Source organism: Rutilus rutilus (assembly GCF_951802725.1).
Source record: "Rutilus rutilus genome assembly, chromosome: 22".
Classification (NCBI taxonomy): Eukaryota; Metazoa; Chordata; class Actinopteri; order Cypriniformes; family Leuciscidae; genus Rutilus; species Rutilus rutilus.
Genome location: NC_140227.1, coordinates 17,596,450 through 18,173,165, shown reverse-complemented (window position 1 = coordinate 18,173,165; position 576,716 = coordinate 17,596,450). Strand labels below are relative to the sequence as shown.

At 37.0% G+C, this 576,716-nt stretch overlaps 14 protein-coding genes and 1 long non-coding RNA gene across 26 annotated transcripts; 8 read left to right on the top strand and 7 right to left on the bottom strand.

Moving 5' to 3' along the window:
• The first annotated feature begins 82,178 nt into the window (after positions 1 to 82,178).
• On the top strand, positions 82,179 to 85,235 carry LOC311282226 (uncharacterized protein). 3 transcript variants are annotated; one of them, XM_084395860.1, is made up of 9 exons: positions 82,179 to 82,530; positions 82,728 to 82,942; positions 83,311 to 83,362; positions 83,508 to 83,707; positions 83,883 to 84,000; positions 84,087 to 84,178; positions 84,291 to 84,397; positions 84,606 to 84,782; positions 84,931 to 85,233. In XM_084395860.1, exons 4-7 carry the CDS (start codon positions 83,654 to 83,656, stop codon positions 84,375 to 84,377), a joined length of 351 nt encoding a protein of 116 aa, XP_084251986.1. In that variant the 5' UTR covers positions 82,179 to 82,530; positions 82,728 to 82,942; positions 83,311 to 83,362; positions 83,508 to 83,653; the 3' UTR covers positions 84,378 to 84,397; positions 84,606 to 84,782; positions 84,931 to 85,233. The 3 variants fall into 3 exon arrangements, 2 of the variants coding, with proteins under 2 accessions (XP_084251986.1, XP_084251985.1); XM_084395859.1 differs by having other exon boundaries at positions 83,311 to 83,404; XR_014625896.1 differs by lacking the exon at positions 83,508 to 83,707 and having other exon boundaries at positions 84,931 to 85,235.
• Positions 85,236 to 88,414: 3,179 nt separating this feature from the next.
• Positions 88,415 to 93,064, bottom strand: LOC311282390. The gene is made up of 5 exons (XR_014625934.1): positions 90,980 to 93,064; positions 90,528 to 90,882; positions 89,872 to 89,939; positions 89,688 to 89,731; positions 88,415 to 88,617 (listed from the first exon to the last, which is right to left on the bottom strand). It is a non-coding gene; the product is annotated as an uncharacterized lncRNA (long non-coding RNA).
• Positions 93,065 to 116,407: 23,343 nt separating this feature from the next.
• LOC311281699 (opioid growth factor receptor-like) lies at positions 116,408 to 122,360 on the top strand. The gene is made up of 8 exons (XM_084394880.1): positions 116,408 to 116,784; positions 116,966 to 117,040; positions 118,919 to 118,975; positions 120,194 to 120,248; positions 120,362 to 120,440; positions 120,541 to 120,607; positions 120,777 to 120,925; positions 121,027 to 122,360. Exons 1-8 carry the CDS (start codon positions 116,584 to 116,586, stop codon positions 121,631 to 121,633), a joined length of 1,290 nt encoding a protein of 429 aa, XP_084251006.1. The 5' UTR covers positions 116,408 to 116,583; the 3' UTR covers positions 121,634 to 122,360.
• A 1,353-nt stretch (positions 122,361 to 123,713) lies between these two features.
• On the top strand, positions 123,714 to 128,310 carry LOC311281616 (opioid growth factor receptor-like). Its single transcript, XM_084394667.1, has 8 exons — positions 123,714 to 124,080; positions 125,701 to 125,769; positions 125,961 to 125,999; positions 126,124 to 126,178; positions 126,292 to 126,370; positions 126,490 to 126,556; positions 126,731 to 126,879; positions 126,977 to 128,310. The coding sequence occupies exons 1-8, from the start codon at positions 124,006 to 124,008 to the stop codon at positions 127,314 to 127,316; spliced, it is 873 nt and encodes a 290-aa protein (XP_084250793.1). The 5' UTR covers positions 123,714 to 124,005; the 3' UTR covers positions 127,317 to 128,310.
• A 3,024-nt stretch (positions 128,311 to 131,334) lies between these two features.
• cep15 (centrosomal protein 15) lies at positions 131,335 to 133,778 on the top strand. The gene is made up of 4 exons (XM_084395390.1): positions 131,335 to 131,603; positions 131,729 to 131,852; positions 132,813 to 132,881; positions 133,230 to 133,778. The coding sequence occupies exons 1-4, from the start codon at positions 131,551 to 131,553 to the stop codon at positions 133,419 to 133,421; spliced, it is 438 nt and encodes a 145-aa protein (XP_084251516.1). The 5' UTR covers positions 131,335 to 131,550; the 3' UTR covers positions 133,422 to 133,778.
• Positions 133,779 to 140,378: 6,600 nt separating this feature from the next.
• Positions 140,379 to 143,059, bottom strand: fezf2 (FEZ family zinc finger 2). Its single transcript, XM_084395811.1, has 5 exons — positions 142,868 to 143,059; positions 141,787 to 142,618; positions 141,537 to 141,671; positions 141,318 to 141,450; positions 140,379 to 140,950 (listed from the first exon to the last, which is right to left on the bottom strand). Exons 2-5 carry the CDS (start codon positions 142,594 to 142,596, stop codon positions 140,697 to 140,699), a joined length of 1,332 nt encoding a protein of 443 aa, XP_084251937.1. The 5' UTR covers positions 142,597 to 142,618; positions 142,868 to 143,059; the 3' UTR covers positions 140,379 to 140,696.
• Positions 143,060 to 152,864: 9,805 nt separating this feature from the next.
• On the bottom strand, positions 152,865 to 282,851 carry cadpsa (Ca2+-dependent activator protein for secretion a). Of its 6 annotated transcripts, XM_084395380.1 has the most exons (31): positions 282,607 to 282,851; positions 282,105 to 282,462; positions 259,706 to 259,819; positions 255,841 to 256,173; positions 232,629 to 232,709; positions 232,271 to 232,504; positions 228,703 to 228,824; positions 220,738 to 220,849; positions 219,259 to 219,395; positions 216,019 to 216,085; positions 211,553 to 211,661; positions 209,602 to 209,814; positions 201,226 to 201,362; positions 200,922 to 201,109; positions 196,809 to 196,910; positions 195,554 to 195,617; positions 195,271 to 195,394; positions 190,946 to 190,978; positions 187,500 to 187,606; positions 187,190 to 187,219; positions 184,611 to 184,767; positions 181,844 to 181,985; positions 179,843 to 179,989; positions 175,411 to 175,566; positions 173,302 to 173,449; positions 172,391 to 172,465; positions 172,097 to 172,180; positions 171,476 to 171,508; positions 168,960 to 169,067; positions 157,579 to 157,683; positions 152,865 to 154,030 (listed from the first exon to the last, which is right to left on the bottom strand). In XM_084395380.1, the coding sequence occupies exons 2-31, from the start codon at positions 282,438 to 282,440 to the stop codon at positions 153,863 to 153,865; spliced, it is 3,966 nt and encodes a 1,321-aa protein (XP_084251506.1). In that variant the 5' UTR covers positions 282,441 to 282,462; positions 282,607 to 282,851; the 3' UTR covers positions 152,865 to 153,862. The 6 variants fall into 6 exon arrangements, with proteins under 6 accessions (XP_084251506.1, XP_084251505.1, XP_084251507.1 ...); XM_084395379.1 differs by lacking the exons at positions 187,190 to 187,219; positions 190,946 to 190,978 and adding an exon at positions 192,674 to 192,742; XM_084395381.1 differs by lacking the exon at positions 187,190 to 187,219.
• Positions 282,852 to 284,808: 1,957 nt separating this feature from the next.
• On the top strand, positions 284,809 to 309,563 carry nampt2 (nicotinamide phosphoribosyltransferase 2). Its single transcript, XM_084395894.1, has 11 exons — positions 284,809 to 285,062; positions 287,604 to 287,739; positions 289,150 to 289,253; positions 289,404 to 289,532; positions 292,098 to 292,256; positions 298,645 to 298,775; positions 301,922 to 302,147; positions 302,502 to 302,621; positions 305,123 to 305,263; positions 305,368 to 305,493; positions 307,646 to 309,563. The coding sequence occupies exons 1-11, from the start codon at positions 285,012 to 285,014 to the stop codon at positions 307,817 to 307,819; spliced, it is 1,497 nt and encodes a 498-aa protein (XP_084252020.1). The 5' UTR covers positions 284,809 to 285,011; the 3' UTR covers positions 307,820 to 309,563.
• An 8,644-nt stretch (positions 309,564 to 318,207) lies between these two features.
• On the top strand, positions 318,208 to 348,062 carry synpra (synaptoporin a). Of its 2 annotated transcripts, XM_084395386.1 has the most exons (6): positions 318,208 to 318,311; positions 318,449 to 318,514; positions 341,301 to 341,425; positions 343,963 to 344,161; positions 344,443 to 344,634; positions 346,361 to 348,051. In XM_084395386.1, the coding sequence occupies exons 1-6, from the start codon at positions 318,294 to 318,296 to the stop codon at positions 346,625 to 346,627; spliced, it is 867 nt and encodes a 288-aa protein (XP_084251512.1). In that variant the 5' UTR covers positions 318,208 to 318,293; the 3' UTR covers positions 346,628 to 348,051. The 2 variants fall into 2 exon arrangements, with proteins under 2 accessions (XP_084251512.1, XP_084251513.1); XM_084395387.1 differs by lacking the exons at positions 318,208 to 318,311; positions 318,449 to 318,514 and adding an exon at positions 336,017 to 336,135 and having other exon boundaries at positions 346,361 to 348,062.
• Positions 348,063 to 353,525: 5,463 nt separating this feature from the next.
• On the bottom strand, positions 353,526 to 356,718 carry thoc7 (THO complex 7). Of its 2 annotated transcripts, XM_084395389.1 has the most exons (9): positions 356,493 to 356,687; positions 355,965 to 356,394; positions 355,228 to 355,348; positions 354,948 to 355,075; positions 354,778 to 354,864; positions 354,634 to 354,691; positions 354,440 to 354,506; positions 354,266 to 354,335; positions 353,526 to 354,111 (listed from the first exon to the last, which is right to left on the bottom strand). In XM_084395389.1, the coding sequence occupies exons 2-9, from the start codon at positions 355,981 to 355,983 to the stop codon at positions 354,053 to 354,055; spliced, it is 609 nt and encodes a 202-aa protein (XP_084251515.1). In that variant the 5' UTR covers positions 355,984 to 356,394; positions 356,493 to 356,687; the 3' UTR covers positions 353,526 to 354,052. The 2 variants fall into 2 exon arrangements, with proteins under 2 accessions (XP_084251515.1, XP_084251514.1); XM_084395388.1 differs by having other exon boundaries at positions 355,965 to 356,718.
• Positions 356,719 to 358,879: 2,161 nt separating this feature from the next.
• atxn7 (ataxin 7) lies at positions 358,880 to 395,466 on the top strand. Its single transcript, XM_084395210.1, has 14 exons — positions 358,880 to 359,044; positions 362,333 to 362,428; positions 367,308 to 367,526; positions 367,687 to 367,755; positions 380,287 to 380,391; positions 390,721 to 390,961; positions 391,108 to 391,385; positions 391,527 to 391,609; positions 391,927 to 392,192; positions 392,337 to 392,529; positions 392,817 to 392,938; positions 393,024 to 393,910; positions 394,905 to 395,047; positions 395,122 to 395,466. Exons 3-14 carry the CDS (start codon positions 367,316 to 367,318, stop codon positions 395,137 to 395,139), a joined length of 2,616 nt encoding a protein of 871 aa, XP_084251336.1. The 5' UTR covers positions 358,880 to 359,044; positions 362,333 to 362,428; positions 367,308 to 367,315; the 3' UTR covers positions 395,140 to 395,466.
• A 2,676-nt stretch (positions 395,467 to 398,142) lies between these two features.
• Positions 398,143 to 404,084, bottom strand: psmd6 (proteasome 26S subunit, non-ATPase 6). Its single transcript, XM_084395211.1, has 8 exons — positions 403,801 to 404,084; positions 402,424 to 402,629; positions 400,741 to 400,886; positions 400,429 to 400,648; positions 399,117 to 399,225; positions 398,593 to 398,761; positions 398,432 to 398,509; positions 398,143 to 398,335 (listed from the first exon to the last, which is right to left on the bottom strand). Exons 1-8 carry the CDS (start codon positions 403,934 to 403,936, stop codon positions 398,239 to 398,241), a joined length of 1,161 nt encoding a protein of 386 aa, XP_084251337.1. The 5' UTR covers positions 403,937 to 404,084; the 3' UTR covers positions 398,143 to 398,238.
• Positions 404,085 to 404,507: 423 nt separating this feature from the next.
• On the top strand, positions 404,508 to 412,610 carry slc2a9l1 (solute carrier family 2 member 9, like 1; the record flags this gene model as incomplete). Its single annotated transcript, XM_084395829.1, has 12 exons — positions 404,508 to 404,594; positions 404,935 to 405,030; positions 407,001 to 407,161; positions 407,289 to 407,413; positions 407,504 to 407,633; positions 408,331 to 408,479; positions 408,590 to 408,777; positions 408,959 to 409,069; positions 409,192 to 409,293; positions 409,370 to 409,445; positions 411,711 to 411,838; positions 412,278 to 412,610. 12 exons carry the CDS (start codon positions 404,508 to 404,510, stop codon positions 412,461 to 412,463), a joined length of 1,539 nt encoding a protein of 512 aa, XP_084251955.1. The 3' UTR covers positions 412,464 to 412,610.
• An 11,870-nt stretch (positions 412,611 to 424,480) lies between these two features.
• prickle2b (prickle homolog 2b) lies at positions 424,481 to 510,934 on the bottom strand. 3 transcript variants are annotated; one of them, XM_084396121.1, is made up of 9 exons: positions 510,842 to 510,934; positions 509,215 to 509,300; positions 438,025 to 438,208; positions 431,921 to 432,034; positions 431,650 to 431,787; positions 430,139 to 430,342; positions 429,097 to 429,283; positions 426,554 to 427,408; positions 424,481 to 425,904 (listed from the first exon to the last, which is right to left on the bottom strand). In XM_084396121.1, exons 1-9 carry the CDS (start codon positions 510,893 to 510,895, stop codon positions 425,009 to 425,011), a joined length of 2,718 nt encoding a protein of 905 aa, XP_084252247.1. In that variant the 5' UTR covers positions 510,896 to 510,934; the 3' UTR covers positions 424,481 to 425,008. The 3 variants fall into 3 exon arrangements, with proteins under 3 accessions (XP_084252247.1, XP_084252249.1, XP_084252248.1); XM_084396123.1 differs by lacking the exons at positions 509,215 to 509,300; positions 510,842 to 510,934 and adding an exon at positions 468,151 to 468,494; XM_084396122.1 differs by lacking the exons at positions 509,215 to 509,300; positions 510,842 to 510,934 and adding an exon at positions 444,571 to 445,051.
• Positions 510,935 to 533,381: 22,447 nt separating this feature from the next.
• Positions 533,382 to 565,073, bottom strand: adamts9 (ADAM metallopeptidase with thrombospondin type 1 motif, 9). The gene is made up of 28 exons (XM_084396111.1): positions 564,792 to 565,073; positions 563,733 to 564,112; positions 561,565 to 561,724; positions 559,084 to 559,373; positions 557,073 to 557,156; positions 556,826 to 556,950; positions 556,586 to 556,626; positions 556,348 to 556,453; positions 555,205 to 555,351; positions 554,757 to 554,898; positions 554,468 to 554,572; positions 552,725 to 552,870; positions 552,269 to 552,450; positions 550,839 to 550,975; positions 550,586 to 550,703; positions 550,309 to 550,404; positions 547,594 to 547,760; positions 547,381 to 547,510; positions 547,057 to 547,183; positions 545,586 to 545,796; positions 545,339 to 545,500; positions 545,070 to 545,231; positions 542,139 to 542,258; positions 539,962 to 540,069; positions 539,706 to 539,873; positions 537,749 to 538,024; positions 536,352 to 536,513; positions 533,382 to 535,554 (listed from the first exon to the last, which is right to left on the bottom strand). The coding sequence occupies exons 1-28, from the start codon at positions 564,886 to 564,888 to the stop codon at positions 535,366 to 535,368; spliced, it is 4,338 nt and encodes a 1,445-aa protein (XP_084252237.1). The 5' UTR covers positions 564,889 to 565,073; the 3' UTR covers positions 533,382 to 535,365.
• Positions 565,074 to 576,716: the final 11,643 nt, after the last annotated feature.

The following is a 576,716-nucleotide window of genomic DNA, read 5'->3' as shown; positions in this document are numbered from 1 at the left end:
GTGTTAAACCATGCTATAATGTTAGACACATACATGTTAACAACATGATATAACATGCTACAGTAGGAAACTTACAGTGCTGGTCAGAATTATTTGCCCCCTTGGTAAATATGATCATAGATGTTTACATGCTGTTTACAGCCATCTTCATCATATTTACCAAGGGGGCAAATAATTCTGAGCAGCACTGTAACTCTTTCAAACTTTCAGATAAGGCTTTGTCAAACCAACATAAAAGTTTGTCCCTACAAACTTTAATTTCTAGTTTATTATTGCTATTATATATAATATGCATATGGGAGAGACCAGGGCTAAGTGACATACTTTTTTAATCGCACTTATTTTTCAAGGTAGATTTAGTTTTTAAAGTCAGTTTCTGTACAAGCACATACCCCAAGGTCTTGGCTTCAAAAATAAGAGAGAAAAAAATTATACAGTTCATTAAACATAGCTGGGTATGTTGTCACACTATTGTAAAAATGGCCATTAAAAATCCTCTTATTTCAGCAAAATCTGATAGTAAAACTAGTACTAATATATTGTACTTAATAAATTACATACATTTATAACACATATTTTTAACAACATTGTATATTTATTAATTTATTAATGCGTCATTCTTTTATATTAATTTGACTCATTTTACACTGGTTTTATATGGGATCTCTTCTAAATCTAATATATGCAATTTCCATATGACTGCAATGCTGCGCAAAGGGTGATGTTGACGCTTCATTAATGTCTTCTGGTTCCAGTGAGCGCTTCTCTCTGTAATTGCAGGAATGTCTGCATTATCTGCAAAAGTTAACTGATAAGGAGTAGCTTCCTGTCATGGACACCGACTTCTTTGTTTCATTTGTGCTTTAAAGGAGATGTTTGGAGATTGTGTGCTTTTTATATAAGACTGTGAATATCTTCAGATGCTTATTCTCTTCCTTGGGAGCTCTCATAATAAATATGTCTCGCACCATCACACTCTGCAGCTGGAATTTGCCTTAAATAAAAGGGAATACAAGAACATATATTGTGATTTTATTCAGTATGAATTGAAAATAAATTATGTATTTTCTTTTTCATATTTTTTTTACAGCCCTCCTGCACCTCTGATTATTTGTAATAACTAGGACTCTCAATCTATTGTTAATTTAATAAAGAATTAATTCTGCATTAACTGTAAATAATGCATTAATAAAATGTGGGCTGCATAAGCCAGTGATAGATATGGAATTAAAACAAACATTACACTTTAGATTTACGACATGAATTTCTATTCCTCATCAGAAAGCTTCCTTATCAGTTACCTTTTGAAGATAATGCAGACACTCCGGCAATTACAGAGAGAAGCGCTCACTGGTACCAGCAGAAATTAATGAAGCTTCAACTTCACCCTTTGCACAGCATAACAGTACTGCATATATTAAATATTTAGAAGCATATATGTGGTGTGTGTATGTGTGTGTAAGATGAATTCAAGAATAAAAATATATGGATATGTTATAGGGGTGTAACGATACCCTCATGTCACGATTCAATACATATCACGATACTGAACTCACGATACGATATGATTGCGATACTCCAAGACATACAGTAAAAGGTTAACAAAAAATGTACTGTTGATTAAAATGTTAAATCTGATATTACTTTGTGGGTGGAAATGAGTAGGCTTAGACTCTGTGCTGGTAACCCAATGCACAGGAGCATGGTGACACCAGCAAATATTCATGATTCTAAAGCTTATTTTAGACGAACATGCTTGCACTCTGTCACTGACTAGATATATTTAAAATAATGTTGGACACTTTTTACACAAATATTCCCCCATTGCATTATTCAACATTATATTCAACATTATATAAAGTAGTTTAATGTAGTACTGACACTAAAACTCTGAAAACTTCTGACAACACACAGTCATTTTTATTTTGGGTGAACTATCCACGACACATTTGGTTGCATTTTTGTATTGCGATATATTGTGACACGATATATTGTAGCACCCCTAATGTTTAATACTTGTTATTAATATTTTTGCTGTTTAATACTGGTTTTGCTGTTTACATTTTGGTGAAAAGCCTACAAAAGACATCATTCTGCCACAATAATCAATCATCTTTTTGGGACTTTTCAGTGCAAATATTTATATATATGCGAGTAACTGCAAATAATCCAAATAATTAATCAGCACATCGTGATTAATTTGCTAACAAATTTGAATTGATTGACACCCCTAGTAATAACTGATCTTGGTCTGTATAGCGTATATGTGTATGCGTACTGTCCCAAAATGTATTCATTGGTATTTTTGTGCGAGCAGCACACATCCAGAAGCTGGATATTGAGGTAAATATATGTATTTGCTTTTCTGTGTACTTGTGTGCCCTGCTTGCTGTGCATCTGTATTTATAGTAGCCTCTCACTCTGCACAAGTATGTCTATGCATTTGTCCCTCTGTGTACAGGTGTGTGTTTGGTCTTCCTCTGTCATGTCCCTGAGGGCTGAGAGCTGGCAGCAGAGGGCCAGCGCGAACGAGAGCGAGTGCTCATTATTTAGTCCTCCAGAGGCCTGTCCACTGCTGCAACAACAGCTTCTCTCCGGGCCCGCCGCAGCCTGACTGACCCCGTGTCTGCTGTTTATGGAGACATCACTTCATTAGCACAGTGTTATGCTCAACAGACATAAGGGTGCGCCATCTGCCTCTCAATCACGGCCAAGGTTAAACGTGCTCACCTCTGGTCGAAATCCGGCTTGGGATGGAAAGCGGTTCCGGTATTAATTGCGTCGTCGCCTTTAGAACAAAAAGAGATCGATGAATCTCTAAGAAACAAACAAACAAACAAACAAGGTTGCGTCTGAAAGCAAGCAAGCCTCCTTTAAAAAGCCTAGCCTTTTGGCAGTCACGACTTGTTCGGGTCCACACCAGCAAAGCAGAGCACTTTAGGTGCCAGAGAAGCACACATGTTAGCCTGTAGCTAAGTGGGCTTGGTAATATGGCTAATTGTCTTACCTGCTCAAATGAGAGAGTCCATTAGCAAAGGCCGCGGCCTATCCCTGGAGCTCTGATTGAGCAAGGCAATTAAAAAACAGCATTTTAAAAAGCGTTTTCTGCCAGAAATGTCCTTCGCTAAACTAATAACGCGGATAATAAAAGGCTGGCAAAACATAATTCCATCGTCGCTAACTAGCAAGGCTAAGGAAATTGGCATCTTAAAAGCATATAGTGTGGAAACACAGACGTACGCGCCCATAAACATTTTTCCTCGGCTAAAGATGGCTGAAGCAATTTGTCGAAAATGATACAACAAATTGGATTACACAATAATCGTCAGGCACTTTGTGACGGTGATAATGAAGAAGAATGACCCTTTGGAGTGGGATTTGGAAGAGCAAACAGTAGCTTCTCAGTTTACACAGAGCATAATGATCATTAGAGAGAAGGAGTGGAGCTCCTCACAGAACCCTCCACGTCTTAACAAGCGCACCGCTACCGCACTGGATGGCTTATATTAAAACGGAGAAAAGGTTAGGTGATTTTTAGCCCCGTCCCTGCGAGTCTAATTTAATCCTCCAGGGCCCTTTTCAATAAGACGTGATGCATTACTTCTCGCCTGTCCCTAATTAATATCGTATCATTTATTATTAGGAGCTTTGATTCACTGGCTCCCCCCTCTGTTTATTTCCAGCTCATCTGCCAAAGATCTCAACTGAGGCTTGCGGAAACGCTGGGTAATACAAATAATACTTTATGCCTCAGTGACGGCCGTTTGCAGCCAGGAGGAGAGTTAATCATTCTCTGAGGGATGATGGGATTGGAAATATCAAGGCAGAGCCAATGAGGTTATTCTTATCAAAAAGTCAAATGAAATCAGATACTGAGACAATTACAGAACCTGGGACACAAAGGACCCTGCACTGGTCAAAGCTGATGCCAGAACGGTGGATTTCTATCGTATGTTAGTTCGCTCATCCCAGCCATTGATTAAAAGCTATCCCTGGTGTGTGTGTGAGTGTGTGTGTGGATATGGTGACTGCTGATCTCCATACAAATCTCCATTTACTTGAGGCCCAATTACACACCAACCGAGCAGGAGAGAGAGCAAGAAAGGGAGATGGCATGAGTGAGGGAAAGGGAGAGGGAGAGGGAAAATAAAATGGAAAAAGTTGCCTCAGCACCACTGAGCAGGCATCACAATGAGAGCTCTAATGGCCCTGACCGCATGATTGGATGCAGAAACGCAAAATTGTCAAATTAATGACAAGCCATATCATCGGGTTGAATCCAGCACTGCATATGATCAACATACTGTTCATTGTTTCTTAAAGTGAACGTGAAACGCTGCTCGAAACCTATTGTACTTCCATATTCGGATATATTTCACTCTAAAATGGACGTTCAAAATAAGTAGATCATGACTCAAAAAGTAATTAGAACATGTGGTGTATAAAAATAAACAGAGTAATAAGTATATAAAATAAGTAATTAACAAATATGTAATTTGTTAATTAATTCATAATAGTTTATATTAATTCATTTGTTTTTAATTTATTATAAAGAAATCACAAATTTGTTAACAAATGGTAATATAAATGTTTTATATAATTATATAAATATAATGTAAAAAATTATAATTTTTTTAACACCCATAGTCATATTTTCTGAACCTCAAGTCATTCCAAACAAGTGTTTTTTTTTAGTTTTTTTTGCCATACAATTGTAGTCAATGGTAACCAAACATGTCTGGTTACCAACATTCTTCAAAATATCTTCTTTAGTGTTTCACAGAAGGAAGAAGGTCATACAGATTTGGAATGACATGAGTGTGATTAAAAAAATGACAACATTTTCATTTTTAAGTAAGCAATCCCTTTAAAGTCCCCCTGTAGGAAATCATCGTATCCCTTAAAACTCATCTCTGATCACCAAAATTACACATTTAAACGTTTTTCCCTCGGAAAAAGGTCAGGTCTTAAAATAGCTTGAATGTAACTCCACACCCTTGCCTCATTTAGTATACGCGGTTCTGAATATGCAAATTAGCCCCGTCTCCACTCACTCGCACCAGTTCAAAGATCCACTCGTTGACGATCACACGTTGACATGATTGGTTACAAGGTAGTTTGTGACGTCAGAAACACCAGCGATATCAAACCGCGTTTTTGAGACTGTCTTTGGTTCACTGCAGTTTTAAGGAGAAAATACTCATCAATAGTGTTGACTTATGGATTTGTACATTGTTTGTCTTAAAGCTTATTAAAAACACCACATTGACATATAAACAACATTAAAAGCTTGATTTTCACCACAGGGTCTATAGCACATAGATTGAATTTTTATTTCATGTTGACTTTAATTAAAACATGTTATTTTTGCTGTTTTGTGTATTAAACATAGCCTGGCATCGACTGTTTAAACATAATTGTCTATTGATAAACAATTAAGTTCCCTTCCGTTTTGCTGACTTGTGTGACTTGCAGCGCACTGGAAATAGAATATCACAGTTGTTTCAGCTAAGGTTCACAATTTTGTCCAGAGTTTCTCACACACACACACACGAATGCCCGCATACACCTCTCTCACACAAGAAAGGAGCAGCAGCTTTTTAGCAGAAAGGTGAAGCGAGGGACAAACCATCAGAAAGCAGTGGGACAAGTGTCTGACAGGACCACAAACCGACAAGCTGAATAGATCTCCCTCCCTCCCTCTCTTTCATGCCTCTCTCCCTTCTTTTCTCTATCTTTTCTCCTCCCTCAGCTGTCTCCTCGCACCTCACCATCACTAATCATACAAGCCTCACCTCTGCAGAGAGGACAGTAGGATGAAGGAAGAAGCTGACAGCACAAACTGTCAGCACAAGACGTCTGAGCCGTAGCCGACAGCAAGGATGTTTAGATTTCTTCAACACCTTGCAAAAACTGTAAAACACAGTAGAGCATAGCTTCTGACAGCAAGTGCTATAGGGGAGAAATACGAGGAGAAACAACAACTGACCGAACAATATGTGCTGAATCTCCCGCCCCGTGGAGTATTGTAGGATATGAGTCAGAGTTTCTGCTGCATTTTTCTTCGCCTTTGCACTGGTTTTGTTTGTGTATGGATGTAGTGGATAGTGGATGTAGTGTAACGACGCCCAGTTCCAGGAATGCACCGAACACGGAAAGGATTGACAGATTGATAGCTCTTCCTCGATTCTTTTTATTTATAATAATAAAAAATGTTTTGGTAGTACCAGTTTGCAACAATTATTAGTTAACAACAAGTTGTCAACACTTCGGAAAAAAAATAATAAAAAATGTTGGATATACTGTCTTTCTGCCAGGACTTTTACGTGCTTTTCCCAAATCACTGAAGTGACCTCGACGACCGGGTTAGCGGTAGCATTAGCCATCAGGCAAGAAAACTACAGTCTCCTATTGTCTTTTTCCTGAGGGAAACAGGGTGATGCTAACTTTCAGCTTGGCTTACAAAATTACAGCATTCTATTATTTCTCCAGATATCACCTTCCTATGGTTTTATTGCTTTTAATAAATTAGGGGTTCAAGCATGAAACGCTGAAACCCTATTGTAATTGTAAGGATTCGTAAAACGCATTGTGCAGGCCAAACCGTAAGGCCTAGAGACTTTTAAACCTGGCCAGATGGTAGGCCTCAATTTGGGGACAACCTATCAGAGTATGACCCCTATTGGCCCATAGGTGGCGCTACAGCAACCAAAAGTACAAAATCGCTCATAACTCTTAGACCGTTTGACCTAGACGGACAAAATGGCTATCTCCAATTTCGATTTAGGCGGGAAAAATGTCGAATTTTGCGAACTAGTCCCTGGTTTTTCGCCCGATCGGAACCAGACCAGTCTAGGACTCTCTAGAACAATAATTATCGAAAAAAAGTTGAACTTTTGCATTTGGGTGGCTGTAACAGGGTCATTTAGAAAAGGGGCGTGGCAAAATACACGAAAAAGCCTATAAATCCTAAAGGAAAACTCAGAACTTCACAAAAATTGGTGAGAATATGTGACATAACATCATTAAGAAGCATGCCAAATTGTATGGAGATTGGACCATAGGTGGCACTATAACTGTTAGAAAGCTTTAAATCCATATATTTCCTATGGTACATTGCCTGTATTGGCTGTAAATGGTCTTTTCCATCTATTATGTCAGTGGTTACATGCTTGCTAAATAAAACTTAAAAACCGTTGATGCTTTTGTGCTTAAAGGCCTTAAAGGCCTTAATTGCTTGAACCCCGATAAATGCTGCTTGCAGCTTTAATTATACATGATATCTGTAAAAAACATCTATATAATTTTTTTTTTTTAAGATTAAGATGTGCCATTTAAAATCAAAAAAAGGAAATTATAGTATATGAGAGCTTTGTGTAAGGAACATAATCTATTTAGCTTGACAACAGTGGTCATCATTCACTGAATGGAAAAAGAGTAGCTCAGACCTGCTATATATCTCTCGATATATCTTTCTGCAAAAGAAAGAAAGTCAGGGCTATGGAAAGACATGAAGGTGAGAAGGGGAAGACAGACTTGTCATACTTGGATAAACTATTCCTTTAATTCAAATAAGACAAGGGGAAGAAAGAATATGTGGTAAAAATAGGATCCTCTCACCACAAGGCAAAACGGTGTTGACGACATCTAAACTAAGCCAGCAATTCCCTGCAGAACAGGTGGTAAACACACTATATCCACATTACAGCCATAATGCTTTTTATAGCCTGTCTGCAAAGCCGAAGAACTGTAATGGGGAGTGAGTTATGACAATAATAACTCTGTCTCTTCATAATCAGGTAATCAATTCAATCTTCTGCCAATTGTCTCAGACAAATGCTTCTTCCGCATCCCCTGTAGAATGTAATTGAAGGGTTCTGTCCTTATTGACTCGTGTAGAGTAAACACCTGTGAGGTCGTCGTCTGTTGTCGTGGGTGTCCATTAATTTCAGATGAGTAAGATTAACAAGGTGTATGTAAATTCATATTTTGCCACTTGAAACTTCTTTATAGAACTTGAGGTCCCCTTATTAGCTTTAACCTACAGACATATCATTGGTAGTGTAGTGCAATTTTGAATAAAAACTCAATCTTTATTATCCCATGTCTAAAAATACATCTCGTTTGAACAATTAAAGAAGATTTTCTTTAATTGTTAAAGAAGGGGGGCAACACAATATTGTAGATGGAATTAGTACAATATTTTTTTTATCTCTAAACATTTCATGAGCTTTTAGCACGTAGATATAAAAAGACAACAGAAGTTGATGTGTCCGCCTCTCCAGGCATAAGCGAAGGGATCTTTTCCTGCAGAGGAAATGCTAAGCTGTGGGAGAGATGCAAGGAGCCGGGAGCTGTATCGATCGGAGCTTTAGCAAAATCTACCGTTGCATCTGTGCCAATGAGAGGAAGAAAAATTAGATCAAAACCTTCTGTCCGCGATTGAATCATGCTGGTGTCGCTCAAAAAATCTCTAAGAGCGAGGCACGACTCCAGAGAAATCAATATGGCACGGATAGATATTAATGTTTGGTATTATCAAGTCCAATTGAAATCACATTGGACAGAAGAGACCTAATCGTTTTATTAACAGTTTATACTCAAAGCGTGTAACAAGACTCCTTCATCTTTTAAAAGACAAACCCACTAGCATTGAAAACAGCCATTGTCAAAGTCATTCGGCTACAAATGAGAGTCTGTATTGATCTGGGCATTCAGAGAACAACCGTGTAGGACCATCTTGTAAATCAGAGAGATGAAAGCATGACAACAATTGGACAATGACAGACTCTTAGTGTTTTCTTTAAACAATTGTGTGTCAGTGGTCAATATTTTCTTCTTTGACTGGGTTTGACCCAAAGAGGGTTTTTAAGAAAACAAAGATGCGCATCGCAACCCTGGGATTTTGTTGCGGTTGTCAGAGTGACAAGTTTATTCTGCTTATACACAGCGGAGGATCAAAGGTACTCAGGATGATGTCGATTCACACAAGAAAACGCGATACTTGCGTACAAATGTGCATAGTGCTTTTTACAATGTGAAGATGATGTCATTGTTTTCCAAAAGCACGTTTTTATTTGTATCATCTCAGGGTCAGTGAGGTCTGTCTGTGAAAAACCTGCAGCACAATGGAGACACAAACATGACTAGCCGTAACCTGAGGCAGCAACAGACTGCACAATTCATGACAGTCAAAGCAGAGATCTCTGTTGTGTACTGCTAACTTCATGAGGCTCAGGGGTTGATTGTTTGGCACGGCCCAGTCAGCCCCTGCTGGTAGATGTTGGAACTGCACCTTTATGCCGTTGATTGCTATTCAAAACATGTATAGGATTTATTTTGGAACAATGTTTGCTCTGAAATTGCTTGTAAATGTCACTATTAATTACAAGTAACACACTGAATTAAACATGAGTAGATTTTTAAGCAGAAAGACTAAAAAAGTATTTTCTATAGTAAAACCTCCAATAATGTAAAAAAAAAAAAAAAAAGTTTACATTCGTCAACGTTTATTGATGAATGTAACATGGTTTTCCAGGCTCATAATAAAGGTAATTCCAAACATTTATTTAAAAATATGATTTTAAATATTCGAATAATAATAATAATAATAAACTAGCTTTTTTAAATAAACTTATTTATTTAGTATAGTATTCGTCTATATTAGTACTTTTATTACACTAATCAATCAAAATAAAACATTTGATTAAAAACAATATTATTAAACATATGCTTAAAACATTAAAATATATTGTATAAAAACTAAATAAATAAATCAAAACTATTATTTGAGTACATTTATTTATTAAGTATATTTATTAACTTTATTTATATTAGTACTTTTAGTCAATTAAAAACAACACATGTGAATAAACAAACAAACAAACAAACAAATAAAGCAGACTGTAATGGAAATCGAAATAGACATTGACAAATACGCATTGCCTCAATTAATCACTTTGTCTGAAGGCAATTATATTACCTGTTTATTCATCATTGAAAAATAAAATATATACAGTAACAGTAATCTTAATAATTAGGATCAAAAGAATTTGCTCAAGATTTGAGTTTAACAAAATCAGTTTAACAGTGAATTATTTCATGTGGTTTATCCACCCACCACCATGAATCTGTGACAGGAGAGGACTTTTAAAACACAGTTCATCCATTTTTTTTTTTTTTTTTTTGATAACAGTGTCTCTCTGAGTCTCCATGGTGACAGGTTTATTAGGTAAAGACATGTTTTTAAACCTTTTGCTAGGGCTTTGGTTGAGGATCTAATAGATCATTACTGGCCTTTGTGATTCACTCTTTGCAGGCTATTATAGAAAAAATATAGCTACTGGATGTGGAAAAATTTTGAACATGCTCTAGTCTAGAGGAACTACCTATACTTAATGTGGTTTTTGCATTTCTGTTTAGGATCTACTCGAGTCAAATCTGTGATCCATGGTTCATGAAATTCTAATCTGTGGTCTTGTCAAGCGTGTGAGCTGTTCTTTTCCCTCTTCCCTCTCATCACTGCTGTCTCCATGTTCAAACTCTGCATTCTAAACTTTAGTCTGATTCCTCATAATAAACATAATACTGTGTATAGTTTCTCTCCAAATTGCTGGTTTTACAATAATTGCATACATATGTAGGCTAATATATTTATTACTAAGAATTTTAACCTCCAAGAAATTATGTTTGAGGAGAGGACACTTGAAACCCCAGTAATATGTGTTTAGCAGCATAATAAAGATCTGTTGTGCTGTTAGAGGGCCAACTGTACTCAGCACTATTTTTGTCCGACTGTTGAATAATACAACACATGTTGAGATGTGTTTGTCAGGCAAAAAGCAGAAGGCAAAACCAGACCTACTGCATAATACATTGCATTAAGCTAAATACAAGGTAGCAAGGAAGATAAAAATGAATATTAATATACTCAGGGGAGCGCAGGTGGTGTAGAGCAAATATATGAAGCGTTGCTGAGGTATAAGGCACATTTTTAAAGTGTTAGTAATGTGAAATCTTGATTGTGATAATGAATCCCTCATATATAAACAAATATAGTTTATTTAAAATGAGGTGTTAGTGCTTTGTACTGTGCTGTATATATTGTACTATTTATACCACTGTAGCAATAAAAAAAAGAAGAAAAGTGTGGGACATTTCATATAGCCCAGTGTCTTACCCATTCTATGCATGGATACTATAATAATAATATATAACAAATAGTGTAATAAAACATCCTGTCACCAATTAAACACATGACTGAAAGCCTATCATTAAATCTCAAGTAGCACAATAAAACCCATTATCTGACAGGAAAAGTCGACATTATGCAAAATGCATATCAACAACCATATGTTATTAATGAATAATGTACACTGAGTGGTGCGAGACGAGGATTTGGAAGTGGAGTACATAATTACATTGACTGGCAGGCCATTATTGGTACTCGAGAAGTAAATAGCAATAATAATAATAATAATAATAATAGTAAATTGTTTTGGTTTTACCTTTGATTCCAACTTCTGAGCAAAATGTGTCAAGAAAATAATGTCACTCATCAATTTGTGTTAGCCAAAACTGTCAGTGAATACAATTGTGCTTAGTGATGCTCTATTAAATAGAAAGGTGCAAACGACATTCCTGCATGTTCTTCAGATTGTAAGTGTGAACCCCTTAAAGGCCATAAGCATTTAATTTATTTCAATATAACCGACCATAACACCTGAGAAACGCATTAGTGCTTGACAGACAACCTTCCCGGAGATGTTATTATGAATAGTTAGCCAATATACTGTAGCAGTACTGCACATCAAAACACCATGCCTTCTAAAACCCTGACAGCCCTGAAGTCAAGTAAAGAGTTGCAAGTCTGTATTTTTAAGCTCTTGACAGCTCATAATTAAGCTAAAACACCTTTATATATAAGAATTTCTCTTCTTTTATCGGTTGACATTGCCTACACTGTAGCCTATTAAAGCAGACAGTTGCATAATGTTAACGGATGACACAAGGATGACTACATTATTTTAGCACTGAAAACAGTGGAAGTCTTGTGGTCATAGGCAATGATCTGATAACTCTTTGCAGTATCACACAGAGGCTAGATTCCGTTCTTATTTATTTATATAACTTTCATTAGTAAGATATTTATGCAAAGCTTCTTAAGGGGCATGATGCTGGGACAGGGCCTGGAGCAGCCCACAGTTAAGTGCCTCGCTTAAGGGCACAACAGAAGAGGGAATCTCAGTAATTCTCCACCTCAGTCACCTCAACTGGAAACGAAACTGAAATTTGTGTATTATTAGCATATATTCACATCCACAAGGAAAATGTAATCAAAATGCACAAAATGCTCATTGTTTCCTGAATTCAGCATGTCAGCATTCAGCCAAGACTCTTCACCCTTCATTAAGCTCAGTCCTCCTGTCATTTACTAAGACAAGCTATATAAAGCATTACATACCGTAGGAATGACGTGGAGATTTCCATGAGCAGTGTGATTTACAGGAAAATGTGCTCATAAAATTGTAAGAAAATCATGGGATATTGTTATCTGGGCTGTAATAAAGAATCGAGACGTTTACAAATTTACAACATAATTTTCAGAATTTTAGTAACCTTTATTTTATAAGGGCGTATGGCAACAGGTGCTAAGGTAGGACTGGTCAGAATACTTTTAAGGTGGGCCAATTGCTGCAACAGTACATTTTTAAGCACAGAATTGGAAAAATATAACTTCTCTCAAAAGAAGCCATGAAGAAATAATAAAAAATGTGTTCCCTTTCAAATGGAGCTCGACGCTGTGTCATAGTGTTGACGTTATGAGAATGCTTCTGTGTGACCGGTGTCTGAAGCATGTGTTAATACACACCAATCATGATTGGCTGACGTGAGGTCAGGTGACAAAGCATAGCGCATCAGCAAGACCATAAAAGGGCACCTTCCTCATGGAACCCCCAGCTTCTTTGTCTTCAGGAAATAATCTGTATGTTATGTGTTTGGGAACGGGGAATGCTTGGTCAGCCCTTGAAAAGGCTGACTATCCTCTTTGTGAGTGTTTCACGTTAGAGGGATCTCATCTGCTCTTGTCTGGCTCTCTTCTTGAGCCATCAGTGTCAGGCGTTTGCGCCTTGTGGTTCAGGTCCCGCATTTGCTGAGGTGGCGCAGCGGCTTTGATCATGGGGATCGCAAATTGAGCAGAGGCGGAACTGGAGATGGGTGTTCCCATATCTCTTGTATCTATTGACTCTCAAAGCAACCTTGCGGCTAAGATCCTGTGTTTGCCGAGGCGTCGTGGGGATTATGCTTGCAGTTCGAGGCGAAGGACTGTTTGTGTTCGGAAAGCAGCTGTCTCCAGCAGGGGTGCTCCTAGTCTACTCAGCTTTGCTGCTTGAGTGTGGTGCCTGCCCCCCTCCCCTCCTTAGTGGTTATCAGGACATTAAAGGTTAAGGCAGTTTAACCCATGGAGAAACTGGGCTCTGCTTTTTTCAATCAATCCCCTGGTTTCAAAGTTCAGGCTATTCCCTGCCAGTGAGCTGTTTCAGGACACCAAACTGAGCAATTCACCTCATTTATACAAGCCCTGATGCTACGGCATTCAGTGGCCTGATGGCAAGCCTCTTCGGGGGAGAAGTGAGTCACACCACAATAAAATGGGTGCTTAATCTTCCTTGATGCCCACACAGAACTGTCTTGCCATCCCAACACATTCCAGAAGCAGTCTCAAGCGGGATTCTGCCCAGAGAATGTGGCACCCACTCCTATTTTGGCACAAGTAGGTTGTTAGGGCCCTGAAGAAAATAATGGGCATCTCCTTGTTACTAGTCCACTCTTAATTACGTACAGCTATTCCTGCCAGCAAGTTGTTTCAGGGCACTGAGCAGAGCACTCAAGTTGGACAGTGGGTTGTGTCCAGTTTTGGCTTTTGGCACAAAAAGTATCTTAGGTTCGCTTTCAGGGGGCAAAGTGTACCAACACTGAGTTTTTCCCTTCAGGAGCTGTTCAGTGTGCCGAACAGAGCAATTATCTCTCTAATCTCAAGCCCTTACACTATGGCATTTAGTGGCCTGAGGACAAGTCCCCTTGGGGGACAGCGTGTCAAACCATTGTATTGGGTGCTCACTCTTCCTCGATGCCCTTAAGGTCTTGCTAACCCGCCACATTTGGTGTTTTGGGAAACAGCAGTTTGTAGAGGGAACTGCCCGGACTCCGCTCAGCAACACAGTCAGAGTGTGGTGCACGCCTCCCTCTTCAAAGGGCATCGGGACATGTAAGGTTGTTTGGGCAGTAGGTTAGAGATTCTGTGGGAAGACCCTAGGTGTCAAATATTTTCAATATTTGTCTCCATATAGGCAGAAAATTCTTTCCTTGGTCCTTTCTGTGGTCCTGGAAGGTTTTTTTAGAGGCTCCATTTGAACCCTTAGAGACAGCCTCAGAGTAGTTACTATTCTATTAGCAGTGACTTTGTTTAGAAGAACAGGAGATCAGCAGTCTCTTTCAAAATAGCCTCCTGCTTAGATTTTGCACCCCAGACCAGATTAAATTCAAAACATGCTTGTTCAGTCCTCAAGGGGGCTGACTGTGTTCATTGTGAACATTTCTACATAAGGCTTAGCACTTCTGTCTGGCTCTCTGCTTGAGGAATGGGAGTCTTCTGTGCTGCGTGGTTCGGGTTCCCTGTATGCTGAGGCAACACGGCAGCTTAGATCATGGGGGTCGCAAGTGGAGTTAGAGGAGGAGCTTGAGACGGTAGTCTATTCTCTTCCCATATCCATCGACTCAGAGGATCCCCTTTTTCAGATTTGGAAGCTTGCTCTGCGAATTCTTTTGATCCAAACAAGGATCCAATGCTATCTGCATCTGGCTCCGAAGAGTTAGATGTGGTCACGCCTGACATAGTCAGCCTTCTGTGACCACTCATTTGGTCATACTTCATGCCTTCTTCCTCCACTGCAAGAACACATGAGCAAGGAAGATTTCACCTATTCGCACTCTTGAGATTTACGTCCACCGCTGAGAAGGGAACGAGATGCTGCATTGCTTTGCCACACACGACGGACATGTCTCTGTGGCTTCCATCAACCAATTAGATTCTGTGGAATCCATGATGTAGGTGTCCTCTTATGGTCTTGCTGACGCACTACGACTCATTACATGACCTCAAGTCAAGTCAGTCAAATATGACTGCTGTGTTTTCACACTTGCTTTCAGACAATGGTCCTGCAGGAAAGTTCCCATAACATCAAAACCATACATCCGTAACCTGATACATTAACTGTACTTCCATAGACTTCTGAATTTATGCTGTATGGCAACAGTTACTAAATTAGGATTGGTCAGATCTCTTTAATGCGAGGCTTAGATTAGATCATTGGTTTCATTAAATAAAGAGGCAAAGGTGTCATTTTAGCTAAGGTCGAATTTCTTTTACAGAGGATTTCTGTTTTTTTTACCCCACAATTGAAAACAGTCATCGGAAAAACAGTTTATTTCAGCAGGCAAAAAAAGTGTACAACTTCATGCTCACAAATTCAAAGTGAAGCTCTATGTACATAATTAGATTTTAACACCCACAAACATGTTGCACAATATGAACTTTAACAGTAAACTGAACGGAAAATGCATAACTGTATCCTTGAGCTGGCAGACACAGTTTTCATCCAGCCACAAGTACTTTGTGTGAAGTGGATGGGATTATTTAGTTTAAAAAGAGAGAAAATGAGAGAGAATCCAATAAAGAGAAATGATTAATGAAGGAGATAACTGGAGAAGAAGCATTCAGAGGTGATTTTGGGACACAGGCAGTGTGGTGGAGTTACGCAGCAGGGTGGATGTTGAAGGCTAGTGAGAAAGACATGAAGATGTTTCAGAGAGTGTGATCAATTCAAGGAGTTATACCTTATTAAAGTCAATTAACTACATAGACAAACCTCCTGCATCTCATGAAAATACATCAGGGTGGAGATAGAAGCACAGATAGCACAATTTTTATTGGACATTTTGAACCTATAAAATGATGACTTGAAATTTTGTAGCATGCATAGAAGCGGCGGTTAGCACATAAACATATTGTATCTGTGCTCTAGATGTCAGGAGACACGCACACAAAAATCTTTTAGGTTTTAGTCACGTATTTATAATAAATATTTTCACACTATTTCATAAAAACTTGAGTATGGGCCTGTAGCTTTGTGTCAGACTTATTCTTTTTTTCTTCTGCTTCTGTGCAAAAAAGAAAAAAAAGAAAAAAAAAGAAAAGTAAATATGAAGTATTGTAGCATGTTCACGCATGACCATCACCGAAGAGTTATACTTAAATTTTGATGAGTAAGTATTTTTGAAGTGTCAAACTATGTTGAAATGGCAAAGTATGAAGATGAGGAAATCTCTGAGCTCAGTGGCTTATCAGCGGCGTAAAATGATGATAATTGAGAACTTGCATGAAGCTTTCAGAGCATTTAAATACCAAGTAGTGCCTCTTGGTTTTCCTGGAGAAAGCTCTTAAGATAAAAGGTAAGTGAGGGACAAATCAGCTATGGTAAGGTGATTTTAATAGATTGATATATGCATCCCTTTGAAAGTCAATCTCATTATGCTCAAGAGACCTCAGGCCTTTGATATTCCTGTTTGCTGTTGAAGAGAACAATATTTCTCTTTGTTGGTAAGACAGGGCAGTATTTACAAAACCCAAGTTTAGCATATTCTCTGTTTATCTGTCATTATCAGGCTGATGAATATTTGTTCAGAACACAATATTTCTATTCCGCACAGTACACCAAGTGTGTCAAGCTTATGAGAGAAAAAGCAATGATACAGTATATCACAATATTTGCAAGCAATGAACCTTTGATATACATTAAATGAAAGTACTTAAAGGGGTGGTTGAATATGATTTCACTTTTCTAACTTTAGTTAGTGTGTAATGTTGCTGTTTGAGCATAAACAACATCTGCAAAGTTACAACGCTCAAAGTTCAAAGCAAAGGGAGATATTTTGTTTTAAATAAATTGCTTTTTAAAGGGTAACTCTCACCAAATTGCAACTTAGCCTATTTTTGTTAATCTGCCCGAGTCAAACATTTGTGTAAAAGCATAAATATAATGAAAAAGCCACTTTTAAGATTGACCGTATTTTAGTTTTCGGTCAAAATGCCTTTTGAATGGGAGTGCTAGGGGCACTACAGTGATAGCATCAAAATCGCTATCCACACTACTGCGTTTTCGTTTAAAAACGGAGACCTTTTGCTACGTTTGCACCTCCCGTCCAGACTAAAACGGCAAAAACAGAGACTCAAAACGGAGAAGTTTAGAAACACTGCCGACCCGTTTTTCGGTTTGAATCTTCGGAGGGCGTTTTAGTGAAGACGGGTCAAAACGGAGGACTTTAGAAACGATGACGTAGTAGAGGCTCACGCTCGGCTCTATGATTGGGTGTCATCAGTCATGGCGTATATCTTTGCTAGCAGCTGTTGTGCAAGTAAATTCTGCATTTTACAATGCTATAACTGCCTACATGCACCGGAGGCAAGCTATTATTCGAGCGATCTGTGACAATTCCCGTGTGCAGCGGCGGTATCGACCATACATGGAGCGTCAGTTTTGGGTTAACCCGGGAAGAACCAGCGCATGGTGGGATAATCAATGAAGTTGTGTTTACACTGGCACGCGCATGCCCAGTGTTGGTGAATGGTCACGTGATCCGCGTTTTCAGTCGTTTTAATGTGGACGGAGATCAATTCTAATACGCAGCTAAAACGCTGGTGTGGACGGAGATCGTATTCGTTTTAATTCTCCGTTTCTAAACTAAAACGCAGTAGTGTGGATGGGGCCTAAGGAGGCTCGACAAAACATGAAAGTGTGCTTGAAGTATCACCAGGGGCTCTACACATGAACTCGAGCATTGACAACATTGTTTGTGTACACAAAGTTTACTAAAAAGAAAGGTTTTATACGACTGCATAGCATGGCAAGCATATTTAGTACTTAGTAAAACACCCTATTGCTGTTAAGACCTGCTGCCAACGAGATGTATAACCAGACACCAGCTTCTGGCAGCGTTTCTGAGGAATCTTAGCCCATTCCTCATGAGCAATGGCCTCCAGTTCAGTAATATTCTTGGGTTTGCATGCTGCAACCACCTTCTTCAAATACCACCAGAGATTTTCTATGGGTTTCAAGTCAGGTGACTGTGATGGCCACTGTAGAATCTTCCAGGACTTCTTCTGCAACAAAGCGTTGGTTGAATTTGAGAAATGGATTTACGTCCTGTTGGATGATCCAATATAGTGCCAAGCTTCAGCTTCCTCACTGACGACATGACGTTTTCTCCTAGGTTTTCCTGATACTTCAATTAATTAATCTTGCCTTCCACACACTGCAGGTTTCCAATGCCAGAGGATACAAAGCAGCCCTAGAGCAATACCGAGCCACCAGCATACTTAACTGTAGACAGAGTGTTATTTTCAACATATGCTTCATTCTTCTTGCTCCAGACATACCGCTGATCCATGGGGCTGAAAAGTTCTAGTTTTGTTTCATCGCTCCACAGAACAGAATCCCAACTTCTGTGGCTTATTTATGAGTTTGAGCAAATTTGAGCTGACTTTTCTTGTGCTTTTGGGTCAGTAGTGGTGTACATCTTGGAGTTCTGGCATGTGTTTAGTACAAACCTTACTGTCCAAGCTGAAACCTCAGTGCCTGTTGCCACCAAGTCTTGTTACAGGTCTTTTGCAGCCGCTCAAGGGTTTTTCTGAACCTCCCTTCTCGGAAATCTGGTTGCAGCCGTTCATAGCTTCCTTTTTCTGCCCTGTCCAGGTAGTGTAACCACTATTCCTCTAACTTTGAACTTGCAAACTATGCTTTCAACAGTGTCTCTAGGAACATTTAGTGCCTTCGCTATATATTTTTGTGTCCTGTTACTTGTTTGTGAAGGACGATGACATCTCTTAACTTTTTGGACCATTCTTTTGACTAACATGCAGTCAAACTCAACTCAACAAACCTTGCCAGTTCAGATATTTCATGTGTTCTAGCTCAAGCACATCTGGTGCAACTAATGAAGCCCTTGATTAATTGCATCAGGTGTGCTTGAGACAACACCTCTTTTGCAGATTTGTACGGTTGTGAGGGATTCTATTCAGGGGGTTGAATCATTTTGAGACTGCAGATGTCATTAACCCCCCGGGGTCGGCGGTATCGCCGGCGATACCAGCTTGCTTTTTTTTTTTTATCAGTTCAAAAGAGATTCATTTTGCTCTGTTGACTTTGATATTACAAACAAGTTTCATACATCAATCGATCCTGTTAAATGTGTATTATTTTTGTGTATACTCACAATAAAAATAAAGTGTTGTGCTTTTTGCCAAATAAAGAAAAATAAACACGAAGCGAGTTCTGCCTTCTCTGTCAGTGAAGTCCATTCTGAAACGCGTCCGAAAATGAACAATAACTCAGCGAATACTCAGTCAAACAGACATACAGACACACAGGCATGAAGCTTGAATTCTCTTCTTTTAAATGAAGTAATAAAGTATTTGTTTATATAAAAAACAAATATTCTCAGTTCATGTAATCTGTAAGAAAAGAGCGAGATGTCAGTCGTTCTCATCTCATCTAATTATTTTTAATGTGACCCCGCCCACGGAGAGCGCGCGCTATTCAAACGCAAATGAATGAGGCAATCCACGCAAACATGTGAACGCCCCCATATCAGCTCGAGAAAACACAAGTTTATTCAGATCATTACTTGTTTACACCGTCTCGCAGCACTGTGAGGAATAATAATAATGGAAAATGTACCTCAGAAGTGCGGGTATTTCGAGGAGCAAGGATCCGACTGAGCTGAGGAATACTGTAGTAAGTTTTTTTTCCTTCTCAAGTGAATCGCATTTCTGTTTGTGAATGAATGAACGGCAGAGATGCGCGCTGTTTACCACAGCTCGCAAAAAGACTGTTTAAATATAAATCGCTTTCTGTGTGTGAATGAATGATGATGTTTTAGCAAACTGTATTGCTATACTGAGATGAGTAAAAATCGACTGAAATATGTTGAAATAAAATGTAGGCTATTTGTATAAGCAACGTATTAAACTGCAAATTAACATTTATATGCCCTAATATTTCATAAAAACAACGTTACAGTCAGGCGAAATATGAAAGACAACATTTTGTTGACTAGATTTGGGTACAGTTTTTACTGTAGAATATACTGGCACATCAAATAAGCTTTTGTTTAACAATTTCTGCTCATATATATATATAAAATACTATTTTTGTCAAAAATAAAGTCATCAACTAAGATGTTAGCTGTTCCAATGTTGGCTATATTCAAACTAATGAATACATATGGTAAAATGTAATCATTTTTTTTACAAAGAAAGAGTACACTTGAAATATTGTTGAAATTGTAATTATTGTTGTAATTGTAACCTTTTTAATAAAATAGCAAAACATATTTACAAGATAGATGTAAGCAAAATCTTAAATGGTCAATATAAGTCTTCTTCTAAATATATCTTTTGTCCTTGCATTGTGGCTCAGTCAGTGTCACACCTGAATGAATGGCTCATTATGCAGAGTGGGTGGGACATTGTATTCTCAGGTATAAACTACTCCCCCTTTACGCCCCCCTCGCATATTGGCTTTCCAAGCAAAACCTGTTTTACACAATTTAAATCAATGTATTGTTTTTTGTGAACGATAAAGCAAGACTATTTTCACATAATTTTGAAGCCAGAACTCGAAGCGACAACATCCATTAGTCAAAAGTCTTATTGACACATATTTAGTATGAGTTTTGTGGTCTTATTTCAGCAATTTTTATTTTTTCCAATAACCACGCATAAACATTATTCTCTTAAAAATACAAACATCTACATTCATGTTGCTCACATATTATGGTAGCCCTGTTTGTGCTATATAGAGTGAATTTACACCTTTGCCATTATCATGTTTATAAATAACTGAAAAAAGCACAAATGTCAGGGCATGTCAAAACATCCCAAGGGCCCCAAAAACACCTTAGACCCCAGAGGGTTAAAAGTTGCATTTTCAGTTGAATTTGGGGAAACCAATTGAAACATTTGTTGTGTTGAGCTATTTCAATTACTTTTGTTTGATTTGTTCATTACAAACAGCTGAAAGTGTGTACATTTTGCCAATAAACATGATTTGCAATGGGGGTTCAATAATTTTGATTACAACTCTATCCATACATCCATACATCCATCTACACATCCTTCGAAAAATATTGCATTTCAAAGGAAATATTCCAGACTGACCAAAGTGATTGAGTCACAGACCTGGAGATTAAACAACATAAATCACTGTGATTTGAATCTGTGGTGCAGGACATAAAACCATCAAGCTGGCTAAGATCACCACAGGCATAACAGACTCCGGCCAAATACTGTCACAGGGACAGTCACTCTTAAACCTCATTAAGAAACACAAGTGTCAAGAGTCAGGCGACGAGATGCTTTTCCCACCGTGTGTCCCCTCAGGCAGAAGAGGAACATAACCACCCAGCATCTGATGAAGACAGGCGTCTTAGAGATGGACATTGTGATGTCCTTAATGATCATCCCCGCAGGGCACTTGGACGGATGGATGGATGGACAGAGACGACTTGCCAACAGGCCAAATGAGCAGAGGAGGAAAAAAAATCAGCAGCAATAAACTTGTAATGAACGCAAGCTGTGTCCCTCAGGCCAGGTTGGGCCACTACTATTGTCTTGAGTAGAAAGAGGATGTGAACAGTATTGAATCAAATCAAACAGTGACCCTGGCCTGGTGCAAGTCCACACCTGCACAACAACACAATGATGCAGGGGTGTTTTCTCAGAGAGCTAAAATACCAGTACAAGAACACAACAAATATAACAATAATTAATATAAAATAAAAATATAAAACATTTAAAATAAAATAAAATATTTAATACACAAAATTAATATAAAATTTATTATATTCAATTATATTATGTTTTACTATTAAATATATATCATAAATTGTACATTTTACTACTGTTTGCCTGTGCAGAGATTAAACATTTATATCTGATGTTAAGAGTGTTTTAATCTAACACTTTGCATGACAAAAAAGGTCATGCAAATTTCATGAATTCCATCGACTATATTTCTGTCACCATTCCACGGTTGCCACGTGACATTTGCACTTGTGAAACACATCAGAATCCTTGAGCGGAAACTTGACCAAGAAGAGGAAAGAGAATATCTAATGCACAGACACGCTACCAAGTGTTACTGTGAGCTACCAAAACTGAAAAAGAGTCCAGGCTTTGGATGACAGATTTGTCTCTTTCTACCTACATTAAATGACAAACGAATTGACTTATGAACCCAATCTAGTGACTAAAGATTCCCATGACTGTAAACTGTAAGGGAAATCATTGCCTCTGAGGATCTCCATGGAGAGAAAGCCACAAGCACGTTCTCAGATATTCAATCAATACAGACCAGCCATTCCCTTTTAAATGATCTCTCCCAGGGAAGACAGCTGTGAGCCGGACATAATGCCATTTACAAATTCCAGTTCTCTAATCTTATTCGGGCGACACATATGAGGTAAAAACCAGGTTACACAGAGTTCAGTGCTAGGCCAACCTCACCTTGCAGGTCCTAAATTCTCACATTTAGGAAATGCGCTTGTTCCCAGTCCCCTAAGACCATCCTTTCCCCTCACAAGCTTTTAGCTGTTTCTGGGGGCTGTTTCGCAGCTATTTTCCAGGGCAGTGGCTTCTTAGTGTATAGCACTTTCATTCCACCCCGACCCCTCCACACCACAGCCCTCCTAATGCTTCATGTGCCGTTTGCCTTTTCCACAGTGACGTCTTGCTGTATTCTACCAAAAGTGTTGCGGTAATGCTGCGAGCAACAGAGTGGCGTCTGTTAATTTACGAGCAGTTGGTCCAGCTCAGGAACATTCATTATGAGCACCACGACCGATTGGAAAATGAGGGATGACTGTGCCTTTGGCATGACAAACACAATTCTCACCCAGTCGCAAATTAAATTGTTTATGTGAAGTGGTTGGGATTATTTAGTTTAAAAAGAGAGGGGGATGAGAGCGAATCCAATAAAGAGGAATGATTAATGAAGGAGATAAATGAAGGAGGAGTGAATTTTTGGACACAGCGTGTGGTGGAGTTACACAGCACACTGTAGAAAATGTCTCGGATCAAATAAATAATGATGAAAAAAACAACAAAAGATTGATTTGATTATTTACTTGAGTGTATATACTATTCCAAACTTTCGAGGATAGAAGTATTTTTTCCTGCGATGTACTCCAATTTTTGTAACAACAAGCGAATATGAGTTGGATTAATCGATGTTTTTCTGTTCACAGAGTTTTACACTGAAAAGAAAAGAAAAAAGGTTTTCTGGTTCAATCCAAACACTGTAAAAATTGTACCTATTTCAAATTTACTGCCTTAAAATTTTTGTCATTTCAAATAATTAAAAAAAATATGTTCAAGTTGAATCTTGAATAACTTAATTGAAGTAAAAATGTGTTAAAGCAACACTAAGGAACTTTTCCTCTTCGGTCACCCTACAGGTTGGAAGCGGAATTGTCAATTACTGCTGTCGTAAATAATTTCGCCACTCGCTGTTTATCTAGCACCGGCTTTGGAATGAACAATGTCCACAGACAAGGTAGAGTATGTTGCATGATTTCATGAAAGTATGATGTATTGTGACATCAGAAACGAAGAAAAACTAAATAATGACTATTGTAACGCTTGACATAAAGCAAGTCAAATTTGTAGTTTTCTTATGTCTCATTCGAACTACAGAAACGCGAGCCGGTTTGGCAAACTTGCATAGTGTGGTTATAGCAGATATAGGGCTGCAAAGCGAATCCAGAGGTGCCTTTCACCCTGTTACGACTTGATGAACCACTGATACGATTTTGGAAGCATTATTTTAAGGTAAAATCTTTTCCTTAGTGTTGCTTTAAACTAATGTAAAAACATATGTTGCCATAACTTATTGATCATGTCATTTTAGAAAACCTGGAGAAAGTTATCCATAGAATTAACATTAGAAAAGCGACATCATGACAACGTTGATTGGCCAATGGGACCTCAAGAAAGTACACATACTGTAGCAATACTATAGACACAATCCTGAGCAGATGGGGGGATGGGGAGGAAGCTCTCCAAAACAAACCGGCACTGGTAAAAGATCTGCTATAATATAATGGAATATTGCGATTAAATGTTGCTTGTAAGAAATTTAATTTGACCTTGGTTCAGTCACATTCACCTCTTCCCAGCATGCACTGTGGTATGAATAATTAATGCAGATGAATTGTTTGACCATGTACTAGCTTTATTTGCATTGTTGATATTGATTTTGTAGTCGCATTTAGTAGCATATTGTCTCGCCTGGAGATAATTTTGTTCATCTACTTAAAATGATAATTTAATTGTTACCTTTTCATCTTTTGTTTAATGTACCAAGTGTTGAGGTCTGTGTGTGTGACATTTTAGGATTTCTTGCAGGTTTAAACAGCAGACGCTTTGCTCCCCATGAAATTTCTTACATAAACAAGGGATGAATAATATCCATTAATATTTAACATCTACCTTTTTTTTATATATATAAAACATTTAAATAAAATGAAAAATGTGCATAGCACTCTTTGGGCCCTATCTTGCACCCAGCGCAATTGACTTTGTACACCAACGCATGTATCATTCCTATTTTGCACCCGCGCACAGCGGACTTTTCCCTCCACAGACGCACGTCGGTAAACTAAGAAATACACTTGCGCTCCCCGGGGCGGTTCAGCGCAAAAAGGAGGCGTGTTCCAGCGCAAACGTTCCCTCATGCTATTTTGCAGGTTTAGAAAACAATTCCGCCACTGACCGAAAAAACCTAGTTTAAAGTCAGTGGCGCGTTGCGCATGTTATTATATGCTATTTTAAGGGCGCATGCTTGGCCATAATCAATGTAGCGTGTGCACAACGCGCATACACTTTGATTCTCTCATCTACACATAAGCAGCAGTTTTCATTTTTACAGTTTACATTTTTAGATAGATAGATAGATAGATAGATAGATAGATAGATAGATAGATAGATAGATAGATAGTTTATTATAAAAGCATACATCTAGCTTACACATTTACCCAAATTATCATACGCCTGTTTAACCGAAGTTAATTTGGGTGTGTTTCTCCATCCCCAACGTCACTTCTCTGTGTTTTACGGCCCTGACGAGAACGTCGGTCTCCTCGGCTGTGAACCGCTCCTGCCGTGCGCCTGACAAATCCGCCGTTATAATAGGAATCCGCTATAGAACAAGCGTGCCTGCTCTTAAAGGGAATGTGAGATGTCGCTCTGATTGGTTTATTTCACGTTACGCCCAAACCACACCTATGAGTAATGAAGCTACTTCAGACCAACCCATTTTAGATTTGCGTCGGGCGCAAGAGTCATTTATCCCGCCGGTATAATAGCAACAGCGCCCGAGACCCGCCCACAAAGTTACTTGCGTTTCGCGCTTGATACTTGCGTTTCAGATCGTTAAAATAGGACCCTTTAAAGGCAGGGTAGGTAGGATTTATTAAAAATTAAAGATCCAAATTTGTTAAAACTTTCTATATATATCAATACATAATTAAAATGTAAGAACTCTGAAAAAAAGAGTATAAAAATCAAGTGACTCTAGACCGTTTAATCTGTATTAAACACAGCTCATTATTTCGATTCGGGACGAATCAAAGGATTGGCTTAGGCGACTGTCACTCTCTCGCAACCATGGCAACCACCCTTTTGCCACACAGCACCTACCCACTTGCGCGCGACCGTTTGATTTGAGGAGTGCGAGAGGCACGGAACCTGATCACACCTCCGTCCAGTAGATGGCGGTAATGCACTATGTTTGCAAGCTGCCAATAAAATCTATCGAAGAAGAAGAAGAAGGCACTGAACCTAGGAATACCAAAACAATGGCAGAGAAAGAGCAATCTAAATTTACAGTACCGGCATATGCAGTTAGTGAAGGCAAACCAGGCAAAAAAATGCCCCTTCCCCTCCGCTTGTCTCAGGTAAATAATGCGTCCTCTAGCTCAGCGGTCGGAGTCGCGCGTTCATGTGTTTTGGGGACGTGGCTTTGGAAGAAGCACAGAAATGAGGGAGTGGAGTGAATGGAAATAATGAGATGTCTTTAAAACAGTCGTGAGAGGTCTACAGACACTCGATTTTGATACTTTCTTTTTCAGAGTACTTACATTTTAATTATGTATTGATATGTACATAAAGTTTAAACAAATTTGAAAAATAAAATTTTTAGACCATTTCTACCTACCCTGCCTTTAAGTTGATACAACAAAAGAAATTTGTTAATCCAAATAGGTAATTGTTACATTTATGCCAGTTTTTAAGTAATGCAAATATAACATTTCAAGTACACTCAAGACTTGAACCTAAAATGTAAGAATTTCACTTTGTTTTACAAACCCCCTTTTTTTTTTTAGAGAAGGGTGGATAAAAAAAACTTTCAAAAATATGTGAATTTGAAAGATGAATATCTGTTCTAAGTGTTAACCCTTGAGATGACGCCACAGAGATTTTGTTTTTCATGTTTTTTATTTCATTGAGATACATCTTCAAATACATTTTATATTTTGTAGATAGTTTAATTAAAACAACAGGCACTTCAATCTCTGTGGCATGTATATTTCTTATATAAACATGAGATGAAGTGTGGCACATAAAGAGAAGAATTTGTAGAACTCTTTAAGTTAATCTAAATAGGTATTGTTACAGCAATGGCAGTTTTTAAGTATTGGCAATTTAACATTTTTAGTTCTCTAAAACAAAAACAAAAACATTCACTGTGAAATTGTTCTAACAGCTTTTTTTATATGGTGGATGAAAAAGGCTCAAGGAAAACCATGAAGTAAGCGAATATCAATTCTAAGTGTTAATCCTTGAGGTGATGCCACATGTATTTGTTTTGATTTTAGATTGCATTTACATGGCATGTGTCACTTATTCCATAAAAAAAAAAAAAAAAAAATCTTCTAATATAAGATATGCAGTTATTTTTAAATAAGCTACAGCACAATGTAATCCGCAGCTCAGAGAAAAGCTAGTGTCATGAATACTGCATCATTCCTGTACCAATGCAGGAATGGAGAACAAGGAACCAAAATGTAATGTGTGGTGTGTGTGTGTGTGTGTGTGTGTGTGTGAGAGAGAGAGAGAGAGTGTGTGCGTAATGTCATTAACCCTCTGTTCTGCTCTACATCTGTAATGGTCTGCTAGGTCAAAAGTAGACAGTTGCTACATACCATCACAAATGATCATAACCCTCTTAATGGTGCAATGGGTCCCAATTACACCCAACAATATGACAGCTGCTGCAACATTGCACACACACACACACACACACACACACACACCCTTCATTATAGAAGTGAGACTGCTGGAGAGACTGCTGTCGCAATACACATTCACACTCAGTCCATCTCTCGCACGCACAGACACACACACCTTTGTCTGATGGCAGAGAGCAGAGAGAGGAGATTGTTAGCAGAGAGGTCATCCGAGAGGCCAGTGTCTCAGTAATCCTAACAGAATAGATTCTAAAACACACAATTAAAGTGTATCAGAACGGAGCCTTCGTCATCTGAAATCTGGCCGTGATGTTACATCATAAGTGTTTCCAATTACATCGATTATCCACAAACATTTGGACAAAGCCAGACTAATTAATTGACGTGAGAATGCTGGCCGGTAATATATATATATATTTATTTTAGAACAGATATCTGAGATGTGTTTAGAAATTTGAAATTATGATGGTAAATGAATTCCTCCAATTATTTTTCTTCTGAAAGGATCTCTGATGGCTCAAGGCTCCAGCTTCTTAATTAATATTCTTTAAGAATACAAGCTTTGCGGCCAGAGTCCGACAGGGCCGACGGATCACGGGTTATTATTTTTCTTTAACTAATCATCTAAATATTAATTGCACAGTTTGAGGCCCAATGGAATATGTATAACCACTGGCAGTGTTTTAAAAATCCCTGTTTTTTTTATTTTATTCTAGCTTCTTTTTGAGCGCTTTATTGGATAGATATTTATCCCAGTAGACTGCTTTTTTTTCTGGCTTCATGAACATTGACTCATTTGTGACTGGAACTGAAGACTTCATCTCAATTTGCAAAAATATTTAATACTTTTTTTAATGACAGAGGAAAATGTGTATGTAAGCTTTTTAAGGATGGTGTCTCAGTATAGTTACAACCGTTTCTGCAGCTCTGCTGAAGCATGACATTAAAACAATATTCCAAGTTCAATACAACTCAAGCTCCGTGCCACAGAAACTGTTGTTTTCCACTAAAAATAGTCATCACTCAATTTCTGTAAACAAAAATTATGTTTACAACAAATGCATTTATAACATGATGCAACTATTCACTAAGTATTGTTTACATGGAGCAAACTTCACTCACAGTAGTTACATCAGCAATAACCAGATGTTCATTATTATAATCAAAATTAGTCTAAAATATTTTCTGTTGTAATCCAAAAATATGTCACAACTGCTTTTGAATGAGCTTCATCCAAAAATTGAAATTCTGTCATCATTTACTCACCTTTATGTCATTCCAAACCTGTATGATTTTTCTTCTGCGTAACGCAAAATAAGATATTTTGAAGAATGTGCCGGGTTGGTCTTTTCAGTACAATTACAATGAATGGAGAGCTTTAAAGCCTCAAACAAGTCTGGAAAAGCGACATAAAATGATCGTAAATGATCAAAACGATTAGCCTGACGTCGTCATACTCAATTCTAGTCAGAATGTGAGTCTGATACTTCTCCATTGAGCTTTGATTATGGGGCGTGTTTCAACCGAACCAGGAAAAAAAATTCCTCTGCACTCAATTGGATAGACCTACAACCAATCAGAGCAACGGAGTAAGTGACGTATGTTTTTCATTCATGTTTCCGATCGCGGTTCTCTGTTCCTCTTTTAAAATTAATGCGCTGTCGATATCTTCTATAACAGACGCGATGGCGGAATCTACACATGATGTTTTATAAACAAATTTCAGGAGGAGCACGTTCAAATAAGCAATCCAATCAACCGTCTATCAGCATGAGAGGAAAGCATATATTTATTCACTCGGTCAACTCACCTAACATGACAGTTTTCAGCATCCCTGCACTCACTCTTGGCTTGTTCTTCCACAGCCAGGAATACGGGGGGAGTACTTTGAGTTCGGGCCGAATACCGAGCCCGAAGCCTCCCCTCAGACAGCACGCCAAATATGCATTTATTCTATCTGACTTATTTGTAAGCGTGAACTCGTGAAATCTCAATTCTTCAGCGGCAGTCATTTGAATTCAACCCAAGCGCTCGTTGATGACGTGGATGATGACGTTACCGTTGCTTATCTGTCCATCATCGTATAAAGCCCGCCCTGACAATTTGATTGGTCCGAACAATTTTTGTTCGGGCATAATAGCTCCTCAACGGAGCGAGTCCAGACCGAACTTCCCGACCAAAAAATATTGTGGGCGGGGTTCGGGCTGGCACCCAGGCTACAAAACGATGGATCTTTGTGACAGAGTTAAATTATGGTTATTCACTAATAATCTTGACTTCCTGCGTGCCTAACTGTTACGGTCCAGAAAGAACTGTAGAACTGGATCAGTCATATTTGTGAACAAATCATTAATTGAAAATAATGGCTCATTCATGAATCATGCACTGCTATAGAATTGAGAAAATTGAATAAAAGGATCATGACGTAATTTGGAAATAATGAAAATGTTCTACTCTTTAGTTCTTTAGTTTTGAACTCAAAACCTTCCATTAAATTTCACACATTGTTTAATAGTAATTATATATATATATATATATATATATAAAAAAATATATATATATAATATGTATCATATATATATAAATAATATGTATTATATATATATTCTTTTTTTTCTCTCAGTGGATGGGCTCAGGAATTGTTCCGATTAGGTGGCACCATTATTCAAATGAAACTAAAGTAATTTCAACTTCAGCTATTATTATCAGGTCGGGTCTTGTCCAATTTTTCCCTTATACTGTAAGGTTACACAAAAATCTGAGGTTCATTTTGAGTGCATTTATCTTGGCGCTAGTGCTGTTAAAGCTTGCCCTTGTGTAGGACAGAGGTAAAATGCTAAATGAAAATGACAGAGAGTGTGTATGTGTGTGTGTTTGAACATGCATGCCCATCTTACACATTAACACTCCCACACTCCTGTTCAGATGGCATATTTGTGATTTATAGTACTTAGCTTTTCAGTATAATGTAGTCAGCTCTGCCTAGCGTGTTTCCAGCCCTCCTGGTGACAGCTTTTCCCTTTTGCAAGATATAAAAAGTGGGACAACATGCTGTGGTCAAATTACTTTTCTCATCACTGCTGTCTTTGAAGTGCAATTGGACATTTTGTCACTTTGGTTTGTGTCGACCATTAGGTTTGAGATTCGCAGCAAGCAGTGCAAATGTAGAAAGACTTTAAGATTCTGCTTAATCTTACAAATTAAACGTGTTGAATGACTCACTCTAGGTTCCGAGTTACAAACTGCATATGTCATCTGATTCACACTATGCTGTATTGGTACAAATCTGTCTTTGTCACTGTCTCTGTAAAAATTGTTCAGTTCACTTACTTAAAAAAAAAAATTGTAAACCCATTGCCTTAAACTTATTAAGTAAATAAACTTCATGCTTGATTGAAATATTTAAGTTATGTAAACTTGACAATTCCACATTATTTAATTCTTCGATTAAGCATGAATTTCACTTACTTAAATTTTTAAGTTAAACTTTAAACTTTAAAGTTAAGTCAACTGATCACTTTTGACAGTGTATCTACCTACCTATTGTGAATTAGTAATTATTGATATTTGTGCATTTTGTGCAACACTGAAACAAACATTATCCAATCCTCCATCCATCTATCTTGTGCTGCAGCTTTATAGTGAATTGTTCCTCCCTACTTAGCGAGTTTTAACTAATTATTTAGAAGAAAAGAAAATCAGGCATCGCATCCGTCTATGAATTGGTTTCTGTTTCGCCCTTCACAAAATGTGATAAATTTTTTTGTCAACTCCATTCAAATGCTCTTTAAATGTGAAGGTTAAAAAACTATTAATGCTCCTCACACTTACACTTAGAAAAAGAACATGTCTCTCACATCTGCAAAAGTGTTTACTTGGCAAGATGCACAAAACACTTTAGAAACCTTGCAAGCGTCATAATGCCTTTTCACGAAAGCATTTTATTCGCTAAATGCATTGGTGATTTAAATTCCATGGGAACGGGAGGGCGTCAGTTTTATGCACAAAAGCTTTATCCTTCAATCTAAACAAATGTAAAACATTATCAGGCAAGAGTGCAGAGAGTTATCACCTGCTCGGCTGTTGGTGTCAAGCCATCCACCAAGCCGGAGGTCATTCCAAACCTCAGTGACATGTACTGATAATTTGCCATTATGTGTCATTTAAGAGCACAGGGCTTAGTGGGCAATTTCCTGCATAAAATTACTCTGATTTTACAATTGACATCGGTCTCGTACCTACAGTGCAAATCTGTCCAAGTAAAGAAAGTCTGTGCTGTAGTGCTCCATAACTCTAATGGATCCTTTACCTGGAAGAGGCTGCTGGTTTTACAAACATGAGGAGGCGGGTGTCTGCTGTGAGTGTGTGGCTAATGTTGATGGAACAGGAAAGTGGGTAATAATTTCCTTTCCACCCTGCAGCTCTTCCTCTTGGCGTGTGCATCTCCAGAACTCAGCCTCCATTTTATTGAGACACGAACTCCAGGAAAAGGAACTCCAGGATAAAAAACAACAACATAGAACTCAGCCTTGCACACAAGCATACAGACGTAATTCCCTGTGTGTTTTTCATTTCATGACCTCACATTGCAAGCTGACTGCACTAATGTTCAAGATGGTACATTTTATATTAGGCCTGAATACACATGAAATCCCCATCAGATTGAATTTAGTGTTCGCTCCTAAACAGTGCCTAATAGCAGAATGTGTAAGAACACTTCAAACACTGTGTGTCCTACCAGCATCTATCCTGGGGATAGTCTTTGATCACTGCAGTACCCTTAAAAGCCTTAATTTCACAAACGCCTATATCATCAAAGGGATGCAACAATTAACGGCTTTACAAGAGCTCTTTCTTTGCACTTTAAGTCGCAGCATGCTTTAACGACATCAATTTAGAGAAATCCGCTGGTAAACTTTCATAGTTCAAGATTTAATCTTTGTTAAATTCAATGTTTATTGAATTTAACAAACCTCATTATGGACTGTGGTATGGACATGTATACCATGCAAGTCAACAGGGCTACATGCAGTAGCCTATACTGTTTATTGGACCCCATTGACTTTCATTTCATTTACAATTATTAATTTTTTTATTCGTCTTTTATGTCCTCTAGAAGAAAGTCATACAGTTTTAGACAGTTTCAACATGAGTCAATGAACAATATTTTTGATGTTGTTGAACTATCCCTTTAAAAATAATGCATGCAATTGACTAGCAACTTCTTAATGAGTCTGATCCAGCTAAAACCAGACTGTACACATAAACACTGCATGGTACAAAGACTCAATGATTTGATTAAATAACCAATAAGGCCTTTGATCCTGTCATTTCAAAACAAAACAAAGTGACTTCGCTAAATTAATGCCCTGAAATAATAACGAATAGGTTTGCAGATTAAAAGATCAACTCGGCAGGGGTCGTTGGAGACAAGCTGAATATAAGTAATCAGACATTACAATTAAGAATTGCTCTAGATTTAACGCTGGGGAAATTTTTTTTTGATTATCTGTGCAGCTCTGTTCCACCCCTCCTCTCATGCTACAGCCAGAGTATTTCAACTGTAAAGCTACACATCTCAAAGGTTGTATCCCTAATAAAGCAGAAAGGAAGTAGTTTGAAAAAAATCACTTGATCTCTAACATCCCGTTGTATGCATTTGATCTGTTCGGCTTCACGCAAATTCTAGTTTAAAAGAGGAATCGAATATTTTGCACATCAGAGGGACCTTCAGTGGCATGTTTGTAGCTCAAGTCATAGGAGATAGAGGGTGTTTGAAAATTGTTGGTGGTGGGGAAAAAAGAGATGGAAGGAAAGCATGAGAAAAGAGATGGCAAGACATTGCTATGCAGTTGCAGTCAGAATCTCTCTATTACTGATAAGTTTTATCTTACGTCTGTATTCACTCTGCAATCCTCTCACTTTTTATCTCTTAAATTCTCAACGGTGCGCTTTCCAGTTCGCTCAGAATTGCAAGATTTGTAATAAATTGTTTTTATGTTCTTTTATCTTAATAACCCTAGTGAAAAAACCTATACCAAAATGCATTTAAAATACATTTATTTCATACTAAGTATGCAACAAACCATTAACATATTTACTGCTTGAGACTTAATGATATAAATATTACAATTAAACTTTATTTGGAGTACTTCTTAGGCTTAAATGTGTTTAAATATCACTATTAGTAAGGATAGTATGATCTCTGTATAATATCAGTCTTTAAATGCAAGATATTTAATGTGTACCTAAAATATACTTGCAATAGTTCCATTTTAGTACTTAAAGTATATCTTTAGATGGACCTCAGCACTATTTCTGGATAACTAAAGTACATTTAGTACAAAATTAGTTGTTCCAATTTAGCAGACTTTAAATATATCAGTTTAGTATACCAAAAGTACAACTGCAGGGTATTTATATTAAGGTCATAAATATGTAAATGTATTTTTAGTATACTTAGTATAAAATAAATGTATTTCAAATGTATTTTGGTGTATTTAATTTTCACTAGGGAAGCTATTATACATAGGCTAGTTTAAAAATGCACACATGCCCCCCTGGGAATTATTTACTGTAGGTGGAGTGTTTTAATCCCCATAATAATTTCTTAGTTTGATTATATGTAGGTAATTCTCTTTAATTAAGAAGATAATTATGTAGCTTGATTAGTTGCTCAGACCTAATGTATGAAGGAAAATGCACCTGTCACTTGCACAGAATACAGTCCTCTGCCGCGGTGCATATAGTGCATGCACACACACACATACACACGCACGCGTGCTGGTTTTCCCTGTTTTATGGGGACTTTCCATTAACATGATTATTTTTATACTGTACAAACTGTATATTCCATCCATTAACCCAAAACCTACCCCTAAACACAATCCTCACAGAAAATGTTCTGCATTTATATATATATAAAAAACATCATTTAGAATAATTATATGCTGATTTCCTCTCAGGGACCAAAAATGTCCCCACTAGGTCAAAAAATTCTGGTATTACTATCTTTGTGGAGACATTTTGTCCCCACAATGTGAAAAAGCAGAATTTTCAGCAGCCATTACTCCACTCTTCAGTGTCACATGATCATTCAGAAATCATCCTAAAAAGCTGATTTTGTGCTCAATAAACATTTCTTATTTTTATCTTATTATTATCAATGTTGGTAATAATAGTAAGCAAACAATCACAGTCAGAGTATTTCTGAAATGGCAAGAATTCCGAGGAGGTTCAAACCACAAACCAGCAACAGTGGGTTCGGCGCCCAAGACTCATTGATGCCCGAAAAAAAGCAAAAAAAAAGTAAACTGTGGCACGAGTCAAACTAAATTTGAGCCGCAGACCCCTGTCCACCGTCGAAAGTGCCTTCATTGGGAATGCGAGCATCGTAACTGGTCCATGGAGCAGTGGAAGAAGGTCATCTGATCTGATGAATCCAGCTTTCTTCGTTTTCTTCAGTTTTCTTCTTTTTCACATGGACGGTCATTTACGTGGAAGTGATGGCACCTGGATGCACTGTGGGACAAGCCGGTGGAAGGGGTGTGATGATCTGGGCAATGTTCTACTGGGAAACCCTGGGTCCTGCCATTCATTCGGACGTAAATTCGACATGCAACCACCTACATAAACATTGTTGCAGACCAGGTACACCCCTTCACGACAGTGGTGTTCTATGGTTGGAGTGGCCTCTTTCAGCAGAATAATGCACCCTGCCACACAGCACACATTGTTCAGGAATGGTTTCTCAACTCAATTCAATGTATTCAGAATGCAATGCCATTACAGTCCCTGTTGGTGTAATGACCAGGCGACCCAATACTTTTGTACTTTCTGTAGCCCACCGGATTTATCTAATGACTGTTATAAAAAAATAAATAGCAAAGTCCTAGAGAGGCCTAAAATTGCCTAAATCACACAAATGTATTTATTAGCATCCCATTCCAGGTATAAATCCAAAATCACTGTGTGTGGTCAGGGCCAGTCCTTGAAATCTACAAAAATTTTACTGTCAACAAAAATACCTTACACAAATGTATCTTCTTTAGCTCAAATCAAGCTAAACAGCATGTATTTTAAGGTGCATATTTATGAATGTGCATTCTAGAGTAAACATACATCAGAAAACCAACAGGCTCTTTTAAAGTGTTTTGATTCTATTATGGTTTTTCGGATATTACTTTCCATGTATTGTTTAATATAGCTGTTAGCCCCTTCAAAATGTATCTAATGCACCACAAAAAAAGCATGGAGAAACAAAAAGTAATTCAACTTTGAAAAAATGCCTAAAAATGCCTTATTTCATTCCCACATGCCCATCTATACCCTCATGCCCTCTATTTCACATAGTACAGTCTAATATTTAACTGAACCACTTACTGTTATCACTTTTTCATTCTCAGGGGCAAACCATCAGCCTGCTTGTCACCGTGTTGCTTTTACCTGATAACCGTTAGGTCCCGAGGCTATTACCCAGCATAACCCCTCCCCCAACACCAGGCAACACTTACAGTGGCCATTTCCAAATAACCACCGAGATTCGTTCCTGTTGAAAAGACCAGAGTCTGGCCGTGATAGCTGCTCTCAAGTCAGATCAATACCACTTCAAATCTCTAGTACACGGTACACATTACACTTTCTGGATATTAAAAGAGAGAAGAGGTGATGTTCAGTTCATAGCGTAACTCCTGAACAGTTTGATCTAGATGTACTTCGGGAGCTTTTGTCATGAGAAAAAACATTTCTTGTTTTCCTTCTAAATCTATGTTTTTTGTCTTTCTGTGTACGTTATATAAATAAATGAAAAAGAGAGAAAGGTAAAACGAGAACGAGGAACAGCTTGAAAGAGAATCGTAGAGGGAGAGGAAAGAAATATGATACAGACCGTACTCAAGGTCACCGTCATGGTCATAAGGCCCTTTGATGATATCAAACCCTTCACCTAGTCCAGCTCCGGCATCATAAATGAATGAGGGAGCGCGAGAGAAAAACACAGAGCATCCTGTCAGGCTCATCATAAACAATACATCAGACGCAAGAGAATTCGGGACATGATAGGTTGATCTTCACAAGACCTTGCAGCAACAAGTGATTGCCGGGCAGCTTTTCCTTCATTGGCGAGGAGCACATATTTCTCTTTCTGGCAAAGTGCAAATTTCGCTCGCGCCGTTCACCTTGTTTTTTACAACTGCACCAAACACATGCATTATAAAATACCTCTGTTAAACGGGGATCCAACATGTTTCTGGAAATGTCTTCTAGAGGAAAGCGCATAGAGGTGCAGAGCTATTTCCATGAATTTTTAATTCTCCCGTCAGATCCTTAATGACTGTCCCGCAAACAGCTCTTTCTCTAAAAGGAGGGGAATTTGACTCCACATACCCAGATTAACTCAGACATCAGGCAATTAAAGCACAGTACTGCTCTCTCATCTCTCCGGCTGATGCAGATTAAAGAGATAGTTCAGCCAAAAATAAAAATTCTGTCATTATTTACTCACTCTCATGTCTTTCCAAACCTGCACGTATTTATTTTTGTCCATTACACACAAAAGGGGGGATTTATCATGTGGTTATTTTACAACATTTCAAAAAGAAACCCAAACACCCAAAAAGCAACATAAATGTATCATAGTTCATAATATCATTGACGTTTAGTCAAAAGACACATGGAAACCATTGATGTCAAACCTACAGTTATATTTAATTTGGGAGTTACGACAGAGGGGAAGATTTTCAGTAAATATCAACTTAAAGGGGTCATGAACTGCATTGTTTTATTGTTTCCTGGGGTGCACTTATTATGCGAGTATGATTTTTACTTCAAAAATGGTCATAATTTAGAAATAAAAGGCATTTTCCTAGCCTGATTTTCACCCTCTGTTTGAAGGAGTGTGTCTGGTGAGAGACTTCAGTGTAAACGCCCACTGTCCACTGCCCACAGTGTAAAAGCTTTTTGCTTCGCTACTACCCAGGCAGCAACATAGTTCCGGCCCAGATCCGGCCCACATCTGGTACACATGAATTCCACATGTACCATGTGGGCCGGATCTGGGCAGACACTATGCTGCTGTCTGGGATATTGATATGAAGCAAAGTCTCAGCTTTCAAATTCTGTCAATTTTATTGCGAAATTCAAATGATACATATTGTTTTGGCATTCTTTAAAGGGACAATGTGTAGGAATTTCTCCCATCTAGTGGTGATATTGTATTTTGCATTCAAACGAATACTGCTCTCCAGCGCCTCGCTTTTTCAAATGCGTGTTGCATCTACGGTAGCCGTTACGTACCATAAAGCTATGACAGGATGTCTTTTAATAGCACTTCATCGAGTTATACTGTCTGTCTATAATAAAGTACACAACCAAGCAATGAAAAAAAGCTTGTAATTAAGACCGTAACATTGACTTACCTGTCGAGAAGAAAGCAGGCAACTTCAGCGTCCCTTTTGAAAGCGTTCTCCTGCATTAGCTCTTTCCACCTGGAAAAAGCTATCCCGACATTAACCCTTGTTTTTTGTAATCTCCGGTCACGTTTCGTTTTTACGGTCTACTTTGGACTTTTTCTACGACGAGGACTCCTTATCCTGTGACTAACCGTACAGTGCAGCCTTTTAAACTTGACAAGAGCCTCTCACTGCTCTGCTCCTCCGCTTCTGCTGGTTTCAGTCACGTGACGCTGGCTCTGAACGAAAACACGTTGTGGAAACGCGTTGGCCTAGTACTTTTTGTCCCTCTCTGCTATTATAGTTTTTCAAGATGGCGGAACTACATGGAAGCCTCCGTGGACCTACCCGTCCCATGTATATAAAGATAATAAATTCTTCGTTTACGAGGATAAGTCAGATCATTGGCAGAGGTATTTGTACACCATTGAGGACATATTTAAGAATACAAATATTGATTTTAGATAATAAAATACCTAAAAAAATTTGCACCCTGTTGACTTCAATGGGGCAAGTTTTAAACCTGCTTTTAGCCTCTTAACATCCTTGATGTGTCATTACAAGTGCACAGGTCATGTGAGTGATTCCTTCGGAGTGAACGCGAGTGAATCTGACTGCAGTAGATGTGAAAGATATTAATAAAAATGATGTTTATTCAGCCAGCGCACATACCTGTATTTACATCCTGTTTTCGGTCGAAGTCCACAGTAGTCGATTGTCGAGTTCACGCGCGTGATCATAGGTACTAAACCTATGCGCGTGAACTCGACAATCGACTACTGTGGACTTCGACCGAAAACAGGATGTAAATACAGGTATGTGCGCTGGCTGAATAAACATCATTTTTTATATATTTCTTTCACATCTACTGCAGTCAGATTCACCCGCGTTCACTCCGAAGGAATCACTCACATGACCTGTGCACTTGTAATGACACATCAAGGATGTTAAGAGGCTAAAAGCAGGTTTAAAACTTGCCCCATTGAAGTCAACAGGGTGCAAATTTTAAAACGAGGATAACACGGTGTAGGCAACTCCGATTTTTGTCGTTGTTCTCTGTACTGACAGCACTCCAAATGTACAAAAAAATGAGCTCAATGTTAAAATTGACCGGAGTTCTCCTTTAATGTGGAGTGACAGATCGTTGTAGCGCAACATTTTAACGAAGCGGCAGTAAAGAGCGCACATAAACGGATAATCTCTCATGCTTTACTGCTAGTTACAGTACAAAATAACATGAATGAACATCAGAAGGTATTTTGAAACATTCAGTACAAATGACCAAAATCCATATCATGTCTCATGTAATCGCTCAATCAGTGTTGCAACCATGGAAAAACGTCAATAAAACAGTTTGTAAACAATATGTCATGTGATGTTACAGACACTTGGAGAAAAGGCCCATACTTGCGGTCTTTGCACTTGACCACTTGTCTACTTACATGACGAATCTCCTGTATTATTACCCAGTGGGACACACTTATTGTTGTAAAAATGCAAGTTTAGAGATTTGTTTTGATTTTCAATACTTTACATTTAACATAAACTTCTCAATGTCTGTTCAGTAGTCCTTATGTAACAGATGACACAATTTAGTATTTGTGGTGCTTCCAATTAAGTGATAAAAAGCAGCTGCAAATGTTGTACAAAATACACTCATCTTTTCACCAATAAAATGTGCAACATTTTATGTTTTACTTTCAAATATATCCAATATAGTTAATTTAACTTAAAGGTGAACTAAGTAACTTTTTTACCTTAACTGAACAGCTTCGGAGTCATTGGAATGGTTATATTACTTATTTCGGGTTGAATGGTGGTCGTTTCGCACCCCCCTGGTGCCCGTGAGCGGAAAATTCACACTTGCAACTTTGAGCCGGCAGGCCGCCGGCCGCCGCGTCAAGAAGTATCGCGTGATATCAGGTCTCGCGATGTAAACAATTGCTTTACTGCCAAAAGAAATCTGCTAAAATGCTGTCATTATTGCGCTCCCTCACGCTGTTCGAACCCGAATGAAGAAGACGTTTTAAAGAATGTCCCATCTGCTTGGATGTCGTTGATCTACTAGCCTCTGGTGTTTGAGAATCGCCAACAAGTTTTTACAACAGTGTTGTCAAATATCTATTCCGAAGCTGTGGGGGGAGCTCTAGAGAGAAACCTGTGAGCAAAAAGCGAGCATACAGCGAAGAAATCCCGAAACTACTGAGCCCCGCTTTAACTTAGCATAACTTTCCTCGACATCTCACGATTTCCGGGCACGTGAGTTACTGAACATGATGCATGATTAGTCATAGCCTCAAATACTGTTTTGGAGCATGGTGTGGGTTTAGTGTGCATCATGGGCAATGAGCTTTGGCGTTTTTAAGACCCGGGACAGTCTTCTGCTTTCAAGTGGCCAAGACCTCAAGTGAGGGTATTTGGACAGGCCCAATCAATGACCATAAACTTGATAGTTAGCCAGAAAAATTATGCCATATGAAAGGATAAATTTTTTTTTTTACATAATGTTAACACATTGTTTACACATTCACCATTTTGTACTTTTTATGTTTTATATTGACAGACGTAATCAAAATGAACTTTTGTTGCATAGAAAAGAGCTACATAACAGGTATTGTATTCCAAAATGCATTATCAATTATTAGTATAATAATAATAATTATTATTAAAACAAACAAACAAGCATAAGCACTCATCGTTTTTGAGTGAAGGAAATGTAATTAGAAGCTATTCTGCAAACACTGCTAGAGTACTTTTAGTACATAGTCTGGAACAATAGTCTCATTATGGTGTCCTGAAGCTTTAAAAGACACATCATGATTGTTTTATGCATGTTTTTTCTTTGTATGTGCAAGTTCCAATACAATTAACAGTGATGTGGAAACACAGTGATAATCAGTTAGCTGACACAATTAGCAAGTAATTTACGAAATCATTTGCATAGGCTAAAGCAGACAACTGCATTATCCTGCACAGCACCTTTATTCATTCTTTGTCTGGACTGTAAATGATTCCAATCAGCATTCCTTATCCCTCTGCAATCATTCCTTTAATTAAAACATTCCAAGCAGCCGTCAGAATAATTATCCAAAGTGGACATATACGTCAGCAGACAGATTAGTAGATTTTAAGCAGAAGAAAAAGACGGAGTAAAAGAAGGTGCTTAACTGCAGAATAGAGGGAGAATGGGTTTTTAATCGCACAGTTAATGTTGAGGAAATGTGCAGCTTGGAGATGGCTGACAGTGCAAATTACCTTTTATAGTTCATGAAGGATATGACACCAGCTGGGCTGCACTTCTGACAACGATCCCACACACTTGCTTATTCTGAGTTTGGCTGTTCTAGCAACAAAGGAAACGGTTCAAATAGAAGAAAATGAATGTGGTTTTGATGGACAGTTTTCATCAACGTACCATGAAAATTAATCACAGTGTATCTCGAACGGTCTTTATCTTTGTCAAGGCTGATCTCGGTTTGTTGAAGCAATGATGTAACGTAGTGTGCCCTTCCAAGAAAATGAAATGATCAAACTTCCCTACACAGGAACACAACCCCTCCGTTTCAGTGCGTCATCCATCAGTTTGCTTTCCATTCATTTTTCTTTATCTCTTTTCCCTAAAATCTCACTCAGTTTGGATCAAGAATGAGGATGCACATATGTTTATGCCTTGTGAATATATATATTTTTTTGTAATGTAATTCTTTAGATTTAAATATGACACCAAGGTAATGTTATTTAACTGGGTTGAAAATCTGAGCATGTGCACAGAAAAAAAAAATTCCTTATAGTTGATGACACTAATAGCTTGATAGCAGAAAATCCATAGCTTAAAAACATCCATGCACTGGATGAAGGTTATGCTATTGAGACATATGGCACTATATGTATATATATAACTGCACAATATCCATAATGGGTCACAGATGGGTCCAGTCATCTAATAATGGAGGGTTGTGACAAAACTCGGGTACAGCTACAGTACAGTTTCCCGACCCTAATGAAACAACATGAAGAGCTCTCATTAGGATGGATCGGTGTAACAAAATGGTAGAGAAAGAGAGAACAACAGAGAATAGCTGGAGAGCTCACACTCTTCATCTCAATTTGTTCCAGGGCTACATGACCTCCATTAGAGATTCAGAAACGAGGAGGCATTATGAAAATTGTAACGTTTTTTTGTTTAAGCACAGTTTTTCTGAAAAGCGTAACCTTTGGGAAGGTAAGAGATCTTTCATGAATGTTTCCAAGCTTTGTGGATTTATTCCTCCCCTCCCACTTTGCAGTTCACCTCTGTAAGTGTGAGGTACCCAAGTGAGATATTCAAAAAACAAAAAAAATGTTTTACTGTTTTGCAGATCCTCTGAACATGTGGCAGTTTTACAAGAGCAAGGGGGCGAGATAACTTTAATGAGCGGGATTTTAATGTCAATGAGGGGGCAACGTGGCTTTCTTTTATATATATTCTTATATCATCTAATTCAGCACTTTTATAGGCTTGTGAGCACCACAATAAACGGATCCTATATGATTGTAAAATAATAGCAGGAAAATCAACCATGGTACAGTTCATGAGCTGACACAATCAGTATTGAATACAGTCCATGCATTAGTGTCAGAATCATTTCAGACGTTTGGAGCTCTACGACATTAATGCTGAGTCTATATTTATTCAATGTGGCTGTGGAGACATGGTTTTATTGTATATGATTGTAAGCTGATGTAACGTTGCATGATCAATGGAGGCAAAGAATAATCTCATCAGCTTCTAGCAATAGGTTTACTGTCTTTAAATATTATCACTTTGAAAGTGAAGTAGTATTGTTCGCTTATTGTATCGTTAAACTATTACACTTAAATGCCAGCAGCCATTTCACCCTGAAGCCCAAGACTGGTTTCCCACTGAAGCTAGGCAGGGCTGAGCCTGGTTAGTACCTGGATGGGAGACCTTCTGGGAAAACCAGGTTGCTGCTGGAAGAGGTGTTAATGAGGCCAGTAGGGGGTGCTCACCCTGTGGTCTGTGTGGGTCCTAATGCCCCAGTATAGTGAACACTATACTGTCAAAAAGCACCGTCCTTCGGATGAGACGTTAAACCGAGGACTCTCTGTGGTCATTAAAAATCCCATTTTGCCCATTGCCCATTGGCCTCTATCCATCATGGCCTCCTAATCATCCCCATATACTGATTGGCTTCATCACTCTGTCTCCTCTCCACCAATAAGCTGGCTGCCGTTGCATCATCCAGGTGGATGCTGCACATTGGTGGTGGTTTAAGAGATTCCCCCTTCCCAGTAAAGCGCTTTGAGTACCCAGAAAAGCGCTATATAAATGTAACAAATTATTATTATTATTTAAAATATTGTTATTGTTATTTGTACTTCTTGTGTGTGTTGTGTGGTTGTCTTTTGGGGCATTAGGGACAGAAGAGATATATACAAGATGTTGTATCTGCACAAAATGGCGATAAATATATATAAAAAAAGAATTTGATTTTAATTCCCCCCAATGATATTCTCATAAGACTTTATTTAAATTATGATACTTGTTCAGGTGGTTGCTTAGTTTTCTTATCTCTATCAGCTTGCAATGTGATATCTATTGTTAATGAGAACACATAGTACGCATTTCTAGAGCCCAGCATGGTGGCCCAGGCACGTGTAGGCCTAGTTTATAGCTAAGCCATTTGGCATGGTAGCCCAGGCACACATAGTCAAAGGCCATTAGAGTTAAGCCATTCGGCAAAGCAGGCCCAGGCACACATATATTAAAATGTGGTCTCGTTGCTCTTCGGAGCAGCAGCAGTACATATGTATTGGTGGTAGATCTGCTTGTTTGGGGGTGTTTGTCCTATCCTGTCCTGTCTACGTTTATCCATATGTGCAGATATGCATGTCTGCCGATGAAGCAGTTTGTTAGCTTGTCTATTCCACCAATACCAAATACATTAACACTGCCATATCCATTACCAACTCTCAGAGAGTTGTCAGAAATGTGTTGATGTTCTAAAATTACTAAAACTGAAACAAAAATAAATTAAAGCAGAATATAAATATAAAGGACCATAAAAAAGCAAATAATTACTAAAACTAAAATGAAAACTGAAAATATTAAAATAAAAATAAAAGCTAATTCACAGTATTAATAAATACTTCAGTAGTATACATAAATAATACTAAAATTACACTGTAGAGATTATAGTATCAATTAGAATAATACATTTCTAGCAATAATCATTAAATAATCACAATAGATAAAAAAATTATGTATAAAAAATGTATTCTACAAATCAATAAAAACAAATCAATAGATTATCTTCATTATGCCATTGTGGCATGATTTTAATAATATTTGAGTTTATATTTCAAATACTCAATCATTATTAAGCGAAAGAGGGAAATCTTGTTATATTTTGCAGAAGAAAAAAGCCATACTGGGGTGCGTTTCCTGTACAACTATATAGCTTGCTGCTTAACTACCATAGTACGATGCATCGTTGGAGAAATCAACTAGCTAGTCACGACTGTTTCCCGAAACCGTATGTCGCAAAGTATCGTTCAACCACGTTGGTTTATGACGTCTCGCACGTGGTGGACTAATAACTTATTTTAATTAATCTGTTTGAGATCGAATTAACGCTAGGTTTTGTCATATAAGCTACAGACATGGCATCTGAAGACCATTTCTAATTTTTCTAGTTATTTTGCTTTATTACCAGACTCAATATTTGGCTCGTTCTTACATAGTAGAGCACGTTCGCACATGCGCAGTCTTCAAAAACGGTGCTTTAAATCTCTTGACAAACTAAAAGACGTAAATTACATTTGTATGTATTCTAAATAAATAACACGGGTTGTACTGAATGTCAGCTTGATTATTTTGCTAAAGATAAGGATTTATTCAGTCTACATCTCATGTAAACTAGAAACTATGCTTCTAACCACAGTTTGAGAGCTGTCGTTCCAACCACACAAGTTGCGATGTTGTTGCGAACGTTCGTTGGAACGATGGTTTCGGGAAACACCAAATCGTTGAACTATGCTGATAACGACGGAACTTGCGACTATAGTTGGCTAACGATGCTTTCGGGAAACGCACCCTTGGTTTGGAACGACATGAGGGTGAATGATAATTTTCACGGGTGAACTGTGCCTTTAAGCTATTTGTTGCCGGATTTAATACAAAAAAAAGAAAAACATGACCTCATGTGCGATAGCTCCCACTGAGATGAATGGGAATGGATAGCTTTATCTGGGTAGACCTCCTTAGTTCGAAAACAGCTGCAATTCCGCTTGGTGATGTTACTGGCACAGAAATTACATATATAACATATATTATACTTGGCCTAAAATGGAAACCAAAAAACCAAGTTTGGTGCAAAATGAAAATGATAATTTAATTATATAATTTACATTTGCCATTTCATACACTAGTTTTAATATGTAAATTGAATGCTTATTTTAACACGTTATAAGTTGCACAATTAAAATGAAAATGTATTACAGAAATGATTAGATGTTTAATATGTTCAAGCAAAAACTGTAGCACAATGATCATTTAAATGTTATTTTTCTTAATTGCATTTACACTCACAGTTAAGACACTTGCGATTGCATTTTCATTAAATGTCCCGCAATGAATGTAGCAAAATTCAATGCTACAACACCCAGCCCCCCAACATGCTACAAATAAAATCGTCTTGTTCGTTTGTGCCGGTTAAAGTTTAGTTTGTTCTGCTTCGTTTTTTTAAATATTAGACCGAATTATAGACGATGACGTCACCACCCCCCCGTCCTGTTCCAAATTCACCCAAAATAGGCTCAATCGTTTGTGCCGGTAAACGTTTATTTTGTGCTGCTTCGGTTTCTTAGATATTGAAATAGTATTTATTGGTCATTCTGTGGTCACTAAGCCCCCCCACATGCTCCAAATTCACGCAAAATAGTCTTGTTTGTTTGTGCCTTTAGTGTCGGTAAAAAAATTGTTTGTGCTGCTTCGTTTTTTTAAAATTATAGACAATGACGTCACCAGCCCCCGACCTGCACCACATTCACCCAAAAAAGCCTAGTCTTCTATGAATTTGACCCATCAGATTCCGTGACCCTACTGAACAGATTTATCAAAATCTGATCAATATGCTTAATAAAATAGAAATGGAGATGGTCATACATCACATGAGTTACTTTATTGAACATTACAGTCAGTTATGAAGAATAAAAAGCGGTCACAATTTTCAGTAGCTATGAATTTCACCCGTTATATTCTGTGATCTCAGAGTAATAGGCCTATGCATTTGTAAGGAAAAACTGTATGATCCAGGGTAATTATAGTTAATAGTAATAAGAATAAAGATAAGCATATGCGTATCAGACAATGAGAATATTTTATACAAAACTAAACTATCATTAACACAGTCCAGCATCAGACAACAGCAGCTCAGCATGTTGATACCAAACGGGTGTCGACGCCTGATAAGGCAGAAAATGATCCCAGACGTTCCAACGTCTCCTACTTTCACTCGCTCCTACGAGTCTACATCCCTACCAGAAGCCTACGATCAGTCAATGAGCAAAGTCTCGTGGTTCCATCACACCGAGCCAAAAAATCACTCTCCAGAACATTCTCATTCACAGTTCCATGCTGGTGGAATGATCTCCCCACCCTCATCCGGAATGCAGAATCCCTGACAACATTCAAAAGACAACTTAAAACTCATCTCTTCCGTGAGCACGTAACCTCTTAAAAAAAAAAAAAAATCCTTTCCTTTTTCCTTAATCCTCTCTTGTCTGGCTTATGCTACTCTGGCCCTGTCCCAAATGGCACCCTAAGCACTCGCGGTCTTACTCTGAGTCCGCACTTTCGTGACGTAATGCCGCTTTGACTGTCGGGAAGAAGTCTGCTGCGGAGCTCGCATCAGTGCGGGTTTGGCAAAAGTGCGCATCGAGGACGCAAATCGACCGCATAATCGATTACTCGCGAGCACCCTTTTGAGACCTAAAATGACAAATGGGACGCCCTACGGCCTTGCGGACTTAACAGACACGCGCATGCGGCAGCCATTGTAAGTCCACAAGACCGAAAGTGCATATGAAGTGTGCCATTTGGGACAGGGCCTCTGAGCAATGCCTGCACTTTGTATTTTGAGCACTTCTTGCATTGTTTTTGCCTCTTCACGATGACTTGCTTAATTTAGTCCTAATTTGTAAGTCGCTTTGAATAAAAGCGTCTGCTAAATGACTAAATGTAAATGCCAGTTTATGCCAGTGAATTTATGTTTATGCTCTGCCGCCGCCGTGTTTCATTCCAACATCTCAAAACATGTAACACATAGCCTATGTTTAACTTCACGCAGTGATTGAGAGGGTGGGAGGGGGCGGGGCCAACTTCACACAGTGATTGACAGGGTGGGAGGGGGCGGGGACGTGATCGGCTCGGAATGCATTTTCAATTTGCACATTGAATTTTGCTACATTCATTGCGGGACATTTAATGAAATCGCAAGTGTCTTAAATGTCCTGTAAATGCAATTAAGAAAAATAACATTTAATTGATAATTTTGCTACAGTTTTTGCTTGAACATGTTAGACATATCTAATCATTTCTGTAATACATTTTAATTTAAATTTTGCAACTTATAAAGCTTTAAAATATGGATTCAACTTACATATTAAAACTAGTGTATGTAATAGCAAATGTAAATTATATAATTTTTACAACGTTGCACAAATGTAATGGAAAATGTCAATTTAAATACAGAAATGCATTGTCATTTTGCATATTACATTTCAAATAGAATATTGCTATATGCTTCCATAATAATAGTCCTATTTGAATGACCTTAAATGGACTACAACTGAAAGTAGATGGAAATTCAATCATAAGTTGACTGCAGTGCTGACACATTAAACAAGGCACATTCTATTTCATGTTTTTCAAAGATGTCAAATACAGACGTTTCCTTTTCCTTACTAATAGGCCCTAGTGATGTCAACTGACGTGGGCAGGGATGAGACTTATTTTTCTTTTGCAGAAATGTTGACTCCCAGAGGGTGGATGAGATTTGAAGTGTTGTTATTATATAATTTCCCATACAGCACAATTTGGAAATTTTGTGTGATAGGCCAAATGGAAGAAGGTTTCCTCCTGGTTACCTCAAAATACCCTTAAAGATTAAAAAATGTATAAACTTACTTTGATTTTAAGAAGTTGCATTTCCAGAGCATCTGAGTGCACTGTTTTCAGCAGAGCAATCTTTTCTTTCTTTTTTTGGACCGTTAATGGTTTCTTTTTTGAAGTATTTGTTCATTTTGAAGAACAAGAAGCTGGATCAAAGCTTGCTGTCACATAGAGCTGAACAATTAACTGAAAAAAAAAAAAAAAAACTGAGACTACCATGTCTGTTGTGGGCATGGTGCAATAGGGAATCAACAAAATCTTTGTTTGTCTGATTCACGTTTGGTACACAAAATACTGCATCACACAAAATAAGGTAAAAAAGGGGCCTGGAAAAAAAAAATTGACCTTTTTCTCTCCAACAAATGAACAAAAGGGCAAAATTATTATTTTTACATTTTTTCATACCCATTTTTACGGAGTTTGTGGTTTTGGCAACCTTGTTTCCAATAGTTTGATATCCAGATTTTTGGGATTTTGCTAAGCAAAATTCAAGCAATTGTAGATTCAGCGTTATTAATATTCTCTGTTTTTAAAATAGAGCTGAAATTAAACATAGGCTAATATTAGATTAAAACAAAACAAACAAAAAATGTGCGAGAAAATCTGTAGTAGTAAAATCAATAAAAATAAAAATGAAATAAAATAATTGTAAACTAAATAGAAAAAAAATAACAATATCAAAATTACATATCAAAATTAAAATTGAAAATATAAAAAAGGCTAATTCAATATACTAAAATAAATGCTAAAGTAACACTGTATTAGAATATCTATTACAATAAGCTTTTATTGTAAGGTTCCATTAAGGTTAGTTAAAGGAGTCATAACCTATTACATTGGATACCTACTGCTGTATTATAGTCTTTCAGGCCCTTCTAAAAAAGAAAAGTGGAAAAAAAATAAACACAGACCTACTTTTACCCTTATTTCTGAAGGCATTATTGTCTCGCGAGATCAATGCGATGTTTTGGCTGTCGTGGACGCTCATTTTAATAATGCAAATGAGGGGAGCGTTGATTGGTTGAAGGAAGGAGGGGGGTTGACACGCAGGTAACTTCAGCATCATTACAAACTGACATCATGGCGCAAGTGGTGAATGAACCCGACTCGGCCGCGACCTACGGGATTCAACCCTACATGTTTGAGCCGGACTCTGAACCAGAGCTGGAAAGGGAAGATGTAGAGTTGTTGGATGGACGTCTACATCAAGATGTCTCTGAATGGTAAAGACAATCATTTTGACTGAGACATACATTAACATCGGTATTGAGCTAAAACGTTTGTTGCTATTTTCTCCCACATAGGTATACCTTTTATTTAATGTCGATTAACGTTACATTAACGGAGATGTAGTCTACTTATTTTATCAGCTTACAGTGGTTATTGAGATGAGACGATCATGATGGCACCTTTTCCCAAACGGAGCTTCGAGGCCAACTTCGCCTGATATTGCCCCAAATTTGTAAATGATTCAGGTGTAAAATGTTTAGCGCACACACATAACGATACGCCAGTTGAAAGGGTTGTTGGGACAGCGTCATTAAAAATGAATTTCATCCACTGGTCCCTGATAGTTCAACGCTATCTCACGACCAATTCGTACGAATTCGTACGAATGATAAAAAGTTGGCTAATTCGTACTAATTCGTACGACCTCACTCGTACGAATTTGTACGATTTGTCTAAACCCACGTGATGGGTAGGTTTAGGGGCGGGGTCAGGGGTAGGTCATTCGTATGAATTCATACGAATTGGCCAATTCGTAAAATATGTACGATTTTGCAAAAAACGTACTAATTCGTACGAGTCAGGTCGTATGAATTCGTACGAATAAGCCACCTCGTAGAATTTGTACGTTTTCCTGTGAGATCAGGCTCGATAGTTTCGTCCGATTTTGGGAGATAAAACACATTTACATGTTTTTTATGGCAATCAACCACAGAGCAAGTCCGGTGTGCACTCGGTTTCTCCATCTTTCTCGACTGAACTGAATATGAGGGGGAGAGGGGAAGGGCGGGCTTCCTGCTGCGGTGTCCATATATGGTATATCCTACTACCTCATGACGTCAAGAATCAAAATCTCGTATTTGAGTGCGCGTGCACGCGCGCTGGTTTATTTACCCTGACGTAAACAAACACTTCACTTTTAAATATCGGCTTCCCGGCCAGTGTATAATCGTTAGTCGATCATAACATACATTGATTCTCGTGGAAAAGTGAAAATTGCAGGTTATGACTCCTTTAACAATGAGCAATACATTAGTCACAGTAGGCCTACTACTTATTCATCCTTGTTAACATTATAGTTAATAAAATAAAATTTTTCTTTGTTAGTTCATCTTAGTTCAGTTTCATCATCTCATGTAAACATCAGATCATGTAAACTTTTGATTTTAATCATGTATTAGTAAATGTTGAGATTAACTCAGATTAAAATGCTTTAGAAATATTTTCCATCTTAGTTCATGTTAACTGATACTTAGCAAATGAAACATTTTAGTAAAGTGTCTAGCAATAATCATTAAATAAAATATATAAAAATTAAATAGATCAAATAGATCAAATGTAATCTACAATTCAATAATCAATTCAATAGATTATGCAATTGTGGTATTTTAAGGGACTATTTTAAAGGGCACATAACACACACAGTTTCTTGAGTACCTAGTGTTGCATACTTCATATATCCAAAGATTATTTAGTTTTATCAGATTTATAAAAAACAGATACACAGTAGCCTACCGATTCTTTCCGAAAACAGTGAGCTCCTGGAGGCGTGCCGTGGGCGGAGCTTAAGAGTCACGCATTACGCGCCGATTGCTAACAAAACAGACATTTGTTGTTACTTACCGCCTGCAATTCCGACTCATGATGTCAGGGATATTTTATCATTTCAAATGATCTGCAAATCCAGTGTCGAACTGGGCCTTGTTTATAAAACATTTGTCACCGAAATGCCAGGAAGAACACACTTGCACAACTCCGTTGCTGCCCCGAAAAAACAAACTGCATCCACTGTGTCCCTATTGCTGGGAAGCTGAACAATGGTTTAAAAACAAAATGACAGCTGCCACGCACTATCCCAGAAGTGCCCATAAGGAATTCAGGAATACAGGACATACTCGAAAAAACTTTCCGAAACTTATACGAATCCTGAAGGAGTGTTTTTGGCACAGAAAATACTTTGTCATACGTCCAACTCATTTTTTGAAGCTTTGGACATTTTAAGCATGAGAATCCAACTCTTTAACAATGTAAATAAACCAGAATGCATGAAATAGCATTAGACATCCCCTTTAATTTATATTTAAAATACTCAATCATTATTAAGCGAATGAAGCAAAATGCTAGATCTGCAAAACAAATTTAAAGAAAAAAATTATGTGGCAAAAAAAACCCCACTCTTTATATGAAAAGAAGCGTGGGAGAAAATTTCCAAGCTAACTCCTTTGCATATAAGGACATCCTCCTGCATTGTGCATTCCTTGTGTGATCTGATAACCAGCAGTGTTTCTCCTTTCTAAGCATTTTCTACAGGACTGAGGTGTCATGTTCAACTAGAACAGACTCTCTCCCAGTGGACTAGACCCGACTCGCATGGAAAAGGCCCTTTGAGGACGGCTAAGCATTAACAGAAACACTTAACTCAGCTTGGCTAAAAGATAAAGGTGCTTCTCTTGGGAACTGCGCTGTGATGTGGGCTTACATTATTAAGAGATATACCATTCGTGCCTTTGATGTTCAGACGATCTGTAATGCATTTTGATAGTTTTCAGCCAGTATTAGATAAAACAAACGTCACTGGTGAAGAAAGCGTTAAAATTATCGACTAATAAAGCATACCATTTTCCACACTGTGGTGTCAGGCACATTGTAAATAAACAATAACTTGTTTTTAAAGAGTGAATTTATAGACTCTCGCATGAGGCTACGTGGCAGTCCAGAGACATTCATTATTCCAAAACAATTTGATAGATGTGATCATTAATTCGAAGACATGAGCTAGAGCGCAGCAGAGGCTGGTTGTAAAGGTTGGATTTATCATGCTGACATTTGGCAGGCCGACATGCCGCTCTCACTTTTGAATGCGGTCAAGTAGCTATGTGTTCTGTGCTTTATCACCTACGAAACACGTTGATTTACTTTTTTCCTACATTTCTTGGTACAACATGGAGACGTAAAGAGCAGCAAACAGAAAGTGGGGCAGCAAGTGATAGAAAAACTTCCAAATGCAAGACGAACCAACTCGGTGAAGATTTCACGTGCTAACACACACAAGCAACTCTTGTCAGTGGTCGTCACACCTCGTACGTTCTGCTCAGTGGCATGATGTGTGTGGAAAAACACTCAAATTAAAGGTCAGAACCATCAGTATCAATCTGAAAACCCAAATGGTGAGAAGAGTTTCCATCCATGAGCAGAAATCAGTGTAGAGAGAACAAAATGGGGATGGACATTTTTCTTATTAATCTATAAATCCCTTCTACAAAAACACTTTTGATCTATTGCTTTCCCTGCAGGGTCCAAAATTAATGCCCACCAAGTGCCAAATGCCAGAAAAGAATTGACCATATGCCCAGGAAATGCAATAGTACACAGTTTAAAGGGATAGGTCATCCAAAAATTAATATTCTGCCATCATTTACCATCACCATATTCCAAATCCACTTACTTTTGTCAAGCATGATTGAAAATATTTTGAAGAATTTACTCTTTTTTTTTTTTTTTCTCATCCAAATACAATTATTAAAGACCGGAGATTTCAAGCTTCAAAAACCACAAAGCTGGGGAAAAAGAAGTCGTAATTGACTGATAATCGTTTTGTCCATTGAACTGTAAACTACTAACTGTTAACTCCATTGTATGGATGAATCATTCCAACTAGTGAAATATACAGTTTAAAAAAATGCAAAAGAAAGCTATGTTGGATTTGAAAATGTTCAGTGAATCATACGGATTTGGAATGACATGATGGTTGAAAAATGATGACTTTTTTGCATATTGCTACGGAATAACATCTTTTAAGAGCCAATTCAGTCTGTTCATTAGGTCTAGCCCTATATCAAAGCATCTGGTACATCCTATGGTGTCAACACTTTACTCATACAATCAAATAAATCCTTTGTTCGTTGGACTGAACTTAATTAAACAAATTAATGTATGTATATGCATTGCATGCATAACTCATAACTTGAGTAATAAGTGATTTTCACTAACATTAACTCAAAACTCCAATAAAACAGAGCCAACATAATTGAACATTAAACACTAACAAAACGTTCCTATTACTTAAACACATAACATAACACTTTTAATCTCAGGTGACCATCTAGCTGTAAGATTTAACCACTATGCCATAGTACCAATGCTCTTATACACACAGCTAAACCTTTTGGTTTCAGGCAACAAACTTTCATAGGTAAACATATCCTTACCACATCCAACAAATTTTTGGGAAGTAATGTAAAAGGGTTAATTAACCCCAATATTGCAATTTACTGACTTTTATATTGTAGAAAGCTGTATAATTTTCAATCCAAACGACATAAAAGTAGCATCAAATGCTCCCTTTGTCTCCAAATCTACACAGCAACGGACCTTTTTTTCCAAAGGATATGAACCAGAATGCAGAAAATAGTTTTCCACCTACAGTGCTTCCTCCCTCAAAGACCTGGAAGCCTTTGTTCTTGAAAAAAATGGTGCAAGATCACACTAGGACTGAAGACAAAGAGTGGGCTTCATAAGGTCCTGCAGTACGTCGTCAGGTACTTCTGATAAACCCAGCGAATTATCTGAACAATGCGTCATGCCGCGATGAATATGATCTAACATAATCTCACTTTCAGCTGGATGCAGTGGGGTCATTTAGATTTCTAATCGCCTTGAATCTTGAATCTGCGATCGCTATGCCTTGCTGTCGCCTCAAACGAACCCGGCAACAGACAAATGGGGCCATGAGCATTTTAATGATGGCATAACTCTGCAATTACAGGGGGGCCGATCTAGAAACATGTCAAACACTTGCATTTGAATTTCAACACCTGTCAGAGCTCAAGGACTCGCTCATGTTCCCTAAAACTCTTCCTAGAATAGATTGTGTGTGTGTGTTTATGCGAGGGAAGCTTTGTCACTTGAGTAATGGAGGAACTCTGTGCTCTCAGGAGCTTTTCCTCCAGAACTCGTGAGCTATGCTCAATTAATCTACTCTGGTCTTAATGACCCTGGAAGGTGACTCTGGAGATAAAGCGCAATTACACTGGAAACACGGGCGCTGCCAATTAGGCTTCAAGTTTTTCTCCATCTCCCGAACTCATTCCACCCGTCCCACCGCGCCAAGCTGTTTGTGATTTCATTAGCCAGCCTCTTCAAGGGGAAATTAAAAGTAGTGCTTGTGTGAAGAGATAGGATCTTCTCAAAGTGGCTGTCCGCAGATTAATGGGGGAAATAGGGGATTATGGGAAACTGATAGACCTTTTTATGTGAAGAAAGCCTTGACACTAGAGATCCTCTGCTTTTTTGCTTCCTCCTTTAATCATATATTCTTTGGCGAAGTGCTATGTGGGATTTGATCTGAGCAGTACGGCGGCAGTACGGCGGCAGTCCACCTGTTTCCTGTTTTCCTGGAAGACCAAAGACAATCATCCAAAGCTCATATACCTTTGACTGCATTTGAGGTGGGAAATGTAACCCAACAAAGCTCATAAACCCAACAAAGCAATAATTCTTCCCTCTCTGGCGCTCTTCTGTTCTTTCGTTCACCATCACAGCTCCTTCCCAATGATGTTAATGAGCCACCCCGGTATGAAGTCATCTGCTGCTATGGCCCTTGTGCCAGCTAGTGAGTCGCAGTGTAATGAGTGTAACTAATGCTTCCTGGCACAGTCCCTCTATACCTCTCTCTCTCTCTACCTCCCTCCCTCCTTTTCTATTTTCAGCACGTTTTTCACCTGAAATGGTTGAAATAACTATGAATTTACACAACAGTAGGGCTGGGTATTCATGCAGATTTCCTGATTCCAAATTACAAGCGATTAGTTTCTAATTCATTTGTATAGATTTTAGTTCATAATGTGTAAAAGCTATTGTTTCATTTTCCACCGTGGGGCTGATAACAGAGCTCTTTGGAATGCAATACAAATCTTAACACAAGAGTTTACAGACTATATGAGATGTAAATAGCAATATATATATATATATATTAATTTGCACCGCTGAAATAGTGCGATTGGCCAGCTACAGAGAAACTTGGTTGGTTAGCCAACCGTGGAAATACAACTGGAACCATTCTTTAGTGTTCTTAGTTAGAACCATCGGCCCAACAGTGGAAAAGCAGCTTGTTTTTGATTCATTATAAAGAATTGGCTGATAAGAGTCATTTGTATGAGCAATCATGCTACAATGTTTGCTCTGTATTTTATTTACTATAAAGAATCAGGAATATCAGCTACACTGTATGCTTTTTATTCATTAAAAAGAATTGGCTAATAGCCTACAAGTTATTTGTCTCAGTAATCAAGCTATCACTGGTCACCCTATATGTTTTTGATTCACTGCAAAGAATTGGCTCATAAGAATCATTTATATCAGTAATCGAGCTACAATGGTTGCGCTGTATTCTTTTCATTCAATAGGAGTCAGTTGTATCAGCAAATGCCTCCAACTACAATTGTTGTGCTGTATATGTTTTTAAATCACAAAAAAGAATCCGCTCATAGGAGTCATTTATCCACAAATTGAACTACACTGTGATCTCTTTGTATGTTTGTTTTTGCATGCATATAATGAGAACAACTCAACAGAAAGTCGTTCTACAGTAGAACAAATTATGAAAACCAGTCAAAACCACAATAACATCAGCTTCCATGCCACTATACACGTCCAAATGTGTTTTAAAAACCATAACCGGATGTCCTAGAGCGAGTCACGTCGGATGAAATCAAGACCAACAGAGCGCCGCAAGCTTGATAAACCCATGGAGTGCTTAAGGTTATGACACTCAGCATTAAGTATTCAGAAGGAAAGACCATCTTGGTTGAAGAAGGAGGAAATACATAATGAGCCGAGCTTCCACCTCTGGCTGTGCAGGTTCTACCTGAGGATAAATGTTTCGGGGATGTCAGTGTTGGCTGCAGATAAGAAGCGTATGGGAGAATCTCATTAAGAACAGCATTGATTCACCCCTCCTCACCAAATGAATCATTCTAACTGACTCTGAATTACTCTCCAATAAGGAGACGATTGATCATCTGGTTTGCCCTGACCTTTGGACTGTGGCCATACCGGGGACATAAAAAAGTCGTAATCTGTACAGTCTACTCTGTTTGTTTAAATGGATGAGTTTTAGTTTGTGGTATTAGAGTTGGGACCTTCTGTGATTTATTGTAGCGGAAAGTACCGGAAAAAGAAAGTTTGTGTGTATTTGAAGGGGGAGTGGTGAAGGGGTGGCCTGTATAGGGGACTGATTATTCTGTAAACTTACTTTGTCTGAGGATAAAAAATGTTGTTTTGAAGACTATGCATTTGTTTTTGCATTCGGCGAAGGAGGATGGATGAGCTAGTCGAGGACAAGACTGAGACTTAAAATGCTCTTAATACATTCATGCTGAACTGTAATGCAAGCACTCTAAAGAGCTCTTTCTATGGACATTTAATGGATATCAGAAAGAAACTATTTCTCATTATTTTAACTAGTACAATGGCCTGCACTCAGTGAGCGTACAGCATAGCTCAGTATTTATGAAATGCCAACCATTCAAGATATTTCATTTGAACGCGCACACACACTCGCTGCATTATTTGATTGATTATAAGACAATCATTTTAAAAAAGAGCAGCTACAGCAGCATGAATAGGAATAGAGTAGCAGAGAATGAAAATGTCAGTTGAAACACATATCTGAGCATGTAGAGCTTCAATGAACCTTATTGATTAGACACAAGCAAAGCTAAACCTCAGGATAGGTATATTTAGGGAAGATGGCAGCCTTAAGCCGTGTTTGTGTGGATTTCCAATCCATCCTGCACAGTACTATCAGGTTATTGCTTTTACTTCCAAGTGTAATTGTTCCAAATGTTTTGTAAGCAACTGGGGTCTCTGAATTTATAGCTGGGATTTTACAGCCAACATTTAGAGATAGATGTATTAGCTTTCAGATCACTGTGTAAATGTGAGTCCAAAAAATCCTTGGCTTGTGCTTAAGTGTATATGGTTTAAATACTGTAAATATCCTTGTCCTTGTGGGGACATTTTTTGGACCCCGTGATGAAAACTGCTTATAAATCATATACAAATAGATTTTTTTATGAACATAAAATCTGTGATGGGTAAGGTAAGGGGATATAATATGCAGTTTGTACAGTATAAAAATCATTATGTCTATGGAAGGTCCCCATAAATGTGTGTGTGGTTTCTGTTTCAAATACATGCTGTTTTTTTTTTTGGTACTTTTGGTAGAATCCAACAAAATATTAAGCAGCACAACTGTTTACAATATTGATAATAATGATGCTTCTTGAGCACAGAAATTAGCACATTACAATGATTTCTGAAGTAATGACTGCTGAAAATTCAGCTTTGCCATCAGAGGAATAAATGACTATTTACAATATATTAAAATGAAGTTATTTTAAACTGAAATAATATTTAGCAATATTACTGATTTTGCTGTATTTTTGGTCAAACTAGATGTACCGCATGGCGGTACAAAATATGACCGCCGCTCAGGCCTGCACTGGCTTTCCACAAAAATAAATGACGTGGAGCAATTTGGCTGTATTGCGTGTTTATGTATATACCTAAAAAAAGTAGTAGTATGTGCATGTCTGTCTGTGTGTGTGTGTGTGTATGTGTGTGTGTTTGTGTGTGCGCATGTGTGTTTGTGTGTGTGTGTCTGTGCATGTGGATTTGTATGTGTGTGTATGGGTGTGTGTCTGTGCGTGTGGATGTCAGTGTGTGTGCATGCTTGCGTTTGTTTGTATTCCTGCATGTGTGTGTGTGACAGTATCATCCTAAACCAGCAACCCTTCGCTCAACAGCACCATCTACAGGCCGATGAGTGTACAGTCACTAAATGTGCACATAAATGAATTTATTTTATACCCCCCCATGGATGAAATTCTACGAAACTTAGCATACCCCCAGAGGATGTCAAGTTAATCATACACATGAAATATGGTGCAGTTCTGAACATCTCCACTGAAGATAGGGGCGATTAAAGCAGAATAATATTGCATTTTCATTTTTTATGGGAGGGGCGCAAATCACAAATTAGTGATTATGGGCTAGGTTGATGTGGGCCCTTAAGACCAACATACCATAAAAATTTCTTCATCCTCGGTGCCACGGTTCAGGTAGTTATTTAGGAAAAACTGCATTTTTTGGGTTTGGGGGGGGGGCCAGCGCGGGGGGGGAGTGGCCCCCGGGGACCAAACGAAATTTTTCCGTAAAAGTCTAGTGGGGCTACATGCCCACCAAATTTCATGTTCCCCGGTGTTTCGGTGTCCCTGGTATCGTTGACGGAAAATTCAGTAGCCTAGATTGACAAAAAAAAAAAAAAAAAAAAAAACTTTGACAATACCTATATGACCGCTTTCGCTAGCTACGCTAGCGGCGGTCATAATAAATGCAGCCTTGATGAACAAGAGTTTTCAGTGCATTAAAAATACAAACATACAGCAGTATATATGTATTATTTATGCATTGGTGAATTGGATAAAAGTTTTCACGAACATAAACAAAAAAACTAAAACGCAAACTCTTTCGTCTTATTCCAGGAAAAAGAGAGAAAGTTATCTTAAAGCTCTTTTATAGAGTTGGCTTCATTTATTCTGGTTCTGCCTATTCTAATGTTCAAATAGCACATCTTCTCTTGATAGACTAGCCAAACACCAGCAGTTTCTTCCTGACTTTTGTACAACCTGTTAGACTGCATAACCCATGTTTGGCATTGTCTTTGAGATGAATATTTTAAATGAACAGATAAGCACACACATTATCACAGCGGTGCAGCTGAAAAGATGGAACTCATTTTATGCATTATAAGAGACTTTGGACAAGTTTGGACAACCACGTCTTTCTTTATTCCTGATGTTCTTTCTTTCTTTTGTATTCATTTCATTTTGAGTGTTCAACAAAGGTTTAAATCACATGACTGTCAAAACTAGAATGTTTACAGATACAGATGAACAAAACAATGTTAAAAAAACTGCAACAATAGTCCACTGGCAGAAAGACAATTATCTTCTATAAATATTCAAGTAGCAATTCATAATATTGTTCATCATCTTCAGAAACACATTACCATAGTGCACTAATCCATTGGGAATGCTGCAGAACCATGGAAACTGTAAACTGTTTTATTGTTAAATAAGAATTTTTTTTTAATGATTATTTTTTTAAAGTGTCTTATGCTTTCGGGAATTTTCGGGAAAAGTCTCTTATTCTTTCGGGAATTACAAATTACAGGATATTTTTTGGAATTTAGGATACAGGAGTTTTTGTCTTACCAATAGAGTGCGTGAGGAATGGCGTCAAATCCTGAAAGACTAATTCGCCCCTGCCACTCTTAAAAGAAATGGTTCTATTTAGAACCAGAAATGGTTCTATCACCCGCTTCATATATGGAACTCCAAAATGGTTCTATATAGAACCATTTAAAAGGGTTCCATAAAAAGAACCCCAAATGGTTCTTTGAATCCAAGTTAGATGGTTCTAAATAGAACCATTTAAGGGTTCTTTATTATTAAACGAGTTATTATTAAATAAGAAAATATAAACAATCCAGAACACAACGCATGTACGCCACCAGGGAGCATTTTTACGATTATTTGTTTTTAATGTTCCCTTCGATAGATTAAAACCATCACAATATGGTATACAAAATAAAGAAAACTCCTGGTTAGTTTATTTTTTTCTTCACAAAATGATTTGTCAAAAAGTTAAACTATAATATATTAGGAAATATAAGTTTCATGCTAATGTACAGCTCATATTAATATTTGTTTACTCTTGTTTTTGACTACAGCAGTCATTCTCATGGGTCTTGACTCAAAAAGCTTTGTGAATGTGTTGTGTAATCTTTAGTTTACACTTCAGTCATAAAACATGAATTATAGAACCATTTTAATAAAAAAAGGTTCTTTGCTATGCAAGGGTTCTACATAGAACCATTTTTTTGGTAAAAGGTTCTATTGGCCAAGTACTGAACCCCAGGGTTCTATATAGAACCTTTTCGAGGAACCAGTGCATGGCGAATTAGTCTTCCAGTTTTTGACGTCATCCCTGCACCACTCAATGTTCTGTGTATATTTTAAGATATGGATGAATATAATTCACTCTGACATTTGATTCGCAAGTACACTTAACCTCAGAAAACTAAGACAGATTTGTAGCTGCTGAAGTTTTTGTGAATGTTTATGAGCCCATAAAAACAAACCAAAAAAAGAAAAAAAAAGCGGTTTCCTCGTTCATGTAAATAATCTTTCTGTGTCTGTCGCTCTCTTTTCCCTCCGTGTTTCTTACTCTGAACGTCTGTCATTTAACTGTGCGACAGCTCCACAAAGGCTGTCAGAATCAGACAGTCAGAGCTTGGCGACCCCCCATATTTAAAGGTAATTGCCAGATGTTAATTGCCAGATGTTAATAATTGTGCGCTTTTACATACTGAACCCTTTTTATTTTAAAATGTCAATGGACTCCATGAGATTAAGTATAAATGAGAATAAAGAATAAATGTAACATTGAAAACAGTGTGGACATTTAACCTGCAATCTCTATAATTAGACATTTTGTTTTACTATTTATTTTTAAATACTAATTAAAAGAAGAAGAAACTCCAGTGTTGTAGGAAGGTTGAGTCCATGAAGGTTAAAGTCAGGTTCAGAGAGACTGCGGCCCTGTGGGAACTCTCACCTCTCAACCACAAAAACTATCCGTCCATCAGGTCAGCACCCGCGCTCCCGGATCAAATGACTGGGTTAATAGATTTCAGCAAGAAGAGATGGGAAAACAAAATACTGTTGGGACTAGAGAGAAACTTAGGATGGGGAAAAGAGAGAGAAATCTGCAATTTATAGCAGAAAGCACAACAAAAAGCACTTTGAAACTAGCAGATGATCTAATATTTCATGAAGCTATGTATTGTGATTCAGAAATGTACAATATAGCTGTATTGACTGCATTTAAATAGTATAAGTATAATTTTATTAATTAAATTTAAATTATTGATTAAGGTTCTATTAAACTGAACTTTTCTGTAGCTCAAAAAGTAGAGCATATATATTTCAAATAAATGCTGATCTTTTGAACTTTATATTCATCAAAGAGTCCTAGGAGGATTATGGTGTTCTACCAAAATATAAAGCAGCATAAATGTAACCATTTTCAATAGATAATTTTAGAAAATAATCAGAATTTTAGAATCTAAACGATCATGTGATCCTGTCACATGCAGGAATCCCCACCAGATTTTTGAGTTCTCCCAGCTCAAAAAGCTCAATTTAACCTGTTTACAGCAAAGTAGAAAGCAGCACGGTAATGCCTCAAGTCGTGATTTGCATTGTAACCTCCGCAAGGCATTAATTGAAAAGAACCCAACTGTGACTCACTAGAAAAATGTCTCATTCTCTTCACTACACTTGTAAAGCCAAGCCGCTATTGATTTTTTGTAAAACAGCCATTTATTTAACTCACGTGCACATTTGCTTTTACCATTTCCTACAGTAGTTACATGTCACACAATGTATTTTGCGCTAAAATAACCTATAGCCTAACTAGCTCTAGCTTCTCATCAAAAACAGGTCAAGCAAACAACATGGTCTGAAGATAAAGAACAAGGGTTAGCGATACAGAGTTTGGCTGCATGTTTGCAGGCACTGAATTAATGTTACTTGTTACAGTTACACGCAAAGCCATTACATCCAGCTTTGTACCTATTGATTTTTTAAAACCAAGTGAAAGGGTTTGCTTTAGGAACAGTTAACAATCACTGTAGCCCATGGACCTGAGAGGCTCTGTTATGCCTTTTGGCGCCTTGAGGGAAAAAATAAATAATTGGTGTCGGAATGATTTATTGTGTACTACCACACATGTCTTCTTCCCGTCAGGTTCATCTCATCCCACAGGATGCACTAAATCAAGAATTTCTCTCTGCCCTCATTTGCTCACTTGTTTGAATCCTAATAGATGAGAAAAACAGGTGCAGAAAGGCCGGTGGTGCCAACACAGTGCTTTCCATTGGCTGTCATTTACAGCAGCACCTCTGCTTCTTTCATTAGTGCTGTTTGTTAAATTCGACAATATTTTCCTTCGTTATCTAAATCAAACCTGTTTTGTTGCCCTGATTGGGCTTTCACGTACACAGTGAGTGATACCTACACCTGTAAACAGTGAATAGCAACTGCGGAAAAAACATTGGAATGGATATTCTGCTTCAGTGAATAGACATAAGTAAACAGACCCGCTAATAAGGCTCATTAGGGGTGGAAAGGCCCTGTCTGCCTCCATTAAAACCAGAAAAACATCAATTTGGGCTGAAACTGCAATTTCAAGTCAAGTGTAATTTTGATATTTCCACACGTTTATGAAAAATACAATGTTGATTATTTTCTGACTGTTTAATAGTATTGTATTTGGAGGAAATTGCTAAAGGGGGATCACGTGGTACAAAGTAATGACCATGGGGTCAAGGTTTGGCTTGTTAGCATGACCTCATGTGTCCCTGCTGGTAGATTCCATAATGATACAATGTTTTCTTACTGATCCCTATTAAAAATGTACCATTTTTTTTAATGTAATGTAATAATCTGTACACTACAGGAGAAGAATTTGCTGGCAGGAAGCAAATAGGCTCAGATTTATTATCAGAGCAACATGTTATGTGCTTTCACGGCCAAATAAGAGGGTGTTGGATGGTTTGTGCCCTGTGTCCAACTCTAGCAACCATCAAACACATCCTGACATTAAGCTACAAAACTAGCCTCACTCAAGGCAGGTACACAACCAGGTCCTGAAAAGGCTTGCAGCAGCAATTGAGACCAAGGAGATGATAACCAACTACTGTCCACTGAGCATAACCAACAGTACAAGACCGATGGCATTCATCCAGTCACGAGAGACAAACAATGACAAAAAATAAAGAAAAAATCTCACTCATAAGCTAGAAACTGGAGAGCCGAATATGGCCCCTGACTGGAAAAGGCTGGTGGATGCGCATAGCCAAATTTATGCAAGACTGCAATTTTGCCATTTTAGTGTATTTTAAAATGTAAGTTGTTTCTCCTGTGATGGCAAAACTGAAATCCGAGCAACCATTACTCCGTTCTTCAGTGCCACATGATCCTTCAGAAATCATTCTAAAATGCTGATTTGATTATTTTCAATAAGACTCGCGATTAGAAATGCACCAATTACAATTTTCTTGGCCGATTATGATTTTTTTTCTAAGAGTGACCTGCTGGTACCAATTGTCAACTACAATTGACAGCATATACAAACAAAAACCTACTTTTCTTAAATGCTAAATTTTATTTCATAAAAAAGTAATAAAAAAAACAGTAACTAAATAAGAACAAATAAGCATATTTCAAACAACAGCACAAATAAATGCAATAGAATAAAGAGAGATAAACAGGGCTTTATATTTTTCAGGTGGGAATACAGTATATTCAGGTAAGAAATACTACAGAAATTAAAGTAATCAAATGCAAAATAACACTTGATAGTCTTCATTGTAAACATTAAATGCAGATTACTGTTTACAATTAGTTACAAAAGTTATTCAGCATAGAGTGATTTTCTTGGTCTTTTGTTCTTTCATTAACATGAAGAAGCAGCAGAAATATTAGACTGCTGTCACTTTATGCACCGATCCAATATACTGTTGCACAACATGCCTTACCTTTCTCAACTATTTACGTTCCAAAATTGACTGTGATTAACTGAATACTCACCAAGACAGGCATTTTGACATAATTTTGTGTGTATTTGACCGTTTAAGTGCAGTAAGACACTCATTTTGATACTTGCCACACACAAGCTGTTTGAGAGGCGACTTGTGCGCGCCGCTTATATAGATCAGTGATGCGTGCGCGCTTTTGAGCATGACACTTGCGAGAATTAGTAAAAGTATGCACAATACAGGCACCATTCACCGACTTGGAATCCAGCTGGTCACAGGTCCAGCTGGATCTGATTTTCAAATGATTTCAAATGATTTTCAAATTTCTAGTTTCTAATTAAAAACTAATCATATATTTCAAATCATACTAATCATATATATCTGATTTCAAATGATTTTCAAATTTAGATCGTGTTTCTAATTAAAAACTAATCATATACATTGGTTATTGATCAATTTAGATATTTGATTATTCTGGGTATCCCATACTTTCAATAATACGTTCATTCGGGACCCAAATGCTGCACAGAGTCACGCGCCCCGGGTTACGTGGATCTCACGGACACAAACTTGCCAGTCTGATCACAGGTCGCAGGTCCAATCATCCACAATGATTCTAAAGTCTGAACAGAAATATTTTTTTATATAAATGTACTTTTTTTTACATTAAATGTTGCTCCAGAGGTGTTCAACGTTAACTTTGACAGCCCTGAAATAAATTTTAATGGTATTTTATTGTTTTATTCATTTTTCCCCCCAAATGTTATGCAGTCCCCTTAGAGTCCTCTGGGAGTCCATAGATCCCAGTTTGAAAACCCTTGGTCAATGTTGACCTAACATCCCATTGGAGGACTCAGTTGACGAAGCACACAAAAGGCAACGTTATACAGAACTGGATGCAGAAGTAAAACAACAGGACTGGAAAACCACAGAAAAGTGTGGGCGCAGAAGTTTTAGAGCCACATCCACCATAAAACTCAAGGGATCCATTTAGTCAGTCCCTAAAAAGAAACATCAAATATGCATCAGAGGCAGCAGAAAGATGTAGTCGATGGCTATGGATCAACCAGAAATATCTCTCCTGGGCTCCAAGGTAACTTCAAGAAATGGGGAAAGACGTAACAGGAGATGACTCTGTTACACCGGAATTCATTTTCAAGCCCTGCGAAGGCTAGTCGATGAAGCATCAAGGAAAGATGGGTGACCATTTGAAAAATCCCTGGGTGTCAACTTTGTGTTACCCCTAGCGTCAAGGCAATTTCAGAAAAACTGCTCACTACCTATTGGCACAAAGGATTAGTAGCATCATCTCCTGTGATTTTGATCTTAAAAAAGATGCTATTACCATGTGAACATCACTTATCAGAGACTGCTTTCAGTGATAGTGGTGGAAGAGATTACATTGCCTGGTTCTTAAATTATCTCCTGCTTTTCACTGTTTTACCCCAAACACTTGTCTCACCTCATAAACACCTCTTACGGCCTTGCGGGAATGTTAGATTTAAAATTGGAGCTCTTCACGCAGAACTTGAAAGCTTTGTCTTTTAAGTTTTTCAGTTGTGATAATGGTTTAAATTACCACAATCAGTGATATTTGTTTGGAAAGATGAAAAAAAGAGAAAACATCGCCTCTCGCAGTCTTGATTAAAGCCCAATCTGTTAACCCATCCACAAAAACACATTCTCTCCGCACAAAGAAGGATATTATTCCGTCTCATTGTGAGACATCTCACGCATTGGTAATGTGATGGCGTCTCGAAGCCATGCCCACAGTGCTGCTCGATTCATCTTGCCTTTGTGATATTCTGTGTTGTCTTTACATTTTTTGCTTTTGTATGTCTCCATTGATTAATTTAAATTCATGAGCACCTCTCTAAAGTTGAGGGTCTGGACAAGAGTCATCACTCTCACTTTTATGCTTTTACCTGTTTTTTTTTTTCTCATTCACATCTCAAATTATTCACCTTAAATTGTTTTTCAAATGCTGTTTTTATTTGCATGCTATCAGCGATGTTTGGCTTGCCAGGGAATTAGCATAATATCCCCAAATTGTACTGCTGTGGCTCCATGATGTGATGCTGAATTATTTTGTGGAATCCCATGCAGTTGAACGATTACTTTGGATCCAGCGATGTAGCAAGAAACTTCATTACAGCAGATTAAAAGCTGCAATACTTTGTTATCTACCCTGAGACATTAGCAGGGTACGTTCTTTCAAACTAAACAGCACTGCGTGTAGATTAGAATTGAAGACAGCGTTTTGTTCACCTGCAGCCTTAAAAGAAAAATCTTTCCCCAAAGGATTCTTTAATCTCAAAAGATATAAAAAGAGAGTGCGAACTTCTAAAAAATATGATGTAATTGTTGTTATTATTATTATTGAATTTAGAAGTTTGCATTTCCAATACATATTTATTAATAAAGTATTATTATTAAAACTTGTATATAGATCAATGATTATCCTAATTTTAATGTTTTTATTATTAAATAATTAATTTGAATAATAATAATAATTGTTATTATTATAGTTTTTGTTGTTATTGTTGTATTTTGAAGTTTGCATATCCACTGCATATTTAAGGTACTATTATTAAAACAATAATATTGATTAGTAATAATGATAATAATTATTATACAGGTAAGGACCACCTGTCAGCCCAACAATGGATTCCAACGGCGTGGGTGAAGGTATAATACGTGAAGGCCTTTGTCTTTTCAGCGCTCTGGTGAAGCTAACTTTATTTATTAGAATTTAGTTTCAATTTTACTTTAGCTCCGTGCTTAATCAAATGATTTTCAAATTTAGATCGTGTTTCTAATTAAAAACTAATCATATACATTGGTTATTGATCAATTTAGATTTTTGATTATTCTGGGTATCCCATACTGCACATCCCATACGGGACCCAAATGCTGCACAGAGTCACAGGCCCCGGGTTACGTGGATCTCACGGACACAAACTTGCCAGTCTGATCTTGGTCAGAGGGTGCAGGGTTAGCTAATACCTCGTTAGTCGGTTGCCTACGGCTCACTCGAACAAAAAAGGTGTAGTTTATTTAGCCACTTCCGTACAACTTCCCAAGTCAGTGATGGACAGAAATCAAAAGGTCTTTAGATGACGTGCCTACAGCTCCGTTCACTCATGAGCCTTTAGTTTGACCTATCCTGGACTCAGATCTGCTCTAGCATCAGCCTCCTCATAATGTACTGGTCATAATGATTTCAGGAGAGTCCAGACTAAATCAAATATAACATTTTATTTATCAGGAAAAAATGCCAATTACACAATTAAACAATTAGAAGCCAATTCAGAAATAATAATACATAACATCATTTGCTCAAAGATGACTCTTAGAGTAAGAAATGCATACTTGACAGAGACACACAGTGGTGTGTGAAACTCAAGACAGCACTATGTGGGGGTTTTCTGGATACAGATTCCCCAAAGACTGCTCTGCCACTTTCCCAGACCAAAAGGGTTGTACAAATATTTTTAGAGTTGTTTTAGGTCTGTTCATGTACCCTAGGGGGTTACACCTGGTTTCGGGGGAGAGGAGAGAATTATCAGATATCTTGAAGAGACACAACACAAAAATGAGAACAGAATTCTCCTAAGTTTTCAATCTTTCTCATAATACCAATGACTGCAATGAAACTGAGACCATTTTACCAATCGTACTGAGACATTTAAAATGATATTAAACATGAAAGGGAATAAACAATAGATTAACCCCCGCAGAGCCATGGAGCTCTTTAATCATGTATAAATGCGGAAGCTAGTTATTTTAGTAGATAGATAAAGTTTTAAATATGGATATTTTTCTTACACGAACGCATCGTGTAGCTTCCGGCAGTCGGCCGTACGCGTCGATTTAGGCAAAAAGAGTAAAGCCCAATTTATACTTCTGCGTCAAACTCACGCCGTAGCTACGTCGTAGGCTGTGTGTAGCACGCGTACCCTTCGGCGTACCCTGACGTGCAGAATTTTTTTTTAACAATGCTTTAGTTCTACGCGGACGCAAGCGCTGTGATTGGTCTGCTTGAACCGCTCCCTCAGGTTTCACATGCTCCCTCTGCATGTCAGAGGCGCGAGTCAATGCGGACAACGACGTAGAAGTATAAATGAAAATCAACGCGTAGGCTCCGGCACTGTGTCCAACACAGAAGAATAAATCAGCCTTAACCCTTGAACTTGACGCACAACGTAATGGCGAACAAATAATAATAACTATTATTATTGCATTATGAAGATTGCATATCCAATGAATGTTTATTAATAAAGTACTAAACAATATTTGTATAATTGAATAATTAATAGTACTAATTATCATTACTATTATTACTATTGTTATGAGTATTGCTAATATATATTGCATATTTAGTTAAGCTTCAAATGGTCAAATGGAGTTTTGAACATGGTCACAGTCCAAGGCTCTGAAGAACAAGTGATGATTGGGGTGCTCTCCATGGTTCTGAAGAGATGAACTCAACTGCTAAGGCAGGAATTTTCAGTGCTTCTGAGCTCGACCTAGTGTGCTATCCAGGGTCCTGAAGTACACGTTCCAAGGTCTCACCGACATCAAAAGGCTAATGCAAACCAGTTCTCCACAAAGCCTTTCCATGTAGGAGGGCACATCACCTCCAGAACTGTGCAAACACACCGGATCCCTCTCAGGTAGCCCTCAGATATTTGAACAGATCACTGAAATAAACCAGGTGTGTTTGTTTTCATCCAATGCCAAAATCCACTTGCACTCCTGAAAGGAGAATATGGTCTCCTCTGTTCTCTGCTTGCCCACAAATCCAATCCCATTGTGTTGCATGTTCTTTGTCGTTTCCTGTGTCTTGCCCTGGTCTGGCTTTAAGTGAGGGATCAATGAGAAAGAAGCACTGTTCGATTGGCTGTTAACGTCTACTGGAGCCAATTAGAGCTGAGACAGCTCTCTGCCACCCTGATCCATCTAGGCTTGGCCTGGGGGCAAAACTTTTCTATTTAATCTCCCCTACAGATTTACATTTTACATCAGTCATCATTGTTGCAATGTTTTCATAATATGAGAGCCTAATAAGCCGAAGTAGATTAAAACAAGTGGGGTGCGGAAGAACGATCACATTTAGCTTTCACTCTGATTGCATTTGGTTGGAGACATGGAGAGGTCAGAGAGAAAGGTCATTCTTTAGCATGACAAAACTGAGCCTATAGTCAAGCTAGACTTCTTGCTTGTGCACCTCATTTATCTCTAATGTTTTCTTGTTATTGGTAATTTTTGATGAATTACTGCTGTCTGTTACGAAGTGTATTACTCACAAAGAGAAATCTAAAAACTAAACCATATACACACCTAAGCCACATTTTTGAAGAAGAAATTATGGATGTCAACTGAAAACCATTTTTTACAGTGAAAAGGCTTCAATAGGGGAAAGACATTTCTGCTTTATCAACAGCAGCAGCCATTGGGTGGAACTATTAATGAATTTGATGTGTATTCATCATCAATATTTCATCTAAACAACTGTAAAACTTTCAACTTCCATTTTGTCAGACAAACTCTGTTGTTAAAGATTGATTGAACTATCGAATGTAGAGAAAATTGACATAACATTAGTTAAATAAAGTCAACTTTTAGGCTATTAAAAAGAAAAGCAGCAAGAATTTACAATGTCAAGTTTGTTGGCGAGGGAGGGTTCAACAAACAGGCTGCCGAACATGATTTTGTTGTTTAAGTTAATGTTTCAAGATCCCATTAGAGTCACCATTTTTGTTTTGGTGTAAGTAACTACAATTTTAGTTTGCTCAACTAATACACAAGTTAGACAAACTACAGGTAAGACAGTTCTACGCAACCATTATGTAATGTTACAGTTTTTCTCAGTCGCTTTGGTGCATTTCTCACATCACTTTTTACATTTGCACAACAGTTAGTTCAACCTCCACAACATTTAGTCATTTGTGCACATCATAGTAGCAGTTTCTCATTCCTTCCAACAAATTGCAAATGCTTTTGGACATGCATCAATTGCTTTCATACAACTCTCTGCTGTTTGTCATGTCAGTCAAAATTAACTATACTTGTGAATGCTGAAATAGTCATTCCATATAACACTAATAGTCCTCATTTCATTGCTTGAGTCATTACATACAAAAATGTTGAACTAGTTGTCAAAATCTGTCAAGCAAATTTTACACATTTTTTTAATTCTTTTTTTTTTTCCTGAAAATGTCTTCTAAATTGAACAATTTCTCTCAGGTGAATCTCAGCTTTCACTGATGAGGAACGTCTGGATGTGCATGAATGATTACAGTACTATGTATGTTGTATGTTCAGTTCCAATATGTACTGCAATATTGTGCACAGCTCTACCCAAAGGGAGTTTATGTTTGTTGTATGGGTGTATTTTTTCTTTTGCTCAATGCTGTGAACAAATTAGAATTGCAAAGAGCATATGCAGTAAATATATACATACATATTCAGTGTCTTGTACTCAGTTACCTCACTAAATTCAGTAATGTGTAACTTTACTGTATTTTTCAAATGGCTGTGCAAATAGTATATAGTGCTGTCTTGAGCATTTTCAGGTAGTGTCACCAAGATCTGACTTTTTTGCATTGGAAAACATTTACAGAGTAAACTGTCATAATGAAAACACGACAAAGCCATTTGACTATCTTGTCCATAAACAATGGTGTCAGGACTTTTCATCTTGATGACACTGACACTTTCATTGACATGAATACTTGCTTTTGAGGAATGAGCTATCCATTTTGAGCAAGTGACACGCTTCACTTGCAGGTTATCAACTAGGTTTTGCAGTGTGTACTAATTGTTTTGAGAACTGCATTAACTGTTGTGCCAATGTAAATAGTGATGTGAGAAATGCACCAAAGCGACTGAGAAAAACTGTAATGTAATGCTCACCTTTGATTCACAAGTAAAAACATTATTATTTTCTTCAATTGTTCAGTTGATATATTTTTTTCCATAAGTTGAACATACTCAAAACAGTCCTGAAGCTGTTTTTCATGTTTTCTCTTTTTTACAGTGCTATACCTCAGTTTGTAATCATTTACGAGAACATAATACAGACAGATAGACAGACAGACAGACAGACAGACAGACAGACAGACAGACAGATAGACAGATAGATAGATAGATAGATAGATAGATAGATAGATAGATAGATAGATAGATAGATAGATAGATAGATAGATAGATAGATAGATAGATAGATAGATAGATAGATAGATAGATAGATAGATAGATAGATAGATAGATAGATAGATGACTTTTATGATTTGCTCAAGTGATTAGATGATGTGGAAGTTTGGGGAATTTTGCGTTGTCTTGACTGAATAACTTTTGAATAACTAAAGAATCAGTATATATTTAATTCAAACAGTGAAGACTAAGCAGTGTTGTATTTTTTAACATTTGATTATTATTAGATAGGTTGTTAAATGATCCTAATGTAGGATTGACTTAAAAAAAAACACCCCTGGTTTAAAATGAAACTACTTTTTATGTAATGTTACAGTAAAATACTGTTTACTTTCTTTCTTTGTATGGATACTCTCTTCTCACAAAAAGAATGTAAAACATTATTTGGGTTTTATCATTTTCAGGTTTAAAATATGTTTAAATAGAATTTACATTTATTTTACACACTTAAAACATTATTGAATCGCATATCAAATATCACATTATTTAATGAGTTACAGTAGATAGATATTTCATCCTCTGTAAATTCCATTATATAAATAATTTTCTCAAAGAAATTGTAGAAAAAGTTGGTGTACTGTCAAGTTCTAACTAAGGCACAGTAGTTTAACTGATCTTTCAAAACTAACGACTGCCCATTAACAAGAATACAGGTCGGAAGTTTATTTACCCAGCTACGGGAGCATTGGAAAAAGATTTATTACTTAATGCTTGCACAGTCAAATTTAAAAGCAAAAAAAAACAACAACAACAAAAAAAAACTACAAGTAATAATTCTCCCCGCTTCACAACAACGCAGAAATTCTAAATATAGCAAAACACATGAATATGCAAGACTGGTGGTACGCTTTTAATTGTCTGAGTGGATGACTAATTTACAAATGAGAATCCATGCTTTTGTTTTGGTTTATTTCAGAAACTAGGATGCTGTACCAGATAAAGTGTGTGGCAGGAATATTCATCCATAGAAAGCTAATAAGTTGTAACATAAGGAAAAGTTAATTGAACAATTAATCAAAGCTTAGCATGTCCATTACGTTTATTGGAACAGGATGATTCATTGGGGCTGCCTGCTAATTTAGTTTCAAATTATCTAATTCTGATTTACTTCAGAAACGTAATAACCGTTGATGGTTTAAATTACCTACCAAACAATTTTACTAATTATTTAAAAAAAGCACAATTCCTCACAAAGACATCTGTGAAGCTTTGCTCCAAATAATCAATTCAAACGAGTAGTGCAAGCAATTTTACAGTTTTGTGCTTTCTAAGCATAAACAATTCATAACAGCACAACAAATGTCAACTGCCAAAATATGCTCTTAGAAATGAAGATATACACATCTGCTGTCTGGATCCTGCCGTCCCAAACAAATATCACCTCTCAGCTACTAGTATTCATGAAACATGATGCCATATCTATCTAGAAACATATGGAGGGGCTGAATGTAACACAACAGACGTTGTAGATGGACTGACACTCCAAGTCACAAACAGGCCTGAGATAGTTCATTTTCTCTGTAAATGTTTCGTTCCTCAATTCATCTCTGACACGTAAATTGCTTTTGAGCCAGATCCTCTGAAGACTTTGGCTTAGTTGGTGCTCTGTGCTCCGATGTTAAATGACCTTTGAAACAATTTGATTATGATGTTCTGCTGACAGGCTCAGATTTTTCATGGGAGGGAACACTGTAATGGATCCAAGAAGAGGCTTAGAAGAGGAGGAAGAGGGAGGCAGGGAGCGAGGGAGGTGGGCAGAGGAGGAGACACAGGAAAACAAGGCTGGCAAATGCCAAGAGGAAATGGAGGGATTAAGAGAAAGATGGATGAATGACAATTTTCACATGCACATCATTTTCAAATTAAGCGCCATATTCTGATCAATACTTTATATTTAGTATTGATATATTTATATTGATATATTATATTTAAGTATCGTGATTAAATGATCTGACAGCACTGATATATATATTAGTATTAACATGACACTGAATACAGGCATATGCCATTCCTAAATCAGAATATTGACCTGATATGGTTATGGGAAGGTTAATGTCGCATGTAAATAATTATTATTTTTTTATAAGTGTGTGTGTGTGTGTGTGTGTGTGTGTGTGTGTGTGTACATGTGTGTGTGTGTGTGTGTGTGTGTGTGTGTGTGTGTGTGTGTGTGTGTGTGTGTGTGATCCAAATCCTGGTCTACCCATATACTCACCTGTATATTTAACATCTGTTTGATTAATGGGAAAGTACCAGATTCATGGAAGGGGGCCCTTGTCCATAGAATACCAAAGAAAGATAATATCCCAAGTGATCCATCTACATGGAGAGACATATCTCTCCTCCCCACTGTTTACAAGGTGTTTATGAAATGCCTGCTTGCCCGAATCCTCCCATGGCTTGTGGATGCAGGCATTCTTTCACCCAAACAGAAAGCCTATATAGACAGACAGGGTATGAACGAACATGTGTTTTGCCTGAAAACTGGAATTGATGATTTTAAACATGAATCATGTAAACTCTATACCGTATTCCTGGACTTCAGAGATGCTTTTGGGACATTATCTCATAAATTGTTGATTAACTCATTAGAGGAGATCCATCTACCTCAGCCCTTTGTGGACATCATAACGGATGTGTATAGGGGATCTTTTTTGCAAGTTATCTGTGGTAAACAACTCACAGAGCCTATACCTCTTAAGGTGGGGATTAAAACAGGCTGCCCCTGGAGTGCTGTTAACTTCATCCTGGCCATCAACCAGTGGATTAAATGGATCTGCCAGTGCGCACCACCACATACCAGATCCCCAAACCCTGTCCAGGGGTACGCTGACGATGTTGAGGTGTCCTCCAGGGACGAGAACATCATTCAAAATATGCTGGCCAGAACGGATGAATTCCTACAGTGGTCCAAGCTGGAAGTGAAACACACCAAATGTGCAGCATTTTATGAACGGCGAAGCGGTGGAAACCGCTGGTATAAATCTAAATCTGACAAACCCCCCTCCTTTACAATAATGGGACAGCCTATCAGGGTCTACTCTCGTCATGAAACATACACCTATCTTGGCCATAAATTCAATATCGCAGGTGAGTGGGGTGAACAGGTACAGGAGTTATCCTGTGCCTTTAAGAACAGGATCGATCTGATCGACTCCTCCCCCCTACCTGTAGCCATGAAGCTGGAGGCCATTAGAGAAGTAGCTCTGGCAAAGATACAACACCTCTTTGCGAACATTCATATTCCACAAAATGTCCTACGGGACATGAATAATAAAACAGTTGAGGCCGTCAGGAAATGGCTGGGACTGAATTCACATTCCACCAGGGATATAATCTTCCTCACACTCAAGGAAGGGGGTCTGGGGGTCCCAAATGTGGAATGGACTTACTCCACTACAAGACTAACTCACCTCATCAGCATGCTTAACAACGATGATGCTGCGGTCAGAGAGCTAGCCAGAGCTTCCCTCCTATTGGACCTCAGGAAGAGAAAGGTCCCTTTGGCCACAGGCAACCAAGACAGCTTCCTAGGCTTCAGGAGGAAAAATAACGGTAAACTGGACACACACGCCGCAGGTTTCGGAGTTCGTTCAGACTGGCCGGACCTAAACGACCTGTGCAATAGACTGGCAGTTAAAATACAGTGGTCACAAAGCAACTCACACACTGCACCAGAGGTGTCTGACGCAGTGGTCACAGACCCATCTGTTACTGTGGAGGCCACAGTCTGTCACAATGAGACACAACACACACTACAGAGCACAACAGCTAGAAGATCTTTACTGAACATCAAACAGATGGATACAAAACAACACTGGACTGGACTAAGAATGCAGGGAAAGTTGGCATGTCTTGGCTTTGCTGATCACTCTACCTCTCACTCTATGTACAGAAAAGCTGCAGTAGGGGAGGATATTCTCTGCTTCACTGTCAAGGCCAGATTACAGGTGTTACCAACTAGATACAACCTAGCATTATGGTACCCTGAAAAGTACTATCCACACTGTATAATGCATTCTAACTCTGATCACTTTGAATCAGTTGCTCACATTGTAAATGGCTGTAATATGTACAAAGGGTTATACACAGCACGTCATGACCGTATTGTAGATCTTGTTGCTAGTTCTGTTCAAGACATATTTCCAAAAAGTATGCCTATGTATAAACACTCACGAGTAATACCAGACTGGTTCAACAGCTCTGAAGATGTGTTTTGTAACATCCCTAACACTCCTGATGTTGTGCTCGTGGATACAGATAGAAAGGAGGTGCTAGTCCTTGAAATAGGTTGTGTTTATGATCTGTATATGGACATAGCCTTTCTTGAAAAAATGACTAAATACCAACCCCTCCTTGCAAAGATCAGTGGTCTAGGATATGCATGTAAGTTCGTGGCATTGATATTTGGCAGCCTGGGACATGTCCACAAATTGACTGTTAGTGGACTAAGACTGGCAGGGCTTCCAAAAGGAAAATCTAAACAGCTGGCAAAATTCTGCTCTATATCAGCTGTGATCGGCAGCCGTGCTGTGTGGCGTAAGCGATGTTTTATGTACCCTTGAGTGTCAAAGCTGTGTTATCTCTGAGAATATTTGAATCCTTTCTGTAAGAAATTTGATTGGTGGATTCAAATAAAGAAATCAAATGTGTGTGTGTGTGTGTGTGTGTGTGTGTGTGTGTGTGTGTGTGTGTGTGTGTGTGTGTGTGTGTGTGTGTGTAATGTGTGCCCTTGTTTGTCCCCATAAGAATAGTAAAACCTGAGATCACCTACATTGTGGGGACCAGCCAGCGGTCCCCACTTTTCAAAAGGCTTATAAATCACAGAGGATGAGTTGTTTTGAGAAAGTAAAAATGCAGAATGTTTCCTGTGATGGGTAGGTTTAGGGGTAGGGTTAGTGTAAGGGGACAGAATATACAGTTTGTACGGTATAAAAACCATTATGTCTATGGAGAGTCCCCACAAAGATAGTGAACCAGACATGTGTGTATGTGTGTGTGTGTGTGTGTGTGTGTGTGTGTGTGTGTGTGTGTGTGTGCTTGTAAACATGATGAATAGGAAAAAAAGCAAGGGAGAGGCAATAGAGAGAAGAAAGACCGGGTAAAGAAGAAACAAAGAGACTTCATTAGGAGCATGAGGAGCAACAGAAGGTAATGAAAAGCTCAGGGGAAAATAGACGGTCAGCATAGGCTAAATAGGGATTAGCACCTTGACTTTTCCATAATTGATCAGTTTGTTCAGATAAAGAGTATGTATGGATTTCCTCATTATGCAAGCTAATTGACCTTTTTATCCTGATATATTTTGCAAGCCACATATAAATATATCATTAGCAGAGCTTTACATTAACTCTTTTTGTTCACCAGCCACTGTGGAAAGCGGTTTTCCAAAGTTAATAGCCACTCTATTTCCACTGGCCATTTACACTTTCACAATTTTGACATTGATACTGTCACAGTGAGGCTCTGTGACTAGAGACTCTTATTTTGTAAAAGGACTCTTATTCTGACACTGGACTGAGAACATGCATGCATACATACACTTTTCATTCTAACATCATAACTGTCACCATTTATGAATATCTCATTATGAAGGCACAGTTAATTGTTCTCATGTATGAGGGGGAGATTGGTGTTCTGTTTGATTCTTAGTTAAACATTTTTAAACATTAATAATTAATTGAGTTTGTTTTGTTCCCAAAATGTATTACCGGTTGTAATTTCTAAACGGTTTAGTCCAAGTAGAAGGGGCTTTTAATATTATCTCATAATTTGGCAGCAGGTATATTAGGTAATATATTAGAGAATATATTAGAGAACTTGAAATGGACTCGATTTTGTCCATCGGGAATCAGGGTTATAGTTGACTAAAACTAAAACCGTTTAAAAAAAAAAACTTGAAATAAAATTAACTTATTAAATTAAATTATAAAACATACCTAAACTTATTTAATTTCAGCTATAGTAGCCAAGGCACCACTTCTCATTTTCATTTAGTTTAACTTGATGTTCTAAAATAACTAAAACTCAAATAAAAAGGATTTTAAAACACTATATTGCTGTCACACTCACTCAGTTGTGTTTTCCTGCCCCTTGACGACGAGACCCTGAAGTCTTTGTTCTGGATCGGAGCGAACAACCACCATCTCATAGACACCCCAGACACCTCTGGACTTAATCAGACTTTGCGTTTGGTGTTTTTCTTCTGCCCTATTTTGGATTGACTTGTGGATTATTATTAAATCTTGCGTGATAACTTCATCTGCCTCTTCAGTCTGTCCCTGCACACTGTGCTGACAATAGACATATGGTGTATGTGGAATTATTTGTATTCAAATTTATTCTTTTGATTAATGTCTTTTATTACTTCCTTTTTATTAATCTCTTTATGGATTATGTTCATTGATAGCTATTCAATCATCCTTAATCGTGATATTCCTTAGTAGCATTATTATTCTTTTATGTTATTGATTTCTTTCATTTATATATTTGATATTTGATATGTTTGATTATTTCCAAATGTAAGATCTTTTTGGTCTCTTCTGTTCTGAAGGATCGAGTATTTTCCATCAGAACTGTTTATGTGCTGTACCTTTGTATCAAAATATGTTTCCATCTCTGAAGACATGATGACAATAATGTAAGATCTTCGATATTCTCTAAAAGGTGTCAAAACCACACCTCGCCTTTGTATTTTCATATATCTTTGCAACCGTATAGCATTTGACCGTCACGCCGACCTAGCCGATATACCAACTATGATATAATGGATAAGTCTGTTTGACCTTTTCTTATTTGTGAAAACATTTCGTTTTTTAAATCAAGTACTGGTTGCACCAACTGTAGAACTTCACGTAGGAGTTCTAGTTCAGATCATTGGCTGAAAACAAGATTACAGTAGTATGCACTTAGCAAAGATAGCAAATTTCATGTTAAAGGAGAGCTTTTTTCCAGGTATTATAGTCTCTATGTACTAAGGTAGGTACTGCGCCATGGCAAAAGACAGCTGGCAAAGATCCTGGTAGTCTCTTTCCTCTGAAATCAGCTTTTACCTGGTTTCTGTCTATAACATTCACGCTCCAGAACACACTCTCCACTGAATAGCGCGCTATTGAAGAGAATGAAGGCCAGCATACACAAAGAGATTTCAAATGTCATTCATGGGTCTGGCCCTCTGTGTTTAACACGCTGTCTGTCTCGCCTTACTCTCCTCTTCCATTTGAATCCACTCCCACGTCCTATAAAAAAGAGAGATGCTTAGACATAACTTGCACTTTTGGCATTTGTTCAGTGCACACTGTAATTGTGTCAAAAAATGGCGAGGATTCAAAGCCAAACTTCTATACCGCGTCGTCTATAGGAGAAGCGGGCAGACAAAGGCAGACATAACTCTGACATCACTTCTCAAGTTCATGCCAGGTTTCATCTGTTTCTATGCGATAAATGTTACCAAGGAAACCAATGTGGTTACCCTGGGAATGGGTATTATCAGCCTGTCAATCAAACAGAAAAATGTCTTTTTGGCTTTAGACAGACCTTTACTTTTAAGTTGTGGGAATTAGTATCAGCTAAACGTGTCACACAGCCATGCCACTTGTTTTCTTGGATGTCTATGTTAGCAGCAGCATGAAAACTGAGCCGTTGCAGAGTTTCCAGAACAGGGGAGGTATCTTTACCGTCTACCGACTGAAACTGAGCCCTTCCCGAGCATCGATTTTAGCTAGGTGTCCCTCACAAACTGCAAAGTGTCACTTTATACAAATACAACTGAATTGACAGACCTCTAATAGGAGGTGAGGTAATCTTCCAGTGCTAGCCATCTGCATGTTGACTGTTGCATCTGAAGAATTATGACCGGAAACATCACTATTATTATATGATCTCAGTTTAGATGTGAATGTGCATGTGTGAATTAAAGGTGAACATAACGTGCTGCTAGCAGCTACATTGGCCGCATGATCAATTCCTCATTATTTCATAACCGTGTTCATAGTTGGCCTTTCTGGAGCGTAGCGATCAATAGCAACAGGATTATTTTACATGGCAACATTGATTATTTCTGACATTCTCTAATTTAATCTCAAATAAGACAGAATATTGGCCACGCAGCAAAGAGCCTCGGGTCTATTGAACTTGTGCCTAATGTGCAAGGCATACACAAAAATGGTCACACATTCTTGTTTTAATTGCTTTGGTGCACATGGAAATACTGCAAAAGTTGCAAATTGCTTATTGCCTGGGAGGATGTGAGCACTTGGGCTGTGTTCAGATTCCAATACAGCCAAGATCTAGCTGTTGACATGAAACACTTTTTTTTTTCAGAGGTTCTATTTCTCCCTTTCATCCACCTACCTCCCTCAGATTATTTTTACTCCAGATTTCCTATTTTACATTTATCTCATTTTTTTTGTACTGTGCTCCTAGTTTATCACAGTATAAATTAAAAATAAATAAATACATGTCTAAGATGTCCAGTTCATGTATTATTCATCAAGAGCATACTAAATATGCTCCATTAAAAAAAAAGTGGATTTTGAAATTGTGCCCTGAATGCAGAATAATGCCCCATGAAGTGAACGCTGAAGTCCAGAAAGACAAGAATTGAAAAATAAAAATTCACAGATAGACATGATACTCAATGATTCTGCATCAATGCACAAACAAACATCAATATAGTTTTTAATTAATAATCAGTTTGTTGAAAAAAATGACTAATGTCATGTGTGAAGACGCAGGGCACATCTGAAGCGACATGAAACCACAACAGTGGTAAACAGTGCATTTACAGACGTTTTAATTCACCATGGAGAGAGACACATTTATAGGAGACACTGTGTTGATTGTTGTAAACAGTGCCTGAAAAAGCAGATGGATAGTGATTATTCAACCCGTTCTCATCTCAGGGCGTCAAATAAGGCCGTTTTGTCACGTCCTTCGGCGTTTTCTGCCCACGCATATAGCACCCTTTTGCGTATAGATGACACGCACATGGCTTTCAACCAACTTCAATGTAAAACCATCCGCGATGTAATTACACGCTCAGGGCTTCACCAGTCGTCAATTCACCTCAACATTGACCGACTGCACAGACTAAAGACGTTTTCAGGAACGACTTATGTTTGCTCTATGATTAGGATTGCCTACACCTAATATAGGAGGTCATTGTTTTCCATTATTTATCTTTCGAGAGGAGATATTCGCCATTTTCAACACCCTTATCGTCTGTGAGAGACGCTCGCGGCTTAACCACCTCCAATGCAACCCACCCGCGTTTTACAGGACGCAGTTGGACTTTGCTAGCCAATCCAAGTGCGTGATATCAGACGCTTTCAGCAACAGTAGCATGCGTAGGCTACAATTTCGTTTAGTTTTAAATAAGCCTGTGGTAGCCTACTCAATTTTTAAACGTGAATGTGTGCTAGGTATCCTAACTAAAAACACGACAATATAGGTTCCATCATCCCTTAATTGCCCGCAGGAGTATATTGGCCGAATTCAACACACCCTTTATCGTGTGTGAGAGACGCTCATGGCTTTCAACCATCAATGCAACCCACGGGCGTTTTACAGGACGCAGTTGGACTCGTTAAATATGGACGCTTGGCCAGGACCCCTTGGCGTCACTTTTTAACGCACTGGGTATACCTTTGGCGTCATTTTTCAACGTGCAGGGTAGTCTGTTTGACTTCTATAGAACTCTGAACCGGAGCCTGCGGCGTTGAAATTTGACGTCTTGGTAACACCGTCCGCAACCCGTCTGCTGTGTATGGGTTGAGGCTACAATAAAATAAAAATAAAAGGAATAGACTACAATAAATGATCTATGCCAGGGCTAGTAAAATGGCGGCCCCCAGATGATATTTATCTGGCCCTCCAACTGGTTTTTGATGTTTAAAAACCCTCGCAATCTGATATCTAAGTGCCCTCTCTGCGCAAAGGTTTAGCGCGTTCGGCAACCGCATTCAGCGGTGAGTTTAACAACACACATGGTGTGCAACCGCATTCAGCGGTGAGTTTAACAACGCTCAACTGCAGGTAAAACGGCATTCAGAGGTTAGTTTAACCAAAACAACGCTCAACTGCAGGTAAAACTGCATTCAAAGGTGAGTTTAACAACACTCCACGGCGTGCAAGTAATTAGTTTAACCGTTTTCTTGTCATAGGTACTGGTACATAGGTACATTGCTTTAACTAGAGCATGCTGGGTAACGTATTTTTATCGGAGGTTTGTTGATGTTAATAAATATATATAATATGCTACGATTTTGTTCAATTAATATTACATTTTTTATTTTATTTTTTATTGATTAAATCCTCTAAATTAATAACGCTGACGTCACTGTATGGGGCGATCCCAAGGTCCATTGCGATTTCCCACTTGGTAAGTAGAAGAGTTAATTAATAGAGATGTGTACTATTCTTAAATTTACACATCTAAAAACTGTTGAATCAGGACAAAAAGTTGTGTTTAGAACCTTTAGATGTGTAAGGTGGCAATTTCGTATGACGGTAAAAAATAGAAGGCATTATAAAAATATAGCTTGCTGCACCAAATGTGCAGGCTAGCAAAGTTAGCTAATTGAATTCAAGTTCATTTTTGTCGCATATAATCATGTATCATAGGGGAATGTAATATTTTCAGTATTACATTAGCCCACAACTATTATCCAATATTAGAAATGTTCAGATGAAGAACAGTTGCCAGATTGGTTTGTTTTACAGCCTAATTGTTTAAAATCCATGCAAAATTATATAATTAACACCCAAATAAATCTATAATTAACAATACAAATTAATTCATAACTACTAAATTGTGGCGCATCACAATTTTTCAATATGAAATAAAACAATTAATGTGTATAATTAATGTAACAAGCAATGGTGTCATAACTTATTGACTGATTTATATATTTATAAACAGGAATTTTCACACGTTTTTTTTTTTTTCAAAAAAAAAAAAAAAAAAATCCAAACAAAGCCACAGCAGAACTTCTAATATATATATATATATTAGAAGTTCTGCTGTGGCTTTGTTTGGAATTTTATTAATTTTTTTTTTTTTTGAAATAGAGCTAAACTTACATTTATTGACAATTTTTGTCTAATTTCTATCTAAAATGTAATTAACAATATTCACTTCTTGTTTATTAAAAAGGAATATCACATACAATTTAGCCCATTCTGGCAACACAGATGAAGAGAATGCTGGTGTAAAATGTTCAATTCTGTTTTTTTTCTTATTTTTCTTTAGGTCCCTCTTCGGCAGCTTCAAAAATTATTTTTAGCCCCCTTAACATAATTCAAGTGTACTGTATGATCTTTTTCAGTCCGGCTTGTACCTGTGGAGATACCTGACAAAATCTGTGGTTGTTCACCAGAGTTATTGAGGGTTAGTCCAGGAAAGATTGTTGCTGTGGTCACAATGAATGGTAAGAATGTGAAGAACTTTATTTTGTCCTGTTTGAGAAGCATCTTTAAAATAAATATATATCCATACGCGACTCCCTACAAGTTTGACATAGATATAAAACTAAAAATATATGAAGTATACAAAGTAATATATAAATAGTACAAAGAACCCAAACCCTGGTTTACATTACAGTGGATGTGTTTTTGATATTTCCAGGATGACATGATCGAACCATGCCTGAGTTAATTTGTGAGGCATGCCAATCCACTTGGACTGCTGAGTCGATGCCCTAAACAGAAGTGACTACTGGCCTGCAACCCTTCAATTTGCCACACTTTATGCCACAGATGTCTTTTTTTTCATTTGAAGAAATGAAGATGGCGGCACCAGGACTGTCCTGCCAAGCATACTGAATCAGCCGCTTTGGTCGTGTGAGTATTGAATTTATCTATCCTGCAGTGTTGTTGATATCTTTGAGTTGTTGGTTGATAAGCAAGATCTCAGCAGACAGTTTTCTGAAAAGTTTTTTTGAGTGGGAGGCTGTGCGATTTGAGGTGGACAACATATGCAAGGAAGAGCCCTTCAACTGTCCTGCATGCACCCTAGATATGCTTGCAGTTTCAGTTGATGGAAACTGCAAGCATTACCATTTCAAGAATGCTGCTAGCTACTCCAAACTGTGTATCACAGTGTTTGTATTAATAAGAAAACATTGCTCTTTAATGTGAACTAAGAAATCTCAGATTTTAAGTTATAAATTGTTGTCAATCATCAATGGTTGTTTTTTTGTTTTTTTTAGATCTGAGGAACAGGCCATCTTTGAAGGCATCTTCATAGCCAAGGATGAAGACGTAAAAAGATTTGTAGACCACATTCACAACACAACCAAACATGTAAAATTCTAGATGATAATTAGACTTCAGCACTATAATAACCTCTTTCTGAAGAGTTTGTTTAGGAGAGTCTTATTTTCATCAACAATTTTCCATATTGTAGTTCAGTGGAAGAAGTGTTTGTGGAGGGGAGTGGTCAGCAGCCAGAGAGACCTCCCAAAGATCTGCCAGCAAGGTAGACGAGGAGGGATTGGAGCTTGTGGTGTGTCGGCACGGAGTCCTGCTCCAAAGCTCCAGCACCTTCTTAACATGAAGCCATTCCTTTCGGTATTTCATGCCAAAGCCCATGATTTTAAATGCGAGGTAAGGAAGTGTTGCTATGGGATAGAATCGTATTATCTAAACTGAACATCTGCAAACATCTGTTTTTTTTATATATATATATATATATATATATATATATATATATATATATATATATATATTTATTTATTATTATTATTATTATTATTTTTTTTTTTTTTTTATTCTTAACCAGGTAAAATGGAGTGGAGCATATCAGGACGGTGCTGGTTTAACACTAGGGGAGGAGGTGGAACAGTGCAATGCCTTCCTATCTAGGATTGCAGTAACCAGAAAGCATATGTCAAAAGCAGGTAAGATGACCACATACTGCACTGGTTACATCCTTACATAATACGTAGGAGGAATATGGTAACATCATATTTTCTTTGTTTTTCAGGATGCACAGATATGCTGACTCTCATGGCCATGCACTGGAATCAGCAAAAGTTCAACAATTTGGCTATCTCACTGACCCGCCGATATCAAAAGGTAATGACATCAGTAGAATTAATTTTAGATGTTCAGTACTGCATGTTAGCAGTGTACGAAGCTGTGCATTGAGCATTTGTTTTTTGTTTCTTACCACTGTTTGTTATTGTAGACCACAAAAGCTCTGCAAAGCCAGTTACAAAACCTAGAGTCCATGAAAGCGCAATTGACAGTGACAGCGAGCCAATTGGAAGAATGATGTAAAGGATTGGGCTGACGGTGAGGAAATGATTACTTGTAATACATTTAGTCACAAATAATTGTAATTGTTACTGTTTGTTGACTGCTTCTGACAAATCTGATACATAATGACACATAACCCACAATGCTTCAAATGTCATTCTGTAACCCCATACTATTTCAGAGATTCTTTGAAGGTTGATGTTTAATACAAATTATTTATTTATTTATCATAAATGCATTCCAGACTCTGTCGATCTAAGGACAAAGAGAAAGGCGTTTGACATCATCATGTCAGTAAGGAGACTTGAGGAGGAGCAGAAGATTCTTGTTGCAGAGATGGACCACCATTGGAAATCTCTTTCAACTCGTCCCGATACCCTCAGAGAGATGTCCTGCTTGTTTTCTAGTGAGACAATGAAAAGTATGTATTTGTAATAAATTACATAAACATAGGGTTGCCTCGACCAAAGATTACTATTAGGGGGCAGCCCTAATAAATATACACAACAATGATGACTGTTTATAAAGTTTCTAATGCTGGTCTTAAATTCTTGTGTTCCTCTTTTAAGATTCGCAATGTGGCCTAAGTGAAGAAGGTTTGAAAGGTCTGCAGAGCATCATCCTCAGAAAGTGGCATCAAATCAGAGAAATGAAGGTGCAAGCAAGAGACTGTTACCTGCAAGTTTTGTCTGGAGCAGAGGACATCAACTTCTTGTACAGTGATTCAGCTGATGAGTACAACAGTGACTATGAAATATCTGATGATGGACTGTAATCTACAAGACAGTAACACCTTTCATACTTCTGGACAATGACCTTAACTATGAATATAAAGCATGTAATAAAATCTGCTTTTTATCACCATAAATATAACCAAAGTGTTACCTCTTCTTTCACATACATAGAAATGTGTGCATGCATGCATGCACTGTGTGGTACAGTAACTTTCATTAGTTGAACTGTAGGGTGCTGTATAACAATTGAAATCTGTTAAGAGACATGGAAGAAGCAGATTATAAGGAAGAACACCATAATGATGAGGAATAATTTTCTCCCCAACATAATATTCAATGTGCTTTCTGTGTAATCTAGTACAGGTTTCATAGTCAACTGATGTGATTCTGTGGTACTCAGAACATTTCACCTATCAATTGTGTAGATTTATCAGCTGTGACCTGATTAACAGTATAATGTTACAGTTTTCTGGATTGCTAAAACACATTTCTTGAAACTCACATTCTCAAAACCTTAAACACAAAACCAAATTTTCAAACCACATTCAGAGAACATGTGACTCTTATGGCAAAATCAAACAATTGCCTCAAAACCATTTTATCTGTGCTCAAATCAAACAATGCTTTCAGATCATACACACATCAGTCAATATTATAAACACTACAGATCGTTCGTTAGACACTACAGAGAAAAACGAAGAGCAGAATCCGAAACACGCAGTTACCGAAATAAAAGTATATCGTAACTAAGTAAACAAATTTTGCAATTACGTAAAAAAAGTATAGTAATGACAACTTACAGTAGTAAGGTGAATAAATTGTATACTGTATGCACTGCAAGTATAGTATTGTACTGAATATTGTATAGTATTGAATGTCTGTATATTCAGCACTTTTTATACTGTGACCCAACTGCAAAAGACAAAAAGGTTACAGTAAAAACCTCTAAATGAAAAGCGTTACAGTCACTCAGAAGAGTTGTGCAACTAGAGGAATCAAGGTCAGTGAGAGAGATTTTATTCTGCATCATGTCTTCATGTTGGTCCGGCCTGATGACTTCTTCCACATAACAATGTCATCTCAGGAAAAGGGAAAATCCCTAAAGCAGATCCAGCCTTGACAACATTCTTCACACCTTGCTCTTTCTCATCCTCCTCCTCTTCCTCTTTGTTCACCACCTATTTCACATACTCTTCTTCCTCCTCTCCCTCTTATATTGTTTCCATCCATTGTTGGTAACATTCAGTGCAACATTTTGAGTCAGTTTTGGCACTCTGAACTGACTTGTATGATGTACAGTTGGTTTGGTCTCATCATTAGAAATAAATGAACAATTTTGAGTAGTTGTGTGTTAACGATGACAACTGTGTTGTAGTTGTTTAACTTTTGCCTGCCCGTGTTTAGTGTTTTGAAACATAAATGTGTCAGTGTGAAATGTGTTTTAGTGAGTGAGAATGTGTTTAGAGTTTTGCCAAAAGAGTGCATGAGATTTGCAAACAGTGTTTTAACTACCTGAACTTGTTTAATGTTTTACAGAAAGAGTGATTTACTCGACAAATTCGATTAGGCTATTGAGAATTTGGGAGGTTTAGTGTTTTAGCAATTCAGAAAAGGTCTATTTTACAACATTTGTAAAATATTGCTGTATTTTTGTATTCCGAGTTCAGAGTCTTGCAATATAATCAAAACCTAACACAAGCATGATGTAAATATAGAAAAGGCGGGAAAGCAAAAGAATGTTCAGATATAAATGTGACTCAATACAGTTTGTTGTCCATGATGAAGAGAGTATTATGTGTAGGTTTTACTGCCCTTCCTCCCCCAGGGGTCCCGTAGCACCCCTGGAAGAGCAAAAAAAATGCACATTCTGCAAAGTCTGCAAATGCAAAGTCTGATAAGTGTATAAAAGTGAAAATTGGTAGGACAATTATTTATGCTATGTTTAATACATAATGTTGGAAAGAGATGTCTGGCATACATGGAAAGGTGTTAAAAAAGCATTTTAAAAAGTGCTCACAGTAAAATACCAAATTTCAGTCTGGCACTCAAATATGTCAAAGAGGTTTGAATAATGAACATATTTAGATGTTCCTTTGTTCATTAAAGATTGTATTTATTTAATTCCATTACTAAACGTTTTTAAACTACATTACCCATACGCCTCTATCATTGTGTCCATGGGACGGGCGCTGTAAATTGTAGTTCATTGAAGTGTGTAGTTACACTATAGGGTTAGGGTTAGGATCTCGGTAAACGTGTAATTTCTTTCAATATAGCAATACCTTATTGTTAACTGACAGTATTACTGACAGCATAACGCAAGCAAAACATAGTTTGCGATATGGAGCGCTTTTTATTCTGACCTAAACGTTAGTCCAACCACAGCTTGTCCTGCTGGCGCCATGGAAACGTCAAAACCACGTCACACTTGTCCATATATGGTATTTACAGGCTCTTCCGACTTTTGATGTACGCAAATCCAGGATATTTATTTATTTTGTTGTTGTTATTTTTCATTGAAAGATATACAACAACACTTAATTTCCATGATCATTTATGTATAAGTTCTGCAATAAAAATAAAAAGTTCCGAGTTCTGACTGAAGATAGGCTATGTAACCTTACAACCTTAGTAACAGGGATCTTACAGAAAGAAAATTACTCTTGATAGTTATTCTAGCATGCAGTATTTGTTTTAAACAGATATAAGTTAATCTCTTAATCAAATAAAATGCGTCTGTAACATTTAAAGATGATTGCACTCACACTTTGTACTAATTTCCCCAAATGTATTGATATGCCAAACTATTTAAAGACTTTAATTTTTCTTTTCTTAAAAAACAAAACAAAACAAAAAAACCCAGGAGATGCAAGGCTGCCACCAGAAAATACATTATTTTCTTCCCTTTGAAGAACACTTTGCCCCCCAAAATAAAAACAATATATATATTTACATGATTAATTTTACATTATTTTGTAAAAAGGCAAATATAAATAGGTAATTACAATTATAATTATAAATGTTAAAGGAATTAATATCGGAAATTGTAGGATTACAACATTTTAATATCTTTAGGAGTATTCTGTGGTATGTATTCATGGCTGGCATACCACACAAATAGTTCAAGTAGACTTACCTAAACTATATAAAAAATAAATTAAAAAAATAGTACAAATAATGCCTTTGGGAATGCCATTATGCCAAACAGCACTAATGTTCTCCCTTATGATCTCCATGGCACACTTCCTGGCTGTTGTGCAGTTAATGAAAATGCAAAAGTTTTTTTTTATTAAGAAAATAAACACAAAAAGAGACTGGGTATTGTGCAAAAAACTTTAATGAACAAAAGCAAGAGAAAAAGAAAAAGAAAAGAAAAAAAAACTCACAAAAAAAAAAAGAAAAGAAAAGAAATTAAGGGTGCTTGAGTCCAGGTGACAAGGTTGCTGGTTGGGATGTGGGGAATTAGGCATAACATGCAGGAATTCACTGGCAGGCTCCCATGTGTCATCCCAGGTTTTGCCACTGTAAAATATCATAAGTGCAAAAAAATTCATTAGAACACAGAGAAAAAAAAAATCAAAATCACTGTTGGGTTAAATTTAGAGAGTTCATTGAAATGTATTTATGTTTGGTAAAGTAGCATTAACCCTGGTTAAGCCCAGTGGTGGAATGCAACTGAGTACATTCACTCAATTTACGGTGTTTTTTCATTTTACACATTTTTATACAACATTGCATCTCACAGGAAACTATTGTACTTTTTACTAAACTACAATTGTCTGGCAGCTCTAGTTACACAATGTTCCACACAGTTCCTGTACATTGAAAGCCATGTATCTCAATTTACGGATTTCAAAATGTTTCTGATAAACTGAGGGATGAAGTTGTCATTAGTGGGATGAGGAAAATCACATTTCCAACACATGTACAACAGGAAACAACTAAATTATGACACATAAGAGTTTCAGATGCTGAAAGATTCATTTATGCGTGCATGAAACACTGCTACTTTTGTAATGCATTACCAAGTGGATGTCCTGCTGCAGGCTCAATAAATAAGATAGTTCAGAGCTAGAGCTAGCCACTAGAGAACTTACTAGAAACAGTAAAACCAGATCACATCAGGACCATTTTATTGTCCATACATTGGCTGTCTGTCAGCTAATTTTAGAGTTCTATTAATTACTCAGCAAGTACTGAATGGTTCAGCTCCTCATTACCTACAATCCATTGTGTTAATCACAAAATTCCAGGATCTTACAAATAGAATATTCTAAATAAAGACAAGGAGGTAGATCATTCGCCCATTTGTCTTTAAAATTATGGAATAGTCTTCCGAGCATTCCAAATTCAGACACACTCTCTCAGTCCAGACTAAAGACAGTCCAGATATTTGTCTTTAGTCTGGACTGAGAGAGTGTGTCTGATTTTGGAATGCTCGGAAGACTATTCCATAATTTTTCATCATCGGAATGCATGTCCTAAAGGTTACAAGGGCCTACCTGCCGGATCTAGCTCTTCCAAATGCCTCCACCTCATCGCTGTTTGCTTCTGAGTACTGAGAATTAAATAATAAATAAAATATGACTTACCACACAGTGCATGGCAACCAGTGGACTTTCAATTCGGCTTTCCCCTACACACAAAAACACGAATAATAATTATTTTAACTGTTTTAGCAATCACTGATTAGGGCATAACATATTGTTTTATTATCTTTGAAAGGTCAGAATCAGTCATTTAGACAAGAAAGCAGCCTAACAGAACACATTTTACCTCATTTATCCGTTCCCCAGTTATTCGATCAAAGAGGAAAACCTTCTGCCTACTACATTTTCGGCAACCTGAAATGATGAAAAGACACGGAAAGTTTATTAAGCCATGATGCCATGCTTTGTAGCTGAATCAGTTCAAATTTATCATTTCACATGTGAGGTAATATGCAGTCCTTTTCATTCATGTCAAAGTAAATTTGTCCCTGTTTTTGAAAGCAAAATGTACAGGATTGGCTTTCCCAAAGTCCTCTTAGCTTAATGGTCCTTGCACACTGACTCTGAAATACGACGAATAAATATGTTTTGTCAATCACGTTTACACACTGCCGTCATAAAAAAATCGGATCGGGTTCGATTTTCTGCGTTTTTCGGATCAGTAGTAAGAATTTGGAATGGTGTTTTGACAATTCAGAGCCACCGAATGACGAATACGGAAAAACGCATACGGAAATTTCAGACTCAGTGTGGAAGGACCTTAAGTCAGGGATTGACATTAACCACAGGCCTTGGACATTGGCCACAGCTAAATAACTAAATACTGTGAACTGGCTACCAATGACCCGGTTAGCCAAATTAATCAAATTTACATGAAGTCAACTCTGACTGGGAGCAAATTTATTACCAGTGTGGGGTAAGATGTACCATGCAAAAGGTTACCTTTTCTTCTGTTCTTCACACGTGGCCCTTCCTGACACAAAGAAGTGTAAATGTAAGAGGCAGACGGAGATGGAAGAGAGACAGAGGGAGAATAGTGTGAAGAGGCAGAGGTGTTTGTCCTTTTCATTTGTTGCAAAGACTTAGAGCATGGCAGTGGAAGTTTGGAAGAAAGTGAAGGAAGAATAGTTGTACAAGTAGACGAAGAAGTAGAAGAGTGAGAGGTTGGAGAGAGTGGGGAAGACAGAGGAACAAGGTTAAGAACAAATACAGTCTCAGACTCCTTGGTTTGACTCTCCGCCGCCGCTTGACTCTCCGCCTGCTGCACCATTTGACTCTCCGGTTGCTGTGGAGGTTGCTATAATACAAGTTTACTTTCATTTAAAATCTTTACATATTAACAAAGAAATATACATTTTAAACATTCATAATTTCTAAATCAAAACATTACTTACATTTTGTCAAGATAAATTCATAGGCCCTCCGCATCTTCTCCAAAAGAATTTTAGTGACAGGAGTGGGGTGCAGATGGGTTATTATATCTGCAACCCATTTATTCGAAGCCCTTTTATCTGGCTTGCCAATAAATAAAATTGGCTTGTATCCTACAGCTTCAAGTTTACTCACCTGAAATGAACAAAAGCAGTTATCAGACATTAGTTAAATCCACTGAATTATTAGAAACATCAGTAATATATAAATCAATTTTATTTTAAGGACATTTAATGGAGTTGGAGTACAATGCAAGAAACATTCCTCTTGAACTGTATGCAATCAATGGCCAGTTTCAGATAAGGCCAGAGGTACTCTGCAGTTTCTGCCATTGCCATCATGACTTACTTACAGTAATACTTGACAGAAAAACACAAGACAGACGTGGCTCTTAAAAGTGCCTTTATTGTGTGTGTTTCTGTGTGTGTATGTGTGGTGGGGGATTAGAATAAAGAGCAGGCAAAACTGAAGGACCTGATGAGGGAGAAAAAAGCAATTCAGAATCGAACACCTTATATTTTACACCAGTATTCTTCATGTTGCCAGATTGGATAGTTTCCCAGCCATTTGGTTGGTTTTGGGTTGTTCTATGTGTGATAAAAAAAGGCTTGGGCAAGTGGAATTTTTTTATTTTAAGGCAAAGGACAGAAATGGAAAATAATTTTACAGTTGCACTGTTCACTGTAGTAGCCTTAAATAGCCTCTGAAAGAACACACAAATTATTTATCATTTCATATTGTGATGAGCCACAATAATGTTGTAGTTATGAATTAATTTGTATTGTTAATTATAGATTTATTTGGGTGTTAATTATATAATTTTGCATGGATTTTAAACAATTAGGCTGTAAAACAAACCAATCTGGCAACTGTTCTTCATCTGAACATTTCTAATATTGGATAATAGTTGTGGGCTAATGTAATACTGAAAATATTACATTCCCCTATGATACATGATTATATGCGACAAAAATGAACTTGAATTCAATTAGCTAACTTTGCTAGCCTGCACATTTGGTGCAGCAAGCTATATTTTTATAATGCCTTCTATTATTTACCGTCATACGAAATTGCCACCTTACACATCTAAAGGTTCTAAACACAACTTTTTGTCCTGATTCAACAGTTTTTAGATGTGTAAATTTAAGAATAGTACCCATCTCAATTAATTAACTCTTCTACTTACCAAGTGGGAAATCGCAATGGACCTTGGGATCGCCCCATACAGTGACGTCAGCGTTATTAATTTAGAGGATTTAATCAATAAAAAATAAAATAAAAAATGTAATATTAATTGAACACAATCGTAGCATATTATATATATTTATTAACATCAACAAACCTCCGATAAAAATACGTTACCCAGCATGCTCTAGTTAAAGCAATGTACCTATGTACCAGTACCTATGACAAGAAAACGGTTAAACTAATTACTTGCACGCCGTGGAGTGTTGTTAAACTCACCTTTGAATGCAGTTTTACCTGCAGTTGAGCGTTGTTTTGGTTAAACTAACCTCTGAATGCCGTTTTACCTGCAGTTGAGCGTTGTTAAACTCACCGCTGAATGCGGTTGCACACCATGTGTGTTGTTAAACTCACCGCTGAATGCGGTTGCCGAACGCGCTAAACCTTTGCGCAGAGAGGGCACTTAGATATCAGATTGCGAGGGTTTTTAAACATCAAAAACCAGTTGGAGGGCCAGATAAATATCATCTGGGGGCCGCCATTTTACTAGCCCTGGCATAGATCATTTATTGTAGTCTATTCCTTTTTTTTTTTATTTTTATTGTAGCCTCAACCCATACACAGCAGACGGGTTGCGGACGGTGTTACCAAGACGTCAAATTTCAACGCCGCAGGCTCCGGTTCAGAGTTCTATAGAAGTCAAACAGACTACCCTGCACGTTGAAAAATGACGCCAAAGGTATACCCAGTGCGTTAAAAAGTGACGCCAAGGGGTCCTGGCCAAGCGTCCATATTTAACGAGTCCAACTGCGTCCTGTAAAACGCCCGTGGGTTGCATTGATGGTTGAAAGCCATGAGCGTCTCTCACACACGATAAAGGGTGTGTTGAATTCGGTCAATATACTCCTGCGGGCAATTAAGGGATGATGGAACCTATATTGTCGTGTTTTAGTTAGGATACCTAGCACACATTCACGTTTAAAAATTGAGTAGGCTACCACAGGCTTATTTAAAACTAAACGAAATTGTAGCCTACGCATGCTACTGTTGCTGAAAGCGTCTGATATCACGCACTTGGATTGGCTAGCAAAGTCCAACTGCGTCCTGTAAAACGCGGGTGGGTTGCATTGGAGGTGGTTAAGCCGCGAGCGTCTCTCACAGACGATAAGGGTGTTGAAAATGGCGAATATCTCCTCTCGAAAGATAAATAATGGAAAACAATGACCTCCTATATTAGGTGTAGGCAATCCTAATCATAGAGCAAACATAAGTCGTTGCTGAAAACGTCTTTAGTCTGTGCAGTCGATCAATGTTGAGGTGAATTGACGACTGGTGAAGCCCTGAGCGTGTAATTACATCGCGGATGGTTTTACATTGAAGTTGGTTGAAAGCCATGTGCGTGTCATCTATACGCAAAAGGGTGCTATATGCGTGGGCAGAAAACGCCGAAGGACGTGACAAAACGGCCTTATTTGACGCCCTGAGATGAGAACGGGTTGGATTATTATTATTTCACTCATCCTTTTAAATGGGTGGGTCAGAAATAACATATATTAGTGTGGCTTTTATGCAGTATTTGAATATTTACATACACAATGCAAATAATATGGTATACTGCATGTTTTATTGCAAAGCATTCTACCCCTGCTGTTGTATAAAAATGGAGATGATTCAAGAATCCTTTTGTAAATCATGACACCTGAAATCAAAATTGAATAAAGAGGTATGAGTGGCTAGCATGTGCACTAACCGCTAATCCACAGCTCCAAAAGATCCGGGATTCTTTCCACCATGCATTCCTCTACTTCAGCTGCTGAGAATTTTGAGTAAATATATATTAAATAACATGAATGTTGTTTATTGAAACTAAGCTGCAAAAATGGCTCTTTCTGATATGTTATAAGACATATAAGACATGTTTTGTGAATACAAAAGAAGATGTTTTGAAGAATGTTGGTAACCAAACAATTGGTGATCCCAATAGATCTCCATATACAGTGAGGAAAATAAGTATTTGAACACCCTGATATTTTGCAAGTTCTCCCACTTAGAAATCATGGAGGGGTCTGAAATTGTCATCGTAGGTGCATGTCCACTGTGAGAGACATAATCTAAAAAAAAAAAATCCAGAAATCACAATGTATGATTTTTTAACTATTTATTTGTATGATACAGCTGCAAATAAGTATTTGAACACCTGAGAAAATCAATGTTAATATTTGGTACAGTAGCCTTTGTTTGCAATTACAGAGGTCAAACGTTTCCTGTAGTTTTTCACCAGGTTTGCACACACTGCAGGAGGGATTTTGGCCCACTCCTCCACACAGATCTTCTCTAGATCAGTCAGGTTTCTGGGCTGTCGCTGAGAAACACGGAGTTTGAGCTCCCTCCAAAGATTCTCTATTGGGTTTAGGTCTGGAGACTGGCTAGGCCACGCCAGAACCTTGATATGCTTCTTACAGAGCCACTCCTTGGTTATCCTGGCTGTGTGCTTCGGGTCATTGTCATGTTGGAAGACCCAGCCTCGACCCATCTTCAATGCTCTAACTGAGGGAAGGAGGTTGTTCCCCAAAATCTCGCAATACATGGCCCCGGTCATCCTCTCCTTAATACAGTGCAGTCGCCCTGTCCCATGTGCAGAAAAACACCCCCAAAGCATGATGCTACCACCCCCATGCTTCACAGTAGGGATGGTGTTCTTGGGATGGTACTCATCATTCTTCTTCCTCCAAACACGTTTAGCGGAATTATGACCAAAAAGTTCTATTTTGATCTCATCTGACCACATGACTTTCTCCCATGACTCCTCTGGATCATCCAAATGGTCCTTGGCAAACTTAAGACGGGCCTTGACATGTGCTGGTTTAAGCAGGGGAACCTTCCGTGCCATGCATGATTTCAAACCATGACGTCTTAGTGTATTACCAACAGTAACCTTGGAAACGGTGGTCCCAGCTCTTTTCAGGTCATTGACCAGCTCCTCCCGTGTAGTTCTGGGCTGATTTCTCACCTTTCTTAGGATCATTGAGACCCCACGAGGTGAGATCTTGCATGGAGCCCCAGTCCGAGGGAGATTGACAGTCATGTTTAGCTTCTTCCATCTTCTAATGATTGCTCCAACAGTGGACCTTTTTTCACCAAGCTGCTTGGTAATTTCCCCGTAGCCCTTTCCAGCCTTGTGGAGGTGTACAATTTTGTCTCTAGTGTCTTTGGACAGCTCTTTGGTCTTGGCCATGTTAGTAGTTGGATTCTTACTGATTGTATGGGGTGGACAGGTGTCTTTATGCAGCTAACGACCTCAAACAGGTGCATCTAATTTAGGATAATAAATGGAGTGGAGGTGGACATTTTAAAGGCAGACTAACAGGTCTTTGAGGGTCAGAATTCTAGCTGATAGACAGGTGGTCAAATACTTATTTGCAGCTGTATCATACAAATAAATAGTTAAAAAATCATATATTGTGATTTCTGGATTTTTTTTTTTTTGATTATGTCTCTCACAGTGGACATGCACCTACGATGACAATTTCAGACCCCTCCATGATTTCTAAGTGGGAGAACTTGCAAAATAGCAGGGTGTTCAAATACTTATTTTCCTCACTTATATATATAGAAACTATTTGGTCACCAACATTCTTTCTTAATCATATTTGGGTTGACTATCCCTTTAAGGTAGAGCTGAAGAAAAAAAACAGCCCATTGAAATAAGGGTCAGAGGGAGAGGATGTAAAGTGGTCATAAAACAAAATCAGAACTGAAAAAAGAGAGAAAATAATCCTATAACTTTATAGGATTATAATTTATAATCCCACACTCTAACATTAGAAGTGGACCACAGAGAAAAATATTGTGATGTAGTAAAAAAATAATTAATCTTGCCATTTTAATTTTACATTAACAGGCAATTCACTTTTTTTAAACTGCAAAAAAAAAACATGCATATTTGCTTGATGCTCATCAGCCAATAACTGTTCATTTAGAAAATCCTCTTACACCATTTAATGTCTATAGCCCAATAAATTATTGTCATTAATCTCATAGGCAAGACACTTCTCAATGTTCTTTTTTTTAGAGAACTGCTCTCAAGTACGTAATTAGGCATTTAATTGGAGGGCAATTTAAATCATTTCTCCACAAATAAACACACAAACAAGTTCACATACACTCAAAACACACACATTTAAAAGTCATTATTTGGTAAAGAAGCTTATGTAAATACTAATCGCTACTGAAAGGCAATTTGATTTAAATTTGATTGCAGTTTTTTTATGCCTTTTTTCTTCATTATACTTCAGCTTCTCCTCCACTTGTCTTTTAGAGAACGCTGAATAAGCAGCAGTTGTTGGTGCAGTCTTTGGATATTCTCTGTGAGCAGACCGATCAATAGACTAAGATTCAGTACAACCTGCAAATAGTCATGTGGAGTGGCCTCCCATTTGGACTTCATAGAACTGCTTGTTGGTGGGGGAAAAATCAATCGGTTAAGTTCCTTGGAAAATGTACAGAAGATTGATTAACCACATATAGAATGGCCATTTGGCTCCATCACAAGTCATATTTGCAGGATACTTTACACTGGATGTGTCCGTGTAATAGGCCTGCAGCAATTGTCAGATTCTGTGAACAGGACAGTGTTTGAGCGATAGAGAGAGCAGCACATAAAACAGGGCTAATCAACTTTGGAAAGCTCAGGACCCACAAAACCTTTAGCCTCAGAGGCCACACTCTTAATTTTTATAGTTATACTTTTATAATAATGAGTATAGACAATGTGTGGTAAGTGTTAGAACCAGAATCGTATATCAAGGTATGGGTAATATTGGTAATATTGAAATTACACCCAAAAATGTTTTATATATTAAATAAATAGTCCATATAAAGAAATTTTAAATATTTGAAAAATTGTCATTGACTATATAGTCACGACTGGTTGTGGTTTTGTTTTGTGTTCATGCTTTCAAGTCTTTTATTTTGTAGTTTGGTTCCTGTTTCCTGTCATGTATTTCCTTTACTCCTCATGTGATCATGTCATGTGCTTCCCCTGTCTATTGTGTCATATCAAAGCCCGTCTACGGAAAGCCTGTTCACTCCAACGCCCTATTAAGTCCTATTGGTTGTAGTTCCAATCAGAGTTCCACTGGGGGCGCTCGCCATGAGTGCAAAATGAATGGGAGTCAATGGGGCTAGACGGCTAAATTTGTCTCCCTCACCCGATTGCCGTTGAGAAATCTCAGATTTGATAGTAGGTTTTGCAAGTTCAACATGGGTTATAGGTCGAAAGTTGAATGAACGAGTACTTATTTCTTTTCGATTTCTTACAGGTTGAGTTGTTGTTGCCCATAACACGCTAGCATTCTGCTAATGACGTCAGCATTCTGACGTCATTGACATTTTGAAAGACTTTTTAAAGCAAATAAGTGACTCTAAAAAATCTAATACCAAGTAATGTGTAATTTCTTTGCATCCCCTTTCGAAAACAACATTCAAATTACTAGACAAAAAATTATATCCTACGAAAAGTGGATTTTGAGCGGTATAGCTCCATAGACCTCCATTCATTCTGCACTCGTCATGTGAGCGCCCTCATATGGAACAAGAGTGGAACTGCAACCGGAAGTTTATTGAGTGGCACTTCTCCCCTCATTAGACGTTCTCTGGTCATATTCTGATTGGTTGCTGTATTCATGTGTTCATGAGATCTGGGGCACGTCAGAGAACGTCTAATGAGGGGAGAAGTGCCACTCAATAAACTGCTCACATGACGAGTGCAGAATGAATGGAGGTCTATGGAGCTATACCGCTCAAAATCCACTTTTCTTAGGATATAATTTTTTGTCTAGTAATTTGAATGTTGTTTTCGAAAGGGGATGCAAAGAAATTACACATTGCTTGGTATTAGATTTTTTAGAGTCACTTATTTGCTTTAAAAAGTCTTTCAAAATGTCAATGACGTCAGAATGCTGACGTCATTAGCAGAATGCTAGCGTGTTATGGGCAACAACAACTCAACCTGTAAGAAATCGAAAAGAAATAAGTACTCGTTCATTCAACTTTCGATCTATAACCCATGTTGAACTTGCAAAACCTACAATCAAATCTGAGATTTCTCAACGGCAATCGGGTGAGGGAGACAAATTTAGCCGTCTAGCCCCATTGACTCCCATTCATTTTGCACTCATGGCGAGCGCCCCCAGTGGAACTCTGATTGGAACTACAACCAATAGGACTTAATAGGGCGTTGGAGTGAACAGGCTTTCCGTAGACGGGCTTTGGGCACGTTCAAGTTCAAAACGGTGCGCAACGTTTTGCTACGGTTTCCGGGTTGAACGTCATGTTTCCTGGAAACGGCGTGCACCGGTGTGCAACGGGGTTTGAGATACGTTTTCTCTTGTTTGGTGGGTGTGTCAGAACTGCAGTCCAATCAGCAGCAACATGTATATAAAGCACGCGGTATTAAAGTGAACTCGCACAATGGGTTCAAGGAAAGTAGTTTACAAATGTGTTTGATGCAGCTCGGTACAACAACTGAGGATATTAGAAGACATGTTTGTCGTAAGTTTTATTGTAAAAATATAGGATATCAAGTTATCAACATAATGATGTAATTGTGTATATTTTTAGCTTCATTGCAAGTGTATGACATTTGGTATAGAAATAAACAATGGTAATTAAGTGCTTTTCCTAAAAATGAGAAAGAAAATACAGGGTATTAAAACAGTATGAACTACAAATAAAGTCAGTATGTGAGGCTAAATAGATGTGTTTTAGTCTGAATTAGGTAAGATGTGTGCTTCCATTTCAGTTTCAGCAATCCCTTCACTCGATTGGGATGTTCTCTTTTGTTCTGGGCGGCAAGTGCAGTAACTGTAACATCGGGCATATTTTGTAGTATTAAACACATTTATACCGACTTCATCAGGCTCTGAACATTCTTCACAAAGAACACAAAGAATGGCCTTCTCAGCTGCCATAGTTGCAACTCTTGCGTCATCAGAGCAGTGTGTTCAACGCATCACCGTTTCTGTTTAAAAAACGTTGTGCAACGTTTTGTCGGGGCTGAACGCAGCCCTGTTTTGTCATTGGTTCATTGTCTTGATGCTCATGGTTTCTTGTTAATCATTAGTCTTTGTGTATAAATAAACCTCATGTTTCATTATTCCTTGGTCTAATTTTTTTTTTTTCTTTTTTTTTCTGTAACTGCTGTTGGTGAGTTTATTTAGTCCATGTCTTTGTTTATTTTAATAACTCACCTCATGGAATTTAATTACAGAATAAAAGACATCATTCACAAAAACCAACAACAGAAATGACACACACACACCACACACACACACACACACAGTATATACATATATTGCACACAATCCAGTAAATATTTTGCTAATCAAAGGTACTTTTTTGATGGACTTGACACAAACCATGCAATTAGGAATAAAATAAATGATTAATGTATCTTTACCTAATATACAGCAACACTTGAATTAAAAATAAACGACAAAGCACGACTGCATGAGGCACTTTGAAGCTGCTGTAAAAGCACATCTAATATACACACACATACACGTGTGTCGCATTATCCAAGGCTTTGACATAAATAACTGTCAGGGTTTTATAATGAGCTGGTTTTTGATAATTACCAGCATTTTTTGTGAGCTTATAAATGCACTCGATGTCAACATCATGCGGTCAAAAGATAAAAAGACACACACCAATGTGTTGCAGGGGTGACTTTGCAGCAAGAATAGTTTCAAAAGTTGCTTGCGGCCACAGGCAACTCGATTGTTTTTTGTTTTTTTTCAACAATGAAAAGAGTGTTTGGCCAGTACAAAGCAATCATACTGGTTTTCCAGTTTCCATCCCCAGCTCACCCACTGAGGCCTATCTGTCAGAGTGTGAGTCAACATAGCCTTATTTACAGATACAGTGAGCAGGTCTCTCTCTGCCCACGGGCCTCCAGCCTTCACTCTTCACTTTATCCAGTGCTTAAGCAGCCGGTAAATTGGGCAAAGTTGCTTTATCTGATTAAAGAAGTGTATCACTAACAAGCACTCCAGGCAGTCTCTCTGATTTATCCTCACTGGTCCTGGGAGGACTCGCCAGTGAAAGAATGCATGGCTGACAATACCGGTGTTAATGAGGCTAAGCGGAGATGCAAACTGCACAATTAAAAAAAAATGTCAGCGCCACTACAATATAAGTGTCACAAACTGATTAATCATTTAGCCCGGTGTAGGTGGGTGACCGGTCGATATGAGTTCCATCTTGACCTGAAACTGACTGGCTCATTGAAAATATAATAAGCTAGTTAGTAAGACTCCTTTCTATCGGTTAATCAGAGAGGGATTTGGGATCATAAGCCTAATTCTTAGGCCGCTTTCACACTTGGTTTGATTGCTTGGTCTGAACTCAAACTCGACTGCAAACACCTCTATCTGCTCCCACGGGTCACATTCTTCTTTTTTGTTTGCATCATCAATTGAGTACTAGCTGCAATTGTCCAAAACTGTTCCCAGGAGTGATTCTCTCATGGAGGCATGAACAAGATCCAAAGAATGCAATGCTATCATAAGGCAATTTAATAGACAAACAGCTAAGATAAACGCAAATCAAGATGCATATTATTTAGGGCTGCAAAATACACAACCGTAGGGTCTGTATTTCTTATGTTTTTGAAAGAAGTTTTTTATGTATGCTCACCAATGCTGCATTTGTTTGATCAAAAATACAGTAAAAACTATTACTGTTACAATTTATGTCAACTGTCACACGATCCCTCAGAAATCATTATGTTGCTTAATATTTTGTGGAAACCGTGATACATTTTATATTCTTTGATCAATCAAATTTTCAAAAGCATAGCATTTTAGAATTTGTATTAATAACTGACTTACTGGAATTGACCAGAATTTAGTGGCAGTTCACTTCCAAAAGTTGCTCCTGTCCTATCCCAATTGCAAATTGTACCTCAGACCATCTTTTCACACGGCTTCAGGTTTAGTTCACCCAAGTTCAGAAAACCACTTTCATACCAACCAAATGAAGCACACTCTGACGTCAAATGGACTCATGTCTACATCAAAAGCTCTAGTAGGAAAGTACCCTGAGGGTTTGACTTCCTCAGGATGCCTTATGTTTCTGGGCTTTGTGGGATGGGTGAACTAGTTATTATGGGAAGCTTCTCTTTGGTGCCCTCAGCGATTCCACTGGCAATTTGGCACTGGTAGGTTGCATGAGAAATGCTACATGAGAAAAGTAACTTGGGCTTCCATATGGTGATGCCTGCAGGAGTAAAAGACCATACTGCTGATGTATCTCGCAGCAGAGAATGAAGACAGATCTAGCGGGATTAAAGATTAGTGGCACTTCTAAGGGAGACTTTTCTGAAAGTTTTCTCTCTTTGAGTAAAGTTTAAAGTGAAGTAAAGTGAGAAGGGGGTGAGGTTGCAAAACTGCAGATGGTGTTAACAAATCATGATGTGTTGTCCTCAGCATGTTGGGAAGGTGTCAGAGAAGTGCCTATGCAGATGAGGGGATTATTTTAGATCAGTAGAACAGAGCATATACTGGAAGGTATGTCATGGAGAAAGCAAGCCAGCCGTTAGTCATCTTAATGGCAGTTGCTCAGCTGGTGCAGGATCCCATCCAGATATGCTGTTTGAAATGTCCCATCTTCCATAATGGACACTCAGTTCTGAATTAATAGATTTTTTTTTTTAAGCCAATCACTTGATGTGAATGAGCTGTGACATCAAAGGCAGCAGACACAGTAACATAGTCCAAATCTCGTTTTTAAGAGTTTTAAGAAAAATGTACAAATTGTGAAAATGATTACTGGTAAAATATTTATATACTTCTGTATTGTGTGTTGTATGCTACTATATCCTTTATTGTATTGTTGTATTGTAAAGCATCCTTGGGTTGGTAGAAAGGAGCTTTATAAAATAAACATAATGAAATGAAACATTAATCATTAAAAATTTCATTTGCATGCACTTTTAGGCTGAATCCAAAATTGCCCCCTATACCCTCAAATAGGGCACTATTAGAGGGGACAGCCATTTGTAGTGGTGTCCGAAACCATAGTGGACATTATTGAGTGCACTCATTCTATCCCACACTGCGCCACAATAACAAGTGTATACAGCCATTGTGAGCTCAACGACTGTCCGAATTCGCTTACTCATTTTCATTCACTCCTTCAAGTGAACAGTACTAGTGGACTAACGTAGGGAATAATGACTGAGGGTTAAGGTGGCGATTTCAGATTCAGCCTTAGTTTGTTTCTCTTTATTTCTCTTCAGTTACCTGTTTCCTTTGTTCTAGTTTCCCACCAGTCATTTGTTACCATAGACATTCATTAACGAGCACACCAGTCAGTAGTTGGTTCATCATTACTGGGTTTTTAAGTTCCTCTTGGGCTGTGTTCGAAATGGCCCTTACACCCTCATTCACTATTCCCTACATTACTCCACTGTAGTCCACTTGAAAGAGTGAATGAAAACGAGTGAGATAATTCGGACACTGAGTGAGCCGGAAGGGCTGTCGCTTTTGCGTAGTTTGTGCTTGCTGTTTAATAATCATTTAAAATTAGCAAACTGGCAGCTCCAGTATAGTAAGATGAAAAGATTTATCTTAAACTCTGTCGTGGAAACTAGCATGTATAAACCTTAATTAAGCATTTTAATAATCAATTAAAACGGAATTTAGCACATATGATATTACGCTGTAGCTACATTGGACCAGCGATTTGGAAATGGATGGATGGATGATTCAGCTGTGGGCGCCATCTTTTGGTGAGACGCGGGAATTCATTCAGCGCGATCGTCACAGTGCATTATGGGTATTCTCTAGCCGTTGAGCCTACATTGATTGTACACTAGTTATTGTGGTGCATTATGGGATTGATTGAGTACATTTGATAAGGTTTCGGACACCACTACAAATGGCTGTGCCCTCAAATAGGGCCCTTAAGGGTTTAGGGGGCAATTTCAGACACAGCCATGATTTTCTGTTCCTTTGTCGGGTATTGTGTGTTTGTGCTCACACTGCACGTTACCTTTTCATCTGTGGATTATTAACGAAACAAAAACAGGCAGTTTGTTAGCCTGGCTAACGTCAGACCTCTTCTCATTGAGACGTGGTCTGGGAACCACATGTTCATTTTCTCGTATTTGAGGCGTGGTTTACGAATGCCCAGAGCCGTTTATTGGGCGCTACGAATGTCTATCAAATGCGCCTGTACGTAGCTCATAGCCAATCGTTTCAATTATACCAGATGACGTATGTAGAGCGACAGAAATTCGACGAGGAAGAAGACGAAATAAACTTTCGTTCTAAACTACTTAGAACACTATCTAAGGGTGCATCGAAAGGTTACTTCGTGTCTGATGCCATGTTGGATCCATAGATATAAACAAACTGCTTCGGTGTGTCGCATAGACGTCATCATCGTCTTGCTGCTCCCTCCCCGTTCTGTGATTGGTTCCCTTTTTGAGGGGAAAATCTGGTCCATGGTGTCAAGGCTGCCTAGCAGCGTGAATAAAATCGCGCTGCCCGCAAGGCAGCATGGGGAAACCCAGGCTAGCAGTTTGTGACAATTTTCTGGGAATCAAGCTCTAGTGTTTGAGTTACAGGAATTAATAAAAATGTATTCTGGTATTTTTAGGGGGGAAATAAAGTAAAAAATGTCATATAACAAAGAAAAAAAGCATCACTAATTTTTTTTTAATCTATTTAAAAAACTTCTGAGTGGTACAACCAACGAAATCATGCAGAAAAATAGGAATTGTATAATATTATTTCAATTTCTTGCCTTGAAAAGTATGTTTTTATGGGCCCAGATGTAGATAGATGTGGTAACACTATCAAGGGATAACTGGACCATGCTAACCAGCCAAACCTTGAAGTCTTCAAAGGGATAGTTTATCTTAAAATGAAAATTCTGTCATCATTTACTCACCATCATCATCATCATGTCGTTACAAACTTGTATGGCTTGTATAAAGAAGATATTTTGAGATATATATATATATATATATTTATCCATACAATGGAAGTCCATCATTTTATCCATAATATGGAGTAATATTTGATGACCAGCAGACCTTCACAGACCAAATTACAAAGACAACTCAATCATGCCGGTTTGCACTGCACAACATCAGGAAGATCAGGCCTTTCCTAACTGAGCATGCAACACAACTTCTCGTCCAGGCCCTAGTCATATCTAGGCTTGACTACTGCAATGCTGTTCTGGCTGGACATCCATCATGTGCAACTAAACCTCTACAAATGACTCAGAACGCTGCAGCTTGTCTCGTCTTCAACGAGCCCAAAAGGGCCCACGTCACTCCTCTGTTCATCTCTCTGCACTGTCTACCACTCGATGCTCGCATCAAGTTCCAGGCATTGACTCTTGCTTACACATCTATCACAGACTTGGCTCCCTCCTACTTTCACTCGCTCCTACGAGTCTACATCCCTACCAGAAGCCTACAATCAGTCAATGAGCGACCGTCTCGTGCTACCATCACAGAGAGCCAGAAAATCACTCTCCAGAACATTCTCATTCACGGTTCCATGCTGCTGGAATGATCTCCCCACCCTCATCCGGAATGCAGAATCCCTGACAACATTCAAAAGACAACTTAAAACTCATCTCTTCCGTGAGCACATAACATTAACAAAAAAAAGAAAATCCTTTCCTTTTCCCTTAGTCCTCCCTTGTCTGGCTTATGCTACTCTGAGCAATGCCTGCGCTTTGTATTTTGAGCACTTCTTGCATTGTTTTTGCCTCTTCACGATGACTCGCTTAATTTAGTCCTAATTTGTAAGTCGCTTTGGATAAAAGCGTCTGCTAAATGACTAAATGTAAATGTAAGTCAAAACCGTTTGGTTCCTAATGTTCTTTGAATGATCTTCTTTTGTGTTCCACAGAGGAAAGCCATACAGTAACGACATAAATGAAGAAATCGTGACACAATTTTCAAGCAGCTTGTACTTCAAGACACTTCCTGCATTTACTTTGGGATGTTCAGCAACATAAGACATACCACGCTGGATTTATACAGTAACAGTTAGCACAAAAAGCGTCGGATGTGCCTCAACACATGCTGTGTTTTCTATTTTCACATGTCTCTATATTCGAGGCTGGACGTGGGCCGGAGAGAGGGTCACAGTGACTGGAGGTAGGCGGACCCTCTGTCACAAAGTGGTTTTGATGACAAACTCGTGGGCTTTTCAAATTATTGTGGGAGTTGCACCATTATTATAACTTCATATTGCAATTAAGGTAAATGCTGGTTGCAAACATGGAAAGAGGAGAAGAAATGGAATAAAAGAGATTTCCTTACAATCCAACTACCAAATAAAAATGTCTTGACGTCAAGATTGAGGCTCTTAATGTCTCTGAAACCTCTAACGGTTACCTACTGTGTGACAAATATGGTTCTGAGCAGCCTGCCCTAACCTTTTTGTTATACAAGCATTTTGAGCAAGGCTGGCATTTACAGTAATTATACATAGCATGCATTCCTATTACACTCCAGGCTTCTCTTTATGTAACAATACAGCCATGATTAAAAGGATACTGAAAGTTTGTAGCATATTATTCTTCTCACATCCTTCAGTGTCCATGCAGACTGTGCAGCGAACCTGGTTTCGAAACTGTTCTAGTTATAACATTTCTGATTTTTCATTGATGATTCATTTTCATGACATGAGACATCAGATTTGCTTTGATCTTTTGACATATAAGAGGTCTTTGTACTGTTATATCACATCTCACCATAGGCCCACTGGCATTCATATTAAAATAATAATAATAATAAAATAAAACTGCAATTTCTGTAACTTCATTTTTACGTTAAATTAGTCTATGAGTTACAACCGCTTTCTATAAAGTTCACCAAAAAAAGTTGTTGTTTTTTTCTGTGGAACTCAAAAGGAGATATTTTATGAAATTTCTGTATATATAAAGTCAATGGCAACCAAAACTTTCCACACCCATACTGGCATAATGATATAAAGGCCTTTATATAATACATCATACACACATAATTACCATTTATTAGGGGTTCAAGCATGAAATGCTGAAACCCTATTGTAATTGGAAGGATTCGTAAAACGCATCGTGCAGGCCAAACCGTAAGGCCTAGAGACGTGAAACCTGGTCAGATGGTAGGCCTCAATTTGGGGACAACCTATCAGAGTATGACCCCGATTGGCCCATAGGTGGCGCTACAGCAACCAAAAGTACAAAATCGCTCATAACTCTTAGGTCGTTTGACCTAGACTCAAGTGCCTTACACCTCTGTGATCCCTGTGAGAAATGGTCTTTTTCATCTATTATGTCAGTGGTTACATGCTTGCTAAATAAAACTTAATAACTTTTGATGCTTTTGTGCTTAAAGGCCTTAACTGCTTGAATCCCGATAAATGCTGCTTGCAGCTTTAATTATCATTGTATTTTAGCTTGTAATGTATAAAGTGCTATATAAACAAATTTGACTTAACTTGACCTATAACAATTCCATCTTTCATTTTTTGAACATTTAAACATTAATATTGTTTCCTGTGATCTTTAAAAATATATATTTACGTCGCCTATGTGCCACTTTAAAAAGAACGAGGAAAGTTTGCAAAAAACGGCTTGGAACCAACATTATATTTTGCAATTCCGCTTGCTAACATTAATTTGGCCTTGAAGGCCCTCAGAACTCTTCAATAGTATCAATATTAAGGAGACATATCCATCTCCGTTTTTTTTTTTTTTTTTTTTTTTTCACGTGCAAATAGACAGAGATGAGAAAATCCAAACAAGATTAAAATGAATTGAATTTCAAATTCAAAGGCTGAGAAGGCAAATATCTAAATCGGTACCCAGGCTTTTAACATATGTCTGATGCGAGAAGAAAACAGCAAAGGAGACGTAGCCAACTATTGGCCTCCAACTGAGAGAATCTCTGTTTACTGAGAATGAGTTCTATTACACCTCATCAAACCACAGCCAGGCCAGTCTTGAGAGAAAGCCAAAAGACGTGGGAGAAAAGTCTTCTGAGTGTGTTTGTGCACAAATACTGCTATGTATTCAGCAATTGAAAGATTGCATTTTTATATCTTACTTTTGAATTCATCTTCCCGCACTGCAAGTAAATGTCAGAAAAATATGACTATTGTCCCATAAAGACATCATTTTGTGCATTGCTTGTACCAGCCGTATTTTTAGTTACAGTCACTTACAGTAGCTGTCATGAGCCTGATAGGATTTTTTTTTTTTTTTTTTTTTTTTTTAGTGAGGTAGTCTATTCTTTTTACTATTAGCTCCCCAAATTCTTCCACCCACCCATCCACCCATCAAATCCGAAAGACTCCCCGGATCTCTCTTTGAGCAAACGCATTTCCCCTCGACAGACACACAGAGATCTGAGAGAGAAACTTTAATCACATCTCAACCATAAGGGAGGTTTTTCTCTGCTGCAGAAGCTCTTTGTTCAAAGACAGCATTTCCCTGCCATCAGAGCGAGATTACCGTACAGCGCACTCACCCTGGAGAGATCTTCCAACAGCAAAGCAGCCTGCACCAGCCAAAACCGACCTCTTCTGGGGTGCATTCAAACAAACCATTGAAGCCTGCTAAACAGTTTCAGTGCTCTTTTCTGGTTAAACTTAAATATTACATCATAAGTTACAAATACATAACATGCCTGCTATGAGTTGTCTGAACACAACAGATTTGGCCCACAAATCGTAAAACATCAAAAGTGTCTAATTTGAAGGAAGTCGATCTGATAAATATTCTGGAATTGGTCAAATAATTCATTGTAAAATAGCATTAGGGGAGACTGGGGCTGGTTGTCGCCTGGGAGAGTTTTTATTAGGGTTTCATAAATGAAAAGTCCATAAGCTGTTTACTGTGTTGTGCATTGTGACAATTTACTCCATGTATGTGTTGCATTATTGCCCAGTTGTCCTGGACAATAATGGTGAAAGTATTTAATTCACAGAAAGAAAGAAAAAACTTAAAATAAATAGTTCACATGTATCATTACCATGTGTTCCATATGCAACGGAAAATACATGCTAACAAATATGGAAATGTTTCAAAGTGAATAAAAATTACGTTGGAGGTCTTTCAGCTAGTATGTAGAGGCAGTTCCTCACTAGCTGTTGATGGATATTGCTGCTTATGCTGTTCCCCTGACTCTCTTTGTGAAGTTCGTCTCTACCAGATAAACAATAGCAACGCCTTAAACTAGTTCAGCACAGTACAATTTATCATTTCCCATCATTTCAGTGGGGTACACAACTCCCATAGTCTCTCTGTTCAACTGGAAGCCTCTAATGACAGACTCTAATAACTATGTTTGATCATCAGTGAAGGCTTACAGGACCACCAGGAATATGATCTGGGAAAGATGAAAAGTTAGGCAGATATCGTCGTATTGTATTGTCGTGATAGCAGCTATCCCTAAAATCCATCACTGAATTTTCATTACTTTATGACCTTTCCAGTTATTTGTGATGATTGGATAAGGATTTACATATAAATGATTTCACAGAGATGCCAATTTGCATATGTATGTAAGGTGTGAAACCTTCAAATTAATTGGGTATGAACCGTAATGCCGTAATGAACAAATGTAGAGTTGTAATAAACTTTTAATAACTTCTAATAAATTCAACTTAATTGACTGTGCTTATCCAATTGAGTTGTCCAATGTATTTTAATTAAAATGAAAAAAATAAATAATTACTTACAACTTTTGAAAGTAAGTCAAACTAAAGAAAAACATTCAAAAAACGAAACAAAATATAATGAGTTGAGAGCTTTTGCTTTTTAGAGCAGATCATAACAGGAAAAAATATATATATATTATAGGCCTATAAATGTTTCAGGCCAAGAAATCAATTTCTATTGATTTCTTTCCATTTTTTTTCCATAATCATGGGAACCCTGTATAATGCATATGTTCGGTGGGCATTGCAAATGTGCAACATGAAAACAGTTGGATTAAATGAGAGCGAAAAGCAGGTATGACATCGTTGACTTAACTCGGTTTGCTTACCATTTCAGTTTCTAATACATTTCATTCTGCACAGTGACTTTCCTCTTCATTTGCAAACATTTGCTGGTTTCCCTGGCAACTCAGTGCACAATTTTTTACCTCTTTGAGCAGAACCGATGCATTTTATGCTAATTTGAAACACAGCTTTTATAGATATGAGAGCTTGTAAATGGCGTGAAAAACGTATGCTAATTCGCCAACCATGAAAACTGCAACCTAAAAAAGCACCAAACTTTTCTCTGTTGAGTTTTTAATGAGACAACAGAAAGATGATAATATTTTGTCAGATATTGCAAAGGCACTTTGTTTTAGCTTTTGCATTGCTTTTTATTTCTACATTGTCATCTAAAAAAAAAAAAAAAAAGACTTTTTTTGTGCAGATAAATAAACAGTAAGCTGATGGAGCCCAGACATTTTTTTATTTGTTGTTTAGTCATTCAGAGAATGTGAATCTCAGCAACACAATCAATAGAGCCCTTCAACGCAATGAAACATAAGCGAGTGACAAGTTTGATGGTTGTCAGTCGGGCAGAGATAAATGGCGTGAAGCTTAACCACAGCGTGTTGAATTATTTAGAGATGATTCGCTGCAAAGGATCGGACTCGCCCCTCCTCTCTTGAAGATCAAGCGTGCTGACAAATTGTAGCGTCACTCTTGTACAAGTTTCTATGGACCGAGGTCATGAATAATTCTCTGTTCATATTTCTACCCGGGAACAACTTTTGTAGTGATTCTCCTCTATTTTGTCCTTTTAGTTTATTTTGCTAAGATAAAAAATAAATCCTTCAAGATGCGCTTGTTATCTTTTGGACTGAATGCCTAGGGTTTTAACAAATTTTATCTTGGTAGGCTTGTCTTTATCTGTTCCTATTCAAATTCTGCCAGATGGGCAAGTTTTAAAATAGACTTTTATAAGAGGAAAATGTGATGTGCAATTATAGTATTAAGTGGTCTATGAAATGATAAAGCATTAGGGGGCTTTCTGAAGGTCATATTGTAACAAATGATGACTGAACTTTTCAATCACCTCTAAATTTCTCATATCAGAAGGAAACGTGCTGTCTATGTCAGGGTGTGTAATTAGGTGTAGAGATTGGCCAGACACCACAAAAATTTAAAACCACTGGTATTTAAAAGCAAATGAGTAACTATTAGCTTTGTGAGAAGACTCTTTTACAGAAAAATGACTTTCCAAAAGGCCATGGTTTGTTAAGCTCCCTCATTTTACTTTGCGTTTTCCCATTTCAGGATTTGGAATGACAAAATAAACTATTATATCTTCTAGACCAGGTTCTCAACTTTTCTTTTTTCACTCAAAGCCATTGTTCAGCACAAAATAGGTATAGGCTAAGATATTTCCACCTGTATTTCTGTTGTAATTATGGCAATGCTGTTTTCAAAAACTGGGAGTGTTGAAATATTAAATGAACTAACCTCAAGAAGTTTTTAAGAGAAGAGAGAAATATGACAAATTTAGTCACTCCATCAGATTTAAAAAAAAATGAATACCAGGGTATAACAAAGTATAGTGTTAAAAATGTACATTAAATGATAAAAAAAAATATATACAGTGGGTACGGAAAGTATTCAGACCCCCTTACATTTTTTACTCTTTGTTATATTGCAGCCATTTGCTAAAATCATTTAAGTTCTTTTTTTTTTCCTCATTATTGTACACACAGCACCCCATATTGACAGAAAAACACAAAATTGTTGACATTTTTGCACATTTATTAAAAAAGAAAAACTGAAATATCACATGGTCCTAAGTATTCAGACCCTTTGCTCAGTATTTAGTAGAAGCACCCTTTTGATCTAATACAGCCATGAGTCTTTTTGGGAAAGATGCAACAAGTTTTTCACACCTGGATTTGGGTATCCTCTGCCATTCCTCCTTGCAGATCCTCTCCAGTTCTGTCAGGTTGGATGGTAAACGTTGGTGGACAGCCATTTTCAGGTCTCTCCAGAGATGCTCAATTGGGTTTAAGTCAGGGCTCTGGCTGGGCCATTCAAGAACAGTCACGGAGTTGTTGTGAAGCCACTCCTTCGTTATTTTAGCTGTGTGCTTAGGGTCATTGTCTTGTTGGAAGGTGAACCTTCGGCCCAGTCTGAGGTCCAGAGCACTCTGGAGAAGGTTTTCGTCCAGGATATCCCTGTACTTGGCCGCATTCATCTTTCCCTCGATTGCAACCAGTCGTCCTGTCCCTGCAGCTGAAAAACACCCCCACAGCATGATGCTGCCACCACCATGCTTCACTGTTGAGACTGTATTGGACAGGTGATGAGCAGTGCCTGGTTTTCTCCACACATACCGCTTAGAATTAAGGCCAAAAAGTTATATCTTGGTCTCATCAGACCAGAGAATCTTATTTATCACCATCTTGGAGTCCTTCAGGTGTGCTTTCATGTGTCTTGCACTGAGGAGAGGCTTCCGTCGGGCCACTCTGCAATAAAGCCCAGACTGGTGGATGGCTGCAGTGATGGTTGACTTACTACAACTTTCTCCCATCTCCCGACTGCATCTCTGGAGCTCAGCCACAGTGATCTTTGGGTTCTTCTTTACCTCTCTCACCAAGGCTCTTCTCCCCCGATAGCTCAGTTTGGCCGGACGGCCAGCTCTAGGAAGGGTTCTGGTCGTCCCAAACGTCTTCCATTTAAGGATTATGGAGGCCACTGTGCTCTTAGGAACCTTAAGTGCAGCAGAAATCTTTTTTGTAACCTTGGCCAGATCTGTGCCTTGCCACAATTCTGTCTCTGAGCTCTTCAGGCAGTTCCTTTGACCTCATGATTCTCATTTGCTCTGACATGCACTGTGAGCCGTAAGGTCTTATATAGACAGGTGTGTGGCTTTCCTAATCAAGTCCAATCAGTATAATCAAACACAGCTGGACTCAAATGAAGGTGTAGAACCATCTCAAGGATGATCAGAAGAAATGGACAGCACCTCAGTTAAATATATGAGTGTCACAGCAAAGGGTCTGAATACTTAGGACCATGTGATATTTCAGTTTTTCTTTTTTAATAAATGTGCAAAAATGTCAACAATTCTGTGTTTTTCTGTCAATGTGGGGTGCTGTGTGTACAATAATGAGGAAAAAAAAATTAACTTAAATGATTTTAGCAAATGGCTGCAATATAACAAAGAGTGAAAAATGTAAGGGGGTCTGAATACTTTCCGTACCCACTGTATAAAGGTTTAAAAAGTTTGCGGTAACACTTTATTTTGATGGTTCCCTTTAGACATTCTGTTGACTAAGTAACTTTACGCCAACTTAGGGGCCATTTACACAACACTGCCATCAACTAAAAATGTAAATCTTTGTATGCGTTTTGGCAGATCATTTACATGACAACCGCATTGTGGGGGCCTGAAAACGCAAACTTTTGAAAACAGGATTCTAAGTTCAAGTTTTTGAAAATGATACCGTTATTGTCTCCGTGTAAACTACAAAAACGTGAATTTGTGAAAGTGGTGACGTCATACGCATAGTGGTAGTTTTCACGGATCCGTGTGAACAGCAAACGTTTTGACAAAACTTTCCCGTTTTAGTACATCATGTAAACGTACTGTACTCTTTATCTACCAACCCTATAACCCCTTATACTAGGTCTACTAATATTCAACACTCTAATGAGAATTAGTTGACATGTAGGTGCAACATTACTTGAATGTCTAAAGGGAACCATTAAAATAAAGTGTAACCAAGTTTGCAACAATGCATACAGAAATCAGCTTCTACAAAAAGGACATACAAAAAGCCTGTCTTGTGACCCTTTTGCTTTTGCTCAGGCTATGCATGGAATACGTCGTCATGATACGAGAGATGAAAGCAATAAAATACATGGTCAGGTAGGATAAGAAAGAGCAGAAGACGTCTGAAAGGTTGCCTTTAGCGAACACAATATCTCTGTTAAACGACTGGAGCTGAACATCTTGAAATTTGAAACTTTATCTTACATTATTGAGAAAAAAAAAATGTATGCAGTTTAAGGGCTTTTAATAAGCACTTAGAGTCCTTTGGCCATGGTACATGGGGCAGCTGTTGATGCACTGACTAACCTTTTAAATAACAGACTTGTAAAACACCACTACTCTGCTGTATTAATTATTTCTAATTCTGTGATTAAGCCTGTAAAACTGCTTGGAAAAGGTATTAAAAATGGTAATGTTGTTTCGGTGTCTAATTGAATATTTTATTACACATTATTTTTTAATTAATGTGCTAATATAAGAGGAAAACACAGTTTTTACCAGCTAAAAATGCTATGTGATTTTATTAGTTCACTTGTATTTACTTATAGGTTTTAGAATCTCATTGTCTACAGTGTAGCAAACAACCTCATGCAAAATTAAATAGCAAGCTGAAAACAGTTGCAGCTGAAAACAATAACACTGTACTAAGGTTGAACCTGCATTCGTGGTTCTCTGGTCTAATACAGTGAAAAACATTCAAAATGTTCTGCTGTATGAACGTCTCTGAAGATAGAGCTGTTCAAAAGACCCTGAACAAAGAAAATCAAGCAAATTAATTATTAACACCCACAGCGGACATGCTGTTACATAAAGCTGTCAAGAATAATCCACTACTACACATTATAAACTTTAAAGGGAAAATGCTTTTGGCAGGTTGTATGCACACTGCGTGCATGTCCCTTTTAGATGGCTTTTGCTTGTAGAAAATGTGTTTTTGTTATGAAATGCTGTATTTGCAGCATACTGTACCTTAGTGCAAAATGTGGCATGTTTTGTTCAAGCACGTTCTGTAGCAATCATATTTCCGTCAAATGACACTGAAAATAGCTTTTTAAAACAGTAACATAAAATCTTTCTCGGTGACAGACTTAATTCACTAATTAGCGTTCATAAGCTGAGCTAATATTTCATTGAGACTTAATCCTGGTGTAAAATGGTTTCATATAAATGGTTTTATATCTGATTCGAAATGTGGCATTTGACAAGTGTATTAGCTTCAGGTATTTGAGTAGCTCGGAGAATGATGAGCAGTGATATTATGCAGTGCTCTTATGCAGTGACTGCTTTGAGAAAAGGTTTATGACACAGAGCCATCTGCTGTTCATAATACACTATTGCAACAATAATGCACAATCATGACATCAACCACCAAATTCACACACACACTTGAAAAACAGAAAAATGAAAAAGATAAAGAAATAGATTTTATGGCTAGATGTAAATAGTCACACAATCCTAACGAAAAACAAACAGCAGAAAACCATATTTAACAGAATTTACAGTGCTTATGGATCTAGGTCATCTGAAATGACTATGTGTATATTAAATGGATTAAGTTGATGCTGTCATATTGAGCTTAGATGTCACAAGACAAAGGTTGTCAATGGAGTGACATGTTCCTGGGCTTCAGTGACCTTTAATATGATATCAGTGGCTCATGTTCTGATGTTCTAAGTTAGAAGAAAGGGAGTCAGTCCACAGCATGTCAAACTGTCTGAAACATCAATATGAAATCGATTGTGTCATACAGGGTTGGACGAAATTCTGAATTTAAGAATTGACTCCCTTTCAGTACATCAACTTCAATGACAGGGAGAGAAAATTAATGAATTGCAATTAAAATAAATTCCACAGTCACACTAGAGTGAAAATGTATTACCCCAGAATGCACACATCACACGTTTTGTGACAAAACAAAAATAATTACATTATACATTTTGATTAGTCGTGCCTATTTTATTAGTAGAATTCATTTACTCCAAAATAACTTCTCATTTAATTTTTTGACTCTATTTTAAAGTCTAAAAAAAGAGTAATTTTACACACACACATGTTGGGATTCCATGTTTTATGGGGACTTTCCATAGACATAACGATTTTTATATAGGCCTACAAGCTGTATATTCTTTCCCCTTACACTATCCCAAGTCACTGGAACATCTAAAATAATCATACATTATGTATAATAATAAATATTTAAATATAGGCCTACTTGATAGTGAAAAATGAACTGTGTTATTAAAAACTACACTATGAATTTCTCTGAATTTCATTCCATTTTAATTCTTGGAATTGCAACTCTTGCATTGGAAATTGATAAGCATTCTTAATTCAAACCTGCAAATTCTACTCAGTTGTTGTTATCACAGATAGTTTGTTACAACTTTAGATTATTAATTTAATAGAGATATTTACTGAAGCCCATATATTTTGAACAGAGGTCCTGCAATGCTATACCAACACTCTCAGAAACAAATGTACAAAGCTAAGGTACACAAGCTAAAAGGTACTAATATGTACACTTAAGTAACTAATATGTACTTTTAAAGTACTAATTTGTACAGTTAAGGTACTAGTATGTACGATTTAGGGGTAAATAAGGTACAAAGACGTACCTTTTTGCTTTTGTACCTTAGGGTACAACACCTTTTTTTCTGAGAGCGAACATGTGGCCAACAATTGAGTTTTTTTTTTTTCTGTAAACAATCTTTAATCATACATAGGCCTATTTGACCAATTATGTATCTGACTGATTATCTTTGAAACTGCTTAGACATATTTCCCAAAGCTACAAATTACAAACCCAACTGGTTAGAATGGAAACCTAACATTGTTTCCAAATACATCCACTAGGGGCCACTAAACATGCTATTGTTAGGTGCTTATAAAAAGTGAGCTGCACCTATGGAAGTCTATGGAAGTCAATGGAGCCCATAAACTGCCTGGTTACCGACATTCTTCAAAGTATCTTCTGTTGTGTTCAGCATAGTATTAAGCATATAGGTTTGGTCATTATTTAGAAGTTCACAAATGGTAGAAATTAATAGAACAATATTTTATGAATCAGCATTTCAGTTTTCCTTACTGCCAACAATTGATCAAAAATTGTATTTGACACATGCTTTTTGATATCAATTATCATAGGCTATATAAAAAAAATCCGTGTTTACCAGTTTAAACAGCTCTTAACCATGTCGAAGATCCACTTGAAATGTCCGTCCCTTCTTCACTTGATTGCTCAGAAACTACTGTATTTAATCCAAAATAGTTAAATACTTTAACTGAGCACTCACACACATTGATATACTGTGTATGTATATAAGCTAGAAAATAAAACGTTATTTGGGTACATCTTCTTTACTCTGGGATATTGTGGCGGAACATTTAAGAAAGACCTGGCAACCCTCGAGTTAACACAAGCTCTGTTGTTCTTCCTTGTTGAATTGTAATGCTTTCGATTCACCATGAGCTTCAACTTTCGTTTTGTCTTGACAGTTGATAGTGGGAGTGTTAAGCACGGTTTGTTCGACTGGTTATTCTGGATGTTGTTTTTTTTTACTTGATGTACTTTTCAAAGTTTCTGAAGTCTTTGATCTGGGGTGTGTTAAGATCTGTGCGTATTTTGGCAACTTTGTTTCGGCGTGTTATTAGTAGTCACCTGCGTTTGCGAAATATTCGCCAAATTAACATGGAGTCAGATGATGAGTGCGAGTTGGACTCCACATGGGAGGAAGAATGCGAAAATAAAACACCCAGAAAGAACGTAAGTTTGGGCACAACGCTTTATTGTTTCCCCCTATCGTGACTGTGCAACGTTATTCACTGAATCTTGCTTAGGAACGTTGTTTTATACACCATTTACTATTCTTCCCACTTTCTGTTTCTAGTATGAAAAGATTTTTACAAACAACTGTCTCATTTGGTATTTCTGTGTGTGTTTAAAGAACTACAAAATGAGGAGCAGGAACAGGAACATGAGTGCTGCAAAGGACATGCAACGCTTTCGGCATAGTTGCCGGGTAAGTTTCATTATCTTGATATAAGGAAGAGTGGGGTAAGATGTGTCACTTTTTACTAGTGGTGCTCACTGCAGAGTCTTGGGTGGGGGGATAGAGTAATGGGTCGGGTTAGGGTGTGGTTGGATATTCTTTCTCCAACCATTAAGCCAAATTCCATTCAGAGAGGGGGAGCTGGACTTCACACTCCACCCATGGCTCTGCATTGAGCAGCCTCTCCTTTTTAATGCAGCTGTCCTTCTTGACAAGGAGAAAGGAACAAGAGGTAAAACTAATGTGTCTTATTACTAAATTAGATGAAAGTATCTAATTCATACATCCATAAAATGGGACTTTAAAAAATAAAGCTTCTTTTTGTCATAACAAAAAGTGTGCATATTTTCCTAGATTAATGAGGTAACACAGTTTAGGGGAGAGTGGGGTGATTTGTTCCAGGGGGGAAATAGTTCCACCCCTTGTTTCTGGAAAACCATAGAAGAAATTGGTTATGTGACCACATAATTTTGAAACGCAATCACTTTTACTCATCCTCCAAAGAAGAAAGACACATGGCATGAGAGTTAAGCACACTTTAGTGCAAAAAACAGTTTTTTCCCTTTCAAAGTAAAATTTCTATGATTAAGGTTTTTTGATTGTAGTGTCTGAACAATTATAGACAAGTTTGAAAACATTTCACACATGTTTTAGTGCTTTAGTAGGCTACACAATGAGTCTATGCAGTTAGCATGATGTTAGCTCTTAACTGCTGGATCATGCTAGTTTTTTTAACTTGTGGGTCTGGGGTGATTTGTGCCAAAGGGCCTGGGTTAAGTTGTGCCAGATCCAGACCACCTAGACCTACTCACAGGGGATAATCTTGAGAAGTGAGGAGATGGGCATGCCTCATCATTGTTTGACTTAGGCTTGCCTGCTATTTGTTTAATTTAGCTAACACTGATTTCAGTTTTGAGTTTGCACTATGTTATTAAAGAGAAGTTTTATTCCGTTTTTAAGTGGCCTATGTCACAATAGGATGTTTAGAAATTAGCCTAGTCACTTTATTCTTATATGTTACATAATTGACAGACAGCGCTATGTCAACAGGCATCTATTGCCAAAGCCTTTTTGCCTGAAATGATTCACAAATATCATATATTGTGTTGCTATGGTGCTCTAAATGGTTGCTAGGGCGTAGCTTGATAGCTTCACAATGATCCTGAGAGACTGATTGGTCGTCTGAGTAAAATGAGCCCGCCCCCTTGTCTCTGACACTGTGATCCAGAGTTATGTTCAATACAAAATCCCTATGCAATTGACCATAGTAGGAAAAACGCATGCTATGGTATTCCAGGGTGACAATATCTAAATAAACCTTAAATGAGTCATTTTGTATTGAATTTATCTTGCTTTCATATAGCATTATGGTTCATAACATTAAAATGTTCTGTTTTACTTCAGAAATCACTGGCACAATTTACCCCAATGTATTCCCCCAAAGGCACAACTTCCCCCGCACCAGGGGCAAGTTGTGCCATGAGACCACTTTTTTCCCAAAAGCTACATTTCTGAAACAATTTATTTCAGATCCAAAGTTATTGTTCTCAGGGATGCACCACATCCTGAAATATATGTACATCCTTAAGTTGAAGGCATTACTGCCATGGCCTCACTTTAAAGTCACTTTGAGTAAAAACTGGCACAACTCACCCCACTTTCCCCTACCCTACCCACTAACACGTCTCACCCCACTCTCCTTTATGTCAAATGAGCATGTCTACTCGCATTCTTCCATTGAAACATATAGACAAACAACAGGTGAAAATCTAAATCATACAAAAGGAAAACCTGCTGTAGACTGTTATTTCTCAAAATTCAATCTGACTTGATTGTGTTTGACTCTAGAACTTAGATGATGATGATGATGATGATGATAATGATGATGAAGACGAACCAGGTGAAGTAAGTAATGCATCCTCAGAATTTTCCACTTGCATGTCAGTGTTGGCTACATTATTTCATTATACTGTCATCATGTCTTATTTCCACCTCATTATGCGCCCCACAAGTTAATAAAAAAACAAAAAAACACATGAATGAAACGTCTCAGATTGCGCTGTCCAGCCAATCAGTTAGTGCTTTTATTGTAAATATTAACCCTTCACATGTATCACTCGTGTGTTTAAAACATTCAGTGTGTGAAGTGATGAACTGATAAATTCAAATCTGCTTTCGTTCTTTGACTGGCGTCACTGAGCCAGAGTTTTGACTAATGTCCAGAACTGATAAACTCACGCCGTGTGAATAAAAGCTCCAGCGATTATAAAGGGAACATTCTTAGACCGCTTTCTGTATATTTAATCTAAATAGCAGATTATTTTTTATTAGGGCTGAACGATTAATTGCATTTGCGATAATATCGCAATATGACAAAACGCAATTTTTTAACCGCAAAGGCTGCGATTAGGCTACACCCTGGTCACGTGACACGCAAGCGTAATAAAGCAGTCTGCAGAGGAAGCATCAACTTGGAGCGTTACGTCTATAGGCTTGCCCTTCTCGGCCTACAGGAAAGAACTTAATTTATGTGATATTGTGTTATATCAACCCTGTTGATTAGTCTCCCCCTATTTATAGCCCTTGTGTTTCTCTTGTGCTTTGTCAGGTGCTGTTTGGTGTGTAGGCCTACATGTTATATCCCCCCTGTGTTTTCTGGTTGTTATGTTTGCATTTCTTTGGATGCAACATTACACCAATATATTTTAAAAACGTGTTTTACTTGCGTCTAACACATTGTGTAGTTAATTATAAAGTTTACACTGGAGGTATTTATGTGTTGTAAATCTGACATGCTCTGACTCGGTCACGTTGTATTACAAACATGTCGGCTCTCATAGAGTCTGCTATAAGTTAATCAACTAACATGGTCATTATAAAAGTATTTAAATAGCAAAATCTAGTTGAAATACAAAATGCAACTTTGATGCAACATACAATGCAAAGTGTCAAGTGACAAGCTTGATGTGTCACCACGGAAATAGGAATATGAAACGTTATATCTATACTTCTTTCAAAGCAGGAATATCTTAATAAAAGCAATTCATAGCCCACAAAGTAGTCTTGATTTGGAGCAGATGCTTAAGAATGGGTTTATTATTTGTTTTTGTTGTTGTTGTCAAGGTCCGCTTCTATAACCTGGAGTTTTACCATGGTGAAATAAAATCTTCACCTGATGGTATGGCATTGTGCTCGTTCTATATTTAAATGACACATTTTATTGTTATTTGTCTAATACAAGTGTCATTCAATCAAGGCAAATGCTTTAACATATTACCTTTGTTTGCGCAGATGTTCACATTGATGAATTTCACCAAAAGTGTAAGGGTCAATATGACTGGCTGGAAGACTGTCACTCCTACATTCAATGGTTAGATACTGTAACACTTCATTATTGCATGTTTTAACTATTATGTGTCCTTAAAATGTTTTAGATTTGAATGACCATCATTCGACTAACCATTTCGCAGGTTGTTTCCAATACAAGAGCGAGGGGTTAACTGGGATGCACATGTGCTCACCAAAAAGGAAATAAAGGTCAGTTTAAAACATGCCATTAGATTTTAGATTACATTAGGTGTTTCAACTATATTTACCAATACCATTTGGCTGACAGGATTTGTCAGATTTTGGAGGAAACGTCAATCTCAGTTCAGAAGCTGAATAATACAGGATGTTTAAATTCATCTGACCGTTTGATTTCCAGGTTTTCCGCAAAGATGAAGAAGCAAAGAGGAAATTGGTGGAATCATATAAGCTCATGTTGGATTTCTATGGTATACTCTTGGTCGATGAAACAACAGGACAGGTGGACCGTGCTCCTAACTGGATGGATCGCTTTAAGAACCTAAACAGGTTCTTACTGTCATGCTTTTCCTTTTTGTTGAACTTCATTGATGTTATTTCAATACTTCTAGGCATTTCCAGTGGTGAGAGATTTTTCTTTGATTTTGCAGATATACACACAATAACCTGCGCATCACACGCATACTGAAGTGTTTGGGGACTCTAGGATTGCAGCACTACCAGGCCCCACTGGTCAAGTTCTTCCTCCATGAAACTCTTGAGATGGAACAACTTCAGCGTGTGAAACAAAGTGTTCTTGATTACTTTATTTTTGCTGTATTGGACAAATCAGAGAGACGAGAGCTGGTTAAATTTGCCTTTAAGCATTTCAAGCCCCAAGAACAGTTTGTCTGGGCCCCCAAGAAGTTTCTGTCAGGTGAAGTAGATAACAAAAATGAAGAGAATAAAGACAATGACACGGAAGAACATAAGGAGCAAAGGGAAACCGATGAGATAACGAACGAAATACATGACAATAATCATGTCAGAAGTTTTGAAAATGAAATAAACGGCGAAAAAGATCAGCAGGCAGCAGATGTGCAGCCAGTCGAAACGGGTTCAGACAAAGATAATAAAGATGAACGTGATGCTGATGATAACAGTCCATGCAACTCTGGAGACAATGATGTAAAGAAAAATCAAGAGTTGAGTGATAGTGATGCCAAGAAGGAAGGAGAGGTACAAAGTGACAAAACGTTAGCAAGCCATTTAAGTTAGCGTCATGAGTTTCCGTGTTTGTTCCCCAAAACTGAAATACAGAAAATATATTGGAACACCCTTTATGATAAGTTAAAGACTTCTTAAAACTATTTTGATTTAGCAGATTGATAAAAGGAGATAGCATAATAAAAGTCCATTTGCCTGTATTGTAGTAAATGTAATATGTTGTTGCTATATTTGTTTTTCTTTTGTTTATTATGGATTGTACTGATAAATTAAGACAATTTAGTCTCTTCGGTGACGAACTGACAATTTTGACTTGAGCCTGACTTCTTCACAAGTAATTAATTAAAGAAACTTGTGATGATGAAGCTAAGGTTGCACTACGAAAATTACCACCAGTAAATGGTAGATATGTGAGTTCTCTGATTTGACCTACTTTTATTAATTGTTTTATTGAGATTACTGGAAATATTGTATTTTTATGCCTTACGCTGAAGTGTGAAGCATTTGAAAGTTTAATTACATGATTTAGCTGATTAATTACGTGATTCAAAAATACACTATAAAATGTAATGTGTATGCTGTGTATAAATGCAATAATATCTTATTCTGTTAAAGAATGTAAAAAAGATGCTGTTTTGGTTTGCTATTAGGTATACTGCTGAAGCAAATGAATGTCTTTGATGCAAATACAATGCTAGAGCCTGTTAAAACCACACTGAACATATTGCCAAACAGAGTCATGGATATAAAAATGAATATTAAAGCTGTTACAAAAATCAGAAATGAGAGGGTTTAATTTCTGTTAAATTATCAGTGTGGAATACTGGCTTAAAACATTCTGCACACTACACAACAGTACATGGTCTTCATAAGTAGCCTATAAAAACTCTTACATTTGTTGCTTGTCACTTTATGCAAATAATTCTATCTAGTGGGATTAAAATGTAGTTAGATCTAGCAACAAAGTCACAAAAATAAGCAACATCCTAAAGCACACATAAATTGGAGTTTTATAGCCTCCTGTTTAGTAGGAATTAATAACTTGAAGGGACCTTTTTCCTGTAATTTTGTTTACATTTTTATGTCTGTATTAAAATGAAGAATAGAACAGCATATTTTCTGTTAGTCTGTTTTATAGAAAACTTTTTTTAGAACATTCTTATTAAGATTGTTATTAAAGATTGAATCATGCAAATAGAAACAATAAGTGCCAGTTTAGTTTAGACCTGCTGTTTTATTTCGTGCCACCACGAAGGCTGCTTTTTATGGAAGCTTGTTTCCGCCAATGAATAATAAATAAATAATAATAATTGCGACTTTTTATCTCACAATTCTGACTTTTTTTCTCACAATTGCGATATATCAAGTCAGAATTGTGACTTTTTTCCTCACAATTGCGAGATATGAAGTCAGAATTGTGAGAAATAAAGTCGCAATTCTGAGAAATAGAATCCAATTCTTTTTTTTCCCTTAGAATTGGACTTTATATCTCACAATTGTGCGTTTATATCTCACAATTCTGAGAAAATATGTCAGAATTGCGAGATATAGCCTACACTCGCAATTTTGCATGCGTGTTATAAAGTCAGAATTGCGTGATATAAAGCGCGAGAAAAAAAGTCAGAATTCTGACTTTATAAACACGCAATTCTGACTTTATATCTCGCAATTCTGACTTTATATCTCGCAATTCTGAGAAAAAAAGTCAGAATTCTGACTTTATAAACACGCAATTCTGACTTTATATCTCGCAATTCTGACTTTATTTCTCAGAATTGCGAGATATAAAGTCAGAATTGCGTGAAATAAAGTCGCAATTGCGTGTTATAAAGTCAGAATTGCGAGATATAAAGTCAGAATTGACTTTATTTCTCAGAATTGCGAGATATAGGCCTAAAGTCAGAATTGCGTGAAATAAAGTCGCAATTGCGTGTTATAAAGTCAGAATTGCGAGATATAAAGTCAGAATTGCGTGTTATAAAGTCAGAATTGCGAGATATAAAGTCAGAATTGCGTGTTTATAAAGTCAGAATTCTGACTTTTTTTCTCGCAATTGCGACTTTACAACTCGCAATTGTGAGATAAAAAGTCGCAATTATCTTTTAAAATGTTTTATTTTGTGGCGGAAACAAGCTTCCATAGCTTTTAGATCTAGCCTTCGTAGTTACTGAACATTTATGGAAGACATGGCAACCCTTTAGTCAACTGGAATTGTTCCTTTCTTTGCTGAACTGTAGCCTACTAGAAATACTTTCGGTTCAACTTCACTGCGACCTTCGACTTTCATTTTCTCTTGACAGTGGGAAGGTTGAGCAGAGCACTTTATAGAGTCTTGGTTATTGTGTCTGCTGTGAGATTTTTAAATTCTCGGACTCTGCGTTTTGTTAGTAGTAACCTGAGTTTGCAATACTTCAATACTTGACATGGAGTCAGATGATGAGTGCGAGTTTGACTCCACATGGGAGGATGAATACCAAAATAAACCACCCAGAAAGAAGGTAGCCTATGTTTGGACGTCAGTGCTGTCTTGTTTTGTTTTAGGTGCATGTTGTTTGTTTGAATTAAGTCCCTGAACCAGAATCGACCTTGTCTTTATTCATTCCCTAGATGTCTAGGGACGGGTTGTTGTTATTAATCCTAAAATAATGCACAACCAAGTGAACATAATTACAACTTTACGTCTTTATATGCTACTTAGGCAGCGGCTAAATGTAGCCTACACCTTAAAATCTGCGACATAGGCCTTAGACATTGCATTTGAACTGCACAGTTAAGAGTTCAAATAGAAATATTTGTTTTATTTTCGTTTTCATTTTATTTTATTTGATTATTATTATTATTAATATTATTGAATATTAAACATTAAACACCTGCTGTTAGGCCTGCTGTTTTATTTCGTGCCACCAGTGAAGGCTGCTTTTTATGGAAGCTTGAATTGGGCTCATTGTCTTATGCTAATTAGCCTCCCATTATATTTCTGTGAATATGATTTATATAGGCTATATATATATATATATATATATATATATATATATATATATATATATATATACAGTACAGGCCAAAAGTTTGGAAACATTATTATTTTAAATGTTTTTGAAAGAAGTTTCTTCTGCTCATCAAGCCTGCATTTATTTGATCAAAAATACAGAAAAAAAAAGTAATATTGTGATATATTATTACAATTTAAAATGATTGGTTTTCAATTTATTATACTTTAAATTATCATTTATTTCTGTGATGCAAAGCTGAATTTTCAGGATCATTACTCTAGTCTTCAGTGTCACATGTGACATCCAGTCTATCACATGATCCTTTAGAAATCATTCTAATATTCTGATTTATTATGAGTGTTGGAAACAGTTCTGCTGCCTAATATATTTGATGAATAAAAGGTTAAAAAGAACTGCATTTATTCAAAATAAAAAAATATTTTCTAATAATATAGCCTAAATCTTCTTTACTATCACTTTTTATCAATTTAAAGCATCCGTGCTGAATAAAAGTATTGACTTATTTCAAAATAAGAAAGAAAAAAAACCAGTAGTGACCAGTAGTGTATATTATTGTTACAAAAGATTTCTATTTTTAAAACATTTGCTTCTTTTTTTCTTTTTTTTAAACTTTTTATTCATCAAAGTATCCTAAAAAAGTATCACAGGTTATGAAAAAATATTAAGCAGCAGAACTGTTTCCAACTTTGATAATGAATCATCATATTAGAATGATTTCTAAAGGATCATGTGATAGACTGGAGTAATGATCCTGAAAATTCAGCTTTGCATCACAGAAATAAATTATAATTTAAAGTATAATAAATTGAAAACCAATTATTTTAAATTGTAATAATATATCACAATATTAAAAAAAAATTCTGTATTTTTGATCAAATAAATGCAGGCTTGAGCAGCATCTATATATATATATATATATATATATATATATATATATATATATATATATATATATATATATATATATAATATGTATATTTATATATATATATATATATATATATATATATATATATATATATATATATATATATATATTATTATTATTTTTATTTTTTTTTTTTTTACAAACTGCTGTCTCATTTGGGGATTTGTTTTGTTAAGATCTGCAGAAGGAGTCGCAGGAACATGTGTGCTGCAAAGGACATGCAAGAGTTTCGGCATCGTGTCCGGGTACGTTTAACTCTTTTCAAACAAGGAAGAGTGGCGTAGTTTATATGTTGTGCCACTTTTTAATGAAGATATCATCTAAGCAAGGGAAAAAAAAGAAAGATATTTCAGAAAACTCCTTAATTTACTCACTAATTAGTGAGTAACTTACTCAGTCTTACATGATAACTTTGTGTTTGTTTTTTTGACTCTAGAACCTTGATAATGATGACGATGATTATGAACCAGGTCAGGTAAGTAATCCATCACAGAGTTTATACTATTCAGTATACACTCAGAATTAGCCATGTCTGATCAAAACTGGGTTTAGTGTTTTTTTTATTTTTTTTTATTGTTGTTGATATTGTTGTTGTCAAGGTCCGCTTCTATAACCTGGAGTTTTACCATGGTCAAATAAAATCTTCACCTGGTGGTATGGCATTTTGTTCGTTCTATATTTAAATGACACATTTTATTGTTATTTGTCTAATACAAGTGTCATTCAATAAAGGCAAATGCTTTAACATATTACCTTTATTTGCGCAGATGTTCACATTGATGAATTTCACCAAAAGTGGAAGGGTCAATATCACTTGCTGGAAGACTGTCACTCCTACATTCAATGGTTAGATACTGTAACACTTCATTATTGCACTCCTAAATGTTTTAACTATTATATTTACTGAAAGTGTTTTAGCACATTTGAATGACCATAATTCAACTAACCATTTCACAATTTTTCAGGTTGTTTCCAATACAAGAGCGAGGGGTTAATTCGGATGCACACGCGCTCAAAAAAACGGAAATAAAGGTCAGTTTAAAACACACAATTAGATGTTTTTCAACTCTATTTACCAACCAGCTTAAAAAAGAAGTATTTGGCTGACAGGATAGTGCACATCAGTCTCAGTTCAGAAGCTGGTTAAGGCATTTAACAAATGTATATAGATATAAAAAAAACTAAATTTGATGAATTGATTTCCAGGTTTTTCGTAAAGATGAAGAAGCAAAGAGGAAATTGGTGAAATCATATAAGCTCATGTTGGATTTCTATGGTATACGCTTGGTCAACGAAACAACAGGACAGGTGGACCGTGCTCCTAACTGGATGGATCGCTTTTGGAACCTGAACAGGTTTTTACCGTCATGTTTATTCTGTTTGTTAAATTTCATGTTGTTTCAATACTTCTAGGCATTTCCAGTGGTGAGAGATTTTAATTTGATTTTGCAGATATACACACAATAACCTGCGCATCACACGCATACTGAAGTGTTTGGGGACTCTAGGATTGCAGCACTACCAGGCCCCACTGGTCAAGTTCTTCCTCCATGAAACTCTTGAGATGGAACAACTTCAGCGTGTGAAACAAAGTGTTCTTGATTACTTTATTTTTGCTGTATTGGACAAATCAGAGAGACGAGAGCTGGTTAGATTTGCCTTTAATCATTTCAAGCCCCGAGAACAGTTTGTCTGGGGAGGTGGCAGAATTAGGCATGGGCGACATGGGCAATCGCCCAATAAAAAAACAACAGAATGGTTACCACGTTTGTTTTGCACGTCACGTCGATGATATCATGTCACCATGTGGTTCAGTTAACCATGCCCACCCAAACAGAATTTAGGCACAGATAGTCTCACGAGTCTCACCCTATATGTCTCACGAACACACACTCCACGTAGTTGTGCACAGACCAACGGCCAAGGTCAGGATTTTCATTAAATAATACATTTGATTTCAGTTTGCTTTTCACCAAACCCTATCGTATACCCCTAAATCACTCACGAGATCATTCTGTGATTCTTTTTGCGTCTTTTTAAAAAAAGCTTGATGCTGGTCGCTATTCACTGCCATTATATGGAAAAGCACAAGCAGGGCTTAAAAAAAAAAAAAAAAAAAAAACATCTCAATTTGTGGTCCAAAATAAAAAGATGGGCATACAGCATTAGAACAACACTAGGGTGAGTAAATGATGACTTAATTTTAATTTTAGGTCAAACTATTTCTTTAAGAATCCTGACCTGTGTATATCTTTCAATCAGTTACGCTGTAAAGTTGTTTTCGTTACCGTATAGCAACAGTGAGCTTCCATCACTTGGACTGTAGAAAAGTGAAAAAGGTAGCAGATTGACAAAAGGAGATTAGAAATAGCATCATAAAAATACATTTGTCTGCCTTGTAGTAAAAGTTATGTACTGACGGTTTTGTATTTGTACTTTTTATTTATTTTTTTATTTTTACTTTTGCTTATTATGAAGTGTACTGAGAAATTAATTCAATTTAGTCTTCACTGATAAACTGACAACTTTGACTAAAGCTTGACTGCTTTACAAAAAATTAAACTTGTGATGATGAAGCATAGGTTGCACTAATGAAAAAACAGTTTATAAATGCTATACTAGTGATTCTTTTTGAAGTAGCCCATGTAAAATTATACTGTTTTGGTTTATTATTAAGGTTTCTATTTCTGAAGCAAATGAATGTCTTCCCACTGATAAAATGTTGCTTTTACTGATACAAAACCACACTGAGCATTGAAAAGCAGAATGTCAAATTAATATAAAAACTACCGGAAGTTACATTTTTCTAAATGAGAAGGTTTAATCTCTGTCACGTTATTAGAGTGGAACAGGCTACTGCACGCTACACAATATACAACGGTACACTGTCTTCATATTAAAATCCCCAAATTTGTTGCATGTCACTTTATCATAATAATTATGTCAAGTGGGATTAAAATGTAATTAGTTCTAGCTACAAATTCACCAAATAAGCAACATACTAAAGCACACATAAATTGGAGTTTTGTAAACTGTGTACAGTCATGTTTCCGTGGGAATAAATAACTGGAAGCCACCATTTCCTGTAATTGTCACATTTCCTGTCATTATGTTTTGCTTTTTATCTATGTATTAAAATCAAAAACAGACCATCAATCCTGGGAATTTTTATGTAAGAATAATTTTGTTATTATAAGATTATTATTAAAGTTTGGAGCAAAAATATGTGCCAGTTCACCATTGGTTATATATATATCTGTAAAGACCTGCGTTAAATCCTAGCCTTTTTACTGAGTCTGAACATTAATGGAAGACATGGCAACCCTTCAGTCAACTCGAGGTGTGTCATTCTTTGCTGAACTGTAGCCTACTAGAAATACTTTCGGTAATTTTCTCTTAACAGAGGGAAGGTTGAGCACTTTATTGAGTCTGGGTTTGTGTGTCTGCTATACAATTTTTGTATACTTGACTAGTACTTGGAGAGTTTGCAATATACTCCCAATAGCCTATTGACATGGAGTCAGATGATGAGTGCTGGTTGGACTCCACATGGGAGGATGAATACGAAAATAAAACATCCAAAAATAAGGTTTGATTGCTATGTGAACCATGATCAATTTTGCCATTCATTCAAATGTTGTTGCTTGCATTAAAAAATAAATGCACGTAATTAGTAGCAGCCTTCCATTTTTTACTAAAGTAGTCATTGTTTATCGATCGGTTCTATGATTTTTTTTATATATATTGTATGTGAACTAGTGGTATAATGCACCAAACCAGAATATAAAAGATACAACGAGTTCTACACCGTCTTTGTACTGATATGTCCTATTTTGAGGCAGTCCTTAATAATAATTTTATTAGCACGTTGAGGAAAAGAAACCTCACAAAGGCCTCCCCTTGCCTCTTCGCCTTCCGGAACATGCTGACGACTGTGTTCACGGAGTCGCAGAACAGTCCGGAAGGTGACACAGGGGCATCAAGCTGAAATACCCCATGAGGTTTAGCCACCACAGACTGAAACGCTTTACCCACCAGGGTGGATTTTGTTCTGCATGGCTTGGTGGGGAGCGCTGGCTTTTTAATGGTCAGCTCCCAAGGGAGAGATAGCCCATGAGCGTCTCTTTCACCTGAGGCATCGTCATATAATCACGTAGCCTTGCACCCACGATAGTCGAATAAGTTGACGTCAAAGTTACAAAGACGAATAAGGTTTTCCCCATGAACAAGTTAATTCGTCTTGGAGGTCCTCGAAGAAGGTGAGAGACCATTGCTCAGGCCCCTCGCCCCGGCCACCGGACAGAAGTCTTGTGCTTTGGAAGCAGGCGCGGAAGACCTCTCGACCTGGTGAGAGAACAAGAGAAAGGGAAGGACATGTTTCAGCTCCTCAGCCAGATCAACTCACGAGTCCCACGATCTCAATGTGGGGGCTTGCCATTGGAAATAGGCGAGACGAGCGCAGAGCACTTAAAACAGGAACAGCTCGCAGTGTTCACACTCGCCATGCTTAAATGCAACTCTAACTCCTAACAAAGTGGACAGATAGAGAGGAAGCACATGCACATGGAAACAGCAAATGTTTTCTCTGAGACTGTCAATAATTAGGCCATGCTTTCAAAAGAGATGAAAGCAATAGTACAAGGTTAGAATAGATGAAAGAACTTGATTGCATGGTTTCTATTTGAGACATGAATATCTAAATGACTATCATGGAGCTGAAGTGAACTTTAAAATGTTTTTATTGCAGAAAATTCTTTAAATGCCTTTCACAACAATTTATGACACGACATGTGCTTTGTACTTTGCTTTCATGGAATCTGTTGATATGTTTCCGTACCTTTAAGTACAAAGTGCTGTGGTTTATTAAATGGGCCTTCCATGGTTAGGTTTATCTTCAGAATCACATTCAGGGGAAGTAGCTTTCATAATGGATTTCAACTTAGTTCTGGTCAAACATTATTTTAATACATGACAACCCCTGAGTTAACTTCTTTACTTTTCATTTTCGTTTTCATATAAGAGGACTGGTAAATGAGAAGGAATCTGCAGTCTGATAAGAGTCCGATATGATGATGACAGCTATGATTCTCTAGATCAGATGTTTGGCAACCCATATATATATATACAGTATATGCATATTTATTTGATTTTATTATCTTTTTTCTATGTGTGTGTTTTTTTCTGTGAATTTCTCTTCTGTAAAGAGGTGATATATGAATAAAGCTTTACTTACTTTAGTGTATTATGATTTTACTGTTAAAGCCTATAATAGTAACTCGACTGATAAAATAGGGAGACTGGTAAACATAAATACAGAGCATGCAATAGCCTAGATACACACATCTGTGAATATAATATAATAATTATAACAAAAGAAGGACAAAAAGTTTGTTATTGGTTTCATCCTTCAAACACTTCTGCCATGCACTGGCCAATTATTTCTTGCTTCGTGATTGGCATTTTATTTTTATTAGGCTACTTTTTATTTATAAATTGTTTATTTTTGTCCCCATATTGTACTGACTTTCTGTAGGCTATAGGAATTATTTGGGTCTGCTTAGATATAAGGCGACTCAGATCTATTTCCAGTGTATTGAGTGCACAAAGACCACAAAGATGAATATTTAAGTTACGATTGACAAAGCAACAAAAGAAAGAAAATGAAAAGGATATTTAAACTGACCCAAATTTAAATAATAATTTACTCATTTTAAAAGAGCCAAAATCACTGTAATGTTATGTTCAACATACTCTTCCCAACAGTAGATGGCGCACTTGTGCTAATCTTTTTTCACGAGCAGTCATTTCCGCACACATGGTAGGCTAGTTGGTATGGTTACGCCAGGCTTTTTGCTTTTTCAGATAGTATGCTCGCAGGGGCTTGTTATGACCATATGATGTCTATGGTTATGATGACAACGTGAAGGTTTTGACTGCATGAAGTAGCGACATTTCTTTAGATAAAGTTTCAGTCAGATGACAGAATTTGGGTTTCTTTTTTATGTCTTTGAAACTACGTTACATTAATGGCCTCTTATACACACGAAGAGTTAGAACTTAGCCAGAAACATGAAGAGATGTGAGTTCTTTCAGTTTGTTTTTGAGAATAAAGCTCTAGTTGTCGGTTAAAAAGTCTCTCCCAGTCATTCATTCCTTGTTATGAAACTGTACGGCTTATTAATGGATATAATTTTCCTCATGTAGACTGGGGAAAAGAGCATTACTTCTGCAGCAGATGGAAGCGCACAATGAACAGCAGAAGGCTAAGAAGAAACAGCAGTGTCTGATGTCTCAAGCAGCGAAGGAGAGGAATGCTCAGATCCTTAAGGTTATCTGTATTATAGACTATACTGTACTATGCCTTTTTATGATAATGTATTCCAAACATAAGTACAGTAAAAGATTTTTCAACTAATTACTCTGATGGTATGAAGATGGAATGAGATGTTACATTTTCATGTTCCATCATACAGTTGATATAAAGTGTATCCAGTGTATTTCTTAATATGTTGCATAAAATATAAAACTCACAATTTGTATTAATGTATAAAATGCAATAACATTAGTTTTCACTTTCAATCCTGCTTGTCTTTTGTTAAAAAAAAAAATCTGTAAAAGAAAAGGTACATACTAGGCTAAGTATTATCGGTAATACTTTACAATTTGTTTTATTTGTTAACATAATGAATGAACAATACTTCTACAGCATTTATTAATCTTAGTTAATGTTATTTTCAACATTTACTAATACATTATTAAATAAAATGAAATGTTGTAGCCTATTTGTTAACATTAGTTAATGCAATGTGAACGAACATGAACAATCAATAAACACCTGGATTTGTATTAACAAAGATTAATAAATAACAAATGTATTGCTCATTGTTAGTTCATGTTAATACATGAGACTCGTAAAGTGTTACCATACTATGGATTATTATTATTATTATCGACTGATTACTTTTGTGATGTTTTGTTGTATTAGTTGGCTTGTCTTGCTCTAAAAAATGACATCCTGTAAAAATTACTTTAAAAAAATATGGAAATTTGTATGATATTATCAGCAACAGCAAATCATGTTAGGCACTCTTAATTGTTTAGAAAAACTGTGTTAAATTGCAGCACATGCATACACATTTTTAAAGTTCCAGAATTCAGACGTTATTACATAACATGAATGACCCTCCTAACTTCTTAGCCCATTGAAATTAAATTCTTAAATTGATTTCGGATGTTTAAAATGTATTTGAAATGTGTTTGTATTTATGTGTGTGTGTTTCTGTTGCAGGATTTACAGAATGCTGAAACAAATCTTCAAACCAGACAGCTCCTTCATCCGGATATTATTAACCTTGAGGTATTTGACTAGCTTACATCCTTACTTTCTGTCATAAAATAAAATTGTTGCACAGCGTTTAAGCAGGTTAGAGTAAATGTTCCATTTGAAGTTGCATGTCTAAATGATGCCAACAGCAACTGTGTGCCCATCTGTGCCATCTTAATGAATTGAAAGAGGCAGTTGTAAAGTAAATATAATATGTTTTTGTTTTTTTTATGTATAGAACAAGACAGCTGCTCTAGTTTAAATGCAAATGCCAGTGTGAAATGTTTTAGCTACACAAGTTATGAGAATGTTGTGCAGAAGTAAATATTTATGAATAATCTGCTCTTTTAACTATGTTGCTCTTTTGTCGTCCTGTCATAGACTCGTTATTGGGCCTCAGTTGAAAGGAAACTGCCAGAATGGGAGCAGTATTTGCTTGGGAAAGGACAGCCGCCGGTGAGTGAGACTGGGAGATTGCTTAGGCAACAGAGACTGAAAACTAGGCAACGAGATGCCTCACCTGCGCAATGCAGGGGTAAACCCCCTCGACCCAAACCTAAATCAGCTGTCTGAATGATGCGTGGAGCTTGTCCAAATAAATGATCACACGTCGCGTGCCCGACCAAAAACTTTTTGAAGTAGCCTATTAAAATATTTAAGATATCGCAATGTGTTGCAATATGCATATCACGGTATGTACATTTTCGGTATGAAGATGTATCCAATCTTCAGTGTCAAATTATTCTAATATGCTGATTTGCTGCTCAGAAAACATTTCTTATTATTATCAATGTTTAAAACAGTTGTTTACCTTTTTTTCAGTATTCTTTGATGAACAGAAAGTTAAAAAGAACGGCATTTATCTGAAATAGAAAGCTTTTGTAACATTATACACTACTATTCAAAAGTTTGGGGTCAGTTAGAATTTTTATTTTTTAAATAAAAAATGTAAAAAAATTATATTTTGTTCAGCAAGGATGCATTACATTTATCAAAAGTGGCTGTAAAAAACATTTATAATGTTACAAAAGCTTACTATTTGAGACTTCTTTTAAAAACATTTAAAAAATCTTACTGATCTAATATTTTGAACAGTAGTGTGTATACACACACGGACACACACACACACACACATATATGTGTGTGTATTTATGTATGTATGTATGTATATATATATATATATACATATATATACATATATACATATATATATTTATTTATTTATTTATTTATTTATTTATTATTATTATGTGTATGATTGTATGCAAATAAATGTGTTCTTTGAATGCTTTAGGTGTTATGAGTGTAACATTAGGAGCCCAAATTCAGTTATGTCCACATGGGGGCGATACTGACTACGCTTTCTGTAACAATGCCACTTTATAACAATGTAATGAATCAGTTGTAAAGATTAGCAGTGATTTGTAATAAACTATGCAATTAACTCATAAAACTATTCATCTTTTACATCTTTTACCCATTATTATAATTTCATTTATATTTTGTGCCACACATTTTACTTTATTATTATAGTGATGAAATGGTATTATTAAAGTTAGTTTACAAGTTAAAATTAGTTTTTCCTTCACAAGTAAAAAGAAAAAAGTATCCTTATAGTTTGTCCTATAATATATGTGTTTTTAAGAAAAAACAAATTCATCGTCCTATTTCCACACCCCCCATTTCCCTCCAAATGTACGTAACGGAAGCTGTCTAAGTTGCATTATAGGCATTGGTGAGCAATTTAAGTCCAGATTAAACCAAAGCTCTTGCAAACATTGCTGCGCTGTCTCAAGACTCACATTTGCAAATATATGTGGGGTGCTTTTTGAATGTTGCCCTAAACCCCATAGCCTCCTACCTGAACCCTCAGCAACAATGAGGTCATGACTGGCATTACACAAAGCCTCTCTGAGCACTTCGACTGTCCACGCGTAATTGCTGTTGTATTGTTGAAAGGTTAGACTTTAAGTTGACTAGTGGTTTAGAGAGAGAGAGAGAGAGATTTTGAGTGCCTTAACAATCACTTTTTTCCCCTCGTACTCTTTCGCCGTCCCTGTATGGAGGGAGAGATTGCAGACCGTGACCTAGCCTAATTGGATGATCAAACCAGTTCAGGGTGACACGGAGTGGCGGCTTGACAAACGCGATCATCTGGATGGTCAGGGTTGAAGTGGTGGTGGTTGGCAGCTGCCCTTCCTCCTCAGCTGGGACTCCTGCCCCTGAGGTCAGGGCACCAGTCGAGGCTTCCAAATTGGCGGGGCGGTGGGGGTTCGGTTGGCTGCGGAGGGGTGGAGAATTCTGGGTGTGGGTGGAGGGCAAGACAGCAAATTATCTAAAAGGGTTTTGAAGAGCACGATCTGGAGCCCTTCCAAATGACTAGTTCTGCATTATGTATTCTAATGGGGAAAGCCCTGAGGTGGTTTGGCTACGGACACCACTGCCAACTGAGGCTGTCAGAGCTCAGGCACAGGCCAAGGCCAAATGTTGTAGATCAGCTCCGGGCTTCAGACACCTGGCCATCAGCCAGATCTCCAGAACATTATCGTAAGATGGTACAACAAAGTTGTTTATCACTATCTGCGATCGTATCAGTTAAAACAAGAAAGCATAATTATATATATTTTTTAGTAATTCCATTAATCTTTGATCATTAGATCTTTGAAACAGTATAAATATTTTTCATTCTCCTTAGCAAAACAAGTTGGTCTTCCATCAGAAACATACCACCCATTGCTCCCGAAGGAGCTTTTCACAACTAAAGATCTTTGTCAATGTAGTGCACTTAAACACGAATAGCTTTCGCTCGGGAGCCTGTTGGGGAATTTTCTCCATTCTTGAAACTATTATTCCAGCACTAGTGCTGGTCATAAGGGGACTCCTGTTGTGTTTTTGTTCTGGCTAACTTGTACGTCATTCTGTTTTGTATTGATTTTGAGTTTCGGTATTGTTATTTCCCCCCTTACCTCACTGGAACATTTTAATCCGAGTACTCAAAACATCCACTCCATCCCAACATTTGTTGTAGTAGTTTATGAGTGCGTGTGCTTGTTATAATGCTAAATATATTTAGTTTTATATGGATTGGAGCATATTCTGATCAGAAATCCACCCGAGCTGGGCGTAAAGAGGATCAGTCAGTGACACATCGCTTTCTATATCAAACCCCCTGCATTCTAACTTGGTGTATTGAAGAGAGTACCAGCTTAACAGCAGGGTTTTTGGTCTGAGTTAATTAAGACCCATCCATTGGGAAACAGGGAGTGGAGATTGTCCTGAAAGGGCATCCTAGGTCAAAAGATTAACACCGGACATCCCAGATTTGCTGATCCTGCCAAACAATGAGACTGATTTCAGGTCACTCCTCTATACAGCAATTTAAACAGATGACTATTGAAGAGCTTTAGATTTCATTTAGCGGTTTCCTTTGGCTCATATTCATCATTTGCATTCATATTTATATAACAAGGCATTGAGATTGTTGAATGTGGAACTGATTGTTTTGAGGTCAGACCTTCGTCTCTTTTAAGACAGTGTGGGTAAAGAGTTGGACGAGGGGACAGAAGGTCCCCTTCAGCTGCGTGGCCTGAAGCCCTCAAGACTGCTTCTGAATGGAGGTCATACCCGAGACTGACATTGATGTAATTCCGGCGAGGCAGAGTCCCGGCGCTCCGCTACCATGCGGCTGCCTCGACACCTTAAAGCAATAAAGCTCCTTCTCTGAGCGTGCCCTTGACGAACAGGCCGAACAGCGAAGGGGCACCGCTGCCTGCCACTCACGCCCCTGCGCTGGTAATGTCTGATCCCATTCGTTTAGGAATGGGGAATGTGAACACGCAAAGCTTATTTCATTTACAATTACCAGGACACCATTTTGTACATCCATGTGTAAACAAGGATCTCTGAATTTATTAGAAAAGAGAAATCTAGTTTAAAATGTGTGCCAAGTTCTTCGTATTTAAGAATTGATTGACAAGTTTTGTAGTCTAACCAATTAAAAAGTACTTTGTTTATGTGTGAGAGTACACAACTTAATTTTATCAAGTTTTTAAAACCTTTTTTTAAGGTAAGTATATTTTTCAAAAATTATGATTCTTTTTTTTTTTGTTACTGCATTTGACTTCGTTATCACAACTTAAATTTCAACATTAAAAAAAAAAACATGTGTTGTTTCAACTTAAAGTAAATGCTACCTTAATTTTTTTATTTTGGTCAATTTGGATATATCTCGTCAAAAAAACTGTACATTTTGAGTTCAATCATTTTTTTTTTTTTTTAAGTACATGCCTTTAAAAAAAAAAAGGTTAAAAATATGTGATAATTTTTTTCTATTGACTTTGGGCATGCTATCTGTTATTAATTTTTTTTATATGGTTTTCTTGTCACATGACAACAAAATGGCTTCCGGCATAGTTTACACCACTTTGATTTGACTTATAAACATTTTCAAGGCTATTTGTGATATATATATATATATATATATATATATATATATATATATATATATATATATATATATATATATATATAGTACAAAACTGCATCATTATTTCTAAAAAATAATCATAAAAAAAAATTTTACGTGAATTTTTTATTTATATTGTTGTTGTTGTTGTTTACATTCTCTGATAATTTACACCACTGAGACATTTTTTACTTTAAGTCCACCTAAAAAAAAACAAAAAAAATCAGTAATTGAACTCTCCTTCATCATAGAATTTGTGCATTCAAGTCATTTTTGTATAAATTGTAACTATAATTGCTCAGTTTGTCAGTACATTGCACAACTGTGAGGGAGGTAGCCTATTATTTGTGAATTACCTTCATTTTTTACATGTCGTCTCAGTTATTCGTTGAATGAATGTTCACAGCCCGTGAAACTGGATTAAACAACATATTGTCAGGTTGACCTTCTTTATCATCATCTTCCTGGACGCAAATACGTGTACAGAACACCATGCGATCGCTTGGCTGCGTCCATCTTTTCAACACCGTTCTGCAGGAACGGATCCAAAGAGCGCGCGCCTGACGCTCATTAACTTTCCCCTTTGGCGCGCTTCAATGCGCCTCGCGAGCGCTTTGTGCCAAGAAGCAATGCTTCTCTTAACAAGCACTACAACTAGCCCGCTCTTCTCCAACTGGGAGAGAAATTGCTTTCCAAAACGATGGAAAGAGGACGGTTTAATTAGAATTTCATTTGGGCTAAACTGAGAGAAACGATGTAGTTAACATTTGGTGGACTTAATTGGGACCTTTTCTTCCTCGCCCCCTTAAAAATGCTGAAGCTACCCCCGTTAATCTTCCATTTACAATCAATTGAGTTGACCAAACAAAAGTCTGGGTCTTTTTTTTTTCTTCCTGTCTCAGACGAGCTTTTGTCGCTTGTAAATGCCTCAATTTCGGCTGATCTCTGCCGTGTACATGCTCTGCGCTGTTGACAGTTCATTAATGCGCTCTTGTCCCTATAATCCCTCTCGCCGCGTTACATGCGCATGCAGTAATGAGCTCCGTTGTCAATTAACATGTTTCTAGAAGCAAAGCTGGTTGCTCAGATGTTTGAGAGGTAAGTGCAGAAAAAGGCCAACGAGACTGCCTTTAAGTTGTTTTCTTCTCTGCAATCTTTTTTAGGCACTATAGGCAAGATAGGCAGCTTTGCACAAAAGGGATTTTTTTTATACCTCACACAAACATGTCTTTTGGTGAGACCCGCCCACAACTGGTATTTTCCCAGACCTCTTCACCACCAGAAATGCTCGGATCTTTTAGTTAATCGGTTTTATGCGGATGTATTGTATTTAAAAATAAAAAATAAAAATCTACCCACACAGCACATCAAATCTCAACGCGTTTAAAGTTTCAACCCACTGAAATAAATAAATTAATTAAAGTTTGACTGCTGCCTTACTATTATTATTATTATTATTATTATTATTATTATTAATAAAGAAAATCAAAGTATAGGAACAGTGAAACGTTGCACGTTTTTAGACCAATGCGAATGTGAATAAAATCGAGGTGATAGTTCTTATAGTTCTTGCACTTTGCTATAACTTCACTGTAAAAAAACACACACAAAAAAACATTATCAATAAGTTATGACAACAAATTTTTACATTGCTTTAACTCATCAAAATAAGCATTTTTTTTTTTTTTTGTGTAAGTTATACAAGATTCAAATAATTTAAGTCAGTTTAAATTTATTTAAGTTGAAATTACTTAAACATCCAAGTTGATTGTACTTTTTTTATTTTAAGGCAGCAACTTTTTTGAATTATAATATTCATTCATCGCTTATTAAATCCTCATCTCCCAGGCGATTTTATGCATTTGAAAATGATGCATTAAAATGATACTGCAGAAATAATATAGTTTATTCTTATTCTTCATAATAATTATTTTACTATCCGTTTTAGTCTGCTCAATAAAATGCACATTATTCAGTAAGTACAACTATGTCAAATGTGTGGCAGTTTAGCTCTCGCTTATGCCTATTGAAACTCGGGTTGTTATTCCACACGGGATGACATTCGAATGCAGTTAAATGAAACGAAGACACTTCTGTTCAAACACATTTTAGAACCGTGCCTCTGAGGAGGTGAATAGGCCATTCAACTAGTAATATTAGTCTTCCTCGTGGTCCCAAGACGTGGGCATAATTGCTAATTGGGCTTTAATTGGGAGAGCAAGATTTGGGATCACGCGCTTGTCTCTCATCAGAATTTCTGTTGGCGTGTAAGGATAATATTGTTCCAGGATCCGTGCGCGGAATACATTATTGTTTATTAAAGCTGCGGTGATGAGGAGAAGTGGGAAAAGTGGAGTCCATTTTCCACCTACCGATGATGAACACGACTTGATGCGCTGAAGCTTCCCCTGAGGCTCTTTAGTTGATTAACGTAATAGGCTTTCAAGAGTCCATGTTTTATCTGATAATTTGAGCCATTAAACTGAAGTCAAGTGTACGGTCACAGAGGCAGAGCCGTGTATCAAATGTCTGAGTGAAACCACAGGCTTTGAACTCCACCAGACGTGTCATTACGAGCTTTAAATATAACTGCACCGAATGGCTGCAGGCAATATATCGATATTATATTTGATAGATGAACGAGTCTTGTTTGTCCTTTGCATTTAATAAAACGACACAATTCATAGGCCTACAACTAATTTACTGTACTGTGCTAATAGCGTGCTTAAAAAAATAGCACAGTTCATTTTTTTTCAACCTCTTTAATTTTATTTATAAAGACGAATGTTTTATTTAAAAAAAATATATTTCTAATGAATTTTATTTAAGAATTTATGTAAAAGTACATCTTTAGCCACTTTCGTTTGTAATTCTTTTAAAATTGAAAAGCCTACATTTTCAAATGATAAAAACAATCATAGAAATATGAGAAACCCCCAAAAATGAAACAATTACGATGTATGTTAAACAAACAGATACCTATTAAATATGGTGAATTCATGTAATTTTTCTATATATATATATATAAAATAAATCCGACATTATTGTATTTGTGATTTTATTTTAGCATTTGTGTCAACAATTGTCAACAAATTTATCAAACATTTTCTTTTTACACATAGGTTGGTATTTATTTATAAAACCCTTTTGTTTCATCTAGTCTACAAATAATTGCTTGACAGCCCCGTATGGCATGGTTTCATTAAATAATATTTTATTCTGTTTTATGTACAATTCCTCGATGATGTGATGATTTTCTCCCGTCCCCTTCATCTTCGTTCATGTCGGTGGATGATGTTTGAGCACCACCAGAAAAAAAAAAAAAAAAAAAAAAATGGTGCTGTTCATCATTTGTCCAAGTTCAGTCAAAAACAGGTCGCGTCTCAGTTTTGGTGTCCTCTGGAAGAATCATTTCCGCCGGATAAACTGATGTTGTCGTGCAATTTCCGTATGTGCTTTTTCAAGTCAAAGTTCCTGCAGAAGCCCTTCCCGCAGGTCCCGCAGGTGAAGGGCTTCTTGTCGTTGTGCGTGTGCATGTGAAACGTGAGGTTATAGACCTGATGGAAGGCTTTGCTACAGATTGAACACTTGTACTGTTTTTCGCCACTGTGGGTCAATTTGTGATTCTTGTAATTCCCTGAAAAAATAACACAAAACGAACTATGTCAGTTTTCCCCCCGACAGGTCAACAGTTCACAATTAAGTTGCATTTAACAGAAGAGTTTCATTTTCAAGCCTTCCCTAATCAGCACTTTGCATGTTGAAGTCAAGAAGTTGTCAAACTTAGTTAATATCATGTCGAGAGCTGTCGACGTACAAAGGAGTTAAAGGTCTGTGTTTTGACCCATATGAAATGTAAAAATCTTGTAATGGTTGCCTAAGTAGTTAGTAGAGTGACAAATTGATCTCGTTTAAAATGTATTAATAACTACAAACCAAACATCAAATGAAATATTTCGAATTTTATGCACACACAAAAAAAATGCATAAAAGAGAATTCTTACCTTTTTGATGAAAGCCCTTTCCACAAAATTCGCAGACGAATGGTTTGTAGCCAGCGTGAATTCGGATGTGTGTGTTTAAAGTCGAGCTTCTGTTGAAAGCTTTTCCACACTGGTTACATTTATGAGGTTTCTCCTGTGAATAAAGTCACAACATATTTGTAAGTAAATTATATCTCGCGAGGGACCATAAATTGCACAAAAAAAAAAAAAAAGACTCACCTGTGTGTGAATGATTTTATGTCTACATAATGTGCTGGCCTGGCGGAAACCTTTCCCGCATACTTTACACACGAACGGCCTCGCGCCTGTGTGTACCGGCATGTGACGCGTCAGGTTATAGTGCGCGTTGAAGACCTTTAAAAGAAAGAAAACAAAGAGCTTAATAAATCATCGACAATTTATTTTATGTATGCATTATTTTTATTTCTCACGTCGCGTCAAAAACAACTTGAGAAATTCCGTAATTTACCTTTCCACAAACTTCACACGTGAAGTTCTTGGGTTTCCCGTCAGCAGAGCAGTTGTTCGTTTTGCTGTGCGCTTTCACCCCGTTCTTCTCAGTCAGATTGTTGTTCTCCCGAACAATCTGGTCCAGCTGCCCCGGAAGATGCTCTTTATGCGGGTACTGAGGTGTGGGGAATTTCTCGGGTGAAACACACGCGAGCTTCGCGTTCTCCAACAAGAGGAGCTTCTGGTGCGCGCTTATGGCTTGTGCTTGAGAGTTCGCGATTGCTGAGGAAAATAAGTGTCCGCTCAGCAGATCGGACTGATGATAAGAGTCCAAATAATTGAAATAACACAACGATCCGTTGGTAGGCATGGCCAGCGCTTGGTGTATGACCTGCGGTTTGATGACCCTGCTCCCCGGCAACACCGAGTGCTTGATGCCCGCGTCCGTTTTGCTGCAGACGCCGCAGTTGGCTTTACACATGGCCGCTGAAGTGCATAGTGCTCCCCTGAAATTAACTTTCCAGAACTCGGAATAGTTCATTAAAGCCTTGGCCTGCAGGTCGTAGCTGAACGGCTGGATCGGGATCATGCAGGGAATGGGTGTGCACAAGCCGATCGTTCTCTTCCCTTCGGATCCCTCAAGTCCTCCACGGCGTTCCTCCGCTGCGGCTTTCGGTTCCGAAGTCTTGGACATGATTCTGTCGATGGAAAAGGCCAGGGACTTGGGCGCTGCAGCCGTGGCCCCGCTCCTGTCGTCAAGTCTCGGGCAGGACATCACTGTTTCCACGGGGAGAGAGCTCGCCATTTCTACCCAACTTGGTGTGAGCATCGACCAGCCGCCCCGTCCTCTCCTGTTGAATTCCAGAGAAGCCAGGACACGCACCAGTTTAATAAGCACCTTGCTTTTACAATGTCATCCATTTGCATTCAAATGGCCATCCCCTGAACAATAGCATCCAGGGGTACCCGATTAATGCTCATTAACTAGTACACACAAAATTAACAGGACATTACAGAGCTCGTTAAGCAGAGAATAAGACAAAACCCCTCCCAGCGTCGATTCCTATTCAGCACTTGCGAAAATCTTACAGCAAACTTACGCCAGAGAACCGATGTTGTAGTTTACCCTTTTCCTCCAAAGCACACAGCAGATGTATTCAACGATAACGGCGTGGCACTGTCACATTTTACTCGCAGACGTCCTCATCAGCGCGAGATCACTGTCTGGAGCACTTAGCTGACATCACTTGCTCTTGCTCTTATCAGGGTGACAAGGAAGCGCCATCACCAGAACTGTCCCCTCTCTTAGCGCTCATTTATACACGGCCACGGGGGTGGTATGCATGACAGATACTACAGATTATTATTTAAGTTTCTTGCCCCAATTCGTCTGTCGCGCATCCACATGCGCATGCGGTTCGCATTTGTGATCCGCGAGGTGCAGGTGGAGTGCAGTAAAACATTTAGAAGAAAATGTCTTTAATTTACATTATAGTGACTTTTTTCAGTTCATTTCATTCATGAAAAATAATGTCGTTTTTATAAGGAGACTAAACCGTAGCCTACTTTGATCATTTAATTGCTGCATTTGGTGATATATCATATCATATTAGCCTATATTTTATTAAACCTTATGCATACGTTTATTTTATTTTATTTATTTATTTAGCGCTCAGTTTCTCAGGAAATGTGCAATTCAGCTCGGTTTAATAAGAAGGATTTGGGGACCGTCCGACCAGTTTCAATTTTCATTGCAACTTGCTAATCCTTGTCGCTGAAAATTGCTTTTCCATGCTGGTTTTTATACTTACTATTTGTACAATTGAGAAGGTCCAATTTCCACCTGTTTAGAGAGCAGATTGCGAGAGCAGAACCTCCCTCGGATCCTATTAAACGTTTTTCCTCCTTCACCTATTCAGAGGAACCAATTTTCCAGCGCGATTCAGAGTTCAGCCCCGAAAGAAGCAGCTCTTTCACTTTTAGCCACTAAAGCACTGCGTGGAACCTGGTTTTGTGTTTTTCTGAAATAAAGGGAAGGATTAAAGCAGGGAAGAAAAGACTTAGCCTGGCCAGAGGTAGGCTATAGCACGAAATGGGGGAAAAAAAAGAGAGAGACCCTTTTAAAGCTGTATAAAAAGTTTGCTGGAATCCAGAGTTTTGTGTTCTTGCTACAATGACCAGTCGCCCTCTCGTCTTTTTAAGAGGGCCAGCTTGAAATCATTTGTTTGCAGACGATTTCACCTGAGACTCACAACAAAGTATTACAAAAAAGGCCGAAACGGAGCTTTTCAAGTTCAAACACAGCTAGTGATGATCTTTACTCGGAGGAGAATATGCTGGAAGTTGCTCATTCAGCGACGCCCGGAGATGATGTTGACTTAACGTATCTTTATGATGACGTCTTCGAACACGACTGCTTATTAGCTTGTTAAGCTGACTGTAAATACTAGGCTATTTCTGATTCGATTGCTCGTGAATTGGAATCATTTTAATACAGTTTAGTCTATATAGTCGCTACATTTCGTATGGTAGCCTAGTAGCGTTTACGGTTTTAACGAAATAAAACAAGCAAAGAATAGTTGAGAAACCCATTCCCCACACCTGCAGCCACAGCAGAGAGGTTCCACTAATTCTACTCATATGTAAATCATCTAACTCTAATTTGAGTTTATTCAGGCACAATTAGCGGCTTGTCCGCACAATAAACATTGATCTGTGTCCGCGAACACGTTGTGAAATTAGCTCAAATTCCCATTCAACGGACGCGCTCCTCTTCAGAAAGCAGGAGGCAAAAGACGGAGCACGATTTACATGACAAATTGCTTGTGTATTATGGCGCATTTAATTGTAGTATACAAACCAGAGGAACTTTACATAGATTTTTGAGAACAATAGCCATTGGTTCACAATATATATTAGGAAATTGGCGTGTTGGCACTGCAGGGAACTAAAGAAAATGGTCATGTCTGCTACTATATTACATTGTTTGGAAACTTAATCGAAAAAAAACCCGACATCTTAATATTGTAGTCTGATCATCCTTCCAGGAATGAGTTTCAGAATCTTGGAACAATGTCATAAATGTCTAATGTGGCGTAAATATTGAGTTTTTGTTGTTGGTTTGCATAATGTGACTGGTACATATTTGGTTTGAGTTGGGGGATAGCAGTTGAAAATATATATTTGGGAACTGAATTTGTTGCATTGCTTGTTAAAAAAAAAAAAAAAAAAAAAAAAAAATTGGTCCCAATGAAAAGTGTGTGTGTGTGTGTGGTATAGTAAAATTTCATTTGTAAAGGCACACGTTTTAAAGTCGACCAGCGTCCCAGGGTAGGTTTCTAGTAATCATAAAAATTGATGCATAAATAGACATATGTTTTCAAAAGTGGTCAATCTACATAATCACTGTCTAATTATTGAAGGATCATTTTCAGCAGGGCTACTTTTTCTGCGTCCACCTTTGTTTAATTAAAATAAGTTTGGGTGTTTAATGAATGAGATCATCTTTGTAACTGCAATTACAGCTTGTGAATCACATTAACAAGAGAAGAACTGAAATGTGGGTGTCCAACACCAACGTGTGGTACTTACTGATAATGAAGACACCTGCGGATTTAGCAGCTTTGAATTCCAGGTGCAGTAAGGAAGAAAGTGATGTGACACTTTAACTGTAGAATTGCAGGACATGAGAGGCAAACAGAAATGGAGCAAGACTCTAGCACACCTCCAGAAACACATTGTGCCACACTTTGTTGCAGGGATCCCACCCTTAGGTGCATTTAGAGACCGATTCAATGCAACGCTCCCATCTGTTCTCAGATCAGTCAAAGAGTCTTGATGAAAAGTACAGATTTAAATTTAGCCCTGATCTGTGATCTGCTGCTATAGACCTGTTGATTAGTTCACTTTTCATGTTGATTTGAGTGAAGTTTTCTGATTGCGTCAGGTTCATTTTGTCATTCAAGTGTAACAATTAATGGAGTTCAAACATCTATATTAGATTGCAAACTGTACTCCAATGTATACCAAGTAAGATATTTGCATGCATAATAAACTATGTATGAAACTGTCATGTTTTGCTTTTTTTTTTTCAAAGTGGTTCCTCATATATAATGTTGGATTAAAGAAGTGCTGGTGTGAAGTTTAACGTAAACAGATCAAATGGCCGGGATTAAAGATATCGCCATTGCCATTCTGAAGCAAATGGCTTGACATTACAGAGAGAAAGTTGTCCGTGTGTGGATGATGATGTGTGTTTGTTGAAAACATGAGACTGTGACACATGCATTCAAACACATGCAATAAATACTGAAATTAATCTTTTTTTCATGCTACAAATAGAAAAAAAAATCTGTTTAAATTCACTTCATGTTTGTGTGCCAGAAATGTTTAAAAATAAAATATTAAAATAATACATACTTTTGCTTCAAATGCTTTTATGTTCCTCTGATCTACTTAAATGCAATTATATCTATGCAAAATATATTTGAGATTTTTATGACAAAGTTTGCACTCTTTTAGAAAGGCCATTTTTATATTTGTAACCAATGCAGTTGATATTTTGTTTCTGCCACTGAATAAAAAATGACTTTTTTCTCAGAATTGTGTGATATAAAATCACAATTGCATGCTATAAAGTCAGAATTGCGATATATAAACGTGTTATCAGTGTTGGGGGTAATGCATTACAAGCAACCCGGGTTATGTAATCAGATTACTTTTTAGATTACTATTTACAGATTACCTCTAAATTTACAACCAAATATCTGAGTTACTTTTTCAAATAAGTAACACAAGTTACTTTGTTTTCCTATGTATTGACCGACAGCTCTCCTGTCCCCATGTTGAGAGAAATCGTGAGTAAGTTCAGATGCGTCATGTGCGCTGTGTAAACATAAATGTGAACATGCATTTACTCATCTCACTTGCACAAAAACAGATTCATTGTTCCTCAAAATGAATAAAATATGTTAAATAACATAAATAGCTATACTTTATGTATTTAATCTCACTTTATTAACCAATGTCTTTGCCACTGACTTTTGATGATCCAATTCAACTATACGAATAAGCAAAAATGATTTTTAGATAAACATCATATTTGTGTTTATTTTTTTATTTTTTTAAACACAAAGCAAGCCCAATAAAACAGTTACTCTGTGAAGTAACACAGTTAGTTACTTTTTTAGGGAGTAACATATTGTAATGGATTACTTTTCAAAGTAACTTTGCCCAAAACTGCTTATTATAAACATATTCTGACTTTATTTCTCGCAATTGCAAGTTTGTATCTCACAATTCAGATTTTTTTTTCTCACATTTGCGAGAAAAAATTATCTTAATTTCTTTTCTTTCTTTTTTTCTGTGGCGGAAACAAGCTCACTGTGTTAAGAAAGTGTTGTTTGGCCTCCTACGTTTCTTCAATATTCTAAGAAGAAAGTGAGTCAGACAGTTTTGGAACGATGAGGGTGAGTAAATGATGACAGAATTCCTTCGAACTCTCCCTTTAAGTATGTATTTTTAGTTAAAGGTGGCATGAAACATAAGTTGCAATAGTCTTTTCTTTCCTATTGTGACGTATATCTGAGTGAAATGGCCTCTTGAACAAGAAGAAATGTAGGGCAGGATGTCCATCAGGAATTGATTGGATCATTGGATTGTGGTTTGCCATTGGTCAATCTTACGTGAGCGACAGGTGGTCCCGCCCTCACGCCAGTAAGTACATCATCGGAAAAGACAAGAGATGTCGCTGAAAGAGGGAGGGGAAGTTATATTGATTTAAGATTACGAGGGCACATTAATGAAGATAAAGTACTTATTTACTATGTATTTGTGCATTTGTAAAACCCGAAGCTCTAACTAAACCTTCACATCTCTGCAAATCATTTTCTGATTCCTGCAAGAAATGCTAACCTCAAACAAACATACAGACTAAAAAAAACCTCATAGCAATAGTAAGAGAAAAAAGAAAGTAGCTGTCGAAGTCGCAAAGAAAACAGTGACCAAGGAGAAAAGCTGTGCTGTCAGGCAGTTGCTGTGGACTGCAAAAAAATGGCTGTTTTAATGCAGACTTGAGTGAGTCCTTTTGTCAGCCTGGACATTCCAGCAGCATCAGAGTTTCTCACCTGCGCCTCACTGCCTGTCCGTTCACCTCTCTTCAGCATCCCAGGACACACGCATGCGAGGCTCACTCGAGATGTGCACATGCGGAAAACTTTGCATGCGGTCACAGTGCTTTTTGTGATTGTGTGGTCTTGTCATAGCCATACACGACTCCCTATCTAGTGCATGCTCTCTTAGCCAGCTCTTTTCTGTTCGAAATTGTCTTTCATTGCACCTTTCTTCTCTATTTTCCTTTTCAAGTCCTAACGTTCTTACAAGTGCTGAGTGAACCACTTTTGCTCCTGCTTGTATTTGTCTGACCCGTTGTCCATGTGCAGGTTCTCCATAATGTCAGCTCTGAATGGCACAGTGGTCTCCAAAGCGCGGGGGGGGGGACTCAAGCGCACCTTTGATGCTCCGAGCAAAAGGTTTGAATGCTTTTTCCAGAACAATGGCGAGGAAGCCTGACAAAGCCGCGGGTGCAGCGCAACCTGAGTAACCCTACTTCACCTTCCTATTCACCATTCACGTCCCTCATCTGTCCACCAAATTAAATATGGTCCGCAAAATGGACAAGGGAATGTCCCCTCCGGTGTTATGGGGATGGAGGAGACTGCGGGATGCAGACGATGTGTCTTGTGAGTAAGGCCGGGCATTAACATATTCACTTCAGGCTTCAGAACAGGTGGATGAGGGAAGAATGGGAATGAGAATGAGTGAAGGATGTGATTCCAGCCATTTGATTGGCTGCAGAGAATGTGAGCTCATTGCTCTCAAGGGCCTGATTATCCACTTTAAACTTATTTCAAGCATATTTGTGTTTCTTTGAGGAGATGTCTCAAGTTATCAGACTCTCACATGACATCACCGTTGAGAGAATAGTAACACAATACTGTGGACTTGCAGTTCTTTAGTAATGGTGTTTATTAACACACAACTATATTGTATTACTTTATATAATGAAATTTCATCAACTTCTTGAACTATTCATTTATATAAACACTACAAACACAACACTGCAAAGTTTTGGCGTCAGTAAAAAAACAACTGGTAATAATACGATTTTTTTTTCTTGAGCACAGCATATTAGAATGATTTCTGAAGGATCATGTGACACTGAAGAGATATTCCATAATAAATAAATTACACTTTATAATATATTAAAACAGAAAATAGTTATTTTACAACAGTTATTTTACTGTAATTTAATCAAATAAATATAGCCTATTATATAAATACATATAATTATATAATATAAATATTTCTTTCAAAAACTTCACTAACCTTACCAACATACATACATTTGAGTCCTCTCAAGGCACTCAAGTTTGTACTGTATTGTGAATATAGTCACTTTTCAGCCATGACTATATTTGCAATATAGCACAGCCTCTCCTATACCTATAGGCTACCTTAATTATAATGCAGATTTGAAATCTTTATTTACAAGCAAATATGTTGTCTTTATTTAGCTAAAGTGATTTGGAAAAAGCAAAAGACAAGTCAAAGGTTTAAATTCCACCTGCTAATTGCAAAATGAATGCTAACACAGCTGATTTTGACGCAATGGGGTCTTGATTTACCATATCTTGCGTTAAGGGCGGATATTACGCGGTGTAGCGGAAAGGCAAATTGAGATCTCAGCATAAGCCCATTCACAGGATCAGATATGACACACTTTATCCTCTGAGCCATTTCTGATTAAAGCAGGATGATGATGATCAATCATCTCTCTTTGTCTCTCACTCACTCTCAACCTGACGGCGCTCCCAAGAGCTGAACATAATGTGAGATTACTTTAAACATTAAGCTATTCATTTCACGGAAAAGATAAAAAAAATAATCAGGTCCGTTGTACCCCGTCCTAATACTAAGATAAGATGGTCGCGGGTTGGCTTTAACAAAAAAAACATAAGAGGCTTTGAATTGTCCTTGTTCAAGAGATCTGACATCTACCTGTTTACTTAGAGGGTTTACTTAGAGACGCGCGCCGGCATCCGCACGAGCGCGCGCGCGCGCTTCTGACAACAGTCGGTTGTAGTCTAGGTGAGAGTCGTGCGCAGTCTCGTCATCACACAACATCTGCTCGAGCAAGCAGGGTGAAACTACGCACGCTGTGGACCTCGAAATGAAACATTTAAGTCTAACCCAACGTTGGCACACAAATGTAATCTTGTGCTACTTTCCCTGTGTATTTGTGTCGGCAATTTCTGTTTTTCATTTGCCCACCGCCTTCGTTGTTGAGGTCACATGCTGCGCTCGAAGCCGGGCCTCGCGTCTCGAAGTCTCTCCCGCACAGATGCAAGTGTGAACCTGGGGCCAGTTCTTGTTGCGCCGGTCAATTGGAGAATCTTTTATTTGGATACACTTATCATTCCTATTTCCTAACCTGATTGAGGCTTAAAAGCCAAAGCAGCTCAGATCGTGCCAGAATAAATCTCCTTGCCTATTAATCTGTCGCCGGGTCCTCTCCCTCTCAAAATTGTTGCATTGCGGCAGGATTTATGGGGAAATTAAATGTATGATATCCGAGGCTCCTCTTCCAGCGCTCCGTGACCGGCGACAGAGCATTTCTGTCCTCCTCTGTTGATTACAGTGAAATCAGCGCCTCGGAGGAAGCGTACATTCCCACAATTAGGTCACAGCGGCGGGCCACGGGAACACATTCTAGCGGTGGGCCTCTCTCATTTGTCTTTCCCTGCCCTGTGCCCCCGCGCCGAGCAACACACCAAATTGTATCCGTGGGTTTTGATCGGAAAGAGTAAGGAGATGAAAAGGCAATTTCCATCTGCTAGTTAAAGCTTATCCATTCCTTTCTCTGGCTCTGAGTGCTGCATTATAGCCCATAGCCAGGGGGTTAAATGAAACACTTCACCTAAGTTATACTTAACAATGTGCCAATGGACAGTGTTATTCAACCAGATCGCATGTAAATGTACTGTATCTTTAAATCATAAAGAAGAGCAAAATATTCATTATTCATTAAAGGATAATGATGAAAAAATTAAGCAGCACAACTATTATCAAAACATTTCTTTTACAGTAATAATAAATTACATTTTAAATATATTAAAAAAAGAAAACAGTTATTTTAAAGTGTAATTATACTTCACAATTACTGTGTTTTTGATCAAATAAACGCAGCCTTGGTAAGCATAACAGACTTCTTTCAAAATTACAAATAATAATCGTCATCTTTGGCCAGTCAATCTTCTGCTGTATACAAATATAAAATTAAATTAAATACAAATAATTTGGGCTGTCAATCCAATAAAATACAAATATAATCTAAAATATTATTATTTTCAATTTAAATGTGTATATACTGTACAGGTACGTATTTAGAATGTTTATGTTTCCTTATACCATATAGGAATCAAGTTATATTTTTCTTTTAAAACCAGTCATTGTTTCAAATCTTGTGTTGTTTTCTTCCTCATCCTTAAGGACTTGTTTTTGAGCAATCTATGTTATAATTAAGATATTCTTCCTTCATTTAATATGTCACGGTATTAATATCTAATCCCTTGCATTTATACTTATTGTCTTGAAGATCAGACTGATTTGTTTTGAAAATCTTATGTGAAAATGTTTAATCTGGTTGAGAAGATCTGCCTTGGGACTGGTCTGTGTTATCTTTGGTCAGTCAATCTCCTTCTGTTCTGCAATATCTGAAGATGACTTAATCCCAAAATGTTAATCTCAGACTATTTTCTTTTTTCTTTTCTTCTTGGTGGAAGTGTGTGGGTGTGGGGAGAGGTTAAGCCACGGTTAAAGTTGTGTGCTTCACGAAGCCTATACTGTGAGTCCTGAATGAAGCCTGTGCTGTATGGCAGGTGTTGCATTTGATGAGTTTGAAAACCTGGGCGTAGCTTCATTTAAAAAATATTTGGAGACTTTTAAGGTGATCAGAGCAATTTAAAAGTACACTATGTAATTTTGGCCCTCTAGTGGTTAAAAGGCAAAACTGCATGCATTTTGCAGAAGAACATTGTTTTGGTAGTGCTTCAGATCTCCGTGACTATGTGGTGAATATGACCCTTTGAATGATTCAACGCTGTTAGAGAGTTCCATAAGGCATTTTATCTCAATAAAATACCATACTCACCTGTTGAATAAAAACGCCATCCCTACGTCACTTTTTCAACATTTCAAATCCCTCAGTTGTTGTCTGAAAAGCCAAGTCTATGTTGATTATTGTTTTATTACAAGCTCTGTCGCATTCTCTTTTTACCAGCAGACTCTCCTCTATTCTGCGTTTTTTTACGGGTGATTTCCCGGAGGTTCAGGATTAGGCATGCTCAATGTCAACTTTTCTTGATCGTTGTGACAACTAACCTATATGCGTCAAAGTAGCCAGAACAACCGTTTCTATTTACGGGTATGACGAGAGACCGCGAAAACCATCCTGACAGGTCTAAAATATAAACATTTATAATAGGCTTACCATAGTGAAGACAAAAAAACATGTTTTGGAAGAAGGATTGATGATGTATTGACTTATTTCAATTTGGTTCATTTTGAACAAAAAAATTAAATGGTGTATGGTTACCATTTTGTTTATTTAAACAGGGAATTATCCAAGTTAACGTTAGTAAATTGTGGAGTGCAGCAAGGGTCTGTTTTAGGACCTCTGCTATTTTTAACGTGCTGCCTCTTGGCAATATCATTAGAAAACATGGAATTAGTTTCCACTGTTATGCCGATGATACTCTAGAGTTCTTACCAGGTCAAGAAAATATGATTAAATAACACCAATTTTATCATCTCTGCACTGGTTACCTATGAAATTTGTAATTGCTACTGACATATAAGGCCCTAATTTACCTAAAAGGCCCTACAACTAGAGTACGCCAGCTGTAGTTTGGATCCAGCATCTTACGAAGATTTCAGATGACCTAACACCTGTGAAGAGATTACGCCTACCCCTGTGAGGACTTCAGATGATGCCAGTACAATTAAAAGCAAAAGCAAAAAAAAAAGTCATGAGTTTGAATTCTTTTATTTTTGTTAGCTCAGATTCTTGCATTCCAGCTGTGGGTGTACATAAGGCCGAAGCAAGATGAATCCATCAGTTACTTTCCACAAAAGCTTTCAGATAAGATTTCTGACAATTGGAACATGCAGCTACTGCACAGAGGGCAATATAAAGCGCTGTATACACAAAACAACAGTGGCAATGATGAAAACCTGCAAGCGTTTAGAGGATATCCAAATAAAAGGATCGGAAATGCTTTGTTGCAAAGAAACAAAAATTATACAAACAAAAAGCTCTCTTGTCATTCCCCCCCAAAATACAGAATAAATATATTTTTTTAAATATTTTTTTTAATTATGCATGGATTTAAAACCATAAAAAAAGATCGACATCAGTTTAAGTATATCACAAATCTATATATTGCATCTCTAAAATACAGCTACATACATATCACCATACCCAACTCAATAAAAAAGGTCTCAAAACATTTTGGGTGTAAAACACATTGTGGTTTGTTGTTAAAGTGAGCTGAATATACAAACATCTGAACAAGTTAATACAATCGTGTCAGTTGGCCTACACTCCAAAAGAAACAAGTAAGAGGTCTAGGCACAATTATATAACATTAATGTATTTACAATACGTTGAAGAAGCGCCATATGGATTTGCATTGAACAGGGACACGACGAGCATTACTCCTCACCATCTCACACAACATTGTTTACAAATGGTACTCCATATTGCTTAGAAACATTTAGGTATGATTTTCAGACATTTTTGCTTATCTTTCCCCCAAAAAACCATCAATTAATTTTATGTTTTGGTTAATATACGCTTTTATTTTTGTCATCTGAATAGAGATTCATATATTTTGATTTCATTTTGACTGAAGATGGTCCCTTGTCTGTCATAGACCATGACGTTAACAACATCCGGACATGTACGAGTGATGGACAGTGGTGTACATGCATCATTTTAGGCCGAATTGTCCACACCTAATTGTTTCCAGCAGGATCTAGTCATCTTCCTCATCGCTGTCCTTCATGGATATGCCTTGCATCCCTCCCTCTCTTACAGACGCTGTAGCCTCTTCTAGAATCAGCCTGTTTCTCACCGTCTCATACATCTTGCTGTTCAGAGTAGAGTCCAGTACACCTTGTAGTCGGAAATCACGATACTTTTTCTGCAAAAACAGACAGGATTGAGGGAATAGTTATGGGGAAACAAAGTGAATCTAGCTTGCTTCTCCTTTCATTTCATTGTTAGTTATGTAAACATAAACCGAAATGTGGGATTTTTGTCCCATTTCATGAATATGGTACACCACTTTTACACTTATCTAACATACAATTAAATTGTAAATTGCAGTGTTGACTGCTTTCATAAAGGACAACTTTCAACCCTATTATGGTTACTGGAAGGGGAAAAATGATCAAGCAGATATTTTCTTTCATTTTTTGTGAAATGTACATTATCGTTCAAAAGTTTTGGGTCAATATATATTTTTTAATGTTTTTGAAAGAAGTGTCTTTTGCTTCCCAAGTCTAGTAAAACAGTAACGCTATCTTCTCTGATACATTAGAAACTATTGCACCCATCAGATTAAAAAAGGTTAAAGAGAAAAGTTCTGCACCATGGTACAACAGTATTACTCGCGCTCTCAAGAGAGAAACTCGTAACCTAGAACAAACCCACTGTGGTGTTTAGAATCGCGTGGAAAAGAGCTATAGAAGCTATAAAAGCTCCCAGGGCAGAGCATCTCCGCAAACTCAGAAAATAACCAAAACAATCTAAGGTTTTTATTTAGTACAGTGGCTAGATTAACAAAGAAACGGACGTCACCTGAACTGAATATTCCATCACAGTTTAGTAGTAATGACTTTACGAATATCTTCACTGAGAAAATCGAAAGCATCAGAAATACGATTGTAAATGTACAACCATTGACAGTGTTATATAATTCAACCTTAATTAACGTCCCTCAAGAACAATTGCAGTGCTTTACAACTATAGGACAGGAAGAGCTAAATAAATGTATCATTGCATCTAAACCAACATGTTTATTAGACCCAAAACCCACTGAATTACTAAAAGAGTTGTTACCTGTAGCAGAAGCCTCATCTAAATATTATTAACTCGTCTCTATTTCTAGGTCATGTCTCAGGACCGTTCAAGCTTTCATTAAGAAATCACAACTAGATCCAAAGAAATTGGGAAATTACAGACCCATTTCAAACAGTCCATTTATGTCTAAAATGCTAGAAAAAGTTGTGTCCGCTCAATTGTGCTCCTTCATGCAAAATAAAAATAAAAATAAATCTATGAAAAATTTCAGTCAGGATTCAGGCCTCATCATAACACAGGAACTGCGCTCGTTTCAATTACAAATGACTTACTTCTAGTTTCTGACCAAGGTTAAATCTCAATACTAGTTTTACTTGATCTTATTGTTGCGTTCGACACTATAGATCATAAAATACTCTTAGGTAGATTACAAAATTACACTGGTATTCAGGGACAGGCATTGGGGTGGTTTAGATTGTACCTATCTGACCGTTACCATTTTGTTTAACAGGGAATTATCCAAGTTAACATTAGTAAATTGTGGAGTGCAGCAAGGGTCTGTTTTAGGACTTCTGCTATTTTTAACGTGCTGCCTCTTGGCAATATCATTAGAAAACATGGAATTAGTTTCCACTGTTATGCCGATGATACTTCTTACCAGGGCAAGAAAATATGATTAAATAACACCAATTTTTATCATCTCTGCACTGGTTACCTATGAAATTTGATTACAAAGTATTGCTACTGACATATAAGGCCCTAATTTACCTAAAAAGCCCTACAACTAGAGTACGCCAGCTGTAGTTTGGATCCAGCCTCTTACCAAGATTTCAGATGACCTAACACCTGTGAAGAGATTACGCCTACCCCTGTGAGGACTTCAGATGATGCCAGCTCTGAATCAACATACACCACTGACAAATTTTCTATATATTGTAACCATTATGATCATAATTTATAATAATTGCTTTAATGTGATCATTGTTTTTGCCTAAATGAATACATGATATTAGCTAACTGCATGATTTGTATTGTCTTAGAACTGTACATTTATGACATACGGACATTACCTTGACATAGTCACCTCTGATAACAGATTACTCTAAATTGTAATGTAGAAACATGCATTCTTTTTCTTTAAAGCTGCTTTGAAATGATATGTATTGTTTTGTAAATATTTTTAAATGTAATTTATTCCTGTGATGCATTTTCCTGTGACTGAATTTTCAGCATTACTCCAGTCTTCAGTGTCACATGATCCTTCAGAAGTCATTCTAATATGCTGACTTGGTGCTCAAGAAACATCTCTTATTATTATCAATGTTGTAAGCAGTTGTGCTGCTTAATTTTTATGTGAGGATTCTTTGATGAAAATAAAGTTTGAAAGAACAGCGTTTATTTAAAATAGAAATCATTCATATTATAAAATGCTTTTACTGTCTTTTGGTCAATTTAATACAATTTGCTGAATAAAAGTACTCTTTTTTTATACAGAATGAATGAATGAATCTTCCTAACCCCAAACTTTTGAACAGTAGTGTAAGTTTTTCTTTTTTTAATAACAACAAACCAACATTAATCCCAAACTAGCTAACCCCAACTAAGTGATACCTTAATTTAGGATGTACAGTATTTGCAACCCTGTTACCCATTGTTTTGTATTTAAATTTGTATGTATTATTTTATTTTAAATGATTTTGGTAACATGGTAAAAAGACCCTTTTAAGATCCTATTTCATACCCTATTTGTGGAAATTTCTATTCTGGTGCTGTTGAGTATACATGAGGAAAACCGTAACAATGAGGTCTTCATCCAGTACTAAATCTAATCTGTGCTGGATACAAAATAAATGCCAGATCTAGTTCCTCCATTCACTTAGTCCAACAAGAAAACCGTGTCTGTGAGACGCATGCAAGTACACACACACACACACACACACACACACCATATGGATGCACATATATAAATGTGTAATGCCATACTACAAAATCCTGTGGATCTTGCTGAAAAATCAAGCAGAAGCGGAGGCTGAAGAGGAAGACTGCTTTCACTTGGCTGATCTACCTCTGGCTCTGGCTCTGATTGGTTGATATGTGCATATTTTTATAACATGCTTTTACAAGTACGTTTGGTGCAAATATTCACTTCCTGCATATATTTGGGCAGTTTTGAATCTATAACTGTTCTGCATTTAAAGGCACACTATGCAGTTTCTGTTTTTCTCAAACAGCGACCTCTAGAGTCGCTGTGGAGTTCTTGTATTTAACGTTACTGTCGTAAATACCACTCACGCAGAGCCGTCTCTGCACTCTTCTGACCGCACTCTCTTAGTTTTCTTCGTCGACTCTGCCATGATTCACGTCTGAAATGCGTGCTAGTGTCTTCCATAGAGGCTGCTTCATATGTTGTTGATGTATGAGACGTCGTGCCGTAAAGCAAGTCGTGATTCTCGCTAGATATCCACCTCTCAAACTTGCATTGCTGGTTTTGCCAACGGCGTCCCCCCCCTGCTTTGCTATCGGGATGATTCGCCCTACTACGAGTCCGCCCTACTTACCATCGAAATGATAAGCTGTTATATTAAGGTACAAATCTTGCATGGTGTGCCTTTAATTCACATGCCCACCTATACCCACTTTAGTGGTCAATGATGCTGTAGTTTTTACCTTTACAATTCTGATGAGGATTTTCAGCTGATATAGATGCAACTGCAGGTCCATCCGGTCTGTCAGCCAGGTGCCCAGGAGATTCATTGTGCTGGTGTACCATTGCTGAAATACAAATACATTGTTCTCCAGCAAAGACAGACACACATATAAATGCTGCCACACACAAACATATATGAATACACATTTACAAAAACATAACACAACACAAAGCCAAAGTGTGGGCAGTAGATTTGTATCAACAGAGAAAGATTATGTGAATGAAAATCCTTTTAGCACAAGATCTAAAAATACTCACCAACCTGATCTAGTACAATTTTTTCAACAATCAGACTGAACCCTATAAAGCAGAATGCTTTATATATATATATATATACACAATGGGTCAAATGTTTTTAATTATTTCATATTTTTTATGTTTTTGAAATAAATATTTTACGCTTACCAAGGTTGCATTTATCTGATCAAAAACAAAAGTAAAACAGTAATATTGTGAAATATTATTTTAATTGAAAATAACTATTTTCTAGTTTAAATATATTTTAAAATGTAATTTATTCCTGTGATGGCAAAGCTGAATTTTTAGCATCATTACTGATTACTCCAACCTTCAGTGTTAATATGATACTTCAGATAATTAATCTGATAATTTGGTGCTTAAAAAAAAAATGTATTAAACAGTTTTTGCTGATATATACACACATATACCTATATACATATACATACATACATATATATCTATATATATATAGTATGCTAGTATATTGTATATTATATATATATATATATATATATATATATATAAAATATACTAGCATTCAAAATATTTACTGAGCACCAAATCAGCATATTAAAATGATCACTTGACACTGAAAACTGGAAAAATTGCTGCTGAAAATTCAGGTTTGCCATTACAGGAATAAATCACATTTTAAAATATATTTAAGTAGAAAATAGATATTTAAATTTGTAATAATATTTTATAATATTAGAGTTTTTACTGTATTTTTGATCCAATAAATGCAGCCTTGGGGAGCATAAGAGACTTAGGTAGTCATTAGTCCACACTTTTGATCAGTAGCATATAAATAGGATAGTTTTCTTCAGCTAAATATAGCATCAAGTAATACTTCCACTTGTAGATGGATATGGAGGAAAATGACTGGTAGAATAGAGATTTCAGAGGCACTGAGAGGAAAATAGTGACAAAAAAGAGAACCCAACAAGCTCTGCCTTGGAGGAAGTCCTTCTGTCACAGTCATGATCCTCACCCAGACCTCTCCCTGTCTCCACAGCTCCACCCAGGAACTCTTAATTGACAGTTTGGGATCCCATCAGCTGTCTCCTGTTCTGCTTTTGGACACTGATCATGAGAGATGTTGCCCATGTTAAAGCAGCCACAATCCTGCCCTTAGCCTGCGCTTCAAACTGAACTTTCTGTCACATTGAGGGAGAAACATCTATCATCCCCAGCGGACATGTTGTCTTTACCGCAGTCGCAATGAGCTCGCTAATGTAACCGTTGCTCAGGGTCTTACTTTTACGAGTCTTCCTTTCTCTTAGCCTCTGCGTTTTGCTCTCCATTTCCACTCACTGAAACTCGCTGAACTCAAAGCACCTCTTAAATAGCCAGTGCACAGCTTTTGGGCTGCAGATGTTGGACCGTGGGGAGGATCTCATTTGAAGTCTAATTGATTAGTTATGATAGAGCTGGTCTGATGGTAATCTGAACTGACTGAGTCTCAACGGCTTAGAAGCTGAGCAAATCGAGCCGGAGACACAGGAGATGCGTCTTGGGTAACTGCAGCACACTTTGACAGTATTAAGGTGGATAAACAATCGTTTGTTTTGAGAAAATCATGTGACTCCACTGGATGAACCAAATTTAGACATGGTTTCTGCTATAGTTTATCAGACCTCCAATGATCTTGCAGCTTAATGATCAAAAACCAAATACTTTTTTGAGGGAATTTACACTCAAATTCCACTTGGCACCCTCAGTTTGAAAAAGCATTAGGCTTCTGCTGGTGATAGTCTAAAAAAAAGTGCGCTCTCGACTTGTCAAAAGCCTCAAGTAGTAAACATTACACAATTCGCTAAGCCATTGGTTCCATTGGTTTAACATACGTTGAAAGCTACCTGAACGCAAATCATTGGTGTTTAAGTGGTATGCTGCTAAGGTGTGTACATACATAGTAAATAATCAAATGGGCGTTTTAGGATTCAAACTAAGCGGCTGAGGTTAGTGGCTCGTCCCTGCAGTGAATCAGAGCTTGGTGTTGCTCTGTGAGGGCTGGTGCTCTGTGCCTGTGAAAGATCGGGCAGCCGGGCCGCGATGGACCCCCACAGGGAGGCCAGACCTGGAGCAACTGCTCTCTCTCACACTCAGTCTTTCTCTCATGCTCACTCTGTATCTCCTACATTTGTTCCTATAATAGTGTGACCTCTCTGGCCTTTACCATTTTAAAGGAATATTTCACCCACACATTAATTCTGTCATCATTTACTCACCCTTCTATACCTGTATTTCTTCCCTGGAGCACAAGAGAAGTCTGTTTTGAATATTCTGAAGAATGAAAACTGGTTTTGTCTATACAATTAAAGTCAATGGGGTCCAAAACAACACTGGACCATGTTGACGTTTATTACATGGACAAAATATTTCTCAAAATATCTTCTTTTGTGTTCCAAAGAAGAAATTTAGTCATAGAGGTTTGGAATAACATGTAACTGATGACAGAATTTTCATTTTTGGTGAACTATCCCCAACGCATTTCCAGCAAACTATCAGTTGACTTAATATCATAATCATGTAATTAACGAGAATGCTTAAAAAAATAATATGGTTGCGTTCCACTTTATAGTCCCCGCTGTGAGCACCAAATCAGACGACAAATCAAACGACACACAAGGCCGAAATCGTTGCATATTTCGGAAAAACGACATTTTGAAATCGTGAGAGTCTCAGCCAGCAAGTCCGTGTCCTCTATGGTCTTGGTTGTGAAATGAACAGTGCTGGCAGTGGGACATTGTTCTGCTGTCAGCAGAGAAACAGAAGACTCTCTGAGAGTGTATTATGTACTGTGGCACTTTTTGGATATTGAGCAGCGGGAAGCTGGCAATAGCTGCTAGCCAAAACAGGAGTATCATGACTCTGAATGCATAATGAAAGAAGCGGATATGGGAGAGAAAAGAAAAAAAAAATCTGTGATCATCTAACGAGTTCCATCTGATATTGGAAAGCGTGAGGGCTGCGTGTACACGCACGTGTGTGTTGGACGCGTACGTTATGGTTACCGATACAACACACATGAACATCTGCAGGGCCCCCACACCTCTAGCGGGGAGCGCTGAAAGGCTGAGCGACCTCCTGCCCCTGCCACACCACGCACATGCACAAGCCGCGCTCCTAAGCTTGCGTTCACACTCTCGTCTTTGACATGTTACAGGAAGCCATAGCGCCTAGCAGGGGGGCAACAAACAGAATTCAGTGTAAGGTTGCACACCCATCCACCCCCGTCACAGACACACACACACCCGTGACTCGCTTTTATCGAATCCTGAAGCACCTGAAGGCTAGCGGCTCCTACGTGAGGGCCAGGAGGAAGAAAGAGCTGGTAAGGGCTGAGTTTGGATTAGAAAAAACACACTCTTACAAAAGCAGGAATGCCGAGGAGGGGGCGAGGGCACAGTGGGGGGTAATGGGGGATTACAAGCAACCTGTGACTCTGCCTCTTTCTGCCCTTGCTGGTGGTAGTGGCTCTGCAAATATGTGTGTGCGCCACTCAGCCTGGTCTCGGAGGCCTAGGCTGTTTGAGAAGCGCTCCTGCTGGGACCCAGCTGTGTCTGCAATTAGCAGTAGGGATGGAATGATGATGGTTGCTAGCACTGATGTTAATGCAAAGCGGCAGGCTGGTGGAGATGAAAACAGAACGAGAGCGACTCCGCGGTGCCTCCCCCGTGCTCCCTGTCCTCTCCGTTTCTTGCGAATCAAAAAGCGAGAGAATACCCCAAACAAAAAACAAACAAAAATCGAACCTCCAACCTTTCTCCCGGTACTCTTTGCGTCTTTGTCTGCGCTTAATAGAGCCGTCTCTCTCTCTCAGGCCAGCAGGTCGTAGGGCACTCGTCCTTCTCGTCGACCAGGCAAGAGAATCGGGCACCTTGCCGGGCGAGAGAGGGAGGCCCTGGGGACTGAGGAGTCTTTAAATCGGACTACAAGACATTATGCACTTAGGACAAAAGCCTGGGGTAATCCTACCTGCTTGCTGTTCACAGTCGCCACCGGCCCGTTATTGTTCGCCTCATCCCTCCTGAGAGGAGGTCCATTGATGACTGAACTCAATTACCATGGTAACTCACACCGGTGACCCCACGCCTCCCGGCGTTCACTATCTCTCCGCCGTAGGACCCCTCGGCCTCATGGAAAAAATGTTGTGTAGGAAATACGCGACCCTAAACATGGTCCTCCGATGCACTGCTGTGTTAGTGCGCTCTCTCTCTTTCTCTCGCTCTTTCTCTCCAGAAATAGGTGCTTCTGAATGGTGGGATTGAAAATAAAGTTTCAGGCTCAGCAAGCAAAAAGGGCTTCAAACTGCTCACGATTGTGTTGTGGATACAAAGAGAACCCTGCTCTGGATTTGCACGCCTCACCGGATCCTTAAGTGGAACAAGCCCTTACTGTTTCTGTGCAAGCTCTGCTACACTTTTAAGTGTCTCTAATGCAGTTTTTTTGTTGGCGAACGAAGCAATACGCTACTAAACGGAACGGCGTGTCGAGCGTTTTTTTGGGCGGGTGCAAAACGAATCAGTCGATCAAAAAGTATAATTGCAGAGAATGCATTTCTGCTATTGAAGCCGGCGCTTGTGCACAACAGTGTCTAAACAGGGCCCTTCTTTATAAAAACTGGCTCTGAAAGAAGGAGCTCGTCGAGATGAACTAAACGGCGGGAATTACAGCCTGTGATCGTGTCATTGAGTAAACACACAATGAAGAAAAAGGGGTGAGGGATAAAAAAAAGGAACGGGAGAGAGAGAGAGTTTGGTCCCAGGGCAAAGTGAGCCATTCTGCTCACAAAGGAACGCTTAGGGGAGGATTGAGCCGAGCAGGAATGAGGAGCATAACACTTGTGGGGTTCAGCCTCAATGGGGGGAACGAAATGGAATAAACCAGCGAGCACTTGAGAGCCCCGCGGTGCACCTGAATGGCTAAGGGGTGGGAGGGGGGCGGAGGGGGGAGCGCAGAAGGTGAATGGGCTGCTTTTTGGGACCAATTTGTTTCTTTTCACCCTTTTCCCCTGCCTCTGTGCTGACAGATGTACAAAGGCGGACCCGCGCTGAGCCTCTCGTATACATGAACCCGCTAGCAGATGTCACTTTTGTCAGACAAGTTAATCAAACAAATGCCACCATACCTTACTTATATGTCACGGGGAGAGCGAGAGACGGAGAGAGAGCCAATAGACGGCTAATAGAGCCAGCTGAGAGCCATGGCGCCCGAATAAACTTCTGCTGCATTACGTTTACTTCGCTTAAATCTCTAACCGTTAGTGTTGTTGTTGCGGATTTATTTAAATAAGCCTCGGTTCACATTAAGCGACAAAAGAAGCATCTCGGCCTCCGTAATTATCAGAAACCTGAACCGCTAACATCTGCCCTGCATTCTGAAAGAGCCAAACCCCTTTAATGTGTTTTGAACAATATCTGTGAAAGGACCTGTTGGGTCCCTTTTAGTCTTTTTTTTTTTCCATACTGACCTACTAGCGTTCAGATTATTCATCTAAAGCTCCTTTTTCAATTGGTTTACCTCTAAAATAAAAGGATTAACTGGGGAGAAAAACAAAAAGAGTGCATCCGCCTCCCATATCGCATGATTTTCTAAATGCAATCGGAGGCTGGAATGAAATACGTAAATACATAAAACAAAATTTGTTTTGATTGCTGTTGTTCTGGATATCATAATCAAGGATAAAAACAAAGGGAGCAAAGGGGGGAAAAGTGGATAAAAAGGTTTAAAATTCTCTAAGAAAACATGTATGACATTCCAAAAAACAAACAAAAACAATATTTCGTGTTTTTGCTTTTTTCACAAATGCAAAAACACAAAACAAAACACACAATAAAAAAATGTAAAAAAAGTTTTTTTTTTTTTTTTTTTTAACTATCTAGTTTCCTCTTGACTAATTTGTTTCTGTTTTTCTTAGGCTATAGATTGCACAGCATTAAGTTTGCTAAGTTCGCTATAGCTAAAGTTGATTGAACTGTTCACTTGGGTCAGCCGGACCTGCAAAGTGGTTAAGTGTCCCAGACAGTGAAGTGGTATTGCAGGTCTGTGAAATGCAACACAAACAGCAGGTCAGTCAAAATCCCACCCGGTTCATCAGTATCTCTAACCCTACTTGCTCCTCACAGTATCCAGCAGTGGAGCGATTAAACCGCATTAACCGTCACCGTAAAGTGCAATCTCGTCGATCTGATAACTGCCAAGGTCAACGGGAATACTTCAAATTAATCAATGAGGGTAGGCCACAATCTCCTCCAGAAGCAGATTAAGTGTATAATTGACGTGTGTAATCTGCTGTGTATCTGAGTCTCTCTGCTGGCACTCAGACACGCATGCATACGCACGCACACACACACTGAAGAGCCGGGGCAGGACGGCGGTATCAGTGAAGCGCTGGATTTGGAGATGGCTTTTTTTAATCAATGATCTATGTGCTCCGCCCCATTCTGACAGATGAGCCCTCACGTTAAGCACAGCTGCCTTAATCCTGCTCTCCTCAGCTGTTCTTTCAAGAACTGGCAGGCTGGCAGAGTGAAATAAATTAATTTTCACTCCCCCCCCTCCATCCCTCTCCCTTCTATCCCTCTCTCTGGTCCTCTATCCTGAACTTAACAAACTTCATCCGTCCACTGGCAAGCGATTTGCCTCTTAGGCAGCTTGTATCTGGAATATGACCTTCTTAAAAATCACCATCTTCTGAAAACTCATGAATATTACATGATATTGCAACAAACCACTTGCAAGTAAATTTCACTACTGAAATGTATTTCCAAATTGACAAATTTTAAGATGTTGTCTGGATATTAATAACTAAATTTTAATTAACATTTAATTAATATAAATGTATCTTAAATTAACACAATTTCAAACCGAGAAATGCTTTAAAATTTGATCTGTTCTTATAACAAATAAATAACAATTATAACAAAAATGAATAATAAAAAATTATCAATAATCCTCTTCATGATTCCTAACAATTACTAGTATTATTTTTCCTCTTCATCCTTTTTATGCATATCAATGGACTGAATTTCATCCATTTTTCTTTGTTTTCATTTTTAATACTTATTCCCATATGGTCGCTTTTTCAGCATTATGAAACGCCGTTATGAAAGCCGCCATATTTTGAATTAGTCAAACAACAAATATAATCTTCTTACTCTGGCCAATGTGCCATCTCTGTCTGTGAGAAATCAGCATCCTTGACCCCAATTAACCCAAGCTTAGCGTGGGCCACATATACTTCAATATGACAACCAGCCAAGAACCACTAAGCAATTATACTACACCCACCTAACAGATCATTTCAAAGCGGATTACTTAAAACAATCAAAAATTGAAAAAAAAAAAAAAGTGTAAAAGGGAAGGAGGCCATCAGGAATATTAGGCCAAAATAACAAGTGAAAGCAACATTTTGACTGATTCAAACACAAACACAAAGAGAAAAAAGCCCTTGTAGTGATTGGAAAGCTGTCCCCAAAAAAAACAAGAACGTATATGGCATTTTCATTGTACAGTAACTTATTAGTAAAATTTCAGAAGAAACTATTTACCTCTCATCAGCTAGTCTGACTAAACCTGCAAAGATGAACCAATATCAACACTAATATGAACCAATTCTATTGCTTCATTATAATATTATATGTATTGTACATTTCCTTTAGAATTCTTTACAATAAGGTTTCATTAGTTAACATTAACTACAAATAAATACCTCTACAGTATTTAATTATTCTTAGTTAATGTTACTACTACATTTTTAAGGTCAAAGGTTTACACAAATGCTGTAAAATAGATTTCTCATTGTTAGTTCATGTCAGGTAATGCATTAAACTAATGTTAAAAAAATTAGACCTTATTGTAAAGTGTTTCATGTGCAAGTCAGCAAAAATGGATACAAAAAAAAAAGTGGGAAAAAGGAGGCTGCTGTTCTTTTAAACCCATTTAATTAGTGATACCGATACTATAATCTCATCTAAGTAATTTTTATAATGAACTGAGTGCCGATTTTTAAATAGGCTGCGTATAGCGGGTTTAAAACAACAGCACGTGGTGTTATGGCTCATTGTGGAGGATGTTATGACATCTTTAACAAGTGAAATGACAAAGTAAGAAGAAAACATTTGAGCAGGTTGCCTGGAGCCCCTGCTAAAGAGCGGAGCTATTTCAATGGCTGTTTAGCATAACAGTGAGGACCAGCGTGTGCGTGTTAGCGTGTGTGCGAGACGGAGCGAGCGTGCATGTGTGTATGCATGCACACATGTTGTCTTTTTCAACTGCCTACGGAGACCCGACCACTTCAGCGGGTGGAGAGGGGAGATGTGTGCCATGCGTGCCCATCTGGGGTTGACGGTGATGGGGCGGGAGGTTGGGGAGGGTGGGCTGGTTGGCTGATTGTGTGGATGGATGTGTGTGAGTGCATGTAGGAGCTGAGTCTCTGAGGACACGGGCCATGCTAGTAGATGTACAAAGGAAGATTATTTGACTCTGAATAACGCCACTTGGCATAATGTGACAAAAACAACTTGACAGGAAGGATAAGTTTCATTTCGGTTCAGGGCGCAGAGAGAGAGAGCAAGAAAGGAGGTGGAAAAAACGAGAAAGCAAAATGGAGAAATGGAATGAGAGGGTAGAAAAAACAAGGCAGATGGGATTTTTTTCTTTTGTTTGCATTCGAGGAAGTGAAAGCAAATGCACAATGCGGCTGGAAAATAAGCAACACCATCTCATTCCAAGCGAACGAAGAAAGAAAATAACACAGAATCTTTTCAGACACCCTCCAGGAGGGGAGAAAGATAGTTAGGCATTGCAAAATCGAGGTAAAAACCAGTACAAGATGGCGTAGAGCAGCAGATTCAAGCAGCCTTTTTGTAGGACACTCAGAAAACTCACAAACCAGAGCTCACATGTTCAAAGAAGCATCTCATAGTAAGACTACTGATCCCGGGTCAGCTTTCACCGTGAAATGAAAGTCAACAATGAACCACGATCAGGATTCTTACTTGAACTGTTCATAATATTCACAAAGCGTTTCAGAGTGGGAGCGCTGTTTTTCAGATCAGGTTGTCTTGAGGAGAAACGCTGAGCAAATGGACAAGAAAACCGATCCTAGAGCAGCGCTCCCGCTCTGGCTTTCTTTCTGAATATAAACAAAAAAGTCTTTAGCCACACAATGCAAACACACCTTTCCAACAACACACACTTAACAAACTGGTCTACAGACAGCACAAAAGGATTATGACCAACATGATGGCCCTGGCCATCCCTTAAGACGGTGTTCTCCATTGTGTGCCCTCCCCTTCAGTGTTTCTTATTCAACTTCTCTTTCTTGCCCTCAGTGTTTCCCTCATTCTTTCCTTTTCTTTAAGCCTTTATCACAATAAGCCCAAGGTTTGGAGGGCTTCTCTCTATTTGGATCTCCTTAGTGGGAGATTTACTCCGGAAATAGGGCAGTTGCCTTTGTGACACCCCCGCCTCAACTACAGCTAAAAATGAACAAAACAATATCCTTCACACTCTTATTGTTTTAGTATATCTAATTTGTCCAGTTTCAATGGAAGTCCTAAGACGACATGCTTTATTATTATTTTTCTCACACTTTTTCATGATCTTGACATGAAAGTAACAATTTCTTTGGTTAGTTTCAATCAATGTCAGTAATATATCCACACAGACTTCATAATGGAAATAAAATAGACCATATGTTCAATATTACTTTATGAATGTCTGCTACAAAAAAAGGTTTTCTCTAGTGTCAGACATGGATTTGAAAGTGTCCATCCATGACGGGCAGAGATATTTTAGCATGAGTGAGCCTATGATCACAGTAAAAACTAATACGCTCATACATGATACAGTAATATGTATATTGCACTTAGAAAATGCTTTTGTTTTCTCCAAATCAACAAGAAAATGAGAAAATAATCTTTAATTCAAGATTTTGAGTGAACATCTTAACATTATGTAGAAATTACAAAACAATTACACTATACCATTGAAAAGTGTGGGATATCTAAGATTTTTTTATGTATTTGAAATATGCCTCTTTTGGTCAGCATTTCTTTGATCAAAAATACAGTGAAAACTTTTACATTATGGCATTATAAAAAAAAATAAAAAATTGAATATATGTTTTAGAATGTAATTTATTCTTGTGATGGCAAAGCTGTTAACAGTCTTCTTCAGTGTCACATGATCCTTCAGAAATCATTTTAATATGCTGATTTGGTGACACATTTATTATTAGCAATGTTGAAAACTGTTGTGTTGCTTAATATTTTTTTGTGGAAACCAAGATAAATTTTTTTCCCCATGATTCTTTGAGGAACATAAAAAAAGCATTTATTTGAAATATAAATCTTTTGTAACATTATGAAAGTCGTAACTGTCACTTTTATCAAATCCTTACTAAATAAAAATTGTTTAATAAAAGGTTTAAAAAAAAAAAAACATCTTACTGACCGACCCCAAACTTTTGAACAGAAGAGTATGCTAAAAGTGTCGCAAGAAAGTCAAAATCTTGAGGGGAAAAAAATTGTTCAACCAAGATTACGGGAAAATTTTCATAATTAAAAAACAAAGCATGGCCTCTTAGGACTTCTGTATAGTTATATTCTACTGTTCTCTAAATCAAACCACAAGCTATTCTGAATAAGCAGAACCTTTAATCAAAGGCCTGTAATAAATGTATACCTCTGTACATTCCTCTGTGAATCATCAGTTTCTATCTTTGTTTGCATGTGTGTTGTAGTGGCTTGAACTGCTTAATCTCACATCTGCATGTCCCTTTGTGTGAGAACACATCTTAAGATAATCCTCCTCCAGAATTTTGCACTAGGAATAACGAGCAGAGCGAAGGGAATATTACAGCCAGAACACGCAGGAACACACACAGCACTGCAAACCAGAGAGGAAAGGTTAAGCCAGAGAAGCAGTGCAAGAGAGAAAGTTAGAGCCAGAGAGTCAAAGAGTAAAAGAAATTAACTAAGGAAAAGAGAGAAGCAGGTCTCAAAATGTGACTTATCCCTCCTAGCTGGCTGTTATGTCACATTTTGAAGGGCCTCCCCCTTCACAGAGGGAGAAGACAGCCATTACTTACATCAAATAACCTTTCTATATATATCTCCTCATTGACCTTATCCCGCAAGACATCCTGAGAATGGCGAACGAATGTCACATAGCTGTCGGCAACATCCATCCCAGGTTTCTGCAGGTGACGGAAAGAGAGACAGAGAAATATATATTAGTGCTTGAAGCAATTTAAATATTTGCATGCAACAGCTCTGTAACAAATTCTAATGAACTTTCTACATAGGCAGCACCACACAAATACACTCGACTCACAAAAACAAGACCTTTTTAATTACACTATTACAGTATTTTTTAATCAATATTTATTTTAGTATTGAGTACTGAAGTTTTTATAATAAACTCTCACGCCATCTTGGATGTATTTTTTATTTTAATTTATTTGAACTTTTTGAAAAAACTTTTGATCCCTTAAAATACTATAAATGTAGGCTAGTCTTGTGTATCCAGACCTTCAGACTGACGGCAGAAGGTCTGGGCTGCATCCGAAATCTCATACTTCCCTACTATAATAGTAGGCGAAAAACATTATGTGACATAAGTAGTATGTCCGAATTCACAGTACTCATAAAAGAGTAGGCAAAAAGTACCCGGATGACCTACTACTTAGGAGAGATTCTGAAGTGTGCATACGATGGACACTTTACTATCCCATGAGGCCACGAGAGAGAATTTGTGAATGGCTGTGAAGCAACTTAACTGACGCTGGTAGGTCACATGATAATGACAACATGGCAGATGTAGTACGTCCGGATTACATTAGTACTATGCACATTCAAACTATATAGAACGTACTTTTTAGAGGTTGTGAAATAATAACTTATTCAAAATAAGTACCTACTCAAGAGAGAATGCGATTTTGGACGCAGCCCTGGTCTCCATGGCAGCTTTAATTGGTCCGCCCAAGAGGCCGCCTGACTGACATGTAAAGCAACTAATCACAGTTTGTTTTGTTCAATGCTATGTTTAGGGGAGTGGAAATGTAAAGTTGATGTCCCTACAACAACAGAATGGCGTGTAAAACTCTTGAAAAGCAAGTCGCAGTTGCAAACACAACAGCTTTCTTGTTCCGTGAGGGGGTTTGGCGTCATGACAGCTTTGTTTCCAGGCGGACCGTTAAAGAACGCGACACACACGTCTCCGGGACATCCTGTAGAATGCAACCAATCAGATGACGACTTTGAAAACTCCTGAAGTGTTTCCAAATGTGTGTACCTTACGCATCAGACGTCCAGCCAAGACTGAGGCTGAAACTAAATGTAAAAAGAGAATAAAGGTGCGGTAACATTTACCATTGTTCAGTGAATCTGGAATTTAGCTTGAAGGCGTCAGGATCAAGTTGGTCATGTGAATTTGCCATGTTGACCAACGGAAAGTGACTCCTGTGCTTCATACATCACTACTCTCTGCACAATGGACCTTTTTGCCCCCCAAATTTTGCAGAAAATTCCCTATTGTTACTACACCTTAACAGTTTTTAAACCTGTATTGTCATGCTAATCTGAAGCTCGTGGTCATTTTTAAGCTTTTTTGCATTGTAAAGTAGCAAGCTACTGTCATATAAACTAATGGTGTTTCACCTGACAAGCAGATGAAAAGTGTTTTCTTTCTCATTTTCCTAGATGTCTAAGAGTCAAACCGTGAGGCGTGTAAAATGAGCTGTCATTGTCAGAGTCTGAAGTCTGAACATGTCGGCAGGAGAACAATGCTATCTGATTAAGTAAGATTATATTCTACGAAAAAGCGAGTGAAAAATCAACCCAGGGTAAATCATCTGGGGTGTTTTGCCCCCCTGCTCGGCCTCAGCGGAGAATTAAACACTTCCTTTGCCAGCGGGCATATGAAGGTCATCAGAATTGGTAATTGTCAGACGCTGTAAATTGAACTTACTTCACACATCTATGGGTCCTTTCAGAGGGTGCAAATGAGCAAGTTTGTCAGGCATCATTTTATTTTGTGTATTAAGCAAACAATTACCATGGAAACATAAGATTATCTGACCCTCAAACCATCAGGAGTACGACAAAGAGAGAGAGAAAGAGAGCGAGAGGACGCTTCCGGCATTCATTGACAGGCTTTTAATTTAAAAAGCCTCGCGTTGCGACCAAATGTGTTGGCAGTTGAAGGAAACTCAGTGATGTGATGCTGAGTGCAATGAGTTGGACCCAGCGGCATCCTCACGACGCGCTTTTGTTGCACAACACACACATCACACTGTCTGCTGCAGAGGGTAGAGCTTCACAGAGACGACTCTCTCACACATACATATGAATGGCCATTTGGGGCTAAGAGATGGCCATCTGCACAGCAGGCCATGGCAATTATTAGCCATATCTTAAAGCTATTACAGGACTTTTGAAAACAGTGTTACGTACTATTAATGAATTGTGAATGAGTTTTTTGTGTCTACAAGAAGGAAAACAACGAATTGATGAACAACTTAATTATAAACAACGTTAAATTATAAACAATGAACTGTTTGATTAATCAACCAATGAGTATTAGAAAAATCCTGTTGTCACTTACAGGAACATCCACATATTTCGAAGCAGCTTTTACCTACAAATAAAAGAGATTTAATAATCAAAATAAATTAATCATTTCAATATGAATATTTTGCCTATTCAATATTGCAATGTGAAAGACACGATCTTCTTTAGAAATATTATTTCTAACATTTCTTACAATTCCTAATATAAGATTAAACAATATTTATTTTTGTTGTTGAAATAATGCATTTTGGAGTAAAAAAAAGGCCAGACTTACTAAACAGGGCAAATTAGCGTGATCCTTTGACGAGGCACAAATTAAAGAACACAGCCGGATCATTTTCGGGGTGGTAAATAATGGCGCAAATACCAGTAAGTTGACTAATGCAGACCTCAGTTATTCGCGTTGCGTGATTCATTTAAATACTCTCCTTCCATAAATTTTGTGTCTGAAAGGGAAACTCCTACAAATGCATATGTAATAAGGTCAAAATAACCCTGTCCACTCCTTTTCAGCGCTAATTTGTCAATGCGTGTCTTTAGTTAATCCCCAAAAAAGGGATTGCGCTTGCGCAAGCTGTTAGTAAATCTGGCCCAAAGTATCTTGTGACAAGAGTAAAATATTTTTTAGTAGAAAAAAATAAAAATGTGTTCTTACTGTAAATGACAGGAAGGAGGAAAAAAGTGTGCCCTCATCATAACGTGACAACTTTGCCAGAACACTCTCTAGGATTACAACAAACTGAAAAACACAGAAAAACACAAATATTTTTTAAATATATTGCCTTTCAAAATCAAAAATTATCCTAATTGATCAAACAGCATAATTTGTCCTGTGAATTTCAAAGATAACCCACAAACAGTGTGATTTATAAAATTGAAGTCTGTTTTTACTTATTATATGCATTATGTAAAAACACAAATGAGGAATATCGTTTTCCTGAAATGCTACCTTTGCCACGAGTAAAGTAATCATTTCTTTCACAGTCTCCTCGATGAGATCGTCAATTTGCGAGTGGTACTGTCTCTGGAAAAGAAAGACATGATGAGTATGAACGACAACAAGGTTTCTTCGAGCAGTTTGGTGGTTTTCACCTGGGATAATCTGTGCAAACCCAATCCCTTTGTCTCCAAATACCTCATATAAAGGACGTCTGGGTAATTAATTCAGTTCAGATCATTACCTGTCTCAAGATGTTACGGATATGAGATGTCTCACTTCTAGCACATGTATATTCAGAAGCAGCAATCACATATGGTAATATAATCAAAACAATTTAAGTGTCAGAGGACTGGGGGAAACTGCTAGGATTGCTAATTATACCTTAGGGACACAAAGGTGAGAATTCAATTGAATTGTTAGCCACACTTACCCATTCTCTAACAAACTTTCACAAGATTGAGTAAAGGGATGAAAAGAAAGATACAGCAGACAAGGTGACAGTGACAATTAGAAAGCAACAGAGAGAAAAAGAAAACATCTCATTCCAGCACAGAGTCAAACTAAATAAAAAATGTAGAAACAATGGAAAATTGCCATGCTGGTGAATCATTCAGATCTGTAGCATTAAATGCATTGAAATTGTACGCTTGCAATCATAGATAATATGTGTATATGCATTTAAAAAACAACGTTCGATTCATATATACCTACTGTATATATATCATAGGCTGGTGCAATGATGAATTCGTGCATTTCAGGGTTTACCGATATAAACTGCTATTTAAACTAAGATGCAGATGAGCACATTATGAGGGCGTTTGACTGGAAATTGTGGCAGAGAAAGTGTATGTTTTACAAAGATGAGAAAGCTAGAGAGAAAGAGAACATGAGAAGTTCCTTGTGTATGGGTACATGTGTACCTCTTGGCTGAGCTCCATGGCACATAGTTTGGCGGATTGGGCCTTGGCGTCCACCATGACATTGAACATGGTGCATATGGACTGAGGAACACGGAAGTCTGTGGTGCGGGGGCTCTTCTGCAACTTCACCTCAAAGGCTGCTCTGGTTCTGAAACAACACAGAGGAGAATCAATTCCACTGTGGTAATTCAGAAGTAGGATGTCAACAGTGAAGTGAGGAAACAAGAACAAAATATTGAGAGTTTCTTCATTAAATTGTAGTAACTGGCGCTCTTAGTGGTGTAAGATGCTTCTATGTGTAGCCAGAATATTTATTCTGTAAATTTTTAACTTTTGTTGACTAAAATCCAATAAAGGACTGTAAAAGAAAGAAAGAAAGAAAGAAAGAAAGAAAGAAAGAAAGAAAGAAAGAAAGAAAGAAAGAAAGAAAGAAAGAAAGAAAGAAAGAAAGAAAATGCACAAATTAGTTTTTTAATCACAATTTTTAGCTTACTAAAAAGTCTTTGTGTGTATTGGAATAGGAAAGGAGTAGGTTATTTTATTTGTTAAGCCAGATCATCTTCTGACTCAGCAAATTACCATGACATTACTCACAACAGTTTCTTAAATCACGTCTTCACTCACAGCAAGCACGACAAAGAGTTTATCGCACCTTAGGAGCGACTGGAGGAATGCTGCTAAGAAGACGTCCTGTTTGACATCCTCACAACACTTTAAGAAGGATTATAGATGGACATGCACATTGAAAATCAGCAAGCCCTTTTTCTGTTATTCAAATGGACAGGCTAAGAGATTTTTTACAGTACTTGTATGTACCGCGTCCTAAAGTATACTTAACTCAAATGACTGCTGATGAGGGTTTATGGAGGCAGCAAACGCACAGTATGAAGAATTAAAATGTAGTGCTAATTGCATACTAGATAACATGATTACTAGATATTTGGTTAGTTGGTTAGGTTAATGCATAATGTGCACTTTTTTAATCATCATCAATATTTTCAATATTTTTCAGTTTTTAATTTGTATAAAAACAAAACAGTATTAATTTTTAGTATATCTAAAAATGAATATCCACATTTAATATTTTACATTATAATGTTTTGATGCCACAATTCATTTGTAGAATTTAAAATGATACATTTTAGATTCTGGTGTTTAAATTATTGAGACAAAAATAGTACACAATTTTAATGTTGGCCATATTATGAACTCTGGATATATAAAGTGTATGCACTCCTGTTAAAACAGTTTTTCTTTTTCTTTTCTTTTTTTAAATTTATTTTTAGATATAAAAAAGAAAGATAAATAATATCAGAGCTTTTGCTTGCTTAATGTAAAAATTAAAAAGAAGTGATATTGCAAAATGACATTGCAAAATAAAAAATGTGGAAAAACAAAATGCATTAGTGTGCATCCCCCTAAACTCATAGTTCAATCACCCTTTAATTGTATTACAAAATTGTATTATAGTATCTTTATATAGAAATCTGTCAGGTTGGCACTTCTTTAATTTTTATATTTTCCCACTCTTTTATGCAAAAACATCTCAGATCTGTTAAATTTAGAGGGCATCTCTTGTGGAAGACTTTGTGTACTTTTTTTTATATCCACTGAAAATAATTAATATTTTAATAGTAAAAAATATATAGTAAAATAAGTAATATTTCAATAGGTGCATCCTTAAGATTAAGCCAATATTCTGGATTGTAGAAATTCAAATAAGATACATAACAGTAACTATATTCTTTTTAAGAAACAAACTTTACTACAAACATGAATGTAAAAAAGAAAGTTTATAATTTTATTATTATTTTAATCATGTTTTGCCTCTTTTTAAATAGTCCTGTGGTGTGAAGTAAAAATACAAATAATTAATGTGGTCTCTCAATGAATATTCTGTCATGAAAGCTGCATGAATGGCAAAATTCTGTTTAAAATTGTTTTAAATGGAGTTTAGCATGTCACACTGCAGTACATGCCAAAAAAAGTTGACAAAATACAACAGCCTAAATTCCACAAAAAAAGGGGCTTTTGTATCAGATATCTGTAGTTGTTGTGTTGGAAGACTGTTAACACGTTTCCAACGTCAAGCAAGTTTTCCAGCCTTACCTTTTTACACAGGACTCAATCATGTCACTGGACATGAGTTTAAGTCGGCTCTCCAGGTGTTTGGCAAACTCTTCTTCTGGCCAGTGCAGGTCTCTTATGAATGTCTGCAGTGCATCCAGTTTCCAAAACAAGTCCTCTGAAGTCCCAGAACCATTACTGCCAATGCAGAAGAGACAGTCAGAGGGAGATACAGAAAGTTATTTTACTCGAAGCTGAACATCAGGAATGGAATGCTCTGGAAAAGGTCAGGAAGTAGGAAGGTCAGAGGGCAGGGGGTTGTTAAAGAAGACAAAGCTTGTTTCGGGTCCAGGGTGGCACATTTGGTTTACTTATTTTTTTACCACTTCCCGATCGTTGGAGAGTTGCCCTTGACGGCTTCAGTTCAACCTCATTGGCGATCGTTCCATGGGAAAAAAATAAATGGTTAATCCTAAAACAAAATGATAAACAATCAGGCCTTACTTGGTTGTTTGAGTACAGGTAAGGTAAAACATGCACAATGATGTCAAAGGAGACTTCCGGGATCACAAGTAAAGACTGTATGTGGATGAAGTGGCAGGAGAAGCTACAGTCCCAGACTTTCAACCGATCAGACTAAAGCTATAGATCTGTTTGAATGGAACCAATTTCAGCTCCACAGGGTCCGAACTGAATGAAGAATAGATCATAGAAAGAAAATAAGAGACTGACTCTCACACCATTCCTCACAGCCCGAGTATAGAGTCCTCAAACAGCCAGCAGGACAAGGCATCTTCAGTGGAAACATATTTTAAGATTGACTAAAGCAATGAGAGCTTCACACTGAAGCCAGATTTAGATGGAAGACTCTAAGGGTCGGTCGTCTAACACAGTGGTTCCCAATTCCAGTCCTCGTGACCCACTGCTCTGCACATTTTGTAGGTCTCTCTTATCTGACACACTCAGTTCAGTTCATGGAGTCTCTCCTAATGAGCTGATGATCTGGTTCAGGTGTGTTAAATAAGGGAGACATACAAAATGTGCAGAGCAGTGGGTCACGAGGACTGGAATTGGGAACCACTGGTCTAACAGACACTCACATACGAAAATATATAAACAGCATATTTATATTTTCTTTCTTTCTTTATCATTTTTTTTTCCCTAAAATAAAAAATAAAGTTTTATCATTAAAAATAAATAAATAAGGTTACTAAGAAAAGTTAAAAATACTCAAAAATACATGTTGTGTTTCATGTTGTGCTGATAATATACAGTAATTTGTAATGAAAAATGTTGGACTTTTAAACAACCCTGTATAAGCAAAAGTTTTGAAATATAATTCTTAAAAAAATAATTAAAACCGTATATTCTTGTAAAACTGGCCAGATTTGATGTCAATCAAAACATTATTGATGTGAGAAACAATGCAGTTTAAAGTTTGGGTTACTCACACAACCAGTAAAGTCCTTTTAGAGTCTTGTATTTGGTTTCTACTGAAAGCAGATGCCTGTTGCTCTGAAGTTTGTATATCACTTCAGAGAACGGTATGAAGGAAACAGGACAGAACCAAGAGGGGAAGGGGTGATCTCCCTCAGTATTCTTATCCCCAACACCCTATATCTCAAGGCAGGGTACAGAAGGAGAGCTACTATTCTGGGACCACATACCCAGCAAATACAGCAAGAAACAGGAAAAACACCTGTATCATTTTCTATTCTAATAGAAAAAGGGAAAGGAGGAAGATGTTGGAAAGATACAAGATGTTAAAGTAGCATCACGTATTCATGACCAGATATCAGTGATGAGCATCTAATCATATAACCATGCTATTTTGGAATAATTTTGTTGAAGGTGAAGTGTGTAAGTTCTGCGGCACCAAAAGAAAATTGCAATCTGTTTGTTTCAGTGGCTGAAACGAACAACATTGGCTCAACCAATGGCATGAGTTTAGGGCGGGGCAAACTGACTGAACAAAGAAGAGTCAGTCATCATGTTGGCTTGATATTAATGAATCATTTTGACAAACATTCCTTTTCTAGTTATTTTTGTGATTTTGTTCGGCGCAGCTAGTGCAGAAATTACACACTTCAGCTTTAATATTCAGCTATCAAAACATGAGCATGTTTTTATGGTGTGATACTGTATTTGTATCTTCCAACACTTCAACATGCTTAGGGCTTTTTGGGTTCAAATTGTCCATGGGCTATTTCCATGCTGTGGCCTTAGCATAAATATATTACTGAAACATTATTCAGGTTTATTGTAAACACAGATTCTGGTTGTACTTTATTTTACAGTGCACTGTGCATTCTTTGTACTTACCTAAGAAAGTACTAGATAATATAAGGTAACTAGGTTTAGGGGTAGGTAAATATTATTACCCAGTGTTTGTAATTATTATAATATGTACATAGCCTAGTATGTACATGCTGAACAGGACTGTAAAATAGAGTGCTAACCAAATAGTAAATAGAAAGTATTTTAAGCTTGAGTTTGACATGACTAGACAGGTACAAATATTTTGTGACTGAAGTTTGGTGGCTTCACCTACAGGAGTTTTGGCAACCTTTGGAGTTTACCCATCATTACACCTTTGAGATCGAGTGTCACTCAGCATGCGTAATTATGTCAGTGTGTCTGTGCATGCATAATTATTTATATTTTTTTTCAATAAATGCAGCGCTGAAGGTATTTCACTCTTACTTGTCTGGAAAGTGGTGAAATGCTAAGGTTTTTTTTTAATTATCATGTCTAAATATAAGCTCAAATTCCCTTGGCTCACCTCTGTCAACTCCCTAAATCGCAAATTTTTTATTCATTTTAATTCACAAGTGTAGACAATTTCCAACCATGTAAACAAAGTAATTGAGTTCACATATACATATTTAAGAAAACATTTGCAAACTATTTGGAATATATATATATATATATATATATATATATATATATATATATATATATATATATATATATATATATATATATATATACATACATATATTCGAAAAATTTGACTTCATTTTCTAGCAGGATTTGCACCTGCCCACATTGCCAAAATAACCAAAACCTGGTTCAATGACCATGGTATTACTGTGTAATTACTGTGTGATTTCATGTAATATTCAACATTTTTTAAATCTTGTTTTCGTGGGTTTTATGAGCTGGAAGCCCAAATTATGTACAAATAAATAACTAAATACTTGAAATCATTTAAGTTGTGGGCCCTGAATCTATAATCTATGGAAGTTTAACGTTTTGAATGGAATTATGGAAATAAATAAACTTTTCTATGATATTCAAATTTTTTGGAAAGGGTCTGCACTGTAAAAAATTTGCTGTAGTTATGCAGCTGTTTGCCAGTAACTTACTGTAGATTTAAATTTATGCTATTTACTGGCAACAGTTTGTTCAAAGTTAAATGAACATTAAACATTAACAAGTCTTTGTCTTTACAGAATAAAACTACAAAATAACAATCTAATGCAAAGCATTCTGGGAACCAGAAATCATCATCAACCTTTTTCTGTTTTTTTTTTTTCCTTCAGATTTTGGTTCCCAGAATGCTTTGCATGAGGCTGTTATTTTAGTTTTATTCTGTAAAGATAAAGACTTGTTAATGTTTGATGTTCATTTAATTTTGAACAAGTTGTTGCCAGTAAATAACATAAATTTAAATCTACAGTAAGTTACTGGCAAGTAGCTGCCAGTAATACTGTAATTTCTACAGATGTTTCTAACAGTGTATATATATATATATATATATATATATAAATAAATACTATTTTTTTTCTCCTTCAATTAAAATTAATGGATGCTAACATTGTCTTCTATGATGTATTCTCTGTTAACATCTCAGAAAATGTGGTTTAGAGTACCCTTTAGGATGGAAACATCTTTCTACATGTATAATACACTATCATATGATAAAATAAAATGATGATTTAAAACATTAAATTGTATTTACCTACAAAAAAAAACAAAAGAAAACAATTAGTAAGATATTGGCCTTTTGCAGAGCATCTGTTTTTGTATAGCAGAATGTCAAAGCATCTGTTTTTGTTTATTGTCCCTTATGTGCATTATGACACATGAAAGTGATTCCAAACATAGTAAATAAACAACAGATTGCTTTAAACTGGAAAAATATGTCATTTGGTTTTGAAATTATTATCGCAAACATAGAAATGGTCTGGAGCAATCTCTAGTTTTAACTATTTGTCTCAACAAAAAAATATGACATTGTAAAATGTTGTGTGATATTGCATTTTAGAAATGTTAATTCATGCTGAAATGCTCAATTCCAAATTCCAACTGTAGATGCGCCTCTTAAGACTTTCCTAATTCAAATATTTAAATGAAACCCGTCTACAATTAATTAAGGGTGAATTCGAATTGAAATATAAAATAAGAACTAAATGTTGATGCTAAGGCCACACATGCATGTATTAGAATCCAGTACAGACTCAGTACACACTCAGTTTCAGATAAACCCGGTATCCAGTTGGGGGTGGAAAAGCTAGGCATTTGCATTGGTCGCAGATTAACTGACACTGGTAGATTTGGTACTTTAGGCATTTGTAGATTCACATTTGGTAGGTTGGGCAGATTACTTGTTAAACTCCTGTGGAAAAGGAAAAAAGAAACAGAAAAAAAGAATGCAATGATGTAGATGCACAGAAGAAAGCATGGATGATAAAGAAGCATGGCATTACGTACAGTACGTTTAGAACACAAGATGAAGAATTCATTTAGAGAGAAGATGGTGTTGCAGAGATGAGAAGTGCACATGAGACAGAGTGAATTACATTATCACCACTTTGGCTCTGGTTTTATGAGAAAACACATTTGTTTCTGCTGAAAAGCAGATTGTTGATTCAATTAGCATTAACATTCCTACAGTCACACACTTTGTCTTATGTCGCTATGCTGAGTGATTCAAAGTTATTCTGGTGACTTGTATATTTAAGAATCATGCAAAAAATGTTTATAAACGTTCAACAAGCAGAGCTGGTTAGGACTGTAAGGAAATAAGAGCTAGTTGAAGAAAAAGAAACCTAAATCTCAAAAATACACCCAATTATACAATTGGGTGCACATAAAATATTTTTTTTTTAAAGGGGACATATTATGCCCCTTTTCAAAGTCTTGTTTTTGTTTTTGGGGTCTACTAGAATAGGTTTTCATGATTGAATGTCCAAAAAACAAAATTATTCACATATTTAGAGGTAGGGTAGGCAATTTTTTTTTAAAAACACTTTTTGTTATACTGGTTGAAACTCTCTTCACATCCTGATAGCAATCAGTAATAGAAGTGGTCTAAATATTAAAACATGTACATATATCTTCTGTGGAAGTCTCAGGACTCAAAAAATTGTCCAATCATTGCATTCGGTCCGAATGCAATGATACGATGTCCTACCTGCCTGTCAACATGTGTATTTCCATACCTCCGCGCACCCTGCTCACGCAGATGTCACACGACATCATCGCGTTCTGTAAGACTATGCAGAGTTGTAGACACACAGTCACCGAGCGCCGCAAACAAACAGCAGCTACATTTTACAGTCCCTCCTGAACCAAAACAACAAGCTTATGTTGCGTTCACGCCATGTCTTAACCATAATTAAGAGCTGTTCGGATTTATGTGTTTCTATGTCACTATCAACGGCAAAATTAATCTGCAGCAGTCAGGTGGTACAAATCAGTGCTCTCTAAGTTGTTTACGTTCATTATTATTGTAAAGTATTGTGCTTTGGGTAGCTTAACGCCATCTCTCGTAACGCTCTGCAGACTCTGCTGTGTGCGTTCATGTGTTTTGAAGGAGGCGTGGCTTTGGAGACGCTCTGAAGGGAGGGTGGGATCTCATGCTTTCAAAACTAGCTGACTATTACTAGCCACTCTGAAATAGCCTACCCTACCTTCAACACTGTTGTAGCACCTCTCTCTTCCTGGTCTGTAAGTAACCCTCTGTTTTGTTCCTGTCTCTGTGAAGTCCCTCCTTCCAAAAAGCGCAATGTGTTCTGATTGGTCAGCTGGACCAGTGTGTTGTGATTGGTCAATTGCTTCAAGCGTGTTTCAGAAATGTCATACCACTTACAATAACCGAGAGATTCAACACACTTTCAATGCAACTCAACCAGGCCACGCCAGAAACAATGCTTATTGAACAAACAGCAACATTACACACTGAATAAAGTTGAAATGTAAAAAAGTAATATAGGACCACGTTAAGCCGTTAAAAATCAAGTAAACAAGTGCAAAGAAAGATTCGAAAAACCAAAAAGACACAAAAACACATAACGAGACCCCCGAGGTCTGTTTCATTCTGCTGGATTCCATCTTGCTCTCTGAACACATGAAGACTGTAGAAGTCCAAGGGGCATGATTAATTGCATACATTTTAAAAGAAATAATTGTACTAATTGAATTAACATCTCTAGAACTAACGCTTGAAGTGAAAAAGTGTTTGGCTTACTTGACTGGTTCCCAAGACTCTCGTTCAAACCCTCTGTGTATGGACTGAGCTATGGAGGACTCCATTAGATCCACATACCTCACCACCAGAGGGGCAAACAGGTCTTGCAGGTGCTTATGAAACTTCCCATTACATAGATTATCTGAAAAAGCAAGACGAAAGTGGGAAAGAGAAGACAAATAGAATGAATGATTGCTAACAGGGTTTGCAATTCTTGCCACCCTTTGACCAATATTTAGCTATAATCATAAAAAAATTGACATAATCTATGAAGAAATAAATTAGTTGGTGATTAGAGTTGAAGTCAGCATGAAGTTAAAATTTACAAATCTTATTTTTCTGTCCTTTTTTTATGGAATATAGCAGTATTTATTATAAATCTCTCTCTCTTTTTTTTTTTTTTTTTTTAAAGCCACTTCACTTGGATAAAGATTATTATATTAAGATTATTATATTAAGAAAAGATTATTGCAACTTACGTTTCATGCCGACTTTTACTTTCTCATAAATTAAGTTTATGTAAAAATGAAGGAAAAGGAATGTGATTATTTATTGTCTTCCCACCCATGCAGCAGAAATTGTTCAGATATTTAAAAATATATTAGCTACCTTTCCTGCAAGGTAATTTTGTGTTACAAAGTAGTTTTGTAATTACAAAAAAACAATCTAATGCTTTTTTAAAAGTAATTGGACACAATATGTGTGGTGGAAAATGCCTTATGTTTTAGCATGTGATGACTAAGCATAGTACTAGTCATGGCGTCTCTATTTCTCTCACTCTGGTCTCTCTCAAGGTCGATCGTTCACAGTAGGTGCCATGTTTGTTTGCTTCCCTGATTGCTCTGTTCCAATTAGCCACTTGAGCGGTGGTGGTTGCACACTTGGCTGTGTTTGTCCGCGAGCGAGTGGCCGGGGCAGTGGGGTCTCCCAGGCTCCTCTGTTTTAGACCTCATTAGCAGCATGAATAGCTTCTTCTTTAGCGCCTGTCTGGTGTTAAGGATATTTCATGCCTAGATCAGTGCTATAGGCACAGGACGATAGTGACCTTCCATGCTGAATGTCCTGTTCCACAGATGTAGTGCACGCTGTAGGCTGTCGCTTGATGGTGTTTGCTTGTGTTTGTGTTTATGTGAGGAGGCCAGGGGGAGATGATGTGTGTTTCTGTGTTGTAGTGAGGAATAATATGTGTGCGTTTATGGGGAACTAGATGGTGTCAAGAATGGCGCATCAGTGTTTTAGTTTTGTGTTTGAGATGAGCTTTCTAATGTTGGAATGCTGAATAACAGACCATCTATAAAAAACTATATTTGTTCTCTTCTTTAAAAGTGATTATTAAAAGAAAATTCCACATCTGTCTTATTTTCAGATGTTATTAAATAAATAATAACACAATAAATAAGACACAATCTCTCATAGAAGGCTACAAATGAGAAGTTATGAGAAGTGTATTATTCATGTGTTAAAGAAAAATAAATAAAAGCAAACAAAGAACAATAAATAAAAAAAATGAATATGAAAACATAAATAAATTAATAAACAACAAACAAACAAAAAGTGTCTGGCCTAGGAAAACTGACATCTTCAATCTTTATTCAGGTATTATTCAAATGTGTTAAAGATTTTGTAATCATATTGTGTAGTCGTGCTTTTTTTTTTTTTTTTGTGATAACAAAATGAAACCAAATTCTAAGGACAAAATGATTTATGTCATACAAATATATTATGAACACATGCAAAAACAAGAGAAAATCGACAAAATATTAACAGATTATGTTGTAGTGTTTTTTTCTTTTTCTATGCATTTTCTTTTGCAGAGTAAAATAAAACCTGTAGCTGTAGTTTATGTTTAATTGTGTCATAAATATCTTAACCATGATGTGTAGTGTTTTGTTCTTCCCTCATATTTAAATTATTTTACCAATATTTGTCTCATATTTTTAAGGTTTAATTGAACTTATGGGGTTATTAAAACCAAAATACATCACTTTTGGCCACTACTGTGTGTGCGTGTGCATGTGTGTGTGTATATATATATATATATATATATATATTTTTTTTTTTATATATATATATATATATATATATATACATATACACACACTATTGCTTTCTTCATCTCGACCAGCAGAAAAAGCAATCCAATATCAAGAATAGGTTACCAGACAACAAACTGTCAAGCTGTGCAAAGAATGCCACTAATTAGTCAACTGCAGCCCATGGCAGAGTGGCTTTAGCACCATGGACAGCACCCTATTGACTTCAGTTCATTAAAGACGTGATAAGGCCTTGAGCAAACTCTTTACATTCAATGTGTTGGTTTGACCCCCTGCGGGTTTCACAATTTGGCCTTTAATTCTTCTAGATTGTCTCTTAAAGCTCTGCTTTAATGCAATTTGTACACTATTGTAGGCATGCGATATATTTGGACTACAACATCACAATTATGAACTGTGGTGATCTCAATTTCCAGTTCCGTACATTTATGATTATTATGATTATGACTTCTGGTTCCCTCCTGGTCACAATCACAAGATGTTATCTGCTTCTACTGCAAACATTTTAAACTTTTGTTTGTTTGTTTAAACACTTGTTTAACATTTAAGATTGATGCACTTTATATTAATTCAGTCTAAAAAGAATGTTTCTGACTGTCTATGAGTCAGATGCTTTCAATAGAAATGACTTTGTATTTAACCTAGAATATTCATTTAATAAGGCATCAAAATAACAAAGACCTGTCCAGAAAAGATCCCCTTAAAATACTTACAGTCAATGCGCAGGAAGTCATTGAGCAGCTGAAAGAGAGGGAAGCTGTCCCAGCTGTCTGGGGGTTGAACCTCCAGTGCCGCATCCATATCCACAGCATACAGAGACAGAAACGTCTCGGCATGTTCAACCATCAGATCTGACCACCATGCAAATGCCTGCAGCGAGAGAAAGTGGCAATACAAGAGCCAGAAAACAAGCAAAAATAAAATCAGGCATGTAATATAAAGACATACATTGAAGATCAGCCTTTTCTCTTATACTTAAGAGCATGACAGTCCACAGATCTATAAAAAAGTTATTAAATCCACTCTGGTCTTTAAAGACCCCAAATAGTTTTGAGATTTATGCCGGACTGTCCAGAAATGTAATTTTTTCACCTTTGTGTCTGTGGAGTGTCATGAGCTTTTCTCATGCATTGAAACTCTCATGCTGTCCCCTCTTCTAAAAAGCACAGCTCATCATAGTTAATGTCTAATACACACACACTGATTTATATTTAAAGTACATCCTTATTTACGTCACATTTTGCAGATGTGAATGTTCCCACAAGTCCATGCACAGGAATGTATGTCCTTGAAACAGAAAAATTCCCAGCATGCAGCAGCAGCAGTGATTAGCAGCACAATCTCAGTACTTCAGATTATTTATCTGTTCGATTGTTTAATTATGTGAGATTCCTCTGCTGCTGATCCAGCTGTGCTGCTGTGTGTAACACATCTGGCCTGCAGATATGCACCAAGCATGTTAGACAAATGAAAAGTTAATGTAAATCATGGCTTCCTCTCCTTTAAAAAAAAGCATGCTGTTGTCACTGACCACTCAAACAAACCTTTCATACCAGTATGCTTGACACCAGTATAGCAGTTTTGCTTTATTGTAACACTTCTCCCAAAAAACACAGGGAAGTGCATTTGTAATGCAGTTTAATATTTGTAGTTAGAGCTGGTAAGTGAAGCTAGCAGACCAAACCAAGCTGAAGGACACAAAAACAGGGGAGAGTTTGGAGATAATTGGGGTTGTGCAAGGGTGAAAATGAGACCAGTCTCATTTTCATTGAGGTTTTTTGGTGGGTCTGCTTCCACAGGTGAAGCACTGTCCTCCTCGCGCTTGTGGAACCACAAGCCACTTGCTCAACGCTCCATATGGACAGCTGACTAGGGGAAGGATGGGGTGTCCAGGCAGAGAGGGGGAGGAAAAGGTGGAAATCCCTCCATCCATGGTGCAGGGGCTGCGACATGCACATAGAGGAGGGCTCTATAGGGTCTACATACCTCTTTACCCTGTCCAATGTTTCCCAGCCAACAAACAAGTAATGAAAAACAGTGAGAGTTATGTGAGTTTATTTTTTTTATTTTTATTTTTTTTGCTCTGTATTTGAGCACTTCATTATCATAAATGCTTCAGCATTAAAGGGCTTTAAAATGCAATTGGAAATATGAACACAAGTTAAGAATGACTGATGGTAAATCTTGATAGAAAAAGAAGCAAATAAATAATAGAAACAATGTTTAATAATTTAATTTAAAAAAATCCCTATGCTTAAGACTGTTTGGTAAAGATTCCAATTGTCACTTGTGCTTTATAAAAATAAAAAAAACATATGTATGTCCATTCAGTTTAACAGATTTATTCAATTATTTATGTGCATGTATTATGTTGTACATGTGTACATTTGAACATGCATTTTTAGTGTGCATGATAAATGACTGGACTTTGTAAAATATCATAAACAATCCCATGCATTTTAGTGGACATGTCTATTAAAAATGGTTTTATGTGCTTAAAGGCATAGTTCACCCAAAAATGAATAATTTTGTTGAGTAAATCATGACTATGCTGTTCCAAACCTGTAGACATTTCTGTAGGCAGATATTTTGAATAATGTTTAAATGAATAATGTTTTAAGTCCATATAATTACAGTCAGTGTGGTTCCAACAAACATCAGACCCCAACTGTTTGGAAAACAAACAAACAAGTGTTCTTAGTGACTTTTGGGTGAACTATTCTTTTTAATGGTTTAGTGAACTTGGCATCAGAAGCAAAACAAAACAAAACAAAACAAAACAAACAAAACCAAACAAAAAAACAAAAACAAAAACAAAACGAAACAAAACAAAAGAAAACAAAAACAAAAACAAAAAAGAAAACAAAAGAAAACAAAAACAAGCCTGTTAGAATAACAGACTGAAAATAAACCAAAATGAAGATGAATGTATTTCACATAAAAAGAATAACTGTATTAATTTTGTCCATTGACTTTAATGCCTTCAATGCTTTTATGTATTCAGTCAATGTGACAGTAATTTCAGTTCAGTCAAACGGAAGATGAATATATCCAACCTATCTATCTATCTATCTATCTATCTATCTATCTATCTATCTATCTATCTATCTGAATTTCAAACAAATCTCAATCAACAAAATTTGAATTAACTGAACTGAAATTAAGTAAGTCCTGATTTGCTATGCCCATGTAATGCCTCTTCCAGTGTAGGCCAGATCATGAGGCTGGCATGCAAGAGCAGGGCACGGCACTGATGACAGCAAAAAATAAAATAAACTAAAAAATACTGTACCGCCTGACCTCCCGTACTTGTGCGTGTAGCCTGCGGAGCACATAATTTAAAAACACAGAACACATATATTCTGCCTTTGTATGTAAGAGGATGAGGGCTGGAATAATTGCTACCTAAACAGCGCTAGCAGCCATTGAGGAAGGTTTTTCGAGATTGAAAATAGTTTCAAGAGTCGTTATAGTTCTGAGGTCTTAATATTCAAGCAGCGTTGTTTGTTTTCACATATAAATATGTGCCTGACGTATTTATTTTCATGCATGTGTATTTAAGCATGTATTATATCTTAACACGTCATGTCTGGTGCACTCACCTCTGCATGATGTTCCTCATTCTGCTGGAGCACCTCTATGACCAGCTCGGCTAGACGGAGCGTGTCCTCAAGCTTTTTGGCAGGGGTGACTAAGCGTCCTACATTTTCTGAGGCACAAAGGTACAACAGTTAATATGGACATACAGACAAACACGCACATGGAAAACATCCTGTCTGATGCCTAAAGTAAACTGCATTTCACTGCAATGTGTTTTTTTTTTACTTAATATGTACTGTTTGCAATGCAGAATTTTCTTTGGTGTTAATTTTAAAGTATTTAATTTAAATCCTTTAAATAATGTCACTTTATAAGCATATTTGCAATGAAGGCAAAAACTTTACAGAGGAGGTAAGAGATGGGTACAGTTCTGGGTTATATCTAATTTTTCATTTGAATTTCATAAATGTTCTCTCTGGAAAACAAAAAAAACTGATTTAATGAACCACAAATTAGCGGCTGCATATATCAACTCTGCTGTCTTAGTTAACGACTTGGCATAATCTTGACACTCTGTCAACACTCGGCTCTGTAGACACGAACCATAATGAGTCAATAAAGAGCAATGCAAATATAATGAGTCAAACCAAGGAACTGAGGAAAAAGAAAGGATAAAAACGACAACAAATATGTTATAGTCATCATGCATAATGTTCAGCACATGCAGGAATTTATGTCGTCTCATTTCCTACCTCTCTTTCAATACAAGCGGGCAGCACATCTCTCTTAAACATGTCATACTTAAATGTACCCTTCATTGTCTTTTTCATCTTTGCCACTAAAAGATTTCATCTGCCAGTTGATGACACGGAGAATGACAGGAGTAACACAAATTATTTTCATTTTAAATAACAGCGTGAAATTAAATAAATCGTATAGTTTACAGCAGACTGATGTAAAAATAGACATATGTTCATGGGTCTTTAACATGATGAAAAAGCATAATGCGAGGAAAACGGTTCATTACTGTTGGTTAAGGATGGGATTGCAAAGTAAAGAGACATTTATGAGACTATGGTTTATGGATACATGGGTGATTTTAAACATTTTGTGTCCAAAGTCTTTTTTTTTTTTTTCAAATGGTTACATTTTCATTATTTTAATAATTTGTTACTCATTGTCATGGATCACAAGATGTTAAAGGTCATAACAATATAATATATTTATATAGCTGGGAATCATGATTTCTTGTTGTCCAAATTAGTCATTGTATTTTTTCCATCATGTATCATTGTGTAACCAAAATATTTTATTTTACTTTTTTTTTTTTATTATTAATAAAATCCCTAATTAGTCTAATCCTCAACATAAAAATGTTTAAAAATAACTTTTATCATATAAAAATGTGTACATACATCTTGTGTCAATTCTGTTACCGTTCCATACTTTGCCTTTAAATTGGTGGAATTATCTCCCACAATGTAAGATACAGGAAATGATGTCACTTTCCCTCACTGATAAGATCTAAAGCACTGAAAGGTATGTGTGCTTTCTCTGAGAAAATATTTTAATCTAAAATGTTCTTACACCAAGAGTTATTCTGTAAAACGTCAACATTTTTACCACAATTTCAAAAAGAAACCAGAATGTATCACTGATCACATGATTTCATTAGTGCCATGTGCTCTTAGCATGTATGCTAGCACATGGAGTTTTTGGCTAAAAAGTGTAAAATTGTCAATTCTGTTACCAATGTTTTTTCTACACATTGCCTAATTTGTCTGTAGCAGCAGAGTTGACAACCAATACTATAAAGAAATAACTTTTTCATTAAAAGTAAAAAAACAAAAAAAACAGGAAGTAACCTGTTTGGCAAGCACTGAATTATTAAAATTGAATATGTTTTTAATAAGATACTGGAAAGAATTTCTGTTAATATTTTGAAATGACAAATGTATCTCCAATTATAGAATCACTCGCATGTTTTTGCAACTCATAAAGTTTCAATATTGGCTGAGAGGGTGTTTTTTAGACAAATCAAAGTGATTTTTGTTTATCTATCGGCTTTTGGATTTGAACAAAGATTTGTTTGTGCTCTGTCAATTTTTGAGATCTTTGAGCATGTCATTATATGATGTGTGGCACTTTGATGGAGGAACACAAAGACAGACGAACTAGGAAGCGAAGTCATTTGCTGTGTGATGAATGTCAAAACAATTAACATCATTTTGAAGAGTCACACCCCCCTCTCAGTCAACGGTGCTTTCATCACTAAACACAAAGCACACGCCCCCTGATTGTGTATTAACCCTATGACCTTTCTTCTAATTGTATCTCAATCATCTTCAGACTGAAGACTTTCAAAAAGAAATGATTTAATTTTTGTGGCCTTTTAAAGGCTTACTGTCCATGCAGGGATGAAATGTCATGCAATAGTGCAACATCAGGTACTTCAATAGCAACTGACAGAATGCATTAGCATTTTGACATTTGGATTATTATTATGTTTGAAAAACATCCAAAGAATAATCTTGGTTTAGACCATTTGAAATACCTGATTTTCCTAATTCAAGACATTTTAGAAATTAATGGTTTCTAAACCAATACATAACATATACTGTAGTTTGTAGATTGAATATACTTGTTTTTCTAATATTTTTGTAAAGGTTTTGGAAACCAACACACAATGACTGTCATGTCACCATATATTCACTCCAATGGAAAATCAGCAATATTGATGTCAACTGAAAAATCATTAACAGTGCATCAGTATTGCTATTTGACACATTAGAGATTTTTCTGTAACACTTTACACTGTAACATTTTTTAATATTAGTTAATGCAATTGTTTATAAATCAAGCAATTAACATACATCTATATATATACACACACACATTAACATTTAATGAGTTATAATGTTATAATTTAATGTTCTTTGAATAAACATGAATTACTAATAAGAGTATTGTATTGTATAGTAGTATATATTTATATGCAATTTATATGCAATATATTTTTTTTATATAATATTAATCTAACAAATGCTGTAAAAATGTTATTCATTGTTAGTATGTGATATCTAATGCATTAGCTAATGTTAAAGGATTGAATCTTACAGTAAAAGTGTTACTGGGTTTTCATAATCACGCACTTGGTGCAGAAAGAGTATCACTTTAATCATAAATAATACAGGCAAATAATCTGCTTTATATTATTTGTTGGAAGTTTAAGTAAGAATTAAAGGAATACTCACTCTGCATGTTCCATAAACTGGTAAAGCATACATACAGCTCTTATGGAAAACGCATCTTCATTTAGATGCAATGTATAGACTGAAGGAGACATTGGAATAACCTTGTCACAACATTCCCATGGTTATCTTAATGTCGGAAAATGTTGCCATGCGAATGCTGTAAGTTGGTTATGTTTTGAACTGGGGAAGGGGGGAGGGGGGGGGGGGGCTGTTTTAGAAATGGGTTTAATAGTAAGTCAGACAAAAGATGTCACCTGGATCCTTCTGATCCTTCTGAGATTTCTCTACTAAAAAGAAAGAAAGAAAGAGAAAAAAGGAAGAGGGAGGGGAGAAGAGAGAGAGAAAGGGAAAGAGAGAAGGAAGAAGGGGTCAGCTTTTATTTTGTTTCAGATGTGAGATCAGATGGGGAAGTATAGAGGGAGAAGGAAAGAGGGAAAAAGAAAGAGGCATTTAAGGACAGGACTGTCTAACCCCGAAAGACCTGTAGTTCACTCATTCCACGAGGGATTGCATGAAAGAAGTTCTACAAGAGTGGTCGCGTTACCCTGGTAAAACAAACCATTTCAACAGGGGTGTAAAAGTACAGAGAAATTATATTTGAGTTCAAAAATCAATGCTGTTAACTGTTACTAAATGTAAAACACTTGAGAAAACAAAAAGAAAGTTTTCCACATTTAACTTTACTGTTAAACTTTGGCATTAATTAGTTTGTTAGCTTGGGATGATGGACATGAAATATTAATTACCATTTAAATGTTTAGGGTCTGTACAATTATTATTATTTATTTTTTAAGAAATGAACTATCATTCATGAAGGATGCGTTAAATATTCAAAAGTAACAGTACAGACTGTTACAGTGTTACATTATTATTTTTCAAATAAATGCTGTTCTTTTGACATTTCTATTTAAAGAATCATGGAAAAAAATGCATACGGTTTTCCACAAAAAAAATATTAAGTTTTCAACATTGATAATAATAAGAAATGTTACTTGAGCAGCAAATCAGAATGGTTTCTGAAGGATCATGTGACACTGAAATCTGGAGTAATGGCTGATGAAAATTCAGCTTTACCATCACAAAAATAAATTACATTTTAAAGCATATATAAAATAGATGATTATTATTTGATAAAATAATAAAGGCACACAACTTTTGAACTTGTATTCTGAACTTGTATTCTGTTTTTTTTTTTAAGAGGAAAAATTTAAACCATGACCTATGGAATATGTACTTTCTACTTTTTACCATTTCAAAGTATGAGTACATTCATCTTTATTAGTAGTTCAATAAAATGGAAAATTCTGTATAGTAATATGTTATATCCAAGTACTTTACACCCCTGCTTTTACAATCTTGCACCAGAAACATGTCTAAAGCCAAGTGTGACCCAAAAACAGAAATAATAAACCAAATCACAAACAGAAAAACAGTGAAGACCCACAGTGATAAGCCGCTTGAGTGGATAACAGTCAAAAACATACAGCACTCGTGGTCAAAAACATGATTAGAAGCTGCGTCAAAATCCCTGTTTTGTTCCTGGGTTGGAGATGATTTGAATTATTTATCTTCACCTTGTACCTGACCAGTACTGTAAACCTGGCACACGTTGATAAAAGGACATGGGGAGGAGTGACTTACACAAAAGCAAAGTAAAAATGCATTCAAGTCACAAACAGAAAGAATAAGCAGAAAACGGAAAGAAAGGCTGCCACACCGACTCAGCTGGACAGGATGGTCTGATCAAAGTGACAGCAAGACCTGTGGCTGAATCACTCAACCTAAAATTCAAGCGAAACACTTAAAGAAAAAGGCAAGCAGACTGCAAGCAAGAAAAGAGGATGGTGCCGGTCAGGGCGTGAGAGAACAACTGTTTGTGAAAAGTGCTTGAGAACGAAAAAACAAAAAACAAAAAAACGAGAAAAGAAAAAAGGAGGGGTGGCGGGAGTGATGGAGTGTCTCCGGATAAGCAGGGTACTCACGAATGGTTAAATCCATCACTTGTGACGCCAAACAGAAGACAGGATGCTCATACATTTCTCTCTTTTTCCCTATAAAAGAGGATGGGGGCATGCAAGAGCAAGGGGTCAGAGGAGAAAGAGAGAGAGGAAGAAGCACAACGGCTGCATGTGCACTACGGGGCTTTTGACCAAATCTAGTTGCATGCAAAGTTGCCTGGCAGGGTTGATAAAAAGCCTAGCAACTATTAAAATCAGTCAATCTGATGTGATCTGTAGGTCAGTGTGCATGAGGCTAGAAGAAAATGGCCTCTACAGTCGGCTAAAGCAAGCCAGAAAATAGTTGAGTGTTTCTGGACCATTTCACTTTTCTAGGCAGTTCTTTTATCCTTTATATACTAGGACCAAGCCTGAATTTTAAACTTCTTCACATTGAGTCCAAAACATCATATTGTAACAATATGTGACTACCCAAAAGTTTGGAATAATTAAGCTTTTTTAAATGTTTTAAAGAAGTATCTTATGATCACCAAGGCCAAGTAATATTGTGAAATATCATTACAATTTAAAATAACTATTTACTATTTGAATATAATTTCTATTTTTTATATATTTTAAAATGTAATGTATTCCTGTGATGTATTTTCAGCATCATGACTCCAGTCTTCAGTCTCACATGATCCTTCTATGATTAGAAATATGCTGATTTGGTGCATAGTTATTATCAATCACAGTTATTATTGGTGTACATTTTTTTACAGGGTTCTTTTTCTTACAGCATTTATTTGAAATCGAGATCTTTAGTAACATTATAAATTACTTTACTGTCACTTTTGATCAATTTATGGCTGCTGAAAATCCAGCTTTACCAGAAAGAAAAAAAATACTTAAAAAAATATATTAAAATAGAAACAGTTCTTATTAAATTTTATTAATATTTCACAGTATTACAGTTTTTACTTTTGTTTTGTTTTTTTGAAACAAATAAATGCATACTTGGTGAGCATAAGATACTTCTTTCAAAGATATATATAAAAAAATACTGTAATTATTCCAAACCTTTGGCCTGTATGACCTATTTTCAGAATGTCAAAAAATGAAAGTGTTTTGTTTTGGTTAAGTCTACCATTAGTCTTGCATGTAAGTTACACCAGCTAAAAGCTTTGGTCTCTGGAAAAGACTTTATTTTGAGGATGTGTTGCAAACTATTGGTCAGTTCAGGTTAGTACAAAAGTCACATTCAGTTTAGTGTTCAGCAATCAAAAGGTCGATAGGGAACAACACAGACATCATCTGGCTAACAGATACTAAGGGCTTCTCCTTCAGTATCTGCAGTGCCCAGTCATATTTCTTCATCGACATGGACAGGCACTGAACAATAATTAGAGAAAATTTAATTCCAGACAAAATGAAAAGCATTTGTCCAATCAACATGGCTCATTATTTGGCATCAAAGACCCCCCTGTGTGTGAGCCGCAGTTTTGCCGTCCATGTCCATGAAAGAAACCGTCTCACTTGCAACAATGTGTGTTGCTTGAGTGGGCAATCCCAGCTTTGCACTGTATATTGGCTTCTCGAAACTGGCTCAACGAGAGAGGGCTCCAAATAAGACGAAAAGCCAACAAACAAGAGCAAAAGCAGAGAGGTAGGGAGCAGAAAAGAGAGAAAGAGCGAAGGAGAAAGAAAGAAAGAGAAAAAAGACAAAGACTAGTAAAAAGGCAGCGATTCTGCAATCAACATATGAAGCAGGGGAGCTGGAAAGGTGATGAAGAGCTGGAAAGGAAAAGTTTTTTTTTTTTTTTTTTTTGCTGTAAAGTCATTTTAGACCTGAAAGCTAAACCACAGGATAGAGGCAAACATCCACAGAGGGCAGCGAGGAACCAATGAGCAGAGCAATATGGCACTGAGGCCAGGGTTTGAGAGAGAGAATTGAATGCATTTTTACATACTTCTAGAAACAGCTAAAACAAACCTGCACCAACACAACCTAAAACCTTCCAAAAGCAAGGCATACGTTTAAAGGCCAGGGTGTAATCATATAAACGTTAAATAAACATAATAATAATAATAATAATAATAATTATTATTATTATTATTTTTAATACAATGTATTTGTATAAAATACATTTGTAAAAAAAAATAATAATAATAATTTTAAACTTTATTATTATTATATCTTAAAATCATCAGAAACTGTAATTTACTCTATCTATTTATCAAATAATTCAGCTATTTATTTAAGAAGAAGAAAAAAACCCATTGAAATAAACCCCAAAACAACAACATTTCCTGTGTACTCCAACAAACCGCATACTACAGAGGGTTATCTCATGTTTCTCAGAAGAATTAAAGCATATATGTTGTGGTATCGCCAGCATTCTGTCAACAATACACAGAACTAGTAGAGATAAGACAACATAAAAAGCCATTACACACCAACAGTTAACTACTGCTTCATTGTAAGCATTCCTATTATTAAAAAAAAGCAGAAAAAAAAAGCACTGCCTCCATGGAATACTGGTTAGTTGAGCATCACTGTTGTTAAGCGCTGCTACTAAGAGAGGAGAATGTCAAGTACTACACTATTAAACCCCTGCTAAACAGGACTATGTGCTTCCTACCTTCCACCTTGGCATATTCTGAGAGACGCTGGTAGTTCACTAAAGCTGCCTGCTCCAGACATTTACGGATCACTGCCTTCACCTCGTCCTGAGGTACAGGTGTCACAATGTCCTTCATTAAGACCTGCAAAACCAAATTACAAATCAATTGCATACGCTTTTGCGTCTAGGTCTGTTTTTACTTCGTGTCATACGCTTTTTCAATACATACACGTCAAAAAAATGACAACATTTTTCATTTATTTGGTGTAAAACGGAGCGGAAGATAAAAATGGCACCACACCCTCTCAAGCAGAGACAACGTGGCTTTTAAGGCTCCTTCTGGGCGTCCAAATGGAAAGCAATACCTTCAGAGAGAAAATTTAACAGACAGTGTTTAAAACCGCTTTGAACCATTGAGAAATAAGACAATTGACAATTTTTTTTAAATAAATAAGAATATCCAGTTTCATCAATGTGATCGCTTAGGCCACACTTGTTGAATGTTTGTAGTTTTCTCCTTTTTTGTAATTTTTTTTTTTTTTTTTTTTTTTTAATGTTTATTGTCTGTTTGTTTATTAATTTGTGTTTATTTATTTAGTTTATTTAATGTTATTTACCCAAATATTTGTATTAGAGGTGGTATGTTGTCTCTTTATGTGTGCATTAAAGATAATTCGTTACTAGAATGCACGCAAGTAATTGAATGAAAAAACAATTAGACAGAGATTGGGGTTACACATTTTTTATTTCATTTTGTTTTGAATTATTGCGTATCTTCCCATGGTTCCGAGTTTCAGAGGCCTGTTGTTAAAAGGACGGGGCATTTTGCTGGGAATTATGGGAAATGTAGGTTTTGGGACAGTGTTTGTTTGGGTCGTTTGTTAATTTTAATGTGTTGTGTGTATAAAGTAAATTTTTGTGTGTTTAAATTTATTTTCATTATTGCTTTATGGTGAATGTGATTTAATATGTTTATGTTTATAGAGTTATGTTGCCCTTGTTATTATAAAATGGTTTGCTCTGTTTCGTTAACATTTCGACTTCATTTTCTGTGGCTGTGTTAGTTCTGGTGTGGGATCCCAACCATCTGAAACCCAGAACTCAGTAATTTGCTGGTTTCACATTTATTAGTTACAGTTTCTTTTCTTTTGTTTTGGTTCTTTTTCTTTTTCTTTTTCTCTTCTTCTGCACCGTTTCGTGATCAGTACATTAAAATGAATTTCTGCAGTCAATAAAACAAGATTTTGATGGCTCAACGAATGTCTCTTGAAATGTTGTGGAAGAACCCTTACAATCAAGATATCCAGTCATCACACAGCCAGTGTCACATTTACATTGCATGAACATTTATGTATTTAGCAGTTTCACACTACTGTGAAAATTAAACACTTATATAGGTCTATGTGTGTGTATATATATATATAAATAAATAAATATATACATATATACATATATATATATATATATATATATATATATATATATATATATATATATATATATAGCTGTTAATAAGGTGTTATGATGTGATGCTGTGTAGACTGACAGCAGTGTACCTGAAGTGTGTGATCTGGTTTTCCAGCAGCACGCGCAGTCGTTCTTTGATCTCCTCGAAATGTTCCTTCTCTTCTACTGAGACAGTACCGATTCCATCAGGCCTGAGGCAACACACACACACACACACACACACACACACACGAAGAGCAGAAATGAATGTCACTGCTTCTCTCATTAGGGTAACAAGGGTCACAGAAACTAACACTGGGTCTCATGAAGGGATCACGAACAGGCCAGACACATGAATATTCTACTAGCACTATAAATAATTTTCCATTTATGGCTGCCGTGCTGTTCAGAAGATAAGTGTCAGTGAGAGATTCAGGCAAGCTGCTCAACTCTTTAATTAACCACACAGATTACTACAGAAATAATAATAATAATAATAATAATAATAAAAAAAAAAAAAACAGAGAGAAAATAAGACTATTTTAAACTTCTGAAAAAGCCCCAGCTTTTTATTTGGGTGTATTTGCATGTGCATACGTGTTCATTTGTGCAAGTTATTTCACTTTTGCATGCACTTGAGAGCAAAAACCTTACTCACCAACAATCTACTATGAGTGAAATAGCACTGTGCCATGTGTATGTAAATTAAGTCATAGTGCTATTTGCATAGTGCAATTATTATTGTCCACAGAAAACAAGCAAAAATAATAGTAATACATCTTTAAAAGAGACATTTGGGTATATTTTTTAGCGATCACTGACCAGAATCGGTCTGTAAGATATGCAAAACCACCGTGCACTGTAAACCAGATGCTTAAACAACGTACTGTAGTGTGTGCAAATAAACGATGCTGTCAGTGGGTGCAATCCCTAGTGTGTTTCCCTAAATGTGTATCTGTGTGTCATCCCCTCCTCAGGCAAGGCTTTTTGGAAGGGCCTAAACTCAGTCCCCCTCCCTGTCGTGTCCATGGTCATATAAAGAATCCTCCGCAATACAAAGACATTGGCGAGGATTACCACAGACCACTGCAACCAGCACTCAGGTCTTCAACCTCTCATACACATACCACATACACACTCACAGGTTTCTTATTGTGACTCTATAAGAGAGAGAGAGAGACTGTGGGAAACAGTTCACCTGATACGTCAGTGCCACTCCTAAACTTATTAGCCAAATTACCATGATGCCAATCATCACTTATGTTTTCAAAAACTGAAATGAAAACACTTATTTTACCACGCTGATGTTCATGCAATTGATCTCTAGATTTGAGAATCATATGAGACATGTACACCTCTCACTCTCTCTCACATCTAGCTGACGTATACAACAACGGAAGCTTTTAAGGTGTTTTTGAGAACAAGAAGAGGCGACCCGGTCACCGATCACCCCCACCCCCACAGAGCGATGGACCCCGTCTGGTGTGACAGCCGTGGTGGTCCCCTCTGAAATCCCTGCCCCCCACCCTCTTGCTTTTTCCCCGTTGTCCTTCAGCGTGCGCTGGGCTGACATGGGGAGTGGACTGATGAGGAGCGTGTCATGTCTCCTGCTCCTCAAACCGCTGTCACTGCGACCCGCGCCTCCACTGTCACATACACTCTGCTCACAGCCCTCCTTCCGTCTACCATGTCACAAACGATAAGGAGCCGGGCCCTTTGGTAACATTCTGCATGAGCGTGTGTGTGTGTGTGTTAAACTACGTGCAGGTGACATACGTCGGCTGTGAGTGTGTTTCTGTTCTAGCTGTGTGTCACAACAAAACTGATTGATAAAAGATGGACCAGCAGGGAAAAAAAAAAACTTCTCTCTGTGTCGAAAAAATTAAATAAAACACAGAAACCACAAAAACAAAACTACAAAAAAACAACAACAAAAAACACACAAAACAAAATACAAAACTACGACTAAAAAACAAAACACAAATACAACCTGAAAAACAAAACAATACTACAAACACAAAAAACACAAAGACGAATTAAAAAACTAAACAAAACACAAAACTACAAAACCAAAACAACAACCAAAAAAAAATCCTTCTATCCACTTAATAATAATAGTATTACCATTTTTTGTTTTGGACATTGGACCATGGTATTATTTTTATTGCACATACACCATCCATGGTAATATCCTGATATTATTTTAAGCACTTTAGACTACTGTGAAAGATTATTATATCAATTATTCAATATCAAGATATCTAAAATGCCATGGTATTACAATTAATGTACTATGGTTCTTTTAAGGTGTCACGATAAGCAATTGAACAAGAGCATTTGCTTCGCATTTCATATCCTTCTAAAAACACTACATGATATCATGCATATTCATAATAGTGTGCTATGAGACTAATATGGTTATCCAGATAATGGTTCAGTAGTATCTTGTCAAACAACATTAGAGAACCATAATCGCCATCTGTAACACTTGTAGATTATTTGGCTTCAAATATATATCAGAATAGGAATTCAATGCCAAAAGGTTCAGGCTGTGGGTCATGTCAGTTATAAAGAGTGTGGTTGGCTGGACGTGAGGTTTTGGCACAAGCAGACAGGCTGGAGTGAGGCCTTGGACAGTTTGGAAAGAGAGATGGAGAGACCTGTCATCCTGTCAGCCATGACCTTAAGGCACTATCCATAGTGTCCCTCATCTCTCTTTCTCTCTTTACCCTCCATGTATCTCACTGGTTCGACACATGTCTATCACATTCTGTTTCCCTGCCTCACCCTTACTTTTCTCTCTCTCCCTCAGACAGTTACAAATTCACACATACGGTGGTGTCCAAAAGTCTGAGACCAGTCGTTCTTCTTAGAATTTTTTTTAAGTCGATAAATACTAAAACAATTCTGAAATTTGCTTAAATTAGAGATTATTGTTTATATTATTTGATCAAATTTCAGAATTGTTTTAGTATTTATTGATTAAATAAAATGTATATAATAATATATAAAATAATAATATATATATATATATATATATATATATATACACACACACACACACACACACACACATATACTGTATATACACACATACACAATAACATGTAAAAAAAAAAAATATATATATATATATATGTGTGTGTGTGTGTGAATACGAATAAAGGAATACAAATAAAATGACACACAATGGAACAACTATTCTCACACACAGAAGAAAGAAGAAATAACTTATTTGCCCCCTTCCCTCACTTCCATCCCCCAGTTTCATATGTTGAGGGCGGGCCTTAACGCTAATCCACACCCAAAGGAGTGGGTTGCATTTACATTCTCACCTTTTGGAGCCTGTGAGCACCTGCGACTTAGACTCCCTTTTTCTCCAGACCTCCATGATTTTGTTCTCTTTCTTAGAGGGGGTCAAGGGCTCAGGGGGGGAGGGAAACAGAGAACTAAGCAGCTCGGTCTCTGACACGGGCCATTTTAGTAACTCAATCACTCTTTGGCTTCATATCCCACACACACACACACACACACACACACACACACACACACACACATTGACAAAGGTGCACATTCACAAAGGTTATCAGAAGATGGTGTGTGGGTACATGAGAAATAAAAGAAGAAGAGAAATAACATGAATCATGCATGCAAATAATAATAAAAATAACTGCAAAATCTAAAAACGGTAACTAGCTAAAAAAAATAAATAATAATTATATATATACATAAATAATTGAAATAATACTGAAAAACTAAATAACTACACAGTGAAATCTTGTTAGAAGGGTAGTTTTGGACTCCTGTGAACCAGGTAATGAGGCAACTTGAGCTTTTTTGTAAAAGCATTGAAACTACTGTGGGAGAGAAGCATTATTACCTGTGACCAACCACGATGAGAAGAGATGGGGTTTCTATGAAACACTTTGGCAGCCAAAAATAAAAATAAAAATTTGTGCTCTTGATCTTAAGTTACCTCTGTTTCTGCCCATGTGTGGACAGTGGATGTACAGACAGATAAAAGGGCAGGACGGTGAAGAGTGATGGAGTGATTTTAGGAGGGAGAGAATAGACAGAGCTTCAGGTGAGAGTAGGATGAATGACAAAGAGAGAACATGAGAGATAAATGGTTTGAGAATTAATGTGGCTCCAAATGAGAATGAAATGAAGTGGGTGTTAAGTAAGGAGTGAGAAATAGATAAAGAGAGCGAGACCGGCGCTACCTGTTGCCGTGCACGTGAGAGGCGCAGAAGGCAAAGCTGTAGTGGAGTAGTGTGGGGTCGATCATGGAGCCTTTCTCTGCCCTCTCCAACAGGTCACTCAGGTAACACAGGTGCCTGTGACACCCCCGCACCCCGTACCTGGCGCAGTACTCATCTAACACAAACACCTGGCCTGGACTGAACCAACCCTGAGGCACACAACCAGACCCAAAAGGGGGGAGGTTAGTAGTGTAAAAAGAGGAATACATGATAATACAAATAGGACTGCTCTAACTGTATAAAACTGAATTGAAAGCTCAGTTACCAAGCAGGAGTATGAATCGTTGAGTCTGTGGTCCAGTGTCAACCGCTGAACCATCTCAAACAGCGAAGAGTGGTCAAAATTGCAGGGGTTAGCGGAGATGAACTCGTCCATTCCATGTTTCTGTGCTCGGTCTGCATCTGTGTGTATGTGTGCATGTTAACGTATGGAGACAGAGACAGGCTTTACAAAGCATTCACATCTCAGTGTCGCAGGAGCACGCACTCCTTAGAGGAAGATCTCTAAGCTGAGCCAGATATCAGGCTCAAAAGTGTCATTGTCAACTTGCATTACAGTGTAAAGTCAATCCAAGGTGCATTACAAGCAATAGAAGTGCAAAATCAAAGTCAGAGCAGGTGCTCATGTTCAACACAAAGAAATTTTGATATTATTTGTTTTAGCTCTAAAACAAAACAACAACAACAAGATATCACAATTATTTTAATCTTTTGCCAGCCATATATGCCTATATGTTTGCTTGCTGAGGGAAACAGTGATCTGTTTACAAGTTACTGGACTATGAGGGATGCTTATAAAGAGCTACTTTAAGAACATTTTGTATCCTTAATTATATTTTATTATATATATAATATATTACTATTATATACTTTAAAAGAAAAAGGTTTATTTAGTTCCACATTTAATTTTTTTTTTATCATTTTAACTCTATAACAACAACAGGAACATGACACTTCTTTCATTTTTTGACAGCCTTATATTGAGAGGGAAATAATGAACTGTTTACAAGTTACTGGACTACAGAGAGCAATTATGATAAAGTGAATAATTATAATTATGAGCAATCATTTTTAGGAATTTTAATACATTTTGGCTTAGAATATTTGTTTTAAATATATATTTTTCTTCTGCATGTTTGCCGGATCTTTAATGGACGCTGATCTAATTTTACCCCTAAACGTCAAGTAAACAAAGAAGTTGAAATTGGTGGTTCAACAGGACAATCAGGCAATATTAACAAAAACTTTTGACTTACATGAATAAAATGATTAGTCTAGTAAGAGCAACAGGGCAGAATTGCTGCTTGTTGATTTTAAGCATTGATTGATCCAGTTTCTACATGCGTACAATACCTATCCTTTCATTATATGAATGCATACGGAATCCATTACAAGAGCAAGCTATTGGGATGGCTTATTTAACCTTTTTAATTAATAAATGATCAATTCAACTGTCAAATCGCATCAAATTATATGCTAATATCGTTATATTATTGGCTTGTATTTCCCCCAAGTATTTTTTTCTTATTTGGCTTGGTAATCCTGCAGGACCTGTCTGAGCCAGTGTTCCTAAGCAAACAACAACTCTAGGTTGACGCTTTCCCCTCCCTCCCCATTCATTGCTCTGTCCGCAGGCCTCTGCCCCCCCTCAGGGCAGCCCTAATTAAAGAAACCCAGGGCCTCTAAACCCCCCTACCCTCACCATCTATTGTCCATTAAAGAGACTAAATAAATTCAACAACACATTTTCGCTTTCCTCTGCAGTCGGTAAGCTTAGGTATTACATCTGGGCCTGCACAAATAAGCAGGGCCGTTTCTTAATCCTGCCACTGGTCAGGGGCTATTCTTATTCTAATACCCCGTTTCTGCCAGAGGCTTTAGAGCTTCACTGTATGATTGAGCCATTCAACAGACACCTCCTTCTGTTGCTGGTTTACATGTTAAATCAAGAACAAGACTTGCTAAGAATAATTGCTTGGCTGTACAGTAAATAATAGTACAGCTGTATAATAAAGGATAAGTTGTATTTTTCCTTGCATGATATACAGTATATGCATTACAGATTTGGCTTAAATTATTGTTTATATGTAGAATAACTTTGGTAGGCCTTACAATACCGTTCATTAATAACTTTAAATGGATAGTCCACCCAAAAATTAAAAGGTTACACTTTATAAAATAAAAAATACAAAAAAATTATGAAGAAAGAAATGCATACAGGTTTGGAACATGAGGGTGTTTAAATAATGACAATTTTCCTTTTTGGGTGGGCTATTCCTTTAACAAGCATTATCATGTAATATGGTGCCTATCAGTTCAGTAGAGGGAAATTTCATGACATTTTGTTATGTATATTTTATTACAAAAAATGGAGCACAAAAGTACTGAAAATCTGTGATTTAATTATTATTATTTTTTCCTTTAAATGTTAAAAATATGAAAAAAAGGGGAAAAAAAGAGAGATAGATATAAATGTAAATAATACATAAAATATATTATATAAATATAAAATATAATAAAACAATCGTAATGAAAAATGTACAATAAAATCATTTTCACAGGTCTAAAACATGTTTAGACTCCATTGTATTCATATTTGAATGTTCATGAACTACTGATCTGCTAAGTGTTATATAATATTAAAAACTAATGAAAGTTACTATAATATGCGGCCGACATGTTTTATGATATTTATTTCATATGTAAAATGATTGATATTCTTCCACAACTTATCTCCAATCTATCAGGGCGGGGGGCAATTACAATGAGGAAAAAATATATCGTTTTTATTCATTATTATTATTATTATTTCACTCTAATGCTAAAACTCTGCAAGACAATTACTTAATAAATTAAAATAAAATGTAAAATATCGTCACTGTTGGGCAGAAACCTTTATTTTTATTTTTATAAATCTATACTGTTGGTCACCCTTTACGTCTGTCTGTGGGTTTCGCAAATATTGAACCTATGAAAAGTATTAAAAAGAGCCAAACCTCGTATCTCCATTGGCTCCTCAAACTCATAACTCCACCCTGCCTCTATCCTGAATGAAGTGTCACACACAGTTTGGGCAAATCTCTGCTTGTTTGCAATGCAAAGGTAAATAAAGAACTGATTGTTTGAATAATACAAGTGTTTTCTTTACTCAAGAAACACCATATAAAGGCTAATGTTTTATGTATTCGAGGAGCGGAGAAGAGTGTCTTAGGCAAGCATTTGCCGTCGAGTCATAGCCAATTCCGCCTCAAATAGCAAATGCATAAATCTTCATCTTTTTATAACGTGAGATTGACAGAATCTCAAAAAACAGAAAGAAAAAAACTGAGCGCCCACATAGCTACAGCTACAATAAACTTCATTACTCAATATAATGCGATGCCTCGGAATTGACAGAAAAAAAACACTACATTCGACAGGGTTTTGGGGGGCCCAAAAACTTCTTTAGCCTATTTCACAATATGAGGTAAATCCGGCCCTGCCATCTGTGTTGCATTTTTGTCTGTCCATGGCATTATAAGATATCCAAACACGTAAGTTGAAGCCAAATGAACCACTGAAATCAGCCACAGGTCAAAAAGGTGACATTGTGTCACTCTCCTATGTCTTAATATGAGCTTGTCATATCTCTTTGACACTGGAATTGAGGGGAAGGTCTCTGGACAGTAACACACAATGACATTAGTCGGCTCTGTCCGAGCGGGGCACAGGAGAAATGACACTGATTGATGGATTCTTTTCATTTATAGATCTTCTCTCATGAAGAGTCCGAAGAGCTGAGCATTTGGGGCTATTTAGCGCTTGTATTTTTTTTTCTTTTTTCTTTTTTTGGTTCTGTCCGTGTGCCTGTACATACACACACAATGGACGGATTGGGAGTCGGAGATTCGGCCCTGGGCTGACAAGAGCTGAAGGGGCCAACTGACAGGACGGGCACTTCTCTGTGAGTGAGGAATGGACAGAGGGAGAAAAAGAAGAGAAGGGATGGAGAAAGGGGTGACAGCAGAGACATACTTTATTAAGTGGTTTCTAATTTAATCTGCTCCTGAACTTGATTTCCAACAGTATGGCCACCCTCATCAGGCCTGCAGACAAGTCCATACGTGAGCCTGACGCTATTTCAGTCCTTATCACACTGGATTAGAAAAGCCTGGACACTGGCTGACATCCAACATCAATCACTGTTTTCTTTGTTTTAGAATAATGAAGCAGTGAATGAGTTGAAAGATGAAACATTATTATTAACAATACTTTTTTATTTCTATTCAATTATTGGGGGGATGAGATTGTGTTGCAGGTCAGGTTCCAAGGTTCCTATATTGTCTGCATTGTTGTTGATGTTGTTAAATGATACAACTTGAGGCTTTATACACTGGGTGTATAAAATGTGTGAAATAAATAAAATAAAGAAATAAAGAAATGGTGTAATGCATAGTAAAATAATAATAATATTAATAATAATAATAATAATAATAAATAATGAAAACTTGGTCAAATGAAGAGATAAATAATACTTAATAATAATAAAAACAATGAAAAATACTAAATCATAATATTGATGATGATGATAAACCAGTGGATTTATTATTATTGTTATAGTTATTGTTGTTGTTGTTAAATGATACACCTTGAGGCTTTCTACACTGGGTGTAAGCCATGTTTAAAATAATAATAATATTAATAATAATAATAATAATAATAATAATAATAATAATAATAATGGATGAACAAACAATACCCAAATCATTATAAAAATAAAATAAAATAAAATAAAATAAAATAAAATACCAGTGCATTTTTTTTTTTTTTTTATTATTGTTGTTGTTGTCAAATTATATACCTCGAAGCCATGGATAAAATAATAATAATAATAATAGTAATAATAATAATAATAATAATAATAATATAAACTTGGTCAGAAGGATGAAACAAACAATAACAAAATCATTAAATAAAATAAAATAAAATAAAATAAAATAAAAAATAAAATAAAATAAAATAAAATAAAATAAAATAAAAATAAATAAAAATAAAAATAAAAATAAAAAAATAATATAATATAATATAAAATAAAATAAAATAAAATAAAATAAAATAAAATAAAATAAAATAAAATAAAATAAAATAAAATAAAATAAAGATGCATTAATTTATTATTATTATTGTTGTTGTTGTCAAATTATATACCTCGAAGCCATGGATAAAAAAAAGATAATAATAATAATAATAATGATTATTATTATTATTATTATTATTACTATTACAAGACCTCTGTATTCTCAAAGTATCACTGATTTTAGGTTGTGTCTCCCCCTAAATCTCCCTTTGCATGGATTAACAAACAGCAGACAAGAGAAGGAGTTTTAGCATTTTTCCAGGTGAAGAAAGAAACGTTTAGTCTGAAACTGTTAGTAGTTCTACAGGCAAACAAAACAGAAACACTACTAAGACATGAAAAGGGCCACTATTTGTTTAATGTGTCAGTATACGTGTGTGGCAAAAGGGCTTGTCTAGATGTAGCAGTTGTGGCAAATTTGTGTCAGTTTATCATTCAAATAAAGACTCTATAAAATCATCTGCTGATCATTTCTATATCCAAGCTACATATTTGCCAACTCTCATTTCTTTCAAAATAAATTCGTAAAAATCACAGATTGAATAAACTGTGCGAGTCCACTGCTTCAAGGACAACACAAAATATTTTAGAAACCATTTGAGAACAAACAGCCAATGTTTCCGATTGCATCCTAATCCCCCACGTTTAAAACTGCAACCACAACAATTTAATTTGACGCTGTCGTAAGGTTAAGAGAAAAAAACGAAAACACTGGTGGCACGACTTTCTACAGATGAGAGAAGCTGGTGTGAACTAGCAAGTAGTTATTTGGTAACATTCCACTGATAGCTTCCAGAAATAATCAGGGTGAAGATGCACTGTTTTATTCATAGCATGTCACTCTTAACATGGTAATTACCAGCTGCTGAGGGGTGCAGAGCACGCCAGTGGTTTCACACAATTCATTTAGCGCAATAAATCAACAACTACAATAGAGAAAATCACTATAATTATATCATTTACCAAATTCTCCATTTGGTCGGAAATCTTTATTGTTAAATAAAGGCAACTGCTGTGGATTTCATCCAACAATCAACTAGCTTACAAGGAACAGATGGTTTTTTTATGTGAAACTCGTGAAGCTTTGATTTGAGAAGCCATAGACTCAATGAAGCCATGTTGAGAGAAGGCAAATATGCAGCTGCTAATCCGAGCAAAACATCCAGAAAGAAAATTTCACATGCAGTCTAGTCTTTTGAAATAAAAGTGCGTTTGTATTTGAGACCTAATGGAGTAAAATGGAGGGAGATTTGAGGAAGGAAACAGGAAGAGGAGGAGTAATGTGAGTTTTGGAAGAGGAATAGCGAATGGCACATTGCTTGTGTCAGATAATCCGGGTTGGTTTATCTGATCTGTGCCTGCTACAGGGAAGCACTTACCCTTCAGTCCGGCTACGAGAGAGCAGGGTAAGAGGGAACACACCAGAGTGACATATAGAGACTCGCATGAAGCAGCAGCAGAGAGAGAGAGAGAGAGAGAGAGAGAGAGAGAATATTCCCTATACACAGGGTACACTGAGCAAAGCATGAGAGAAGGAGAAACTGATACACTTATTCATACACACAGAGATGATTACCTGAAAATGGGAGAAAAAGCATGAGATGATATTTTTTTCTGTCAGAAAGAAAGAAAGACAGAAAGACCAAAAGAAAGACAGAAAGATCAAGTGTACAAGCAAAAGAGGGCAAATATGCAAAAGAACAGCGAAAGAAAGAAAGGTAGAAAGAAAGAAAGATCAAATTTACAAGCCAAAGAAGGCAAATATGCAAAAGAACAGCAAGAAAGAAAGAAAGAAAGAAAGAAAGAAAGAAAGAAAGAAAGAAAGAAAGAAAGAAAAAACGTACATTGTACGTTTGTACATTTGATCTTTTCTTTCTGTTTTCCTGTCTGACCGAGGGCAAATATGCAAAAGAAAAGTGAAAGAAAGAAAGAAAGAAAGAAAGAAAGAAAGAAAGAAAGAAAGAAAGAAAGAAAGAAAGAAAGACATTTGTACAGCTGATCTCTTTCTGTTTTTCTTTCTGAACGAGGGAAAATATGCAAAAGAAAAGTGAAAGAGCGAAAGAAAGAGCGAAAGAAATTGGTACATTTGATCTTTCTTTCTGTTTTTCTTTCTGAACGAGGGAAAATATGCAAAAGAAAAGTGAAAGAAAGAAAGAAAGTAAGACATTTGTACAGTTGATCTTTCTTTCTGTTTTTCTTTCTGAACGAGGGAAAATATGCAAAAGAAAAGTGAAAGAAAGAAAGAGGAAGAAAGAAAGAAAGAAAGAAAGAAAGAAAGAAAGAAAGAAAGAAAGACATTTGTACAGCTGATCTCTTTCTGTTTTTCTTTCTGAACGAGGGAAAATATGCAAAAGAAAAGTGAAAGAGCGAAAGAAAGAAAGAAAGAAAGAAAGAAAGAAAGAAAGAAAGAAAGAAAGAAAGAAAGACAGACATTTGTACAGTTGATCTTTCTTTCTGTTTTTCTTTCTGAACGAGGGAAAATATGCAAAAGAAAAGTGAAAGAAAGAAAGAAAGAAAGAAAGAAAGAAAGAAAGAAAGAAAGAAAGAAAGAAAGAAAGAAATTGGTACATTTGATCTTTCTTTCTGTTTTTCTTTTGGAACAAGGGAAAACATGCAAAAGAAAAGTGAAAGAAAGAGCGAAAGAAAGATCAAATGTACAAGCGAAAGAGGGCAAATATGCAAAAGAACAGCAAAGAAAGAAAGAAAGAAAGATAGATCAAAAGTACAAGCCAATATGCAAAAGAACAGCGAAAGAAAGAACGAACGAAAGAAAGAACGAGCGAAAGAAAGAAAGAAAGAAAGAAAGAAAGAAAGAAAGAAAGAAAGAAGGAAAGAAAGAAAGAAAGAAAGAAAGAAAGAAAGAAAGAAGTGTACATTTGATCTTTCTTTCTGAACGAGGGAAAATATGCAAAAGAAAAGAGAAAAGAAAGAAAGAAAGAAAGAAAGAAAGAAAGAAAGAAAGAAAGAAAGATCAAATGTAGAAGCAAAAGAGAGCAAAAATGCAAAAGAAAAGTGAAAGAAAAAAGTTTACAATGATAAAAGGAAAGCAAAATGCAGTGAAAGAAAAGTGAAAAAAAGATAAAGAAACTATACTTTATATAGTTTATCTATTATTTATATGAAATAATAAATATATCTAAAAACCAATAAAAAACAAAACAAAGATGGCTGATTAAAATGAACCATAGCAAAGAATACGTAATGACGAAATGTAAGTGGGATGCAAGACGAAGGATTTGTGACAGAATCAAGAGTTTTACAACACCAACACAGTGAGCAGTTACTCTGCTCAGGAAGTGTACACTGTTGAGATTATGACACTCGTACCACATTAATGAGTGAAACATCAGCAGTGCGCTGTTTACAACGGGAACTTATTCAACACAGGCTACAGAAATATTTCAAGAGTGTGACTGCTATGAAGAGTGTCATTCTACCTGTGTGTGTGTGTGTGTGTGTGTGTGTGTGTGTGCGTCCCTGCAGTCAGCATGTGTGTATCCGTAGAGTCTGCATATTCATACTTACAGAACTGAGAGATGGGAGCGTCGAGCTGTGGTGCTGTCCCTCCTTTGGCGTTGAGTTTCTGCACCTGGGTCGGGGGGATGGGTTTGTGGGACTGGCCCGTGGCGCGATACATGGCCTGAACCCACAGGATTCGATCTTGCTCATCATCACTGGCGAAGATCACAGTGTCGCCCTCCTTCACAGCGTTGAAGAATGTCCGACCTCCATCCAGACCTGGATTCAACATAATGTTCATCAGTTATACTTTACACGGAATGAAATAATCAAAAGTGCACTTAAAAGTTATGCAGTCCTGTTGCAGAAGTTGAGCTAACAATACAAATTTTGGCTAAAGTTATATTCTACATATAATAATACATTTACTGTTTACTGTGGATGTAGAACAGGCCAAATTGAACCTGGGTTTCCAATTTGGGAGCAACACATACAACGCGAGTAAATATTTGACATTAATGTTAATGCATTATGCACTAAGATTAATTAATAGTGAATAATGGTATATTTATAAGCTAAAATTAATCAAACTTGTATATTTATTAATCTTGATTAACAAATATTCATCAAGATAATCATATTAATTATTATTATTATTATCAAGATTAATAAATGCTGTAAAAATATTGTTAATTATTAGTTGCATACCAATACTTTAACTAATATTAATGTTTAAAATCATATAGCATATTTATAAACAGACATTAATCAAGACTATATATTTATTAATCAAGATGAATAAATATTAATTAAAATAATTCTATAAAATATAAGTTATTACCAATAATAATAATACATTATATTAACAAATTTGATTAAATGCTGTAAAAAAAAGTTAATTATTAGTTGCATATTAACGAATAGAATCTGCAACCTAATGTAGAAATCATTAAAAATTATATTTTACTTGACATTAATGTTGATGCATTATGAACTGAGATTAACTAACAGTGTATAATTGTATATTTATAAGTTAAAATTAATCAAAATGATATATTTATTAATCAAGATGAATAAATATTCACCAAGATTATAATAATATTTATTATTATTATTAATCAAGCTTGCTATAAAAAATATAATTAATTATTAGTTGCATGACAGCCAATACTTTAATATTAATGTTTACAATCTTATTGTAAAAACAAACTAATTCGTTTTATTGGTTTAACCTAATGTAGCTGATTCAGTCATATTAAAAAATATATTTGACTTGATTTATCATTTGAATATAGACATGGCCACATGAATAAAAAATTTGGTTACCTCACAAAACATTCTTTACATAGTAATGAACAGATATTGTTTGATAATTGTTATAATTCATACCATTATGTGACAGAATTCAGTACACAGTGCTTGATTATGCATAAACTATCAAAATATCAGACAGCATCAAAATGATAAAACACTACAAGCTTCACTCAACACAAGAATGATCAATATTAGATTCAGCTTTTCATAACCCATGTACACTGAGCATAATGTTTTATGCAAGGATACAGAAGGTTTCAATGAAAGATAATTGATCTTAACTAGTTAATTACCTGTGTTTGTTTAACACTAATAAAATGAGTCATCTTTTCCTTAGGAATAAATGTGTACAGATCCTAGAAACACATGCCACCTGCTGGTCTAACAGGTGCTTCTATCCACCTTATTTTGCAATAAGTGATTTTCTGTGAATGTGAAAGACTTCCGATTGATTAGCCGCTATATATATAACTAGAAGAATAACAACGTGCAGTAAACAGTCAAACTAGTTGCGCTACAAACCAGTGTGTTATTGATTATAATTAATAAATAACCGGAAGCCTTCCACATTCAAGTTACAAATGGCCGCACCTGCTCTTATGTTACAAATAAGGTGGATATATAGAACAGATGAGGACTATATTTCAGTTCTTTTTTTCACTGTGATGTCATTGATTGTGGCAATCTGATTGGCTGTGGTGACCTGGCTGAGGGTCGGTGTAATCCACAGTGTATCCGTCCAGTTGCAGAAGTTCAACAGGTTCTGCTTTCTTCTCCCTGTAGCTACACATGGCAAAGGTGTATTGGCTCACCTGGAAAGAATTTTGGCATATTAAACACAGAGGCGGACAGAGTACACAGCTTCATTACTTGAGTAAAAGTACAGATACCCCTTGCTAAATTTTACTCAAGTACAAGTAAAAGTACTACAGTCAGATGTCTACTTAAGTAAAAGTACTGAAGTACTTGTTTTTAAAAGTACTTGAGTATCAAGAGTACAAGAGTACATTTTCTAAATATTGCATTACTACTGCCACAGTGCTTACATTGGTAAACACAGCAAACACTTGAGGCGAAAACTATCATTAAATTGTTCAGAAAATTGAAATAGTCTGTCGAGGTGGGGCCACGGGTTGGCACATTCCAGGGATGGACCTGCTGCGTCTTCATCCATGGTTTCATCTCTTATCTAAATCTGACCATGGAGTTGACTTTGGCGGAAAGCTGAAGGTGATTGCTGATAGGCTGTCCCAATCAGTGGCGCCTGCACAATCCAATCACGTTTGAGAGGGAAACAACAAATTGAGGGTTTCCGAGATTTTTCTTTTTGCCTTTTTTTTTTTTTTTTTTTTTAGAAGAAGTAACGGGTACTCACGGTTATGGATAGAAATGTAGTGGAGTAAAGAGTACAATATTTGCCTCTCAAATGTACTTGAGTAAAGTCATGAGTACTCCCCAAAAATGATACTCGAGTAAAGTACAGATCCCTCAAAATTGTACTTAAGTACTGTACTCAAGTAAATGTACTCCGTTACTGTCCGGCTCTGATTAAACATACATTTTTTTGTGTGCAGCTTTTAAGGCGATATACGGGTGAGGTATGTGATATGTTTGGTGGTACGGTTATACTTTTTAAAAACAAATATAAGTACAAACATGTACAGTCAAACCAAAATTTATTCAGACATCTTCAACATTTCTCACATTATCACAGTTTATTCGCTACAGTTTAGAAAATGGTAATAAAATACAACAAGAACTCAGAGTTATCGAATCAGTTGATACTTCACTGGTTTTGGCCATCCTTCTGTAGACTGTCACAAAAATGAATTCAATTTAACAGTTGACAGCTATTCAGCCTAAGTACACAATTAGATAATACCAATTTAGGTCAACCAATTACCAAGCAATGCTTAATTTTGTTCAGTGTGTGGTGTAAAAAGGTCGTATTAGCAATTAAAGAAAAAACACTTAAGCAAAACATGGTCAGGTCAAAGTGTCTGAATAATTTTTGGTCCCAAATTTGTATACATTTTACTGGTAGTCCACTGTACAAAGGATCTTTGATGTCACAGTTTACTTTATTTTGCTATCCTCATTTACATATATGAACTATAGTGTCCTGCACCCACTAGTAAAAAAAAAAAAAGATAAAAAATTATATATGGTGTCTGAATAATCTTTGGTTTGACTGTATGCGCACAATAAATGCGTTGTGTTAAATGATTAATCATAGTAGTTAAAGACACCTAATGTAAAGTGGGACACCTTAAACCCAATACCACTAAACCTGTCCCTAACCTTACCCATATCCCACGTCAACAGCAGCAATAAGAGAAGACAACGTTTTATTTTTTGTAAGTACATCGTAGTAAAGTGTGACCGAAACATCTACTCCAGGCTAGTGATAGGGTTCAAACGGAGGGTGGCATCTCAGAGGGAGGCTGTCTTGGTCACTGACGGGGTGGAGTTAGACTTGGGTTTTGTCCTGCCAATCAAACAGGACTGACAGAAGAGTGTGCGATGACACGCTGTCACTCCGGATGTGAGTCGTGCGGTTAGGTGCCAGTCATACACACGCTCTCTCGCACGTTCTACACACGCAGACGCGCTGCTGTCAAGACGTTCTCCGGCCCCATCCGCAGAATTACACCAATCCAGCGCCTCCATCACCTTTGCTGAAAGTGGCAGCCCTCTCTCACTCCGACTCCCGAGTGACACGATAAATTCAATGTCATGTGTGTGACGGGCACTTGGGCTGGCTTCAGGGCCCCAATCTGGCTTGGTGGCACCCAGGTGCCTTCGGGACGTCACAGGGGCACACACACACACACACAACCTCCCATCAATCCACTGAAGTTCGGGCTTGTCAGAAGCCGGAGCGGTCGCTGGTGGGGCCATTGACCCGCTGTCAAACCGACAGTTAAAGGATTTTAAATGACTTTGCTTTCTGATTACCCCTGCATGCATTTGCTCTTTTTAAATAACCTTGTTTTTGTCGATGCTCTGCAAACCGCATTGTGGATGGAGAGAGCAGGAGAAAAAACGCTAGTGCGAATCGATCGCGAGATGCAACAGTGGAAATATAAAGCCCGATTTCCCCCCGCCACACACACAACCCGAGCCCCTCCGGGTCACTCGAACGCATTACCATATTCAGACGCGTAAGGCTGCATGCCTGAGCCAGAGCATCGGAGACGAGATGAGGGGAAAGAGGAAGAGCGCGGAGCGTCTGCCCGCTGTTTTGTCACATCGCCTACCAACCGTAAAATAATTAGACTTCAGTTTGAATCATAATGCTGGCCTTATGCTGTCAACTCACTGAGAGGGCAACACGAGCACTTAGAGGCACAAAGAAAGACGATTTGGTGGCTATGAAAGACTTATGCGGATATCGTCGTTATTTACGTGAAGTTAAGCAACACTGAGGAAATAAAATGGCACGGCGGAGCCTTGGGGAACTCTGTCAGCACCTTTTTGTGACACCTTGTTTCAAAGCCAGCCTGTGTCAAACAGAAGCCCTAAATGGTCTACATGGTGTGGTAATTATTTATGAATAATGCAACAGTGAACTCACACCCGCCCTGTAACACAAACCCCACATTAAATGCAGGGCCAATAAGAATCTGTCAATCAAACACCGGTCACTCAATATATATAAGACTTGGAGCATACTTTTTTGTGTGTATATATTATATATATATATATATATATATAATTATTATTATTTTTTTTTATTTTTTTTTTTAGAAATTAATACTTTTATTCTGCAAGGGTGCATTAAATTGCATAAAAATGACAGTAACAACTTTTATGTTGTTACAAAATATTCTATTTCAAATAAAAATTATGTTCTTTTGAATATTCTATTTGTCAAAAAATCCAGAGAAAATATATCATGATTTCCACAAAAAATATTAACTAAAGAGTTTTTATCATTAATCATTTTAAGAAACGTTTCTTGAGCACCAAATCAGCATATTAAAATGATTTCTGACGGATCACGTGACACCGAAGACGGAGTAATGATGCTGAAAATTGTCTTTACAATAATTTACATTTTAAACCGTAATAATCATTATCCGACCCTTTGAAATGTATTAGTTGATTTATTCAGGTTAAATAGTATTTTTTTATAATTTTGAGGGAAAAAAAACCCCAGTTCATTTAGATGCTTACCGCATGATGTATCTTTTTATGTTGAGGAAATATATTTTACAGTGTAGGAAATTGCTTTGCAAAATATCTAGGTTTAAGGATGTTGGTTTATTTTGGATATTGCATTAATTGGTTTATGAGAGTTTTAAGTATACCTTGTGTTTTGCAGGTGAAAAAACAGAATACATTTTTTTTTTATATATATATTTTATATTATATTATATTTATATGTTTATATTATTTGCAAGTATTTGCTCTGTGTATGTGGCATAAACATTTCATTTATTTTAAAAATCTAAATAAAACATGCAAGATGCCACATAATCTGGAGTTTACATGTGTGTTTATGTTGACATTCACATTTACAAGATGAGGACTAGATGTGCTGACGTTTGTGTGAACGCTTGCACGGGATTTAGCACGAGAACAACATAAAAAAAACAACAAAAAAGCAGAAAGGAAACAAATAAATAAAAAGTGTGAAAACAAAACACGGACACGAAAAGCGCATTCTGGCATATTTTCTTACACACACTGGCATTCGAAAACACAAACAGGGCATCGTGTTATTTTTTCCGCTTGCGAGCACACAGACACACATGCACGCAAACACTAAGGTAAATAAATAATGTCAGTGTATTGACTGTTGTTTGTCACTTGCTGTAGCCGTAGCTGCGAGCGACTGGTGGGCGTGTGATGTGGGCTCTTTTAGCTGCGAGTGCTGGTCCTTTACTCTGTCAAGCCGCCTGTCAACTTTTAGCTCTCAGACATGTTACAACCCACCACAGAGAAGCTGACTGAACTGCAAACAATGGGGACAGAAATAAAAAAAGGCTCCAGCGAAGTACCTGATGCAGTGCTCGGTTAGAAAGAGCTGAGAATCTAGTCTACTTCACTGATGCAATTCTGACACATGCAATGGAAATTGAAATGCACAGCACTTGATAAAAAAAAATGTAAAAGGAAAGAGTCTCCATTAGAAGTGACAAAAATAGGTGAAAAAGCACATACCTGCACCAAGACAAAGAATCTCTTCTTCCATCTTTTCCACAGGTTTTTCCCAATAGCCCAAAGGTATCTGTGAAGAGACGCAGAGCAGGTGTTGCATCATAGTGTCGAGATATAGCATGCTGGATGTGCTGTTCTTAATTTGGGTGATAATGGGCTACTTTTGCCTTTCTCTCTGATTTTCCTTCACAGAATCATTTAAATTGAGTAAATTACAACAGGGATGTTTTTAGATTATAAATATAGGTTAAAAATGTATTTTTATTCAATAATATTATTTATGTCCACAAAAAAAAGTGAACAAAAGTTTCAAACAAAAATAAAAGACACAAAAAAAAAATTGCATTGAGAAGACATTAATATGCAATAAAAAGACAAAATAGGTGTCTGATCATTGAGGATAAAATACGATTTTCAAAATAAGCATAAAAAATGCTTCAACTATGACACTAAATATGTGTTAAATAATCAAGGATGAGCTAGTTCCCTCATAAAATACAATAATTATTTCCTCAAGTTCGAGTTCAATTTATTTAAATAGTGCTTTTCACAATAGAAATAGTTTCAAAGCAGCTTTATAGAAAATCATGCTGTTAATGTTCATAATATCTTCATGCCTTATAGTCGCATTTAGAAGGTTAGATAATAAAGTTTGTGTTACAAAATAAGCAATCAAGCAGTTGAAATATGCTATATAGAATATATTGCCCTACATGAGCATATACCGTACACTCTCAGAAAAAAAAAAAAGGTACAAAAGCTGTCACTGGGGAAGTACTCTTTCAATAGGTTCACCTTTGTCCATAAATAAAGAGTGCATATTAAAAGTGTACATATTAGATTCTTTTAAAGGGTACCATCCCGCTGAAGCTTTTGTACCATTTTTTATCTGAGAGTGTATGTATATATATATATATATACATACACATATATACATTTTTTTTTTAAATCAAGCAGTTAAGATTTGTTACATTTTAATCACTTTACGTGACTGAAGACAAATGTTAAAACAAATAAAAGAAGACCTCCTACATAATGCAAATTTATAGAGGATGACATATTAGTCTTCCTTCAGCTAGTAGTAGAGTGAGTTTTAAGACAAGCACAGAAACATACATGGATTTTCAGATGTAGGTTTAGTGTCCCCTAATGGCCAAAACAGTATATTGCACTGATCTGCTCTGGGTACAATAATAACCAACTGCAGAAGCGCAGAGTCAGGTAGAGCTTAGAGTTATAGTTAAGGGTTGGGTTAGTGGTTGGGACGGTATACACGATCATAATTTTTGTTTCCTGATTTCCTCTCTTCTGTCACTTTTCCATATGTCTTATTAATATCTTATAAAGAATAAATAGAGGTGTGAATAAACCGATATGGTGATGCAGAACAGTTGCTATGCATAAGGTTTCTGGGAGACAGGTGCACAGAGAGCCATACAGAACACATATGGGCAATTGTTAGCCAATCAGAAAACAGCCACTGAGCCAAAACCCCTCCTCTAACTCTAAGATAACAACATAGTCTTGGTAAGAACATCTGAACTGTTCTATGCTTCTGTCTGGAAACAGCATACAATTTTCAGCTTATGTTGTTAAAATATCTAGCTTACGGGACATCCACAATGACTGATGATAAATATGATTAAAGGTAGGGTAGGCAATTGCGGAGAGGCTAGCAATAGCAAGTTAGCTTTGAAAGCATGAGATCCCATCCACCCTTCAGACCGCCTTCAAAACACATGAACGAGAGACAGCGTTAAACTACCTCATATCTCAAACCACGTAACATTACTATAATAATGGACGTAAACAACTTACAGAGCTCTTACTTGTGCCACCTGACTGCTGTAGATTCATTTCAGCGTTCATAGTGTTGACATAAAAATGAAAAAAATCTGAGGACGTGAATGAACAACTACGGGTTTTTAAGTTTTTTTTATAAACGTTTTTTAAGTTCAAGCTCAAAACAAGAAAAAATACATTTAATAAATGAATAATACACTGAAATAAATATTTTATAACATTTCATTATCTTACACAATTTTGCTAAGGAAATCTATTGTTTTTTTGTTTTTTTTTAAATGCGTATTATATCTATATAAATACATAATACAGAGATTATTTGTTTTTAATCATAAAATATTAATACTGTAAAATAAAAACTTTTTGAACAGGATATACTGCACAGATCTCAAGGTTCATCACATCCTTGTGGAGTTAATAATAATGTGTTACATTGTCCACTAGATGGAGCCATAAGATCAAATAGAGGAGCGTTCACACACTCCTCATTGGACCAGACACAGATGCAGCCTACTTATACTATGCCCTAAAAGCATGCACTGTTTTTGTGAAGAAAAAATACATAATTTTGAGTGTGTATATAGAAAATAGTATATAGAAAAGCTTTGGGACATACTACTTCATCATAATTGTGTCTTTGTTTTGTTGAGTGCATCCTGTCACGGTTTTAACTGCCCTGTCAATCATCTTGTCACAGTTAAAATCCTCTACATTTGTTCTCGTATCAGAGAGAAATTAATTAGCATGCTGATCTGCCAGTCATGGGTCTTTCATGCTGAGAACTCTCCTTATGTGTTTGCATAAAAGTTAACGACCAAACGTATCTTTATAAAAGTTTACAGTTTGTGACAGATTAATTATAATGTGGATAACGTTGCATACATATTTATAGAGTACATATTTATAATGTTTACTGATTCTCAATCACTCAAATCCCTTAACTGTCAGCCTCGCACATCCGCCATGTTTGTAGTTTTTTTAACACTTTTAATTTGTGTTTCTAATCGAATCCTTGTCCAACAAACAAAGGGTTGCGGGCAATATTCACAATTAGAGTGTGCATGGATCTGTACGAATTATAACAGGGGTATATAACAGGGGTATATATATACCAGAAATAGGGGTATCTTTTGAATACTCATTTCAACATACTATGATTTTGGACACACTAATTCTAATTTTGAATACAATTTAGGATGGATAGTATGGGAATTGGGATGCAGCAAGAGTGAATAACTATTGCCGGTAATGACAGAAGAAAGTATTAGTGGAATGGTTGTCCTGATTCTGTGTACATTGAATCTATTAAGTGTGTGTCAATGTAAAGTTGACTGTCCATGCTAGTAGATTCCTTCAATAACTAACAAATAATAATAATAAAATAAAATAAAAGCGGTACACAAGCAAAATCAAAAATCAACATACAGATATGCCACTTACCCACAGTGCTTCATGTTCTGTGGTTTATCCATACGGACAGCCAATTTGATCTTTAGGTCGTCTGAGCAACCTTTGGCAACAGTCATTTTATGGAGCTCACACTGTTTGGGACTGTTGGGTGTTGGATGTAACACAACCTGAAATCACATTATGACAGATAACAACAATCACTGACACACTCACTGCACTATTTCTAGGCTGTCGGGACATACCAAATACTAAGACATGAAATTCATGCTAACTCAACTTTTCACAACTCTAGGTTATGATGATAATATCATTTGAAATTATTTTCTTACATATTCCGATGGTCCACTTTAGACATTCTACTATAAATAACTTGTCAACTACATGTCAACTCTCATTCTTAGAGTATTAGTAGATTGTAATAGACTGTTAGGGGTAGGTGTTGGGGTTCTGGTTAGTAGAGTACGTTGACAACAAGTTATTTATAGTCAGTAGAATGTCTGATGGGGTCCAACAAAATAAAGTGTTAGCAGATATTAAGCAGACAGTTTACTAAAACTCTAATGGCTGGCCTGGTAGTTGAGATGCAGTTGCAAAGTTGGTTAGTAGAATGTCTAAATTGAACCATCGAAATAAAGTGTTCCCTTCTTTTTTTTAATTACAATAATGATAAATAGAAGCATTTTCATTTGTGGTCTTACTGTATTTATTACACAGCTAGCTCAAATATGGGAAAGTTAAATAAAAAAAAAGTGGGACAGTGCAGCTTTCAAGTAATATCCATTCCCACCAGTGCTCTGATTCATCGCACATCGGATTCGATTATTTTCTCTATCTTTTACTTCACTTTGAAGTAATCTATCATTTGCATAAGAGCCGACATCAGCACCTTATCTTTCTGTTTTTATATCAGTGCAGGATTATTGTTTAGAGAGAATGAGTGATAGAGAGAGGAAAAGAGAAACTCTATGCCTCATTGACTCAGCACTGGATCAAATCCATTAGAACAGCTACAGGCACGCAGGGGGGCTGCTCATTTTGGAGAACTTCGCAAAATCATGTTAGTGCTGATCACCTCCTGATGGCAGAACTGAGCTCAGATCAGTGCTGACTGCTTAAGGAGCTGTGTGAGTATGAGCTGTGATGGTTCAGTGTGTGTGTGTGTGTGTACATGTTTTTCTATCCCGGTGGGGACTTCAACCTGAACGCACACAGACCCGTGGGGACCTAAATTGAGGTTCCTATGAGGAAATAAGCTTATAAATCATACAGAATGTTTTTTATTAAATTTTTTTATGTAAAAATGCAGGAAGTTTTCAGTGACAGGTAGGTTTAGGGGTAGGGTTAGTGTAAGGGGAGAGAATATACAGTTTGTACAGTATAAAAAACATTACACCATATATGAAGAGTCCTGTGTGTGTGTGTGTGTGTGTGTGTGTGTGTGTGTGTGTGTGTGTGTGTGTGTGTGTGTGTGTGTGTGTGTGTGTGTGTGTGTGTGTGTGTGTGTCTGACCCGTCCTAGCTCTTTGTCCTCCAGTGCCAGTACTCCTGTACTCTCCGTGAAGAGTTTCACCTTTACAGCTGGAAGTGGGTGAGTGGTGGTGAAGTCTCCTTGAGTACCCCACCTAGAGAGAGAGAGAGAGAGAGAGAGAGAGAGAGAGAGAGAGAGAGAGAGAGAGAGAGAGAGAGAGAGAGAGAGAGAGAGAGAGAGAGAGAGAGAGAGAGTGAGAGTGAGAGTGTGTGGTTTTACTCTGTTCAGGATTCTTTATTTGAAATCAACATTTTTTGTAACCATGTAAATGACTTTACTATCACTTTTGATATATGTATTGTATCCCTTAATAACACTCTCTAATGAGTTTTGGATTAAAAATTCTTTTTTGATTTAATAAGAAATAAGCAATGCACTTTAGGTTAGGTGGCTTTAAATATGTACTTCCATCAAAAAAAAAAAAAACGTAGGTACAATGTACTTATTTTGTTCATGTTGTATTGCAAAATGCTTTTGCTGCTATTGAGGTGGAACACGGGTAAGGTCAGTGACAGGTTTGGTGGTACGATTAAGTTCAATGGTGGGTCAAGGTATAAATGAAGGCTCAACAGTGTAATTATAGATGTAACTGCAGCTATGTATTACAGATCACATTAAAAATAACATGTATGTACACACTAAGTGCATTGTATCAAACGAGTACTTAAAATGTCAAAGACATGTAATATAAAGTAGGACAAAAGATAATATAATGTAACTGTGCAATCTGAGAGTGTCTCTGTAACACATTATTATTAAATATTATTATAGTCATCATAATTGATTATTACATTACGATGGCAGTGAGCACGCATTAAGAATGTGAGAGACATGGGATTGAATCTGGCCTGAATCTACGGTGCCTATTAATAACAGCAAAAATCCAATAAGAAGCTAAAAAAAAAACTATTCTGAGGTAAATCTGAGCAAGTATGCGTGTCTAACTCTGAATGGATCATCCACTCCCTTTTATTTTGTGCAGAAAGACACAGTACTGTGGCTTTGTTGGCTTGTGTGGCAATACACAGTGTATGTGTGTGTTTTGATGTGACTGTGTGCACATGAAAGTATTTGTGATGCATGTGTGTGTAAGTGTGAACGTGTGTGTGTGTGTGTGTGTGTGTGTGTGTGTGTGTGTGTGTGTGTGTGTGTGTGTGTGTGTGTGTGTGTGTGTGTGTGTGTGTGTGTGTGTGTGTGTGTGTGTGTTGTGATCCCTCGAGATGAGGGGGGCAATCATCAGGCCACAGTGCTCTGGGGGAACAGAGAGCAGTAAACAGGTCTCCATGGCAACCCCCTTCTGAGTCTGTCTCCCTCTAGAATGCCTGGGGTGAAGCTGAGGGTACATGAACGCTGTGTATGTTTGTGTATGTGTCTTTGCTGTGTCAGTGTATAGTCTATAGTGCCGTTCAACCTTCTTTCACATCAGAGTCTCAGGAGAGGTGTCTGATGCATGTTTGGCTCATGGCGTTGAAACAAACTCTTTGGAAGAAATGATGAATGCTGTTAGCAAGCATGCTATTAATACAAGATCATGAAAAACGTTTTTTACTAGGACTTGCTGTGAGCTTGAAGGATACAGCCACTGGACACAGCATGTGTACTGTAAACTGCTGTTTAGTTTCAGCAGCCGCCTGTGGCACAGTAGATGATATATTTTACCAAATCAATTTCTCTATCCATCCATCCATCCATCCATCCATCCATCCATCTATCTATCTATCTATCTATCTATCTATCTATCTATCTATCTATCTATCTATCTATCTATCTCTATCTATCTATCTATCTATTCTATCCATCCATCCATCCATCCATTTCTTTATCTGTCCGTCTATACACACACAGGTAGGGTTTTTTAAGTCTCTTATGCTTACCAGGGCTGCATTTGTTTGATTAAAAATACAGTAAAAACAGTAATACTGTGAAATATTATTACAATTTAAAATAACTGGTTTCAATTTTAAAATATTTTAAAATGTATTTTATTTCTGTGATGGCAAAACTGCATTTTCAGCATCCATTACTCCAGTCTTCAGTGTCACATGATCTTTCAGAAATCACTGAGCCACTAAATATTTTTGTGGAAACTATGATAATTTTTTTCAGGATTCTTTGATGAACAGAAAGTTCAAAAGAACAGCTTTTTTTCTTCTTTTTTTTTTTTACAATGTACTGTAAGAGTCTTGACTGTCACTTTTGATTAATTTAATGCATCCTTGTCTAATAAAAGTATTAATTTCTTTCAAACAACAATAAAAATCTTACTGATAATATTATAATATATATACGTTTGGGGTCAGTAAGATATTTTTATTGTTGTTTAAAAGAAATGAATACTTTTTACATGTGTATTAAATTATTAATACACACACACACGCGCGCGCGCGCACACACACACACACACACACACACACACACACACAAAATCACTGATACAAATCAACACATAGTCTTTGCTAGTTGACAGCGCATCTCTTTTGGGATGTCATGGAGTGTTGGTTTTGGTTAGTCTACTTGGTAAATCATGAATGTGAATGTCCTCATAACAATCTGGCATCAGATCCTCCGCCTAGAAAAGAGCAGCTGTTTGATGACATTGATATGACCACAAGCTGTAAATGTCTGTGTGTGCAACTGTGCATGTGTGAGAACAAATCTTGTTCTGCCACTCACTGAGGAGTCTTTCAGAATGCTATTAAACCTGTAATCAAGGTTCATGTGTCTTTGACTCTCTCTCTCCCACACACACACACACACACACACACACACACACACACATCACTATGTGACCATTTGCACACAGAAGAACAAGCACATCAGAGACGCACATCAGAGACATTCAGACACTGGCTCCATGTCTTGCATATATTTTCAGCAGATTAAAGTGCTCAAGGCCTGGCATGTTCATTTAATAATAATAAAATCTCACTGTTATTGCATCACCATTTCAATTCTAAAAACAGTTCCCAGAGGAACATGGATAAATCCTTACAGCAAGACAGAAGATGAATGTATTGTCTTATTAATGCCCGTGTTCTGTTGAGATTGACTTTAACGGGACTTCAAGCATAAAAGCAGTAATGTTGATGTAAAAATTTTCATTTTAAACTTTCACCTCCAATTCTTTTAATATGTTTTTCTGACCAAATAAAAACCCAGTACGCAGATATTATTGAAGTGTCATCTCTGTGTTTTACCATAAATTACATGTTGCTTTCAGAAATAGGAGTGGAAGTCACTGAGATCGATGTTTGCCTGCATGAGACTCATCTGAAATGTTCTGGTATCTCAGATTAGCCATATCAAAGTATATTTTCACACTTTCACACAGAAAACACACAATAAAAAAATATTTTATTATACTATTTTTGGACACATTTATCCAGCTATATAACATATTCTGCATAATCTGAAAATTTGAACAAATGCTTCTTTCTGTTAAATTAAGAAGTAGTCAAATCAGTCAGTGTTGCCAGAGATCGAGCCATATGTTTGTATTCATTTGCATGCAAATTAAATTCACAGTATCACAGTGCATAGAGTTGCTAGTACTAATAATGCCTGTAGGTGGCAGCAGAAGAGCTTACATTTCCATATACACCACATCAATATTGTATGATGCTAAATGGAATGAGAATGACTCATTTCACACTTTTGAGCTTCAGTCACACTGTACACACTAAAAACCGACCATGTCTGTGTGCCCCTGGACCAGCTATCCTCTCTTGACATTATAAAAGGCAATCAATATCCTGAGACAGTTTTTAGTCTAATTGTTGTACAATAAACAAAATCAAATAGAAAGATGCACTAAAAAACATTCTTGAGCATCATCCATTCGTATATCTTTATTCTAAGCGGTCCTCTGTAAGAATTTAAAATCTGAATTAAAATGAATTCAAATGTATTTAAAAATTAAAACTAATTTAAATAAACTTTTCATTTCTGCTAAAAGAATATTGTTAGCCTTTGAATAAAGTGTTAATGTAGCTGTAAGTGAGCATGTGTGATTCCCAAATGATAGCCTGAACATAAACACCAACTACACCACAAACATACAAATATACACTGACCCACAAAATTTGGTCAGAGGTTCATTGTATTAAATGCCCAAACCCTGTGTTAGAGAAACACTAATCTATATTACTGATCTATATCACAAGTAACAAACAAAGTGCGCATGCGCACACAGCAAAGCTCTCCTTGTTATGTAATCCACAGTGTCTAGAGCTACAATACTGTGACAATCGAGCAGAAACAAGACCAGTCGCATATAAGACCACTGCCTTCTATTCAGATCACGAGAGGTTTGTGTTTACTTTTTATATTGCAAATGGTTATTAATAAAGACAAATAATTTCCCATTTTTGGGTCACGACCCGAGAATCACTAAAATCCAAAGTTCTGCTTCGCTCAAACAAATGCAGAGTTTGACACATGACCTATCAACAACCCTTTCATTTTCTTAGTTTTTATGTAAGGTTGGTTCAACAGGGGGTCATGATAGCATTAAATCTCTAAAAACTGCTGCCTGAAAAGCACATCCTACAATCTGAGCCCTCAAACACAGGACCAATCTGGCAGACTTTATCAGACTAAAATATGATCTGAAAAATTGCTTTTTTCATTCATCCTAACCACTCAACTTTCATACAAGTGCAGGCCTTTGTAGCCCCCTTCTAACCCCCAAGCAGACTCAAAGGCTTACGAAACAGCCTTTATTTCCCTGTTTTTATCCACTTCCTTGTTTCTCTCACTCAAACACTCACAAGCGTGCATATACGATTTAATTAAAGAGATGTGTTAGGATCAATCCCCACAATCTTAAGGTGTCTGATCAAACAGGTACAGAACGCATGTCACTCAGCAGTTTCCCCATCATTCTTTTGCTTTCCCAGACTCCCTCTCATCTATCCTCACATGGCTCTACCCCTGAGACCCAGCAGGCTTTTAGCATTACAACAAGCCCTGGAGAAATGTGAGCCAAATGTGTGTGTGAATGTGAGAGCTTGTTGATCTGAGCAACTCTGTATTTCCAGTTGAAAGCGAGTGGATACGAGTATTTTTCTTTGTGTATACACTGTAAAAAATTTCTAACCCTCCCAAATCAAAAATTTCAAGTGACCGAAAACATCTAAATTTTTCAATTGGCCCAAGTGAAAATCTGTAAATTTAATTTTATAATTTACAGAATTTCACTTGGGCCAGTTGAAAAATGTAGATGTTATCGGTCACTTGATATTTTTGATTTGGGAGGGTTAGAATTTTTTTACAGTGCATGTGTATGTGTGTGTGTGTAAAGCCGACTGTACGCCATGCATTTTCTGTATTTTACAATTGTTGCTTGTCAGCTTATATGATGTGACCTCAGTGAAAATTGTGGGCAAAAGCCAAGGCACATCAGCTGTCTTGTATGTCATGCTGTGCCGTATTCATCTTTGCAGACTGTTGTCACGATTGACAGCGTTGACTAGGCATTTTACATGATCAATCTCTCTCAGTCACAGTCTGACATTCTCATTCCAGGTCTGCGTTGATTATATAGTAAGCAAACAATCAGTTCTGATGTGTTGGATGCAGGAGAAATGGGCAGGAGTAATAGACCTGAGATACTCTAACAAGGCCAGCAGTGGTAAGAACATACCAACAATGGTCCAAGGTGGGACAAACCACAAACCGGCGACAGGGTGTTGGGCATCCAAGATTCATCGACGCGTGAGGGCAACAAAAGCTATCCTGTCAGGTCCGAACTTACTACTGTGGTACAAGTCACAACATTTTAATGATGGTTAATGATGCGTCACAACACACAGTACATCGCATCCTACTGTACCTATGGGGCTGAGTAGCTGCAAACGCGTCTGAATGACCCCTGTCCTACTGTCGGGCACACAAGTGTCAGAACATGGACCTTGGAGCAGTGGAAGAGCCTGGTTCTATCAGTCCCATTTTCTTTTGCATCACGTGGACAGCTGTGTACGTGTGCGCCATTTACCTGGGGAAGTAATGCCACCAGGATGCGCTGTGGGAAGATGACAGCTGTTGGAGGGAGTGTGACGTTCTAGGCAATATTCTGCTGGGAGACCCTGGGTCCGGCGGTCATTTTGACACTTGCCACCTACATAAATGTTGCAAACTAGGTACATGGAACTTTCTATTTGACAGTTGCAATTTTTATAAACGTAAATGCTTAAGTCACATTCTGACACACTGTAAAGTCAGTTATGAGAAACAAAGTCGCAATTGCAAGAAAGATATCAGGTCACGTTGTGAGATAAAAAGTCACATTGTAAGATATTAACTCAGCTACTAGAAACAAAGTTGCAATTGCGAGATGTACACTGAGACAGAAACAGGCTTTCAAGGTGCCCTAGAATTTGAAATTGAATTTATCTTGGCATAGTTAAATAACAAGAGTTCAGTACATGGACATGACATACAGTGAGTCTCAAACACCATTGTTTTCTCCTTCTTATTTAAATCTCGTTTTTGAAAAACTAAACGATCAACTTCACGTCGTTTCTCTTAGTAGGATGAAAATAATCTTACTTAAACTGTGATTAATATACAGATAGCAATCAAAGAACAATCCCTTTCCAGTCGCCCAAGCTGTCAATCACACAGCGCGAGTTTATCTGGACACTTGCCAAAACTCGTTATGAAATCATTGACGCCGTTAAACTGCACAACGAAGCTCTTACTGTACGTACATCATGTTTGCATTGGTGAAATCATTAGTGAGAGTGCAGAAACTGCGATCTTCATTTACGTGATCAACAGGCTTACACTAAAGTCTCACAGCAGCCAATCACAGCAGTGGGGGTTTACACTGAAGTCTCACAGCAGCCAATCACAGCAGTGGGCGTTTACACTGCAGTCTCACAGCAGACACGCCCCTTCAAACAGAGCATTCAAATCAGAGGCTAAAATCAGGCTAGGAAAAATGCCTTTTATTTCTAAATTATAACAAATTTTGATCTAAAAAACATACTAACATTATAAGGGCACCCCAGGAAACATTCTAAAATAATAAAATAATCCATGCAAGGGCACCTTTCATAGTTGACTGCTTATGTTAGCGAACGCAAGGTAATTTTGATAGTAAGATCTTAACTTAAAGGCAAAATGTGGCAAAAATCATACAACATGCGTACCGATTAAGAGTGTAAGCTGACAAAAGAAGTGAGTGCACGTTCAGTAAAAGGTGTGAGAATTCGATTTCCTGCGTATGTGTGTGTTTCCTCTCTTTCTTACCCTTGAATTAGTCTCCACACACAAAAACAAATGTGATGTGTATTTGAGTAATGCGATCAGCGTACGGTTTTCCTAAGTGTTGATTACATGCCCAGAATGGTTACTTCATCATTAAGCTTTACATCTCACCACAAACAGAATGAGCCAACTGTGTACACAATAATAAGATCAACTGATCATGTAATGAGCTATATCACACACACACACACACACACACGATCATGTAATGAGCTATATCACACACACACACACACGCACAGCTTCAGCGAACAGCATTTGATGGGATTTGAGATTAAGTTCCTCCAGCTCTGAATAACATGAACGGTTCAGTGAGAATGTCAAGTCAAGTCAAGTCAAGTATATTTGTATAGCGCTTTTCACAATACAGATTGTATCAAAGCAGCTTCACAGTATGTGCCTGAATGCAAGATGACAAGCAATCAAACCTCAACAGGTTTGTGTAGGTTGGTGTACATTGACTGATTTAATTAGTCTGTAAGAGAATCATTTACTCCAGACAGCAACTTTCAAGGTCTGGAGGCGCGAATAAATGACAGTGTAACAGGTTATGACTCTTCAAAACTTCCTCAGTGCATGACCTTCTGCTGAGAAGAGAAGCTGGATGCAGTATAATATTGATGCAGAGATCATACAAAAACAAAATGCTTGACAAGATTTTTCTGCCAGACTTACGTTGGTTTGGAAGCCTCTGCTTGGTCAGTCTGAAGTTTCTGTCCACCTTCAACCTCCATGGTGCAGTAAACAATCCGGTTAGGAGCTAAAGACTTCAGACCTTGTACCTCCATAATCACCACCTGTGGGGAAAACAACAGGAGATCTATTGAGACGACGCCTAAGAGCGCTAGCTGCTGGGGAGAAAATATAAATAATCATAATAAAAATAATAATAATGCAACTTTTTAGTGGATGTTATCTAAACACATTGGATCTCATTCACTAATAATTGTGTGGATTTGTACGCACAGGAGAACTTCTCCCAAAAAATCTCCGCCTAATTTCCAACGCATGCATACGCACATGAATTTATTCTTACCATCGTTCTAATGTTAGTGAATTTGGAGTATTATAAATGAGCGGCCACGTGCACAAGGTTAGTCATTAGCATAAAACACGGCCAAACCATCTCCATATAAAGGGAATTCCGCACAACCTTTCCTTTAAAGACTTTAGTCACTCTCGCCAAACATATGCCACTCTCTGCAGAAGCGCTCTAGTCAGATCCTCGAGCAAAGTGTGTCATTCTCAAAACCGGTTTAAACACAATAAACTCCTTTTATACAGACCCAGATTACAGACCTCTCATTAGCCAGCTGTTCATATGCATAAATCTGCGTTATTCAGAGAAACCTCGCAGCTGAAGCTATACCGCAGCTTTTCTTACTCTTTCACTGTACCTGTAAATATGATGACATGTATTTAAGATTAAATTAAATTGTATTATTTATAAATAATATTATATAATTATTAATATAATATAGTCATGTTCAGATGAAATAGGCTATAACTTCTAAACACAATTACAAGGCCTCGCTTTTTGTTAAGAACATATGTGGTATTAGTTGTTCCTACATTTTTCATAAATTTAGAATACATTTTAATATGAACGGTTTTGGTGAATCATTATTTGTTTGTGAAAACGTTCCTACGCAGATTACGTGCACACATTTGTGCATACGCATGCTTAATGAATGAGAGTCCATAATGACAAAAACAAAATTGGTTTTGCCAAAGAAAGAAATTCCTTTTCTAAAAATGAATTAAAAAAATTGATTGACAAATAATTTGCAGTATAAAAATAAAAAAATATTACAAAATATTGTATTAAATTTAGCCAAATATTTTTTAGAATCCATATTTCTCCTAAATTGTGGTGTGAGTGTAAAGGGAGTAACAGCGATGAAAAAGTGACCTGAGAAGACTCATTACTGTCTTTTTTTGAAGTGTAAAAGCTCCAGTCCCCAATCATTGTAATTGCATGGGGATAAACACATTATTCAGAATTTCTCAATTTATTTTCCCTGGTAGAAAGAAAGTAATTTGGGTTCGGAACAACGTGAGGGTGAATAAATGATAACATAATTTAAATTTTTGGGTGAACTAATCCTTTGACATTTCAGATAAGTTCCACCTTCATCCAAACCCATACACACACACACAGCAGCCGTGCATGAGGAGAGAGGATGGGAGATGTGTCAGATAAAGCCGTCATCACAAAGGTATCCGTGAAAGGGGAACGAGCTGTTAACACACGACATACATCACATGGTTTTATTGCTCTCCTCTTCAGGGAATATCTCCTCTCAGATACTGTCACTTGATTAAAGCTAGCTTTATAGCAGGTTGTCAGTATCACTCGGGATTTTCTCTGTGGCTTGTGCTAAGTAAGGCCTGTCTACACACACACAGACACACAAATTCAGAATTCTCCTGTCCTCTTTTAAACCTGCACAATGAAGAGAAGATGACATTTTCAATTTGTCACTATCCGCAAATCAAAGACCAGTATATCACTAATGCACCAACATGGTGTTATATTTGACAGTGATATGCAACGTCGTAATGAGATATTCAAAGCAATAACTGTGCAAATTACATTATTACCCGATAAAAAAAGAACACGGAAATCCTATGTCAAGTCAGTAATGAATGCCAAAACCATCACAGATTCAATTATCCAATCAATTTCTATCAAATCACAAGATACAACAAGATGGTGGTGAAAAGGAAAGATTTGATGCTGAGTTTGTGTTAGTTTCATATGCTCATACAAATTCATTTTTCTTAAGTGTGGGCAATGAGATGTGGTTTTCTGGAAAATTCAGTGTTATAAAAAGATCTGAAACAAGGCCAAAAATAATGGGTGAGATAAATTTGTGAGTTTTGTGCATCTCATTTTAAATTTTGAAAGTCTTTAACCACTAGGAAACAACAGCCCAAATTTCGAACACTAATGTACATGATCTTGCATGGAGTACATATACTGTATATATAAACCTATTCTGATGGGTATATACAGTGCAATGCATAAGTGAATACACCCATGCTAAAGTTGACTAAAAAGAGGAATAAAAAATCATATTTTGGAAATTGAACTTAATGCCTTAATTTAAAAAATTAGGAAAAATCCAACCTTTAAGGACACCAATTTTCTTTGTGAATGAATAATGTATTGTAAATAAATAAATGTTCTTCCTTAAAATACATGGTGCATAAGTGAGTACACCCCTATGTTAAATTCCCATAGAGGCAGGCAGATTTTTATTTTTAAGTATATAAAAAATTTTTTTTTTAGGATACTATGCATCCTGATAAAGTTCCCTTGGCCTTTGGAATTAAAATAGCCCCACATCATCACATAGCATTCACCATACCTAGAGATTGGCATGGGGTACTTTCCATAAGATCATCTCTCAATGCAAATCAAACTAGCTTGAAATAAACTGAAAACTGAATAAAATCATGCCAATCTCTAGGTATGGTGAAGGCTATGTGATGATGTGGGGCTATTTTAATTCCAATGGCCAAGGGAACTTTATCAGGATGCATAGTATCCAAAAAAAAAAAAAAAAAAAAAAACTTAAAAATAAAAATCTGCCTGCCTCTATGGGAATTTAACATAGGGGTGTACTCACTTATGCACCATGTATTTTAAGGAAGAACATTTATTTATTTACGATACATTATTCATTCACAAAGAAAATTGGTGTCTTTAAAGGTTGGATTTTTCCTAATTTTTTAAATTAAGGCATTAAGTTCAATTTCCAAAATATGATTTTTTATTCCTCTTTTTACTCAACTTTAGCATGGGTGTATTCACTTATGCATTGCACTGTATAAAACTATCACTTCACAGATGCATTTCACAGATGCACGACTATAGTTTAAAAAAAAAGATGAAAATTACCTCATTACCTAAATTAGTTTTTCTCAGGGGTCCTTTGAACGATCTAATTACACCTCAGTAGGAATATCTAAATATGTGTAAGTATATTATTTTTAACCTTCTTTTATTTAGTCCTTTGTGATTTACGTTAACTACACCTAAATTTCGTGGAGATATAAAGAGAAAACTAAATCAACAAAGAGAGTTTGATGCCGGACACTGCTCAGAATGGCCCTTATAGACATTGAAAAAAAAAAAAAAGGGATTTAGAGTTTCAAGAGGTCATGTTTCGACCTAAACATTATTTGAACATGCTAACCCGAAATGCAGGCCGAAATGCTAACCAGGAACAAGTACCTCCAGGGTGAAAGACAAAACTACGTCAGACTTGGAGAGCTGATTCTCGTCCTCTTGACCCATGTCAATGATGGAGGTGGTGTGGCCTCTCTTGAGCTTCTGTAGTTTGAACTCTCCACCTTTAGATACTGGCATGCTCTCCAGATTGGCCATCAGCAAGTTCACTGAAGACTTCAGCTCCTCAATGTACATGGCCTCCATGTCCCTGGACACAAACTTGGGGAACCTGCCAGCCTATTCAAGGTGTTAAAGAAAAAAGAAAAAAAAAAATCTGACCAAGAGGGACAAAACTTTATAAGCCTGAAAAGAGCAGTATCCCACAGCTTCATGCGTAATTGTATGAGATTATAACACATACTTTTGTGAACTGATCAGCCATTTGGAGTCGTCCATCCAGCTCTCTTCTAATCTGGGCAGCCTGTTCATCAGGATTATCCAGCTGTAAGACACAAACATTTTAATGCATTTAAACTGACACTCCAAACACTTTTCCTCTGTTACAAAATCAACCTGTGTCTGACCTTCACATTACAATAAATATTGACAAAATATCAAAGTTCAACTGAAAGGTCAACATTTTCAAACGCTCACTGTATATACATGAAGAACAATTTATTAAGTGTTCACAAAAGGCCAATATAGATCAGAGCCGAAAAAATTTAATCAAAGGATCCTGAAAAAATTAATCACATTCTCTTCAAAAATATTAAGCAGCACAACTTTTTACCAAGTTGATAATATGAAATGTTTGATAATAATATGAAATGTTCTGAAGGATCATGTGCCACTGAAGACTGGAGTAACGATGCTGAAAATTCAGCTTTGCCATTACAGGAATAAATTAATTTTTTTAATATATTCAAATAGATTATTTTCAATTGTAATAATATGTCACAATATTAGAGTTTTATGGTGTTTTTGATCAAATAAATGCAGCCTTTGGGAGCATAAGAGACTTCTACTGACCCTAAACTCATGAACAGTACTGTATGTATATATAACATAAATTAAAACTGCATAAGATACCAAGACTTGTTTGCAGAGAATACATCTTGAATGAAGTTTTGAGCGTAAATCATTACATTTTGTTAGATGTACCATACCAACTATACCAAATAAACCTCAAGCAAACTATATTTAATATCTGAATGTGGCTTTCTGCAAGCCTCTATCCCCTACATGCACAGCTCTGTCCATTTAAAAGCCTTCATTAGTCCTTTCTAGCAGGACTGTTATTAGATTAGAGGCCAAAACCCATGAGCCATTTGTCATCATGTCACTGTGAGACGGTGACTTCCGAATCTGTTAAAAATAGAAGCATGAACTTCTGATCCCGACATCAATATTTAACAAGATTAAAAGTACACTCACGACAAACAATCTATATTTTGTCAAGTTACAAAATATGCATGCTTATAGATTTATACACAGATATTTGAATACATTTATGGACATGTATGTTGCTACACATAAAGCTAGCATTGCTAAGCTATGGTATGGGGGAAAATACAATGGAAGTCAATGGAGTCCCATCAACTATTTGGTTACATTCTTCAAAATATCTTCTTTTGTGTTCAGCAGAAGGAAGAAATTCATACAGGTTTGGAACAACTTGAGGGTGAGTAAATGATGACAGAATTAAATTTTTTAGGTGAACTATCCATTTAAGCTGGCACTGAGCTCTCCAAACCAGAAAAATCATCCGGGCTAAGAATAGGATGAACCTAAGTATTTTCTTTAATTAGCTAGCTTTATATTTCCCTCATTTAAAGTCCAGCTAAAAAAAAGAAACCATAGCTGGCAGCCTAGATGTTTAAAAATCCTGTTGCAAAAACCAAATTTTTCTTTTAATTTATCGGTTTATGATTCAAGACCAAAAGATGTGTCTTTAAATACCCTGCATGTCCCATGTTAAAGGGATTTGAACTAATGGTGAGTTCAGAGCCTTACAAGGGAGGAATTGGCCAGTCAGTCGCGTCGTTGGGTGGAGGACCATCTGGACAGGTTGTGGCCGTGGTGTCCCCCTTCCTGACTCCAGCTGGGCTAAATTCAGTACTCAAAAAGCTACAAACACCTACAACCCTTTCATGAGGATCCCTACACACAAGTGAGTTTACACACACCAATGCACTCATACAGAATAATGAGTGCATGTAATTGTGCAGGCATACACAATTCAAACACATGCTCACTTCATTCATGCATGAATTCATGTACACATTCTGTCAGTATACAGTATGTACAGACACTCACATACATGATGCCAATGTGTGGGTGTTTTCATACTTAAATGCTTAATTTTACTGCACAATACCAGACAGGTGTCAAGACACAGTCTCATCCAAGATCAAAAATATTTTCCACAGAGAATACACCTGTGCTATGATTACCAGATCGGTCAATTTGGAGTCACGTTGTTCCAAACCTGTTTGACTGACTATCTTCTGTTCTAAGGTATTTTGAAAGTCAATGGGGTCCAAACAACATTTTTTTTCTAATTTCACGTCCAATAATGACATTAATAAAATCACGCAGGGCTGCAGTCTGCTCCATAAATCTATAACCTTTAAACTTTTTATTATTGACAGAAAATCTGGCTCATATTGTAGTTTAGTCTGCAACCAAGCTTATTTCAACAGAGAAATAACTCTCATAACAACTCACCATTCTATTGTGACACCTTTGTCAACCGGACAAAATAAGAAGGGCCTTATTTTAACAGCCTGAACTTAAAAACACTTACTGTAGTGAGTCAATGGCATAATTGTCACCTGTATAAAATGTGCTTTAGACTATGGAAACCCAAAAGAAACCAAGTTATTGTGTTATCACCTACTGCATTTTGAAATTAAAACTTCTGACCTTTGGGAACGTTAGTGGAAACTTTTTAGTTTTAGCTCCCAAAATAGTTAGAAATTTACTTCAAAATTCCACCTGCTAAATGTAACATGGCAACATTTATTATAAAAATATATATAAAATATATTCCATTACGAATCTAGGCTAAGCCTTAAACAGAACTGCTCTGATCGCTACTTATTTCTGCTTGGAATGATACCGTTTCCCCTAAATGACATTTTTGAGTTATGAACATGCTAACAGCGATATTAGCTTTTCAAGCTGAGACCGAGCAGCACAGCATGGTTCTCCTCCTGCTGCTCTGGTAGACTGAGCCAGTCAATGCTGAAGATGAATCGGCGTTCAGTCTTTATCACACATGCTCTGCTGCCTCTATTTGTGTTGACACTGCAATGATAAACTAGCTAACAAAAAATAAACTGCCACCACGGCCATTTAACTTCTCTGTGAGGCTTTTGATTAGGCCTAAATTTAATTATCTGCTCTGGCTTTGAGCCAGGCCGATCTTAAAGTGAAAACGAATTTAAACCAGATGTACGGCATTGTTTTAAGCAACCAACCATTCTATCTCGACAACTTTGACACCCTTGGAACTAGATTTAGAGAGGCTATATTATCAAGTCGACGGAGCTTGATAAAATGTAAAAGATGGGTTTTGCCAAACAAGGCCTTCAGACGAAAATAAACAAATAACCGGGAGTGCCATGACACATCATAACTTTGTTGAGATTTTCATGCACTAGTAAGGGAGAAATCTGTAATGTCATTGCCTGATGATAATCAGATTTGGTGTAAACAAGACATGTGTAATTAAATTAATGTGGCTAATCTAAGCCAGCCAAGGCAGAGAGATTGTCTGGCCTCTGAGTGTGTTAATGCCATGTGAGTGAAAGGTGAGACCAACAGAGAGCCAGATAGTGTAATGAGAAACAACAGTTTCTCAGAAATGACAAAAAAAAACAAAAAAAAATTCTAATAATAATTCAACCCAAAATTTAAATTCTGTAATTATTTAGACACCCTCATGTTGATCCAAACTAGTCAGACCATTTTTGTCCATGAAGAGAAACACTTTACAACTCCTGCCTAATTAAAGGTATTAATTAAAGGTAATTAATTAGGCCACTAGCCACTAATTACATCTTTGACAGTGTAATTAGATTACTATACTAATTACTCTCTCTGAAAAATAATTCATGACTTATTACTAATTAATATTCTAAATCCCATATCAACCTCGACCAGTTGAACAATAAATGGATGCACATGAAACTGCTCTTTAAATTTTTTCAAATAAACAATAAAAAATTGCATAAATTATTCTTTAACTGACCAAAATATTTAAAGGGAGAAGATTACATTAAAAACATACCAAATCCACTATTGTTTTATATAGAATTGCTCTATAGTCTTTACACATGAGTTAGATCAATTACATCAGAGGTACTGTAAACTGTAATTAAATTAAGAATTAAAAAAGCAAATTTTTCAAAAGCAAAAGTAATTAAATTACAGTAATTAATATTGTCACGTTGGGCCAGGCAGACGAAGAAGATGGAAGAGCAGTGAGAATTGGATCTTAATATCAGCCATTAAACTTTATTACTAAAACATACGAGATCATCCAAAATACAGGAATCGCAGGAGTACAAAACATAACAGCTTTGGCTTAAATTTAAAAACAATACAGGACAATGACCTGAACCAAACTCAGGCCTTAAATACATAGGACTAAATGACTAACTTAACCAGAACCAGGTGTGCAACGTAATTAGTAACCATGACAACAAATGAAGAGTGGGAACAAAGGAAACAGGACACAGGAACAAACTATGCCGTACCTGATCTGACCTGATCAGTCTTCAGAGCATGAACACAATCATGCACAGGATCGTTTAAAAGCAGCAGCCTATCACCGTGTACCTAAATGATTCGAAAAAAGTCTTGGCTATTGGACCTGCAGTGACTGCCGACCCGCACCCACACCGCAAACGATAAGGTCAATATTATTCAACCTGTTACATCAAATATTAGCGGGTACCCGGCCACATACAAGAATCATACCTTTGTAGCAATGGTAACTAAGATTGCAGGTTAACTGGCTAGCTGTATGCCAAGCAAGCAGAATAATCAGCTAACAGCATGCTGTAATAGCAGGCTAATCAGCTAACAGCATGCTACAATGACTAAATGGTTAGCTTGTGAAGTACCTGAAAGACTAAAATGACTACTTATAGATTTTTGTTTTGGTTGAAATAAGATCTGACATAAAAAAATAAAGATTAGGCCTAATACTTTAAAGTGTCAAGGTGTCGTTGTGTTCAGTGTACCATAGTACTGTATTTTGTAGCATTTGCTTAAATCTAACAGTAGAGCACACTAACAACAAAGTCCAACTCTCCATAGATAAAACTAAAATTAAAGATTTTAAAGATGTTCAAGAGTGCTTCTTAAACTGTGTTAGTTAAATGTTTAGTCTGTTCGGTGAAGTTAGTTCTTCTGGGATGGAGGCAACTCAGTGGAAGGCTGATTAGTGTAGGTGTAACGGTGGTTAGCGTCCAAAACCGCATGATGGAGGCGTACAAAACTAGCAGGGGGTGAACTTCACTGCTAGACATCTGATTTCATGTTTTTCTGATTTCAAAGCACAGTGTTACACCCACAATACAAAACTGTAAAATTAAAGCAGAGTTATACAACTTTTTATTGTAAACATCTCTGCAACTGCAATCTTAAACCAGAGGAAAATCTTAAAAGCTCTCTGCTTCTCCAACCACTATAGGCAGCACAAAAATTGGTTAGTCTTCACCGGTTTCACATAAAGAAAATGGACAGAACATCTATAAGGAAAAAGTCAATATACTAAAATATTGATTCAATGAAATTTTTCTGTCAGTCTGCTTTTGAGGGCAGGAAGATAGTTCATAAATCACCATTACAGAAAAACCACCAGAGAAAGAAAGACAGAGAACAGAACACTTACTATCAAGATCTCTAATGACAGAGCAAATTATTCTAGCTATAGCAAAAAAAAAAAAAAAAACTGCTCTGATTGCCCAGGGCACTGCTCCTGATCAATCATGAGAAGATGGGTAATAAAAAGTGATCAATGCAGGTACTGAGCACAGGTGAGGAGAAAGTGGATCTTGACAAGCCTTGCTGAAAAGAGAGAAAAATGGCTGCCATCCTCTTATCAAAAATGCATGTGATGAATCCGTGCATGAAGACAATTACAGTGCAGGGTTAGTGCAAGAGGAACACGGCTATGAGCAAGAAAGCACATTATACACAGAGGTGAACACAGTCTCAAATTCAAATTCAAGAGTAATCACGCAGGCATCTGAAATCATTGGGACTTCGCAGATTCAACCTTCAGAACATTATAACTGTGCAGTGAAGAAGAAAGAAGTTTCCATCACTACGGACCCTTCTCATTCTCTTTATTGCTTTTTTAAGTTACTTTCATCAGGTAACTGGTTTAGAGCTCCTTTGGCCAAAAAAAGGCTTATATGAATTCTTTCATTCCCACTGCAATATCCATTTTAAATCAGGTTAAATGGTTTATATTTAACTTTATCTTTTATGCATTTACTTATTTATGTTTAAAGGTGTTAATGTGGCATGCATTGAATGTGAGCCTTTTTACCAAAGATTCATTTCTATCATTGGTTGATAGACAAAGTTTTTGAATTTGAATGGGTGAGGGTTTCTTATGTTTGAACCCTATAAACTACGAGCATATTTTGAAAATATAAATTGGTAATATAGAGTCGGTGAGATGAAAGGCCACATGCCAGAAGCAATACTATAAAACAAGTGCAGCGTCTAGCACATAAAAACCAACTGGGAGATATATATCTTAGCAATACAATATATATTTACTGAAAATTTTATATATAACTGAGACTCCCAAAATAACAAGTCAATGGATTTACAGTAGAGGATTTACAGTGAAAGAATACATATTACATATTATAAAAAGTATTTCCTCCCAAGCTGAACCTCAAGAAATGTGTCACTACTTTATGAAAATAATACCACTGTACCAAAGAGGGGGGTTGTATTATGATATGACAATAATGAGTTACAATACTGTGCAAATGTTTGGGTTAGGTAAGATTTCTTCATGTTTTTGAAGGCTGCATATATTGGATTAAAAATGTATATTGTGAAATACAACAATTTAAAATGACTGTTGTCTATTTTTATATATTTTAAAGGGGTCATGAATTGAGAAGTAAAATTTTCCTTGATCTTTTGACATGCAAAAGATAATTGTACTATAAAAAGATCATGTAAGATTCAGAACTCAAAACTTCCTTGTTAGTCCAAAAACAGCTTTTATTAAAACCAAGCTCAGAAAACAACTTGCTTCAGATTTTGTCACATTATTACATCATAGTGCGACAAAAGACCGCCTCTACAGAAGATCAACGCCTACTTCTACCTCTTTAGCCCCGCCCACTGATTCGAGCATGTCATGTAGCCTAGTAGTAAAGATTAACACAGGATTACTCCAGCAATAAAACCATAGAAACGTCTCTGAGGATTACAAGAAATGTTGAAGAAAAATTAACAGATCGTTATATATATATATATATATATATATATATCTTCATATCGTGATATATCTTCTGTTTTGTCATCAGTAAGACATTACAACACGTTTCATTTTAATTAAAATATACACTGCAAATGACAATGTATATGTATATGTTTTTCACTTTATTGAAAAGGATGCACTATGAATAGCCCAAGAACGACAATGTGACAAATGATGGTTCATACATTCATATTTCCGTTTACACGGGGGGAAGAAAAGTCATCCTTTGTCATCTATTACTGTGGTAACTCCAAGTACTTAATTATTTTAATATGCAAAACTGTTACTTAATAATAGCAGTGGGTGTTTACTTCCAAGTCTTGAATCAGGATAGTTTCGAGTGTTCGAAAGAGAGAGTCAAAACAGGATAGAAAATAGCTTCTAATTACTTTTAAATTAGGATGATTTTTGATGTAAAAATCTTGATAATATTTTAATGGACCTGAATTATGTGGACCTCAGTGAACACTATAAGATAATATTTATTAAAATAAAATAAAAAAAATACTGACAAAAATGCAGTTCATGGCCCCTTTAAAATTAAATGTATTCACTTGATGGAAAAGCTGGGGAAAAAAATTCAGCATAAAAACTCAATAAAACAGAATTTATTTGAAATATAAAGTTTTGTAACATTATTAATGTATTTACTGTCACTTTTGATCAATTTAATGTGTCCTTGCTGAATAAAAGTAATAATTCTTTAAAAAAAAAAAATCTTACTGACCCAAACTTTTGAACAATAATGTAATTTAACTTGATTGTTTTTTTATTAATATATAATGGATCATTAATAATCAAATTAATAAAACTAAGGAACAGCCCTAGTTGGCAAGAAGCCAATAGGATGACATAGGCATAATGTTTATTCATCCCAGAAGATAAGTGCACATATGTGTTTCATCCTTGTTTCATGTCATAATTCTGATGCTGTTATAAATCATATATATAAAATCATCCTTTTCAAAGATCAAAAACTTTTGCAAGGTGGTTGAAGCACTCATGGCACAACCCCTGATGGAGGCTTTGGCACCACAAATCTGCATGTAATCCCTGTCGGCTATGCAGCTTACCTGCCAGTTTTTAATATTCTAAGTATTTACTGTAGTTCTGCCATGGTGACTAGCCAATTCAATCCCATTACTCTGGCCACAGATTTCAGCTAGCGAGAGAGCAGATAACACACTTTGAACAATCTCTCTCTCTATCTCCTCAGTTAATTACTTTTTACCACTGCAATCAGCACAGGAGTGACAGCTTGTTAAGATACAGAAAGAGAGACAGAGAGCAGGCAGACCAGTCTTTATGTAGATGAGCGGGAATGAACAGACATGGGTGGAAGAAACACATGCGCACTTACAGAACATGTCCATCTCCATAATCAAGACAACTAATTTACTAGATCTGTAAATAATTTATTTTTATGAACTCTGGGAGCCACAAGGGCTCCTGGTTCAATTAATAAAATCATTATTCTCTGACATGATCTCATAATCCAGCCTGGAGCTAATATGTTCTTGCAGGTTGTGATATAGACGACCAAATGTGTCAGAGTGCAAGAAAGCAGCTCTATTATGTGATTACTGTACATTTCATCTAATAGAACCTGGTAACTGGTCTTTATAGCTACAGCAAATGACTTCCATGGTCAACAAGAGCCTTTTGCAAAATGGGTCTCTAACCATTTAATGGTTCCTTTTAGTATCAGTGCAAGTTTCTGAGAAGACGTTAAGCCTTGTGTAAGCATTGAAGTTTCAATAATGCAACAGTCCAGAGTGATATACTGCATTTATAACACAGTTACCGAATATAAATGTGTTCATCGAGAGCGTTTTTTCAGACACTGATGAAATATCTTGCTTAGAAACAGCATAATGGTTGCTGTGATTTTGACAATAAGACATGTTCTGTTGATCCAGGAACAACATTCTTGACCAAAAACATAGTCCTAACCTACCCTAATCCCTAGCCCTTAACCTTAATCCTACCCAAATGTCAGAGGGAAATGATGGATGAATAACACTGATGTAGAACCCTCTAACCCTTGTTTTAAGCCTAAACTTGACATTAACTGGTTGATTGGAATGTTGATCCAGGAACATGTTCTACTTGGTGAAATCACGTTCACCAGTCAGGGTCATTGGCACCCATGGTAAATATGAGCAAAGAACGTTGTGAGAACTTTTCATTGTTGAAAACAATTGAAAATGGGGGAAAGTCTCATTATGAAATGAACGTTTTTCTCCAAAACACGGTGATCACAGTTATTATTATCCTTTTTTTATTTAATACTTTTTACAACCTCCTTTTGCCAAGATAACAGCTCTGAGTCTTGTATAATGCCTGATGAGGTTGGAGAACACCTGGCAAGAGATCAGAGACCACTCCTCCAAATAGAAATCTGTCAGATCCTTCAAATGTGTATGTCCAGGTTGGTGCCCTCTCCTCTTCAGTTCACCCCACTCATTTTCTATAGGGTTCAGGTCATGGGACTGAGATGGCCATGGCAAAACCTTAATTTTGTGATTTAGTGACCCAATTTTGTATTGATTTCGATCCTTGTACAGATATACCCCTTTTCCACCAAAAAAGAACTGGTTCGGAACTGGTGCTGGTTCAAAGTTGGTTCAACCTGTTTGTTTTTCCACTGACTAGAGAGCCCAGCGAACGACGTCGTTACGTCACTGTGTACGTTGCCATAGGCTACGTCTTAGCTTTCCTTGAAACGCTTGCGCCAACCTCAAACTTCAATTACAATGTTGGACTACATTGTCTTTCTGCAAATGTTTCTCCCAGCATTGCGATCCTATATTGGGGTCAGAAGAAGACGTTTAGAACACATTTGTGCTGCTCGTCTGGATTACTATAAACGGAGGTTACGTTTGAGAAGAAGTTCGATAATAACCCCGCCCCCATCCCCCGACGTAAGCATAACATGATAAAAGAACGGTTCTAGTCCAGCAAAGAGTTGGTGCCGCTTTGGAACCAATTTTCCTGGCCGAGAACCGGTTCTTTGGCTGTCGAAACACAAAGAACTGGTTCGCGAGTAGGCACTGGCTCCGAACCGGCACCAGCACTACCTTGGTGGAAAAGGGGTAACAGAAGATCCAACCATTGCCAATTATAAGATTTCAAGGGGCGGTCAGGTTTCGATTTTTTTTATCAGCTGGTATTTAATAGAAACTATGATGTTTTGTATCTAAAACTATGTCCAGGACCTCCAGAATAAAAATAGGTGCACAAAATGAAAGATTTAGCCGTACATTTAACTGTGGGCATGGAGTACTATTTTATCCCTGTGTGCACCAAATCCATCTTGTGACCAAAAAGCTATTTTTAGTTGAATCTGCTCTGGTCCTGTTTGAAGTTCCAGTAGTGTCTGGCAACTGAATATGCAGGAGTTTGTTTTTGAATGAAAGCAGAGGATTTTTTTCCCTTGAAACCCTCCCAAAAAACTTGAATCTTGAATCTTGTTCGATATATTTTGAGGCTTTTTGACCCCAAGAATCAACTAAATTCTGCAATTCTTTGCAGAGAGTCTTTGATCACTCAAAAAATCCTACAGTACTTGTCGTGCATTAAGGCAATACAGACACACGTCTTCTTCCAGTCAGATTTGTAACACCTCCAGTTGATTGGAATGTTTCCCTGAAGTTGAAAATGGGAATTTTTTTCAATGCTATAACTATTTTCTTATAGTCACTTTCTATTTTGAGAAGCTCACTCCTAAAAAGGCAGGGTAGGTGATTTGTTCCAGAAACTTTTTTTATGCTGGTTGAAAGTCTCTGAAACATCCTTGATTGCTAATCAAGTTTAGTAGTCTAAATGTATTTACTGTATATGTATGTACTGTGGAAGGCATAGGAAGGCGCAGGACTATAAAATGTTCGTCCAATCATTGCATTCGGTCCGATGATAAAATGTCCTTACTGCCTGTCTACGTATGTATTTTCATACCTCCGCGAACCTGCTCGCTCAGACAACACACGTCATCAGCGCGTTTAATGCTATGCAGAGTTAAACAGACGTCAGTCACCCAAGCACCACAGTCACCTTTTACAGTTCCTCCTTAACCAAAACAATGAGCTTATGCTGCATTCACGCCATTACTACTGTAATTTGGAAGAGATGGAAACCCGTGACTTTATACTCGGAGTGGTTCGTGACTCGAATTTATGCGTTTCAATGGCAACACTTTTGCTTTGAGACATGAGGTAGTTTAATGCCGTCTCTCGTGACGCTTTTGTTTGCTCCCTGCTGTGTGCGTTCATGTGTTTTGAAGGAGGCGTGGCTTTGGAGACGTTCTGAAGGGAGGGTGGGATCTTATGCTTTCAGAGATTTGAAAAAAGAAAGAAATTGTGACAGCTCAGGTGATTGACACAAAGAAAAAGAGAGGGTGTGGGTAGAGACAGAGAAAGAGGTAATTATAAGGTTACAATGTGTAATGTATTCATGGGAAGAACAGCTGATATGGGCAAGAGAGTGATTAAAAGCCCTGTGTGTTTACGGTCTCCCTGACAACTACCTCAGGTCGCACAAAGGGTGCTGAGGTAGTTTCTGTCAAACCACAATCGGCTTTACATGCACAGAACCTCAGAAATGCGTAGCCAGACATCAAACACGGACCACAGAGCACACACACATCATGGGCGCAAAGGGATTCGGCAAAGCAAAATGCAAACGCGTGCATGGTATTTATTTTCTGAGCTTTCAAAGCTCATTGTGTTATCTGCATTTCAGAGAGTCCAGATAGCACAATGAGGTTTGATGAGAGTAAATGAGTGGCAACAGCTGTCCTCGTGGCACCAGCGTCTGCTCATTTAAGCGCCGTCTAAAGAAAAGCCTTTGAAAATGCTCTGTAGTTGTTTAGCCATTTCTGTGTTGATTTTTGGTTATGCGTAGTGTGTCTCTGTCATGAATGTATTCAAGCAGGGATGCCATTTGTTAAAGTGCATGTGTGCATGTGTGCCTGTGTAGAACCACCACTGATTGATCTCTGGTTTATATTCACTAACCGCAATCAACCAAAGAGTGCACATCCTGGTCAAGTCACCTTGCAGCTCCGGTTGTATTTGCTATTCATGCCAATTACATTAGATTAGGCTTTCATTAACCAAAGACGGGGCCAGGAAGACAAATCTCATTCAACAGAATAATGCTTCCTACATCAAGACGCCCACACCAAAACGCATATCCTGAGCGAATGGCTGAAATCCAATTTGTTCCATTTGTAGTCATCATTGCAGGGTAAAATGCGTTTGTTAATCAATATGCACCGTTGAAATTATGAGAATGAGAAAAGGGGAAAGAGGGAAAGTGTAAAAGAGTCAGCAGTGGTCCCGTTTGATGAGATTCCCAGTGTCCCCTCCTGTACAGTGTGACATCAGTGTGGCACTCGGGTCACGACTGACATGGAGTTAAAGAAGTTTCCTTCTGTGTTCTGTGAGGTGGATGCGTCATCCTACGAATGCACCCTCACCAGTGGATGTCATTTAATGGATTTGATCCTGTTAGACAGGGGTACTCAACTGGCGGCCCGCTTGCATTTATTTTGTGGCCCGCGTCATGCTAAATATGAATGTATTTTTTATTAGAATTTGCACCTTATCTCAGCATTGTACAGCACATTTTGTGAATCAGAGGTTGATCTTTGATGTCCTGCAAACCTAACGTCCTCCATTAACAACCAAGTTCGTCGATAAGTAGGCCTAAAAGTTTTGTTTTGTAAAATTTTGGACAGATTCCCCAAACAACACACACACACAAATCTATGGGACGAATCGCCTAGGCTGTGTGAAAATTTTTAGCTTCAAAACAAAAAAAATTCACCAAAAGACGACAACTTTGGGGCACAATGCATTTTGTACCAAAACTAAGATTAGAGTAAACTTTATAGTTACTACGCGATATATAGATTATTAAATATCAAATGAAACACGTTGTCAAATGATAGCTTATTTGAAAGGATTATTGCCGCTTCCATAGACATCAGTGTATATTTTACAAACTATACATGTTTTTTTGCTAGTATTTAAATGCCAGAAACATAAAATAAACATTATATGGTTGAAAACACTTAAAGGGATACTCCACTTTTTTCGGAAATATGCTCATTTTACATCTCCCCCAGAGTTAAACAGTTGAGTTTTACCGTTTTAGAATCCATTCAGCCGAACTCCGGGTCTGACGGTACCACTTTTAGCATAGCTTAGCACAGATCATTGATTCTGATGAGTCCAGTAGCATTTCTTTCAAAATGACCAAAGAGTTTCAATATTTTTCCTATTTAAAACTTGACTCTTCTGTAGTTAAACCGTGTACTAAGATCGACGGAAAATGAAAAGTTGCGATTTTCTAAGCCTATATGACTAGGAACTACTCTCATTCCGGCGTAATAATCAAGGAACTGTGCGGCCGTACCATGGGTGCAGCAGGCGTAATGATATGACGCAGCGCCTGAAAATAGGTCTAATAGGTTAGACAAACTTAGTCCCGGTCACGTTGGAAGAAGTTACCGAGCTGGGGACTATTTTCAGGCGCTGCGTCATATCATTACGCCTGCTGCACCCATGGTACAGCCACATAGTTCCTTGATTATTACGCTGGAATGAGAGTATAGTTCCTAGTCATATAGGCTTAGAAAATCGCAACTTTTCATTTTCCGTCGATCTTAGTACACGGTTTAACTACAGAAGAGTCAAGTTTTAAATAGGAAAAATATTGAAACTCTTTGGTCATTTTGAAAGAAATGCTACTGGAGTGGACTCATCAGAATCAATGATCTGTGCTAAGCTATGCTAAAAGTGGTACCGTCAGACCCGGAGTTCGGCTGAATGGATTCTAAAACGGTAAAACTCAACTGTTTAACTCTGGGGGAGTTGTAAAATGAGCTTATTTCCGAAAAAAGTGGAGTATCCCTTTAACAGTTGTGATAAATGACAAGTGCTGTGCGCGTCCATCTCTGGCTCAGTGCCAGCCAAAGCATTAACGCAGATTTGAATTTAGTTGATCACATGACGCACTGAACGTTCTAATCACACCGGTGTGATCGTACGCTTCAAAGGGTTAATTATTTTGTCTTGTGGAAGCTACATTCAAATTCTTTTGGCTCAAAAATCACATGCCCAATTAGCTCACGGCATTCTGCACTTTTGCAAAACGTCCTGTTATAATCAAAGAATAAATAAATGTTCGGTATTCATTGATTGTGAACTGCACTGAAACCTGAGCCTGAAGAACGTGCAACAGTTCTGCATGTTCACTAGCCTATAAAACGTGCCGCACTCATATTTATGTAATTGGCTAAATTACTGCCTTTTTATTTATTCATATCAAAGCCATATCACGATTCCTGGATTTGTTATCCTCTGATTTAAGAAATCTTAGAAGCATTTTATACCCAACCATTTCAGATATTTATGATTATGATATGATTTTTCTATGTGCTACTAAATACATTTTACAGTTCGCACACATCTAGGGGCTGTTTACATGACACCGTTTTCAACCAAAAACGTAAAACTTTTTATGCGTTTTGGCAGTTCATTCTGAACTTTTGAAAACGGGTTTCAAAGTGCAAGTTTTTTAAAGCGGTCTCTGTGTAAACAATAAAAACGTGAATCTGTGAAAACGATGACGTCATGCACATGCGTATTAAATGTTCAGTCTATAGTTTTTCATCGCCATCTAATGGCCTGGCAGCAGAATGCAGCGTTTTAGTCGTTTTCGCGGATCCGTGTGAATGGGGGTCGTTTTGGCAATGGTATCGTCTACGCAGAAAACTCGAAGGAAATTTTCTCAGTTTTAAGCATATCATTGTCCGTATGAAAACAGAGTCATGTAAATGGCCCCGCTTGGGGTACATTTACACGACACCATTTTCAAATAAAAACACTAAAACAGAACACTTTTTATGCACTTTGGCCATTCATTTGTACAACATCATCATTTTGGGGACCCTGAAAATGCAAACTTTTGAAAACGGCTTTCAAAGTGAAACAATAACATTATCATCTCCATGTAAACTACAAAAACGTGAATCTGTGAATACGCGTTCAGTACAAAGAAAAAACCCTTAGTCGCAAACGTGAGTGAAACGCACACTGTCAAGCACTGTCACTTTTCTATTTTACGTTTACTTTTCTGTTCAATTCGTTCTTTTATACAGAACAAAGCAATAGAGTCACATTAATATGTGCTGTGCACTGTCCTCTCAATAACAAACACACAACAAAAATAAGCCATGTAAAAACTGCAGCTAAATTTGGTTATCACATGGTTGTGCTTAATCCTGTTCTGTACACACACAGTTCAGTAATTTACAGGAGTGACAACCACATTCAGCCGAATTAACTCCTGAAAAATGCGGCCACTAAACACACTGTAAATTTTCAGGAGTAACAACTTCATTTAAATGCAGGAGTGAGTCCCCTAAATTATCGTTCCCTGTGTGTACGGAACATGACTGTAACGGTCACCAGCTGGAGTGCCCTTGAGAGCCACCAGAGGGCACTCCACACCAGACTATCATGTTTCACTCACAAACTACATCTCCCATCATTCTCTGCCTGGACTCATCAGCACTCATTATCACATTCACCTGTGTCTCATTATCTTGTTAATTTCAGCCTATTTATTCCATGTTCACTCATTTACTCTCTGTGAAGTCTTGTTTTAGTGTCACTGCAATTCTGAGCATTCTCCTGGTTTTCATGTCTCTTGGTTCTGGATTTCTTGCCCTGTTCCCTAGATTACTCTTTTGCTTCTGACCCCTGCCTGTTTTGTGTGTTTGTTTGTGCGGACTGCCTGCCTGTGTTTGACCTTGCCTGTTCTTTGGATTACCCCTTAATAAATCTGCATTTGGATTCTCCACCTTCCTGTCTTGGAGCAGTTCGTGAGAATGACTCACTCCTGAAACTGCGATACACTGGTAATCATGTTTGGTATATGCTATTTTGACTAAAGTAATATTACAGTGACAAAAGACTCATTGTGTTCAATTTTAACTAAAGCACAGTCGACGGAGGAGTCGTGTTTTGTTAATGCTTATAGGCTACTTCACAGAGCGCACTGGCAGTGTTGCCATGTCCACTTATTAAAGCAGTTTTTAAGTTTTTTTTTTTAAGCTTCCCATCTGTATGTGCTGCCAGACATACTCTGTATTTGTGACTGTATTAATATTGCCAGATCTTGCAAGCAAATCAGCTAACAAGCACAAGTCCATAAAAAATGAAATAAATGGAAATGCTTTATACTAAAAATAAGAACGAAATATCGCGACCCACACCTACTCACTTTAATATCTCCATAAATTTGATCGCTGTAAGAGCCAAGATTAAACAAAACCCCAATAATGCTTATAGTAAGTGGGCATGGCAACACTGCGAGACTGGACAGCAAAACCAGGGCTGAATGCAATGGGGATACCACCTGGGAAGTAAGAGGGTAGTAAAGAAAATAAAAGATGAAAAATAACAGGCAAAGAATCCAACACAACATTGCAAAACACGAGATTAGATGAGGCTGGGTAACTGCTTGCATGAGACACAAACAACAATCTGGCATAAGACAGCACACAAGAGGGAACTAAATAGGGGAGGAAGGATTTAATTGATACTGAACAGAAGTGAAACAATAACGAGGTAAGAAATGGAATAAGAAGGGGAAGGGATCAGATGCCATGATGACAGCGAAGCACATGGTGAACTGTGTTCGTTTGGGGCACAAGAGTTCGGTTTGACAAACTCACAACAGAGAGACTTATTTGGTTTAATAAAAAAATAACAGAAGCATGCTGAATGGATAACTTATATTGAGCACCACATTTTTAAAGTGCCGTGTCATGTATGAGACGCTGCAAAAGACACGGTATGCGAGCGCAACAGTCACGCCTGCCTGGAGTGTACATGGAAAAACCATGGAAAGAAAAACTATGGAAAAGCAAAAAAAAACACTCTCAATGTGAATATTCCTTATCCACCTTATTTTTCAGGTTAGAGAGGGTGCAGTCAATTGAATAAAAAAAAAACTGAATTAAAAATGACGACAGAATTTTAATTTTTGAGTAGGCTATTACTTTTTTTTTTTTTTAGACCTGCGCAACAGTTGCACAATATTTGCTATAGTGGCATTATAGTGAGTTAAGGGACCAAAACTAATAGGTTCTTGATTTACACTGATCAGCTGATCTGTGTTCCAGTGTTTTCTATCGATTTTAATTGCCTGTCAATCACTTGCCATCCACAGCCGTATCTTGAAATGCCCTCAGGAAATAGTCGATAGATTGGATTAAACTCCCACTACCCAGGAGACAGCTAATGCACTGATACTGAATGCTATTAAACACATAGAAACACACACACACACAATCGACACAGCTGTTTAACACAGAGTCTGCCTAGTATCAACAAGATTTAATTTAAAAAGCAGGAAGGGGCTTGGAAGAAATAACGGCCTGCTGTGAAAAAAAATGCAGTATGCATCCTGCAGAAACTAACAGTAACAATGACAGTGAAGCAAAGCTAAAGAAGGAGACACATATGCCAGCGTTTGTAACAACAGGACTGTGGTGTCGTTGGGTTTGATTTGAGGGTTTGATTTGAGGTAAGGCCCAGTCGGCGTGTCAGCCGTTGCTATGGTTACTAGGATATTACCTTCCGCTCACAGTAAGGAGGATTCATGAGGCTTATAGAAAGATGATCAAAATGGAACAAGCTCAAATCGGCTCTCTTGGCTCCAGTGTGAACGCAGAAAGTGGCCTGATGATGAATAGAAGATTCCTACATTGACGCCTCCTCTGGATCCGGTGCTTTTGTTTCCCCACTGCTCACTAATCCCACAATTGCCCAAAATCTGCAGAAACCTTTATAAAAATTCTGTATGGAGGTGTTTCCCAGTCTTATCTTAATTTCAGTACAGCTGAATAGCATATTCGTTGACCCTTTCAGTTTTGATGAAATAGCTAAAAGAAAAAATATTCGAGTATCATTCTTTATAGTCCGTTAATGGAAAGAAGAATTATCACCTTTCCCGGCATTTCGGATCAATAATATTACTTATTTGGTTGCAGAATTTTGGGAATAGTCTTAAAATACTGCCTTCACTGACAGTTCATCGCTGTTTTCTGCAGAACTGCTTAATAGATGAAATTAACTAATTTAATAATAGATGATCATTACAATGGAACTGAATCAACACTGAACTGACTTCAGCTGAACAATGACACTATTTTCTTTTACAGCTGCTGTACGACTGTACTCTGTTTGCATCACTGAATCATTTTCCTGTTATCACCGTAAAGCTGCTTTGAAACAATCTGTATTGTATAAAGCGCTGCATAAATAAAGGTAGACTTGACTTTTGAAAAGAGCTTCTGATTATCCTGTAGAAATGTGACAGTTGAACACTCCTCTGCTTTTCTTTATTTGTTTTTCTCTTTCTGTCTATTCTATTGTTCTGGAACCCACTCATCATTGGCCTTCTTCCATCTACAGCCACTACTGTGCTCTCTTCATTCATTCTACACCATTTCTTGTTGCCTGAAGCAAAGTCAATGATTCACTATCTATGCAATTGTCATCGTAAATAGCTTTTCCACAAACCTCGCACATTACTGGTCTCCATTCATTTCATTTACCTGAAGTCGAACAGGAAATGGCCATGCATAGAATCTGGGATGAATCTGACACCTTATCAACTCACATCATTCTGTATAGTGTATTTTGAAATGATCTCTTAAACCTGGCATACACATACTGTAGCACATTATCAATTTGTATTATTCAAATAAGTAAAATGATTGTAAGGCTGCATAAATTAGGTCAAACAGAACCCGGAACACTGTAACACCCGATGTACTTGTTACATCGTAAGAAGAATGGCATGTACGCTAATATTAGTCTGTCTCATCCTTATCCCGAGGTTACCGTAGTCAACCGGATCCGGTCCGTATCCAGATTAGATGGTGGACCTTCATCTAGATATGACCATAACACAGCTATGAATATCAGCAGAGACCGTATCTACTAGACAATCCCCTGTGACGGTCTCGTCGACACAACAGCCATCAGCACAGATCCTCAGCAAAGACCTCAAGAACCAGACAGATCCTCCACACACACACACACACACCCTATGACCAGCTTCAGCCATACTGGCGTGATGAATCAATCTTCAAGCAAATGGAACTGGATGAGTATTTCTCCCAATCACGATCTGAACTCTGACTTGTGATGCAGCCTGAATCATAATGACAACGTGTTCGTTCGTTGGCCAGAAGAGAACTGACCCCCCAACTGAGACTGGTTTCTCCCAATGTATTTTTCTCCATTTTGTCACCTGCTGGAGTTTGGGTTCTTTGCCACTGTCACTTCTGACTTGCTTAGCTGGGGACACTTAATATTCAACAATATTATTCATCTGACTACTGACGCTGTTGTTTGAGAACTGAACTGAGCTGGATAATCTTTTTTTGCAGAACTGCTTTGTAAATTAAATGAACTAATTCAATAATTGATGATCTTTACAATGGAAATGAATCAACACTGAATTAACTTCAGCTGAAATGTAAAATTTTCCTGTTATCACTGTAAAGCTACTTTGAAACAATCTGTATTGTATAAAGCACTATATAAATAAAGGTGTCTTGACCTACTGTAGGGGTGGGTGATGTAATATCTGAGTATTGTTCTTTACAGTCCAATAATGGACAGAAGAATTCTCACCTTTCCTGGAATTTTGGATTAATTATTTTACTAATTTGGTTGCATACCTTTTGGAATAGTCAACACTGCCTTCATAGGCAATTCAACAATTCATACATTTTTTAAGCAATGAAAGAAAACAAATTTCGCAATATGTGCGCAGTATCTAAGGAGATGGTTTATGTGCGCTGTCTGAGAGATGTGCTTTATTAGGCTTGAACGCTTAAATATACATACTTATATAACAAATGCACATCTTTGCAAATATCCTCATATTCAGTCGTTTATGTCTTAAGTGAATGTGAACAGTTGAGAAAGAAAATGCATGTGTAGCGGACATGTGGATCCGTGCATTCGGCCTTAAAGTGACAGCAGTCTAATATACCTGCTGCCGTCTGTGTCATTAATGTTAATCAAACAACAAAAGAGAGAAAAATCTCACACTGCTCTTGACGGGATCACTTTTGTAACTAAAAATAAATGTATATTTAATTTACAGTGAAGACTTTGCAGTGTTTTTGCAGTGCATTACTTTATACAATTTATGTATTTATGTTTGTTCTATTGTAGTTTTTGTCCTATTGTTTGTAATTAGTTTCTTTGTTCTTATTTTATCACTGACTGTTTACTTTCAGTGAGTTATCTTTTTTTTTTAGGATATTGAAATTGGTGACAAGAATTATGAAATTGTAATGGTACCAAACATTTTGATATCATAAAAAACTAAATAACTACATAATGATATATACTGTTATCGTGAAATAAAATTACTCATATCATGATATAAGGTTTTAGTCATATCACCTACCCCCTAATCTACTGTGGACTAAGTGTGACTTCTTGATTCCATGTCAATAGGCCCTATCATACAGCACCAGGCACGACGCAAGTGTTTTTTGCTAGTTTCAGCCCGATGCAGTGAAAGTCCTGCTCCACGTTGTTTAAATAGCAAGTGCATTTGCGCCCATTTGTGTGCCCATGGTCTGAAAACGACCAGTCTGAAAACACACAAAAAATATTGCACCATTGACTTTAGACCAGGTTTCAGTTAGTCAATATTGACAAAGTGAAACTTGGTCTAGTCAATGGCGCGATATATTTTTTGTTATTGAAAAAGCACGATAGTAATGTGCGCCTATAGGCGGGTCCACAACGCAAGTACTCTTTGTCCCGTTGATGGTCTGCTTGCACACTTTAACCTCACGCACGAGCAAATCCGTTTCCTCGCTAGAGAAGCGTTTAGTTTTTCCGCTTGCAAATTCCACCATGTAAATAGTGAATCCGCCATGGCGCGAGAGCAACTAGCTTTTAAAGGTGTCCTAGAATTTGAAATTGAATTTATCTTGGCATAGTTAAATAACAAGAGTTCAGTACATGGACATGACATACAGTGAGTCTCCAACACCATTGTTTTCTCCTTCTTATTTAAATCTCGTTTTTGAAAAACACCCCTGAAAAATAGGCGAATCTCCACATAACACCGACTGTGACGCAACAGTCGGGATCATTAATATGTACGCCTCCAAAAATGTGCATATGCCAGCCCATGTTCAAGGCCAGGCGGAACTGCGCAGCCGAATGAGAGACATCATGGCTTGCAAACGAGCGAAGCATGGCAGTTGCTCAGTGTTTGGATGTACAAATGAACACAAAGGTATATTTTTAGTTCCTTCACCCGAGCCTCTGAAGAACCAGTGGGTTATGTGAATGTCTGATGTGTAATTGTTCAAGTTCAGACAGATAATCTTTCTCTCAAAGTCGTTCAATACTGTTTATGCATCAGTAAATCAAGCCAGTGACTAACCCCCAATTTCCACCAGATGCGGAACGGCTGCGGAACGGCTCCGCTGCGTGACAGCTCCGTGTTCCGTCGTCCGTCAATACCCACCAGGTCCGGATTTGTTGCGGAACGGCTGCGGTCATGACTGACAGCTGAAGTCACGAGGACCCACGAGATCTCGCGAATTCACGTATGATCGCGCGATATAAGTGCTCAATTGCTGCGGAGCTCTCCGGCATCCGGCAAAAATAGAAGCTCTGCGTATCTGCTCCGGAGGACTGCGGATCGCCGGAGTCGGAACGCAGCTGTACCGCATTCAGTGGAAATACACTCATTGACTTTAATGGAAACCTATTGACTCCGCCGCCGTGCCGGAGCCGTAACGCAGCCGGTGGAAATTGGGGGTAAACGATCAACTTCACGTCGTTTCTCTTAGTAGGATGAAAATAATCGTACTTAAACTGTGATTAATATACAGATAGCGATCAAAGAACAATCCCTTTCCAGTCGCCCAAGCTGTCAATCACACAGCGCGAGTTTATCTGGATACTTGCCAAAACTCGTTATGAAATCAATGACGCTGTTGCACTGCACAACGAAGCTCTTACTGTACGTACATCATGTTTGCATTGGTGAAATCATTAGTGAGAGTGCAGAAACTGCGTTGCAATGATAAGATCTTCATTCACGTGATCAACAGGCTTACACTAAAGTCTCACAGCAGCCAATCACAGCAGTGGGCGTTTACACTGCAGTCTCACAGCAGCCACGCCCCTTCAAACAGAGCGTACAAATCAGAGGCTAAAATCAGGCTAGGAAAAATGCCTTTTATTTCTAAATTATAACAAATTTTGATCTAAAAAACATACTAACATTATAAGGGCACCCCAGGAAACATTCTAAAATAATAAAATAATCCATGCAAGGGCACCTTTAATGGGAATGGGAGATGAGACTCTGACTGGTTTATTGCACGTTACGCCCAAAACACACCCATTACTCATTAAGAGAATAGGGACAACCCTTTTAGACCATGTACCAGGCACACCGACCATTATTCCCATCATTAAACTAGCAAAAGTGGATTTGAACACGCCCCAAGTACACTTTAGAGTTTAGACCATGCTCTTAGATTGTTCAAATAGGCCCCAATGCGTTTCATGTCAGTTTCATGTCAATGTAGGCAACCCTCTGACTTGAGTTTGAAATGTACACATTTCTGCAGCAGGTCTAATAAAAAAATCTTCTAACTGAAGGATGATTTGCAAATTCACACCCTCTCAGATAAATCACTGTCACTTTTCCTCAGGAAGCCTGACATGTGTTTTTTCTGGTTACTGCAGATGCTTTCTAGACCAGTTTCAAGCAATTTGAAATAACACATAATTACTCTTTCTTTCAAGCCAACTCTCGCAGAGTGCTTTGGGTTTAGTCATCTTTACCAAAAAAAGAAAAGCATGGCAAAAATCTGATTACAGAGCCAAACCCAGACTCACATAATTATATATATATATATATATATATATATATATATATATATATTTTTTTTTTTTTTTTATATCAGTATCAGATACTAGTTTGCACTTCCTTGACACTGAACAGACTTGCATAAATCTTCCCTGCTTACCTGACAAGCATTATACAGCAGCTGGTGCTCAAACTTCTTAATTCCAAGAATCTGTTGGAACATCTCATACAGCTGGTCCTTGCTGAGAATGAGCTCAGAGGCAGCGCTGGCTGTCATGCGCTGCTGTTGTTTGCGTGGGTCTTCCTCTCCCCTGTAGATGGTATCAAACTTGGCCATCCACGAGCTGAGGACCGTCTCCTTGCTCAAACCATCGATCTCGGGCAGGCTGCGGACACGCTTCTCAATATGCTTCTTGAAGACCTCACGGGAGTCACTGGCCGAGCAACCGCCGCTTTGGACCATGCGTGATACACGGTCGCTTTTAAGGAAAATCTGTGATCAAAGATAAATCTAGTTACAGAAAAGAACCAGGCATTTATTTGATATAAAATACAGTAAAAAAATAATACTGTGACATTACAATGTAAAACAAATGTTTTCTATTTTAGTATATTTTTCAGCAGCCATTACTCCAGTCTTCAGAAATCATTCTAATATGCTGTTTTGGTGCTCAAAAACATTTCTTATTATTATCAATGCTGAAATCAGTTGCCCTGCTTAATATTTTGTGTGGAAACCATGATACTTTTTTATATACTGTACATTTTTGAGGACCTTGACTAGAAGGTTCAAAACAACAGCATTTATTTGAAATAGAAAGCCATTATAGGACCATTATAAATGTCTTTACTATCTTTTGATCAATTTAACGCATTCTTGCTGAATTATTAATGTCTTCAAAAAAAAAAATCTTATTTCAGTAAACACAAAAGCTAAAGAGACATTTGCGAATAAAAAAAAAATAGATACTCACAAACACATACTATATTCGCCAGAGGAAGTTACCATAGCAACAACAATCTGCTTGAGGCTCATTATTGGATATATGTTGTTAGTGTCATTTTTAATAGGTTTATATATCATCATAAATATATGTATTGTTCTGTTTAAAAATTCACATTATATTCAGATTTACATATTCTCAATTTGGGTTGTACTCAAATGAACCTCAACATTCATATGTGCCACAATAATTTCCTTTATATGTATACGAATGCATATTGTATATACATTTTCAGATGAATTTTGTGGTATAATGCTTATTAAAACAAACAACCCCCAAAGTGTAAATAGACTCAGATTCAAGTGTGATCTAAACTCAGAAAATCAGAGGCTAAGACGGTTTCTCTTCATTCCAAGCATAGCAATTTTTCTGGCAGCAAAAGTATTGGCCGCAGGTCAGCGCAACCTTGTTAAATGGTGATCAAGACACTTGAGAAATACTTTGTCTTAAATTAGACAAGATTGTCGCTGTGTCATACAGTCGAGTCCTGATTCATAACAAGACAAAATTGGTGTGAATCTGGCAGTGCAGAACCTGTCTGACAGTGTGTAGAAGGGTTTAAGGTTATATTTATTTGATAATCTATTCTTTACCCCTTTTTATTTTTTCTATTCTCTCACCATTCACCTCTCATATTTTTTTTACCTCAGTCTACCTCTCTTCAGTGGACACAATTCCCTTAACGTGCCTGGATAAGCAGGGGAGATGAGTTGACAGAGAGGGAACATCCAGCACAAATTCAATAAGAGTTTCAGGGTTTAATTGAATTGAAAAAGCTGGCTTTGGCTGTGACTGAATACAAAGGCATTTCGGTCATTAGTTTCACCTCATTAAATTACCACCCATACTGAGAGCAATCTCCTTTACGCCCATTACTCTAGCCTGTGCTGCAATTTATTCCCAATTCACCTTTTCTAGGTCATAAAAGATTATATATCACCTTAAATACAATTATGTATCACTTTGAGATTACTTATTTACCAGCAAGGCAAAGTTTTATAAACTCCTTTGCAAGGATTTATTTCCTCTTCATTTTGGGCTGAAGTAACTTGAAACATTTAACAGGTTGATTGCAACAGTTTGCTTGTGTATTCAATACATGCACATATATGGATTACTCTGCTCATCAAATCAGCATAAAGCAAACAGCTTAACATTTCTAAACAATCCCCTTTAAACTGCATTATATTAATGGGAGATACAAAGGATTCGGTTAGATGTCCTCAAAAGTCAACAAGTGCTACCTAACCAAGACTTCCAGCACCATTCAAAAGCACCTTTGCCTATAATGTGGTTTAAAAAGGCATTTCTTTGCTGTTTGTGTTTTGCTAACTTTCATTCGGCTTTAAACAACCGACACAATCACCCTGGACTCTATAATGACACTTATTGGTGTGAAACATCATGAAAAGGCATTTTTATTTGCTAATGCCATTGCAAAAATACCCTATTTTCATGCATATTTTTCACCTAGTATTTATTTATTAGTAACTATTCACTATTACTTAAAGTTAATATGGGGGTTACAAAGATAAAGTGAGCAGTAGACATATCCCTTTAAGAGAGATCTGATACATACTGTACACTACCATTCAAAAGTAATTTGTTTTTTTTAAACTGAAATTAATAATTATTATATTATTATATTTCTGAAGGATCATCATGTGACACTGAAGACTGGAGTAATGACTGCTGGAAAATTAAGCATTGCTATCACATATTTTAAAAGTTTTTAAATTGTAATCATATTTCACAATTACTGTAGCCTAGAAATCTAGACGCACCCTAGTGGCAGCAAAATGTATTTTGCAGCCAGGTGGGTCTAGACACTCTCAATAGACCTTCTAGCTGCAAAAACCCAAATTGGGTCAGGCCAATCACAACGCGTATAGAGTAGGCGGGGCGGGCTTAACATAATGACGACAGAGATGTGACGGTTCCCTGGCTTGAAAACAAAGAATGGCTGCTGGCGAACAGTCTTTCGAATCGGCTTTGGCCGCGACTCTGGAGGACTTGGAGTTAAAGGGATAGTTCACTTTGAAATTAATTTTTTATATGTTTTAGCTTACCTCAAGGGCATCCAAGATGTAGGTGTCTTTGTTTCCGCAGTAGTTTCAATTTTGATATTTTTAGGTCAAACCGTTCTTGTCTGTCAGTCATATAATGCAGGACGATGGTCATTGTCTCAAAACACAATAAGCACAGAGTCCAAGCACGAGCGGTTTGTGTGAGAAAACGAACAGTATTTATATCGTTGTTATCTCTTGAAAACAGCACACGTCCAAATGATCTGACGGCGCGGGCGGGTATAGATATATACATAGATGTCGCCTTGGCTACGGTTTCGTTCCAATGAACTGCAGTAGCGAAGGTGACATCTAGTGTATCAAAAATTAATTTCAAAGTGAACTATCGCTTTAAGTTTTTCTTTGAGAAAAGAGCAAAGAACGGCACTTAAGTCATTCTTTAAAAAGGAAGATGTGTTCGTAGTTTTGCCGGTGTTACACCAGATTCTGTGACCGTCATAATATGTGACCGTAGTGGGCGCGGTTGTCACTGCGTGCTCCGTGATCTACGCAAACAGCGTAACTTCTGACTATAAGCCAAAGGTGAAGTATTTACGACACGTTTGTTCAGATATGGCAAAAGTTGAATCTATCATCTAACGTTAGCTCAGCTGTTGGGAAAACGCTCTGGTTGGTTGTAGCGCTGTCCTATTGCGTGCAGAGGGAATTTGAAAGACAGCCGTTTATCCCGCCCCTCGGATTGAGCGTGTCTATGGTGAGTTTCCAGACCTAACATCTTGATGTAGGTCTGGCTTGCCAGGCTACAATTACTGTGCTATTGGTCAAATAAATGTAGCCTTGGTGAGAATACTTCTTTCAAAAACATTTATAAAAATCTTACCGACCCCGAACTTTTGAACAGCATTGTATGGGTTGGGTTTAACATGAGCTAGTTTGAGATCCACTGGAAGTGTAACTCCAGACTTGTTGCATTGATGAATAAAATGAGCCTAACCTCATAGTAGCTTTGGACAGCGTTGATGAAGGCCTCATCGGCTACAATCTGAGTATCTCCATTCAGGAAGGCCAGGAAACGATCTTTCACTGTCTGAAGGTGCTGCTTGCTGATCTGAAATGAGAACACATCAGAAAGACAGAAATTGAAATATATTACTGAATTTCACTTCATGTGACAATTAAAAAACAATGCAATGTTGTTATTTGGTGACCAGGGCAAGATTCACAAAAAAAATCAAGACATTTTTTAAGACAAATTCCAAAGTTTGTAAGAATGTTCATGCAGAAGTGCATTTCTTCAAATATTTTCTTAAGCACATCTTTGATATAGAAGTTAAAAAGAATTTGATTCTGAATGTTTTGGGAATCCGGCCCTAGAGAATTACTCAGCAAATGTTCCATTTGAATCCATCAGTGGAAGTTGGAATAAGTTTTCATTCTGCCTTGACCTCAGATCAGTTTGACGTTCACTTAATGTTATAATTAGCGTTTGATGAACAGATGAATGTGGCCCTTGAGCTGCAAAAAAAAAAGAAGCCAAGCCTCACTTAACAGTAACAGATTTTTTCCCCAGTAAGTATTAGACCTCTTGCCAATTTTACATTACAAAAACAGATCATATTTCAGCCAAGAGACCACATAAAACCTCTAGACGACTGAAGATGAGAGACACTGACCATCTCAAAACATCTTTATCCATCTGGATAGAGACTCGATTTGAAAGAAATGTGAAACAAGCATCTACATTAAAGTGATTGCCCACAGAGTGCTTCAGCTCTACAGCTGCTAATGAGTTTTGCTCATTATATGGATATGAAACCATGATCTTTGTGTTTGGAAGCTTGGCTTTTTAACAGTTAAGCCTATTTTTTTTCCTTCTTAATATTTTCAAAGCTCTTTTCTGTTCTGTTTAGCCGGTATTCATGTTCCATTTGTGACACTGAGGTGTTCTCCACTTCGCCCATATTCGCAACACACAAATTATTAAGAGGCTGAGAGCAGACTGAATCTCTTGTCTCATAACAGAGTCAAGGAATTGATAATTATAGAGCTTATCCTGCGTTCCTCTCCTCCCTTGTGTGTTTTTCTCCCTTCCATAAGAATTAAAAGTAAAATAAGCCATTTGGTATAAAAAATGTGGGCTTTACAGTTAAATAGGGATAAGAAATGAGCTGGATTTGATCAGTTTTTGTGCATAAGAGAGAGTTCTGGCTTTATGAACCCACCTTGTGGATGAAATGATTCATAACAAAAGAAAAATAACATACTGACAATAGCCATATGACTCATTGCTTAGTCCTTTGTGATACTTTAAAGGTTAGTTACACAGTTGGCCAAGTTACCTTGATATAAGTGGTACAAAATAAAAAGATAGAAATGATAGCACAGTAGTTGTACTATGATATGACACAACCTGAAATGTTCAAAAGAGCATGTACTAATGAAAGGCTATACTTCACACCATTGTTCTAAAGCATTATGGGTAATTTTATACAATGAATCCACTCATAATCCATTTTACTTCTGAAATGTGACGTATTTCCAAGTGCAACATGATATTGGATTAATTGGAAACCTTGGTTGAGACTGAAAATTTGTTATTTTGATTGAAACAAATATATTTTAACAACGTACATCAACAAATCGTTTACAAGACAGGACTGCATTAAAAAATAAAATGGTGTCCATTTATATTTCATGATGACTTTAAAAAGATGCTATGCAATGGTTACAGTTTCATCTGGTCTGTCTTTATTCAATACAGATATGCACACACTGTGAATTGTTAATCAGAGGATCAATGTAAACATGATTTCCTTTTAATTTCACCATTGATTTAACTCAATGAGATACGGCATTTAGTTAATTTTCTTTTGATTGTCACACCTGTCCAGTAAACAGCAGCAGGCCTTTGATATTTTAGTGTCCCCACCTCCAGGGTCTCAAGCCATATGGTCTCTGTTTTCAGCAATGAGATCAGTGTGTGTGTGTGTGTGTGTGTGTGTGTGTGTGTGTGTGTGTGTGTGTGTGTGTGTGTGTGTGTGTGTGTGTGTGTGTGTGTGTGTGTGTGTGTGTGTGTGTGTGTGTGTGTGTGTGTGTCTTTTTTGAATGTTGGACATCCTTTTAAAATCCCAGGTGTTCCTCCTCATGGAGTATGTTGTCATGGTCACTGAGAGTACACATGAACACACCCTTTACCCCATTATCCCCTCTCAGGTTATCAGTATGACCTCATAACTATGAGAGGCAGCTGCATTATCTCTATTACTCCATGGTAACTGCAGGAGTGATTATAGTGGATAGGCTGTTGATGAAGAGCAATTAAAGCGTATCCTCTAAACACTCATCGTAATGTTCTCTCTACGCCACCATGACAATGCCACACAAATGTTGAGGATCCTACATGGACCCTTTTCACAGACTGTGATGACATTTTAATCATTGTAAATCTAAATGTTTTTTATATAGATATATATATATATTTTTAAATAAGTACATTTATAAAACTATATTTTTGTATTATATTACCTTTGTATCCAATTAAAAAAAATACTAGCTCTTAAGAAGTCAATACATTTTTTAAGAAAAAATCCAAAGAAGTTGCCAATTCTTCAGAAGTTCTCAAATTTTTTCTTAAGATCATCTCATTTTAAATAGCAGTTAAAGGGATACTTCAGGATTTAGCATTAAGCATTGTATTAGTAGAAAACCTGTAGTATTTTCGAATTACCGTGCTTTCCACCCTCATATCCCCCTGAGACGAGAGATCGTCATTTTGCGTCATCGGAGGATTTTTTGGCCAGAGGCTAGAGACTACAGCCAGTATAGGGGCTGTCCCGCATGTTTTCAACCCGCCCATAGAGGGTGGGATCTCACTCACAGAATGTACACAGCGTCAGCCGTCTTTCTTTGGAAGCTAAGCTAGCAGGCTCTTGTTCTGTGGAGAAAGCTGAGTAGTAGGGGTTACCATCCTCTTTTTCCCGGACACGTCCGGCTGTCGAGATCGTCCAAAATGTCCGGGATTCGGCTTTTGCTTTCTGCGGTCGCCATTCATTGTTTACATGCACACCTTTTGTTTCAATCTAACTGAATTCATTCCGATTGGTGAATCTGAATGTAGTGTTTACATGAACGCTAAACAAGTGATCGGTTGATGTGCGTTTTAACATTGCTAAGAAAATTCCCGCTCCTCCGTGAGAGATACAAGACCAGTGCGTCTCGGTGTCGCTCATCAGTAATCACGCCACCGGCCTCGCGCCGTTCTCCCGCGCCCCTCAGCCTCGTCCTGCTCGCCACAGTAAACATAATGAATGAATGGTGACTGTAGAACGCAAAAGCCGAATCCCGGACATTTTGGGCGATCTCGAAATCCCGGGCAGACTCGTCACGGAGACTCACTAGTAGCCTAGCCTTGTTGTTTACTGCGCTCTCTTACCGGTAGGCGTGGCTTGGGAGTGGCCTCCTAGGGCAGCGAAGCAAGTGCATTCTGGGAGTTGTTGTCTTTCATCCACATAAGCCAAAAATACATTTTCTGGCTTTTCTCAGTCTAGAAAGCTCCAAATTCAAAAATAATTTCACATTTCCTCTACATATATGACCCATTTTAAATACACATTCATCTTTCCAGAGGTGAAGTATCCCTTTAAGAAGAATTTAAATGTTTTGGGAATCCGGCCCTATAGAATTACTCAGCAAATGTTCCATTCAAGAAGTTTACTAAAAAAAAAAAACAAGTTAACGCTGCTGTGAGGGTGTTTCTAATACAGCGGCTGTGGCAGTGACGGTAACATTTATATCTTTCTCTTTTTTATTTTTGAAAGTGTGAAAACGCTATTGTGGAGTTTTTCTTTTGCTATTTGAGCAAATGGGAACATAACAAATATATTTAACGTGGCCTCTCATTCACTGCTATAGAAGTTTCGGTTCTGATTAATTCAGTTCGGGAGTATAGATAAAAGCCCGCCCGCACTGACAATTGATTGGTTGGGTCCTTACATGCGCTTCGTGAGGAACACACACACACTAGCACACACATGCAAAGTCTCTCGCTCCCTGTCTCTGCCGTGCACGCATGCGCGCTCTTGCTTGCTCGCTCTAGATTCCGGGAGATTTTAACTAATTTGCAGGCATCAGGGAGCCGCGATCAACATGCGGGAGACTCCCGGAACTTCCGGGAGACTTGGGATGTCTGAGAATGTTTGTTCCCAGCATCCTCCTTGGCCCACACCTGCACCTCATCTACCATTACCCGCACCTGCCAGCGATCATCATTATCATCACAGCTGTCTGTCATTGTCTGACAGTGTGTATTTGTATAAGACCAAATTTAATCTGTTCATCATATTAAGCAATCAAGTCTCCTCAGAAAATTTGGACTAAACCACTGAATTCATATGGATTAGTTTTACGATCTCTTTATGAACTTTGAAATGTCAAAGTGATAGTTGCATAGCTGTTTGGGTAGGCTCTGGCTAAGCTGTGATACAAACAAAACACTATTGGCTATTTAAAAAAAGGGAGGAGCTGGTCGATATGTCCCGCTCTGTCTTCCTGTTTCAGTGGAAATGACATCAAGCATTGAATAATGCTGTGCATTTCAAGGCACTTCAGTGGGCCTTTAATAACTCCCGCAAGTGCCACATTCATATTGCGGGAAATTCCCACTCCCATTTTTTTTTTTTACAGAGTGAGTCCATTCAGCTCTTGGAGTGCCACTGTCCTGCAGAATTCAGTTCCAACCCCCATTAAACACCTGAACAGCTAATTAAGGTCTTAAGGTGATGATACACAGGGCAACTTTTTTGAGCAATATTGCTGGGCAATGTTGCCGCCAACGAGCAACCAGATGAGACACAGGGCCCACGACCGATCTAAATTATCCAGATATAAATGTATTGCCCATTTTCAATGGGAAAGTGCTCAAGCAACAATCGCTCGGCAAGATTGCCCAGCAACATTGCTCAAAAAGTTGCCCTGTGTATCGTCACCTTTACTTAGGCGTTCCAGAAACTTACAGGCAGGTGTGTTGAGGCAAGTTGGAGCTAAACCATCCAGGACCAAGTTTTGGCACCCCGATATAGAGAGACGTGCAGAGAATATAGTATTCTTCATTCTTTCTGACAAATAGTAAAAGAGGATGTGAATAACAGTCATTTTTAAATTGCAGTGTACAGTGTTTATTATAAGGGGGGGATGGAATCCGCAGCTCATTACTCATTACTCACTACTCATGAGTACTAAAAAAGCAACTCTTTTACTCTTACTCAAGTACTTTTTACTCTTCTCACAGCACATTTTTTTTAAAGTAATGGTACATTTACTTGAGTATATTTTTTCAGTACTCTTTCAAATTCCACCCCATATTAGTTAATGCACTGGGGCAGCTATTTTAAGTCATGCAAGTATAAGAAATTCTGAAATCTCAAACCGCTGAATGGTATCATGTACTTATGCTACATTTCTTAAAGTCAATTTCAAGCTGACTGAGCCAAGTGACACTAACCACCATATGGTACAAATCTATACCTTGAATCCAGTGCAAGTCATTATGAATGAATAAATGTAAATGTGTTTCAGTCTTTACTCTGCTTTTCTAAAATATACATAATACAATAAAATATAAACAATATACAGCCTAAGCTGTTGATCTAATGCCATTTGATTTCAACACCACAGCTGGCATTGCAAGCATCATGTATTAAATCATATCAGTGTTGAATATCAAAAAGTGTACAGTGTAATGAATGAACAGCCTGTCATCAGGGACTCTCCAAAACGAATGGTCATGGAATTAATGACTGAGCTGAATTTAACTGGAAATCTTTAATGAATCATTCAACTCTTCTGCTCCTCCATCCCTCTCTCCCGTCAGTCCTTTCCTCTTCTTTAACTCTTAGGAAATGACTCATTTCCTCCCTGTAAAGATTAAACTATCATGTTGTTAAACGTTGGGTTATGGCTATTTCACTGCTGTTGGCACACGCTGGTGCAGCTGGAGCAATAAATACAGCTAATGACTCTCACGCTGTCCGTGCAGACCCTCCCTTTCTCTATTCGTAAACTGTTATGTTCCAAACTCTGATTCACAGAAGCTAAATAATGTACATTAGTCCAGTTTTGTTATACAGTCTCTTTGTGTGCAAACTGTAAAACTGCTACAGGCTACACACATGCAACCTTAGATCCACCTCACACCTGCCTGTTGCTGGTAACTATAGCAACTGACAAAACACAGACCCTTGTCATTGAATCCATAGGTAGTAATTTACTATCACAGACATACACATGCTAACTACAATACTAGATAATGATGGCAAAGGCTGGGTTGTATCAATCTGCTAAAACCTTACTGGCATCCACAGTGTTTTCTGCCACCGGAGTGGGGGTGGGGACATGTGGGGGGAAGGGAAGCTTATATGATTTAACAGACGACTAGGAAAAAGTCCATGTTCTGAGGATGTAAAAAAAACACTAAGCTAGAGGTTAAAATTGACTCGGAGGACTTTATTAGAGCCGACCTAAGCCCTGCGCACGGATCAGAGTGAGGTTTACACATTTAAATTGACTTCTGCTACATTTAGGAGGGCACTTGAGAGTTTTTCAGCATGGTCTATATAAATTGTTGATCCTTATTGTGTATTCTCCCTTAAAGTGCCAGTCCTCGATGTGACCTTCCTAGTGCTGAAAGCACATAATTCCAGCAATAGCTCTTCCACAGAGAGCTGTTTTTCACAGAGAAGAGACTCTGCTTCCCTTCACGCTCAACGGAGCGTCGCATTTGGTTTTGTTCGACAGGAGAGTAAACATACCATGTCCATGGCTTTTTTCGTATTTTTTATTTTGCTCTGTTTACCAGTTTGAGAGAGAGACAATAATGAGTGGGAGCGAGAGCTCGTGGGACACAAGAAAAGCTTTTCAAATGTCACTCAGTCAGAAAGCAAGACTGTATTGTTTGACTCATAAGCTTTACTGTAAAATAAGGGGCTTCAAGATGATGTCATTTCTAGCATATTTAGCTGTGTAGACAGCATATCGTTTCAAAGAACAAATATAATGATCTAGAAATATATTGGATAAAGATCAAGCAGCCAGTGTGAATCAGCTACTGGTTTGAAAGCAAACCACTTAGGGCGTTTTCACACTGGCAGTTTAGTTCGGAACGGGGCCCAGTTCGCATTAAAAATTGCTAATGTAAAAGCTGTCATGCGGACCCGGGTGAGCAACAAAGCTGAGACTACCCGGAGGAGGTGGTCTGAGTTCAGTTGCTCTCAAACTGTGAAAGCAACACGGACTCGGGTGCTCGTTTAGGAAGTAAAGTAACCCGCTCATGAGTTTCAGCCTATTACAATGTATTTAGTTAAATAAAACACATGTAAGGGATTAAAGTTTTGATGATTAACCTTGAATATGAGCAAGAGTGTTACAATATCATGCTTTAATTTTTTTTAAATGCTTTAAACAATTAGAGAAAAAAAAAATTGCTCATTTGTTAAAGTCAGCTTATTTCACTTCCATAATATTACGTTTCCGAGTGAAAAACAATATTCAACGAGAGAGAGAAAAAAGATGGTGGGACCAGGCTGGCTTGTTGGTTAGAAGGGGAGGGGCTGACAAATAAGAGGGTTTAATGATGTCACAAGAAGAGTACATTTGTTTCAGAGGCGGAGCAAGTTGTAACATTTTGGAAGGTTACAAAGACTTTACGTTACAATTAAAATCACATAAAAAAAACTTGGGAAAAAGCCTTTGTCAACAAATTGTGCAATAAAACCAGGAACACATAATGAGTGAGGAAATAAATAAATTGTATGTTGACTTTACCTGATATTGAGACAAAACCTTGCTGTTTTCCGGCAAGTCGGTTTGGTAACACTTTAGATTAGAGCCCCCGAAGTACTGCATGAGTAAAATTAATGTATAGCGTACTTTTCTGTAATTATAGTGTACCTATATTTACATGTGTATACATGTGTGTGTATATATATATATATATATATATATATATATATATATATATATATATATATATACACACATGTATATATATATATATATATATATATATTAGAGGTGGCACGGTACATGAAAAAACATCCGAACCGTTCGGTTTGCTTGTCTCGGTTCGGTGCGTGTGTGCGTCGCACGGTTCGACTTCGACGCATGCGCAATGTAGCCTCGTGCGCGTGCTAATACAATGCTAAATCATAAATCAGATGTATGTAGAATAACATTATGATGTCCAGCAATCGATTTAAATAGTACACTGGGTTTACTTAGACATTTAATGAGATCTACTCCACTATGTTGTTTTTTTCACGTGAATAAATACATAGGTCGACTGTTTCACAAATGTAGCCTACTTTAATAGTCCAGTGGCAGAACTCTTGCCAAGCGTGTCATAGGTTCATCAAAACCGATTATGCTTATCAGTGGTTGTATATCAAGCAGGGACAGATTTGTGTGAATTTTGCTTTGTGATTTCACTGGAACGAATAGAGAGTCTCCTCAACGGATTGAAGCGCGCGTCCGAGTGAAGACTGCGGCGTGTGCGCGAGCCACAAGAGAACACTGTATCACTGATCGCACATCCGATTGGTAGCCTACATCCGTGCCGCGAGATGTTTCAAAAGTGGTGGGGACAATATCGACCCTGGAGTACATGTCCCACCCGCAAATTACGCCTATGATGACGAGACACGAGGAGAAATTGACAAAGAACTGTCCGACACAGCCCACGTAGCTCTCCAGATGGATGGACCTCCAGGGCCACTGAAAGTTTCCTCACGGTGACCTCACGTGTGTGTGTGTGTGTGTGTGTGTGTGTGTGTGTGTGTGTGTATGTGTAGGCTATATGAACAATATGTAAAGTTTGGGGAATAAAGGGGTAACAACCAGGAATATTAAATATTTTATACTGTAAGTATTTTAGAACTAAGGGGTACTTATTCTAATATTATGATAGGCAAAAATCTTACATTTGGGAACAATTTAATGTAAACAAACATGGTGTACATTTTTGTAATAATAGTATACCAATACATAGGCTTTTTTAAATTACGGGGTATATATCAGTGCATTTATACAGTAATTTATTTTGATAGCAAAAGTGCAGCTGTTTTAGATTGGGCTTCTGTGTTTCAAGACAAGTAAAACAAAGTATTGCAACCTTTTTTTTTAAATACTGGAGAAATATACTCTTGTTCAGCGCAATGACAGGTTGAGTGGTGCTTCTTACTCTCTTGTTCTATTAAGTTACAAGGGGCTTGCAGGATGTGACATCTGGGGGCTGTAAATTAAAGTGGTACTTGTTACTTGTTACCCTCTTGTTCCATTAAGACTAAACTACCATTGAAAAGTTTTGATTGATTGATTCATTAATTTAAATGTATTTTATTATGACCGCCGCTAGCGTAGGCGGTTACAACGCTACAACGCTAGCGTTGTATTTTGACAATCCCTATTGTCAAAAAAACTTTGACAATAGGGATTGTCAAAGTTTTTTTTTTTTTTTTTTGTCATCTACTGAATTTTTCGTCAACGATACCAGGGACACCGAAACACCGGGGAACATGAAATTTGGTGTGCATGTAGCCCCACTAGACTTTTACGGAAAAATTTCGTTTGGTCCCCGGGGGCCACCCCAAACCCAAAAAATGCAGTTTTTCCTAAATAACTACCTGAACCGTGGCACCGAGGATGAAGAAATTTTTATGGTATGTTGGTCTTAAGGGCCCACATCAACCTAGCCCATAATCACTCATTTGTGATTTGCGCCCCTCCCATAAAAAATGAAAATGCAATATTATTCTGCTTTAATCTTAAGTTGAGATGTTCAGAACTGCACCATATTTCATGTGTATGATTAACTTGACATCCTCTGGGGGTATGCTAAGTTTCGTAGAATTTCATCCATGGGGGGGTATAAAATAAATTCATTTATGTGCACATTTAGTGACTGTACACTCAGCGGCCTGTAGATGGTGGTGTTGAGCGAAGGGTTGCTGGTTTAGGATGATACTGTCACTAAGGTTGCCGACTGAACCGAATTAGGTGGGACGTCCCGTATTTTGGGCCTAATTTATTTGTCCCATGCGTGACCTCCCGTGTCCCGTTTTTTGACAAGCTGATAAACCACTGACTGATACAACAGCAACAGCAGCAGTGCTGACCACGACACTTGAGAATGATCACCGACACCTGTCATCATCCAATCACAGCTTTTTTTAATCACTGTTTTGAGACAAATCATTGTTTGATTTGCGAACATCCTCTGCCGTCTGGTCGCCTCCGCTTCAAGCCGGACTCGTCTCGCGCTAACGGTAATTTCCTTTCACTGTCCACGTTTTGATTTCGGCTAATCAATTTTGGCGAATGCAAACAACGTGATTATTGTTCATGAGTCTAACATCCAGCCATGCAAGAAAACATGTAATCTACCTGAGGGAATAATATGCTCAAAAAACATTTCTGATTATTATTAATGTTTTAAAGCTTTTAGAAAGTACATAGAAAGCTTTTGTAACATTATCTTAACTGTCACTTTTGATTAATGTAATGCATCCTTGCTGAATAAAAGTAGGCAATTACTTTATTTTTTTTCCCAAAAAATAATCTTACTAACCCCAAACTTTTGAACTGTAAGCCTAGTGTATAATGTTAAAAAAGCTTTCTATTTTAGATAAATGCTGTTATTTTGAACTATGGTTTGTTTGTAATGTGACTTTTTTCATGTATGACATTAAAATTATTTTTAGAATTAAATACATAAATAGGTTAAGCAATACAAATGTGTTTATGTCTGATAACCACAAACTTAACTGCAGACACTGAAATGACGTACACTGTGTGATACAGTACAAATATTTTGAGTGTCCCTCATTTTCCTATAAATAACCACGATTGTCCCGCATTTTCCTTTTCTGAAGTTGGCAACCCTAACTGTCACACACACACATGCAGGAATACAAACAAACGCAAGCATGCACACACACACACTGACATCCACACGCACAGACACACACCCATACACACACATACAAATCCACATGCACAGACACACACACACACACGCGCACACACATGTACGCACGCATACATACACGCACAGACACACACATACACACAGACAGACATGCACATACTACTACTTTTTTTAGGTATATACATAAACACGCAATACAGCCAAATTGCTCCACGTCATTTATTTTCGTGGAAAGCCTGTGCAGGCCTGAGCGGCGGTCATATTTTGTACCGCCATGCGGTACATCTAGTTTTAAACATATTAATACTTTTATTCAGGAAGGATGCATTAAAGTAATCAAAAGTGAGTAAAGACTTTGTTACAAAAACATCTAACACATTTTTTTTTGTGGGGGTGGGGGGTGTATGAATATGAATATGAATATGAATATGGAAAATATGAATCAGCACAGCTGCTGTCGACATTGAAAATAATAAGAAATGTTTCTTGAGCACCAAAGCAGCGTATTAAAATGATTTCTGAAGGATCATGTTACACTGAAGACTGGAGTAATGATGCTGAAAATTCAGCTTGGACATTGTAAAATATGTTCAAGTAAAAAACAGTTCTTTTAAATTGTAAAAATATTTCACAATATTACTGTTTTACTGTATTTTTGTTTCAAATAAATGTAGCTCTGGTGAGTATAAAAGCAAAAAATCCTACCAACTTTTTTTTTTATTAATCTACTTACATGCAGCTTATAATGCAACTAATAGAGAGATCTAGTCTGAATGTACTCCAACGTTTGCATTTGTGTCATTTATACACTCTGTGCACTTATAAGACTGCCTGTCCGGAATGTGCCTGTGTGTGTGTGTGCGTGTGTTGCAGGTGCCCACTGGGCTCATGTTGATTGCGTGGGAAAGGCGGCTGGAGTTTCTCACTGAGAACAGATTCCCATTAGCGATCAGTAAGCCCGGGATAGAGACACACTGCTTTCATGTCCCTTGAGTCTCTGCCTGTCTGTCTGTCTCTCTTGCGGTCTTTCTTTTCATGTCTTCTGGATGTTATGTTCGGTTTATGACTGATGCTGCCTGCGTTCCAGCATTGATGGTTGACAGTAAAGCAAGCGCTCCAGACTTCAAACTTTGACTGAGTGTTCACTGAAAGGTAATTGTATAATATTGTATAGTCATTAAAACCATACATGTTAAGCAGACACTGAACTATTTGTCAATTTGCTTCTTTGAAAGGTGTAAACAGGTTTCCATATAAAACTGCCAAGTCGGAGTAAAAACAGAGTAAAAAACAAGGTGATTGCGTCTTCATATTTTACATTTGCATTTTTGTTTCTTGTAATTGCAACTTTATTTCTCACAATTATGACTTAATATCGTACAATCGCTACTTCATATTTCACATTTTCAACTTTATTTCTCACATACAATTATGATTTATCTAACAATTCCGACTTTCAACAATTCTTCCCAAGTGCAACTATTTGTCATAACTGTCACTTCATGTCTCACAATGTGACTTCATATCTCACAGCCTGGTTTCACAGACAGGCCTTGGTTTAATTAGAACATTTAAAGTAGCTTTTATAAACGTGCCTTAGAAAAAGTTTTATAACGTTGTTCTGAATATAAAAAGTACTACTTCGAGACACCCTTAATTTGAACCCATCTGGAAAGGATTTAGTTTTAATTCCAGTAGTACTTCGTAATCATTGAAATCCTGTTCACTACTAATGATCATTTTTAATACCGTCAGCATATCTAAACACCTGAACACATACTGCTGTGCTGTCCACCATATATATGTGTAAATGTATCTTTGAACCGTCTTAATTCACACAGAAACTCTTGTGCATATAGAGACTGTTATGTAACCGATCACAGAAGGCAAATGGATGCGTAATCCCAGATTACAAACAACCAACAAAGCAAATGAAGTGGTCATCCTCCTACTGCCTTTATTCAAGCACATGCTCACAAACACCAGTTCATAAAAAAAGAAACACACTCATCAAGGATACACATACATCTGTGTGTGCTTTGCTCATTAGTGGTAGCGTTAGACAAACGTTTGCTGAATCCACACAGGCAAATGTGCACGAATATAGCGATTTCTGTTTCAACTCATTTCTTTCCAAAAACGTAAAAATAGAAACATAAAAAGCAAACGGAATGAATATACATTCGAGTGTGAGGCATGCGTATGTGCAGTGGTGCTCATGTGGGAGATACAGGTTTGATTTCTGGAAACAAAACATCGAATTACATTACATTAAAAAATAATGTAATGATAATAAAAAATAAAAAAATAAATCATGACAACTCTCGAAATGGGTCATTACATGAGAAATCAAATTTGTCTTGATGTTTTGACATCTAAGAGGTCTTTGTACCATTAAAGCTTCTGGCAAGTTTCATAGCTTAAAGGGGTCATCGGATGCAAAATTCACATTTATATGGTTTGCATATAAATGTGTCTTTGCAGTGTGTGGACACAACCACCATACAATGAAAAACATCCATTCACTCCTTTTTTTTAATCCTCGAAAAGTCTAAACACTCAATATTTCTGCCCTCAGCCATTCGACACCCCCCATGGAAGAGAGGGGTGGGGTGAGCAGTTGCTCATTATCATTTAAAGAGACATGCACCAAAACGGGGTCGCTGTGAACAGAGCTGTTTTTGAGGAGGTAAGAGGGTGTTTTACACAACCATTGAGGAATTTTAACCAAAGTATATTACAAACTTTACATGAACACCCTAAAGAATCATACCAACTTGTGGAAAATGGGCATCCGATGACCCCTTTAAAACATATTCCTCATTATAAACAAAGCATTTATTTAATCAAGGTCCACAAACGGCTCGTTTTGATATTACGGGAAATGTGACTTCACACAGGAAGTGTGAGACATCCAGAGCAAGACATCGACGAATAGTTATACATCATTGCACCAAAGGCCCCACCCACTGGTATTCAGTCACTTAACGGCCTACACTGGATGTGAGCGTTGCATCGTGTCGTGTCTAAAGCAAATAGAACCCATTATAATCACTGTAGCTTTCTACTCTACATATGGTATACAGATCATTTTCTGACTTACTCCACGCACTTGAATCTGTCGACAACAGGACAAATGGAAGAGTTTGTTCAGAACATTTTGTTTAGAAAACAAGGCACATATAATGAAGAGTTCACAAAGAAACTTTTGTTGAAAGATGAAGCAGTCAACTGTATTGGATCTGACAGTAGCTGCATCACAAACCATAAAAGATTTCATAATGCTTTGCCTGTAAATGATGGTTTTATATTGATAATATTTTCAAAACACTTACTCATGTGCAATAGCGAGTGGCCGCTGATACCGTTTCCTATGCAATGACGTTAACAAATCATAACAGTGGCCGTTTATTGACAAGCCTAAAAGGAGCCGCCCCCTTAAAAATGGATCATTTCAGACAGAGGGGCACTTTAAGCATGTGACTATCTGAATGTTGAGCATTCAGCTGTTGGCTGTAGGATCAGCAGAGGCCAATCAGCTTGTGCCATGCGGAAATTATGCGACTGCATGTAAAGAACTGCACTAGATATTTATTAAAAATATATTTTAATACAATACAATGCAATTTTAAATACAATATATTTAATTTAATTTTCAATCTGAGCTAATTCCAGAATTCTTTTGTATGGATTTTCAATAAGAGGCTAGTTTATGTGCCTCTCTCACTTGCAGCTGACCCAAGATCAGCCAGCGTTTGATTCTGAACCCATCATGGCAGCCAATCACAATAACAATCTCCCCCCTGCCTGCACATCAAGAACTTCAAACCACAATGAAAGCATGCTGACCTCAGATCAGGCCTATTCAGCTAGTAGGGCTCTTAAGGCCATTTTGATGCATCCATCTACACTACACATTAGCTGTGAGAGGCACCTCGGCAGACCGTTCACAGACAGAGAGCTCTTATCTGGGTTATGGTTTGTCTCGAACACAATGGCCTTTCAGATTGTTGCCCTCCCAAGCGCAAGGCGGGCGTTGAACATCGCCTCTTTGCTCAGTGAGGGAGTGGAAAAGAAAATGGATTTGTGGAGAGATATATCAATACACTCTCTCGAATAATCTTCCTTTCTCTCTGCCACCAAAAAAACTGAGAAATAGCTAAATGCCGTAAAATAGGTATTTGTTATAACAATACAAGACTCAAAGAGACGAAACGATACCGCCATTGTTTTAAACAAGGGCTGTAATTAACGCCACATCTATGGCATCTCAAGAATAAGCCCTGTAATTTAAATTGAGCAAATAATTGTCATCTTGACAAGACAGACACAACAGTTTAGAGGAGATTTATCATATCACCTCTGAAAATGCTGCTGTGTGATAACGTAGTGCTATTATTCTCTATGTAGAGTAGACTGTGGTGGTAAATGATGTCATACAATAACTCAATCAACACACTTGAAAGGGCATCAAATTACACAGCTAGCAGCTTATGTCTTGGAGGATCACCAGAGAGAGATACCTTTCACTACATGCTTACCATTTAGATCGTTCTCATTTCTTGTCCAATGTTACAATATTCTATGGAAAATGATCAGATCATGGAACGTAATACTAAAATCCTTTTAAGGCAATTCATTGCACTCAAAGGCCATCTTGGTAATCGGGCTTCTATGTCCAGTCACACACATACAGTAGCTCCTATATGTACTTAAATGGGGAAAGGCTGAAATCTCCAAAACTGTTAGACAAGATTATGTTTGACATAACATCAAATGTTTGAACGATCTCAAATTAGAAATAAAAATGTTCTAACAATGGTATTTAACCCTCTTATAATTTGTGCTTTTGAAGTTCAAATAATTTACTGTAAAACCAATCATGCTGTAATGCAGGACTTCCAGTCCGACAGCTGCCATATAGAGTGCAACAGTCGGTTACGGATGTAAACATTTATTTTTAACTCTAACTGATAAACCGTTAAAGACAGATCAACTGTGAGCTACGAGGTTGTTTGTTGAAGCCATAAGATCACATTGTTTCAATGTATTTTTTAAATAATCGTGTTTAACAGCAGAATTGTGAAAAAACAACATGAAAAACTACATTACCCATGATTCTGCAGAAATATTTCCACCGACCAGAGAATTGTGGCAAGCAAATTGAGGCAAAAGAGCTCTCAGCTACCACCCACTCTCATGAAGCCCTGCAAATGATGTAATGGAGTCTGTCTGTCTGTCTGTCTGTCTGTCTGTCTGTCTGTCTGTCTGTCTGTCTGTCTGTCTGTCTGTCTGTCTGTCTGTCTGTCTGTCTGTCTGTCTGTCTGTCTGTCTGTCTGTCTGTCTGTCTGTCTGTCAGTCAGTCAGTCAATGTAAAATATATTGTCTCTATATACATAATCAATATCTTTAAATCAATCATTTTATATTTCTCCATCACTTTTTATTTGATTATGTCATTCACAATGCTTTGTGTGATTGTAGTTCTTTTCCTCATTTAAACACGTTGTCTTGTAAATTTGTCGTTTTATCTGATTTTCACATGTTGTTCTTAATGTTGCGATTCTCCTCATTGCTGGTTGATTTTGTTCATGGCTTATAGCTCTTTTTTAAAAATCGCTATATTAAAAAAAAAGGGTGTGCGGCCACTCAAAAAGCTGATTGAATATTTCAACTAAGGTAGAGACTAAAGGCACCATCATTACAATGTCCCCCATTCATATGCATAGACATATATAATATGTGAATATATAATATTCTCCTTATACACCGAACAAAATTATAAACACAACACTTTTGTTTTTGCCCCCATTATTCATCGATTATTCAACTCAAAGATCTAAGACTTCTTCTATGTACACAAAAGGCCTATTTCTCTCAAATATTGTTCACAAATCTGTCTAACTCTGTGTTAGTGAGCACTTCTCCTTTGCCGAGATAATCCATCCACCTCACAGGTGTGGCATATCAAGATGCTGATTAGACAGCATTATTATTGCACAGGTGTGCCTTAGGCTGGCCATAATAAAAGGCCACTCTAAAATGTGCAGTTTTATCACACAGCACAATGCCACAGATGTCGCAAGTTTTGAGGGAGCGTGCAATTGGCATGCTGACTGCAGGAATGTCCACCAGAGCTGTTGCCTGTGAATTGAATGTTCATTTCTCTACCATAAGCCGTCTCCAAAGGCGTTTCAGAGAATTTGGCAGTACAACCAACCGGCCTCACAACCGCAGACCACGTGTAACTGCACCAACCCAGGACCTCCACATCCACCATCTTCACCTCCAAGATCATCTGAGACCAGCCACACGGACAGCTGCTGCAACAATCGGTTTGCATAATCAAAGAATTTCTGCACAAACTGTCAGAAACTGTCTCAGGGAAGATCATCTGCATGCTCGTCGTCCTCATCGGGATCTCGACCTGACTGCAGTTCGTCGTCGTAACCGACTTGAGTGGACAAATACTCACATTCGATGGCGTCTGGCACTTTGGACAGGGTAGATGGCAGACAGCGTGTATGGCGTTGTGTGGGTGAGCGGTTTGCTGATGTCAACGTTGTGGATCGAGTGGCCCATGGTGGCGGTGGGGTTATGGTATGGGCAGGCGTATGTTATGGACAACAAACACAGGTGCATTTTATTGATGGCATTTTGAATGCACAGAGATACCGTGACAAGATCCTGAGGCCCATTGTTGTGCCATTCATCCACGATCATCACCTCATGTTGGAGCATGATAATGCACAGCCCCATGTTGCAAGGATCTGTACACAATTCCTGGAAGCTGAAAACATCCCAGTTCTTGCATGGCCATCATACTCACCGGACATGTCACCCATTGAGCATGTTTGGGATGCTCTTGATCAGCGTATACGATAGCATGTTCCAGGTCCTGCTAATATCCAGCAACTTCGCATAGCCATTGAAGAGGAGAGGACCAACATTCCACAGGCCACAATCAACAACCTGATCAACTCTATGCGAAGGAGATGTGTTGCACTGCGTGAGGCAAATGGTGGTCACACCAGATACTGACTGGTTTCCGGACCCCCCAATACAGTAAAACTGCACATTTTAGAGTGACCTTTTATTGTGGCCAGCCTAAGGCACACCTGTGCAATAATCATGCTGTCTAATCAGCATCTTGATATGCCACACCTGTAAGGTGGATGGATTATCTCGGCAAAGGAGAAGTGCTCACTAACACTAATTTGTGAACAATATTTGAGAGAAATATGCCTTTTGTTTACATAGAAAAAGTCTTAGATCTTTGAGTTCAGCTCATGAAAAATGGGGGCAAAAACCAAAGTGTTGCTTTTATAACTTTGTTCAGTGTAATATCTCTAGTAATACTAAGGTAATACCACAGCTAAACACAGATACCACAACATATGTTGTTGGTCAGCATATCTGGCACTATGGTTAATAAGATCTCTCCATATTGCACTAGCTCATGTAGTTGCGCTCTGCCCTAATTAATGTCTCTATTTGTGGCTTTTTTGTTGTTTTATTTTATGCAAAACTCATTAGTGTCGTAATTGACTGGGCTTTAGATGTGCATGTGTGCTCAATGTAACTACCTTCCCTGAACAGTCTTTCTGTTGTGCCTGCTTGTTTGTATCTAAATGTCAATCAATGTGTGTATTTGTGTTGATCTGTCAACCGTTGTTTGTTGGTCTGTTGTGTTGGTCGGTCTTTTAGTGTGTGTGAGAGAGTGAGAATGAGAAAGAAAGGAAGAGAGAGAGAGAGAAGACATTTTAGGAGATATTGTTAATAGCCTTCTTAATTAGGCTCTCCATTCAGTGTGTGGGTGTGTGTGCCGGAGACAGCGTGCGACAGCAGTGTAAGACGTCTGACATGGTCCTACTGATCATTAAGTATGTGACAGCATGCACCTTGTCATCATGACTAATAAACTGACTGAACTACCATTTTTGAAGCAGACAGCAAAAAAGCACCGTGAGGAGTTTCCACGTTTATTTGCCGGCATGAGTAAGTCCTGCGTGAATAGAAATCGCAAGACTTGTGAATTAGCATGTCACTGCATCATAATTAAAGATGGGGGGGGGGTAAACAAACACTAATGTTAATTTGATATTTCCACAGAAGTTAATGACAACAACAACAACAATGCACAGTACTAATGCTGGTAAAAATCAGTGGATTTATAAAACCATTGAAAATGTTCACTAATATTTAGCAAAAATGCACAATCGAAGATGTAGATGATGTGGGATTAATAATCTTTCCCTGAGCGTTGAGATCATAAATTGGTTGCATTTACGTCCTCGCCTGACTAGTTAACTCATTCATCCACTAAAATATAAATATTAACCAGCATGAATTATGAGTAATGAGTATAATGAAAAATTTCCATCGTATCTATCATATAAACCAATAAGCTCATTGAAAAAACATACCTCCACTCACATTTTTGCAAAATCCAAAAAAGTACATACATATACAGCTGAAATGAACATTAGCAGCAGTAAAATTTCACAAACATTATTATTACGATTATAGATTGATTCACATCCTGTAAAACACAAGTCATGATAAAATAACACTTGAAGATGCAAGCTAAAACGGCATGCATGCTTCAGCAAAGCATTTAGTTGGATGGGTTTAGTGTTAAGGTTAGGTGCGTTATTTTCAAAAGTGATAGAGCAATACCCTTTTAGCGAAAATATATCTCACCGGACATTTCATTTCCGAGCTGCCACAATACGTACAACAAGCAGGTATAATAAAACGTTACCAGAGTCACGTTCATCTGTTTCAGATAAAAATGAGATCGCTTTTTAGCCACTCACTGGACATTTCACATACAAAGTGTGGTGAATCATGCAAGAAACAACGTAATATAATTTTGCAGAAATGTCACAACAGGCTCGTTTTTCCATGTGAGCCAGGGTTAATATAAACGGGTCTGGTAAAATGTTAAGGTCCGGTCACATTAGCAAACTTTCAGGCAAAACAATGGTAAATGTGATTGCACCTTTAGATAAATATTAAAGCAATATAATAGGTTTCTTAGTATGGCCATGGCAGATCTCTAGCTGAAGATGGCTGACTAATGATTAGTGTAGACTATTATCTCTGATTTGTATTGAATGCCCATCTACTCTCAAAGGAAAACCATCACAACATATACAATAAGACTGATCAGAGCACCATCTATTTAGAAAACCAAATCTTGAGATGATTAATTATGAATAAAATCCATTAATTCTGAATTCAGATTCATAGACTAAGACTAAGTAGAACTATAATGAACTATAATGACAAAGCAATATACAGTGTTACAAAAACAAAATTGTATATCCAGGGCAACCTGCTGGTTCCTGATGTTTTGTCTCACATGAGTCTTATCTGTGAGGACACATCAGCGGCTGGAGAATAACTTCCCACAGAGACTCTTTTTATTGTCCCAAGGCTCTGAAGACAATAGCAGCAAGCAAACAAGCCCCTGGCGACAACCAAATAAGACATACAGACTTGTTTTTGACCTCTGATTGAATGAAATGAAACTCACAGTGAGACTTAAAATGAGGCGGATCTGAAATTCAAACAATACATAATGTATTGGCACTCAAATATACATGTCCCAATTATAACCTCTCCAAACTATGATAAATGTTTCTGAATAAGGCACTCATGGATATGATGAACACTCATAAATTATTCAAGATCCTGAGATAAAAGACAACTTCACTCTGTCAGAGTTCTGCCTTTGATTCGAAGCCAGGATAAATGTCTCAAACACCAAGTCTTGATCTCAAACATTGTACTAACGTGGCACGGCTAGTTTTCCGGATTAAAAAGCTTTAAATGAACTTATCTTATATAAGAATGTTTTAAATGCAACTCTATACACTGTCATGAAGAGACAACTAGTAAAACAGATTTCATCATTCCTGAATAACAATCGTGTACTTTTTCTCATAGGACCTGAGGAAATGCCTAATGGTATTGCTATTTTCACAAGGGATATATTCACCCTTGTTGATAGAAGCCCCTGAAAGCAATGTCGCATCAAATAAATTGTGTTTTCTATCATCGTAAATGCTTCTATGGAGTTTTAAGGTTTGTATGTTGCCAACAGACCATTGGCATGTTTGTGATATTCATTATGTTCACAAAGCCAACTTGTCATTGCCCTGAACTTCCAAAAACCATATAGATTTATGCATCTTTATATCCTTAGACAGCAAAAACAAGCATTCCAAGGAACAAATCATATATCTTGGATGCTTTGGACTGTTTTCCCAAAGCGCAATAGTAAACAAGAATGTATCAGTGTGATACTGTCCCACTAAAAAAAATGATCTGCTTTGGTCAACTAACACGTCACGATCGCCGTTACCATTTCATCTACACCAGTTTCACCTCAAAAACATATACAGTGTAAGCTGTATCCCCTTTTCTCTTTAACATGTTGCAAACTCAGTCAACAGATGTGCGCAAAGTAGTCAGAAGAACATGACATTGAGTGATTGGAAACGTCTGGTCTGCCAATATGCTGTATTGGAAAACGTGTAAACCATGAAAAACATGGTAGTGCACACTAGAAGTCACAGCTCCTTGTTTCTGTGGGAAACTTTCAGAGCATTTTGTGAACATCTCTCTGTCTGTCTGCTTGAATTTACAGCCTACAGAGTGCTGCACATACACAGTCATTTTTTTTTTTTTTTGGTTCTGACATCCTGATTTGTATTGAAAATGGTGCTCATGTCAAAATTGTCCCTTGCACAACACTTTCCCACAGGGACATTTCCTCTATAGGTACAACTTTGTACTGTCTTTGTATTGTTATTTAACCTAATGTACCTTAAGTCAGAGGTTTTCAAAATTTTAGATGCCAAGGACCCCCAAATGTTATCATCCTCATGTGAGGGACCCCATCCTAAAATTGATAAGCCATCTATATAGCTTCTTGAATAAAGACTCAATTTATTCTGTGAAAAAAAAATCTTAATAATAATGTCAAAATATTATTTGTTACATTAATATTAGCTTATTTACTTTAGTCTTTTGTTTTTTTTATATTTTGTATTTTTTGTTTTAAACATTCCCACAGACCACACTTTAAGAAAAAACTGCAATTTTTGTGCAATTTTTGGTATCATAAGTATCAGATAAGATCCGATAAAGCTCCTGACATTGAGGTAAATGCTGATATCTTTTACATGATTTTTTTTAGTTAGACAACAGAGGGGAAAAAAGAATAATGCGTTGGAAAACAGGAATAAATTAATATCCTAATGCATTTTTATGTTGCTTTAACATCGGGCTGAATCAATCATCTCTCTTATAGGCTATATACTGTTTTGTACTACAGCCAGAACAGTGCTGCTCACCAATTCTTCATTTCAACAGCAATCTGTTGCATGCGCCTTTGCCCTCTTACCTTTTGCTGTCGTCTCGCCATGTCGGTCGGCTGCTTCGCGTTAAACGGATAGGCAATACAGCGCATCACAAAGACGTAAAGCTGGAGCCTCTTCTTTCTCTCCTCTTCCTCCCTTTGCATCTTTTCCAAATCATCCTTTTCCTTATCGATCGCAACTGAGGGGCTCGGGCTCGTTGGACGGGCATTGGTGCTTCGGCTTGGCTGCAACCCACCGGAGCTTTCGCTGGTCCTGCTTGGAGACACCCGAGGACCACCAGCCTTGGGCGCCGCCACCACTTTGCACTCTTCTTCCACAACCTCCTCCGCCTCCTCCTCGCTGGATGATGGGTCCAACATTTCAACGTAAGTTCTTGCCTCCCTGAAATCAAAAGAGAGATATCAAGCGGCGTCTTTTTTAGTAACAAAACCCCTCTGTAACTCAATTCAGAGGACGAAAAAGTAAGGAAGACGCTTCATTTTCCACAGTCTACAATCCAAACGCGACGGGAAAAGTGTCACTTACCCTCAGCGCGAGTGAAAAAGCTGCTCCAACAGCCAGTAGTCTTCCACCGAATTAAATTGTTGCTGCTTACGTGTTTTCTTCGTTTAACTCTCCGTTTACCATAACGGGTTTAATGGAAGATAACACGGGGAGGGTCGTAAAACGATTCGCGCCTGCTGTTTTTCTGCTTTCCTCCGGCAGTCTTTCAATTTAGTAGCGAACGGTAGCCTACTGACAATATACTGACAATGAGAGCGGCGCGCGCCGAGAGCTGACCGTGGTTCTGAACTGAAGCGGGAGGGGGAGGGGGTCATTGACGTGATTTCCGCGACAGCCGCTATCGCTGTTTCTCTCGCGCACGAAATTCACCGCATGTAATTGACCGTTAGCAGTTCCTAAAATTAGACAAAATCAACTTTCTGTTTGTTTTTCTGCTATTAGACTGCATAAGTTTAGGAATTAATCCACGACTTCTTTTTGGTTTTACTTAATCCAGCTGCGATGTGTGTGTGTGTGTGTGTGTTTTACTAGTTTTGAAAACAATGGTTAAATTATTCAACATTTTTGATAATGAAAACAAGCTGTTACACCATAAAATGTCATTGGGCTAATAGTAACATCTTTGTGTCCATCAATTTAACTTTAAATTAAACAGTAATTTCTGGATTGTCTTTTATGTTATTATGTTTTGGGAGTCACTGCCTGTCCCAGTAGTCTATTGAACTTGAACACTACTTAACATGACATGTTTTTGGCCCATGTTCTTCAAGACCGCAAGTGTGTGGAACTTTGTGTTGTAAAAATGAAAGTAAAGTTTTTACAGATTTTGATTTTCAATAGGCCTACTTGCCATTTAAAATAACCTAAACTTCTAAACATCTGTTCCGTTGTCTATGTAAAAGATGACTCAGTCTGGTAAATCTGGTGCTAAAAAGCAGTTGAAAACATTTTACAAAATACATTGCATTCTCATGGCCATATGTGTGCGCTTATTAAATAAAAAAATATAGTGAAAATGAAATGAACTTATTACTGCAGGTCATAACTTTGATTTTACTTCCGAAGTCCAAAATTAAAATACAAATGTCAGTGTTTTTAGAATAGCATTTTTTTATTTAAGAATAGCGTAAATTAAAGTTAGAGGTTAACAAGTTACATAGCTCAACAGTGTATTTTAGCTGCTAAATAAAGACTACAACTACCACAATGATGTGTTTACCTGCTTGATTCAACCATTTTTTATTCAACCATTGTAGCCCTAGTGGCAACTTGTGTGCACCAGATAGGTTTTTTTAAATCACAGCAGCTTAAAAGGAGGTTTGTTGGAGATATGACTAATGTACTGTAGTAATGTTAACCACATACTTTATATTACTCACAAATAAAACCCATTTCCGAGCACTGGGTTGGCCTAAAAAATTGACGTCATTCCTGAACTTTAGATGATTAAACTATTTATAATATTTTATTTGATCTAGGGTTCTGTACTGAATGTCAACAAATTCTGTGAGTGTCTCTCAGCTTAATTGCATCTTTTTGAATGTTAATCACTATTGTCTTTAAAACTGTTTCCAATAAAGGTGGGCTTGTTTTTAAAAGCTTTTGTGATATGAAAAGAGATTAGATATGGCAGTTTTCCAGATGCAGATTAGCCAGTTCAATACTGCCAACAATTCATGTTGATTACGTTTAAAAAAAGGGAAAAAAAAGTCGTTTGATCATTACATAAAAGCTGACCCTGTTGGTCACATTGGTCTTTGACCTTTCACATAAGCAAATCCCACCTGGATCCATGTTGAAATCTAGGCTAACCATATTATGTATACATACAATGTCATTTTAATTATTATTTTATAATAGCTTAATTCAGTTTTATGAGAGTTTGATACCTGCCCATGATGTACCCAATTACAAAGTGCCAAACACCTCTCTAAAGGAAGACCAAGATAAAACATGCATATGCTTATGTTGGTTTAAGTTTAGGTTTTGTTTTGTTATTTCAGCAGCGATAGCAAAACTGAAAGTGCTACGTTCAGTAATTACCCTTTCCAAGAAAGCGAAACTTTGGCCTTTGAACGCAACAGGCAACAAAAGCTTTTCAAGTTTCAGAGAGCAGGGGCGTTTTCCGCTTTCTGATGTTATGACCCCGCCCACTGTTACGTCACCGAGCGCGAGCCAGCGTAGCTTTCATACGTCTATTCTGACCCCGCCCCTTTTCCACCCCGTTGTGTTTGATACTGGACTATGCGACCTATACGTGCGAGTCCTCACTTATACAAGATACCGAGGTGATCGTATTTCACTACATTTTCTCTTGGCCAACCCGAAAGGCATTGAAAAGAAGGTTATTGAGACCAGTGTCACACGGCTCGGACTACATACATACCGGAGCGAAGCGACATCGTTTCGCTTTTACTTTGTCCTCGATGATGGCAGCTCAGGATTTCAATTTTTTACTTGCGACGGACTCTTATAAGGTAAGAATCACCTGGGTTCCGTCGTTCGACAACAGAAACACAAAGGCGCGTGACAGTACTTAGCCCAATCTGACAGTGGATCTTTGTGCTGCTGTAGCCGTCACATATATGTGCGGATAAAACAACCAACTTTGACCTTGTGAATCTATGAAGTCTAAATGAAAACATGGTTCAGATTAACCTACAGATGTGTTAAAATCGGGATTTTTCTTCTTGTTTTGTTGAAGGGTGTTGGTGTTAGCTCAGGTTCGTTTTAAATGCCCCACTCATTGAACGCTGAGCGCAGGGGGCGTGGCTTATGCGCAATGACCTCGTGCTGCTTCAGCTTAGCCAAAGGCCACAGCGGGTGACGTCACGCAGCAGTCGAAGAATCGAAACTCATTTTTTAAAACATAGTTAAAAATGTAACCACGCTATTTTTCTTGAAGTGTCTTATTATGTGGTATAATACTGGTAGTTTACCCAAAGGTAATCAAAATGTTTGTTATAGTAAACGTAGCCTGTCAAATCATGCTAGTTGATATCAAATATGGTAGTTGTATATTTTGTATTATGACATATCTTACATGATTCCTTATCTGGACATTCCACGCAGACTTACAACAAGGGACAAAGTGAAATTAAACATGATCATGTGGCTATTAAACTGGTCATTAGGCGATTTACGACAGCCATGCAAAAAGATTACATTAAAACAATACACTCAGCACTTGAGTTGTATAGTTGATAACTATAATTCATCAACAACGTTCAGTAGGTCCTTCAAACGCGAAAGGAAATTTGTATGTATTTCATGTGGGATTAAATGGGTTAATGCACATTACTATTGAGTTGGATTAGACTATGAAGTTTAGTTGTTTAATTTTTTTTTTTTTTTTTTTTCATTGACAAGATTTAATTGGTTAACATGAACTAACAAGGAAAAATACTTCCACAGCATTTATTATGTTAATCTCAACATTTACTAATACATTTTTAAGGTGATGTATGTTAGAGTTAATGCACTATGAACTAACATGAACATTTTTATTAACTAATATTGTCAAAGGTTAATAAATGCTGTACGAATATATTGCTAATAATTAGTTCATTTTAGTTAATGCATTAACTAATGTTAACAAATAAGACCTTATTGTAAAGTTAGTATTACATAATGCTGAAAGCATCTTGGGAGGTGATTATTAATCACAAGACTCCATCTTGGGAGGTGTCCTTAGCCAGGTTTTAAAGGTCTTTACGGCAGTTTTAGATTTAGAAATTCCATATCTGTAATTCTCCAGCATCGCCAATGCTGAATGGCTAAGGCTGTGTAATCTTCTTTGTGCTTCACATTAGTCTTTAACCTTTCACTTGATAGCCAGCCGCAAATCCCATCTGGATCCATGTTTAAATCTCACCCAACGATATTATGTAGCCTATATATTAATAAAATTGATATATTTTTTGGATTTTACAGCAGCATAATTAATTGTTGAATGAGTTTGATACCCACCCATTTTCATGTCACGCGCTCAACATTCCTCAAGTGGCGCAATCCATTCATCTGAACTTGATCAGTCAGGTTTGGGCTGATGTTCAGGTCCACTCAGAATTTCGTAGAAAGCTCAGCAGATTTAGTTAGAAGTGGAACACCCAGCACTCAAAAAATGTTTCACATCCACATTCAACAAGAGTATTGTACAATTCAGTATTGTACAATCCCCAAATTCCATTATGGGGAGCAAGAAATTACAGCCACGTGTTTTATGCATATTATGCCGCAGGGCACTGAAGGCCAGCAGCTTTTTAAGTATTAAATTTGGCTCCAGGATATAATGCCAGGTTTTTGCTATAAATCAAGACACTGTTTCAACCCATCCCAGCTGTAGCGTGACAGTATCAGTGTACAGTAAACAAGACTTTGATGAAATGCAGAGAGATCCATGCACACAGCTTGAAGTTAACAGATTCACAAGACTGTGTGGAAGTGAACCAGGTGTGCATTTCAGCTGTAATAGGCCTAGAGTTTTCAATGTTATATTGAAGCACACTACCGTTCAAAGGTTTGGGGTCATTTTTTGTTTTAAAGTAATTGTACTTTTATACAGCAAGTGGACATTAGATTACTCAAAAGTGACAAATAAACATTGATCTGAAATAAATCACAAGTTCTATAAAAATATTAAACTGTTTTCAACACTGGTAATAACAATAAATGTTTCTTGTGCAGCAAATCAGCATATTAGTTTAATTTCTGAAGGATCCTGTGACACTGAAGACTGTAATGATGCTGAAAATTCAGCTTTTCCATCACAGGAGTAAATTACATTTTAAACAGATATTTTAAATTGTAATAATATTTCACAATATTCCTGTTTTACTGTGTTTTTTTTTTATCAAATAAATGCATGCTTGATGAGCATAAGAGATTTCTGTCAAAAACATTTGTAAAAAATCTTACCAACCCCAAGCTTTTGACCGGTAGTGAATAATTAATGAGTACTGGTGATTTTGTGAGTGTGTAAACAATTCTAATCTTCAAAGCTCCTCTCTTCTTTTCAGATTACCCACTACAAGCAATACCCTCCCAGTGTCAGTAAGGTGTACTCCTATTTCGAGTGTCGGCACAAAAAGGGGACGCAGTTCAGCGAGGTGGTGTTTTTTGGCCTCCAGTATCTCCTGAAGAAATACCTAGCAGGTAATTTCATCATTTCGTAACTCCTGCAGTGATCACAACACTTTTGTTGGCTCACTCGGACATACTGTTTGTTCATCTATTGGCATGAACAAAGTGTTTTTTCACGTAAAGTCACTCACCTGATTGGGTAATGGAAAACTTGTCCCAAAACCAGTAAATGGCTCACATTCAAGGACAGTTATAAAGGACAGTCATGCAGTCAAAACAAGCTGCAAGGGTTTATAAATGTAAGGTTAAAAGAGATCATTTGCCCAAAAATGAAAATTATGAACCATGCATTCACTCTCATTTCATTAAAAAACTGACTTTTGTTTTTCTTTTGTGGCACACAAAAGAAGATATTTTGAAGAATGTTTAAGCTGTTTTTGTCCGTACAATGAAAGCACAGACATTTTTTCCAAATATCCTCTCCGATGTTCCACAGAAGAAAGAAAGTCTTACAGGTTTGAAATGACATAAGGGTGAGAAAATTCTGTCATCATCCCTATGTGGTTTAAATTGCCCCTATTTTGCTATTTTTAAATGTTCCTATTTTTGTTTTGGAGATCTCCTACAATAGGTTTACATGCATCTGAGGTAAAAAATAAAAAAAACACGCACACCCAATGAAACCCATAGGCTAGAAATAGGCAACTTTGTTACATCGGTATGGAACAGGAAGTGAAACTGGAATTGCTGACGACTCGTTTTGGCAGTTCAGAATCGATTATTTCTTTTAGGATACAATAACTTTTTTTTGTCGTGCACTTTGATCTTTAAAACTTTGCAGACCTTTTACATTCACAAACAGCTTTATTACACACTGCATGAAAGGTAATATTCGAAAAAAATCTTTTTTACATTCAAAGTGTATTTTTTTGCCCATTTTGACTCTTTCACCCATTTCATTTTTGATAAAAGTGGCCATGAACAGGCCAGCCCTGTTAGAGTAAGTAAAAATAAGCAGATTACATTGTCATCAAACAAGCGTTACAGTTACATAAGGCTAATTCCCCTTAAGCTTCCCATTTCAGTATTTCAAGCCAGAAAGTGTTTGTTTCATGGTGTGTGTTTCAAACTACAACCATGGACAGAATGTGTGAACAGCAGCGTTTTATTTTGTTTGTCTCCATTGATTAAATTATTTTTTTCAGGGACACACTATTTGTATTCACTCTTTGTACAATGAATATTTCTTTTCAATTATTCTGGTATTGCACTTTATTGCATTCTCCTTGGAAGAAGTCATGGCTCTTGTAAACTTTCAATCAACTACAGTACATAGAAAGTGCCTCTTTATAGCTATAGTGTTTTTATATTTATCTTTTTTTTGCTTTATACACTGATACTTAAAATGCAAAACAATTCTATTTTTCATGTGTGCTCATCCTAGAATCTCTGAACTCATGTATTTGTCTAAATATCTTGCAGGTCCAGTTGTCACGGAGGAAAAGATTCAGGAGGCGAAAGTCTTTTATCAGATGCACTTTAAACAGTCAGTGTTCGATGAAGAGGGATGGAGAAAAGTTTTAGAGGTACAAACAGAAGTTCATATAAAAGTCAAAGTTTCTTTTTAGATATTTTACCATTACATGACTTTGAAGTCTGCTTACTTTGTTCTGGAGATGAATGCACGTGGAGATAACGACCACCTGCCTTCTTCCTGTTCCTAATTGTGTTGTCAGAAATATGATGGCCGCCTTCCAATTCGTATCAAAGCAGTTCCCGAGGGAAAGATCGTTCCCAGAGGGAATGTTCTTTTCACTGTGGAGAACACGGATCCAGATTTCTTCTGGCTCACTAATTTTATTGAGGTATTACTAGTCTTCTTTCATCTTTATTTCTTTTTAAACTGTTTTTATATTATAAGGTAGCCAATGCAGATAAGGTAAAGTCCAAAAGTATACAAGAAGTCATTATTTATATATATATATATATATATATATATATATATATATATATATATATATATACGTATATATCAAAAATCTATACTTTTAAATCAATACTTTTATTCTGCAAGGTCGTATTAAATAGATCAATAGTGACAGTAAAGACTTTTACATAAAAAAATTAAATTAAATAATAAAAATATTAAGCAGGGAAAAAAAAATCAACATTGATAATGGTAAGAATTTTTTTATTTAAGGATCATGTGACACTGGAGGAATAGCTACTGAAAATTCAGCTTTACCATCACAGGAATAAATGACATTCTAAATATATATTATAATAGAAAACAGTTATTTTAAACTCATATTTCACAATAATATACTGTTTTATTGTATTTTTGATCTAATAAATGCTGCCTTGTTGAGCGTTAGACTTTTTTCCAAAAACATCTTTCTCTTTCTCAAAAACCTTTTAATTGGTAATGTAATCTAAGGGCTAAAAACAAACATTTAATCAACCTTGTCAAAACATTGTGAGAAGAGGATGCTATTCGAGAGGCTCGTTCCAAACTAAAGGGAGAATGATTCCCTTAACAAAGGACACTTTCTTAAGGCTATTAGTAAATGATCCCCTCAAGGAAGTAACTTTGTCACATGATTCTTACATATTTTACATATCTTACATATTGATTGTATGTTTGAGGCACTATACAAGTTAAAATAAGTTTGAATTTAAAGGGATACCAGACAGTTTCTGGTCTCATTGACTTCCATAGTAGGAAAAAAATATATACTATGGAAGTCAATGAGACCAGAAACTGTCTGGTTACTGATATTCTTCTAAATATCAGAAACTCGGCTGAATGGATTCGAAAACGGTAAAACTCAACTGTTTAACTCTGGGGGAGTTGTAAAATCAGCCTATTTCCCAAAAAAGTGGAGTATCCCTTTAAGACTCAAAGAGGCCATATTTGATGCAAAAGATTGATTTGCTACAACAATCTTAACTGCAACACAAATCCCCCATGAATGTCTCACTGTCAGCATAGTCCATCAACCTGTTGGTGTGGCACTTTACTTCATATTGGATGATTCTGCCATACTGTTGTTCAGGATGACAACAGGCTTTGATTTCCAGCATGCGAGGGAAGTTTGGACAGGCTGGTGGGGTCAGTAAGGGCATGAGTTCATTAGGTTCTGAACTGGCCTGCAGATTCACGCAACTGCTGTTTCTATTATCATTATGAAGACACATATTGTTTGCTACCAGGTCTGAAGATGCATACCTACAGTCCATGATAAACATTATTTCACGCTGTTAATTTCCCTAATATAGGATTAAACCTATGAATGTTGGATATTTATATTTATTCTTGCATTTGGCATATGCTTTTACCCAAACGGTTTATCCATATATTTTATCGGTTCATGCATTCTCTGGGAATTAAACCCATCACTTTGGCGTTGAAAGCACCATGCTCTACTGTCTGAGTAGGTACTACGTTTACATTTGAATTTGTGACCGTTGTAAAATTATGTTCTATATAGTATGAATATGGGTAGTATGAATGGAATTCTCTCGTACTACATCCGCCATGTTGCTACTGTCACATGACCTACCAGCGTCAGCGTCATTCATAAATCCTCTCCCGTGGACTCATAGGATAGTAAAGAGTTCATCAAATGAGCACTTATTATAAGCATTATATTAGGTCATCTGGGTGCTTTTCACCTACAGTTTTTCGAATACTACTGTATGTATTTTGACATACTACTCTGTTGGCTTACTGTATGCTATATAGTAGGGGCGTATTCGATTTCGGACGCAGCATATGTGATACAGTATTTTTTCATTAAAAAGTTCCTTTCCAGATCCTTCACTCTCTCTGCTCATTTTAAGAAACATTTGAAGACACAACTCTTCCACAAACAATTCCCTTAATCTGCCTGCAATCAATATCAAAGACATTTAATTACATTTTTAAAGACAGTTAATTTTCATTAATTTGCAACTACATGTCAACTAACTTTCATTACAGTATTAGGAGACTGGTAGGGTTAGGGTTTGGGTTAGTAGAGTAAGTTGACATGTAGTTGCAAAGTTACTTTTAGTCAGTATAATGTCTGTTAGGGACCAACACAATAAAGTGTTAGCAGATATAAAGCAGACAATGTTTTACTTTTATTGAAGCAGTCTAACCTGATTGGTACACCTTTTTCTTTACTTGAACAAGCCCTATTGGCATTCTGTCAGCTTTTCAATGAGTACAGTTTATGTACTGATGTCAAGACCAGAGAAAACACATAGATCCAAACATAATCTTTGTCAGTTCCTGACATGCATGTCCTTAAGGAGCCACAGATCAATGAGTCGTGATTTAAATGGTCATAATGGTATCAGGGCCATAAAAATTGCAAGTGCAATTACGAGCCGTCTTTGGTCTTCTCTGACGCACATGTGATTGTGTGTACACTCTGTCCCTACAGACGATGCTGGTCCAAATGTGGTATCCCATCACCGTGGCAACAATCTCCAGGGAGTTCAAAAAGATTCTGGCCAAGCACCTGAAGGCCACGTCAGGGAGCCTGGAGGGTCTGGACCTCAAGCTGCATGATTTCGGCTACAGAGGGGTGTCTTCCCAAGAGGTACGATTGGGTCAATAATTCCACTTCCTGTTCAGGACATTTAACTAAAGCTAAAACAATTAAAAATATTTTTTAGTAAGCTGAAATAAACTAAAACGTGAATATTGGATGAAAAACTTGGAAACGCTTTTCAATAAAAATAGACCCTTTACAGTATTTTAAGTTAGTTAAAAAAGTTAGTATTTTAAGTTCTTTTCGCTGTTATCAGGAAAAAATGCAAGTGATTGGGCCTCCGCCGACCCCAGAGGGTTAATGAGAAACTAACAATGAAAAATACGTCTAAAAAAACTTTTAGAAAAAAAAGAAAGGCATTTTTAAATGTAGCCGTAGCAACTTGAAGTACTAAAATTATTACAACTAAAATGTATTAGCTTTGTAGAAATAAAAAAAAGACAAAAGCACATAGCAAAATTATGGAAGCTTGTTTCCGCCACAGAATAAGGTAATTGCGACTTACTATCTCACAATTCTGACTTTTTTTTTCTCAGAATTGCGAGTTTACATCTCAGAATTGCGTGATATAAAATCGCAATTGCAAGTTATAAAGTCAGAATTGCGTGATGTAAAGTCAGAATTGTGTTATAAAGTCAGAATTGTGTGATATAAAGTCACAATTGCAAGTTATAAAGTCAGAATTGCATGATGTAAAGTCAGAATTGTGTTATAAAGACAGAATTGTGTGATATAAAGTCACAATTGCAAGTTATAAAGTCAGAATTGCGTGATGTAAAGTCAGAATTGTGTTATAAAGACAGAATTGTGTGATATAAAGTCACAATTGCAAGTTATAAAGTCAGAATTGTGTGATGTAAAGTCAGAATTGTGTTATAAAGTCAGAATTGCGTGATGTAAAGTCAGAATTGCGTGATGTAAAGTCAGAATTGTGTGATATAAAGTCGTAATTGTGTTATAAAGTCAGAATTGTGTGATATAAAGTCACAATTGCAAGTTATAAAGTCAGAATTGCGTGATGTAAAGTCAGAATTGTGTTATAAAGTGAGAATTGTGTGATATAAAGTCACAATTGCAAGTTATAAAGTCAGAATTGCGTGATGTAAAGTCAGAATTGTGTGATAAAAAGTCGTAATTGTGTTATAAAGTCAGAATTGTGTGATATAAAGTCACAATTGCAAGTTATAAAGTCAGAATTGCGTGATATAAAGTCAGAATTGCGTGATATAAAGTCAGAATTGCGTGATGTAAAGTCAGAATTGTGTGATATAAAGTCGTAATTGTGTTATAAAGTCAGAATTGCAAGTTATAAAGTCAGAATTGCGTGATGTAAAGTCAGAATTGTGTTATAAAGTGAGAATTGTGTGATATAAAGTCACAATTGCAAGTTATAAAGTCAGAGTTGCGTGATGTAAAGTCAGAATTGTGTGATATAAAGTCGTAATTGTGTTATAAAGTCAGAATTGTGTGATATAAAGTCACAATTGCACAACAATCACGCAATTCTGACTTTATAACTTGCAATTGTGACTTTGCAATTGTCAGAATTGTGTGATGTAAAGTCAGAATTGTGTTATAAAGTCAGAATTGCGTGATGTAAAGTCAGAATTGTGTGATATAAAGTCGTAATTGTGTTATAAAGTCAGAATTGTGTGATATAAAGTCACAATTGCAAGTTATAAAGTCACAATTGCGTGATGTAAAGTCAGAATTGTGTTATAAAGTGAGAATTGTGTGATATAAAGTCACAATTGCAAGTTATAAAGTCAGAGTTGTAAAGTCAGAATTGTGTGATATAAAGTCGTAATTGTGTTATAAAGTCAGAATTGTGTGATATAAAGTCAGAATTGCAAGTTATAAAGTCAGAATTGTGTGATGTAAAGTCAGAATTGTGTTATAAAGTCAGAATTGCGTGATGTAAAGTCAGAATTGCGTGATGTAAAGTCAGAATTGTGTGATATAAAGTCGTAATTGTGTTATAAAGTCAGAATTGTGTGATATAAAGTCACAATTGCAAGTTATAAAGTCAGAATTGCGTGATGTAAAGTCAGAATTGTGTTATAAAGTGAGAATTGTGTGATATAAAGTCACAATTGCAAGTTATAAAGTCAGAATTGCGTGATGTAAAGTCAGAATTGTGTGATAAAAAGTCGTAATTGTGTTATAAAGTCAGAATTGTGTGATATAAAGTCACAATTGCAAGTTATAAAGTCAGAATTGCGTGATATAAAGTCAGAATTGCGTGATATAAAGTCAGAATTGCGTGATGTAAAGTCAGAATTGTGTGATATAAAGTCGTAATTGTGTTATAAAGTCAGAATTGCAAGTTATAAAGTCAGAATTGCGTGATGTAAAGTCAGAATTGTGTTATAAAGTGAGAATTGTGTGATATAAAGTCACAATTGCAAGTTATAAAGTCAGAGTTGCGTGATGTAAAGTCAGAATTGTGTGATATAAAGTCGTAATTGTGTTATAAAGTCAGAATTGTGTGATATAAAGTCACAATTGCACAACAATCACGCAATTCTGACTTTATAACTTGCAATTGTGACTTTGCAATTGTCAGAATTGTGTGATGTAAAGTCAGAATTGTGTTATAAAGTCAGAATTGCGTGATGTAAAGTCAGAATTGTGTGATATAAAGTCGTAATTGTGTTATAAAGTCAGAATTGTGTGTTATAAAGTCACAATTGCAAGTTATAAAGTCACAATTGCGTGATGTAAAGTCAGAATTGTGTTATAAAGTGAGAATTGTGTGATATAAAGTCACAATTGCAAGTTATAAAGTCAGAGTTGTAAAGTCAGAATTGTGTGATATAAAGTCGTAATTGTGTTATAAAGTCAGAATTGTGTGATATAAAGTCACAATTGCGTGTTGTAAAGTCAGAATTGTGTGTTATAAAGTCAGAATTGTGAGATGTAAACCCGCAATTGTGAGATAAAAAGTCACAATTATCTTTTAAAATGTTGTATTCTGTGGTGGAAACTGAAATGAAAACTGAAAATATAAAAATAAAAGCTATAAAACAATAATAATAAATAATATAATAGTATAGTATATAAATAATACTAAAATAACACTGGATCAGCAGCACAGTGAATATAAGCATTATAAGTGTTGTGTGAGATATTGAAAACATTGCCCTATGTTTCATTTTAGCATGATGCCATGATAATAATTATGGATGTGCAAATCTTTGTGTTTTCATACTCAACCAGGGCTGCGTTTCCCTAAAGCATCGTAAGCCTAAGTACTGTAGATCGTAGAACAATTGCCATCAATGGTTTCTAACATCAACTTAGCTCACAATGCTTTTGGGAAATGTAGCCTAGTCTGTTTTTGTTGTGTGATTGATACTTCCAAAAACACAATATTTTATGTATTTATGACTATGAGTGACTATATAGAAAACTAAAAAAAGGACTATTACTGATTACATGACATTATTTTGCCCTCAAGGTCTTATTTCTGTAGCCATTCACAGCACACTCTTAAGAAGACCCCTCAAAAGCACTGAAACATCTTTAAAGTCAAACAGGAAGTGCCTCCAGTGTTAAAATATCTGCCTTTATTCTTTTTTTAGCCCTGAAATCAAAGCTCAAGCCAAATGGGGTCTTTCTGTCTTCAGTGCTTTTTAAGGAAGGCAAATGAAATCAGACATTACTCGGTGAAAGCAGAAAATCAATTCATTCTGAGACCAGACCGTTCCATTTAATCAAAAAGAGATCAGACCTGACCTTTCGATACGCACACGACGCAGACCGCTCTCCTTTTCCGTGGATTTCAAAAGGTAGGAGCCCTGATTGTTGGCTGTGTTTGAGTGAGGTTGTCACGCTGATGGGTTTCGGGTCGTCGGGTGGTGCTGTTTGAAGAGTTGTGTGAGTAAAGATGACTGTTTGGCTCTCGAATCGGACCGTCTGTTGTGTAAAGGTCAACTCTGCCAGGTTTCATCTATATCACACAGTGGCAGGTTCAGGTGTTGGGTGACTAGTGATAAGCAGTGAGTTTGTTGATGACTGGCTGGGCGTGCTGAGTGTAGGAGACCTTTGTGTGTGACTGTGTATGAAGGTGAGACCACTAGTTTCTAATGAGGTGTGACATAACCCCTCTGTGGTGCCCTTTCCAGACCAGTACGCCATCATCTAAAACTGGAGATGGTGACCGATTAGAAAAGGTGCATTTTCCATTCAAATTGAAAATATGATTAAATGTTTAGGTCATATCACAGGCTGGATTTTTACATTTTATCTTATTAATGAACTTAAACCAATTCTTTATTCAAGGCACAAATAAAGTGATGGGGCATAACTATACATGAATTTGCAACCTTTGTAACCCCATAGCAAATGTAATACCACTGTACTGAAAAGATTTTGATTTAAAAAAAAGTATTTGATTTATTACTTCATTTTATGATTTAATGTTGTTGTTTTTTTACTTAAAAAAATAAAAATAATCAAGGTTTCTCAGAGATTTGAAATTGCAGCCTTTCTTGCCCCAGCAAATATAATACTGTATTGAAAACATTTGATTTGATTTAAAAAATATATATTTATTTTATTTTATGGTTTTAATTAAATTATTTAAAAAAAAACAAGGTTTCTCAGTCAGAGATTTGAACTTCTAATATTTGTAACCCCGTGGCAAATATAATACCACTGTACTGAAAAAGTTTTATTTGATTTGATTAAAAAAAATAATAATAATTTCATTTTATGAATTAATTTAACTGTTTAACTTTGCTAAAAAAGGTTTCACAGAGATTTTAACTTGCAACCTTTGTAATCCCATAGCAAATATAATACAACTGCACCAAAAAGCGTCTTTTTTTTTTTTTTTTCATTTTAATTTATTTTTGATTTGTTTCTGTTTTGTTTTATTTCACTCTCCCTACCAAACCTTGTCATTTATGTTGAGCCACACTATGATCAGTAGTGAATTTCATGTGTTGGGTAACGACTGTCCAATGAAAAAACGGACATCTGGTCAATGGTGTTATTTATATCTCGGTTTATGGAATATTTCTCATTTAACTGTCAGTTTAATATTGCTATTGTGTGTGTTTAAGCCTATTTGATCACTGGCGATTACATGAAATATGACGTTTCCATGTCACGCTCATGCATCGCAAGGCTTTGTAGGGAAAGTAAGTGTAAAAACGATATCAAGGAAGATTTAAGGAACAGGATGAAGGGAAAAACATCAGAAAGCCTGAAGCGTTTCTCCCTCAGCTGCTGAAAACAGACTAAAGCATGCTGTGTAAAACTATCAAGTCTTCATTAGGGACAGTGGGGTATTGATAGTGTATTTTCTAGGTTGTGGCTGACTGGATTAATGATGGCTTCAAGAGGAGATTAATGATGCCAAACAGAGTTTAATGCCTCTGATACTCAGTGTTCCTGCTCACTCTCCATCACTCTTTTCTGATCAGGGGACAAGCAGTGATAGATTTTAATGCTTTTAAAGTAGTAGTTCACCCACAGTGAATGATCTGTCCTCATCTACTCACCCTCAAATCCTTCTAAACCCGAATGACTTTCGTTCTTATGGGGATAAAAACAAAGGGAAGTTTAGAAAACTATTATATATTACATGAAAAACTAGAATTTAAAAAAACTTCAATGAGAAATGTTGCCCTGAGTTTGTTGAAGTGCTAAAATTACTAAGTTAAATAGAATATTTAAAATGACAAAAGCTGTTAAAACTTAAACTGATACAAAAAATGAAATAATAATTATTATTTTTAATTAAAATATGAATACTATACAAATAATGCTGGCATATACTGTGATTCGTCATTGATCTATCATGGGGCTCTTGACAAATTGACAAAAATGCATGACACAATACATGAAAATGCATTGAGAAATACATGACGCGGTCTCTAAATCCTTGCTACAATCAAAGCTGCAGACTAACACTTTGGTGTGGATCTAATTTCCCTGGGTTAATATCAAGTCCAGATCTCATTATTTCTTAAATGAAAAAAAAAAAGAAATAGTCTCCTCAAATTCCCATATAAATATACACCGTGTTTGTAGAGCAATAAATATTGAAGCTCACCTCAGGAGGCTAAAAACATTTTGCTTGGAATCAAATGCGTTCACTTTTCAGAGCGACAACCTTCCCTTGACTGTCACGATGAATGAAGTGAGAGACAGTCGGTAACCCGAGTGTTAAATCAGGGGAATATAGAAAACGTCTTCACACAATTGACTTCAAAGGTCAACGTCTCTCTGTATTATTTGCTTCTTAAAAGCCACTGTCTATAATTCCGTTACAAAAACAGGATCAAAATAATGTGAATTGGCTAATGTTAATGTCACAACATTGATATTTTGGATTTCACTGGAGACACTGATTTCGGATGAGTTTGGCATTAAACAAGTTCAGTGACTTCTTCCTGTTGTGTTCTCTCTCTCTTTACCGGACTAGTCGGCAGCACTTGGTGGAGCTGCTCATCTGGTGAATTTCTGCAGCACAGACACAGTTGCGGGTCTGCTGATGGCACAACGATACTATGCATGTCCTATGGCCGGATTCTCCATCCCTGCTGCGGAGCACAGGTAATGCACATTATGAACTTACTGGACAGTTATTTTGTCAAGGCATCTCCGAATTTGTTTGTGTAACATCCTGCCTAAAACCTAAGCTGAAAGAAGTAAACTTTATGACACTTTATTAAACTTTATAACTTTATAACACGATTCAATTTCTACTAAGACATAAGCATTAAAGTCATTATAAAGCTTAAATAAAATAATATATGAATAATACAATTCAAATTACTAGAACTAACACTGAAGATAAAAAATAAAGCTATATAGAAATATAAAATAAACTAATAAAAATGACAAAAGCACAGAACAAAAATTTTAATGAAATCTGAAAATATAAATTCCAAATTTTAATAAATACTATAATAGTATTATTAATAATACTAAAATAACACTGGTTCAAGATTGTTATACATAATTTAATGATGCCTTGTTGATTAATGTAGCCTGTCTAAAGCCAGTTTTAATTTAATTCATTTAAAGGAAAATGATCTTTATATAATAATTTACAATTTCTTAAAAACATTTACTTACCCTTATATTAGTCCAAACTCGTATTACTTTCTTTCGTCCCTGATAAACACAAGGAAAAATTTTTTTAAGAATGTACTGGTTGCTTTTCTTTCTTTGCTTTGTAAGGAAAACTGGGTTTGCCTAACATTTATCTAACCTTCCCCCTTTGTAGATTGAATATAAGATGGTAAATATTTAAGGCGAGACATGGCAGGCAAAAACATATTATTTTTTTTACTGGTCAATTTTGAGATTTTTGGATATTTGTCCTCAATAACATGTCTTCTTTCAGACTTGTGGTGAAAAAAAAGTCAGAAATACACATTTAGGTCTTTATTTTATTACAATTTGTCTGTTTGCGTCTGTAGATTTCTCATAAATTCAACAAAAGTTGGCGTTCTTAATCAACATGCTGCTCCGCAATCTCTGCCGGCACCCTTTCACCACATGCACTGTTAGAAAGCTCTCTCTCTCCTGTACAATGCTGTCGGATCCAAATATGGTCATTTCCTTTTTATCAGCAACCAATCGTGAAAGTAAAAGGACTGAATGCGCAATCTCATTGGCTGATGATAAATCTTTAAAGCCTGTTTTCTCAAAATGACTTTTCTCTCATACTCCAAGTCCGAAATCTCCACTTCAGTAGCACCTATATACACCAAACTTTCCAGTCTTGTACCTAGTTATATTATGAAGACATTTACAGAGGGATTTGTAAATATATTATTCCTAGCCTGATTTATATAACATTTTATTCCAAAAAACATGGCGAAAATCTTTTTTTTTAAGGCTATTGACAGTATATTCTGATTTACAAGATAACAAAAGTAGATATCCATAAATCCATCTGTAATTTTTTCCCCATCTAATATGTGAACACAATGAAAAAAATAATTTTTAACCTGGCTTTATCCAATACTCAGATTTCGTTTTTTTAAATATATGCAAATTAGCACATATTTAATTAGATATTGCCTAATTTGCATATTTAAACATTAAATTACAGAAAACTTGTAATAAGTTTTTTTCTCATCTTAATGTAGGTAATCAACTGGGAAAGTTTCATGGTGATATCTGCTAGTTAAAAATGTTACCCTTTTCACCTGTAGTGTCTCGCCTTAAAGGGATAGTTCACCCCAAAATTAAAATTCTGTCATTAATTACTCACCCTGATGTCGTTCCAAACCCGTAAGAATTTCGTTCATCTTCAGAACACAAATGAAGGTGTTTTTAATGAAATCTGAGAGCTTTCTGTTCTCTTTGTTGACGCTACGCAACTGCCAATTTGACGCTTCAAAAAGTTCATAAAGATATCGTAAAACTAATCCATATGAATTGAGCGTATATTCACATACGTATAAACATCCATCAACTCACACATCGGTTATGGTAAACAGAAGCTCAAGCATGTTCGCTTGACGTGCAAGAACCAATGAGGTTCATTCTCGGGTGTTGCGCAGCACGTTTGAGGTTTGTTCTCGCTCGTCAAACAGGTTCGGTTGAGCTTCTGTTTATGTTCGCTGATCAGTGTTTTGAAAGGGCAGATGTCAAGATTTTCAGTCAATAGCGACTTAAGTTTTGGTCTGTTGATCACTTGACTTCAAATATAGCTAACAATATGGACCACTTTCATGATACTCTTTGAATCCATATTCATTGTGATTACACATTTGACCAGTCTTTAGAATTGTGTTCCACAGAAGAAAGAAAATGAAATGTTTACAACAGAATTTTCATTTTTGCCTGATCTATCCCTTTAAAGGGATAGTTCACCCAAAAATGAAAATTCTATCATTGTTTACTCACCCTCAAGTTGTTCCAAACCTGTATGAGTTTCTTTGTTCTGCTGAACACAAAGGAAGATATTTGGAAGAATGTTTGTAACCAAACAGATCTCGGTCCCCATTGACTACCATAGTATATTTTTTTCCTACTATGGAAGTCAATGGGGACCGAGATCTGTTGATTACAAACATTCTTCCAAATATCTTCCTTTGTGTTCAGCAGAACAAAGAAACTCATACAGGTTTGGAACAACTTGAGGGTGAGTAAATGATGACAGAATTTTCATTTTTGGGTGAACTATCCCTTTAAGACTGACTTGGCAGCGAGTTAGACAGTTAGACAGCTGCCTTTGGTTGTATACAGCCAATATCTTGAAATTCAACTCTGACGTTCAACACCTGCGTGTTAATTTGCATTTGTTCAGTTGATTCTAATTTGTTCTATTAGTAGCTACGCATTCATCCATCTCACAGCTGTAGAGCCTTTTGTCTCTGCTGTTGATTGCATTTCTCAGTAGAGCTCTCACTCTTAATTTCAAAATCGGACGGCTTCTTCTTACGTCATTCCAAGTTCGCATTTAAGTTTTGCAACCATCACAACATGCAGTTTATCAGTCAACCGGAAGATTCCGTGAATCACTCAGGGATTTTTTATAGCTCTGTGGCTAAGGATCATTAGACACGAATGACTCATAAGCTGCAAATGATTCTATCTAATTCCCGTCTGGTAAAAGCAAAACCCGTTTATTTTAGTCGTACCCTTTTGCTTACCTTCAAACTAAATAAAGCATTTCGTTTATAAGTGTTTCAAATCATTTGACGAAGGTTTGTCTCACTTTGTTTTTCCTGTCTCTGTAGTACCATCATCTCCTGGGGCAGGAGCCGAGAGAAGGACGCATATGAGTGTCTGCTGGACCAGTTTCCCTCTGGGCCTGTAGCTGTGGTTAGCGACAGTTATGACATTTTTAAGGCTTGTAAGCATATCTGGGGAGACAAGCTGAAAGAGAGAGTGATGGAGAGGAGTGAGGATTCTCCCCTTATTATTCGCCCAGACTCCGGGGACCCCGCTGAAACCCTCATCGAGGTGTGTGTGTGTATCATGTACCAAGTGTGTTAGAACTGTAGGAGTGTTCGCTACAGACCACAAGGCAGCTGTTTCAGTGATTGAACTTTATTTTAGTGAAGTAACAACTCAAACTAATAGCTTTGCTTGAAGCTTCTTCTAGCACTGTGCTGCATTGTGACTGATGGGGCTTTAAATGCTGTTGCTTTGACGCCTGTCTGAAAGAAATGCCTTAAGATTTCGATTTTGTTTGCTTGTACTCTGTGGCATAGCATTGCTTTCAGATTAGTGTGTTGCTCGAGTTTAAATTGATTAGCTGCATCCTTGAATGCTTACTTTCTTCCATTCTAATTTTTCTCTTCTGTCTCACTTTAGGTGATAAAGATTTTGGAGGAGTGTTTTGGATGTTCTCTGAACTCAGTGGGTTACAAGGTGCTCCCATCATACTTGCGCATTATCCAGGGGGATGGCATTGATCTGAACTCGATTAATGAGGTAAACTAAACCTCAGACCAAGAGAGAAATTGCCATGCACAAGCATTCAAAAGTTTATATCAGTAAGATGATATATATATATATATATATATATATATATATAAAAAAATTATACTTTTATTCAGCAAGGATGCATTAAATTGCTCAAAAGTGACAGCAAAGACATTTATAAATGTTACAAATGATTTCTATTTCAAATAAATGCTATTCTTTGAAACATTCTATTTATGGAAGATCATAAAAATATTAAGCAGCACAACCGCTTTCAACATTGAACCAAATCAGCATATTAGAATGATTTCTGAAGGATCATGTGACACTGAAGACTGGAGTGATTATGCTGAAAATTCAGCTTTACCGTCACAGGAATAAATTACATTTAAAAATATATTAACATAGAAAATAGCAAATTGTAAAAATATTTCATAGAATAACTGTATTTACTGCATTTGACTGTGTTTTTTATTAAATTAATGCAGTCTTGGTGAGCATAAGAGATTATTTCAAAAACACCAACCCCAAACTTTTGAATGGTAGTTTATGTACCATAATATTTGGTGTGATTTACAGCGATGTCCAAAAGTCTAAAATCTACAATTTAAAACCTTAAGTCGTTTAAAACTGGAAGTAAACAAAGTTTTATGATTTTGATTATTTAACAGAAAAGCCTTATTATATGAAATAAATAAGAAATATTTAAGATTCTGGACTATTTCTTAGTCCCTAATGAAATAATCAAATTTGTTAAACTGATCATGTGAGCGAGCTCCTTCATACAGATGGTCAGATGTTCTTACTTTCATTGAAGCACAAGATGCTCTTTTGATCCTTCTCAAAGAGAAGATTTATGCCATTGTGCAAAAATGCAATTTTCAACCTCATTCTAGATGTGCTCATACGACTAGCAAGCTCTAACGCATTGGTTCCCAAACTTTTTAGAGTGGCGTATTCCCTGAGGCTTTTAACATCCTTCCACTTAGACTGCAGTCACACCTTTTCCTTTAAGTTTAACAATATTTGCCACCTTAAATTGATAATACAGTAAAAAAAAAAAACTTTATAAATACCTTAATAAAAGAAATAATATTTTAAATAAAAAAATGTTCAATAGAGAAATATAAAATGATGGTAAAAACTAAGTGATGCTTTTAAATATTAAACTAAAACTGCCAGTAGGTGGCGGTAAGTCACTGTCTTAATGAGTGAGTCATCGAGTCATTCATTCATTCATTCAGTGTCAAAGCAAGTGGCTGTATTTATAAATGGGTCATTGAATCATTGACTCTAACGATTCGTTGAAAGCTGCAGATTCGTTTACGAAACACCGCTGTGTTGCAGTTTAGCTGTGGCTTTCGTTGGAACTATTATTTTGTTGCAAAATAATGTTTTTTTTCTTGAGACTTCCACTGATGATATGTGTACATGTTTTAATATTTACTTCACTTCTATTACTGATTGCTATCAGGATGTGAAGAGAGTTTGAACCAGTATAACAAAAAATGTGTATAAAACAAATTGCCTACCCTACCTTTAAAGGGATAGTTCACTTTGAAATTAAATTTTGGTATGTTTTAGCTTACCTCAAGGGAATCCAAGATGTAGGTGTATTTTTAGGTCAAACCGTTCTTGTCTGTCAGTCATATAATGCAGGTCTATGGTCACCACCTCAAAGAGCATGCACAGAGTCCAAATTAAAACAATTCCCCATCGTCCAAATTAAACAATTCCCCATCGTAAGTACACATTGATGGCCTGAGACACGAAACGAGCGGTTTGTGTGAGAAAACAAACAGTATTTATATCGTTTTTACCTTTTGTACACAGCGACGTCCAAGTGATCTGATCTGACGTGTACGCAGACTGGTGCATAGATATATACACTAGATGTCGCCTTGGCTACGGCATTCGTTCAATGAACTGCCGTCGCCAAGGCGACATCTAGTGTATATATCTATGCACCAGTCTGCGTACACGTCACACACTAGGAAGCGCCCGCGCCCTCAGATCACTTGGACGTCGCTGTGTACAAAAGGTAAAAACGATATAAATACTGGTCGTTTTCTCACACAAACCGCTCGTTTCGTGTCTCAGGCCATCAATGTGTACTTACGATGGGGAATTGTTTAATTTGGACGATGGGGAATTGTTTTAATTTGAACTCTGTGCATGCTCTTTGAGGTGGTGACCACAGACCTGCATTATATGACTGACAGACAAGAACGGTTTGACCTAAAAATATCAAAATTGAATCTACTGCGGAAAAAAAGACACCTACATCTTGGATGCCCTTGAGGTAAGCTAAAACATACCAAAATTTAATTTCAAAGTGAACTATCCCTTTAAGTGTGCGGAATAGTGTGTCCAGGGGAAAAAGTGATACTGGCCCTGAATGTTTATTAACCATTTATGACTGTTAGATTATAAACATTATTACTGATTACACAGTGGTAAATCAGTGATCATTCTCTGATCAGAATTACTGTTTATTTTGGCTAGTGCAGATTCTGGAGAAACTGAGCGATGAGGGCTGGAGTGCTGAAAATGTGTTTTTCGGTTGCGGAAGCGCTCTAGTGCAGAAAATCAACAGAGACACACTTAACTGTGCTTTCAAGTGCAGCTATGTGGAGGCCAATGGCAAAGGCGTGAGTTGTTGTTTTTTTACTTTCAAAACATCCTGTCTTAAAATAAATATGAGTTTTATTGTTAATTTTTTTATTTTAATATCATGTCATTTGTGTTCGCGTAGATGGACGTCTATAAGCAGCCAGTGACGGACCCATCTAAAGGATCCAAGCGTGGACGTCTCTGTCTGAGGAGAAACTCAGATGGCTTCATTGAGACAGTGGAAAGAGGAGCGGGCAAACCAGAGGAGGTTAGATCAGCTGTATACACTGTAAAAAGTAGCAACGTCCAATTGTTACCTAAAAGAGCTATTTCTACTTGATTTAACCAAAGACTGGAAAAAATATGGACATGGTGTCCGTGACGTCACCCATATGTTTCTGAAGCGCATTTTTGAAGCCCAGAGTGGGCGGAGCTGGCCATCGCCATCTTGGTAACGCGTCACCTCGCGTCACTCCCAGATAACCAAAAATGGGCAAAGAGGCGGGATTAGCTGAAGTGACGTGACCGCTAACAGACAGCAGACAAACGGCTAGTAGTGACAGCAGTCACTCAATTGGCCACGGCCTAATTATGCAGAACTTTATGGCTTAATATAATTTAAATGGATGAATTATATATAAAAAAAAAACCCTCACAGTTGTCATGAAGGGCAAAATTAGCTATATAGACCAAAACCACTTTTTGTACCAGGCTGTACAAAAAAAATTCTGCTGTAAAGTTGGGCATATTATGGGATTGACTCCCTTTTGGAGCCTCTCTCTAGCAGCCAGTCGATGAATTGCAGTTTAAGTCACTTCTGTGTTGGATTCAAGAGAGAGACCGGAAGGTTTCCGCATGGATTTAACCCAAATAAAATACTTTTGTTGGTATAACTAATGCATTTAAGTTGATGCAGTGATGTTAAATAATATTTAGACTTGAATAAAACTAGTTCATTTAAATGTTACTATTGTTTTCAGTGTGCCTGCTCTTTGCAACATCTGGCTCTTAACCCTTTAATTCATACAAAAATTCATATGAACATACTGTGCCATTTTTTACGGAGCCACTAAAAGGACATGGTGAAGAAAAAAATATAAGATGGGAGGAAAAATGATCTGGCAATGCGAGCGAATGCAAAGTTTCTTGGGGGAATACAAAACATTTGAGAGAACGCAAAATCATTGCCAAATAATTTTTCCTCCCATCTAATTTTCTTTCTTCACCATGTCCCTTTAGGGCCTCTGTAATTTTTTGCATTCCTAAACATAATTATGATGATTTAAACATGGTTACTTTGAAAATTGCTTTTACTTCTATGAACAGGCTGAATTTATTTGATCAAAAATACAGTAATATTACAATTCAAAATAGTTGTTGTCCATTTAAATATATTTTTAATTTGATTTATTCCTGTGATGGCAAACCTGAATTTTCAGCAGCATTACTCCAGTCTTCAGTGTCACATGATCCTTCAGAAATCATTCTAAAATGCTGATTTGCTGCTCAAGAAACGTTTAACATTATCAAAACAGTTGTGCTGATTAATATTTTTGTGGAAACCATCATTTTAGTTTAGAGCAGAAAGAGCAGAATACATTTGAAATATATATATATATTTTTGTAACCTAATACATGTATATATATTGTTCAATTCAATTCAAATTTATTTGTATAGCGCTTTTCACAATACATATTGTCTCAAAGCAGCTTTACAGAAAGTGCATTTCAGAAATGTACATAGAAAAATACAGTTAGTTAATCATGTATTAATTTAGGGCATAACATATCGCCAGCGTTGAGTCGTCTCTTCACAGGCGTCGAGTCGTCTCTTCACGGGTGTTGGGGCATCTGAAGGTTCCATGTGAGGCTGGATACAAACTGGAACTGACGAACTCTAGTGACTAGCGTCCCGAGATAACGACAGAAAAGCAGATGGGAAATAATTAGCATAGCTGCTGTTCATAATATTAATGCATTCGATATGATTCAACTGTAGTATAAAAGGTAGTATTATGCGAACGCTTGGCTAAAGAGATGCGTCTTTAATCTAGTTTTAAACTGGGACGGCGAGTCTGAGCCTCGAACAATATCAGGAAGGCCATTCCAGAGTTTAGGAGCTAAATGTGAAAACGCCCTCCCTCCTTTAGTGGACTTAGATATCCTAGGAATGACCAGAAGCCTTGAATTTAGTGATCTTAAAGAGCGCGATGGATTGTAGGGCGATAGAAGTTCCGTTAAATACTCAGGAGCTAAACCATTTAGGGCTTTATAGGTCAGTAGTACCTATAAAGCCCTATATTGTGTATGTGAAATCATAAATGCAAACATTTATAAGGAAGTTAATGCAGGGGAATTTCATATATGGTGATATTCCCCTAATTTGGTGATCCTTATTAATATATGGTCTTCTTTTATAGGACATGTTGGTGACTGTGTTTGAAAACGGGACCATCCTGCAGGAGTACACTCTGGATGAGATCCGTAAAGCTGCTCAGCTTTGGGAGGACGACGTGAGCCCTTCCCAGCACAACAAAGAGGACGGCCCTACTCTGGACATCCACCAGAAGCACATAATGAATGGCGTGCATTAATAAACACAGAATGCACACTGTCCTCAACACTGCCGCTCACAGACCAACCACTGACCTATTCCATCAGTACACGAGTACAGCAGAACACAGTGCTGCCAATACACTATACAATTACATATCACATCTGACTTTTAAACTTTTGAGGCAACCCTTAAGTTTTGGATTTGTTTGACACATTTTTTTTTATTAGTTCCTCCTTTATTTTCACTACACTTAGAGATGCCAAATGTCTTTGGTGCTTTAGCATGAATATGTTTTAGCAGTATACTGACGCCAGGGTTTGCATTCGGTTGATTGTGATGTTGCTAAAGCATCACCGGGAGTATATTGATAAACGAAGGAAACTTAATTTGAGATGATCTAATGATCGTATCTGGGCTTCTTGCACCAGCACATGATTCTGGTTTCTGACGGGACGTGCACTGAAAATGCAAAAATTCGATTTAAAAATCAATATCTGTTTAACTTTTTAATCATTTTCGAAGATGCCCATAATGCCAAGATTGCAAAGAAGCATGTTATACTTTCCAAAAAATAGTTTTTAAGCTATTTCCATGTTGTGTTCAACATATAGATACAGGACTTGAAGATTAGCCACCAGCTTTTTATGTCTTCTTGCAGTTACATAACTCCCTTAAAGTTGCTTCCTGACATTTCAGAATAATAGTTTTTGTTTGTAGAAATGGAGGAGTGTCTTCTCTGTAGTTTGATAGGATGGTAAATTGATCCTCTTAATGGAGTAAATGCTGCATAGAAAAGAATCGAAAGTTTTCCTGATAATACTTTTAATGTGATTTATGTGGAGTTGGTTTTAGACTTCCATCTGAGATGCACGGAATACATAATACGAAACACTTCAGAGTGTTCTGTCTCCATACAGCTGCTGATGGTGCCTTAGAAACCAATCGGACCTCAATGCCAGTCACTCGTTCTTGCTTTGTCTTTTCCTCCCATCATTTTTCACACTTTAAAGGGATAGTTCACCCAAAAATGTAAATTCTGTCATCATTTACTCACTCTCGTGTTTGTTCCAAACCTGTATGAATTTCTGTCTTCTGCTCAACACGAAAGAAGATATTTTAAAGAGTGTCGGTGATGTAACCCAGTGACTTCCATAGCATCCTTTTTTCCATACAATGGAAGCCAATGGGAACCATCAACCGTTCGGTTACCCACATTCTTCAAAATATCTTCTTTTGTGTTCAGCAGAATAAAGAAATTCATACAACTTGAGTGAGTAAATGATGACAGAATTTTTGGGTGGAACTATCCCTTTAATATTGTCCATCACGCTCATCCTTCCCTATGCACTCATGTGACTCACATAAGAATGATGTTCAGTGAATTATTTTTTATTTTTTTTGCTGTTGCCTTATGTTTTTTGCTGTTACGCTTTCGTCTCTTTTGACATCTATATGCTGATGCTGAATGAGATGTGCAGTGGGTTAAATAACGGTGTGTACTCTGATTATTGTCACCATCTTGGTGTTCTATCATGGAAAGCAGTTGACCCTACCTCTTTTTTTTTAACCAATAAGACTGTATATTAATATGACGTGATGATCGTTTCACTTAAATAGCATCTATTCTGTTGTGTAAATACTCTTTAATGGTAGTTTGAATGATAAAAAATGCCTTGAAGTTTTAGCGTTCCTGTTGCATTTTACTAAAGTGATATTTTGAATGACAAAAAGTTAAAATATAATAATAAATATAGATTGAACTTCTTCATCTTAACATTTAACATGTCTCATCCTTTCTTGTTAGAGTGTGCTTTTGAAAAAGTAATGGTTTTGTAAGTGAACAATGGTTTTGAAACAGAATATTTACCAAAAGCACTGTTGGCCATGATGGTGCCAGTATGTCTGGATTCTGTCCCAGTTTTTAATTGGATAAAAACAGTGTTCCCTTTTGGACAGCCTTCCTTCATTGCTGTCATAGCAGAAAAGGAATGGAATGCCAAAGGAAGGAATGTGACTTCCAGAATGATAACAGTTATGTGTTGATTTGCTCTGCGTGTTGTTTTGAGTTGTGCAAAACTAAATAGAAAGGCTCATATTTACAAATTCCCGTTAATTTCGACAAGTTTATATTTATCAGAAGATGGATTTGTTTAGCCGTGTCATGTTTTATTGTTGCACAATTATATTGTGTTCACGTGAAATGTACTTTTTAAGCACATTCTAGTTGGAATCCCGAAGCTCCTGCTGTCATTGCGATGCATTGATGAGTTTTTAGTTCTGTTAAGCAGGACATCAGAGTCATAGTTCCAGTTTAGCTGAGTTTGTTCATTTAACTTTGTGCAGCATATTTGTATAATGCAATTTTGTCCGCAGACCGAAATAGTCACATTCATTCTATTTAGACAAGGTTTGAATTGTGTAAGTGAATAAGCGAATGTGTACAAGACATTATTAGACAGACAAAAAAATATTTCAAATAATAACTATTCTAGAATTTTACATTATTGATAAAATATTTTGGTCAGTGAGATTTAATTGTAAGAAGTATCTGATGCTCAGTCACCAAAGCTGCATTAACTTGATAAAAAATACAGTAAAAATGAATATTGTGAAATATTATTACAATTTAAAATAACTCTTTTCTATTTTAATATATTTAAAATGTAATTTATTCTTGTGATGCCAAAGCTGAAATTTCAGCAGCCATTACAAAAATGCTGATTTAGTGCTTAAGAAACATTTATTATTATTATCATCAGCATTGAAACCAGCTGCTTAATATTTCTGTGAAAACCGTGATACAATAGCATTTATTTGAAACCAATCTTTTGTAACATTATAAAAGTCTTTCCTGTCACTTTTGATCAATTTAATGCATCCTTGTTGAATAAAAGGATCAATTTTACTTTAGTTTTTTTAAGAAACCTATAATTCTACGGTGTTTAATTGTCATAATCCATCTGATCCAAATCATTTGCATAAAAAGAAACAATTCTTTATGAAAGCTGAGGATGTTTTTGTTCATATATTATAGACTATAAATAGCCTACTGTAATGAAAGGGAGACATCTATTGATCATTTTGAAGAGTGCACTTCTAGAAGGGCCAACTTTATACATCAGTAAGTCTAAAGTTACAATCACACACCACAATAAAATCAGAAACTTGCATACATATACCATATATATCTGTTATTCTCACATTATACTAAATTGTCTTCTACGACAATCACGCTGAAAAAAAATGTATCAATAAATTGACAACATGTTTTTACAAGGCTTTAACTCATCAAAATAAGTTAAGCAATTTTCAACTTTTTTTTATAAGTTATAGAAGATTAAAGTCAGTTTAATGTAATTTAAGTTGAAATTACTTAAACAACCAAGTTGATTGTACTTAAAAAAATTAAGGCAGCAACTTTTTTTCAGTGTAAATATAATGTGAAATAAATGTCTTTCGTAATTTGTTGTTATAATAATGGCTTTTTTTTATGTTAACATGCCAATCAGTACACCTCACCAGTCATAGGCAGAACCACCTGGCCTCATAATTCATAATTAATTCAGTTATGCTACTAAATCCAGAAAATGCAAGCTATGCTTACAAAAACAAAGCTTACTTTTGTCATCTAATGCCTGTCAGACATATTTTACCTCAGCATTGTAGATCAGAGAGCAAATGCCATGTAGGAAAGCATATTCAGAGCAAGTATCTGTTAATTGGCTAACGCTGTCACTACTGATAGGCCGCTCGGCTCTCATTGGATTAGTTGCTAAGCAACCTATTTGCTAAATGTGTTGTCATGGATTCAAATGTTCGAAACGGTCTGCTGACCACTGATAACAGGGTGAAGGTAGGCTAGTGTAACACTCCAGCTCGGGATGCCCGAGGATGATTGTAGGCTGTGTGTCGTACCTGTCTGACATTTGCAACTGTTCAAATATCATCTGCGAGCGCGTGCTCGTCTCTCGTGATGCTGCATCATGATAGACAGCACGCATGGTGTAGACACGCACATGAACAATACAGTCAGTTGCATTTGTTCTTTTTTTTATTTTTTTTACGACGTCGGTTAACAAAGAAGAGCAAATCGAAGCGGCAGCTACATTAATTGTGTCTGTGTGTCTGCTCATTATATTTGGTTTCTCTCATTTGTGCTCATTTCACCCCCGGAATGCAAATTTTAATCCTGATTATTTCCGCCAGATTAGTGGTGCAGCAGAATAAGAGGAGGAATAATGCATTTACACCGAACAATTCCAGAATCTCACGTTTTGTCCTTTATAGGCCCGTTTAAGCGTAGGCTATTTCACTTCCTTTGTGTTTTGGTATGAGCATGGTGATTGGTTTAGCAGCCTGGTGTGAAAATCGAACATTAAAGGTTTGCACCATCATCTTCTATAGATGGTTGTCAAAAAATATCTGAAATGCAAAAGAGAAGTGCTCATTCAGAAACAGCCTGAGGGTTCAATACTGCAGCTCTACACCAAAGGTTCATTCAGTCCTATAACATTCTCCATCTCAGTTCTCCAAAAAATTATACAATAATTTGCACACTTTTTGATTTTATTTTATTTTTAATGGTTTTGTAATAACATAGTAGTGTCATAAATTCTTATTCAAAACTAAATTAACAGCAAATGTAAAAGCAAAGGAGGGCAAATAGGAAACAAAAGAAAGACAGGTCAAATGTACGAGGGTAGGCTAAATATACAAAAGAAAGAAAGATCAAATGTACAAGCAAAAGAGGGCAAATATGCAGTGAAAGAAAAAAAGAAAGGCATAGAAAGAACGAGTGAAAGAAAGAAAGGCTGTACAAGCAAATATGCGAAAGAAAGAAAGAAAGGCATACAGACAGAAAGGGAAAAAGAAGGAAGGAAAGAAAGAAAGATCAAATGTACAAGCAAAAGAGGGCAAATATGCAAAAGAACAGTGAAAGAAAGAAAGAAAGAAAGAAAGAAAGAAAGAAAGAAAGAAAGGTCTCTCCCCCCAAAAAAGTCTCTCAATTGTGACTAAAAAAGTGACTGCTGTATCTAAAATTTCTTTTTGGTTTAATAACTGTTCTGTAAATTAATAAAGAGTTTGTGAAAATTCTCTTATTGGGACTCTGTTATAAGTATATTACTGTGTTATGCTGTAGAACAAAGTGTAATTGTTACATTTGGAACGTACAGTATAGTGGCCAAAACGAGTGATGTCCAGAGGGGATTTTTGTTTTTAATGACCCTAAAGTTCGATTAAACCATAAAAATATGAGGAAAATGTTTTTAGTTTGTAAAATATTTTAAATATGAGGGAAGAACAAAACACTATAAACTGGGTTAAGGTATTTATCTGACAAAATTAACTTGGCAAAAAAGGGTAAACTACAGCTACAGGTTTTATTTAGCAAAAAAATAAATAAAAGAATTATAGAAAAAATAAAAGGTTAGAGATTTCATGTGTTGATCATTTCTTTGTATGACAGCCTGGCCAAAACATTGCGTTTCATTGCGTTATCACAAATAACTGACTCCGAGCACATCTACACAATATGCTTACAAAATCTTTAACACATTTTTAAATAATATTTGAATAAAGGTTGACGATATAAATGTTCCTTTGCTAGACATCACTGTAGGCACCACTGCATATAAACTTACATCAAAGTAGGCCTATACATTTTTATCAGTAGGCTATGTGTTTCCTGGGAATTGAACCCATGACCTTAACCCCTTACCAGTCAGGGATCACTGGTGATCCCAGATTATTTTAGTTCAAAATATGTTTGAGCTTATATATCTCAATATTAATAACAGTCTGGTTAATTTTGAGTCTTGAACTATAAACTCTCAAGTGTTGGCTTTCTAAATGTATGTGTGTTATGTTTCTATTCAGAATTACTTATGAGCAGTAACCTTTTTATTTTGGGCATTTCATGTATGCAGCACTTGCCAAAATTGGGGGTGACTGAGTAATGTTGCTTTTTTACTGACATCATCGACAAAAGATACAAGAGTTTGTTTCCTCCTTATAGACAAGCATAGCATATTTATGTTGGTTATGATTTAATTTGCATATACATTTAAGCACGTGACCCACCAGTTAACCAGCATGGAAAGAACCAAACTACATCCTCACTTTACATGGATTTTCCTTCTCTTCCCATTCATCCGCTCAGAACCCTTATAGGTGCGCTGCGTCTGGATGCGGACTGAACCGGATTTACTGCAGGATTATTCGGTGTGGCAACTGTTGGCACAACTGGAGGAAGAGATCCAGCCATGTCGTAATTGTTCTGAGAGCTGTGCTGTGCCTCTCAGACTCACAGTGCAGGTTAAGTGACTGTCTTTGGCCACTGCCATGATTCCTTGGCGAACGAGCAGCGGTGTGAAACAGAATGATGTTGATTGTTCCCCAGGTCGCTCCATCATGCGTGTGGATTCCCGAGGCTTGTGTCTACGCTATTGTGCAGTGCTTTACTCCAGATGCCAGTCATGCCACATCTAGCCTCTTCCCAGGCAGAGAAATCAGGAGTGACGAGTGGCACCATGCCACCACACATTCAAATATTACTGCTGAACCGGAGGCGGCATTGCAGCATAGTAAAAGGGTGTTATTATGTAACATCATTTATGTATTATATAGTATACATCAAATGCTTGAAATGATTGTGAATTGTGAAACTTATTTTGATGAGTTGAAGTAGGTTAATGTAAAAACATGTTGTCATGACTTATTGACCATGTCATTTTGTTTTTTACTGTGTGCTCTAACAGAACACAGCAACCCTGAAATTAGCATCGATAAAGAGCATTACATGAATGTAAATCTAGCAAAAGTGCAATTGGAGACTCAAACAAGAAATTCAGCTTAGTTTGTTTGGTTGCTGTACTGGTTTGTCTGAAAAAGTCTTAACCCCTCAACTGTAATGAAAGCATTTTTTTTTTTTAAGTATGAAAAAGTTATGGAAGTTTAAATTTACTGTAAATCAAATGTACTGTAGCCTACTAAATATTACTTATTTTATATAAAATAAAAATTTTACAAAATATTTTATTACTCTAAAATCAAAGCCGTCTACCCAAGATGTGTTCCAAATTTGAAGTTGATATCACAAAAGTTTCTATGAGAATTTGTTTAGGCGCTGTTCCAAAAATAGCCACCGGCATTCCACAGAATTTTGATTTGATGCATTCTCCTGTAACAAATTAATACATTTCTGTCCAAATATCACTTCTATCACAAAATATGGAACCCTGAGACTCAGGCCTTTCCGATGATATGTGTTTTGTCAAGATTAGAAAAGTATTGATTATGGATTATAAAGTAGTTCAAATAAATGTTGTAGGCTAATATGAATCATGACACTGCCCACTAGGGGAGGAGCCCGGTAAAATAATTTAGAGTACCGTTTCCATGGTAAAGCAATGTCCAATTTCAAAACGGTTTTCACAGGATAAAGGTCATAAGCTTTCGAATGATACCTGATTTATGGTGATTACTAAAATATGTGATATGAAAAAAAGGCGTTAAAAAATAGCGCCAACGGTGACAGTTACTGAAAATATTCCTATATTGGTTGGATCCTCTGCATAAAGAGGCATTCAGGGGTGCGTTTCTCGTACAACTATATAGCTCGCTGCTTAACTATAGTACGATGCATCGTTGGAGAAATCAACTAGCTAGTCACGACTGTTTCCCGAAACCGTATGTTGCAAAGTATCGTTCAACCACGTTGGTTTATGACGTCTCGCACGTGGTGGACTAATAACTTATTTTAATTAATCTTTTTGAGATCGAATTAACGCTAGATTTTGTCATATAAGCTACAGACATGGCATCTGAAGACCATTTCTAATTTTTCTCAGTTATTTTGCTTTATTACCAGATTCAATATTTGGCTCGTTCTTACGTAGTAGAGCACATTCGCACATGCGCAGTCTTCAAACACGGTGCTTTAAATCTCTTGACAAACTAAAAGACGTAAATTACATATGTATGTATTCTAAATAAATAACACGGGTTGTACTGAATGTCACTTTGCTTGTTTTGCTAAAGATAAGGATTTATTCAGTCTACATCTCATGTAAACTAGAAACTATACTTATAACCACAGCTCGAGAGCTGTCGTTCCAACCACACAAGTTTGCGATGCTGTTTGCGAACGTTCGTTGAACTATGCTGATAACGACGGAACTTGCTAACGATGCTTTCGGGAAACGCACCCCAGGTTTGTAAAAAAAAAAAAAAAAAGATTATAATATTATGCTGCATGTTAATTATTGAAAGCTTAATCATGCAGTCATGCATTGCTGTAAATTAGTTTTAGATTATGTGATTGCTGTTTACTTTTACATAGCCTACTGTTTTTTTGCCTGCACTTTTTTTCTGGGGCCCTATGAGAAGGTTATATTACTGATTAAACGTTTGGAATCAGTACGATTTTTTAAAGAAGTCTCTTATGCTCACCAAGGCTGCATTTATTTGGTCAAAATACAGTAAAACAATAATATTGTGAAATATTATTACAACTTAAAAATAACTATTTTCTATTTTAATATATTTTAAAACGTCATATATTCCTATGTTGGCAAAGCTGAATTTACAGCATCATTACTCCAGACTTCAGTGTCACACGATCCTACATAAATCATTCTAATATGCTGATTTGATGCTCAAGAAACATTTTATTTTTATTCTTATAAATGTTGAATCAGTTGAAACAAGAAACCATGATGCATTTTTTTTTCAGTTAGCTCCAAAGAACAACATTTATTTGAAATCTTTTGTAACATCATAAATGTCTTTACTGTCACTTTTGGGAAATTGAATGCATCCTTTTGCTGAATAAAAGTATTAAAAAAGACCTTGCTGAATAATATATTGTATTGTCCTCCATTTTTCCCTAAAGCGATATGAATCCAGGTGTTGTGCTGTCTCGGGCTGAGATGAGTGTGGACACCTGTCTGTGTGATGCACCTGGAATATTGTTAGTGTTACTTAAGTATCACCAAAACGTATGCATACAAAAAAAAAACAATGTGACATTTCACATTTGCTGATTCTGAGAGTCCTTTGTGCTGGAGAAGTGAAGGGCAACTGAGATGGCATCAGGTGTGTGCGTGTTTGGGCTCTTTCTCATAATAAGTGAAAGAACAGTGATCGGGGTAGACTTGACCTTGGACTTGCAGGCAAACACAGATCTAATACCCATTAATACACAGTGAACTTCAAATGAACATTGCCTATTAAAAAAAAAAAAAAAAAAAAGCTCTTTGGGGCTCATGTCCCTGTAGGCTTCATTCTGACACTCACACTTCCTGAAGTCTTTTTTCCCTCATTCCCTGTGACTGCTTTAGGTCCCTTAAGCAGTATATGTGGGTGTGTGTGTGTGTGTGTGTGTGTGTGTGTGTGTGTGTGTGTGTGTGTGTGTGTGTGTGTGTGTGTGTGTGTGTGTGTGTGTGTGTGTGTGTGTGTGTGTGTGTGTGTGTGTGTGTGTGTGTGTGACAAAAAAGCCATTGATGACTTGATTCCAGCTGTTTATCTTTGTACAGTATACATGGTGACAAATAGGCTAATAGTATTCATCATGAATGGATTACCTACATTTAGAGTGCATTGAATTTTTTTTATTAAGAGTTGCTCTTCTCTTTTTAAATTCTCAAAAAATGGGTTTGTACACCCAAGCAAACTCAAACTATGCATCTATACATGCATAACATCTCCATGCATATTTTCATGTTATTATCTTGATGCTTTGCCTGGCCTACTTGGTCGAGTTAAAGGAGATCATGATTATGTAATGTAGCTGTGTTGGAATATGTACTGTTTCCACACACTTGAATGAGCTTTAAGAAAATGTCACTGGACATAGAATTACGCCTACAAAATGCTGAATGGTAAACTGAATAAAACCAAATGCAATAGTCATGCTAGACAATTAGAGACTGGGTTTATCTTGTCAATGCTATCTGCTGAGTTTGAGAGGAAAAATTTCTCACTTAAATTGCTATAGCAATTGACAGAAATATTGTGTCAATATCTGATTCCCAGTCAACAAACGTATTTTGGACTGACAAAACTACATTTGACAGTGCAAATAAATTGTAATTTGATAACATCGTCCAATAGAGAAAAACATGATGGCCACGGTTCATTTTGTTAAATCCAATCCGCGTCTGTCTCCATGGAGCTCCAGAGCGTCTCTCAATGCCGAACACACTCGGCTCTTTCCGTAAAGAGGAGCGGTTTTTGCCGAAGACACTCGGCTCTTGCCCTGTTATGGAGAGATTTATGATGAGGGTAGTTACTCTGCTTTTTTTTTGTTGTGGAGGAGTAATAAAAACCGTCTCTCGGCTCTTTTCGTTTCGAGAAACGATTAATGCCGAAGTCACTCGGCACTTTCCGTACGGAGGCGCGATTACAGCCGATTCCCTGCTCTGCGCTCGCGACTCTGGCACATCACTCATTAAGCGTTGTTTTGGTCTTGTCCTATCCTACTTACAAGCGCTTTTCTCTCCAACAAGAAAATGGATACCGCTAACCAGGTAGGAAATATGTTAATGTTTGTGCATTTGACAATATTGAAAATCACGAGAAGTGTTTAAAAGGTAGTCGACTGAAATGTGCCTAATCAAACTGCATCAAATGACGTTATTGATCATGTTCATTGTTATTACTACAGATTGTGTCACTTGGGACATTCCAAGTTCTTAAATTACCTCTGGGATTCATCCGCGTTCTGGAATGGGTAAGTGTGCGTAAAACACGCGTTTTTCCTCTCACCTTTCTCAAACTCTCTTTCTTTTACTTTTCTCAGTTGGCTCAATAAACTTGGTCCAGGCATGTGTAGGGGAGATAGTGATTTTTACTATCGTTTTCTTTTCTTTTTTTAACCATCATTCATATGTTGTAGTCAGTTTTGAATAAGTAGCTAGCCTATATGCCACAGCCATATTTATAATAGGTCCCTTAATCCATTAGGGCATATCTTTGTATCGGAATTGGGCACGTTAAAAGGATATCTTACATTTCTAAGTTTTGAACCATGTCATTTATTTTAAACATGTAAATTACTCCTCATAAGTGTAAGTGACATATTCTGCTGATGACATGATCAATCCCATATAAATGAACCGAGGGGCTCGGGTTTATATAATGCACCAGCAGTCAATTTTTTTTTCATGGGTTCTGCTCTTACTCGTTTCTTACTGCAATAAAGAGGAAATTGGTAAATGTAAATGGAGTCAATTTTAAGATGACCTCTAAACTTGATGTCTACGTAAATTGAGTGCAAATTGTAAATATATAATTGGTGATAGTAAGGTTTACCATTATGCTAAAATCACTGCAGATTTTTTGTTTTGCTTTCTGCACATGGTCTGTCCATGCATAAGAGAGCTGATGTGTTTTTAAACAAGCAGATGTGTAAATACATAGCAAAATACATTTGCTTTGATACTTATTCCTTGTGCTAAGCTGATATTTGTGCAGTATATGCAATATATAATGGAGTATATACTGGGACTTGTTTGTTTGCATAATGTGTCACTTGTTTTATACTTGATGTACTTGATATACTTGATACTGTGTAACCAGAAATTACTATTCTGCCACTAATTGTAGCCTCTAGTGTGAAAAAAAAGAAGCTAAAATGTGTTTTCCCACGGCCATCTGATGAGTGTGGGTCTGGGAAGTGTGTGCCATTCGACTTGCCATGGTGTCACACTCTGATGCTCTGACATAATCTAGTTGATGAGACTCAGAAAGTATCTGATCTATAAGGACATGTCCAGTTGTATAGTGTATGTGTGTCCATCTGCAAGTCTTTCTGGATTGTTAGTGGCAATATGTGGCTTTAGTACCCTATTATCAGGTTCTTTGCACAACAACAGGATTCACAGAAAGCAAAACTTATAGAAATGGTATTTTCATGAGATGCTATCATTACCATATGGCAAGACATATGTGCAGAGCACTTGCAGCTCTTAAAGCTAATTTACTGTGCTAAGAAAAACAATTGTGGTCTGGTCTGCCTTAAAAAACGATTTAAGATGGCTAATTTATTGTGTTATGACCTGTTCCCCAGATGATAGAATAGAATAGAATAGAATAGAATAGAATAGAATAGAATAGAATAGAATAGAATAGTTTGATTGCAGAATACATTCATGTTTCATGGGTTGTTTCATTTTTTCTAGTGATAAAGCATGTTTAATAACTGTTTAATTCATAAAACTTTATTAAAATAAAAAAATTATTAAAGCAAAATTAATTAATTAAAAATAAATTCATTAAATTATCCCATTCTCATGATGGGAACTCCTAAAATGTTCTATATATCAAGTGCCTGACAGAACCCTTTAAGGTTTTTCTTCTAATAGCATAGAATATATATATATATATATATTTATATATATTTTATTTTTATTTTTTACATGAGCAATGTCTTCTAATTTTGCAGATATTTTATTTATTACATCAAAAATAGAATTTCTAAGCCTCCCCTGTGCTATCCTTACTGTTCGCTGCAAAGTCAAAAGGTCAAGTGCTCTCTCAGTCCCTTTTTCCGTCATCAAACTGTATGGAGAGGAGAAAATTAAAACATTTACAATGCCAACCATAAACAGCTCTGAGCTATGCAAATGTGAGGCAGGCATAAGTGGCAGCGCCATTTTGGATAATTATTGCAATTGAATGTTGGGGGATTGGAGGATGTGATGCATCTTCTCCTGAGGAAATTAATCTCCCCGCTCTCCATTTGAAGTGTCCTCTGAAAAAAAAATGTAAAAAAAAGGGAAAAAAAATTAGAAGCTTATCACTGGGGAAACATGCAGTCTTAATCACTTTTGGTCACACATTGGTTTTTCTCTGTGTGTTTCTGTCTGTATCTCTCTCTGCAGGTCTTTAGTTTAGTCGCTGCCTCTTTAGTTTCCTCTCTGCCAATTTTTTTTTTTTTTTTTTACACAGTGAGTCCTGCACAGTCGCCTCTTGATATCCCCCCACCCCCCCTGTCTCTCAAAAGCAATTATTTGTGAATCGTGATAATTAACCAATTATTAAGCTGTTGAAATTAGATGACTCAGTGAGACCAATGACACATATTAAAATATGCAAAATGATGGATTATGGACGAGTGGATAAATGGTTGGTTGAATGGATGGATATATAATAATATAATATAATGACATAGGAGTGCATTCAACAATACACAGCTAGCCGTGGATTATCCCGCTTATACCATGGACTTTTGCCAGCGTTGGCAAGTTAAAGCTGTCATTGATGTTTGCAGTGCTAAATTTGACTGGAAGGGTTACAATTTTCATTTGTTAGATCTAGCATTCTGTCCTCTTTAAATCAGACACAGAGATAAAGTAGTGACATTCATTTGTATGAATTATAACATTTGTATGAATTAATTAGCCTATCGCTGGATCGAGAGAGAGAGAGAGAGAGAGAGAGAGAGAGAGAGGCTCTGTTTACACCTGGTATTAAGATGCATTTTGGACTGAGCTAATCAGTAAACATTATGAGAAGTGTGCTAGCCAGACGGCCGGGATTTATACTTTGTTGGCTGAAGACCCAAGTTTGGTTTGAAGATGAAAAATGTACCAAGCACAATGTTCTCTCACCATTCCTGATTTCTAAAACGCACTCAACATTCGCCGTGGTCTTGCGGCTGTCAGAGCAGAAACTAAAGCTGATGCTTTTTCCGTTCATATGTACATTGCGCAAGCTAATTTTGTCCATTAGATCGAAAGATCTGAAAAAACCCCATACATTTACCCGCCCATTGACCCTCCCCTCGAAGAAATCAGGACAGAAGTGGTCGAAAGTGGACAAAAAATACGAATTAAAATACCAGGTGTAAATGGGTATGTGTCTCCCTCATCTACTTGTGATCCAATCGACCAAAACGCATCTAAATACCAGGTGGAAACAGGGCCAGAGCGAGAGAGATGTGTGTGTGTGTGTGTGTGAGTTACCTGCATCTGTACAGAGTCTCTCTCTACTGGCAATGAAGCTGTGAGTTTAATTATTTCAAAAACGGAGACATTAAAACCTCTTAGCTGATTAATGTAATGTCATTTATTAATAAAAGTCGTGGGCAACATTGACAAGTTTCTGTCCTGCTGTTTCTGTGTGTTCGCAGCGCGATCTCCAATGTATGCGAGTGACCTACGTGTGTGTGTGTGCTTCAGTGAAAGCAGCGCATTAATATAGAACGATGATTAAACTGACTTGGAACTATTGTGCATTAAATGTTTTTATTGCACACCTTCCAGTCAGTCAGAAAAGACATTTATATTATGTTATCCATTTTATCCATTTTCCAAAAAGCTTGTCCGATGTAAGATCGGGTGGATGCTGGAATATTACATTATATTATATTACAGACAAATACAATACAAATTGTATTTTAAAAACAACATTAAATTATACACATTATTTGTTTTCCATGGCTAAGAAACCATAAGTAGTTTATGAAGTCAATTCATACAGTCGATTTATTTGAAACGTTTTTTGACTGCTGGGACTGAGCAGACTGGTGATTCATTGATGTAAAGTTGACTGACTAGAGGGTTTTACAAATTCACAGAAGAAATGTTCTTTAGATGTTCATCAGTTCACTGGAAAGGTTGACTGACTTTGGGCAGATGTGCTTTGGCTGCCTGTGCGCAGATGTGCAGAAATTCATCTGTGAAAGGTTGGCTGCCTCTCCGTTTTTCGATCTCGAATGAGGCAGTGGTTTCATGACCCACCTTTTCGTCACATGGATAAGACACAACAGAGGAAAGACTGAAGAGCTAAACCGAATCACTATCTTGTGACTTAAAGTCCAGTAAAATATAATGAATAGTAGAACAACAGCTGTAAATCTATAAAATATTTTTGTTTAATTCTTTGAAGAACCAGTTCTTTTACATGTTTTGTGATTAGTTTATGACAAAAGCCAGTGGCAGGGTCAACACATAAGCTCCAACCTATACGCAAACAAATATACAGTTGGATTGCATCCTGGTCGGGTGTCCGATTCTGACTAACCGCTGTGACAGTTACCTCAGGGCAAGGGGAGGGGCTTGTGATATCATGTGACCAAGTAGCCATGGAAACTCCATAGGGAGACAGCAACTGAGGAAAAGAAGGGGGGACAGTGTTTTAAAAATAAAATGAGATTTTATGCCTACTTATGATCAGTGAAGCATACAAAGAGCGCCCAGATACACACTGGCTGAGTGTGTACAGTATAGGCCTGAGTGCATTGTACAGACGAGTAATGATATCTATGACGAGTATCTTATAAAACAATACTTGTAGTTTGCAAGAACGATGGGGAGCTGGAAATTGTGTTCCAGCTGTGTAGGGAAAGACACTCATGTTCCATTTATAGACTTATTTAAATCCCTTAAACATTGCCTGTGTTCATCAGGTTATCTGGTTAATGCTAAATCACTGTTTTTAGCCGTCTGGCATCTTGCAACTAGAGACTGATGCTTCCGTGCGAGAACATGGGATATTTTTACTCTTGCCACATACTGTGGGAATCATTGGAATGAAGCGTGGCATGAATGCAGCGGTTGGGGGATGGAAAGGTTGGGGGGGGGGGGGGGGGGGGGGGGGGGGCTTTTGTGTGTATGTATATGCATGTGTGTTTATATTCAGGAGCATTTAGAAACATTCAGGAAGCATGCTGTCTGAGAGTTCAATACGGGCTGAAAGTGAAGAGGTTAACAGGCACGTCGCTCTTGAGCGTGTTTTGTGTGTTCACCCATGGGTAAGAGATGAGTGGATGCTTTAATGTGTCACAGGTGCATTCTGATCTATATCCACTGACAAAAACAACTAAATCATTTTTAAAAGCAGCGTAAATAGGATCACGTTGTTCTTTAGAGTTCTCTTTCAGTTGCTGTACTAACGTTTCTTATTCTTTTTTTCTACTTTCCTATAAGCTCAATAGAGCAGTGGTCATGGTAATCTACTAGTTAGTTGGTTAATTGGTTGTCTGAACAACTAGTCAAGTAGTCAAACCCTATATAAGTATGCTAAGGTCACATGCACTAGATATCAATCAGTACTTTTCTTTTTCTGTCATCTTCAATTTTTAACAACTGACCTTTTTCCTGATTTATAATAATATATTGTACACATTCCATGCATTAAATGCAGCTAGGTCATAATATATATACACACACACACACACACAATATATATATATATACACACACACAATATATATATATATATATATATATATATATATATGACCTATATATTATAGATAGATAGATAGATACGTATATTATTCTGACCTACCTGTTTAATACTAACATTTATAAAACTAAAACTGAAATAAAAAAAACTAAAGCTAAAAAGAAATATTAAAAAAACCTACAACTTAAACTAAAATTATAAAATGAAAATATAAAATAAAAGCTAATTAAAAATATGAATCAATACTAATCAAATAACACACACACACACACACACACACACACACAAGAAAATAATAATATTTATTTTTACATAACGTTTTTTTAAAGTACAAAGACTGATATTTTTATATTCTCTAAGCTGTTTGGTGCTTTAAACACACCAGTAGTACCGTAAAATCATTCATAAGATCTCAGGCTCTCCTTTTTTCCTTTCCCTCCATCATTTTGCTCCTCTCTCTCTCTCTCTCTCTCTCTCTCTCTCTTTCTCAGAGTTGCTGTGTGTCTAAGAAGTCAGTGGGTCTGTGTTGGTGTAATCTTCTCCCCCTCTTCTCCTCTCTGCGCTCTTCATCTTTGCCCTGCAGAACACAGCTGGGAAAGCTTGATAAACAAGCCACGGCATCGTAACACTCACCCGCTCGTAGTCACACCAGTGTGCGCATGTGAGAAAGAGCGAGACAGGGAGAAAGTGAGAGCGGAGGGATGGAGAGGAGAATGCAGCTGTAATGGATGAGAGGAGAGGGGGTGGGTCTCCAGAGCTTCTCGCCATGCTTGAAGCGAGTGTGTTCGGGGCTTAGTTTGTGTGCTTGTTTGTTTGGGCAAGCATGTGCTTATTCATGCATCTAGTGCAGTGATGTGAGCTTCATTGGCTCACACTGCACACACGTTCACACACATGCTTGAGGCTTTGACTCCTATGGTACTGAAACTTGCGGCATAATTTTTACTACCACAAACATAATTTTTATTTTTTTTAAAGCAAAAATTTGGGTTGAGGCACTACCCAAATATAAGTGAATGGTGTCAGTCTAAAATAGTGTTGTTGTTTGTTTTTATATGAATTGTATTTCGAATTTTCATTTTCTTTACATATATTTTTTTATTTTGTTTTAATTGATTTTTATTTCAGTTTTAGTTTTTGTAATTTTAGCACTTAATTTAATTTAATTTGATATAGTTGCCAACACTGTAAAAAAAAAAAAAATTCAAGAAAATACTATTTCAGTGTTTCTACTTTACAATTTCACATTAAATTCAATGTTATTTGCCATTTCTTTTTAATTGTTTGTGAAATTTACTATTCATTTTTTGACAAAAGACGTCAACAATGTGAGTGTTAACATGATTTTCGTGAAAAAAAAGAAAAAAAGAAAACGCTTACTAAACTTTTCTGTGTAGTTATAAAAAAAATTACAACTTCATTGCCACAACAACATACAGTCTAAAAACCTAAAATCACTGTAAATTGACATGAACAAATTTACAGCTTAAATAATACACAGGTTTTAAAGGGGTGGTATAATGCCCTTTTCATAAGATGTAAAATGTGTCTTTAATGTCCCCATAGTGTGTATGTGAAGTTTTAGCTCAAAATACCCACAGATATTTTTATATAGCATGTTAAAGTTGTCACTTTTTGAGGGTGAGCAAAAACGCACAGTTTTGTGTCTGTTCCTTTAAATGCAAATGAGCTGCTGCTCCCGGCGCAGAGGGTGGAGCTTCAACAGCTTGTGTCATTTTACCTCACTCAGACATGCACTGAAATTTTCAAAAACTTTTAGCCTTTTATGTTCAAACCGAAGTCAGATGATGTCAACGGAGTAAATGATGGAGAGACTCGAGAAGAAGTGATAACATGTAGAATGCAACAGGACATCTCTGAATGGTTAGTTGATGAATTTATGTAGCTGATGTGTAGTTATCTTCTAGTCATTGATTAGCATATTCTGTCTTGATAATCTATAAATCGTGTTTAGGGGGCGGGGTTTATGTAAATTCTAGGGTTGGTGATGTCACTAACCCGGGAGGAATGTCGTGTAGTCCCTACCAGCCGTTTGTTGTAGTCCTTAAAAAGAAATTTCTTTAAAAGCAAATTTCTCCCTTTGCTTTGAACTTTGAGCATTGTAACTTTGCAAATGTTTTTTTATGCTCAAACAGCAACATTACACACTTAACTAAAGTTAGAAAAGTGAAATTATAATCAATCACCCCTTTAACAGAAAATTATATGTGCTTTTATAAAAATTTTAACTTCAAGAATGGAACCCATTTACTTTAATTGTAAGCACCATTTATTGTGGTAATAAAAATAACGCTACAATTACTGTTAATTAAGCTTAAACCTTATTAAGACCTTTATTCACACATTTGGTTTCCCACAAAGTAGGCAAAAACTGACCCACATATACACACACAGGGCCGTCACTATATGGGAGAAAGGTGGTGACGATTCTAGCTTTCTGCGGCCCCGCGATTTCAACCTAGGGATTTCAACGTGATTTCAACCTAGCCCACAGCAACAACCTGCACCGGGGCCCCAGATACCCTAGCAAAGGCCCTGCACACAAACACACACACACACACAAGCGAGCCACATTAGGATGAGTTCATCTGCTTTAATTACTGCAAGTGAGTAAGTGGCAGTAGCTGAAGCAGGAATAAATTAAAGCATCATAATTATGATGACTCACCTGCCTCTTCTGGGTCTTGACTTCTGGGTACATTAACTGTACTACAGAGATTCTGCAGAAAAGTGATCAGATCAGATCAGACCACACTCATTTACTTAAAATGAATTGGTATTTTGTTTGTAAATTATTTGATAAGTTATTTCTAAGCTAAGAGTTAAATGTGATGACAACAATCCCCTACAAACATATCACTGTCTGTGACTGTAAATGCTCAAAGTGTTGAGGCTCATCTTGGTGCTGTCACCAGATGGCGCTAATTGCTTCATTTTCGTTTTCAACTTTCAAGTTATCACATCCACTATTGTATAATAATCTTCTTCTTGCACATTAATATACAGTCCACAGTCCAAATGGCAGAGGGTCCAAATGTTGTTTACTTACTGTCTGAAAGAAATGACAATGTCAAAAGAGCAAGATTCTGAAACCAGAATATATTTTGTGGTATCTGCATTCAAGATCACTTTATTTGTATAATATATATAAACATATATATAGTAACAGATTCAGCCATTCCATCAGATGCAAAAGGTACACCTTTGTACCTAAAGAGTGCATATTAGTCCCTCAAAGGTACATATTGATACAAAAAATATTAGTACCTAAATGGTACATGTTAGAACCCTTTTGAAGGGTACTGTCAGTGACAGCTTTTGTACCTTTTTTTCTAAGAACATGTAGTCTGGTCTTGTCTCCACTATGTGCAAGACTTACCTGACTCTCTACCTTATTGTTTACCTGTATCTTCATCTTCATAATCATAATCATCTGCAGTCTGCAACCTTTGTAGGAGTTTGTCTGCAAAGACAAAGAACTATTATCATCAAGTTAAATCCTTTTAGTGCCTTTCACCATGCTGTGATACTTGTGCTGTTTCTCTGAATCTCTTCAATAATTACTTAGGCTTCCTGAGAACGTTCTTCCTGTTGCCTGTTCTTCAGTATTTCTGACAGAAGTCCAGACCGACTAAATGAAATGGATCCCGGGACTCCTTCAACTTCTCCCGCTGATCTGTTCACCGACCTGATCCATCAACTCCGTCAGTCGCTCCTTCCACAAGCCACCTCTTCCTGATCTGCATGCCAGTCCCATGGCCCTACCAGCCACATTCTCAGGCAAGAATTGCAGTGGCTTTCTTCTCCAGTGCACTTTGCTGTTTGAAATGCAACCGCAACGATTTCGCACGGATAAAGCAAAGATCGCATTCATCATTTCTCTGCTTTCAGGCCGTGCGCTCTAGTGGCCCAAAACCATTTGGGAACAAGCAGGCAAGGTAACAAACACTCTGGATGCCTACTTCACTCACTTTAAGGAGGTTTTGATCAAACCACAAGTTCACTATCAGTTCATGATCAACTGCTTTGACTAAAACAAGGCAAATATTCGGTGGCTGAGTAGTGGATGGAATGAAACTGCCCTTATCACTGCTTACCGACATGAACTGTCACCTTCTCTGCTAGCCATCTTTGATGACAGCTTTGGTTTGGAAAACCTCATTCACCAATCCGTGTGTGTGGCTCAACACTTAAAAGCCTGTGAACATGAGTTACCATCAACACACCTGTTCAACATCCTCCAGCACCAGCCCTGGAACACATGGAAGTTGATTCCTTTCATATATCACCTACTGAGAGACAAAGACGCATTCAAAAACATTTGTGCCTTTATTGCAGGGCTGAGAGACATTTTATGTCAGAGTTTCCTGTGCGACCACTTCGCCCAGCGGTGAGCAACATTAATGTTCATCCCAATGTAACCTCTCTGCTGCATATTCCTGTATCAGTGATGTCTGCCCATCATTACGTTTCAGCAAAGGCCCTTATTGACTCGGGCTCCGCGGGAAACTTCATTTCAAGAAACTTCATCGACCACTTCTAAATCCCGAAGATCCCTTGTCAGAAGAAATTTAATGTTCAATCCATTCTGGGTAAGCCGCTTGGAAAAGGCTTTATAACTCACTGCACTCCGTCCCTCACGCTCCGCATCGGAGTAACCCACTCTGAAACAAAATCATTGATGGTGCTGGATGGATCAACGGTCTACATCATTCTGGGATGCCCCTGGTTACAACAACATTGGTTGCTCCTAATATTTCCTGGACCACTGACAACATTCTGGAATAAAAGGACTGCTTTAATTCCTATTTAAAACTTCCTACCCGAATCAAATCAGCAGCTAATTCGTCCAATGTGTTTCTCCAAGCAACCACCATTGAAAGTCCAGAGAAACATCACCAGGTCAAGATTCCTGAGGAATATGGGACGCTCCAGGATGTGTTCAGTAAACAACGAGCCTCCTTTACCTCCTTATAGGCAATGGGTAGAGTGTACCTGTTATCCATTCCTGAAAAAAAGACCATATAGGAGTATGTAGAAAAGGCTCTTCCCCAGGGATACATCCGTCCTTCTACATCCCCTGCCGCTTCCAGCTTCTTTTTCGTGGCAAAAAAGGACGGAGGCTTGTGGAAGTGCATCGATTATCGAACCCTCAAAAAACAAACTGTCATGTACATATATCCCCTTCCTCTGGTTCCAGCGGCTCTGGAAATGCTGAGAGGTGCTACTATCTTCACCAAGTTGGACCTAGCGCGTACACTCTCATCCGGATACGGAGGGGGGATGAATGGAAGACTGCCTTCATAACACTATCGGGGCACTACGAATATCGGGTCATGCCATACGGGTTGTCCAACTCACCCTCCGTGTTCTAGACCTTTGTGAATGAGGTGTTCCGGGAGTACCTCTATTGTTTCGTGATCATCTACATTAAAGGGATCCTAATCTACTCCTGGAGCGAGGCAGACAATCGCCTTCACGTTATGCAGCTCCTTCAAAAGTTAGGAGAATACAATCTTTACCTCAAGTTGGAGAAGTGCAAATTCCATGGTTCATCCATGCAGTCCCTGGGCTACATCATTAAGACCAGGGGAAGGTAGATGCAGTGCAGAATTGGCCCACTCCCACTACCGTAAAAGAACTTCAATGATTCCTGGGCTTCGTAAACTTCTACCACCGCTTCATCTTCAATTTCAGGACCTTGTCAGCTCCTCTCACCTCCCTATAATGCAAGACGCCCAAGTCTCTGTCCTGGAGAGGCATTCCATCAGCTCAAGTTTGCATTTAGCACCGCTCCCACCTTAATCCATCCAAACCCAGATCTACTATTCATCATTAAAGTTGATGCTTCCTGAACTGATGCAGCAGGGGGACCCGTCAAACTCCATCCATGTGCCTTTTTGCTATCAAGCTGCCGTTGGAAGAATGGTGTCACTGGCTGGAGGGGGCAACCCATCCATTCGAGGTCTCATCGATATAAAGTGGTTGTGTTTGCCTTATTCTCCTGTGAATTTAATAAAGACAGTTTGTGTTTGAGAGTGTTAACCAGTTCAACCTGTGTTACACTGCTTAGACATTGACTGGCTGGAGGGGGCAGCCTCTTAGTGGACCCATTACAGTGAGCCAATGTTAAAGCCACATTCAAAACAACTGAGCAGTTCTCTGATGAGCATGAGTGCGCTGCCGATACAGGGCCACTTTTTCTGCCGTGCTCTACCAATTCACATAAATGAGAAATTGGATTCCCTGAGTCTTTCAAGCGAAGACCACTGGGTTTAAATAAATACTTCCCTGTGCAACTCAATACTAACCACAAGAGAAATTAATTTCAAGCCAGGTTTCAAAGGCTTTTCCTCTGTCTGATACACTCAGCCATGGAATATGAGGGCTGTATGATTTACAGCACAGGTGATTTACAGGGTCCCGGAAGCATTTTCTTTTAGAATCATCATTGGTTCAATTCATTTTTAACATTAAAATACAGTCATTTAGAAGTCAATCCCTAAATATGATGATTTTTTCAATAATGAATGTTTGCTTGTTTAGATATTCTATCATAAAGTACAGAAAGCTCAAATGTAATGTTGTTAGTTAACATAATCAAAATTGTGTAATTATTGTCTATTGAACATATCTGACTTGAAAAAGCTCACTTTGAGTGTTTTGGCAACCATATCTATAAATAAATAGGCTTTATCTGATTTTTATTTAAGAATTGTAATTAAAAAACTATTTGATTCTTTATGATAAAAAAAAATCTGTTAAATTGGGGGGGGGGGGGGGGGGTTGACATTTGACATCATATATAAGTATGGTTTAAGACTAAATTTAAAAAGGGGCAAATGTAATAGTTCAACACTCTGGAGAAGTAATTGGAGACAGTAAAAAGGTTTACAAATATTCAAAACTTTCTATATTATTTTTTATTTAAATAATTTTTTATTTTTTATTTTTTTATTGTTTGTTTGAAAAGTCAGTCTAAGGGACACAAATCTCCTAATTCTTCAAAATAAAAAATAATCTTTTTATCCACAGAATCATCTAAATCCATAGATACATACATGTAAAGGTTTTTTATATATATATATATTTATTTTTATAAAAGGGCAGAGAGAGAAATTGGCAGAATAATTTTCATGGAGTCATTGCAGTTTATTAATGACATAAAGCACACAGAGACCTCTCATTCTAACCGTAAACCAGTTGACAGTTTTTGTCCAAAATGATTTACTACTAAATAACAGCTGTTTCATATCCATTCCAGCATGTAACATCTCTCCCACTGGGAGAATGTTCTGTATCCCTGCAATACATTTCAATGACATGGATCATTGTCAGCGTACAATGCAGCTAGTGCAGTGTTCACCCTGTCTTGTAGCTTTCTGGGAATGTGTGTGAGGGCGAACATCTGTGCCTGTGTGTCTGAAGGTGTTCTCTCAGCTCAAGTTTCAGTGAGGCTCAATGATAGACACCTCAATGAGGGATTATGGGAGCTGTTTGCAGGCAGACAGTGGCGTAGGTGGCTTTGAAGATGCACATACTGAGTTCTGCATTGAAATGCATTTGTTACCATTGATCTGAGATGATATATATTTTCCCTATATACTGTAAGTCTTAATCAAAAAACAGTACAGAAAAATGTGGAGGCCCTGAATCTAGATATTAGATGTAACTTCAGTTTGGTTTGTTCTGTGGCAGTTTCTTATATGTGTAAAATTACAAATTTAAATTTAAAGGACATCCTAAATAATTATGCTTTTAGGTTTACTTGATGCGTTTCGCAATGGCCCTAACTTTTCTTGATGCAACTTTTCTGATTGAGTTTTAGTGTGCAAATTCTCGGTTAGCAGTTAAAGCAGTACACTTAACAGCATGCTTGTTAAAAAAAAAAAAAAAAAAAAAAAATTAGTCAAACTAGTCAACTTCTCTAATTAACTAGATGATTGTTGAAAAACATTTTCATAAGTTTTTCTCGTAGTTTTTATATATATTTATGTTTTATTATAATTGTTCTATATTATTATTTTATTTGAATTTATTTGAATTTATTTGAATTTATTTTATTTGAATTTATTTTATTTGAATTTATTTTATTTGAATTTATTTTATTTATTTTTTATTTTTATTTTTTATTTATTTTTTTTTTTTTTCTATTTTTTTTTTCACAGCAATTCCGGGACTACCAAAAATTAAAGTATTTTATTTTACATGATTGCCATAGAAATGACATGGAAAGAATAAAATATGTTACAGAACAATGTTTTTCTAACATTGTTTTATGGATAGCCACCAGAACTTAAATTATATTATTATTATTATTTATTATTATTTATCTATATTGTAATTTAATTGTAAAATGGTATTTTTTTTTTACTTTAATTTATACTTTACTTTACTTAATCTTATTTTATAATTTTACAGCAATTCCTGCACTGCCAACAATTAAAGTTCTTACATAATGATTGCCATAGAAATTTGAAGAAAAATATATATGTTACAGAACATTATGTTGTCATCGTTTTATGGATAGCCACCAGAACATCTTAATGTGTTTTCTCAATAATCTATTGAATTTATATGTAGTAGAGTATCAGAGTTTCTCTGGGGATTTCAAGACCTATATTGTGATCCACAAGCACATAGAAGAACCATATGGTACCTACAGTTTTCTCCTTAAAAGAAGGTCTTCTATTTCTGTGGAAGCCCTTCATCTTAAAATTGAAGTGAGGCATTCCCCAAACCCCAGGTCGCTCACACCCTCCACTGAAGATAGAAGCATGACACAGTTTCTCTCTGGCACAGATTTAAGTCATCTCATTACTCTGTTGGTTAGAAACCGTGAAAATATTCTGGTGGGGAGGGACAAAGACGGGACACCTCTCCTCATTACCAGATCAACTAGGTGCTATACGCACATATGGGTCGTCGAGAGAGAAGCGTCCTTTCTACTGGCTGTCGAGCTCCCACGCACTCCTCAACCATTGTCCCATGGGTTTCTCACACCTGTCCATTAGATTCAACCAAAGTGGAGTGTGATTCTACCTCTGTCAAACACACTTTCATTTGATTGCATCAGCACAGGGTCTCTGGTTTGACTCCTTGTGGTGAGTGGATAAATCCGTCACTGTAGGATCTCAGCTCTTGGACTGGATACTAAGTGGAGTTTAAAGGCCACACTGGGGAATCCTTGAATGGGAAATATAGTGTTTCCTTGTTTTTTTAAGATAAAAGAGTTTGGTGTATATGAAAAACATACCGGTGCCTTCAGAACACAACTGCACTTCCTGCCTATATAGTGAAAACAGCATTATATACACGTTTATTAAATTGCCCCTTAAGCCCTTTAATATAAGCTGGAGTCCGTAACTTTTGCCGCTCTAGCGGTTAATAAACTGAACTATGCGTCTTGCGGAAGAACATTGTACCACTCCACAGTGGTACGACCTGAACCAGTCTAAAATTAGTAAAACATAAACACAAACACTTATTATAGGTGTACTGTATGATTCAGAATAAGACAAAAACACGGTTTGGAAATAGATTCACGATGTACACTGTAAAAACAAATCTGTTAAATTTACGGGAAAAAACTGGCAGCTGTGGTTACCAGAAATTTCCCGTAAAAAATACAGTAGCAACATTTTAGGGTTTACAGATTTAACTTAAAATTGACAATAATAAACCGTATTTCATTATCTGATATAATGTTAATTTACCGACCTATTGAAGTATTAATATCTGTTTTGTACCATAGTAATACGCTGACAACCAACAATCACAGCAGTAATGAGAGTCACATGATTAATCAAAGCTCATCACAAGTAGTTCTTCCACAAGAAAGTTAATATTAATATATATAGAAGGTGCACAGTGTCATTCACACAAACATTTTTAAAAATACAATAAACATTAATTTAACAACATTAAATGTAACATAAAACCCTAATGTGCATAACTGATTATAAAAAAAACGAAGAAAACTATGACGAAACGTTTCAACAAAAATACATCAATGTGAAGTGTCACGCAGGGAATTGTGGGAATGTCAATTTACGTTTTTTCACTGTAAATTATACAATGACTTGTTCGTTTTTACTTCCAAAAACTGTAAATGTAACGGTATTTTACAGTAAAATGACATTAAATGTACCATTAGATCTATCACAGTTGTTTACCGTATATAGTAAGGAAACTTTCTGTTAACCAATTAACAGTTTTTCACTGTAGCATTTTTACAGTCTTTTACTGTTAAAATCACGATATTTTTTTACAGTGTAGGCCACTCGCTCATTATATATTTTTTTTACATTTTGAACACAATTTTTTTAAATATAAACTGCAAACACCATAATTTCCAGGTTTCTGTAGCAAGGTTATTATTAACTAAAACTAAAAATACTAAAAACATTATTTTTTTTTTTTACTTTTCCTTGGATGAAACTTCTTGAATGTGTGAAATTCACCACCAGTTCTGGTATGTTGAGGGTTTAACGCACATCATGAGACTCTAATGCTGATTTCCATTACCTAGACATAAGCTTCATTGTTGCAGGGTGTAGCTTTTCCAAGTTATTTTGGCATGATATGTGAGCAGGCAATTTGAGGTTAGTCTTGAGAAGGCATCATTGTTTTTGCCATAATGACAGGCCAGTGAATTCTTATATTAGTAGCTGTTGCCTATGGTAATTAATCATGTTGTTTATTAGCAGAGCTGGCATTTTCCATACATCTGAAATAGGCGTCTACATGACAGTAACAATAAACTCTAACACTATTATCAGCATGTCATCTAACAGTTTCATAACATACAACATTATTGCTGCCTTAACAGCAATGCTAAAAAAAAAAGTGCCTTAGAGGTGAAGTGTCACATCCCATTGATATTCAGATCAGAGTTCTCTCATGCTGCGTGTTTACAGGAAATTTTATTTGTTAACATCTGGGGATCTTCCAATTCAGTTCTTCATATTACTGATAGGCTACAGCATCTTTCAGCCCTAAAAAATAGGTTTCATCTTTTTCAATGCTGTAGCTTTGAGAAAAATGCCATGAGTTTCCCATTTTTAACAAAGGGTTTGAAAGCTTTAACCCATGTGACTGCTTTCAGAAAGCCTGTAAAAGAACTGTATTTTCCTCAAAAATTACCTTCAGAAGCAGGCGTAATGATATGACGCAGTGCATGCCGCCTGATAATAGGCTACCGAGCTGGGGACTATTATCAGGCGCTGCGTCATATCATTACGCCTGCTGGACTCATGGTACTGCAGCAAAGTTTCTTGATTATTACGCAGGAATGAGAGTATAGTTCCTAGCCATATCAGCCTAGAAAATCGCAACTTTACATTTAGCGTCGGTCTTAGTACACGATGTAACTACAGAAGAGTCAAGTTTTAAATAGGAAAAATATCGAAACTCTTTGTTCATTTTTTTGAGAGAGATGCTAATGGTCTTGTCCGGTTCAATTCATTATGCTAAGCTATGCTAAAAGTGGGACCCCCAGACCCGGAGATCGGCTGAATGGATTCCAAAATGATAAAACTCAACTGTTTAACTCTGGGGGAGTTGTAAAATGAGCCTATTTCCAAAAAAAGTGGAGTATCCCTTTAAGAAACATTGGACGAGCATGCATTTAAAATGCTTCAGAAACATTCCATGAATGATGCATAAATAAATTTTTAAGTTAATGTTAACATTATTAAAGACCATACACCTCTGACCGAATGTTCTATTAACATTACTGGAAGAATATTTGTTCATAACTTTGAGATAACCTTGCCAGAGCGTTAGCAAAAGTTCAGATAACGTTCCCTGTTAGCTGGGTCTGCCCTTATTGCTTGATTTCATTTATTTCATCTGAATGCAGATCTTTAGCATTCAGTGTACAGTCTTGACTCATGACTTTGTGAAGTGATTTGTATTTAGGGAGTTCCTCTGTGTGTTTGTGACTGAGCAGAGCAAAGAAGGGAGTGCAGGGTTAGACTTTGAGAGCACAGAAGTGCCAACCCTCTCCTGAGCTCACAGTCGAGGAGATAGAGCAGAGAGACGAGGAGAAGATACAGATACTCTTAAGAGCATCTAATATGTTCTGAAGCTGGATATCTCTTTAGCTTTTAAATGTGTATGGTCATATTTGCTCCGGTAAGTCCTGGCTTCAGAATCTCTGCATGTCCGGTGGTACATAGTTATTGATTAATAGAGCTAAATTGACCTAATATTAATAATATTCTATGTAAGATCTGAGATTTTTGTAAGTTTTGTGGTGCAGTTTCTTCAGTTTCTCCCAACATCCCATTTGTCAGCGTCTCAGAGACCTTTTAGGTGCTAAAATTGCTCTCTCACCATACTGAATCATTCATAATTCTGAATAAGTGAGATTTCTATTTCTGTTTTATGAATGACTCATTATTCATGATCAATGAAATGCTATGCAAAAAAAGATGTTTCTCACAGTAGATGTTCAGAGGTCCTTGGACTCATATGGAATCTGTGCTGATTTGAGCTTTTTTGAGGTTTAAGAAACTGGAAACTGGATTAGGAAACAAGAATGTCTGTAGTTCAGCTGTTGAGGAGGTACACTGCATATGTCTTATGTGTTACCATGGTGACTGACTATTAATCGCTGAAGGTATCTTGCTAAGATAATACCTTATACCTTGACTTGTAAAGTAATAAGCTAGACTGTAAATCTATTAAAATAGTCTAACAAAGGACTATATGAAAAAGTAAGCGATCCAAGATGAATATATGTAATCAGAAGAGCTTCTGAAGTCTGAGAAACTGAACCTTAAAATTTGTTTTGTACCTTTTTCCAACATTTTCTGTTCTGATTTTGTGGAAAATCTCTATCTATATATTTAAACAATGTGTATTATAAATGTTTTTTTTTTATGTTTTTAAAAGAAGTCACATATGTCTCTTCAGAATTTATTCATGTGATGCAAAACTGAATTTTCAGGATCATTACTCCAGTCTTCAGTGTCACGTGATCCTTCAGAAATCATTCTGATATGCTGATTTGATGCTCAGTAAACATTTCTTATTATTATCAATGTTAAAAACATATGTACTGCTTATTTTTGTGGAAACCATGATACATTTTTAAGAAATTTTTTAAGAATCGAACATTATTTCAAATGGAAATCTTTTTTAACATTGTACATGTCTTTAAAAAAATCTGTACATTTGTTTCCGTGGCCTAACATAGAAACAATCAATGATGTGACCAATGGCAGATGTGCTGAGTATTTGGGGGAGCCTGTTTGAAAAAAGATCATATTTTTGCAATTCCATTTGGTGTCAGTAGTGGAAGAGAAATGGCACAATTCACTTTTAATTTTTAAGGGAAAAAGTTTGTATCGCAGTACTTGTTTTATTATTTTTTACATTGACTGACATAGTGTTGCATCATTAAAGGCAGGGTAGGCAGGAAGTTTTCTAAAAACCTTTTTCCCAAATTTGTTTAAACTGTCTTTATATACCAATACATAATTAAAATGTAAGTACTCTGAAAAAGAGAGTATAAAAATCGAGTGTCTCTAGTCCTCTCAGGACTGCAATAAACACAGCTACTTATTTCCATTCACTCCCACCCCCTCCCTTCTGGGCTCCTTCCAAAGCCACGCCCCCAAAACACATGAACGCGCGACGCCGACTGCTCGGCGGAGAGGAGCGCAGTGCATGTAGTGACATCATGTCAGAATCACATGTAATAAAATACCTAACTTTATCATTATGAATATAAACAACTAACATGGCTGTTAGTACTCACTATCAAGCTAGCATATCGATACTGGTAAAGTTTAAAATATATTGAGTTTGATTCGGTAACGAGCTAGTAACATAAGGCAAAGCTAAAAACAGGTTGCATTGATACACGTTTTCACATTACCATCAGTTACACTGTGATGAAGGTGAATTTCATGTAAGATTCATAACATATACGATGTTTTGCATGTAAGAGCTTCCACGATGAAAGCACTGTTGGCTCTGATGAGGACTAACGTTACACTCCGGTGACAAGTAGCCTACCTTTCTACCTTACTAGTTCCTTTTTTTGCCTTGTTTGCCTGTATATGCAGGTACTGGGAATTTTGACTGCTCTTTCTCTGCCATAATTGTGATTCTTCCTAGCTTCCGTGCCTCTCTCCGTGCCTCTTCCCCTCCTCGAGTCAAACGGGTGCGCGCATGTGGGCAGCTCCTGTAGCGGCAGGGGTGGTAGCCATGGTAGCGAGGGAGAGTGACAGTCGCCCAGCCAATCATTTCATTCGTTCCGAATGGAAATAAGTAGCTGTGTTTATTGCAGTCCTGAGAGGACTACAGACACTCGATTTTTATACTCTCTTTTTCAGAGTACTTACATTTTAATGATGTATTGGTATATAAAGACAGTTTAAACAAATTTGGGAAAAAGTTATTTAGAAAAATCCTGCCTACCTTGCCTTTAACATAGTTTTGCCACAGGATTCTTTATATTTTGCATATTGAGCACTATATCGATCAGTACGCTTTCAGTCCTTCACATTGCTCTCTCTTGAATTTTGAATATATTCTCATCATTGATTTTTTTATCTGCAGAATGACTTGTATCTGGGTTCAGTGAGATGTATCACCTCCTACAGAGAACCCATTCTCATATCAGTGTTGCAGAAATGTGTTTTAGGCGAGTCAGATTTGCTCTCAGAGAGCTTGTCCTCTGTGCTTAATAAGACTAGGCTTCACAATAGATCCACAGCCTAAATAAAAAAGGATAATGGACATATAAAGAGAAAAAGATTGGGAAAGAGGCGGAGGTTATAAAAGAATCTGTGGAGAGACTGTTAAAGAGAAAAATGTTAAAGACAAGATAATTGGAGACAAAGAGTGACAGAGAGCACCTCTTTGTGTGTGTGCTCATGAAATCATAGTTTCACTCAGTGTTTGCAAACACCTTTTGCAAATGTGCTTGACATCTGCGGATGAGAATTAATCACCTGTTTACAGTGACTCCGACTTAATTGAAATTGGCCAGTCTCATGTCGCTGCAGCTAATCCAGTATCTAAATAAAACAATGATTATAGAGCAATTAACTTTACTAGTTGGAAACTGTCCTTTAAGCTGGTGTGGAAACAGTATCTCCCTTCACTTTTCGTAATTATAAGTCAACATTGAACTTCTGTAATGTATAACGGATTTCAGAGTGAATCGGATATTTGAAAGGAAAAAATGTGACAGAACTTGATTGGGTGAAAAGTGGTCTCATTACAGGTGATTGCTTGGTGACATCAGCTGAAAAGGAAAGTCATTTCAGGTCAGGGGCGATGCAAGTTATTATGAACATTTTTGTAATGAGATTTATAGGCATATCCCACGAGTTTGTTATGCCTGTTTATAAGCACAACCTCAAAAGATGTGCCTAATACGTCTGTAACTCGAAACCGTTAACAACAGAGTGAGACATTTTTTTAGGTTATTGATGTGATATATTAGATTCCTGATGTTAGATTTTTTTTTTATTCAAACGTTCAATAAAGATATTATATATTAAAGGCACACTATGTAGTTTCAGTTTTTCTCAAACAGCGACCCCTAGAGCCGTGGAGTACTTGTATTTAACGTTACTGTCGTAAATACCACTCACGCAGAGCCGTCTCTGCACTCTTCCGACCGCGCTTTCTTAGTTTTCTTCGTCGACACTGCCATGATTCACGTCTGAAATACGTGCTATAGCCTTCCATAGAGGCTGCTTCATATGTTGTTGACGTATGTGACGTAAAGCAAGTCGTGATTCTCGCGAGATTTGTCGGGGTGCCACCTCTCAAACTTGCATTGCTGGTTTTGCAAGCGGCGTCCCCCCCTGCTTTGCTATCGGGATGATTCGCCCTACTACGAGTTCGTTTACCATCGAAATGATTTCGAAGCTGTTTTATTAAGGTACAAATCTTGCATAGTGTGCCTTTAAGCAACTTACGTTTTAGACAAAGTGTTGCTTGTTACTTTGTTTGTGTTACCCTAACAAAAATATATATAAAAAAAGTAAAATGTTGCAACATGCTTAAGTGGTATTTCTTTAACAAATGAATCAGTTTTTGAACAAATTGGTTGATTGAATGATTCCATGACTCACTCAAATACAGGGTGCTTCTCAAACGGAAGTCTGAGGCTGAGTGCTTCCTAGTTCATTCCTTCAGAGAATTGTAGTTTAAGTCCTCCTCAGCATTAAACGCTAGAATGAGACAGTTTGTAAGTGTGCATAGCTACATCATAAATGTTTCCTCCCAGTTTATATTAAAAACCATTAACTGCCATTCTATTAATGCAGTGCAGGTAATGACAACCATCTGTGGTCGCTCAGTGGTTTACATTACGCAAAGTTTAACATTATGTGATTAACTCTTTCCTCGCCATTGACAGAATATTCCATCATTTATGAGACAACACTTCCCCACCATTGGCAGAATTTTCTGGCTTTCCGTGTTTTCACTGTTATGCGGTAGGGGGCGCTATTACGCATCTCTCGAGCAAGTACTGAATCTCTGGAGCAAGTACTGAATCTCTGGATCAAAACACAGGCAAAAAAGGAGCAGAAACTAACGACAAAAGCATTGTTTATGCACGCTGCAGTCGTTGAAAAAAATTAAATTTTCTCAGCTTATTGTTCAAAATGTTTCAAATCTGCCCATCAAAGACATTCTTTGACAGAGATTGATGAATTGATTGAATTAGTGGTTTTAAACAAATCAGTAGAATAAAACAAATCAATGACTTGCTCACTTATCGCCACCTACTGGCAAAACGATGTAACCTGCAGATATGCACCACTAACGTGCAGACTATTTTCCACGAATTGATATATTTATAACTTATAGCTTTTATTTTCATAAATTGATGGGAAATAATGATAAGTTATAATTCTTATATTTAAAGTCACCATGAAACGTAAGTTGTGAGGGTCTTTTCTTTCCTATAATGACACATATCCAAGAGAAACAGCTTCTGGAACAAGAAAAAATAGGGTGGAACTTGATTTTGTCCATTGGGAATTGATTGGTTGGATGGTTGTGGTTTGCTATTACGTGTGATCTCATGTGAGTGACAGGTTGTCCTGCACTTGTGCGAGAAAATACATCATCAGAGAAGAGAAGTTGCTGCAAAAGGGAGGGGAAGTTATTTTGATTAAGGCACATGAATAAAAAAATAAAATAATGTTGTGTATATATCATTTCTAATAAATAATGCTATAATCCATCCCACACACACACAATTAAGAATGGTTCATTTTGATTTCATGGTGACTTGAACTGTTCTGCATGTTATATCTCCTCAGCTTTTTGCCATCTTTGCATTTGCAACATGTGGAGGTTACTCTGGGCAACTGCGGGTTAGTGTGGACTGCATCAACAAGTCCGACAGCAACCTCAGTATCGGCATCAACTTTGCTTACCCATTCAGGTAAGGCTTGTTTAAAGCACCCATGCGTATACTCTGCAGAGCAATAGAGAGAGATAATTACCTCGCTTTGATTCAATACTCTACTACAGAGGAGCATTTGATTATGTGCTAATGGTTTTATCTTTATGTTCTCTGTGTGCTGCCAGTTACAAGATTTGTTTCTCGGTGAGCACAGCTGGCTTCAGTGTTTTGAACGGAAACACAACTCTCAGCATCAGAGCTAATTGTAAAATTAAATGATTGTGCTATTTTTGCTGATGTTTATAGATTCTCAGATATTGTTTTCTTCACATTACACGTCAAAATGAATGATTTATACATCATGTAAGCGCTAATCAAATAGCTTATATACACTGGCGGTTTGATTTTTTTTACTTTATCTGCTCACTAAGGCTGAATTTATTTGATCAGAAATACAGTAAAAGCATTGTGAAATATTGTTTCAATTTAAAAGTTTTCTATTGTAATATATTTTAAAATGTAATTTATTCCTGTGATGGCAAACCCGAATTTTCTGCAGATTCAGTCTTCAGTGTCACATGGTCCTTCATTTTTAAAAGTTTAAAATGTTATTTTTTATTTCTTTCATTTTGTGATATTTTGTATACAGTATACAATGGAGATATCAAATTAAAATACAAATTCAGTTTGAATCAGTAAATCAAAGTGGTATATTCAGTATTTTCATGACCCAAATATATGACTGATTATCAATTGAAAGATTGATACATTTACCATATTTCCAAAGGCCTGTTTGTCTGTGTGTGAATAAATTCATAGTTAAATGAAAACTTTAGAAAACTAAGCCATATCTTCCATTTCAAGTATCTCACAGTATTTACTGCTCTGTCTTAAATATAAAAAAAAGAGAAAAAAGAGATGAGAAATTTGTACTCACCCATTTGTACTCAATAAATGAGTTGGCTGACACATACGCTAGAATCATGCATCAGGTCTGTCTTCATTGTTATCCATTTTGTAATAAAGTTACATGAAATCATACCATGTCAATTTAAAGAACAGAAGACAATAGAGTTCTGTATTGAATCACCACTATAATTCTGTGTAGGTTGAAAATGTTTTCGACAGACTGGTATTCCTCTGTAGCCTCATTATGAGTCCAAGTTGTTGTTTTTCCTTGCCCTGAAAGGTCAAGAACACACACAAGATGCCCACAGTAGTGCAATGCTTTGAAGTAGCCCTAGGTCCTGCTGTATTCACTAGAGTTGACAAGTTCATAGTAATCAAAGGAGGATAAGGCAGAAATAGACAGGAACTAAAGTAACCTTGTGACAGGAACTTAAAGTGCCCATACCGGTTCCTAATTTTTTGGAGGTCTCCTATAATATTTATATGCATCCAAAGTCAAAAACAATTGAATTTTCTTATAATAAACATTGCAGCATCACCTCTTTTCTCAGTGTCTGAATCCGGTCTTTCTAAACCCCGCCTTTTCAAGAGCCTACTCTGCTCTGATTGGTCAGATAGTCAAATCTGTTGTGATTGGTCTACCGCTTACAGCGTGTGTCGGAAAAGAAATTGCATTACCATCTCTGAATTTCAGCTCCGGGGGTTTCCTCAGCACTTGTTTACACAGTGATATGAACAGTAACAATGGCGTAACAATCCTTTCAAAGTGCATGCAATGTGGATTTGCTTTCGCAGCACAGAAAACAGCGTCTTTCTTGACAAGCTGACAACACAAACCAAACACTTCCAGGTCTCAGCTACAACTGCAGTGTATGAGGGTGGGTCAAAGTAGACATTGTTATTGGGCAGTCAATGATAGCATCAGTCGCTAGTGTGCCTCTATAGCATCAGTCGCTAGTGCGCCTCTTGGTCTCAAGGGGTTCATACATGGGCAATATGCTAATTTATTACAAACCTACATTGGTTTGAGCAGGTGTAACTTATCCAGTACTACTCGCACCACTCTGAGCAGGATTCGAACCGGCATTTTTAGCATGGGAGGTGGACACACTAACAAGTACGCTAAAGACCATAGCCTCTATAGCGTCAGTTGCTATAGTGCACCTCTTGAGTCAAGGGGAGTGAGGTTTACCTGCACAGCTCTCACTAGGCCTCTGATCGAGTGATTTTTGCAGGTTGTGCAAAAAAAAAACATGAAAGTAAGTGGTATTTACATCCACTCGAGCGATTTGTTTGCTAAACTAAAGAAGCCATTGAGCATCGTCGAGAGGTTAAAAGGAATTGGATTGGATTAAACCTGCCAATAGCGTGCCAGGTGGATAAGACAGTTTGTGATTGGTCCCCGCAGATTTGTAACGGAAGCAGGATAGAAGAATGTACAGGTTTCCAGCCTGAGTTGCAGGGCGAAATCAAATCACCGGCAGATCGGGCTGGGTTTACCCTACTTTTACATACATTTATATTACACACTACGTGAAAGGTAATATCCAAAAAAGCATAAAAGCGGCATAATGTTATTCTAGCCAGGTGTTGACACTGAATAATTCCTAATATAACTGCAAACTGTATAAAAAAGCATGATTTTTTTTGTGGCTTGCATTAAACAGGTTGAACCGGGTGGATTTTGACGTGCCGATGTGTGAGGGAAGGAGGCAAGAGCGGCTTTACCTGATCGGAGATTTTTCTTCCTCCGCAGAGTTCTTCGTCACCATTGCTGTCTTTTCCTTTCTCTACTCCCTGCTGGCCACAGTGGTCTACATCTTTTTCCAGAACAAGTACCGCGAAAACAACCGCGGACCTCTCATTGTGAGCCCTGGCGTTATTTTAGACAAGCTAAACACTCAAGCCTTTGTGGACTGTCAAAGCATTGCTATTAGAGAAGACTGACATGCAAGACATGAGCTGCTATTTACTGTAAAACACCCACATTAAATTGAGTCCTACTTAGCATATAGTAATGCATCCTTGCATGCAAATCATTGTAATTGAGTTTAAAGCTGCAGTTTGTAATTTTATTAATGTTAAAATAGTTAGAAAACAGAATTTGACAAAAAATACATGTAACACACTTTCTTCATGCTCCCCAGGACTTCATAGTGACGGTGGTGTTCTCATTTGTGTGGCTAGTGAGTTCATCTGCGTGGGCAAAAGGGCTTTCAGATGTGAAGACTGCAACTGATCCAGATGAGGTGGTTCTGCTCATGTCTGCATGTAAGGTGCAGACAAACAAGTGCAGCTCAGTGTACGGACCCAGATGGTCTGGCCTGAACACATCTGTGGTAAGGCATGAGATGCTACGATTTTGACACTCTATAGCTACACATACTGTATCTGGTGGGTGTATAGACTTTATTTACAACACTTAAATGGATGGTTCAGAGTAAAATCAACCTACAGGGTCCTGGTCGAACATTATTAAAGTTAGAGCTTATTTAGAGCCAAATGGCTTAGTGCAGGCGCTAATGGATCCAAGGCTGTATCTCATAAATTACCCCACTAATAATGCCCAGAATGGTACCAAACTTCGACAGTAGTACAAATAGGTTCTGTACTCATAAAACGAGGCATTGGAAAGTTTGTAAGTACATCAGGAGTTTATCCAAACAACACTTGCCTGATGGCTAATGCTACCGCTAACCTGGACGTCGAGGTCACTTCAGTGGTTTGGGAAAAGCCTGTAAAAGTCCTGGCAGAAACCGATGCATAAGGATGTAGTGTAACAACGAATTATTATTTTTTCCGAAGTGTTGACAACTTAGCGTTAACTAATAATTGTTGCAAACTGGTACTACCAACAAAATATTAGTGCATTCCTGGAACTGGGGCATCGTTACACTACACCCTTATGCATCGCTTTCTGCCAGGACTTTTACGTGCTTTTCCCAAATCACTGAAGTGACCTCGACGACCAGGTTAGCGGTAGCATTAGCCATTAGCCATCAGGCAAGTGTTGTTTAAATAAACTCCTGATGTACTTACAAACTTTCCAATGCCTTGTTTTATGAGTACAGAACCTATTTGTACTACTGTAGAAGTTTGGTACCATTCTGGCCATTATTAGTGGGGTAATTTACGAGATACAACCTTGGATCCACTAGCGCCTGCACTAAGCCATTCGGCTGATATCTCTAAATAAGCTCTAACTTAAATAATGTTCGACCAAGGGAAAAAATGATTCTGGGGGGGTGTTTGGCTCGAGGTCATGGTGCAAAGGACCCTAGGTTGATTTTACTCCGAACCATCCCTTCACTGTAAAAAATTTGTAACACTGCCCAATCAAAAATTTCAATTGACCGATAACATCTAAATTTTTCAATTGGCCCAAGTGAAATTCTGTAAATTCTAAAATTAAATGTACAGATTTTCACTTGGGCCAATTGAAAAATTTAGATGTTATCGGTCAATTGAAATTTTTGATTGGGGAGTGTTACAAATTTTTTACAGTGTTTAATATTGATAAGAAAAAATAATCATTATCACTGTGTGTATAAATATTTTACAATAATTTAAAAATAAAAATATATACATTAAATTAAATGTGCTTAAGATGTATTGAAATGTATTTTATTTTTTACTTTAAAATCAATACAAAAGTTTGGGGTCAGTAAAATACAAAATTATTTAGGAAAGATGCAATAAAGAAAGAAAGAAACAAAGAAAGAAAGAAACAAACAAACAAACAAAGACTTTTACATTGTTTCAAGTAAATGCAGTTCATATCATGGTTTCCACAAAAATATTAAGCAGCACAACTGTTTCAACATTTATAAAAATAAGAAATGTTTCATGAGCATCAAAGCATGACCATATGTATATGTGTGTGTGTGTGTGTGTGCGTGTGTGTATGTATATATTGAAATATATATTATATATTAAATAAAAATTATTTAATATAATGATATTTTAAATTAAATATAATTTACTGAAGTTCAACAATTTTATTTAAAACACTTTAAAAAATAGATATACTCATCTCTTGGATTCATCAAGGCATTTTTTCCACAGGTATTCGGCTATTTGAACTTCGTGCTGTGGGCTGGAAACATCTGGTTTGTGTTTAAAGAGACTGGATGGCACAAGGGAGGCGCAGCAAGGTACCCTGCCTCGTCCTCAGAAAAACAAGCCACGGCCTTCAACCAGCAGGTCTACAACCAGGGAAGCTTTGATCAATCAGGAGCTGCTTTCACTGGAACGGGGGACTTCGCCCAATCAGAGTACAGTCAGGTGGGAAATTATGCTTCAAGTGGGCCCGTCTCCTACACCAATCAGTAACCCCATCTGCCTCTTTTAATCCCCTACTACAGGGGGACCCATTTCTAAGGGCAATGTTCAAACTTTGAGCACCAGAGAGGAAGGATGAGATTAGTTTAACAGATATATTAAAAGTACATCCTTTATTTCTGATTAGACAAATAACTAAAGACTTGTCTGTCCATAATACTAATATATTTTAAAAATGAATTAAAGGGATCCTCAGATGTTTTGAATGGTTTTTCGGCTTCACCTCTCTGTAAATGTTACCGAAATATCAGTTTACTGAACAAAGGTCGGTACACCCAAATGTAAAACTCAGTGCAATAGTTCTTGCTGCGTCTTAAGGAAGAGGACAAATAAAAGAGTTTACAAAAGTGGCATTATGTCACTATGACCAAAAGTTTTTACTCCGACGGTCCATTCGGGATCTAAACAGTGTTTCTGCTTCATGAAACTGAACCAACTCTTTCCCCAACCTCAAAAAATTATTCCTATTCATCAAATGCTCCATCAGAGCGTTGTTTTTGTGTTACAAAGTTGACATAAATTGGTGTTTGAAACCTATTTTACTTCCATAATGTGGCATATTTTACATTATGAATACAAAGTTGCTAAAATGGTTTGGTAAATGGCCATTGGTTAACACCATTCATCGATATGGCAATGTTGTTTCAGAGACAGAGCAAGTTATCCCATTTCCATCAAGCATCCTTATGAATATCTTCATAAATATAATTTATATTTGTGACTATCTTTTGAATAACATTCACAGATGAATCTTCCACGACAAGAGCACGTGCTTTAAGAAAGTGAATGGGGTCCGTTTTGATTTCATGTCGACTTTTAAGTGTACCTGTCCTGATGAGTAGGTGATGCAGGTGTTTGTAATTTACACTATATAACAGAGATTTCTGTTTTAATTTGTCAGTATAGATGTTAGATTGCTGTTTGTCAGGTTTCTGGATTTCTTATCCCCGGAATAATGTCATGCCGGTGGTCGTTGGTTTGGTGTTTGCACCATTGTGATTCCACATTTATATGGCTCTTTAATGTTTGCACTGTATTTATGAACTGCATGAAGTCGTGACATATTAACCTGGTTTCAGTTTGTACATAATTTCTCTCCTCACTAACAGGGTCATGTTGTCTATTCAGTGACCTTTATTATGATCACAAGGTGATTGAAATACAATCAACACTTAATTTCCCTGCTTTCTTGTGTGTTCTCTTCTTCCTCCTCGGTTCTTTTTAAATGCATGAGGCTTTATTAACCACAAAGACTATAAAACAAGACAAAACATCCCAATATATGTTAATGTCCTTGTTCTGATTGCTGTTGCATTTCAATGTGAATGAGTTTCTGTCTTGATATATACAGTACTTGCATTTTCGATCAGTGGGTGTGAATGCTTTGATGCCAATAAAGATATTGTGCATTCCTCAAGACTGAACTTACTGCAGTGTCTTCTGTTCTGTTGATGAATCCTCAGTCCACGACAATGAATCAGCTGTCTCAACGACAATATGGAGTCGTGCAAAGGAATCTGATGACTATCTGACTGCCATTAAGGTAATAGACAAAGTCAGTAATCAGATCTAAATTCATCAGGAGCAGAAAATTCTCAGACGGTGCAGTATACAAGTCTCTTACGATATCTGATTTCTCATGGGCCTTGCTTACATAAGATTTGTGATGATTGTTCACATCTTTTCTTCTAGCCAAGGTTTATGTCTATATAGAAATTGACATTCAAAACTACACCCATGCTAAGAAATGGGAAAAGAAACAGGATAAGACATTTGACAGCTTACCTTTTTAAAAAAATCCATGCATTAAAAATGTATCTCTGGGCCAGTAATCTGTTAATTTATTCAAAAATATATTAAAAATATAATTCATATATGCAATGACTTGAACACACCTCTTTATGACAAGCATGTTTTTAAGTTCTAAATGAGTTTTATAAGGTCAAAATGTCAGGGAGATACAACTTTCCTGATATCATAATGAAGAAAAAAAGCAATTCTTGAACTATAATCTAATAATTTAAGACTTTTATGACAAGGCAAGGTTAGGTTATGTTGTAAAATGTCATGTGACTTCCCAAAAACCTAATGATGATAATTCATTATATTTGTGAAAATAAAAATTACCTTTAAAAATATATTAAAAATAGCTCTTGAAAATAATGATTAAGCTACTTTTCTTGAAAATGCGATCACATTTTTTCAAAAACCATTTGAAAATGAATAGAACAAGCACATCTAGAAATAGATTTTTAAAAGCTTTTTCCTTTTCTATATCGTGAACACTCTTATATGTCAATGATCATATGTCAAAGTGATTTTTTACTAGAAGTTCACTTGCCAAAGATGCAAGCCGCAACATTTCCAGCTCAGAAATGCGACTAAGAGATACAACTGGCGAAGCTCAGGTACTTCACAGAGTGTACTGTGAGTGTCATTGTTCATCGGACAGCTTTAGTGGGTGAATGGACTGCCAATAGCGGGCCATTCTGACCTAGTCCTGATCTAATGTTCCCGTGTTACAGCACATTGGTTTGACTTCTTTTCATGTACACCTCAGTGGCGTTACCATAGCAATGGCAAGATGTGCCACAGCATGTTATAGTTGCTCTCAGGGAGACGAGCTCTGTCTTTCAGAAAGGAAGAATAGGACAACCTGGAGTCACATTTACTGGTAGAAGAGTAGAGAGTGAAAGAAGAGAGTGTGTGGAGTGAGGAGAAACAGGCACAAGATAGATTCGTTTTGTGACCTCTGGGCATTTAACTTGCTTTAAAATAACTGTAAAATGTGGCTACAAAAAAAATCACGTAGCTTTAACACATTTCTATCAGCATAGATTATTTCAGGGTGCAAATGCAGATTTACACATTGGGTTTTCAGTAGTCTAGTGGCAAACATGGCTTCAAGAGGAAGCAATGGTCTCCATTGACTGAGAATGACAGAGACACATTGTGAAATCCATGTTTCCATACCTTTTCTAATTGGCCCATTATCACAGAAGCCCTCGGACAAATTACGCCAAGCAAAGGCTTCCCTCATGACAATAAGATTATGCTGGGAAAGTTTTGTTTACTCGGAGAGACAGCGTTCTTCATGTTTATCTATCCAATCTGAGTCTGAGTCATCTGGATGTGTCTTCCTGAGAGCTGATCTGCATTTCCTCAGGGCAAGGGGAATTTGGCTTAAACGTTTTAAATCAGGAACCCAATTAGAAGCACTGCATTGACTGCTGGGACTCCACTGGATTATTCATAGGATGGATGTGGCAGAATGCGTAATGCTCTTCTGTTCTTCATCTTGCTGTGTGCGTTCAGCTCAGCTGTAATTAGACAGTGGAGATAATCAGATGTTGTACACACGCGGGAAGTGTTTACCTGTGTCGAATAAACCAGATAATGGAGATTTGGCTCTTATGGTGACATTGCAGATAATGAGCCAATATTTGTGTTATTTCTCTGAGATACACAAGGTAAGTATATGACAACACAGACACAGTCTTTGTCTGTTACAGAAACAATAGAGATCTTCAAAAGTGATTTGAGCATAAATGATGCAAGCAAACAAAAAGTGCACTGCAAGTCATTTTCTTCAGTTTTTATTCCAGTAATATGAATTATTAATGTGGTTACACTTTATTTAAAGGTGTCTGATACACTGTCATTATACATTTAAGTACTGAGTAATATTAAGTAACTACATGTACTTACTATAGGATAAATACTTTAGGATTAGGTTTGGTTTAGGGTTATTTGCATGTAATTATGCATCATTTACTTTTAAGTATGTAACAAGGACACTGTAAAATAAAATATTACCATTAATGTTAACATAAATATAAATGTAATGCAATATAATATGAAATTGATATTTATTAAAAATACATTGAAAGTGTGTGTATGTGCGTGTGCATTGAATCTTATTTTCGAATATTTCGTTTTTTAAGATCAACACATTTCTTTAATGCAAATGAAAGAAAATTATGGTGTGAGTGTAACATTTCTATCCAGTCATTCTGGCATTCATGTCAATTCATTCATTCATTCATTCATTCATTCATTCATTCATTCATTCATTTTATTTTATTTAAGTGTCATGCACAGAATTTGTGCCCAGCCCACATGGGCTTATAAGACACTGACATTTCAAATGAAAAGCGGACCTTATACCATTATAAACAATATCATTACATCTTGGGATAGAGCGTTCTTTGCCTTAAAGTCCAAGCTTTCTCCACAAATGTTGCCACACTAAACCAGTCATTACTCAATAATGCCAAATTAATTAACTGAATCATGTACAGTATATACAGTGGGGAAAATAAGTATTTGAACACCCTGCTATTTTGCAAGTTCTCCCACTTGGAAATCATGGAGGGCTCTGAAATTGTCATCGTAGGTGCATGTCCACTGTGAGAGACATAATCTAAAAAAAAAAAAAAATCCAGAAATCACAATATATGATTTTTTATTTGTATGATACAGCTGCAAATAAGTATTTGAACACCTGTCTATCAGCTAGAATTCTGACCCTCAAAGACCTGTTAGTCTGCCTTTAAAATGCCCACCTCCACTCCATTTATTATCCTAAATTAGATGCACCTGTTTGAGGTTGTTAGCTGCATAAAGACACCTGTCCACCCCATACAATCAGTAAGAATCCAACTACTAACATGGCCAAGACCAAAGACCTGTCCAAAGACACTAGAGACAAAATTGTACACCTCCACAAGGCTGGAAAGGGCTACGGGGAAATTGCCAAGCAGCTTGGTGAAAAAAGGTCCACTGTTGGAGCAATCATTAGAAAATGGAAGAAGCTAAACATGACTGTCAATCTCCCTCGGACTGGGGCTCCATGCAAGATCTCACCTCGTGGGGTCTCAATGATCCTAAGAAAGGTGAGAAATCAGCCCAGAACTACACGGGAGGAGCTGGTCAATGACCTGAAAAGAGCTGGGACCACCGTTTCCAAGGTTACTGTTGGTAATACACTAAGACGTCATGGTTTGAAATCATGCATGGCACGGAAGGTTCCCCTGCTTAAACCAGCACATGTCAAGGCCCGTCTTAAGTTTGCCAATGACCATTTGGATGATCCAGAGGAGTCATGGGAGAAAGTCATGTGGTCAGATGAGACCAAAATAGAACTTTTTGGTCATAATTCCACCAAACGTGTTTGGAGGAAGAAGAATGATGAGTACCATCCCAAGAACACCATCCCTACTGTGAAGCATGGGGGTGGTAGCATCATGCTTTGTGGGGTGTTTTTCTGCACATGGGACAGGGCGACTGCACTGTATTAAGGAGTGGATGACCGGGGCCATGTATTGCGAGATTTTGGGGAACAACCTCCTTCCCTCAGTTAGAGCATTGAAGATGGGTCGAGGCTGGGTCTTCCAACATGACAATGACCCGAAGCACACAGCCAGGATAACCAAGGAGTGGTTCTGTAAGAAGCATATCAAGGTTCTGGCGTGGCCTAGCCAGTCTCCAGACCTAAACCCAATAGAGAATCTTTGGAGGGAGCTCAAACTCCGTGTTTCTCAGCGACAGCCCAGAAACCTGACTGATCTAGAGAAGATCTGTGTGGAGGAGTGGGCCAAAATCCCTCCTGCAGTGTGTGCAAACCTGGTGAAAAACTACAGGAAACGTTTGACCTCTGTAATTGCAAACAAAGGCTACTGTACCAAATATTAACATTGATTTTCTCAGGTGTTCAAATACTTATTTGCAGCTGTATCATACAAATAAATAGTTAAAAAATCATATATTGTGATTTCTGGATTTTTTTTTTTTAGATTGTGTCTCTCACAGTGGACATGCAGCTACGATGACAATTTCAGACCCCTCCATGATTTCCAAGTGGGAGAACTTGCAAAATAGCAGGGTGTTCAAATACTTATTTTCTTCACTGTATCTATCAAAAGTAACACAAACAAATACAAATGTAGTATGCATCCCCAACCAGTCTTAAAAAGCCCAATTTTCCTTAGAATAGCAGTAATTTGGAGTGATTTGGTAAATGCCATTGTCATGGTGCTATAACAGCTCTGAAATATTAAAACCGCCAAATGAGGCCTTGTTTGTAACCTTTAAAATACTAGTTTTGTGCAAATGGTAAATACAGACATTTGTACATCCTCTGACACTAAGCTGCTGATTAAAACAACCACAAACTGTATTTTTGGCATAAATGAAGATGCAAAAGCCATAAAAGGATGACATTTCTCTTAACATGCCATTTGAAACCTTCAAAATACAATATGTAAGCCAAAAAGTAAAAACATCAGTAATTAAGAGTTAGGCATAAATGTATTTCTAACAGCTTTAAGCGATAGTTCACCCAAATATTTAAATGTTGTCATCATTTACTCACCCTCAAGTTGTTCCAAACCTGTATGAATTTCTTTCTATAAATCTCATATTATCTGAGATTGATAGATCATGTCTAGTCGTGTTAAATATTGTGGCAGTAGCGACATCTGCTGGTTGAGAGACACATAGCATATGTATATTACTTACATTTCTTTCAGTGAAATATTTTGCTTGAGCTATCTTTCTTTACAATACATGCTTCTTGGTTTGATATTTTGTGATATATAGTTATTCTAAACATTGCATAGGTGTCCAAATACTTTTAGATTTACCATTGTTGCAAACACATTAAAGGGATAGTTCACCCCAAAAATGAAAATGTCATCTTTTACTCACCCTCATGCTGTTCCAAACCTGTATGAGTTTCTTTCTTCTATTGAACACAAAAGATATTTTAAAGAATACTGGTAACCAGACAGTTGACGTCAGTTGGTGCCGTCAACTGTTAGATTAACAACGTTCTTAAAATATCTTCTTTTGTGTTCAACAGAAAAAAAGAAACAACATGAGGCCGAGTAAATGATGACAACATTTTTATTTTGGGGTCAACTGTCTCTTTAATGGGAGTGACTTGAAACTCTTTTTAAAAAGCATAAATGTTGGGTCTAAAATGTTATTTTTATTGCTTTAATGTGCATAGTTTCCTATTTTTATGTTGCATACAAAGTTATTTTGGTCTGACCTCACCGATAAATAAAACCACACTAAAAGTGGTAATATTTTGGTGATGTTTATAACATTCTCTCTGTACTACGACAGTTAGTTTACAGTAAAAGTCATTTAGTTTATGAAGCTTCTGGATTAAATGGCACAGTACACAATTACTGTACACAGGTACATATTTGTTTAAAGATGGTTTATGTTACGCTCACAAGCCCAAACCTTTACTTAGAAGGGGCCATAAGCTTAAACACAAACTTAAACACAGATTCACAGTTTGAAAGCACTTTAATTCTGTACATGACCAACAAGAAAAGAAAGACTAAAATGAGAGAACATCTGGTGCTCATGAAAATAAAAATCGGTACATCCTAATGCAAATGTCTAGTCCCCATTATCCATCAGACTCTCCTGGGTGTCGTCGCTATCCATCTTCTCATCATCTATAAAATGAACAACCAGAATTTTAGCCGATACAACAGGCAGTATAACAACAGCAGCTGATAAAACCTGATCTGAACTAAAACGAATTGTTTTAGGAATTCAGATCAATATAATTATGTGTCCTTTAGAATTTATACAGATAAAACTACTTACTCTCCAAAGTCTGTTGAAGTTCCTGAATGGTGGTGAGAAGGACGTGGAACTGTTTCTTACGAAGTTCCAACTGAAGATGGGAAAATAAAATAAAAAGAGAGATCAGAGTAAATATTGTAAGATGTATGATGGTGTATGTCTACAAAATCATCAAGAAATACCACATTTCCTCACCTTGTCCTCCACATTCTCTTTGATGTGTGAAAGCTGCTGAAGCTCTTTATCTAAAGCCTCAAGCTGCCTGCAGAAATAAGATCAGAAAAACACTTCACTGTCCTGTTTGTTATGTTATGTTATGTTATATAAAGGACACACAGACTACAAATTGAACAAATGTGATTTCACCTAAATAATAATTTCAAACTTACTTTAAGGTCTCATGTCTGTCTGGATGCTGCTTGATAACTCTGGCCAAAGCATCATACTCTACAGATGAGACATGCAGTAATAAATTAGTGATAAAACCAAATAAAAAAAATCATTAAAATTTCTCCAAATGAGCTGTATTGAACCTTGGCGGTTTTTCCGTATCCGTTTCGCTCTCTGGATTTCCTTTTTGCACTCTGCAATTTTTTCATGGGCTGATGTTATACTTGTTTCTGTATCGGAAGAAATGAGAATATTGAACAAATGGTGATGACACCAAACAAAGACACACGGGCACATCAACTGGAGGACTAACCAATATCTGAATAGATTGCTTCATAATTCTCCATTTCTTTCAGGTTCATGTTGTACACGAGCAGGGTCTTCCCCATGGAGAATTCACATTGAGCCAAAGACGTCAACATCCTTTGATACTGGGAGAACCTGCAGCAACAAAGTCAAGAGCAAAAAGTATTTTTACCTAAAGCTATGGTAACTAATCGATTAAATCAGGTCAAGGTATGGAAAAATAAAAAAATCATGTCGGGTGTATATTTTGACCCAAGGTCACACATTTTTATAATAGGTTAAATTACCCTTCCTCTGGTGAGAAATTGGAGTGGCACCATTTGGAGAAGCTCTTCATGAGCACATTAATGCGCCTATCGTCTCCAGCTCCATCTCCGTCGATCAGAAGACGCTTCCGAATGACCTCATCTGCAAAGATACAACGATACAATTTAAGTCTAGCTATGTATGGGTTTAAACCACATAGCAACAAATTTGGTGGGAACTTGGTTATTACAGTTTGAATCTTCCAGTGTGCCAAAGTCACACAACATGCTTAATGACTGTTTTGGATCAAAGAAATCTTCCAAGAAAGACACACTTATATACATATATATATACACACATATATATATATATATATATATATATATATATATATATATATATATATATATATATATATATACATATACATATATTAATATACACAATTCTGGTGTACACACACACACACACACACACACACACACACACACACACACACACACACACACCACACTAAGTCTTTCCAAATTCACAATACTCTCGATGGAATCGCAGTAAATACAATAAGAGATACCTACATCATTTTGTGCATTTCTTTGCTGCATCAGTTTTAGCATATCACATGGCTAACTAGCTATGATCCCTCATGTTCATCTCATTTCAAATGAGTTCCTTTAGTTTACAAAAACACATAGTCGGGCACAGTTGTAATTAGTCATACTGGTTTGCCAAATAAATAGAAAACACAAAATAAACACCAAAACAAAGAAATTCTTACCATCAGTGATGCTACCCATTCTCCAATAGGCTAACTGAACTATTCGAAAAAACTTTATTGACAGGCGCGCGCGCGGACACACATGGCAACGCTCCGCCTCTGTTGCGAAGCAAACGAGCCGATCCCGCCGACCCCACAGCACGTATCACAGCAAATATAGTCTTTATGGTTTTGTTTTCAACATTATTGAGTCATTTCAAAGTTGTGCGTAAATTACTCTTTCAAACGTTTCAACCATCCGTATGACTTCCAGTCCAGAAATTCTGTATTGGTGAGCAGTTCAGTAGTTTTTACAGTGGTTCGAAGTCCGGCTCGTTTCTGTGAATCGGTTCACTAGAACAGTTCTTTAAAAGAGCCTTTTCAAAAACCGATTCAGCCATTCTTTTACGCCATAACGTCAGTTCAGTTTGTTGTATCCATGATTCAGCTTCTAAAACAATTAAGTCATTAAGGACATCAGTATAATACGCATTTATGTTAAGAAATAATAGTACAATGGGTTAAAACAACAATTCAGAAAGTCTTTACCCCATAAAGTGCACTGTTGCCATGATTCAGATTTTAAAAACAAAGTCATTAATATAGGCTAATATTTAAGTCATTAAACATAAATATAATATGCATCTACATTAAGAAATATGGCTGAAATGGCTTTTCGTGTTTTGTTTACTATCAGCTCACTCATCGGCTGTTTCCTAATTGAGGCTGCATCCTTTAAAGGCCGCGAAGGTCGGACTGAGCATTGTTAAATGGGATGGTCTAGGGCTATGGAGGACTGTTCTTGTCACCTAGCAACTGTAACAGCTGCCATTGATGAGTGACAGTAATGTTTGAAAGTTATTCAACTGTCTGAAAACAAAACAGGGTTCACAAATTGTCTAAATATGTTCATTATGGTCCATTTCTGTATATAATGAAAAGTATGTACTATATATAATCACATCTTTGTAAGATATAACTTTTTTTTTTACATTTGTATCATTAGATATTTGAGTAAGTTGAAACCAAATATTTACGTTTAAAAGTGTAATTTCGGCAAATTCTCTCCAAAATCCTGTCGTCGCTGGTGCGTAATAAATTCAGGGGTAGGCAAGGTCACGAAGGATCCATCTGTTGTATCCTTCATTTCGAAGGACACATTTGGAGGCCGCATTTGAAGGAGCCTTCGAATTGGGACAGCCTTCGTTGCGCCACGTTGACGCAATCGGCCTTCGAATGCACCCTCCGAAACGGGGATGCAGCCTCTGAATTGGGACCAAGCAATCGGTTCTTTCCGAACTGGACATAATATGCGTTTCAGCGCATCGCTTGCACACTGCAAGTTGAATCAGTTTTGTGAACAGGCTCAACTTATTCACTGAAAAGGTCAGACTCAAATGTTTCAGGAATTGCTACAGCCTAACTACCATTTGTTCTCATTGTTATATCACCAAAAAGTCATTTCAAAATTGTGCGCGAATGCATTTGAAATGTTCCAACCATTAGTATGTCTTCCAGAAATGCTGTAGATCTTTAGGTAGCATGCAGTTTAGTCATTTTTGACAGAGGCGGTAGGGTAGGTCCGACTTAGGCGAATAGGTTGACAAGAACAGTTCATTTTAAAGAACTGTTAAAAAAAGAAAAAAATGTATAGCATTTCTTACATCATAACATCAGTTAAGTTTTCTGTAGCCATAATTCAGCTCATAAAAGCATAATTCAAAACAGGGTTTTTAAAATCGGGGACCCCTAGGGGTCCGTGGAAAAGTTTTGACCAAATAAATACAAAAAAAGATTCAACTGAGTACCTAAATAAACAAATATATTCAATTAAATAATAACGCAATTGTAATAAATACATTTTAATTTACCTAAATAAATAAATAAATTGTGCGCAAATGCATTCAATTAACAAATAGCCTACATCGTTAGCCTCATAGCATAATTGCCAAGTCATTTTTTTGGCCAAATTGTGATATCTGCCTAACTTTACTGTCCTACCACTGCTGCAAAATTTGTCTTGTTTTCCAAAAACATTGAAATATGACTTAGGCAATTATGCTATGAGGCTAACGACATTCAAATTAATAATAAACTAATTAACATTCATTAATTAATTTAAATAAATAAATAAATGAACAAAGTAAATAACATTTGTAAAATATAAATATATATTTTTGATTTTAGTAGGTGTGTTAAAATATATTTAAAAATATAGGCCCTATTTGACTAAAATAGTAGGCTACTACAGAGAGTAAAAAACACAATGATAGGCCTAATCAACATATTTATAACAATCATTTTCTTTATCCTTGAAATTATATAACTGCATAAATAAAATATTTATTTACATTAGAAGATATCACAATTTATTCACATTTCTTGCCTGAAACCGTTTTCATGTTTTATATAGCTCACTCACTCATCGGTTCAACGAGTCTTTGTGAGCCGGTTCAACTTATTCATTGTAAAGATCCGACTCAAAAGATTCACTAATCGTTACAGTATATCCATAAACCGCAAGTTTTTTCTTTTTCTCGTTATTAGATTGCCAAAGTCATTTTAAAGTTCTTTCGGCTGCACGTGTCTCTGAGTTGTGTGTTTTCGTTCTCCATGTGTATGCAGTTTGATAGTGCTAACGTTATAGCGAAGTGCAGTAGCAGGCTGCGTTTCAAAACCCAGTGAGCTACCTACTTAGAAAGCCTATTTGGGCACCAAGGGCGCGTCTGAGACGCTCGAAAAGCTGTTGTGAAAGCGTCCCAACTGTTCAAATGACTCACAAACACGCACAGGAACGTAACAAGCGCGAGTACTACGCCCATAAATGCTGTCTAGGCAGGCAGCGCTCTCGTTTTTGACACACCACCATCCTGTCCAGTGACAGGCGTGCTCGGTGCATGCGTGCTGCTGGAGTCAGCCAGTGACGTTCTTGTCCCAGAATGCTGCCTGGTAAACAGACATGGAAGCACCTGGTGAAGACCTCCACAGTCACTGAGCACTGCACTCGCTCTTTGAACTGATCTTCATTTTCAATACACCCTAAAGCCTGCGCCTTTGTTCTCTCTGGCACTCTACCGGGACCTCTGAAGTCCAGGGCATTGGTAAGAGAACAATGATGACATCGAGATCAGCTGCTAATGTCTGTTCTGCCAGTTAGCCAGTTGCATGCTACAGCAGTGCCACCAATGGCTCAGCTGCTCAGTTAGCGAGGAAGCTAAACCTGCTGCCGTCCCCCCTCCCCCTCTTATGTGTGTAACATTTTATTTTGGTGATGTAATAGTCAAGTTTACTTTGTTCGTTTCGCACCGACGACAAACCCGCTATGTTTAGTCCTTGTAGAAAACTTGTTGTAGGAGCATTTCTAATGACTTGTGGATCTCGCCATTATTGCTTTCACTTTCCCAAGTGCACTTGCTCATTTTTGAAGTTGCATAGTGGACGCGAACTAGTGGACAGGGCAAGGAATTAATGGAGACATAAGTGTGGAAACATTAGCAAAACACTTATAAAACTTTAAGGACATGACGTTTGACAGAAGGGCTCATGGCTTTTAAAGTTGTAAATGAAACTTTACACAAAAGGGGCATCATTGAGGACGGGAAGAGCAGGGGTGTTTTCAGAACACACTCACACACACACACATACAGGCTATATGTAATAAAATTGTTGTTTGTGTATATATTTTTTTTTTCAGTAACACTTTACAATAAGGTTTAATTAGTTAACATTTGTTATCTACATTAGTAAACATGAACTAACAATGAAAAATGCTTCTAAAACTTATAGTAACCTTAGTTCATGTTCTTTAAAGCTGCAGTCTGTAACTTTTTTGGGCAATTTTTTTTTGAGCAAGTACATAACCAGCCAGTGTTCAAAACTATCTGCTTGCCTTAGCTCGGTTCAAAACGATAAGCTTGTAATAATGTTTTTAATTCCAGTGGTACTGGTGGATTTCCGCGGGAAATTCGAGCATGTCTTTGCGTCATTACATCACATCTGTACACATAAAGACGGTGTCCCGGCTAGTAGGCTATGTTGCGTGTGAGGATGTTGGAGGTGGAGATTTATATTCTTTTCTCACAGCACTTGATATAATTAAACTTGGCCATTTGATGGCGGATCCAGAAAGGTTCAAATGACAGTCACCAGAGACAACTGGAGATTCACCCGTTATAAAACGCAAAAGACTTCGGACTTCAGACTGGCTACAGAAAAAAAGAGACTGCAACCGTGCTCATGCGAAAACAAGGATAAATATCGGAAGGGCATTAAATGTAGTCACGCAATGCTGATGTTGTTAACATTAACAATTTGAGAACAAAGTATGACGTGATATGATAAGCGATCGTTATATTTAATCAGCGCGATTTACTGCAATGCTTTTTTCCCCTTAGTTGGTCAGAACAAAAATGACATTTTTACTTGTCAGATGACATTTTCCGGTGAAAATTCTTATGTTGGTCATACTTCCAAAAAGTAGAATCTGTGATCCCGAATGACCGTATCCACACTGGCACAGTGACTGACAGCCGCACATTCTCCTCAAAACATTGGATTCTTCCGCAGCCGAGGCACAACCCACATAAAGTTGATAATTCCGCGAATAACTGCAATTGCAGATTTCGAACAGAGAGGGCGACAAAGAGGAAAAACTACGGACTGCAGCTTTAACATCTACTAATACATGCTTAAAATCAAAAATTGTTTCTGTTAATATTATATTATTGAATGAACCTGCACTAACATGAACTAACAATGAACAGTTGCATTTGTGTTAACTAACATTAACAATGATCAATAAATACTGTAGCAAAATATTAGATCGGATGGATCTCCACATCAGAAATATATCAGATCCCACCCCGGCTCCTGTCAAAAGAAATTTTTTCTTTGGTGTCCAAAACCAGTAAAACCTGTCTAAAGCAAGTATTGTCTGATAACTAAGTCTTCTATCCGCAGAAGGAGACGAAAAAGAAGAGTTTATTGAATAATGTTAGTTGTGTATGTTCAATGCTCGGACTACGTCTGACCAGTACAAATTCAACAAGTGTAATTATACCAAAGCAGAAGCGTTTACGTCCTGTGACGTTTAAAACCTTGAAATGAAGACATTCTCTCATCTCTTACTCATAAAGACAAAAATCCCTTGAACCACACAATCATAAGATTAAACAACAATAGAAAGGAAATATAGTATTATAAAATATACAAACATAAAATGACAAATAAATGATTCAATAATAAATCTAATGGCAACTACATAAATGACTAATGATTTTAAAATGAAATGTATTTACACAACAGATGGACTATTTCTTCAAATTAAAATCTCTGATGGCTCATGCTGTTTTCAGAGTAGTTCAAATGTATTGGAACAAACAAGCTTTGTATGTAACTTTAGCTGTGCATGCTAAATTTGGAATATTAATTGTTTTTAGTGTAACTCTATGCACCCCTTGTGTTGACATAGAGTGGGTGTTAGCGCTGGAAACGGAAAGATCTTTCATAGTTCTGTTGATTGGTAGAAACACTGTAGGGGAAATCTTTGACATCACAAAGAACATCTCATCATAAGTCATAAATCAGCCTCCGTTTCCCTGGACACTTGATGCGTAATGCATTCATCACCTTCCATTGACAACAGGCTAATAGTCATTCAGTTAACATTCGAATGATGCTGTTTGTTTATGTGTTATTTCCTTATAACTGCTTCAAATATGTATTGTAATGGCTTACCAGAAACATTTTTCATTTTACATAAATGGATGAAGTCATACAGTGCAAATTCTGCTTATTTCATGTAAGTTAATTAGGTTATGAATTTGATGTTGACCTGAGCATATGCAAGAAAGTCTAAACATTTTCACTAGTTCCTTATATCCCTGAGACGGATTATCAGGCTGTCAACTGAAGGGCTCTCAGATGGTTAGCCGGGGATAGTCGTTATTGGATTGGATTACTCTGTAGCGACGGGCTCCTCCTTAAGCTTGAGCTAGTAAAAAACTGTAAAGAAAGCAACAGTAAGATTCTGTTGGCCTTAGGTCAGGAAGGCTCCTCTGTCAAAAACAACACAGTCTCATGGCAGTTCATAGCTATTTTACATTTTGGCAGATTGTTGTCTAACGTTTATGTACAATCTGCTTACTTCCCACCCAGTGGCTGTTAGGGAAAGATCCTCATGCTTACTTTTTTCTAAAAATATTAAAAAAATTGTATGCTTCACATCATATGAATTTTATACGAAATTGCCACCTGGTAAAATAGTTATATTTTCCCTTGAGATTGGGTTAGTCAAAAAACAAATGGCCAATTCCCTAAACTGTGATTAGTACACACTGAGTATGGAAACAATGCTGCTAACAAGCCTTTCCTCTGTTTCCTTTCCGCAGATTCCCTCACTAGCTTGTGTGGCAGTCTGGAATCACCAAAGCTGATGAGGATCTACTGACTTGACCAGTTTTGTTCCAATTTTTACTTTTGACAAGGTATGATGTGTTAACAAACTCATGAACACAATTTCACTCTAGGTCAAACAATATCAAACCTATCAGATTAATTGTGTAGTTGCAGAATTTGTTTAGCTAATTTTTAAGTCATAGCAGGTATTACTATGGGCTATGGTAGTGAATTGTTAATAGATTCATTGTTACATAATTACAGTAAAGGTCCGTTCATACCAAGGACGATAACTATAAAGATAACGATAAAGATGTAGTTCTAAAAATCGTTCTCAATATCAAACTAAAACAATAATGGCATAGAGAAACAGTGTCGTTGGAATCACTTTCAGAATGATTTTATCCAGCTGATGAATGATAAAAACATTGACAGCCAATTAGAATCCATCCTGCTGTAATGAGCTCAAGCATTTAAAGTGACAGACATGCATGCACTTAGAATAAACAGAACGATATCGTCCACTGGTGTTTACGCTAATATAGTTTGGGTGTAACGATACCCTCATGGCACGATTCGATATATATCACGGTACTGAACTCACGATACGATATTATTGCGAAACTCCAAGACATATGGTAAAAGGTTAACAAAAAATGCATTGATTGATTGATTAAAATGCTAAATTTGGTATTACTTTGGGGGTGAAAATGAATAGGCTTTGAATTGGTGCTGGTAACCCAATGCACAGGACAATGGTGACACTAGAATAAAAATAATCATGAAAATACAGAATTATTTTAGACGAATATGCCTGCACTCTGTCACTGACTAGATATATTTAAAATAATGTAGGTCACTTTTTACTGGTAACATAAGACATTTGGCATTATCAGGACACACAAATATTCCCCCATTGCATTATTATTCATTATATTCAACATTATATAGTTTAATCTAACACTAAAACTCTGTAAACTTGAATTTTTTTCACACAGTAATTTTCATTTTGGGTGAGCTATGCACAATGCAGATTGTCACTATCCACAATACATATTGTTGTTGTTTTTTTGTATTGTGATATATTGTGACACAATGTATTGTTACACCCCATAATATAGTTATCTTTATTGTTATCGTGCTTGGTGTGAACGGACCTTAAAGGTCCCATGGCATGAAAATTTCACTTTGTGAGGTTTTTTACATTAAAATGAGTTCCCCCTAGCCTGACTATGGTCCCCCAGTGGCTAGAAATTGTGATAGGTGTGAATCTGGAATCTTCCCCTTATGTCGTCATAAGGGGAAAGGTTACCTCCCCTTTCTCTGCTTTGCCCGCAAAGAGAATTTGGCCCGCCCATGAGAAAATGAGCTACGCGAGCGCAATATTGGTTTTTCCTCGAGAGATATCATGGCTTACAAACGAGCGAAGCAAGGCAGTTGCTCAGTGTTTGGATGTACAAATGAACACAAAAGTATTTTTTAGTTCCTTCATCCGAGCCTCTGAAGAACCAGTGGGTTATGTGAATGTCTGATGTGTAATTGTTCAAGTTCAGACAGATAATCTTTCTCTCAAAATCGTTTAATACTGTTTATGCATCAGTAAATCAAGCCAGTGACTAAACGATCAACTTCACGTCGTTTCTTAGTGGGATGAAAATAATCTTATTTAAACTGTGATTAAAATATATACAGAAAGCGATCAAAGAACAATCCCTTTCCAATCGCCCAAGCTGTCAATCACACAGCGCGAGTTTATCTGGACACTTGCCAAAACTCGTTATGAAATCAATGACGCTGTTACGCTGCACAACGAAGCTCTTAACTGTATTTACCTCATGTTTGCACTGGTGAAATCATTAGTGAGAATGCAGAAACTGCATTGCAATGATAAGATCTTCATTCACGCGATCAACAGGCTGTCATCTGCTCAATGCTTATTACTGCAACCTTTTATGTGATGGGAGTAGATCTAAATACTTTAAAAACTTCTCACGATTCGTTAATCTCGATAGCTGTAATAGTAAAAACGTATAACTGTAATAGTAAAAGTTTTCGAGAGAGTTCCACATGTAATGCTAGCTATTTCATATGCAAGCATGTCAGCCAATCACAGCAGAGAGCGTTTACACTGAAGTCTCACAGCAGACACGCCCCTTCAAACAGAGCGTTCAAATCCGAGGGTTAAAATCAGGCTAGGAAAAATACCTTTTATTTCTAAATTATGACCATTTTTTATCTGAAAAACATACTAACATTATAAGGGCACCCCAGGAAACATAAAATAATAAAATAATCCATGCCATGGGACTTTTAAGGACTAGTCCTCTTATATTTGCTCAAAAGGCATGATTTTTCACAGTGGAAACAAGTTTGAATACACGTAAAGGGTTAGTTCACCCAAAAATTATCCCTTAATTTACTCACCCTCAAGCCATCCTTGGTGTACATGACTTTCTTCTTTCAGTCAAACACAAACTGAGTTATATTAAAAATATCCTGGCTCTTCCAAGCTTTATAATGGGAGTGAATGGTACCCTTTTAAGCCCAAAAAAGCACATCCATCCATCATAAAAGTAATCCATACAGCTCCAGGGGGTTAACAAAGGCCTTTTGTAAGAAAAATATCCATATTTATAACTTTATCAACTATATTCACTGGCTTCCGGTTACGGCCATATGCGAGTCAGGTGGAGGAGTCAACTCTGACCTGACGCATGATGTGTTGACGAACACGGAAGCGCAGAGGATAGAGCAAAACAAAACATCGGTCATGAATTAGAAGTCTAAAATGAGAATTTTTATGAGAAATGTCGGATGAGCTTGAGTTTGTTGGCCAGCCCTATTTGTTTGAACCGCGAGAGGCATCTAGTCTCAACTAAGCTTACGCTACTCCTACATCCTACGTCATACGCCGGAACTTGGACAAACGTTACTGGAAGCTAGTAATTACCGTCCACAAAGTTATAATTATGGATATTTTTATTACAAAAACGCATCGCTTCGCTTCAGAAGGCCTTTATTAACCCCCTGGAGCCGTATGGATTACTTTTATGATGGATGGATGCGCTTTTTTGGGCTTCAAAAAATTGTTACCATTCACTGCCAATGTAAAGTTAATATAACTCCAATTGTGTTTGGCTGAAAGAAGAAAGTCATATACAATTAGGATGTAAATTATGGGGTAATTTTCATGGGGAAACAGAGTAAATACTGTTAATTAAAACATTTTTGCAGTACATTTTTACAATTAACCAGCTGACTTGTAACTAATTTGACTTCATAAATCACAAAATCAGCTTAAAGCTGTTTTGCATCTGATTAAGACATGTTTGCCTCTACTATCTGTTCTTATTCTAGATGAATTGGCCCAGACATATTTGATTGTGTATGAGAGACACATTCTTGCAAGAGGAGAAATGGCTAAGTATAGCCTAGAAATTATTTGCTAATGCCTGTGCTCCAAAATGTAATTCATAACTTGTGGCTGATCAGAGTACATTAAATTTAGAGCACGCACGTATTTATATACTTTATAACAGTCTTTAACTACCTCTAACTTTAATTATCAACCAAGTACTGTTTGTGAAAGTTTGGTAAAGAATTGCAGCAATGCCGGTTCATGCAACTGAGTCAAACTGTTCTTTGGATAAATGACTGTTGAAAATGTCAAATCACTCAGTATTTGATGCTCAGTGCATCAAATGATTAATTTCTGGCTGTCTTTGAAATGGCCTGCCAACCTGCCATGTAGACGTCTCTCCATTGTTTGCCATGTGCACTATTGTTTTAACCTCTTTAATCCCCAATTTTTTAAGTGAACACGTGTTTTGCTCCTTGGATTGCCCAATGTAACAAACTGCATGCATTGGAAAAAAAATAATAGTTTAATAAATTATGTGATTTATTTCTTGTCACAATTGCCACCGGGGGAAACTAGAGAGTCAAATATTTCTCAAATTGCTCATTAAGACCAAACAAACAATAATTATTTAATGTTTTATTTCACTATCAAGCAATTGTTGGCAAATGGTAACTCATGAATAAAAGCACATTTGTTTTTACTTTTATGCTTTATTAATGTAACAATTTATAATGCAAATAAATAAAATGGGGCTCTGAGTTTCCTACTGGTCACAAATGTGACCATGGACATGTTTACATGTTTTGTGATCAAGTTTTAGATGAAAAAGCAATCTTAATAATACAATTAAAATAGACTATTTAAGTATAAATATTTAATAATTATGTATCAGATATGGTAGTGGTATCTGTATGAACATGCTTCCTTTCAGAGGGACACACTGAAATTAAACGGCTCTAGTCGTGACTATTTACACAAAAATGTTCCCATGAAATCAAGGCAGTATGCACTTTTATTTATATTTGATAACGCTGTATAAAATAAGCTACATAAACAACATTTTTAGACCCTTCAAAATCGAAAGTAAATTTGGTCAAAAACACAGTACCAGTGGGATTAGATTTGTTTAGCATTTTGTTTTTGTAGGCCAAAGAAAGTCATACAAAGGAATAGGTGTTGGAAAAAATATGTGGATTTAATTTGTCTAGTAACATGTTTTCTTATTGTCATGTCTTAAATTTAGGGGCGTCAATATCAAGAGAATGGGGAAGTTCCAAGTCCGTTGAGTAGTGTTTTTTTTGTTTTTGTTTTTTATAATTACAATTAAAAAACATAATAAGATATACGTTTTAATATGTGTGACAGTATAATAAGGTAAACATTCCGGTGAAACCCGTCAGTGAAAGCAAGTTTTGAGGTCGTGCTTAAACTTTTATCTCCGTAATCCACACTCTTAACGTATGTTTCGAAACACGCCGTCTCGTGCAGGGGGGGAAGAAAGAAGAAAGACGATCGAGCTCGCGAGCTAGTGAATGAATCGCGCGTTCGGCTCAATGTCATTCATTGAAGGAATCCGCTCGGCTCATTGCTGTGTTGTTACATTGTAGCGGAAAGAATGTCGGAAAGGGCCGATGATGACGTCAGGGGGGAGCAGCAGCAGCGCAGAGCGGCCAGGCTGAAGCAGCAGCAGACACAGCTCCAGCGGGGAGAAGCCTCCACAGCAATGGCGACTGTTGCGGAGCGCAGATCCCTGCCTAGTCCTGAAATAATGCTGGGACAGCCTTGGAGCAGCTGGGTCGATGCTGTGAAACTCTACGGGAGCGACGGTGAGTTGATCGGCCGCCGTCGGCCATTGCGTTTCAGCGGGCAGCCGCGTCAGATCGCGAGCGTTTGCCCGACTGCGTGCAGTTTTGAAATATTAAGAAACGCGAGAACAAGCCAGCAAGTGTAACTATTTATGTAACACGACCCAAATTGCTTCCTCAGGTACAGAATTGGAAGAAAGTTTGAAAGAGTGCGGGAAAAATCGCGAAGCCATGAGACTCTGCAGAGACGGTGAGTAGTGTTGCTTTCTCTGGTCAAAGGTGTGTTTTTGTTTTGGTGGTGTGTCCACACTTTTCACGCACCGGTTCACTGTGAAACAAGTGCGGCTGACTTTTGACAGAACTGTCCCTGAAAACTCTGCTCTTACGATAGTCAAAAGTGTTAGAAACTAGCTTTTTAATGCGTGTGTTTACATAGATTGTTCTATAGAAACATTAGACGCTATACATGTCTGGGTTGCATGTTAGCACGTGTGAGTTGGAGGTGAAATTTAAATATTTTAAAAGTAGAATACATGCTATATACTCGTAATTGTCATGCTTGAAATGTGTTAAATGTGTTCAGACACCATTATAACATTTGAATAGAAACCTGCAAGCGTAGTGTATTTGAATAAGTTTATTCTAGTCACCCATTTTGTTTTGTATTTAAATGTCAGAGTTTTGCAGTCTGGATTGTATGCTGAATTATACTTATTTATTTCACATCTCTATGGAATATTTAGATTCTGATTAGTCAAATATTTCTCTGTATAAGGGACAATTTATCCAGGAAATAATTCTGTTTCTCTGCGTCCTCTAAAACTACACTACTACTGACGCCATTTAAATACAAGTTCAATATTTCATGCCCATGTATTTATTTACTTGATAAGTGGACTGTAAAACCCAAACAAATTACGGAAACTCAAACCATTTGAGTAAACCAATTACCAAGTTTTAAAACTAATATTTATTGAGTCCACATAAAGAGACTATTTCTTAAATTAAATAATAAATTCACTTAAATACTGTATGTAATAATGTAATTGCTTGCCATTGCTTGCCATTCAGCATCACTGTGCGGAAGTGTGACCAGCCATTGCTTTTTAAATAAAGCAATATATAGTCTTAAATCGGCCTCATTTATAAAATGTTGTGATAACACCATCCTACATGTGATCTTACGATCATTTCTCCAATGTGCATACGTGTGATTCAGAGAATGAACGTAAGCACAAAAACCTCTCTTCCAGATGTGAAATCTATAAAACGCAAATTATCCTGAAATTGTGCACAGCTGAATGGTTTCAAATCTCCGCCTTGTAAACGCCCCCTAATTAATGTAATTAACATATAAAAGATCACCAGTCAATGTCCAAATCCTTAACTTAAGGTAATGGCAAGCAGAAAGAATTACTTAGATTCCCAAATACCTCCAGTACTCCGACTTTATGCCACAAGGAAAAGTGCGTACATCTGCTTAGACCCTGACGTGGCGCTAAACACTTTTCCACGACAAATATGAATGTGGATTTTAGTGTACTAAGTTCAAATCTTTTATGAATGAGGACCAATGTGATTTGGTCAATCCTCTACTTGAGTGGTTCCCAACCCTGCTCCTGGAGTAATACTGCACGTTTTCTTTGCCTCCCTCTCCCTAATCAAACACACCTGATTCAACTCATCAGCTCATTATCACATGGGTTAATGAGCTGATGAGTTGAATCAGGTGTGTTTGATTAGGGAGACAAAGAAAACGTGCAGTGTTGGGGGTACTCCAGGAGCAGGGTTGGGAACCACTGCTCTACTTGATATACAGGCCCTACTCTTAGGCACAATGATAACGCCCAGAAACTCTTTAATTCCAACATAACAGAACATTAAACACTAACAGATCTCTCCCTCTCCACAAACCCATAAAATAACACTTCATCTTAACTTTTTAATTTAAACTTGCTCTACTTTAACAGTCAGGAACAAAGCATGCCAGGAACTAGAAATTTGTGGTAACTCGTTCAGTTTCATATAATCAAACATTGAGTTCACATAACTTTTTTTTTCTATTAAGTACAATTAACTTAAATATTTGAGTAAAATTAACTCATTTAGTAAATCTGACTGTTAGATTTTACAGTCAGACAACATAATCACAGACAGGTTGTTCAAGACTCTGACACCGTTCAGAGATTGTCTTCAGTGTTCATGGACACTGCAGTCTTTTTGTCTTAAAATAATCGAAAGGAGTACTTATTTAATTTATTATTGATTTGTTTACTAGCTGCTTCACGTTGAGGTCCTGATCACCCTGTTTATTATGTGATAATGACTGTCTGTCTGTATATTATCCCTTACTTAGATTTAAATGAATAAAAGTGACAGCGGTATCATTTACATGTACTATAAAGGTAGTTGTCGATCATATTTTTAAATCCTTTTTTGTTGATTAAACATGTATAACTAGCATATTAATGATCCATACAAAGTAGAGGACACCTTGCAATTACTGTCATGCCTGTTTGTAAATATATTACTTTTGAATCGCTTTGATTTAGATAATTCTAGTAGATCTTAGCTTTGTCCTAAGTTGCCATGAAGTTAATAAACGTCATCACGAGGGCTCTTTTTCTCTATTTTTCTTTCAGTATAGGAAGTGTGAGATACTGTACCTGTCAGGACACTTATCTAACAGGACATTTGCATTGACAAACATTATGTGCACCGCTGCTCCATTGCACAGTTTAGAGTAAATTGGAAGACTCAAAGACGTCGCACAGGAATCTGTCAGATGTGTCAACCTTTTGGGTTGCGTAGGATGAAAAACAGCACCTTTCGCCTTTATGGACTGAAATTGGTGGTTTTATGTTATGCTTTAATTAGTGTTTTCTGTCTAAATTCTGATTTATTTTAAGCATAACTGTTCTCAGGTCAGGTAAAGTCAAAGTCTTGAACACATCTTTATGAAAGTTGTAGTTTCAATTTCAGCTTTGTCTACGCCTGAAATATTTATGTGTTACTGGATGTATTGAAAGCAGCTTATGTTGTGCTGTAGATGTGGAAAGGATTGCTTCTAGCCTATACCTTACCTTAAGAGCACCATGTGTTATTGTATAGTCAGGAACTGGGCCGCAGGATGGTCCAAGCAAGGGAAAAAAATGAGAAGGAAAATATCCTTTAAAAATTCACATCTATATAATATAATATAATATATTATAATATAATATAATAATGATTAAAGGGACAGTTCACACAAAAATGAAAATTCTGTCATCATTTACTCTGTTGTTCCAAATAGAATTTGTCTCATGATACGATTCGATTATGATTCGGAGGGTAACGATAACGATTGGATTATAAAACTATTCTCGGATGCATCATGATGCATCTTTTTCTCCAATTCTTTTATTAATAATAAATACTATTTAATAATCACAATATAGTCATTTTTGCTATTTTATCACTGTTTTAAAAAAATGAGAACTAAGATGCATATAACAATAACAAACTTTAGAACAAATAAAGTTAACTCTATTCAACAGAAGCATTCAAGTACAGAAATTCAATAATATGTAAAAATATTCACTGGCTGCATAGTCTTTAGTGTATTAATTACAAATATGTAAATTATTATTAAAGCTATGAAAGTTATGCAGTCAAGGGCAGTGAGTGTTTCCCTCTGTTGCTTGACAGATTTTTATTTATTTTTTCTAGAAATTTCTGCTTTCAAGAAATTAGGTACATTTATTATTTTGTTTTTATGCATTGATGCAGAATCGTTCACATTAGCATCGCGATGCATCATAGAAACTAATTCTGTTCCACAGCTCTAGTTCCAAACCTGTTTTTCGGTCTTTCTGTATCTTGTGATACACAAAAGACATTCTAACCAAACCATTTTGATGACCACTGACTTCCATTTGTTAAAAAAAAGATATATATATATTTTATTATGTTGCGCAGAAGAAAGAAATTCATATGGGTTTGGTACGACTTGATTAAATGATGGTGAACTGTATTTAAGTACAGTCTGCTTGTACAGTTTTTGGTTTTCAGCTGAAACTGAATCTGTGAATGACACTATCCCAGAGAAACCCAGTTCATTTTCCAATTTTGAAGTTTGCAAGAGTCCCTCGCAGCAGTAATTAAAACAAAGACAGGTACATAGAAGAATATTATAAAAATAGATTTTCAGGTTTCAGTTTTCCTTGAATGATAATTAGGGATATTAATACTGATCCAGTGTTGCTGCTATTTGACTGAGAAGCGAGCCTGTCGTACAGTTTCCATGTTTAGCCATAATTTTGTGTAAATGTTCTGTTTTAGACAGCTTATTAAAAAGCTCTAAATGTATTATTTAAATAACTAATGTAACTAGCGTCCCTAATTCCTGTTCTGCAGAACTGCCCTGAGATTAGTAAAAATCCAACTTACTTGGTCGAAAGTGTTCAAAAGGCAATGGAGGCCTGAAGTTGTAATTGGGCTCTTTATTACCCATTTGCGACTCACTTGAGAGAAGGATGACATAACCGAAACCGACCGTGCAACTATGTTACTAACATCAGTGACTATGACAAACAAACAACCTTTAAGTTTTGCTTGAAGTTTTGAGAATGCATTTGAACAAAGATACAAATTTAATTGTCTGTCTTCGTGCCCACATAAACATCTACTGTATGTAACAGTTATTTTGATTATATATTTAGAACAGAACATTTTGTCAATTCATTGTTCAATTCACGTACACTACCGTTTCAAAGTTTGGGGGTTGGTTAGATTTTTTTAAATGGGTCTCTTATGCTCACCAAGGCTGCATTTATTTAGTTAATAATTCAGTAAAAACAGTAATATTGTAAAATAGTATTATAATTTATCAAATGTTATTCTATTGTAATATTTTTTGTAATTTTATTTATTTCTTAGATGGCTAAACTGAATTTTCAGCAGACAGTACTCCACTCTTTAGCGCCACATGATTATTCAGAAATCATTCTCATATGCTGATTTGGTATGCAGTCATGTTTTAGAATTTTAATGTATTAATATTTTGTAGAAGCCATTTCACAGTGGCTTGCAAAAGTATTCAAACCCTTGTTTGCTGCCTTATGTTAATCTACTTTAAATGACTTTCCCCCCACATTAATCTACACTCCATACACCATAATGACAAAGCAGAAAAAAAAGTTATGTGTGGGCGATATACCGGTAGACACGATTAACCGGTAGAGATTTTGGACTATTGTATCTATCGCTGTTACACTCACATGATGTTGCTGTGCTGCACAGTCATGAAAGCTTATAATTTGCATACGTTTTTAAGCCTTGTGGTTTAAAAACAAGTGATTTTAAACCGTTGAAGTGCAGTAAGCCACGAAAGAGAACTCATTTCAGGATATGCGCTCTGAGAGACAATTTTTTGCCTCGCTTGAATGGTTAAATGCACATACCTATGTGTCAATGTGACCATGTATTTACAAGTAAACAGAGTCATTTATGTCTTAAGTGAACGTAAACAGTTGAGAGAAAACGCAAATCTCTCACCACTCTTGGCTGAATCACTTTTCTAACTTTATTAAGAATAAATGTATATCTAATTTACACAGTACAGACTGTGCATAGTTTTTTTTTTTTATACATTTGATTGCTTGAAGTTTTTCAGGTAGTTCAATTTCATTAATGTCTGTCTATTGTAGCTTGTTTTCTTTACTCTTTCTTTATCAGTTTACTTGTCTTCAGTTATCCTAACAGTTTTTTTTAGCCTAGCATTAGCTTAATTATATTGAAAATGGTAAGAATTGTAAAAAAAAATCATACAAATCTTATTAAAAGCAAAAATATCTATATCGTTATTGTGAAGAATTTTTTTTTTAGTCATATCGACAAATGAAAACCCACTTGGAATTTACAAAAAAGCACCTAAAGGACTCTCTCAGACTGTGAGAAACAATATTCTCTGGTCTGATGAACCTCAGTTCCAAGCATCATGTATGTAGTAAACCTGCACAATACCATCCCAACAGTAAAGTGTGGTGGTAGCAGCATCATACTGTGGGGGTGTTTTCAGCAACAGGGACTGCGGGACTCGTCAGAATAGAAGGAAAGCTCAATGCAGCAAAATATAGAGTTAGACTTAATGAAAACCTAGTCCAGACAGAGCATTCAGAACCTCAGACAGGACAGAAGGTTCACCTTTCAACAGGACAATGACCCTAAGCAAATACACAGCTAATACAATGCAAGAGTGGTTTGACAACTCTGTGAATGTCCTTGAGTGGCCCAGCCAGTGCCTGTGCTTGAACCCACTCGAACATCTCTGGAGAAACCTAAAAGTCTGTCCACCGAAGGTCCCCATCCAACCCTGTATGGCTTAAGAGGATCTGAGGAGAAGAACGGCAGAAAAACGCCAAATGCAGATGTGCAAAGCTTGTCGCATCATACCCAAAAAGGCTGTAAAGGTGCTTTAACTAAGTACTGAGTTAAGGGTTTGAATACTTATGCAATGTGCTTATTTCACAAATCTGTTTTTTACTTTGTCATTATGGTGTATGGAGTGTAGACTGATGTGAAAAAGTAATTTTAAAGTAGTTTAACATAAGGCAGCAACAGGTTTAACAGGCCAATGGGGAGCCAGTTTTGGGTGTTTAAGATTACCAGTCCTCATTTCAATCAGTAACTAAAGAATGATTACCAAACCAAAAAACACCTAAACCAGCAGGATCTGAAAGCCCCCCAGAAGCTGGTAAACACACATAAAAACTGTGAAACACTCTGACTGTTTCACAACTGCCATGATCAGTGAAAGGTGACTGAATGGAGAGATGTGTGGTGAGGATCTTGCAGCTCTTCATCAGATGAGTAAAAGCGAGAGGGGTGGAAATGCAGACACACCAGGCGTGGAGTTAAACCTCCGAGTGTGTTCGTGCACTGGGCTTCTAAGAGCTTCTCTACCTAGATCATTTATCAATGACAGTAAAGGGGATGGTCAAATTATACACTCACAGTCTCTCTCTCTCGTCTCTCCCTCTCACCTTATCGCTATCTCTGTCTCTCGCTTTGTCACAATATCTTTTTCTCCCTCCATTTTCATATCCATCGCTTCCGTCTGCATCTCTGTTCTCTCTCTTTCAGCACATTCTGTCTGTCCTCCACTTCCTCTCAGACCTGAGACACATGATTAGAAGACACTAGAATATCTGGTTTTAATGTCGAGTCAACCCGGCTCTGATGGAGCGAGCGTATCCTGTCCGCATCTCGGATATGCTGTCATAAGCATGTTGTTGTCTCATGTTGGGATTGATATCCCGAGGAGCGCTTAAGGCTCAGGTTTTATTTCATTGTTACGCCGGAAAGCTCATTTGGAATTTTTAAAGGACACGTACTGCTGATGGTTTCTCTCTTAAACATATAGCATGTAACCTTTGAGGCTACTCTGAATGAGTCACTATCTGTGTGTTCTACCTGTGTGCATTTGTATAATTTAAGTGTGCGTAAAATATGGAGATGTTGCCTAGTGTAGAAGTACTTATTCTGACAATTTAAATATACCTTGCCCACTCATATGACTCAGGCTTTGAATATCTGCTGAGAAAAATCCCCAACATTTGTATAGATTATAAGACGATTCTTAAAACATACAGAAATATGTCAGGCATATGTATGCATCTGACAGACAGACTTCGGCTGTTGTCACATCTTAATGTTTTTTTCTAAATCATTTTTGAGAGGCCATGTCAAATTAAGGTAAATATTTTTTATATAATCAACTGTATTAAATTAATGAGTTAAATTTACAGCACTAGTTTTAATGATCTGGAGTGTGTGTGTGTATATACCAGTCAGAAGTTTGGTGTTGGAAAGATTATTATGTATTATTTTTAAGATTATAAAAAGGTAAAAAAGGAAGAATTTGATTAATCATCAGTGACAGTAAAGACTTTTTACATTCTTGCAAAAACATATTTCAAAGTAACATTTTTATAACTTTCTATTCACCAAAGAATCCTAAAAAAAAACATGGTTTGCACAAAATACACTGCCTTGCGAAAGTATTTGTTACCCCTTGTTTTTTTTTCACATTCATACTGTGGAGTTTTTCAGCAGTAGGGATTGGGGGATAGAAGGAAATCTCAATGCAGCAAAATATAGAGTTAGCCTTGATGAAAACCTAGTCCAGAGCATTCAGAACCTCAGACAGGACAGAAGGTTCACCTTTCAACAGGACAATGACCCTAAGCACACAGCTAATACAATGCAAGAGTGGTTTGATAACTCTGTGAATGTCCTTGAGTGGCCCAGCCAGTGCCTGTGCTTGAACCCACTCGAACATCTCTGGAGAAACCTAAAAGTCTGCCCACCGAAGGTCCCCATCCAACCCTGTATGGCTTAAGAGGATCTGAGGAGAAGAACGGCAGAAAAACGCCAAATGCAGATGTGCAAAGATTGAGACTTGAGGTTGTAAAGGTACTTTAAGTACTGAGTTAAGGGTTTGAATTGAATACTTATGCAATGTTTAGTGCATATACATTGCATAATGCATAGTTTTACATAAGGCAGCAACATAACAAAATGTAAAAAAAAAAGTAAAAAAAAATGAAGGGGTGCGAATACTTTTGCAAGACACAAGTGTTTACAACATTGATAATAAGAAATCTTTATTGAGCACCAAATCAGCATATTAGAATAATTTCTGAAGGATCATGTGACACTGACGACTCGAGTAATGACGCCATCACAGGAATAAATTCTATATTTTTAAATATATTAAAATAGAACAATATTTCACAATATCACTGTTTTTACTTTATTTTGCCTTGGTGAGCATAAAAGACCTCTTTCAAAAACATTAAACAATCTTACAGACCATAATGTTTGTTTGAAAGGAAATGTATTAGCAAGCTAAATGTTCATAAATGTAACGTAATGAATGATGTTTAACATACACCTAAAAGCATAGACTGATATTTGATCAAGTGATTTTCATTTTGCCTGTTTGACCTTTTGTCATCAGATCACACTTTAACTTTTGAATTGTTTTGTTTGGAAATTAATACAATTCAGTTGCACTCGCACAGTGATGTTTTTAGAGATTAATAAAGGGAGCAGTTTTTTAATGATGTGTTATGTAGTCATTTAATTGAACATGACCAAACTGGTTTGGTTGGACGCAGTTATAACAGACATACTATGTAAGGCGGCAACTCACACATTTAATTCGATTAATAATGGAATGTCAGTGCGCCATATATTTAGTATTTCTCTGAAAAGATAACAAGATTTAGGTTTGCAAACATCTTGAATCAGAATAACTGGATCAAAACCCTAGCCCTGGATATCTTCTACTTGATCTTTTGTGAATTCCTGAAGAGGCTATTGTCCTGATTTGCAGTGATTACTGTGAGAGCAACACAGGTACGCCCAGGTGACGCTGGCGACTCGATGTCATCTTTTCAGGCAGTGATGTTTTTTGGAGTGTCCTTGTGTCTCTGTGTGAAGGAGCTGCAGTGGAACAGCAGTAACAGCGCTGCTCCTGTCCCCTCTCTTAATCACTCTCACTAATTAACCTCTTGGCTCTCAGACTAATGGACAGTTAGTGCCTCTCCGAGCTCCACATCTTCAGCCGACAAAACACTTCTGAATATAATGCTTGCTGCTCGTTTACCCCTTTGGTTTATGTTTATGAAGTCTTTACAAAAGGTGTTGCAAGTTAAATGTGAAGATGTATTGTCAGTGCATTTCAATATCTATCCCAGTTAGAGTTGGTCAGAGATGTGTTATTTTAAGAGAGAGCATGCAAGCCAGACTCGAACCCACATTTGCTGCATGGGCATCAAGGGCATCATCCCAAACACATTGAGAATAACTAACTGATCTTGTGGCATTGTTTAACAAATAGTTCAAAAAAGGACACAAGCCGGAAACAAATTCGCATCTCCTGCATGAGCACCAAGACTCATCGTGCAACTGCCTTTACATCCCAAACACATTCTCAACGCCATGGTGAAAATCTGATATTGTAGCATTTTTAATTAATAGTTTGAAAAGCCAGAATTAAACCCACATCTCTTGCATGAGCTCCAAGGCTCATCATGTCAACTGCTAAGCCATGTTTCGCACAAACACATTCTCAACAACATGGTGAAAAATGGATCTTTCGTAATATTATTCTATAAAAAAAGAGCACAAGTCAAAATCAAACCCACATCTCCGGCATTAGCACCATGACTCAACATGTCAGCTTCTAGGCCATGATTCAAAACCCATTTTTAACGTCATCATAACTGATGTTGTTGCGTTTTTTTCAAAAAGACAGACACGCATCTGAATTCAAACCACCGGATCTCTGATTTTGTAGCATTAGCCAGGATGACAAGTCATTGTGTGGAAAAGATTAACACGTTTGATCTATAATATACAATATAGTTATGCAACAAATGAATGTAACAAACATGATATTGATAAATTGCATTTTCATGAAGAATTTAAAATGTACTTTTCTTTGTCCATTTGCATTTAAAATTAGTGTATTATTAAATCGTTTTGGATTTTTACTTATTTGTCAGTTTTAAATGTGATTATTTACATTTTTAAATGTGAATGAATAAATAAACAGCTATAGGTGTGACTATTTGTATTCGAAGAATGACATTTACAGTGGCTTTGGTGCCGGTTTCAAATCTCACCGATTATTTGAATGTTTTGCCCATAAACAAATAATGTTGTTTTTCCCTGGTTCAGCATACAATCTGTTTCGGTAGAAAATGGTCATTTGCATGTTGCTGACCTCAGGTCAGGTCAAGTATTTTAGATTTTTCCCAGAGTGTACAAAACAGGTAGTTTGCATTTGGAGCATGTCTTTGCTAAATAGCTAAGAATAGAAGCCATTTTCTTTCTTTCCTTATTTTTTTTTTAACATGCAGATATTTTTTCAACTGCTTTCATCTATTTTCAGTGCAGTTATTTGTGTGGTTTGGGTAGACTTTTTACCACAAGCTCTGCTGTCAATTCAGGGCACTTTCTGAAAGTATGAATCTTGAAAGCCAAATGCCACCTACTGTACGGCTCTCCTCCACTTGCTTTATAATCTTTTGGCCTTGCAGATTTCACTGCTTTACAACTGCCACTCTTAATCTGCAATCTCACTTTCTTTCCCCTCCTCGGTCTCCCACTCAATTACTCTTTTCCTCACTGGCTCTCCCACACACCTCGCTTGCCAGAGGACCCCCTCCTCGGGCAACCTTTGAAACGCTGGCACGGTAGCCGGCTATCCCTTATCACTTATTTGTTTCCTTTCTTATGAAAACAGAGTAGCGCTGCTGCGAGTGACCGTCTGTACTGCGTGAACTCACCCATACACTTTTCCCGGAACGTCCCCGGAATGGTCTGGGTGGCCTCAGCTGAACTGGGCCGTTGACAAGTGTGGTGGACAGACACTGTTTATTAACGGTGTGCTTTGTGAAAACAAGTTAACTTGGGCATTTGTGTGTGTGTGTAATCTGATGGCAGATTCAGTTCAGGCTCCATTCACTGGTTAGGTTAGATTGTACTTGCATCTTACACTCATTTACTTCGCGAGTCCTAATCAAGGAGTGACCTGATTCCAGCAGGAAGTCATCTGTCTTTCCACAATGAAAGTGAAAGCTGCACAAGAACATGCAACCCAAATAAATTTGATCTGTAATATACAGTAGAGTTAAGTGTAGTGTGATTTTGATGTTTACTTCATGTTTAAAAATGTTGTTAATTGTACACTACTATTCAAAAGTTTGCGATCTGTAAGGTTTTTGAAGTCTCTAATGAGGCTACATTTAATTGACCGAAAATACAGTAAAAAAATATATAGTGAAATATTGTTGCAATTTAAAATGACTTTTTTATATATATATATATATATATATATATATTTTACAATGTAATTTATTCCTGTGATGGCAAAGCTGAATTTTCAGCATCATTACTTATGTCTTCAATGTCACATGATTCTTCAGAAATCATTCTTATATGCTGATTTGCTTCTCAAGAAACATTTCTTATTATCAGTGTTATCAAAACAGTTGTGCTGCTTAATTTTTTTTTGTTGAAACTGTGATACATTTTTTCAGGATTCTTTGATGAATAGAAAATTCAAAAAGAAGCATTGTAAAATAAATATTTTGCAACATTGTGAATGTCATCATTACAGTCACTTTTGATCAATTTAATGTATCCTTGCTGAATAGTATTAGAAAAGTATTAATAATAATAAATAAATCAATAAAAAGTATCAACCCCAAACTTTTGAACAGTAGTGTAACAATATATTGATAAAACACTGAAATTTCAGCAAATTCTGTATTTTTAGTACTTCATTTCTGTCCATTTGCTTTAAATGCTTTTTTTAATCTCATTAACTAAACTAATTTTTTCAAACAATAATAAACAGTTTATTTGTCAGGTTGTCATTTATTTATTTACATTTTAAATTTGAGTTAATAAATTGTTCAATTAGCAGTTTTCGATATCTTTATTACTCTATTTGAAAAATAAATGATTACTTGTTAAAACATCATTTATTCAATTTATGTTTGATTCTTCAAAGCAAAAAAAAAAAAAAAAGAAGGTTATTATTATTCTGTCAGCTGATATGAAAAGCCATATTTATTCATTTGTCTTACATTGTAAGGTTTTTCTAATAAGCGGATTAACAATATTAGCTTTTACAGTCAACTGCGTTGTTCAAATCGCCTGCTTGTCTGAAGAGCACGAAACTTGGTATTTTGACCTGCTAATGAGTGTTTGTGTGTTTTCGCAGACATGCCCATCTTTGGCCAGTGTCCTGCACAGGATGACTTCTACCTGGTCATGTGCAGCCACTGCAGTCAGGTAGTCAAACCCCAGGCCTTCCAAGCACACTACGGTAAGACCACCTTCTGTTCTCCGCAGTTGACTTGCTCTCTCTGCTCTCCCTGCTGTCTTCAATAGAGGTGTTTTAGAAAAATCTTATCTCACTCAAGGGAATTAAGACCGAAATCCCGCCTCTGCTCTGCCTCAACTATCATAACATGAAGAGGGGAGAACACAAGCCTTTGATACCCACCGCCAGAGTTCTGTTTACTATCCTCAAGTTAATATTTGATGTGCTCTTTTTAGTTGGCCCATCTGTGCTGTTTTATCCAATCTAGCACATGTAAAACCTCCCCGAAGACGTCAGAAAATTCCAGGAATACAAAATAAAGTAAATCAAAATCACTCCCATTTCAATACACCTCTGATCTGTGTTTTAGGGAAAACCCTTCCTGAGGGTTTTTATTTATTTCTTTTTGAGCCGTTTAAAATGTGTCAACAGTGTTATTTATTTTAGCACATGAACATTACAAATCCAATTTGCCAATTTTAAGAAAGTGGTGTCAATCAAATGGTTGCAGATGGCTTCTATGATGGAGCTGGGGTCTTTTTCTTCTGTTTTAAAATGTGTTAAAAGTGGTTTCATTCTTATTGATTTTGAAAACATTTGGCCCAGTCAAGGTCTTTCTTTGGCCCAACTGTTTCTCTCTACACAATAATTAACCTTGAATGAAAGTGATGGTGAGCCAATTTGTTCTTTACGGGTGTGTTCACACTTGTAGTTTTGTTCTTTTGGTTCGGACCAAAACAGAAAGTAATTCATTTAGTCCATATTTTACAATGGAACTTATTGAACATCCAAAACAATGCTGTGTGCTGGGCTAAACACGCTGGTTGTATGTGCGTGCATATGATGCTATATCTAGAACTCATGAAGAGCTTAGAAAACAGCGCCAGGAATTCCTATGTTGCCCACAAACAAAGATCTGCTGCAAGGAGATGTGTTTCCGACTCAGAACTGTGAAGTGTAGCTCCTGTGATGAGAAGAACCAGATATGCTTGAGCATTCTGTCATTTTTCAGTCGAACCACACCAGAGTTTGTTTGGAAGCGCTTGTTTGATGCACACCAGGGTCTGGACGGCACTGTTCACACATATTCAAACTACACTAACAGAGCAGTCGCACCAGAGTTCATTTTAATCGAATCAAAGAATCGAATTACTAAGATTCTGTAGTAAACTGGTGCACTTGAACTTATTTTTGCAGCATTGGCCACAAGGGGGAGACACATTTTCATTAAATCCCAGTGGCAAAATGCTTACCAAAAGGATGTAAAGTAGGACAGCAGAATAAAAAAACGAAATACTGCTTTTTATTTACTAAAAATGTAGTCTGCATATGTTGTGTGTTACAAAGTGAATTAATTAATCTGATCCAATGTGCATCTGAGTTGGTTTGCTTTAAGTCTGCAGAGTATAAGATCCAATGAAATGCAAAACTCTTCAGATTCAAGTTATATGCAGGCATGCTTGTTATTTTTTAACACCATTTAGTTTGCCCTTTTACTTTCTGCATTTTTTCTTTTCTTTTCATGTCAGTGTGTTTTTTGGCCTTTAATTTGGCCATAATTTCTTAGTATGCACTGTCACCGTTCAAAACATAATTACAAAATGTGTCAGAGTAATCAAAATGGTTTTATTAATGAAACCTGAAAATGTGACCATTCTTTTGAAAGATTTTGTTCAGTTTTTCTCTTAATATTGTGTAGCATACTTAAAAAAATGTTGTATGTCATATTCCTCATATGTGAATATTTTAGTTTAGGTTTTGTAAAACTGACTGCTTGGTGTACACAAACATTCATGAACCATTCATGACACAGTGCAGCTGTTCACAGGCTATTAGAACCCAAAATAAAAACTTATTTGTTTGGAAGATTTCCCGTAGCCATAACTGAATCCAAAAATATGTCACAGGACTCTGAATTTGTGCAGATTGTGAAAGTTGCAGCACTCTTGAGAAAGCCAAACCATGTCGACATCAGTGCACTTGATGCTCTGTTCAGCTTCCAGAAGATCAGTTTTTCAGAACTGCATTGATGTTCAAATATGATCTGTTTATTGCACTCGGACTGAGCCAGTTCTCCTGCAGGTTTTTTTTTTTTTTTTAGAGATCATTACACAATCACTCACTCTAGCAGTGAGGTTTTTTTTTTTTTTTTTTTTTAATGAACACTGGGACTCCTTTATTCTAGACTAGAGACTGAAAGATTAATGAGCAGATTAACTACGTGGACCATGAAACTTTTAAATGCTCAAGTGCTTGACTAATAGTGTAGGGAAGAATCTAGTTCTGGCAAGTGCTTATCCGAGATGAGGATTAATAAATCATAATGAGCTGAAACAAGCTGCAGTTCTAAGGAATATGTATTGCAAACTACATATGAATCTGCAATCAAAAATGCAAATACATTTTAAAAATGATGTTAAAAGGATTGGCCTTAGTGAGAATTTAAATATGAGTCATTATTTATATATATATATATATATATATATGTGTGTGTGTGTGTGTGTGTGTGTGTATATATATATATATATATATATATATATATATATATATATATATATATATATATATAAATACAGTATATTTGAGCTTTGTGACATGACCATCAGAAGATGTGATTATGCAGTGATAACTCCAGGATGAGCTTTGAAGAACCTAACAATCGTCAACATAAAAATCTAGAGAATTGAGTAATCCACGTGTAAAGAACGGGCCCCAGGCAACTTTATTCTAGCCTTCTATTGCCCAATTTTGGGGAGCCCTTGCGAATTGTAGCCTCAGTTTCCTGTTCTTAACTGACCGGAGTGGCACCCGGTGTGTCTTCTGCTGCTGTTACCTTTCTGCTTCAAAGTGCGATGTGTTGTGCGTTTAGAAATGCTTGTCCTTTGGATTTCGCCTGCGAAACCGGCCCAAGTCCTTTACATTAAAATCAGTCTAGACTAGAGGTTTTCATAGCCAACCTAGGACGTCAGGAAAGTTCTAGTTTTTTTAGAGTTTCATTGGCAGTACAAAAATGCCTGTAAATTCTTACATTTAACCCCTTAACGCCTACTGTCGCGAATTTGCAACAAACCCCTTCCATTCAGACTGCAGGCGAGATAGCGTGTGTTTTCCCCCAATGCCTGTTTGTGCACATTCGATACATACCTAGGAACATTTTGCACGCACTGGTTTATCGTAGGAGCGGTCGGAGTGGGAACTACATCCGGTTCACCGAAGCTAATATTTTGTTTTGCAAAATCCGCATATCAAGTGCGCAAATGTGGAGAAATTTCCCAAAATGAGTTAAGTTGTGCTAAGATAAAAATATGTACCAGCTTATTGATTGCTTCTATAGCTATGTTATTCATATAGACTTCATGTGACGAATATTTTTTACGTACTTTGTAGATTTCTGTTTGTAGCAAATTTGCGACATTGGGCCATAACGGCTGGATTGGCCTAATGGCTACATATTATAATAATGCTGTATTTAGATGGTTTCAGCCAAAAAAAAGTTTTTTTTTTTTTTTTCACAAAAAATAGCATGTTAGGATATAACACTATAAGAATATATAATGTATGCACTGGAGAAACAAGGAAAGAGTTAAACAGAGTGTAACATGGAATGTATAAAAACTACTGTCAATGTTAGGGAGTAGGAGAGTGTTTTGTTTCTTGCTGTTGTCAAGATTCATTAATTTGTCAAAGTTTATAAGTATAAAGTTTATAAGTTCTAACAACTTTGTGCCATGAATAAAATCTACATTCCTGAGATGGGAAAATGTGTTTTATTAATTTTTCCATTTTGTAAAAAAATACCCTAAATGCCCACTGTCGCAAATTTGCAACATACCAAAATTACCCTAAATGCCTGTTGTCGCAAATTTGCAACATACCAAAATTTCTATTTATTTGTTGTGCAAAAGTGAAATTGATAATCTCAACATTATTTACCATCTACCTAAAGTCAAAAACACACAGAATTTTTTTTTTTATATACAGCTTTATAAATTCAGGCGTTAAGGGGTTAAGCCCCTTTAAGAATAATAAGAAATGAATTCGCATCCTCCTCAACATTCATCCGTTTAAAATGAACTCAAACGTTTCCTGTACTGAAATTGACTGGCTGACTGTACATTATCCTTCATTTTCACTGCATTATGTATTTGTGGATGCTGTGGGGTTTTGCCGTCACACTGAACCTCAGCTGATTAGCTGATTGGATATTTAATCTTGCTGTCCTTCAAGCAATGTCGAATTTAAAGTCTTTGAAATAAATTCAATAGGGTTTACCAGGGCTGCCCCTGAGTAAAGTTTTTTTTGTTGTTGTTGACAAGTTGCACGTTTATGATATTAATTTAATTACTTAAATATTTACTGTGGGGAAGGGGGGTGAGGGTTGGCGATGCCATCTGGAAAACTGTTTCAGCTTCAGGGCTGAGAAAGAATATTATATGTAACATTGTTCTACATTACAGAGAAATACTAAACCATAATAATGAGCGTTTAAAAATATATATTAAGAGCTCAAGCACATGCATAAAACTTGTTGCAGCGCACCAGCAAAAGTAACAAATTATGAACAGAACATTTGAATAATTTATTAATAAACTAGTGTTTTCTGAGTCCGTGTCAGCTGCATAGATGATGACGATGCCGACTCACCTCCAGTATAGTGGATATTATAGAGATACTATAGAGAGAATTGCATTAAACATAAATTAGCCTAAACATATCATACAGTAAGCTCTGGATTATTTCAGCTTCCACACAAACACTTGGATATGCATCTAATAATAGCCCACTGGGCTACTGATTACATGTTTTAAATGGTAAGCCATGTTTGAGTAGCCTGGTTAAAACCAGACCATTCTCAGTAGACCACGCTCAAATGCCTCTGGGCGCAATTGGATAGACCTAAAACCAATCAGAGCGATCGTCATCGTGTAAAGCCATATGCTGCGTCCCAATTCGCCTAAAAGTTACACTACGCCATAAAAGTATGTACTCTTTTTGTGAAGAAAAGGTGTTTACTTTTGAATGTGTAGCAAAAAAGTAGGCAAGCTTTGGGACATACTACTTCGTCATCTTTATCGGACGGATCTGTCGCGTGCATCCCGTCACGTAAACTGCCCTGTCAATCATCTTGTCACAGTTAAAATCCTCTATTAAATCTAATTTAATTTCCTACCGTTTCAGAGAGAAATGTAGTAGCACGTTCATCTGCCAGTGGGTCTTTCATGGAGACTGTCCTCATGTGTTTGCAATTTGAATATAATAATGCATTTAAAAGTTGGTGTGCTTCACCAACGGACGTCGCTCAAATGCCTCTGGGCGCAATTGGATAGACTTAAAACCAATCAGAGCGATCGTCATTGTGTAAAGCCCACCCCAACGTTTCTGATTGGTGCCTCGATTTCGACGGATTAGAAATGGGCTCTTTGCCAGACTACTTGCAGAGCAAATCTAAATTTGCCAGAAGTTGTCTGGGTTTTCCCAGGCTAATGTTTGAGGTCATGTTTGAGATAAATGATAGGAAAAAGTTTGGATTTTCCTGATTGAAATATAGATCGTGTTAACAATCTCCTCTCGAACATCCTGACGCCGACCACTGCTGACACCGTCGTTTAGATGAATATGTTAATATGTGCTGTTTACTTTCCTTTCTAAAAAATGGAAAGGGGTGAGAAAACAGTAGTTAAGAAAGCATCTGATCATAGCGATGTGGATGTTTGCACAAGCTCTGCAGTTCGGCACTCCAGTAAAGTCACGTCACGTTTATTTATATAACACTTTATACAACAGATTGATTCTAAAGTTGTTCCAAACCTGTATACATTTTTTTTATTCTGCTGAACACAAAAAGATAAGATATTTTGAAGAATATGGGTAACCTAACCCATAGGGAAAAAAAATCAACTGTTTGGTTACTGACATTCCAAAATATCCTCTTTTGTGACAGAATAAAAAATTTTGGGTGAAGTACTATTAAAAGCAAGCAGCTTTGCAGTATTAAACATGAAAAAAAAAAAGAAAAGAAAAAAGAAAACAGTGTCAGCGTTCCATTTCAATTAGAGTTTCAGCGACTCTCTAGTGTGTTCATGTTTTTGCTCACGGCTGTCTGACCTCGAGTAAATGTACAGAAGAAATTAACCGGAGATTTCCACGTCAAAGAAGCACACCTACCTATTATTGAATCGCCACAGACCAATGGTAGTTTGAACTTTTCTATAAATTTCACTTTGGCAAGCTGTTTCAATTATGGTTAATTTTAGGGATGTTCTGATACCACTTTTTCCAGAACTAGGCCAATACTGATATTATCAAACCTGTGTTTTCATTCGATTTGTTATTTTTAATTATATTAGTTAGGGAAACCAAACGAATATGAATCCTTTATTTCCTTCAGTTATTTTCATGCTTTATTATGTTACTTTCACTGTTCATTCTATTGCTCTATCATATTTAATTTTTCATTTAATAGCACAGGGCTTTTTTTTTTTTTTTACTGGCCCATTTTCTCTATTACAATTTTGATAGTACAGCAAAAACTACTAGCCTAATTAATGTAGATTTAAAACATTGTTAAAGACAAGTAAACAGTCAGTAATAAAATAAGAAAAAATCATCCAATCACAAAAAGCACAAATAAATACAAAAGAACAAAGATACAAATAAAATAAAGTGCTTTTCAGGTAGGTCTAACAGAAGTTTTCAGGAACATAATTTTAATAAAGTAAACAAATGTAAAATAACAATGCATAGTCTTCACTGTATAAATTAAATATAGATTTTTTTTAAATTAAAGTTACAAAAGTCATTCAGTCAAGAGCAGTGAGTGATTTCTTTGTCCTTTGTTGTTCAATTAAAGGCACAATATGGAATTTTTCGCCACTAGGGGTCGCTAACCTATTTACAATAACAAAGGCGTAGTTTGATGACGCAACACATGCTAAGAATTATGGATGTTGTCGTCAACGTCAAGCCGGCCGATCTAATAATGTTTATGGATGACTGAATACATCGATGCTTTTATCATGACTGTGATATGAAGCAGTTCGGGATTGATAAGAGACAGCTATCAGCTCCACACGCGACGCGAGTCCCGCGGATATAAAAGGAATATGGACATTTCATTCTACCGAACTACACGCAGAATTACTACTCACAGGTCAGTTTACTAGACAAATTAAACTTGTGAGGTAATGCAGCACTGTTTCACTTGGTCTAACATTACACTATCACTCTAAACTGCATTTGAATGTGTTGAAATGTATGTGTTAACGTTAGTTTGTCTGTATGAGACTAGCAGTAAGCTAGATCAACATTAGAATAACATACAGATCATATTCTAACATTTTATCATTGTTGAACTATATAATATTGATTAGTTTTATGTAAATGTGCTCACCTGTTTAATAAAGTACACGTAGGAGTTGTCGAAGTCTCGGACGTGGAGCTCTCGTTTATATACTGTCCATGGGAGCTCTCGGCATCTCGAAAACACCGCGCTGATATTGATTCTCGTTTTAGTTCTCCTTTTTTATCCAAAGTCTGCTTGCCATGGTCCATAATGTTTGAACGAAACAACAACAGCGTGCAGATAGACATTGCGAACTACACAGCTGTCCACGTCAGTTTGGTTACTATCAGAGGGCTCTGGGTCATAGCTCTGGTTGCCATGGCAGCACGAGCGGAAACCAGAGACAACACGGATATGACGCCATTGACGGCGACAAAACGGAAATAAAGACACGGTCCGTGTCTTCGAATTAAAATATTAATTTCTCTGGATTTAGAAGTTAATTGGAACTGTCGGGATAATGTAAATACACAACTTTAAAAAATATATAACATAGATATAGTGATTTTTTTATATTTTTAAAGCAAAAAAAATACATATTGTGCCTTTAACATTAAAAGCACAGCAGCAGTTGCTGTCCCTTTAAGAAGTGCAGAATGCATGGATCCAATATACTGTTAAACGTGTTTTATTTCTCAACTGTTTATGTTCACATAAGACATTATCAACTATGTTAACTAGGATATTGCCAAGATGGCGTTTTTACATAATTTTGTGTGAATTCGTCATTTCAAGCGCAAGACGACGTGAAAGAGAATTCAATGCAGTATTCATGCACTGTCTGAGGCGCTGCTTTCCGTGTTCGCGCTACGGTAGTGTGCGCGCTGTAAACTTCTTGTCCTGTAATAATGTAGGGAGCCACTTGTTCTACATAAATCACAGTTCAAGTTTTTACTTCCATGTATAATTTAGTTTTAATCCAAATGTTTTAATTAGCCTAGTTTTAATCACTCAGCACGTTCAAGTGTGCTGAGTGAACGATCAGCAATCAAGAGCATGCAACAGGAGTGTGCACGTGCTCCCTCTCTCTCTTTACATTACGTTAGTAATGCGTTTTACCTTGTTTGCTACCGACATATCCGACCAAACTACACACTTTCCAGCATCTGTGAAAAAGGGATGCGCTCGACAAGCTCACGTGTTTGTCCCGCTGCACACTCAATCCACTTTGTTTAGTTTTTTATGAGCTCGCACACAGCAGCTAGGCGTAAATATTTAATTTCTTTAACATTCAGTTCATTTGATATATTTATTTTATAGACATCCTTCTCTGATATATCCATTCTGCTCTCTGTTTGCTCTGTTGTCGATGTTTCTTTGTCATAATATGCACTGTACTGGACACGCTGCGTGGTATCAGTGTTTGGTATCGGAGCATTTCTTTTTTTATTGTTTTTTGTCAATTAATTTGATCGATTACAGCGTTTTGAAAGGCTGATGGCTTATTAAATTGTTCTCCATTACTATTTTTAAAGTAAAATACAAAATGGTAAATTTCTAAACTGTGCCTTTGTCCACGCTGACCATCCTTCATTTGCAAGAGGCTCTTGATTTTATGTCGGAAGTTCCCTGTGGTCATTTGTCAGGTTGCAGTATTTGGTGTACAGTTTCCTTACAACAGTCCCAGATTGCTTTTCAACATGGGGCAAAATGATATTACGGACTGTTGTGGTCTATTCGGGGCTTTGTCGATTTGGCCTTTGGTTACTCAAATTGATGTTGGCTCACTTTCTTGGAGCAGCGCCAACAACCCGGCAAGAAGCCACAAGCCTCTGTGAGAAATAAATAAGTCAAGGATTTCTTCCTGGTGTCCTCCTTTTATTTATTCTTTTTTTTGTGCTTTTGCTGTAGTTTTATCAGCACAGATAAACACTGGCGAGACATCAGACTAGTGTGTGTGTGTGTGTCTGTGTGTGTTTGCCCCTGGTTTGCTGGAGGGCTTAGCGACAAACACTGGGCCAGAGCAGCAGGACTGTGTGTTTTTGACAGGCAAGTGTGGAGAGACCGAGACGTTTGTTAGTGCAGCACAGCAGTTAATTCCTCTTGCACATTTGTGTCTTGTAAATTACGACTGAGAGAGCGCAAATGTTTATTTAGAAGAGGAGAGTCTGAATAGGCAGCATTAATCTACTTAGATTAACTACAGGTTAGGTCATCTTCCCTTTAAAATGGTTATCGCGGACAAAGTGCAAAGCTAGACAAAGAATTTGTGGTTCAAAGCTCATCAAACTCCAAGTTAAGCATATATTTGTCCCTGGCTTTTCTTCTCTTGCTTGTCTCATTTATTTTCTTCAGTCTTTGCTTTTTTTTGACACTGAAACTTAAATAAGTTAATCATTTTTGTTACACTAACAACATAGAATACTTAAAATATATGTGATATTGTTATCTGAAAAATACTACTAAATTACATATAACTATTAAAAAGAATATTTTTAGTTTTTGATACTTAATTATATTATAAATCTTGAAACTTTTACAACCCACCTGCTTTAAACATGAAAATGCCACTAAATGTCAATAATGCTGGACTGTTGAGAAATCTACCATTACCCTACTGGACATCTTAAGGCCCGTTCACACCAAGAACTATAACTATAAAGATAAATATATTCGCGTCCACACCAGCGGACGATATCTTTCTGTTTATTCTAAGTGCATGCATGTCTGTCACTTTAAATGCTTGAGCTCATTACATCAGGATGGATTCTGATTGGCTGTCTATGTTCTTATCATTCATCAGCTGGATAAAATCATTCTGAAAGTGATTCCAACAATACTGTTTTTCTGTGCCGTTATCGTTATAGCAGTGGTGTGAACTGCTATTCTTTAATATTGAGAAGGATTTTTAGAACTGTACTTTTATCGTTATATTTATAGTTATCATCCTTGGTCTAAACGGGCCTTTACATGTGTTTATTTACTTACATTTTTGCATCAACATGTTGGGCAATAGAAGGGTAAAATCTTTCAAATGTCTCGCCCTTCAGAGAGAAGACACAGCTCCAGCAGCAAGCCCCCATCCAGCTATCCCGCCTCTGCTGCATTTGCAATCTCTCGAAATAAGGGCAGCATTGGGGGCGGAGTTGGGGGCGGGACTGTCAGTGGAAGCACACTGGCACGCACCTCCAGCACAAACAGCAGCGTTCCCACTAAAATCTACAAACCAACCAAAGAGAAGCCTCCTCACCGGAAGCCTCACTTCCCCTATAGGGTGCTGCAAGATGAGAGGTGAGTATGTGTGTTTTGATGGAGTGAATTTAGTGGATAAATTTGTTAAGATAAGCAGCCCATTCTTACGTAACACAAAAGATGTAATATGAAACACACCCACCTTTGGTACAATATAAGGCTGTCTTTATTTCTCTGCCTTCCAGTCCAAATACTGCTGTCAAAGTAGACAAGGTCCCTCTGAAGGGGGAATCTTCAGCCAAGCTCCCCCACGTGCCCACCTCTTCTTCCACCTCCACCTCCTCTTCCTCCAATACTGTGAGCACCTCTCCCCTGAAGTCAGGCCTTAACTTCCCCTCCATACCAAAGGCTCCTCTGCTGGCCCCTGGTCAGATCCCTAATGGAAAGGGCCACCTTTCATCCCAAGACAAGAAAACGGACAGCAGCAGTGCCAGTAGCAGAAGACCCTTGTACAAGAGACAAGGTAAATGCTAATAGTCACTGCTGCTACTGTATATTTATTCTGTTTGTCTCAGGAAATTCTACTAAATTGTATTGGGGAAAAAAGTACACCCCTTTTCTTGATCTTATGTGTTCTGTTTCTGTTATGATATTTTTCTTCTAGAGCGAGAGTTTAATCCAGATATCCATTGTGGGGTTATGGATATGACAGCACATAAGCCATGCACAAGATCCTTAACATGCAAGGTGTGTCTCCTTACACTTCATTTTATTTTTGAATATAGCCCTAATATAATATTATAGTATCAATAATATAGCAAAAATAAAAAGTTCAGATACTATATTATGTTGTATTTTATATAATATAGCAATATAGAGGTAATAATATAGCAGATAAAAAGCTCAAATATTTATCTTCCTAATCAGAATGTTCTTGGCCTATATCCGTATGGTCACCAATATATTGCGGTATAGTGCATATCTAGGACGTCCCTAATGAGTAAGTGAACCAAACATTTAACTGCTTGACTAAACGGTTAAATATCACCCCCATGTCTCCACAGACACATTCCATAAGCCAGAGGAGGGCGGTGCTCGGGCGGCGGCAACGCTTTGACACGCTGCTCGCTGAGCACAAGAGCAAAGCGCGTGACAAGGAGTTGCACTTCAGGTTGGACCCCTCACACCCAGCACCCCCTCTCAGGGACCCTCACCCTCCCCACTCCCGCCTCCCACAAGACCCTCACCCGGTCTCCCATGGCAATGGCACTGCTGATGCCACCAAGCCTTTGCCCCTCAAACCCAAACCTCATAATTCTGGGCTTCCACGGTGAGTTGCTTCCTCCTGCCCCACTATTTCCTCTAAATCAGATTCCTGCCAAATTGTGGTAGTTTACAGTCATTTTATAGATCTCCAGTTGTTTTTGTTTGGGTCAACCAAGGCAAAGGTTAAGATGCTCTTCTTTATCTTCAGACTCAACAACAGTAACTTTCACAGTGGAGGAGACCCAGCCATGGCCCACGATCAGGCCCACCACTCTCACCCGGCCCCTGTTAGTGCTGAGAGCAGCCGCCTCTCCAGCGACGAGGGGGAGAACGAGGAGAGGGAGGAAGCTACGGAGAAACTGGACTGCCATTATTCAGGTTACCACCCACGACCAGCCGCTGTAAGTACAAGAAACCTTGTGATCTTAAAGTGTTAGTGAGGTTTTTTTTCTCGAACTCAAGTGCCTGCATAAACAATCTCTTGCATTTATTTTGAGCTTTTGAATCACTAAGCTATTCTTAAATGAGTTTGAAATTAATATCCAGGGCCTCATTTTAATTCAATTTTGTGGCAAGCCACCCTCTTAAAAGTGAGATTCAAGTTGAGTCGGCCTTCATCTGATTGATTGAAGAGATTATTCTGAATAACTCCATATAAATGTACTATTCATGTTCTGTCTCTCACCAGTACTGCACTTTTGGAAGTCGATTGTACGGTAGAGGATGTTATGCGTTTGACCGGCGCTGGGATCAAGTACGGTGTGCTCTCACCACCATGCTGGACAAGCATGTCAACTCACAAATGTGGAAGTGAGTGTGTTGAGACCCTTCCTGCAAGCAGCTGTTTTTCTGATGAACACAGTCCTAATTGTGATTTCTTCCATTTACTTTGTAGGAAAATCCCTCTGGCGTTGGAGAACTCTGCAACAACACCGACAGCCTCTCACCGGACAAGCACAAATTCCCATTCTTCCTCGTCCTCCTCCATTTCCGCAGGCTTTCTCAGCCTGTCTTCGTCGCCGCCTTATGATAGCAAGCCTGTCCTGTCGTACGGCACCACCCTGAACGCCCGCTCTTCTCCGCAAGCCTCCGCAAGCGAGCAGCCCGCCTACAGTGGCGCTTCTAGACAAGTGTCAGCCTCATCACCCCAGATGCCTTCAGCCCACTTGTCCTCGCTACCCTCGTTGGGCTCCAACCGACCCCTCAAATCCCGATCTGGTACAAAGTCCTTCAGGGCTCGGGAGCCATCCTCCAGCCTAAGTAACTCTGTCGTCAAGGGTAGTAATAATAGCAGTGTTAGCGTCAGCGGAACTGCGAGCGGGAGCCTCAGTTCGGGAAAGAAGCGGAAAAACAGTTCCCTGCTAACCTCCCATAGCACTTACACCTCGGAATCATCCTCATCCTCCTCTTTTAAGAAGAACTGCGCAGTAAACGCGGGTAGCCTGGGCAGTGCCTATCATTCCTCGCTCGCCTCCACCCCCACCTCGTCTTCATCGTCATCAGCGTCGTCATCATCCCACAGTGGGGTGTACAGTGTGGGGGTAAACTGCACCCCAGGCAGGGCCAACTCTCTGAGCTTGAAGCAGGAATCGACGGGACGCGGCCCTCCTTCTGGCAGCCCCGCTGAGTCTATTAAACGCATGAGTGTGGTGATGAACAGCAGCGACTCCACCCTCTCCCTCGGGCCGTTTGTTCACCAGAGCAGCGATCATCATGCAGAGGCACGTCTAGAAGCCAAACGGAGGAAGGGTTCGCCTGGCTCAAGTAGCCTCAACAGCACAGGTACATACATCTCATCAATACAGATTCACTGTGTTCACTGTTTTTTAAAATCCAGATTCCTGCTTCATTGGAGTTTAGCTTCTCTTTCATTTAAGTTTCACTTCATTTGCTTTCTGTTTCATTTCAGTTTAATTTTAATCTGGTTTCTGTTTCATCTCAATTTGGTTTCAGTCCAAATCAGTCTCTGTCTAATGTCATTTTAGTTTTAATTTGGGTTTTCATTTTAATCCAGATTCTTTCTAATTTGTTTTCTGTTTTTATTTCAGTTTTGTTACTATTTTAGTTTAGTATTATTATTGCAGTTTCAGATTCAAACGAGTTTATCTGATCCCGTTGCTGTTGATTTGTTTCATTTCAGTTTAGTATCAATCCAGTTTCTATTTGATTTTAGTTAGATTTAATTTGGTTCCTGTTTCATGTCAGTTTGATCTCAAATTGAATTCAATAGTTTTTTTTATTTCAATTTAATTGTAATCCACACTCTAATGTAAATTTCATATTATTCCAGTTTCTATTTTTATTCTAGTTCATTTCAGTTTAGTTTTTTGTGTCATCTCACATCCCCTTTTTCATCTTACTTTAGTTTTGATCCAGATCTATATTTCACTTAAATTCACTTTAGTGTGTTTAATCCAGTTTCAGTTTCATATGAGTTTATTTTTGATGCAGTTTCAGGTTTCTAGACTCTGTTTGAAGTCATTTTAGTATCAATCCAGTTTCTGGATTCATTTTGATCCGATTGCTTTTAAAGTTCAGGTAAATTTTAACGTGGCTTTTGTTTCATTTCAGTTTAGTTTTAATGCACTTTAATCACCGCTCTTCAAAGTTTACTTAAAAAATGAGCGGAGAAGGAACGAACTGACTTTCTGGATCTCCATCCAATCCTAAAACACTATAAACCAAAAATCATTTGTAGACTTTACATAATCATTATATGCCGTTCGCTTGATTTCAAGTGCTGTTTCTCATTCAAATTTTGCAATGACTCTGACAGTGTCTGGAGCAGGAGGGGGAGGAGGACAAGGTCCTGGCAGGCCCAAAATGGCCAAGTCTCCATCAATCAACAACATCCACAGCAAGCACGCTCGCTCTATACCCGGACCGCCAGGGCTCCCTAACAACTCACTCATACATCAGGTTAGTTTCTTTACATCATCCGGTTGCTTCATTGTTTTAGTTCAGAGTGTAATATTGCCTGTTGTTTCCGGCAGCCAAAGGCTCGTCCCTGACACCGGTGTGGAGGCTCTGAGCGTGCTGAGCAGTAGGCTGGACCCAGAGCTCCCTCAGCCCCCTCATGCCACTCTGCACGAGGCCTTCTTTTTCTCTTACTCTTCCCACAATCCTCAGGGTGGAATGCACACTGGGTGGCCCATTTGATGTCCTTCGTGGGGATTTCCTCCCAAAGCCATGCAGGGACACTCTCCTGGGATAGGATAATAAGCCAGAGAGATCTAGTTCTCCTGTCGGAGGTTATAATGAATCTATACAATGCACCATTGGGTACAACGCCTGCTGCGTAGAGCTACCCAGCCTGAGCACTTGCGCTGGGGTCTGAAGGTACAGATTTGGGCTGGTACGTAGCCTCACCAACACTACCAAGCATAGGAGGGATGGGCGACACAAACGAGATGAATTCTTCGGTATGTGTGGACTACTGGAAACTGAAATCCTACTCAGCCTTGGAGGAAGTGTACAGGAGAGGAACATCCCTACAGTAGACACAATCAACTTAAGTTAATCATAACACATGATCTCTCACTGGAAGGCTGAATAAGATCGAGCTACGCTCACTGCAGACAGACATGACAGGAGTGGAGTTTCAACACGAGCAACCTAAACTTAAAAGATTATGCAAACTAGACATTTTTACACCACATTTTGTTTACAGGCTAGCAAATGTATAGCAAACAGAACAAAATTTATCATACACTTTTTTGGAAAGAAATGAATCGTTTAAATTTCGAGTTTTGTTTAATTTCAAGGGAATTTTTAGGAACTTCGGCTAAAGGAGTTACTTTTTTTTACAGAACAATCCAACCCTGACTTGAACTCTAACAACCCTGCATTACCTAAAGCACTTGAGTTTTTATCCCCCCCACCCCGTTCATTTTAATAATTTCAGGTTTGTTAGTAGCCTAGCATGTCTTTACTGAATCTCTGAGCAACAGTTGTCTCTTGAAGCTCCAAAAAATATTCAGTTTTAGGTACATTAAGGGCTTGATTCAGTAAAGCTTTTTAGCACATGCGAAAAAAACTGCAGGAACAAAACGAGAGACAGCAGGTGACGTCTCACCTCCTCCAATTACCCATTGTAGCACTAAAGAAGCGTGTGCTGAAATCTTAATGTACTAAAATCTGCAGTCTTGCTCGAAAATGATTGTAGGAGAGCCATTTCCTGGTGTCAATGCCTTAGGCATGGTATTGTTTTTTTGCCGTTTCAATCTCAGAAAGGGGCTTATGGCTAGTTGCTGTTGAGCCATAGGCCAACATTACAGACACACTATCATCTCAGCAATGGAGTAGACATCTTCATGACTCAATACTGTGAGACACATATACAGTAGTCTGGCCATCACCATCTCATGAAATAACCACTAACTTATACTGCGACCCAACGTTCCTGCATTGATCCGACACGAACCTAAAGAGGTTGGTAGCTGGACATTCTGGTTTAAATCTCATTTTCAACTTAAAAAGGCAATAGATCCTTTTTTGGCTCGTTGATCTTCAGAAGAGATGTTGAGCTGGATTTTGTGTAAGTTGGGGCTTCTCTTTAAAACTCCTGTAAATTCCTGAACTCCACTGATGTCAGTCAGCAATCGTTGCTGAGAAGTAGAGCATGATTTTTTTTTTTTTTGTGTGTGTGTGTGCGCGCGCGTGTATTTTTTCCCTTCGGCTTTTTCGTACACGAAACCGAATACAAATATTGAAGTATCCCTATTTCAGAAATACATATTTTGTTAAAGAATTGTACATATGGAGATGTATTTTTGCACAGGCATTTTCGTAAAACTTTTTGGTACAATTGAGATCATTATTATTTATTTAGTAAATGGAAACATTCTAAGATTATTAGAAGTGGTTCACTGCCAAGCAAATAATGCAATACGCCACTCTATCCAAACACAGCTTCTTTGTTAGTCACATGCCGAGTTCCCCCAGACAGATTGTTGCCACAGTAGTGGGAAATCATCCACAGTATATATATATATATTATTTTTCCCTCCCCATCTCAAATCCAAGAGGTCAGAGAATGTGATCAAAATAGCCCGTTACAACTGTGCAAAAGATTTCTGGCTGGCTGATGTATTTTGTAGGACTTTTCTAACTGGAAGAGGGAACAAAACAGTTGTACAGTGCAAAAGGTGCACCACTGTTGCCAAATGTTGTAATTGGATACATTGCTTTTTAATTACTTATTCATTTGCTTTTATTTAACGCTAAAAAAAAAGAAAAAAAAAAAAGAGAAAGTGCCTGAATTAGTTTCTCATTGACTGTTGTTAAGGCAGAGCTTTTTATTTCATGTATTCATTTTTCCACAGTACTTGAATGTTATATAAAGGTTTAGAAACTTTTTAAACCTGCCTAGGAATCTCATACGTCGCCCTTTTCCCCTTCAAGTAGAGCGGTAACTGATTGATGAAACACATGGCAGAGGAGTGACACGCGACACTGACACGAGAAAAGCTTCCCGTCTGTCCCTTGTATTCTTTTATGACTACTTTTGATATTAGACATTTTCAAAGCGAGAGGGATAGATATTTTTGTGGCAAAGTCAGTGATTTCAACCAATGTTTTAGGCAGATAAATGTACTGTTTACCTTGAAATTGTAACTCCACTGTTTTCAGATGACGAAAGCTTTGTGAAGATGTTTGATTAAACACAATAGATTTGGAATGTGAATCTAAGATAAAAACAGTTTGCTTTTTGGGGAAGAAGCCTCTACATATAAACCTATGTACAAGTGTGTATATTTTGATTTCTTTCTTTTTTTGTATGCATATTCAAAAATCATTTGATCAGCTGGACTTTTGTGTGTTGGCTGCTATGTAATTCATGAACAAACACAGTAGGGTAGATTTACTTAATATTTAAAGAAAAGATTGTATAGTATATTTGTTTTGTAACAAGTTTCTGTAAATATATAAAAAAAATAATTTATACAGTTATTTATAAGAAAAATGTGTCAGACTCATCTTTTTTTTTCCATTTACTCACACAAACTCAAAAGTTTCCTCCAATTCAGTTTTATTATATACTGTACATAAAACAAAAGACAGGCTGCTCACAAGAAAAGATGGGTATCGATCAATCGCCACATGCTGGACTACATGTTGATCACTCTGGACAGCTTCTGCACTCTGTTGAGCAGGAGATCACCTTTCTTTATGGTTTCTTGGTACTGCCAGTTCTTACTATCGGGTCTGGGAGAGAAAAAAGGACAAGTAATGCACAGTTAGTTGACCATATCAAACACGGACTTAAATGATTAAAAGACACATTAACATTTAGGTCTTCACCTATTGGTTTCCACGATCTCATTGACTTTGTCGATCTTGCAGTGTAAACGTCCAGCAGCGATAAATCGTGACAGCTCCCTTGGGAAAGGAAAAGACCAAAGTGAGTGAAGAAAATGTGTTTACGTAAGTTTATAGAAGTTTATATGAATGTGGGAGCGTACTGGTCGATGAACTCTGTGCTGACTCCAAACGCTTCGGCCATGTATCCCAGCGTGAGGGAGCGGTAGGATTCCAGCAACTGGCTGTAGGCCAGGATGCGCATCTCTCGAACATAGTAACGGTAATGAGGAGCAAACAACCAGTCTTGCTTCATCTCCTGTTCCACTCGAGCTACAGAAGAGCAACAGATGGAACATCTAACAATCACATTTTTAAACAATGACAGAAGACTAGAAGTGCTTTCAATAAACACTGCAAATGATATAGCTTGCAGCGTCTTAAAGTGGAGAGTGGCTAGTTAAGCAATAACGTTCTCTTAAGTGAGTGACATGTGAAGGCCAAGTATGGTAGACCATACTCAGAATTTGTCCTCTGCATTTAACCCATCCACACACACGGAGCAGTAGGCAGTCATTTGCTCAAGGGCACCCCAGTCATTTCATGCCTGTATTGAGAATCAAACCCATGACTTTTGGGTTACCAGTCTGACTTTCTAACCATTAGGCTCCACTGTTATTTTACTTACCCAATGATTGGAAGAATACAGAATAACGGCACTCGTAGAGAGAGAAGAGGTACTGACGGACGGCAGGTAAACTGTGCAACACCTCCAAGATCTCAGCACCTTTAATCACCTGAAAGAAAGCCAGAGATTCCAGGGCTTATTTCTATTAGACTGAATTGTATCTGTATAAGGCTGTATAAACACATGAAACGCTTAATACAGGAAAGCCCTTTGTTAGCAGACAACTTTATGAATTGCACACTTGCTTTTTAATAAAAAAAAAAAAAAAGGATCTCTTATGTGGAGCTAAAGCACTTTGTGTTGCTCTGGATAAGTGTTTGTTAAATGCATTAAATATACATTTATAGATGTGATTCAATAAAGCTGGGGTTTTCAAACTGGGGTATAAGGAGCCTCAAAAGGGTGCTAGTTAAGAGGTCTATGGTAAATTCAAAGAAAAATATTTTTAGGGCTGTCAAATTTCAAGGTTTAACTCAAATTAAAAGTTTAACGTGTTGATTTTTAAAACATTTAGAGAATTTCATATTACCATTTCATTGTGCTTTCTAAAGACTAGTCTGAAAACATGAAATTAACCATGATTCTCTTGACAGCCGTAGTGTATAACATTAAGAAATCAACAAAAATAAAATAAAAATTATTTAAAAAAATTATTTGTAAGAGTTTCATCACTACCTTTTAATAAATTGAACTGAAAATATGTATCTTTAGCTATATAGACCTACAGCTATTTTAATATTCAGTGATAATCAAATAGCAAAATAATTTTGCAAGCAAAATAAAATAAAAATCACTTTTTCTCACAGTATAAATTGGTCACGTTATGCTCACCAACTAGAGGCTGCATTTATTTGATGAAAAATAGTTAAAACAGTAATATTGTGAAATATTATTACAATTTAAAATGACTGCTTCATAATATATTGTAAAATGTCATTTATTCCTGTGATGGCAAAGCTGAATGTTCAGCATCATTACTTCAGAGTCACATGATACTTCAGAAATCATTCAAATATGCTGATTTGCTGCTCAAGAAAAATTTCGAATTATTATCAATGTTGATGAATAGAAAGTTCAAAAGAATAGCATTTATTTGAAATAGAAATCGTTTGAAAAATTATACATGTATTAACTGTAACTTTTGGTTAATTTGGAGTCCTTGCTGAATTATCGTATTAAAAAAATATATATATATATTTTCTTACAGACCCCAACTGGCTTTTCTGAACAAATATAACATTGTAGCCCAAAGCAGGACTTTAATCACATTTGTAATAAAAAACATCAGCACAACATTTAGGCCAGATCTTACCTTCTCTCTCAGGTCAGGCCTCTTCAGTGCGATCATACACACATACACAGTGTACGTAACAAACGTCTTGTAGTCCATAAGCTCATACGAGGTGAATGTGGAGACCGTGTCCAGAAAGAGCTCCGCTGCCTGCTTGAAATCCCGAATGGCCACACAGTAGAGACCCTGATACACCTTCAGACGATTCCTCCGGTCCCAGTCGCCACCTTCTTCAATCAGACTGTTCAAGCATGCAAAGTTCATGTGTCAGGCCAACATTTCAGCTTGAGATGCATTTGTTCATTAAAAAGAAGTATGCGCTCTATACCACACCTTTTGGCTTTCTCAGTGTTGCGGGTTATGAGGTCGTTGTCCATATAAAACAGGCCGATCCTCAGCAGGTAGAAAACAATATCTAAGCGATGACCAAGAGCAACAGTCTTGTCATAGGTCTTCCTGAAGGCAGTCAGGGCCCCTTCCTAAATGAACGGCAGAGAAACATTATCAGTGCTAAAGACGAAGATGAAATAGTGTAAGAATCAATACAGCATTAAAGCTGAACAGATAGAAAGCAGGACAATGAATGTACAAATGCAACATGCCGATGAACAGATGTAACCAAAATCACATCAAAATTAATACTTTTATTCAGCAAGTATGCATTAAACTGATCAAAAGTGACAGTAAAGACATATATAATGTTACAAAAGATTTCCATTTCAAATAAATAGTAAGAGATTAAGAAGCACAACTGTTTTCAACAATAAGAAATGTTTCTAGAGCAGCAAATCATCATATTAGAAGGATTTCTGAAGGACACTGAAGACTGGAGTAATGATGCTGAAAAATCAGCTTTGCCATCACAGGAATAAATTACATTTTAAAATATATTACTAATAAAATATTACCATTTTTACTATATGCTTGATCAAATAAATGCAGCCTTGGTGAGCTTCCGTTTAACATTGAAAAAAAAAATCTTATCAACCCCAAACTTTAAAATGCAGTGTATATGTAATTCAGGTCTAAAAATGAATTATACTTAAAGGGATAGGTCACTTTGAAATTAATTTTTGATATGTTTTAGCTTACCTCAAGGGCATCCAAGATGTAGGTGTCTTTGTTTCCGCAGTAGTTTCAATTTTGATATTTTTAGGTCAAACGTTCTTGTCTGTCAGTCATATAATGCAGGTCGATGGTCACTGTCTCAAAACACAAGCACAGAGTCCAAATTAAAACAATTCCCCATCGTCCAAATTAAACAATTCCCCATCGTAAGTACACATTGATGGCCTAAGACACGAAACGAGCGGTTTGTGTGAGAAAACGAACAGTATTTATATCATTGTTATCTCTTGAACACAGCACATGTCCAAATGATCTGACGGCGCGGGCGGGTATAGATATATACATAGATGTCGCCTTGGCTACTGCAGTTCATTGGAACGAAACCGTAGCCTAGCGACATCTAGTGTATACATCTATACCCGCTCGCAGGCGGGTATAGATGTATACACTAGATGTCGCCTTCGCTACTGCAGTTCATTGGAACGAAACCGTAGCCAAGGCGACATCTATGTATATATCTATACCCGCCCGCGCCGTCAGATCATTTGGACATGTGCTGTGTTCAAGAGATAACAACGATATAAATACTGTTCGTTTTCTCACACAAACCGCTCGTTTCGTGTCTTAGGCCATCAATGTGTACTTACGATGGGGAATTGTTTAATTTGGACGATGGGGAATTGTTTTAATTTGGACTTTGTGCATGCTCTTTGAGACAGTGACCATAGACCTGCATTATATGACTGACAGACAAGAACGGTTTGACCTAAAAATATCCAAATTGAAACTACTGCGGAAACAAAGACACCTACATCTTGGATGCCCTTGAGGTAAGCTAAAACATACCAAAATTTATTTTCAAAGTGAACTATCCCTTTAACAGAAAATGCAGTCCACAGTTCTTTCAGGAATTGTTCAAATCATCATCATCGCTGTGTGAATTTTTACCTTGTCACCGATGCGTATGAGATATTCAGCCCTGGCCATCATGGCATCCCTGATCTCACTCTCGCCGAGGTTCTTCTCGGCATCTTCCAAAACATCGTCCAGCCGTTTCAGCTCGTCCTCGTTTTCTTTCTTCATCTTACTCAACAGATCCGTGTCCGCCTGCCATTTCAGATCTTTACACAGAGCTTCATAGTATGGGGCCATATCTACAAAATAGAGCATCACATCATCACCAAATGCACATTTTAGGAGTTTCACTTATATAATACACCCAATTCTTAATATGCATGTAAGGAAATGCATTCAAAAGAGAAACAGTAGAGAAACAATGATCTAGATCAAGGGTTTTCAATCTTTTAGATGTCACGAACCTCCAAATATGTGACCCTGGATCACAAAACCAGTCACAAGTCGCACGGGTATATTTGTGGCAATAGCCAACAATACATTGTATGGGTCAAAATTATCGATTTTTCTTTTATACCAAAAATCATTAGGATATTAAGTAAAGATCATGTTCCAAGAAGATATTTTGTAAATTTCTTACCGTAAATATATAAAACATTTATTTATGGGAGTGAATGAAGCACAATTGCAAACATAAATGGACAACTTTAAAGGCGATATTCTCAATGTTTCGATTTTTTTGCACCCTCAGTTTCCAGATTTTCAAATAGTTGTATCTCAGCCAAATATTGCCCTATCCTAACAAACTATACATCAATGGAAAACTTATTTATTCAGCTTTCATATAATGTATAAATCTCAATTTTAAAAAAATTGACCCATGTGACTGGTTTTGTGGTCCAGGGTCACATATGAGGTTCATTTAAATGAAATGTACTTTAACTGAACTTACTAATATTAAATAACTAATATTGTATTCCATTTTAATCACACCTACATAAATGTACACATTTATAGTGTTTGTTGGCAAATAATAATGATTTGATAGGAGTTGTCGTCACAAAAGGATAATATGATTTAAATACAGGAATATGTCGATTTTAGCATTTTTTTGTGATCAAGAATCAACGGCATGTGTCACTACAGAAAAAAAATACCTTTCAAAAAATAGTTTAGCAGTAAACAGAGTGACAATCGGCCCTGGATTAACGTATATTATAATATTGCAATTAAGACCATTAATAAACGACATTCAAAAAGTGCCAGAAGAAATGTATGATAACCAACAAATGCAGTAGCAGCTAATGAGCTAGTGTGCTAGCTACTTGGATTAGCATGTCAACCAGCTAAAGCACAAATGACAGGAAAACGATAAAGCTCGTGCATGAAACAGCTGAATATATCGCAGTAGTACAGAAACTCTGTAATATATTTGCTAAACGAGCAGCATGTGTGAGTGAATGAACTCACTGTTGAGTTTGATGGCGTCCATCAGCTCGCTCTTCACTTTAGCGTCCTGTTTGTGAGTCAGTAAAAACTTCAGCTGAGCTATTCTCAGATTTGGGTTTTTAGGTAAACCCTCTTCCTCCAGGTTTTCCAACGGCATATTTGCAGAGTTAAAAAAATGACTACAGAACAACGGGAGAATATGTTACGGCTGGGAGGGCTAACGATGAACTAGTACTGGCAACGATGACTAGGGGGAAATCTAAACAACAAAAAAATCGGCACATTCACTTCCTCCTGCTTGAGACAACGAGGCAGGGTAAAGACCGTCAATCGAAGTCAAACACCGTAACAACAAACCAAAAACACACTGCCCCCGTCTGGTTGTGTGGTATATTGCAAAAGAGGGTTTTATTTTTTATTTTTAATCAAATGTATTTATTTTTTTTACACTGTTTTTCTTTCTTTTAACTTTTCCACATACTCCCTTGCGGTCCTTAGGCCCCAGTTTGAAAAACCCAGATTTTTAGACTCAAGTTCACAGCCTTTCAATGTTCAATATTCTGACGACCTTACAAAATGATACACTGCACACATTTAAAATAAAGCTATTTTATTCTGGACAAATCCTTCATTTTTATATAGCTAGAGGTATTTTTAGAAGACAAAATGTGACGAGTCATTCCAGAGTCAAAAATTAATCAAAATCCTCCTCAAACTGCCTAACGGAGATGACTCTGTATTTATTGAAGAGAAGCAGTCGTGCTTCATGGACACAAAACAAGAATATAAGCATGAAGAGCATACTGAAGGAACTGGTAGGAACATTTTACTAGCTATGTAGCCTAATAATTATATTACCAGACCTTTGAAATAGGCCTAGATGAAATCTAGTGAAAATGAAATCTGAACTATTCTAGGATGATAAAGAATCTCGTTATTTAAACAAAATCATAATGGTATTGCTGGATCATATGTCTCTGTGAACTATTTTCTCTATTTCTTTCAACTAAGTGCAGAGTTAAACTTTTAACCAAAGTGTAGGCTACTCATTTACTCAGACTGTGGCTCTGTGTCATTCTTGAACTGAAGAAAACCCCTCTGTGCTGGTTGTGAAGTATCGACATGTTGATTATGAATGTGATTTCATAATTTCAGGTTGGCGGGAAAGCGCTTGTCTTTATCATTGTGCTTGGTTTGGGTGGATCATTTCAGAATGGATTTCATCTCACAGCGATCAGCTCTCCGTCTCCAGTGCGCACTTGTATTTCTATTTATTTTGTCACTGTTATTACATTAAGAGTGCAGGTTACATTTTATTTTAAAGTGTCCTTGTTAGTGCCACTCTTGGTGAAATATGGTTCAGTGGAGTCCTCTGGTTCTTGACTCAATTTTAAAGAACTCTTTATGCCACGAAGGTTCTACATCTCTTAAAAATTAAGGTTCAAAAGTGGGGTTTTATGCCATAGAAGAAACATTTTGAGTTCCCCAACTTTCAGTGAAATTATTTTTCTAATTGTGAAGAACATTTAAATCTATGAAATTGGAATGGAACCTTTAAAGGGATAGTTCATGCAAAAATGAAAATCTTGTCATCATTTATCATGTTCATGTTCCAAACCTGTATGAGTTTCTTTCTTCTGCTGAACACAAAAGAAGATATTTTGAAGAATGTTGGTAACTGTTCAATGGAATAAAGAAACTCATATATAGGTTCAAAAGGTTCTTTATAGAGTATTTAAATGTTCTTCACAATAAGAAAAACATGGTTTGTTTAAGAACTTTTCACTGAAAGGTTCTTTGGGGAACCCAACATGGTTCTATGACTATGAAAATCCCCTTTTGGAACTTTAATTTTAAAGGTTATTAAAGGTTCTTAATGGAACCATTAGGGATTGGTTTAGTTGCTTGTAATTTATGGAAAGTGGCTCACGCTGAAAATAACAGCAACATTTTGTCACATTTAGCTTCAAATAACGTCAAAAATGTATAACAGTTTTTTAAACAGTCACTTTTTAGCACATTTACAACAATATTTGTCAACTTAGAGATATTTTAAATAGTTAAATCTAAATATTAAATGTTACACCTAAATGTTAAATCTAAATGCTAAATCTAAATGTTAAATCTAAATCTAAATGTTAAATCTAAATATTAAATCTAAATCTAAATGTTAAATCTAAATGTTAAATCTAAATCTAAATGTTGAATCTAAATGTTAAATCTAAATCTAAATGTTAAATCTAAATGTTAAATCTAAATCTAAATCTAAATGTTGAATCTAAATGTTAAATCTAAATGTTAAATCGAAATCGAAATGTTGAATCTAAATCTAAATGTTAAATCTAAATCTAAATGTTAAATCTAAATCTAAATGTTGAATCTAAATGTTAAATCTAAATCTAAATGTTAAATCTAAATGTTAAATCTAAATCTAAATGTTGAATCTAAATGTTAAATCTAAATCTAAATGTTAAATCTAAATGTTAAATCTACATCTAAATGTTAAATCTAAATCTAAATGTTGAATCTAAATGTTGAATCTAAATCCGGTTACCAGCATTTTGAATTTGCATATTAGTTAAATATTTAGTTTCACCCGAAACATTTAGATTCAACATTTAGATTTAGATTTAACATTTAGATTTAGATTTAACATTTAGATTTAGATTTAACATTTAGATTTAGATTTAGCATTTAGATTTAACATTTAACATTTAGGTGTAACATTTAATATTTAGATTTAACATTTAGATTTAGATTTAACATTTAGATTTAACATTTAGATTGAGCATTTAGATTTAGCATTAAATTTAGATTTAACATTTAGATTTAGATTTAACATTTAGGTGTAACATTTAATATTTAGATTTTAACTATTTAAAATATCTCTAAGTTGACAAATATTGTTGTAAATGTGCTAAAAAAGTGACCGTCAAAAATTCATACCAGTTTTTTAAACATTTTTTGAAGCTAAATGTGACAAAATGTTGCTGTTTTTTTCAGCGTGAGCCGCTTTACAAACGGCGCCCCATAGTAATTCTGCATAATTTACCATGACTATTTCTATAGCAAGTAGATGTAACATGTAACAAAGACACTTTAAAATAGTGTTACCATATAAAATGATACAACATTTTAAATATCAATTATTTTTCTATTGCCAATTCAGTACCATCTAGGTCAATCAATTCAGGATTTGTGTCGAATCTGTTTGCCCACAGTACATTCAGAGCTTTATTAACAACAGCTGGATGCATCACTATGGAGATGTCCCAGGAGAGAAGACCATCACCTTTATCTGGTCTGCTGTGGTGGCTCTATACGCTTTTGGAGGTCTCGTTGGCTCCATATCTGTCCGATACTTAACCAGTCGTCTGGGAAGGTTAATGTCACCCATCCTCATCTCCTTTCTCCATTCTGACTTTTAACTTGTGATAAGTAGCATTATCATATCACTCCGGGTAAAATAAAAAATGGATGCTCATTTACTGTTCACATTCTTCTTTCAGAAAAGGAACCATGCTGTTGAACAGTGCCATCACAGTTGTGGCCACAGTAATCATGTACATTAGCAAACCTGCATACTCATTTGAGTTGATCCTTGTAGCACGCTTCCTAAATGGATTCGGAGCAGGTATGTCAGACTGTATGATAAATAATATCTAAGATGTAGCTTAATAATAAGTGATGTGTATTGTGATTTGCTTTCGCTCTTTGTTGGAAGGATTAGGTATGAATGTCCATAACATCTACCTTGGTGAGAGTTCACCAAAGAAAATCAGAGGCATGGTGACACTCACAGCCGCTACCTTTTTGTCCCTTGGTAAACTGGCAGGACAATTTGCTGGCCTCCGGTAATAATTAAGTATTAAAGTTGCAATGAAACAGAAGAGATAGATCTTTTCTTCCATATTGTAACCTGAGAAATGGATTAAAGTCTGCATGAAATGAAGGTTGCGATAGTATTTTCATTCCTTTTGTGACGGCTTCTTGAAAAAGAACAAATGTAGGGCGGGACTTGATTTTTGTCCATCAGGAATTGATTGGATTGTTGGATCATTGTGCTTTGCTATTGGTCGATCGCACGTGAGTGACAGGTTGCCCCGCCCTCGCCCCAGTAAACATGTCATCAGAGAAAAATAGAGATGTTGCTGCAAGAGGTAGCGGAAGACATTTCGATTATAGATTATGAGGATGAAAAAAAATGAACAATGTGCATGGATAAATCGGTTATGTTCCTTAGATTTCATGGTGACTAATGAAAAAAAAAAAAAAAAAAGGCAGGACGAGTCTTGGTTCTATCCATTGGTTGTTGATTGGATGGAGGCAGATCTTAATGTGAGCTTGAAAGATTGAGTTATGACTTTTTGATTAAGAATAACAAACATGCTAAATTGTTCACAATAAAATCAATAACATTAGCATTAAAAAAATCGATTTTCATTTCATGCCTACTTTAATGTTTGAGTTAATTTACGTGGCTTCTGGAAACTAATCTTTTCATTATCAATATTTTTTTGAATTGCTCTAAGATTCTCATTTCATTCACAGGGAAATTCTTGGCCGTGAAGAGTGGTGGAACATCCTGTTGTGCATCCCGACGTTTTTTAGCGTGGTTCAGTTGGCAGTCTTGCCATTCTTCCCTGATGCTCCACGATATATTCTGATAGAGAAGGGCAACGCTGAACAGTGCAAAAAGGGTGCATTACATTTAACCAAATAAATGCAATTTTATGTAACTGACGAACCTCTTGTATGTCACTGCAACAACCTTTTGTGTTAAATCACGGATATGCGTTTCCATCGGCAGCACTGCAGTGTCTATGGGGACCAGGAGATTATAAGTTGGAGATAGAGGAGATGTTAGAAGAGCAGGCAGTCATTGGAGAGGAGCACAATAAGAGTCTGATGGATCTTCTGAGAGACAAACACTTACGCTGGCAGGTCTTTTCCCTGCTGGTCATAAACGGATGCATCCAGTTCAGCGGCGTCTCTGCTGTAAATCATTTCGCTTTTATCGTCACTTAATCATATTCTGCTTCTATATATAGAAATGTGTTCTGATTCAAAAGTGACCAAGTTTGCCTATGTCATTGTGTTGTCAAAAAGTATCCAAGACATCCTTTAATGGTTACAGGTACCTTGTGAAAATGTGATCTTTTACCCTTCTCGCTCATAGATCACCGTCTTCTCTTTCAATATCTTTTTGGAAGCGGGAATTCCAGTGGATAAGATCCGTTATGTCACTCTGGGCATAGGAGCATCAGAAGTTCTCGTCTCCATAACCTGTGTAAGATCCAGAGAAGCACACATGAAAGTGTGTGACTGGAAACTCATTTTTCAGTAAGGAACATCATAAATCATCTTTGTGGCCTTTTTAAAAATAGTATTTCTGCTTGTGTGCATGTGTAGGGCCTGTTCATTGAGAGTGTGGGGAGGAGAGCCTTGATGTGGAGAGGGTTTGGGGGAATGTCAGCCATTATGGCATTAATCACAGTCACCCTGTACCTAAAGGTGAGTTTCATTCATTCAACAGCCCACAGCAAGCACCGAACAGACCTTTATCATCTCATCTCTATTTCATCTGCAGGAATACAGCTTTGTGATTCCATACATCACAGTCATCCTCATTTTCCTCTTCATTATTTTCTACGGAGGAGGCCCAGGTAAAGCTATTTGCATATTTATATGACATTTAGTTGTTGTTTTTTTATTTGATTGGTCGGTTGGCATTTCAAAAGTGCTGTTAAAACAATTAAATATAAGGGGCAGTTCACATAGAGAATTTTTGGCATTTCACTGTGCTACATTTTCATAAACATGGGCTCGACGAAAGTTTGTCTTTTGAAAATTGTAGCGCTCAAGTTAAAAGAAGTTCAGCTTTTAATAAATGCATCTCTAGACCTTGCGTTTTTGTTTTAATTCCATTCCACTACATCTTGTGTTTTAAAATGCATTCTGTGTGAATGGCCCCTAAGTTATGGAATTCCATTTATTCAATTGTTATTTTGGCAGCTTTTGAATTCCATTTATTTATTCATTATTTTGGCAGCTTTGGAATTCCATTAGGGACCATTAACATTCCACTGAACAACATTTCCATTAGTTTTTAGATGTAAACATGTATGCTTGACAGTTGGGCTCATGTCTTTTGCAGCAGGACTTTTCACTGTTTGTATCAGTGGTGGGGATTTTTCAGTATGATTACATTGTTACGCTAGTAGGTGGTGGTAAGTGACCATTTTTACGAGTGTGACATTCAATTAAAAAAATGCTGATTCATTCAGCAGCGAAACAAGAGACCCATTTCACAGACTGATCCAGTTATCAACATGGAAAATATAGTTTTTCATGTTTTCTGCTATATACTGTTTTATATGACCTTGCCAGGGTGTTTCTAATTTAATGCCTGAGGGAGTGGTGGCAAATTTGACTTCTTTTGACCAATATTATCAATCCCTCTATATGTTTTCCTTTTGGAAAGTCATGGCAACTCTTGCTGACTTCTGCTTCTGAGAACCTCCGGAAATGTTAAAAGGGTCCAGTGTTAATGAGTGAATCACTGAATCATTCCCCTTACTGATTCATTTAAAAACTTTGGCTCATTCAAAAGTCGATATGCACCAGGCAGTCGAACTATTTTCTCTGGCAGATCAAAACAAACTAGAAATATTGCATCCAAAATATGCAGTCACATTTACTGTTTTCCTGCGAATTTTCAAGGGTGAAATCTAGTCATTTAAAGCTGCAGTCCGTAACTTTTTTGGGTTAAAAATTATCCAAAATAAATTTTTGAGCAAGTACATAACCAGCCAGTGTTCAAAACTATCTGCTTGCCTTAGCTCGGTTCAAAACGATAAGCTTGTAATAATGTTTTTAATTCCAGTGGTACTGGTGGATTTCCGCGGGAAATTCGAGCATGTCTTTGCGTCATTACGTCACATCTGTACACATAAAGAAGGTGTCCCGGCTAGTAGGCTATGTTGCGTGTGAGGATGTTGGAGGTGGAGATTTATATCCTTTTCTCACAGCACTTGATATAATTAAACTTGTCAATTTGATGGCGGATCCAGAAAGGTTCAAACGACAATCACCAGAGACAACTGGAGATTCACCCGTTGTAAAACGCAAAAGACTTCGGAGTGGCTACAGAAAAAAAGAGACTGCAACCGTGCTCATGCGAAAACAAGGATAAATATCGGAAGGGCATTAAATGTAGTCACGCAATGCTGATGTTGTTAACATTAACCATTTGAGAACAAAGTATGACGTGATATGATAAGCGATCGTTATATTTAATCAGCGCGATTTACTGCAATGCTTTTTTCCCCTTAGTTGGTCAGAACAAAAATGGATGTTACTTGTTCAGACGACAATTTCAGGTGAAAATTCTTATGGTGGTCATACTTCCAAAAAGTAGAATCTGTGATCCCGAATGATAGTATCCACACCGGCGCGGTGACTGACAGCCGCACATTCTCCTCAAAACATTGGATTCATCCGCAATGTGTCGCGCCGAGGCACAACCCACATAATGTTTATAATTCCGCGAATAAATGCAATTGCAGATTTCGAACAGAGAGGGCGACAAAGAGGAAGAACTACGGACTGCAGCTTTAAATAGGAATCAGGAGAAAAGTTTTCCCCATGCAAATTCGCATCAGGTTCAAGTTTGGTCACAGGGATTCACCCATGTGATTACTTGGATGACTTTATTGACTTTTGAAATGTCACTGAAATGTCACTATTGTGATAATGCAATTTTCACTACATTTACATTATTGATCTGTTGCAAGCATATCACGCTCTTAATCGTGTTGTTGTATTGAAAACAGCATTCTTTGTGTGATATTGTTTAAGATAAGAACATATTGGTTATTGACATATTGACTAGTCAGTGCAAACAACTCAAACCAGTTTGCTCTGACCAGCTGGAACAGTCATATCGCTCTCCAATGAGATCTTCATCCAGTCATACCGCCCAGCTGCATTTGTGTTTACCGGCTTCCTGCGCTGGCTGGGATTCGCCATGCTTGGATTCATCTTCCCATTCCTTATTGTAAGTCCATCAACTAAGCAATACAATAACATTAGCAATGTTTGTGGATTTAGCCACTTTATTAATGTTAAAATATATAGTTAAGTGTGTGTGCTCCACAAATGCAGCATTATTAAATGTCATTGCTATTACTGTAGATGTTTCATTAATGGTTCACGTAAGAAGCTTTTGCCATCACAATTAAAGCCATTTATTATGGCTTGATTGTGATTCTCTCAAAGTCTGTCTCCTCTTTATTTTATACAGTCACAAAAGACAAACTAAAATTCAGAATGATTCTTTTATGTGTGCCCTATTATATGTCTTCTTCCTGAACAATGTGTAATACCAGGTTTTCATCACACCTTTTCACTGCTCCCATGAAAGCCGCTCTGCTGTCTGTTGCTGCACACAGACTCACTTTAACAAAAGGCCACATTTCTCATCCATGTTTCTGCAGGCCGCTCTGAAGTCTCTGAGCTTTGTTCTCTTCTCCTGCGTCTGTCTGATAGCTGCTCTCTACGTCTTCTTCATCCTTCCTGAAACAAAAGGCAAAACTCCACTTGAAATTTCCCAAGAGTTTAAGAACATCAGAGCGTGTGGATCCTCCAAAGAAGATGCCATGTGCTTAGAGACTAAGCTTTAAAGTTGCCATATTGATTTAAATATGGATGAATGTGGACTGGCATTACTTTAACATCATATTTATTTATAAACATTATATTTATAAAGACTGCTTAGTTAATATTATAAGAAAGTGATGCTGTACAGTCAGCTGGATGGATGGTCTTGGGTTTATTTTATATATTAGACACGCGACAATGGCCGGATGACTGTATGTTATCCAACTTAATGAATGGCTACTTAACAATAAATAAATAAATGCACTTGATTCTAGACTAGTTTTTTAATGAATAAAAATATTTGAAATACAAAACTTGTTCTGTTATTTGATCTGCGTGTTTTATTGCCACTCAAAACACTGCGAAACTTCAGGACCTTTTAATTCTAGTTTCTTTTCTTTCTTTCTCAATGACTACGTTATGTAGTTAGACATTTTTCAATGTCGAGAGTAACCCATGTTTATTTCTTAAATGACATACTAGAGCATTAACCTGCCAATCAAATATTATAATGTCAATCCAATCTCTGAAGAGTTAAGTGAGGTTAACCGCATTGTATCGGCCCACCTAGGTAATTTCGCACCCCGTGAAGGTTTAGCACAGACTCTTATCAGTCCTGGACAGACTGTGCGGGACATCCCAGCCTCATTAGCAGTTTAATAGGTACTGTGTGAACTTGATAGACCAATAATGATTGACATAACTAGAAGCTTTATCACCGCCTCAGCTGTTTCACAGGATTAACTGGAGGAATAATTTAACTGACTATCAATGATTATGGACATCCCACATCATATAGGAACTACTTTTTTACTTACATGTTCCCAAATGGGAATGACCCATTTCTAGTTAGAAACTAGTGAGGAGATTCAAATAGGCACAGGTTTTTGACACAGAATCTCACCGACCCAAAGTCAATCATGTTGATACTTGTTACTAATATACCTGATATGTAGTTTACATAATACAGCATCACATGTATATATTACTTTATTATATATTTTGGTGTTTCTTCAGATTTTGCTAGGTTTTTCATTCAAGTCATCCTGGATGAAAGAGTCTGATAAATAAAAAAAAGAATTAAATGAAATGAAAAATGGGTGTTTACATCATTTTAAATGTGCAGTCTATTCAAAATTTCATATTCATATTTCATCTGACATTTATGACATCACAAAAAAAAACATTTATGTATAATTTGTCTCAAATGTATACACACACACACACACACACACACATATATATATATATGTGTGTGTGTGTGTGTGTGTGTGTACATTTGAGACAAATTATACAGAAATATTTTTTGTATGCAGGGATTGATTTGTGTTAAAAATAACAGATATATATCAGATATACATATATATATTATATATATATATATATATATATATATATATATATATATATATATATTATATATATATATATATATATATATATATATATATATATATATATAATAGTAAGTCGAATATATATATATTCTCTACTTATATCTGATATATCTGTTATTTTTTAACACAAATCAATCCCTGCGTCACAAGTTAAATAACCACCCATCTATACATAATTTCATTTCGATTTAAATTATGGGACATTATACAATATTTTCAGCTGCCAAAGGGTGGCGCTGTATATTCACTGCAGAGCTACAGAAAAACACACTGCAGTGCGATCAGCTTTTAATAAGAACCAAAGAGTGATGTGTTATTAAATTCCTTCAACATTGATACACGAGAATGTTACACCAGAAGCACTTTTCTTTATTACCAACTATGATTTTACCTCTTGGTAAACCTCTTTTATGACAATGTTAATATAGTCGTCAGCAATGTTTCCTTTCAAATGTTGCCATTTGAGTGGAACTGATTACTGGAACGGTCTGATTCTTTTTAAACCTATCTGATCTATACTGTGACTTTGTAAAACTATTACTAAAGTTTTACACAACAATTTTTAGCCTGCCATCTTTTTTAAGGACTCACTTTTGTAAAATGCTTTGCTGGTAATGCAGTTTTTTTTTTCTTCACATTCTCTGGAGAGAACATGGTAAAATATAGGCCACTCCACAGATCTTAGCTTTGTGCTGTGCTGAGATATGATATGCTTATGGTTTATTTTTGCTAATAGAGTAGAATTACCCATTTCTTATTATTATCATCAAGGCTGAAAACATTTGTACTGGAAACTGATTTTTTTCTAAATTCTTAGATTAAAGCATTTAGTATTCAGTTCTTTAAAAAGAAATGATATATATAAACACTTACTTACCTAATCTTTTAAACGGTAGTGCAACATTTGTTTTTTTTCTTCTTTATGTTCTCCATTAAGACAACCTAACATGCTAACAATGCAACCAGTTAGCAGTCACCGCTCATGGCATGATCTCAGGAAAAGCTCATTATTGTAACTACAATGTGACACCAGTCCTGTTCTCTGGTGTGCATATGGATTTTGTTCATTCTGAGTGTCCTTGGCTTGTTAAGTGGTGGACATTTCTGAGAGTGTAAAATGAATTAAGGGCTGAACACACTAATAATAGCTGACCGGCACACTGACACGGCACTCAGCAGCAACGAGCAATTTGTTCTCCAGTCATGTCGCTGCCACTCCGCAAATGACTTAATGCTATGGAATCTGTGAAGGGACGGTCAGCCAATGTTAATATAATTAGCTTCATTAACATTCCATATAATTAATGTTCAGTTGCCATCCCATCAAGTACATAACTGTTATCGATCATTAATCTTGTGGATGAGTGTGCAGACAGATGCATCACAAGGTCAATGTGCTGTGCAAAGCAAATATCCATCTCACAGTCAACGTTTACCATTTTTCATCTTTTAGAACATTCACACTGTAAAAATAAAATAAAAACTTAAGTTCAGGTGTTGCCTTCATTTTTTTTAAAGTATAATCAAATTGGCTGTACAAGTCAGCTAATTTCTTCAAATCTTGTGCACTGTAAACAAATATTTTAATAATAGAATACTATTTCAGGTTTTCTATGTGAAAATGTCATGTTTAATTCTGTTACTTCAATTTCTAAGTTGAAATTGGTTCAATAATTTGGATGTGATAAAGCAATAGAAAAACATATGTTGCATGACTTATTGATCACATACATATATATATATTTTTTTTACATCTGAATTATAATACAAGCAGCAAAAATTATAAAGTACACAAATATCCTACATTACGGACTAAATGTTACTTTAATGCCAAAAAAAAAAAAAGCACACACGCACACACACACAAAAACAACAGCAAGAACATTCACATTCAGAAAACCTTAAAAGTATCATTTAGAATGACGAAATTTTTTAATTATATGCAATTATCAGCTGATTTATTAGGATCAGCAACATGCCATAGTAAATGAGCGCAAGTGCACAGATGGGTCAGCTCAGTAAGGTCATTAATATCTGTAAAATGACTAAGGCTGCAGCTGGAAATCATGGGGCCTTTGGCACTATGGGATTATCTCCTATGTGTGAGTAAGAAATGAATATCTCTATGAATGTTAAACAGTCCTGAGACCTCCTGATCCGAGGATTATGAGCTCTGAATAGCTCCATTTAGCTGTGGTGGCATCACAATGTAGACACACAGCGTTCATTGTAATTGATTTGTCACTGTGGTCAAATACCACAGGTTGCAGTATGGGTATTTCTGAATGGAAACAAATAGATTTTGAATTTAGAATTTTTAAGAAAATTTACCAGCCATGAAACATAGATTAATCCTTATTAAAGTTACAAAAATGATTCAGCCAAAAGCAATAAGTGATTGTTCTTTGTCTTTTGTTGCTTGATTAACATTAAAAACACAGACAGCAGCAGGAATATAATGCTGCTGTCACTTTAAGAGCTAATGCACGGATCCAATATACTGTTACACATGCACTCAACTGTTTACGTTCAGTTAAGACATAACTGACTATGTCTACAAGGATGCCAAGGATAATTTTGTTTGAATATGTCTGTTCAAGCGCAAAAAGACGTGAAAGAGAGCTCAATATAGTATTCACGCGCTTCGGATACTTGCACACAGAAAACTTCCCACACAAATTGACTTCCCTTTCGCATCTTCTTGAGCTCAAATATTTAAATTGGCAAAGCTTATACTTTTGTGACGATGCAACACTGCCCCATCAACTGTCCCGTTCACTTTTTTTTTTTACATTCATGTTATCACAATTTTGCATTGTTAGTATTCATAAAAAATTACCGTTTCATATACTAGCAAACACCGATTTTTACTTCAGTTTGGCATGTGGCGAGTGTTAGGCCCTGGGTGCAGGGATGATGTCAAAACCTTTTTAAAAACAGTTTCAGAATGTGCATTATCGATATGGGTGTGTGTAAGAGAAAAACGTTCAAGTATCAAGTTATGTTTACCAGGCTTTATTTTACTCGTAAATTGAAGAACCCTAAAACCCCTTAGGAAAATCTTGAGGGAACCAGTGGCAAATTAGTCCTCCCAGTTTTGACGTCATCCCTGCATCACTCTATTGTATTTGTCAATAATGTGTTGTATCATGGATCATTGTTTCTGATAATATATTCACATTATTTTAAACTGGCTACAAGCATGACGGCTTCCTGTGCATGGATATATGCGTTTTGGCATAACTGACTGAAATGATAACTCCCTCAAGAGGTTTGATGTCATATATTTGGCGAATGACTGGTGACATCCAGCTGGTGACATGAGAATCTCATCAATGGATAATATCATGCAGACTGAAATTAAAGCTTCATATTCAGTCTACCTCAACATCTCCTGAATGAGCAATGAATATGAAACCTTATATAAGGACAGGGTTTGAATTATAAGAGGGAGAAGTCATAACAAAAGAAAGCACATATTCTTTTTAAATGCATAGAGCACAAATAAACATTGAATCAACATAGAATCAATGTCTCTGGCTGCATATATATATATATATATATATATATATATATATATATATATATATATATACATTGATTATCTGACATCTTTTTGCTCAATAGGTATATTGAATACACCACCAAGTTAGTCAGGTCACATATTTTCTCTGGTAAATAGGCACTCGCAAAAATTGCTTCCACCTGATATGGTAACCATAGAAACAGCAGGCAGCTCAAGAACTTTTCACTCTTTTTGGAACAGTGACTAAACATACTGTCAATATGTATCACTCTATTACAGATTTAGATATCACACAAAAATTTTTAGTTATTAAATGTCTTTAAAGTCCAATCTTATAGTGAACAATTCAGCTGTGCACATTAATTTATTTTTGACCTCATAATGATTAATGAAAATGTCATAACTGGACCTTCCGGTGAAACAACAGACTTCACTCTGGTGACATATGAATTGAATTGAATTGAATTGAATTGAATTGAATTGAATGCCTAAGAAAATAGATTGGATTCATTTGGATTGAAGGAAATTGGTGCATGCAAACATACCTAATGTTTTAGGATAACATATTACAATACAACTAATTTTGCTCAATCTTTAATTTTTCAGTAGAAAATGCTTTGAAACAACAGTTAGAATCAAACATGCAAAGGTTCATGGCTTTAACTTCAATGCCCCAGAGATAAATCAGCATCAAAATCTCTGGATAAAAGACAATAATATTTAAATAGGAATACCAGCAGTTGGCTCTCTCAAGTCAACAAATAATGACTGCAATGGCCATGTCACGTCATTGAAAGTGCTTTTTACATCAGTTACCTCTGACATAAATGCTCTAAAAGCATAAAGTTAACCACAAATTGCTAAACCGACATTTCATTTCCACAATAGATGGATAGACTATAAGCTCATATATTTTATATATATATTGTTTTAATGGTTTTAAGTATAATGCCCGCTTTCAACTCTGGCCCTTAGATTAATGCAGTCATGGCCCACAGATTAATATTGGGTCATAAGGGGGATGAATGTCAACTCTAAGAGTCTCTTTCTGGTTTTATGAGGTGTTTCTTCAATAAAAGACAGCAGAAACTCTTGGTCAACGTAATAGGACTCTTTTATAATGAAATGGTCAAGGAAAAAATGACTTGTGAGGTAAAACATGTCATTTATAATCTTATTAAAGATTTCATTAAGATATCAATCTCTCTGAAGGTAAGGGAAAGATAGATAATATTAAAGGTCCCATGTTGTCAAAACTGAAATTTCCTGGCTTTTTTTCATGATAACAGAGGTCTAAGGGCTATGAAGGGCTTATACCATATACGTTTCAAATGCACACAGCCTGCATTAAGTAGCAGGGGGCCAATGTTTCAGAAAACACTGAAGCTTCCCCGGGCGCCGCCATTGATTAGCGGACCCCCACCTGCTGTTAGCATCCCACTGACTCCCGTTCATTTTGGCATCACTTTGACAGCGAATAACTTTACATCTGAGGTGTTTAAAGACTCCAGTTGTCCATTATTTATTTCTAAAGAAACACGAAAATGTATAAAAGGCTCTATTACCTTGTATCTTACGTTACGGCCCCGTAGAAGCAGTTTTTGTAAAAATAGGCTAACGGTAGCGTCATAACCACGCAACTCTCTGTCGCACAGTAGAGAGATTACCGTATAGACAGGAGGAGAAGCTCACGCACAATCAGGGGGACGTGGAGGCAAAATGACAAAATAATTAATCAGAATACTTAGCAAAAGTTGCTCCTGCTCCTAGCTCATGGACACCTCCTACTCACTCTCTCCGTCTCTGCAAGTTTCGGAAGGGAATGATTCAGATTTCTCTTGGCACAGCTACTAGAAGACAGACGGGTTGCTCACGTCACATCTACGTCGTCAAGCTCATTTGAGTCTGCGCAGTACGCTCAGCCATCAGGAAGTGAGTGCTTCTAATTGACTTCACTTTTCTCCGTTGAATCCAATGGGGTCGCTGTGTCCATTTTTTTACTGTCTATGTTAAGTAGCTGAGCCGTTGTGACTTCCGTATTTATGTGATGTCAGAACTCAGTCACCGCCTTCAGTCATCACCCCAAACACTGCCCACCATCAAGACAGCATTGCACAGGCTTCCGAACAACATTAATACAAGAGAACAGTGGCTAATGTTTATTTATTCAGAAACGCCACAGCAATTTAGTTCGACCTTAACCGTCTGTTCAGCATATTTCACAAGTGACTGCTTCGTCAGTCAGGCACAGTTCAATGCCGGTTTTTCAAAGAAGCTACTCCTCAAAGATGCTGCAGTCCCTACAGTTCATAGTTTTACCTTGGGCGTCAATTGCAGCATATGTTCTTGTGTTCTGTGGGCATCTTTGCACATTTACCGCAAGTACACCTTTTACAGAAAAAAGTAACATTGTAAAAGAAATTGTTGCACGTCAACTTACTGTATCAGTAGGAAAGCAATAGTTGCATAGCTTAATGCATTCAGTGTCTGTCTGCTGCTAACGTTACATTATAAAGCAGTTAAGCGATTCAAAATCAGTGTCTAACTAGCTATTAACGTACATATTTTGGAGATTTAAATCGAATTTGACAAAGAAAAAGAAAAAAGTTGTTTGTCTCCTGTCGTCGCCGAGTCCGGCTTGAACAAATAAGGCCGGATAACATTTCCCTCAGCAATGTCCATCATTACAGGTGTTTTATTTACCTTACTTGTGGTGAGCATCACCAAGCCACAGCAGGCTACAGCATACATGACCCTAGTTACCTGTGGTTGGCCTGGCCGTGCGTCACTCAGAAAACAACAGGCCAATCAGAGGAGAGGCTCATGAATATTAATTAGAAAGGCCAAAATCGGCCTGTTCTTAGCAGAGCTCCTGAGAAAGGAGCTGTAAAAATATATATTGGGATGGTTTTTGGTAGGCTACTTATACCGCAAATATATATTCTTAACCCTTAAACAGGCAAGAGTGGAAAATGATAAGCAAAAAAATTTTTTCATGTCCTTTTTTATATCATCTGGACTTAAGTAAAACATATCCAAAAGAATTTTTGAAATATTTGATATATTTTGGATTTTATGAGTTGTGACTCCCAGGTCACGTTGCCTGATTAGGGTATAAAAAAAAGGACCAAGTCATTAATCTGTTAACTGTTACTGGCCCAGGCCCACTTGCCACTGCATTTTTAAAACAATTATATATATCCTATACTTCATCTGATCTAATGTTGACAAATTATATATCATTCGAAAGCTTACAAACTCAAGATTCAGCCTGTGAAAACGGTTTTGAAATCGGACCTTGCGTTACTTTAAAAATGGTACTTTAACCCCTTAACTCTCAGCCACCTTTTTGAGAATGGACATTAAAATGCACTATGGTTGTAATTCAAGAATTCTTATGGGTATAGACCTAAGTTTGATCTTGTTTTAAAGAAAACACTCAGCAGAGTATTGCTGAAGTGAAAGCACTTCAAAAAAAATGAAAGTATGAAAAAGTTATGGAAGTTTAAATTTACAGTAAATCAAATATACTGTACTTAATATTCTTTTATATAAAATATATATTTTACAAAATATTTTTTACTCTAAAATTAATATAAAATCAAAGCCATATATCTAACCAAGTTGTGTTCCAAATTTGAAGTTGATATCACAAAACTTGAAGTTCCCATGAGATTTTGTTTAGGCGTAATACCAAAAATAGCCACCGGGTGACATACATTCCATTGAAATTAATTGTATGCATTCTGCCGTAACAAATTAATACATTTCTGTCCAAATATCACTTCTGTCACAAAATATCGAACCTTGAGACTCAGACCTTTCTGACAATATTTTGTCAAGATTAGAAAAGGTTTTGATCATAAATTATGAAACATGATTACGCCCAAAAGGGGTGGAGCCAGATAAAATAATTTAGAGTACCGTTTCTATGGTAACGCAACGTCCAATTTCAAATCAGTTTTCACAGGATGAATTCTGAGATCGTAAGCTTTCAAATGATACCTAATTCATGATAACTACTAAAATATGTCATGTAATAAAAAAGGCGATAAAAAAGATAATGGATAATATATATATATATATATATATATATATATATATATATATATATATATATATATATATATACTTTTTAGAGGATAATATTATTTTATATTTTTTTTAGTGACAAATACTAGATTATATCTTTTATTATGAACTTTTAGCATGAAAACCAAAGTTTCAATTATTAAAAGTGTGTGTCGACTTTTTGTGACAAAGCCAGAACTCCTGTTATGATGTAGATTTTTTGAGGTGCACTCTTGTCATAAATTCATCTATTACTGTTTCTACATAATTTGTAACAAAAAACAGTGCTAAAATATCTATTTAGGAGTCTTAGACCTTTCCAACAATATATAGTTTGACATGATTAGATTAGGATTTAATTGTAACATAGTGAATTAAAAACTCAAAATACAAAGATGGTCAAAATTAGGGTTAATCACTTTTTTATACCCTAAACAGGCAACGTGACTCAGGAGTCATATATTTCAAAACGTGCTAAATAACAACATGAACAACATATTAATTAATTTTCTTCTTCAGCGACAATGTTCACAATTAATGTTAGTAGTATTATTATTATTTTTCCTGAAGAAAAGTAAGTTTAATATAGATTTACTTCCCTCAAAATCTGTAGGCTATGTCCTGCACCACCGGTAGCCATGTTGGATTAGGTCAGGCTGACTAATTATCACAAAAAACTTGAAGCAAATCATGTGACCAGCATACTCAAGACAGACCAGGCTGTGATAAATCATAAAAGGTTCGAATGAAAAAATCGTTCTTATACCCCAAAAAAGACAATAAAAACGATGTGACTCCCAGGTCACGTTGCCTGTTTTAGGGTTAAGCACATCAAAACCTAAAATAAAACTTCAGAAAGGTGTACAATATGGGACCTTTAAGTAAAATGTCCAAAACTCCAAATAGACCAAGTTGCAAGCCTTTGCCACCTAAAATGTGGTAAATGAGAACAGACAGGAGAATTTGTATTGCAAACACATGATCATCCAGCAATCAGGGATGCAGTAACACGGTTGATTGGAGGCCGATTGCAAATGATCTGAAATTGGGAAAAACAGACACGGGCTGTCCCCATACAGCAAAGACAGGTCTGACACTTTCCATTATGACTATAAGTTACGCCTGGGCAGTTTCACAGTTTCATGGTTTTGCTTTGTCTGCAGTATCAGCCCTCGGTAGACCTCTGGGAGCTATTTTTAACATTATATCATGCAGTCCGTGCCAATTTGCCGTGCTTTCAAAATTGCCCCGGGCCCTGACATACAGCAAAAATCACTATGAAATACTGTGACATTAAATAACCATCAAATAGAAATGTGTTTCGTGTGCTGAAGTGGCACTCTGATGTTGAGCAATTGTTGATCGATATGGAAGAATCAGACTGCTCCTTCTCGGCATTCACGTCAATGATAAAATAAACTATAGCCTACTGTCATTATTCACAGTTCAGTTACTCACCCTTATGTTGTTTGTTCAGAACCCCTGTGACTTTCAGACGTTTTGAAGAGGTTTAGGTGTAGGCTACTGAATCGTTTAAGCTTCATTAAGGACACAAAAGCATCACAATTTTAGGCATGATACGTGCGTTACTTTTTTTTGCCTAGACCGACATGTAGGCCTACGTAAATAAATATCCTACAAGCTCCAAGCACCGAGTCAGTATCGAGATCCGACTCGTGAATGAATCGAACTTTAACTCTTTTCAATGAATCGAATGATTCATTCATCATTTTTATACTTACTCAATGAATCGATCGTAGTCAACAGTTTACTGCACGTTAAGATTATCAGTGAATAAATACACTTAAATGTAGGTCTGTTGTTCACACAAAGCTAGTGAAACTAATCAACCGTTTTGATTTAAAAGAATTTTATTTTTTTTGTGCCAGTGTAAACGCAGTCTTAAAGGGATAGTTCACCCAAAAACGAAAATTCTGTCATCATTTACTCGCCCTCAAGTTGTTCCAAACCTGTATGAATTTATTTCTTCTGCTGAACACAAAGGAAGATATTTTGAAGAATATGGGTAACCAAACAGTTGTGGGGCACCACTGACTTCCAAAATACTATGGAAGTCAATGGCGCCCCACAACTGGTTACACACATTCTTCAAAATATATTCCTTTGTGTGCAACAGAATAAATAAATTCATACAGGTTTGGAACAACTTGAGGGCAAGTAAATGATGACAATTTTCATTATTTTGGGTGAACTATACCTTTAATTGTGACATATCTGCCAGAATACACAAACCCTGGCATAACATTATTAAGTATTTGGTTTAAATACTTTTTATATAACTATTATAAGGATTGCCAATTAATCATTCTCTGAGGTAAAGGAGAGGAAACAGAAAGAGAGATAGAACAGGAAGAAAAACTCTAGTGTAGATCAAGTTTATGCAGATGGTTATACCAGAACGCCATCTAAACTTTCTTTCAAGACTCTTCTGACCACTACTAAGTACATATGAAGACAAACATTCCTCAGACAGTAGCGCAAAGCATCTCATGTTTCTGGCCTGTCGGGGACATTAACTCTTTGCCTCTTTTAAACAAGTTCAGATACATTTTCAGGCCTATAGCACATGGGACTGTGGTCATGGTTTATGGATAAATATCTGAAAACCATGTAGCTAGCAGTTTTGAAGCGTGAGGTCAGAGGTTGTCCGATGGCAATATCATTCTGAATGTGTGTGTGTAAAATGGAAGTCTCCTATCTTATTGCTTAAACAGCAGCATAACTGACAATGAAGGTTTAGAATCTAAACACAGAGCAAAGCTTGAGTTGGAGATAAAAAAACATTTCAGCACTTTTAAAATCCCAAGTCGGAGATGTAGATCGAAACTAATCCTTGAATTGTTATAAAGCACTGTCATTAGCAATGAGGTGTATCAGTAAGCGAGGCCAGCCATTTGGCTCATTCGTTGCTCTGTGGTCTTTTGCATTGATACATTGAACAGATGGCAAGTGCGTTGGTGTCTAATCTGAGTCAGAGATCACAGAATGCTCTGATGATGAAGAACCAAGAGCTGTCAATCAAATCTCTCACAGAAATACTCTTTAATTTCTAATACAGGACAAAAATCAGCAAATTAACGTGCATGCCTTTACTATTTTCTCTACATTTTGCTTAGTACATAAATGGTTCTATTGATACAAAATATAAAAATATGTGGTACATCATTTACAGATAATTTACATTACATCCTTAACTTAGTAAATTTCTTCATTCAGTTGCCTATATACATCTTATTAATGGGATTTTCAGCCCAAAGCAAACACCATACAAAAAAGATCACTGTGCCTGAATGGATTACATAACGGAAAATTGCACATTAGTTGTAACAAATGTGGCAACAGTGCTGCGGATTAAAGAAGTCCCTAAAAAGTGTAACATCCAGAATAATTTGTAAATATCACATGGGAAAGCATGCATATGCAATTGAGCCATGAACAAATTAAATTACTGCGTTTAATTCACTGTTAGCCTCACAACACCGAAAAGCCTTTCAAACTATATTGACGGGAAAAATCTTGTGCAAGGTTGTGCATGATGCAGCAGGTGTGACTTTTATGAGATAATGCAGTTCTTGCTTTTCCTACGTTTGCGCGTGTGTAACTGTCCTCGGCTCTCGAACTGACCGGTTGCGCCGAGTCCTGAAGAGTTGTATTTGCGTAGCAGCTCTTCGCTGGTCATGTACCTCAGCTGGACCGGTCTGGGAATTGGCTCACCCAGAAAATACCCTTCATCTTCTGACTCGGAAGATGAGGAACAGGTTGAGCACCAATCGTCATCGTAATCGTACTGGTCCCATGAATAAGGGCCCTGGTGTCGGTGTAGAGCGGGGTTTTGAAGCGTGAGGTCGGAGGTTGTCCGAGGGCAAGGTCTGAAAGGCTGCTGTCTCAGCCTGCCACTTCCACCACCGTAGGAGTCCCGTGACCCACGGGGCGGCGGGAACTGGTCATAATCCTCACGAACATGAAGTTGAGATCGTTTCGGAGCTGGGCGGCGCTCGGCAGCGAGGTTAAGTGCGTTTTCCGAACGGGAACGCCTGGAGCGGCGAGAATGATGGTGGTGGTGGTGTCGACGCCGTGGCTCTTCACGGTCGATGCTTCGACGGTGGGTCCGTTCACTCATGGGTGGTAGACGGGCGTTGTTGGCGTTGCTAACCAAACTTACGCAATCCTCCTCCTGATAGGCAAAACCAGGCGGTAAAGCATTAATTCCAGGAGGTTCACGGGAGTATTGCACAGGGTATTTGACTTGAACCGGGGCTTGAAGATCCAGGTAGGGCTGTGCGGAGTTCAGGCTGCGCAGAGATTCAGAGCTGTGGAACTGCACAGAGGAGTTGAGGGTGCCCATGTTGCTCTTTTCAGACACGTTCATGCCGGAATCTTTGCTCAAGTCTGGCATTGAAAAGCGAGACAAGTGCTCCTGCCGTTTACTGCCGCCATCTGCAGAGGTGCCTGTAGACATCAAACATGTAAGACAGCTGTAATATTCTCTTGCCTTATAAACTGAGTGACAGTACAGGAAAAAGTTGAAAAATAATAAACTAGATTTGTTAAAATCCCAAATCCCAAGAATGAACAATAGTAATTGCTAAGGCAAGCACTACTAAATGATAACCTTAACATTTTCAGTGCTCAATCAAAATATAACTTTTGACAAAATAGAATTTCTGTGCAAAAGTTTGGGGTCAGTGAAATTTTTTTTAAGAACTTAAAGCATCAAGGTTTCCACAAAAATATTAAGCAGCACAACTGTTTTCAACATTGATAATAATAAGAAATGTTTCTTGAGCAGCAAATCAGCATTTTAGAATGATTTCTGAAGGATCATGTGACCCTGAAGACTGAAGTAATGATGCTGAAAATTCAGCTTTGCCATCACAGGAATAAATTACATTTTAAAATATGTTAAAATATAACAGACTTATTTTAAATATTACATATATTTTTACTGTATTTTTGATTAAATAAATGCAGCCTTTGTGAGCATAAGAGACTTCTTTCAAAAACATAAAAAAAAATCTTAATAACCATAAACTTTTGATTGGTAGATAGTAAATGAAATAAAGAAAAAATAATCAATACAATTATAATAATAAAATACCTGTAGCATTAGATAGAGCCAGTGACTCCATAGAGCCATGTGGCGTCTGCTCCAGTGGTGTGAGCTGTTCGCTAAAACCAAGTGCACTAATTGGGTTCCTGCTACGGCCCATCTGTGGTCCAACATCCTTCTCCTTCTGGAATACATGCAGGCTCACTGAGCGCTTATCCATGAAGCTGTTGTGTGGAACCTCATTAAAGCTCGTCTGTGATCGCAGTGCAGGTTGGTAATAGTCCTCTGGTCCCGGCTGGAACCAGTTCTCATTCAAAGACTGTCCTTTGAGAGCAGATACAGGGGGTCTCTTGGAGGCAACAGGCTCTTTAGGCCTTGGATCTGCTGGGTGACCAGGGGACAGATTTGAGGAATAGGAAGTCCGGATGTTGCACTGACTGAGCAAATGAAGAGGGTTTGAAGAGAGTTCATTACGGCTCTCGTACCCATACATCTCAGCCTGCGTCTTCCAGGATGGAGATTCTCTGTTCAGGCTGGGCGTTTGACTGGACAGACTAAGCAAATCCATTTGCAGGGACAGTGGGTCAACATCTGCAGAGTAACGCCCGGCTGAACCTTTCCCTCCCTGGTTCCCATCTCCTCCACTACCACCATTATTGCTCTTGTTGGATTTGGAGCTGCTGCGCCGGGCCTCACGTGAACGGGCGCTCTGGAATGCAGAATCTGACGAATCAGAGCCGTTCTGGTCATCGCCAATGCTACATGCCCGAGAGCAGAAGATCTGACCCTGCTTGGGTAGAAAAGGACGACCGAGCAGGGACTTCTTACAGCGAGCACAGCTAAAACAGGCCTCGGTGGCATGCCAATGCTGGCCATCATATGTCATCTGACCCTGGTCAATACCTGCACAATAAGAGGACATCCATTACACACAGGTCATAAGCACCTATGGACAAAATTAAAACTCAAACTATGGGTCAATATGACACACAAAAAAGCCTACTATACAGAAAAGGAAAAACCATCTAGTTTAAAACATGCCAATGTACTCTTTGAATTCATGCTAGCTCCATGTTCAAATATATTTTTCAAGTTAAAATGCAGTTTTTACTAAGGCCCTGTTTACACTTGGTATTAAGATGTGTTTTGGTCGATCGGATCACAAGTGGACGATGCTAAATACAGGCGTAAACGGGGTCTGAAATGTTTTGAGCTTGTCCACTTTCGACCACTTCCAGAGGTAGTCAAAAATGCATTCGACTGGATTGCTTTCGTAGTGTAAACGCTCATGTGGTTGAATGCATTCGAACAGCCACCAGAGACCGCCTGCGCTCCGCCTACTGACCTAATGAGTAAACATTATGTGAAGTGTGCTAGCCACACGGGAACAACTTTTTTGGCTGAAGACCCAAATTTGGTTTGAAAAACGTACCAAGCACAACGTTCTCAACGCGTTCGCCTGTTCTTGCGGCTGGGCTGTCAGAGCAGAAACGAAAGCTGCTACTCTCCATTTGTTTTTCTGTTGTCTCCCGTTGCGTTCATATTTTAATTGCGTGATCTTATTTCCTCCATTAGATCGAAAGATCTGAAAAAAAACATTCATCTACCCTCCCTTCAAAGAAATCAGGACAGAAGTGGTCGAAAGTGGACAAAAGAGACGGATTAAAACACCAAGTGTAAACGGGTATGTCTCCGTCGTCTACTTATGATCCGATTGATCAAAACGCATCTTAATACCAGGCGTAAACAAGGCCTACGTTTTTTTTTTTACCTTGACACGCATTCTTAAATGGTTTGCAAAAGTTTTAAGCAGTTGAAGTGAAGCAGAAAAAAAGCCCTTTTTAAAACGTATACAGAAAAATGAAGATTAATACGGAAATTAAAACTATCATAGAAGAGCTTTATTCAAGTTACTGTCCACATGATTTGCAGTTAGTGTATTTTTAAAATAATAGGTAGGACAAAATAAAATTAGCATCATGTCACTGACTTCTCTATTGCATTGCAGCAAATGCACAAGAGAGTAATCCTTTAGACATGACATAAGAGTACTTAAAATTATAATGCATGTTATAGTTGCGTAAGCTTAAAATCGAGCGGATTTAAATGACAGATACTTAAAGTAAACAAATGCAGAACAAAGATGTCATTGAAGGATTGCATCCTTCTCGAGAGGTGTAGACGTGTTTGGAGAAAGCTGATTATACGGTGTGCCACATATTGCAGAAATACATTCGATTTTAATCACAGTTCTAAAGCAGCCGCGCTCTAATGGACAACATCTGTTTTGAAAACCCGCACTGATGCTTCCTGTTTATAATCAGTTTCATGAAATTACTTTCTGTGGTCCTGTGTGGAAAGTAATTCCGGATTGAATTTCTACAAAACAAGCTGCCAAAACGTCGAAGGTGAATGCCAGACTAAACTATCAACTTGCAAGCTCTTTATGTTTAATATCTTAACGATAGACAAAAAGCAGGTCAGTCGTCTCTTGGCATTTGCTACGGTGCAATTTCGGCAAGAGCAAAGCGGACCCGCCGCACGTGGATGCTGAGGGGATTCCAGGTCGGCACTGATAGATGGGCTCTTACCAATGTGTTCCCCGCAGGAGTCGCAGTACTCGGCGTACAGGGACTCAAAGCAGGTGCAGCAGTACGGCCGGCCCTCTTTCATGATGTAACGCTGGCCGCCCAGAACCGTCTCGCACTCGAAACAGCAAAAGTGCTTCATGTGCCAGTGCCTGCCCTCTGCCTCTGTGCACTCATCCGAAAAAATGATCTAAGAGACAGAAGCAGAGAAAAGAGGGATCACTTTTCTGCAGTGGAAGTGACAGGACTGAAGCTAAAGGGTCTGCTGAGGCAACAGACTGAGCTGCAGCACAGCAGTAACTCCATTATCACTATAGAGATGAAGTTCTGTAACCATGGTAATCATGCAACGTCTTCAGCTGTCTTTACATAAAATGGGAACTAGAAAAACAAGGCTCGTTCAGTTGAATCTTTAACTGCACAATGAGAGACAACCTCCATTTTGATTGCATTTGACAAGATTTAAAGCATTCGGTTTTCTTGTGCACTTTACATTTACAGCGAAAAGTTGCGGACACATTACTGAAAGTGCAACGAAAAAAGGTCCATTGTCTACTGTCAATGGCGTAGAGATGTATGAAACACTGCAGACAGAAAAGTCATTTTAAACCTAGCAGTTTTCTGTCGGATAAAATGTGGCAAATTCATGTGATCTTGAAAATGAGAAAACCCTGCAAGGGGAACTTTTTCGGTCTCATGCAAAACTCCTGATCGCATGGATTCCTATTGGGATGACTGGATTATTTTGCGAACAATGGTATACGTGACCGCATCTAAATGCAGTCCTCTCAATAGGAATCCATATGTACAGTGAAAACATTTCCCTGTATGGATTTCACATCGGAATTACTTTTAACACGCAACAAATATAAAGCTGCTTGTTTTGGAAGTGACCTCTGACTAAGCGGTGCTTCATGTATCGCTACACTATTGACAATGGACCTGTGAGTTTTACATTAGACAGCCATGGTTAATTATCATGTACAAGATACATACTAATGTTAAGAGGTTCATGTCTTGTAATAGCAGGGTGAGAGTATCTCACCTCATCGCAGGCCGAACATCGAGGTTTGAGTCTCTCAGCATGGTGGCGACCACAGAAGATCTTCCCGTCCTGGTAGAAGTAGATAAGATCCACCAGCAGCTCGTCACACATGCTGCACACAAAGCATTGTGGGTGCCAGCACACCCCGTGGCCCGCACGTGACGCAAAGACGGCAATGTCACCTCCGTTTATCTGTCCCCCACACTAAAAATGTGAGAGAGTTTAAGGGTTAAAAAGAGTCTTGTTGACATTTATAGGTCATTTAGCAGCAGGGTACAAGATTAAATCAATACTCATTATCTTGAGACTCTAATATTATGAACAGATGTGTTTATAGATCGACTAGTTGTCCACCAAATGATTAGATATAAAAACTAAAATATGTTTTAATCTACATGCTTATAGAGGGAGATTAAAATGGGGAAAAAATCTTTAAACTAAAACTGCATTTTGAGATCCCTGTATTTATGCATCAGGCTTTATTTTTAAATTTATTTAAGAATGCATCCTATGGTGTAAACTTCCACTCTGATCAGACAACCCACCCTGCAAATTTTTTTTTTACATTTTTTCTTTTTTTATGTTTTTGAAAGTCTGCACACAAAGGCTGTATTAACTTTATCAAAGATATAATAAACACTGTGATAATGTGAACAATTTAAAATAACTGTTTTCTATATTAATATATTTTACAATGTAATTTATTCCTGTAATGGCAAAGCTGAATTTTCAGCATCATTACATACATTACATTACAATGCGTCCTTGCTGAATAAAAGTATTAATTTCTTTACAATTACCAAACCCAAACTTATGTATGAAAGTGTGCGTATTTTTTGCATATCCACAGACAAAAAAAAAAAAAAAAAGACAAAAAAAAGAATTTGTAACAAGAATTTGTAACAAGTAGCCACCATATTCTATCTGCTATATATAAAGGAACAGCTGACATTAGCTGTTTTTTTCATTAAAGTTCTCATTCAGCATTTCACAATATCTTGCATTATGCGGAGAGTCAGCAAATGTTTAATGGGCCAGGCAGATGCATGCCCGTCACCTTCGAGACCAATATTTATTGGAAAAAATGCATCTTTTCAACAGCACTGGGAGCTAAATGAGAGCTTATAGCTTATATGTCACAGTAGAGGATACATTTAAAAAAATGCACCCAAAAAAGCCAAACTGTGTCAGTGTGACATCTGTTCCTGAGAGGTAACAGAAGGGGAGAGAAACAAGGCAGGTGGTCACAGACATGCATATCCAGCTTAGATTCAGCTCTTATTCACTTACTGGCACTAACATGACATCCCAGGTGGACTTACACATAAAACCTATAGAGGAAGCCTTAAAACCGACAATGAAAATAAGCGGCTAAGAACAAAACTACCAGTTTCAATGAACCACTGAAGCTGATCTCTTCCTGTGGCCACAACACCCTCCACCCCAAACTATGATTCATTCAAATGCCACACACACACACACACACCCACACAAATGAACACTTTGCACACCTGTTCACAGATGGCTCCAGTCATGGTCACCGGGAAGGGCCTGACGTTACCGCGGCCCAGGTTCTCCCTCTTCCTCTGGTTGCTGAAGAGCTTCAGCTCTCGTTTTTCCTCATCATCCAGACTGTTACAGTATCGCACCTGCACAACAAGAGCTCAGGTCAGTGGTGTCGCGTAAAAATGGACAGACACGTGTGAAAAATGATGGCACGCACAAACATACATGCTTTTTGAGAGGTGACCTTTTCGTGCAAAGAGCCCAAGCTGATCTTACCTCATTGTCGTGTGGGGGAAGCTGATGCAGAAGCTGTTTGATGCGATGCTTCTCCCCAGGACTGTTCACGTATGGTACTTTATCCTCCGGCAAAGAGCTGTAATACTGATGTACCTGGAATGACATTGGAGTACAATATCAGCTCTGAATTACTTCAATTCATGATAGTAAATTAAATAAAAATTATATTAATTTATTATTATCGTTTAAATACATAAAGGAAATTTTGCAAAAGCCGGTTTGAGTGGGACAAAGTCTTGTTTTCAAGTGGTTTGTAGTCACAAATTGGAGGGGTGATTTCATGCTAGCAAATAAATAAAACAGAAAGTACTTGGTGCCAAAATCACAAATGCAGATGCGATTATTGCTAGTAAGCTGATGCATAATGATAATAATAATACATTTTATTACACAGTTTGTTATTTGCGAGTCACAAACACAGGGGTGAATAACTAGTAAATTACTATTACTGACACATATTTTTATGATTATTCTTCAAATAAATAAATCAATATGATAAAACATTAATAATAAAGCACCAGAAGGTTTGAGGGCCACCAAGTCTTGTTTTCACATGGTTTGTTAAATCAAACACTTGGATTTTGGCACTTGGGTGAGACTGTTTCTATATCCCTGTTGGTGTTAACCCCTTCCCCCTATTTCGCCCAAGGTCCTCTCCTTTCACACACGCAGCTATAACAGTCAGAGTGATTTATGGATGAGCAATGCACGAGTTAATGGAATCGGCCCCTTCTATCCCCCCTGACGTGTTTAAATGGAGGACCCTTTATCTCAAGATGATAAGAATGCATATCCAGATCTCATCCCAGCTTAATTAACCATAGCTTTACATTTTTGAATGAAAATGGACATTATCATTATCACAGTTGTCTAATCAACATAATGAAATTTAAGTGTAATTACATCACACATTTCATTTCATAATTGGCCAAATAATGAGAGCATGAGTCTACATTACACTATAATATAATTGTGTGTAGACTCGTGGCTGACTTTTTGGAACGCAAACAGGCCAGTGAAGAATTCAGACTTAGCAGGAGCCATAATAAGGTGCTTGCATCCTCAGACCAACCCGTCCAAACCTATTACACAGATCTGATGGCCTAATGGCTTAATCTGATATAAAGCAGGGGCCATCTGCCTCTGTCAACAACCAGGAATAAGAAACAGTGCTGAATACAACTGAGAAACTGTAATGAAATAAAGCCTAAGCAAGCAGCGTTTTCACTATGTCTGAACATATCTGCAAAAAATAGCTTTTGTTAAATTAAATGAAGCGGAAATAAAATTAAATAAATTAGATTAAAATTTGTAACTAAAACAACGTACACAAAAATGAGAAATGTTAAAGTGTTAATATTACAAAATCCAAAATACTAAAATTAAAGTTATGTAGAAACGTTTAAAAAAACTAACAAAAATGACAGAACATAATGAAATTACTTAAAATAAATTAAAATACAAAATTTTATAATAAAAAAGCTAATTCAAAATATTATTAAATATTTATATAGTATATGAATTATATTAAAATAACACTGCTCCAAAAATAATTACTGTTTTCTAAGAAAGTAGTGAAAAAAGATATATAGTCTATATTACACCCCATTTTTAGATTAATGGTTGTCAACGAATACCAAAATATCAGTTGCTGTTACACATGAAATTTCACAGCAACTAATACAATAGCAAAAGCTAATAAATTTCCTAAATACTAATTGTACTTTTAATTGAAACAGATTGCAGTTCCCTTTGGTGTCACTAGGGGTGCAAAACTACATTCAGCTTTAAAGAACAACATGAATGTCATATTATTACTTTCCATTGTGTTTTTACCAAGCAGCGTGAATGAGTGATACGTAAAGACACAGATGAAATACCGCTTATCTCAGAGTCACATCAAAATGTGTTTTACAAGAGCCAGGATACATTTGGGATACGGTCTGAAACTAAATGATCAGCTTCTTCTGTAATGCGTGGGATTTGTTTTCAGAGCCCCATCCATGTCCGGTGTTTAATGCCTCTCTGTAATAAGGAGCTGTCTCTTTAAACGAGCTGATTGCTCTTCTGTTGCTTGTGTTGGCCGGTACAGTGTCAGCAAGGGGTTTCGTGCAGGACTCGTGCAGAGGCTCTTTTGGGATAGCTGAAAAATTACACGGAACACCAACTGTGGTCTGGTCCTGGTAAATTACAGTGGAGACATCCAACAACAACACACTCCCTGGGCAAGTAAAAGAACTGTTGTGACGCAGCGATCAGAAGGACATGGACCCAGAGCCCAAAGCACTCACACAGAGGAACAGCTTGTGGAAATAACTATAATCAGCAGGAAGGGATCTGGCAACCCGCCCCGGTGTCAAGGGATCTTGCAACTGCATTTTGCGCCAGACAGAGAGAGAGGGTGAAGAAAATGCAAATGCTCTTGATTTGAGGGCAAACCAACCAGAGCCCAGACAGCTGTTTTCCATTGAACAGAGAAAGGAGGCATAGCACACACTGGATGACACAGTAAATATGCACCATAATTTGTTGAAGAAAAATAAATAAATTAAAAGAACTGGCTCACAAAGGTGTTATTGCAAAACACTTTTGCTGCTATTGAGGTAGAGCACGGGTAAGTTAGGGACAGGTTTGGTGGTATGGTTAGGGTTAAGGGGTAATGGAAGGGTCAACACCAGTGTAATTATGTGTGTAATTACAGAAATTAAGCACAATGAGATGGAACTGGATAAATATTCTGAATGTTCCAATCCAATCTGACTTCTGACCTATAATGCTGCCTGAATCATAATCATATACTGTTCGTTCGTTGGCCAGAGGAGAACTGGCCTCCGACTGAGCCTGGTTTCTCCCAAGGTTTGTTTCTCCATTTTGTCACCTGATGGAGTTTTGGTTCCTTGCCACTGTCGCCTTTTTCAACCTTTGTTGCCATTGGGTTTTGGCTTGCTTAGTTGGGGACATTTAATATTCAACAATATTATTAATCTGCCTGCATTGACACCATTATATGAGAACTGAACTGAGCTGGACAATGACATCACGGTTTTCTCCAGAGCGGCTATATAAATGAATGAATTTCTTTTTTTTTTACAACAAAAATGAACCATCACTGAACTTAAGCTGGACTATGATGCTATTTTCTTCTAGAAACAAACTTTGTTACATTATTTTCCTGTTATCACTGTAAAGCTGCTTTGAAACAATCTGTATTGTAAAGAGCGCTATATAAATAAAGGTGACTTGACAATGTAAAGAAAAACTTTACACAAGTGCATTGTATCAAATGAATAATTGTAAATAAATGTTAGTGCAGTTGTTAAAAGACACTTGATAAAAAAGAATGAGTCAGCTGATTGTAAATCAGACTACACGGTTTACGTAGTATATTCTTGATTCACTAAAACGAACCAGTTCATAAGAGTCATTTGTATTCAACATGTATTTGGATCAACATGGATCTGCTTAGCTGACTCAAAATGATGGACCATTACATTTCTAAAAACAGATAATTGGATGACTCGAATAATTCACTCATGTAAGCATGTGTCAGAGAGATTTTGGAAACAAACAAGGTTGGTTAGCCTAGAAATCTAGACGCACCCTAGCGGCAGCAAAATGTATTTTGCAGCCAGGGCAGTCTAGCAACCCTCCATTGACTTTCGAGCTGCAAAAACCTAAATTGGGTCAGGCCAATCACATCGTGTATAGAGTAGGCGGGGCGGGCTTAACATATGATGACGGAGTTGCGACGGTTACCTGCCACTTGAAAACAAAGAATGGCTGCTGCTGGCGAACATCTTTCGAATCGGCTTTGTCCGCGACTCTGGAGGATTTGGAGTTAAGTTTTTCTTTGAGAAAAGAGCATAGAACGGCACTTAAGTCATTCTTAAAAAAAGGAAGATGTGTTCGTAGTTTTGCCAAAAGTTGAATCTATCAACTAGCTCCGCTGTTGGGAAAACGCTCTGGTTGGTTGAAGCGCTGTCCTATTGCGTGCAGAGGGAATTTGAAAGACAGCCGTTTATCCCGCCCCTCGGATTGAGCCGTGTCTATGGTGAGTTGCCAGACCCAACATCTTGATGTAAGTCTGGCTTGCCAGGCTAAAGGTTGGTGTCTTGTCAAACATTTTTGGTGGATAATGACTTTGCAAGGCATTGAATCTTTCAAATGAATCCGAGAAATGAAGCAAAGGCCAGATTTAAAAGCAGCTAAAATAATCAGTTCCTAAACACCTCAGCTAAAGCAAATTATGTTTTCATGTACTTGATGGTCCCTTTTGAACATCTGTTGACTATAAGTAACTTTGCAACTACACTGCAACTAACTCTCACTAAAGTCTTAGTAGTCTGTCTGCTTAATATCTGCTAACTCTTTATTGTGATGGACCTCCAACAGACATTCTACTGACTATAAGTAACTTTGCAACTACATGTCAACTTATTCTAACCCTAACCCTACCAGTCTACTAATAGAGTTAGTAGACATGTAGGAACAATGTTACTTATACTCAACAGAATGTATTTTAAAGGGACCACGAAAATAAAGCGAACCCAGATTTCTTGTTCTAAACCAGATTCCAAATGTTCTGAAATGCATCTGCCATCTTATCTTATTATGGATATGGATGGCCTAAATTTCCACTCTATGTCTAAGCAAAGCTAATTTGTCATGGCCCGAGGTAATCACTGTCTCTGGGTGAAACTGCAGACACCAGCTTTCAAAGCACAGAGAGAGGCATAATTAATAGCTTGCTAATAACATGCATGGACACCGAGTTCTTGTATCCCAGCAACTTCCTCCCATCCATCTGCATGAATGCTGCAAAACTGGTGGTATTGACTTAAACCAGAGCCACTACAAACCAAGGGCTCTTGGAATACAGCCTAGAGAATCATTTATCAGTATAATACAGAATATCTAAAGGAGATTATTCTACTATATACACTGGCTCCCATCATTTTTATCAAGTATTTATAATAAACAAGAGATGATAAAAAGGCTTCATAATATATCAGTCTAACGTCGACCATCAATTTCATTATCTTTCCTAGATAGGATCGTTCAGTCTGGCAAATGTGAGCTGATCAGAAGCACATCATGTGACCTCCAGAGACACAATATGGCCGACGGCCGTTGCAGATGGTGGAGGTGCTTTATTACTTATTGACCCGTTTTGCTGTTGCGTTAAGACTTTCTTCAGTTCATCATGAAAATTAAACTCACATCTATAAATGATTTCACTGGCCTATAAAGAGCTCTACACACACTATGTATAAGCCTTATAAACTTCATACACCAACCTTCTGAAGCAGAGCATCACTATAGTAACAAAAATCAGTGCAGCAGGAATGAGTGATCATAAAGAGGCATTCATCTCAAGGGTATTTAACTTCCAAACGTTTAAAACCTTGTCGAAATTTCATGCAGAATGCCTCAATGCTTCTCTAAACATACCGATGTAAGTAAAAACTGTCTTTAACACACCCCATTCCATTTATCAATGCATTTGAACAAAATCAATATTCGCTGCCAGTCAAAAGTTTAGGGTTGGTATGATTATTTTATGTTTTTGAAAGAAGTCTCTTGTGCTCATCAAGGCTGCATTTATTTGATAAAAAAATTGTATTGTAAAAACTTTTATTTTAATATATTTTAAAATGTAATTTATTCCTATGATGGCAAAGCTGAATTTTCAGCACCAATTACTCCAGTCTTCAGTGTCACATGATCCTTCAAAAATCATTTTAATACATAAAATAAAGATTATTTAATGGCGCTGATGGTTCCTTTAAGAACCTTTAACATCTACGGAAACTTTCCATTGCACAAATTCTTCTTTATAGTGGAGGTTTCTTTAGATTATTAAACTGTTTTTCACACTAAAAACATTTCTTCACTGTTACTTTTGATCAATTTAACATATCCTTGCTAAAAAAAAAAAAAAAAAAAAAAAACATTTATTTATATATATATATATATATATATACACACACACACACACACATATATATATATTTAATAAATACAATTTCTGACCCTAAACTATGGAATGGAAGTATAAATATGATTTGGGTACAGGGCATTACCTGTTCAGGTTTGAGTCCAGGTGGCACCCAGGCATACTCCTCCAGAGCACACCCGGAGTCATCGTCGGATGTAGAGTTCCTCTGGAAGTCATACATCAGCTTGGTCACGGTCTTCTCCATCTCTAGAGGCATGGTGGTCACAACATGCTCCTCACGAGGGCACTTACAGTGGAGACAGATCTTCCTAAAAGCAAAAGAAACCAACTGTTAAATAAAACAATAGTACTAGGGATGCACCGATATGAACGTTTTGGCCGATACCAATAACCGATAATTCCTTATATTTGAAAGCCGATAACCGATATATAATTTTTGAGAGCCTGATTACAAAAACAATAGTCTCACCACTAAAATCCATGTCTCATGCACAAAATTATAATCTTCTCATTATAATTTTATGTAGCCTATATGACAGCACATGTTGCACTTTGTTGTATTTTCCTGTTTTAGAAGTGATTCCAATCATATTTCAAGCTATTTAAAACCATCATGGCGAACAGTGCGCATCTGAAGTGTCTCAGCTACAGGAAATAATCCATTATTTATCGGTTGTAATATATCGGCCAAATTTTCTTATCGGGCCGATAACGATACCATTAAAAATGAACATTTATCAGTCGATGGCGATATGGTGGCCGATATATCGTGCATCCCTAAATAGTACACCTTGCCAGTTGTGTATTTTAAAAAGAAAATCCTTGTTGTTAACAGTCATGATTATTTTGGTTTTGTTAGTTATTAGATCCTTAAATGGACAATTTTGGATAAACTGAGAATCAATTTTTTTTTCGTTTGTTTTATTTCAAATAGAGAGTACAATTCTACCACGATTCTAAACAGGCAACTAAACAAAATAACATAATCTACTAGGGGTTCTGACTAAATGTTAATTGCTGCAGTCTATTTAAAAATGTTAAATAATTTGAATTATTTTTTAAAAATCTGTTTGAATAAAGACATTTACTCAAATGTTATTGATATCTGTTTTAATATCCGAACTGTACACTTTTATCCAAGTACTTCTGTGATAATATGAATAATTGTAACCGTACGGTTGAAAAGACTATTTGTGAAGCCGTTTCATACCTATATACATAACAAATGCTCTCTCTGGCTCAGTGGCAGCGCCTACGCAGATTTGAATGTTCTGCTGTGATTTTGTCAAAGGTTTCATAGAAACAGGCGAATCGGTGTCATTTATGAATAAGATTGTGTGGGTGTTTGAATCGAGATCACAATCCTTTAACGATTAATCGTGCAGCTCTATTCTCAAGTAACTCTCCCATCCAGCTTTTCTCTTTTTATTCTTTTACTGTGTCAATCAACATATCCACATTTGGTTATAACCAGGGACGGCCCGTAGATTCCAACAAAAACCCACAACACGTCTAATGACTCATGTCACGATGAAACACACCCTCCACCAGTCAAGCACGCAGCGTCTGGTTAGCGTCCAGACAAGCAGACACAGGCGTCAAACTCTGCCAAAACCACACTTTTCAAGCACGCCGGCCAGTTGGTCAGATTAACTAACCTCTTAGACCAAAGGAAGAGAAAACAAGCCGCCCACTTAGGGCCAATCCCATTAGCACCTCAGAGGCCTGACAGGCTGCAAGGTGTCAAAGACAGACACCGGCCAGTAACCCAATGATTGACTGACGTTTTCACATTGGCCAGATGGTTAACTTAAGAACATGTTCATCTACGTCAAAGAACTCTAGTTGCTATGGAAGCAAGGCAAAAAAGATTCTGTTGGTTCAGTTTAAGCCATCAGCAAATCTGTTATCATGCCTCTATTGTCCTAAGGATATGAAGAGTGAGTCATGGTATAATTTCCTCTTCAAGATTTAAGTGCATTGACACGCACTTAAATGTGAGATTTCATTCTAAATAAAACAACTATTTGTCTTTTTAAAATGTCACATAAATAATAGTCTTGACTAAAATCACTTCAGACTTTTGTTAAGTCTGACTAACAGACCTAGATAATGTAATTGTATCTTGGCTTCATCCAGCATATACATGTTAATCAGACTACAAGTGACCTTGGGATTTGCTTTAAAAACATGCAACGTTTACTTATTCCTACAAATATTAAATGTCGCACTGCGTTATGTATTCTTGAATAGATGAAGACTTTAGCTCAACTACACAAGACCCCACTGTGGCTCGATTATAACTGTTCATGTAAACATACCTATAGTTTCACAAGCAGGTGAGTATTTAAATGGCTTCCATTGGGCTACAAGGATAGATTCTGTTGAACCTACACTACAGTTCAAATGTTAGGGGTTAGTAAGATTTTCTCTCTTATGCTCACCAAGGCTGCATTCATTTGATCAAAAATCAAATTATAAAGAAAATAACTGTTTTCTATTTTCATATATTTTAAAATGTAATTTACTCCTGTGATGGCAAAGCTGAATTTTCAGCATCATTACTCCAGTCTTCAGTGTCAATATTTTTTTTTATAGAAAACTGTTATACAGGATTTTTTTTAAGGATTCTTTGATGAATAGAAAGTTCAAAATAACAACATTTATTTGAAATATAATTCTTTTGTAACATTATAAGTGCCTTTACGGTCACATTTGATCAATTTAACGTGCCCTCGCTGAATAAAAGTACTGATTTCTTCAAAATAAGAAAATGTAACGCTTGTATAACTGTAATTCATATCTTATTAAAATTTGCAGAACTGACAGTGTATTCACTTGAGATTGATATGATATTTCATACTAGTTGAGTCTTAAAAACCAGAAAGAGTGCAAATTACTTCACTCTTGTTCAACATCTCATCTGGATGTTTTATGAACAAATTCTCTATTAGGTCTCTCAGGGAAAGTTCCACTATAATATGCAGCAAAATGGTCAAAACCTGTGGACAACAAACAACCTCAAGTGTCTTATTATAATGGCCACTTTAATAACATTAAAGTCAAAATGTAACAAAGTATCAAGCAAGGGATCTTTTCCCTATTGTAATGTATATCTGAGTGAAATGGACTATACAAAAAAAAGTATGGTGAGGCTTGGCTCAATCCATCGGTTGTTGATTGGATGGAGGCAGATCCCAAATGACATTCCAGTATAATATAACCCAAAAGGAACATTCCTTGGCGTTAATGAAGGGGTATTTACTAAAGGGGCTATGGGGGTACATTAGACAAAAAAGGTTGCGAAACACTTGCCTTGAACACAATAGTTCACTTATAAATATTTAAGATGTAGGAAACAACAACAACCTATAAATGGATAAAGTGCTTTAAAACCTGCATGAACCTCAAATAGTTTAAAAAGCATCTCTCTGAATCAAAATGAAAGACTCAGAGATTAGATGGAAGGTTCTGTAGGAGGTAATCGGTGAGCAGACTTATATATAGGCCATGCAGCTGGTCTCTCTGCAGTTCCAACACCCTTGAGCAAGGACAATTCACCTGCATTACTTGAGGGTGGCAACTGGCAACTTCACAACTCACACTAATACTGAAAACTCACAGGAACATAGAAGCCTTCAAACAGGCCATCTGTGAATACCAAACACTGTTGGGAAACTTATCCGCTCTCTCCCACAGTGACTAGTCATTCTGTAGAGCATAATTAGAAAGTATAAGGGCAGGCCAGAAAACAAAAAGGAATTGCTACAGCAATCCAGCACTCTTGGGAAGTCTTCTCTCAGAACACTTTAATATATATCATAACTAATAATGCATGCATATCTGGAAAGGATGAACATTTAGCTGAACAGATTTCTAAGATGACTCTGAAAGTGTTCCACGGAGATGCCGGGCTGGTCCAGATAAATGAACTGGACAAAAATTAGGTCACCGTAACTCCCTCCTCAGTCCATAACCACACATAAAAAAGGATTGAGTGAAACGTTCCATGTTTTGACATGCTTCGCACATGACTGCAAATTCCAGGCTCAATACCACTGCACGGTCCATCGATAATGCTCTTCCAATCATCTAAATGTGATTTGAATTAAAAAGGATGCCGGGTTGCAACTACGCATGCTGAATTCATTACAAACGTCATGCTAAAACCCAGTCAATGTGATCTACAAGCCTGCACTGAGAGCCTTTAGAAAGGATTTGTCCTACATAGCAAATATGGAAGACTGGGAATGTAATCTAGGGATGACACAGAAGGTTGTTATGCCCCTGAGACAACCAAGCGGAACGTGGTAAATGTGATTTATGATCTGATCGGACAATTGCTTATTGTGGGTTAATCATTGCATTTTTAAATTGTTCAGACAACAACAGATGTGGACTTCTGTCTAGCTTGAGGGAAACTTATCCCCTTAAAAAAACAGGCCTGTGCCACAACCAAACAATCTAATTATTTTTAACAATAGCCTATTGCTAGACAACAGTGGCATTGTCATCTTTAATACAACTGCCATTTAATAAGCGAGTAGCCGTAGCCAAGGTTGTTATAGTTAACTAAAACCATAACAAACTGTTCCTTGAAATTTAAAAATGTAAATGTTTTTTTATTTATTTAACCATTTAACTAAAATAACTAAATCTAAAACTAAATAAAAACTATTAACCTTTTAAAAAACTAATACAATAACAAAACACAACAAAATTACAAAAACTTTAAAATTTAAATGTGCATGTAAATTGTAAAAATACAAATTCGAAATATTAACAAAAACGATAAAAAGTATTTCAATGATCCTAAACACTGGCTGTAGATTTTACAAAATTCCAGTCTCTGATGAGGCTCCCAGGCTTTTCCATGGCATCATTCCGGATGAATTAAATAACCTTTCTAAAGGGCATCACACAGTGGAGAATCTGGTCACAGCTGGATGCTAGTGAAAGCCAATTCCCCCTCTTTTCTCACTTATCTTTTGTGCATATGCAACTGTGTGTACTTTTCCCACATTAAACACTGGCGTTTAAAAAAAAAAAGACAAATAATTCTGTCAATTTCAGTTTCCAATCCACTGGTTTGTGGCATTAAATTAGTTTGTGCTTCAATAACACAAAATACACGACATCTGTATTCACAGGAAGACCGTACTACTGTAGTAGAGTCACATATCTGAGCCTTTATGACTTTAGAAGCTCATAATATAGACAGTGACACAAGTAATTAAAACAAGACAACCTTTGTGACTGATGACCTACTATATGAACTTAGACGGATGAATAAATCAATTATTTGAAGAAAAAGAAATCAGTTAAATGGAGGCTGCTTCAAATGGACGAGTGGTGAGGGAGGAAACGATATTGATTTAATTGAAATGGTGCTGTAGAATAAGATGGATTCAGCCCAGAGTAACATCCTATTGACAACAAGCAAGCGAGTGACGCATCACAACAATGATGGAAAGTCAGAGTCATTCCGCAAATCGGTTCTTTCAAATGGTTAAAAAAAAAATGGATTCAGTTCTATTTGCGTAATTGCGTCACAACGTTGTCACTGACAGCTGAATTTTTAACTGTTCTGCATGCGTGTTGATAAAACTGTCATAACCGGATCATAAACTTAAATTCAGTACGTTTTTGTAACATTTCTGCTGTTTGACTATTAAAGTAGGCTAATTCCATTCACACTACACACTATAAATAACTATATTAGCATAGCCTACACGCCATGTCCATAGCGTTCTGTTTATTATAAGAGCCAGCTGCAGTTATGGTGTATGCTGCTATAAGTGCTCGAGCTCTTTAAAGTTAGATTGATTTGCCCTCCATCAGCAACAAAAAAAAAAAAAAAAAAAAAAAAAATCGCTCTGAAAATGATTCCATCCATTTCTTTCCTCTGTATCGTTATCATAGCTGTGGCGTGGACTTTGCTGTTCTCATACCTATTATTAAAACTTTATAGTTATAGTAATCTTAATAGTCATTGTCCACGGTGTGACCAGGCATTTACTGTGAGTGCATTAATCGATTCGCGAATAGCGACTCGACTCAACTTGCACGAAAGACGATTCTCAAACGATTAAACGAGTTGTTGAATTGAGAACCTCGGTCCAACTCCGTTAACTATTCAGCCTGGTTTCTTGAACCCTGTGTTAACCAATTAAATGATAATATCAGATTCAAAAGAATCTGCACTCACGAGAAGCGCGAGTGTGTGCTATATTCAGCAAAGAAAATCGCTTGTACGAATTCAACAGCAGCTGCCTGGTTTTTTTCTCTCTCCTGGGCATTATTCTCCGCTTTGTCACTTTATGTGTTAATCCAACAAAACATCACCAAACAAAGGCTTAATCCGACTATCAGAAACAGGTCAACTAGCAATGACTGGAGATACAAGATAACTGGTGAAAAGTTGTATTCAGTCGTTCGCAGGCGTCTATAAGGTTTATTTTTTAACACCGTTTAAACAGACGCGTGGATCCGTAACATTAGATGACGGAAACCGTATCAACGTCTAATTTATAAAATGTAGTTTATGCATCAACTTTCTCGGAATAGCTCGACCACATCACGCAGCGAGCGAAGGGAAAAGTCATCACGCAGATTTTAAACTGCAGACCCGATTGTAACAGATCGAGCCACGTACGTAGGCTACACTTACCTTTTACCATGAACGGAGATGAGAGAGTTCGATGTCGCCAGTCGTGAATCGATCTAAGCACGCGCTACACATTTCCAGCCTGAAAAGCGATCTGTTGGCGCACTTTCACTTCTCCACAAACAAGCGCTCGCTGCGATTCAATCCACGCGTCTTTATCAAGCACTAGACTGACCAGCCTTAGTTCGTACAAAGGTATCGTCCAGGAAAGACATGCCTCAAGCTCTGGCGCTTTGGATAAAACATCTACAGTAACGTGAAAGCACGAAGCGTCCCCGCAGATCCAGCGCCCTTCTCCGTGATAGTTCCAGCAGCATTCAGGGCGTAAAGCCATGAACAGCCTGCGCTTCCCCTCAATAACAGGCTATGAAAGCTCAGTGAACCGTGGCTTGGACTCCACTGGCTCGCTGTTCGCTCTGCCCACTCGAGCTTGTGAATGGTAATGAGCGTCCATGATGTCAGCAAGTCAACGTCCCTACATTAGTTTAATTAGCACCGTGAATAGCTGGTGTTGTTGGAATCATTTACATGCAAATCTGTCTCTTTCCCTCCAACTGTAAAGAGCCCAGACAATACACGCATTTCATAAGGCAAAAAGGAGGGGAAAGAACACCGTTTATATGTAAATAATGTACACATTTTTAGGATACAATTTTAATTTTCATAAATAAGCCAGACAAAAAAGTCTAATAGCCTACTGAAAATATTTAAAATGTTCTGAATCAATTTCAACATTAATAATTTGTTATAATAATATTATAACAATTTGACAACATTCATATTACCTGCCACACACACATTTTATTTTAGTTTTTAGAAAATAAAATCTGTTAATCACAGGCAGCTGTATATGATTGGCTCTTTTTAAATATATGGTCATGTGAAAAAAAAAGAAGCAATAAATCCAATAAATAAATAAATAAAAAACACCCAGAGGAGGAAGGCATTTGTGGCCAAAACATGTGAGTTTGCAGCCCATTATAATAATAATAATTATTATTATTATTATTATTATCATGAAATAGCCAACTGAATAAAGGCTTTTAAAAACTTTTTTGGGAAACTTTATTGGATTGTATCCTTTCCCTACAAAAGAGCACATTTGAACATATCTCACAGAACATTTGAGCATGTCAGATTCTTTTTTATAATATATGCATAGTTTGCAAGATTAAAGGCATAGCTTTTGCAGGCATAGCTCATGCATCATAGCATCATCTATGAACGCTCTGTGTTGGTTTTTGGTGGTCTTGGTTGTCTCACCATGAGATTTCAGATTAGGGGAGAATTGGGTGAAATGTGTCAGTGGGTAAATAATATAACCCTATTTATATATAACCGACATTTCACCCAATTCTCCGCTAATCTGAAATCTCATGGTGAGACAACCAAGACCACCAAAAACCAGAGTGTTCATAGATGATGCTATGATGCATGAGCTATGCCTGGTTGGGTAAATCAATACTTATTTCAAAAGCTTGCTCACAACACCAGTTCACAACAAAGAGAGAGAAAAAAAAAAGAAACAAGCGGCCAACAACAGCGGTTAAATTCCTTAATAAAACGTCCATAAATCTATTTGAATGCAGCTGGCTCTTTAACTTCCAGGTGGCTTAAGTTCTCTGTGTGGATGTGCAGCCATCTGAAATGAGGGTATCTCTTATTGGACTGTGCTTCTCATTTACCATGCCAGCCTGAGCCAAACCCCTACACACACACAGTAGTATCAATTACCCCCGTCCCAGTGCTTTAGGCTTGGAGAGTAACACGCACTGACAGCCACTCTGTTCCCCACAGCCACAAGCTCAGTGACATGTCTGGCCACAAGCCTACGCTGCTCTCCAAATCATGCGGCTGATGGGTTTCTTTTATAAACGCTTCTATAGGTGTGTGTTAAATCACAGTAATCTGCCAGCATGACATCAAATGAACAATACAAATTGAACGGCTTGAACCAAGTAAGTACATTAAATTGCAGGTTGTTTTCTTTACCAAACCTGATTGTATACCCCCAAAAAACTTGTACGGCACGTGTCACATGGGACCATTCTGATACTTTTGCGTATTTTTTAAAAAGCCTGATGCTGGTCACTATTCACTGCCATAATATGGAAGAGCGCGAGCGCGAGCGCGAAAGGGCATACGACATTAGAACAACACGCCATAGTAAATTATGACTTTATTTTCATTTTAGGGTGCACTATCCCTTTAAACTTATTTCAGTTATTTGCCAGCAACTAGTAAACAATTTCAGCATTATTTTAATTAACAAAAACGTTTTATTAATTTCAGTTTTAGTTACTGGCAATCCGTGTAAATTTGGTTTTGTCGGAATAAAGATTGCAAAGGTAGACTAAAATTGGTGTTTCTTTAATTTCACAAAAGCACCACACCCCCCTTTCTTAGCAAAAATGCTGATGGCTATCATTCTAAGTCAACACTAGGGCAGCTGTACAGCTCAACAGCTGATTGCCGAGGAATGCTTACGTCTCTTTTTTCTGGTGAGACCTCAAGATGAGATAACCAAATTCCATCCAGGGAATGAGCTTCAAGAAATCAAGGTAAAGCAAACCACCTCTTCCGCTTTCCTTGCAAATGGCTCTTTTTCCCCCTGATAAAAATTCACTGTAGGCTACTAACATTATTATAACAGTTGTTTTTAATATAATTCATGCCTTTGGATAGCTTTTCATACGGTTATGCTGAAGCCTGGACATTCTTCTCATGTGTCAGGGTGAATTATGTGCAAAATTTTTATATGTGGTATAAAAAGTGAAGGTTTTCTTTACGGGTTACAACAGAGACTGTGCTTGAAATTCAATTTGGAGTTTCGTTAACTATTTACAATCTGTACAGGCGAAGAGAGGAAAGGAGGGACAGCAGGCCGTGTAAAACATTAAGCTATCCAATGCTGCACTGGGACACTGAGCTGTGTGACCTTGTGAATTGGCTGGCTATTTCTGCCCCACATCTTCCACTTTGAAAGGGCTCTTCACTGTACGGAAGTACTGCTGTGCCACATCCATCAATGCATCAGATTAAAGGGAGGAAAGCAGCTGCAGAGCACGATGGGAAGTTTTCTAAGCCATCCACATGCATTTTTCTGACTCAACCCAGAAGTGGGGCACATTTGCTTTGACGGTATAAGTCAGGAAGTTTTTTTACCGCACTGAAGAGTTACAAGTGGCGATACAACATGACACATGGACTATTATATTGTACATTTAATGGCTTCTTTTAAGATGAAACAATGAAGTGTCTCTAAAAATACACTAAGCATTCGGACAGCACTGATGATTCATGTACTCCAAACAGCTCTCTCCCTCTCTCTCTCGCACATAGCAATCATACGCACAAATATAAACCTGTGCTTTCAGTCAGAACAATGTGAGGGGGCTGGATCAGTGACTCTAAAAAAATTCTTACATCACATTCCAGGGCCCAATTCACTGAACATCCATTCATTCACTACTAGAGAAGATCCACTCAGAGATGGTTGTTACATCCCACAGCACAGCATGTTATTTCTCACAAAATGCACAGGGTCTTGCCAGTGGTCCTTTTATAAAGTTAAGAACTATATGCACCTAAATTGGGATAATATTGCCAGCAAGCTACTGAAATCCTTCATGTTTTAGCAAATATAAGAATAGATAAATTGCCTGTGCATGGGTAGATTATTTACTGATTCTAAATTACATTACAAAAAGTGTAGTTAGTAATTTAACCCATTACATAACAAATTGAAGGTAATGTAATCTGACTACTTTTTGATTACTTTTAGATGACTTTTGACCTAACTCATTTATCACATTGATTTGAATAGGATAACCTTGTCCCATATTGATTTTAAACTACAAAGAGAAAGAATATTCCATTCTTTGTTATCAACATAAGTGCATTAAATTAATGTACTAATGTTGATGACAAAGAATGGAATATTCTTTCTCTTTGTAGTTTAAAATCAAGGGTTCCCCAAACTGCAGGGTTTGTGATGGATGGTTTGTGATACCCACCACTGTGAAATTCTACAGTAAAAAACATAACTCTATACAGTGAAAAACTATAAATGGTTTAACATCGCATTAGGTGACAACACATCATTTAAGGTGAAAAACATTAAAAGGACATTCCCAGAAATCCCCGCGTGACATGACATATTGTTTTATAGAAATAATTTTTGTTATCAGTAATGTAAATTTGGGTGTTTTGTGTTCCATTTTCAGTTAATTCCTCAATTAATTGTCTATACAAGTATTGGCTATGATTTATGGAAAGGGCACAATGAACTCTGATTCATCAAGTGGTATTGTGTCGCCTGTATTGTTATGGTGGTTATCAATATACATTTTATAAGGTAAAAAGCAGATTTAGTATATAACAATGGTATATTAACTGAAAAATACAATTGTAAATTGTAAAATATACAGGCATCAATATGCCATCCAGTATATTATCCATTTCGTATAGAGAATTTCTGGCAACCACAGCTTTACACAATTTCTTTTTACAGTATAGTGAGTTTTGTAAATATCCTGTTCATGTATATTACAAATGCACATTATCTTGTAAAACAGAGCGAAAAAGGACTATTTTGATAATTATACACTTTCACGTGAGGAAATCACTGAGGACAGCGTTCTAGCTTTCACTTAGTGATGGTTTCAGAGCAGCAAGTTAAACTTTAAAGTTAAATAAATGGGAGCACAAGTATGCCCTGTTTAAATATTTAGTTTGGGGAGGCTGCGGCAGCCGGGGAACAGTCATTTACACAGAGCCGGGACTGAGATAGGCCTGACATGTCCGGAAGAGAGAAAGAAACAGATGGAGAGGAATGGCAAGATAAATGTGCATGATAAGTTTGTTTGGATACATTTTGGCAGAAAACAGAAACTACAGTTGAGACACACTTACACTCCACTTTATGACTGATAACCTTGTGTCACTATTAAACTCATTTAAAAAGCTCAGACTCAGTTTAGATTGAATTCAAATAACAGTCCTTATTGATCCTAATAAGTTACAATTGTCCAAAAATATTTGTAGCCTAGCAATATTTAAACCACACCTAATGTATGAATATTATAGCATTAAATAAATAAATAAAAAACATCAAACAAATTGCCAGTTACTTTAAAGAAAGATAGTACACCATTTTCATCACCCATCTGGTAAATGCATTACCAGACGTATGACCCCTCTGTCCAAAATGTTCTACATACACTTCCTTCTTACGGACAAACCATGTCAGGACTCACTTTCAACAATTCATCTTTAAAAGAGATATATTACACCTCTGGACAAGCTTCGCACCTTTGAGATTTCCAGAAGACAAAAGTGGAAAAACAAGAATACTAGTGTCCATTATAGTTTGATTTCACCCAGAAATGGGCAACAATCTATTAGAGGAGGAGGGAGATTCAGGCTGCTATGGAAACAACAGGAGATAATATGAAAGGACAAAAGGACATTACAGGAATGACATAATAAAGAGGAGGAGACTTAATAGAGAACACTTTATCTAAACTATTCATTGTGGCTGTTAATCTAAGAGCTTAAAATGCATATGACGAAGGGAGAAATTTGTGTTGCTGCTACAAGGCAGAAATCCACAACATTCTGTACATGAGACATGGCAGAAAATTAACTAATTAAATTAGAGATGCTAAAGATTAGAGAATAGAGAAAAGAGCATATTAAATGGTGTCTCGCTTACTGACCGGGAAAAGAGTGAGATGATAAATATAGTGAGAAGGAAAGATGGACTATATTCTTCAATATTAGCTCCATAAATCCTCCTTGCACTTCAACAGACCTCATCTCTCTAAATCTCGCCCTGTGGTCTCTGCTTATTTACATTTCTCTCAAGAAGAACGTTACACCCTACATGGCATTAATGGCCCAGGCAGGCATCAAGCAGAAAGGGGAGCACACACACCTACCATTTTGGTGTGTTTATTTGAACTGCAAATGATGGGGGATGGAGTGTTTGTGTGTGTGTGTGTGTGTGTGTGTGTGTGTGTGTGTGTGTGTGAGGGACACTGGAGATGGAGAAAGTTTGGTGTTAAACTGCAGGTCTTGGTCCATTTCACACATATCTACACTCTTAGTATGCTTTTCATCGTGCGCTTGTTTCTCACAGACTCCCTCTGCTTCATACACAGACGCTTCTCTGTACGGGACGTCCCAGAGACGGAGCAGAGTGCAGGGATAGAGTGGGGTTATACACGCACCCCAAACCTCTTTGCCTGGGAATTAAACCCTCCTTTGTCTTTACTAATTTTCCTCACTTACTAAGAAGAAACTGAGGCACTGTGGGAATTGTCAGGCCAGATCTGATTCACATATGGAAAGCAGCCCTTCTGCCACACAATAGCATCAACTGGAGCCGTTCCAAATCTCCACAGTCTACCTAAGCAAGCTGCCAGTGATTAAAGCTGCAACTTTTTTGTGTTCAAAATGTAAAAAAAATTATATAAGAATCGAGTATCATGAATCCATTTTTCCAAACCGTATTTTTGACTTATCCTGAATCCTACGGTACACCTATAATAAGTGTTTATATTCAGACTATTTTAGACGGGTTCGGGTTGTACCACTGTGGAGTAGCCCTGTACCTGCTGCGTGACAGAGAGACAGAGAGAAGTAGCTCCGGCTAAAATGTTCTTTCGTAAGACGCATGCAGTTATGTTTATTAACCGCTAGAGCGCCAATGCGGACTGCAGCTTTAAGTATGGAGATTATTCTGGGGTGGTTGGTAGATCCAGAGCAGAAAAGCAATAAAGTAAAAAAAACGGCTATATAAACAGTTTATAACACTTAACATAGTTTAAAGAATGTTTTAAGTTCTTGTACTCATGTTGGTTTCATATGGTTTTGAAAATGTTTTATACTATTGTCACTATTTTCACATTTAAAGTGTAACTTCGCAGATTTTCAACCCACTTTGTATTGCTACAATGCTGGTAGTCTATGTAAATGAACAATGATTCCTCGTTATCTGTGTTACATGGGCTTAAAAAAAATCACGTTTATTTACCAGTAAAAATCCACAGGATGACGCAAAATGCTCCAGGACTTTCATGAAAATTTTAGGCTATATTTCCACATTTTCGTATCCCTGCCCACGGACAGTCAGATCGACAGAAGGTTATTAACGTAACCGTTAGTGTAAGGGTATGTTCACTATACTTTGTCTGCATTATAAACACCATTACGGTAAAAATGGAACACTATGGCAACATCTTTCTTACCTATATGTGACGCCGTTTTGCTTCAGGCGGAATTGACAGAATAGCAGTTTCTTTCAGCTTTCCCCTCTGTTTGGCCTAAAACACTCGTTGTTGGGCTCGTTGTTATCCAGTTTAAAATGTTGACTACACAAACATGGAGGTTTTTTAGATTTTCTGTCATATTGTTCTCTTCATATTTACGATTCTTTGAAGCCTTTAGCCACTGTCTACAACGCAATGGATCCTTCACTGGAAACCAACTCACTCCCACTAAACATTTACTCTTCTAGTTCTTGCACCCGTGAACATTACAAGTCAACACCATTATGACTCAAAGTTTGATAAGAAGTATTTCCTACTAAAGCAAGGCACCATTTGACTCTGGTCAAGCGCCTCCCTAGCAGATTGGTGGGAGTGGCCTTGGATGGCAGCATGCCTGCATTATGGGTGTTGAAGTTTTCCTACTTATTTGGCAAAAGGGAAGACAACAGCCTTTTTTCTTTGTTTTCTCTAGTCAGGTAGCACCTATTTCAAAAATGTTCCCCTTTCTACTCTATAGGCAGCCGAGTTTTATTGAAAGTCCATTTTGCCAGATGTGAAGTATCCCTTTAATTACTCTGAAAAAGTCACGTGGTGTAACCATCAAGTACAAAGAAATAACTATTGATTCTTACAAAATACAGGTATGTGTTAGTTTAAACAACTTAATTAGTACTTACAATTTTACAGTATTTTTTTTAAAGTATTTATTTTGTTTTCGGAGAGTTGCACTACATGACTTAAGCTAAGCTAATCTTGTAATAAAACATTTCAAATGACTAGATATTTTAAGAGACTGTCGTTAAAACCCAAATATGTATATAACGCACACGCACAAATATATAGACTATGACGTGGCACACCTGCCTTTTCTGAGCTATTTTCTATCCCTGTTAATTGCCGGGTGAAAGTCGTTGAAATCTGAAATAACTCACAGTTCCTTCCATGGACGCCTGAGAGAAGGTAGGCTGTAATTCTACAGTGCCAAATCAGAGCTGTTTCTAAAACCCCCCAGCATGTGGGTGTAGAAAGGACATAAATAGCACACTTTCACTAAACAAAAAAATGAGACATTTAAAACACAGAAATCTAATAGGCGACTTTAATGGAACATTGTAAGAAATGCTGCAAAGCTTACAGCGTCATAAATATGTGAACTGTTAATGTGACTGAGCTTGTACCTTCTGAAAATTTTAATATAAAATCACAAACCAAATGAAAGCCATGTACCATAATGAAAAACTCAATCCAGTTTGTCTGCATCCCAACGGCTCTTGGCTTGATGTTAATTACTGATTAAAATGTTAAAACAATTTAGCTTGTGGCTGGAATATGTAATCGCTCTACTTTATCATTCACGGCTGGTGCCGAGAGACCAATCCGCCAAACGCTGCATCTGTCACCCCTTCCGGCGATTCGTCACTGTGCGGGCGTAACAAGTCAGAGGATATGACATAATTATCCATTTGTTCATCTGTGTTACACGCTAGCTATCAAGCCCTCAATATGGACCCGTAAAAACAATGAAATGAAACTGAGTGTCAGGCTAGAGAAAAGGGCACTGTGTCTGTTTTCATCATGCTTATCGTGAATTATCATTTTCAGGCCAGAGGTCAGCAGTGCAGCAGCTAGCGTGTGAGCATTCGGTGTTGACACATGCCTGATAATTAGCAATTTTGGTATTAAAGGTCTTGTCATACAGGTATGCTTTGCTAATATATAACAATACAACACAGCATTAGTGTGCAGTAGAAGACATATATGCTGCTAAAAAGACAGTCAGCAGGTATCTTGTTTTAAATTCTAACAGGGTGCTTTACTGGCAAAACCAACAAGACTTTCTTTGCTAAACAAGCATCAGCAGATAATTTTTGCTGGCTGTAATATGGCTATGAAGCTCCACTAGCTAGCTTAGAGCCAAACTAGCATAAATCAGTTAGCGTAGTTGTAGTCTTTGCCTCCATTGACCTCCTCTGTAGAGAGGCTACAGCTGTGCTTGATCACATTATTGATCTGTTTATACTATCATTTAGTGTTTAATCTCAGCTTGAAGAGTTTTATTTTCTTATCAGATACCCACATAGAGATCTTGTTTTATTATTTTTTGCTTAAGCAAATGATGTAGCAAATCAGGCCATATGTGCATCTAAACATGATAACAGACCTCTTAAGTAGCCTATGTAGTGCAGAGGCAATGAAATTAAATAAATATGTAAGGCTCACAGATTTGAAATGACGCTAGTAAGCAGTTTTTCCTTCCTCACAGGATTCTGTGTGTGGGAGTGCGAACAATGTATGAACTCCACCATCTGGTCTATTTTACAGCCTGTGTGTGCAAATCCGTCCTATTTCTAAAGTAGCATCTCAAGTTTTCATTGCCCACTTTTATTCTTCCCTCAAAAGAGTCATCTTTTTGTCTGCAAGTAGACGAACATGCCATCTAAGAGATGTTGTTGAGATAAGAACAAAGGGAGTTCAGGACAAGACCGGTCACACTCACAGGAGTCTCCACCACAGACGACTCTGTTTTAGAGGCCAGTTGAGGAATTTGACACACCAAAGTTGGTGACCTTCGTAAACTTTAGAGATCCTGTGTCGGCCACAAACACACACGCTTGCACACAAATAAAAAACAACTCTTCAATTCGAACAAAACCCACACACAGACGAGAAGTTAAAAAGCTGGTTTTCATGAGGCAAATTTCTTGGATCAATCTGTTCCAAATGTGAAATCATTAACTTTTGTCTCCATCAAGATAATAGTGTCTTTAATAAATGTCCCATGAATATTCTTAGATGTAAAAAAAAAAAAATCTGCTATTTGATTCATTTCTGTTTATTTGTGTTTCCCAACCAGTCGGACAAGGCAACACTGGTGTGAGTTTGGGGGCGGAGCTAACTGGTTATCTGTCAATCACTGGGTATTGATGTCTATATGTGGATTGTATGAACAGTAGAACTTCTCCTAATTCCTAATTCATTACATGTGCGACCGTGTGCCCGAGACTAACCATTTGCATAAAACATGCCCAAACCATCTTCATATAAGAGCTTTTCAAGGGCTTTACTCTCAGCAAGCATATGAAGCTCTGTAAATACGAGCAATGCCAAGCATGCCATCCTCAAAACCAGTTCAAACACAATAAGCACCTTTTAAACAGACCCAGAATACCGACCTCTCATTAGCCAGCTGTACATACACATCTATACAGAGAAACCTTGAAGCTTGAGCTATAACACATTTTTTCGTTACTAGGTGAACAAAAAAACTTCATCTTAGTTTGATTATATGAGTATGTGATTTTTGCTTCCATGTGGTTTCAGTTGTTCCAACATTTTTCCCCATAAATTTAGAATGCATTTTAGTACAAAACTTATTGGTGAATCAATATTTGTTCGTGAAAACATTTGTACACAGATTTCACGAGCAAATTTTTGCGCTTTCCACTTAGTGAGTGAGACCCACTGTTTTTGCAAATTCATTTAGTCACGTAAGTGGCACAGAAATCACACACTTCAGCTTTGAAACAAAATTTCACACTAGCAAAAAACTAAATTCAGCATATGAGTCAGATGCATAAAAAAGACAAAACTGAAATCAGTTGTATCAAAGCCTGACACCTGCTTAATGGAGGGAACAATCACCATGATTCATTTCTATGTCCTTTACATTTTCTAAGTGAGTTTTGCAGCCTCTAATTGCCCTGAGTTGACATTAATACTGAAGAGATGACTCAGTGTGGGTCTCAACCTCTCTCTGCTCATCTGCTACCAGCTTTCTCCGCTACGCTGTACAATGCACAGTCTTAGATTTGTTTAAATGGGCAATTCATTGCATGACTAAGTCGGCTGCCTCTTCGTCAGGCATTAAATTACAGAGATGATAAATGACAACAGCCCATTAACGACAGACATGGTCATGATGAGCAAATCTTTAAATCTCATGTCCTGTAAGTAGAGTATGGGGTTGGTTATACTGGTATTTTCAATGATTGGACATTGGGATAGCGCATAATGCTTAAAGGGACAGTTCATCTAAAAAACTAATTTACGCACCCTCATCAATGTTCCCTCTAAGCTGATGTCACGGCTGCACAGAAAAATTAAAATGCTGTGTAGACGCAAAATGTGTGGGGAAAGCCATTTGATTGTAATTTAGTAAATGAGAAATAATTGCAATTGTTCTGGTCAACCGCTATAAAGTTAGTGTCGTTATAGCGTTAGAACCAAAGACTATAGATCATAGATAAGATAAGAATATAAGATAAGATATAGATAAGAAAGACCGATCACTCCTGGAAATTAAGTAATGAAGCAATTGCTCTTTTCCATGCAATCACAATATATGGGGACTCAAATTCAAACAAAGTCACCAAAAAAGCATCTTATTTTCCAAGTCTGATAATCTTCTACTTCAGAGTTGACCCAAAAGCAGATCATTGAGCTGAACTCAACACACAATTCAATTTGTGAATGAATCAGACAAGATCAGTCTTGAGATTGTTTCATGATGCTATTCTATCAGACGATGCTACTTTTCTCTTGAACTCAATGCACAAAAAGGAATTATGAAAAATTTCAGTTTTTGACAGATTTTTTATTTATGGGGGAGCTATTCCTTTAATACTGTGGGTAATTAAAGTTCAGTTCAAATTCTGTTCATCAGAGCTTAATGAGAACGTATGACAGATTTGGGTTAGGTGCTACAGAGAGTTGTTTGTGTTTGTATGTCTCAGTAAGATTGATCAAATGAAGAAATGATTAGGCTTGAAAACTCTTCGTGGCCATGGCAGATTCTCTTTCATTATTAGAGAAACAACCCCTCCTCAAGCCCCAGGGAATTGTGAGGATGTGCATGTGTGTGTGTTTGTGTGTATGGAGTTGACAATGGGCTTCAGGAGGAACATAATTGTTTGCAAATGGTTTAGACAAGCAATGATGAAAAAGCACTATGGGGCTAAATGTGTTCATGTGAGTAAATGTTCAACGTATAACATGCCGACTAGAAGCCAAATACAGGGAATGAGACGGATCAGCCATCCAGCTCATCAACTAAAGCATGACTGTTCAATGGAAGGGATCTATCACACTTCTCCTCTTGCTAGCGTCTGGGAGGATGTTGTGCCAACCATTGAGAGTCAGATTTAGGGCTTTGTGGGAATGAGTGTGTCTGGGGGATGGGACATTAGAAAGGGAGGGTTAGGGTGTTAATGGTTAAATGTCTCGCTTGCCTTGTGCTGATGTCATTGGATCAAGATAGCTTCCTTAAAACACAGCATGTGGTTGAAACTAGACCCAGATGCAAGGAGAAACTGGTTCTGGGTGCATGAAACCTTGAAATGTTAAATCTATGGTCACAGATATGAGATTGGTCTTAGAGAAAGTCTTAGATATTTTTAAATGAACATTCTCCACTTTTCCTTCTTGACATATAACCCAATGTCAAACACAATAAAGTAAAAAGGCTCCTTACATGTTGAGGTTATTGTCCATCTTCAAAGAGAAGCCAGTTTTATTTGCTTAAATGTATTGGACTGAGCCATAAGGCAGAATTATAGCACTGTGTCAGAGTTTAAAATGAGGAATAGATGAAAAAACGAGAAAGGGAGAAAAAAGAGAAAAGACGAAGTTTGCTCTGCTTGCATTGACAGGAGTCAACATGAGTCTTTGTCTTTCTTTTGCTTACTTGGTGAAAGCAAAACCTCTTTTACAAAGTCACATTTTTCTATAGAGCAGAACATCAAAACAAATACTATCTATTGTGAGCCTTGGGAACAGCTTAAACCAACTGTTAAATTGTAGAAATGCATAATTCACAACATTGTGAAGGGTTAAATCATAAAAGGGCATAAAAAAGGTGTAAGAATAGAAAGTGCATTTAGATATTATATATATATTATATATTTTTTTCACAATACAACCTCAATACAAAATATATGTATATAAATATATGTATATATATATATATATATATATATATATATATATATATATATATACACACACACACTATTTTCTTCTAGTCTTGTATACACAAGCATTAAAAGCATTTGGGGCAGATCGCGTGGCTGGAAAGGAGGTGTAAAGCCCGAGGGAAGCTAAAGAGGTGGTCTGTGTAATTTTAAAATGCAACGGTTGTAAACCAGAACGAATACCAGCAACACTACTTGGAGGGAAGTACTCTGACCTCTGGAGTTACACACATGCAATATGAACAAACAAAGCACACAGTCCTAACCTCAGCCATATTTAAGCACTAAAACTCATGGTCTCTGCTCATTTACAGATCCTGTCCGCCTAATTACATCTACACAGTCAGTCAGTCCCAGTGAAAGGCTACAGGAATATGTTACATTAATAACAATCACTAGCAGTCTTATCACACTCAGCACAGCTTTCACCAGCTTAATGAGTGAAGGAGTGCTTAGCAAGACCTGCGAAACAATACCGGCGGGCCAGACGAGGCCACGAACAACACACATTCACTCACAAAGCAGATGAAAACTGCATCCACAGCATTATTCCATCAACTAAAGCTCTTTTAATATTCCTGACGTGTGGTACTTTGCACTCAAGCACTAGATGTTGCAGTGTGTGTGTGAAGAGCAGAAGGTTTACGACGGTCATGTCATTGTTTATGCATATTTGTTTGTGTGTGGTGCATGTTTAGCAACTCTGGTTCTAATTATGGAGACCTTTCTGATTTATAGGACGCACTAAATCTTTTCATGGCAAATTTTATATTAAATTTTATGTATAATAATTTCATATATTATTTAATAAAATAAAATAAAATAAAAAAATGACTTATTGTTACAGCACTAGGTGTGTGTGTATGTGAGTGTGTGTGGGTGTGTGTAAAGAGAAACAGATTAGGTTCTGCATTAGGACATTTCTAATGGTCAGGGGTTTACAACAAACATGTCATTGTTTTATTTAGGAATATTTATTTGTGTTTTGTGCATGTTCAGCATATCTGGTTCAAATTCTAACAGAGACCTTCCTGATTTATATGATGCAGTAACTGTTTTCATTCAACAAAAATAAAATACAATAAAATGTAATAAAAAAATAAATGTCATGTCAAAGTCTCATGGCAAATAAAATAAAATTACAGTACTTTAATAGCCATTTAAAAAAAAATTAACACAAATTGAATTAATAAAAATAAATTAAAAGTTCATCCCCCTTCTCTCCAAAATGTTTTAACTTCAGTTGTCCCCTATACCCACTCCTGGATGTTATCCTAAAAAAAAAATGCCACTGCTCCTCTCTATACGTCTTTTGGAGCCCGATCTCACGGGAAAACGTACAAATTCTACGAGGTGGCTTATTCGTACGAATTCATACGACCTGACTCGTACGAATTTTTACAAAATCGTACATATTTTACGAATTGGCCAATTCGTATGAATTCATACGAATGACCTACCCCTGACCCCGCCCCTAAACCTACCCATCACGTGGGTTTAGACAAATCGTACAAATTCGTACGAGTGAGGTCGTACGAATTAGCCAACTTTTTATCATTCGTACGAATTCGTACGAATTGGTCGTGAGATAGCGTTGGTCTTTTGCTGTATTTGGCAAATCAATTATGAGCAACTGTGCATTTTTACTTATTTGGAAAAGACTCCTAAATGATTGTGTCCCTGAGGTAAACAAGAGAGGAAACGGACAGAGCCAGAGAAAAGAAACAAATTAGAGGGTGGGAGGGTTTTGGGGGTAGATGCTTGATTTTTTTTGACAGATTGTCAGGCTGGGGGAGTGAATGAGAGTGTGCCAGGCTTGGACCAGCATCTGCATATTGCAGTGCAGAAGGAAGCCAACGAAAGCCTGATCGAAGATCAGATGAAAGCGTGATGGCCCAGTGATGCCTTTACTGGCAGAGCTTTGTCAGCATGAAGGCCAGAACTGTGAAGTTAATCTTTACTGAATACTGCAGGACTGCAGTCATCAAGCCCACACACACTCACACTTCAGTATGAATCTTTAACTTGAAACACGATCAGGACTTAAGCTTGGCTGAACATTGCCTAAATTAATGAGGAGAAAAGAAACATTAGAGTTGAGTATGTTTGGGATTTGGACACCATAATGTTCTGTAATCTGATTTAAGAGACTAATACATTTGCTAAGTAGATTCTTCCAGCAAAATGAAAGTATATACTGCTAAACGCATGGTTTGAGGTAACTTAACAAAATTAGAACCACAAGTGATTTGAGATGCTTTTCACAGGCAGTAACTTCATAAACGCTCTATCATGCACACCACAAATTAAAATGTGTCTGTGAGAAATAGATATAAAATGGTTAGACATGGGCAAGCAACATCATTCTCCATTGACAGACATTCAAAAGTCATATTTAATGACGAATAAAAGTTAAAAAAAGTTTTAAACAGTTTAAAATACACAGTGTCGTTCAAACCGTTAAATACTACCAAGGATGCATTAAATTGACCAAATGTGACATTAAAGACATGCAGATTTCTGTTTCAAATAAATTCTGTTCTTTTGAACTTTGTATTCATTAAAGAATCATGAAGAAAAAAAAAATGCCATTCATGGTTTACCGCAAAAATATTAAGCAGCACAACTGTTTTCGACATAGATAATAAAAAAAAGATCATGTGACACTGAAGACTGGAGCAAAGGCTGCTGAAAATTCAGCTTTGCCATCACAGGAAAAAACTACATTTGACTATATTCTCAAAAAATAATGCTTTTGACCAAAATAAATGCACAAAAAATTGGTAAATTTAAAAAATAATATTACAATAAAATAATAATAATAAATCTTTCAAGCCTGCATACAGTATGAATCTTAAAAATGTTACCTATAGCTCTTACAACTCTTTTGTCTCTGTTTCTCTCTTATTTTCTTGCTCTCTTTTTCCACCTTATTTTCTTTTAAGTATAATTTTCCTTCCAAGGAATCTTTAAGGGCGTTCTCTCTCTGCACGCGTACGCACACGCACAAACCTATAATTGTTCTCATTCCCTTAGATAAGAGCCTCTAAATGTGACATGACTATGAAGACATCATGCATTGCAAATTGGTGGAAAAAGTCCCCTGGTGTCGTTCAGCACACAGAAGGAACGCTGTTGTGGAGATCTGGCCTGTTGTCTGGCAAAACACGCAGAGGTATCTCAAGCATGCCCAGCAGTTGTATCCTCTTTCATACACACACACACACACAAATACACACTATACAGGACATTTGGAAAGTTCCAGAGGTACACAAACAGCAATGCTGGCTCAATTACAAAATGAGAGCATACTTCAGTTGGAAAGCTTTCCTCTCCTTCTCTTTGTTCTAGGTGTCCAATGCCAAAGTTTTGAGAGGCTAGCAGCGGTACATGTCCCATAATGCTGTCATAGCCTGACAAACACATAACCACGCATGATCTGTTTCATCTGCCACCATTTGTGTTATCATATCAAGAACATGATCTAAAAGTTCACACATGTCACACTTACGCATGACTTATTGAAAGTCATCTGTGGGGGAGGGTACGCGGATCTATACACATTTAAAAAAAACGAGTGTGTATAGATGAGGTCTTCTGATCGCATGTGGCGTGATGTGATGGAGGTCGGTGTAAGCTGCCAAGGCTGCGGTTTTGGACAGCCAGCGAGAGAGAAAGAATCAAGAGAAAGAGGGTGAGATGAAGGAAAAAAGGGAGAGGGGGAGCGGGATACTTCATTATAGACTCATTCATCATCATAGGGACTGTAGCTGCACCTTCTTTATTTCCTCGTTCGTTTTATATTCCTCTTTTTCTTCCTTAAACCTGCTGACTCCTGTTCTCCATCTTAATCTTTTCTAACTGCATCCATGTGTCATCTTTTTTTCTGACTCTCGTTGTGGGTTCTCTTACAAACAGCGTCCCCATACACATATCCAGTATTCAGGCTGACTCTGGATCAGTACAGCTAGTTCTAAAGGAGCTCATCTATAGCCTCTTCACCACCTGTTCCCAAAACATCAGAAGATCAGCATTTTATACATTTAGAACAGGCCTCTCTCAGGGCTATACAAACAAATTAACTTGATGCATTGTGATTCATTCATCTTAAGAAATACAGAATACTGTATAAGCACATACACTCTATCATTAAAAGGTTTAGGGTCAGTGAGATTTTTTTCTTTTTTTTAAAGAAAGGCAAGCACGCATTGAAATATTAAATGAATGAATGTTAAAATGTGTTTAAAATGTTAATTTGAACATTCTATTCATCAAATGAATGGATTTATTTATTTATTATTATTATTAACATTGATAATAATAATGAATGTTTTTGAGCAGCATATTAGAATGATTTCTGAAGGAATGTGACACTGAAGACTGGAGTAATGATGCTGAAAATTCAGCTTTGCCATCACAGGAATAAAAAAATAGATAACAATTATGGTAAAAACATTTTAAAATATTACTGTTTTTAAAGCACATGCTCACAGTTTAAACATTGGAATTGAAGTCCATTTTTTTAATTCATATTTTGAAATAATTATTGAAAGAAAATTGTCTTGATTCAACTTGACTCTGAGAAATAATTATTTGTTAAAGAAAAGAGGACCATTAAACACACCTCTGTCTGGTGTTTTAATACACATTATTAATATTCATATTAATCATATTAGGGTTATTTCATCATAAAAATGCTCACTACATATATTTACATATAGACAGCATATTTTCTGAGTCATCATTGTGCCTTTATGCTGACTGAGTCACAGCCTTTCTGATCAAGTATTCTGAGACAAATGAATCTTTTCAAATTCTCACACACAGTGACTCTGACTCACCACATTCAATTCATTGTCATCAATAACACAAAGATCCTCTTGGCTCCATGTTAGTCAGCGACCTTTTCGTTTTTAAGAGAAATCATTGCAACTATTAAACGCACAATATTCAGACCACGAGTTTGCCCTCGTTAAAGCAGTTTGTCATCTAGGCCTGTCTTTTCCACTCAGCCTCTCAGTCTCAATAGAATCACATTTGCCAGCGGCTATGAACTTTACCATCCCACATGCTGCAAACACACCATTTTCCAACCAAGAGGTTAAAGCTCACAAGTATCCACAAGAAAGAGAAGATTGCAGGTCCGAGAGAGACTGAATTCAGTTATTGTGAATGCAAGCATGTCTGTTCAAGGACAGCATGATAGTTCATGTGCATATATGATAAATTAGCCCTGCATCTGCACGTACACAGCAGATATTAGACATGCCTTTGGGCTTGGCTCACTTTAACTTGACACATGACATATGACACTTGGCATTAACACATGACCTTTGGCTGCCTAGCGTTTGACTTTAGTGGTCATGTCAGTGTCTGGGAGATGATCTATGATCCCAATTAGTGTGTGTCATCAATAATCACAGACGGCTCCATGCTAAGTGATTACAACCGCAATGGTTGCAAAAGCCCTTGGTTTAACCATATAGGCTCTGTCTGGAGCAGCCTTCAAAGTTTCCACATGCAGAAACTCTACCAAAGTGTCTGCCAAGACGTGCATGTATTTGTGGGTGTGTGTCAAATGATCTTCATGATGGTTAGCAGTTCATGAACATCTGCACTCTTTCATTGATGCGTTCAGTGTAGTCTGAGTCACAAAACAAATTACTCTTATGATTCAGTTCTTTTTAATAAATCAAATGAGTTGGTTTGAATCGTTCTAAAGAGCCGCACAATTACTGAATTAGTCAGAGTGTTTCTTCACAACTCATTTTGTCAGGACAACTCAAACAGCTACTTTTTACCATTTATTTAGACAAAATTTACAAATTAAATGTACAAAATTTAGATGTATATCTTTAAATACACTTTGCTATTTGGGGAGCCAATGACTAATTTTACAGATTTAAGCCTTGAAAGTGATAGTTTAACCAAAAATTTCAATTCTACCATAATTTACTTACACTCATGTATGACTTTATTTCTTCGGTGAAACACACACAAAAAAAACTTTTTTTTTCTTTTTTTTGGTGCACTATCCCTTTAAGTCTTCTTAAGTTCTTAAGTTTTTTTTGTAATAAATGGTTTTTTAATTAAAAATAAAATATTTATGATAAATCATTTTAATTGATTATTTATTAAAATGTTTAAGTAAAAATAAATTAAATATACTACCATTCTTAAAGTTTGGAATCAGTAGGCCTATGAGTTTTTAATTTTTAAACAAATGAATGTTTTTATTTTCACAAAGGATGCATTAAATTCATCAAAATTGACAGTAAATAATTATATTTATAATGTTACAAAATATTTCAAATAAATGCTGTTCTTTTGAACTTTCTATTTATCAAAGAATCCTGAAAAAAAGTATCACGGTTTCCACAAAAATATTAAGCAGAACGACTGTTTTCAGCACTGATATAATAATAATAAATGTTTCTGAAGGATCATGTGACATTAAAGACTTCAAATTCAGCTTTGCCATCACAGGAATAAATTACGTTTTCACATATTAAAATAGAAAACAGTCATTTTAAATTGTAATAATATTTCACAATATTACTCTTTTTACTATATTTTTTTTAATCAAATAAATGCAGAGACTTATTTCATAAACAATTTAAATCTTAATGAATACCTTTTGAATAGTAGTGTATATTATCAAAAATGAAAATTATTGAAGAGGTTTAGTTCATCCTCAAAATAGGATCATATAGAAATCAGAATTGGAACCGGAATAGTCAAATTCCTTACGATTCTCATCCCATAGTCCCAAACAAAACCCCCCTGACATTTTGTCCCTTTTTAAACATCAAGGACTGCGGGCCAATAAGAGACTACAGTAAAAGCACATTAACCCAGTTAATCCTATAACTCAGCTTAGCATGACACCATTTAATTAAGTCAAACAGCTCAGATTCAAGCTCCTCTAGTTAAACCTAAAAAGAGCTCCTCATGGTTCATGAATCCGCAATGCAGGCGATCAAGCCTTCCCAGAAGCCCTTTCCTTGTTTGGTGACACATGCGGCTCCACTTTGATGACTAATTGCTTGAAAGAAAAAGAAAAAAAGCGTACTTGGACTCGTCTGTGCTCAGACTGGTTCTAATGGAAATATAATCGCATGCATGGTCTGTTCTAAGATCCACCGTTGTGAAATTTAAGAAGGAAGATTATTGCGTTCATTTGTTGCGTGCTTGTCTCTGTGTGTATTTTAACTTCAGCAGTTTACAGAGTTAGAATGTAGAACAAAGATGATCAGTGATCCGGTGACTAAATGATTTGACCAAAAGGGATTAAGGACGGTTGAAAAATCAAAGAATTACGTCCCTTTCATTCTCTTTCTTACTGTCATCGCCTTTCATTATTCTACCTCTTAATCTTAGTGACCCTTCCTCTGCCTCCCCCAGTCCTTCTCTTTGACATTTTCCCTCTATATTTTTCTCACTCCCTCGGACGATGGACAGAAGCACTTGTGTTTGATTGACAGCTCCTCAGAATAGCAGCTCCTGGCCAGGAGGCGTTGGGAAGCAGGCGGTGGGAGTGCTGAGTGGCAGTCTGGTTTGTTTGGCTCCCTGCCTCTGTCTTACAGGATGCATGGGGAAGGGGGGTGTCGCAACATGCCGCAATCTGATATTGTTGACAACTAAACAATGAAAGGCACTGTGATCCAATTTTGTTCTTTTATAAAACTCCTGTCTTGCCCACAGAGGCACGTCACGCTTCACGTCATTGAAAAGAAAAAAATGATGAGTCATTTTTTTCATTTCGAATTTAGCTGAAATTAACAAAGACATTTATTCATGCAAAAATGAACATTATAGTGAATACAGAGAGCTGGAAGAGTAAGCACGTACTGCAGTAAAAGCACCTTTTCATTCTTGAATGTTCAAAAACATTATTTTCCGACATATTTTACATTGTTGCAGCACCTCTCTTCCCAGTCTGTCAGTATAACTCTGTTTAGTTTCTGTCTCTATGAAGACCCTCCTTCTGAAAAGTGCAATGCGCTCTGATTGGTCGGCTGGACCAATGCGTCTTGATTTCTAAAAAAACTAAACTAACAATTGTGCATCAAACATTGTGCAGGGTGTAGCACCTTCCACTCTGCACCACCAGAACAATGCAACATTAAGAACTGAACTTTTAACAATTCTTGATCATTTCAGTCTGACCTAAAGTGATTGTTTTGTGATGCTGCCAAACTGAAATGAAACAAATAGGTGCAAATAGGCTGTTATTGAAGGATGCAATGTTATTGAAAGTGCAAGCTACACTAGACCTGCACTGCAGTTCTCCAAATTTCTAGCAATATATACATTTAAAAGACAAGACGCACATTAAACAGCTTGTTTAATATCAAGGGTCAAAGAGAGGTTGGAAAATGGTCATGAAAAAATTTACTATGGAAAGTGAAAAACAGAATAAAGTTAAAAAAAAAAAAAGAAAAAAAAAAGTGATATGGTCCCTTTAAATGAACCAGACTCATGACCCTTAGTTTAACAATGCTTTAATATAGTGTGTGTTTATATATGTATGGGGTATTAAAGAGGGCCATTATGAATCACTGGTCCATGACTCGAATGCCGTCTGGGTGACGAGCTCAGATCTCCTGGAGCCCTGCATGCTGAGCTTTGATTGGCTGTGACTGTGAGAGCAGGAAATAGAGCGAGCAGCAGGAGAGAGGAAAAAATTGTGAGCGTGTGATGTTTAGGAGGCACCCACGCAAAAAAAAAAGAAAAAGTAAAAAGAAATCAATAGCCACATTCACAGCCTGCAGTGTGCATAAAGGTATACTAAGAGCTTTATCCTTGTCACCTCTCAACATGCCTTTTCCTATCTTCACATTCACCTCATAATCACTCTTCTCTAAGAACTAGACTCTTCATTCACTGGCTACTGTCTCTGTGGCACTAGCAGGATAAGTGAACACATTGTAGACTGAAGATAAATACAAAGGATGCCAAGGCCAGAGATGGAAAGAGTCAGAGAGAAATAAAGAGACTAAGATAAGTAAGCGCAGGAGACAGCGGATAAATAAGACAGGAATTTTTAAGTGTGAGTGTATTAAGGCCTAATGATGTGACTATAATTTTTGTCCATATCTATTAATTTATTTAAATAAAAAAAATCAAAATGTAATTGTTAAAATGTAAAATTGTAATTGATACATGAAGTGACTGGAATATACTATGAGCATGTTTAATTTCTGAATTAAAATTTATTTACAAATTTGGGGGGAATTTGAAAGTATTAAAAAAAGTCAGGGTGACACAACTGTCCTGATATCATAATGAAGAAAAAACTAAAAACTCACTCATAATTATATTAAGTAGTTTGGCATAACCATTTATTATAATTTTCTAGATTTATTTAAACTAAATTAATTAAATGATTATTAAAATATTACTTTATATATGCAGAAAAAAACAAGAAATGTTGTTTAATATTTCAATGATATCATTAAATTAAAACCTTTCTTGAAAATGAAATACGTTTTTGAATACAAAAAGCACATTTCTAAGATCTTGGTTGTGTTTCATTTAGTTGTTTCTTTTTCTTTTTCTTTATAATGCACTCATAGTGAAGTGCCAAGTGACTAGTGCACATGTGACAGGAAAAACCTCTCTGGGTGTTGTGCAGGACGTCCCAGGGTGGCACGTTAAATCTGTCCCCAATGCAGAGCCCTCACACACAAGCGCCATAAAGACAACAGCATGTCCTCTCGGAATGCATCGTCATGATTTACAGTCCTATCCAGATGCACAACAGAGATAAACTCTCTCAACACTAGACAATAACAAAATATACTGCCTGTTTCCTGTCTCAGATTGCAGAATTACAAGCAACAAGGACAGTGACCCTGAACTTTGAGGATCTTGAAATGTAGGCAAAGTTCATAAATATGTATGTAGCGGCATAAATTCCTATACTGTTCAGCTCTGGACTATATGCTGGCCTGCCCCACCACTACTGTAGATCAATAAAACAACAGCAGAGGTTAAAAATAAAGCAAGAGGCATGCCGCACAGCTGTGAGATACTTTAAGATTTGTGTGCTGTCAGTCTGCTTAAATCTCAACAGCTGAGATGACAAGAGGTTGTGGATTTCTTTAGCTCTTTCCTTTTGCACTCGGTCTATTAATCATATGGGTTGCATTCAAGACACATTTTCTTGCAATACAGCCATAAAGCAAAGACATTCTCACCAAAGCAAGATGAAAAGCAACACAAAAACTTGAAAAGAACAGAACTTCAGTGCAAGTATGACAGGTTTGACAAACCAAGGTGTCAGTAAAGCACATGAAACACACACAAAAAAAAAACAGTGTGTAAAATGTACTCACCACTTCCTTTTGGCACTAGGTTTCTGAGGAGAGTTTAAAAGTCATACACCTTAATGGAATAATCACTTCTCAATGACAGACCTCAGTCCTTCCTTAACTGGAAAATGTGCAGCACATCTGAGAGCAGAGAGCAGGCGAAATGGGATGTGCAAGTGAAAGACAAATGTTTGGAGCTAATCGTTGTGCCAGAGAGCAATTTCACTCATTCATTCCACAAGCTGTGGCAGAGCCATTAAAAACAAGAGCTGGTGGAATGGAGGAATACGCAACGAAGAAAGATAGAGAGAAAGAAGCTAAAATGAATACACGCAGTGCTGAGAGTTGGCAAGTTGCTTCCTCAGACTAAAATTGCCTCCCAGCACCCTCCACACACTAAACTCTCTCCCACCATGAGTCATCAATCTCTCTGCCAATCACAGCTCAGCTGATTAAAATCACCTCTTAGTTGAGAAAAGGGAAAGAATTTGATCAAAATACCAAAAGTGTAATGCATTTTTTGAATCTTACACACAAGCTACTGGAGCTCTCCAATCGGAAACATGCAATGTCAGGTAATATCCCCCAAATTGCAAAAAACAATTTAAAAAAATTAATAATAATGATAATGATAATAATAATAATAATAATATGCCTATATACAGTGAGGAAAATAAGTATTTGAACACCCTGCTATTTTGCAAGTTCTCCCACTTAGAAATCATGGAGGGGTCTGAAATTGTCATCGTAGGTGCATGTCCACTGTGAGAGACATAATCTAAAAAAAAAAAATCCAGAAATCACAATGTATGATTTTTTAACTATTTATTTGTATGATACAGCTGCAAATAAGTATTTGAACACCTGAGAAAATCAATGTTAATATTTGGTACAGTAGCCTTTGTTTGCAATTACAGAGGTCAAACGTTTCCTGTAGTTTTTCACCAGGTTTGCACACACTGCAGGAGGGATTTTGGCCCACTCCTCCACACAGATCTTCTCTAGATCAGTCAGGTTTCTGGGCTGTCGCTGAGAAACACGGAGTTTGAGCTCCCTCCAAAGATTCTCTATTGGGTTTAGGTCTGGAGACTGGCTAGGCCACGCCAGAACCTTGATATGCTTCTTACAGAGCCACTCCTTGGTTATCCTGGCTGTGTGCTTCGGGTCATTGTCATGTTGGAAGACCCAGCCTCGACCCATCTTCAATGCTCTAACTGAGGGAAGGAGGTTGTTCCCCAAAATCTCGCAATACATGGCCCCGGTCATCCTCTCCTTAATACAGTGCAGTCGCCCTGTCCCATGTGCAGAAAAACACCCCCAAAGCATGATGCTACCACCCCCATGCTTCACAGTAGGGATGGTGTTCTTGGGATGGTACTCATCATTCTTCTTCCTCCAAACACGTTTAGTGGAATTATGACCAAAAAGTTCTATTTTGGTCTCATCTGACCACATGACTTTCTCCCATGACTCCTCTGGATCATCCAAATGGTCATTGGCAAACTTAAGACGGGCCTTGACATGTGCTGGTTTAAGCAGGGGAACCTTCTGTGCCATGCATGATTTCAAACCATGACGTCTTAGTGTATTACCAACAGTAACCTTGGAAACGGTGGTCCCAGCTCTTTTCAGGTCATTGACCAGCTCCTCCCGTGTAGTTCTGGTCTGATTTCTCACCTTTCTTAGGATCATTGAGACCCCACGAGGTGAGATCTTGCAAGGAGCCCCTGTCCGAGGGAGATTGACAGTCATGTTTAGCTTCTTCCATTTTCTAATGATTGCTCCAACAGTGGACCTTTTTTCACCAAGCTGCTTGGCAATTTCCCCGTAGCCCTTTCCAGCCTTGTGGAGGTGTACAATTTTGTCTCTAGTGTCTTTGGACAGCTCTTTGGTCTTGGCCATGTTAGTAGTTGGATTCTTACTGATTGTATGGGGTGGACAGGTGTCTTTATGCAGCTAACGACCTCAAACAGTTGCATCTAATTTAGGATAATAAATGGAGTGGAGGTGGACATTTTAAAGGCAGACTAACAGGTCTTTGAGGGTCAGAATTCTAGCTGATAGACAGGTGTTCAAATACTTATTTGCAGCTGTATCATGCAAATAAATAGTTAAAAAATCATATATTGTGATTTCTGGATTTTTTTTTTTAGATTATGTCTCTCACAGTGGACATGCACCTACCATGACAATTTCAGACCCCTCCATGATTTCCAAGTGGGAGAACTTGCAAAATAGCAGGGTGTTCAAATACTTATTTTCCTCACTGTATATATATATATATATATATTAATCAAAATTACTAAATTGAAAAAGAGTGACAGTAAAGACATTCATCAGTTCATCAAAGAATACTGTTTTATTTAGGCTACTGTTTTATAAATTAAAAAACATTTATCGGTTTCCACAAAAATATTAATCAGCACAACTGTTTTAAACATTGATAATAATAAGAAATGTTTCACAAAACCAGCATACTGATTTTTGAAGGATCATGTGACACTGAAGAATGGCTGCAGAAAAAGCAGCTTTTCAAATAGAAAGATATTTTTAGTTTTCTTTTACAGTATTATTGTTTTTACTGTATTTTTGATCAAATTCAGCCTATAGGTGAGCAGAAGAGACTTTATTTATTTTTTTATATAACTATATATAAAGAACTTACTGAGCTCAATCTTTTGAACATTAATATAGCCTATTATATTAAGTTAGTAACATTAAATCTCATTGAGACCAGTGGCTCACAAAGGACAAATTGACATTCTTGGAAAAGACTTTCCATATAATCCCCATTTTTTGCACCCCATCAACTCTTGCCACAATATATAGGCACATAATATGACCCTATATGCAGATTTCTAGTCTGACATTATCTTTAAATCGTAGAAGCTGGAGTCTATGCCCAAGACTGCATTACTATGCTCCATACTTAGAGCAGTAAAAATTCCACGGCTGCTTGCACGACTCTTTAATGTAATTATATGTTAGCTCGGCACCAGGCAACCTGCTATGAATGCCTCTGTGAATGGAAGCTTTTTATGTGCAATTTAAGTGTGGTTGGTCATATGATGCGCCTCAATAATCGGCTGTTGTCTTCTGACTCACGAATGCACAAATTTGCATTCCGCTTATTACTGGGTGTTTTTCAAAATCTGTTTTTATATTGTATGTGTCTGAATTTACACCATAGGAGATGCATATAAGGAGTGTGTAATGATACTTGTAAAGGAATTTGTTGAGACAAAATTAAAATAGTGAAGTAAGGGGAAAAGGAGGAGAAGCGAAAGGGAGAAAGTCTTTCTCTGCATGTTCATGTGAACACGTAACTTATTCCATCATTAATTGAAGTTATCAATCAATAGGGGTGTCCCAAGAAAGAAGGATTCTGGGGATTTGAGAGAAAAACAGAGAAAGAACTGTTTCCACACTTAATGAATGAAACAGCTTGACCCGCCAGTTAACAAAATGCACTCTATTCTTGTTTAAGTGGGAAAATTATTTGTGACCGACATAGACATCTTTGACTAAGCACAGGGTGCGGAAAACCTCAAAATATATTCTGAAGAGAGGGCAAAGAGAGAGAGAACGAGAGAGCGCCATGCATAAAAAGGCATTAAGAAATGCGTAATGAAATCTGAGAGCAGGAAGGAAAAGCCATCATCGACAGGACCTTTTTGGACGTCGGAGGGGTACAGGATAGTTAGACACTCATGTATCAACATCATTCTTTCTCTTAAATCAATACACTCACTCTCATTTAAGACAGAAACAGGGAAAAAATGGGGGAAGGAAATAGAATATGATATGGAAATGGCTCCATCACATGTTAAAGTCATTTCTTTTTTTCTGAGGTTTTGTGTGAGTGGACTGTGCATATGATACAACCTCATCCTGAGGGAACACGTGAACGGCGTGTCTCCTGAAAAAGTTTGATGGGTACAAAGCAGCGTTGACTGAAATAAATAAAATATAAAAAAAACTTTTTCTGTTTATAATAAACCAAATAAACTAAAACTAAAAACTAAAACCTAATAAAAAATATAAAAATGACACAACAAAATTACAAAAACTTTCATTTAAATTTAAATACAAAATACGAATAAAAAGCATCAATGGAAACATCAAAAACAAATATCAAAGGAAGTGAATCAGTACATCAATGATACTAAATCAACACTGTTACAAAGTCATAGTAATAACAGTGTAATGGAGCTAGAAAAATAGGCAATTTATTAATTTAGGCACCACTTTTAAGATGATTTTATGGAGAAAGTGCTTCTACCTCTTTTATTCTTGCTTAAAAACTGTTAAAACTAGCTTCAGGTATTTTTTTTCTTTCTTTTAAATTGGGTTTTAGAGGGTCAATAGGCCGTGAAAACATTTGCCAGTCAACTAAACCAGTTAAATGCCAATATGACCAGGCTTAGGCTGACTTAACTCAGGCAAGAATACCATTTTAAATTTCTTCTTTCAGCCTTTCTTTTGCTCTGTATTTTTCTTTACATCTCTTGAGAAGTGATGAGCAATAGCTGGTCTTAGCACAGACTGGTGTGGGAGGAACATCTTTCAATGCTGGATTTGGTTTCATTTTAAAGGCCTTTACCAGAGCTTGCTCTTACAGAAAGAAAATGAACAGATGAAGAACAAAAACATACACAAACACTCAAATTCAATGATAAAAACAGATGATGATGATAATGATGATGATGGTGGTGACAACAACGACATCTATAATGATTATGTTGATAAAAATGCACCTGAGATACAATGACTTGCTATGAATATATATTCTCCTCATTGTAAAAGCTAAAAGCAGCACTCCCTGCAAACACACATGCAGTGTTCTGGAGCGCTCATTCAGTCTATACAGCTGTCTCAGCATTGCCTCCATCACTGTCTCACCACATCACTGTAATCCAGTTCTCAATCCTCAATACCTCAGTTTATCAAATTCAAGCTCGACTCCAAATCTACCAACTCAATGAATTCCCCACTAACACAATAAACTGTGAATGGCCTCCATTTTGAGATTACTGAAAGTGACTAATAGCAATTGTTCACTGCTGCAGACTAAACTAGCCCTTTAAAACGCAACTAGTCTATATGTTGGCATTTATCTGTGCGCATTATCATATATATTTTTTTAAGTTAATGTGCCCTTGTATTTAAAATTAATTAAATCATACACATAATAATAAAAAAAAGTGGTCAGCCACCACCAGCGTTTTTGATCATTTTCACAAAACTTTTATGGCCCCCAGAATATTTTGTTATAAATATCTGAACATGCAATATATCAAAAGAAAGAACAGAGTCTCTGCTTAAACCCCCCCCCCCCCCCCCCCCCCCCCCGGAATGTTTTTTTATCAACACTTATCATCATAAAAAAGCAATATTTCAAACAAAGTGTAAGGTTTCTGAACAAAGCATAAGTGAAATCAATGATAACACTTTCTTGTTACACATTACATGTATCATTACAAAGACTACGTATAACCAATGCTTTTTATCGCTTGTTTCTACTTCTTTTTTGCCTGTGTTTTAATCAGGAGATTCTGTACTCTTTCAGAAGTTGCATAATAGCTCCCCCCATCATATAACAGTGAAAACACGGAAAGCCGGAAAATTCTTTCAATGGCGGGGAAAGAGTTAAAAAAACGTCCCCTCCCCATCACAACGGCATCTCTGAGGACGTGTGCACTGACGCAAAGGCGGGAAAATAATCATTCTCCTCCAGGAAACTGTCATTCACATGAGATCGCAGCAATGCGCAAACCACAACGATACAACAATCCAATCAATTCCCAGATGGACAAAATCAAGTCCCGCCCTACATTTTTAGACTCTGATATACGTCACAATAGAGAAAAAAAGACAATCCCAATAAGGAGTTACTGCAAATGTGAAGAAAATCTACAGTACTTTGTGTAAGATTCATTAAATCCAAAAGAATATTTTAAATACACTTGCTATTTTTAAATCGAACAACCAATATGTGAGACACATTACATTTTACAATGTTAATTCTCTTGTTTAATTTACTTGAAAGGTACACCAGGAAGTATTTTTCAGTAGAAATGAATTATTGAGCTGGTGGTGTGCACGATCCAATCCCCCCACAGAGAGTAGACAACTTTATTTGGGTACTCTATTCTGTGCCTTATTAGAAATTATAGTATAATCACTTTGCAGTACATTAACCCTTTACCATGAAAATATGTTTTTATGTAATATGTCAGATAAAACATGATAAAAATGGATAGGGATACGATTCTGTGGAGGGAAAAGATCTTGCATGCAGATATACATGATAAGCCCAAAATTATTTGTACTCTATCGGGCTCAATTTGGCGGGAAAGTTTTGAGGTTTCCGTCATTCATCCAAGTGCATTTATGTTCTGTATGTAAACAGAGTATATGGACCATTAAATTAATCCATGCTAGAATTTCAATAAACCTTTTTAAAATTTGCAGAATTAAATTCTAAAACGCAACACAACTTTCTGTTCTAACTTCCATTGGCATTAATTACTTTATTTGTATTACATTTTACATTCTCCATGACATCATTATAACCTTCAAGTACTCTAAACAGAGCAGCAAATGCCGGGACAGCCTTCCTGTGTGTTTAACATACCCATCACAGAAGGTCCCAAAAGGCACATCAGAAGACACAAACACTGACAGGGTTTATTTGGGTATCTACTTCAGCTGCCAATCAAATGAACTGAGCAGAACATTTAACCACTGAAGAACCGATGTGTGTATTAGTGTCACCAGTTAGCCTGGAGCGACAGATGTACTGGAGAAGATGGGAGCAGACTTAAGGTTTTGATTAGACAGGAAGAGACAACGAAAAACAGTTAGAGGTCACGACCTTTATATTTCCAGTCTCTAAAATGGCGAGATTGACAGTTTCTTCTCCCCTCACAATGTTTCCTTCTCCATTTTATTGTCTATGGTTCTCTCACACAAGACTGCACATATAAAATAAAGTTTCCAAGAGCACGCTCTGCTTAAAACCACCAGGAGAGATATCGGACAAAGGTCAGTGGAGATGTGACTCAAGACCTCTCCCGGAAAGCACAGCATCAGCATATTCAGAGAACTGACAGTATTCAGCATTGAAGAATGTTCTAAAAGATAACAGACTCTTTGTGAAATACAGACAAATCTCAGATGTTTATCTCCCAAAAGACATGACCATTTTTGGACCTTTCGGATTTTGTAATGCATTCTGGGAACGGTTGACGCTTTTCCACTTTAATTCTTTGTGGTGCTAATGGCATTATACACCGCTAAGAATAGCTCATATGTACAGAAACCTCCTCAAATGATTTATTTTTATGTGGGTTTAGAGAGGCTTTTAACCCTTTTAACAAATAAACAAAACAAATAAACTCAAATCCAATCAGAACCACCAAATGTTTGATGCTAAGATATAAATACAGAACCAAGGATGATGGTTGGTTGATGGATGGAAATTGTGCCAAACAAGCTTTCTTGGGCTTTTCTACTTGGTTTTAAAAGGATTCTGTGGTTAGTAGGTGTAAACACAAAGAGCTTGTTTATCTTATCAGCATTGCCATTTGTAGAACAGCCGAACAATAGTCTATTAAACCATCTCCAATGATACAAAACAGGTTTCCTGCTGTAATTAAAGACCCATTGCCTTGAAAGCGACCCAGACAATAGACCAGTCAAGTAATCCTGACCACAGAATTGAGTAGGTGTGGTAAATTCCTTACAGAATCTTTTGTTGCTGCCCTGTTACGGACCTCTTGAATGTGACATATGATGCTCACACACACACACTCACTAAACAGTATCCAATCAGGGTTACCTCATCCTGTGATGCAGTGACAAAATCAATCAGCAAATATTCCCTCTATTGACAAGCAGCAGGAGAGGCCATGGTCTGTTGGTCGACACATTACGGTGCACACACAGGGACGCACACATATCATTGATCTTTACTGACCAAACACGGCAAAAACAGCCCATTCTCCCTTTGGGAAGACATGGGCTGGCTTGATGAATATTTCATTTTGGTGAAATTGCATCATATGCATTAAACAGTAACCTAAAAGGAGAAAGGGGCTATTTGGGAAATAATCTGGTACGATCGAATATCTTATGGGTGGAATGAATGAATTTATGATGAGCCTCAGGATTTGCACTCTTTAGTCAGGATTCTTTAAGAATAGTTGATTGAAACAGAAAAATTCTGTCATAATTTAATCAACCCATGTGACGTTCTTTTAACCGTGAAATGCAAAAGAATTTCCATCCATACAATGAAAATGATTTGTGACTATGGCGGTCAAGCAAGATTTTTAGTGAACAACAACATAAATTTCAGTCTGTTCCCTACTCAATGGATTCAGAAGACTTGGAATATAGTGAACAAGTTATATGGTCCACTTTTATGATGCTTTGTTGTACTTTTTTGGACCTTAACAGCTCCTGGTCCCAATCCACCACTGTGTGTATAGAAAACATTCTTCACAACACCTCCTTTTATGTTCTGCAGAATAAATAAAGTCATTCAGGTATGGAACTGTTATTTTTGGGTGGACTATTCCTTTAGGTATACATGCAATGCCAAAATATAACATAAGTGATTTCAGAACAGAGCTACTGTAAGAGCAAAAGTGGGGTAAAACACAAGAGGATACAGAAAACAAGGATAACTGCACTCAGAAGAGCGAGAGATGGACTTTTATAGAGTTCAACAGCCATGTGGAAATAAGCAATCCACTTACTGAGAGTGAAGTGTAAAGTTCACAGCGCTTGTGTCAGCCCATCTGCCAGTTACGCATCAGAGAGTTTTATCCGAGACGGGATCAGAGACCGCCTTCTTTGTGCCTGCTCGGCCTTTCTTGCTCTTGTTATCTCTTGCTTTCATTCTTTCACTTTTCTTATATCTCTCTTTCTGGCTTAACCTCTCTTGTTTACAAGGTCTCTTTCCCCTATATCCCCTATTCCCCTAAATCAGGATTGTGCACCATTCAGAACTCAATTGGGAGTAGCAAACAGGGTGTGTAAAATATTATTGTGTAAAATATATTAATAATTAGTAATAATCAGTCATCTATATAAATTTGTATAATATAATATAATTTAATATAATACAATATAGGTGTGTGTGTGTGTGTGTGTGTGTTTTCCCAGAATGCTCCAATTTTAACGCAAAGTCTTTTGAGACGGAGCCAAACAACAAGTAATAGCTTAGTAGACAAGTAGTAGTTACTACTTGTAGTCACCTACAAAATCCTATTCGTGTCCAATTTGTTGTTTTGGACTAAAGAAATTCCCTTTTTGTTTAGATTCTTTGATATGAACAATTGCAATTCCTCTACCTATCATTCCAATTCAACATCCTGTGGAGCATGTGGCCAACTAAATTACAACTCATGAATTGAAAGAGAGTCAATTATTAAATTCTGAATTTTGCACAAGCCTGAATAAAATACAGGAGACGTATAACCGGCTGCCACAAGGGACCCACTGAAATGCAATTTCACATAAACAGATGTCATATATTAGAGAGAGTGAGTGAGTGTGAGAGAGAAACAGAGGGACAGGAGGGAATTAAAGAGCAAAGAAGCTTGCAATAAGAGCCAACTGGTCTTCCGTCTGTCCTGAGAACAAAGAATCATCCGCAGCCTGTTCTGGAAGACAGACAGACTCTTCTTTCTTTTGTTGTCTTTTATTTTTTGAAGTGTGGAATCCATTCCGCTCTCCCCCAGGCTGCATGTGTTGGGTGTGCATGTGTGTCTCTGTATCAGAAAGCTTGGGAATGATTTAATCATAAGGAGGCAGCAGGAAGAGCCAGAGAGATGGAGGAACGCTGAAACGCGAGCCCTTTCAGAAGTCTCCCCTCAAACAATGACCGACACGCAGCTCCTCCTTCTCTCTAGCTTCCCTTTTACTGATGAGAAACAATGAAGAAGGCAATTTGCCGTGAATGCAATCATTTCAGCATTGAAAGGCTATTAAAATGGGCTCCTTCACTTCTGAGTAATTTATAGAAATGGGCGCACAATGCCAGCCTGTCAAACACAGTGCTATTATTGGCTTCAAACGGGGCACTTGTGCTGATTTCAAAGTGAAACATGTTATTATTTTAAATAATTGAAGAATAAAACTTTCCAGCATTTCTCTCATTGGATGTTTCTGTTCACTTAATGAGCTGCACTATGGCAATGATAGTGGCATTGTGGCATTTTGTATATTCTTTATATTAGGGGTGCAGTGATAATAAATTCAACATTCCAATAATTATTATCATGTTATGGCAGATATTAAAATTCTATAAATTTGTAAAAAAAATTAAAAAAATAAACTCATTCATTTTAAATGCTTCAAATGCATTATGAACACATTGGTATGAATTTTTAAATTGGCTCTCCTTTACATTTAACAGTTTAATTAAATTATTCTTTTTTTTTTTTTTTTTTAATAGGGGAAATGAGCATGCATAATTAAATATCTAATAAATTATTGGCTGATAACCAATAACGTACCTATGCACCGTGAATCCCTAATGAAAAGAAAAAGGACATGAAATTAACCTTCAACGTTAATCAACGAAGGTTGAAATTAACGCTTCGTTTTCCATTTTAGTTAATACTTTTCACTGATTTTTAAACAAAGCCAGATATTAATTGAATATTTACTCTGAATGTTATTGAAAATATTGTTTCTGTTTGGGGCCAATCTGATCCCTAGCTAAAATGGACATTTGCATGTTTTATATATTTATTTCATGGAGGACACGTAATGAATATATTTAGAAATTTTGTTTGCAATATACAGAAATGTCAACCAGGTGGAATTTAAACAGAACTGCCTTCTTTACTTTCCTTTACCCCATCTTTTCTCCTCTTCAAGCCCATTCTATCTGAAATGAATAACTGTACAGTTGAACGTGGGATGCATTTATATGCCTACATAAATAGACAATGTGAGTTAGACTGACAATGTGATAATACTTCATTTCATCAATTCCCTCTCTCCAGCCCCCTTATCTTTAGATTAACACCTCTCTAGCTCTCAATTTTTTCAAAGATGAGCCACTGATTCCCAAGTGGCTACAACAGTGACAGCTTCAAAAGAGAAAGAAAATTCTCATTACAAACAATCAGCCACAGTCAATGTTCAGGCCACACGAAGGTCAAATCAGATATTTTCATGATATTTTTCAGCATTCATAGAATTCATACATGTTTCACTATCCGGGAGACATAGGTCATGTCTATTGCTCTAGTTAAAAGATTAACTATTATTGTAACTCTAAACCTAAAAGCTTAATCAAACCATATGCGATGTAGACATAATAAGACCGGTCAAGTAAAAGATAAAAGATACCGAATGAGATTACAGGGACTTTCCCGTTGTACTCCCTCAAAGAGACAAGATAATTTGAAAGCACAGAAAATAAACACTTATCATGAATTTGTCCTGAATCACTCAGTGTACAAATGTGTGAAACAGATGTGCACGCAGAGACTGTGGGAGACATTTCATCCCATATAATCATTATCAGCCGAGTGTGAGCTTGCTCATTTCCAAGCAGGTTTCAAGGCGCGAGATGTCAGATTGATATTTATGATGAATACGCAGATAATTTGAACCTTGCAAAGGTCAGAGAGCCATTTCAAATTAGCTCAAGGGGAACATCTGTGTATAAATGCAGTGAGGGTGAATATGTTAACTGATGCTTGTTTCTGGCATGAATCACACTGGCAATGAGATTTTACACTTTTTTTTCCCGTCTCTTCACTTGTCCACAAAACTATCTGTGTATCTAATGTCACAATCCATCATCCATCTAAAAGCTTTTGGCTGGTTCACTTCACACAAATATTCACTGCACTGGATGGGAGCTCATTAAAGAGTGGTAAAACTCAATTCGGTTTTGCACTACAAAGGCTCAAATCATGCGGATGCAAATAAATGCAAGAGCGAGATTAAAAGAGAGAAGTTACTTCAAAGTAAGTTTGCATGTATGTACGTATGTGTGTGTGTGTTTGTGCTTGGATAATCATTCCCTCTGGTGCTTGAGCAACAGGTTATCCCAAAATCCTCTCCCCGGGCTCTTGGCCTCATTGCCAGCAATTACACTGCTAATTTACACCACTTGGAACACGGAGTGGCGCACACACACATGCAATGTAGGGGAGACAATTGAAATATGTTTTACATTTTCCTTCATAACTCACAAGCAACTACAATATCTAACTGCCATCTCTTGGTGCAAGAAACATAAATGTGAGTCAGTATGTGCATGTATACCAATGAAAGCATTAAAATATGTTACATTGGTTGGTGGCACGATATTAACCCACAATATGCCAGAAACTCGCCTTAAAGTAATAATACCAATACTTTAATATTTTCTATTTCTATACTATTAAATTAATATTTACATGTATATGCTTAATATAATACTGAATGCACCCTTATATGGTGCAAATAATTTCATCTGTCAGGAATAAATGGGCCTATCAGTGTTGGGGGTTACACATTACAAGTAATGCGGGTTACGTAATCAGATGACTATTTCCATGTAAAAACTAAAGTAATACATTACTTTTAGATTTACAACAAAATATAGTTTTATTGCTGAAGTAAGAGTGAACTTCTGCATCCTATTCTTCTGTGGTCCAGAATGGCAGCACAGCTGAAAGGTTTGTTTGAGCTGCGCCTCTACTGTACAGGCATGGATTATAATTTTTTTCAGCCTGAGGCTTATTCATTTCACTTTTGTTGTGAAAGGGCCTTTACACTGGTCAGAAGTTGAACTTTTTTTCTTCTTAAAAATCAAATAAGTAAGCTCAGTTGGTATGGGAAAAAGTAATGCAAAAGTAATCCATAAAAAGTAACTAAGTAACATAATTTGTAACTTTTTGGGGGAGTAACGCAATATTGTAATGTATTACTTTAAAAAGTAACTTTCCCTCCCACTAGTGCCTACCAGCAACTAGCCTAGAAATAAAATAAATATAATTTAGAAATACAGGGGGGAAAATATGAGAAAAATACTGGAAAAAGCTTAACCTTTACTGACCTTTACTGAACTGAAAAAGAGTTATCTCTCGTTTGTTTGCAAAGTAATTTTTGATGTTACAAGTGTTCCCAGGACTCACTCAATACGCCATATCAGTCAAAAAATATTTTATGCACGCAGTCACAAACACATTTTTCTTTATACTTTGAGATAACAAACTAAAGTTAAATCTGAAAAATATACAAGAGCACCAACCTTTAAAAATGATTGAAAAAAAGTTTACGCACATGGCCAAAATTGTTTGCTTTCCTTATACGTTGATGTCACAAAGTTAAAGTTAAACTGGAGAAATGTACAGACCGTAAACTTTTAAAAATGATTCAACATGATATACAAACCCCTTGTGCTCTCAACTGGGTGGGCAAATTTGCTCCACTTCAAAGAGATCCTCAGAAGAGCAAAATAATAAGTTGGTCTAATAAGATGTGACTTTTAATCAAGTAAAAACAATCTGCTTGGTGTGAAGCTCAGAGCCTGGGACTAAAACTATCTGCTTAAAACCCACAGACCTAACATTTACATCACTCCCTTGTATAACAGGCTTAAATCGAATGTCTCAGCTTAAATGTAGAACAAGTCTACAGAGGGAGCGAAAAACAGACAGGCAATTGGTAGCAGAAAGAGGGAACACGCAAACTCATAATAATTTATCTAAGAGTCATTACATCAACTGCATACATACATGTCATTCCCAGAAAAACAGTTTTCATTGGTGGTTCTGCGCAAAGGAATAATGCTTCAACAGAGGTGAAGAATATATGTACCTCTCACAGGAGCACATTTTCTGGCATGTACTACCGTACCATATGGTAGATGTGTCAAGTCCAACACAAATCACAAAGTGTTTCAGTATCCACTGCCAAGCTCTCGGATACTCCTCGTTTCGGGGATTTGAACTATGCTTATAATTAAGAAAGGAGACCTCCAGGCCTGTTGGGACTGCGCTCAATGACCTAATTTGATTTGAAACATTAGCCGGACTGGTTTTCAATTCATTATTATTTCTATGCAAATTTGAACACCGGGGAAGACAGCCAAGAAAAAGTGAGCTTGGCTTCCAGGCTCCTGCATTGTGTTCAAGAAGGAGCCTGTCAAAAGTCTTTTATGGTTAAGGGGAGAAAAGGAGTGAGGGGTCCTTAAGAGAAATGGACAGAGAGAGAAAAAGGGAGTGAGAAAATAAAAAGAATAAGCCACATTTTTCTCTAGAGTTCATTAAATGACCAGAGGAATGGATTAACCTCACATTTTACATGTAAAATAATGGTGAAACTGCCATTACAGACATTTATCACAGAGGAAGATATTCCTTAAACCACAGATTTTAGTGATTCAACTTTATTAACAAGATACAAACAACAAAAAAGTATAAACTAGTGCTCACATAGAAGTTTACGAAATTAACTAAATCAGATTTATAAAATAGGCCCAATATGGCTTCAATTAATTAATAACATGATACGGCAATCAATTAATAATCAAATTATTTATAATTATATTTGCTGAGAAAAGCCCCACATATTTTTTAATAATTAGTTGACTTTTTTTTTATTTTTTATTATGTGTTATTTTAAATTAAATACATAATTTTAATTAAATTTTATACATTTTTCCTATTGTTTTTAAAGTTTTTGTTAAGATTTTTTTCTTGGAAGAAATTAATATTTTTTTATTCAGTAAAGATGCATTAAACTGTCAAAATTGAAAATAAATACATTTCCAATGTTACAAAAGATTTATATTCTATTCTCAAATAAATGCTGTTCTTTTGAACGTTTTATGCATCAAAGAATCTTGAAGAAAAAAAAAATATCCACAAAAATATTAAGCATCACAACTGTTTTCAACATTGATAATGATAAGAAAGGTTTCTTGAGTATCAAATCGGCATATTAGAATGATTTCCACCATATGACTGAAGACTGGAGTAATGATGCTGAAAATTCAGCTTTGCCGTCACAGGAATAAATGACATTTTAAAATATATTAAAATACAAAGCAGTTATTTTTTTTACTGTGTTTTGATCAAATAAAAGCAGCCTTGGTAAGCATAGACTTCTCTCAAAAACATTAAATTAACATTTCTATGGAACATTTTACTTTCATATATTCTTATAAATCAGACAGAAATTTCACCTTCTCTTGCAGATTTAAGAACTGTTAATGCCAGACATGACTCAAGTCATGCGCTTGAATAGAGAGCAGAGGGATCTGATTAAATAAAGCAAATCAAGTCTTCAAGGGGAAACTGATTGCAAAGAGGTAGAGCAATCAGCAGTGGTCATGGCAGCTTAATAAGTTCGGCTCGACCTTTGCAGGTGGTTTGGGTTATTTTTGCAACTATAATATATCAGTTACATAAAATAAAACAGAATTTTATAGCCTCTGATGAGTCATCAGAGCCAAACTAATCCTAACTAAAAAATATTCTGTGAATATTCTATTCTGAGCTCATCAATATATTCTATTCTGAGCTCATCTGCTTTTCTGTAGTATGCATTATTAGCATGGTGTTTACTGAGTTTGATCGAGTTTTGATTCCTGAGATCATCGTGTACAATAGAAGTCCCATTTCATTGGCTAGGCGCCAACCAATAAAACGGCTCCTTTGAACACCCCCACTCCCGTCCCCCTTTCTCTCTCGCCGACACTGAGTTTCAAGTGCACAACTTTTGCACCTAATATATCGCGAAAAGAGTAGCAAAAGTCAAGGCGTGAAATTTGAAAGTGCAGTGACAGATTTGAGAAGTTGCAAGTGCCTAATTGAGGTTGTACTGCGAATGTGAATGTAAGATTAAATGCAAATATATATTACAAGTTTGTGTCTGTCATTGTATTTCTGTGAACGGCATTTTACACATTTGTGACTAGGCTACTTGTCTGCAGCTTCAAATTCAGAATACAGGCTTGTGACTATTGTCTGTGAGTGCAAATTTCAACATTCAACTTCAGATTTTTATATTACAGGTTTTCACATTGGAGCTGTGAGTGTAAAATGTTCACGTAGAAGGATGAATATTTATTGTACAAGTTCTCAAATTTACATCTACGTGCTCTCGGGTTTTGCTACTCTTTTACCTTCATAAAAAAACTAGAGTGTTAGCTAGTAAACTTCTAAATAAGTAAACTGAAAAAGCACTTGGATGAGGTAATTAATGAAAAAGGATGAAAATGTATTGATCCCAGAACATAAATGGAATGGAATTAATTGCTATGGACATTAATTATTGAAGTGTTTCAAAGTCTCTAACCTGATTAACCTGAAACATGACACTTAGCTGGGATTTGCTAATGACACAATGCCCGGCACATGCCAAATGAGACAGTGCTGCTAATATGTGTGTGTTTCTACTAGTCTGCTCGCCACACAGGAGTAGGCCAAACAACAGATGGTCATTAAGGATTAAACTGAACTATGTAAATGTTGAGTCAAGCAGTCAAGCAAAGCGCTCAAGATCAAAGAGCTTATAACGCACTCACTATCTCACAAACGTGTCATGGTGACTGACCATTGACTTCTATTATTTGGATACTATTATATTTTCTATCCCCAACTAAAAATAACTAAACTTTACCATTGACATGTCCAATCTGACTTAATCCATGTCTGTTGTCCATGTACAATATTATCACAATGTTTTACATTTCCATATATTAATAAATGTAATTTATTCCTGTGATGACAAATCTGATTTTTCAGAAGCCATTACTCTAGTCTTCAGTGTCACATGATCATTCAGAAATCATTGATTTTACATATTAAAATTCTGATTGGTGCAAGAAACATTTCTTATAATTTATAATGTTGAAAACAGTTGTGCTGCTTTTTTTTTTTGTGTGGAAACTGTGATACGTTTTTTTTTTGTGATACTCCACAAACATTGCTCATCAAACAGAAGTATAATCCCACATTATGTCCTTAATGATGATAAAATCAGTCTCCTATGCCGATTATTTTATTTTATTCTTTTATTAGCAACACTTTATGGAGATTATACAAATACTCAGCAGCATCATTTGTGGGACATCAATAATGAGCAGGTCTTTGAAGATGCACGAGGATGACTGCGTTTCGGTTTCCAAAAATAGCTGAACATTTTGCTGTCAGAGATGCAGATCTAAAGGATTTCAAACTCTAGTCCTATCAAAGCCTGATGTCGAAGCCTCCTTAATGTTCGCACAAACACTGACGACGCATACACACAGCTTTGATCAGTCAAGAACAGAAGCACGATCTCTCTGACAATGAGAGATTATTTCAAAACATAATCGTGGCGGTTTTTCACATTTGCAAACATTTAGCTGAGACAAACTGTGAATTATAAGTACCGTTACAAAGGTGTCATTCACATTTCAAGGAAATAGCATCAATAGAACATCACGATGTTCTTATGGAGTGCTGGATCGTCTCTTGTTGAAACTTCATGACTATGAATGTTTCACTGGCACATGCTGTATAGAGAGAATTATGCATATTATTTTTGATGACACAATGGACAGGAGACAAAGCCGGAGGTCTCAGCTCTCACTTCACTAGTAAAAGCCGCTGGAAAATACATTATAACAGTCTATTTCCTCTTTACAAATGGAGCAATATTAATATATTTCATAAAACCTCCCCAAAGATAGTTTTACCATATGGAATGTCCCTTACTGGATCACAAGTGCTCTATAAAGACTAACCCCATGGATCCAGGCCTCTCCGAATGTGTGCGTGTCCACATGGCAGCCTATTGTATTTGCGCAGCAAGGCCCGTCGGCTCTACAGTCAATTGTCTGCTGTCATTAATCAAGTCAGACAGTGCATTGCCTTCAGCTAATATATGCACAAAATCCCAGTGGCTAACACAGTCACTGCATTACAATGACCTAGACTTACAGGAGAATCTACAAAAACTCTGCAAGTGAAAATTCCCCCTTGATTCATGTCTAATTCAAATAGTTTTAACCTTAATCTGAACCTCACGTACTATGTTAGGATTTGACTGCAAAAAGGTCCATTGTTGTTTTAACTGTCTAATACAGTAGAATCTTACTATCTAACCAATCTCACTACTTCAAGTGTGCAGTTGAAGATAACTCTGAAGAGCACTCTTTAGGCATTAACTTTTGGAAGAATTGAAGAAATTGCTAAATCTTTTTCTTTTTTTGTACATTATTTTTCTCTCCGTTTTAAATACAAAAAAACTTGCACCTCTGATTTACAGGATAAGCTTTATGAGGCTAGTATACGAGATTCTAAGGATTCATTTTAGAATTGTACTGATCCACAACACATGTTGATATGGTTTAGTGCACTATTGAAGTGTTAACTTTCAGTACATGCACACAACATCAAATATTCTACTCGCTGTGTATATTCATTATTCATACTAAAGGTGCACAGCTTGCAAATGTGCTAACATTTACAATTCAAACAAGGTATTGGGAGGGACTGTTGTCAAGGTGAAGTTGCCATCTATGGCAACCTAACAGCAAGAGGCAGAGAGAGAGAAATAAAAAGGGACAGAGAGTAAGAGAGACTGATTCAAAAATAGATGAAAGAACATAAGGCAAAAAAAATAAAAAAAAATAAAAGACAAACAGCAGCATACTTTGGTGTCGTATTTAATATTTGGAAATTAATTTATAAATAATAAAATGAACGAATTGACAATAATAATTTGAATAATTTTGAAACTGCAGAAGTCATTAAAAGTTGCCTTTTCAGTAAAATTTGGGAAAACCACTTGAAATATTTAATATATATATAATATTAGTATATAATATATAATATATATTAGTGCTGTCAAATCAATTAATCATGATTAATCGATTCTAAAATAAACGTTTGTTTATATAATATATATATATATATATATGTATGTATATATATAGTATATTATATGTGTGCATATACAACACATATATATGTATTTGTGTGTGTATATGTGTGTCGCAATTAATCGCAATTAATTGAATTTCTTCCCAAAAACAATCCAGTGTACAAAAACGTTTAGTGTGTAATACACACACACACACACGTATATGCAGTATTACTGTTTTTACAGTATTTTTGATCGATTAAGAAAAAATCTAAATAATATATAAGTAACAAAATAATAAATGACACACACACTATAAATTGTTTATTAATATTTATTTGTGTATGTCTATGTATGTCTTTATATGTTTACAGAGACATACACAAGCATTTCTTTCCATAAAAATGGAACTGAATAAATACAATATGCAATAAATTCTGACTATGGTCCTTTCACTCACAGTGAACCAAATTGTTCCCAGACATTCCAGCCAGCAGACTGTGTAACATATGACTAGATAATCAGCATGACAGAAGTTCTGCCTTACACACGTTTGGCACCGATGTCGCACTTTCACACTTCGAGCAAATGTACAGGAGCCCCCCAGTGCACATGCAGACTACACCCAAATCCACCAGCATGGTTACACCCATACACACAAGCACAAACACATGGTGCACATGGTAAGCATTCGCCTCAGGCCAGGAAAGCATGATCACCCAGCATCTGCTGAGTCTACCACTCCACACACACACACACACACACACACACACACACACACACACACACACACATACATACGAGAGCTCAAATGCCATCTGATGGAGAAACAAGAGCACATCCTTATCCAGTGCATGTCTTACTCCCCATGGAACCATATTTCAGACCTATTCGTTGTGTAAGAGAGCAGAGGAAAGACAAATGCACACAGTGTAAAAAGAGGATTAAGTGGCATATGCTCCTTCAAGGGCCAAGTAAAGAAAATAAAAGTACTTCTTCAAAGAAGAGGCAGTTGAGAGGTTCACTCAACATGTTTGAGCATGAGTAGGCTCTCCTTTTGCCAAACGGCTTGATCATAGTAATAATGAATGATGGACTTGTTGGAATGCACAAAAAACACGCACTCATGTTTACTAAATGAGGTTGTTGTAAATGAGGACATACCATGCTTGTGATGCAAAATATATATTAGGCACCATATTGGTTATTGGCTGAAAAGATTGCGATTTTGTGTTTTATTTTTAAAATTAATTTAGATACAATAGTGCAAAGTTTTACTATTGTCTATTTATTGGTTAGCGGCCATAACGAGACTAATCGGAGAGAATCTTAATGTTGGTACAAACCACAATAACACCAAAACAATAACTACACATTTTACAGCTTGATTAATGGAACATGTTCATATTAAGAAAAACTAACAACTGATATAAAAAACACATTTCAGTTTTAGTGTTGCGTAGTTACTGCACTTTGCATTTGTAGACCAGCGTATACTTTTATTGCTGTTATATATTAAGACAATTATAATGATATAAATATGAACCTAAACCCTAAATCCACCCCTAAGAAACATTTTTGAATTGTTGCAAATGAGAACGGCATCACACGTCCCAAAAGGGAGGTTTTGTTATGCTTAGCTAACTTCAAGGGACAAATCTGTCCCCAAAGTATAACTAAGATAAACCCACAAACACATACATTCGTTTAATTAGCAATCTAAATAAAGACATAAACTTCATTCAACATTTTTGTTTTTAAATAAAGCTAATTATAATGACTAACCCTAATCCGAAAAGCAATCTGACCTATAAAGAAATGAAATAAAATAAAATTAATTAAAATGTAAAAAGGTGTCTACCTTGCAAACGACTAAAGAGGATCTTTCTAATTAACAGGAAACATACATTTGAATGGATCCAATTCGCATGAAACAACAACCTTCTGTCAATTAATGTCCATCTGAGTTCAAATTGCATTTAATACCTAGACGTTCTAGAGGATTTCCTGATGGACTGACAGACAGACAGACACACACACACACACACACACACACACACACAAACCTCATTATTTCAGCTCAAAATGTTGTGCTTTTGCTGAAAACACATTTAACAGTTTTATCAAAAGCAACTGTTTGTCGAATTTGTAATTGTCTATAATAATGATTATTATTTTTCCAGATTTAACTAACTTCTTAGGACAATTGTGTCCCCAAAGCAAAAGTAACCCACATACAACACACTTCCAATAAACATAATGAGGGCTGGACTTTTAAAACATATTATTAGAGAAACAAATAGCTCTGTGTGCTGATTAGACACAGATGCACTGATGAAATACGCGTTGGTTTAATCTGCTCCATAAAAAGAATGCAGTGATAAAAACTATACAGGCAAGCCAGGATGATGTCATCATCACATCCATCTTTTCTTTCTTTTCCCTTTCTTGACTTTCTAAACCGGCTTAGTCTTTCTCCCTAAACAGCTGAGGGTAGTCGTGAATCATTAGGGCTGTGTTTCCTCGGAGCACAGGAGAGAGGAATGCTTTAATAATGTGGGGCTGTGCGTTATATTTGTAAGGCTGTTTCACAGTAACACTTCAAAGGCTTTAAGGAATAGTACATCCAGAAATGAAATGCCTGTCATCATTTACTCACCCTCATGACGTTCTGTTCTATATGCTGTTAATTGTCAATGGAACACAAAAGCAAAAGTTTTACATTTAATCTGAACTGTCCCTTGAAAACTTTCAGTCTCAAATGAAATTTTTTTTTAAAGCAAAAAAATGTATTTAACGACTTAATTTAGAGTCCAAGATGCACATTTTGAGACATAATATTGCACAGTGTATAGCTGTCATTATATTTGACTATGTTCTTCAAAGCAAATGAAAAGGATGCCAGTGTTCCAGTTACGAATGGCTGGGAATTAATATGTGGATCTCAAATCTTCTGTATCAAATGCAGTTTTTTGCAGTTTGAAGTTCACAGTTGGTCTTTCCCTTGTACAATTAACCCTCTCTTTCCCTGAACAAGTAGTCTCGCTTGGCTTCACTTTCTCAACAGTGAAAACAATCACTGTAATTGGTCCCACTTTATATCAGGTTTCATATGTACTGTCTATGTACTTACATTTAAAAAATGCTGTAACAATGTAAAAATGTATATGTATGCAAATGTACTTATTTTGTTTAAATTGTATTTCAAAACACTTTTGCTGCTATTTAGGTGGGATACAGGTAAGGTTAGTGGAGGTATGGGTTTAAGGGTTGGTTAAGGGGTAATGGAAGGGTCAACAGGTGTAATTAGATATAAAAACAGAAATTAATTACAGCTGTAATTACATGGAGATTTTTTTTTAAGTACAAGTATTTAAATGTTAGTAGTTGAGTAGTTGAAGAAGAACACAGTGGTTGAAGACACTTAAAATAAAGTGGGACCCTATCATTGCCCTGTGATGTCATCGGCAGGATGGTGTCAAATATCACATGACCAGTCAAAACAAATTTGAATGCTTTCAAGTTCAAAATCAGCGACTTTTGCACTTTGCTGGAGCTACAAGGATATCATGTCAAGAGATGAATGCCTTTCAGCCTTTGAAAAATGCATGACCTCGTACCGGGGTGACTCCAGTTTCGTACATTTAGAGGTAACTGCCAAATCTGAGACTCACCTTAGGTCAATAAGTGAAGGCTATCTGTATTCTCTTGTATCTTGGATTCCTTTGAAATGATCCTCGCACAAGTTTGTTTACATTACCAATTATCTATCATAAAATCCATGGAAAGAAGCCACGTCTGGTTTTGATTTTACACTCCCTGTGGCTGTTGTATATGTTTGGGTGGGGATGTCAGAGCTCAACAGCTGGAGACTCAAAGCACGAACAAGGGAAGGCGGATTGTTCCGCTTAAAACTTTTCATTGGCTCATTGTCCTAATGCAGAAATAATTATTTTGGACTTCAAACAAACAGGACTGTCATGGATGATAAGAACGGTATGAGGCTTTGGCTGAGATTTTTCACAATTTCTCCCGGTTTTTGGATCTAAAATACGGCCTATCTACAAAATATCTGTAGAGATCTGTCGAAAACATCAAGAGACGAAACTGAAGAAGACTGAATCCTCCTCAGATTGTGTTTGTTCACGTCTCTGGGGGTGTCGTGTTTGATTTTTGACCATTCTCACCCTCATTCGTCTGGCTTCTAGTGTGGTTGTCACGGCACCAGAGGAGTGTGAATAGTACCATCACCCTGGAAACCAGAGCCTATACACTTCTCTTTATATGAGTCACTGAGAAAAAGGCAGCATTTTGAATGAGAGTCGCTTTTTACATTTATGTTTCCGACCTTCTTACTAAATACTTCACTTGTGAAAAAGTTTCTTCTACTTAGTTAATGTTGGCTAAATAAGCTAAATTCACAAATGTTTTGGTGTATTCCGTCAAACTGTCTTTCTTATAATGATTTAGGTAACACTTTACAAAATCCTTTGTTAACATTAGTTTAACTACATTAGATAAGAAGAACAAAAAATAAACAATACTAATACGGCATTATTAATCTTATTTAATGTTAATTTCTACATTTACTAATACATTTTTTAAGTCTGAAGTTGTATCTGTTAACATTAGTTAATGCACTGTGTGGACTTACAAACATATACATTTCACAATTGTTTTAACTAACATTAACAAAGGTTAATAAATGATGTAAAAATATATAGCTCATAGTTAGTTCAGAGGGATAGTTCACCCAAAAAATTTACATTTTGTCATCATTTACTCACCCTCAAGTTTTCCAAACCTGTATGAGGCATTTTTGTTAAAGGACATATTTAAATCCGTGGTAATACTTTACAATAAGGTCTCATTTGTTAACATTGGTTAATTTATTAGTTAAAGGGATAGTTCACCCAAAAAGGAAAACTATGTCATCATTTACTCACTCTCAAGTAGTTCCAAACATGTATGAGTTTCTTTCTTCTGCTGAACACAAAATAAAATATTTTAAAGATTGTCGGTAACCAAACAGTTGATGGACCCCATTGTCTTCCATAGTAGGAAAAACATGCTATGGAAGTCAATGGGGTCCATCAACTGTTTGGTTACCGTCAGAATATCTTATTTTGTGTTCAACAAAAGAAAGAAACTCATACAGGTTTGGAACTACTTAAGAGTGAGTAAATGATGACAGAATTTTTATTTTTGGGTGAACTATCCCTTTAACTAATGCATTAACCAATGTTAACAAATGAGAACTTATTGTAAAGTATTACCACGGATTTAAATATGTCCTTTAACAAATATGCCTTATACAGATGTACTTCTCAGATGTAGGTAATACGCACTTACAGTCTCTGATTTATTAGGATACTAATGAAGTAATTTGTGTACAGTATTAATCTCTGTTCTGTTCAGATAAAAGGCACAAAGTGCATTCGAGTGTGTACTGTATGTGCGAGTAACACGAGAGCACCTGGTCAGTGATCACAGGAAATTGGAACTGCTTCAGTTATCCTATAAAGAGTCATTTCCTGTGCTTTCCTTTAAGAATGATAAGCAGCGTCATAAAGGCCATCACTGCTTCCCTTTCATCCGTGAAATGAGCGATCCATGTACATACACATGACATGCTAACACAGTGGTGTAAAGTATTTGAGTTAGGGTGACCACCTGGTTATTGCTCTGTTACAGGACAGTAGATGTGATTTTTCGGGACAATGCGGGACACGTGTGAGGGATACATTTCATGACATTATACTATATAAACATTGATTTTTACATTACTTGGAAAGCCTATTTGCCACCACGTTGGATGATAACATTTTAAATCGGGAAAAAATTTCCAATTCCGGGACTTGGTGGTCACCCTAATTTGAGTAAATGTAATTAGTTTCTGTACTTGAATATCTTCTTGGCTACTCTGTAGTTTTTAACTTTGTATTACGCATAGTTTTTCCTGAGTATTTAAGATATTAGCAACTTTTACTATATTTTTGAATATGTATGTACTCTTTACTCCAATACATTTGTGATCAGTAACGCACGGCACCTAACTTCTTCTGCAGCAGTTTATTTTTTCTACAAAAGAAGTGACAATGCCATCTACAGGGCATTGAAGGTACTATATTTTGTGCATTTTGCCCACACTCACTCAAATTATCAACAAAGCTACTTTATGCAAATGCAAGTGCATTAGGTAGTTGTGAATTGCAGGTTCCAATTGGTTTACTTATGCCTTTTTTGAGCACTTGAGCTTAGCTGAGACTTGAGGGTTCGTAGACATTTGTGTTGTGTCGACCTTGATTTATTGCACTATTGAGGTGTTCAATTTTCTTAAAATTGTATTAAATAAACATGATTGCTCTCCTCACAAATCAAAAGTTTCTTGTTTTTCACTGCCATGTCTTATAGGTGTTGTGGACTAGTGCATATTTGACGCTAAATTGAGTACAGAGTAAAATACTTACTGTTAAAATCAGATAGTCTAAGACTTTTACTCAAGTCATATTGGAATTGGTGATGTATGGTTTTCAAATACTCTTTACACCTCTGCTAACACTAACTGCGTGCATATAGGGACATACATCACTAATAAACACTTGTTTATTATGTTAACTACACTATTCATGTTTACCAAAACAACTAAAGTGGTAACTACAGATATGTATGATCAGGTAAACTGTCAGTACATCTGTATTAAAACAAAACTGATCTAAAATGAAGGCTGGTGCCAAATAAAACTCCAATAACATCCAGTCCGTCAAGTTTTAAAAGTGTGCTTCTACTGAGCATAACATCAAATGAACTAAACAAATACAACAGTGCCCTCTGTTGACACAATAAAGCTACAGCAACGAAGGATTTCAAGAACAATAACCATCTGTTCATAAATTCAAAAGTGTAGATTTCAGTGCAATAATGACATTTTTTACATTAAGATATGTGTCTTCAGCTTTGTATGAGAAACGTGTGTTAACATTGAGACTTGATTATAACACTCATATTATTGTATATTATTAAGTAATAATGAAATTCCTTCCATACTTTTACATTTACATACTATGAATATTTGTGTTTAATATACTATATGCATTATAATTAGCAACTGCTAAATCCTCCTAAGTTAAATATAGATGTTAAGTCAAGCACAGTTTACAAGCCACTTTAATAAAATAATGTTTTAAATGTTTGAAGAATAACCTTTCAATTCTGTCATATACTTTTTTATTTCTCAACTAGGGTTTTGGCCCTGACCTCACAGCCATGATAAAAATCTTGTTTTTCCAGAGGAATTCCAGCAGCAGTGTTAGTCACATGCATCCATTTAACGCTCATTCACAACAGAACCGTTTGCACACAAATGCAGTTTTTAATGAATGACAGCCATTGAGGGGTCGGAGGAAAAAAACAGGATGGTGTCGAGAAGAGCCAGAAGAAGTTGAGATCAAAAGTTTTAACTTGCAGCCTCAAGAACAACCCACACTGCTGTGGAGTAGGTGTAAAGGTTCTCCATGTAAGTGAGAGACAGATGACAAAGTGAGAGAGAGAGTGTGAGAGAGAGAGAGAGAGAGAGAGAGAGAGAGAGAGAGAGAGAGAGAGAGAGAGAGAGAGAGAGAGAGAGAGAGAGAGAGAGAGAGAGAGAGAGAGAGAGAGAGAGCTGAATCAAAGGACAGTTTGAAGTGATGCAGGGAAGAAGTGAAGCTGTGCTGATACCTGTGTTTCCCAAGCTGTTTTAGCATGTGTGTGTGTGTGTGTGTGTGTGTGTGTGTGTGTGTGTGTGTGTGTGTGTGTCAGTGCCCAAGTATATTAACAACAGTGAACATAGCCCTGCTGTGCACACTTCACAATTGACGTCCCTGGGACACTGAAAACACAAGGACAAAGCCTACAGTCAAACAACAGTGCAGTCAAAGACCCTTTCATTCCCAGTGTTACAGATCAGCAGTCTCTCAGAGCCACAGCACCTGCAGCCATTTATTCTCTTCACCTTGAGATGGAGAAGATTCAGAGAAGAGCCTACAACCAAGAATCGGTGTTTGGCATACATACTGTATATATACACACAGATTTACACGATGATCAGATTTATACATGGGTATGCATGATCTCTATACATTTAATCTATACAACTTATAATAACTGAGCAACCAACTATATATATATATATTGTTTTAAAAATCCTCATGTGCATAAAGTATGATTGGACATGTGCATCCAGGCACTTCTGGCCCTACTACTAAAAAAATATTTTAATCTAATTGTGCAATGTCCAATGACATAAAATAGTTTGTTGTTCGATACCAGGGTATTGAGGGAAAAGTAAGTTTAAAGAGCTTTCAGAAGTGGGTGTTTAGTGCCAGCTGCAGGAGATGGAAGACAAAAAGGCCAAATTTGGACTAAATGCATTTTAATGTAGCATTTGATACGCATGCATTCCATGCATTTATTCTATCACTTAACTGGGTATGGATTCCAGTGGCACTTTGAGGCTCTTGTTTAAGTAAATTGGTGGAGGTGATGAAGACATGATCTGGGTGTTTAGCAGCTGCAGCTGGTCTGGTCAGACCAAGCAGACAACTGACCCTGAGCTCAGGGACAAAAAGAGAAAGCATGTACCTTTTTTTCTCATCCAGACAGACACACACACAGCTCACTGCCAGCTATTATCTCTGATCTCTTCCACCAACTGCACGGCTGCCCTTTGTTTGCACACATCACTAGTCTTTACAGTAGAATAACTCATTTCATCCATTTAATTTCACACCACATTGATCATCCAGTTTCACATCTCTTCATCGCATCAGCATTCTATCTGTCTGTCGGTCTATCTATCCATCCATCCATCCATCCATCTATCCATCCAGGTCTCCATGTATTAGATTATCTATCCATCCATCTTTCCATCCATCTATTAGCTTCTATAATCTATCCATATCTATAATTTATCTATCCATCCATCTGTCAGTCCATCTGCCAGTCCAACCATTTACATACCTGTCTGTCTGTCTGTCTGTCCGTCCATCCATCTATCCATCTGTCTATCTGCTTAACTATCTATCCAGCTATCCGCTTATTTATCCATCATTCATCCATCCTCTTATCTATCATCCAACCATCTTCCATCCAACATGTTTTTCCTTTATCAACATGCAGTAACACACTAAAGTAAAAGGTGATGCATACAGTCATTTAATCGAGAGACCTTCAATGAAATCTGACCAACAGTGGTCACAGGAGACATATTTGAGACATGCTTGTACCAGGTGTAAACAGGACCCTGCATGGTCACAGGCCTCTTGACGTGATAAGGAGTGTTGTCAGATCCAGACTGTGGTGTGGCATGTTGTTGACAGTGAACTAAAAGAAACTTGAAAGGAGTAATCTGCATAATGTCAACGGAAAGGAATCCAGCTGTTTCCTCTTAGAGCATTATGTTGACCCATGACTGAAATACGTCTTTCACTGATGAGAGCAAGCAAGAAATAACTATGCCACCTGCGCTAAAAGATGAGAGTTGAAGTCTGAATGAAGCATGGGGTATAGATAAAATTCAAAAAAGGACAATTAGCCGCTTTTTCAAAACTGAGAATTTTCATTTAATTGAACTTTAAATCTCTCTCTGGTTAAAAAAAAGGAAAAAATGCTGGATAATGTGAGCATACACGTCTCCAAACTCAATTGCATTAGGATGCACTGTAGCATACCTGCATAACCAGTACCATAATTAATAGGGTTTAAAACCATCTAAGTTTAACAAGGGTCTGTCGAGTGGCATTTGATTTGGAGTCATTTTGCCACATATAATCATTTGTTGTAAATTATGTTTAAAAAATCCATCAAAACAACCCTTTCAAAATGCTAAACTGCAATTTAAAAGCACTGGCATTACATCAGAAGGATCATTGATGGTGATGTTTCGAATAATGGATTGTTCAGAAACATAAATGAGTTACCAAAGGTCTAAATAAAAGCATGGTGATTTGTTAGATACGAGTTAGAAGTGAAGGCGATGTGACACCAGTAATAGGCCTCATCCTGTCATCATGTCCTCTCTTTCTTTCACATACATTATAATGGGGTACTGAAAACCAAGATCACTATGGTAAAGATGGAGTACCCAAAGGCTGGCACACATGCACACTCCTCTGTAATCATTAGCTCTACAGCTTCACAGACAAAGGGATGAAAACATTCTCCAATTACACCCACTCCAGCCCTATTGAGCATCTGCTATACTTTGAAGGTGTTAAATATGAAGGTGCGATAAAACCAAACCCTAGAGATGTTCTATTCTATTCTTCCTGTGAAACAAATGCATGTTCAAATGCATATTTACTAAAGGAAGCCTCTTGATACGAAACTCTTAATGCCAGAGAAGCTCTTCTCCATAAATGAGCACTATCATTGAAGGCGAGACCTGCCCTACGTCAATCTTGTCTAGCCAAAGTCTAGTTTTAATAGGGAATTGTGCAACAACACAGCACTCAATAGCAATTACTGGAATAAAGTGGTATGTGTGCTATAATGGATAAATTTGGTGTACTATTGAAGAAATATTGCAGAATGTTGATTCTTTATTTATATTCAAGGGGTGTTTTTATTTCTAAACATATAAATGGTGAAGACTGGGTTGTTTTTTCAAGGTCTATGAGTTGGTCTCTTACGCTTTCCAAGACTGCATTTATTTGATCAACATACAATAAAAACAGTAATACTGTGAAACATTATTTACAATTTTATATTTTTATATATTTTAAAATGTAATTTATTCCTGTGATGGCAAAACTGAATTTTCAGCAGTCATTAATCCAGTCTTTAGTGGCACACGTTCCTTCAGAAATCATTTTAATATGCTGACTGATGCTCAAGAAATATTTCTTATTATTATCACAATTGAAAACAGTTCTGCTGCTTACTTCTTTTTTTTGGTGGAAACCATGATACATATTTTTCAAGATTCTTTGATGAACATTGTAAAATAAAAAATATATACTTATTTTAATACTTTTTAGAAGTTCACTAGAAAGTTCATATGGAAGTTTGGGGTCTGTAAGATTTTTTTTAACGAACTGAATACCTTTATTTAGCAAGGGTGCATTAAATCTATAAAAGTATTGAGAGAAAGTATTGCCTTTTCATTGTTACAAAAACTTTCTATTTCAAATAACTTTGTTATATATTATTTCAAGTTAGAGATTAACCTCGGTTTCTAATACCTGCTGTTACTTTCATTTGTGTATCCAGTGGGCCTCAGTCTGCATGCATGTGAGCCACCCCACCGTTTCCCTGACCACAATGGCAAATAAATGACCCTATCATTACACACAATCAAAGACAACCACATACACACGAAGTCATCCCAGCCCCCGGTAAAAGTACTGTTTGAATCTGAATGGTCAACTTGTTATTCATCTGCATGTCTATAGTATAGCCCATCTATTTACAGAGGCCCCAAATATCAATCTTTGGTTAAAATAACCTCAAACGGCAGCATAAGCAACAAAACCCCATCTCGTTTAGTTAATGAGTGGAATAAGCGTTAGCAGGCAACATAACTGCATCTGGTTAGCACTTCAAAGCACACAGGGAGTGGATACAGTGATTTCACTCCATTCGAGGTGAATGTGTTTTAGCAGCTCTGTAGAACCATGCTAATCTAGAAAGGCCCAGTTGTTATGCTCTCTTGCCCTCTTTGTACATGTCTGAGGAGCAGGGTTTGCCTCTATTTTCTCCTCCTCCTGAGTGCCTGAAAAGGAGACTTTACTTTAAAGGCCCATTCAATGTGCCAGACCGCCCTGATGGATTGGTTTGGCCGGGCCGCTTGTTAACACACTGAAGGCACTGTTATGCAGATTGGAGCAGGTTACTGGGAGGACAGAGTCCAGCGGCTCTACCTGCAGCTACAACTGCATGATTTTTAAAAATCCTTTTCATCAGTATTTTGTCTCAGTTTCTTTGCCTGTTAAGAACTGGTTAAGCACAACAGATAACTCTGGCTCAAAACATTTGTGAGAAAATGCAAAATTCTCTTCCCATTTTTTTTGTGGCTCTGTAGTGAGCAGAAGCTTCCCGTGAATTTCTCATTGCACCTTACACAAATGCCAACACTATAACGTGGAAGAAATTCATATTTTTAAATTCTTTAACTCCAATAATGGTGGACTCAGTATATTGTCTTTTTTATAGCACAAAAAATTTGCATTAGCATTCATGTATCATTAAGTGTGTGTCATGCTGTATGCTATAGAAGTCACCATGAAGGACTTACCAATTATCAGTATTGCCAACTCTCAAAAAATATTTTAAATGGAAAACAGGGTTGCTGATTTTAGCAAAAATGTCAGGAACACTGTCCATTTCTATACATTTGAGATTGAACCACTGGTGTAAGACATTGCTGGTGGGTGGCTTTGACTTTGGCTTATCACTTTATTGCATCTGTTGTAAAAAATAAATGAATTTTAAAGACTATGGCACACCAATTACACACATATTGAACCTTGGCAACACAAGTGAACTGTGACTGTACATACATTTTTAATGATCAACAGACTCACAGTTGAGCTTTTAGGTGCTTTGGAATTTAGACACTTAAACAAAACAAATCTGTTGAATGTACACCTATAAAATTAGCAAGAAAAAACAGGCTAAATGTGGACTGATCAACTTTATCCCAGTTAAAAGGGAATTAGGCTTTTATAACTTGATAGGAACGTTACTATGTGTTCTAAGAAACAATTTTGTTGGTATATTTCACCATTTACAAAAAAAGAAACCAAATAGATATTAAACAAAGAAAAATAAATGTGGTGTAATATAGGAAAAATCCTGTATTGCAACCCTAAAATGTTTTTGGCAACCCTAAAACATGCGTTTAATCATCATGAAAGAGCATCTACCCAACCTAGAGTTACATGCCAACCTGGATAAGTGGGTCATATAAGCTGGCTGATCAGATAGCAAATACTCAAACACTGATGCTAATAGGGGCAGTAATGAGACTCATTAACACAAAGAAAATCAATCAAGCCAACGGCTCTCATAAATTATTCAAATCATCGTGTTACACATGCCACCATCTTGGTTCCTTCCTTCTACATAGAATACAAGCTTATGGAGTACAGCCTAGGCGAGCAAAAACATAAAAAAAATTACCTTCAGAAGCAACATTTAGTTATTTAGTTATGCATTACAAGTCTCACATATTCAGACTTTTGACTACAGGACTAATGTCTGGTCCATAAAGCTTCTTATTTCAGCCAAAACCCAATTGCAAAATCGGTCCAGTGGTTAAACTAGTCTAACTTTAGTAGTTTTCTTGAGTGTAAGAGTTACTAATACAAAAAAGCTTGAGTAGACATTACTGTTATAAAACCCTCTAGGTTTTATACAATGGTGGAGAAGCTGGGAAAATAGACCCCAGCTCCAGCAGATATTCCAACCATCTCATTAATATTTAGATATTTATGAATATTTCAGGACATTTTAGGGATTGCAGATGTTAAAAGTGTTGGAATAGGAGTTGATGCATGGCCTTTTCATGTTCACCAATTCATCAGACCCCTGCTCTACCCTACTACTTTTAAGCAAGTCCCTATATGACAGATTAGTTCATTTGACGACCATCTCGGTGATGCCGCAGGACAGATATTTTCTAAGCAGGCATAAGTGCAGCTCCCATCTAATCGAATGCAGAAAGACACATCTTTTAATACCTACATCCACCATTTTACCATTTTACATGTTACAACAACTTATACCATTCATTTTCCAACACATGGTGCATCTCCCTCCCTCTTATGTGGATTATTAGCTCTGGTGTAGATAATTTTCCAACATGATTGTTACATAAAGAGGTTTTTCAAACTTTTTGATGACTAAGACACCCAAATATGATGACTGTCTCAAACAGAATAAAATAACAGTGATTAATGTCATGATTTCTGATCAGTACTTAGAAATACTAATAATCAGTATTTAGAAAAACTATTTAATTGCTGTAAAAAATTAAAGAAAAGAACCATCCTCTCACTTCCAAATGCTTTTTTCCCAGCAAATTACTTAACATGCAAATATTTGCAGTGTTTTGGAAAGTTACTTTTTAAAAGTAATACATTGCAACATAGCATTAGGCTACTCCTTAAAAAAAAGTAACTAATTGCGTTACTTAGTTACTTTTTATAGAAAGTAATGCATTAAGTTACTTTTGCATTACGTTTTCTCATCTGGGTAGGCCTTTCTTGTTTGTTTTAAAAAACGTCCTATTTTTGGCAAATGTAGAAATTCACACCAAAAAGTTAAATGAATAAGCCTTAGACTGAAGGAAATGGAAATCCACACCTGTACAGTAGAGGGCCCAGCTCAAACAAACCTTTAAGCTATTTGGCCATTCTGGGCCACAAAGAATAGGATGCAGTTCAAAGTTCAAAACTTTTACTTTAGCAGTAAAAACACAAATAAGGTTTATATAAAGTCACTTTTGCTTATTAGTCTGGTTGAATTGGATCACTGAAGGTCAGCAGCAAAGACATTGGGTAATAATTGTGACTAGACAGTGAGTGTATGATGTAAATGCATGCTTGAAATTTTGTAAGTATGGACACCTGCTAGCTCTGTCTACAGCCAGATCATGGTGACATTTTACTCAAACTAGGTTTCTCTCTCTCTTTCAAAGACACAACCAAACAGCAATCCTGATAGAAATCTGCATTCAAATATCATGGTCTTCATAAAAATCTTTAGGAGCTGCTGTTGTGTAAGAGACCCCATAGTGTGCCATAGGTCTCCCACTCACACACAAAGACGCATCTAAAGAAAAGAAAATGTCCGCTTTAAATTAGTCTGGAAGACCTTTCGTTTTATTGTAGGACTGTAAAAGACAGGCAATTAAGGGCACATTCCAGAGCTGACTGTTGCCCTGTAATAGTTTACAGCAATGGAGTGCAGGCAGATCAGTTCTTTTTACCCTCCATCCTAGCAACCCCTTTCCTTTATAGAAGCTTTCTTGCCTTCTATATAAAGCAAACAGAGAAGTGCAACATGCCATTACAGTTGATCTGATTTGGTTAGACAGAGTTTTTCTTCTCATTTAAACATGAACTTTAGAAGTTACATATTAAAAGTGCAACAAATTATTTCATATACCCACACTAACATTATGAAAATGCCTCAGTTGTTGGCGATAAAGGTAGAAGATAGTTCACCCCAAAAAATTATCTGTCATCATTTACTTAATGTTTTTATCCATCCAATGAAATAATTTTTTTTTTACATGATTTAACCCTCTGGGCTTCTTCGTATTATAGTCACACTTAGCTTCCTCCCGCCCGAAAACGGGCGAAGCCTTAAAATCTTACTTTACTTTTTCCCAGGATAACCAATCAAATATATTTTTGTTCTATAATGTTTTCTGATTATTATTTAGAATTTTTGGAATTTTTTATGATATTTTGCATTAATTATATAATTTTTATGAGCTAATTTTTCCATTAGAATTAATATATTATTTTTTATTTTTTTTATTTTTCAATAAATGCAACATTTCACATCAAAATAGAGTGCAGGCCTTAAAAAAAAAAATTCACCTGAGAAGAGCGCCATCTAGTGGCTTCAAAATGTATTAATTTGTGTCATGTCCTATAACCGCCTATAGGCGGCCTATAGCTTTTTTATTTATTTATTTGATTTATTCCCATTCGGAAAGAAAAAAAATTATTACTAAGCAACCACTGAATGGAACAACACCAATTATATATCATTTTAAAGCTTAGGATCTCAGCTTTTTAATGCATCTAATTACATTTATTAACTCCTAACGAGTGCTGAGTAATCCCTCTAAAACCGAGTGTACCGCCAGCAGGCGCCACCTAGCTGCGAAAATATTCTTTACCGTATTTTAAAAAAATCTTGCCTTGATTAACACAAAGTTGATGTCATTTGAAAGCTTAGAGTCTGAACTTTACAGTGAATGTATCCACTTTGAAAAACTCTTAAGTATTGCTGAGTTATTTGCTGATAAATAGAATTTCTTTTTTTTTCATAATCTATAAAATAATGTACTGCAATGTGTCAAAAACATCATACAGCTCATGAAACATTCTCAGATAATTGAAAATGGCACTTCATTTTTTACAGCATATTATTACAATTAAAATGAGCCCAAAATTAACATAATCTATTGCTTTTATGACAAGATATTCTTCATGAAGAAAAAATTGCCCATGAGGGGGTGTCAAAGACTGTACAAAAAGGCTATCTCTTTTCCAAATGCTGTAACTTTTGATTCCTTTGTCCAAAAATTATTTTTTTTTTATCCAGATGCAGCTAACATATAGGGGGACTTCACTAAAAAAGAATTTTCCTCCTACCTTATTTCCTTCCTGAGTTATTCCATGACAAATAAGAAAGATATGCAAAATCATAATAAAAATTATATATATATATTGTCTTTTATCCGCTGTTTCTTGGCAGGACAATGTCCAAATGTAATGTAATTTATATTTTCAAAAAATTTAAAAAGAGTTCTTTCAAACGATACCTACCTTTTGACTCTCCTTTCTATAGTTTTGGAGTTATTATGATTATATCATTTTTATATAGTTTGGGGCAAAATTTGCTGTTTCAGTCTTACCAGTTCATTTCTCTCTCTGTGTGTGTGTGTTTGTGTGTGTAGGTGTGTGTGTGTGGGGGGGAGGGTGTCTTATTTGCACTCTTGATGTTCTAGAGCAGGGGTGGGCAAACTTTTTGGCTCAAGGGCCACACTGGGTTTTAAAATTTGACAGAGGGCCGGCCCAGTAGCAGATTATGAAACACAATCTCATGAAAGTGCGTATCTATTCCACGAATTTAATTTCTCGTGCCATTTATACGCCAAAAATATATATTTTTTTGTGCATATATGCTGTGCACTGTAAACCCCTTGGTTAGGATTAGGGGTGCGGAGTGCAATTGTTGAAAAATATTTGAAATAATTTGAAAGATATTTTGAAAAATGTCGGTAACTAAACAGTTGATGGACCCCATTGACTTCCATAATAGGAAAAAAAAAAAAATACTATGGAAGTCAATGGGGTCCATCAACTGTTTGGTTACCGACATTTTTCAAAATATATTCTTTTGTGTTCAGCAGAAAAAAGAAATTCATACAGGTTTGAAACAACTTGAGGGTGAGTAAATGATGACCGAATTTAAATTTTTGGGCGAACTATCCCTTTAAGTGCGTATCATATGCACGCGAAAACTGCGTTTCATAAGAACTACAAATACAATTCGTGGTATTCGAACTTTCATGAGATCGGGCTGAGCAAACACATTTACGTTGTGGCAACGTCTGCGCGAAATTCAACAACTGAGAGGACATTCTGACAATACATTTTTTTATGCTAGATATCCCCCATTTAGCATGTTATTTAATTAGTCAGATGATTGATAATTATAGCCTATACTTTTTAAATATTGTTTATCCTTATTATTATTTAATGGGCCTAGCCGTAAATTAGAAACAAAACACCTAAGTGTACACTTAGAAGAGTAAAAATGACAGAAGGTTACGTTAATTCAACTTTATTAAAACTGCATGGCAATCAATTTGCACGGCAATCAATTTGCACTTCCAAAAGACATACATTTGTGGGAAAAAAAAACGAAATAAACGATTATACAAATTTATTTTAAGTATAATAAAATAAAACATAAAAAGCAAAGGCAGATCAGAACATTTAATGAACAAAACCGGGTTCTGTACATGGCAGACAGGGGAGCGTTAGTCGAAAGCCGGGCGATAAAGGAGGATACATCCACAAATCCAGAGTAGCAAAAATAAATAGCAGACAAATCAAAGGAAAAACTAAACATGTGTGCAAGCGGTTACCAAAAATGTTTTTCTCTGTGAGTTTTCAAAAAAAGAAAAAAACATTAATGTGCACCAAATCTATGCGCTTAAAGTGTAAGTTGCAGGTTAACCACCACAGCCAATAAATGTGTAAATTAAAGTGCTCTATATGTATATATTTAATTATTTCGGTCTTAAAATGCGTTAAAATAACATTTTTTGGGGTTTCTTCAAAGGTAGCGTGTTTTTTCAGTTACTGGGTGATGACGTCATAAGAGGAACTCGCAACCCATACTCTGCTAGATTCTTACTATATTTTGGCTATTTGGAGAACGACTGAGGATGTGGGAAACCATCAAATTCTTTATGGACCACAGCCATACAATTTTTAACCGGTCAGGCGTGAGAGAGGGGAGCCATGGCACTCAAAGAGTTATTAATGCTTGGTGTGAGGAGAATTAATTAGTGGGTTGGCTTGGTGTCCAGGTGAGTAACGTTAGCTACGTTAGAGCTATCTACTTTTCAAAATATTGCCGTCATGTAGAATAGCAAGGAGGGACAACGACTGAAGACATTATTTACTTACAGTACATGGTGTCAGTCAAAATCAGAGCTGTAGAGATGCACACACTGCACAGGCATCAATCGCGAGTCTCATCGACGCCTCAAATGTCATGTAAGTTAACTTTATTAATACCCTTCCTCAATCCACGCGTTATCAATTTCTCACGATTTAATTAGCGATGTTTATTGTCAGAAAAGAAAAAGAGAGATCGATGTCCCCATCATTGTGTTTGTGTGGGCGAATCAGCAGTGGAGAGTATGTGCTGCCGTGAGGTGAACGCGAACAGCTCGACCTGTGACCGGCTGATCTGACGTGCTTGAACCCGTTTGTTTTGCGATTAGCTTACTCTCATTTCAGGCTGGATCACGTTCCCCTTTAAGTCAGCACACACGAGCATGTTTACAATGGAGTTATTTTATTCATAATTTTTTTTATCAAATAAAACATACAACCAACTTTTCTGAAGTTATGTAAGGCGAATATAGCTGCTAGTGTACGGTAACTCTACTAGTGAGTTCCTCTTATGACGTCACGCCCCATCTAGTGGAAGGGAGCGGGAGCGGTTAAAACCACTGTTAAAAGTGCCAACTTTTCATATTATATCAGCATTTTGGTATAAAAAACAATGGTGGGCGGTTCTTATCTTTATGTTTAATAAACACATTGCATTACTTCGTGAAAAATTTTACCTGCAACTTACACTTTAAGTTGCTGTCTGTTTGGTTTCCATGGTGACGCGTCTAGCTTGTTACGTGACACACCGCAGCCACAACAGCGCTGAATGAATGATGATCTGCTTTTATGTCATTTTTCCTTTTTTACATTTGTTAGCTATGGCATGAAATATCGGATATTCCGATTGTCAAATATTTGCAACGCAATATATATATATATAAAACACAAAGTATTGCAAGAAAGAGGCAAAATGAATGCGATCTTTAGACAATTTTTTTAATACTCGACGGGCCGGATTAAACAGCCTAACGGGCCGTATGTGGCCCGCGGGCCGTAGTTTGCCCACCCCTGTTCTAGAGTGTCACCCCTTCATTGCTGTACACTTTTTTTCAGCACAGTGGCTGATCTGTAGCTTGTACCACCAAAAGTTTCTCTGAGTTTTCCTATTTTTTCGTATTTCCCATTCATTTCCTATGTCGCCCGTTTTCGGGCGGGAGGAAGCTAAGTGTGACTTTTTTTTTTACGACCCTTTAACATATCAGAATCATCTCCTTGATTTTTTTGTGTGTTCATATAGGTAATAAAACAAAAGTCACCAAGTTTCACCCCCATCCGATGAAGCAAAAAAATTAAACAATTCGAAACGTTCAAGTTTTCGCCCGTTTTCGGGCGAAGAAGCCCAGAGGGTTAAAAAGAGAAATCTTTCATGGAAGAACTCATGTCATGCAGGTTTGGAACAACATGAAGGGGTGTATACAGAATAATTTTTTTTATTTTTTATTTTTGGGAGAACTATCCTAATTGATTTTGATATGAGAAAACAATCGATATAACAAAAATAAAACAACGCAAATATTACAAATTGTGACATTAAAAAGTGTAAAAGTCACTAATTTTTATAAAGTTACACTGTCCAACAGCGAGACCCGCAGGTGAAGTTACAGCTGGAGGCTTGCCTCCCCTGAGCCCATTGACTTTTAACAGACTCCCTAAAGCGTGCGGTGAGTTTGATGCAAGCCAACCTTCCGGTGTCTCTCTTGAATCCAACATGGAAGTGACTTAAACTGCAATTCATCGACTGGCCGCAAGAGACAGACTCATAGACCATAATAATATAAAAAATATATGATTTTTTTTATGAATCATCCATTTAAATTATATTAAGCCTTAAAGTTCTGCATAATTAAGGGCGTGGCCACTTGAGTGACAGGTGAATTGTCACTGCTGTCACTACTCGCCGTTTGTCTGCTGTCTGTTAGCCATCACGTAACCTCAGGTAATCCCATTCTCTGCCCATTTTCGGTTATCTGGGAATGATGTGCGTTGACGGGTTACCAAAATGGCGACGGCCGGCTCCGCCCACTTTGGGCTTAAAAAATGCTCTTCAGAAGCTTACAGGTGACATCACGAACACTATGTCCATATTTTTTTATAGTCTATGGTTTGATGGGGGGTAATTGAGAATGAATGAGAAAGTTACGTGAGATGAGGCAATGCCACCATGGCGCTATAATTGGATACGATTGGTTATGATTGGATACAATTGGTTCATGTGATAAATCCCGCCTCTTGTTTTCATGCGCTTTCTCAAATCGGCCTGAATGAAGAAAACGATGGCGTTAATGGGAAGACTAATTAAAAAGTAAGTAAACAACTCAGCCACTTAGATATCACCGCTTTATGTCACGTCAAAATCAAACTTGAAATGGCCTGAAAACATGATGAGTGTGGGTTTTTTTTAGTGAGCAATCAGAATGGGGAAATTAAAGGTACATCTTCATGTCTGTGATCAGTGCGTACTGTACAAACTTTATGACTGCTGAAAATAAGTTGACTATTAAAAAGAAAAGCTGAACATTAGTTCACAAATAATATATATTGTTTAAAGGTGCATTGTGTAATATTTGGGAGGATCTGTTGACAGAAATGCAATATCATATACATAACTATGTTTTCAGTGGTGTATAAAGACCTTCCTTAATGAACCATTATGTTTTTACTTAGAATGAGCCATTTCTATCTACACACACCGCGGGTCCTCTTACATTGAAATGCACCGACATGTTTCCACTGTAGCCCTAAACGGACAAACGCGTTTCGTTACTATTTTGTTCTTCGTGCAAGGAAGCTAGCTAAATTCAGCAAATAAAACACTGACACCATGATGAACAAGTAACAATAATATTCGCAATAACACATAGTTTTACTGAATAATAAAGTAAACCTAATTTCTTAATTTATCGTTGTAAAGAAACATCATTGCTTAACTGGCTTCTTTCTGCTGTCTCAGACGACGACATCTATTCCTGTCGGACACTTTTGTTGGTTGCAATTCGCAACCTCACCACTAGATACCGCTAAAAAAAAATCACACACTGCACCTTTAAATAGTTACTGCCTTTAGTTAATATTTCGGAATAAATGTAAAATTGCATAAAAACTATAACTTGATTAAATTTATGCTTGGTTTTGATGAATAGAACATTAATTACATAGTGTAAAAGTACAATATAGAATTGAAGCTATTTGGTCTCTCTTTTTAAATAAATTAAATAAATAAATAAATTTACATTTGATATATATATATATATATATATATATATATATCTCAAATGTGAGGACTTTCCTCCTCTTTTAAAAACATCACCCCACACCACTGATTCTTACTATAACTTTTCCCCACCAAATTCTAACCAGTCACATCCTCTGGTTCAGTGTGATCCAGCAGAACAGTTCAACTCGCCCATACAAAAATGAAGCCTGAATGTCCTGGAAAGCATGAATAGCTAGTTTAGTGTACACTGTTATCTTTGTGCACACAGGTCCTGCAAATTGACTGCTGGCTCAGACACGCACTGTCAGCTCCATTCAAGTTCTACTGAACCCTCCTATGGTGACTCTATCTAAAGGCAAAGAACCTCAAAATTTCCACTGAACATTTCAAGAGCTTAGAAATGCTGATGCCATCCAATACAGACCAAAACAGCAAAAACAAAACTTTAAAAACTACTCATTGTTCACCAAAATCTGTGGTTTGGGCTCTCCTGCACCAAAAGTCAAGATAACATCTCATTCTCTACATAATGCCTGAAGTAAAATAAGAAAAAGTACGTTTAGGATGAGCAAGTTGGGGTTTCACCTCCATTTATGCAGAATGAAGCCAGGACACTGTTCTCCACATACGGTACAAGGTTGTCCACTTTCTAGGCCATCAAGCACAGTGGGCTGCAGAGGTTAAAAAGAGATACAAGAGTTTTTTTTTTATATAAACGCAAGTTATGTTGTATATCTGTGGACAATACATTGTTATATAAAAGCATAAATGCACATATATGGCATACAGAACATCAAAATGTAAAAGAATACATAAGCCATGTCTCTAACCAAGTTGTGTTCCAAATTTGAAGTTGATATCACAAAAATTAAAGTTCCCATGAGATTTTGTTTAGGCTTGTTTAGTACCCAAATTAGCCACTGGGTGTCACATTCTACTGAATTTTCTTGATGCATTGTCACTAATGAAAAAAATTCTGTCACAGTATCACTTCTATCACAAAATAATCAACAAACATGGAACTTTGAGTCAAAGACATTTTCAGTGTGTTCTGTCAAGATTAGAACAAGTTTTAATTATAAAATAGTGCAGTAAATTTTGTAATATGATAATATAAACATGACACCGACCACTATGGAGGAGGAGCTCGCTAAAATGAATTTAAAGGGTCATGAAACCCCAAAACATATTTTTTTAAGATGTGAACATGTACAGGCTGCACATCACTGACACTTTAAGTATCGTTTGCATGGTAAGGCATTGTTTTCACAGGATGCGTACTAAGAGGCTGTTTACACAACACAGTTTTCAACTAAAAACGGGAAACTTTTTATGCATTTTTGGCTGTTTAAACGACAACGGCGTTTTGGGGGCCTGAAAACGTTTGAAAACTTGCCTACTCGTTTGCACACTCAAAAGTATGTACTTTTTCTTCACAAAAGAGTACATACTTTTAAGGCTTAGTATAAGTAGGCGAATTGGGACGCGGCATGATTGATTCAAATAAATTTGTACATTTTAAAGTATATTAGATTAAAACAAAGAGAATACCCATTTTGCTTCATAAAATATTAAATGACTTATTGTTTACAACTTTCTATTGGGTCTTATTGAGTACAGGTTACAGTTGTGAGTACAGGATACAAGTTTCCCAGGTGAAAAAGACGTAGTGTTAAATGTATTAAAAATGCATTATAGAATATCTGTATACTAAAAACATACTTAAGTACATTTTTAATACATTTAACAGGACGTCTTTGACCAGGAAAAAAAAAAATTCACTAAATTTTTAAACCTATTCTTCAGAAAATGCAAGAAGCTTCTCTTATTGAGTTGTAAAAGGAAGTAACATACATGTGTTCATTCGATACAATTCATACAGAAATACGTCTGCTCAAATGTTGTAATATTATAGCACTGATGTCATATTTGAGGTGAACAATTAATTTGCGAATCTGACAATAAAATGCAATGTTTTGCTTAATGTTTTGAAATAGCAAACGCCTGTTATGTCTTCGGACTGGAATATCAAACCCGTCTGATGTAGCACTGAGTGTAAACTTCACACATCACAGAGCAGCTCCAACGTTTTATTACATCTAAGTTAGCCTTTTCGTTTCCGTCCTAATGAGCCCAATTCTTTAATGTCTTACTGCTGCACGTGGAGTAACTGCGTAAAAATGCAAGTCTTTAAAATGTAAACACCCCTTACCGCTTTCCTCACCGACCGGCTAGAGTTTCTCTTCTTAATGCTTCGACCAAACATGACAGTGTGAGGAAATGAATCTCAAAGCGTATTGCAACGGTTGAAATGCTCATCACCGCGCTCTCTCTCTCTCTCTCTCTCTCGCTCGCTATCTCTCTCTCTCTTTTTCTCTCTCGGCCCGTCCCATCAGTTTTTGTGCGAGCTTGTGAATGAAATTACTGCATACCGCCAGCGCTTTTTCTTTTTTTTTTAAAAAAACCCAGTAAATGTCAGGTAGGCTACATAACATTCCTGTGTAGCTAAATGGTTGAGACCTTTTCTCAAATTGCACTTACATAAACCACATATTTCGACGGTGTAATTCTTTCAAAAGTTTTCAGTCTCAGAGTAAAAACCAGGCCTTATGTAGCCTACAATAGCCTACCACGTCTTGATTAGGCTATTGATTTGTGATCATGTTACTGTATTGAATGTGAATTGTTTAGTTTGACATATACACACACAAGTTTTTCAGTAGCCTACATTGTGAGAGTTTGTTTCCAAATTTGTTGATGGTTTAAATTAGCCTACCATTTGTTTATCATTTTGAAAAAAGAAAAAAGATTCAAATGTAATTGGGGTAGAGATGGGAGATGATATAACTATTTTGAATATGTTTAATTACCATAATACATATGCTTCAGTTTAAAATATTCATTTTAAGTCTAAGCATATACATTTATTGTGGTAAACAAGTTTGCTGAAATTGAAGAGCAAAGTAGGCTACTATGGACACCAGGGCTACTACACTAGAAGAAAATGTTCTATACAGGCTAGAACTTTGAAAGGGACAATTATGTACCACACATGGTTTAATTGAGGTTCAGTGGCACTTTGAGTCCAGCAGTTTCACTGTGACTCCTGCAGGTGTTAAGTGTAATTGTGTAAGAAGACTGTGAGTTGTCATGGTGACAGTAAACATTACTTGTGCTTCACCTGTAAAACTAGTCTTCCAAGGCCTCAAATATACAAAAGAGGCCACATAAAAGAGCGATTAGAGTAAAGGGATATTTTGCCCTAAAATTAAAATTTTGTCATCATTTACTCACCCTCATGTTGTTCTAAACCTGTATGAGTTTCTTTCTTCTGTTGAACACAAAAGAAGATATTCTGAGACAGTTGACGGTAGCTATTGACTTCCATGGTATTTTTTTTCCTACTAAAAATGTCTAAATTTCTTCAAAGGTGCACACCTTATAAAATAACTGGAGAGGTGAACTGATACAAATTCATTTACAATAATGCTTCAGCCATTCAGAGTATAAATACAGCATTACAGCAAACTGCTCTTTTATCTATTAAGTAACTTAGCATGGAATAGCAGGAAGGAAGAGTCAGTGTTTTTCCAGTTCCACTCAAATGTTAATGGCTTCAAACTGTTCATGAGTCTCCCTCAAATGTCTCCCAGGTCGTTTGAGTTGAATGTGAGACCAAATATTCACTGGGTGACCAAGGCCAAAACATGAGCCTGATGGACTGGATCTCAAGCCACTTCTTGGTTGTCTGCAATTTGGGCAGGAGCATTGTCTTATTGAAAAATAACATCTAAGCATTCCTCTTTAAATAACAACTTTTCAATTGTGGGAAGCAAGTCATTCTGCAATATTCTTACTCCAAAGCATTAAATGACTTAAATGAAGTAGCTCACCGATACCAGCAGCTAAAAAGACTCCCCACACAATGACAGCTCTTCCTCCATGCTTCAGATGCATGTATTATTATATTTCTCACATTTTCGAAGACAGCACTCTGGATCATCACCATGCAACTCATGTCTCATTGTGATTCATCACCACACAACTCTGCTGAACCAAACTTCTCATATTCTGCCAAAAACTTCATTCTGTCTTTGACTTTTTTTTTCTGAGAGTATAGTGCATTTGCTTTTCTTTTTTTCTCAGTTATACACTTTATTTTAAGGTGACATAGTTACATTGTACTTGCTCACTAACTACTAATGTACTTATGAGTTAAGCTTGGTTTAAGTTAGTTAATTGTAATTATGCATAATTTACTGTTATTAGTAACTACACGTAGTAGCGTGTAACTACGTCACATTAAAACAGTGTTACCAATTTTGCTAATTTCCTGACCAATAATTTGTGGTTAAGACATTTAAAAGCTTAGTGTTTAGCAATGTGGGGCTTGCCCTTTTTCTTTCCTTTTTTTTTTGTTTTTGTTTTTTTTGCCCAGGAGTGCAGTGTATGTGAGTGTATATGTATATGTATATATATATATATATATATATATATATATATATATATATACAGTACTGTGCAAAAGTCTTAGGCATGTTAATATCCCCCACCCTCCGTCCCCCCCCAAAAAATGGTTTTAAGTCAGTTATTTATATATTTTGCTGTAGTGTGTCAGTAGGAAATATCAGTTTACATTTCCAAACATTCTTTTTGCCATTAATTGTAATGTGTAATGTGTGTATGCACAAGGAATCTGACAACAGCCAGTATGATCTGATCTCACCATCATCGAGTCCGTCTGTGACGTCTGAGTTCCTGCAAAGCTACCTGAAAAACTATGCGCAAGTGTACCTGGACAAAAGCCGTTTTAAACGCAAAGGGTCGTTACACCATATATTGATTTGAATTAGTTAATAGAAGTTAAATCATAAATAAAATGAATTTGTGATTTTATTTTTGAAAGCATTCTCACTTTACAGCATTTTAACACAAGTGTCAGTACTTTTCACAGTACTGTAGCTTTGCAGGAAGGTTTTTTCAAGCATCTTGGAGACGTTCCCGCAGTTCTTCTGGATTTAGTCTGTCTCAGTTTTTTCTGTTTCTTCATGTAATCACAGACGGACTCGATGATGGTGAGATCAGATCATCCTGGCTGCTGTCAGACTCCTTGTGCATACACAAATCTCGCTGGATTATTACAATTAATGGCAAAAAGAATGTTTGGAAATGTAAACTGACATTTCCTACTGACACACTACAGCAAAAGATATAAATAATATAGGCATTAACATGCCTAAGACTTTTGCACAGTACTGTATATAGTAGTAATAAATGTTCCTTGATCATCAAATCAGCATATTAGAATGATTTCTGAAGGATCATGTGAAAGGAGTAATGATCTAAAGACTGAAGTAATGATGCTGAAAATTCAGCTTTGACAACAGCAATAAATTACATTTTAAAATATATTAAAATAGAAAAAAAGTTATTTAAAATTGCAATAATATATTAATTCACGTTGTGTTTTTATATGTTTTTGATCAAATAAACGCAGCCTTGGTAACTAGACTTCTTTTAAAGAAACATCTCAATCTTGAACGTGTAAATATTGCTTTCATATTCAGTTAAATGGATTAGTCTGAGACCAAACACCCTTTTGAAAACTATAATGCAATGATGTGTCTTACTAGCACCAGTAATATTAGCACCACCGAATAGTCAGAATTCCACTTCCTTGGACACAACACGTTCATTCCAAAACAATGCTAAACACAGAGACTGTTATGTGTGTTCTGGACTGGGATGTTTCTTTCATTTAGGCTCACTCTGCTTATAATTGCTTTCTTTGGAATTTTAGAATAAAACAGATAAAAATTCATAAATAAAAGGCACTATAGTCCGTAATGAACATATCTTCTAATATGATGTGTTTAAAAACAAAACAAAATTCTAACTCAACTTTGACTTTTCAGATGACTAAAATTATTTTAGCATTAATATTTCCCAACCATTCAAAAGTTTGTGGTACACACATCCAAGGTGCCAAAGAAGGTATACTGGTATGTCAAAACTCCTTGGTTCACAAATGAACTGTATGGCACCTAAGAAATAATACACATAACATTTTCAAAACAAGTGTAGGTCATAATCTTACAGAAACTATATCGGTCTTACAAAATTTTAAATAAATAAAAAAGAAGATGTTCTTTGTTTTCTTTAGCACCAATGACAGACATGAGTCTACATGAGAGATCCACTAAAACTTCATACTAACGTAATATTTAGAAATAGATCACACACTTTCCTGCTGTTTGTCAGCAGACCTAACCAGTACACTTACATCTTGAAATTTCAACAAGAAAACCTTAGCTGGAGGAGGGAGTGCATTTTCCACAATAACCAACACAAATCCCCAAAACTCTACTGCCATCCTATGGATACAAGAAAAACTGCATGCCAAGTTTTCTTATGTTTTGTAATTTATACTCATGCTAATTCGGCTAACGATGTTGAAAGAATAATTTAGAGATTTTTGTTACCCTATGTGCATGAAAACACACTCAAACTAAATATAAAAAAGCTAAATTCTCTCTTGTGCATGACCTCCAAACCAGAGCTCTTTACTGGATCATTTTGAACTGGATTCTTAGTCTCTGCTGATTTCGAGAAGGATTGACTTCAAGAAGGACAGCAGCTGCTCAATTGTTTAACAGGACATTTGTACCAATGGATGGATGGATGAGGTAGATGAAGTTCTGTATTTGCTTGAAAACAAATTGTAAGCCAAAAAGGGACAACACACTATTCATTAAGTCGCCACACAGCCAGAAACAGCACACGGTCTGTTGAACTTTCACACATTTTACTCTTATCATTAGTTCATCTGGTGTGCATTAGAAGTATCTCCCCAAGATACATTGTTGTCAAACTACAAGAAACTATTTTATCTTAAAAGGGAAAAATTACAATATCCTATAATGGAGGGGTCGGGACATTTTTTTGACCAAAGAGTTCTATTGTCAAAGCAAAGCACCAGTTTCAATAAAAGGATATGTTTCAACCCAGTCACCTTTTGATACGCTTTTAGAATTTCTGTGAAAAAAAATTGTTGTCTAATTTTTTTCGTCAATCATTTGTTGGTAAAAAGGGTAAGAGACCTGGCGAACTGACAAAAAATCTCTTGATTTTTGTCAAAGAGCCAGGTTTGCCACACGAGCTATAGGTTCCCGAGCTATAGTATAGTTTCTGTGTGTGTGTGTGTGTGTGTGTGTGTGCGTGTGTGTTGTGGTGTTCTTGTGTTTGTTCTTGCTGATTGTATGGTTTACTGCTGGCTGTGAAACAAATTGCCCCTTGGGATAATAAAGTTGACCTAACCTAACCCTCTCTGAATGTAATTGGGCCTAATGTGGAGCTAGAATATCCAACCACACCCAGACGTCTAGAGAGGTGGAGCTGGACGTCAAATGACTCTGCAGTGAGAAGTACTTGGGGCATGTGGTCCATTTAAAGGGATAGTTCAACCAAAAATGAAAATTTGCCCATGCTTTACTCACCCTCAAGCCATCCTAGGTGTATATGACATTCTTCTTTCAGACGATACAATCGATATAAAAAAATGTCCTGGCTCTTCCAAGCTTTATAATGGCAGTGAATGGCCATTTATGTTTTGAAGTCCAAGGTCATCCATCTATAAAAGTGCTCCACACGGCTACGGGGGGTTAATAAAGGCTTTCTGAAGCGAAGCTATACGTTCGTGTAAGAAAAATATCCATATTTAAAACTGTATCGACTAAAATAACTAGCTTCCGGTAGATGGCCGTATACTGCATCGATTTACGGTGGAAGAGTCAACTCTTGACCTGACGCATGACGCATTGAAGACGCGGAAGATTGACAGTTGTTTGACAGATTGTATTTGATACAAAACTAAATAGACTAAATCAAAGGGAAAAAGTCCTAACTGAAACTACTTTCATAGACTTACAACTTTCCTGAGGTTGTTAATCGATATGCGTTTGTTAAGGTCATTGCAATTTTTCAACTTTTTTTTTTTTTTTTAAAGAATACTTATATTTTTATTTATTAAAGCCTACTTATATTTATTAGAGTTATATTTTAAAATAAGTAGCCTATGTAGTTTCTGCGACACCTAGAGGAATTACAGAAAATACAGAATATTGTGCAAATGCCTCTTTCGCGCGTCGTTCCTCCCTCATCTCAAACATCATTCACTCACGGGTGCTTGTGACGACATGTCTCAACGTCTCAACAGGTAAATGTAGGCTACTTTCAATAAAATGTCCAACATATTAAGAATACCTTTAGCTGTGTCACTATGTGTAATGATGAGAGTAAGCAATTGAGTAGCTAACTAGAGTAAAATCGAACGTTTCTGATTTTTATTTTTGACACGACGGTTAAGTCACCGCTCGCCACATCATATGTTGTCTTTCTATATACATAATGTTGTCTTCCAGACTTTACGGGTTGTTAGATTGTAACTTTATTTCCAGATTGTGAGAAAGTTAAAGTTGGAAATTCAGTATTCCTGTGCTATCTACCTGTGGACATCGGGCAGCACTGTAACAATATCGTGTCATGGCAAAAGTAACTCAATGGCCTTCATGGATGAAGACAAATTTCCAGTCTGTGGCTATGCAAATACAAAATTATACAATTATACATTTAATATAGCAATATTAAAGAACAGTAAATGAATGAATGAACAAGGCCCTGACTTATCTAGAATAATATCTATGTTAGCTGGGCTTATGATGATCATTTTGTTGAAGTCCACTCTTGTGAAGGTTGAGAGGCTGTGCTGTGTAGATTCTTCGACACTGGCAGTCTTCTCTCCTGCTTAGGTTGGATGGGCACTGTGTGGTCCATCAGCCTGGACAACAACATAAACAAGGGAATGTTGTTAAATAGATCATTTGTGCATTGATATTTAGTCTTGCAATGAAAGTCAAAGCCTGTGTGTGCATGAAAGCCTATTTAACCTAAACTATTCATTTAACCTTTGTTACACATCTTATGTTTTAAATCATGTTTATTTGTGACATGCACTTGTCAATATTTAATATTTCAAATGCAGAGGCACCTGTATCCGAAGACCTCAGAGAAGTTCTCTTCTTCTCCGATGATCAATGTGATATAGGCCTACTCCTTAGGACTGTCAGAGTTCATCTCTGAACAGTAGATCTGAGAAACAGAAGAGGTAAGCAGAATTTTTATATTTTTTAAAGTTATAAGTTCTCTTAAATCAGGAATTCTTCCTTTCTATTGTGCCATATAACAAAGTTAACCTAACTCTGAAAATGTATCATAGTGTGCTGCATGTCATGTCAATAGGAATGCAAATGATACCTAAAAAGTCATCTTACTTTAAACATTTTCCTGTCTGTTTGAAGTTTATTATCAAAGACGACACCTTTTTGGAGCTGTACATCTCTGCAGTTAGTGGTGAATTTGCCTGAGAATGACAGAGAAACAGTTACTGATCAAGTTTGATCCAAACTTTTCCTCAGCAAACACATCTTGCTACTCTTTCATGTGTAATCAGGTGTTTTTGTAGGGTTCACGTCAACAGCCTAGAAGCAACCAATAGATGGTATGCATTGATGTCACTTTCCCTCAGCTGGACTGAGTGGCAAAACATCCTGCAACGTGACTGGATTTACTACTAGAGGAAACTCAAAAGATTATCTTCTTAAACTAAAGGTAGTTTTGGTAAACTCACCACAGAACCAGTGGTCCATGGACATTACACGTGGCTAGGTTTTCTGTCATTTATATGTACTTGATTTCAACACCGGTAAAATACATAAAAAATAACTGTGTATGCTATATCTGCTAGACAACACCATAAATACAATAATATTGATTGGCATACCACCAAGCCCTAAAACTTGTTAAAGCACTAAAGCCAGGCATACTCACGACAGTAAAATTGTTGCTGTCGTATGAGCTCACTGGTGATTTATCTCTCTCACACAATACGAGCCGAGCCGGGTACGTTACGAGCACCTTCCGAACTCCCGATAATGTTTAAAAAATGTGGGGAGTCGTCCTGATTTTGACAAGTGTATAGGCTGTCCCTATTGCCAAACCATCCCAGTCATGTCACGTAGGCTAGATCTATAAATATTAGTCTATAGCCCAGTGGCTGCAACTCTTCAGTGTATACACACACACACACAAACACACACTCACTCACAATATTTTTTTTCTTTCATTATAGACATAATTTCTGTAAAGCTGCTTGGAAACTATGAGTATTGTGAATAGCTATCTAAACTTGCTTTGTAAGGAAAAAATTGTTTTGTCAATACGTTCAAAATGTCATCCGATCAGATTTAGATCAAGTGTAAACGACCAAAAAAAAATCCCATGAAAAAGCTTTTTTAAAGGGGTGGTTGATTGCTATTTCACTTTTTTCATTTTAAATACTGTGTAATGTTGCTGTTGGTGCATGAACAGTATCTGCTAAGTTGCTGCGCTGAAAGTTCAACGTAAGCGGAGATATTGTCTTTTAAAAATCAGGAAGTTTAATGCCTACAAAAACGACTCGAATGGGACTACAACGAGATACTTCCCGGGTTTTATACGTAACTAACCCATACATTTACATCAACCCTCCCTCCGGAACATGTTCTGCTGTCGAAGAGGAGGAGTTATAGTGGAGAGCTGTAGCTGTCAGGTCTTCTGTGTTCAGGCTTCCTACAGACGCTGTAGTTCGTCAACAATGGTTAAAATTTAAGTTTGATTATGTTCCTGACAATTACAATCGTAGTTTAGCTCTCTGTGCTGCGCATTTTACGGAAGACAGCTTCCAGAATCTACACGAGTTCAATGTCGGATTCAACAAGAAACTATTACTCCAACATGAAGCAGTTACAGCTTTAAAACCAGAGGCCACAACCTGCAAGTAAGATTTAATCATTTTAAATGTATTTGCCTGTATAATTTAAGACGTAATGTTTTAGTTTTATCAAGGATGTAAAAAAATGCCAGCGCTGGCTTTAGTATATGACAGATGCGTATAAACATTTTGGACCCGGATTTGTAGTAGGCTACAAATTTTGTAAACGTATTTTCCATGTATAGCTACTTTATGACGTAATTTTTTGATTTGATCAAGAACGCAAACCAATGCCAAAAGCTGTTTGGTTATAGTAGCTAGTTAGTTCGATGTTATTTTGTGTGTATAAGAAACGTGTACAAACTTAAAAAAAATATCGCAACAGCAAACTTCAGCTGCTGTTATCATGTAAGAAAACGACAAACTGAGTAAACTACCGGTAAGTTTTGTGAATAGTTAAACGGTTGTTCATTCTATCAATAAAACAATATCTTTAAAAAACGGTATTACTCAGTCATGTATTCAGTTATATTAAATGTTTAATCAGGGGGAAACCGTATCTCAAAAGCTAACAAACAGCAGTAGCATTTTCAAGTAACAGCGTATGGAAATTCTTTGAGAAAATAATAATAATAATAAAAAAAAATACCATTCAGAAACGTTTAGTAAGAGCCGTGTTTGCGGAGGTTCTGCTTGACTCTCTTCGTCACCGCTCTCTGGGTCTGATTCTGGCTCAAACTGATGAGGCAATATTGACACCATTACATTTGACCGGGTCCGGAGCACATGCAACTGTCGCCCGTAAAGGAAATGGGCGTGAAGATTCCGGACGCAGTTTAGCCAATTACAACACACCGGCCGAACTAACCAATCTGAGCTCATTGCCTGTTTCTGAGGGAGTGGTTTCATAGACTCAGGAAGTCAACCGGTCGTTCAAATGACAGAGGAGGAAGCGGCTTACAATAAAGGTGAAATTTATGAAAAATAAGGCGTTTTTTGACAAACGAAACACGAACACATGTTATATTGCAGCCCATAAACACAATCAAGCAAAGAAAAAAGGCAGTAAACCACCCCTTTAAAAATCTGTTTCGAGCTTAATTCATATGTGGTTTGAAATTGTATTCAAGTTGAATTTCTGAAAATATGTTTCAGTCTGACCGCTCTGATCAGATTTTGTGTGGTTTATGTGACTTTCTCACGCCACGTAAAACATAAATGTCAGTTGTTATAGGGAAGGTCCTGAAAGTCGCTACAGAAAGAAACAATGTTGTGTTGCTGCAAAGTGCCGGACGAGCAGATAATGACAATATTACAGAGCCGTTTCTGCGGCTGCTTAGGAGAGTAGCCCAGAGCGGCGGCTACTCATTTCCATGTTGTAAATCTGTATTGCAAATCCCTCCTCCATGTTGCTATAATTTTTTTGTTGTTTTTGGCGTATGCAACGTCATTGCCATAGAAACCCATGCAGATATAGCAGCATGGATGGACACACAAATCGGATCTGAACAGTTACGATACACAATGTGGACATCAATAATTTTAGATCAGATTATAAATCGTATACACAAATAATCGGATTTGGACTGACAGTGTGAATGTAGCCTAACATTTTGCCACTCAGTGGGTGTAACCGCAGTGACTCCCGCCTACTGTGACATCATTTGCATACCCTCTTTAAGCACGAATTCCTAAGTTACTTAAAGTTATTGCACAAATCGTTTCCTAGTCATTTATGGTTGTTTATACTTGCGCAATGCGCAAAAATTATCTTTTTTTTTTTTGGATGAGCTTCACATTTAATTTGTCCAATTTATTTGTTAGAACAGTTTGCAGGTAAGAAGCTCCCGATCAAAACCAAGTTAGAGTCGGTTATTATTACAACATGATTTGTCGATTTAACAACAGCAGAGTGCCTTGTAGACTTGTTATTTTCAATTAGAACGAGTTCCTTGCCTATTTTTTACAAGCATGGCAATTTCAAAATCATTGAAATTTATCATTCAAAATGTATAATTTCAAAAACATTTAACATTTTTGAATGTTACATATTAATTTTCAGATATCCCCTAAGAACCCCTGGACGGTGCTCCAGATAGAAGCATGTGTTTCCGTAGTGTAGTGGTTATCACGTTCGCCTAACACGCGAAAGGTCCCCGGTTCGAGACCGGGCGGAAACAAGTTTTTTTTTTGTTATAACCTTTTGACAAAAGAATAATTCTCCAATCTGTGGAGAAAATGTTACTCTTTCCGTTTAGAAACAGGCGAAGTAGTTAAGCTTATTTTCTCTTAACTTTTCTCCTTTATTCTCTATGGTAGTGCTTAACATTACAGATGCAATATACTTTGGCCCACAAGTAGGTTTCATGGCGCTGTTTTATCGTTTCTGTAGCTGGGTATTCAAGTATCTAGCAGTCATTCACAGTCAGTACTTGTATTTTATCTTGTTCAGATTTGTAAAACATTTTAATGTTTTTAATATTTATTAAAACATAAAAAAAAAATAACTGTTATTAGTAAACTCTGTTCTGCTATTTATTTTAAGCTACATTTAGCATAGTTAATTTACAGATTGAAAATGTCAATGTGCTGATTGCCTAAAAAAAAAAGTAACATAAATGTTAGGGGTGACCCCGAATAGTCGAAGATTCGATGCTTCGATAGGAGGAGCCTGATTCGACTACCGATCTCACGGTCGAATCTTCGCAGAGGTGTTATGAAACGAGGATCATGCCACTTTGGCTATATGAGGGCGCTCAATGTCTGATTTCACATAGAACTAGCTTTTATGTCGTTAATATTCAGCCTATTATGATAATGCTGTATATAAAAATGTGCAAAGAAAGAAGCTTTTAATAAATATTTTTTAACGTGCGTGAATAAATCCAAACACCCCGTGACAGATTTAAGTTTCACTTTCAATCCGTGACCGACAGAGGAGCGTCTTCGCGGCAAGTATTTAAATCTTTAACAATGTCTGGGATAAGAAAATCTAAAGTGTGGATGTACACCATCAGAAAGGATATTCTCCAAGGCTGGATTTAGCATCAGGAAAACCATAATCGCACTTCTGCCGGCCAACGTTAACACGTTTCACGCATAGACTGGGTTTCACGTTAGAATGTATTTTATCCGCGCGCACAATTTGAAAAGACTCCAACGGACACAGTCAGAGTCTGGATTTGTTCTCTCGATCAGGTAGGGTACAAGTGATTTCAAAACTTTTCAGCCGGTTCTAATTTGATTTTTGGATGCTGTGAACATTTTTAGCTAAAAAGACTGCCTCCAGTTTAGCATTTATTGTTGTTTCTGCAGTTAAAAAGACAAAGTTGAAAATTCTGGCTACTATCGTTATTTTTATAATTTCTTTATTTGTATTTTATTTATTAATCTGTCAGGGTTATCTAATCTAACTATTTGTGGCTTGTGTTTTGAATATATGTTCCTCTGCACTTTAGGCATTTTGCACACATTTGCTCATCTTGTGATTCTGATTTATTTCGTTTTGTATTTTTATTTTTATTTATTAGAAAGGTATATTCTGTTCTAATTTAATTTAGTAAATTAATTGTTTATTTTTTCGGTGCATCGATGTTGTGCTGTAGGCTGGCCTGCTCGCACAGGTAATTTAGCCGATTTAATTTGATTTGCATGTGAAATGCAAATCCTGTCTGCAGTGTGGCTTTCTGGAGTTATGTTACATTTTCTTCTATATCTTTGTGTGATTTTCTGTACATCGCGGCTTTGAAACGTTAAAGCCCCGCCCCCATACACATGATTCGACTATTAGTCGACTATAGGCAAGACATGACGATTCTGATTCGACTATGAAAATCCATAGTCGGGGACAGCCCTAATAAATGTTAAGCTAAATAAAGTTAAGCAACGTGATAACCAATACACTACAGAAACTTTGACTCAGTCCTTTTCAGAAAATTGTCCAACGTGGCAGGCCAGCACTCACCTATTTGACACTTTTGGCCTATTTGACACAGATACCTACAATAACTTTCTACAAGACATTTCAAGAAAGATGTAGGCCTAATCGTGAGAAGTTTTTATCTTAATCTCATTTGACCTCATTTTACTTAGTACATTTGCACACAAATAAGTACAAGTATTAAGTACCAGTAATTTTTCAATAATTAAAAACATTTGGATTTCACACATTCAATTTTCTTTGGTTACAGGTGTCATAACGTAGTTCATGAAGTGTATTATTTTGATTTTAATTTCATTGACTTACAAAGCCCCATTAGTTATTCGACAAATCCCTGTGGGAGTTGCATGTGTTTCCGTAGTGTAGTGGTTATCACGTTCGCCTAACACGCGAAAGGTCCCCGGTTCGAGACCGGGCGGAAACAAGTTTTTTTGAAGTTGCTTTGCTCCTGTTGTTGAATTCATTTGGATATATGCCGAGTTCTTATTCAGGCCAGGTCATCGTGTTGGACCCTGAAACTGTGTAAAATCGACTCTCTGAAGAACTATTTTCAGTCAGGTGCTCATTTGAAAAAGCAACACATTGTTTCCGCCTGTGGAAACCTAGATGCTAAATTTTTCTTGTCCCTTTCCAAAAAGTATTTCAACGTGATAGGCCGGCACTCCTCACCAATTTTACACTTTCAAAAAGCTGTACTTTGTTTTACAAACTATTTTCAGTGAGGCACTCTTTTCAAAAAGCCACAAATTGTTTCCGCCCGGTTTCGAACCGGGGACCTTTCGCGTGTGAGGCGAACGTGATAACCACTACACTACGGAAACACATGCATCGGGCACTAGGATTTGTTGGGCAACTGATGGGGCTTTGTGAGTTCATGAAATTAAAATGAAAATAATACACTTCATGAACTACATCATGTGACCTGTCTGTAACCAGAGAAAATGTAAATTTTTAATTATTGAAATATTACTGCTACTTAGTGCTTATTTGTGTGGAGGATAATCTGAAAAATCAAATACATGCTTTTTTGCCAATTCTCAAGGTGGCAAATGATTATCTAGACCAGTGTTTCCCAACACGTGAGTCGCTAAAGGGGTTGCCAAGCACATTCTAGTTTGAGTGTTAGAAGTAGGTATGAAAGGGTTACTGGTTTGACGAGCAGCAAATACAATTTCCGATGGTTAGTATTAGTTTAAGATTTTAATGTAAGATTCTAAGATTTAAATTTTTAGTGCACTTCAAACGGCATGTGTTTCCGTTGTGTACTGGTTATCATGTCCCCCTATACACACGAAAGGTCCCTGATTTGAGACTGTGCAGATACAAATATTTTAAAGTTAGCTTTTTAAAGTCTCCTTTTGACGAAAAAGACTGTGACGTGAAAGCCAAATAAGGTAACCCATGCTCAGAATTTGTCCTCTGCATTTAACCCATCCAAGTTAGTGCACACACATTAGGAGTAGTAAACACACACACTGAAAACTGTGGACACACAGACCCGGAGTGGGCAGCCCAGGGAGCTATTAGGTGTCTTGCTTAAGTCACAGGTGTTGGGGGTGGAAGAGAGTGCTATTCATTCCCTCCCCCCACCTACATTTTCCTGCCGGTATGGGGAATCAAGTTACATTGAGAATCAAGTTATACTGAGTCTTTGGGTTACAAGTCTGACTCTCTAACTGTTAGACCACAATTGGATAGATGGTGTGTCCTCTACCAGGCCAAATTAGTTGTTGTAGTTGACTGTGCTGGTCGTCGTTTTGGACTCTGAAACTGTGTCAAAACGACTCCCTGTTGACTCCCTGACGTGATAGGCCGGCACTCCTCACCAATTTTACACTTTCAAAAAGCTGTACTTTGTTTTACAAACTATTTTCAGTGAGACACTCATTTAAAAAAAACTACACATTGTTTCCGCCCGGTTTCGAACCGGGGACCTTTCGCGTGTGAGGCGAACGTGATAACCACTACACTACGGAAACTCATGCAGTAATTTATTCAGAGTGCAATCCTCTTTTCAAACTCTGGTGCATTCAGTAGGCTCTAATAGATATTTACAGCAGAAGTGGATAATCTGACAAATCTAATACACTTTTGAAGGACTTTTTGCCACTTCAGGGTGGCAAAAGCTTATCTAGACCAGTGTTTCCTAACTCGGGGTCGCTAAAGATTTACAAGGGATTGCCAAGTACAATCTAGTTTGAGTGGTAGAAGTAGGGATAAAATGGTAATTGGTTTGACGATAAACCACAATACAATTCCTGATGGTTAGTATAACATTTAAATTTAAACACTCATAATAACTTTTGCATGAGTTTCCGTAGTGTAGTGGTTATCACGTTCGCCTAACACGCGAAAGGTCCCCGGTTCGAGACCGGGCGGAAACAAGGATTTTAAAGTTGCTTCTTTTAAGTCTGCAGTTGATGAAAAAACTGATGTGTAAGCCAAATAGGGTAGCCAGTACTCAGAATTTTTCCTCTGCGTTTAACCCACATTAGGAACAGTGAGTTGTGAAAATTCACTTCCCCCACCTACATTTTCCTGGCGATATGGAGAATTGAGTTACCTTGAGAATCAAGATATATTGAATCTTCGGGTTACAAGTGTGACTCTCTAACCTGGCGTGTCCTCTACCAGGCCAAATTAGTTGTAGTTGACTGTGCTGGTCATCGTATTGGGCCCTGAAACTGTCAACCCTCTGTTTGAAGAACAGTCAGTTGCTCATTTGACACACATTGTTTCCTCGCTACGGAAACCTGTAAATCTTTCTTGTTGTGGTAGGCGGGCACTTCTCACCAATTTTACACTTTTTAAAAAGCCAAACTTTGTTTGAAGAACTATTTTCAGTGAGCCACTAGTTTAAAAAAAGCCACACTTTGTTTCCGCCCGGTTTCGAACCGGGGACCTTTCGCGTGTGAGGCGAACGTGATAACCACTACACTACGGAAACATATATGGTAAAAAATTCATACTAAAATCCTCCTTCCAAACTCTGCAGCATAGGTTGTTTTTGGCATAGGGAAAGAAAAGGTTTTACAACTGAAGTCTAAGGGAAATTATATGAATTAAAGTATGAATTAATCATATACACTCACCTAAAGGATTATTAGGAACACCATACTAATACTGTGTTTGACCCCCTTTCGCCTTCAGAACTGCCTTAATTCTACGTGGCATTGATTCAACAAGGTGCTGAAAGCATTCTTTAGAAATGTTGGCCCATATTGATAGGATAGCAAAGTTGCTCTTCTATCAGCTTGAATCAGTCGGCCCATTCTCCTCTGACCTCTAGCATCAACAAGGCATTTTCGCCCACATGACTGCCGCATACTGGATGTTTTTCCCTTTTTACACCATTCTTTGTAAACCCTAGAAATGGTTGTGCGTGAAAATCCCAGTAACTGAGCAGATTGTGAAATCCTCAGACCGGCCCGTCTGGCACCAACAACCATGCCACGCTCAAAATTGCTTAAATCACCTTTCTTTCCCATTCTGACATTCAGTTTGGAGTTCAGGAGATTGTCTTGACCAGGACCACACCCCTAAATGCATTGAAGCAACTGCCATGTGATTGGTTGATTAGATAATTGCATTAATGAGAAATTGAACAGGTGTTCCTAATAATCCTTTAGGTGAGTGTAAATGTGTCTCTGTGGGAACTGACTGCCTTGAGAAAAGTTTCAATGGCATTTTGACATAATGCCTAATACAGTAGTGTTTATAAGCTTTGTGTACATTGGTTACTGGGGAAAACACTCAATTTCTGCTGTTCCATAAGCGCCATCTACTGTCAGAGTCGATTTGGATTTTTATTCAGCCAGTCTAGTTTTTGTTTGTGAAAATCAGTCCAAATTTGTATGCACTGTTGTAAATTTTAACCAGATGATGGAAAATAAGCTAATGTGCATTCTAAAATAAAGGTATCTTGAATTATTCATGGAGCTGATAAAATACCTATAATCATTTATCATTTTGACCCATCCTGTTTTTTAAAAATGTTTTAAAGGCTGAAATCTGAATGTTAAAATAGGGGTTTCCTGGGGAAAAAAAAGGTTGAGAACCACTGATCAAGACCATTAGTTTGAACAACAAATCCCAATATGGGTAGAAAATAAAACTACAAGGACATTCATTGTAATTACTGTGCTGTTGCAACTACTTAGAAGAAGGACTGATGCAGGGTTTCCATTCCTCAGGTTTAGAGGAGAGAGATTTTTCAGAAACCTCACCCTCTGCTGATATGACATTATTGGAACATTTTTGGTCATTTATTATAATCTAAAAAATATTGTTTAAATTGTCTTAAATTTAGCAGAACTACATATTAACAAGTTTATAAAAAATAAATAAAAAAAAGCACACTTTATAAATCACATAATCTATTCATTTATTCAATATAAATTGTTATTCAGAATAACTTTGAATACATTTTTGTTAATTTAAACCATCTATTGGAACTTTTAAATTGCCAAATTATTTTATAATATACTTTTCATTAAACAGTTACCTCAGTTACAAGGTTCCTTATCAGCAGGTTTTCTTTGGTTCATGCATTATGTGTCATGCACCTTATCCAAATACACATTGCTCAAGCCTTGTGCCCAAAACCGCATGTTTTGCTTCACTGAAATAAAGGATATCTAGAAAAGTGATCACCAAACTCTAGGAAGCACGATAATTCTTTGACCAGCCAAGCTAAGGAACAAGCAGAAATTTACATTACAACTTTAGGGTCTTGTTTGTGTGCACCTGTCTTTTAAAAAAAAAACTGTAATTATTTGAGAGACACTGCATTTTGGTGGTCTTATAAGTGAAGTTCAGCTTTAGCTATTATTATAAGGAATGATGAATCATAATAACCTGGTATGGAACCCTACTATAGGGTTAACTTCAAATGCAGAGAAAGTAAAGGAAGTGGGAAGAGTGGTACCTGTGTCTGGGAATCTTGTCATATGCTGTAAATTTTTGACAGTGAGCAGCACCAAGCTTTGTGCGTGGCCCCTCAAGCATCCGACAGGCAAAGTGAACTACTCTAATAGGCTCCAGCTGCCTGTGTCTGCTGTGGTGGGGGTAGTAGTGGAGGTGTTCTCTAGAGCAGTGCACTCAACTAATTACACTTCTTTTAAGTGCTGTGATTTCATGCTGCTAGATGACCCAGATTTGAGTTTTATGGAACAGTTTTTGTTTTCTGAAACTGTTTTTCCTGTAGACCTGTGGTTCTCAGTCTTTTTGACTCGAAGACCCCCCACTGTCCAACACAATATTCAAAGGCCCCCTTTACAAAATAATATAAACATAAATACCAAGTTCTGGCAGGAATCTCTATGGCGCAGGCTGAAAGGTCCTTAACTCATTAGGTAGCGATCACATCGTTAACATAGGACAGCTGATTGGTTGCTGTTGCATCAGCGGTCAATCAGCAGTGGCTCAACATTCAATACCGGTAGTGTTGCTGTTAGCAGTCTGCAGCACGCTTTCAGAAACCCTCCACCTTCCCCAGCTCCACCTGCATAGATCTGCAACGGGGCTATTTCATGTGTTACATGTGCAGGAGCAGCAGCACGTCTTATATGCTAACAGCAGTGTCTGTGAATGTAATGGCAGTAGCAAGTCTTGATAAAGCATCAGTGTAGCGTAGTTTGTTGAAGTCCTTCTGACGAGAACCACTGCTGTTAGTTCCAGGAATTTAAAAAGGGCGGAGGGGATTGTTTCTTTTGCGTAGGAGCATGTTTGTTTGGGTGTTCAAATATCAACAGAGTTTCTCAGAAATTGCTTACTGTACCTTTAAGAGTTCTAGATCAGACAGCTGTTTTTCATTTTATCATGATTCTTTTTCTGAAATCCTTGTGGGGAGAATTTAAAGGGATGCCTAGTGAAAAATAAATATACTAAAATATATTTGAAATACATTTATTTTATGCTAAGTACACTACAAATACATTTACATATTACGTACTTAATATAAATACCCTGCAATTGTACTTTTGGTATACTAAATTGATATACTTAAAGTCTGCTAAATTGGAACAACAAATTTTGTACTTAATTCACTTTAGTTATCCAGAAATATTACTGAGGTCCATCTGATATACTTAAGTATATTTGATTGTGCTAAAATGGGATTATTGCAAGTATATTTTGGGTATATCTTGCATTTAAAGACTAATATTATACAGAGACGATACTATCCTTACTAATATTGATGTTAAAACTTGACAGTTTTATGCTTAATATTAAGAAATGTACATTGTGCAAAAGTTTAATTGTAATTTTTATATCAGTAAATCTCAGGCGATATGTCAGTAAATATGTTAATGGATTTGTAGTATACTTAATATTAAATAAAGGTATTTTAAATACATTTTGGTGTAGGTTTTTTTCACTAGGGATAGTTCACCCAAAAATAAAAATGTAGTCGTCATTTACTCACCCTCATGTTTTTCTAAACCTGTATGACTTTCTTTCTTCTGATATTTTGAAGAATGCTGAAATATCTTCTTTCATGTTTCACAGAAGAAGAAAGTCATACAGTTTTGGAACAACATGAGTGATTCAATTATGACAGAATATTTATTTTTGAGTGAACTATCCCTTTAAAGGAAAAAAATAATAATACTTCCGGAACCGTGGATATTAAAAAGTGGGCAGTCACTGTTGTGCTCTATTGCAATTTCCCCATGTCATCTCAGGAAGAACGGTTTGAGATGCATTTTTGTGCACACTAATTTAGTTCTCACTTTCACCTCTTGCCAATCTCCTGTACCCCACCTGTAGCGGAAGACACAATCAGTGACTCGACAAGGCTGGGTAGAGGACGGGGCGAAAGAGATGGGAACATTTATACTCCTGCTTCCTGCGCTCGTCACTTACACAAGAAACCTCTCGATGCTTCAAGTCCATTTCCACACAGTGATGAACACTACAAAGAGCGACACTGGTAGGTTAATGGAACTCTGTCCATCAATTCTGTATTCTGTATTGTAGCTGTCGTCTAGTTTGTTCAAATACTCATTACTTCCAGTGAAAGTCATAAACCTACTACATTCTCTGCTCCTGTAAAGCCCTGGCGGAATCTTGATGCACCTAGAATATGGTGTCTGTAAGATTTATTTTGGAAAAGGAAGGAAGGATGCATTAAATTGATCAGAAGTGACAGACTTTCATATTGTTATTTCTATTTCAAATATATGCTGTTTTTTAGAACTTTCTGTTCATCAAAGAAATAAAATGTATTATGGTTTGAGAAAAAATAGTAAGCAACACAACTGTTTTTAACATTGATAATAATAATAAATGTTTCTTCAGCACCAAATCAGCATATTAGAATGTATTCTAAAGGATCATGTGACTCTGAAGACTGAAGTAATGATGCTGAAAATTCAGCTTTGCCATCACAGGAATAAATTAAATGATATAAAATAGAAAACAGTTCTTTTATATTATAATAATATTTCACAAGATTACTCTTTTTACTGTGTTTTTGGATCAAAAACTTAAATCTTACTAACCCCAAACCTTTAAATGGTAGTGTGTGTACACACACACATTGGGTTTTCATGTTTTATGGGGACATTCCATAGACATGATTATTTTTATACTATAAAAACTATATATTATGTCTCCAAACCCTAAACCTACCAATGACAGAAAACGTTCTGCATTTTTAGATCTTCAAAAAACATAAGCTGTTTTCCTCACACACTGTAATATATATTGAAGGATCAATTTTACCTCTTCCCAGCTCTTCCATTGGGGCACCTCCCACCTCTGCTTTTGTGGGAGGGGCTGGTGCAAGCATTTCTCTTCTGCGATTGGCTGGCGCGAGTGACTGACACAAGTCACATTATTGTACTTGTATCCTCTCCCACAGGATGCAGAGCACTGCAAAAAGGGGAAAAAATTGCAGTGAAGTCCAACTGCTTGATAAACACAAGTTTAATTAGTGTGTCATTTGAGGTGATTATGTGTGATTATGAAGCTGATTATGTCTAAACATGCAAATTGAGGGGTATGTCAAAGTAAACAAATGAATAGACCAATCTTGTGTTAATTATTGTAATGACTTAAATTTATTACCATTTTGACAGCATATCATATTCATGTGAAGAATTAGTATATGGACATGTACAGTATAAAATGGCAACAACATAATACATGATAGACAATGGGAGGAGCATAAACAGGTACTCATTGGTACATGAGACTTTCTATTCATTTGTTTCGCCTTTTGCCTCAAATATTATTTACAGAATAAAACGAGGAAGGTAAGTGTCTCTGAATCATAATGAATGGCAGTTGCTACATCTGCTTGTTGAGCCAAAGAAACAGTGTCATATTTTCTGGCACCAGCTTCACTGAGCGAAAGAAGCACGAGGGGAGCTGAAGGGAAAGGAGAGAGAGGCTTCCCTGGATCCAGGATGGGAGAGGAACGGATAATCAAAGGGCCTCGTAGAGAGAGGATGGATATGATGCGACAAGTCTGAAGTTGAACGAGGCCATTCCCAGCGTGCATGCATGAAATACAGGAACTAAGAGAATAGAAACTCCCCAATTGGATAATGTGTTCCTGGGGATACTTTTTCATAAGAGTCTAGCAAGTCAATGTGTCACAGTTGCATTTTAAGTTGATGGAATTTATTTAGAAACCAGAACAAAAACAGTCTTGAGCAATCAGTTTAACATTCAAATATATATTTGCTTTTATAAATATTTACAGTACCAAAATATATACAATTGGTTCAACTGAATACATATTATACAAAATTCAATACCAATAACATGGACAGCTGAAGCAAAATAATGAAATCAAAGAAACTTCACATAAAATAATATAAAAATGCACATTTATCTTTAAAGCAAGAACACCATGTACCACTTTAATAATTCATCCAAAGCCTTAGATATTGATTCATAATAAATCATACACTTGCTCAGAATTTTACAGTGTCTCTGTGTGTGTGTTTATGTGTGAGAATATGTAACCATGAAAAGGGTTTCATTTTCTTTTAGAAATTCTATATACTACTGTCTATGCAAGTTACAAGTGTGATCAAAGATGAATACTTAGTTTTGTGTAGGCGCATGAAAAACTTGTCAGGCTGCATATGATATTAAACCTCAATAAACTTACTTGTAATCAACTGTATCACAATCTTGGTGCTAATTTCTCATCAGTAATCTGTTATTTTAAGTATTTTAGATTTACTTTTATTTTACAGTAATAATATGTGTAAATATTTAGGGGCCATATCAATCATTTAGTTTGTTTTTATATGGCAATGCATTTATTTCGGTCATGGTTAAGCTGCCATACTGTAGTTCAGAGTTTATGTACTTTGTAAAATGAATCCACCACTGATTTAATGAGTGCAAATTACCAACTTTTACACTCAAAATGATACAAAACAAGGGTCATTTACTTAAAAATTCCCTTCATCCAAAAACCAGCCATGATCTTAAAACGCTCAAGGTTGAACTCACTTCCCAGAGTGGATTGTTTAACCAAATTTCATAAAAATGACAATAGCAAAATAAAATACAAATTATTAACGTGTATTTTTGTCAAAAATAAACAACAAAACATACTCAAGAGAAATTTCCCAATTCCAATTTGAATGCAATCAAAACAGATAAGTGCGACTCTTGTTCATTGATCAGACTTTTTTGTGCTTTTTGGACCATGCAAAATTGCCTTGTTTTTCTTTTAAATTGTTGCCAAAAATGATCAGTCCAGGCCTGGCAAAATACTTGGCTACGTGCCTCACTACATTCCAACGTGAGAATTTCCAGGTTACAAACTGCACAGAGATATCCAGGCCTCAGAGGCCCCCGTGCTCCGTAAGGGCCTTCGCTCTTGCCACTCATTTTTCCCATAAGAATAAAACTCTTTCTGAGAAGTGTGTCCATTCTGATTAGATGAGCTGGGAAGGCCGGTAAAGACCCTCCCACAGATCAAAGGCCGTCCTTGAACGCCCCCCCCCCCCCCCCACACACACACACACACCCCCTTGGCCATTGTTATTTTGATGTATGCTCACTTGATTGACTGTGACCATATCACTACCATCAGGGCTGGCTAATATCCTGTGGAATAGCCAGCGGTAGGAGACTTCCTCTACAGGTACTGAGGTGAGTCAGCACCAAAAAAGACCCCCATCCAATGATCATTAAAACAGGTAATACAGACGTCCCATTCAGATGAGAAATGAAATAAAAGCAGCAGGATAACAAAAAAAAAAGTCGTACAGAATAAAGGTCTGACACCACGAAACAACAGATATTAACCTCAGTGATTTTGTACCTTATTTCATTCAGTAAATATTGAACATATATGCCCAATTGGCAGTTAAAATGTCAAACATTTTCAGAATAATACAAGACATTCAACATTCAAATTATTTCTCTTTTCTAATTCATAAATCAACTAGTAATATTCATCAATTACAATATTTTGCCTACTTTTCAAAACATCACCAATAATAAAAAATAGCATTTGTAAAATAAAACCTTGCAATTGTTTAATTTGACCATCATCAATAACAGGTTCAAACAAATAAGGACAAACATATGGCAGCAAAAATAAATACGAATACATACAATAATATACAGAAATGTTCATGCACACCTCAATACTGCCATTTGATTGAAACCACTTAATTTCAGTCTGCTGACATTAACAGACCATGTCATGAAAGGGAATTGCACCATAGACACAATAGCACCATGGCGTATTTGGGAAAAATTCTAATTTGTATTGATACGGTGCTGTGAAAAAGTAAATACACCCCATGAAAAATTTAGTTTTTAGGACATACAGGTATTGGACTGGCATTTCATCAATATTAATAGATAAAAGGCATGATAATAAAGCACACTTGGAATGCACATTTTATAATGATTTGTATAATTTCTTGTGAGGGGAAAAACTTTTTCACAACACTGTATGTTTCTTCAAATATATACTTATATCCATGCGAGATTATGGATGTTATAGCATTTGTTATTCATTTCCACAAATATAAAGTGGACGGAAGATGGATATGGGGCACTTCATTGAGAATGAGGTAGACACAAGTAACTGGCCAACAACCAGAATAAAAAAAAAAACTGGCCTTCCCTGGGTCTGAGGGAAATACAATTTTACACACTAGACTAGAACATGTTTTTTGTTGCTTTATACACAAAATTGAAATAATACTGATTTTGTAAATAACCCAGAAATTATGACAATATCAGAACAAATCAACATACATAAAATGAACAAAGCTACATTTGATTTCAGATTACGTCACAATTTTTTTTGTATTTACTTGTACTTCTGTAAATTATCTTAAATATACAAAAATATAGCAACTATAGACATATTTTCACATAAAGTCTCCCTTATACTGAAAAAGCACCATCATGAATTTAAAAAAGGTCAATGGCTAGCTGAGTTCATGTGAGGTATGGTTGGAAAAAGTCAGTTTTCATGAGAATTATGAAGAGCAACAGAAAGTGATTTCAAGGGTTTCAATGTAATAAAGTAAACTGCCTATGGCCAGATGTTTCAGATCTGCAGTGTAGCAATACAAGTGTTACTTCCCATGTTTTCTAAATACTTCAGTATATATACAACTGTATAGTGTTTTGAACACAAGCCACAAAAAGGCCTCACAATGATTTGTATTTATCAAAAATACAGCTGCATTGGAAAAAGAATATTAAATGGGGGGAGAAAAAGAAACAGTATTCAAACATAAACACATCGACCAAAGAGATGCTCACTTTTTCAGTCAAGAAAGAAAACTCAAAAACAAATTTTAACTGCATGTTTGGTAGGTCTATAAGTGCAACCGAAACTGGCTATAAGCAGCAAATGTTAAAACCAAATATTTGCTTACTCAAAGATCAAACCAATTGAGTTTCAGTTTGTTTTCTTCAAGTCTTGAGTGTACGGAAACTTCGGCATGTTGCGAGAATGATAACTTACGAAGGGAAAAAGTTAAAATAGTTATGAGCGTACCGAGCTCCATTGGTCTGTGCTCCAGTGAGGGTTAACAGAGCAGGACTGAGTATTGCACTGTTCTCGGTCGGGTGGTTTGTCAAGAATTTCACAGCTCAGATCGTTAAAGCGCTCCCCGTTGGGCCGCTGACAAGCGACCAACCGGGTCTTTATCCCTCCTCCGCAGGATTTTGAACACTAGAGAGGTAGAAACAGAGTATGGGTGAGAGTAAAAAAAAAAAGAGTGAAAGTCTTGTTTCATTAACATATACCATCTTTGTTAAGACAGCATTTTCAAAAGATGTCTTGGACCACATGTCCATAATGTCAGATTGTCACATTGTTCTGCTGAGTAGGGATGGTTATAAGACTTTGTTCAGATAGACAAAAATCTTTGAGATTTTAGCCTAATGTTTTTTGCAGTCTGAATAGCAAAGATATCCAATTAACCTATTGCAAGAAATTAATTTTACAAATCAGATTCAAAACCCATTTGTATGAAGTTGTAAATGTGATTAAAATGGAAATTGAATGTAATGTGATCAAAGCCTTAGTCTTACTATTTGCTAAGAGCTAATGGATTGCATGATTATATATATATAGATATATATATGCACAATACACAATAACTGTTTTATATTTTAATATATTTTGAAATGTAATTTATTCCTGTGATGGCAAAGCTGAATTTTAAGCAGCACCATTACTTATGTCTTCAGTGTCACATGATCATTCAGAAATCATTCTAATATGCTGATTTGGTGCTTAAGATACATTCCTAAAAATTATAAATGTGAAAATAACTGTGCTACTTAATATTTTTGTGGAAACCATGATACATTTTTCTTCACGATTCATTGTTGAATAGAAAGTTAAGCGCAGATCTTCAGTAACTAATGGTCTTTACTGTCACTTTTAATGTGTCCTTTCTCTTTGTAAAACAAAAAAGAGCCCAAACGTTTAAACAATAGTGAATGTATTTGTTCAATTCTCACCTCACCCCAGCTGCCATAGAACCACTGAGGGCAGGGGCCGGACTCACAGGAGCGTTGCTCTATGGGTTGTGTGCTTTCATCACAGCTGTTGGCAGGGTAGCCGTTCTCATCCTGACAAACCACCACACGCCTCTGGAATCCTCCGGCACAGGTACTTGAACACTGAGAGGTGTGAAAGAGAAACAGAAGCAACATAATGAGAGAAAGGCCACACACGCCTTCCAAACAATCAAAAACACTAGCAAGCTCATTCTCACTGGCCCAATTTCACATCCCATTAGCTTTGACGGAAAATCTACGTCAATGTACAAACACTGACCAGCACAGATTTCTTTGATGAGAAAGATTACAACTGGGAATCAAGAGGATTTTTATTTATTTATTTATTTATTTTGAAAAGGCTGGACCCATATTACATTTTGTATTAGAAATAGTTCAGCATATAAAATACACTTGACGGTCTGGCAAAATAAATGACGTAGCTAAGTTCTGAACTTGCTGTCTGAATTAAATGTAATAAGAGAGAAAGACTGAACGGCAATAAACAATAAATAAATGCTTCTTCATTTTGCAGATTGCAAACAGATTTGCAGATTTTGCTTATTATCAATGTTGAAAGGAGTTGTGAAACTGTGATACATTATTGATTCTTAGATGAATAACAAGAACATCTATTTCAAATCCTTTGTAACATTATACATTCTTTACTGTCACTTTTGATCAATTGAATGCGTCCTTGCTGAATAAAAGTTTTCATTTCTTTCGAACAACAAAAAAACGTACTGACCCCCAAAATTTTGAACAATATATATAGTGTACATGTAGCATAGGCCGAGAAAAAATGACTCATTTGTGCTTTTTGAGTTTTTTTTATTTATTTTTATGAATCTGTCATAAAGACCCATAGAGAAAGTAAAAGTTTAAATGTCTAACAACTTACTGTTACTGTGATATCTGGTAATGGATCGCAAGATTTAAAGTATCATAAATCATGAATGAAATCTAGCCAGAACAAAAATCATTCAATTCCTCAAGATTACTATCACTCGGAAGGATATAAATTATATATAGCTATAAAGGAAACCCTGTTTAAAAGATCTACAAATACCTACTTTAAGACACAGAGGAAGAGCTTCCCTAATAATGCACAATACTTAGCTTTTCTTAGAATTCTACAGACTATTTGAAGCACTGATATCATGAAGGAAACAGCATCATTTATCAGACAGAGGAAATGCTGCTGTCGGGTTCATGTACAACACCTTAGATGTCATTCAGTTCCTGGGTTGGCAAAAGGTCTCTAACAGGAATAGTCTCTGGATTATATCAAATATCAGAGACATACAGAGCAGGGAATGCAGAGATGTAATCATTCTAAGATGTTTAGAGGTACTTACCGCCCCCCATGGTCCAGTCCTCCATTGATGCGACTGGGGTCTGCCAGCTCTGTTACGGTCAGTTCGTCCGGTCGGAACATTCTTTTTCCGAGAATCGGGGTTAGGTGAAAAGCCCCCGTGGTCGCTGGAGCGAGACGGACACTGGGGCATGGCACACTCCTGCTCTGTTGCTGGTTGATCATCTGGGTCACACTCACTCAATTCCACAACTTGATCGCTGATGTTCATACACACTACTTGGCGTGTAGTTGTACCCTGACCACAGGATACGGAGCACTGTAAATACAGACAGATACATTTTTTAACGGAATATTGCAGTTTATTATAAATCTGTGCACTGTCATTCTTTTTTTAAATACATATGCTCTTGTAATTTTTAAATCAAAATAACTAACAACCTGTCACTCACATGAGATCCACTTTATGAGCAAGTACACTGTAAATCCTTTGAATGTGCACATATTGTAAAATGAAGTGCAACCAGAATAATAGTCCCTTTAGTTTAGTTTGTTGTACTTTTTCAGATACTACAACATGGATTATGTAACGCTGGTTTGTCCCAATTTTAAACCAATGGAAAGCAGGAGACCATTGACTAAAGCAATCCAGCTACTCCATAGTAATTCTTGTCTTCCTGTATAAATGTGAACATTATGCACACCGAACCCCATCTGCACACAAGATCCACACAAAATGAACTCTCATCAGTTTCCAATTACAACTGAGCTCTAAACACCAGATTGAGAGCAGAATGATCAAGGTCATTTGTCTATAATGTTAGGCTGCAGAACAGCTGTGAATGAAAATACAAATACTTGCAGTGTTGAAAGAATGCTGGCTAACTCAGTGGCATGTTAATATTGTACATATATATGCTAAATAAATACAGTGGGGTCCAAATGACTGAGAAAACAATGTAATTTTTAAGTATATTTAAGATTCTGCACTATTTTAGGTCACAATTCAAAGTAAATTTGTGAACTCTTTGTAAAATAAGTTTTCCTGCTTCTACTGAAACACAAGAACATTCTTAAATTATGCTGGATAACCTGATCATTTTTCACCTCAAATAGTTATGATAAATAAATAAAATAAAATTATTACATGGCTTGGTTGAATTCTAATGTAGTCTGTTATTTCTTGATAAGTATAACACACCGTTGCCATGCAAAGCAGAGCATTGCTATGGACGCAGGATTCTAACCGTAGAGACGGAACAGACTATTTTCTTTAGCGGAAGCAATACAATCGTTTTTAAATCAATATTTTGTGTCAAATTATCCGCTTCGCGTCGGAGTCTTGATCAACATGTTGGGGTTGTATTCACTATAACAACCGCCTCGCTCTACATTATCCCTTACTTAAATGTTAGGCTAAAAATAAATTAATTAAAATAGTTTGGTTAAAATTAAATTAAAGTTAAAAAACTAAAGTGATTAAATAAAAAGTAATAAAATATTTGAAAACAACCATTATTTTTGAAATTCTGTTTGGTGATGCTAAAGGTGCAGAACTGACAAACTTAATGGAATAGTTCACCCAAAAATGAAAACTGTACGTCATACATCGGGTCAGAGGTCACCCTTCCGCCGGAACTTGACTCTCTTGTGAACGAAAGTACGGCCATTGCCGGAAGTCAGTGATAATAATAGTATTATATAATATACAAATATATTTTTCTTACAAAAACCCATCGCTTTGCTTCAGAAGGCCTTTATTATCCTCTGGAGTTGTATAGATTACTTTTATGATGGATGGATCTGCTTTTTTGGGCTTAAAAATCTAAGTTACCATTCACTCCCATTATAAAGCTTAGAAGAGCTGAAAGAAGAAAGTCATATACACCTAGGATGGCTTGAGGATGAGTAAATTATAGGATAACTTTCATTTTTGGGTGAACTATTCCTTTAAGCTTTAATAGATTACAACGATAAAAAAACAGGAATATTTTATTTACCGCAGTCCATTCCAGAACCTTCCACTGCCCACACGCCACTATGGAGCACACCTCACTAGCAGGAGGTTTTGTAAGATGAGCGCAGGCTGAGTCCTCTGCTACTCCACCCTGCTGGTCACGGCAACTTACGTAACGCATCCGGGTGCCCTTTCCACAGGTGGCGCTGCACTATTATAAAGAACAACCATTTTACAATAACTAGACTAGCGTAAAAACTATTTAGTAATTCAAATACATCACATTTTCAGGGATCTACCTGTGTCCATGATCCAAAGCGCCACTGTGTTTTATGACCAGGATGTGACATCACTTTGGTCTCTGGGCCGACGGGATGAGTCACAGGGCACTGCGAGAGTTCACAGTCCTATGGAAGGGAGGAAGTGGAGAAGGACAACCAATTATCAGTAATGAAGATCCGTGACTCTAGGGGTGAGGCCAATGTGGTTGATTTATGCTTGACTGGCTGGAATCACTTGTTCTGGCCTGGGTCACTGCGCCTTACGATAAGTAGAGGATTTTAAACCAGGGGGCCTCCCGCTTTCTCATTCTGTCTGTCGGATCCCTCCTTTCGGTTCCTGACTCTCTCATACTCCCGCCTACCTACACTTATTGCCCCTCTGATTCTGCCTTCGCCAATCATTTTACATGTCTTTCTGGAATACTTGATTCTGATTGGTCAATCATGTCATTCTGTGATCAAATAGTTTTGAGTAAACTAAAGACTATATAGTATAGCTGACAATTTCCCTACATAGCAAACAATTTATTGCATAACTATGCTTGTTCTTTCTGCTTATGATTTATATAACTGAATTTGAGCTCAAATCGAAATTTCATGTGCATTTATTTACTTCTTTGGTAAGTATCTGTGTAATATGTGGGATAGTACAGTCACCCTGGTATTACAGCAAAATAAACTCCTTCAGGGTGATACAAGATCCTTCCGCTTTGCGTCCGAGTCCTGATCATCCTGTCTGGGCTTATTTTGCGATAATCCGTCTGACTGTACAATATCCCTTATTTATTAAATTCTTTACTCTCTCTGTCTCTTATAATATATATATATATATATATATACAGTATATATATATATATATATATATATGTGTGTTCCTAGATTTTTATCAACCTGGATGGCTTGATGGTGGGAAAAAAGGGTTCTTTCTTTCATCTCCTAAAAGCCTTGTGAAAATGAAGCTCTATAAAACCAATGCCTCAGGAAAGTTAATAAAATAGTCTGTGAAACAGCGTTCAGCCACTCCGGCTCTCGAGCGCAATTACACTAGAAGAGGGGGAGGGGTACATTTTTCAGGTATTTGCAGATTGTGAAGGTTGATAAAATCGAGATCCAGATGACTGCAGTTTAACTTAAATGAGCATTAAATATAAATCTGCACTGGAACTATATAGACATGGACGTTATAACCACGGCAACTTATTATGAAAAAATTACACATGCAAATGCAAAAATTAAAGGCTCACACACACATAATTTTTTTAATTACTTTTACTTACTTTCTTATCATGTATGATTACTGATCAAAGAAAAAAAAATCTAATTCAGATTCATTAATGAATCATTCAGATAGATTTGGGAACCTATTCATCAAAATGAACTGATTCAAAACACTCACAAAAAGGACATCACTAAAATTATTCTTTTGAAAATAAAATAATTATGCTCTTAAAATATGACTTTTAAGACTGTATTAATTACCATGACTAACAAGCAAATTTAAAATTCCCTGATATTTTTTGATTTTCCAAGATCGTGGGAACCCAGTTAAGTTTGATTTCCTATCACTGACCTGATGCAATGTGTGTGTGTGTGTGTGTGTGTGTGTGTGTGTGTGTAAACCTATGCTTTTCCTTCAGACAAGGCCTTATTGAGCAGGTGATAAATATGCTGGGTGGGAGACTTCCTTCCTGCCTTTCAGCCTGTACCTGCACCCAGTTTCTTAACTCTTTTCCAGTTTCTCATTCCAGGATGGCATAAAACTACCTAGATATTTATCATAATACTTGTATACCCAAGCAACACCTCTTTTTAAAATACTGCGTATTATTTCATACAATACCTAAAAAAATGACTTAAAAACTAAATATATAACAATGCAAATGAATCATTTAATATATCAATGTAACAAATCATATCTATTTCAAGGCAAAACAGTGTTTGCAATGGAGTCTTAACTGTGGTATGGCTTCAGTTCATAAAAGCAGCGTTTAACCTGCACCCTGGCTTCTTGTTCTTTATTTCACCAAGAATACCGCAATTTGAAACAGGAAAAGTTGTTATAATAGACTGACTGACCCTTTTATGGTTTCCAAAAGTCATATAAAAATCTAACACAGTTCTTAATTTGCAATCAGTAGTGAGACGGAGAGAAATGAATGAGAGTCAAAGTGAATGTTAGAGATCAATTCTCCTACCTGAGTGTCTGTTGGACGTGTTGCTGCATTACATTCTGTGTCATCCATGACAGAGCCATATGAGCCAACCACACACTTTACAGCTCTCATCTGATAACCCGGGCCGCATGTGGTAGTACACTTCATGCAAAAAAAAAAGAGGGAGGTCAGTTAGTGACAGTATCTAATTTAATGTTACATAATGCCTATGCTTTATTCTGTTGAATAAGTTCAGATTTAAGACTGTCCTCTATGGCTCGCTGGCATCAGTCCAGCACTGATGTGATAAGCACCCGCATGGGCAACCTGGGACGCGGGCCAGTAATTTGTCCACATTTCTCCTTTTCTTTATCTCTTTTCCTCATCGCTGACTTGAGTGCAACAAGGTCAAGCTTGTGTGGCAGAATTTGCAGCTAAAACGCATATGCTTCAGTAAAGCACCTCAAACATGCATTTATCATGGTTGCTTAATCTATGCAAGAGTGATGTCTAATCTCTATCATACTTTAGGACTTAAAGATAGTTTGCCCACAGAAACGCTGCAAATTCTGTGATTCCCCTGAAGAAACTATGTGCTTTTCTAAAGATAAGCATAAACTGCTCAATTGGGTAGAAAACACACTATCCATGACTGGATGATATTCAAAAGGCTGCATGTTTAGGAGAACGAAAAGTTTTAGGCACGATAGTATTTTCACCGGAAAAATTGTTTTATAAGGCAGTTATTTATATCTCTATGTCAGGAGGAAATATCAGTTTACATTTCCAAACATTTCTTTTGCTATTAATTGTAATAATCCAGTGAGATTTTTGTATGCACAGGGGACAAGAGCCGGTATGATCGGATCTCACCGTCATCGAGTCTGTCTGGGATTATATGAAGAAACGGAGACAGACTTAATCCAGAAAAACGGTGGCAATGTCTTCAAGACGCTTAAAGAAACCTACCTGCAAAGCTACAGTACTGTGAAAAGTTTTAGGCACTGTCTGTAAAGTGAGGATGCTTTTAAAAGCATATTTACTAATTTGGTGCGACCACCCGTTGCGTTTAAAACAGCTTTTGTCCAGGTACACTTGCACATAGTTTTTCAGGTAGCTTTGCAGGTCGGTTTCTTCAAGCGTCTTGGAGATGTTGCCAGATCTCCATGTGGAGCATGCTGGCTGTTGTCAGACTCCTTGTGCATGCACAAATCTCACTGGATGATTATAATTAATAGAAAAAGGAATGTTTGGAAATGTAAACTGATATATCCTACTGACACACCACAGCAAAACCTACTGTAAAAACCTAACCTACTGTATATACACTCACCTAAAGGATTATTAGGAACACCATACTGATACTGTGTTTGACCCCCTTTCGCCTTCAGAACTGCCTTAATTCTATGTGGCAATGTTGGCCCATATTGATAGGATAGCATCTTGCAGTTGATGGAGATTTGTGGGATGCACATCCAGGGCACGAAGCTCCCGTTCCACCACATCCCAAAGATGCTCTATTGGGTTGAGATCTGGTGACTGTGGGGGCCATTTTAGTACAGTGAACTCATTGTCATGTTCAAGAAACCAATTTGAAATGATTCGAGCTTTGTGACATGGTGCATTATCCTGCTGGAAGTAGCCATCAGAGGATGGGTACATGGTGGTCATAAAGGGATGGACATGGTCAGAAACAATGCTCAGGTAGGCCGTGGCATTTAAACGATGCCCAATTGGCACTAAGGGGCCTAATGTGTGCCAAGAAAACATCCCCCAGACCATTACACCACCACCACCAGCCTGCACAGTGGTAACAAGGCATGATGGATCCATGTTCTCATTCTGTTTACGCCAAATTCTGACTCTACCATCTGAATGTCTCAACAGAAATCGAGACTCATCAGACCAGGCAACATTTTTCCAGTCTTCAACTGTCCAATTTTGGTGAGCTCGTGCCAATTGTAGCCTCTTTTTCCTATTTGTAGTGGAGATGAGAGGTACCCGGTGGGGTCTTCTACTGTTGTATCCCATCCGCCTCAAGGTTGTGCGTGTTGTGGCTTCACAAATGCTTTGCTGCATACCTCGGTTGTAACGAGTGGTTATTTCAGTCAAAGTTGCTCTTCTATCAGCTTGAATCAGTCGGCCCATTCTCCTCTGACCTCTAGCATCAACAAGGCATTTTCGCCCACAGGACTGCCGCATACTGGATGTTTTTCCCTTTTCACACCATTCTTTGTAAACCCTAGAAATGGTTGTGCGTGAAAATCCCAGTAACTGAGCAGATTGTGAAATACTCAGACCGGCCCGTCTGGCACCAACAACCATGCCACGCTCAAAATTGCTTAAATCACCTTTCTTTCCCATTCTGACATTCAGTTTGGAGTTCAGGAGATTGTCTTGACCAGGACCACACCCCTAAATGCACTGAAGCAACTGCCATGTGATTGGTTGATTAGATAATTGCATTAATGAGAAATTGAACAGGTGTTCCTAATAATCCTTTAGGTGAGTGTATATTATAATAACAACATTTTTGGTATAATACTGCTTAAATAGAAGTAGGCTATATCCTATCTTTCAATCAAAAAACATAAGATCTTTGCGGACTTACATTTTGAAAAGTAAATTACAGATATTTAAATTCTTTTCAAGGCTCCAAGGACACCTTATAATAGCATAGTTATCTTTGTTTTGGAATAAAATACCAAATATTGTTCTTTGTCTAGTCCCTAACCTCATCCCATTTTTGTGCTCGATTTCCGCCCACACCGCAGCTGTGATAATCTGTTTTCAATATCCAGCAGCAACGACTGCACTCCTGGAAATTACATTGCACTCATCACAATGTGCTTGAAATTCCATTTCACTGGCATAAGCATCAAATATACTCATTGTAATACCTGTCATACCTAAACATGACATGCACCAAAACAATGTTTTATTCGCAGCAATAAAATAAATGGTTGTTCTCACCTGTCCCCATGGTCCAACCTGCCAGGAGGCACATTCTTGCTGTTGGCAGGCCTGTACCGACTCTGGTTTGGATGAGTCACAGAAACGGTCATCCAAACGCTCCTCTCCAAACTGACACCAGGTCTGGCGGTGCTTATAGCCCTTGCCACATGTCACCAGACACTACCAAATGAATCCAAAAGGAGCATATTAGCATAGTCATAAGTCATAATTATACATAGTCTGCATAAATCCAGATTACATTTGATGCTGCCTATGTAGGTGTTTACCTCTGACCAGTCTCCAGTTTTCCATTGAGGACACTGGAACTCATTACAGGGTTGGACAGTGAGCTTTTCTTGTGGGTTGCACTTGCTTTCGTCATCAGACTCTGCTGACTTTCCACACATTGCACGCCTACGACGCGTTCCTCCTCCACAACTCCTGGAGCACTAAATAACCAAGAAAAAATCCTCATAGTAAGTTATACATCACATAAATACAGTCCATATTGTACATCAGAGGCATTTCTCGCACCTCAGACCAGGAGGAGTACTCCCATCCACCAGGGTTGCAGTCTCCATGGCACACTTCCTTGTCATCAGGCTTGCGCTGACTGCTGCAATACCGATCGTCGACCTTCTGGGTCTTTCCTTCCAACCTGCTCTGTTTGGTGCAGTAAATCTCCAAAGTTCGGAAGCCCAGACCGCATGTCGCTGTGCACTCACTTTTCCGAGCAACGTGCCACCTGTAAATTAACAAAATGCCACCAGGATAAACCTAATTGAGTTCAATTTCTGGTTTCATTACAAAAAATACACTTCTGTTCAGAAGTTTGGAGTGGGTTTTTGAAAGAAGTCAGTTATTTATTTGAACAAAAATACAGTAAAAACAATAATATTGTGAAATATTATTAAAATGTAAAATAAATGTTTAGTTTTTTAGTATATTTTGAATTTACAACAGCCATTACTCCAGTCTTCAGAGTCACATGGTCCTTCAGAAAATCCTGACATGCCAACAAGTGCTTTTAAATGCCCAGCATTATTCAATATGTTGACGTAATTTCCACTGAAACAGGAAGACAGCGTGGGATATGTCGAACAGCTCTTACCCTTTAAAAAAAAATAGCCAATAACGTTTAGTTTAGCCGCAATTTCCTACTAATCTTTAACCGTTTCTCCTCCTAATCTCCCCCATATCGCTTTAAAATATAGCATTCTGTGAAGAATTCAAATGGGTCCGATACGTTTTGTGGTCTGCACCGACTCGCGCCAATGATCCTCTTTGTGCTATCATGTCTTTGGACCGGAGCAGACTGCGGCAGCGGTTCGTGTGACACTATCGTGAAACCAGACTTAATTTGCCCCAATGGAAAGCATTTTTAAACTGTCTGAATCATTATCCCCTATAGTGCACTATGTGCCATTCACCATGTAGAAAATAGTAAATGTGTGAACAAGTGACCGATTCCAGCCGCAGCTTCAGCATCTATTTATAATCTAGGGATGCTAGAGAGCATTTGATTGGACAGAAAAGGTGCAGATGAGGTCATCAAAATTGTGGATCCATATTGGCGGAAGTGAGAGACTGTTAATTATAAGTTTTGAATGCTTATATTTTCTAAATGCGAATTTTGTAATTGTTTTGGAGCACACTAGCTTATAGACAACAGTGAGGCTAACATATTCGTACTAAAAGCCAAAAAACTTCAATTTTGATTTCATGGGGACTTTAAGAAACATTTCTTCTTATTATTAATGTTGAAATTTTTGAAATTCATCTTTGATGAATATTAAGTTCAAAATAACAGCGTTTATTTAAAATAAAAATCTTTTGTAATATATAAGTGTATTTTCTGTCTATTTTGATCAATTTAATGCATCCTTGCTGAATAAAATAAAAAAAATTAAACAAACCTTACTGACCGCAAACTTTTGAACGGTAGTATATGGTTTTGTTAAATTAAACACTAAATGTTTTTGGAACTAGTGAATTGGACATGTACCTGAGTTCACAGTCTGTGTTGCATGGCTCAGTGATCACAGCTGGTTTAGGAGAGCCATGGCACCGCTGATCAGACACCACCACTCGATCCGACTCACGATTGCACAAGATCTTCCTCTTGCGCTCTCCTAATGCACAAAAAATACAGCACAAGACATACACAAGTTCTAACATATGTTTGTGATCTAGAAAGAAGAAAGTAAGTTCCCCATTCCATTTTCCAAATTTCCAAGAAATACTGAACTGGATGACCCAACAGCATCATATGCCAAATTCTAAACTGACATTTCTGGCAAAAAATATTTGTTGCTTCTCTCACACCTACCTTGGCACAAAAGACTGCAATCCTGCCACGGGCCGTATGCATCCCAGAAAAAATGCTGAGGTTTGTCCTCTATGGGAATGTTGTAGGAATACCTGACATCAGGGTTGTAGAGGTTTCCTACGGATAGCACCTAGTTGGTAAAAAGATCACAATTAGACCAAAAATATCATGCTTCAAAAGAGTTTAAAAATGAATTCAGTAAAGCCATATTACCTGGATAATAATCTCCTCTTCTATGCGGTCAGTGCAGTTGATTCTCTCAACGACATGGTCAGAGCCACTGTATTCAATAACAGCATTCCCTACTTTGACTTCCCTTTTAAACATACTGACCACAAAATCTCCATTGAGTAAATATTCTCCACGGCTGTTGGACAAGGCTGCAAAACAAAAATGAAACAACATGCATGAATGCTTTATTTTCTTTATGTTAAAGCTCAAAATGTTCACGCATGCCACAGGATAAACAACTAAAGTAGTGTCCATTTGTTTTAATCACAAACTTGTCTCACTACAAGACCTGCATGACCTAAGAAATAAAACGTTTTCATTTACAGTCAGATTTAGCAACAGTCAGGGCAGATTAGGCTAATCGGGGTAAAGAAATCCAGTATTCCGTGAAGAGGCCACGTCTTGCTCTACTGAAGTCAGTATGCTTCAAAAATGCACACTAATGTGATTATGTAGCTAATTTCCTGAGTTACTTTCCTCACTACTTCACACATTACAGCGTCCAACCCCTGTTCCCTCTCCCCACCACCTACACACATTCAAACAAACCCTTTCCAAAACATCTACATTCCTGTCTTGGCCTAAACCACACATACACTGTAGATAGACATACATAAACACACACATATACGGCAAATAAACAGAAACATGCAAAGATATCAATAAACACGCACACACACATGCACTAAAAACAGCGCATATTTGTAAAGTTCAGGAGCATTGTAAAGTTCAGGAGCTCTTGCAAAAGCCCTTTGTAAAGCTTGCAATAAATTTTACATTAATTCACCTACAGTATAGCACATTAGCCTACTTTAGCAATGACACTAGATACATTTTAAATTAGGATTGTTTAAGAATATGCAAATCAATTTGACAATGTCACAGCCATCCCACTTCTCCCGGTAGATCCGGGAGTCTCCCACATATTGATAGAGACTCCCTGATGCCTGCAAATTATATACAATATCCAGGAAATTGAGCGAGCCAAAAAAAACAAAACGGTATCCATCTGGTATTAAAATGCGTTTCAAATGCATCTCCTGTGACCACTTGCATTTGGATTTTTGTGTGTGATTTTAGAGATATTTTACTGTAATGTTGGATATTTAATTGTATGTCCATTTCTGTTATTTTTCCATTTAGATTACCTTTACTGTCATCTAACGATCATTTAATCTTTAACTAATTAAACTAATCATTTAGAAACACTTTAAAATGGAATCTTTAGCAAATCTCATAAAAAATATCCATTTTTCATGCGGTACATTATAATGTTGTGATAAAAAATAATTTGACAAATAGTAGTTTTAATTTCGTCGATAATATGAAAAATTATTTTCAGCATCTGTATTGACCAGAATTTTGCTGCTCAGTGCATCTCCAATTTTTACTATAACATATTCAAGTTTTATTTAAATCCTCTGAACTACCACTGAACTACTACGGAAGGCCCGCACATGACATCCGGGGTAAAATGTGTTTTGAAAGTGCAGTTTGCGATTTCTGAAAAACTGAAAGTGGATCAGACCGAACACCACAACACACTTGTAGCCAATTAGCAGAAGGGGGCGTGTCCACTAATGATGGGGGAGGAGAGAGCGAGAGGGAGAGGGAGATTTGAAGAAAGACTGTAGAAAGAGAGATGGCTGATAGTGTTACAAAATAGAAAAAGTCAGAGGAATATCACTGGAAAAAGAAGGGATATGATCAGGCAAGTGTTTTAGGACCTGCGTTAATATTAGAAACGCTTTCCAGCGCTGGATAGACCTGAAGCAGCCAGGCCTGAAAACAGACACGGATGTTGCGTTGTTTCTGTTCCATACATGAGTAACATGGGTTTTGAGTGTGTACTGCTGGCGACTAACAACAAACACTTGCTTGTATATACTCTTCCTTGTCATTTGTTCGTCATTTTCGTTTATTTTTCGCAGAGCTTTATTTTGCTTCGCTTCTGCTATGAAAAAGATACATCCACTCTTGCATTGCGTGTTCGCGCATTTTGGGGGCGGAGCAATACAAGAAGGGGTATGTTTGGGTTGATTTCAAATATCAACAGTGATTTATTAAGTAAATTGTGTGCATGATATAAGTCGTTCCCTCGTTTTACTAAATCATGTGCACAATAAAATAATTTGTTCCCTTGATTTATATCGAGGTAATGAATAATTATATTGAACGTCCGATTTACTTAAAAAGAGGGAACGAATTAGTAAATCATGGCCATGGCGAGCTAAACAGATGACGACAGCGCTGTGACGTCGAAGTCATTAGTAAACATTGCAAGATGGCTATGGATGAATACCAGTTGTTTGAAACGGCTTTGGCCTCTACAATGACCGAGTTAGACTTGGCTTTTTATCTAAAACAGGAACAGAAGACGCCGTTCGAATGGTTCCTTTGCAAGAAGGACGTTTTTGCTGTTTTGCCGACCGGATACGGTAAGAGTATAATCTACCAGTTAGCTCCGCTGGTAGCTAAGCGTATGGGGTTTATTGTTGTGATTGGTCGTAGTGTTATACAATTGCATGCATTGAGATTTTCAAATGCATGCTTGGTGCCGCCCCTCGAGCTGGGCGATTTTCATTAGTCGACGCCAGACCATTAATCTTTTAGATTTAGGTCTGGATTTCCAGGCTAACAACATAGCAGAAATGAAAAGAAAAAAAAAGTTATATGCTATTCTATTTAATGTCTCACCGAGGTAGTTATCGTCCTCTGGTTTCCCTGAGTAGCTGTGTTGTCTCACATCTATGTTTGTAGCACCACTGGGAATTCGCACCACAACATTGTAGCCTGTAAAAAAAGCAGAAATCAATCAAATATTCTTCCTAAAATATTATTGTTCTTTTATTCTGAAATTGGGCTGAACTGCATGGAACTTAAGTGAATCAAACAGATTTTGAACTAAGCTACTCTGGGTTACTTTGACTGACATAAACAGAACTGTACTAAACTGACAGCCTGTGTCACCTACCATAATGCACTATGTTGAATGTTCCTGCAACAGTCTTGCAAGATGAGTTGTCCCCACCACACACCCCGCACTTATCTCTCCTGGCCTTGGAATTCAACACATGGTCACATCCTGCTTGCTGTAGAAACAGTGTGGAATTAGTTCAGAGGACACTTGAACAGGATTATACAGGAATATTCCTTCAGATCAGGCAGGATATTTATTGATTTAAGTTGCATTTTCACTCCACATACACACACACAAATGCACCCACCCTGCACAGACCCTGAACACAGATGTCGTTGGTGTCAGGCCCACACTGTGTGCCATCAATAACTCTGTCCCTGAGTTGGTAGTAAGCTGTGCTGCCCGCCACACGACAGAATAGCTTACAGCGATCCTTCATCAGAACTACAGCACACAGAGACATCAGAGAGAGAGAGAGAGAGAGTTAATACAGTCTGACCTCAACCCTACTGTATTTAGGACATTGATAATATGTTTCTCTTCACTGCTTTGTACAACGCAATTATCAAGTTAATTGAAATTTAATTGTGTTTGGTAATTTGATTTTGAAAGTATATATGGAACCTTTCAAATCATCATCGTGTCTCAAATCATGAGGGAATTCTAGGGACTTGTTTAATATGGGTTATACATACCGAAGGCAATTATGTACTGGTTTAACACTATGTTTAAACTAAAATAAAATTAAGAAACGTATTCTATAGGGACACCCTCAACAAATCTTGAGGCCAAATGAGCAGAGACTACTGGAAAACAGCAAGTGAGAAATGTGCAGTGTTATTTCTATACTATTATAGTATTTATACATGGTTTTAATTAACTTTTTGTATTTGTATATGTTAGTTTTAGCAATTTTGTCGGTTTGTCATTTTTATTATTATTTTTTATTTAAATTGAAATTTTTGGGTTTTTTTAAAAGTTGTATGATTTTATTTCTTTTAATGAACAAAAACAATTGTTTAAGAGTTTTTGTTTTAATTAACAATAAAACTGGAAACATATTAATCTATTAAAGGGATTAATATTCCCCCAAGTGAGTTCACCCAAAAATTTAAAGTCTGATATTATTTGCTCACCCTTGTATACGGTTATTGTTACAGTAGAACACAAAAGGAATTATTTTTTTTAATAATCTTAACGCGGCTCTTAGATCCCAAATTACAAAAAGTGCCATAAATGTAGCTCAAAACTACTTGTGAACAGACCGATATTTCAAAAGTATTATTCACTGAAAGTCTTCTTCTCCAGTGAACGGTTAACTCTGTTAACTGCTGTTATCAGATTATTGAATCAGTGTGTTGAACTTATAAACCGGATCATTGAACAAATCATTCTTTTGAGAGGTTTCTTTCAATTGATTCGTTTCTAAAACCAGACTGAACAATTTGTTCACGCATCAGATTTTGCATTAGTTTACTGGTGATAAAAATTATTTTGTGGTCCGCGTTTTGTCTTTTGTTTTTGTCTTTTCTGGAAGTTTAACAGACATGGTCACTATAATCTGTCATTGTTTGAAAAAGACCTGCATGTATATTCTTCAAGACGTTTTACAGGTTTGTAATGACGTGACAGTAAGAAATTAATTTTTGTTGACATTTTTATGAAAACTGTCCCTTTAATTTGTTTTTTAAACAGCCCACGATGTGCCAGTTGCAATCACTGGACTGAATGCCTTACTTCCGCTATACTTTGGCACCCAGCGGACATTTGGAGGTAGACCATTGATGTTGAAGTGTAACCCATCAAAGTTGGCACACTGTTCCTCCCTGAAGTCTTTCTTTTGCTTGGAGCATGGCTCAGAGTTACAGGAACGAAATTTCATCCTTCGTCCAACACAATACTTTCCCCCATTTCTGGGCCTAAATATCATAAAAACACACAATTGTGATTAGATCACATGGTCACATTGGGAAAACTTTATTACAAAATCCTTTCTTAGAAAGTCCCTTCTGTTTTCTTGATTATGTTTCTGTCTGACTGCAATTTAAACAAGAGCAAAGCCTGCTGTCCACTTTTGAAGAATATTATTTTTTTTAAAGGATTTGCTGCTGCCATTTGTCAGGGAACATTGAGAAACCTGGTGGCAATTCACAGTCCATTGAGGATGCTAGACTACAAAGAGCGGCAGCTTACACGGGTCGGTTGCACTCGCGCACAGCGATCTTGATTCCCCCTCCGCAGGTCCTTGAGCATGTGCCAAAGGGACTCCACACGCCCCAGGCCCCCTCTATTGGAACGGAATCGTGCTCTTTAGGGATGCACAGGCCATGTTTACAATGCTGCAAGAGGAGAAAACAGAGAAAAGATGATTGCAGAATCAGTCATGACTGCCACTAACTAGAATGACGAAGAATGCTGTTGATACACAGACATTGTGAATTCAATTCAAAGTCTCTTTTGTTTCACTCAAAAGCACTCCTTGTCCAGCATCTGGTTGGCTGAGTTGTTTAATTTCAACAAACTGTTTAGTCAATTGGAACAAAATTACACTTATGCATTTGGCAGATGCTTTTATCCAGAGAGCATTGCATTCAAGGTACACATTTACATTTTTTATCAGTTTTCGCTTTCCCACTTTAGTTTGTTTTCTTAATCATACAAACTTTTTCAGGTCCAACAAACTTCACGGAGCGAAGCATCAAGCTAACGCTCTACGCTGCCATTTCATTGCACATGGGTCAAGCTTTGAATTAAAACAGTTTCACCCAATGATTACCAGACAATCCACATATATTGGGTGGTCCCATTGTTAAAATCAAAACAAGATGCAAAAGACTGATTCTATGCATATCTAGATACAGTGAGTTGCATGATACCACAGCAAAGGCATTCCATATGAATTCAGCCATATGACATTCAGAGAAAAAACTATGCATTTGCAGCAAGTTAGTGTTGAGATACCTAGCAACCTTGTAAAACTGCCCTTTTGTGATGCTATCTGCAACGCTTTTCATATGGAGGTCATGAGAGATGCAATGCTGTTTACAATCATTACCACTGCATAATTCTGACTAGAGTTCACAATCTGGGAAACATTGTAAAACAAGGGCAAAAACAAAGCAATATATCAGTGTGGACGAGTGTCACTGTGGAAGTGATTTGGTCGCTATTTGGAGGAAACATGTGCTTGAAGTTACATCGAAGAATCTGCTTTTCATCTGCTTTGCAACTCCAACATGTGGAGAAATATAATGTGGTTATTGCATGGAGTTCTTTCAAGAGACATAATGAGTATATGTCATGGTATTGAAATTAAACAAATCTATTAACATACAGCAAACTGTCCACAAGCAACCAGCCTTGTTTCATAATAGGAAAAGCTAGAGGGATAATCCACCCAAAGATGAAAATTATAACTTCAGAAACTAAAATGATTTCTTCATGTTGTTCCAAAACTGTATAACTTTCTTTCTACATCGCAACATATTTTTGGAAGGCATTCGAAGATTTTTTGGGGAATGTTGGGGTCCAAACAACACTGGAGCCTGTTGACTTTCATTGTACAGACAAAAAAACAACGCTGAGACATTTTTCTAAATATCTTCTTGTATGCTCCACAGAAGAAATACAGGTCAAACAGGTTTGGAACGACATGATGGTCAGTAAATGATGACCGTTTTCATTTTTGGAAACTATTCCTTTAAATAATACCAAATGTGTCCCAAGAAATGAGGGGATTTCAGATCTTTATGTTCGTTATTTAACACTTTTTTTTTTTTTTTTTTTTACACTCGTTGACAAGGGCTGATCGCTGGGGTCCCATTCTGTTTCACTGAATCAGAACCCCTGCCACATTCCAAAAAAGGGGGGAATAGCTCTAACACAATTCCAAAAACTGTACATGTTGCTGTAAATTTAGTTTTCTGAAGTGCTTGCCTTTCCTGGAGAGCACTCTGTCCCGTCAGCCCATGGCATGTGTTGGGTCCGGCAGCCACGCTGGACTCCTTCTGGACTGGTGCACCACAATCTCCGGCACTGTGTCTGCACAACATCCAAACACTTAAATGTTAGCTTTAACATCTAACTCTTACACACAACATTTGTAATGATGCCTGTTTTCTGCACATGTAACATGCTTTGAAAGTCACTTATTTAAAAACAGGTCCATGAATTATTTCAGAATAGATAATACACACTAGAAAATGTCCTTGAGGGATCTTCTCACCATATATGGGCACACCTGTGTTCCAGGCCCAAATATCAGCTCACATTGTTTATTGACGCTATATATCTGTCCAGGCAGCTGCTGGGACAAACTGTATGGCCTAGAAACCGGCTCATCGAGCAAACACTCACCATACCCTGTGCTAATGAGAAATGATAAACAAATGAGCTGAAAGAAAACAAAACAAACAAGAGACAAACAACAGAAATGTTCTCAGTAGGTGATCAAACACACACACACACACACACACACACACAAAAGAGAATCTGTTCCGTTTGCTACAGATGACGTTGTTTCCATCTCAATTGAGAATGTTTCGAAGAAAATAAATGCATGCCAAAGCTGGACATTAAACATTCGGTGGTGCTCAACTTCAAGAGTCCAAGCCAACATCACAGGCTCAATAACAACCTGTCACTGTACGCAGTGTAAAAGGGGGTTTACATACTCGAGGAACTCTGTGATGTATTTCCGACTACATTTGGACCACATCCAAGGATTGGTGTAATAGTTGAGTGTAGGGGCCATCACATGTTGCTGGTTCTTGACTCCATCCTCTTTGCATTTGTTACTGTCATCGTGAGGCATGTTGAACCTGAGGGCATGATTGAAATGTTCTAGATACATTTTAAAATAAAAATTCAAAAATAAAATCAATCATTTTAAATACTACAAGTGAATTTAAGCATCACAACATTATGATGTACAGTATGTAGTATGGCTATTCATGTTGAGATTTGCTAACGATTACATTTATCAGTGTTATTAAATAGTTTTTAGAGATTTTAAGCGTCTTTACAGATTAACTTTAGTTATAAAAAGGTAATCTAAATGTAAAAATTTGCATGAACAATTAAATATTCAATACCATAAAGGATTACAAAAATATATGTATTGTAAATATTTTTTTCAAATCTTTAGGAAATATAGTGTCAAATTATATTGGAGAGAGGTGGTGTGCACGGCATTACACTGTACAGCACCAGGACTAAATCCGTACTCAAGCGCACGGCACTGATGTCACCACCTGCCACCGGATAAGAATGGAATTCAAAAAGGGAGTTCTTTTAGAGGTAATTTTTCATATGACTGTACATGCGAATTTGGTGTAGATGCATTTGCCACTATTGTGGGATAAAGGATAGCCGTTAAATGAGGATATTAGCCAAGCTATGACTGAAATAGGTACCATCATGGTATCGTTGTATGTGCCATGGTATTATTTATTTAGATTATTTAATATTTACCTTTAAGACTCTATTAAGCTAAAAAACACAGAGTATAACTGAGTAGTTTAGTCATTTCTGCAAAAGACCTTGAGAAGTTGCATATCAGACACAGACACACTGTTATCGAACTGTACAAAAGGCAGTGACATCTCCCCCAAACATCCAAAAATGAAAGAAACACTACTAATGTTTTAAAGATAATGTAGTTCTGGGTATAATAAAAGCTCCTCTCAAGCAAGTCTTTGGACACACACTTAAAACTTAAAAATTCATAACTATCATTGTGCTACATAGCAAAACAACAAACAAAGTGGCATAAAGAACATTTATGAAGCAAAACATTTCACAAAAACAGTACTCACACATGGCCAAGCTCATGAGCGATGGTGAAAGCAGTACTGAGTCCATTATCCTCATTAATACTGCAACTTCTATAGGGATCACAAACTGTACCCAGCTCAGCAAGACCTAAAAATACACGAGAGAACACAAAACTAAAGGAATATCAATCATAGCTGTTGCTGTAATTGCCATCGTCAACATCATCCTCATTGTCAGCTTCAATAGGATCATAATCACTTTTTTCACACAAAGATTTACCTAAAGTGTCACACTTGTCCCGTGCTCGACAGATGTCCTGCCTAAAAAAAAATAGAACAAGGCTTTACAAATTTAAGAAGTACTTGGATGCCATTTTATATCACATGTGTCCATGCTATTAATTGCATTCTACTTTCTGCCTTTGTAGCCTTGAAAAGTGTAACCCAATTTGAAAAGTTGTTGCACCAAAAATAATTCAAAAAATACCAGATCTAAACCCTCCCATAAAATCTATTTCACCTTGTGATTAGGATGGCAGTGTCATGATGTGAGTGATGGCTGTCATCCAGGTGGTTCTGACTCTGCTGCCATATGCAGAAGTTTTTCAAAGTGGCTTGTGCATTGAAAGAGATAGTGGGACCATCCTGCAGAATAATAGGTGATGCTGATACATTTGAATACATTTACCCTTACAGAAATAATTAGGGCTTAACTGTAAAGAACTACTTAAGCACATTTAAAAGAGGTCTTAATGCTGAACTCTTACCAGCTCATTCTTTATAATGACCAATTTCACAATAACAATGTTAATCAGGTTTCCAATGCTGGGATCCTTATAGATGGAGGAAACCTGAGTGAGAGAATACAGACAATTGAAATTCTTTGTCAAAGCTTCTAATTACTTCTCAAATTACTGGCCCGAGAGAGTTTCAACAGTTTAAACTTATATCTGGCCGGTTTTGGCCTTTATCCCATAGTTCTTATAATACAGTTTTACGGTATACTGTAATGTCATATATGGTATATATTACATTATAATACACACTCTTGCCCTAAGCCTCCAAATTGACTCCATCACCCAAAAAAAAAACCTTGGTCTTGAGCCACCACTGCAAGGATCTCATGTACAGGAGTATCACATTGGACACGGCTGCCAAGCGTTCCAACAGCTTTTGAAACTGTTTTACACTGACGGCCTGGCCTAGCCTGATTCTGCTCACCACTGAGAGAACCGACTCGATACGAGCAGAAATCAGTCGTGCCTGCATGGTAACCGAGTCGCAAACTACTTCTAGAAAAGTTGTCCTCTGAACTGGAGAAAGCATACTCTTCTTGGAGTTCAGTCTTAGCCTCAAGCGCCTAATGTGGGCGAGGACAACATCTCCTGTGACTGAACTATTAATAACCAGTCATCGATGCAATTGAGTACACAGATGCCCTGGAATCTCAAAGGAGCCAGAGCTACATACATGCACTTTGTGAAGGTGTGGAGAGACAATGCTAGGCCGAACGGAAGAACCCGATACTGGTAAGCTTCGACCCCGAAAGGGAACCTCAGGAACTTACTTCGTTGAGAAAGGATGGAAATATGGAAGTATGTGTCCTTTAGATCTATCATGTTAAACCAGTCCTCGGATCTGATTTGAGTCACAATAAGAGGAATCGTCAACATTTTCAACCTGTATCTCCTCAGAGTAAGGTTTAACTGACTTAGATCTATGATGGGACGCAACCCCCCATCCTTCTTTGTAACTATGAAGTACCGGCTGTAGAACCGAGACTCTCTCTAGGAGGAATACGCTCTATGGCCTCATTCGGCAAGAGAGGCTGAACTTCCTGTTCCAGCACCTGAGTCTGCTCAGGGCCCACTACCGTAGATAACACCCTGTCGAACCTTGGTGGTCGAGAACCGAACTGGATTCTGTACCCCTTTTCTATTGTACACAGGACCTATTGAGACACATTTGGTAGAAGTTTTCACACTGCTGATCAATTGGCAGATCCATTTCCTGAGGGCTCCATGGAGGAGCGGGTACACCCGAGCCTGAGAGAGCTCGCCCTCAGAGGCCTGAGACTGGAGTCAGGACCGCTTCCCTGAAGCATTCCTCAAGAGAATGAGGAAGCTTAGGGCGAGAATGCTGTCTCAACCCCCAAGCTTGTTGAGGGGGGGCTCGAGAAGCAACACTTTCCTTCTGTTGCTTTCCATGTGAGGAGCTGTAGGCTTGTGGCTAGGGCTGCTCCCTGCCATATTTGTGAAGGCATGCACCAGCCTGACCTGCTATCATGTAAGCCTTGCCCACCAGAGATGATGAAAAGGGCTGGGCCTGTCTCAAACTCCTCCGTATGCTCCATGTGCGACCCCCATGATCTAAGCCGCCGCACCGCAGCAGACGCAGGACCCAAACCATGGGGGGCATGAACCTGGCCATTCTCATCAAAGAGGGCCATGCAGGAGTGGAGCGTTCTTAATGGGAGAATGGGAAAAATGTTTCTTGGCCATTGAGAACTAGCTTGTGCTGCCAGGTCCTGCTGAGAATGCAGCCTTTGCCAAGATCAAAATATAGGTCATCTAACCTCCCTGTGAGTTCCAACGAAAAAACATCTAAAGCATGCTGTGAATGCAACATACCTGATTTTATTTGTTTTATATTCACATTCATCAAGTCTGTCAGACACATTCACCCCATGGTAATGATCTGTCACATAGACCTAAAGCATCAGACACAGACCCATCAAAGCAGAAGACTATCGTCTATCGATAACTAGGCGGAACTTACTATGGACATCAGTGTAAGAATGTAGTGCTGAAGGTTGCTTCCATGATGTTCCACCATCTTGCTGTCTGCCACAACCATGACTTCAACAAAACGGGGGTAGGAGAGGAAACGCTTTGATCTCCGGTGTGGCTTGAAGTCACTGCTTTCATTAGCGGAGTTGTGCTTGTTTTCTGAGGAGGGGAAGGGGGCAGAGAAGAGCCTGGAATTAAGAGTCTCCAGGTCGGAGAGCATGCTTGAGGGCAACTTTCTCTTCAGTCTGTTCCTGTGTCTGTGATGTGGCTCTATGTGTCCTGGAATGAAGGAGGAGAACAATACAAATAATATGTTAAATACTACTAAAATATAGCGATTTAAAATAATTTTATTATATAATCTGTTCTATATATAGGAAATAATGAATGAAAGCAGCCATGTGGGCAACTATACCATCACTTAGAATGATTTCTAAATGATCATGTGACACTGAAGACTGGAGTAATGATGCTTAAAATTCAGCTTTGCAATCACAGGAATAAATTACATTTGAAAATATATTAAAATAGAAAACAATTATTTTAATTTGCAATAATAATTCACAATATTATAGATTTTTTTCTTCAAAGTACTGCAGCCTTGACTGTTACTACATTAGACTGTTATAGAGCTTCCTTTTAATGACATCTTAAAAGCAATAAAAGAATAGTCTTAATTTCCATGAGCTTAAAACAGGACAAAAATTCAACACAACCCTGACATTCTACTCAGCATCAAACAATGAGTATTGTTTTTGCACAAAAATAGCTGGGAATCAAAATGAATCCTATTTCTTCCACTAGAAAAAAAGAATGCCACAATGGAGTTTTCAATAAAAATCATGCGATCTAAAAAAAAAAGTTCTCCTCCCAGCACTTTTGGGGGCCAAACTTTTCCATTACATAACACAATACCAAACTCAAAAAACAATGCTGCCATTGAGTGTTCTTGATATATAGCAGTGTGCATTAGCCCTATCTAAATTTATTTTTGTAATATTGAATTTCCAAACACTTAAAACTGGCATTGCTTTACTACAATGCAGCTCACCACGTGGCTTTCATGGTATTGTGCCTCTTGAGTTTCCTTATCTTCAAGCTACAGGAAGTGCAAGAGTCAACAGGATTTTGAGGCAGTAAACTAAGATTGGACTGATACCAAGAACTTCCAATGATTTTTCATGTTCCACTGACTTCTACTCAATGACATTTGAAAATAGAAAAGCAAAGGATGTAAAAGATACCATGAATGTTATACTATGAGTATTTTAATGCCAATAGCTATGGTTCCATTCAAGGTTGCGATTTTAACTTATATGCAAAATTGGAATATTGCATAAAACATTTGCAAATTAAGCAGTGTTTCCATTTCATGTTCAAGAGAACAAAATCCTCACTTCATGGGAAATTGGTACAAAATATATATAACAAAAATGGAAGTTGCTGCAATCGGGGAAGCCACTGTGGCTATTTTTTCCTACATTATGAATGACTTGCGTCTCAGAGCGCACAGAAGAAATGCCTGCTGTTTGTGAATGCAATTAATTGAGACACTTCTGGGAGGTCATTATACCAAATAATTCTGATGACAGACTTTGCCTCAGACATTTTAGAATGATGAAATCAACATTTGAGATGCTGTGCAATGAAATTTGTCCGCTATTTACTGCAGTTATCCAATCACATCCACTGTTGAGACAAAGTCACTTGAGTTTTTTGTTGCGCATTGAGGGATTTTTTCAGTAAATGTGTTTCCATCATAGTTTATGTGCATGCCTTCTTATCGGCTCAACTGAGCGCATACGGTTTTTATGCTCATTTTTAGAGTTTATGTGTATCTTGGTGTTTCCATCCAGCGTTTTTTAATGAAATATATCCGAAAATGTGCATACAAATACTGTAGGTGGATGGAAACATTGCTCATATACATATAGCATTTCTGTTTCCATGTCTAGTGTGGTTGTGACACACTCATATAACCATAGTCATATTAGGATTTACAGAATTATAACCGGGTAAATTAGTTATGTGTTAACATATACCATTTTCATAGCTACACAAAACCAATATGGTAATCATTTAATAATTCTTATTTTGAAAAAGAAGAAATAATGCACTTTTTCAAAGTTTTAATTTTGTTTTTAGGGTAGGCTATACTAAAATAGGTTTATGCTTAAATGTTCCTCTCTTCCCTCTCTTCTGTCATAACACTCTGTTTACAGTAGTTCCTGTTTCTATGAAGCCCCTCCTTCCGATAAGCGCAATGTGCTCTGACTGGTCGGCTGGACCAGTGTGTTGTGATTGGCCAACTACTTCAAGCATGTTTCGGAAATGTCAAGATCCAGTACAGTATCTAATGTTGAATTTCTGTTAATGTGACTACTACCATCATTGGTTTGCTTTAATGTTTAAAATGTTTGTCATCTTAAAACTTTCCCACTCAAAATGTAGGACTTAGGTTCCTGCTTACCTGAAGTTTCACATGCAGTCAGATCATCCACACTCTTTTTTGAGGCATCTTTTCTGTACACGACATGAGGTTTGATGTGTTCTTCTTCAAAATGTTCACCATTGTAGCTGTGAAGGGGCTCCACAAAAAACTCCCCTTCTGGTGACCTGAAAGTGCCAAGCTAAAACAAACAACAACAATGTTTAAGTTGGTCCATGGCCAGTGAAATCTATGCACACATAGTGTGTGACTGTAAATTGCCCTTACAACTTCCCCCTAAGATTTTATTTACGTACAGACCCTAAGTGGCTGATGGAGTGATAAAGAAAACATACATTGCATGCATATCAGTATACTGGCCTCTGGGGGGTAATGAATGCAGAATGTGGTTGATAACTCGGAAAATTCTGCTACATTTACAAAGTATAATATTTTGAAATGTGACTTTTCTAATAGATAAAGCCAGTAAGCAGCACATTGCAATTGTTCCCCCCTTATTTTCAAGAAGAAACATACTAAACAGTTTTGAGGCCGGTTATTATGTAAAAAAATAAATTAAAAAAAGGATATTAGACAAATTGTTTGTATAAACCTGTATTGTATGAAGGGATACAAACTGGCCATCACGAACAAGCTTGACTTAATTTACTTATAAAATATTGTATGCATATAAATACCTGTGCAATAAATGTTTATGACATTAAAATGCCATATAATATATAATCTTTGCTACAGGCACTGTAAGCTAATGGGGGTGGTTGTGTAGTTGTTATCTAGACAGGTAACCCAAACGTCATAGGTTCAAACCCTGAAAGAATGATATTTTGTATCAGATTCGTGACAATTTCCCCAAAATGTAAGTTAAATCAGTTCTTTCTGTATTTCATGGTTTTCAATGAAAATCTACAGAGATTTATATTACTGATCATTGTTTTCTGACAATGTTTCCTGAAATCTAGCCAGGATTGGGTGTTTGTTAAGGGGACATATAGACCTAACTAATAAGTTTATGAGTTTGTGTCCTCCATCGATACTCAATTGTTAAAGAGATTTGTCAACAGTCATTCTTTTGAGTCATGTTTAAATTTTTTATCTTTTCAATGAATATTTGCAGGTAAATGCCACCATTATGACGGTGTTTCTCCATTGACGGCTATTCAAAAACATCAAAAGAAGAGTAACCATATATTCTTACGAATCTCTTTTTTTTTTTTTTACACATAAATTGTATTTATGTTATTGTAAGTATTTCATTATGTTATAGCAGATGTCTTACCAGTGACAGATTGTTTTGGAGGGCTCCTAATAGTGTTAAATTATTATTATTATTTTCTCTCTCTGTTTGCAGAAACAAGTGATCAGTGAAATCACAAATGTTCCTGGAACTGAGACAGCCAATAGCCTACTTTCAGTCTACTTCCTAAAACATTTTCCGCAGGGAGAAGTAAATTAATTTCAGTGTTGTTTCGTGTAAACGATAGGTTCTTAATTAACTAAATCATGGCTTTATGCAACAGACTGTATTATGATGACACATGAAAATACTTCTTCACTTTTCATTTCTTTTTCTATTTAAGTGTTTTTATTGGAATGATTTAGACTTTGAGCGTGCATTGCTGGGATGTCAGGGACCACGTCCACGTGACGACGAAAGAACCGCTGAATACGTTTTTGAACAGGTTCTTTGAAAGAACCTATTCGAATCACTGCACTAGACTACCGGTAGTTCCCACGACTGCTTTTGATCTGTGAGAAACGCTGTTACATGGCGCGAAATTACGTTCACATCAGCAAATGACATCTGAGTCCCATATATGGACCGCCGTTGACGTCAGCACACTACTGCTACTATAAGCCACTGATGAGTGTGCGTCACCAGCTCAAGTAGGCTACAGCGCAATTTTGTACGATCTATGATGTAGCCTACCAACAAGTTTGAGAAAATACTTTCTAACTGACCTGCCTCAAAACTGGTGCGCATGTATAGGCTATAACTAACTTGCACCACATTTCTGTTCAAGTAGGCTACTAAAACTGCAGCCTATCACATACAAAAGATTAAGTAGCCTACATATGAAAGTTTCCGAATGCTTACTGCTACCTGAATTGCATAAATTAGCCTGCGATAATAATGATAATCGTTATTATTAATAATATAGAGATAATAATAGTACGTCTTTTAAACTTACCAAACCGGAGCAGAGGCTGATTACTGCAGTATGGTCCTGCCCAGCGTTCACAAGTCCTTTATAAAAGCAGTGCTGATACTCCGTGTCCTCCTCCCCCTCTTCTGAGTTCTGACCTTCACTGGATGCTCCGAGTACCGTGACAGTGTAAACTGGGGCAATAAATCCCGACTCGAGCGTAAGGTTAAGGTAATAGTCCTGCCCAAAGGCAGATATTTGATAATAGACGTGTGGGGAGGTCCAATGATGGGAGATGTTGCCGGTTATTGGGTCGGTACTCCGCTTTCTCCTCTTGAAGTGCACGCCCGTTGGCAGTTTGTCACCGGCTTCATTCACTCTGGCCGGAGTTACAATCTCATACGCGCCAAACTGCGGTAATATCGCTGTGGACGAGAACAGAGATTTAATAGTCAAATTCAGTAACAATGTATCATTTTATGAATGCCGTTTGCTGTGGCTAATGAGCTATGAGCGTAAATTGCACGGCACCATCTAGGCTAACAGGTAAACTAAAATGTAACAGGGTTGACAGTTTTACAATTTAAGTTAACGTAGCCTAGGCTACAGTAGGCTACAAGATAAATTACAATGAACTGAAAGACAATTCAATCGATATTTCTATAAAAATCTGCTTTTTAGTATAATCATGGTAACAGGGTTGACATTGTACTGATAAACATACAAAAGTGACGAAAAAGGATACCCTTTCATACTTTTGTTCACTTCTTGAAAAACAATTATAAGAAATACGTTTTTGTTACTCAAATTAGGGAAATATGAAGGTAACAGTGTTGATGCACACCCTAACAAACCTTCACGTCTTCTTTAATAATCCATACATAGCCTATCCATGCACCAAATCGCAATCAGAACAGTTGCCATATTCTAACAGACTCCAACAGATTAATCAGGTGTCAGTCAGTTGACGTTTCAAACTATTACTCGAAGACTCTTCAGACTGCTCGCTATGAGCTCTGAAGCAAGCGAGGAAAGTCATTCATTCTCTGCTACTCAAGGTACTGAGTTGAATGAGAGAGAAAAGAGCACGAAAAGAGCTCTTACCTTTCTCTGAATTTCGCGGACTCCCTGTTGAAGTTAGTGCATTCATGAAATCAGAGAAAAATAGAAAAAAGCTTAGTCCCCAGAAGAACAAAAACATGATTGTCCACGTTAAGAGAAATGAATGCAAGCAAGCCCGAATACAGTATTCCGCTGTCCCTTGAAGCCGCGCTCAGCCGGGCTTTCTGCCGTACGGTTGGCACATTCAAAGCGTTTCTTCTCTACTTTACAGAAGTGACTTCCATGTCGCTAACAAGCGCTCGGTCGGAGCTCTTGGTTTGCATGCATAATAGCAGAAAGGGGGTCGATGCAACTGTGGTGGTCTCCAGTTTGCTGATTACTTTAGCCAAGACTTGGGCGTACTCTAAGAGACACCCCTCTCTTATAAAGCCACTCCTGCCATATGTGTCGCTAATGTAGCGTGCAGACTAAACTTCTTTTCAAAATCACTAAACATATTACTCATAATGATCGTCCATAGCCTACGTGCGTTATGTTCTTGTTCCAGCTTCAGATTGTGCTGTTAAACTCAGTTAGATAAGCACACCGCTGCTTCTCACTTAAGTTAGTTCTTAGTCAAATTAATGTTCACGTTAATACAAGCAGCATTAAAATAAGTAAAGAGTCATTAAGTAGTAAACTTCGACTTTTAAAGAGTAATGAGCATTGCGAATTTGAACACCTGACCTGAAACATAATCTTGAATAGAATATGACGTTACTGGTGAAGTCCACTGGGGTTTACCTATATTTGTGTCTGTCCCAAGACATATGTCCCATAAATGTGCATTTATATGGATTTACTGGCATTTATATTACTGACAAGTGTTTTTCAGTGGCCGATGCTGACTAGAAAGCAGGTTTGCCGGAGACTAATAATTCTGATATATGTGACATTATAACTTAAAGCAATTGAGATGCATCCCTATGCATTTTGCCTTATATTCACTTATATATCAATAACAAATGTTACTTTGGACTCTAATTGATCTTAAGATCTTAAGAAGCTGATTTTTAAATCACTGCCTATGTGCACTATAAACATCTTGGGTCGATACACATTGTTCCTTTAAAGCCACAAACTCTTATACTGTAGGTATTCTCTATTTACAGTTACACTATCTTCTCTGAAGTGACTATAAATCTGCCGCTTCATGGGATTCATTGGCTTATAGATTTGGACAAAGCAGAGTACACGGTTTTCCATTACAGCTATGTTTTAGGTTTAGATGAAAGGAGTTGGAGATCCTATCTACACTGTAGGATTTCCTGGAGTGAATGTGGATTTTACTGTGCACCAGCTGTAGGCTCCTCAATGGAAAGTATGAATGAGGGAGAGAGAGGCTGACCGTAGCGTGTTGGACTTGTAACAGTGTATCAAGGGTGACCTCAAGTCAGTGTAAACTTCACTTCCTTTGATGAGATGATAAGAACTAGAAAGCTTGAATGGATGCTGAAAGTTGGCTTGAGTGTTCAAAGAAGGGTCAAGATGAGACACTGAATGTCCCTGAACCACCATGCTGAACTTTACCTCACCATCAACTGACAATCAGATATAATGTCTAGATTCCCCGGTTCTGGATTGCTCTTTTCTTCATCCTAGTTCAGGCAGAGTCTTGTGCATTCTCGTGAGAAAAATTGGGTGGAGAGAAATTTTTCAAGTTATGATCCAATTGAACACAGGTTGCTAATAGATTGCACACACAAGTTCACATTTTGATTTCTAGAATGCTGCATACATTTGCAACTCAACAAAAATACTTACTACAGTCATTCAGAAATGTATGAAAGCCTATTTCCCCCTCAGAGTAAAAAATGATAAAGGTACTTGTGAAGTTTAAAATAATTTGAAAAAATCACTTGTGAAATAAAGTGACAATTAAACAAATTGGCAGTCCTGAGAAACAAAGTAACATTGTTAGATAAAAACTCTCATTTGTGGGATATAAAGTCACAATTATGAGAAACAAATCCAAAATTAAGAAATATAAAGTCACACTTATGAGAAACAAAGTGTCAATTACAATAAACACAGCTACATTATGAGATTTAGGGCCAGATTTTCTAAACAGGGCAAATTAGCTTGAGAGTGCAATTCCAAAAAAGCGCTGATGTGAGTAAATTGACTAATGTAAACCATAGTAAATCACCTGGCATGATTCATTTAAATACTCTCCTCCCCATACATTTTGCGTCTGAAAGAGAAACTCCTACAAATACATATGCAATAAGGTCATCCGCAAAAAATAACTGTGTCCATGCCTTTTCACTGCTCATTTTTCACTGCGTGTCTTTAGTAAATCCTGACAGTAGTTTTTAACGCCAAAAGAGAGTTTGCCCTGGTGCAAGCTGTTAAATCTGGTCTTTAAAGTCACAATTTCAAGAAACAAGTTCACAATTGCGAGACATAGTCAAACTTACGATAAAGTGGCAATTACGAGAAACAATGTCACATATAATATAATAGTCATAATTGAGTGAAACAAATTAAATTTTGAGATATAAGATATAGTGAGCTTACAAGATATAAAGTCACAATTATGAGAAATTTAGAAAATTCTGAGATATATGTTAACATATGCATTTAGCAGACGCTTTATCGCAATTACTTTTAACTCGGTGGAAGAAACAGGCTTCCTTAGCCATGTAATGTGTTTCACACTCAATATCATGTCTTTTATGTTGATCTCAAAACAAAATTATTTTTAGGCCATACCCTCCTACCACAGTGGTCTCTGGATTGTGCCCTCAGAATAAATTCCCAGAATATTGCATTAAAAAAAGCTTTCTTGGGAACTATCTCAAAATAGAAAATAGGGGCTGATTTTTAGGCGTTGAAATATGTCTATTTTAGCTAGATGATTTTCATTTAGTGCTTAGAATTGCTGAATCTTCTATTACCGTAGGGGGAAATGTGTGTGTTATGTCTTAATAAGCTTTTAAATATCAAATGCATAGCCAGGTCAGAGTGCTGACGGAGCTAAACTGAACATGGACACTTTCCAAGATCTAGAGCAGCTGCTTGGGGTCTTTTCCAAATTCAGACACTTCCCCAATTTTATACTGCTCCATGGAATGGGAAAACTACAGATTAAGCAAAGCAGGGATCCATCAAGATGTGCAAACAGAGATAGTCTGATTAAACTTGCTAAGGTTGGAAAGACCTGTACTATGCCACTTCACAACAAAGCACATCTGTGGTCCTAAAACTCCTCTGCTCTTCCAAAAAGTAATTTGTTTAGACTTTTTAGACATTTTCTTTGGACCAAGAATGGCCACACTAAATCATCATCATCTTGTAACTTATGAGAGAGCTTTTTACATATGGTATCGCTGCTGTGACACTGACCACGGTGAGTAGGCCTACTTGGAAAAACGTGTGGGATTGGGCATCCAGATGGAGTCAGACAAACTTTGATTAATATGAATTTTGACAGCTAGTTTAAGAAAAGTGGTTGTATTGTTGATCTGAGCCTTCATGGCTTTGCATTACGGCTGCCTGACCCATCTACTCACATATCTTCTCGTGTCAAACATAAGGACAACATGGTGACCTAATCACTCTCAGCTGTGATAGAAATTGAAAAAGATAACTCAATGCCCAAACTGCTTAAGCCTCCACACTGATACAAAGCAGCTGGACAGAAAGACGAAGAAGGGAGGGGAGAAAATGAATAAGAACCCACAGCATAATCACAAACTATTTTCTTTAGCTGTGCTTTATGTTCCTTGCACTAAACATTTAGTATCATTATCAAGGATGACAAATGCAGAGAGTCATTGATAAGGGTATATTTAATGACATAATGCTTATGATGATTACACATGACTAGTCTGCTTTGTGGGTTATTATAACATACTGAATACAATGTTCCTCATTACAGTGCAGCTCTTAATTTCCTTCTGGTGAGTGCATTTTATTATTAAATTTAATGGCATTAATGCAAATAAACTGAAACCACTTCTTAAAGTAATATTCCGGGTTTAATAGAGTGATGCAGGTATGACATCACTTTGTAGGCCAAAACGCGGAAGCGAGTTAGCATTTGATCACTTCCAGTTCCATCGTCTCGAAGTCAATGGGGTTTTTTAATGGGATTTTGGTATAAAATATATAAAATATTTCGATATAGAAAATATAGCATTGGTACATGTTGATTCAGAGTTTGCGTCATCTTGAGTCTTCGCAGGAGTTGGTGCCGTCTCTTTGCAAGCGTTGGGCATCTGAAGTCTTCATAGGCTGGATCCAAACTGGAGCTGGCATACTCTCTAGTTACCTCAGGATGGGCATCCCAAGATAAAACAGAGAAGCAAATAGAAAATAATTAGCGTAGCTGCTGTTCATAACATTAATCAAGGATAATCTTGTGCATTTGATCTGATATAACTGTATAAGGTTAGGAGATGCATTATATGAATGCTAGGCTAAAGAGATGCGTCTTTAATCTTGATTTAAACTTGGAGAGTATGTCTAAGCACCGAACATTATCAGGAAGGCTATTCTAGAGTTTAGGAGCCAAATGTGAAAACGTTCTCCCTCCTTTAGCACAAATAATAAAAACTATTTCACAGAAGAAAATTGTTCATGTCATTTTTATGGTTGGTTTAGGGTTTTAGGCAGTACATTGTCATAGCAGTGCAAAATTTAGCAGTGAACATTTAAAACAGTATTTTAACATATTGTTCCCATTTATTTCCAATATAAATGCCTCAATGTAAAAAGAAAACAAGGAGAAGTCAAAATAAATGTTTGTGGTAATCAGCATTATGCCACAAGTGCTGTCAGTAAATCTTATCTTGAATAGAATACTCCTTTAATCATAGTTAACGAGAAGCCAATCAGATTATGTCTCCCCATTTCTTACAAACAGGAAAACTCTTTCTCCAAACTGTACATCTTTACATCAAAGCCATGTGCCTGTATAGGAGGAGGAACCATGGGGCAATATGCCTGCCCTCTCCAAATGCATTGGCCTGGCCTTTTGTCATATCATATATAGCTTAAAATTCTGGGTCACAAACTCCATTCTCTGGTTGTCACTGGGATGAGAATGGCCAGGCCAGAGTCCCGCTGGCAGGAGCTTGGAGACCCGGGACTGACTGTGACTTCAGCCCCTCAGCGTCTGACAGGATCGCAGCGGTGCGCGCTGGGGCCCCCGCTGGAGAAAAACGGCAGCCCAAATTACCTCTACGCTCCTGTGTGACTGTGGGCATTCACTGAAAAGAGACCAAAGGGAGGGGGGAGCTCGAGATTCTGAAAGAGTGAGAGAGACATGCTGAGAGAAATACTCAATATTTATTACAAAAACTGCAAATTTCTTGATACAGTCAGACAGCCAAAACCTGGCTAGACGAAAAGTTTCACAAACTTGAGGGAAACGTGATTCATAATTGCAATCTGCTAGAGCTCCTCCTGGCATTATCTGAGAAAAACTTGCCTCATTAGTCAAGATCTCAATGCAAACTGATTTGAAATTATTGCTTTTAACATTAAGTTCCTATTTTTCAGAACAGGAGAGACCAAAATAGATTTTATAATTCAAGAACAATAAATAAACCAAAAACGTCCAAAACTCGGAAATGTCAGATCTTTCTGACATTAGCGCTATCCACATCAGTAGCTCCTTGTAAAACTAACCTCACCCAAATATTTAAAGGGATACTCCACTTTTTTTGGAAATAGGCTCATTTTACAACTCCCCCAGAGTTAAGTTTGAGTTGAGTTGAGTTTTACCGTTTTCGAATCCATTCAGCCGAACTCCGGGTCTGGCACTTTTAGCATAGCTTAGCATAGATCATTGAATCGGACAAGACCATTAGCATCTCTCTAGGAACTCTCATTCCTGCGTAATCAAGAAACTTTGCTGCCGTACCATGAGTGCAGCAGGCGTAATAATATGACGCAGCGCCTGAAAATAGTCCCCTGCTCGGTAGACTATAGGGTCGACTATTTTCAGGCGCTGCGTCATATCATTACGCCTGCTGCACTCATGGTACGGCAGCAAAGTTTCTTGATTATTACGCAGGAATGAGAGTATAGTTCCTAGCCATATCAGCCTAGAAAATCGCATCTTTTCATTTTCCGTTGGTCTTAGTACACGATGTAACTACAGAAGAGTCAAGTTTTAAATAGGAAAAATATCAAAACTCTTTGGTCATTTTTTTGAGAGAGATGCTAATGGTCTTGTCCGATTCAATGATCTATGCTAAGCTATGCTAAAAGTGGTACCGCCAGACCCGGAGATCAGCTGAATGGATTCGAAAACGGTAAAACTCAACTGTTTAACTCTGGGGGAGTTGTAAAATGAGCCTATTTCCCAAAAAAGTGGAGTATCCCTTTAAGACAAGACATCTTAGGACATTTCGAGAAGATTGCTTCAATCATTTTCAGCCAAATCAAAAAGCTGTTCAGGTGATCAAAATTATTTCACACTAAACAGTTTATATTCCGCTATTTTGGTTGAAAAGAACCACCAAGAAGTTCCAAATGCAAAAGTAGAAAATCACAATAGATCCTCTCTCTCTTTCCCAACAGTAATGACATTCTGGCCAGAGATTGTTTTTTGCATATGTTTCAGTTGTGAACTGGATGACTGGAGAAGTACAGGAAATATCATATGACAACAGGCTCAAATTCCTATACTTGTATACCCTGAAACACTCATTCCTCAGGAAAAGGCAAGTAAAGCACAGTACTTTATTAAACAGCAAATCCTTCTTTGAGGCCAAAAACATTATGAAACTCAAAATAATCAGTTTTTATAGTGTAAGCTTTGTCAGATATAAAAGGAATGCTGTTCTGATTAAAAGAAGCAAAAGTGGGAGGATGTTGTGCCCCATTAATATTAGTATTATAAACTACAATCAATCATACACCCTTTCAGAGTTTCACTGGGAAGCAATGAGAGACTAGATTGAAACATGCTTTTCAGAATATCATACTAACAAAGTCTTCCGAAAGAGTGCTGAATTTCAGAAAGAGTGATCCATGAAGTTCACGTGTCAAAGGTCAACATGCTGTGAGAGTGAGCATTAGCCAGAGGTTAAGAGGCAAGTTTTACTAGCACTGTTGTTTTGTTGTCTTGTTCATACTGAAAGGATCACTATTATAAGGAACCATCATCAGACGGAATGGTTATGAGCACTGTTCAGGTACGATTATAAAACATTCCCAGCTCTAATTTCTTAGCCATAAACTTTCTCACCATAAACTTAGCCAACCAGCTACAAGGTGAATCACAACATTAAAAACTTTTATTTGAAGCAAAAAAGTATTTGAAAATTGGACAAAAAGAAAAAAAGACTGTGTTCTTAGTGGCTTTAGTGATCCCATTAAGCATTGTGCCACGATGGAAAAATATAAAACTACTAATTTAAAGTTATTGATTATATCAAACAATACATTTTAAGTATATAATAAATAACAAGATATATACAAATTTTTAAGTATTTTGACAGCATATAGCAGACCAACTCAATTACTTAATTCATGCTTAATTGGAGTGGGCTTTCCCTGCAAGCACTTTAGGCATGATTTGCTTGCTACAACTACCTGATTGGTGGACTTTTCTGTACAGAATCATGGGTAATGAAGTTTTTGCAAATTCAGCTGTTAAACATGATTATATAAAAAAAAAAGATTTTCTTTTTTTAAATAATGTGGGCTAATGGCTTTATCAAGCCAATATGCCATCGATTAACAACCTCAGACCTAAGTGAGTTTTACTAGGAAGAGTTAAGTTATTGTTAAAAATAAACTTCTTTTTAGAGGCAATGAATGGATTTTTACTTCCGGAATCTGACTGTTGCACTTTATGTTTACAGTGTCACTCCGTCGCCTATACTCAAGCTTACGTGAGGTTGCTCATTGTGTTCGCAGCAAAACTGTGGAAAAATAAACCACATATAACAGTCCACCAGAACTGGTATCTTTCTATCACCTCACTTGTCGGTGTTTGCACATTCCAGACAGGCCAGTGAAATAGTGTAAAGAATTTCAGTGACTCTTTCTTCACCTTACATCGTTATGCCAGTAGGTGGCAACAAGTGGCTGTTTCTATGAGTGAGTCATTGAATCATTCATTCAGCAAATTCATTCAAACACACTGATTCATTCAGGAATGACTCATCATTAATCATTAATTTCAAAGACTCGTTCAACAGCATTGATGCATTCAGAAATGAAACACTGCCTTTCTCGGATATGTGCAAAAGTTAATACTGCTGTGACTTTGTTTGCAACTATTTTTGTTGGCAGAGCAAAAATAGACAAAGTAACTAGAAATACTGTGTCTAAAATGTAAGTTTACTTATTATTAACTTCTTGTTCATTGAACTGTTGTATAAAAGCAACATCACACTCTTAATGGAGCAACAGAGGTAATGTGTCCATTAAGACTATAACCCAATATAGCAAGAATGCTTTCGTTTCAATACAAAGGGATTTTTCCATCCTAATTTGTTGGTATAGTCATTGCCCAACAAAGAGCACCGTTTAGGCATGTTGCATTCACGTGACTATGTACCTATTCATTATTAGACTGCATCTGGCCTGAAGAAATTGTTTAGGACAGGTAATTATCAACGATCAGGCGAAGGAGAAATTCCACAAATAATGCCGTTCTAATGAGGCTTTGAAACTTGGCAGGAAATCAAAGAGCAAATAGTTGCTTACCCCATAATTCAGATGACCCACCTAGTTCAAAAATAGTTCCTTAATAAATTCAGTCCTAAAGGTTTGCTGCTCATACTATATGCTGCAAATCCTAGGGGACAAAATTAAAAATCTTAAATTAAAGGCAGATTCTCTCTAAAGGCAGCACACCACATATAGTCAGTCTATATGAGACATCCTATAAGCCTTCAATTTTATTTCAGCTTTATTTTAACTCTTTTACAAGGGTATGGTGTTTCCCCTTTGTAGTTTGCACACCAAATGCTATGCCAAATCCCTTCTGGGCTTGCGGTTTCCTGCGACTATCCATCTGTACATGCTCTGCAATGGACTCCAAAGGAAAACACAGATGAACTGATGTAAATTTGAGCTGCAAAGATACGTTTCATCTCACAGGGACGTTATATTTGATTGGGCTGCACATCAGCCTTTGTGCATAGTATGTTATCACATCCAATGCAATCATGTTTTACTCTTTCTGAAGTCACAGAAAACTGTCATTTTGTGTCTTTAGAGAGGTAAAATGTTGCATAAGAAAATCTCAACTAGCCTAATGACCTACTTATCTCTGTTAGAAGGAGGGGACCGAAAATGAGAGGAGCGGTGAGCTCAACGGAAGCTACTGTAACTGATAAAAACATGAAAAAGGAAATTCTGTTTTATTACTTGTTGCTATCAAAGCTGCACAAAGGAAGTTGTAGGATATCATGGTATCTGTAGTCTTGCTTGCTGCCTCTCACTTCAGTTCTAGCGACATGACCTGGAAATGAGTGATGGAAAGGTGCCATATTATGAAACATGCCATAAAATGAAACCATGGAAACCAAAGCATATTCGGAACCCCTTTGTTTCAATAACTCTTTCTGTTGGACCATGGATGCAGGGAATTTGCTGGTGTTGGGTGATCTGGCTTGTATTTAGCATTTCAGTTCACCCTGAAGGTGTTCAGTGGGGTTCAAGTGTGGGCAGGCCAGTCAAAGTCTTCCACACCAGACCCACAAAAGGGTCCCATGCTCAACTAAAAATGTTTAAATTGTTTGGTTGTATGCTTGATTTTATACACCTGTTAGTAATGAGTGTAGCTGAAATAGCCAAAACCTGTTAATTAGAATGGAGTGTTTACATGCTTTTGTCCTATTTTGAAGCACACAGCGGGCATCTTTACAAATGAATCGCATGTGATGGAAGATCAGAGCAATGTAGAGTCTTTAGTTATGTCAAAGCACTTATCCTAGATAATTGTGGTCATTTTGTTGTAAAGTCAGTGTATTAACTAGCTGCACATGGTCAGAGCATTTAATGGATGTTACGGGCCTTGCTGTTTATGCATGCTGTGAAAGAGACAATAATAAGTGTAAATGTCAGCCTTTGAACTATGAATCGCCATTTCCGCATCATAAAATGTTTGGTTTTTGTTCCTAAATTACACACCCCATCATTTTGTTGTTCTTTTTCTAAATTGAGAATTTATTTGAAAGCCACAGCAAAACAATCTGGAAAGAAGATAGCCTGAAATGTTTTAACTTTCCTTCCCACATATTCCTGCCTCATTGTGGAAATAATTAGACAGGGAAATTCAACGAAGTGTATGATTAAAATAAAAAAAAATTATTTCTCTAAATGTAACTAGAAACTAAAATACACCTGGTTAAGAAACCAACAAGAACTGTCATAAATTAATACTTTTATCCAGCAAGGATGCACCCAATTGATCAAAACTGACAGTAAATGACAGAAACACAGTTTCCACAAAAATAATAAGCAGCACAACTGTTTTCAACATTAATAATAGTAAAAATAAAATGTACATGAGCAGCAAATCAGCATATTAAAATGATTTCTGGATCATGTGAAAAAAAAAAAATATATATTTAACATTGTAATAATATCTCACAATATTTATTTTTTTACTGTATTTTTGATCAAATAAATGCAGTCCCGGTGAGCATAAAGGACTTCTTTCAAAAACACAATTTTAGAAATCCTTAAAAATATCCCAAACTTATGAATGGAAGAGACATGTATTTACAATGCAGTTTCCCTTTTGTTCATGCAGGAAAACCTGCTCAAAAATTATCATTCAGAATCAGAATCATCATTATCATTCATGTTTATAGAACAGACTGGTGTAGCTTAGAAATGGGTGGGATGTGAATCCCTATTGGGATTGTGACTATCACCCTCCCATCCTGCCGAATGAATCTAATGGGAGATTGCATCTAACACTGCAAACTTTTAAGCTCAAATTTTCAACCAAGGCCAAGATCGAAAATGTACCTATGGAGCTAATGTCTTTCGTTTCTTTTTGGCAAAGCTGCTTATACTGTAGCGAGTGATTCTCAGTAGGTCATACAGTGCGTGTTTAATTTTGAGGGATTTCCAGATGTGCAAGCTCTTGAGGAAGCAGCTTTAGTTGTTTATGATTATTTTCCTTCTCATCTCATCCCCCAACCCTTTTTTAAGGATACATAAATATCATCCCAGTGGTTTGAAAAGTCAATCTTTGTAGTTTGTTTAGATAAATACTAAATTAAAGCATCCCGTCTTTGAGACATACCTAAAGTCTCTTGCTGTCTGAATACTCAAGAGAAGCCACAGGCAACATTTAAATGCCAAGACAGCAATACAGTTTTTATGAGAGTTGAGTTTTTAAATATAATGTACTGTGATCACTACCATTTGTGTAATTTCCAGTGAAATGATTGTGCTAGAAGATTTTTAGCCACAAAGCATGGCTTTGTGCCTCATAAAATGCGAGCTGACAGGGCATATAGAGAAAAGCAAAGTACATCATAAATAAAAAGGAATTACTGCATTTAGTGGAATTTGACCTATTTAACCTCTTTTAACACACTGATTCTTGTTTTTCAAACAGAACAATCAAAAGCATCTGGCTGAGCATATTTCTGAAACCCCACAGAAAGCCAACCTGACTGTAACCTTTACTGAAGAGAATGGAAAAGATAAGTGCTTAGTTCACAATCTCCCAAAACAGTCCGTAATATTGGCCTTGGATGTTTAAGAGAATCAACAAAATTGTTGATGACACCATATGGATTTCTTTGAGAGCTATTTTCATAACATACAGTTCTTTGAATGATGCTATGCCACACTCTTTGAATGAGTCCTTACAAGCTTATGACATCATTTAGTATAAATAAAGCTGATATACTGTGTCAACATTCAGTCTAGAGATGGTACAGTAGAAACACATGGCACATGGCCCATCAGGGATATGCTGAACATTTAAAAAGT

Excerpts from the sequence above, each read along its gene's own strand:
- psmd6 (XM_084395211.1), bottom strand. The coding sequence starts at position 403,936 with ATGCCGTTGGAAAACCTGGAGGAAGAGGGTTTACCTAAAAACCCAAAT. Across the intron at positions 402,630-403,800 it reads GGACGCCATCAAACTCAACA|ATATGGCCCCATACTATGAA; the intron begins GTGAGTTCATTC and ends TCTATTTTGTAG. Across the intron at positions 398,510-398,592 it reads AGCACAGAGTTCATCGACCA|GGAGCTGTCACGATTTATCG; the intron begins GTACGCTCCCAC and ends TCCTTTCCCAAG.
- thoc7 (XM_084395388.1), bottom strand. Across the intron at positions 355,076-355,227 it reads AATTTCTCACCAGAGGAAGG|GTTCTCCCAGTATCAAAGGA; the intron begins GTAATTTAACCT and ends TTGTTGCTGCAG. Across the intron at positions 354,336-354,439 it reads AAGAGAATGTGGAGGACAAG|TTGGAACTTCGTAAGAAACA; the intron begins GTGAGGAAATGT and ends TCCCATCTTCAG.
- LOC311282226 (XM_084395860.1), top strand. The coding sequence starts at position 83,654 with ATGAAGCCATTCCTTTCGGTATTTCATGCCAAAGCCCATGATTTTAAA. Across the intron at positions 83,708-83,882 it reads CCCATGATTTTAAATGCGAG|GTAAAATGGAGTGGAGCATA; the intron begins GTAAGGAAGTGT and ends ATTCTTAACCAG. Across the intron at positions 84,179-84,290 it reads TGACCCGCCGATATCAAAAG|ACCACAAAAGCTCTGCAAAG; the intron begins GTAATGACATCA and ends TTGTTATTGTAG.
- nampt2 (XM_084395894.1), top strand. The coding sequence starts at position 285,012 with ATGATGGCAGCTCAGGATTTCAATTTTTTACTTGCGACGGACTCTTAT. Across the intron at positions 298,776-301,921 it reads ATCCCTGCTGCGGAGCACAG|TACCATCATCTCCTGGGGCA; the intron begins GTAATGCACATT and ends CTGTCTCTGTAG. Across the intron at positions 302,622-305,122 it reads ATCTGAACTCGATTAATGAG|ATTCTGGAGAAACTGAGCGA; the intron begins GTAAACTAAACC and ends TGGCTAGTGCAG.
- LOC311281616 (XM_084394667.1), top strand. The coding sequence starts at position 124,006 with ATGGAGTCAGATGATGAGTGCGAGTTTGACTCCACATGGGAGGATGAA. Across the intron at positions 125,770-125,960 it reads AGTTTCGGCATCGTGTCCGG|AACCTTGATAATGATGACGA; the intron begins GTACGTTTAACT and ends TTTTGACTCTAG. Across the intron at positions 126,000-126,123 it reads ATGATTATGAACCAGGTCAG|GTCCGCTTCTATAACCTGGA; the intron begins GTAAGTAATCCA and ends GTTGTTGTCAAG.
- fezf2 (XM_084395811.1), bottom strand. The coding sequence starts at position 142,596 with ATGCTCACACCAAGTTGGGTAGAAATGGCGAGCTCTCTCCCCGTGGAA. Across the intron at positions 141,672-141,786 it reads CGTGTGAAGTTTGTGGAAAG|GTCTTCAACGCGCACTATAA; the intron begins GTAAATTACGGA and ends TTTCTTTTAAAG. Across the intron at positions 141,451-141,536 it reads ATAAAATCATTCACACACAG|GAGAAACCTCATAAATGTAA; the intron begins GTGAGTCTTTTT and ends CTTTATTCACAG.
- cadpsa (XM_084395379.1), bottom strand. The coding sequence starts at position 282,440 with ATGTTGGACCCATCATCCAGCGAGGAGGAGGCGGAGGAGGTTGTGGAA. Across the intron at positions 196,911-200,921 it reads TCTCACGTGCACGGCAACAG|GCCTGATGGAATCGGTACTG; the intron begins GTAGCGCCGGTC and ends GTGTTGCCTCAG. Across the intron at positions 184,768-187,499 it reads ATGAGGAACATCATGCAGAG|GCATTTGCATGGTGGTCAGA; the intron begins GTGAGTGCACCA and ends CTCTCGCTGCAG.
- prickle2b (XM_084396121.1), bottom strand. The coding sequence starts at position 510,895 with ATGTTTGGTCGAAGCATTAAGAAGAGAAACTCTAGCCGGTCGGTGAGG. Across the intron at positions 509,301-510,841 it reads GCCGGTCGGTGAGGAAAGCG|CCCACTGTGCTTGATGGCCT; the intron begins GTAAGGGGTGTT and ends TAACCTCTGCAG. Across the intron at positions 427,409-429,096 it reads CTCCTGCGGGGAACACATTG|GTATTGACCAGGGTCAGATG; the intron begins GTAAGAGCCCAT and ends CTTATTGTGCAG.
- LOC311281699 (XM_084394880.1), top strand. The coding sequence starts at position 116,584 with ATGTACTTTTCAAAGTTTCTGAAGTCTTTGATCTGGGGTGTGTTAAGA. Across the intron at positions 116,785-116,965 it reads ATAAAACACCCAGAAAGAAC|AACTACAAAATGAGGAGCAG; the intron begins GTAAGTTTGGGC and ends GTGTGTTTAAAG. Across the intron at positions 118,976-120,193 it reads ATGAAGACGAACCAGGTGAA|GTCCGCTTCTATAACCTGGA; the intron begins GTAAGTAATGCA and ends GTTGTTGTCAAG.
- synpra (XM_084395386.1), top strand. Across the intron at positions 344,162-344,442 it reads ACAACCGCGGACCTCTCATT|GACTTCATAGTGACGGTGGT; the intron begins GTGAGCCCTGGC and ends CATGCTCCCCAG. Across the intron at positions 344,635-346,360 it reads CTGGCCTGAACACATCTGTG|GTATTCGGCTATTTGAACTT; the intron begins GTAAGGCATGAG and ends TTTTTTCCACAG.
- adamts9 (XM_084396111.1), bottom strand. The coding sequence starts at position 564,888 with ATGTTTTTGTTCTTCTGGGGACTAAGCTTTTTTCTATTTTTCTCTGAT. Across the intron at positions 550,704-550,838 it reads GTGTTCAGGGTCTGTGCAGG|CAAGCAGGATGTGACCATGT; the intron begins GTGGGTGCATTT and ends CTGTTTCTACAG. Across the intron at positions 545,232-545,338 it reads AAACTGGAGACTGGTCAGAG|TGTCTGGTGACATGTGGCAA; the intron begins GTAAACACCTAC and ends TTCATTTGGTAG.
- cep15 (XM_084395390.1), top strand. The coding sequence starts at position 131,551 with ATGGCCTCTTATACACACGAAGAGTTAGAACTTAGCCAGAAACATGAA. Across the intron at positions 131,853-132,812 it reads GGAATGCTCAGATCCTTAAG|GATTTACAGAATGCTGAAAC; the intron begins GTTATCTGTATT and ends TTTCTGTTGCAG. Across the intron at positions 132,882-133,229 it reads CGGATATTATTAACCTTGAG|ACTCGTTATTGGGCCTCAGT; the intron begins GTATTTGACTAG and ends GTCCTGTCATAG.
- atxn7 (XM_084395210.1), top strand. The coding sequence starts at position 367,316 with ATGTCGGAAAGGGCCGATGATGACGTCAGGGGGGAGCAGCAGCAGCGC. Across the intron at positions 367,756-380,286 it reads CATGAGACTCTGCAGAGACG|ACATGCCCATCTTTGGCCAG; the intron begins GTGAGTAGTGTT and ends GTGTTTTCGCAG. Across the intron at positions 392,530-392,816 it reads ACCACCCACGACCAGCCGCT|TACTGCACTTTTGGAAGTCG; the intron begins GTAAGTACAAGA and ends GTCTCTCACCAG.